Below are 420,479 nucleotides of genomic sequence, written 5' to 3'. Positions count from 1 at the left end.
CCTGACATATGTATTTTTCATATGTGTCCATTTTTAAAGTGGCAATATGGTCACCCTACTTAGCTGCCTAAACGTAGTCCTCAGTAAACTGGTCTGTCGGACAGGAGGAAGATTCTGCTTTATTTTTTGTGTCTTTAAACCTTATTTCTGCTAATGTAATACAGAAAACTGTTTCCTTCTATGCTGTGTGCAGTATACTTTGTACAGCATGTACTATTTATTACAACTAGTTATGTATGGTTTTTGGATAAAGGGGTTTGTACTACAGCTGGCTATGGAGAATAGAAAAATCATGAGCTGTATGGCTAAGGAAATACACAGTAGTATTATTTAGACATGTGCATTTCAATTCGTTCTGAATAGAAATTCAGCCAAATTCGCCAAATTCGGAGATTCGAATTGATTAGAATAGGTCCGAAACAAACTGAAACTAATTTTCCGCTGAGCACATGTCTAGTATTATTATACAGGTCATTTGCTCAGTCTTTTTATATTTACACTTTCTGGGGAACAAGGTCCTACTGATCATGTGCACAAGCTTACAGGGTATACGTATACTAGTTTGTGATTGGTTGATGGCTGTCACATGATACAAGGGGCCGGAAAATGGGAGAAAAAATAATTTTTTTAGAAAACAAATCTACTGCTTATTTAAAATTTAGAGCAAGTGTTATCGCATTGTCTTTTTTTATTATGTACTTGTTAATTATGCAATTCTACTACACTGAGTGGTCCTATAATTTAAATATTTTTATTCAGACATACTGTGTTTACCAATGAACCATTGAGCCATTTATTTATCTTCTATTAAATTCACAAAAGTTAGGTGAATATGTAGTTTAGTTTTATTCTCCACTGAACCTTTTTCTATGCTAAGCATATTTATTTTTCAGATATGTAAATATTATTTTTTAAATTTTAATGAAACCATTTCTGATTACGTAAAAAGTAATTATTGTATTGATTGTAATGATTGTAAGTTCCCATGAGAACAGGGCCCTCAATTCCCCCTGTATTTGTCTGTAAAATTTTGTGTCTTATCGTATTGTTTCTCCACTGTACTGTTATCCTTGTACCCATGGGCAGCGCTGCGGAATCTGTTGCCGCTTTATAAATAAAGAATAATAATAATAATAATATATATATATATATATATATATACGGTATACAGTATATATATATATATATGTGTGTGTGTGTGTCTAAATATGTGTATGTGTGCATATATATGTGTATACATGTTTATTTATGTGTTTATAGGTGTAAATATGTATGTGCACACATACATACATATATACACATAAATACACATGTATACGCACACACACACATATATATATATATATATATATATATATATATACATACACTGTATATATATAATATATATACATACACACTTTTGAGCCATTCCCAGTCAAATATCTTTTATTGTGTTTTGAATAGAAATACTTTATTTTTTCTTTGCTTAGAAAAAAATGTTTTATTTTGTATTTTAAAATATCTATATCTATATATATCTATATATATCTATATATCTATATATATATATATATTTGGGTTGCACCGATACCAAGTATTTGCATGAGTACTTGTACTCGTGCAAATGCACCGATACTTAAACCGATACCTCCACTTCCTACCCATATGCTATCTTGTGGCATGGTAACTGCATGTTCCCATTTCATTTTAAACTGGAGTGGAGACTAAACTAAAAATTGTTTACTACTGTTCTGACAACACAAATTGCTGTTATTTATATTATTGTAGGAGAGATCACTGTACCTCGTTCAGACAAACCCCTGAAGTACTGGGCAGTTAATAAACAGATTTCCAGCTCTGGCTAAAATGGTCCAAAAATATCTTTCTGCCCCATGCAGTAGTGTGGAAAGTGAAAGACTGTTCAACTTAGTCGAACCTCCATACAAATGTCAGATTGATGTTATATAACAGCCCTACAACCCAATTGCATCACCCCTTTAAATTTAATATTTTATTGTAATATTTTTTATTTATAAACATGTTCAGTGAACTTTGTGACAAATAAAACTGTTTTATTATTTCATAATACTACAGTCCTCTATAATTATAAAGAAGGAATCTTAAATATTTATTATTATTGACAGAAAGATCACCTAGCGCTTGTTGATACTGACCCTTGGCTAAGATAAATTGACCCCTACTGTGTTTTGAGCTTTACCAGATCTGTTAAAATTATTACTTACTAGGATCGAAGTTAAAATTGTGGAAGATTATTACATCGTTTTTAGCTATTGTTTTGAATAGGAGCCTATTCCATTAGCAAAGGTTACACCCTCAAACTAGAGGGGGAATAAGAATCTGAAGTTCAAAACCACACATAACTGATTGGTGAATTTGTAAATCCTAAGACTTGAAAAAGATTTGTTTGGTTAACCTTGCCTATCAAGCTTAAAGTAACCATTACTGTCAACACTGTTACGATTTTAGACTGTTTACACGGATCCATGAGGGAAATATCTAAGTACTTTTAATTTATTGTATTTAATTGGAGTTGTCAACCCACGTTGCTTATAACTATATTTTAATCATAATTAACAGTCAAGTTTTAAATAGGAAGAGATTGCTTTTGTAAACTGTTATTTGTTTTATATTTATTATTATTGCTGTATTGTGCTTGGTAAAATGTCACAACATTAAAAAAAAGTATCAGTAATTGGTATCGGCGAGTATTTGAAAGCAAGTATCGGTACTTGTACTCGGTCATAAAAAGATGGTATCGGTGCAACCCTAATATATACATATATATATATATATATATATATATATATATATATATATATATATATATATATATATATTCATATAGAGATTTAGGTATAGATACTTATTTTACAAAAAAATATTCATATATATATATATATATATATATAGAAATATATATTTTAAAATAAAAAGAACATTTTCTTTATGTGAAAAACATATGATTTTAACCCCTTAATGACCGGACCATTTTTCAATTTTCTTACCCTTAATGACAATGGCTATTTCTTCTGTTAAGTGTGATCAGTCCACGGGTCATCATTACTTCTGGGATATTAACTGCTCCCCTACAGGAAGTGCAAGAGGATTCACCCAGCAGAGCTGCACATAGCTCCTCCCCTCTACGTCACTCCCAGTCATTCTCTTGCACCCAGCAACTAGATAGGTCGTGTGAGAGGACTATGGTGATTATACTTAGTTTTATATCTTCAATCAAAAGTTTGTTATTTTAAAATAGCACCGGAGTGTGTTATTACCTCTCTGGCAGAGTTTGAGGAAGAATCTACCAGAGTTTTGCTATGATTTTAGCCGGAGTAGTTAAGATCATATTGCTGTTCTCGGCCATCTGAGGAGTGAGGTAAACTTCAGATCAGGGGACAGCGGGCAGATGAATCTGCATAGAGGTATGTAGCAGTTTTTATTTTCTGACAATGGAATTGATGAGAAAATCCTGCCATACCGATATAATGTCATGTATGTATACTTTACACTTCAGTATTCTGGGAGAATGGTACTTCACTAGAATTACACTGTAAGAAAGACATAAAGCTGTTTAATAACTAGAGATTATGTTTAACGTTTTTGCTGGAATGTAAAATCGTTTTCATTTGCTGAGGTACTGAGTGAATAAATGTTTGGGCACCATTTTTCCACTTGGCAGTTGCTTAAATCTGTTTTTTCTGTCAGTTTCTGTTCTCCCTCACTGCTGTGTGTGTGGGGGAGGGGCGCTTTTACTATGCATCAAATATTTCAGTCAGCAACTCATTGTATTCCCTGCATGATCTGGTTCATCTCTACAGAGCTCAGGGGTCTTCAAAACTTATTTTGAGGGAGGTAATTTCTCTCAGCAGAGCTGTGAGAATTATAGTTTGACTGAAATAAAAACTTTTATTCTGTAATTTGTTTCCTGCTTTCAGAAATTGTTATCTTTGCTAATGGGATTAAACCTTTGCTAAAGTTGTGTTGTTTACAAGGATTGAGGCTATAACTGTTTCAATTTATTAATTTTTAACTGTCATAGATCTTCTGTACTTCTTAAAGGCACAGTACGTTTTAATATTATTCTATTTGAATTGTATTTCCAAGTTGCAAGTTTATTTGCTAGTGTGTTAAACATGTCTGATTCAGAAGATGATACCTGTGTCATTTGTTGCAATGCCAAAGTGGAGCCCAATAGAAATTTATGTACTAACTGTATTGATGCTACTTTAAATAAAAATCAATCTGTACAAATTGAACAAATTTCACCAAACAACGAGGGGAGAGTTATGCCGACTAACTCGCCTCACGTGTCAGTACCTACATCTCCCGCTCAGAGGGAGGTGCGTGATATTGTAGCGCCGAGTACAGCTGGGCGGCCATTACAAATCACATTACAGGATATGGCTACTGTTATGACTGAAGTTTTGGCTAAATTACCAGAACTAAAAGGTAAGCGTGATCACTCTGGGGTGAGAACAGAGTGCGCTGATAATATTAGGGCCATGTCAGACACTGCGTCACAGGTGGCAGAACATGAGGACGGAGAACTTCATTCTGTGGGTGACGGTTCTGATCCAAACAGACTGGATTCAGATATTTCAAATTTTAAATTTAAACTGGAAAACCTCCGTGTATTACTAGGGGAGGTGTTAGCGGCTCTGAATGATTGTAACACAGTTGCAATACCAGAGAAAATGTGTAGGTTGGATAAATATTTTGCGGTACCGACGAGTACTGAGGTTTTTCCTATACCTAAGAGACTTACTGAAATTGTTACTAAGGAGTGGGATAGACCCGGTGTGCCGTTCTCACCCCCTCCGATATTTAGAAAAATGTTTCCAATAGACGCCACCACAAGGGACTTATGGCAAACGGTCCCTAAGGTGGAGGGAGCAGTTTCTACTTTAGCTAAGCGTACCACTATCCCGGTGGAGGATAGCTGTGCTTTTTCAGATCCAATGGATAAAAAGTTAGAGGGTTACCTTAAGAAAATGTTTGTTCAACAAGGTTTTATATTGCAACCCCTTGCATGCATTGCGCCGATCACGGCTGCAGCGGCATTCTGGATTGAGTCTCTGGAAGAGAACATTGGTTCAGCTACTCTGGACGACATTACGGACAGGCTTAGAGTCCTTAAACTAGCTAATTCATTCATTTCGGAGGCCGTAGTACATCTTACTAAACTTACGGCGAAGAATTCAGGATTCGCCATTCAGGCACGCAGGGCGCTGTGGCTAAAATCCTGGTCAGCTGATGTTACTTCTAAGTCTAAATTGCTTAATATACCTTTCAAAGGGCAGACCTTATTCGGGCCCGGGTTGAAAGAGATTATCGCTGACATTACAGGAGGTAAAGGCCATGCCCTGCCTCAGGACAAAGCCAAAGCCAAGACTAGACAGTCTAGTTTTCGTTCCTTTCGTAATTTCAAAGCAGGAGCAGCATCAACTTCCTCTGCACCAAAACAGGAAGGAGCTGTTGCTCGCTACAGACAAGGCTGGAAACCTAACCAGTCTTGGAACAAGGGCAAGCAGACTAGGAAACCTGCTGCTGCCCCCAAAACAGCATGAATTGAGGGCCCCCGATCCGGGATCGGATCTAGTGGGGGGCAGACTTTCTCTCTTCGCCCAGGCTTGGGCAAGAGATGTTCAGGATCCCTGGGCGCTAGAGATAATATCTCAGGGATACCTTCTGGACTTCAAATACTCTCCTCCAAGAGAGAGATTTCATCTGTCAAGATTGTCAACAATCCAGACAAAGAAAGAGGCTTTTCTACGCTGCGTACAAGAGCTCTTGTTAATGGGAGTAATCCATCCAGTTCCACGATCGGAACAGGGACAGGGGTTTTACTCAAATCTGTTTGTGGTTCCCAAAAAAGAGGGAACTTTCAGACCAATCCTGGACTTAAAGATCCTAAACAAATTCACAAAGATCATTACCGGTACCTAAGGTTTGCCTTCCTAGACAGGCATTACCAGTTTGTGGCTCTTCCGTTCGGATTGGCTACAGCGCCAAGAATCTTCACAAAGGTTCTGGGTGCTCTTCTGGCGGTACTAAGACCGCGGGGAATCTCGGTAGCTCCATACCTAGACGACATTCTGATACAAGCTTCAAGCTTTCAAACTGCCAAATCTCATACAGAGTTAGTGCTGGCATTTCTAAGGTCACATGGATGGAAGGTGAACGAAAAGAAAAGTTCACTCGTTCCACTCACAAGAGTTCCCTTCCTGGGGACTCTTATAGATTCTGTAGAAATGAAGATTTACCTGACAGAGGACAGGCTATCAAGACTTCAAAGTGCTTGCCGCACTCTTCATTCCATTCAACACCCGTCAGTGGCTCAATGTATGGAGGTAATCGGCTTAATGGTAGCGGCAATGGACATAGTTCCCTTTGCACGCTTACACCTCAGACCACTGCAACTGTGCATGCTAGGTCAGTGGAATGGGGATTACTCAGACTTATCCCCTTCTCTGAATCTGGATCAAGAGACCAGAAATTCTCTTCTATGGTGGCTTTTCTCGGCCACACCTGTCCAGGGGGATGCCATTCAGCAGACCAGACTGGACAATTGTAACAACAGACGCCAGCCTTCTAGGTTGGGGTGCCGTCTGGAATTCCCTGAAGGCTCAGGGACTATGGAGTCAGGAGGAGAGTCTCCTGCCAATAAACATTCTGGAATTGAGAGCAGTTCTCAATGCCCTCCTGGCTTGGCCCCAGTTGACAACTCGGGGGTTCATCAGGTTTCAGTCGGACAACATCACGACTGTAGCTTACATCAACCATCAGGGAGGGACAAGAAGCTCCCTAGCTATGATGGAAGTATCAAAGATAATTCGCTGGGCAGAGTCTCACTCTTGCCACCTGTCAGCAATCCACATCCCGGGAGTGGAGAACTGGGAGGCGGATTTCTTAAGTCGTCAGACTTTTCATCCGGGGGAGTGGGAACTTCATCCGGAGGTCTTTGCCCAAATACTTCGACGTTGGGGCAAACCAGAGATAGATCTCATGGCGTCTCGACAGAACGCCAAGCTTCCTCGTTACGGGTCCAGATCCAGGGATCCAGGAGCAGTCCTGATAGATGCTCTGACAGCACCTTGGGACTTCAGGATGGCTTACGTGTTTCCACCCTTCCCGTTGCTTCCTCGATTGATAGCCAGAATCAAACAAGAGAGAGCATCAGTGATTCTAATAGCACCTGCGTGGCCACGCAGGACTTGGTATGCAGACCTGGTGGACATGTCATCCTGTCCGCCTTGGTCTCTACCTCTGAAACAGGACCTTCTGATACAGGGTCCCTTCAAACATCAAAATCTAACTTCTCTGAAGCTGACTGCTTGGAAATTGAACGCTTAATTTTATCAAGACGTGGGTTTTCTGAGTCAGTTATTAGTACCTTAATACAGACTAGGAAACCTGTTACCAGAAAGATTTACCATAAGATATGGCGTAAATACCTACATTGGTGTGAATCCAAAGGTTACTCTTGGAGTAAGGTTAGGATTCCTAGGATATTGTCTTTTCTACAAGAAGGTTTAGAAAAGGGTTTATCTGCTAGTTCATTAAAGGGACAGATCTCAGCTCTGTCCATTCTGTTACACAAACGTCTGTCAGAAGTTCCTGACGTCCAGGCTTTTTGTCAGGCTTTGGCCAGGATTAAGCCTGTGTTTAAAACTGTTGCTCCACCATGGAGTTTTAACCTTGTTCTTAATGTTTTACAGGGCGTTCCGTTTGAACCCCTTCATTCCATTGATATAAAGTTGTTATCTTGGAAAGTTCTATTTTTAATGGCTATTTCCTCGGCTCGAAGAGTCTCTGAATTATCAGCCTTACATTGTGATTCTCCTTATTTGATTTTTCATTCGGATAAGGTAGTCCTGCGTACTAAACCTGGGTTCTTACCTAAGGTAGTTACTAACAGGAATATCAATCAAGAGATTGTTGTTCCTTCTTTATGCCCAAATCCTTCTTCAAAGAAGGAACGTCTACTGCACAACCTGGATGTAGTCCGGGCTCTAAAATTTTACTTGCAGGCAACTAAGGAATTCCGACAAACGTCTTCTCTGTTTGTCATTTACTCTGGGCAGAGGAGAGGTCAAAAAGCTTCCGCTACCTCTCTTTCTTTTTGGCTTCGTAGCATAATTCGTTTAGCTTATGAGACTGCTGGACAGCAGCCCCCTGAAAGAATTACAGCTCATTCTACTAGAGCTGTGGCTTCCACTTGGGCCTTCAAGAATGAGGCCTCTGTTGAACAGATTTGCAAGGCTGCAACTTGGTCTTCGCTTCATACTTTTTCCAAATTTTACAAATTTGACACCTTTGCTTCATCGGAGGCTATTTTTGGGAGAAAGGTTCTTCAGGCAGTGGTTCCTTCTGTATAAAGAGTCTGCCTATCCCTCCCGTCATCCGTGTACTTTTGCTTTGGTATTGGTATCCCAGAAGTAATGATGACCCGTGGACTGATCACACTTAACAGAAGAAAACATAATTTATGCTTACCTGATAAATTCCTTTCTTCTGTAGTGTGATCAGTCCACGGCCCGCCCTGTTTTTAAGGCAGGTAAATATTTTTTAATTTATACTCCAGTCACCACTTCACCCTTGGCTTTTCCTTTCTCGTTGGTCCTTGGTCGAATGACTGGGAGTGACGTAGAGGGGAGGAGCTATGTGCAGCTCTGCTGGGTGAATCCTCTTGCACTTCCTGTAGGGGAGCAGTTAATATCCCAGAAGTAATGATGACCCGTGGACTGATCACACTACAGAAGAAAGGAATTTATCAGGTAAGCATAAATTATGTTTTTTACATTTCTGCGGTGTTTGTGTTTAGCTGTAATTTTCCTCTTACTCATTTACTGTACCCACACATATTATATACCGTTTTTCTCGCCATTAAATAGACTTTCTAAAGATACCATTATTTTCATCATGTCTTATAATTTACTACAAAAAAAATAATAAAATATGTGGAAAAAATGGAAAAAAAACACACTTTTTCTAACTTTGACCCCCAAAATCTGTTACACATCTACAATCACCAAAAAACACCCATGCTAAATAGTTTCTAAATTTTCTCCTGAGTTTAGAAATACCCAATGTTTACATGTTCTTAGCTTTTTTTGCAAGTTATAGGGCCATAAATACAAGTAGCACTTCGCTATTTCCAAACCACTTTTTTTCAAAATTAGCGCTAGTTACATTGGAACCCTGATATCTGTCAGGAATACCTGAATATCCCTTGACATGTATATATTTTTTGTTAGAAGACAACCCAAAGTATTGATCTAGGCACATTTTGGTATATTTTATGCCACCATTTCACCGCCAAATGCGAGCAAATAAAAAAAAAACTTTACATTTTTCACAATTTTAGGTTTCTCACTGAAATTATTTACAAACAGCTTGTGCTATTATGGCACAAATTGTTGTAAAAGCTTCTTTGGGATCCCCTTTGTTCAGAAATAGCAGACTTATATGGCTTTGGTATTGCTTTTTGGTAATTAGAAGGCCGCTAAATGCTGCTGCGCACCACACGTAAATTATGCCCAGCAGTGAAGGGGTTAATTAGGTAGGTTGTAGGGAGCTTGCAGGGTTAATTTTAGCTTTAGGGTAGAGATCAGCCTCCCACCTGACACATCCCACCCCCTGATCCCTCCCAAACAGCTCTCTTCCCTCCCCCACCCCACAAATGTCCCCGCCATCTTAAGTACTGGCAGAAAGTCTGCCAGTACTAAATAAAAGGAGTTTTTTTTTTTTTAATAAAAAAAATAAAATATTTTAGCTGTGATGGACTCCTGCCTTAGCCCCAACCTCCATGATCCCCCCCCCAGCTCTCTAACCCTCTCCCCTATCTAATTGCGGCCATCTTGGGTACTGGCAGCTGTCTGCCAGTACCCAATTTGCCCCAAAAACAAAAGTATTTTTTCCTCTTTTGGAATTTTTTATGTTTTCTGTAGTGTAGCAGCCCCCCACAATACCCCTATCCCCCTCCCCCTCCCAGATCCTTTTATATTATTTTTTTTAAAAATCTTTTCCCCCCCTCTTCCCTCCTCATTGGTGTCAGTGGGCAGCTAATGCGCGCATGCGCACATGCACACACATGCGCACCCCCGCACGCTCCCGGCACCCGGCGTGCACATTGCACTTCTAGGAACTGGATGCCGGGTAGCGATGGGCCGCCCACCCGCCTCCCTGTTACGCTCCCACCCACCAACGAACCGGCACCATCGCTACCGGTGCAGAGAGGGCCACAGAGTCTTCTAAAAAGGTATTGCAGGATGCCTCCATATGGAGGCATCACTGCAATACCCTGAGAGCTGCTGGAAGCGATTGCGATCGCTTCCAGCACTCTGTTAGACAACTGACGTACCAGGTACGTCCATTGTCATTAACTGCTTGTTAATGCATGACGTACCTGGCACGTCAGTTGTCATTAAGGGGTTAAAGTATTCCTAAGGCACCTTCTGCTTTAGCGCAGTTGATCTAGCGCAGTGTAGGGTTAGTGCTACCTTTTTACTTTTAACTTTAAATTCACACGTTAATGTGGCCACACTAATGTTTTGCTTTGAGCGCAGTTATTGCTTAAACAGGAAAAAAATTAGTGCACCACTTGTAATCTGGCCCTCAGTAAGCAGTTTTATTTAGCTGTCATGTACCCATATAAAGAAGGACTCTCTTAAAGCATATTAGTTTGAACTGTGTGAAATAATAGGGATGCTCAATCTATACTATATTCGTGTTTGTAATGCGCCCGTTGCCAATTGCGCACGCATCTTCAAAAGAATGTTGGCTGCGTGCGCAGCCAAAATCCACCTGGATGCAGTGAATGGCAGGGTGGGAAAAGATCCCCCACAGGTGGATTCTTTCACCACCCTGCCATTTTCGGAATCCACCTGGATGCAGTGTAGGTAAACAAAGCCTTAAAAAGAAAAACACGCAACCGCTAGGCATGAAATAACTAAAAAACATGTAATTTTTTTTAAAAAAAACAGGCCCGCATGAAGTATTAAGAAAAAAAAACTAACCGCCCCCACTAAGTATTAAAACACTAACTAACCACCCACATGAAGTATTAAGAAAAAAATAAACATAACCGCCCGTACTAAGTATTAACAAAAAAAAATAACCCTTAAATCGCTAAACTCTCACAACAGAAACTACCTAACCCTTACACCGTCATACCCCACAACGCCAACTGAATAAATTACAATAGTAACCCCTAAACCGCCAAACACTACAATGCCAACTAACTAATTATACTATTAACCCTTAAACCCCCACATCGCAATAAACCTAATTAACCTATTAACTCCTAAACTGCCAACCCCCCACAACACAAATAACTAATTTAATTACTAACCTAAAACCCCCTAAATTAACCCCAATTACTACTAAATTACACTTAAAATAATTAACATTAAATTACATAAAATTAATTTAACATTACAAAAAATAAAAAAGTCTAACATTACAGAAAAAAAAATAAACAAAATTATCAGAAATAAAAAAAATGAAACCTAATCCCTATGAAAAAAGCATAATCTAAACTAAACTACCAATAGCCCTTAAAAGGGTCTTTTGTAGGGCATTGCCCTAAGTTAAACAACTCTTTTAATTAATTAAATACTAAGTCCCCCCTAACAGTAAAACCCCCCACCCACCAAACCCCCCAAAATATAAAAACCTAACACTAAAGAAACCTAAACTACCCACTGCCCCTAAAGGGGCATTTGTAAGGGCATTCAGCTATTTTACTGTCCTTAAAAGGGCAATCAGCTATTTTACAGCCCAAAATAATCCCTAACCATAAAAAAAAATAATAAAAAAAAAATCCTAAAACTAAGCCCCGTTTCTGAAGTCCAGCGGAGAAGGTCTTCTTCTACGCGGCTCCATCACCTTCTACCTTCAACCACAAATAACATCTTGACATGCATGGCATTGACACTTTACTCAAGTTTGTCAGCATACCAAAAACTATTATAAAATGTGCATAATTATATATAATTATTTGCTAGTTTTACTGTCCCTTTAATTAACAATTTTTAAAAATCTTTAAGTAAACTATAAACATCAATTAGTATTATATGTGATATCATCATTATCAAAAAAACTTCAGTGATGGAAAAATGAATCCTCCTATTCTCAAACAGACATAACATTATACAAAAATAAAACAAAATATAAATAACTTCAAATCACAAGCAAAATAATACAAGTGATAAATGTGACAAAAAAGGATATCGTGATAAAATTCAACGTGATAATCCAATCTTCAGATTCTCGAAAGAGAAGAAAAAAGAATATAGTGTAATATTGTAACAAAATAATATTAAATATATTTGTGCCAAATTCGTACTCACATAAACCTGAGCTATCTTAAAGGGACATTAAACCCAAATTTTTTCTTTCATGATTTAGAAAGAATATGTAATTTTAAACAACTTTATTATCTAATTTGCTTCATGCTATTGATATCCTTTGCTGAAAAGCATATCTATATAGGCTCAGAATCTGCTGATTGGTGGCTGCACATAGCTGCCTCGTGTGATTGGCTCACCCATGTGCATTGCTATTTCTTAAACAAGGGATATCTAAAGAATGAAGCAAATTAGATAAATAGAAGTAAATTGGAATGGTGTTTAAAATTGTATTCTCTACCTGAATCATGAAAGAAAAAATGTGGGTTTAATGTCCCTTTAAGTTCCAGTTCTGCTTGTAATGAGCAGCAATATTGATGATCAACTTTAAGATTACAGAAGTCTAGAAAGATTATGTTTTAAGAGAAGATCGTTTGAAACTGAATTCTGGCTTATTAGAAAGTAGAATTACAAGATGTCAATTTCACTAAAAAACAACTACTATTTCCTTGGGCTCCATAAAAATGTTTGGTGCGTTTATTCACAAGCTTGTTGGAGTGAAATGTATTCCAAGGGGCTACAATGACCCTTTTACAAAGTACAACTTTACATATGCTGACATTTTTATAACATTTAAAAGGAATTACAAAATATAAATTTCACATTGAAACTGGAGCAGTTCAGTCTATGATTGTAGTTCCATTCAATGAGTAAATTGAATGCTATTTTTGACTTGATTGCAGTCAAGGACCAAATGTTCTATCATGAAGAAATTTTGAAACACATCACATGTGAAACATCACATTTGCCTGTGCTTGCTGATTTTGATAAATGGCTCCTGAATATTAGTTAGCAAACATACTAAAATATGCACAAAGTATATGATATTTTAGTGAGCATATGTTATAGTGTACTTTCAGACAGACATTTCATACTTACTCTTTGGTATGTTTTCAAAAAGGAGATACATTCCACATAACTTAAATAGTAGAGAGACCTATGTAAAACAAACTGATCTATGTTAACAATTCTCCATTACTATTTAGAGACCTAACCATATTCAGGGATGCATGCTGGGAAAACAAACTGCCTCTATACATTTACACATATTTTTTGTAAGCAGTGGAGTACAAATTGAAAATAAATGTTTGCTTTATGCCTCATGAGAAATGCAGCAATAAAAGATTGTTAGCACAATTTGAAACTAGTAGTCATTGGACAAAATTCCCTAAGAGGTTTCTACAGAATTACCAGCATTTCCTACCGTAGACCTTCACCAACCTTGCCAGTATATATTATTTTATGCAACAGATTCGCTAAACAATACAGAGATGCACAATCGGCTCTTTTCTCCAGATCATACTATTGGTCAGCACTCAAAGTAAAATGTGCAACTCTCTTACTGCATGATCACTCTTATCCAAAATGTTATTAAAATAGGAATCCTTTCAAAAATTAAATTTTATCAAGCATAAATCAAGTGTCTTAAAATATATAATTAAGTACTTTGAAGGAAAAAATACTGAAAAATATATGTGCTTGTGTTTGGCAAATAAATACATTACATATATGCTACCTAATAGTCATAGGCTTTGCTTTGAAAACACTAGTAAGGTTGCAGAGGAACATTGTTGTAATGGTGGTTTGAAATTCACAGATCATTGCTTCATCTACATTTTTTTAGCATTTTGCTACTGGGCGTTCCTGTCATTTACTTCTATAGATGTATAAGATTCCCAATACATGATAGCTCATCCAACAAACAGCAACAGCTAGAAAAGGGGAAAAACCATAATAACAAGAACAAACACAATGGCTTATGGAAATGCTTGTAACTGTAAAATATTTCCATGTCAGTTTTGTTATGTGAGTAGCATTCTCGCTGGACAGAACAAACAGTGACTTGAGGGGCTGGCTATGGGCGTTATGGGCGTGGTCAGGATTTTTCACATACACTTTGGCTGTGCATGTGGAATTCAAAGACTTATGTGAAGTATCTCGCCTCCCAGTCATGTGTCTCTATTTTAAAGCATAAATAGTTTGTTGGGATTTATTTTATTTATCATGTTTTCTTTTTTGCATATATTCACGTGTCCTGTTTTATATAGGGATTTTTTTTTTAGTTTGTTTTAATTTGTTCTGTAAGTCTGCATTTTTATTATGTCAGTATCACTCACAGTAGAATTGAATTTATGGCCCCCATTTATCATTGTGCGGACGGACATGATCAGCTATAGCGAACCATGTCCGCCACACATCGATAAATGCCGACAGCATACGCTGTTGGCATTTATCATTGCACCAGCAGTTCTTGTGAACTGTTGGTGCAACGCCGCCTAGAAGGGGGTGTCAATCAGCCCGATCGTACATGATCGGGCAGATTGCTATACTCCGCCTCAGAGGCGACGTATGAGTTTAGGAGCAGCGGTCTTAAGACCTCTTCTTCTTAACTCCTGTTTCCGGCGAGCCTGAAGGCTGGCGCGGAAACAAGGGGAACAGGGGCCATTTTCGCATGAGGCTAGTGAATTGTTAAAAGAAAGATGCTTCTCTATTGATTATAATGGAGAGTAACTTGGAGATGTGACACGCAGGGGTACAGACCTTTATGAATGACAAAATGTTTGAGAGTTGTGAATTTGTAGCAGTTTTTTCCCTCCAGCACAAATATTAGTTTCAGAAAACAGGTTTTATTGAATCTAGACACTAGTTAAAAGCATTGTTGCAAACACAGGTGCCCTATAGTGCTTAAAGAGACATGAAACACAAATTGTTTATTTCATGATTCAGACAGAGCAAACAATTATAAGCAACTTTCCAGTTTAATTCTATTATAAATTTTCCTTTGTTCTTTTGGTATCTTTTGTTGAAGGAGCAGGAATGCACTACTGGGAGCTAGCTGAGCACATTGATAAACCAATGATATGAGGTATATATGTGTAGGCAGCAATCAGCAGCTAGCTCACAGCTCCTGAGCCAACCTAGTTATGCTTTTCAACAAAGGATGCCAAGAGAACAAAGCAAATTAGATAAAAGTAAAATGGAGAGTTGTTTAAAATTGTATGTTCTATCTGAATCAAGAACATTTTTTGTGTTTCATATCCCTTTAATACATGTGCACTCTCTTGGGTATGTCTAGATATGCTCTTATGGAAATGAGCTAAGTTTTAACAAATTATACCAAGAGAAAGAATTGTAATTTGATAGTATAAGGAAATCATAAAGTTTGTTTTTAAATTGTATACTATGGGGCCGATTTAACAAAGCAATTACAGAGTATGTATTTAAGGTCAGTACACAATATATCTTAGATGATACAGAAATCACAATAAACATAGGCCTAGATTTGGAGTTTGGCGTTAGCCGTGAAAACCAGCGTTAGAGGCTCCTAACGCTGGTTTTAGGCTAACTCCGGTATTTGGAGTCACTCAAAATAGGGTCTAACGCTCACTTTTCAGCCGCGACTTTTCCATACCGCAGATCCCCTTACGTCAATTGCGTATCCTGGCCTAGATTTGGAGTTTGGCGTTAGCCGTGAAAACCAGCGTTAGAGGCTCCTAACGCTGGTTTTAGGCTAACTCCGGTATTTGGAGTCACTCAAAATAGGGTCTAACGCTCACTTTTCAGCTGCGACTTTTCCATACCGCAGATCCCCTTACGTCAATTGCGTATCCTATCTTTTCAATGGGATCTTTCTAACTCCGTTATTTAGAGTCGTGTCTGAAGTGAGCGTTAGACATCTAACGACAAAACTCCAGCCGCAGGAAAAAAGTCAGTAGTTAAGAGCTTTCTGTGCTAACGCCGGTTCATAAAGCTCTTAACTACTGTGCTCTAAAGTACACTAACACCCATAAACTACCTATGTACCCCTAAACTGAGGCCCCCCCACATCGCCGCCACTCGATTAAAATTTTTTAACCCCTAATCTGCCGACCGCCACCTACGTTATACTTATGTACCCCTAATCTGCTGCCCCTAACACCGCCGACCCCTGTATTATATTTATTAACCCCTAATCTGCCCCCCACAACGTCGCCGCCAGCTACCTACAATAATTAACCCCTAATCTGACGACCGCAATGCGCCGCCACCTACATTATAGCTATGTACCCCTAATCTGCTGCCCCTAACACCGCCGACCCCTATATTATATTTATTAACCCCTAATCTGCCCCCCACAACGTCGCCTCCACCTGCCTACACTCACTAACCCTATAATAAATAGTATTAACCCCTAATCTGCCCTCCCTAACATCGCCAACACCTAACTTCAATTATTAACCCCTAATCTGCCGACCGGAGCTCACCGCTATTCTAATAAATGTATTAACCCCTAAAGCTAAATCTAACCCTAACACTAACACCCCCCTAAACTAAATATAATTTTAATCTAACCCTAATATAGCTACAATATAACGAATAATTACATTGTAGCTATTTTAGGATTAATATTTATTTTACAGGCAATTTTGTAATTATTTTAACCAGGTACAATAGCTATTTAATAGTTAAGAACTATTTAATAGCTAAAATAGTTAAAATAATTACAAATTTACATGTAAAATAAATCCTAACCTAAGTTACAATTAAACCTACCACTACACTATCAATAAATTAATTAAATAAAATACCTACAATTATCTACAATTAAACCTAACACTACACTATCAATAAATAAATTAAATACAATACCTACAAATAACTACAATGAAATAAACTATCTAAAGTACAAAAAATAAAAAAGAACTAAGTTACGAAAAAAATTTTTTTTTTTACAAACATAAGAAAAATATTACAACAATTTTAAACTAATTACACCTACTCTAAGCCCCCTAATAAAATAACAAAGACCCCCAAAATAACAAAATGCCCTACCCTATTCTAAATTACTACATTTCAAAGCTCTTTTACCTTACCAGCCCTGAACAGGGCCCTTTGCGGGGCATGCCCCAAGAAATTCAGCTCTTTTGCCTGTAAAAAAAAACATACAATACCCCCCCCAACATTACAACCCACCACCCACATACCCCTAATCTAACCCAAACCCCCCTTAAATAAACCTAACACTAAGCCCCTGAAGATCTTCCTACCTTGTCTTCACCCTACCAGGTTCACCGATCCATCCTGAAGAGCTCCTCCGATGTCCTGATCCAAGCCCAAGCGGGGGCTGAAGAGGTCCATGATCCGGCTGAAGTCTTCATCCAAGCGGGAGCTGAAGAGGTCCATGATCCGGATGAAGTCTTCATCCAAGCGGGAGCTGAAGAGGTCCATGATCCGGATGAAGTCTTCTATCAACGGCATCTTCAATCTTCTTTCTTCCGGATCCATCTTGCAGACCTCCGACGCGGAACATCCTCTTCTCCCGACGCCTACTAGCCGAATGACGGTTCCTTTAAGGGACGTCATCCAAGATGGCGTCCCTCGAATTCCGATTGGCTGATAGGATTCTATCAGCCAATCGAAATTAAGGTAGGAATATTCTGATTGGCTGATGGAATCAGCCAATCAGAATCAAGATCAATCCGATTGGCTGATCCAATCAGCCAATCAGATTGAGCTCGCATTCTATTGGCTGATCGGAACAGCCAATAGAATGCAAGCTCAATCTGATTGGCTGATCCAATCAGCCAATCGGATTGAACTTGATTCTGATTGGCTGATTCCATCAGCCAATCAGAATATTCCTATCTTAATTCCGATTGGCTGATAGAATCCTATCAGCCAATCGGAATTCGAGGGACGCCATCTTGGATGACGTCCCTTAAAGGAACCGTCATTCGGCTAGTAGGTGTCGGGAGAAGAGGATGTTCCGCGTCGGAGGTCTGCAAGATGGATCCGGAAGAAAGAAGATTGAAGATGCCGTTGATAGAAGACTTCATCCGGATCATGGACCTCTTCAGCTCCCGCTTGGATGAAGACTTCATCCGGATCATGGACCTCTTCAGCTCCCGCTTGGATGAAGACTTCAGCCGGATCATGGACCTCTTCAGCCCCCCGCTTGGGCTTGGATCAGGACATCGGAGGAGCTCTTCAGGACGGATCGGTGAACCTGGTAGGGTGAAGACAAGGTAGGAAGATCTTCAGGGGCTTAGTGTTAGGTTTATTTAAGGGGGGTTTGGGTTAGATTAGGGGTATGTGGGTGGTGGGTTGTAATGTTGGGGGGGGTATTGTATGTTTTTTTTTACAGGCAAAAGAGCTGAATTTCTTGGGGCATGCCCCGCAAAGGGCCCTGTTCAGGGCTGGTAAGGTAAAAGAGCTTTGAAATGTAGTAATTTAGAATAGGGTAGGGCATTTTGTTATTTTGGGGGTCTTTGTTATTTTATTAGGGGGCTTAGAGTAGGTGTAATTAGTTTAAAATTGTTGTAATATTTTTCTTATGTTTGTAACTGTAAATTTTTTGTAACTTAGTTCTTTTTTATTTTTTGTACTTTAGTTAGTTTATTTCATTGTAGTTATTTGTAGGAATTGTATTTAATTTATTTATTGATAGTGTAGTGTTAGGTTTAATTGTAGGTAATTGTAGGTATTTTATTTAATTAATTTAATGATAGTATAGTGTTAGGTTTAATTGTAACTTATGTTAGAATTTATTTTACAGGTAATTTTGTTATTATTTTAACTAGGTAACTATTAAATAGTTCTTAACTATTTAATAGCTATTGTACCTGGTTAAAATAATTACAAAGTTGCCTGTAAAATAAATATTAATCCTAAAATAGCTACAGTGTAATTATAATTTATATTGTAGCTATATTAGGATTTATTTTACAGGTAAGTATTTAGCTTTAAATAGGAATAATTTATTTAATAAGAGTTAATTAATTTCGTTAGATTAAAATTATATTTAATTTAGGGGGGTGTTAGTGTTAGGGTTAGACTTAGCTTTAGGGGTTAATACATTTATTATAGTAGCGGTGAGCTCCGGTCGGCAGATTAGGGGTTAATGTTTGAAGTTAGGTGTCGGCGATGTTAGGGAGGGCAGATTAGGGGTTAATACTATTTATTATAGGGTTAGTGATGCGGATTAGGGGTTAATAACTTTATTATAGTAGCGCTCAGGTCCGCTCGGCAGATTAGGGGTTAATAAGTGTAGGCAGGTGGAGGCGACGTTGAGGGGGGCAGATTAGGGGTTAATAAATATAATATAGGGGTCGGCGGTGTTAGGGGCAGCAGATTAGGGGTACATAAGGATAATGTAAGTAGCGGCGGTTTACGGAGCGGCAGATTAGGGGTTAAAAATAATATGCAGGGGTCAGCGATAGCGGGGGCGGCAGAATAGGGGTTAATAAGTGTAAGGTTAGGGGTGTTTAGACTCGGGGCACATGTTAGGGTGTTAGGTGCAGACGTAGGAAGTGTTTCCCCATAGCAAACAATGGGGCTGCGTTAGGAGCTGAACGCGGCTTTTTTGCAGGTGTTAGGTTTTTTTTTCAGCTCAAACAGCCCCATTGTTTCCTATGGGGGAATCGTGCACAAGCACGTTTTTGAGGCTGGCCGCTTGCGTAAGCAACTCTGGTATCGAGAGTTGAAGCTGCGTTAAAAATGCTCTACGCTCCTTTTTTGGAGCCTAACGCAGCCTTTTTGTGGACTCTCAATACCAGAGTTATTTTTATGGTGCGGCCAGAAAAAAGCCGGCGTTAACTACGTGGGTTGTTACCGACAAAACTCTAAATCTAGGCCATAATGTTTTAGACACATATAACAGTTGTGACCCATATAATTAAAATCTCTTTCTTTCCTAAGATATGGTGAGTCAACGACGTCCTCAATTACTGTTGGGAATATCACTCCTGGTCAGCAGGAGGAGGCAAAGAGCACCACAGCAAAGCTGTTAAATATGATTCCCTTACCCACAAACCCCAGTCATTCTCTTTGCCTTCAGTACAAGGAGGAGGTGAAGTTTTAGTGTCTGAAGAAGATTTGATTATTTCACTTCAATCAAGATTTTATTATTTTGAAAGCCACAGTAGGTTTGCTTTCATCTTTTCTTTTAAGATGGGTTTAGCTATACTCCACGTTAGTCTCTTCAGTAGGGCAGTGGTGGCTTTTAAGCAGTTAGAAACTTGTGAGGTGGGCCTCACTGCAATTTTCTGACATGTTGCTGCCCCTGTATAAAAAGCCTGAGTGGGTTTACTCTGTCTTTCTTTCTTCCACAGGTCTCTGTGAGGAGTGGCTTTCTCTCATGCCGGGTGAGCTGTCTTCCTGCCAGACAGCTAGAGGTGCAGGTAAGTGCCATATTTTGTCTTGGGCTCAGGAGAATATTTGGCACTAATGGGTTAATTACAAACTGCACGTTTATGGGGACAATGATCCTGAAATCAGGGTCTCTTGGGCAGTGTGCAGGCACTTGAGTTGTGACTAGAGAGGGGATTATTTAATTATAATTTTATTATACCTTTATTCCCATTGGTGGCTCAGGGGTTATTTAGGTTTCCTCAATGTCTTTTTGAGCAGTACGATACTGTGGGTAACTTAATTACGAAGATCAGACCATGCTGATTTTTCCTTCCTCGTTATGGCCGCTTCGCTCCGCCCTGTCACTCTACAGTGAAGGCGGATCTGTCTGTGAGGTAATTTTTAGTTGCGCGCGCTTCCAGTTGTAGCGCGTCTGTAAGAAGGTCTCGTTACAATCACGGGTCATGTGATTTGTATGTTGGCTGTGACTGGAGCGGCTGTGTTAGGAGCAAGCAAACTGATTTCGCTAAGCAGTGTGGCTCCGTTGGTCTGAGGGGCAGGTAAGCACCTCGGCTGTATGCTGAGGTGTGGAAGGACCTGGTTAAAGGTTAAGAGACAGTAAACTTGCGGTCTCGTCATTATACAAGTTTTTGTAACATTTTTTTGACAGATTGTTTTTAGGGCACGCTTTTTTTTTGTTTAAGGAATAGTGTGTGCTTTAGGGCTCACTTTTTTCTTAAAGGAACAGTGTGTGTTTTAATAATTTTTTTTTGTTGTGCAACAGGAAATTTTTCATGTTGATCAATGCAAGCTATGCTTAGATAGCCAGGTTGAGCCCCCCTTGCCTTTCTGTTCTACATGGATAGAGAGGACTCTATTACATAAGAATACTATTTTTGCCTCTGAGCCACCATTCTCTCAGGGAGATGCTGTTCAGTCAATTCCACAGCATCCTCCACCTTCGTCCTAAGCCTTAATGGTGTCACATGAAGTGCCCTGCAGTTCCTCTCAATCTTCTGGAGGAGTATATTTAAAAGCAGAAATAGCTACTCAGGTATCTTCGGCGGTATATGAAGCACTAGCTGTTATTCCCATGCTGCAGGGGAAATGCAAGAGGGATTTTAAAGATTCAGATAGAAGAGTTTCTGGTTAAGGTTCTGCTAACCAGATTGCTTCTTCTCACAAGTCTGAGGATGAAGATATGTTGGTACCTTCTGAGGGTGAAATCTCAGATTCTGAAAGTGTAATTCCTTCATCTGACGCTGAAGTTATATCTTTCAGATTTAAGCTTGAACACCTCGATGTCTTGGCTACCTTGGATGACTCTGATACACCTGTCATTGTCAATCCTAGGAAATCCAGTAAGCTTAATAAGTATTTTGATGTTCCTTCCTCTTTGGTGGTGTTTCCTGTACCTGACCGTTCTACGGAAATTATTGCTAAGGAATGGGAGAGACCTGGGATTCCCTTTTCCCCATCTCCTGTCTTTAAAAAGATGTTTCCTATAGCAGACTCCATTAAGGATTTGTGGCAAACGGTGCCCAAAGTGGAAGGGACGATTTCTATTCTGGCTAAGAGAACCACTATTCCTATTGAGGATAGTTGCTCTTTTAAAGATCCAATGGACAAAAAGCTGAAGGCTTATTTAAAGAAGATGTATGTTCATCAAGGTATCCAGTTGCATCCTGCGGTGTGTATCGCTACTGTTACAAGTGTGGCAACCTACTGGTTTGACGCATTGTCTGAGTCTCTTCAGGTGGAGACTCCCTTGGATGAGATCCAAGATAGGATTAAGGCTCTTAAATTAGCCAATTCCTTTATTACTGACGCGTTATTAAGCTGGGAGCCAAAATATCTAGATTTGCTGTTTTGGCACACAGAGCCTTGTGGCTGAAATCTTGGTCAGCAGATGTCTCATCTAAGTCCAAACTTTTGGTGATTCATTACAAGGGGAGACCTTGTTTGGACCTGGTTTAACGGAGATTATTTTCGATATCACGGGTGGTAAATGATTTTTTCTTCTGCAAGATAAGAATAGAACGAAAGGACATGAGAGTAATTTTGTTCCTTTTCGTAACTTCAGAGGTAAGCCTTCCCCTTTCTCTTCCAAGCAGGAACAGTCCAGACCTTCCTGGAAACCTAATCAGTTTTGGAACAAGGGGAAACAATCTAAGAAGCCCTCAGCTGACTCTAAATCAGCATGAAGGGTTTGCCCCCGATCCGGGAACGGATCACATGGGGGCAGACTTTCTCAATTTTCCAAGGCTTGGGTACGAGATGTCCCGGATTCATGGGCCGTGGACATAGTATCTCAGGGTTACAAGTTGGAATTCAAGACTTTTCCTGCCAGGAGCAGGTTTCACCTCTCAAGATTCTCTGCAGACCAGATAAAAAGAGAGGCGTTCTTGAAATGGGTACAGGATCTATCCTCCATGGGAGTGATAGTTCCTGTCCCAGTACAGGAACAGGATCTAGGCTTCTATTCCAATCTGTTAGTGGTTCTCAAAAAAGAGGTAACTTTCCACCCTATTCTAGACCTGAAGTGTCTAAACAAGTTTTTCAGAGTACCGTCCTTAAAGATGGAAACTATGCATTCCATTCTTCCCTTGGTCCAAGAGGGTCAGTTCATGACGACCATAGACCTGAAGGATGCGTACCTCCAAGTTCCCATTCAGACGGATCATCACAAATTTCTGAGATTTGCCTTTCTGGACAAACACTTCCAGTTTGTAGCTCTTTCATTTGGTCTTTCCATAGCTGCCAGAATTTTCTCAAAGGTTTTGGGGGCTCTTTTGGCAGTGGTCCGATCTCAGGGGATTGCAGTGGTGCCATATCTGGATGATATTCTGGTTCAGGCACCGTCTTTTCAACAAGCAAACTCTCATACAGAGATCTTGTTGTCTTTTCTACGTTTCCACGGATGTAAAGTGAATCTGGGATAGAGTTCCTTTGTTCCAGATACAAGGGTAGTTTTCTTAGGGACCATAATAGATTCCCTATCAATGAAAATATTTCTGACGGTGGCCAGAAAAGCCAAGCTCCTTTCCTCATGTCTCTCTCTACAGTTTACTGTTCGACCATCAGTGGGTCAATATATGGAGGTAATTGGTCTGATGGTTGCTTCCGTGGACATCATTCCTGTTGCTTGGTTCCATTTGAGAGCTCTGCAATTATGCAAGCTCATACAATGGAACAGGGACTATGCGGATCTGTCTCAGAGGATAGATCTGGATCAGTTGACATGAGACTCTCTCCTGTGGTGGCTGTCTCAAAAACATCTGTCTCAGGGGACATGCTTTTGGAGACCTTCATGGGTGATTGGGACCACGGATGCCAGCCTGATGGGCTGGGAAGCAGTCTGGGACTCATTGGTCTCAGGAGGAATCCTAAAAACATATTGGAGTTGAGAGCGATACTCAATGCCTTTATGGCTTGGCCTCAGCTGGCTTTAGCCCAGTTTATCAGGTTCCAGTCAGACAACATAACCTCAGTGGCTTACATCAACCACCAGGAGGGAATTTGGAGTTCCTTAGCCATGAAGGAGGTGGCTCGAATCATTCAGTGGGCGGAAGCTGACAATTGCTGTCTATCTGCCATCCACATCCCAGGAGTGGACAATTGGGAAGCAGATTTTCTAAGCTGGGAAGTGGAAACTTCATCTGGAAGTATTCTCCAGATTAACCATCAAGTGGGGTTTGCCGGAATTGGATCTGTTGGCTTCTCGTCAAAACGCCAAGCTTCCAAAGTACGGTTTGAGGTTAAGGGATCCTCAGAAATTCCTGATAAATGCTCTGGCAGTTCCTTGGAACTTCAGAATGGCATACCTATTTCCTACGTTTGCTCTCCTTCAACCAGTTATTACTCGTATCAAACAGGAGCGAGCGTCAGTGATTCTAATTGCTCCGGCCTGGCTTTGCAGGATCTGGTATGTGGACCTTGTGGAAATGTCATCTCTGCCACCATGGAGACTACCCCTGAGGAAGGACCTTCTACTTCAAGGTCCCTTTCTTCATCCAAATCTCGTTTCTCTGAAGCTTACTGCTTGGAGATTGAACACTTAATTCTATCTATTCAGGCTCATAAACCTGTTACTAGAAAGATTTACAGTAAGATATCGCTTAAATATCTGTATTGGTGTGAATCCAAGGGCTACTCTTGGAGTAGGGTCAGGATTTTGTCTTTTCTTCAGGAAGGTCTGGAGAAAGGTTTATCGGTCAGTACTCTGAAGGGTCAGATATCTGCTCTATCTATTTTACTGCCAAGCATCTGGCAGATGTGCCGGATGTGCAATCTTTTTGTCAGGCCTTGGTCAGAATCAGGCCTGTGTTTAAGCCCGTTACTCCTCCTTGGAGCCTTAACCCTGTTCTTAAAGTTTTACAGCAGGCTCTGTTTGAGCCTATGCATTCCATAGATATTAAGTTATTATCTTGGAAGGTTTTGTTTCTTATTGCTATTTCTTCTGCTCGCAGAGTCTCGTAACTCTCGGTTTTACAGTGTGATTCGCCTTACCATATCTTTCATGCCGATAAGGCGGTTCTTCGTACTAAGCTAGGTTTTCTTCCTAAGGTTGTTTCGGATAGGAATATTAATCAGAAAATTGTTGTTCCTTCTCTATGTCCTAATCCTTCTTCTCATAAGGAACGTTTGTTTCACAACTTGGACATGGTTGGTACTCTGAAATTCTATCTACAGGTGATTAAGGATTTTCACCAGTCTTCTGCCCTGTTTGTTTGTTTCTCTGGAAAGCGTAAAGGTCAGAAAGCTACTGGTACTTCTCTTTCTCTCTGGTTGAAAAGTATTATTCGTTTGCCTATGAGACTGCTGGACAGCAACCTCCTGAGAGAATTACAGCTCATTCCACCAGGTCTGTTTCTTCTTCTTCTTGGGCTTTCAAGAATGAAGCTTCTGTGGAACAGATTTGCAAGGCGGCTAATTGGTCTTCTCTGCATACTTTTTCCAAATTTTCCAAATTCAATACTTTTGCCTCCACTGAGGCTTCTTTTGGGAAAAAGTTTCTTCAAGCGGTGGTTCCTTATGTTTAGGTCTGCCTGTCTTGTCCCTCCCTAGTCCTCTGTGTACTCTAGCTTGGGTATTGGTTCCCAACAGTAATTGAGGACTCACCATATCTTAGGAAAGAAAACAAAATTTATGCTTACCTGATAAATTTCTTTCTTTCCCGATATGGTAAGTCAACGGCCCCACCCTTTTTGATTTTAAGACAGTTTTTTTTTGTCTAAAGTTCAGGCATCTCTACATCTTGTGTTATTCCTTTTTCTCCATTTACCTTTGGTCGAATTACTGGGGCTTGTGGGTAAGGGAGTGATACTTAACAACTTTGCTAAGAAATGTATCAGGTAAGCATAAATTTAGTTTTTTAGAATAAAGGCTGACACATACAGGACTGTAGGGAGGAGATCTAGCAATTGCAGAGGCCACTCTTGGGCCTTAGAACAACATGACACAAAGAGTTACATATTACATAATATATACATAATAATATATTAGTTAACGTTAAAGTGAAAAATATAACGACCTATATATGAATAAACCGTATGGTGAGGTATAGAATATGGAAACATATCTTCTTGTGATGAAGTCACTTTATACTCAAGTCATAAGATTATAATTTGTAGCCAATAACTAGAGGACTCAATAATTAAGAACCCAATATGATAAAAACAAGGAAAACATAAGAAGTATAATTAAGAGCCCAATATGATAAAAATATAAGAAGTAAAGAAACTGGGTCAACATCTTAGTATCCTTGAAAGTGATTATTACAGGCATTATCTTAAATGTCATTACAGCAAATGTTCTATCCTACAAGATAGGTCCCTTGTAAAACTTATGAAGTATAGTGTTGGCTATAAAGTAAGAAAATAGGACACTTGTAAACTTTGTTAAATATATTATTGATTATATAAAGATAATGCATATAACCTCTCTTTGACAAGCTCAAGGGCCTCAAAACTTAGTATAGCAACCAGACTATAATTATAAATGATGTATAGCACTAGGAGTATAAATATGCAATCCTGCTAACAGACAAAATCAGAGCATAAATGTAAAAGGTATACTAAAGACACACTATAGTTGTATGTATGTAGGTTCATAGTGAAATAAAAGAGACACATAGATTTAAATATACATCCTCCTAAATATATACTGTATAGGCTACTCTTGGACCTATGAACAGATATGAAAAATACTGGAGGTAATCTATCATGGTATAAAGCCTTATATCCTGAGCAACTGAAGACCCACTTTAAAGTAAAAGAGGAAGTGAAATGTAGAGATATATTAGATATGCATAGGGGAGGACATCTAGAAACTTGTGGACCAATGAAGCTAGACACAAGGGGGGGAACAAAGAGTATAAACTTTATGGAGGTGGATATATTCTAGATATTGTGTGTTCCCTAACACATTTAGATAAGTCAACTCATAATAAGATACAGTGGTCTTTAACAGTGACTATGCTCCAAAGTCTTGGTCGCTGACAAGGAGACACAGTACCTTATGTATGGTTTATAAGTAATAGGTAAGGGCGCATACACTCTGAATCATAGTGTAACTACTCTCCAAAAATAAAGTTATGATCAGTGTCTAGTATTAGCAAATCTATAGTTATCAATTAATTGACTATATATACTTAACCATAAGCATAATGTGCAATATAATTTCAAGCACAAAGAGGAACAAAAAAAAATCCACTATAACTGGTAAAGAGAGAGAAAAACAAAGATTATATTAGCCTATGCAAGCCTTCAGTTGTACTAATAAAACATATAAGTTGGAAGTGTTCTCCAGATAGGCACTGACAATGGCTGTAGCTGGAATGCAGTGTTTAGGTACAGCTGTTGTATAGATCTGTGGAGGAAAAACATTTCAGTTCTTGACAAGGCTGTAGCGGGAGACTAGTGCACCATTCTGTAGAAAGGAGCAACAGTTCCTGTAGCTGAGATATTCGCAGGGTAGTATGGAAAACTGGTGCCAACAAACAAACTTCTACCATAGAGGTTTCATCCCAGGTTTGATCACTCTCTAAAGGATGTTCCCGGTTAATTATTTGTACTCCAATAGAGTTAGTATTGACATCTGGGTAGGGAACCCCCACAGGGAATTAAACCGAATTGGAAATGGCTGGACTGCCTCCCGCAAACAGAATATGATGGCCGCTCTCTTCAAGTTTAGCAGTTAACATCTTAGGGGAAAGAGTTACTTACGCAGGGCAATCAAATTAAGGTTCCCCTGATGAGTTCCCTTAACAGGTGCCAGCATATTTTCTGTTATCTCTAGGTCCACAACTGTATAAGAAGTGTGTCAAGGCACTGGCAGGGCTCCAGTATTCTGGTCCGGGCTTGATAGAGAGGCTGCCTAAAGGAGCCTAAAGAAGAGGTATCAATAATATCTCCTGTATGTGTTCCCATCATTAAAACCCCGTGATTAGACTCAACAATGCTTCCTTCACTTTCCCACTGCAGACTAGATCTGCAGTGCTACTCAGCTCCTTAATGTTATGTGATCTACTAGCATCCTCAAAGGTTTGATGTTGGTACAATGATTGGGGAAAAGGAGTCAGGGCTCCAAAACTCTGTCATCCCTACTTAAATTGAAGGTGAAGTTTTCTGCTGCGTCGTTGGGTCGTTTATTCGTGCGGAAAGGGTAGAGTGATTCTCTGATCGTGTGTAATAGAGCCTTATGAAAGTAATCTAAAATACATTCCAGCTCTGTCGAGAGCGTTGTAACGATCTCCATATTCTAGCTTGTACAACGATAATGAGCATAGCAGGAAGGCAGATGAGCTGTTTTTATCCTATTGCAGGTTATCTTAACCCCAGTGTTTGGGGGGGGGGGGGGGTTAGTTTGCGGCAGCCCCTGACTTATGCTTCGCACCTCTCCCAGGACTCACTTCTTGAGATCTTTACGCTGCTGGGTCGTAACAAGTTGCAAAATGGCTACCAGGCCTGTGAAGAAGCTGAATGCATAGCTGTCTCAAAGAGCATTGGCAGAAACACAGTCAAATCCTCCGCTCTTAGCTTCTGTCAGTTTCCAGTTGATAAATCATTCATAAAGGTGTAGAATAATAGATATTTGCTATATTTAACTATTTAAATATCTTTCAAACTCTAGGAGCTTCACAAAGACGTGTCTTGCCGCTTTGGGAACAGGCTCTGCACCCATGTATTAACTTTTTATTATTGGTTAAAGGGAAATTCCAGCCAAAATTGGAATAATCCACATAGGCATGGGCATCCGCAGAAAGATGTGAAATATGATATATAAAAATAAACCAGAGGTTGAAAATTATCCTAAACTTTCATACACTTCTTTTATGCACGCAGGTACATTGGCACAGACACATTCAGACTAACACACACAGATACATTAGCACCTTAAAACACTGACACATACACACTGTCACTCACACATACTGACACACAATTAAACATACATACTGACACACACACACTGTCACTCACACATACTGAGTCAGGCACACAATGAAACACACAAGCTGAAATAAAGATGGAAGGGAATATGTATTGGTGCAGCAGGAAATATTGGGAGGTTGGCTTGGAGCTAAGTTTTGACAATATTTGAATGATATATCTTCATAATAAATATATATACTATATATATATATATATTTTTTTTTTTTTTAATTAAAGAATTTTGTGAGCACAAACACATATCCATATGTACAATTGTTTATGTATTACACATAAATAAAAGTAAAGTTTAGTCCATGCTCATAGGTCTTGAAAACATGTAATTTGACAAAATAAGCCACATATAGACATATTAACCTGTTTTCCTATCATTTTATACTCAGCAGCATATGCACCAGTGTGCAAGTGAGGTCTTAAAAATAGGATCCTGGAGAATGAGTTTGTACCATACTGCCTGACACTTGTTGCCTGCAGACTGTTTTTATTTATTTGAAATTATTTTTATTGCAGAACACACAGAGATTACATCACATATTATACAGACAAGAAAGATCCCTTACCCCTCCCTTCCCTCAAGAAGAGATCTCCAGTCCAATGTCTATTATGCTTGAATGCAAGTGATGTCCAAAAGAACGAATGAGGACTCTCAGAGAGAACCTAGATTATTACGGAGATTAGGCCATAATGGTCTGCATTTCAGTGTGTCTGCATACATAAATGTAAATTCCACAAGAGAGAAGAGTGACCAACATACAAGAAGAAAAAGTCTCTATAGTCCTTTGATCATCTCCTTCTTTCTGTATCTCTCAAATATTTTATCTTATAACAATAAAAAACAAACAGTTAAATAAAACTTAAACATTAACTTGCCTGTCTCGTTAATTTTCTCGCCGCAGATCAGCGGGGGGAGCCCCCCCCCAAGTCATACATGGGTCTCTATAAACAGTCAGTGTCTTATGTCCGCCTGTAATCTTTATTCAATGTCTGTGTTTGTATTGTCTGGGTATCATATTTCTGTGTATGTACTTTATTAATATCCCTTCAGGATCCAGTAGTCCCATACCTTCAAGAACTGATCGTGGTTGGCTTGTATAAAAGATGCTGACTCAGACATCCTGTATGTGATTTTAATCTTTTCCATTACTTCTCCCCAAGCGGGTATCCCTGTTTTCCAATACCGGGCCACGCATATCCTAGTAGCAGTGCATAGAGTGCGTATAAATCTATTTATGGCTTTATTATAGAGTTTAATATATTCATTTAGCAGCGCTTGAGACATTGTCAGGTTTATATTTATAAACCTCACTTAGTAGTTTAGATAGTTTAACCCACACCTGCTTTACCTGGGGGCATTCCCACCACATATGTATATAGGTCCCGTTTCTGCACATCCTCTATAACAATTTTTATTGCCCCTTTGAGTATAGTGTGATGTGATTATCAGGGTGAGATACCACCTGAAGATGGTTTTAATACAGTTTTCTTTGAAGTCTGCGCTGATTAGACCTTTCCCTGCTGTATGAAAGAGTGCCTCCCATTTCTCCCTTGACTGTGTCGTATTCGTGTCCAGTTCCCATTTCTCCATTAGAGGTGTTTTAGAAGTGTTTTTGGCTGTCTGTATTGTTATGTATATGTGAGAAATAAGTTTTTTGTCCCTGAAACTGGAACTGGAGTATTGTTCTAGTGTTGTCAAACTCTGTCTATGGTTACGTGGTATGGCCTGTGTAATTGCTGAAGCTATCTGTAAATACAGAAACCATTGTAGCTTTTCTGGCATTATTTTTTCTTGTATCTGCTGAAATGTAGCGATTTTACCTTTGTGTAGAAAATCAGCTACCCTGTAGAGCCCCTTGTTTTCCCACTTTCCAATCGGTCCGCGGAAGTCTTGACATATAAGTGTCCTAACTGGTCTCATCAATGAATCTGTCGGGAATATCTGTAGAGATGCTGACATTGAATTCCACAATGCCATCATCTCTCCTGTTAGTTTCGAGGCCTGTGTCGCTCTAGAAATATGCCCTGGTTGTTCCCATAGAATATCATTTGGGTGTTTATAGCCCGCCATTAAAGTCTCTACTCGCACCCACACCAAATCATTTGGCTTTTTACCCAGTAGAGTACTCTGTGCTAGTCTCGCCGCCTGATAATCATTTAGCAAATTTGGAACCCCTATCCCACCCAGTTGCCTATGTTGCAATAATGTTTGGGAAGGTATTCTGGCCTTCTTGTTACCCCTTATAAAACTGATCAAGTCAGACTGTAATTTGTTGAGTTCTACTAAAGGAATTTTAATTGGTAGGGCCCTAAATAGGTACAGTAGCCTTGGGAGAGTGTTCATCTTAATGGCCGACAATCGGCCGTACCATGAGAAACCGCTAGCCTTCCAAATGTTTCAGTTTATACAGTTCTGTGATATTACTTGATATTTTGATTCCTAAATATTTAAGCGCCTCTTTTACCCATTTAAATGCAAAATTGGTGTCGATGAATTTTTTTGTATGGTTTGGGAGTGCAATAGGTAGTGCCTCACACTTATCTAGATTAACCTTATATCCTGAAATGTCAGAGTAGTCTTGTAATATTTGGTATAGGTGCGGCAGAGACGCCAATGGTCTGGTTAGGGTAAGAAGGACATCTTCCGCAAACAAAGATATTTTAAATTCCTCTCCTCCTATCATGACTCCATGGACCTCTGGGGTCAGGCAAATTGTAGCTGCTAGCGGCTCTATACAGAGCGCAAAAAAAAGTGGCGACAGGGGGCAACCCTGCCTTGTAGCATTTCGTATGTCAATGAGTTTAGATTTGTAGCCTGCCGCTCTAATATGTGCTGTAGGGTGAGAATATATGCTCCTAATAGCCTGAACAAATGGGCCCCGAAACCCTAACCTATCTAAAACTTCAAACATGAAATTCCAATCTATTCTGTTGAACGCCTTCTCTGCGTCCAGAGATAGGACCAGAGAAGGCCTTTCGCGTTCTATTAAGGTAGTCCACCAGGGAGATCATGCGCCTTGTGTTGTCTGGGGCCTCTCTTTCCACAATAAACCCCACCTGGTCCGGATGAACCAGGGCAGGTAAGTATGTTTTAAGCCGGTTTGCTAAAATTTTAGTGAAGATCTTTATGTCTTGATTAATTAGGGATATGGGTCTATAACTTTTGGGTTCCTATCTGGCTTAGGGATCACCACTATCTTAGCCTGTAAAATTTCCTTTGGGATTTCCCTACCCTGCAAGATGTCATTACAAAATGTCACTACATGCAGAATTAGAATTGATTTAAAAAGCTGCTAGTACTCTGCTGGAAACCCGTCAGGGCCTGCTGCTTTTCCAGGTTTTAGTTCCTTAATGGCGGTGAGTACTTCCCTGATCGACACCTTCGCATTCAACTCGTCCCTAATACTTTTATCTATGGGCTTGAGTGCAGCATCATCTAAAAATTTGTGTATCAATTGTCTTGTGTGGTCATTATGTGTTGTTTTTTCCCCATCAAATAGATGTGCATAGTATTGAGCGGAACTGTCCGCTATCTCCCGGGGGTTCGAGGTATATGTGCCGTCCGTTTTTTGTAGGTATGGTATTGCAAAAGATTTAGTTTTCTCCCTAAGCTTGTGCGCCAAATATTTGTCTGGCTTATTGGAGTATAGGAAATATTGTGACTTCAGTCTGTGAACTGCTTATTCATAATAGTTGCTAATTCTGATCTTTTAGCTTGTAGCTCCTGAAAGACTTCTGTCGATAGGTTCTGTTGGTGTAGTTTAGTAAGGGTGTCTATCTGGGTTTGAAGAGAGTCGATTTGATGCCTGTTGGCCTTAGTAAAGGCCACTTTTTCTTTAATGAGTAATCCTCTAATAAATGGTTTATGTGCTGCCCAGGTGTTAATCGGATTAGAAGTGGTTCCTGTATTTAATTCCCAAAACTCAGATAAAGCTTGAGATATAGAGTTGTGTATGCCTGGACTTTGTAGTACAAAAGGGTAATAGTTCCAAGAGCGTGCCGTGCTAGTGTGAAATGTTTCTTTAATATCTACCTGTACTATAGAATGATCCGACCAAGCACAGGCGTGTAATGTAGAAGTCATTAAATCTGGGATCCATATCTGGCTCAAACAAACATAGTCCAATTTAGAGTAAGTCTTGTGTGCATGAGAATAGTAGGTGTAGTCTGTAGTTTTACCGTACAAAGTGTCCCAGGAGTCTATCATGTTATGTGATAGGAGGATCTCTTTGATTTTTTTTAACTAAGGAATTTTGTCTCAATTGCTTCTGAGTTAACTTCATCTTGTCTGTGTCCTGATGTGCGTACATTGATATATTAAAATCACCACCTAACAATATCCTAGCCTGCGACCATTGGGTTAGTATATAAGCGATAGGGTTAAAAAAAGAAGTCTGTGTCTCATTTGGCACATATATGTTACATAGGACTACCTGTTTATCTCGTAACCTTCCTCGTAATACCAGAAACCTCCCCTCTGGATCCTTAATTGTCTGTTCTACAACAAATCTCAGAGATTGGTGTAACAAGATTGACACCCCCCTTTTTTTCTTATCTGTTGTAGAATGATAGTGTTGGGTATAGCATCTCGACCAATATTTCGGTACTACTTCCTTAGTGAAATGTGTTTCTTGTAAGAATATGACGTTGGCCTTTAATCTGGAATATTGGCTCAAAGCCGTCCTGCGTTTAAGGTCTGTGTTGAGGCCCCTTACATTGTGTGAAATGAGTCTTATGTCCCCAGTCATTACCTACATACCTGAGTCAGGGGCTCCCCCCCCCCCCCGGCTCCGCCGCCATCTTCAATACATCTATCCATAGACATTGCTTATATGTGCTTCCTTTTCTGATCCATTCATGCGAGCAGGCGGAACAATATAATAGAATAGAAACAGGTACAAAAACAAAAACAAATTTGTCATCAAATAACAACATTTTCAACAAGTAATGTAAAACAAAGGATGAAAACGTACCCTCCCCCCTCCTCTCCTCCACTGAAAACAACAGTCCGTGAGTACATTATGCCCCCATTGCTAGTTAGCAAATTTTAAGCAAAGAAAAATATTTTGGGTTACTATTATGAGCAGACTGTTAATTAACCTAATCTGATCATTCCTTTCCCCCGGCTACTTATGTGAAAATGCAAAACATTAGTCCTATCTATTATGTCTCTTTCTCAGAACTTTCTTGGCTAGGACTCTTGTAACTGTGAAATCTTTTTACATACCAGTTCATCTCAGCCTCCTGGCTTAAAATGAAGAAGAGAAGACAAAAGGTAGTATCTCACCGTTCTACACTTTCCGAGTGCCAAACATATGTAGCAAACCTTGAGGAAGTCTGTATAGAGGGAGTTTCATGTCTTGGCCTCCCTTTTCGTCACCCTTGTCCACCTTTGCCTTTGTGGTTGGCTTGATCCAGAAGATTGTTGCGATGTCTCTTCCATAGTTTTAATCCGTGGTAGCTCCGGTACCTCCAATTGGAGTTTGGTGCATATTGCTGGAATCTCTATCGGCTCTCTGAGGCTTAGCGTTCTGCCATTATGTGGAATATGCAGGTTGAAGGGGAATCCCCAGCGGTACATTATTTGGTGTTTCCTCAGGAGTGTAGTAAGCGGTTTCAAATAGCTTCTTCTCTGTAGCGTTTTGACACACAGGTCTTGAAAAAATTGGATTACTGCCCCTTGAAACTTAAAAGTAGGGTTCTTTCTTGCAGCTGTAAGGATTGCTTCTTTTTCTGGGAATCTGTAAAATTTGATAACCACATATCTCGGTGGAGCATCTTCTTTTGGCTTGGCCCTTAGCGCTCTGTGAGCTCTTTCTAGCTGAAACTTCCCGTCTTCAACCTCGCCAGTGATTGCCTGGAAGAGCTGATGTAGATAATTGGGTAACTCATCTGCAGAAACAGATTCTGGGATCCCTTTCAACCGCAAATTGCATCTGCGGCTTCTATTTTCAAGATCTTCTAATTTGTCTTGTATGTCCTTCACTTCTTGCTGTTGTGCAGACAGGTTATGGTGTATAGTGGTTAAAACTTCTGTGATGGCGGTCTCAGACTCCTCTAAAGTAGCCACTCTAGAGCCTAGCTCTGTGATGTCTTGCTTTATTTCTGCTAGACTGTTGGTAACAGTATTCTGGAATGAATCAAATTTTTCCCAGAGCGTGTCAAAGTTCTGGTTAATGTCCTGTTTGGATATCAGGGCCCTAAGGTCAGCTCTTGTAGCAGGTATAGATTCATCTTCATTAAACTGTGAGTCTGTTTCAGAGTCTGCATCCTCTTCTGCAATGCTGCTGGCATTTTCTAAGATTTTTTCTCCTCTGACAGGTTTAAAAAACAGGGTAGCTGCTGGCGTTTTAGGCCCTAGAAAGGGTTTATTTTGCTTCCTGGCCGACATACTGGCCGTGAAATATTAATCAACAGAGTAGAGAGTTTAGTGGCAGGGTTTGAGATGACTTTTCCTTGATCCTGTGTATGTCAGTTCTTTTGCAACAACAAGGGGTATGTGTGCTGGGTGTGCCTGGTTTGTCTCTGAGTGTTTCTGAGTTGCTTATATGTGTTTAAACAGTTGGGGTACTGATCCCGCTTGAAAACAATCACTGTCAGACTGCCTTGACTCCCAAGAGACCTTTCATTATATGTTGATGCAATTTAATTTCCAGCATATAGCCCAGCATCCATAACGGTAATGGCATATAGATGTTCCAGTCAGGGCCAAAGTCCTTTTCTCCAACAGATATAGTTAATAGCTCATTTATAGTTTAGCCCTACATAACACTTTAGATTCAGCCATATGATATCGATATTCTTTCTGTGCATATATATATTATTGCAGATGAGCTCCAATACAACCCTTTATAGTTGCATTATGATGTTTGTGGTGTAGGACCTACTGGCAGAGTTTATCATCAAGCCCAACATGTCACTGTCTTCAACAATATTTATTAGATTCTGATGTGCTTGTAAGATGAGTTATCTGGTTGTAACACGTTAGAGTGCCTTCCTCATGTGGCATCCTTATAATTACATTATTGTGGGTAGCTCTCCGGTGGTACAGAGCCCTTTATATTTCATACCCCCGTCTGCTGTCTATTTGAAAAATTTTCCACCTTCTCCGTAACAATTTTATAATTATAGTCGTGACCTAGAAAGCCTATAGCAGCTTACTTGTATGTCAGACCGTATCCTTATGTCCGGTATAGTTACTCCGCCAACACCTCTTATGACTTAGTCGACATGTCTAAAAGTTTCCTCTGCGTGTCTGCAGTTGTACCTCGTGGCCAAGATGGCGACCGGCTCCTCACAGCCTCCGCTGCATTAATGATCAATGCGCTCCCGAGGTGTCTGATTCAGCTCTCAGCCGTCATGATCTGTGATCACCTCTCCTTCGATGTCGCTCTCAACAATTTTTGAGACTTCGTTTGCCCTGTATATCTTAAAACATGAGCAGTGTGTCACGGAGCTATTAGCTTACAGCTCCATATTTGTTCGGCTCCAGGCTCCGCCCCCAGACTGTTTTTATTTAAATGGACAGTAAAGTCATAATTAGATATTTATGATTTAGATCAGTGTTTTTTCCAGTCCTCATGACCCTTAACAGGCCAGATATTCATTATATCTTAACTAGAGCACAGGTGAAATAATCAGCTGATCAGTAACCATGGTTACTAACCTGCTCTCGCCCTTCAGCTGATTATTTCACCTGTGCTCTAGTTAAGCTATAATGAAACTCTGGCCTATTAAGGGTCCTGAGGACTGGAGTTGAGAAACACTGATTTAGATAGATGATACAATCTTGATCAACTTTCCAATTTACTTCTATTAGAAAGTTTATCTAGGTGAGCTCAGATTGTAATTGGCTCACCCATGTGTTCAGTTGAAAACCAGTAGTGCATTGCTGCTCCTTCAACAAATGATTCCAAGAGACTGAAGCAAATTTGATAATAGAAGTAAACTGGAAAGTTGTTTAAAATTGTATGTCATGAAAGAAAAATGTTGTGAATCATGTCCATTTAAATAGAATTTTCTTAGGCTGCTGCAGGAAGCAATAAATCCCAGAATTGTGTAGTCTAAGGAGTAGTTAAAGGGACATTAAACACTTTGAGATGGTAATATAAAATGATAAATCATATAAATATATATGTATATATATATATATATATATATATATAAAAACATTGCAATATACTTTTATTATTTATTTTGTCCCCTTTTTCTGTAATTCTATTCTGAATTTGTGAGCTTTTCAGTTCCTGTTAAAAATGGAAGTGCAAAACACTGTTATATTCCACACAGCCATTGACTGCACATTCTAGTGACTTATTTATAACTGTCCCACTGAAGAGAAGGTAACCTAAGTTACAACATGATGACAGCTCTCATTGTTTTATAGACACTAAAACTTTACAATTATTTTAACAACTAATGAAACTAAAAAATAAATCTACATGTTATTCTTAGACTAATATTTTCTTTGAATGCATCATTCTAGCATTTATTTAGTGTTTAATATCCCTTTAAATTAACATGCACACACAGAATAGGGGATTCAAGGGGAGCCATACTAAGCAGACCTAGCTTCCTGTAAGCCCTGATTTTCTTTCCCTTCCAATTACAAGCTGCCTGCCATTCTTCTACTACTTGATTGTTAGCCGTTATAAAGTTAGCAACAGTATTTTTATCAATACTTTGCTTGTTCATTGGTGTCAATCAGCATTGCTGAATGCTGCTGCTCCTGATTGTTTTACTAGTAAAAAATATACAGTGCCACAAGGGGGCATGGAGAGAAAAAGAAAAGAAAAAACTACAAATTTTGTTAAGCTGTAACAAAACTTATCTGACTTTCCCCAGTGCTGGCTGCTTATGAGAGGCTTGTTTTTTCACACATGAACACTCATGTTTCTTCATAGGGTCACCAGTTCAAGAGAGGGAGGGAAATAATGCATGTTGGGAATTGGAGTCCAGAAATGCAGTTACACAATTCTGAGAAAGATATGGTGAACTATAAATTCCAGAATGCTTTGTAACTCCCAGAAAACTGTGCTTCTTGCTCTAACACTGAACTACATTGAAAGAAAAGACATATAAACAGATATTCTATTGTCTTTTTTTTCTGCAGTTTTACTTCAGGTGGGGAGGAAAATTCAGGGGGGAAATGTCCCCTCTTGCCCCCCCCCCTTCTGGATGCCCATGCATATAGATGAGTTTCAGTTTTGAATAGAAGCATTTTTGTAATACACATTTATTGGGAAAAATGCTTCTAATAAAAGCTATAGCTGTTTTAAAAGTGTTTTTAAGTATGCACCGTGCACCAGCATTTTAAACATTGCAATTATTTAGAGTGCCTAAGGTGCTTGTACAACTGGTAACGACTCAATTAGTTAATTGCTGACATTATGCAAGCCTAACTGGCTCTCTGAGCAACTGCAGTATTTAAAATGCTGGTGAACTGAGAATATCTAACTATACTTCAAAAAAAAGATCTATACTTCAAACTTCAAGAAAAATGCTAATAATAAAACAGTTATAACTTTTACTAGAAGCATTTTTGCCACTATATGTTTCTATTCAAATGTGTAATTCATCTATGTTCTTTTAAATTTTGACAGGAATGCCCTTTAAATAAGAAAGTCATCATCAATATTGTATCAATTAGCCACCTTTTTTATACTGGAACATTTTTTTTTTGCCTTGGTGTAGGTCTATAGAATCTGCCAAAAAAATTACAAAAAACAAAATAACAAAAACCTTGTTTCTTATGTTTGATCTTTGTTAACCCAATCTGCATCTGAAAATACATTCACATTTAAATTGTGAGGCGCAACAAAATGAAATTGCCATACCTCTATACTGGTTTTCAAACTTACTAACAGGGCAGATTTTGAGGATATCTGACCTAGAGCACAGGTAATAATGAGCAGATTAGTAAACATGGTTATTTTACCTGCTTTGAAAAGGTTTGAAAACCAGTGCTCTAAGAGATTGGAATGTCATAGAGAATGTTATGATCTTAAAATAAAATATATTTTAAAAACAAATTAAAGCTTTTTTAAGGGGGTTGAATGGTAGAGGATGTGTTATTATTATTGTAATGAGAGATGAGAAGGATAATTAAGATATTAAAGGTTTAGGGATGTGTAATATAGCTATATGCATGTATCTGTGCATCTATGTGCATGTGTATTTACCTCATATGTTCTCTAATATGAAATACTGTATAAATGTGTTGCATTGTAGGTAATATAATATATGGTATGTTTTACCTGACAACTTTTCTCAGATACTTAAGAATAATTTATCATTATTGTCTACTGATGATATACTGAAAGAAACAATAGGATCCTGTAAGTTTGTTTCTAAAAACACAGTTACCCTAGCCACAACACTAGCACCTAGCATGGTATTAAGATCAAGAAGTAAGAGGACCTGGTTAAACACACTAGCTAATCACAAATGTGGTGGCAGAGGTTGTCTTACTAGTAGTATGATAGACGTGAGCAGAGAATTTAGATCATAAGTAGACAATTGCACATATAGCATTGATTTTTATGCCAATTGTGAAACCACATTTGTGGTGTACCTATTGGAGTGTTCGATTTGCCACAGTCAGTATGGTGGCAAAACGATGCGACAGTTGGGCACGAGAGCACGTGAACACTTTAATGATGTCAAAAACTTTAATAAGGACTCAGGTGTTGCCCAACACTTCAATGGTGTGCACCTAACAAATGTAGGTAATTTTCTGATCAAAGCAATAGATATAGCTCAGACATCGATCAGAGGGGGGCAATAAATATAAGATACTCGATAAAAAGGAACTTTATTAGATTTTTAAACTGAAAACAAGGGTACCACTAGGTTTAAATAAGGAGTGGGACATAAGCTATTTTGTTTAGATCGAGGAAGTAAAAGATTGTCTTGTCTGGGAAGCATATGTAAGTATGCTTCATTCAAATAGATCTATATTCAGGGGTTTAAACTTTTATTCATTATATATGGTTTTTTAGGAGTATGTGTTTTCACACTACCTTTTCTTGAATAGTATAATTGAATATATTATTATCCCCCTTTTGTTCAGAAATTGGATATATGGTTGCTATATGGACAGGATGATATCTTATTCACAGCATGCAACCTCCATTGCTTACTCATTGCAGCTAACAGATGTATAGGATATTACTATTAAGTGTGGGATGGTGTCATGTGCCTGCATACATTCATATGTATATACACTGTATCACCACTATGGGGAAACAATGTTATAGAACGTTACTTTCAGTGCTAATAATGACACTTGGCAATAATTTCTTTAGACAATAGTTATGTACTTAGCGAAATAACTCTAACAATCTGTTCCTCAGTATTTGTAGAATGTAGATATCTGGTATGATAACACTGTTGATGATTTGTATTATTGTCTGTTTTTATAAGTTGTCTCTATGTATCTTTAAATTTGTTATGTATTGGCAAGTGTAAGGGCAATTGGTGCCCTATTTAATGATGGATGTTGTACACAACAATTGAGTCTCTGATGAAACACCACTAGGGAGCATGAAACGCGTCAGACTACCCACCTGTCTATGTCTGTCTAGGTTTTATTACACAAATAAACCTTTGTTATTCATTTGAACCCGTTGTGCAGGCTTACGTTTGTTCATGCAACTTTTCTCAGATACCCTTCTGAAATGGAAGGTCTTGTATCTGTGAGGGAGAGATGTAGGAGGAGCGGCAGGTATTTGTAGGTGGTCTAGGACAGGAATGACAGAGTAAAGAATGTACCATTCTCAAGGTATGTCTTCTAAGGATGTAGTTGAGGCTGGCAGTGGGTGAGGTCTATGCAGCCCCTGGTTTTATTTTGGAAACTGGGACATTTGCACTGAAAAAAAGCTGTGTGAGCAGGGCCGGATTTACATCTCAGGTGCCTGCAGGCACAAAAACCTGAAGCGCCCCCCTACCCCCCCCAACAAAAAAAAAAAAGTGGAAAAAAAATTAGGATTTTATTTTATTATTATTTAGGACAACTAAAAATAAATATTAGATGTAAAATTACATTTTCCCTTTTATGGAGATACACAAATACACACACCAATTGCAATATTTGTTGTAATGGAAGCTACACCAAAAATCAATATTCACTTGACTCAAATGGCCATACAATTTCTATTATGTATAGCAAAAACACATCATGTTAAACTTTTAATGCAAAATATTCTAAAGAAAACCCTATTTAAAGGGACATAAAATGTGACAGTTTGCTAGGGCATTTTAATATTGCACTAGTGCTTGCACAGAAGTGTGTTAGCCTCTTGCAAAAGAGTTAAACACATAGTCAATGTCAGTTCTGAGCAGGGATAGGCAAGGTGTCCGTATACGGACACTGGTGTCCGTGACTAGTCCTTGCAGTGTCCGCCACCCATTTTGCGGTGGGGAGTGAGGAGTAGGACAGATTAATACAGGTCCTGACTCCTCTTTGATGTAGGCGGTACCACGTTTTGCGGGGTTGGGGCCATGCTCGCGTGATGCCGCTAAGGAGCGGGAAATTGAGGGAGAGGGAAGAAGCAAGCTGCCTGCAGTGCAGCCTGTGTCCACCACCTGTGAGTTGTGACCCGTTCCGATTCCTTGATCTGTGCTGCAACGTGGTGCTGGTGCCTGTGTGTAGAAGACGGCTGCCTACTCTGATAACCTTACCTAACCAAGTAAGTAACCAACAATGATGATCATGCGATTAACATCAAGTTGGGTGAGCTTGGTCAGGAGTTGCAGACTCTCAATACAACAAAAAAAAAATGAAAGGTTAGAATTTTGAAAACATTTTATACTGGTATACCATAAGCAATCTTTATATAAATGTTATTTTAAACTTGTTTTATTAGATGACTAATTTTTACTTGTGGAACTAGACCAGGGCGTCCAACAAGCAGCCCATTTGACAGCAAAGTGCCGCTCTTCTTACTTATAGAAAATAGAATGTGTCAGCAGATAGGAACTAGTCGGCCCATCTAGTCAGCCCAATTTTCTGAATACTTTCATTATTTCCTGGCCTTAATTCTAGCATAGCCTTATGGCTATCCGATGCATTTTTAAACTCCTTCACTGTCTATACCACTTCTGCTGGATAGCTATTCCACCATGCATCAACTACCCTCTCGGTAAAGAGTGTTTTTTGATGTTTTTAATTTGTAATGTACCTTGGTGTCCTTCACTAAGGTCTGTACTTTGGAAAAAATCCGCCGCAGCCTCGGTCCGTGCCTATCACTGGTTCTGAGACAGCAATACACATCTGTGCAGACCCAGATGGGCTCATAGGACATGTGTATTGACAAGACATTAGTGTATTGCTTTTCTGGAGATGACTTTGACTATGTGCTTAACATTTTGTTGGAGTTAAACACAGTTTTGTGTAAACAATAGCAATATTAAAACTAGCAGCATGCAAGCTCATCAACAACCTGTGCAGCCAGTGGAAGAAAACATAAAATGTAGGTATTTTTTCCACTACATGAAAAAAATCTTTTGAGCTCAACAACCTGTGCAGCCAGTGGAAGAAAACATAAAATGTAGGTATTTTTTCCACTACATGAAAAAAATCTTTTGAACTCTGATGTTACATTTATTTTGTTCTGAAATATAAATATAATATGATGTTGCTCTCAAAGGAAAACATGGAATGTTGTAGATTATATGTAATCCAGGGGTCAACAAATGTGTTTAAAATTAGAACTTAGAAATTCAATTTACCACAATACAAAAATACCACACTTACTTGATAAAAGAACAGATTAACAATTTTTAATGTGATGTGTGTGTATGTATATATATATATATATATATATATATATATATATATATATATATATATATATATATATATATATATATATATATATACATATACATACATACAAACAAATATGCCATGTGAGTAGTTTACACACATACACATTTTACAGCCTTACAGTCTACAAACTTTGTTGTCAAAGTGCCCTAAAGGCTGTAAATCACAATTGGCATTTTGTAATAAAGAGCAGAGCAGCTAGTCCCAAATAACCTCCACACCGCCAAGGCCTTTATAGAACAAAACATTCATCCTGAAGCAGAATTTAACCCCCTGGCTATAAAAAATGCCTTACAGCACATAACAAGTGAATACACTGCAACCCTCTCTGGTAGCCAAGGGGTTAAAGTGCTCTGCTTGTTATGTTGTCATTCTAGGCAGCATTAGAAGCCTTGTACAGTCCTAACCTGTTGTTTTGAAGCTTTCATTCCTCAACAAAAAGTGTCTGCTACACATTAGCATGGAGCTTGGCTGTGTGAGGCAACAGAAGTATATAAAATAAAAGTGAAACTAAACATGCCTGGCTAAAATGGGAGGGGTTTAGTTTTAATATTTGCCCCCCTCTCCTTCATGGCTCCCTCAACTGCTGTAACATATTCCCAATGAAATTTTTTTTTTTTTATTACAGGCAGGCGGCCCTCACTGCAAGGCGCCTGTGGGCACATGCCTACTATGCCTAATGGGAAATCCGGCCCTGTGTGTGAGAAAGAGTGGAGTATAACTTCAAAACCATGAGAATTCTGCAAGAAAAGAATAAACCAATTCCTGATTACCCAACACACACCAACTGGTTCTCTCCTCCCAAGACCTGTATCTAACTTGTAAAATTCAAGAGTCAACATGCCAGAAACACAAAATCTATACAGTATGACGGTTGCACTGCTAAATTCACTGAGAGGCCTCTGAAGTCTCTCTACATCATGCATTCCAGCTCATACATCTTAAATTAATCAGCCAGAAAATAAAAAAGGAATGGATATAGTTGAAGAGGATGGGGAAACTTAAATTGTGTCCACTGGTACAGATTGTAACAGGGTTGGAAGGGCAAGTACAACTATGCTATATTTATATATATATATATATATATATATATATATATATATATATATATATATATATATATATATATATATATATATATATATATATATATATATATATATATATATATATATATATATATAACAAGATAATAGAATAATCTGTTTTAAAAAATGTTTTAAATATAACCTTAGAACATTTACCTGGGATGTTCAGTAAGGTATCTTTTATGTTCCTAGTAATGTTCCTGTTCTAGAAACTTGCGTTCAAAGATGGATGATTAAAGAATCTAGAAGAATAAATATTCATTTGACTTCCAAAGCTTGTCATTAAACAAAAATGGAATATTACATATTTCTAAATAAGTAACCTTTAAAGAACAATTCTTCAGCAAGTTGACTGGAACAAATGCTAGTGCAACCCTTATTTCATCTGTCAGGTGCTTGGATGAGTTATTGGTATTCTCTGTGTTGCAGATGTGGAGAAAAATAGGACTAGTTTAGTGTCATACTGAAAGAAAATCACTGCAATCTAATGCAATTTGTTAGTTACACATAAGCAGCACAGATTAAACATAGATTTTGATGGCAGATAAGAACCATAGGACCAACAAGTGTGCCATCAAAATCACATTTTTAATTAGGGCTGCTTATGTGTAACAGGCAAAATTGTATTAGATTGTAGTGATTTTTCCCATGCAAATTACATGCAGTATTAAATGTGCTGCAAAATACACTTTATTTCTGACACAGGTATAATTTTATTTGGGGATTTGGTTGTACATAGAGGCAGGATAAGTGCTATAAAGCAAAACCACTTACTTGTCAAAATGTCACCTTTCCAGTACTTGAAATGTGAAGACACATCTGCCTTGGGTGCTTTCCGCTATCCACAAAATATGCACAACCAGGAACTAATGTATCAGCTCTGGATTGGCTGCAGACACACTACAAGACAGTTTGAAGGTTACATGGCCAATATAGCCATAAAGCACAGAGGCACACATTTTTGTAGGCAGTGGAAAGTAGGAAACTTTAATTCATTATGAAGGCAACAGGTAAGTCCCTTTGTTTTTAAGCCCTTACACTGCCAACTGTTTCCAGATACTTTTTACTTGTAGGGGCTTTTATGTCTCTTTAATGGTAAGTTGGTCTGTGTATATTATTTCTAAGGCCTCTGATTAAGTCTTCCAGAGTGAATAATATAATACTAATAAAGGTGGGGCGAATGTCTAGTGAATACAGCAACCTCCAGACCCTAATGGGGCTGCACAGAGATTTTAGCCATTTTAATAGGACCAGCCGTGTTTAAATTTTTGGTATATGTGAGGGATGCAGTAGAATATAAGTGGGAAATGAAAGTTAACAGACAGTAAAAGGTATTGTTTTTTTTAGGTAAAATAAGGGACATGCGTTTTCTAAAGGTAAAAATGGTTATTTATTTCATCCCCTAGAGCAGAGTTTATCAATTACAGTCCTTAAGGAACCCTATGAGGCCTAGATATTATTTGGTTCCCTTCTTAGGTTATTCAGTAGCTCATTCGCTGTAACGGTCTCAACTGCACTCAAGCAGGGAAATAATTTAAACTTGGTCTGTTAGGGTTCCAGGAGGACTGTATAGGAGAAACACTGCACTATAGGAAAGGATAGGGCTTCAGGGAAAATCTCCAAGTGCGGTATAACCTCACGTCAACAGTTAGCTCATCCCTCTGGTCTAAGCTCTTTAATCACATTCACACACATTACAATCTAAACCAATAGAATGTGTTTGACATTAGCGTCTATTAACAGTGTTAATTTACATTATTTCAATGGTAATTACAAAATCTACTAGACAAAATAGATGAAAACATGTTTCAAAGACATACAACAAATATAAGATTGCTGAGCTTATCTCTAGTATAAAATGCCCTTATACTTGGATTTAATCAGTTTGTGCTTAAGAATGTCTGATCAAATAAATTCTTATTGCTTCACAGCTACTTGTTCAGCACATTTGTGAAGCAGAAAGTAGCTCTTATAATATGTAACCTCTCTTTGCCCTTCCTTTCCTTTTTTGAACAACAGAATCTGCAGCTGTGCCCCCTCACATGGGTGTGTACGGTAGCTGAGCCTGGATGCCAGTCTCTTGCATGTCTCTCCCACAATGGCATTTGGGTCACTCACTAGCTCCTTGGCTTAGGCTACTAGCAGCTGCTTAGCTATGTCCTCTACTGCTTTGGGTCATCATTGCAGCTCCTAACACTTGAAATCTCTGTTCCTTAAGAGTATTCCTCTTGTACTTAAAAGCTTAATTTCACTGGCTGAAGAGGACATCTAGAAACGTGTTGCCATGACAAATTGAGCACTTATTGATTAGTAGACATTCAAGTGGCAAAGCTGGAAGTTCCTACACATTCTACTGTTGGTGTCATAATCTAAGCATGTCAACCAGCTAAGAACTGCAAACACACCCTGAATTTCCTTGCTGGATATGCCTCTCTGGCAATACTACTATCACTTCTTTATGACTTTATGCTGCATAGGTAAGCTGAATGTTGTCTTTCAACTGAATGTCAGAGTCGTCTGTAGTAACTTAATATTAAACTATTACAAGTCTCCAATTACAGCTCCACACTTGCTGTACTGCTATGCTTTGTAAGCAAATGTATAATGCCTTGTTTCTTTCTTCAAAAGAGTTTAAGGACTTCCATAAGTTTATGAGCCTATTTTATGAAGGTCACATACGTCTTCTGTTTGCGTGACATAGACATTTTGTAGGATTATATTTGCTATTGACACACTGTTGAAATGTAGTTTATTTAGTTATTTAGGATTATTTTCCCTAATCATCTAATATCAAATAATAATAAAAACAATGTCATGTATTCTTATATTTATTTTTAAAATTTGATCTTGTATATTTGGGGAAAAATTAAAAGAGCAGAGTTATAAGAAATGAGCACCTAATATTTATTAGTTGAAGCAAGCGCATGCTAAGTAAGTTCTGTATATTGCATGAAAACACAGAGCATTACAATGTTACTTTATTTCAGTTCAGAATTTGAAAGGTGACTGAAGAGCTGTATAAGCATAATAACGCTAAACAAAATATAAATGTAAAATTTACAAGACAGTTATGCTAACTGTAAAACTGTGTTTAGCACACACCACCATGTGCCTGTAAATTATTCCCTTCCCTAAGCAAATTGTAAGCTCTTCAGGGCAGTAATTTGATATCACTGTATAGTGTACTTTTCTGTGCAGGGTAAATGCACTTATATATCTTGTATTTGCATTTTCAAAACTGTAAATAGTTGAGCACATGTTTAGCACTATATAAATGATACATTCATATATACAGTGTGCTGGACTGGATTACGTTATAGTCAGACAGTCTTCTGTTTCAGGTCCAGTAAAGAATTGTGACTTGCACAAGATAAAGTACCACATTAAAGGGACAGTGAAAACCTTGAAATGTTTATATAAAATGTTTAGTTATGCTTAATGACTCAACTTTGTTATACACTTTTATTAATTTTACCCTAATGTAATTTAGCTTTAATAATTGTTCTAATTCTCAGAACTTGTTAAAACAACATAACCCTTTTAATTTAGGTGATCTCTCTCTCACACACACTCTGGTATTTTATATATATATATATATATATATATATATATATATATATATATATATATATATATATATACCTATATATATATATATATATATATATATATATATATATATATATATATATATATATATATATATATATGTGTGTGTGTGTGTATACTGTATATATACAGGCATACCTCGTTTTATTGTGCCTTGCTTCATTGTGCATTGCAGATATTGTTATTTTTACAAATTAAAGGTTTGTGGCAACTCTGTGTCGAGCAAGTCTATCTCGCCATTTTTCCAAAATATATACACATATAAACCCATAAGAACACATGTATACACATATATATGCACTGCAAGCAAAAAGATTATGACTCACTGAAGGCCCAGATGATGACTACCATTTTTAAGCCAATAAATTATTATTTAGTTAAGGAATGTACATTGTTTTTTAGACAGTTATAACTTTTGTATGCACTGGTCACACAAAAAATGAGTGTGACTCACTTTTTGCTATATTTGCTTTATGGCTGTGGTCTGGAACCAAACCTGCTATATCTCTGAGCTGAGGTATGATGTATATATATATATATATATATATATATATATATATATATATATATATATATATATATATATATATATATATATATGTAAAATGCATCTTATATTATTTTAATAATGGTTAGACTTGGCTGATTTGCTATTCATGTCTTGTAATTACAAGGTGTTTACTGTCCCTTTAGAAATCAAGATACAAATGCAGCAGTGTCTTAAAAACACACCTCCTAATCATGACATTTTGAAGGTTTCAAAATACTAAAACCCCATAAGGAAATATTTGGAACTCAGATGCAAAGTGGCTAACAATTGAAAATAATAAAGTGAACCACTAAATAAAATACCTATATATTTCCTGGTACTAGTCTTGCCTAATACAAACAAGCACACACTAAATTTCAGTATAGGTAGCGATAACACAGCAAAATCAACTATTCCAAATGAAAATCAGTTTTAAACAATTTTGTTTGGGCTTTTGTCTTAGAATAAATTATTAAAAGTTTAGGTGTTAACTTTTGATACATTTTTGGTTAGGGGTGAAGTGAAATGTCCTAAACGTATATACATCAAATTTATTTAGGAAGTTATTTTAGGTCCATGTAGATTTGGATGACAGTCAAATATGATGTTGATGAATAAACAAGGCTCTGTGCGTGGGTGCAGAGATGTGTGATGCTAGTGGGTAAAATATTATATATATGGAGGTGGTGCAAAGACGTGTTTATATTTATATGAGCATGGAGGAGGACTGGCCGACAGATGTGTGTAAAATATAGAGAGTAGTAGAAGATATTTATGTCAAGTATAACATTTTTATACCAAAAATAAAGTGTGAAACTCAGTTTATTCCTGCAGCTTTAAATTCCAGAAGTAAAGCTAGAAAGTCCACTTGTACAGATACAGCCCTTATTCAATTAGCAATACACTTTGTATAGAACAGAGTAATGTTGCAGCTTCAGTGGATATAATAAACGAGCAAAAAGGAAACATAAAGCGGTTCACTCACCCCGCTCCTTCGAGCAGCTGCCTCTCTTATCGCCTTCTCTCTGTAAGCGAACTACGGTCACTCAGACCAGAGGTCTTACCTATAGCCGTGAACCAGTCCCTTCCTCTGCTCATATCCACCTCTACACTCGCAGACGCTGGTATGGGCAAAGCTGTGTAAACAAGCACTTCCTGTGTCCGTTGTCGATGCTTCCTAGATTCTCCGCTCTGTGACCTGATACCAAATAGAAAACTCCTCCCAGTTTGCAAATACAATAATATCCAAAAAGAGAAGTAGGTCCAGATAGTGAAACAGCAATTTCTTTATTTTCGAATTTTCAATTCTTCAAACAGCAATTCCATAGGATATGGAGCATAATCACACACAGTAAGAAGGTTAAAACAGGTGTAAGCAGGGTCAGTCTTACGCGTTTCGGCAGTAGAAATACACCTTAATCATAGACCATACCTGTACCTCTTACACCTGTGACTTTTAACTACAAGGTTGTTTCCTCCCACTTATATTTACTCAAATCACCTCATTACAGAGGCGGACCTTAGGGCTACATTTTGACAAGCAAAAGCGGAACATATATACTTATTTACATACCTAAAGACTGTTCTACATATTAAACTTGTATCCTAAATAGGTCGCTACTAGGTCATGCTCAATATACACTTGCTATGACCAAAATAAGAGCAAACAGTATTACGGCTAAATTGGATTTAAAGGCTAATGCTCTATATACTGTACATATAGTTTAATACAGGTAAAAGCAGGGAGCACTAAAACTAAAGATATGCATTAAGGCTTGGGCTCTATATTATATGTGAAATCTAATAAAGATTAGGTGATAAAATCACAGTTCAAAGAGTGAATATTTACCATAACATATATTAGCTTATACAGCACACAGGGCTATGCATGTACTCTTTAAGTATTTCTTATACAGATAGTAGATTTAAAGGTAAGGTTTGAATGTTATGAATATGTTAGCAGAAAAGGATTTATAATAGAATAGCTTACAACCAACAGTTGATAACATCGTGTTCTGAGTTGAATCCTAAGGGTAACAATGTTTTAAACATAAAGATCCAGTATGCCTCTTGCTTCTTTAAGAGGCTTAATCTGTCACCTCCTCTGTGCGGCTTGTAAATGTGTTCAATGGCTGACCAGCTAAAAGATCTTAAATCCTGATCATGCTCTTCAATAAAATGGGTAGCAAGAGCAGAACAGGCAATATCATTTTCTATATATGAGATATGTTCTCGTATTCGAGTTCTTACCTCTCTGGTAGTCATACCAATGTACTGCTTCTTGTGCTTCTTATATTCTATTAAATATATAACATGGTCAGTAGAACATTTAATACATCCCTTTACATCGTATTCCTTTACATAAGATTGACATTTTTTGGTTACTTTAATGTAGCCACAGGCTCTACACCTCTTACTTCCACATTTAAAAGTACCATTTGTCTGCAACCAGGCACTTCCCTTGCTCTTATCCTTTTTCTTTAGCTCATTTGGTGATAAAATGTTAGCAATGGATTTACTTTTTCTATATACAAATTTACATCCTTTCTCAATTAAAGGTTTAAGTACATCATCTCCGTATATAATCGGTAAATACTTTTTAATGATCTCACAGGAAGTGCTTGTTTATACAGCTTTGCCCATAGCAGCGTCTGCGAGTGTAGAGGTGGATACGAGCAGAGGAAGGGACTGGTTCACGGCTATAGGTAAGACCTCTGGTCTGAGTGACCGTAGTTCGCTTACAGAGAGAAGGCGATAAGAGAGGTAGCTGCTCGAAGGAGCGGGGTGAGTGAACCGCTTTATGTTTCCTTTTTGCTTATTTATTATATCCACTGAAGCTGCAACATTACTCTGTTCTATACAAAGTGTATTGCTAATTGAATAAGGGCTGTATCTGTACAAGTGGACTTTCTAGCTTTACTTCTGGAATTTAAAGCTGCAGGAATAAACAGAGTTTCACACTTTATTTTTGGAATACATTTTTCCTCCAAGTTGTACTCTGTGATTTCCTGGTTATATTTATAAGTGTATTATAAGGGATAGATGATCCCTGTATAAGATTGCCACTCACAGCACTATATGTTATTTGCTAATTGCTTGTTAATATGGAGACACACACAGACTTTTACTCATTAAAGACCACAGATGAATGGGACATTGATAATCTTGACTTGGAAGAATTGTTTTGCAATGACACGGATAATGTTAAGCTTACAGACTTATTTCACACTATGGAAAAGCTTAAAACAAAAGAGCAAAGACTGTGACTAGACAACTGGCTATTTGAAAAATATATTAAAAGAGGGATGGTACCTAGAGGCTTAAGGCTGAGGAAATATCCTTCCTTTGAAGTGGAAAACAAAGAATTTATAAAGGAATGGAACAGCATTCTGAGTGTGCTATAAGACTGATGGGACTGTTGATCAAATTTAAAATTGAACAAATTGCTAGTCTGAAAGAAGAAATTGTGAAAGTACAAACAGAGATGAATAAATTTGTAGAGGTCTCTGAATATGCAACTTTATGATACCATGCTCCAAGAGGCAGTAGAAGAGGCTAGAAATGTAATAGTTAATACGAAACATTCAAAGTTTCTGAGGGATAGCAAGGACTATGCAAATGATAAAGTGTACCTTTGGCAAAGAAGATCTAGAAGGTTTAATAGAAGACAAAATAAAGGTAGTACAATTGAAAATAATGGAGAGAGTGGAGTAGATAAGTCACAGAGAGGTAATAGAAAAAATCATAAATGGCAACATCAGGGAAAGAATAAAAATAAAAATAAAAAGGTTTCTTTCAGTGATCAAGATGAAAAAAGGGCAGAAAGTGTAGCATCTGAAACAGATTTTTATAACATCAGAGGAGTTTTTACAATCTGAATCAGAGGATAGGGAAAATGTTGAGCTTAGCATTGAGATACCTAAAACGCAAAGATCCAAAGAAAAAGATCTAGGAGCGAAAACTAAAAAGTCAATGATAGCATCAATAGATAGTACCCCGCAAATAGAGAAGCAGGTTTTTCAGAGAGGTACAGACTCAAACAAAGGGGGAGGAATAAAGAAAGATACAGAGACCCCAAAATTAACGAAAAACAGATATCAACTGAGACAGATGGATCAGAAAGAGAAATAGCCCTTCAAGGAGCTGTGCTGAATCTATCGTCTTACCCTTTGAGTGAAAATGAAGTTAAAGTCCTAAACTATGGTTTAGGTTTCTGTCCTAGTAATAATTTTGATCTATTTCAGACAGTTTTAGATCTTAACAAATTTGTGCGACAATTGACCCTTAAAAAAAACTTTAAAACAAATGATACAGAAAGTGACGATATTAACATAGATGATATGTCTTTACCTATGAGCCAAGGGTTAAAAACAGGTTATAGTGTAAAAAATAAAAAATCTAGCTTCTACCCTACTAAGTCTAGAGGACACCAGCTAGAATTATTTCACAAACAGGTAATGGAAGAACTAATTGTGCTAAAAGAGTCAGAAAAAGACACATTTTAAAACCAATCTCACTAAAAAGGAAAAAGAAGCAATAAAAAGTTTGGAGAATAATGAATCGATTGACATAAAAAGATCTGACAAAGGTAATAGTATAGTGGTTTGTGATAAGGACTGGTACATTGGTGAAGCCCTTAGACAGCTTAATGATTGTAATGTGTACAAGAAATTAGCTTCTGATCCGACACAAAGGATCCAAGAAAAACTTTGGTGTCTGTTGGATGATGGTTTAGAAAATGGTTATATTAATAGAGCTGGTTTTGAATCATTATATGTTGAATATCCGAAAATTCCCATTTTCTACCACCTTCCAAAAACACATAAAGGTCTATCTGAAGTTAAGGGGAGGCCTATAATATCAGGCCTAGAATCTGTTCTTGAACCACTCTCTAACTGGGTTGATGAGATCTTACAACCCATAGTTCAGAGTCTGGATAGTCACCTTAAAGATACAAAACATGTTTTGCAAATATTTGAAGAGTTTGAGTGGAATGACACATTCAGCTGGTTATCAGTTGATGTAGTCTCCTTGTATGATTTGTCATACTTTAGGGCTTAAGGCTGTTGAGTATTTTTTAAATTTGGAGACCACTCTTGATCCTTACTTTCAGAATTATATTCTTGAAGTAATTGAGTTCCTCCTAGAGCACAACTATTTTGTGTTTGAGGGGGAATTCCTTTTGCAAAGGAAGGGTACCGCAATGGGGGCGCGGTTTGCGCCCTCATATGCAAACCTATTCATGGGTTGGCTTGAAAGGACCCTTATCACTAATGACAATAACCCTTTTAGATAGTCTATTTGCCTCTATAAGAGGTTTATAGACGATCTGCTATTTGTATGGGATGGAGATGAGGAAGGCAAAAATATGTTCATTACCTATCTTAATAGTAACAAACTAAGTATGAAATTCACCTCTGAGTGGAATAAAGAGAAAATTAACTACTTAGATCTTGTTTTAATAGCAGACCTAAATAACAAAAAGGTTATAACAGACCTCTATAGGAAACCCATAGCAGGAAATGCGCTATTACATGCTAAGAGCAATTATCCCAAACATGTTATAAAGGGTATAATTAAGGGGCAAATGATTTGTGCCAAAAGAAACTGTACGCTGAAAGATAGCTATGATAAGGCAAAAACTGAGCTACAGGATAGAATGTTCTATAGGGGTTATAATTCTAATCAAGTTGTCAGCATTAGCAAAAAAGTAGATAAGAAAGAAAAGATCTACTAATAGATAAGTGTAAGCCTGACCAAGATAATGAGAAACCAATGTTTATAACTCAGTACTCAAACCAATATACTAAGATCTGTGAGATCATTAAAAAGTATTTACCGATTATATACGGAGATGATGTACTTAAACCTTTAATTGAGAAAGGATGTAAATTTGTATATAGAAAAAGTAAATCCATTGCTAACATTTTATCACCAAATGAGCTAAAGAAAAAGGATAAGAGCAAGGGAAGTGCCTGGTTGCAGACAAATGGTACTTTTAAATGTGGAAGTAAGAGGTGTAGAGCCTGTGGCTACATTAAAGTAACCAAAAAATGTCAATCTTATGTAAAGGAATACGATGTAAAGGGATGTATTAAATGTTCTACTGACCTGTTCTACTGACCTATTATATTTAATAGAATATAAGGAGCACAAGAAGCAGTACATTGGTATGACTACCAGAGATGTAAGAACTTGAATACGAGAACATATCTCATATATAGAAAATGATATTGCCTGTTCTGCTCTTGCTACCCATTTTATTGAAGAGCATAATCAGGATTTAAGATCTTTTAGCTGGTCAGCCATTGAACACATTTACAAGCCGCACAGAGGAGGTGACAGATTAAGCCTCTTAAAGAAGCAAGAGGCATACTGGATCTTTATGTTTAAAACATTGTTAGGTTTCAACTCATAACATTCAAACCTTAACTTTAAATCTACTATCTGTATAAGAAATACTTAAAGAGTACCTGCATAGTCCTGTGTGCTGTATAAGCTAATATATGTTATGGTAAATATTCACTCTTTAAACTGTGATTGTATCACCTAATCTTTATTAGATTTCACATATAATATAGAGCCCAAGCCTTAATGCCTATCTTTAGTTTTAGTGCTCCCTGCTTTTACCTGTATTAAACTATATGTATAGTATATAGAGCATTAGCCTTTAAATCCAATTTAGCTGTAATACTGTCTGCTCTTAGTTTGGTCATAGCAAGTGTATATTGAGCATGACCTAGTAGCGACCTATTTACAAGTTTAATATGTAGAACAGTCTTTAGGTATGTAAATAAGTATATATGTTCCACTTTTGCTTGTCAAAATGTAGCCCTAAGGTCCGCCTCTGTAATGAGGTGATTTGAGTAAATATAAGTGGGAGGAAACAACCTTGTAGTTAAAAGTCACAGGTGTAAGAGGTACAGGTATGGTCTATGATTAAGGCGTATTTCTACTGCCGAAACTCGCGTAAAACGCGTAAGACTGACTGTGCTTACACCTGTTTTAACCTTCTTGCTGTGTGTGATTATGCTCCATATCCTATGGAATTGCTGTTTGAAGAATTGAAAATTCGAAAATAAAGAAATTGCTGTTTCACTATCTGGACCTACTTCTCTTTTTGGATATAACATTTTTATGTCTTAATAGATTTTCTGCACAGTTGGAGGACAGGGACACATTATAAACATTTGGGGGCTATTTCAATAAAGTATTGCGCATTGTAAGAGTTTTTATGGAGTTTCCAATTTCAAACCCATTCCAAATTGTTCAAAATCCCCCAAAAAGAGGCACTTATTGAGTATTTGCATGACATTTTTAATAATAACCTTTTGTATATTCAGTTCACACGTTGTAAGGACATTAAACACCTCTTTCTTATGTGTAAAACGTTTTCTTGCCCCATGCCCCCTAAGAAGCCAAAAAGCAAATCATATACAGTGGCTGGTTTAGATAATTTGTTGCATTTTGAAATTGTAAGTTACAGATTTTACTTGTTGGCCTCTCTAGGGAGTGTGGGACCAAGCAAAAATGTTACACAAAAGAAAGGGATGTTTAAAGTCCCTTAAAGAACCTACATATTTGTTTTGTTTAATAATAAGTTAAAAACCAAGGTCAAAGCAAACTGTTTACAAATTCAGTTTTATTGTCCCAATATTAATTTATGATTTCAATTAAGTATTTGGAGGTTTAAGCATGTTGATTATTAAAGTAAAATGATATGAAATTATTAAATACACACAATTGGCCAGATCACAAGTGGTGCGCTAATTAACGTTTTCACTTGCGCCCAATCACAACTGGAAGTAAACTTGTAGCATGTGCGTATTACAAGTTGGAGGTAAATTGTTTTTGCGCAAGCTAAACCCGACGCACGATAACTTTATGACTTCAGATATTGCAACAAGCAAGAACGTCTTCTCACCATAGACTTTAATGGAGCACAATTTAAAAAATATAACCTAACACATTGCTTGAACGCTAACCTGACACCCAAAAGTAGTTATGAATATTTTACATTACTGCTTCCATAGCAATTAAGTGGCTAAGTAGCAGCCAGGTGCTGCTAATCAAATGCCCTTGATTAATTGATCATCAGCAAGTGTGACCACCTCTATAAAGTTTGCTGGTCTGGAGCATTTAGGTGTGTGTTAACCGAATGACAAGGAGGAAAGACTTCAGCAATAATCTTAGAGAAGCAATTGTCGCTGCCCATCAATCTGGGAAGGGTTATAAGGCCATTTCGAAACAATTTTAAGTCCATCATTCTACAGTGAGAAAGGTTATTCACAAGTGGAAAACATTCAAGACAGTTGCCAATCTTCACAGGAGTGGACGTCCCAGCAAATCCACCTCAAGGTCAGACCGTGCAATGCTCAGGGAAATTGCAAAACCCCCCAAAGATTTACATCTCAGACTCTACAGGCCTCAGTTAGCATGTTAAATAATAGCACAATTAGAAAAATACTGAACAAGTATGTTTTGTATGGAAGGGTTGCCAGGAGAAAGCCTCTTCTCTCTAAAAAGGACATGGCAGCACGGCTTAGGTTTCCAAAGTTGCATCTGAACAAACCACAAGACTTTTGGAACAATGTCCTTTGGACAGATGAGACCATAGTGGAAATGTTTGTCCATAATGCACAGCGCCACATTTGGCAAAAACTAAACACAGCATATCAGCACAAACACCTGATACCAACTGTCAAGGACGGTGGTGGAGGGTGATGATTTGGGCTCGTTTTACAGCCACAGGACCTGGGCAGTTATTGAGTCACCATGAACTCCTCTGTATACCAAAGTATTCTAGAGTCAAATGTAAGGCCATCTGTCCAACAGCTAAAGCTTGGCCGAAATTGGGTCATGCAACAGGACAATGATCCCAAGCACACCAGCAAATCTGCAACAGAATGACTGAAAAAGAAAAGAATCAAGGTGTTGCAATGACTCAGTCAAAGTCCAGACCTCAACACGATGGAAATGCTGTTGCGGGGCCTTAAAAGAGCTGTGCATAAATGAATGCCCACAAACCTCAATGAACTGAAGCAAAGTTGTAAAGAAGATGTGAGAGACTGATAAAGTCATACCTAAAAATGATTACTTCAAGTTATTGCTGCTAAAGGTGGTTCTACAAGCTATTGAATCATAAGGTGCTGGTGTACATAGTTTTTCACACATGGCTTCTCCATTTTGGCTTTATTTTTGTTAAACAAAACAATAAAACGGTGTAATATGTCATGTGTTGTTGTTCATCTGAGGTTGTATTTACCTAATTTTAAGACCTGCTTAGGACCAGATGATTGGTATTATGTTCTGATACGTAAAACCATAGAATTCAAAGAGGGTGTACTTTCTTTTTCCCATGACTGTATGTCTATATATGTATACATATGTATTTAGGTCTTTATATGTGTATATATGTCTGTAAATACATATAGTAAGTTCAGAATGTGGAGCTACACCCAACTGACCCTTTAAAATATTGCAATATCACAGGTCAAGGATATCCTTAATATCCATAATATATATAGTGAGCAGACTATTGAAAATATTGAGAATAGGGCAGGCTATGAAAAATAGATAAGAAGACACACGACTTAATAAGGCTTAGAAAATGTAGAAAATCATCCTCAAATGAGTAACAGTATTCAAGTCAATCCTCATTGGCAATGCGTCTGTACCAGGCAGACGATATAGAAAGCACAATCAAATTAAGTGAAAAGTTCCGTTATCCCAGTTAGTGGCTAGTAAATACATCCATCCACAGTTCACAATTCATGTGCATGTAGTCTGCGTCCAGGCAAACAGAGTAAAAGTCTACAATCAACCATAGATGTACATAGATGTAAATAAGCAAATTCTCACCCCTCTATAGATGCTCCACTCGTGTAGTCATGCGGTGTCTTCAAGCGGGACCAGCCGATAATGAGGATTTCCTACCGCTGCTTCAGTATGACCCTCCAGCTGGTGCACACAACTTCTTGCGACCGCACACCAACTCACTGAGCCACGAGGAGCGAGGGGGGGTGGTGACGTCATCCACAGCAAGACAAACTGTTCCGGGATCCGGTCTCAACGTGAGCCAATAGGACAAAAGGTGTGTCTGTAGCCAAGCGGGTCCGTATAAAGCACTAGCCTGAATCTCACAGCTCACCATATCAGTGCAGGACAGTCCATTTAAAAACAAAAAGAATTTTATTAATGGAAATTTAAAATACATGGAAAAAGCACACGCTCAAGTAGGCAGAGTAGGCTCACAGAGACTGGCTTACGCGTTTCGGCTGTTGCCGTAATCATAGCCATAGGTGCTGGGTCTACTCCCCCTTCTTTTAAAGGACAACTTAAAATTTGATTGGTCAACAAATTAAAAACAACAAGTACGCCTACTTGCCTGATTAACACTTAGAATACTGACATTTCATACAATAATCAGATTGTAAACAGGTTTAGTATTTAACATAAGTTAGGAATGGTTATCAAGTAAAGCAAATGTTTAAATTCTAAAACTTTGGTTATCATACAGTGGGTATACTTTGAAAGTTCACAGATGGTTGAACTTGTTATTAAGGACAATATACGATTTCTTTTATGCAGATTTAAAGAGACATAGCAGAGTTTTTATGGTTTATATAGTTAGGACTCAAGGACTCATATATTGTGATATATAACAAACTAACTAATAATGAACATACTATACTGGAACCTATTATCCATTATCATAGACCTGCATTTCTCAATAGTATAATGTTTAATAAACATTAAACATATGCTTTTTATTGTTAAGGCTTTTAACCAAAGATTTAATCAGTTTAGCCAAGTGCATATATACATATATAAATCAGTACCTGATTCTTGTAAGTTAACCTACATATATAAGTATTAGAATGGTGTAATGTCCATCTTCTGTATAAATCATCCAAGACTCTTCTATTGTACATACAATCCCTGAAATTAATCAACATGTATGTTAAGTGAAAAACAAATACAATACAGGGAGTGCAGAATTATTAGGCAAATGAGTATTTTGACCACATCATCCTCTTTATGCATGTTGTCTTATAGCTGTATAGGCTCGAAAGCCTACTACCAATTAAGCATATTAGGTGATGTGCATCTCTGTAATGAGAAGGGGTGTGGTCTAATGACATCAACACCCTATATCAGGTGTGCATAATTATTAGGCAACTTCCTTTCCTTTGGCAAAATGGGTCAAAAGAAGGACTTGACAGGCTCAGAAAAGTCAAAAATAGTGAGATATCTTGCAGAGGGATGCAGCACTCTTAAAATTGCAAAGCTTCTGAAGCGTGATCATCGAACAATCAAGCGTTTCATTCAAAATAGTCAACAGGGTCGCAAGAAGCGTGTGGAAAAACCAAGGCGCAAAATAACTGCCCATGAACTGAGAAAAGTCAAGCATGCAGCTGCCAAGATGCCACTTGCCACCAGTTTGGCCATATTTCAGAGCTGCAACATCACTGGAGTGCCCAAAAGCACAAGGTGTGCAATACTCAGAGACATGGCCAAGGTAAGAAAAGCTGAAAGACGACCACCACTGAACAAGACACACAAGCTGAAATGTCAAGACTGGGCCAAGAAATATCTCAAGACTGATTTTTCTAAGGTTTTATGGACTGATGAAATGAGAGTGAGTCTTGATGGGCCAGATGGATGGGGCCGTGGCTGGATTGGTAAAGGGCAGAGAGCTCCAGTCCGACTCAGATGCCAGCAAGGTGGAGGTGGAGTACTGGTTTGGGCTGGTATCATCAAAGATGAGCTTGTGGGGCCTTTTCGGGTTGAGGATGGAGTCAAGCTCAACTCCCAGTCCTACTGCCAGTTTCTGGAAGACACCTTCTTCAAGCAGTGGTACAGGAAGAAGTCTGCATCCTTCAAGAAAAAACATAATTTATGCTTACCTGATAAATTTATTTCTCTTGTAGTGTATCCAGTCCACGGATCATCCATTACTTATGGGATATTAACTCCTCCCCAACAGGAAGTGCAAGAGGATTCACCCAGCAGAGCTGCTATATAGCTCCTCCCCTAACTGCCATTACCAGTCATTCGACCGAAAACATGCAGAGAAAGGAAAACCATAGGGTACAGTGGTGACTGTAGTTTAATGGAAAAATTACCTGCCTTAAAGTGACAGGGCGGGCCGTGGACTGGATACACTACAAGAGAAATAAATTTATCAGGTAAGCATAAATTATGTTTTCTCTTGTTAAGTGTATCCAGTCCACGGATCATCCATTACTTATGGGATACCAATACCAAAGCTAAAGTACACGGATGACGGGAGGGACAGGCAGGCTCTTTATATGGAAGGAACCACTGCCTGAAGAACCTTTCTCCCAAAAGTGTCAAATTTGTAAAATTTGGAAAAAGTATGAAGAGAAGACCAAGTTGCAGCCTTGCAAATCTGTTCAACAGAAGCCTCATTCTTAAAGGCCCAAGTGGAAGCCACAGCTCTAGTAGAATGTGCTGTAATTCTTTCAGGAGGCTGCTGTCCAGCAGTCTCATAGGCTAACCGTATTATGCTACGAAGCCAAAAGGAGAGAGAGGTAGCCGAAGCTTTTTGACCTCTCCTCTGACCAGAATAAACGACAAACAGGGAAGACGTTTGTCGAAAATCCTTAGTTGCCTGTAGATAAAATTTCAGGGCACGGACTACATCTAGATTGTGTAGCAGATGTTCCTTTTTCGAAGAAGGATTAGGACACAAAGATGGAACCACAATCTCTTGATTGATATTCCTGTTAGTGACCACCTTAGGTAGGAACCCAGGTTTAGTACGCAGAACTACCTTGTCTGAATGAAAAATCAGATAAGGAGAATCACAATGTAAGGCAGATAACTCAGAGACTCTTCGAGCCGAGGAAATCGCCATTAAAAACAGAACTTTCCAAGATAACAACTTGATATCAATGGAATGAAGGGGTTCAAACGGAACCCCCTGTAAAACATTAAGAACTAAGTTCAAACTCCATGGTGGAGCAACAGTTTTAAACACAGGCTTGATCCTAGCTAAAGCCTGACAAAAAGCTTGAACGTCCGGAACTTCTGACAGACGTTTGTGTAAAAGAATGGACAGAGCTGAAATCTGTCCCTTTAAGGAACTAGCGGATAAACCCTTTTCTAAACCTTCTTGTAGAAAAGACAATATCCTCGGAATCCTAACCTTACTCCATAAGTAACTCTTGGATTCGCACCAATATAAGTATTTGCGCCATATCTTATGGTAAATCTTTCTGGTAACAGGCTTCCTAGCCTGTATTAAGGTATCAATAACTGACTCAGAAAAACCACGTTTTGATAAAATCAAGCGTTCAATTTCCAAGCAGTCAGCTTCAGAGAAATTAGATTTTGATGTTTGAAGGGACCCTGGATCAGAAGGTCCTGTTTCAGAGGTAGCGACCAAGGTGGACAGGATGACATGTCCACTAGATCTGCATACCAAGTCCTGCGTGGCCATGCAGGCGCCATTAGAATCACTGATGCTCTCTCCTGTTTGATTATGGCAATCAATCGAGGAAGCATCGGGAAGGGTGGAAACACATAAGACATCCCGAAGGTCCAAGGTGCTGTCAAAGCATCTATCAGAACCGCTCCCGGATCCCTGGATCTGGACCCGTAACGAGGAAGCTTGGCGTTCTGTCGAGACGCCATGAGATCTATCTCTGGTTTGCCCCAACGTCAAAGTATTTGGGCAAAGACCTCCGGATGAAGTTCCCACTCCCCCAGATAAAAAGTCTGACGACTTAAGAAATCCGCCTCCCAGTTCTCCACTCCCGGGATGTGGATTGCTGACAGGTGGCAAGAGTGAGACTCTGCCCAGCGAATTATCTTTGATACTTCCATCATTGCTAGGGAGCTTCTTGTCCCTCCCTGATGGTTGATGTAAGCTACAGTCGTGATGTTGTCCGACTGAAACCTGATGAACCCCCGAGTTGTTAACTGGGGCCAAGCCAGAAGGGCATTGAGAACTGCTCTCAATTCCAGAATGTTTATTGGTAGGAGACTCTCCTCCTGATTCCATTGTCCCTGAGCCTTCAGAGAATTCCAGACAGCGCCCCAACCTAGTAGGCTGGCGTCTGTTGTTACAATTGTCCAGTCCGGCCTGCTGAATGGCATCCCCCTGGACAGATGTGGCCGAGAAAGCCACCATAGAAGAGAATTTCTGGTCTCTTGATCCAGATTCAGAGTAGGGGACAAGTCTGAGTAATCCCCATTCCACTGACTTAGCATGCACAATTGCAGCGGTCTGAGATGTAGACGTGCAAAGGGTACTATGTCCATTGCTGCTACCATTAAGCCGATCACCTCCATGCATTGAGCTACTGACGGGTGTTGAATGGAATGAAGGACACGGCATGCATTTTGAAGCTTTGTTAACCTGTCTTCTGTCAGGTAAATCTTCATTTCTACAGAATCTATAAGAGTCCCCAAGAAGGGAACTCTTGTGAGTGGAAAGAGAGAACTCTTCTTTTCGTTCACCTTCCATCCATGCGACCTTAGAAATGCCAGTACTAACTCTGTATGAGACTTGGCAGTTTGAAAGCTTGAAGCTTGTATCAGAATGTCGTCTAGGTACGGAGCTACCGCAATTCCTCGCGGTCTTAGTACCGCCAGAAGAGCACCCAGAACCTTTGTGAAGATTCTCGGAGCCGTAGCCAATCCGAATGGAAGAGCTACAAACTGGTAATGCCTGTCTAGAAAGGCAAACCTTAGATACCGGTAATGATCTTTGTGAATCGGTATGTGAAGGTAAGCATCCTTTAAATCCACTGTGGTCATGTACTGACCCTTTTGGATCATGGGTAAAATTGTCCGAATAGTTTCCATTTTGAACGATGGAACTCTTAGGAATTTGTTTAGGATCTTTAAATCCAAGATTGGCCTGAAAGTTCCCTCTTTTTTGGGAACCACAAACAGATTTGAGTAAAACCCTTGTCCTTGTTCCGACCGCGGAACCGGATGGATCACTCCCATTAATAAAAGATCTTGTACGCAGCGTAGAAACGCCTCTTTCTTTATTTGGTTTGTTGACAACCTTGACAGATGAAATCTCCCTCTTGGGGGAGAGAATTTGAAGTCTAGAAGGTATCCCTGAGATATGATCTCTAACGCCCAGGGATCCTGGACATCTCTTGCCCAAGCCTGGGCGAAGAGAGAAAGTCTGCCCCCCACTAGATCCGTTCCCGGATCGGGGGCCCTCGATTCATTCTGTCTTAGGGGCAGCAGCAGGTTTCCTGGCCTGCTTGCCCTTGTTCCAGGACTGGTTAGGTCTCTAGCCTTGTCTGTAGCGAGCAACAGCTCCTTCCTGTTTTGGTGCAGAGGAAGTTGATGCTGCTCCTGCTTTGAAATTACGAAAGGAACGAAAATTAGACTGTCTAGCCTTAGGTTTGGCTCTGTCTTGAGGCAGGGCATGGCCTTTACCTCCTGTAATGTCAGCGATAATTTCTTTCAACCCGGGCCCGAATAAGGTCTGCCCTTTGAAAGGTATATTAAGCAATTTAGATTTAGAAGTAACGTCAGCTGACCAGGATTTTAGCCACAGTGCTCTGCGTGCCTGAATGGCGAATCCGGAATTCTTAGCCGTAAGTTTAGTTAAATGTACTACGGCATCTGAAATAAATGAGTTAGCTAACTTAAGGGCTTTAAGCTTGTGTGTAATCTCATCTAATGGAGCTGATTCAAGTGTCTCTTCCAGAGACTCAAACCAAAATGCTGCTGCAGCCGTGACAGGCGCAATGCATGCAAGAGGTTGCAATATAAAACCTTGTTGAACAAACATTTTCTTAAGGTAACCCTCTAACTTTTTATCCATTGGATCTGAAAAGGCACAGCTATCCTCCACCGGGATAGTGGTACGCTTAGCTAAAGTAGAAACTGCTCCCTCCACCTTAGGGACCGTTTGCCATAAGTCCCGTGTGGTGGCGTCTATTGGAAACATCTTTCTAAATATCGGAGGGGGTGAGAACGGCACACCGGGTCTATCCCACTCCTTAGTAACAATTTCAGTAAGTCTCTTAGGTATAGGAAAAACGTCAGTACTCGCCGGTACCGCAAAATATTTATCCAACCTACACATTTTCTCTGGTATTGCAACTGTGTTACAATCATTCAGAGCCGCTAACACCTCCCCTAGTAATACACGGAGGTTTTCCAGCTTAAATTTAAAATTTGAAATATCTGAATCCAGTTTGTTTGGATCAGAACCGTCACCCGCAGAATGAAGCTCTCCGTCCTCATGTTCTGCAAATTGTGACGCAGTGTCTGACATGGCCCTAATATTATCAGCGCACTCTGTTCTCACCCCAGAGTGATCACGCTTACCTCTTAGTTCTGGTAATTTAGCCAAAACTTCAGTCATAACAGTAGCCATATCCTGTAATGTGATTTGTAATGGCCGCCCAGATGTACTCGGCGCTACAATATCACGCACCTCCCGAGCGGGAGATGCAGGTACTGACACGTGAGGCGAGTTAGTCGGCATAACTCTCCCCTCGTTGTTTGGTGAAATATGTTCAATTTGTACAGATTGACTTTTATTTAAAGTAGCATCAATACAGTTAGTACATAAATTTCTATTGGGCTCCACTTTGGCTTTAGCACATATAGCACAGATATCTTCCTCTGAATCAGACATGTTTAACACACTAGCAAATAAACTAGCAACTTGGAAATACTTTTCAAGTAATTTACTATAATATGAAAACGTACTGTGCCTATAAGAAGCACAGAAAAAGTTATGACAGTTGAAAATTAATAAACTGAAAAGTTATAGCATCAAATCTTTGTAAAAAACACAATTTTAGCAAAGGATTGCTCCCATTAGCAAAGGATAACTAACCCTGATAGCAGAAAAAAAAAAAAATACAGAAATAAACGTTTTTTTATCACAGTCAACTACAATCTCACAGCTCTGCTGTGAGTGATTACTTCCCTCAAAACAAGTTTTGAAGACCCCTGAGTTCTGTAGAGATGAACCGGATCATGCAGGGAAGACAATAAACTTCTGACTGATTTTTTTGATGCGTAGCAAAAGCACCAAAAAAGGCCCCTCCCCCTCACACATAACAGTGAGAGAGATAAGTAAACTGTCATAAATTAAATAAAACGACTGCCAAGTGGAAAAAAATAGTGCCCAAAACATTTTTTCACCCAGTACCTCAGAAAATTAAACGATTTTACATACCAGCAAAAAACGTTTAACATTAATAAATTGAGTGTTATTAAAAAGCCTGTTGCTAGTCCCTGCAAATTAGGCTAAAGTTTTATGCATACAGTATAATTCCAGTGAAGTGCCATTCCCCAGAATACTGAAGGGTAAAATATACATACATGACAGCCTGATACCAGTTGCTGCTACTGCATTTAAGGCTGAGTTTACATTATATCGGTATGGCAGAATTTTCTCATCAATTCCATTGTCAGAAAATAATAAGCTGCTACATACCTCTTTGCAGATTAATCTGCCCGCTGTCCCCTGATCTGAAGTTTACCTCTCCTCAGATGGCCGAGAAACAGCAATATGATCTTAACTACTCCGGCTAAAATCATAGAAAAACTCAGGTAGATTCTTCTTCAAATTCTACCAGAGAAGGAATAACACACTCCGGTGCTATTATAAAATAACAAACTTTTGATTGAAGGTATGAAACCAAGTATAATCACCACAGTCCTCTCACACATCCTATCTATTCGTTGGGTGCAAGAGAATGACTGGTAATGGCAGTTAGGGGAGGAGCTATATAGCAGCTCTGCTGGGTGAATCCTCTTGCACTTCCTGTTGGGGACGAGTTAATATCCCATAAGTAATGGATGATCCGTGGACTGGATACACTTAACAAGAGAAACATGATTTTCATGCAGGACAATGCTCCATCACACGCGTCCAAGTACTCCACAGCGTGGCTGGCAAGAAAGGGTATAAAAGAAGAAAATCTAATGACATGGCCTCCTTGTTCACCTGATCTGAACCCCATTGAGAACCTGTGGTCCATCATCAAATGTGAGATTTACAAGGAGGGAAAACAGTACACCTCTCTGAACAGTGTCTGGGAGGCTGTGGTTGCTGCTGCACGCAATGTTGGTGGTGAACAGATCAAAACACTGACAGAATCCATGGATGGCAGGCTTTTGAGTGTCCTTGCAAAGAAAGGTGTCTATATTGGTCACTGATTTGTTTTTGTTTTGTTTTTGAATGTCAGAAATGTATATTTGTGAATGTTGAGATGTTATATTGGTTTCACTGGTAAAAATAAATAATTGAAATGGGTATATATTTGTTTTTTGTTAAGTTGCCTAATAATTATGCACAGTAATAGTCACCTGCACACACAGATATCCCCCTAAAATAGCTAAAACTAAAAACAAACTAAAAACTACTTCCAAAAATATTCAGCTTTGATATTAATGAGTTTTTTGGGTTCATTGAGAACATGGTTGTTGTTCAATAATAAAATTAATCCTCAAAAATACAACTTGCCTAATAATTCTGCACTCCCTGTATGTCATGAAACTAAAACACCAAAAGTAAACCTAATTCGGTCACTAATATGAAAATATATGCTAAACTAATTGGTAAAACTATTGATTAGTTCATAACTATTATACATTTTTAGAAAATATTTGCATGTTGTAGATTCAAAGTCACATCTAGATATCGGTCAAACTATATGTAGATATTACCTGACAATAAAGGGATATATAGGAATAGAAGAAGAAACAGGTCAGAGGGGAGAGGGAGGAGAGAGATAGAAACATAAAGCGAGGGAGATGTACTGGTATTCAGATCAATTATTCCCAATAATTGATAAGGTCATATTTTGAATTTAGACCTTTGGGAATACATGTTCCCAGTCTAAAGATCCAGTACATCTCCCGCTTAGCTAACAATTTGTCTAGATCTCCCCCTCTCTTAGGTGGTCTAATTTGCTCAATAGCACACCACTTCAAAGAGTCCACCTTCTTATCATGTTTCCTAGCAAAATGTTGAACCAAAGGAGTGGCAGCTTTACCTTGTGTGAGTGTGGACAGATGCTCTCTAATCCTGGTATTTATGTCACTCCCTGTGAGCCCCACATATTGAATGTGGCATAAAGTACACTCCAACAGGTACACCACTAGCTCAGATGTACAATTTAAACATGATTGAATATCAAATGTTTCTCCAGTTACATAGGATTTAAATTTAGGTGTTATTTGTACAAATTCAAAAGGCCTGCACTTCCTATGTCCGCATCTGAACATACCCAGATGTTTCAACCAAGAGCTATTTGGGTTGCTCAATGACCTGAGTTGTGTGGGTGTTAACCTGGACCCCAAAGTACAGCTTTTGCGGTATGAGCATTTACATAAATACATATATACACATATAAATACATATGTACACACATAAACACACGCACACACACACACACACACACACACATATATATATATATATATATATATATATATATATACATACATATACATCTTTAGATATATATATATATGTATGTATCTCAATGATAAAGCCCTTTGCATGCCTTGATCTGAGACCTCATATCTTTGAGCCCTTATAACTTTTTGCATAATTTTGTTTATTTATTATTTTTATTAGATACTATAATTATGAGTGTAACTGTACTTTTTAATGTATTTATTATGTGTTTTGTGACACTTTTTTGTTATTCGCAAAACAGTTAACCAGAATTCTGAGGATTAGATATCCCGACAAGCATTAAGTTCAATTGTGCTCAATCGATCGCGTTTACTTTCAACTTATAATAGAAAGCACTACATTCGCCCCGATAAACCCCTTAACTATTAGTGGGACTCTTGTAGTCTGGCCCTTTATGTGAAGAACATTGGAATGTGAAATATTCAAAATTAATTTCAGGTTTAGCTCACTTGAATAAATGCAATCGGGTTTTGCAGTATGCATGCTCCATTGACTTCTATGGGAGAATACTTTAACACGCTTGCAATATTCGAAGTTCAACGTTTCAAAGTTCACATCAGGTTTTCGCTTGCGTGCTAACTTTTTAGTTTCATCTTGTAATACGAGCTTAACCCGACATGCTCAAAAATCCTCCATCTAGCAAAGTTAATTGAGCAAGCGGGTGCGCAACATAGCGCTCCACTCATATTTAGCCTTTAGTTTGCGCTTGAGCGAACACATTTACTTTCAACTTGTAATACGCATGCAAGTTAGTGCTGGCGCCATATTGGTTATCGCGACCCACGCTAAAATCTGGCACAATATGTATTCATATTATTTGATAAGAGAAAAATCTGCATTCTAGCATGTTTTGCAGTTATCATCCAAATTGAATTAATTATCTGTGATGTTTTGCTTTTTGCATTACACCAAACTTTCTGCTTTTAAACTTTTGCTTCCATTGCTTAAAAGCATGAAATAGTCACATGTGTTTTTTATTTAGATGTTTTTGTTTGCATTTTATGTTTTTAACTAGATTTAGCTGTTATGTTGTTTTCTATTTAGGGCTAGATTACAAGTGGAGCACAAAAACCCCCACTTTGTAATACCATTACACGCAAACGTAGTGATTATTCTCATATTGCAATGTTATATTATTGATATCTTTTAACGAAAGGTCCAACAAATGTATGTAACACTATAAAGTTGTGAATTACATATACGTCAGAACGCCAATGCATGTTTAAGCAAAAACTTGAATAAAGTTACAATTTTAATGTAAAATAAAAGGCGAGGAAATAAAATAGATTCAGAAGACGGGCCGGTGTGCAGATGAGTTAGAGTAGATAGAGCTATAACTTGTAAAGGAAGGACAAGAGAAGTTTCAGTATAAAAATAATGTAATATAAGGGTTAATAGGGGATACCTGTAGATGATTATTGTTTCAGAATAATACCACAAAAGTTCTTAAGTTATATTTGGTGGGTTAGTGTGTTATCTAGAAAGTCTGTGTTTCTGAATTTTGATTTCTAGAGCAATAACGTCACAACAGTCTCTCATTTAAAAATCTACTTTTCTAATCTTGTAATAAACCAGCAGCAACTACTGTATAAAATGTTATGGACTAGATTACAAGTGGAGTATGATCGATAGGGCAGGATCTTTTGCACAATCGTTCACAAAAAAATAATTCTCAATCTGTCATTAACCAGAGAGTATAGATTATATACATACAAATACAGTGTGTGTGTGTGTATAAAACAGTATTAGTTGTGAGTGGGTGAAAGTCTTGGTGAGTACCCCCACTTTTTCTAGTAGGACCCCTGCACACCATTGGCGTACCCTTGGCTTAGTGCACCATTGGCTTTGCGCTTAAGCGATATCCAAAGTGAATTTTACTGCAAGCCCCATAGAAGTCTAATTTGTGTTATCTGACATGCAGATGTTAGCCTGCCCTAGGCTATAATTTGAGAAAAAATAAATTGGGCTTGAAATATGAGCACAAAAATAGAAGCCCTTAATGAACCCCCAGCAAATGGACCCCACAGTGGAACTCCCCAACAACCAATGTCCTAAAGCACCTAAGGGCCTCTCATAACCACCCCCTAGCACATACCAAGGCTTTCCCATTCATGACCCTCAAGCATAAGGACACCCAACCAAAAACCTTAAACACCCTAAAACTATGTACGTTTTTATTTAACTGTAATGATTTGGCGATACAGTATTAAATGTCCATCCCTTCAAAACATTATTTAACAAACTTATTTATTATGCAAATATTTATTTATGTACATATGCTCACATGACCTACATACCACAAGTTATCCAAAAATAATTATATGAAAATAACAGGGGGGGGGGGGGGAATAGATGACATTGAGGCCCATTGAGGCCGTGTTTCTGGCGAGTCTTCAGACTAAAGACCGCTGCTCCATAACCCTGTCCGCCTGCTCTGATGAGGCGGACAGGAATCGCCACAATTCAACCCGATTGATTACGATTGGGTTGATTGACACCTCCCTTATGGCGGCCCATTGGCCGTGAGTCTGCAGGGGGCGGCGTTGCACCAGCAGCTCTTGTGCTGGTGCAATGCTGAATACGGAGAGCGTATTGCTCTCCGCATTCAGCGATGTCTGTCGGACCTGATCCGCACTGTCGGATCAGGTCCGACAGACATATGATAATTCGGCATCATAGTGTCATAGAAAGAATTCCTCCCTACTGTTACTGATATGTACAAATGTGGGATATTCTGTCCCCACCATATTACAATAGAATGTATTACTATGTATATACACAGAAACGACTGAAAACATTGCTAGTTATGTGTGAGTTACTAATGTTTTTGCTGACAGTTTGTAGATTGCAGCAGATAGCGATGCTATGTATTCTGTGAGACACAGTATAACAGCTGTTTAAACTCTTCATGACAGTTTTTGTTGCTCATCTCAATTTAGCCATTGATGTAAATTGTTGGTTACAAGATACTTTAGATGATATTAATTAGCACTAGCCCACTTTCAGGTGATAATATGTGGCGACAAAACTCAATACATTTTGAAGGGTAGTTATGAAAAGAATCCAACTTAATTGGACGTAGAGCAGTGATTTGTAATATTAGTTTAGTCATATTTTTTCATCACTTAACACTGACACGTTGATCATAAGAATGTTTTGTGATTTCTCTATTCCTTTTAGTGGTGTCATTTTTAGTGGTGATATGGACCAAAGTTAAAAATAGACATGCAAATTTGTTTTACATAAGAAAATTATACACAAACATCGCAAGTATACTCAAAATTATCCGAACAAGTAAGCTCTGATTGTTCTAAATGTAAAATAAGAGCTGATCACTTTATGGCAATGCCCTACAAAATGCCATTTTATTAGATATTGGTAGTTTAGTTTTAGAATAGGGCTTTTTGTTTATTTTGTGGATGTTTTTTTGTGGGGGTATTAGAATAGGATAACATTTTTTAATTTTTGGTAATTTGTAATGAAATACCTTCTCATTTTTTGTAATGTTGATTTTTTTAAGGTAAGATTATGTTTTTATTTAATTTTACAGGTATTTTTTTTTAAAAGGAAGTTAGGTTTATTTTTGTAAATTTAGAAATATTTTAATTTGGGTTAAGTTAGGGGGTGTTAGGTTAGGGGGTTTAGATGTTAGTTTACTACTTTGCATTGTAGGGGGAAGGTGGTTTAGAGGTTCATAGTTTATTTAGATAGTTTGTGATGTGGGGGGATGTGAGTTTGGGGGTTAATAGTTAATTTCAGTGTTTGCGATGTGGGGGTATGGTGGTTTAGGGGTTAATTGTTATGTTTAATGTTTGCGATGGGGGATGGTGGTTTAGGGGTTAATAGTTCTATTTAGTGGAAGCGATGTGGGGGGATGCAGTTTAGGGGTTAATAGTTTATTTATGAGTGTAACTGTATTTTGTAATGTATTTTTGATTTATTTTCTGCAACTTTTTAGTTTCGGAAAACAGTTAACCAAAGCTCTGAGATTTCACTCAACTTGTATTATCAGCACATTAAAAATATAGCTTGCGAAAAGGCGATTGCACTAGCTCAAAACTGTTTGCATCTCACTTGTAATCTAGCCCATAGTGCACATCACACAAACTTACCAAATTCGCTTAATTCAACATATGCTTAAAAAAATCCAAAACAAAACAGATCCCAATTTACTAATATTTATTTCATCTAATTGGCAAGAGTCCATGAGCTAGTGACGTTTGGGATATACAATCCTACCAGGAGGGGCAAAGTTTCCCAAACCTCAAAATGCCTATAAATACACCCCTCACCACACCCACAATTCAGTTTTACAAACTTTGCCTCCTATGGAGGTGGTGAAGTAAGATTGTGCTTGATTTTCTTCTGTGATATGCGCTTCTCAGCATTTTGAAGCTCGATTTCTCTCAGAGTACAGTGAATGTCAGAGGGATGTGAAGGGAGCATCACCTATTGAATTCTATGGTTTTCCTCGCGGGAAATCTTTTTCATAGGTTCTCTGTTATCGGTTGTAGAGATTCATCTCCTACCTCCCTTTTCAGATCGACGATATACTCTTATATTCCATTACCTCTACTGATAACTGTTTCAGTTCTGGTTTGGCTATCTGCTATAAGTGGATGGGTGTCTTTCAGTAAGTATGTTTTCATTACTTAAGACACTCTCAGCTATGGTTTGGCATTTTATGTATTAATGTAAAGTTCTAAATATATGTATTGTACTTATATTTGCCATGAGTCAGGTTTATGTATATTTCCTTTTGCAGACTATCAGTTTCAAAATTGGGAAAAACGTATTTAGGAAGTTATTTTTTTCTTACCTGGGGTATAGTCTTTTCTTCAAAATTGACTGTTTTCTTTAATTTTCGTGGGCAAAATTAGGCTTGCGAGGCCGCAAAATGCTATTATTTAGTGCATCATTCTTGCCGCGAGTATTTTTTGGCGCGAAGGTACGTTTGTTGACGCAAGTTCGCCATTTCCGGCGTCTTAGTTGATGCTAGGTTCCTTGCGCAAGGTTGTGTCTGCCATGACGCGAGTTGCGTCATTTCCGGATGTTGTTAGCGCCCAAAAATTTCATTTTGCATTAATCGTCATACTTGGCGCCAAATAATTTCATTATTTAAAACCCATTCCTATATGCCTCTTGCCTTTCTCTATGCTCAGAGGGCTATGCTGTTTGCATTTTTTTCCCATTCCTGAAACTGCCATAAAAGGAAATTGATATTTTTGGTTTATATGTTGTTTTTTCTCTTACATTTGCAAGATGTCTCAATCTGATCAGAAACCACTGTTGGATTCGTGCTGCCTGATAACAGTTCTAGCAAAGATAAGTGTATCTGTTGTAAATTAGTATAGATTATTTCTCCAGCGGTAGTATGTAACAGTTGTCATGATAAACTTTTACATGCAGATAATGTATCCATCAGTACTAGTACAATGCCTGTTGTTCCTTCAACATCTAATGTACATGATATCCCTGTGAATATAAAAGATGTTATTGCTGATGCGATTCAGAAGGATTTGTCTGCTATTCCACTTTCTCATAAACATAAAAGGTCGTTTAAAACTTCTCATAAAGTTGATGGAATTTCAATTGACTGACAACATACTGATTTATCCTCCTCTGATGAGGATCTATCTGATTAAGAAGATCCTACCTCAGAGATTGACACTGACAAATCTATTTATCTCTTTAAGATGGAGTATATTCGTTCCTTGTTAAAAGAGGTGTTGATTACTTTGGATATTAAGGAAACTAGTCCTCTTGATATTAAAACTAGTAAACTTTTAAATTCTGTTTATAAACCTCCTGTGGTTATTCTAGAGGGTTTTCCAGTTCCTGATGCTATTTCTGATATGATTTCAAAGGAATGGAATAGGCCTGGTACTTATTTTATTCCTTCTGCTAGGTTTAAAAAGTTGTATCCCTTGCCAGCAATTAGATTGGAGTTTTGGGAAAAAAATCCCCAAAGTTGATGGGGCTATCTCTACTCTTGCCAAACGTACTACTATCCCTATGGAAGATAGTACTTCCTTTAAAGACCCTTTAGATAGGAAACTTGAATCTTATCTAAGGAAAGCTTATTTATTTTCTGGCTATTTTCTCAGGCCTGCCATTTCTATGGCTGATGTTGCAGCTGCATCAACTTTTTAGTTGGAAAGTTTAGCGCAACAGGAAACAGATCCTGATTTGTCTAGCATTGTTCGCTTGCTTCAACATGCTAATCATTTTATCTGTGATGCTATTTTTGATATCATCAAAATTGATGTTAAATCTATGTCTTTAGCTATCTTAGTTAGAAGAGCTTTGTGGCTTAAATATTGGAATGCTGACATGGTATCTAAGTCTAGATTAATATCTCTTTCTTTCCATGGTAACAATTTATTTGGTTATCAGTTGGATTCAATTATTTCAACTGTTACCGGGGGGAAGGGAGTTTTTTTTACCTAAGGATAAAATATCTAAGGGTAAATCTAAGGCTTCTAATTGTTTTTGTTCTATTTGACAGAATAAGGAACAGAAAACCAATCCTTCCCCCAAATAATCTGGTTCCAATTAAGAGACGATTAAAATTGGTTTCAGCTTGTCAGAACAATCGTTCCCTTCAGTGGCTATGTGCATGGAAGTTTTAGGTCTCATGACTGCAGCATTGGACACAATCCCCTTTGCTCGTTTTCATATGAGACCTCTCCAGCTTTGTATGCTGAAGCATTGGTGCAGGGATTTTACAAAGGTATCACAATTAATATCCTTAAATCCCAATGTTCAACTTTCTCTGACTTGGTGGTTAGACCACCACCGTATAATTCAAGGGGCCTCTTTTGTTCATCCAACCTGGACTGTAATCACAACAGATGCAAGTCTTTCAGGTTGGGGAGCTGTCTGGGGAACTCTGACAGCACAAGGGGTTTGGAAATCACAAGAGGCGAGGTTACCAATCAATATTTTGGAACTACGTGCTATTTCAGGGCTCTTCAGGTTTGGCCTCTGTTGAAGAGAGAACATTCATTTGTTTTCAGACAGACAAAGTCACAACTATCACATATGTCAATCATCAGGGTGGTACTCCCAGTCCCCTAGCTATGAAAGAAGTATCTCGGATACTTGCTTGGGTGGAATACAGCTCTTGTCTAATTTCTGTGGTACATATCCCAGGTATAGACAATTGGGAAGCGGATTATCTCAGCCGTCAGACTTTACATCCGGGGGAGTGGTCTCTCCATCCAGATGTGTTTTTTTCAGATTGTTCAGATGTGGGGTCTTCCAGAAATAGATCTGATGGCTTCTCATGTAAACAAGAAATTTCCCAGGTACCTGTCCAGGTCCAGGGATCCTCAGGCGGAGTCGGTGGATGCGTTAGCAGTTCCTTGGTTTTACCAACATTTTTATATCTTCCCGTCTCTAGTTCTTCTTCCAAGAGTGATTTCCAAAATCATCATGGAACATTTGTTTGTGTTTCTGGTAGCTCCAGCATGGCCTCACAGGTTCTGGTATTTGGACCTTGTCCGGATGTCCAGTTGTCAACCTTGGCCACTTCCTTTAAGGCCAGACCTTCTGTCTCAAGGACCATTTTTCCATCTGGATCTCAAATTGCTAAATTTGAAGGTATGGAAATTGAACGCTTAGTGCTTAGTCATAGAGGTTTCTCTGACTCAGTGATTGATACTATGTTACAGGCTCGTAGATCTGTTTCTAGGAAGATTTATTATCGAGTTTGGAAGAATTATATTTCATGGTGTTCTTCTCATAAATTCTCCTGGCATTCTTTTAGAATTCCTAGAATTTTACAGTTTCTTCAGGATGGTTTGGATAAAGGTTTATCTGTAAGTTCCTTGAAGGGACAAACCTCTGCTCTTTCTGTTTTATTTCACAGAAAGATTGCTAAGCTTCCTGATATTCACTGTTTTGTTCAGGCTTTGGTCCGTATCAAGCCTATCATTAAATCAATCTCTCCTCCTTGGGGTTTTAATTTGGTTTAGAAAGCTTTACAGGCTCCTCATTTTGAGCCTATGCATTCGTTGGATATTAAACTACTTTCTTGGAAAGTGTTGTTCCTTTTGGCTATCTCTTCTGCTAGAAGAGTTTCTGAATTATCTGCTCTTTCTTGTGAGTCACCTTTTCTGATTTTTATCAAGACAGGTAGTTTTGCGAACTTCTTTTTTACCTAAAGTTGTGAATTCTAGCAACATTAATAGGGACATTGTTGTCCCCTCTTTGTGTCCTAATCCTAAGAATTCTTTGGAAAGATCATTACATTTTCTGGATGTTGTAAGAGCTTTGAAATATTATGTCAAAACTACTAAAGATTCAGCAAGACTTCTAGTCTATTTGTTATCTTTGCTGGTTCTAGGAAAGGTCAGAAAGCTTCTGCAATTTCCTTGGCATCTTGGTTAAAGCTTTTGATTCATCAGGCTTATTTGGAGTCGGGTCAGGCCCTGCCTCAGAGAATCACAGCTCATTCTACTAGATCAGTCTCCACTTCGTGGGCTTTTAAGAATGAAGCTTCAGTTGATCAGATTTGCAAAGCAGCAACTTGGTTTTCTTTACATACATTTACTAAATCCTACCGTTTTGATGTATTTGCTTCTTCGGAAGCAGTTTTTGGTAGAAAAGTTCTTCAGGCAGCTGTTTCAGTTTAATTCATCTGCTTATGTTTTAAGTTTTTTCTTTCATTTATGAGACAAACTTATTTTTTTGGTTGTGGATTTAATTTTTTCAGCGGAAAATGGCTGTTTTTATTTTATCCCTCCCTCTCTAGTGACTCTTGTGTGGAGTTCCACATCTTGGGTATTTCTATCCCATAAGTCACTAGCTCATGGACTCTTGCCAATTACATGAAAGAAAACAAAATGTATGTAAGAACTTACCTGATAAATTCATTTCTTTCATATTGGCAAGAGTCCATGAGACCCACCCTTTTTATGGTGGTTATGTTTTTTTGTATAAAGCACAATTATATTTCCAATTCCTTTTTTGATGCTTTTTACTCATTTTTTGTATTACCCCAATACTTGGCTATTCGTTAAAACTGAATTGTGGGTGTGGTGAGGGGTGTATTTATAGGCATTTTGAGGTTTGGGGAACTTTGCCCCTCCTTGTAGGATTGTATATCCCAAATGTCACTAGCTCATGGACTCTTGACAATATGAAAGAAATGAATTTATCAGGTAAGTTCTTACACACATTATGTTTTTGTGTATGGCTGCACAAACTGACTGATGAGAAAATGCTCAACAGAAACCAACTGCGATTTTAAAGGATGCTTATATGTATAAAAGGCTCCCAAAGATTGCTTACTTATTGATCTTATAGATTACTCAACATTAGGTTTACAATTGTGTGTGTGTGTGTGTGCATTCACAAAGTCAACAGTATAATTTGAAAGAAAATTAAATAATTCATACTGACTATTATGATCTTAAAACAACTAGGGCATACAAGTTGCTTATGCGCCATCCAATGACTGGTAGAGTATTTGTAGACAAGGGCAGAAATAAATAGAATATTGCTGTGTTACTAAAAAATTTGAAAACTAGTTTACATAGTTTCAATGTTATTCTTGAGACTAAGGGAAAAGGTGTGATCCACGCTGGGGAGTGCCCAGGATGGCAGATAGATGAGCTGAGATGTTGAAAAAAAGGAAAAATAGAAACGTAAAGGGACACTAAAGTAAAAAACTAAATGCTCATGATTCAGATAGAGTAAAAATTCCAATTTACATTAATTATCAAAATGTAAACATTCGTTTTATATGCACACTTTCTGAGGCACTAACTTCTACTGAGCATGTGCAAGACTTCACAGTATAAATGTCTATGCGTTTTATGATAGGCTGGTGACTGTCACATGATACATGGGGGAGGAAAAATGGAAGAGATTTGAAATTTGACAGAATAAAAATCTACTACTTCATCATTGTCTGATCGCACTTGCTTTTTATTAAGTATTTGTAGATTATGCAGTTCTGCATTTAACTGTCCTTTAAACTGTTGTTCTGAACTTCTGAATCAATGAAACTAAGACTCCTGAGTGATATTTTACAAATATTAGACAATGGTAGAAAATGGTGGTCAGAAACAGGAAATGCTGACGTGAAATAGAAAAGCTGTGACTGAAGATCAGATCAATTGAATGTACATCTTAGCAAGTAAGAGAATCAGTCTATTGCAAAAGGTCAAAGGAGGAAGTAAGCCAGACAAGCTCTGACACACCAGGGACAGTGATGTTTTCAACAGGGATTTTTGAAATATGTCATCTAGAATGAAGGCATTGAGATGAGGGAAAAGAAAGTGTCCAGGTGAAAAAGTAATCAGGAAATTGTGTGAATATCCTCACATCTATTGAGGTCATAAATGTAAGATCATTTGAAGAAGTATTAAATATATTCTTAAAAAAGAGATATGATACTCAAGAATTTATTATAGTTCTTTCCATAATGGTCAGTTCAAAAATAAAATGGAGATTAGTTTCAGGCACTATGCATAAATAACATTCAATAAAAGATGTCTATGGATTATACTGTTAGCATTCAATAAAGATGTCTATAGGTTACTTCTCTTACCTTGTCATTACAATCTATCAACACACAGATTTCAGCACTATTATGTTTTTATATTTTATTACATAATGGCCGCCAATTGATATTATTTCTTGCACAATTCATATACAAGTTTACATTTAGCACTATTACTTGGAATTAAAATATACAAAGCGTGGATATACTTCTTTTTCATTGCCTGTTGCAAATATCCCTTTACACATTCTTTTTTCATTGCCCGTTGCAAATATCCCTTTAAACATACAACACAGCTTTCAGACACATCATCATTCACAATTGATTATGCCATGGCCTTCATTTTATTTTATATGTGCAATTCTGTACATCACACGTTTTAAAATAATTTACATTTCCCCATAATTATTTCAAATTGAAGTTTCAAAATTGTGGTTATACATTTTTCGTTTGTTTTCATTTTGATATGCTATGTTGGTAAATCTAAGCCTTTTTTCTAGCTGAAGTTTACAGCTGTTTCAATTCTAAATAATCATGACCTTCCAATGCTTTTTAAATTCACACTAATTGTAACACCTGTCAAGCCCTTTGTTCGGCTTTTCAGTTGAATCTTGAAATGTTTTTCATTGGTTTGAAACTTTTGTGACAACTTCCTTTTTAATCACACAAATGTGTATATAATGTCAAGATTTGTAATATATTTTATTCGCTTTGGTATCTGAAGAAACGACCCTTGGTGGTTGAGAAACGCGTTATAATAAAGCCTATTTTAAATTCTTTTAAACTTTGGAAGTTGTGCATCTCTTTTACGGAACAAACCTAATTGAGCAATACACTATAGTTGCTGAACCTTGAAATGCCTACAGCACAATTCCCTGTCCCAAGGAGAAAGCCCCGGGAAGGATCGTATCTGACAGTGTACTAGCCACTGACTAAAGTGCTAGCAGGCGAGTTAGTACTGGTCACAGCACAGTACCACAGTCTCCGGTAAGCGCATTACCTCTCTGCTTGTTGTATTATCCCCCTTTTTTAAACAATATCACGCTATGTGGCGCCCTCTCCATCTCTTTTTCTAAAACAGTTATATCCCTGCTCTCTGGGAACAAGAGGAGCTGCCTACACAGAAACTTTGACGAACAAGATCACCGTACACATACGGACTGCCATTATTTTTTCCAGAGCCGACGGCCGAGTAAGACACACTCGATAAAGACGGAGTAACTATTTCTGGGACTTTTTATTATTTTTTAAGGGCTCTTTTCACAATTTGCATTGCTTGTCTTATATATATTTTTAACAGCGCGCCTTTTCATCTCCCTGTGAGATATTACAACATTCTTCTTTTGAAGAGAGCTAACCAAGGCTGCAGCTAAATAGAGGCTATATCTAAACCTTTATAGACCTGAAAATCACCAACAGGTACTTTACTGATTTTATTGATTTTGTCCTTTATTTGTTTTCCATATTATTTATGTTAATATTTATCTTGATATTAATCTTACAATTGAACGTCTATTTTAGCTCCTAGTGTAACAAAAATATCAAAAGCTTAGGATTGTACCAACTCTCGATTTGCTAACATATTTTTCCAAATATTTGTTTATATTTTATATAGTGCTATTACGTTAGCCAAAATATTACTAATTTTTTCCTAAAATTGCATTTAAATGAACACTTCTTTGGTTATTATCACCAAAAACTGAGGATTGTACCAACCCTCGATTTGCTAACATATTTTTCCAAATATTTGTTTATATTTTATATAGTGCTATTACGTTAGCCAAAATATTACTAATTTTTTCCTAAAATTGCATTTAAATGAACACTTCTTTTTTTATTATCACCATAAACTGATGTTTTGTATGTCACCAAAAACACTTTTCTAATCCATATTATTTTCAAGGCTTAGTACAACACAATCTAGATTGTTATGAAATTACTTTAAAAGCGCAAACTCGTTTGTCCTCTAAAAAGAACAACACAGGGTGGTTATATATTTACACACATATAAATTTCCTTTTGTAACAAATTACACACTTCTGGGCCAATTGTTGACCATTATCACGAAAGAATTTTCAAAAAAAGTTTTTTTCACACCACTTTTTTATTCGGACTTTTCTAATTGGTAATACACCTTTTCCACACATTTTTTCACTTTGTTTTTTCACGAACATATTCTCATTTCAATACACACACCCACATATTCTATAATAATTTTTACTCACTAGACAAGCGATATTCACACACACTGATATAGTGCATCAGTGCTTCAAAACATGCAAACCAAGGAGGAAAGAAGCTCCAAGCGTATGGGGTTTAATCTATCAAAGGACATTTCGGTTGCAGAAGTATTATCTGATACACATGACATAAAACCAATGAGAGATCTCTTCTATCTATTAGAAGAAGAAATCAACAAAGAACATAGACATTGGTGGGATCTAACCACTTTGGAAAAATATTTAGAAATTAATTACATACCCAGAGGCCTAAGATTATTAAAACATTGCTCGTTTAAAGAGGACCCAGAAATTCTAAAAAGATGGTATGAAGCTTTAAATGAATGCTCCATGAATTTAATTAAAATTCTAATAGATCACAGAAGGAAACTATACAGTCAGAGCAGCAATAATATAGAAAAAATTCAAACTGATCTCAAAGTGTATCAACAAAATCCAGATTACATCAAAATCAATAAAGATATTAATGAGAGAACCGATAGATACCAGGAAAACATAGTCAACATTAAAAACAAAAAACTACAGAGAGACCATGAAGATTATGTCAATAACTGTGTATATTCTTTTAATCGTCAGAATGACACACAAGAAAATAAGAATAATCCCAATAATACCCAGAATGAATGGAAAACTGTTCAATATGGAAAAGGTAAAAGGCAAAAAACCTCACCAAACAATTATTATCAGAATCATTCAGATAATTATTATAATCATTCCAACTATTCAGACCATAAGAACATCTTGCAGCATTCTAGAACACCACAAACTAGCCACAATAACAGAAACACATGGACCAATAACAGAGGATATAACAACACACCCAATCACATACATCAATACAAACAACATGCACAACAACACGGTTCCCCACAATACCAATCACGTCCCAACAACAATCACAACAGACCTCAGAGCTCACACTCTTCCTCTTTTCCTTCATACCAATCTTACCAAACTCAACGACACCACCAACAAGAACCCCAGTATATACACCAATCGGAAAGAACACATTACAATCCCAGAAATCGAACATTAGAACCCTCCAACTTTTTGGCTGATCGTTATTCGTTATCAGACCAAAACTCACCTAGTTATAATTTTCAGAAATCCCATCATATGGGACCAAGGATTAATAATCCCAATACCCAATATACAAATACACATTCAAAAGGACAACAGGAATACTATGAACATCCCAACAGGTTCAGTGTGCTGTCTTCAGAACCCAGAAGTTCAGCTATAGATTCCGAAACTCCCAGTACTAGTAATAACTCCGCCCATTTTTTAGGGTCAGGTCCCAATATAAGAAACGAGAGCCCAATAATAAGAGCAGGAAAAAGACCCCATATTACAGAAAACGAGGCTCTAGAGGCAGAGCCCTTGCCACCAAGGAAGAGAAACTATCCAGATTAGATCAAGGGATCTTCAATTTGTCATCTTATGAATTATCTATTCCTGAAAAAAAAGTTTTAAAGCAAGGTTTATCTTTTTGTCCACCTAATACACCCAAAATGTTCGATATTTTTGTAGACCTCAATCACTTCACACGTAAATTGACGTTGCAAAAATATTTCGCCAATAAAAAATTAAAATTGAGTAAAATAGCCAACCCCAATATACAAGTCATACTAACTGACCCTATGCCATCGAACAAAAATTTAACATGCATATATTCACAAACTGAGGATCTTACTACCCATCTATTTGATGAATACATGCACACTGATGTTAAAAATAAATCAAACTTCAATCCTACCAATGTGAAAAAAGATTATATTGAACTCTTCCAAAATATGGTTTTGGAAGACTTCGATAAAATATTACACTCTAAGAAACAAAAGAAAAATTATTCTGACCTGAGCCACAAAAAAGCTGTTCAAAGTTTGCAGAATAATCCCAATATTATTATCCGCGATGCCGATAAAGGCGGCGGAATAATCATACAAAATTTAGAGGATTATATCATAGAGGCAAATAGGATATTGGGGGACAACAACTACTACAAGATTTTACACCAAGATCCAACTAACATATACCTACAAACATATACCAAACTTATAGACAAAGGTTTTTCTTTAAAGATATTAAATAAGAACGAAAAAGATTTTTTGAAAACACAAAATCCCAGTATAGCCCATTATTACCACCTACCAAAAATACACAAAAACAAAAATAATCCACCAGGGCGTCCGATTATTGCTGGAATAGGCAACCTCACATACAATCTGTCATATTACGTGGACCAATACCTTCAAAAACATGTAATAACATTGCCCTCATACATCAAGGACAGTTCCCATTTACTGCAACTTTTGAATAACATCAGTATAGAAGGTAAAGATTTATTGTGGATAACATGCGACGTCAGTTCGCTATACTCCAACATCTCACATACACTAGGTTTACAAGCCATTGAACATTTTCTCAAGAAAGACATTTATTTACCGGACCAACAATGTGAATTTATTTTAGAAAGCATTTTATTTATACTCCAACATAATTATTTTTTATACCAAGATACTTTTTATTTACAGACTAAAGGTACGGCCATGGGGACCAGGTTTGCCCCAAGTTTTGCCAACCTATTTATGGGACTATTTGAAGAAAAGTACATCTATTCGGCAAACTTGGGGTCAAACCTGGTCTTCTATGGCCGTTATATAGATGACCTGATTTTTCTTTGGGGGGGAACAATACCACAGCAGTTAATTTCATAGAATACCTCAACCAAAATGACATGGGGATCGAATTTACAGCCAACATCCAAACATCCCATATTGAATATTTGGATCTGTATCTAAGTATTGACAATAATCAAATTAAATCAAAAACATATTTCAAAGACGTAGACAGCAATAGCTTTCTTAACTATAATAGTAACCACCACAAAAAGTGGATACATAATATCCCCTATAGCCAATTTCGAAGAATCAGACGAAATTGCACAGACCATGATACCTTTTTGGAACAAAGCAAGATCCTATACAACAGGTTTTTAGAAAAAGAATACCCCCGATATCTACTCGACAGATCTTTAGAAAGAGCATCATCATTAAACAGAAATGATATTCTAATCAATAAAAAAGAAAATAGTCAATCACATAACACCATGAGAAGAGAGACGCTTTTCATAACACAATTCAATTCTGACTTCCAACAATTAGAACATATATTACACAAACATTGGCACATTATTCAAAGAGACCCTATATTTAAACATCTTGTAAAAGAAAAACCGAAAATAGTTTATAGGAGAGCTCCTACATTAAGAAGCAAATTAGCTCCAAGTAAAAAAGTCAAACATGTTCAGAGGATAAACAAAAATCATATCCAAATACGAAACAAAGGTCTGTTTGGTATATGTGGGCTATACAAATGTGGCAAATCGGGCTGTGGGACATGCAAAATCATTAAATCTGGTACAAAGAATTTCAAATCCACAGTTACAGGAGAAAATTTTCAGATTCCTATTTTTTTCAATTGCGAATCCTCCTATACAGTATACCTCATGGAGTGCATATGTGGCCTCCAGTACGTAGGTCGTACATCAAGGAGACTACGTACGAGGTGGGGGGAACACCATCGCAACTGCAAAAATTGTAAAAAAAAGAACATTAAACACAGCATACCCCATCATTGCTTGACAAAACATAATGGAAATCCATATATTTATAATTATATTCCGATTGATTTCGTTCCAAAAAATAATGACTATAACAGACTACTCAAATTGAGACAACGTGAAACATTTTGGATATACCGTTTAAGAACATTATATCCATTGGGGCTGAATGCCAATTTAGATCTGGCAGCCTTCAATTGATTGATACTACCCCCATAGTAAACCAACCTGTCCTTCAGCTTTCAAACACCCATATACCCCTAATAGCAACATTGCTCCTTTCTATTTCCTTCTCCGATTCATATCTATATATAGTTTACATTGAACAACAGATCAACACATCTACAATTTCGGCACTACAGATACACTATTTCACCACTTTATGCACATCATACATTATGAGTAAACTAACACTAGTCCATCTACATGATACCACTTACCCAGATTGATCACTTCCACATACTAATATCTATATCTATATCATTTCTACACGATACTACACACACAGATTGATTACTTTTACACACCAATATATACCAATATCATTTATACATAACAATACACAACAATATTATTTGTCACACATATTGCAAACACATGATACATATCCACAACAAACCGTGTAACATTTTTTGGTGACACATAATGTCTTTTAACATATGCATACATACCATTTCCATCAACAACATTAAGGTCTATTTATCTTTCATATTTATGCTACACACATTCTAAAAACATATCTTTTCATATTATCCTTCAAATATAATCACAGAAATCAAAAATTTGCATATAATACAACTACTCCTCCGATAACATTTATACAATTTACTTATATCCCCATGAACACTAATACTGCAACCATTTTTAAATAGGTGACTCTTAGATGTACACTCACATTTTTGATACTGCACTAGAACACTATCATAGGTCAAATACAAATAACCAAGATGAATATCCTCACATCTATTGAGGTCATAAATGTAAGATCATTTGAAGAAGTATTAAATATATTCTTAAAAAAGAGATATGATACTCAAGAATTTATTATAGTTCTTTCCATAATGGTCAGTTCAAAAATAAAATGGAGATTAGTTTCAGGCACTATGCATAAATAACATTCAATAAAAGATGTCTATGGATTATACTGTTAGCATTCAATAAAGATGTCTATAGGTTACTTCTCTTACCTTGTCATTACAATCTATCAACACACAGATTTCAGCACTATTATGTTTTTATATTTTATTACATAATGGCCGCCAATTGATATTATTTCTTGCACAATTCATATACAAGTTTACATTTAGCACTATTACTTGGAAATAAAATATACAAAGCGTGGATATACTTCTTTTTCATTGCCTGTTGCAAATATCCCTTTACACATTCTTTTTTCATTGCCCGTTGCAAATATCCCTTTAAACATACAACACAGCTTTCAGACACATCATCATTCACAATTGATTATGCCATGGCCTTCATTTTATTTTATATGTGCAATTCTGTACATCACACGTTTTAAAATAATTTACATTTCCCCATAATTATTTCAAATTGAAGTTTCAAAATTGTGGTTATACATTTTTCGTTTGTTTTCTTTTTGATATGCTATGTTGGTAAATCTAAGCCTTTTTTCTAGCTGAAGTTTACAGCTGTTTCAATTCTAAATAATCATGACCTTCCAATGCTTTTTAAATTCACACTAATTGTAACACCTGTCAAGCCCTTTGTTCGGCTTTTCAGTTGAATCTTGAAATGTTTTTCATTGGTTTGAAACTTTTGTGACAACTTCCTTTTTAATCACACAAATGTGTATATAATGTCAAGATTTGTAATATATTTTATTCGCTTTGGTATCTGAAGAAACGACCCTTGGTGGTTGAGAAACGCGTTATAATAAAGCCTATTTTAAATTCTTTTAAACTTTGGAAGTTGTGCATCTCTTTTACGGAACAAACCTAATTGAGCAATACACTATAGTTGCTGAACCTTGAAACGCCTACAGCACAATTCCCTGTCCCAAGGAGAAAGCCCCGGGAAGGATCGTATCTGACAGTGTACTAGCCACTGACTAAAGTGCTAGCAGGCGAGTTAGTACTGGTCACAGCACAGTACCACAGTCTCCGGTAAGCGCATTACCTCTCTGCTTGTTGTATTATCCCCCTTTTTGAAACAATATCACGCTATGTGGCGCCCTCTCCATCTCTTTTTCTAAAACAGTTATATCCCTGCTCTCTGGGAACAAGAGGAGCTGCCTACACAGAAACTTTGACGAACAAGATCACCGTACACATACGGACTGCCATTATTTTTTCCAGAGCCGACGGCCGAGTAAGACACACTCGATAAAGACGGAGTAACTATTTGTGGGACTTTTTATTATTTTTTAAGGGCTCTTTTCACAATTTGCATTGCTTGTCTTATATATATTTTTAACAGCGCGCCTTTTCATCTCCCTGTGAGATATTACAACTGTCAGGGCACAGGTAAATACATATTTATATATATATGTATGTCAATAGGACAGGGAAATATGTTTATGTATGTAACCATATTTGTATCAGATATTACTGGAATAAGGTTTAAATTCTGATGTCAGACAGAAACCTTCACAAATTGAATATACATCTCCAGTCTGAGCTACAGACAACAGGTCCCAAGAAACAAAGGAAAACATTTGCTTCTTAATTAGGAAGCACTCTGTACCCCATGTGGTGAGCAAAAGACGAAGAGCCTGGATACACACTCATATATGAACTTCCTGCCAACAAAAGGAGCTGAAAATTGACAGCTGCCTGTTAAGTGTGTGGCTGATAACAGCTGGATACACGTGACACAGACATTGTGTCTGGGTTAGGATAACATAGAGGAAGCACATGACTTACATTATGATTTCAAAATAACTGTATTTAGAGTTCAAATAAAATATAATGCCAGGAAAATATATATATTTTAATGGATATGAGATGTATATTTATGTGATATCAAATATTAACATCTAGATATATATATATATGGAAAGTAAAAGATTGAATGATATATATATATATATATATATATATATATATATATATATATATATATATATATATATATATATATGTATATTTTGAAGGCATGAATATCTTAGCCTCTGTGTGTTTAAGAACATGAATAGATGTTTATGGACCTGAAGAGAAGTGATTATTAACATTTATTTTTATTTCAGATCGACATAAACAGGATTTATGTATTCAGGAAGAAATACACAGAAATATCACATACTATATCTGGGTGAATGCAAATATCAGGAGTTTTAAATACTACCAATCTGGAGATATAAAAATAAGCTGTTATTTGCAAAGAAATGCCAGAATACTGATAAAATTATAATGCATTTTAAGCTAATAATTAGCAGTGTTAAATTACCTTAATATAATAAAATGTTAATAATATAACATATTCGGTATCAGAATAATCAGAAAAAATAACCTAATATTAACCATCTGTAATTGGGGTTATATATGATTAATGCAGAGAGTGTGATCTGATTAAATAACCATTTTATGAAAAAAAAAATTAACTTGCTTAAAAATGTTAGAGATGGTCTTGTTGTATTTGTTTGTTTGTACGTCTGCTGCCACCTAGTGTTATGATGCGGAATTGCAACCATGAGATGATTGGTTGTTGCAAAGAATGCATTTCCTTGACAACACATTTACCAAATAAACCAATCCATGTTCAGTTGCAAAGAACTAATCCAAGACAAGGCCGTGGGCGTTTCCAATATTCACCAATGACTGATAAATAATCAAAAAGGGGAGGGGTGAGATTAGATGATTTAAAACCCCAGCATAGAGACTAAGAAAAGGTTGTGTTATTTTGATCCAGAAAGGAGTAACTGCGGCAGTTATTAATCAAAAGCACACACCTACCATATGGACTCCATATGCTTTACCCCAATTTTGAATTTCTGAGGTGAATTGGATCTGTTGCAAAACATTGGGAACCGGATTGCTGTTTATTTGGGTGATGTATATAAAAGTTTTATTATAAGATAAGTTATATGCATAGTCAATTTGTATTTAATAGATTTAAAGAAACAGTGTGTTTTAGTTAGCATTTCACAGCCTATATATATATTGTTTAAATCTGCGTCTGATTGACCAAGTAACTCATCTATGCAAGTTCTGATATTGTCAGTTAATTTTGTATTAGGATAAATTGCAGTTAAATAGCAGAATATATATATTATCCTATTGTTTTATAAACACTGTTTAGAATTGTATTGCTTGGATGTTAAAGGTTTTTAGTCCCATTGTGTTAAATAAATAAAAGGCTGAATTGTGAAGGTATATTTTTCTGGGTTTTGTAAGAAGGATAGCATATCTTAAGAGTTGGTTTTAACGCATATAAATTTTGTTTCATTTCCTTTTATTGCAAATATACTTCAATATGTTTATGGATATTAACTAAATAAAAGAATTCAGATATTTATATTAATTGTATGGTCTAGTAGGTGCATGGTTGATAAGGGTTTCTATTTCTTTGTATTGTGTTTATAACCCTGCCATAAACTTATATATATTATTTGGATAGCACTGCTAAGATTTTCATAAATATACTGACATAATAATTGGAGGCACTGCTGAGATTTAATAATATCCATCATAATTGATATAATATATTTGTAAGTAAATAGAAATTATTATAAAAGAGAAAAAAAAATAAAAAAAAAAATCATATTTCGATATTTATATTTTGAAGATATAATTTTTTTTGAAAAGTTGAAATATTAATTTTCATATTTCGAGATTGATATTAATATCTTGAAATATTATTAAAGATTAATTTTTGAAAGATTAATAAAAATATTAATTTTTCATATTTAAAAATTAATCAAAAATATAAATTTTTCATATTTTCAAAGTTAATCAAAAATATAAATTTTTCATATTTCGAAATATTAATTTTTCATATTTCAAAATTAATAATATTTTTTTTTTGAAATATAAAATTTTTTTTCTTCTCTCTTTTTATTGGCAAAAAATTGTATTAGCGTTTTAGTTAAATAAATACTAAACCAATACAATAATGTCTGTAGCCAGAAGTGACTCATTTAATTCTATACATAGCAATGAAATTGGTCCCATAACCATACCTATTACTAAAGGCCAGGTCCTTAAGAAAGATATCTTAAGTTACCTTAAAGGGAAGTTTAATATTGCGGGTGAATTAAATGATTTTATGGATATGCTTGAAACTAGGGCTAAAAATATTACCGTTAATAATAATATGTGGAATGAAGAGAATGAATTCTTCCAGGAATTATTAATGATTAATCAATGCAAAGATCCCAAAAAGCGAGAAGAACTAATACTAAAATCCTGGCCCCTTTTAATATGCATAATTGACGAAATGTCGTTTTGTGTCACAGACAAACGATTGCAAATACAGGAGCTAGAAAATAGTATTCGTTCCTTGCGCAGACGCGAAGAGGGTTTAAAAATAGCCAAAAATAAAATGGATGAATTTGCCCAAAACCTAGCCACCTTAGATAAGCACAATATGGACTTAATCGCGCAGATACAAGATTTAAATAAACAGCTTGCGCAAAGCCAGAGAGAATTAAGCGATTTAAAAAGGTCATATCGCCATAATGAAAACCCCTATATTAGCAATGAGAATAATACAGATAATGCTAACTCCTTTAGCGAACGCGTCAGGGACGAGGTACGAAAATATATAGAACAACATAGACAAATGACCCCTAACGGGTCAGAAGTAGATTTCCCAAATAGACAATCCCCTCAGGATGTAAATCCAGAGGACAGCTGTAGCGCAGCTGATGCAGGGGAGGGAAACTCTAACAGAGAATCCCAAAATAAGTCTGATAAAGTCTATGATTCACATAAAATAATCACCTTTGTACAACGCGCAGTACCTATATTCTCCAATAAGGGAACAACATCTGTAATTGATCATTTACAGGCTTTTGAAAATGCGATAGCTATAATGAATGTTACAAGTGAGAAATTGAAAATTGAATTTCTGCCTTGGGTATTTGACAGTAAGCATCACAAATTCTTTGCTTCACTAAAGGATATGAATATTCATTCCTGGAATGGGGTAAAACAACAATGCAGAAAAGAATTCGGGCAATATCGCACTAAAACTGCCGCGAAAATAGCGGTATATGGTTTAAAGTGTCGTGCGAATCAGAGTCCAGTCGAATTCCTTTCTGTATTGAAAAATGCGTACAGTATGGCTGAAGATAATCCCAGATTTGATGGCTCAGAATTTGTAAATTTATTTTTTGAAGCATTGCCTACACCCATCAAAATCAACTTAGCTAGAGATTTTGATGAGGACTGCTCATTGGAATGGCTGATCAAAGAGAGTACGAAGTTATACTCTATTCAGCAGTCCAGTGAGCAGGGGGTTAAAAAGGAGTCAAAACCCAAAATTGTGGCAGAAACTAGGGTGTCACCTAGCCCCCTCAATTTGGAGTCCAACAAGAGGACTTATGCAGAGGTGGCCAGTCAAAACAGGCCATCTCCACAGAGGTTTAATTCTGCCCCTCCCCCTACACAGGTTGAGGCGCAGGGAGACTATAACCAAAGTGGGGGACATAATCAGGTGAATAATTACTCACAAAGAGAATACTCACCAAATAATTGGTATCCGCGCAAGGGTAGATACAATAGACGGCGAAGATATTCTCAGGGTAACCAGACACCCCAGGTATATAATGCTCCCCAAAGTACTAACGCTGAACAAGCTGAACCCCAGGGGCAACCACGCCAGAATAGAAATAGTGGCCCTGATTCTGAGGGAACGCAATGGTCCAGGAATCAGTACAATGGGGCACCAAGAGATAGGCCCAGGGGTAGAGGTAACTTGTACAATCAGGTAGATATGCTGTTTACCCAATTAAATCGGTTGAGCGAACAAATCGCTAATATGAGTCAAAAATCTACGGCTCAGCAACCGAACAATATTTTTTTAGGGGTACAGCCAGTGGTCAGCAGTGGACCACAGGCACAGTCATAAATACTGCAGTATCACCTGAAGGGGAGGGGAGAGATATACAAAATGTAGTAATAAATATCAATGATACTAATCATGTTATCTCCCCACAGACCGGAAACGGACAAATTAGCTGTGACAATGAGCGACATCAGCCGGGAAAAATTAACCAAACTTTTCCTCTGCAGTGTTCTCTTAACATTATTTCCACAGATGCAGTACACAAGAACCCAGCTGACCTTGTCATAGGGGAAACAGGTAGGTATGAAATTTCCTCTGCATCGAATGACACAGCGGATCCAGGTAAAACGTGGCGAAGCCCACAGATGTACAAGAATGCAAATTTTATGTGTGAAATGATAGAAACTGCAGGAAGATATTATGTACTAGTTGAGCTGCAAGATTCAGTCTCCAACCCTATCAGGGGATTAATTGACACTGGGTCACAGGCAACTATCTTATCCCACAGGTACTACACACAGCTAAATGAGCTAACACCCCACAAACCCAAAATAAGAGAATTTGACGGTTCTCTAATAGGTGTTGGGGGTGACTCCCTAAAAGTCTACGGTACTGCCTGGTTAAAATTTAAATTGGGGAACAGGGTCATAAGACACCCTGTCATTATAGTGGATCTGCCAACTGATCGTTTAATTATTGGTAGTGATCTCCTGAAACGATTAAGCACCATAATTGATTGCATAAATAATGTAATTTGGTCACAAGTTAAACGGCCTATCAATTATGAAAAATCTGGTATATCTCGCACCCGACATAGCTGTCACGTGGTGGAAGAGAAACCAGATGCTGTGGAGATTCATTTCAGGAATAACTCTGTACCTGAAATCACTATTCTACAAATAGATGACCAGACTCCTTTTAGTGGCTCTGATGGTAATACTTTTAAAATTTCGCCCGGAAAGATAGCAAATATCTCCCTAGATGGCGATATATTAACCATATCACTCCACAAGGGGGATCCTAAAATCCCTAAAGGGGGAGACCATGCTCAATACCTCACAGGGATTGAGAGAGTTAAAGAGGATCTATTTATCCCTATACAAGTACATGACCTTGGTAAAACCAAGTATGCTAAAATAAACTTAAAACAGGAAGCTAGCTATATAAGCGAAGGTTTATTAGCGCAGATAGCTGAACCTAAAGTGATTAAATATCTTTCTCCCCAAGACCACTGCGTCAACGGCCTGGATGACAGGTCTGAAAGCTATAACATCACAGCTAAGTGCTTATTATCTATCTCTATTGGTAATAAGTCAGTGAAGCACCTGTTTTTAGTTTTAAATACTCCCAATAATCAAATATACATTGGCAATGATATCTTACATAGATATGCCATACAAATAGATTTGATTAATTCTTGCCTCTGGAGCAGGTTAAAGGGGGACCCTGAAGTATTTCAGGATGAAAATGCAGCCCTGAAATCAAACCAGCAATTGCCATATGCTGTGAATATGCAGGTATCTAGCGATGTTATAATTCCTGCTGGGGCTGATAAATTTCTTTTACCCTTACAGGTAAAGAGAGGGCAGAAATTAAAAACTTCTGAAACACTGATTTGCCTCTCCCATAGAATACAAAATCTAGGTGTCACAGTGACTTACACTCCTATGGTGAATATTGGAACTGTTCCAATACATATTATTGTGCATAACATGACCCCACAGGATATAACATTATCCAAGGGAACTACCATAGGATATGCACTGGAATCAAGTTATTACACTTTTGGATTCCAGAATAATGTAATTGGGCTAATACCTGAAGGATACCTAACTGAAGAACAATTAATAGAACAATCCTTTGCATCTATGCCAGAGGGTCTATTTAATGTTCAGTCTATTTATCCCTTCAGCTCAGAGGAAGGCATCTGTAAAATTGAAGAAGCCTCTCTAGTGTTTGATCAGCCAATCAAACAGCAAGATTACCCCAATACCCAGAGTCATGGGAGCAATGTAAATTATAATCAAGGGGATCTCACCTCTAGGTTGGAAGAAGCCTATGAAATAGGACAGCCTGAAATCTTTCCAGGATTTCAGCAAATAGTCGAAGAGCAAATATCCTTAGCTAATGGCTGTTCCAGCGAGGACGAACGCCAACAGCTGCGAGAACTCCTAATGGAATACAAGGATATTTTCGCTAAGGATTCTTATGACTGTGGTACTACAGACTTGCACATTGCAAGAATACAAACAGATCCTGATGCGCCACCTGTATTTGTCAAACAATACAGACTTCCCTTAGCCTCATATGATTCTCTTGCAGAGATCATAAGGAATTTGGAAGAAAGAGGTATTATCAGACAGGTGCACAGCTCTTATAATAATCCTATTCTAGGTGTCCTTAAGCCCAATGGACAATGGCGTTTGTGTGCTGACTTAAGACAGCTAAACAAACGAGTATACATGTCTGGCTGGCCTGTACCATACATTGACCAGTGCCTAGCACAAATGCAGGGATCCAAAATATTCACTGCCATTGATTGTGCACAGGGATATTGGACCATAAAGGTACATGAAGAGGACCAATATAAGCTAGCATTCTCCTTCCAAAAGATTCAGTATGCATTCCAGAGACTTCCATTTGGATACATAAATTCTGGACATGAATTTGCTGTATTCATGCATAAGGCTATGCCTGACGCACTGGAAAGGGGGACCTTATCTTATGTTGATGATGTTTTAATCAAAAGCACAGACTTTGAAAAACACATCGCAGAGCTTAAACACGTCCTCAGCCAACTTAAAAGGGCAGGTGTCAAATTATCCCTGCAAAAAGCTCAATGGTGCCGCACTCGTGTAAACTTCTTGGGACATGAAGTTACCTCTGACGGATTAAATCCCCAGAAGAAAAAGGTGGAAGCTATAGTGAATTCTAAAAACCCGACTAACTTAAAGGAATTGAGATCATTCCTGGGTATGACGAATTATTCTCGCAAATTCATTGATAATTATGCGGAATTAACTAAACCACTACTACTTCTTCTGAAGAAAGATGTGAAATGGCACTGGAGTGAGTCTCAAGAGACAGCCATCAGAGAGCTGAAGAGAAAACTCACTCAAGCACCTTGCTTAGCATACCCTGAAGGTGGCAAACCTTTCTTCTTAGAGACAGGTTACACAGATATAAGCATGAGTGCTGTGTTATACCAAAAGCATGATAATTTGAACAAAGCCATTGCTTATGCGAGCAAAAATCTATCCCCAGTAGAAATAAAGTTTAACGATTGCGAAAAAGCCCTCTTATCTACCGTATGGGCCTTACAAAATTTCCGCAGCTATATACAGGGCGAGAAAATTATTGTGGAAACAGCCCACCAGCCTTTGCTATATTTGCAAAGTGAGAGAATAAGAGATGGGAATTTGTCTAATAGCCGCATAACAGCTTGGACTCTTTCCTTACAAGGCTGGCCCTTAGAAATTCGCTACAAGCAGAATAAAAAGAATCCAGTCGCACAAGGGCTTGCTGAGCTCCACGACTGTACTGCTAGAGATCCTGGGGAAGAATTATCAGAAGATGATTTTCTGGAAGAACAATTACTTTCCCCATATAAAATGTACAATGAGGACCATTGTCAAACATTACCTTGGGTATATGTTGATGGTTGTTCTTACCATGCCACTATTGATAATGAGCGCAGATTAGTCGCTGGCATTGGTATAACGGGGGCAAATGGATTCCCAAATATATCTATAGGTTTCAACATTGGACCAAGATCCAGTCAAGTTGCTGAACTAACTGCTGTTTTCAAAACCATTGGAATGGCTATTGAACATGGTATTCATGAATTTGTGATCATAACTGACTCAAATTATGTGCGTGACAGTTTTGTTGAATACCTGCCAACTTGGAAAAGAAATGGCATGCAGAAAAGCAATAACAAACCAGTCAAGCATGGCAAGTTGTTCTGCGAGATTGATAATCTGGTAGTATCCAATGATTTAACCATACACTGGAAAAAGACCAAGGGTCATTCCAGAGTTCTAGGTCCTGATAAGGAAGGCAATGACCTTGCGGATTCATTAGCCAAACAAGGAGCCATAACTGGAGAACTCCTTAATATTGACCACTTAATGGGTGCAATTCAGGTAGAAGCCATTACCAGAAACCAGGCAAAACAACAGAGTGAGCCTAACTTGGTACAATGGAGTCAGGATTCTCCTAGTGAGGACCTGATCACTAGTCAAAAAGAAGACCCCATTGTAGGCATCTTCTATAAACACATAGAAGATCCTGAAAGCAACCCCATCTCAAAAGATGATTGTATTGGCAAAGAAGATCTGAGAATCTTAATAAAATCTAAATCACAATTAAAATTACAGGATGGTTTGTTAATTAGAACCTCCAAAACTGGCATCCAGCAGTGGGTAGTACCCACCAAGTTCCGAGGTCTAATGCTTCAACATGCCCATGATGCTCCCACATCTGGTCATCGTGGTGGCAAACTCACGTATGAAATATTGCGTGATTACGCTTTTTGGCCACACATGTTGAAAGATGTTCAAACCTACTGTCAAGGGTGTTTAATCTGCCCACAGTTCCAACCCACTGCACCAACGCATAGAGCGCCATTGCAGAAAAGGGGGATGGTAATGCCATGGTCAGATATACAAATTGATTTTATCGGTCCAGTAACAAGATCATCAAGAGGTAACAAATACATGTTAACCGTAACATGCCTGTTCACTAAATGGGTAGAGTGCATTAGTACACCTAACAATAGTGCTGAAACATGTGCGGCGTTGCTCATCAACCATGTGTTTTCCAGATTTGGTCTGCCCCAAAGAATCGAGTCAGATCGGGGGACCCACTTCACTAGCGAAGTGATGACCAAAATGTGGAAAATACTAGGGGTTAAAAGAAAGCTCCATATTGCTTATAGAGCTGCCTCAAGTGGTGGTGTAGAGCGTTACAACCAGTCCATTGTTAAAATCCTCAAAAAGTTTGTGAGTGAAACGGGTAAAGACTGGGATGTAAAACTACCTCTAGTCTTAATGGCATTAAGGGCAACTCCAAGTAGTACTACCAAAATGTCACCTTTTGAGCTGATGACTGGTAGAAGAATGGTTCTACCTCAGCATCTGCTATACCGTACATCAGACCAAAACTTGATAAACGCTGCCAATACACATCAATATGTGGAGAACTTGAGAAAACACCTGCAATATGCCTTTGCATTTGCTCAAAGGAATTTAGAAAGAGCTGCAACTGCCACTAAAACCTATTATGATCTCAAAACGTCCAAAAAGGAATATGAAATAAATGATAAAGTTTATCTTTATAACTTTGGAAGAGATCAGGTTAGGGAGAAGAAATTTCTTCCCTCATGGAAAGGTCCTTTTGTCATTACTGACAAAATATCTCCAGTGGCCTATAAAATACAGATCCCCAAAAATGAAAGTTTCATAGATAAATGGGTCCATATCAATCAATTGCGGGCATGTCATCCCAGATCCCAACTACAAGTCATAGAGGGAAAATGAAGTGTCCTATCCCCAAATGAACTAAAGACATACTGTAGTTCAAAGATGCCTAGCTGATAAACATGAAGGCTCAAAATCGACGGACTTTGTACTTAAAGGACTACCTATGATGTATACGGCCAATATCCTCACCGAGTACCACTGACTTTGATCCAATTCAAATACATGTGTCCTACATATGTTTGAATTTGAAAGGGGGAATTATGTCAGGGCACAGGTAAATACATATTTATATATATATGTATGTCAATAGGACAGGGAAATATGTTTATGTATGTAACCATATTTGTATCAGATATTACTGGAATAAGGTTTAAATTCTGATGTCAGACAGAAACCTTCACAAATTGAATATACATCTCCAGTCTGAGACAACAGGTCCCAAGAAACAAAGGAAAACATTTGCTTCTTAATTAGGAAGCACTCTGTACCCCATGTGGTGAGCAAAAGACGAAGAGCCTGGATACACACTCATATATGAACTTCCTGCCAACAAAAGGAGCTGAAAATTGACAGCTGCCTGTTAAGTGTGTGGCTGATAACAGCTGGATACACGTGACACAGACATTGTGTCTGGGTTAGGATAACATAGAGGAAGCACATGACTTACATTATGATTTCAAAATAACTGTATTTAGAGTTCAAATAAAATATAATGCCAGGAAAATATATATATTTTAATGGATATGAGATGTATATTTATGTGATATCAAATATTAACATCTAGATATATATATATATGGAAAGTAAAAGATTGAATGATATATATATATATATATATATATATATATATATATATATATATATATATATATATATATATATATATGTATATTTTGAAGGCATGAATATCTTAGCCTCTGTGTGTTTAAGAACATGAATAGATGTTTATGGACCTGAAGAGAAGTGATTATTAACATTTATTTTTATTTCAGATCGACATAAACAGGATTTATGTATTCAGGAAGAAATACACAGAAATATCACATACTATATCTGGGTGAATGCAAATATCAGGAGTTTTAAATACTACCAATCTGGAGATATAAAAATAAGCTGTTATTTGCAAAGAAATGCCAGAATACTGATAAAATTATAATGCATTTTAAGCTAATAATTAGCAGTGTTAAATTACCTTAATATAATAAAATGTTAATAATATAACATATTCGGTATCAGAATAATCAGAAAAAATAACCTAATATTAACCATCTGTAATTGGGGTTATATATGATTAATGCAGAGAGTGTGATCTGATTAAATAACCATTTTATGAAAAAAAAAATTAACTTGCTTAAAAATGTTAGAGATGGTCTTGTTGTATTTGTTTGTTTGTACGTCTGCTGCCACCTAGTGTTATGATGCGGAATTGCAACCATGAGATGATTGGTTGTTGCAAAGAATGCATTTCCTTGACAACACATTTACCAAATAAACCAATCCATGTTCAGTTGCAAAGAACTAATCCAAGACAAGGCCGTGGGCGTTTCCAATATTCACCAATGACTGATAAATAATCAAAAAGGGGAGGGGTGAGATCAGATGATTTAAAACCCCAGCATAGAGACTAAGAAAAGGTTGTGTTATTTTGATCCAGAAAGGAGTAACTGCGGCAGTTATTAATCAAAAGCACACACCTACCATATGGACTCCATATGCTTTACCCCAATTTTGAATTTCTGAGGTGAATTGGATCTGTTGCAAAACATTGGGAACCGGATTGCTGTTTATTTGGGTGATGTATATAAAAGTTTTATTATAAGATAAGTTATATGCATAGTCAATTTGTATTTAATAGATTTAAAGAAACAGTGTGTTTTAGTTAGCATTTCACAGCCTATATATATATTGTTTAAATCTGCGTCTGATTGACCAAGTAACTCATCTATGCAAGTTCTGATATTGTCAGTTAATTTTGTATTAGGATAAATTGCAGTTAAATAGCAGAATATATATATTATCCTATTGTTTTATAAACACTGTTTAGAATTGTATTGCTTGGATGTTAAAGGTTTTTAGTCCCATTGTGTTAAATAAATAAAAGGCTGAATTGTGAAGGTATATTTTTCTGGGTTTTGTAAGAAGGATAGCATATCTTAAGAGTTGGTTTTAACGCATATAAATTTTGTTTCATTTCCTTTTATTGCAAATATACTTCAATATGTTTATGGATATTAACTAAATAAAAGAATTCAGATATTTATATTAATTGTATGGTCTAGTAGGTGCATGGTTGATAAGGGTTTCTATTTCTTTGTATTGTGTTTATAACCCTGCCATAAACTTATATATATTATTTGGATAGCACTGCTAAGATTTTCATAAATATACTGACACAACATTTCAGCATTAAAACAGCACCACAGCCATTACAACAGCTGTACCGCAAGCCTTTTAGCCTGTAACGCAACGTCAGTCCCGCGCTCGTAAAAATTAATTTTTTCATGGGACATAGCGCTGCCATTACGAGTTTTGCGGTGAGGCTAAAAAGCTTGCGCTGCAGCCTATACCGACAAAATCCGTTTTGCAATCTAAAAGCAGTAGTTATGAGTTTTACGCTACAAAACTGTTACATAAAACTCATAACTAAAATGCTACAAAGTACAGTAAACACCCATAAACTACCTATTAACCCCTAAACCAAGGCCCTCCCGTATCGCAAATACTATTATTATTAATCCCTAATCTGCCACTCCCGACCTCGCCGTCACTATCAAAAATTATTAACCCCTATTCCCGCCACTCCCTGACATCGCCGCTACTATACTAAAGTTATTAACCCCTAAACCGTCGCCCTCCCGCATCGCAAACACTATTTAAATATTATTAACCCCTAATCTGCCGCCCGCCCACCCACATAGCCCCCACTATACTAAAGTTATTAAGCCCTAATTCCGCCGCCACTAAAATAAACCTATTAACCCCTAAATCGCAAGCCCCCCAAAACTAAATATACTAAATAAACCTATTAACCCCTAAACCGAAAGCCCCCCACATCGCAATAAACTAATTTAAACTAGTAACCCCTAAACCTAGCCCTAAACCTAACCCTAATGTAACCCTAACCCTAACACCCCTTAACTTTAACATAATTAAAATAGCGCTAAATTAAAGTTACAATTATTAATTAAATAATACCTATTTAAAACTAAATACATACCTGTGAAATAATACCTAAGCTAGCTACAATATAACTAATAGTTATATTGTAGCTAGCTTAGGTTTTATTTTTATTTCACAGGTAAGTTTGTATTTATTTTAACTAGGTAGACTAGTTAGTAAATAGTTATTAACTATTTAATAACTACCTAGTTAAAATAAATAAAAGTACCTGTCAAATAAAACCTAAGCTGCCTTACACTAAAACCTAATATTACAAAGATAATAAAACCTACCATTACAAAAAATAAAAAAACTACCATTACAAAAAATAACAAACAAAATTATCTAAAAGAATAAAAATTATTCCTATTCTAATACCCTTAAAAAAAAAAAAAAAAAAACACCCCAAAATAAAAAAGCCTAATCTAGAATAAACTACCAAGGGCCCTTAAACACATTCTAAAAACATATCTTTTCATATTATCCTTCAAATATAATCACAGAAATCAAAAATTTGCATATAATACAACTACTCCTCCGATAACATTTATACAATTTACTTATATCCCCATGAACACTAATACTGCAACCATTTTTAAATAGGTGACTCTTAGATGTACACTCACATTTTTGATACTGCACTAGAACACTATCATAGGTCAAATACAAATAACCAAGATGAATATCCTCACATCTATTGAGGTCATAAATGTAAGATCATTTGAAGAAGTATTAAATATATTCTTAAAAAAGAGATATGATACTCAAGAATTTATTATAGTTCTTTCCATAATGGTCAGTTCAAAAATAAAATGGAGATTAGTTTCAGGCACTATGCATAAATAACATTCAATAAAAGATGTCTATGGATTATACTGTTAGCATTCAATAAAGATGTCTATAGGTTACTTCTCTTACCTTGTCATTACAATCTATCAACACACAGATTTCAGCACTATTATGTTTTTATATTTTATTACATAATGGCCGCCAATTGATATTATTTCTTGCACAATTCATATACAAGTTTACATTTAGCACTATTACTTGGAAATAAAATATACAAAGCGTGGATATACTTCTTTTTCATTGCCTGTTGCAAATATCCCTTTACACATTCTTTTTTCATTGCCCGTTGCAAATATCCCTTTAAACATACAACACAGCTTTCAGACACATCATCATTCACAATTGATTATGCCATGGCCTTCATTTTATTTTATATGTGCAATTCTGTACATCACACGTTTTAAAATAATTTACATTTCCCCATAATTATTTCAAATTGAAGTTTCAAAATTGTGGTTATACATTTTTCGTTTGTTTTCTTTTTGATATGCTATGTTGGTAAATCTAAGCCTTTTTTCTAGCTGAAGTTTACAGCTGTTTCAATTCTAAATAATCATGACCTTCCAATGCTTTTTAAATTCACACTAATTGTAACACCTGTCAAGCCCTTTGTTCGGCTTTTCAGTTGAATCTTGAAATGTTTTTCATTGGTTTGAAACTTTTGTGACAACTTCCTTTTTAATCACACAAATGTGTATATAATGTCAAGATTTGTAATATATTTTATTCGCTTTGGTATCTGAAGAAACGACCCTTGGTGGTTGAGAAACGCGTTATAATAAAGCCTATTTTAAATTCTTTTAAACTTTGGAAGTTGTGCATCTCTTTTACGGAACAAACCTAATTGAGCAATACACTATAGTTGCTGAACCTTGAAATGCCTACAGCACAATTCCCTGTCCCAAGGAGAAAGCCCCGGGAAGGATCGTATCTGACAGTGTACTAGCCACTGACTAAAGTGCTAGCAGGCGAGTTAGTACTGGTCACAGCACAGTACCACAGTCTCCGGTAAGCGCATTACCTCTCTGCTTGTTGTATTATCCCCCTTTTTGAAACAATATCACGCTATGTGGCGCCCTCTCCATCTCTTTTTCTAAAACAGTTATATCCCTGCTCTCTGGGAACAAGAGGAGCTGCCTACACAGAAACTTTGACGAACAATATCACCGTACACATACGGACTGCCATTATTTTTTCCAGAGCCGACGGCCGAGTAAGACACACTCGATAAAGACGGAGTAACTATTTGTGGGACTTTTTATTATTTTTTAAGGGCTCTTTTCACAATTTGCATTGCTTGTCTTATATATATTTTTAACAGCGCGCCTTTTCATCTCCCTGTGAGATATTACAACATATCAGCATTAAAACAGCACCACAGCCATTACAACAGCTGTACCGCAAGCCTTTTAGCCTGTAACGCAACGTCAGTCCCGCGCTCGTAAAAATTAATTTTTTCATGGGACATAGCGCTGCCATTACGAGTTTTGCGGTGAGGCTAAAAAGCTTGCGCTGCAGCCTATACCGACAAAATCCGTTTTGCAATCTAAAAGCAGTAGTTATGAGTTTTACGCTACAAAACTGTTACATAAAACTCATAACTAAAATGCTACAAAGTACAGTAAACACCCATAAACTACCTATTAACCCCTAAACCAAGGCCCTCCCGTATCGCAAATACTATTATTATTAATCCCTAATCTGCCACTCCCGACCTCGCCGTCACTATCAAAAATTATTAACCCCTATTCCCGCCACTCCCTGACATCGCCGCTACTATACTAAAGTTATTAACCCCTAAACCGTCGCCCTCCCGCATCGCAAACACTATTTAAATATTATTAACCCCTAATCTGCCGCCCGCCCACCCACATCGCCCCCACTATACTAAAGTTATTAAGCCCTAATTCCGCCGCCACTAAAATAAACCTATTAACCCCTAAATCGCAAGCCCCCCAAAACTAAATATACTAAATAAACCTATTAACCCCTAAACCGAAAGCCCCCCACATCGCAATAAACTAATTTAAACTAGTAACCCCTAAACCTAGCCCTAAACCTAACCCTAATGTAACCCTAACCCTAACACCCCTTAACTTTAACATAATTAAAATAGCGCTAAATTAAAGTTACAATTATTAATTAAATAATACCTATTTAAAACTAAATACATACCTGTGAAATAATACCTAAGCTAGCTACAATATAACTAATAGTTATATTGTAGCTAGCTTAGGTTTTATTTTTATTTCACAGGTAAGTTTGTATTTATTTTAACTAGGTAGACTAGTTAGTAAATAGTTATTAACTATTTAATAACTACCTAGTTAAAATAAATAAAAGTACCTGTCAAATAAAACCTAAGCTGCCTTACACTAAAACCTAATATTACAAAGATAATAAAACCTACCATTACAAAAAATAAAAAAACTACCATTACAAAAAATAACAAACAAAATTATCTAAAAGAATAAAAATTATTCCTATTCTAATACCCTTAAAAAAAAAAAAAAAAAAAACACCCCAAAATAAAAAAGCCTAATCTAGAATAAACTACCAAGGGCCCTTAAAAGGGCCTTTTGTGGGCCCTTAAAAGGGCCTTTTGTAGGGCATTGCCCTAAAGTTAATAGCTCTTTTGCTACAAAATAAAACAAACACCCCCTAACAGTATACAACCCCCCAGCCCCTAAACCCACTAAATAAAACTCAAGTAAAACCTAATCGACCCATTGCCCTAAAAAGGGCATTTGTATGGGCATTGCCCTTAAAAGGGCATTTGGCTCGTTTTCCTGCCCTTAAAAGGGTATTCAGCTCTTTTATGAAATGCCCAAGCCCTAATCTAAAAATAAAAACCCACCCCAAATGAAAAAAATACATTACACAAAATAACAAACAAATTATCAAAAATGATAAAAACTATTCCCCTTCTAAAACCCATTTAAAAAAAAAAAAAAACCTACCCAAAATAAAAATCCTAATATAGAATAAACTACCAATAGCCCTTTTGTAGGGCATTGCCCTAATTTAAACAGCTCTTTAACCTGAAAAAAACTATACAAACACCCACTAACATTACAAACCCCCAGCCCCCTAAACCCACAAAATAAAAAAAATTATCTAAAAAAATCTAAGCTAACCATTGCCCTGAAAAGGGCATTTGTATGGGCATTGCCCTTAAAAGGGCATTTAGCTATTTTGCACTGTCCTGAAAAGGGCATTTAGCTTGTTTACGAATACCCCAAAAGATCATTCAAGTGGGACTTCAAAAACTCTAAGTGGATCTTCGGGGGTTAGTGATAGTTTTTTTTTAAGGTTTTTTTGGGTGTTTTTTTTTTTTTTTAGTTTAGGGTTTGGGCTTTTCGTAAACAAGCTATTCCCTTTTCAGGGCAATGCAAAAGAGCTAAATGCAAAAAGAGCTAAATACAAATGCCATTTTCTGGGCAATGGTTAGCTTAGATTTTTTTAGATAGTTTTTTTATTTTGTGGGTTTGGGGGGGGGTGGGGGTATGTAATGTTAGTGGGTGTTTGTATATTTTCTTTTTCAGGTAAAAGAGCTGTTTAACTTAGGGCAATGCCCTACTAGAGGCCCTTTTAAGGGAAATTGGTAGTTTATTCTAGATTAGGTTTTTTTATTTTGGGGTGTTTTTTTTTTTAAATGTGTATTAGAATAGGAATAATTTTTATTATTTTTGATAATTTGTTTGTTATTTTGTGTAATGTATTTTTTTCATTTTGGGGTGGGTTTTTATTTTTAGATTAGGGCTTGGGCATTTCATAAAAGAGCTGAATGCCGTTTTAAGGGCAGGAAAAAGAGCTAAATGCCCTTTTAAGGGCAATGCCCATAAAAATCATGCCCTTTTCAGGGCAATGGGTAGATTAGATTTTACTTTAGTTTTATTTTGTGGGTTTGGAGGGTGAGGGGTTGTATACTGTTAGGGGGTGTTTGTTTTGTTTTGTAACAAAAGAGCTGTTAACTTTAGGGCAATGCCCTACAAAAGGCTCTTTTAAGAGCCCTTGGTAGTTTATTCTAGATTAGGTTTTTTTATTTTGGGGTGGGTTGTTTTTTTTTAAAAGGGTATTAGAATAGGAATCATTTTTATTGTTTTAAAGAATTTCGTTTTTTTATTTTTTGTAATGGTAGTTCTTTATTTTTGTAATGTTAGGTTTTAGTGTAAGGCAGCTTAGGTTTTATTTGACAGGTAAATTTGTATTTATATTAAATAGGCAGTTAGTAAATAGTTAATAACTATTTACTAACTAGTCTACCTAGTTAAAATAAATACACAATTATCTGTGAAATAAAAACAAAACCTAAGCTAGCTACAATATTTATTTCACAGTAAAAGGGATAGTAAACACCAAAAATGTTAATTTTTAAAATGATAGATAATCCCTTTATTTACCATTCCCCAGTTTTGCATAACCAGCACTGTGTTAGAAATATACCTTTTACCTCTGTAATTACCTTGTATCTAATCTTCTGCTGACTGCCTCCTTATCTCAGATCTTTTGACAGACTTGCATTGCAGGCAATTAGTGCTGACTCTTAAATAACTTCATGTGCATGAGCACAGTGTTATCTATATGAAACACATTAACTAACGCCCTCTAGCTGTGAAAAACTGTCAGATGCATTCAGATGAGAGGCTGTCTCAAGGGCTTAGGAATTAGCATATGAGACTATTTATGTTTAGCTTTCAACTAAGAATAACAAAAGAACAAAGCAAATTGGATGATAAAGGTAAATTAGAAAGTTGTTTGAAATTGCATGCCCTATCTGAATCATGAAAGTTTAATTTGGACTTTACTATCCCTTTAAGTATGTATTTAGTTTTAAATAGGTATTATTTAGTTAATAATTGTAAGTTTAATTTAGCTATATTTTAATTATGTTAAAGTTAGGGGGTGTTAGGGTTAGGGTTAGATTTATGGTTACGGTTAGGGTTAAGTTAGGGTTAGATTTAGGGGTAAATATAGTTTAATTTAGGTTGTTGCAATGTGGGGGGCTGGTGGTTTAGGGATTAATAGGTTTATTTAGTGGTAGTGATGTGGGAGGCCAGAGATTTAGGGGTTAATAACTTTATTTAATGGTGGCGATGTCGGGGAGCGGCAGAATAGGGGTTAATAGATTTATTATAGTGTGGGCGATGTTGGGGTGCAGGGGAATAGGGGTTAATAACTTTAGTATATTGGCGGCGATGTTGGGGGTGACAGATTAGGGGTTAATAGCTTTATTTAGGTGGCGGCAATATCGGAAGATTAGGGGTTAATAACATTATGTAGGTGCCGGCGATGTCGGGGGCAGCAGATTAGGGGTGTTTAGACTCAGGATTTATGTTAGGGTGTTAGGTTTAAACGTAACTTTATTTTTCCCCATAGACATCAATAGGGCTGCATTCTGGAGCTTTTCATTCTGCGATCGCAGGTGTTAGTTTTTTTTCTGACCCGCTCTCCCCATTGATGTCTAAGGGGAAAGCGTGCATGAGCACGTCAAAACAGCGTTTGCATTTTGTGCGGTATGGAGCTTAAAAGCACCATATCGCACGCACAAGCCGGTTGTTTAAATACTTGTAACTTTTATTGCGTTCGTTAATTTCCCTATAGCGTGCATAACTCGTAATCTAGGTGATAGGGTGGTGATATACTGTATAACAGTAATACTTCAAGAGAATGACAACAAATTACTTGAGCATTAAAACATGAGGATACTAGTTGCAAAATGGGTGGTAAATGTTGAAAGGTATAATGGGAAGAGTGTAGGATACCAACACTACCTTCTTTACAGTTACTAGACCTGAAGGTATGATTAAACTGAGGGACGCTATATGACATCAAAGAAATAGTGTGTCTGAGGGGAAAGACACAGGTTTCAGTAAGAACCAGCAGGTTGAACAAGTTCATGGCTATAAACAAGCACGTTATAGACAGACACAAATAAAAGTATTTCCACTTCATAGACAAGTGATGGATATTAGGTTTTCTTTGTTCCTTTTTTATGGAATGTCTGGAAGTGAGGATGGTGATATGAAAGGCTCGGGCTTTGAGCATATATCAACAGCAGCTAAAACTAGTAAAATGGAGACTGAGAGGAGATGGGATATCAATTTGCAGTATTGTGCCCATTTTAGTGATATGGTGAAGGGGAATTTAGTGGTATGAGGATATAGTCAGATTTTAAGTGAGGACTTTGCACATCTCTAATATTCACTATTCTCCTCTACACGAGCGGAAATAAATCAGTCTTCTATTATTATTATTTATTATCAGGTATTTGTAGAGCGCCAACAGATTCCGCAGTGCTGTAAACATAGTCAATATACAGGATAGATTTTGCAGGGATCAAGTGGGTAGAGGGCCCTGCCGAGAGTTTCACTGTTTTAGTCGGCTCTTATGAAGGTGATCTGCAAACAGCTGGGCTCATAGGCTTACATTCTAAGGGGTTCAAGGGGAAAGCAATGGTGTTAGGAAAGGTTAGTGTTGGTTGTAAGCATCTCTGAATAGTAGAGTTTTTAGGGAGCGCTTGAAGCTGTTAAAACTAGGGGAGAGTCTTGTGGAGCGAGGCAGGGAGTTCCACAAGATGGGGGCCAGTCTGGAGAAGTCCTGTAAACGGGAATGTGAGGAAGTAACAAGAGAGGAGGAGATCCTGAGCTGATCGAAGGGGACGGGAGGGAGAGTATCTGGAGACAAGTTCTGAAATGTAGGGGGGAGCAGGGCAGTTGAGAACTTTGTATGTCAGAGTGAGGATTTTGTGTTTAATCCTAGAGGCAATAGGAAGCCAGTAAAGGTATTGGCAGAGAGGTGCAGCAGATGAAGAGCGACGAGTAAGGAAGATGAGCATGGCAGAGGCATTCGTAATGGATTGTAAAGGAGCTATGCGGCAGCTAGGTAGACCAGAGAGGACGGAGTTGCAGTAGTTGAGGCGGGAAAGGATGAGAGAGTGGATTAAAATCTTAGTTGTATCTTGTGTAAGGAAATGTCTAATTTTAGCGATGTTTTTAAGGTGGAAGCGGCAGGCTTTAGCCAAGGACTGAAGGTGAGGAGTGAAGGAAAGATGTTACCCCAAGACATTGGGCATGCGGGGTAGGAGTAATGATGGAATTATCAACAGTTATAGAAATTTCAGGGGTGGAGACATTGGAACAAGGGGGAAAAATATGGAGTTCAGTTTTGGAGAGATTTAGCTTAAGGTAGTGAGAGGACATCCAAGATGAGATATGAGAAAGACAGTTAGTGACAGGGGTTAGTAAGGAAGGAGGTAGGTCTGGTGCAGAGAGGTAGATTTGGGTGTCATCGGCATACAAATGATGTTGAAACCCAAGGGACTTTATTAAGGAATCTAATGATGACGTGTAGATTGAAAAGAGAAAGGGACCAAGGACAGAGCCTTGAGGTACCCTTCTATAACAATATCAGTATTTAAATGCTACTGTGGCAAAAACTGTATTCAAAATGTCATGGCTTCTCAATAGCAAAAATCATTTATATGTTTTTAAAATGCCAATATATATGGCAGGGACACAGATACACTTTCTTGTACACAGAAATTCAGCACAGAGTGATAGCCTTTTTACCCCTAATATATGACTCACTGGTGTATGACTCATGAGTCAAGATAAATTGGTCTCCAAAAAAATATGCTTAGAAAGTCAGCATGTGCATATAGAAATTTCAAAGGTTCGCTAAAAGAAGTCGCAGTATAGATTTTGAATGTTGTTTTTGAATGAATTGCAAAGAAAAGTTAAATAGGAATTTCACCACTTTAATGGGAGCTGTTTCAGCGACCGAATAACCCTATGGATGGCAGATAAGACTGCAGTGCTGAGCAAAGTTTTTCAACCCCTTTTTTTTGCATCCAATGGGTTAATAGCACATTCCCAAACTTTCAAACTATTACATTTTCAATCTCCTTAGTGGGACTAATGATATTAAATGATAACATATTGCTTTTTACTACTTAAAATGATGTCCATAATTCTAAGGCACATAAATATCTTATATTAAAGGGCCACTGTAAGTAAATATTTTCTATCCCTGTTACTAACTAACTACCCCAAATACTCTTTTTATCAATAGCATTTCATTAACATATCTCTACCGTATATCAGAAATCTTGTCTGCAAATTAAATTGTTTTCCAAACCCACTCCGTGGGTATCTTTTGCTCTGTACCAATTTGTTTACAATACCTAGGTTTCAAAGTAGCACTTTAAACACAAAGTTATTGGTTTAAGTATTTTGAACATGCAGTGCTGAAAATAGTGGGCAGGATAACGTGACATCATTGGCGAATAAAAGACATAACTTTTAGAAGGTTATGAAACTTCGTTTTGGAGAAAATATAGTTCAGTAGGTTTTAATTAATGTTTATTAACTTTAATATGTTAGTTGTTTAGCTTACAAATTATAACATAAAGTAATCCTTTAAACATAAAAGTCCTAGTAGATAGATTTACTAACCATGCAAACTAAAGCACACACAAATGTTGCTAAGCAAGACGTGGGATTCAGGACGTCAGGAACCAGGATGAAGAGGGCGCCGAAATGGAAGAAGATTGCAGAGTGGAGATGGCGGAAGAGGCCACAGAAGTCTGCCTCTGCGAAGATGGATCCCCAGCACCAGGAGCCAGGATGAAGAGGGCCCCGACGTGGAAGAAGGTTGCAGAGCATAGATGGCAGAAGAGGCCGCATAAGTCAGCCTCCATGAAGATCTGTCCCCAGCACTTGGAGCTCAACGTCGGATCAAGAGGAACTGGATTTTCGATTGGTTAGTACAACCTTTGGTGTTAGTTAGGACTTTTTTGGGGTGGGTTTTGTATTTTTAAGAATGGGCTATTTTATTTTAAATTTATTTTTAGGATAGTTTTTTTTAGGTAGATTTTATTATTTAGGAGGGGGTACTTGTATTGTAGAGGGGGATTTTATCATTTTTATTTAGCGTAAAAGAGCTAAATTATCTTTAGGGCAATGCCCTACAAAAGGCCCTTTAAGGGCTAGTGTAATTTATTTTAGTGCTAGGTGTTTATGTTTTTGGGGCATGTAGATTAGTGTTAGGTATAACGTTAAGTTTTTTATTTTGGATACTGATTTTTATTATTTTTTTGTAACTTAGTTTTTTTTATTTTATAGTAACTTGTAACTTAGGGGTTTAGTTTAGAGGGGGGTATGGTTAGATTGCATTGGGGGTTGTGGGGGGTTAGGGTTAATATTTTTATTTTTAAAGTGACAGATATTTTTTAAAGTAACTTAGAGGATTTCGTTTAGAGGGGGGTTAGGTATTAGGTAGAGTAGGGTTAGTTTGTGGTGGGGGTTGAAGCGGTTTATGGTTAATAGTGTAGGTACTTGCGGTGGGTATGTGGCGGTATACGTGTTAATCAGAAAGTTACTTGCGGTTGGTATGTGATGGTATAGGGTTAATAGGATTGTACTTGTGATGGGTATGTGGTGGTATAGGGGCTAATAGGATAATACTTGCGGTGGGTATGTGACAGTATAGGGGTTAATAGGATAGTACTTGGGGTGGGTATGTGGTGTTATAGGGGTAATAAGATAGTACTTGCGATGGGCATGTGGTGAAATAGGGGTTAATAGGATAGTACTTGCGGTGGGTATGTTGCGGTTCAGATATTTATTAGTGTAGTGTTAAGTTGCAATCGTGGGGTACTTTGGTTTAGGGGTATTAGGATTAATGGTTAGGCAAGTCAGTTCTATTTCAAGGGTCCTTTACCATACATCGCCCAGTATGGGGGGCAATGCCGGGTGTTATCTATAGCCAGCATCGCCAACCAATGGCATGTATAGTAAATGCCACTCAGGATGCTGCTAATTCAATAGCTTGGCATATTTTTACAGACTCGCTCGACATATCGGCCCATATTTATCAAGCTCCATACGGAGCTTGAAGGGCCATGTTTCTGGCGAGTCTTCAGACTCGCCAGAAACACAAGTTATGAAGCAGCGGTCTAAAGACCGCTGCTCCATAACCCTGTCCGCCTGCTCTGAGCAGGCGGACAGGAATCACCGGAAATCAACCCAATCGAATACGATCGGGTTGATTGACACCTCCCTGCTGGTGGCTGATTGGCCACGAGTCAGCAGGGGGCGGCGTTGCACCAGCAGCTCTTGTGAGCTGCTGGTGCAATGTTAAATGTGGAGAGCGTATTGCTCTCCGCATTTAGCGAGGTCTTGCGGACCTGATCCGCAGTGTCTTTATTAAAGGTCTTGCGGACCTGATCCGACAGTCCGGATCAGGTCTGCAAGACCTCGCTGAATGCGGAGAGCAATACGCTCTTCGCATTTAACATTGCACCAGCAGCTCACAAGAGGAGCAGGGAGGTGTCAATCAATCCGATCGTACTTGATCGGGTTGATTTCCGGGGATTCCTGTCCGCCTCATCAGAGCAGGTGGACAGGGTTATGGAGCAGCGATCTTTAGACCGCTGCTTCATAACTGGTGTTTCTGGCGAGTCTGAAGACTCGCCAGAAACACAGGCCCACAAGCTCCGCTCGGAGCTTGATAAATGGGCCCCTAAGCTTCTATTATGTCTGGACATGAATTTTAAGACTGGTGTGGGTAAAAATAATCTTCACTTTATGCAATAATCTCACGATCGTGGCATCAGCCAGAAACTTATTTAATCTTATTTCAAAATTACAGTATGTAGGGAATTACTGCTTGAAACATTTTTCTTATATGATATGATCTAAGGATGTGATGTTACACATCTTGTTAGGTTGCTGAACCATTTGTGAGACTTAGTACATGTCACAGTTATCACTTATGTCAGTCTTTAAATTGCTGATAGTCACAGATTTCTAGTTTATGCTTACTTTTTATATTATCTCTTGATTTTACGCATTTTGGCCTATAATTTCTTTATGGAAATGATTGCACAGAGTAGATAACATTCACGTATGCCATTATATCGAATGGAGGCTGTGTCTCTTGAGATTTATAGCTTTACCACTTCTTTTATAACCTAGCTAAAAGTCTATTTGTAGTATTGCAATGTTCATGAAAATGCTTAGATTAATTTGGGTAGACCCTTCCCTTGGCTTTTTACGATCTATGCCGTGCTGTTTGTGGCCAAGACAGTGAGACTAGACTAATTCTGCATGAAGGGTAAGGTTCTACAGCAAATCCCTTTTATTTCCCATATATTTAGTAGTTGATTATTGAATGGTAGTAGGCATTGCTCATTTGAGGTTTTCCACATCACTCCTCATAATAACTCTCACCATAAATGATTATAAGCTCTGTGACTTTCAGTTTTAAGAGTTTTGTAGTCGTAGGAGCTGAGCTGTTTTATTATAGCATATTTCTAAATATGGTTCTCTTGGGCTTCCTTTCAGTAGGGAGCTCATCGTACATGTATATTAAGATCCAGCAAGGATTACCCTAGTTATGATTTAGCAAATGCTTCCAGTAAGTTCTATACTTTTTTTTTACTCAAATATTTAGGGGAAAAAGGTTTAACAGATTTAAGCATATACAGTAGTTTTCTGCTATGCTAGCTTTGGGTCCATGAGTGGCCCTTTTTTGATAGCTTAGTAGAAATGCCCTATAACTTACACTTTCTGAAACTGTCAGTTTTAGTTTTCTTTGGATCACAAGTGTAAATTGTAAAAGATACACAGAAATATGTATGATCCTAAGTTATTTAAGTAACAGAAACTTTAAAAACATATTCAAAATGTGTAAAATCACTAATCTAAATCTAAATGCATTAAAATATAAATGAGTAAGTGCAAAGCATTAATGCAATAATACTGAAAAGACATAAAATAGAGCTCTTGCATATAGGGATGGGCAAATATTTTGCAACTTTTTTTTTTAATACATTTCTCCATTTAAATTGAATTTCAAATGTTTATCAAACATTCTAAGATTCTAATTTCGAATATTGGTTTTCGAATTTTAATTAATATTCTGTAATATTTGTTTGGATATTCAAATTTTATGTATGCTCTCTGTTAGCTATAACATTTTTAATTAATTTATGCTATCCAAAATTTCAACATATGATTTTGAATGTGCTTAATATATCAAATATACACATTCAAAATACTAAAATCGAAAATCACATGTGATTTTCAAATTTTAAAGAAATGTTTATCTTATTGATATTCGATTGTGTAAAACGAATATACAAAGGAATATTCGTTCTAACTTTCTAATTTTGATTAAGCCTCATTTGCCCATTCCAAATTGTAGTGCTGGAGAGTTTCTCCCTTTTTTCTTTTGAGCATTCAGTGAGTTCAGCCCCTGTGAAGTCTGAACTACAATTTCTCTCCAAGCTGAAGAATCCTTTAAATATTAGGACCTGAGATTCAAAATCTTGCTGCAAAGGTGAGATATTCTAAGAAGTCTTGTCGATATGACAAGGCACTTAAATTTTTTTTAGAAACACAAATTTTATCTTGAGAAATTGTTGCTTTGTAGTGTTCTTTATCTGAAACAGAGAATCTTACATTTCAATACAAGATCTAAAAAAATCTCAAAGATTATTGCATGAATATCAGGCCCTAAGTTTTGGGCTTTGGTATACAGACAGATAATGTAAAGAAGGATGTGTGTGTACAGAAAGGTATTACATAATATCTGATTTCCCTGCAAGCTCAACCCATTTTGATGGGTTGTAGTTTCAAAGAACACAACCAGCTATTTAATATATAAAAAATAAACCTAATGACACAATTGTTTTATATGTTATACTCTGCAGCTGCTATAACAAGTCATTGGAAACACATTAAGCAAATATTTTTTTACAGTACACTGTTCCTTTAAGACCAGAGGTAAATTAGCTTTTGCACCTATTTAAGACTGTGTAGCATGTATCTAGGTCAATCAACTGCAATATTCTTAAAGGAACATGAAAGTCAAAATTACATTTTCTTTAAACAGATGTAGTGTACATATATATATTGGTCTCCTTTGTTGACACTTACCTATTTTCCATGAGAGCATATCTAGATAGGCATTTTTATGTAAAGTGCAATTGATAATGCAGGTGTGTTATCTTGTGCTCAGTCTTGAGCAAAGAATATCGCACAATCAGGTGAATGGCTGAAAATTTTAATCAAAGCGTCTTATACATACATATACATTTAATGGATAGTTCAGAAAGCGCTATTATTGCTTTCATTGCATTCATACTACAAGTAGTGAGTCAAGTGCTCAAGCACAATCCAAAATACCACAGTAAAATTTAGAGCTTTTTGAGACCTGAAGTAAACCATTATTTCTTCTAGTTTGCATGGCAAAACACATGAAAATACTATGTAAATAAAGTTAAATTTAGACTATGGGGCACATGTATAAAAAGGGGGGCGGACAGCTACTCAACTTGAGACGTTATCCTCCCGCCTTCGCTGCATACGGGCAGCGGATCTGATTGTCTGTTGGCCCGTATGTATCATTACACACTCAGATGAGTGTGTAATGCCCACCCCTTCATTGGCGTGACTAATCACGCAAGTGAAGGGACTGTCAATCACCAAGTGAGCGAGCCCTCTGTGATTTCTCTTCGACACCTCAGAGGTGGCTAGGAGTGTAAGAAGCATCGGTATAATGACTGCTGCTTCTTACATTGCGGGAAGCAGACTCGCATATGCGAACCTGCCCCGCAAGGGCTCTGGAGCAGCTTTCGCTGTTTTGTACATGGAGCCCTTAGACTTAGTACCTGTGAAACAAAGGTTATTATTATTAATGAAAAAGGGTTTTGTGACAGAACTAAAGCAATATGGTATATGGTAACTGGTGAGGATTGGATAGAAGTCAAAGGTTATGTGTGTTTTATATATATATATATATATATATATATATATATATATATATATATATATATATATATGTATATATATATTTCATTGAAATAATGTATATATATATTTTTACTCCATTAGTCTAGGGCTCGAGAATCATCCTACATGAAATTTACTGTGCACCCATATAGAGGTCTATTATGTGAGAGGTTTAATGTCCTTGCGCTATCTAACATGCAGATAGATGTAAGCGTGCACCGGACTATCGCTCGAGATAAAATATAACTTTGAACTTGCAATATGAGCACAAAAATAGAAGTGGTATTGATTGTGCGATGCTGATGCATAATAATACTCATATTTTTATACTCCACTTGTAATCTAGCCCTATATGTATTGGTATTGATTGTGCGATGCTGATGCATAATAACACTCATATTTTTATACTCCACTTGTAATCTAGCCCTATATGTATCATTGTTGTAAACATTGTTGCAAATACAGCTACAAAGAGTGGTAACCCAAGTACATTAACATGTTTATTATTTAAATGTAAGCCTATGAATACCTGACAACAGTGTCACATCTTGTACCCTAAACATTTTAGATTCATTATAGTTATTATTTTTCATTATCTTATCTAGAAAATGTTAAGTGAAACAACACAATATGTACATAAAATATTAGGCAACTACTTGCACAATATTCTGTATAATATTCTGTATCAGACTACACAGAGTTTTATAAGTGTCTTTGTATTCTCTTATTCCCAGCAGTGAAGAGATCAAACACGGGCTCCAGTCAGCTGGCACTAAGAGAGGAGGTGTGGCAAGGAGAAGGCATTTAATATGAAAGATCCTGGCATAATCTACTAACAGGAGCCAAGAGAGGAGGGCTATCAAGAAGCAATGTGCCCGTACGCTCTTAACAGAACTTTCTTCACTTGCTGAACGTGTTACATTTGTCACTCAGGTGCCTGGTATTTCATACATTCCTTCGAAAAGAAAGAGAGCCAGAGAAGGTTTTCTAATTAGGATGACTGTATACTGGGGGGTATATTGGTGTAAATAAGAAGAAAAGATTTGGTACTGACAGAAAATGTTGGTGAATGGGGAAATTTGTAGGAAAGAAACAGGCTGCACATTTCTCTGCCCTTATCTGCATGGGGTGAAACAGCAGTGACATGACCTCTCTGGACAGCAGTCACAAGAAAGGAAGATTATGTTCCTTAAATTAACTGTTTTTTGGCAATTACTTTTTAACATTGGTTTACTCAGTACCAGTGGAATACAGCAATGGGACTGTCAGCAAGGTTATCCAGTGAGTAATGAACAGATGGCTTGCAATGGTAAGTAATAATACATTCATTATTAATTGCAGTCATTGTGAGTGATATATCATTAAGGACCAGGTTCTGAATTCCTGTCATTCCTGTAATGTACAGAAATATTTAATAAATGTACATAGCATTCACAATCAAACAGCTATTTCCCTCTGTGTAGGTATAGGGAGTTTTAGAATATATAAATATAATATGATTCTTGCATTATTATAAAGTTTTATTAAATAAACTAGCACTATACACACACAATGCTATTGCTTGAGAACTTTGCAATTAAACTATAAGTATAAATGAAGTAATACAAGATACTTTTAAAATATATAGAATTTGTTTCCTCATTCTTAGCATATTTCAATTTAATTAATAGTTAAACAAAACTAAAAAAAAAACTATTTATGAAGATTTCCATGGTGCAAAAACATTAGATTTATCACATGTTGTAAACTGTTCTATGTGTTGCTAAATATCAGTGTATACAATACTCCCAATGAATGAGGTTTACCAGATGAACTTGGAATAACAGACACATGTCTGTGTACATTTTATCTGTGGGTGCAAGGGAAGCAATGATAGTCCCATGTTACCAATGATACTGCATATTGTAACTATTCCATATATAACTGTAGTTATTTTATTTAATGGTAGGTGCCTTACAGCCTTGCCTAAGAAAAAATAAATAAATATAAATAAAAAACACATGTAAAATGTTTATTTGCTTTATAGGGTCATATATACAAATTTACCACAAAAAATACCTATTTTAGTCCAGATTTCGAGTGGAGTGCAAGCGATACGTGGTTTATTGCTGGTGTTTGCGCTTATCAGGCTTACTGCTGGTATTAAGAGTTGAAAGTACACACGATCGCTTGAGCACAATCGGGATTTACGCTAGAATGATTATTGCAACTTCAGAGCTCTGGTTAACTGTTTCACGAAACAAAAAAGTGTCACAAAACTCATAAAAAATACAGTTACACTCATATTAACACTATCTAATAACAATTATATAAAAAAAAATATTGCACACAAAAATTATAAGGGCTCAAAGATATGAGGTCTCAGGTGTTAGAGAAAAAAAAGGCAGGCAAAGGGCTTTAACATACAGATACATACATATATACATGTCTAAAAATGTATACGTATGTATGTGTGTGTGTATATATATATATATATATATATGTATATGTATGTTTATATGTGTGTACATGTATTAACAGATATATATTATTATTATTTATTTATAAAGTGCCAACAGATTCCGAAGCGCTGTCCATGGGTACAAAAAGATAAAAGTACAGTACAATATAATATAAAAGACACCATAAAAGACAACAAAATTTAACAAACAAATACAGGGAGAATTGAGGGCCCTGTTCCTGTGTGAACTTACAATCTAGATATATACACATATAAAAACATAAATACATACATAAATACATATGTACACAAATAAAGATACATATATATATATAAGTGCATTGGAGCCCTTTGCAGTTAAGTAGATGAAAACACATATTTGTACAATATTTATATTTCATAAAGATTTTAACTATGTATTTACTGTAAATATTTCACATTCCAATGTTCTGTACATAGCAGAATATGTTCTATGTATGTCTAAATAGATATTACTATATATAATAATTTATTTATATAGGTATAGATATATATTGTACCAAAATAGCTTTAGATATATGTAGAAATATGTATTTATTAATAAATAGAATATATTCTTGTATGTGCATGTTAGGTTAGCACACATGAGAATATACGATCGGATTTGCGCGAGAGTGAGCTGTTCTTTTTTCCACTTTTTTTTCTCCATTGACTTCTATAAGGTAATATGTGAACATGCACACTATATTCTAAGTTCGGCTTTTTGCACTCGTCGGGTTAGCGCGCAAGCAAAAACAGTTTACTTTCAACTCATAATACAATCGCAACCAGACGAGCGCCACTCGTAATTCTAGCGCAATTAGCATTCAATCAGGAGCCTTAATTAGCGCTCCACTTGTAACCTGGCCCTTTGTATTTTGTGTAGTAAAGTTCTTGGACAGAGTTTCTAAGTTCCATTAAAATAATATTGTGATGCTATGGTGTTTCCCAATGCCTGGTTGGGAGTTGCACATAGCATTAGTACTGACTGATCATATCCAGGAGGCTATGGGACCAATTCTCTAAAGCTCTCTGATCACTCTGGAGAGAGTCTATAAGAAGCCACGTCAGTACCAATAGTTAAATGACACAAATTACAATATAGTGCTCAATAAAATAAGCTGATTATTTCTCTCTCCGCTGGCGAGTCTTTGGGAAATAGGCCATAAGTAAGAAATGGGTAAAATGGTTTACAACAATATAGTGATGTTTGCTAAATATTGCTTTGTTTTCCTTTATTTGCTTTAGTCTAATTAAATATATTTCATGTTTTATGTTTTTCTATTGCACCTTAAAGGGACCTGGAACCCAAAATATTTATTTCATGATTAAGATAGAGCATCATTTTAAACATTTTTCTAATTTACTTCTAGCATCAAATTTTCTTAGTTTTCTTAGTATCTTTTGTTGAAAAAAGCTCAGAAGCTTGCACGTGTCTGGAGCACTTTATGGCAGCAGTTTTGCAAGAATATTATCCATTTGCAAGAGCACTAAATGGCAGCACTATTTCCTGCCATGGAGTGCTCCTGACAACCACCTAGGTATCTCTTCTGCAAAAATACTGTGGGAACAAAGCCAATATGATGATAGAAGTAAACTGGAAACTTTTTTTTTAAATCGTATGTTCTGTGTGAATAAGAAAAGAAAAAAAAAATGGGGTTCATATCCCTTTAAGAATCTTTTGGCTGTCCCTTGATTTTCATAAAGGAATTATGTATGTCAAAATGCAAAGAAATACTGGTTTATTGGCTTAAATCCTTGTAAAATAACAAGAGGCAATGCATAAACTTTTTTTTTTTTTTTTTGAGGAAACTTTAAATTTAAAAAAAAAAAATCTGTTATCAAATCGACCTCCTTCTCCTTTCCATGAGGGCATAATGAGGTAGTTTCAGGAGCATGCACCTGCCTGGGGCGCTATTTGAGAATATTTATAACAATAGGTTATTCATGTAGTGCTCACTGTACTCTCTCAGGGTAAGAAGTTAATGCTAAGAAAAATATAACTGATATTAGAAGTAAATAGGCTTTTTTCTAAATTGTACACTCTTTCTGAACCATGATAGTTTCATTTTGACTTGCCCGTGTCCCTTTAAACACATGAAATAACGCTCAGGTAAAAGGGAGATTCAGCTGCACTTCCTGGTTACTGTTGTGTCAGATATTATGCCATAGTAGTCTGCAAACTAAATATCACAGCTGTAAAGGTCAGTAAAAGTTCTGCTCAGGAAATGAAATTGACATCATAGACAGCTCAGCAGCATAGTTAAAATGGCATTTTAGAAAAATGTAACTAGGCTGGTATTAGCAATCCTGATGCTTCCCATCCAAATAGCTGCTAGAGGGTAACATTGGCATATTTATTTTACAGAGATGAGTGAGAGGAAAATGAACAAATTTATTTGTAAGAGGTTATCTGTATGACGGCAGTACAGTCAATATTTGTGTATGGGTTTAATGTGAATGATATAAATAATAACATTTGAATGTCAGTTGTTATTTCTGAGAGTCTAAAAATAAATCACTCTTTTTACTATGGTACATATGGAAATCATAAGGAAGACGTACAGTTCAGCTGATGGTGGAGGGTGCCAATTTAAGGGATTCTGAACCCTAATTTTTTCTTTCATGATTCAGATAGAGCCTGCAATTTTAAACAACTTTTAATTTACTCCTATTATCAATTTTTCTTTGTTTTCTTGGTATCTTTATTTGAAAAAGCCGGCTCATTTTTTGTTCAGCACCCTGAATAGCACTTGTTTATTGGGGGCTGCATTTAGCTACCAATTAGCAAGCGCTGCCCAGGTGCTGAACCAAAGATGGTCCTGCTCCTAAGTTTACATTCCTGCTTTTTCAAATAAAGATATCAAGAGAAAGAAGAAAAATGTATAATATAAATAAATTAGAAAGTTGTCTAAAATTGCAGGCTCTATCTGAATCATGAAAGAAAAAAATTTTTGGGATCAGTATCCCTTTAACTATAGAGATACCACAACTGCTATTTTTATTTACTAGTGCTATTTTATTTATGTTTTTACATTTTCAAAAATATTTGAATAGTCTATGGCATTGCACGATGCAGAATAAAGGTGCTGGATATGTCAGGTGAGCTTTTCTAAGGTCATTGCATGCAATTGCAGTGCTTTAAAGGGACCTGAAAGCCCACATTTTTCTGTCATGATTCAGATAGAACATGACATTTTCCAATTTGCTTCTGCTATGAAATTTGCTTCATTCTATTGGTATCTTTTGTTGAAGGGGTGGCAGTGTACTACTGGGAATTAAAGGGACAGTCTACACCAGAATTTGTATTGTTTTAAAAGATAGATAATCCCTTTATTACCCATTCCCCAGTTTTGCATAACCAACATAGCTATATTATAATTTTAACCTCTGTGACTATCTTGTATCTAAGCCTCTGCAAACTGCCCCTTTATTTCAGTTCTTTTGACAGACTTGCAGTTTAGCCAATCAGTGCCTGCTCACAGATAACTTCATGTGCACAAGCACAGTGTTATCCATATGAAACACGTGAACTAACACCCTCTAGTGGTGAAAAACGGTTAAAATGCATTCTGGAAAGAGGTGGCCTTCAAGGTCTAAGAAATTAGCATATGAACCTCCTAGGTTAAGCTTTCAACTAAGAATACCAAGAGAACAAAGCAAAATTGGTGATAAAAGTAAATTGGAAAATTGTTTAAAATTACATGCTCTATCTGAATCATGAAAGTTTATTTTGGCCTAGACTGTCCCTTTAACTAAACCCAGAGAAGCCAATGACAATAGGTATATATGTGCAGGCACCAGTCAGAAGCTAGCACCCAGTAGTGCATTGCCGCTCCTGAGCATACCTTGGTATGCTTTCAACAAAGGATACCAAGAGAACAAAGCAAATTGGATCATAGAAGTAAAATGGGAAGTTGTTGCTCTATCTGAATCAATAAATAAAGTTTTTGGGTTTTATGTCCCTTTAAGTTAATGCATATTTGCAAACCACATGGGTATAATGCTGTGCCAGTTCCCAATCTGCTATCTCCTGTAAATCATGTGGTCTCTTACTCTAAAAACTGATTACAAGTGGAGTGATAAATATCGCTTTCATGAAAGCGATATTAGCGCTCCACTGTGTAAAATAAGTGCATGCTAATGTGCGCTGGTATTGCAAGTTTTCAGCTCGGAAGTGTTGCTCTCATGAGAGCGCTCTTCTATAGGCTCCTATAGGAGCCTCGTTCTGATTCCGTCAAAGATGGCATCAGAACATTGCGCAGTGAAGGGGGTAGGTAGTGCAGCGATGGCAGCAAACTTGTATATATATGTATATGATTATATACAGTACATATGTATTTATGTGTTACTATGTGTATATACACCTATTAACACATAAATATATATGATTATAAGCATATACATATATATTTATTGGGAACAAACATTTCCCATTGACCGCAATGTAAAGGCACTTTTCAGTACCTTTTTTTTTTTCTAACACCCCACTCCCACCAACTGTAGCCCCAAAATACTGCCTATTGTAGTGTAGTGTAGGCTGTATTTTGGGGGCATTTGGGCACATTTATAAAATTACCAGAGATCTGATCTCTGGTTTATTTTATAAGCGCTAATTGCTACCGCGAGCTTGCAGTAGCAATAACCAGATACTTGTAATGACTGGTTATTTATCTCTCCACTTGTAATCTATCCATTATAGTTTTAAAAGATAGATAATCCATTTATTACCCATTTCTCAGTTTTGCATAACCAACACGGTTATATTAATACAATTTTTACCTTTGTGATTACCTTGTATATAAGTCTCTGCAGACTGCCCGTTATTTCAGTTCTTTTGACAGACTTGCATTTTAGCCAATCAGTGCTGACACTTAGGTAACTCTATATAACACACATGAACTAGAGCTGTCTAGCTTTAAAAGAACTGGCAAAATGCACTGAGATAAGAGACAGCCTTCAAGGCTTAGAAATTAGCATATGAGTCTACCTAGTTTTAACTTTCAACAAAGAATACCAAGAGAATAAAGCAAATATATTGATAAAAGCAAATTGGAAAGTTGTTTAAAATTGCATGTCCTATCTGAACTATGAAAGTTTAATTTTGACTAGACTGTCTCTTTAAGTCTGAAAATTTTAGTTTTTATCTGTCTCTAAAGAAGCCAACGTCTGTTCCATGAAATTCTGCACCCTAACCCTTCTACATAATGCACAGGGATTGCTTGATATATACAGAAGTTAATTTGCATATATCCCTAACTGGCCACAGCAAAAGAGATATAATAAACAATACTCAATGGGTGTGTCCTTTGACTGCAGAACAATGTAATTTTTTTAACACACACACACATATATATATATATATATATATATATATATATATATATATATATATATATATATATTGTATGCAAATGTTTTTACTTGTAATCATTAATTTCTGATTCATATAAAAATACTTTAATATACCTTTAACTCAGAAACATATATCTACTTAAAGGGCCATAATAATCCAAAAATGACATGCTCTAATGAGTCCGACTAGTGCAGCTGCAGGTTCTGCTCCTCGGGTCTGGAATGGTACTTCTACTCCGTCTTTAACCTCTTTGCGGCGGTTAAACACATAGGGCCAGATTACGAGTGGCGCGCTAACATTTATGCGCGAGTGAAGAGGGGTATATTACTATATTGTGGGTGTAGCGATTGCATTACAAGTTGAAAGTAAATGCGATCACTTGAGCGCAATTGAAGTTAAATCGCGTAAGGATAGCGCATCCTCAGAGCTTTCTAAACAAAAAAATTGTCACAAAACACATCAAAAATGAATTTAGAAGTATAGTTACACTCATAATAACACTATCTAATACAAATTATTTAAAAAAATATGGCACAAAAAAAGTTATAAGCACTCAAAGATATGAGAACTCAGGAGTTGGGAACAAAAGGCAGGCAAAGGCAAACTTAGAGATATATACATATACATATCTAAATTCATGTACTATATATATATATATATTATATATATATATATATATATATATATATATATATATATATATATATATATATATATATATATATATATATATATATATATATATATATATATATATATATACTGTATATATATATATATATTCCGGACAAATAGTCGCACTCTCAGGTCTTTTGGTGAAAATAGTAGATAATTTTAATGAAACGTTTTCGGGGTATTCCTCCCCATCATCAGATGCTGATGATGGGGAGGAATACCCCGAAAACGTTTCATTAAAATTATCTACTATTTTCACCAAAAGACCTGAGAGTGCGACTATTTGTCCGGAATATTAATTGCATGTTGGCACCCAGGCAGATGACCACTGGAGGGTAACACTGTACAACTGATGGGATTATATATTATATATATATATATATATATATATATATATATATATACAGTATATTTATATGTGTGTACATATGTATTTATGCATTTATATGTGTATATATATATATATATATATATATAGACCTCTGATGAAGCGCATGTGCGCATGCACGAAACGCGTCAGGTGTTAAGGCTTTGCACTCACCTTTTGTACTAAGCACCTTGCCTCAATAAACTCTTTTGAACCAGCCGTGGATGATTCTTCAGCCGCCTTTGTCCTTGTGTTTGGGGAGAACTTATTTATATATATATATATATATATATATATATATATATATATATATATATATATATATATATATATATATATATATTTACAGACATATATACACATAAATACATATGTATACATATATAGACTATATATATCTATACCTATATATATAATCATATATATATTTATATATATATATATAAATATATATATATATATATATATATATATATATATATATATATATATATATATATATATAGTGTACCAAAATTCCATCAGATATATGTAGAAATATTTATTTATGAATACATATTTATAAATATATATAACGTATTCTGCTATGTGAAGAGCATTGGAATGTAAAATATTCACATTTTCATGTCAGGTTAGCGCACTTGAGACATTTAGCCACAAATCAGCAAGTGCTACGCAGGTTCTGAAACAAAAAATGGTCCGGCTCCTAAGCTTAAATTCTTGATTTTTAAATAAAGATACCAAGAGAACAAAGAAAAATTGATAATAGGCGTAAATTAGAAAGTTGCTTAAAATTGCATGCTCTATCTGAATCATGAAAGAAAATAAATTGGGTGTCATATAGGGATATGAAACCCAATTCAGGCAAACATTATCATTCTTACTCACAATTCTTGGGGCTACTTTCAATAAAGGTGCATACAACAGAACAGATAATTGTATTCAGATTTGTATATAAAGAGAAAGTTTATAAACATATCTTGTCACTTAAATTTTATTTTATGAGGAAATGTTATTAATTGATTATCACATTATGTATATGAAAATTATGTATTTACTGGTGAACAATTTAAAAAACTAACTTTTTGTGTCTGTTTAGTGAAATTCCTTCTGCGTTGTTAACCGTACTAAACCAGCAGCTTAGCAATCATCTCTCTTGTTTCCTTCCTGCTTGGCATACTAATGCCGATTTCTGCGCCATCAGTCTTTCTCAGGCTTTCACATAAATGCAAACTGTATGCTTGTTTTCAAGGGTATTCAGAGTCGCCAAAGATTCTGAGATTGTTCATTATATCCACTCATTCCCCTAACGCATTATGTACTAAGGTGGCATAAAGGGGCTTTTCATCACTGCTCCAAGTTTTTCATTCTTGCTATTCACAGTTGCCTGACACGATGCTGCAGTGAGCCTTTGTATTTGTTAAGCCAGATCGTGGCCTCTATAATACCACTGTTGCCAGGATACGGGGGGCACTAAAATGTCATAGTACGTCATATTGAATTTATTAAATCGGTGCGGATTGAAGTTTCTTGGTAAATATTAATAGAGTTTGACATGACAAATTGTGAAAACCTTCTTCTGAAGTGTTTATGTGCAAATATATCATGTAAATGTAAAATGAACAACTGTAGTAAAAAGCAAGAGACATTTACCTATATTTTATTTAAATTGGACATTTTTAAACACAAATTAACTTAAAATGTAATGCCCACAAAAGTGTACAGTTTATTTTATTTTGCCTGTTTCTACTGTATTTTTTTTCACTGCCCCATTGAGACTGAAGTGGAACCTGCAGGATTCTGGATCTGACAGTTCATAGTAATTGCTTGATCTAAATCTGTCACTAATTAACCACAGTAAGAAGATAAGATAAATAATACTAAATAACCCTTCAAGAGGTGTGTTTCTGGATTGCAAAACACCAACATTTGGAGGTCGAATAACGTGACCACACTAAACCCCTTCCCTATAGACTTCTATGAGGTGCACTAAAAAAAAACTTTTATTTTCTTCTCTTAAGCTCTAACCCAAAGGTATGCAAAGCGAACTGCGCTAAAGCAGTAGATGCGTTAAGAATACTTCAAATATCTAAGGTTATTTTGTTTTTAAATATAAATTTATCTATATATCTGTATATATTTTTTTTAAATATATATCTATAGCTATATATACTGTATATATATATATATATATATATATATATATATATATATATATATATATATATATATATATATATATATATATATATACTGTATAGAAATATATGAAATATAGGTAACATTTTCTTCTAAGTGAAGAACATGGGAATTTCAAGTATTTCTATTAAATAAACAAAAAACATTAGGATTTGAGTGCAAACTATTTGCACTCCCCTCAGTAATACCAGTGTATGCAAGTTTGCGCTCACAACAGTGCGATTCCATAGGCTCCAATGGGAGCCTTGTTCTCATGCTGTCAGACATGGCTGAGAACCTAGCACAGTGAAGCGGTAAGTCGCGCAGCAAAGGTTAAATATATATGAATATATATATATATTTATGTGTTAATATCTGTATCTACACATATTAACACATAAATACATATGCATATAAGCATATACATATATTTATAGAGAACACACAGTCCCCATAGAATACAAAGTAAAGGCACTTTTCAGTAGCCCACTCCCGCTCAATTTAACCCCTAAAAACTGCTTAGTGCAGTTATTTTATAATGACTGGTTATTTATCGCGATCCTGTAAACAGGAGAAATTGCCTGTTAACAGGCATTCAATAAATTAGCGACCCACTTGCAATCTAGCCCTAAATTTGTTTAAAAATTATATTTTTTATTTTAAGGTATGTGACTGGAAAGGGTTTAAAATGAGCATATATCTGTGTGTATGTATGTGTATATATGTATGTATGTGTGCACACACATATTTACACATATAAACACATGTTTACATGTATACATTTACACATACAAATATATAGGCATATATACACTCACCAGCCACTTTATTAGGTACACCTGTTCAATTGCTTAGTAACACAAATTGCTAATCAGCCAATCACATGGCAGCAACTCAATGCATTTAGGCATCTAGACGTGGTGAAGATGACTTGCTGAAATTCAAACCAAGCATCAGAATGGGGAAGAAAGGGTATTTAAGTGACTTTGAACGTGGCATGGTTGTTGGTGCCAGATGGGCTGGTCTGAGTGTTTAAAAAACTGCTGATCTACTGGGATTTTCATGCACAACCATCTCTAGGGTTTACAGAGAATTGTCCGAAAAGAGAAAATATCCATTGAGCGGCAGTTGTGTGGACGAAAATGCCTTGTTGATGTCAGAGGAGAATGGGCAGACTGGTTCAAGATGATAGAAAGGCTACAGTAACTCAAATAACCACTTGTTACAACCAAGGTATGCAGAATACCATCTCTGAATGCACAACACATCAAGCCGTGAAGCAGATGGGCTACAGCAGCAGAAGACCACACCTGTCAGCTAAGAACAGGAAACTGAGTCTACAATTCGCACAGGCTCACCAAAATTGGACAATAGAGGATTGGAAAAACGTTGCCTGAAATGTATACATATATTCAAAATCTCTTTCTTCATCTATGCCTACAATCTCTACTGGATTCTAATCCATATATTAGTATTTATTATTTTAGCAGGGTCAAATATACTATAAATAAAAATGTAAGGGTTAAGATGGGAGGTTAGTCAGGAGGAGAGTGCAGCATTACTGTATCATCACCATCAGATCAAAACAATTGTCTTCACCTATCCTTGGTTGAACTACAGAGATCTTATTGGACTTTGTTGCTTGTAAATGGGTTTGTCCATATATAGCATTGAAATATTATATGTATATGTCTATTGTACCTAGAATTTTGGGTGTTAACAATACTACTACTCGCACTCACATATAACTGTTATTGTGTGTGTGTATAGTGTGCATGCACATTGGTGTGTGTATACTTGTGTGTGTGTGTATATATATATATATATATATATATATATATATATATATACATATATAATTAATTTTTCACATATATGTGTGTGTATATGTGTTGGTAGATGTTTTTGTATTGATGTGTAGGGCTTACACACATTTTCCATCGTCCCAATACACTTATTATAGTGCCCCCTATTTAGAACTAGTTTATATTAGTCTCTTTAACAATCAGTCTTTGGTCTTTTTCCTTTTTGGTGATACTTTTGTCCATTTCTGTGAGGAATCTTTTAGCTGGTGACGGTGCTTGGTGGACAAATGTTCCTCTGTTCTGACATCTGAAGGGTGCGGTTGCTGAAAAGTGAGGTTCAGTGCTTCAGACATTGACGACAGTTCCTGTTCGTTCTTGTAGGTGATTGTGCGTCCTTCATGAGACACGTTCAGGCTGAAGGGAAAACCCCACCTATACTTGATATGGTGTTCTTGTAAAACCTTTGTAATGAACCGAACTTCCTTTCTTCTTTGTACTGTGGAAGGGCTTAAGTCTAAGTAGATTTGAAGACTGTAGTAAAGTATTGAATGCTGGATGTTGAGCGTGCAGCCTGCCATATTCTGTCCTTGTCTGAGTAACATAGAAATCGTAGGATTATGTCTCTCTGCGGTGCATTTGGAGGAGGGGGGGTCGCAACTGTCTACGTGCTCTGTCAAGTTCTAGGTCAGGTGCCTGTTGATCTTTTTTTTTTTTTTTTTTTTTTTTTTTTTTTTAGTTTTAAAATGCTTTATTGAAAAATAATAGAATTAACAACAAATAGAAAAGAAAAAAAACATAAGTACTGTTTTTACAGTTCACATCACATATTTCTTGCATGAAACCATTAGAGGGTACATAGCTTTATCTAACCTGATGTGGGCCAGTTGTTACAGTCGTACTGACCTACGGTAATATATTCGTCACATTGTCTCTCAGTTTCTTTTCATGCCGTAAAACTGGCATAGATTACACTTTATAACTGTGTAGGGTGTTTAAATTGACACGTTGTCCAGAAAACAGAAAACAAATGAAAATTCAGAAAATGAAAGTACACATCTTTATAAATTATCATTGATTAAGTAATATTACATTAATGTAAATTTCATTATCAATCCCAAGATCAAGGTCTGCAACTATTTTTAAAGGGTTTTAACTTTTTAGAGTGTCTGGATCCAACTACTATGTTGTAATTTAGTTTCTAGGCCTTTATGCCAGATGAACATATTCTTCCCAAAATAAGAGCATTGCATGATAGAAATCTAGTCTACCTGTCTTTTGATAGTGATATTTCTCAAGCCCTAGTATTCTAGTCACGTTTTGCTTCCAGCTTTGTGTTGTGGGTATTTGAGGGGATTTCCAATACCGAGGTATTAGTTGTTTGGCTCCACTAAGCATTATATAGAGTAACATTGATTTATATTTACATTTCAGTTTAGGGGGTTTATTAAACAGTAGGACCAAAGGGTCGAATGGGATCTTGAGGTTTAGGGCTATTTCTGTTTCTCTATGTACCTCTTTCCAGTATGTTTGGAGTATCGTGCAACCCCACCAAATGTGGGCTAGGGTCCCCTGTTGACCGCAACCTCTCCAACACATGGGATCTGCTTGTGGATATATTTTAGCTAGTCTGCATGGGTGTAGGTACCATCGACATAAGATTTTCATGTTTGTCTCGGTTATAGACATTGAGGAGGGTGATCTACCCATTTGTATAAATATTATGTCCCAATCTTTTGGTGAGATTTCCCGACCTAATTCTGCTTCCCATGATCCCGTGTAGGCCGGGAGGCTATTGGAGTGTATGGCAATTAGGTTTTTATATATTAAAGAGAGGGATCCTCTCATAGGTGTTTGTGTCCAACACAAAGTCTCAAAAGGCGTTAAATTCCTGACTAATTGGTCTCTACTTTTATTGTGTTGGATGAAATGTGTGAGCTGTAAATATTCAAACCATCTGCTAAACAGGGAAATGTTTTTCTCTAAAAGCGATGTTTTAGATAGGAGTTTTCCGTTTTCCTGTATCGTGTAGCACGGTAGGTGTGAATGGATGTTGTAAGGTTTGCCTGTGGAAGTATCTAGGTATATTGGAAATTTGGGATTATGTAGGAGTGGGGTTAATGGGGAGGGGACTGACGACATTCCCTTTTGTGTTGATATAAGTTTATCCCATGTTGAGAGTGTGTCTTGGATTAGAACGGGAATGGGGTGAGTGAAATGTCTCAGCTGTGTGGGCAGCCAACAGGCACTACCCAGGCTGCTTGTACCTAATAAATCGTGTTCAAGAATTACCCATTCCTTACTCTCCCCGTTTTTGCACCAATCCACTATCCTAGTTAGCTGTGCTGCTTGGGTGTAGTATTTGAGATTAGGAACACCTAAACCTCCGTTAGTACGGTTACGATATAACGTGTTTTTTGAGATTCGTGGCATTTTTTGGCCCCATATGAAGGTGTTGGCTATATTTTGTATCGTGGTTATGTAATTAGTTGGTGGTTGTATTGGTACTGTTTGGAACAGATATAAGAAGCGTGGTAATATGCTCATTTTGTAGGCATGGATTCTGCCTAGCCAGGATAGGGGTTTATGCTGCCAATTGGTTAACTCTGTTTGTATTAATTTGAGCATATTCTGATAGTTATGTGTGAAGAGGGCTCCCTTATTTTTCGCCAGTTGTATTCCCAAATATTTTAGTGTGGAATGTTGCGGGGTGAATTGGTATTTTGTGCTTATTGTTTGTATCTTGTGGTGTTCCATCGCTATTCCTAGAAATTCTGACTTGGAAGGGTTTATTTTAAAGTTAGAGTGTGTGCTGTACTTCGATACTTCCTCCATAAAGGCGGGTAAAGATATGTCGGGGTTAGTTAGTGACAGAAGGACATCGTCCGCATAAAGGGATATTTTGTATTGTTTTTGTCCTATATCTAGGCCCGTGATATTTTTATTATTCCTAATGTTGTGGGCAAGTACTTCCATGGCCATGATAAACAGAAGGGGTGATAGCGGACAGCCTTGTCTCGTGCCATTATTGATTAAGACGGATTCTGATAGTGAGTCATTTGCCTTAATTCTGGCCCTAGGTGCGTTATATAAAGAGAATATTTTGCCTACAAACGGTTGGCCGAAGCCAAATTGTAACATAGTGTCTTTTAGAAATTGCCAATCTAGCCTATCAAAGGCTTTTTCTGCGTCTATGGCCAAAAACATTGTAGGAATTTTGTGGGTTTGGGAATATTCTAATAGGTTTAATACTTTAATGGTATTGTCCCTTGCTTCCCTATGAGGGACAAAGCCTACTTGGTTGAAATTAATTATTTGGGGGAGTAGTTTATTAATCCTGTTGGCCAAAATTTTTGCATAAATTTTAATATCGACATTCAGAAGTGAGATGGGTCTAAAATTGGCTGGTGTATCTGGTGTCTTCCCTGGTTTTGGTAAAACCGTTATATATGCATCTAACATAAAGGGTGGAAAAGGGTTTTCATGGTCAGTGTGATTGAATATAGAGCATAAGTGCGGTAGTAGCAATGGGAGAAAAGTTTTGTAATATTGTACAGTGAACCCGTCTGGGCCTGGGCTTTTTCCTATCGGCATCTGTTTGAGTGCTTCTGAAATTTCTGTTGGGGTGATCGGGGTCTCTAGGTCGCGTTCCTGTGACCTTGAGATTTTTGGTAACCGGGAGTTTTGTAGGTAGTGTTTTCCCTCTTGACTGTTGTCGATATGTGTGGAATTATCTTTCAAGTTATATAGCTTAGAGTAATATGTATGGAACTGAGTGAGAATGTCTGGTGTAGAGTGTACCTTACCATTGTTCGGGGTTTTTAGCTCGAGTACAAAGTTCTTTAATTTTTTAAGTTTTAACGCCCTGGCTAATAATTTCCCTGCTCTGTTATTTTCAAAATAAAACTTTTGCCTAGTGTTTAATGCTATGCGGTTGCATTCCTTTAATAGGAGGTTCTGAACTGCTTGTCTTGCCTCTTCTAATTTGGTTTGCAGTTGTTGGTCACTGGGGTTAGTTTTGTGCTCATACTCTATCTTAGAAAGAGTGTCAGTTAATTGTTGGTAGTGGTGTCTAGCAAGCTTTTTAAGGTTGGATTGTCTCTTAATAAATTCCCCCCTAATGTAACATTTGTGTGCTTCCCAGACTACAAAGGGGTTTGAATGTGGCTGCGAATTAAACTGAAAATATTCCGGTATTAATTTTTCTATCTTGGTTATGAACTCTGGGGCTGATAGTAAGTTATCCTCTAGCTTCCAAAGGTAAGTGTTTGATGGTGCTGTAGGCCATTTGAATTGCAGTATTACTGCCGAGTGGTCCGACCATACGGTGTGTGAGATTTTGATGTTTGAGACGGCAGATAAGCCCTTTTGATTTAGCAAAAAGTAATCAATTCTGCTATAGGATTTGTGGGGAGAGGAAAAGAACGTGTAGTCTCTTCTAGAGGGGTTTAGTAGTCTCCAAATATCATACAAGTTTTGGTCTCGCATTCTTTTCCATAAATATCTAGTAGTGTTTCTTAATGTGTTAGGGCGGGGGTTTGAGCTGTCTATGTCTGGTTGAAGGGGGGTGTTAAAGTCACCTCCTAATATGATTGTGCCTTTTGAAAATTGTAAGATTTGTTGGAAACATTTTTTAAAAAATGGTAACTGCTTAGTATTGGGAGCATAAAGGTTTATTAGTGTGGTTGGGGTGCCATAAAGCAGTCCAAAGACACATAAGAATCTGCCCTCTGAATCTGTATGCATTTGCAGTGGTGTAAAAGGGATGTGTCTACTGATCAGGATGCTCACCCCATTTTTTTTCAGATCTGAGGAGCTGTGAAAATGTTGTGTGTATAAGGGGCCTAGATATTTGGGTTCTTTGGATTTTTGAAAATGAGTCTCTTGTAAAAATAGGACGTCCCCTTTTTTTTTATGCAGATCTGTAAGGGCCAGAGATCTTTTCTGGGGCGAATTAAAGCCTTTTACATTTTGGGTTATGAAGAATAAATGTTTGTCCCTAGTGTTTGGATCCATTTATTTGTTGCTTATTGTATTTGCAGGCAAAATTTAAGACTCTTTTGGTCTTGGGATAGAAAAACGGTATACTTCATAACAATTCAACATTAGATAAAACATCAACAAATGTACTTCATGGCTTTTCAGCAGTAAATAAAACATTAACAATAAAAAAAACAACAACAACAAAGAAAAACTGACCATCAGGCCGATCAAGCTTCCCAAAGGGCTTTCGGGAGCACAAAGTACGTGCATTGTGACCTGGGTTTTAGGAAAAGTCACAATCAGCTTGACCAGATAGGTGGTGAGATGTGGTAACTGGCTCATCAAATGATTTATTTTAAAGCATTTTTCCTATCGCTGGTTTCCCTGCCTCCCTCCCGAACAATACTCAAAAAGGTAAATGTCTTTCCTTAGCTTACCATCCTGCGCCAATTGGAATGTCAAGGTGAAAAAGGAAGACCTTAAGTGAAGGTGTAAATGTTCTAAGATGGGTGACTAAGGTCAGATTCTGGTAAGATAAAGTTATCAGTTTTCCATCTGTAATTTCTGCTTGGCCTGTGATGTCGAAAAGGTCATGGCTGCCTTTTTCTTTGGTGGTGGTGAGAGCTGTGCTTGAGTTTGGTCTTTTTTGGTGTGTTGGATCCGGTGCCACTTTTCTTTTGGCTGTGGGGGTAGTCTCTTATCCCTGTCATTTGGCATTGGTGTTTGTGTCTCACAGTTAGGGGGGTCTAGATCTAATGCCCTGCAGAAGTTTGGGATGTCTTCTAATGTTCTACAAGAAAGTTTCTGGTTCTCATGCAGGACATATAAATGGAATGGGAATCCCCATCTGTATAAAATCCTCTTTTGTCGCAGAAGAGTTGTAAGAGGGCCAAGTTCGCGGCGTCTTTGGAGCGTGCGTGTGGAGAGGTCGGTGTAAAATTGCAGGACAGTGCCTCTAAAGCGTACCGGTTGATTCTTTCTGGAGCAATTCAACAGCTCTTCTTTCTCTCTGAATTGGCGGAATTTTATTATTATGTCCCGTGGCGGGGCTGTATCTGGTGGCTTAGGCCGCAATGCCCTGTGGGCCCTATCCCATTGTATGTTTTCTGCAGCTGGAGTCCCAGTAAGATGTTGAAATAGGGCCGGTAAAAATGTGGGGAGATCCTTTGGGAGGACAGATTCAGGGACACCCCTTATCCGTAGGTTTTTTCTACGGCTGCGATTTTCAAGATCCTCAATTTTATCGTTCAAGGTGTCAATGAGTGTTGAATGTAGAGAAGATTGATCTTGAAGGGCATTCACATCCTCTTTAATTAGGTCTGAGTTATCCTCAAGTGCTTCTATGCGAAATCCTAAGGTGTGTATTTCTTGCTTGAGTTCAGCCATTTCCTCTTTCATGCAGGTTTTAATTATCTCAGCAATGTCTTGCTTTGAGGCTAGAGATGTCAATAGGGAGGTTGGTATTTGTGTGGATGATTCTTGCGGAGGTGTGATGGAGCTGGAGTAATTAAGCTCTCTATTAGGGGTGTCTGGGAGGCCAGGGTCTGAGGATTGTGATAACCTGGCCTGTGTGCCGAAAAAGCCGCTGACTGAGGTGTCTTTTACAGACATGTGTTTAGTGATTTTAAGTGGCTTGATCTGTTTCCTTGCAGCCATCATTAAGTGATTTAAGTTATTTCCACAGAGTATGTATATTCAGTTATCTCCAATTTGCACCGTTTGTAAAAGGCAAATGTAAATGTTCATGTGGGGCTTGCAATGTGTTGTATTTACCTTGAATCTTCAGGGGTCTCAAGCCTGTACAATCAGCATTTCCTCAGATTTCTGAAAACCTCTATAGTTAAGCTGATCGGGCAGTATTAGTGCTGTGGTCTGTTTCAGATGTTGTCCCCGGTGTTGAATAGCTTCACTATTCTTCCCCGTTGGCTTTTGGTGTGCTGCGTTCTGCCGGAGGTTTAGTGTGCTTGCTAACGGAGCCTATTTATTAGGTTTTTTGTCAGTGTCCGGGATTTTTGTGGTCCGTTTAGCTGTCCGGTTTACACAATTTTTATGGCCCTGTTGATTATCTATTAGGGCCGCCTGTGCTTACCACATAGTCCTGGATCAAGCTGTTTTTTTTCCCTCAAAGATGGCGCCCAGAGTCCCTGCTGTGTCTGATGCGTGGCGGTGTGAATAAACTTGTTCACCTTTGCAAGTGGGCTACTGCCCCTCTCTGCCTTCTCTTTGCTGCTTTATGTGTCCATCTAAGTAGTTTTATGGCTTGGTAAGGAGGTTTTGCAGGCCCCAGCGATTCTTTTATTGAGCCAGTATTACGGAGCTAAGGAATTATGCAACCATCTTAGTCGCGCCCTGGCTCCGCCCCCTCGTGCCTGTTGATCTTTTAACAGGAATTTAAAAAGGCCCTGAAGGTAGCTAGGAACATCTGTTTGTGAGACAAATTCTGGGACACCTCTTATCCTCAAGTTGTTGCGGCGCCCCCTATTGTCGAAATCCTCAATTTTATCTTGTAGGGATTCTATCTGAGAATGTTGCACATTTGGTTGCGTGGTTATATTATCAAATAGAGTGTTTAATGCATCTTGGGACTCCTCCACATATTCAGTTCTCTGCCCTATCTAATTGATATCTTTCTTCATATTCGCCAGATCCGTGGTAATGCGATCTTTAAGGGCATCAAAGTCTGCCTTAGTGGAAAGATTAGCTATGTCCGCTTTTATCTTTGATGCATAGTCCATTGTAATGGCCGTTGTTGGTGATGGCAAGCTCCCTAGGTTATGGGTACCCTGAAAAGGATTCTCAGTATCTTTATGGCTGTTAGAGGAACTTTGAAAGAAATTGCTAACTGAAGTTGGCAAGTTGGATTGTTTTTTTGTTGCTTTGTCTGTCTTAGACTTAAATGCCATTCTACGTCTTGCACCGGTACCTTAGTGATATGGAGGCAGGTATACTTGAGGTGCCACTAGTGAGTTAGGTATGACTCTTTATCAGTATCTTTATGGTTTCACAGATTATTAACGATATTTTAGTTCTTGAGAGACCCAGCACCCATATGCTATAGAGGTTCAGTACGTCTCTGAAAAAAAATTACCCTCCGATAATCCTGCCGTGTCTGTCACATATCAATTAATTAGATCCCCTAATGTCATTTATGTGAAGTGAGTTAAGAGTAACGGTGCTAACAGGGCATGCCATGTGTTGAGCCATGGCTGTACCTCATTTACTGCTCCATGTACACCTCAGCGTTTTACTTTCGTTTTTGCTATTACATGTGGGCCGCCATGACGCCGTTGTTTGCAGTGAAATCGGATGATGTGGCTGATGCGGATTACAGCACTTATCATGTCAGGGCTGAGACGTCTGTTCAAAAAGGCTAATTATCGGTTGTCTGTGGAATCTCTGGCACTCCGGATACAGGTCAGTTACCGAGTACCTCCACACAGCTCCCTTTCCTGCCCAGCCACCATCTCAAAAGGAGAGCAGCCCACTGTCTCTTTCTGTCGGCTCCCAGGAGATCAATCTGTCACCATTGCATGTGCAAGGCTTTCTCACATCCAAGCCTACTTATTATTAGGGTATTAGACTTTGTCGCCTTCTAAAAGTAGTGGTGCTTGAGCTCTGAGCTTCAATTACTAGCAGCCATTCACCCCAAAGTTCAGGCTCCACCCCCAAATTAAAATAGAATTATAGAAGATATAGATACTCAAGATCTGCTAGATATGGCATCATCCCTTGATCCACCATTCAAGACAACCTACATAAATGTGGCTAACATCATCAAGGTGATGTCTGAAATGGACATTGTGTCTGAGTAGCAAGTCATGCAAGCAATCAGCAGTCCCCCATGAAAAGTAATAGATGAATGTAGAAGAAAATGAAACTGTGCCATAAATGCCATAACCTGGCAGCCAGGTTCAAATTTCCAATATTTTGATTTGAATATTGTATTCTCTCTTTTAAATTTGAAAATTGTACTTTTACTGTACTATGCTGCAGTGCTTGATGTGTATTGATGAATGTATCAATGTTAAAAACAGTTTGCAGGATTTACCTTGTCAGTGCCACATCCCTCATATTTTCATGGATAGTTACTCAGCTAAATGACTAACACACATGAAGCAGTGTGCATTGACTGCCGAAATTACTAGACTTAGACTTAGACTCAGTCAAATCAATCAATCAAATCATTCAAACAAATCAGTCAGTCAGTCAAAAATCTTGTCAGCAGTTTTCAGGTTTCTCCATGCATAGTTACACTGCTTCATTTGTTACTCATACCACAGCTAGACTGCCTGTCCATTAGAAAACATGGACAATGTGGTAAGAACTGGACAGCTAATTTATTTTCAATTAGCTTTGAGTGTCTTGAGTTCACTTGTTTGTATTATGAACTCTAACTATAACTGTTCTTAGTATTATTTACTACTAGTACAGAATAGTTGAGTGATGTAATATGACAGGCAGTGCAGGATGTCAGGATTTTCCTTTACTGTATACTGTCTTGTACACAAATCATACTGCTGTAAATTCAGCAATTTTCAAGTTTATCCATGCATACACTGCTTCATATGTTAATCATACCAAAGTTATAATGACTGTCCAAGAAAACATGACAATGGTCTGTCAGAAGACCTAAGAAATGGCTAGTTTCTACTATGTAACCACAGCACAGCCAGCTAATTTTATTTTAACTATTTTGTGGTTTATTTTTTTTAATGCTCCAAGAGTGTTTTGTACACTGAGAAACATGTAAATTAAGATTCTGTAGTGTTAAATACATTTTTTAATGCAAAATTAAGGTGTTCTAGTAATTTTTAATAAAATCACAACCCCCCCCATATCGCACAGCCCATATATATATATATATATATATATATATATATATAGATATAGATATAGATATACACACATACATACATACATACATACACACACACGTAGAAAAACCCTTTATCAAAACTGCTTGGACCAGAAAAGATTTGGATTCCAGAATAGTTTGGATTTTGGAATATTTGTATCTGCAAAATCGGACAGTTTGGAGAGGGAATGGAACCAAGTGTAAACTGCAATATCTTATGTCATTCACATGCAATAATATAACTTATACATGCAAGCTAAAAGGTAGTTTTATATAATTTTTAATACTTTTGTATACAAAGTACTCTCAGAAAGAAAGTACAATAATGTAATCAGAAAGGTAATATTTGTTGTTTTATATAAATATAGACTATTGTATCTTAGAAAACAAAAACTAAATAAAGACACAGACCTAGAAGATTGTGACTTACAGGCAGGGAAAATTAGTATTTATTTCAAAAATATGAATTAAAAAGTATGGATTTAAGAATAAGTTTGGATTTTGGAATTCCGGATATACTGTATATATAAATATTTTTTTTTTCCTAGCAGGCACAAGAGTTGGAGGGTGGTACTGGGATTACCATAGACGGCACTAGTAAGCAAGGGGTGGGAAGTGGATGCTAGTGGGTTCCTACAAGCTCAGTGACAGTAATTTGCTTTAAATGTGTTAAAATACATTTCTTGCTTTGTAATTGAAGTTTTACTGTGCTTTGTTTTCAAGTTTTTTGTTTTTTTTTAAATGTAAAGACAGAAATAAAACAATGTAAATGTTAGGCTTTTTCTTCTACACTATCATCTTCCAACAAACATAAATCCAGAGGGGAAAAAAAAGTTATTTATTAGGAACACTAAATAAAAACCTGCAACACCCTGGTTGTATAAGCCTGCACACCCTTTCATAATGGGGGCTCTAGCTGTGATCACAGTTCAAAGGAAATGGAACACAAATCTGTTATTTTATAATTAAGATAGAACATACATTTCCAATTAATTTCTATTATCAATTTTGCTTCATTTTCTTGGTATCCTTTATTTAAGAGTTCTAAACAAATCAGAGAATCAAAGTAAAATGCAAAGTTGTTTAAATTGAATACAAGTAAAACACAGACGCTGTGCTAAAAAGCTAGGTACACAGATAAAATTAAAATTAAAAAATTCTAAAAATTATCAGAAATAATTTATCACACAATGCTAATATTAATATCGCACAATAAATATTATTTAATTAATATATATAATACACAACCACTGGTGGTAAGAAATTAATAAAAATACACATCGAAAACACACATTACTTAAAAATAGGTCATCTATAAAAAATGCAAAAAAGGAAACTGACAAAAAGTCTATGTCACTAATAAGACTGTTAAGCCAGAGGCCTCTAGTTATCAAGCCGTCAACCGCAAATACGCTGGAATTCCGCAGCGTATTTATGGCGAGGCTGATTCGCTGTAGTTATCAAGCCCTACAGCCTGGCAAAAGTAGAATATAGTGACGTAACATACGGTCCACCGGACTCAGTCCGACACAGATCAATGCTTACGTCACTCCAGATGTTCCGAACGCAAGTTCGGCACAATCTGACTACTTTTGCTAGTTATCAAAGAACTAGCAGGTACGCTCCCCACTATTCCCTGGAGGCGGCGGATCCCATAGGAATCAATGGGAGTCTGACAGCAGCGAGAGCTCATGTTCGCTGCTGCCCGATATCCCATTGATTCCTATGGGAAGTGTCTGCACCTAACACCCTAACACCCTAACATGTACCCGGGTCTAAACACCCCTAATCTGGCCCCCCTACACCGCCGCTGCCTACATTATACTTATTAACCCTTAAACCACCGCTCCCGGACCCGCTGCCACCTACATTAAACTTATTAACCCCTAAACCGCCGCTCCTGGACCCCGCCACAACTATAATAAATATATGAACCCCTAAACCGCTGCACCCGGAGCCCTCCGCCACCTACATTACATTGATTAACCCCTATCCTGCCCCCCTACACCGCCGCCACCTACATTACATTGATTAACCCCTAATCTACCCCCCTACACTGCCGCCACCTACAGTACATTGATTAACCCATAATCTACCCCCCTACACCGCCGCCACCTACAGTACATTGATTAACCCCTAATCTACCCCCCTACACCGCCGCCAATAAATTAAATGAATTAACCCCAAAACCTAAGTCTAACCCTAACCCTAACACCCCCCTAACTTAAATATTATTTAAATTAATCTAAATAAATATTCCTATAATTAAATAAATTAATCCTATTTAAAACTAAATACTTACCTATAAAAAAAAACTCTAAGATAGCTACAATATAATTAATAATTACATTATAGCTATTTTAGGGTTTATTTTTATTTTACAGGCAACTTTGTATTTATTTTAACTATGTACAATAGCTATTAAATATTTATTATAACTATTTAATAACTACCTAGCTAAAATAAATGGGATTCTATCAGCCAATCGGAATTAAGGTAGGAAAAATCAGATTGGCTGATGTAATCAGCTAATCGGATTGCATTTCAATCCGATTGGCTGATTGGATCAGCCAATAGAATTGACCTTGCATTCTATTTGCAGATCCAATCAGCCAATCAGATTGAACTTCAATCCGATTGGCTGATTACATCAGCCAATCGGATTTTTTCTACCTTAATTCCGATTGGCTGATAGAATCCTATCAGCCAATCGGAATTCGAGGGACGCCATCTTGGATGACTGTCATTTAAAGGACCAGCCATTCGTCGGGTAGTCATCGGCCTAGAAGGATGTTCTGTGCCAGAGGTCTTCAAGATGGAGCCGCTCATTGCCGGAAGGATGAAGATAGAAGATGCCGCTTGGATGAAGATGTCTGCCAGTCCGGATGTCCTCTTCTGCCCGGATAGGATGAAGACTTCTGCCGGTCCGGATGTCCTCTTCTACCCCATCGGATGACCAGTGGTGCCCGGCTGGGTGAAGTCGGCTCAAGGTAGGGTGATCGTCAATGGGGTAGTTTTATTTTACAGGCAACTTTCAATTTATTTTAACTAGGTACAATAGCTATTAAATAAGTTATTAACTATTTAATAGCTTACCTAGCTAAAATAAAGAGAAATTAACCTGTAAAATAAAAACTAACCTAAGTTACAATTACACCTAACACTACACTATACTTAAATAAATTATTCCTATTTAAAACTAAATACTTACCTTTAAAATAAACCCTAATATCAGATTCAAGTTCAATCCGATTGGCTGATCCAATCAGCCAATCAGATTGAGCTCGCATTCTATTGGCTGATCGAAACAGCCAATAGAATGCAAGCTCAATCTGATTGGCTGATTGGATCAGCCAATCGGATTGAACTTGAATCTGATTGGCTGATTCAATCAGCCAATCAGATTTTTCCTACCTTAATTCCGATTGGCTGATAGAATCCTATCAGCCAATCGGAATTGAAGGGACGCCATCTTGGATGACGTCCCTTAAAGGAGCCTTCATTCGTCGGTAGTCCGTCGGTAAAGAAGGATGTTCCGCGTTGGCGGGATGAAGATTGAAGACCCGGCTTGGAAGATGACATCGCCCGGATAGAAGACTTCTTCAGTGCCTCTTGGAAGATGACATCGCCCGGATGGAAGACTTCTTTAGCGCCGCTTGGAGGATCACTTCATCGGATGGAAGATTTCTTCAGCGCCCCTTGGATGATCAATTCTGCCGCTCCGGATGTCCTCTTCGGTTCCATCGCTGCTCGGCTGAGTGAAGACAAGGTAGGATGATCTTCAGGGGATTAGTGTTAGGTTATTTTAAGGGGGGTTTGGGTTAGATTAGGGGTATGTGGGTGGTGGGTTTTAATGTTGGGGGGGGGTTGTATTTTTCTTTTACAGGCAAAAGAGCTGAATTCTTTGGGGCATGCCCCACAAATGGCCCTTTTAAGGGCTGGTAAGGTAAAAGAGCTTTGAACTTTTTTAATTTAGAATAGGGTAGGGCATTTTTTATTTTGGGGGGTTTGTTATTTTATTAGGGGGCTTAGATTAGGTGTAAGTAGCTTAAAATTGTTGTAATATTTTTAAAATGTTTGTAACTTATTTTTTTTATTTTTTGTAACTTAGCTTTTTTTAATTTTTGTACTTTAGTTAGTTTATGTAATTGTATTTAATTGTAGTTATTTGTAGTTAATTTATTTAATTTATTTAATGATAGTGTAGTGTTAGGTTTAATTGTAACTTAGGTTAGGATTTATTTTACAGGTAATTTTGTATTTCTTTTAGCTAGGTAGTTATTAAATAGTTAATAACTATTTAATAACTATTCTAACTAGCTAAAATAAATACAAAGTTAACTGTAAAATAAAAATAAATCCTAAGATAGCTACAATATAATTATTATTTATATTGTAGCTATATTAGGGTTTATTTTAAAGGTACGTATTTAGTTTTAAATAGGAATAATTTATTTAAGTATAGTGTAGTTTTAGGTGTAATTGTAACTTAGGTTAGTTTTTATTTTATAGGTTAATTTATCTTTATTTTAGCTAGGTAAGCTATTAAATAGTTAATAACTACTTAATAGCTATTGTACCTAGTTAAAATAAATTGAAATTTGCCTGTAAAATAAAAATAAATCCTAAGATAGCTACAATATAATTATTATTTATATTGTAGCTATATTAGGGTTTATTTTAAAGGTAAGTATTTAGTTTTAAATAGGATTAATTTAGTTCATAATATAAATATTATTTAGATTTATTTAATTAATATTTAAGTTAGGGGGGTGTTAGGGTTAGTGTTAGACTTAGGTTTAGGGGTTAATAAATTTATTACAGTGGCGGCGGTGTAGTGGGGGGCAGGATAGGGGTTAATAAATTTAATATAGGTTGCGGCAGGGTCCGGGAGCGGCGGTTTAGGGGTTAAACTATTTATTTAGTTGCGGCGAGGTGCGGGATCAGCAGGATAGGGGTTAATAACTTTATTATAGAGGGCGACGGTATAGGGGGGGCAGGATAGGGGTTAATAGGTATAATGTAGGTGGCAGCGGTGTCCGGGAGTGGCGGTTTAGGGGTTAATACATTTATCAGAGTTGCGGAAGGGTCTAGGAGCGGCGGTTTAGGGGTTAATACATTTATCAGAGTTGCGGCAGGGTCTAGGAGCGGCGGTTTAGGGGTTACTAACTTTATTTAGTTGCGGGGGGCTCCAGGGGCTCCGGGGGCACCGGTATAGGGGGTAGAACAGTGTAGTTTAGTGTGAGTGCTTAGTGACAGGCTAGCAATAAAGCTGGGAAAAAGCCGAAGAGCAGCGAGATCGGATGAGTGATAACTCTCACAGTCCGCTGCTCATCGCCCCGTACTTGGTGCGCAGCTTTTTGACAGCTTTATTTGATAACTTAGGCGAAATTTTTCAGGTCCGCGGCGGCGATGTGAGGTGAGCTTAGGCGGGCGTATTGGGCCGGCGAAGGCAGGAAAGTTGACACGTTGATAACTACCCCCCCAAATCTCCTTTCCTCCAACCTTAAATTGTGACCTCTGGTCACAAACAATTTTCTTGGAATAAACAGCGCTTCTGCCATCTCTGTATATGGGCCTTGAATATATTTATATAAAGTAATCATGTCACCTCTTAAGCGCCTTTTTTTCTAAAGAAAACAGACCCAGTTTGGCTAGCCTCTCCTCATAGGTTAAATTATCCAATCCCCTTATTAGCTTTGTGGCCCTTCTCTGAACTTTTTCTAGTTCTGCAATATCTTTTTTTGCGTTCGGTCCCCAGAACTGCACTCCATACTCAAGGTGAGGTCTTACCAGGGCTTTAAATAGTGACAGAATTATGCTTTCCTCCCTTGAGTCAATGCCTCTTTTGATACATGCTAGTATCTTATTAGCCTTTGAAGCCGCTGCCTTGCATTGTGCACCCATCTTTAGCTTGTTATCTATTACTACTCCCAAATCCATTTCCTCCTGTGTTTGGCTAAGTCTTGTCCCATTTAAATAATACGTTGCCTGCTTATTTTTACTTCCAAAATGTAGAACCTTGCATTTTCCCGTATTAAATCTCATTTTCCATTTACCTGCCCATACTTCTAATTTTTGCAGGTCCCTTTGTAACGAAAGCTCATCCTGCTCTGACCTAATGACCTTACTTAACTTAGTATCATCTGCAAAAATAGAGATGTCGCTATTTAATCGTAGCTCCAAGCAATTTATAAAAATATTAAAAAGAATAGGGCCCAGCGCTGATCCCTGGGGTACTCCACTGATTACCTTTGTCCAATCTGAGTATGATCCATTTACTACTACTCGTTGCTCCCTAATCGTATCGGGGATTGGCTCTCTATTTGAAAATCTCTCCAATTAGATAGAGTCCCAACTCCAGCCCCTCGTGTGGAAGCTCCCTTCATTCTTAAAAGACACCAAACATTTGCTTACTCTAACAAACAATATGTCCTGGCAAAATGAATATAGCTGGTTAACAGTAGATGTGGTGGGTCTGTATTCAGTCATACCACATGCGGAAGGTATATTGGCCATGGAATATATGATGAATCTTCTCAGTGACTATGATGATGACCTAAAGGCCTTTATATTAAGGCAATTGAATTTCTTGGTAACTCATAATTACTTTGCATTTGACAATGTTTTTTATCTGCAGAGATGTGGGACAGCTATGGGGGCAAAATTTGCCTAAACCTATGCAAACCTCTATATGGGGTGGTGGGAGCTGTCCCACGTCTATGCAGATAATAATCCATATAGAGGTTCAGTCATAGAGATGACCTTTTGTTTATATGGTCAGGGACACAAGAAGGAAGTTAACTTTTTGCACACTTCCTTAATTGTAACAAAGCAGGTCTTCAATTCACTTCAGTCTATGACAGGAGTAAAATTTCTTATTTTGATGTCAACTTAGAAAGTGACAGTGCTAGAAACAGGATTATATCGTCCCTATATGTGAAACCAATTACTGCAAATGCCCTGCTCAATGCGAAAGAGTTGTCACCCTCGCCACATGAATTATGGTGTGGCTAAGGGTCAGTTTAAAAGGATAAAGTGCAATTGCTCAGAAGAGGCTGACTTTCTAGCAGAAAGCAGGGCCTTGCAAGCAAAACTGAGGGTACGTGGATATTCTGAGGGACCTATTAGAAGAGCGTACATGGAGGCCCTTAATACTTCTAGATCAGATCTTTTGAAAACTAAAATGTCTAAAAAGAGTTCATCAGGTAATAGTCAGACAAATGAGATTATATTTGTAACTACGTATTCAAATTAATACAGAGAAGTACTGTATGTAACATCATAAAAAAGAATCTCCCTATTCTAAGGGCAGATGAACATCTGAAAGAAATAGTGGATAAAGGTTGCCACTTTGTTTCCAAAAGAAATGTAACAATTGGCAATCTGGTTCCCCCAGTGCACTTAAGAAACCAAAGAAACAAAGCAGTTGGCTTACGTGTAAAGGCAACTATAGATGTGCAGCAAGAAGTTGCATTGCATGTGAATGTACACTAAAATGTAAGGTGTTCCAATCACATAATACACAAAAGATTTATGACTGCAATTTTTGTACTAACTGTCGCTCTGTATATGCCATATACATGATTACATGCACAGATTGTGGCACACAGTATAGAGGGTGCACCTCACGGGAAACAAGAGTGAGAATAAGAGAACACCTAAATGATATAGAGAGGAGTAAGGCTGTCACAAGAGCAGCCAAGCACTTTATATATGAACACAATAAAGATATTTGATGATTTACATGGATGATCATAGATCTAATAACTTCAAAACCGAGAGGTGGCATTAGGATCAATGAGCTATTAAAAAAAGAAGCTTTTTGGATCTTTAAAATGAACACATGTAGACCTTATGTAATGAATATAGAGAAAGATATCATACATTTTTGGCAGTGATCTATTATATTCTATTGAGTACTTGTAAAGCGCAAACTAATCACCCGTGAGGGTCTCAAGGCGCTATGGGAGGGGGGGGAGAGGGGGGCTAAGGGAAGACAATTTAGTTGAAGAGCCAGGTCTTGAGGTCCTTCCTGAAGTTTGTAAGGGAGGTGGATTGTCTGAGGTGCAGCGGGAGGGAGTTCCATGACCTTGCTGCCATATAGGAGAAGGATTTTCCTCCAGCTGTTTTTTTCTTGATGCGGGGGATGACTGCGAGTGCTTGGTCGGCATAGCGGAGTTGTCTGGAGGGGGTGTAGAAATTGACACGTGGTTGATGTATTCAGGACCGATGTTGTGGAGGGCCTTGAATGCATGGGTTAGGAGCTTAAAGGTGATCTAGTTCGGTTTAATTAACCTATGGGTTATAACAGAGCACATAGCTCCAATATTATAATCAGATGCCAGTGATAAAATCCAACATCAAACAACACAGAGTTAAGATCTGTACACATAGTGTTAAATTTTATATAGAGAGATGTTCTTATCAAACCTGCACTCAGAATCTTTATTAACAACAATAAGAAGTGCAGAATTGAACTGCTAAATTGATTTATTTAAACAGTAGATTTAAATGGATGTTTAAACTCAATCTAGTGGTTTATAACTGAACTGCTAAACTATTGTCTATAACTGAACTGCTAAACTATTGCAATAGAAAATCATTTGAGCAATGAATTGTGTTCCTTATAACAATGTTGTTTGTATTAAAAGTTCCATGCTAATAATGCTATGATTTAGAGACAGATGTTTGTATTTCAATGTAGCCTGTTGTCTCTTTAAAAGCCAAGCGCAACAGTGAGCACAGACCTGCATTAACCAATTAGAATGTAATAATGTGTATTAAAGCTCCACAGGTGAGAAGGACAGTTATGTCTATGAATAAGGCTACTTGGGGCCGAAACGCATCAGACTAGTCTGGCAAGTCTGTGCCATATTTTAATTTTCATTTTCAAGTGAGCCATCTTTTAAACATTGGAATAAAGTATTGAAGTTTTACGGTACCGTTTTTTTTTGTCTTATTAGTATAGTTAGTTTCCATAGTGAAGTTTGTCAGGTTAAATGAATAATTTATTTCCTATTTACAAAACCATGTCTACATTTTTTGAATATTCTCACACTGATTTGTAAATATTCTTCAGTGGATTGGCTTTTGAAATGAGATAATATCTTCAGCATAAATTAAAGAAATGTAACTGTGTAAATAATGTTCACATACTATGTACTTGCTTAGTCTTTCTTACCTTAATCCCAAATACAATTTTTGATTTATTATTGGTGCCTTTACTAACATTTTAGGAATGTTAAGTATTTTTTTTTAAACTCTATAACTGTATTTTTGCAAAATTGTGGTGTGTTTTATGCAATAAAATCATTAAATTTTCAAAAATGATTTACATATTTTCAAAGCAATATAATGCAAAGGGCAATTTATTTGATAAATTATTTTCTATAACAAAATATACTTACATTGCATGCAAAGAAAAATACATTTGTGCAGGGTCCATTACTTCCTGTCACATCCTGGTCTCTACAGCAGGAGGAGCTTTCCCTTTGGAAGTGATTCCTAGGAGACACATGCACTAGCTCATTCTGTATCTAGATATATAGGATATGTTCCCCTTTTTTTTGTTCATATAGCATTATTCACTAGAACCCTCAGTGACCTTACATACACTATACACCATACTTTATACACATTTTGAATCCTGTCACTCATTACCATACCTGCACTGCACTAGAACGTGGGGTTGCACCACAATTCAATCATCTATTCAAGCCTGCAGAAGAAAAGAAAAAAGACAATGGTGGAAGAGCTGGATATATGCTTTGCCCATAAATTAGCAGCACACATATATTATTATTTATTACCATGTGCACCATCACTCCTCCTTACTCCACTCCCCTACCCTTCCTTTTAGTCTGTGTAATGCCCTTATCGCCAGGGTTTCAGTTAATACCATGAGAGTATCCAAAAGATTCCATGATTATGTGACAATATATTGAAGTCAACAATATGGGGCATATGTATCAAGCTCCGAATGGAGCTTGATGCCCCGTGTTTCTGGCGAGCCTGCAGGCTTGCCAGAAATAGCAGTTATGAAGCAGCGGTCACAAAGACCGCTGCTCCATAACCCTGTCCGCCTGCTCTGAGCAGGCGGACAGAAATCGCTGCAATTCAACCCAATCGAGTACAATCGGGTTGATTGACACCCCCCTGCTGGTGGCCGATTGGCCGCGAGTCTGCAGGGGGCGGCGTTGCAGCAGCAGCAGCAGCTCGCTGTATTCAGCGATGTCTGTCGGACCTGATCCGCACTGTCGGATCAGGTCTGACAGACATTGATAAGTAGAGGCCATTGTATGTTCTGATGTTCAAGTAATGACATTTAAGGCTTTGGGGTTAAGGTAAGAGAAGAGGTTTTGTGCAACCTTTACATTTATATGAATTGCAATAGGGAATCCATTATATTCAGTTGTATATCCAGAATCAAATAAGCAAGCAAACTCAAGGGAATACTTACAATTTAAAAGAGACAATGTACTGAGGTAAGCAGCTGTAGGAATGCCCTTTCAAATGGGCTGGGCTCTCTCACTCTCCCACTCCCCTCTGGGAGGTTGATTTCTACTAAAGACTCATATTTACTTAGCTATTTAATAGCCAGTACTCCCTCATTGGAGCTGATGCTCAGTGTCTGAGCATTATGGGAAATGCAGTTCCAAAACCTTTGGAGCACAGAGGTTGAGATCCCTGGAATAGAGGCTGTGAATATGAATTAGTTTCTCTATCCTGGGTCATTAGCTGCACCTGAAAAGCCATGAAAAGAAATAAGATCTTACAACATTGTTAAATAAGGCTGGAAAATAAAAGAAAACAGTTTTACTGTTCTCAATTTTTCCACTTAAATATTCAGGGTCTTTTATAATGGTGTAAAATAAATTATATGGGGATTATATAAGATTATTTATGAGCCTTTTAATCTTATATTCAAAGTTACCTTTAAAATACTGTAAAAAATACTGCCTTTAAAAAAACTGGTATATTAGAACTGTACTGTGCAAGTATAACAATCTAATAAAGATAAAAGGAAACTTTAATAATGTGATAGGTAATTTGGAGGATCTTAGCCAAGGTAGTAAATGGATTCTAAGAATTGGAAAATAACTTATTACATTTTTCACAGATATTTATTTCTATAATAGATACCATTGCTCCATCTACTATGTCATTATAGCCATCTAGTGGTAAAAAAAGTGAATTGAACTTAAAAGTAATTAAAGGGATATTATACACTCATTTTTTCTTTGCATAAATGTTTTGTAGATTATCTATTTATATAGCCCATAAAGTTTTTTTTTTAATGTATAGTTTTGCTTATTTTAAATAACATTGCTCTGATTTTCAGACTCCTAACCAAGCCCCAAAGTTTTATGAGAATACCGTTGGCTAACTACTCCAGCTTGCTCCTGTGTGTGTAAAGGGTCTTTTCATATGCAAAAGAAGGGGGCTGGGGAGTGTCTTATTTCCCACTTGCAGTGGGCTTTCCAGCTACCTTTTCAACAGAGCTAAACTGAGAGCTTCTAAGTAAGTTTTTGAACAGTTTTAAACTGGATTTTTATATCAGCATCTTTTTCTTTATAGTAGTGTCTATTACATGCAGTTATATGAAAATGAGTGTATACTGTCCTTTTAAACTAAAGTGATCCTACTATAATGTGACTAGTGAGAAAAGAGAGGTTGAAATGCAGCCATGTAAGTAAACGTACGTCTATATCACGAGTTGTGCGTTAAGGTAAAAAAGTAGTGTTAAGAGGTCCTAACACTGCTTTTTTTATCCCCGCTGCTATTACAAGTCTTGCAGGTATAAGTGTACTGCACACTTCTTTGGCCTTACCGCAAAATGACTTACGTAAACTTTGTAAAGTCTTTTTTCTATTTGACTTCCATAGCGCTGATATTACAAGTCTGTCCTGGGAAGCCAAAAAGTGAGCGGTACACCCTCTACCTCCAAGATCCCTAACGCATTTAAAAGTCAGTAGTTAAGAGTTTTATGGTACAACACCGTAACATAAAACTCATAACTAAAGTGCTAAAAAGTACACTAACACCCATAAACTACATATTAACCCCTAAACCAAGGCCCTCCCGCATCACAAACACTAAAATAACATTTTTAACCCCTAATCTGCCGCTCCGGACATCGCTGCAACTATAATACACATATTAACCCCTGCCGCCTCACAAACACTAGTTAAATATTGTTAACCCCTAATCTGCCATCCCTAACATCGCTGCCACCTAACTACATTTATTAACCCCTAATCTGCCGCCCCCAAAGTCTGCGCCACTATACTAAATGTATTAACCCCTATACCTAAGTCTAACCCTAACACCCCTAACTTAAATATAATTACAATAAATCTTAATAAACATTTCTATTATTACCTAAATAATTCCTATTTAAAACTAACTACTTACCTATAAAATAAACCCTAAGCTAGCTACAATATAACCAATAGTTACATTGTAGCTATCTTAGGGTTTATTTTTATTTTACAGGCAAGTTTGTATTTATTTTAACTAGATAGAATAGTTATTAAATAGTTATTAACTATTTAATAACTACCTAGCTAAAATAAATACAAAAGTACCTGTAAAATAAAACCTAACCTAAGTTACAATAACACCTAACCTAACCCTACAATTAAATAAATTAACTAAATTAAAAACAATTAAATTAAATTAAATTAGCTAAAGTACAAAAACAAACAAACACTAAATTACAGAAAATAATAAACAAATTACAAGATATTTAAACTAATTACACCTAATCTAATAGCCCTATCAAAATAAAAAAGCCCCCCCCAAATAAAAAAACCCTAGCCTAAACTAAACTATCAATAGCCCTTAAAAGGGCCTTTTGCGGGGCATTGCCCCAAAGTAATCAGCTCTTTTACCTGTAAAAAAAAAATACAAACAACCCCCCAACAGTAAAACCCACCACCCACACAACCAACCTCCCCCAAATAAAATACTATCTAAAAAAACCTAAGCTCCCCATTGCCCTGAAAAGGGCATTTGGATGGGCATTACCCTTAAAAGGGCAGTTAGCTCTTCTGCGGCCAAAACCCTAATCTAAAAAATAAAACCCACCCAATACACCCTTAAAAAAACCTAACACTAACCCCCTGAAGATCGACTTACTGTTCTGAAGACCGGACATCCATCCTCAAGGAAGTGGCAGAAGTCTTCATCCAACGGGCCGAAGTCCTCAACAAAGCCGGGAGAAGTTTTCATCCAAGCCGGGCGAAGTGGTCCTCCAGACGGGCAGAAGTCTTCATCCAGACGGCATATTCTATCTTCATCCATCCGATGCGGAGCGGCTCCGTCTTCAAGACATTTGACGCGGAGCATCCTCTTCATCCGGAGTCTTCTTACTGAATGATGGTTCCTTTAAGTGACGTCATCCAAGATGGCGTCCCTTAGATTCCAATTGAATAACTACCGCCCCATCTCTCTACTCCCCTTCCCGGCCAAAGTCATAGAGAAGTCCATCAATTCGCAACTTATTGACCACATTGAGGCCAACCACACCCTGGACCACTCCCAATCCGTCTTCAGAAGCAACCACAGCACTGAGACCGTCCTCCTCGCCGCCAGAGACGACATCCGCGCCATGCTCGACTGAGGAGAAACTGTCGCCCTCATCCTCCTAGACCTCTCAGCAGCCTTTGACACTGTTGACCACAACACCCTCCGCACCTGCCTACACGACGCCGGCATATGCAGCAAAGCCCTGGAATGGATCACCTCCTTCCTCACGGGCAGGACCCAGAAAGTCAGACTCCCTCCCTTCTCCTCCAAACCCACACCAGTCAACTGTGGGGTACCGCAAGGCTCTTCATTGAGCCCCACCTTCTCACCCGAGATCCCACCACCGCCAAAAAGAACGTCCACAAAGGCCTAACAGCAGTCGCCGCCTGGATGAATGACAACCGGCTCAAACTGAACACAGACAAAACCGAAGTCCTCCTCCTTGGACCCAATAAATCCGCATGGGATGACTCCTGGTGGCCCACAGCCCTCGGTCACCCTCCAACCCCAACCGACCGCGCACAAAATGTAGGCTTCATCCTGGACTCATCACTCTCCATGAACCGACAAATCAATGCTACCACCTCAACATGCTTCCACATCCTCCACCTGCTATGAAAAATCTTCAGGTGGATCCCTACCGAAACCAGGAAAACAGTCACCACGCTCTTGTCAGCAGCCGGTTGGACTAAGGCAATGCACTCTACGCCGGCTCCACCATCAAACTCCAAAAGAGACTCCAACGTATCCAGAACGCCTCAGCCAGACTCATCCTCGACATCCCTCTCCAATGCTACATCACTGAACCTTCATTGGCTCCCCATCAACAAGAGAATCACCTTCAAGCTCCTTTTTTTTTTTTTTTTTTTTTTTAAATAAATAGTTTTTATTGAGGTAAATCACATGACATATAGCTTATGCATCATAACAAAGTGAACAACAGTATAACATAGTACATAAACTTCATAGCATGAGGCGAATTACCTCCTCAATTGGTACACGCACCTCGTTTTTACAGAGGCCGTCAATTAGGACCTTATTAAACAATGTGGAGCCTAGTGGCTCTCTTTAGTGGATATACAACTGGGACGGCGTTTAAATTAGCATATAGGATTGTTAGGACTATGCAGTAGGGGAATATTGCAGGTACAGTGAGGATGTATATATATGTGGGTTTGGGTCATTGCACCACGTATCTTGTGGGAATCCAGTGAGGCTACAGTAATGCCGTCACTGACTCCCTTAAATGTCCATTATCCGGCTTCCTCGTATAGCAGAATGTGGGGGAGTGACTATGAGGGTATGGTGGCAGTGTCGGGTGTCAGATAGTCTAGTTATGCAGATTATGGGACATAAGGGTGTCCCATGGTTCCCAAATAAGGCAGAAGTCAGTCAGTGTCTTGCGTTCTCTATATACATAGTTTTCCATACTTCACCTTCAAGCTCCTTACCCACGCGTTCAAGGCCCTACACAACATCGGACCCGAATACATAAACCACCGCGTAAATTTCTACACCCCCGCCAGACAACTACGATCGGCCGACCAAGCACTCGCAGTCATCCCCCGCATCAGCAAAGCCACAGCGGGCGGAAGATCCTTCTCCCACATAGCAGCAAAGACATGGAACACCCTCCCGCTGCACCTCAGATAATCCACATCCCTTATAAAGTTCAGAAAGTTCAGAAAGGACCTCAAAACCTGACTCTTCGACTGAACGCCCATCCCCTCCCCCCCTTTCCTCCTATCTACTTTCCCTTAGTGCCTTGAAACCCTCACAGGTGATTAGTACTCGCTCTATAAGTACCCAATAGATAGATAGATTGATAGATAGATAGGAAAAGATGTCAAATTAAGTAAAACAATATGCATAAACAGACTTTTAAAATGTTAATGAATGAAAAGAATTTCTTTACTTTAGAATGCGTACCAGTAAACAGAAAACAGTCAACATTCTAACATTTGTAAATGTAATATTTCTAATGCTATATTTAATTGTAATATTTGATTATTTGTTTTCTTATTTTAATATTGCATAATTCGAATCAAATTATGCAATATTCGTAATAGAAAAATTTGAATTAATATATTTGTTATAGTATTTCTAATGCTCTCTGTAAATGTAATATTCAAATTATGCAATATTTGAAATAGAAACATTTGAATGGCTATATTGGTATCTATCAATTTACTAAATTCCCTACCATATGAACTATTTAACTTGTGAATAGTATTTGTTAAGTCAAATGTTACAGTAAAAAATTTTGAATGTGGATATTCACTCTAATTATTAACATTCAAAAACGAAAGTAACATTTGAAAACCATAAATAACATTTGATTACTAAATTATAATAGATTTTCATTCTTATCAACTTTCAATTGTCCAAAACGAACGTCCACAGGACTATTCGTTCTACCAAACGATTTGCACTTTTACCACATTCGCCATCCCTAGAAGTGAAAGAAGGCATATATGCACAGTCACCAATCAGTAGCTAGCTCCCAGTAGTACATTGTTGCTCCTAAGCCTACCTATTTATGTTTTTCAACAATGGATATCAAAAGAATAAAGCAAATTAGTTGATAGAAGTAAATTAGAAAGTTGCTTAAAGTTGTATGCTGTATCTAAATCATGAAACTTTATTGTCCCTTTAATGTTAAGAGGAATATAAAAAAGATAACCACAAAATTGAAAAAAAAAAATAATGTTACAGCAGTTCTGCAGCAATGCCCTAGAAAGAGGCTATAAGAAGAGTGGACCCACTCAACATCCAATTTATGTTTATGTTTAGTTTATTATTTTTCCGTTCTCTCATTACCTTTCACCTCCCCCTTGCGGCTATCTCATGATCGATCCTCCTGTCTTTCAAAGCTCAAGATCAATAGAAAATTGTGCAGGGTAGTATTTATATCTATTTAAACTTCTATTTTCTTTACTGTTGAATAGAGTGTGTAACAAACAAAGCAGCCAGTGGTTCCAGGAAGCAATAACTGAGGGCACAGCCATGGGCTGTCCATGAGTGGTGCCAGGACGGGTGGTCAGGTTGATTTATGGGTGGAGTTGGGTGGTCTAGGGTTCTTACAAGGGAGGTTGTAGAACAGCTTAAAGAAAACAAAATATCCATGGAAACACCAGCAGTTGGTCCTCTTTGAGATGGCAACTGCCCACACCCTCCTCAGTGAAAACAAACTGGTTAAGTCCTCCTCTAAAGAAACAGCAAGTGTAAAGCTTCACCAGTGGACAGGTTACTAAGCAAAACATCCATACTTTATAACTAAGACTGGCACAGCACAGATGCTGGTTAAGTCACTGCAAATTACACGCAGGCACAAAGGACACCCAGAAAGGGGCAGTGAGCTAAGACTGAGCTATACTGATGTGCGTACGTATTGAACATCTTAACTTGGGGGGTAAATTCATACATTTTCAGTGGTAATTTCAGTTTAAAAAAAAAAACATGTAAAACTATACAACACATATATTTAATTACATTGTCTCTTTAAGAGAGCAAATGACTAGGGACAAGGTGAGGGAGATGGGGAGGAAAACACTATTTTACAGATAGTGCTATGGATTGTGGTATATGGCTCATGAAAGGGCGCAAAGAAGCTGCAGACAGTAAGCTGGGCCAGATCTCCCAACCAATGACAATCCTGCAAGATCTGGGGCATTTGGGATATCTATATTGTTATGATAATCAGCTTGTAGACAGATATAAGACCAACCATTTAAAAATGGAGGGTTGTTTCTTTCTAATAAGGCACCTTTCTAAATGTAATGGTGGTGATGTAGAAATGGGCTAATAAACCACCATAACTGTTTTTTGTATCAGCTTATGGTGATCACTGTTTCAAAAGAGTTGCCCATTCCTTTTTTTGCTTAGATGAGAGCGCTAGGATCACTTTTAAAGAAAAGAACAGTGAACACATACTCCCTAGGAGGTGATTGCTATTTCAATAACAATGACCTGATACCTAGAGATTTTATGAGATCCTTAATTTAAAAGGGGTTAATCCTCACTTTTGATATAATTGATGATGTGTGTGTGTGTGGCATATACTCTCTTAACTTACATATATAGAAAATAGGCAGATGATTGCTACTTTTCTAAAATGGGGTCCCAATGCCCCTCAGTGTAGTTCATAGGCTCTAAAGAGCCACCTACTGCTATCAAATAATTCCAGGGGCTTAATGGTGCATGTATCACTATTACCATGATGATAATCTGCATAAACATGTGACCCTCATCCACGCCCCCTCTAAGTAGTAGCAAAGATACTATCTATACAATCCCTCCTCTATAAAAACACCTCTGGCATCCTATAGTCTAGGATGTGACCATTCTCTATGGTTAGTATCTGCATTATAGGGTACAAGAGACACCTCATTTAAAATAAGGGCTTCCCTATTGCAAAGAGTGTGACTTCTCCCTCTAGGTAGTACAGGAGGGGTCACTACAGTTCTAATGAGAAAATCCTCTCCCATTTCTAGTATGTAGTTCTGCAGGTTACCACAGACTGTATCTGCATTTTAGAGATGTGTGACTACTCAGAACAGAATTCTCTTTCAAAATAGTGGTTGCAATATGTCCCTGTACGTGCTGTGGAGGCCAAGACAGAAACTCCATAAGATCATTCAGCCTTGCCAAGACAAACCCTGTGACATTTATGACTTTCTCATTTTGTGATCACCAATGCATACAGTGATACAATTACTTGTCTCCTATCCCCAGCCATGAACAAAATGAGAAGAAACTTTTTGATTCCTTATGATTATCCCCCTAAATCATGAGGGAGTCCTCTGTATAACAGTAGCAAAACAAATGAAGAACTTTCAGCACTGAATAGGTGTTTAAAATGATATTACAGCTGTTGTTGTTGCATTTGAATCATATTAATCAGTCTTACTCAAGAAATTGTATGAAGCAGCGAATTTGTGAAGGCTTAAATATATTATGAGTTGTAAAGTTTGCAATACATTTTATTATTTATTTTACCACCTTATTTTGTTATTTGACTGGTGATGATGGTGGTTGCATGCTCCAGACAAAGTCTAGCCCTACTACATTCTATACTGTGACAGTTTGATCATTGTAGTAGCTTATTTATACCAGTCCCTTAGTATAAACAGCAAAGAACATAAGAGGCTTTTAAAAGGAAGTGTAACATCTGCCAACACAATTGCAAACCTGTTACAATGTTGTGCTTAAAGGAATATTAAACACCTTTTGCTTTTTGGTAAAAATAATTGTGCATTGTCCCACACTCTTTAGCTAAGAGAAAAAAACAAAATCTGTAACCTAGGTTGTCAAAATGCTGCAAATTACCTAAACCAACTAATTGCAACATTTGCATTTCTTTTTAATACTCACGTGGGCCTTAAGGCAAAGAAAACGTTGGGGTCCCTTACATCTGAATACTTTACTCCCACAAACAGTGAGCAACCTGCTTTATGACACTCCATTTATTTGCATATTTTGCATTGTGACGTTCCATGTGGTCAATTTACTTAGGAGACTGTTGACCAATATATAAGATGCCACAGCAGGCAAAATAATAATAATAATAATAATAATCCTATTAACTCACTTATATCGTGTAGGTGTTTGCCTTGGGGATTTGGGCTACTCTCTCTTGAATATCTTATCCTTCCTCATTGGGATCTTAAATGTAATATTTTATGTCTTTCTTTTTTTCAGTTCCAGTACCGTTACTTATCTTTACCCAAGGAAATGACATTTTTAGGATTGACAGTGATGGGACTAATCACAAGAAAATAGTAGCCAATGCGGGTTCTTCAGTACTATTACATTTTGATGAAGAAGAGGAAAGACTGTATTGGTTTGATTGGAACAGAAGTATTCTCCACAGAATGTATTTTAATGGGACAAGACGAGAGGTAATATGATATTCTCAAATAAGAAGATATTGTAGTCTGAGTTTTTTTCAACCCTAGTCCTTAAAGGGACATGAAACCCAAAAAATATTTATTTCATGATTCAGATAGAACATGTTGTTTTTGACAAATTTCTAATTTACTTCTATTATCAAATTATCTTCATTCTCCTGGCATTTTCTGTTGAAAATCAGGGACATGAGCTCATGAGCAGGCACACGTCTGGAGCATAATATGACAGCAGTTTTGCCAGAATATTATTCATTTGTAGATAACAGCACTATTTCCTACTATGTAGTGCTACAGACACCTACCTAGGTATATCTTCAACAAAGAATTCCATAGAAACAAAGCAAATATGATATTAGAAGTATGTTCTGTCTTAAACACAAAATATATATTTTTTGTATTTTATATCCTTTTCTTAAGGCACATAAACAGGCCAGGTTTTCATGATATCTGAATTATAGCACAGGTGAAATAAACAGATGATTGGTAACCATGTTTACTAACCTGCTGCCATCCATAAGAAGATCATTTCACCTGTGATCTACTTCAGATATCATTAAAAAAAAAACTGGTGTTGGTTTGCCTTTGGGACTGGAGTTGGAAAACTCTGATGTAGACTTAAAGGGGCAGTGTACAATTTGAATATAACTGTATGTAATAGACACTACTATATAGAAGAATATGCACAGATACTGGTATAAAAATTCAGTGTAAACCCGTTTAAAAAATGTACTTAGAAGCTCCCAGTTTAGCACTGAGGGACATCCACTGAAATGGGCTGAGAAAGCAGGAAAAGCAGACCACCCCCTCCCCTGCATATGAAAATACCCCATTACAAAAACAAGAGAAAGCATGAGTCTGTAGACATAAGTATACATCTAAAAATAAACGTAGATAGACTTTTAGTAACATAGTAGATGAAGTCCATCAAGTTCAACCTATACAAATTATAATATACTTACAAAAAAAGCTCCAGTTGAGCTTAAATGGACAGTCTAGTCCAAAATAAACGTTCATGATTCAGACAGAGAATGTAATTTTAAACAATTTTCCAATTTACTTTTATCATCAAATTTGCTTTGTCCTCTTAATATTCTTAGTTGAAAGCTAAACTTAGAAAGGTTCATATGCTAATTTCTAAGCCATTGAAGGCCGCCTCTTCTTTCAGGGCATTTTGGCAGTTTTTCACCACTAGAGGGTGTTAGTTCATGTGTGTCATATAGATAACACTGTGCTTACGCACGTGGAGTTCAGGTGAGCCAGCTCTGATTGGCTAAAATGGATGTCTGTCAAAAGAACTGAAATAAAGGGGCAATTTGCAGAGGCGTAGATACAAGTTCATCACAGATGTAAAATGTTTATGTATATAGCTGTGTTGGTTGTGCAAAATTAGGGAATTGGTAATACAGGGATTATCTATCCTTTTAAACAATACAAATTCTGGTGAAAACTGTCCCTTTAAATTAATCCCATTAAAAAGACATGACATAATTTGTTATGTTTGTGCATTACATTTAACAAATACATTTTGTCTGTAAATACCATTGTGAATTTAATTTAGAACCAACCTTATCTTGCCTCCATCTTGGGGAAGACTATAAATTATAGAAAGATGGCATGAAGATGGGAGCCTGTCTTCTTTTCTCAATTAAACAAAAATGAAATGCAAGACTGATTGTCCCGTAATAAACATGTACCTCTTGGGCTGCTGCATTAGATAGTGAATATGCACTTAGGTAAATTGTCTATAGTTTCATATACTTATGTGAGTTAAATAGCATTTAATTCCTCATAGAGGTAGCAGTGATTTGCAATAAACTGAGGGGACATATATAGCCTGCGATCACACACAAATCACTTTTAACCATTGATTAGTAACTGACAAAAAAACTATTTTGAAAAAATAATGACAGTAACATTAGAGGGTTCGATTTTTCAAATGTCGAGCGGACATGATTCGCTATAGCTGTCCGCAATTATCATTGCACAAGCATTTCACCAGAAATGCTTGTGCAATGCCGCCCCTTGATCACTGGCGGCCAAATGATGGGCCTCAGAAGCAGCATCTGCTGCTTAATAACAGTTTTATTTGCACAGGTGGTTACATTAAACATTATTTAAAAGGGCATGAAACTTAACATTTTTATTTCATGTTTCAGAAAGAGCATACAATTTAAAACAACTTCCCAGTTTACTTCTATTATTAACTATGCTTCATTCTCTTGGGATCCTTTGTTAAAACAGCTATATCAAATGACAAAATAGGTAAACTAGCTATTTTTGAACAACTTAAAGGACCAGTAAATACACTAGATTAGCATACAAATGCATGATAACAAAAGAATGCAATAGCACTTAGGGGTATATTTATCAATGCGCGAGCGGACATGATATGAATTAGTGCATCATGTCCGCCGCACATCGATAAATGCCAACAGCATACGCTGTCGGCATTTATGATTGCACCAGGAGTTCTTGTGAACTGCTGGTGCAATGCCGCCCCCTGCAGATTTGTGCCAATTGGCCGCTAGCAGGGGGTGTCAATCAACCCAATCGTATTGGATCGGGTTGATTTCTGTCCGCCGCCTCAGAGCAGATGGACAAGTTATGGAGCAGCGGTCTTTAAACAAGGGGCATCAAACTCCATACGGAGCTCCATACAGAGCTTGATGAATATGGCCCTTAGTCTGTAATAATAAGTAGCAGATTTATTTCTGACAAATTTCAAAGTTATGTAATTTTTAACTCCTCCTGTATCATGTGACAGCCATCAGCCAATCAAAATGCATATACGTATATTCTGTGAATTCTTGCACATGCTCAGTAGGAGCTGGTGTTTAAAATTGCATGCTCTATCTGAATCATGAATTAATTTTGACTTGAGTGTCCCTTTAATTCACTCAGATAGGTAAAATGCAATTGGGAACAAATTAAAGGGGTAAAATGTACAGTATATATTAATATATCAAATATGTGCATGTAATCTTTCAAAAGGGACATGAAACCCCATTTTTTCTCTCTTTATATGGTGAGTCTTATATGCTAAAGACTATGTTAAAGTGACAGTAAAATCAAACAACTTTCCAATTTACTTCTATTATCAAATTTGCTTCATTGTCTTGGTATCATTGGAAGGAGCAACAATGCACTACCGATGAACCAATGATAAGAGGCTTATATGTGTAGCCAATCAGCAACTAGGTCCCTGTAGGGCATTGTTGTTCCTAAGCCTACTTGGGTATGCCTTTCAACAAAGGATACTAAGAGGGTGAAGCAATTTGGATAATATAAGTAAATTGGAAAGCTGTATAAAATTGTATAAATTATATAATTGATAAAGAGTCTTTAATCATTAACCACTAGGACTTAAAGGGACACTAAACACTAAATACATTTCATGCACCTCCTTTTAATCATTGATGATGCCATTTATTAACCTAGGTTACACTGCAAGTATCTGAAGGAGAGTTGCTGCACACATGCACTGGCAGATTTCAACATGGCGGAATCCATGACTAGTGTAAGGTGGGGAATAACCTCAATACTATGCTTATAAATTTATAAAGTGTTTAATGTCCCTTTAAGAAGGTAAGGATCCCTTTCAGTGCAACTGCAAAAACCCCATGCATCTCTATGTCTCTCCTTCACTGCCTGATGATCAATTACTTGCTGGCATAGAGAGAAATCACAGAAAATCTTGAGGATTTGTTTAAATGTTTGTGCCTTTCCTTCACATCCAAAGTCTGCATAGTGAGATCAAAAGCTCTTATGGTAAAAATTATCCCTCCAAAAAAAGTCATTATTTTTTTGGAGGGACCTTGCAGTACTTACGAGACCCCTTTAGATAATGTCACCAGAGTGAAGAGCTTTAGATCATCGGGCCCCTAATGTCCTGGTGTGTCCCTACAGCTGTGTCACCTTTTTAAAAAAAAAAAAAAATCTTAGCATGCCCCAGTAACTGCAGTACTTCATCTCACAATACCACACCCCCTGAACACCAGATTCAGGCATATACTGTATCTAATCTTTCACGGCAACATTTTTTGTTTTCACAGGAAAAATAATTTAAAGGGATAGTAAACACCAAAAATGTTAATGTTTAAAAATATAGATAATCCCTTTATTTACCATTCCCCAGTGCTGCAGTTTTGCATAACCAAATACACTTTTTACCTCTGTGATTACCTTGTATCTAAGCCTCTGCAGACCGCCCCTTATCTCAGATCTTTTGACAGACTTGCATTTCAGCAATTTTGTGTTGATTTTTAAATAACTCCATGTGCGTGAGCACAATGTTATCTATATGAAACACATAAATTAACGCTCTCTAGCTGTGAAAAACTGTCAAATGCATTCAGATAAGAGGTGGCCTTTAAGGCCTTAGAAAATTGCATATAAGCCTACCTAGGTTTAGCTTTCGACTAAGAATAACAAGAGAAGAATTTGATGATAAAACTAAATTAGAAAAGTGTTTAAAATGACATGCCCTATCTGAATTATGAAAGTTTAATTTGGACTTTACTATCCCTTTAAAATAAAAGACACAAAAACATATTTATCTAAAATACAAATCTTTCTTATATTTTGTTTATTATATGTTGAAAAATATAAGACTCCTAACTTACATTGAAATTGTTGAAGCAGCATTTCAGCCCAATATTTTCTGTGGCCGGACTGTTAGCCGACGGACATTTGGCCGACGGACATTTGGCCAACGAATAATTGTCAGACACACAAGTGGCTGTCAGATAGATTTGATAGATAGATTAGATAGATAAATAGATTCAATAGATAGATAAATTCGATATATAGATAAATAGATAGATTCAATAGATAGCTAGATAATTTCCCAGACAGAGAATTACAAGACATGCGGGCTGGGACACATGGTTAGGTTCCCAGAGGTGGTTGCAGTGGCCGAGGCTCTGATTAGAACAGAGCACTCTGGAGCGTATCTGCCCTCGGCAGAACTCGGAACATGCTTCAGCATTCTGTCCGTCGGCCAAATGTCCATCGGACAGAATGCTGTCGGCCAAATGTCCATCGGACAGAATGCTGTCGGCCAAATGTCCATCGGACAGAATGCTGTCGGCCAAATGTCTGTTGGCATTTTGTCACAGCACCATATTTTTACATATACATCCCCAGAATTTTAAGATGTCTTATGACAAAATATATATTTTAACTTCAAGAAGTAGAACAGAGAGTCCTTATGTGGTTTTGTCATCAGAAGGTGAGAAAATTATACATTTTGAATAAAGTCTGAGTAAATATCATAAGATAACTTGCTCTCATGTCCTCTAGAGCTTATGTTGAAAATGTTCCCTACACAACAAGCCCCTGATAATTCTGCAGTTTATGTGGTTAGCTTGATTTGTCCCTCTATTCCTTTTTGTACAGTTTTTTTTTCTAAGGAAAATCTGGAATCAGCCAATAGCAACCAAGGAAGACACAATCCCCAAGCCAAGGGGTTATTTGGTTCAAACACAGAACCTTCCAGGTTGCTTACAGAGCCTCCTGGAGACCACCTCCTTATGTTATGTCCTAGGACTTACAACTGACACGTTCTGACATAATGCAGAAGTATATATGGTGTATTGTTATTCTGTTTTTCAGAGAATGCGAGGTTTAGGAAGAGGATCTCTAAGATTCACTATTGACTGGAGGCGCAAATTAATTTTCTGGGCTAACAAGCAAAAAGGAACCATTGAAAGAACAGACATGAATGGAAAACAATCAAGAATACTTTTGAGGAATTTACATAACCCTGTTTTCATTGTTGTGGATTCATTTGAAGGGTAATTTTTATAATCCTATTTTATTTTGCACTAATGTTTTAATTTTTGAAATAGCTAAAATCAATAAAAAGGATATACAAATTAAACAATGGTTGCAAATGCTTTTAGTATTTTAGTATTAACATACATAATAATAATAAAATAATAATGTTTTATAAATATATATATATGCTAATTTTCTCTGATATAAGCAAATACAAAAATGTCTTCTGTCTTGAGTAGCTCAGTGTCACAGATAGAGATTGTAATTGTGAAAGGTACTTGAATAGATTGCATAAAGCACTGAAATAGGTAACCAAAGAAAAACAAGTAATGTAATCTCTTCTCGCAGACAAGGGGGCCTATCTATCAAGCTCTGACTGGAGCTTGATGCCCCGTGTTTCTGGCGAGCCTGCAGACTCGCCAGAAACAGCAGTTATGAAGCAGCGGTCACAAAGACCGCTGCTCCATAACCTGTCCACCTGCTCAGAGCAGGCGGACAGACATCGCCGGAAATCTACCCGATCGAGAACGATCGGGTTGATTGACACCCCCCTGCTGGCGGCCGCGAGTCAGCAGGGGGCGGCGTTGCACCAGCACCTCTTGTGAACTGCTGGTGCAATGCTGAATACAGCGAGCATATTGCTCGCCGTATTCAGCTAGGTCTGGCGGACCTGATCCGCACTGTCGGATCAGGTCCGCCAGACATTGATAAATAGAGGCCAAGGGGTTAATAATCATCAGGATATGACAAACAGCTCAAGACGCCTGACAGTAGCAACATATATATGTTTACTTCTTGTAGAATCCATGCCTACTATATACAGTATCCCAATAAAATTTTATAGATAACTTTATTACAGGAGAAGTGAAGTCAGAATTAAACGTTCATGATTCAGACAGAGCATATAATTGTAAACAACTTTCTAATTTACTTATATTATCAAATTTGCTTTGTTCTCTTTGTATCCTTTATTGAAGAGTAGCCAAAGGAGCAGCAATGCACGAATGAGATCTAGCTGAGCACATCTGGGGAGTAGTGAGTTTCTGCTCCTGAGCATACATAGGAGTGTAGGATACTAAGAGAACAAAGTTAATTTCATAGAAATAAACTGGAATATTGCTTAAAATTATACTCTTTATCAGAATCATGAAAGTTTAATTTTGACTTTACTGTCCCTTTAACAAAGATGAATTACATTTGACGTTTAACAGTAGGCCTGGTAAAGAAAGAGAAACTTCTAATGCTTTTCCTAGGATTCACAAAAACATAAATAAACCCACTGGAACTTTAAACTCAATCACGACAGAGAATATATTACTGAACTCAAAGTCATGATGAATGCTCATTCCAGATTACAAGTTCAGTACTATATGCTCTAGGGTGAATGAGTTTAGACTTAGCGTGCATGGATGTTCATTCCCTATAAAAAGCCATTCACGTTGTTCAGTCTGGAAAAAGGGAACTGAAAGATTTGTTATAAAAGGACCTAATGTCTAAATCTCACACTAATTCACAGGACAAAATAATAAAATATATTAAAATATTTTATTGCTGCTACCTTAAAGAAACGGGAATAAACCCCAAAAATGTCCTTTTATGATGAGGACGAGCATACAGATTTAAACAGTTTTACAGTTTATTTCTATTATCTAATTTACTATGTTCTCTTGGCAGCCTTTGTTGAGAAGAATATCTAGGTAGGCTTAGGAGCAGGGCGCTAGCTGCTGATTAGTGGCTGCACATATATGCCTCTTGTCATTGGCTTCCATACGTGCTCGGCTAGTTCCTAGTAGTGCATTGCTGCTCATTCAATAAAGGATACCAAGAGAATGAAGCAACAATTACAACAAAAAGTAAATTGGAAAGTTGTTTCAAATTGAATGCTCTATCTGAATCATGAAATAAAAAAATGTGGGTTTCATGTCTCTTTTAATAGGGTCTAAGTAAATACCGTGTAATATTAGACAGTGCTGGTAAGATCAATAAACCAAACTAAGGCTTACAAAATGTGTTTGATCTCTCAAAAGATAAAAAATTATTATTGTTCAAACAAACAGTAGAAATAAAAATCACTGAAAATACAAAATGTTAGTAACAGTTCTGTATGCAATATACAAACAATTAAAAAAAGCAGTTAAAAACAGCACCGCAGGATTGCAATCCATGTCGCATTTCAGTTTCCAGACACTTATCTAGGTGTGTCTTAAAGGCAGTGAGTTTAATGCAGTATGCATGTGAACAACAGTAATTCCCAAACTAACCAGTCAGTTATTTTCAACACTGATTGGCATTTCTCTCAACAAATGATGGAGAATCATCTATAGTGACAATAATTCATTGAAAAAACAGCAAGCAGCACCTCTATGGATAAAAAGACCTTTATTCTGTGCAGTGGGTACCCATTACAAGCAACGTTTCGGATCACATATCTGTAATCATGCTTAATCAGAATTCACTCACTTATACCCCTGTGTTCATGATGTCAACCAATCACAGGTAAATTGCATATACCCCCTAGTGTACAAATAGTGTATTACACATAAACTAAATTTAAAATTTCTTCATAACATACATTCCTACCTTGTTACAAAATATCATTACACATTAAAATTACATTTAATAGTTACATTTCATAACCTGCTGATTAATATATACATATGCATTACTGCAAAATAGATTACAGAAAGGCAGAATAATCTAATTATTTATTCATCCCTAGTGGTTGAATAGAATTCAATTTATAGATCCAAAATACCTCTTTTTATTTCAAGAGGAGCTCTCTATCGCCCCCCTCCACATGGACTGGGAGCAATATCTATAATCTGGAAATGGAGCTGGCTAATATTATGGCCAAATTGTAAAAAGTGTGCAGAGACGGGTGCTTCTTTATTGCTACAGCATATTTTGCTCTTATGCTCATTGATCCTTTCCCTTACCTTACCGGGGTCTTGCCAATGTAGATCCTTCCACATGGACACTTAATTAGGTATATTGCATATGTTGTGTCACAAGTAAAATAAACCATGATTTCATATGTTTTACTTGTCAGAGGATGTGCAAATTGTGGTCCTTTAATCATTGAATTGCAATTACCACAATTCAAACAATTGTAGCATCCATTCCTCTTACATGTCAAAAAACTTTAGTGAAGTCCCTTTGCACTTCCTACATCTGTGTGAACTAACTCATCCCTCAAATGTTTTCTTCTCCTATATGCTGGTTTACAGAAAAAAACAATAAACTAAAGAAAAACAGTTTTGGTCATGGACCATAATGAGTTCAATAAGGAAATAATGCATATAGTTAGAACACATTGGCCAATTTTACAGATATTTCATCCAGAAATAGAGGAATTTATTATACCACTTAGACCAGCATATAGGAGAAGAAAAAAATTGAAAAACTTTTTCTTCTGCATAACATACGGAACAATACGATCCTTATTCATAGCTACTATGGACATATACAAAATCCTGTACATTCAAGGTAATAAAACATATCTCTGAAGATGCATTTGTAAAGCCATAAGGCTATGATCAGGATCATTATGAATGTACTCCATGAGTATACTTTTAATATATGGAAATTTTATGATAAATAAACCTTAGTGATCTTTTGATTTTACATTGAAAAAGAATGAGCGGTGTTAGTCATTACCAAAGAAACAGAATAACAATTTAAAGAGGGAGCTAACAGGCACCAGACCTTTACACTGACAAAGTAACATATCAGTGATGAAACTCATCTGTGGGCGGGGCTTAAGCAGATTACACTTGGTCGGACCAAACGCTTACTTGGGAAGTGCTGATGTAATGTATTTATTGCAATTGATATAATTTGAGGCTCTTTTGATAACAGTCACAAACTTAATTAAAGGGGCAGCGTACTGTAAAATTGTTTTCCCCTTATTGTGCATATAATGACTTATTATACCAGCTGCATAACAATATAAATTGCCTGGGTAATTGCTCATTTAGGTTTATTCTTTTATATAAAATACCTGCTTTTGCTTTTTAAAACAACATCCATTAAAATAGGCTGAGCCTGCAAGGAGAGCATGGCTCATTTTCATATCACTCTCTACACACAAAATCCTCCTTGTTTTATCTCTAGGAGTGAACAATTGAAAATAAACATTGTAACATCTATCTCTCCCACCCCCACCGGGAGTGTGATTTTGTCTGTTGGCTCTTGTTTACATAACTTTTCTGTATCCATTACTGCAATATTGAAATATTCATTGGCGGTTTAAATAGGTAGAAGCAGCTATAGCAAATGACAAAATAAAGGTAAAAGAGCTATTTTTAACAACTGTACAAATGTACAAATGCGATAAATGTACAGTACAATGTCCCTTTAACAATATGATATTATATCAAATATGTGTGTGTGATCTTTCATTAAGAGGAAGGTAATAGCCAGCAATCAGCAGAAAGGAGATCTCTCTATAAAATCTTGCAGGCAGGAAGAAGCCTTTGAGGCAACAATTGTATATGTTGGCCACTTTTTGGTTATTAGCTAATACCCACTCTCCCTATACCTTTATTTAGTGAAATGTCTGACTATAATCAATATTGATTTTTGATGGAGTAATTGTGCATTGAGATAGCAGAAGCTGAATTAAGACAATTTTGGACTTTTAAGCTTTCTAATGCTAATGTTTCTACAGTCATTTCCAAGATATTTGTATCATCCAGTGTTAATTTCGTCGACTAAAACTAGACTAAAATGACTATAAAACTAAAGAAATTCTGATGACTAAAATACGACTAAAACTAAAATGACATTTTAGTCAAAAGACTATGACTAAAACTAAATTGCAATGACATTTTAGTCAAAAGACTATGACTAAAACTAAATCAAAATTTGCTGACAAAAACATTTTATGCAAGGTGTTATAATCAATCCATATCCAATTACTGCTCTTTTGTAAAATGTACGAAACTTAATTTTATTAAAGACATTTATATACCACAACAGTTAAATCTGTTAAATTTGTATAGCATGTTCAAACCTTAATACCATAAATAAAAACAGGTTAATAAACCTTTACTCCAGGAGTATAAAATGAGTTTGGAAGTTCTACAGCAGTGCTAATATCGTTGCCGAAAATGTTTCAAATCTGTGAACAATCAATTGATTCTTCCTATAGAAATAAGCATAACCCACGAATAATGGTTTGTTATGCTGTGCCTGTCCTAGCTGCAAAAACCTTTTGCTGTGTTGAGTTACTTGATTCTTGTTTTAATTATTAGCAGAGAACTGTTAAAGTTTTTATACTGGGTAATATGTTCAATACAGCCAATACAGTTTACAGTTTTGTTTTTTTATATTTTAAAGTTGCACGTCTGTTTGTTTATAAAATTTGGTTGTATTTAATTTTAAGTTTAATAAAGATGTTACATATCACAACGGCTAAATTTGTGTCTGTATTGCATGTTTAAACCTTAATACCATAAATATTAACAGGTGTTATGTTTACTCCTGGAGTATATAATCAGTTTGCAAATTATAGATAAATGCTTAAATAATGCATTACACTTTAACTAAACCGCTTAGATTTTAGTAGACTAAAATCTACTGGAGATTCAGTCGACTAAAACTAGACTAAAACTAAAACAATTCAGATGACTAAAAGACGACTAAAACTAAAATGGCATTTTTGTCAAAAGACTAAAACTAAGACTAAATTGAAATTTGCCGTCAAAATTAACACTGGTATCATCTGATTAAGGAATGTTGCCATGGTACCCATAATGCTTTTAGGCCAGATACCTTCCCTTGGAAATTATTCTAGACCTTGCTGTAATTGTAATGCTGTAAAGGGTTTGCCACATTGGTTAGAAGAAGGTCGAACACCAAGAGAAAAGTGCAACTGCGCCATGTTGTAGACTGTCCCAACTTTGTATTTTGTCTCTTTAACCTTAGATTATTTGAATAAGTTTCTCTAACATGATTGTCACAGCAGTGTTTTGTAAATAGTTATGTAAAAGAAAACAACTTTTTTGGATTTTACATATTTGTTAAACAGCAGTAAAGTTATTTTCTATCATAGACTAATTGTTTAAGGCTGAGTACTACAAATAAATGTCTAACAACCTATTTACATTTCTATTACTCTAAATCTTCTCCCAAGGTCCTGTTTGTTCTTTATCTATCCTAAAGACATGAAAGATCCTTCCAGGTATTTTCCTCGTGATCTAGCTGCAGAAAGAATCATGGCTTTTGCACATATCTAATTAAGGCTAGATTGCAAGTGGCACGCTATTTAATGCTTTCGCTCAAGCATTAACACCACAAGAAGTCATCTTTTTGCGTGCAAGGGTTAGCACGTGTATTACAAGTTGAAAGTAAAACTTCTGCGCATGAGCGAAACCCGAGGCTTGCTAACTTCAGGACCTAGGGTATTGCAACTACGCTACCTTACTTTTTCGTTCATGCGCTAACCAGACAGGCGTTATTAATATGTTCTTCACAGATAGGAAAATGTATGTATATATATATCTATTCATATACTTTTGAACCCTTATAAAAAATATATATATATTTATATAACTAAATTTTATCAGATAGTGTTTATATCTGTGTAACAGTTTATTTTAATGTATTTATTTTAATGTAACTTTTATTTTTTCCCTAACTCTTTACACAAGGTCTTCAATCAAGTTAACCTGACATGCGTTAAATTAGGTTGCACACAACCAGACCTGTTTACTTTTAACTTTATACGTAAATCGAAGCACATTTAATGCGCCAGCGATATTCTGAGACTGCTTGTGTGCAAACACTAGAGTGCCACTTGTAAATATAGTATATGTGGTTGAACTTCCATTGCGGGTGGAAAAAAAAAAAGATTAACAGTGTGTTCAACTTCTATTTTTCTACCAGATTTACATACTTTTATCATTCCATTTACAAGTATTAAGCATAACGCTAATCCATTTATATTTAATATTCAATAACTTGTCAGTTTCTAAAGGAAAATAATGTTTATTTCATATAATTTCTTCATGGGTTTAAACAATATTTCTTTATATATTTATGGATTATTTATTTGATTTATAAAATGCAATTATTTAATGTATGTTATATTCATATGTCAAGATATATTTTATATGTAAAGCAGTCAGTATAATTCGTAATTATTCATATGATTGTAATTAATATGTTAATTAATATGTTTGTTTTTTCAAGTTTTAAAACTATTTCACATAATGGATTCAGTGTAAATTGTGTGTAAATTAATGCTTTAAATGATTTTTAACTGCCGTACTTTGGAAAATGTTAATTAATCCAATTTGAATACAATACTTCATTCAAACTTTACAGAATTCTATTTTTCCAAACAGTAAATGAAACCAAACATATATAATCATGTCCAATAACCAACACATGTTCTTTTAGTCTAATATACCTAATACCAAACCTAATTCCCAACAGTGTATAATTAAATTAACACAATAATTATAAGTATAATTATTATTTTGCAGTTCAGTCCCCTTATAGGATCAATTTTTTTCCACAGCCATTTTAACTGCTGTCAGCAAGACGATGATGAATAACATCAACAATGTAAACTCAAACTATATTTAATCAGGTCAGGAAGGCCCATTTTCCCAAAACAAAAAACTGTAAAACATTTTAAATTTGAATGTTTTGTCCAATTTTTTCCATTTGTGATTCAGATAGAGCATGCAATTTTAAGCAACTTTCTAATTTACTCCTATGATTAATTTTTCTTCGTTCTCTTGCTATCTTTATTTGAAAAAGAAAGTCAAGAACCCGGGACAGCACTTGTTTATTGGTGGATGAATTTATCCACCAATCAGAAAGAACAACCCAGGTTGTTCATCAAAAATGGGCCGGCATCTAAACTTACATTCTTGCTTTTTCAAATGAAAATACCAAGAGACTGAAGAACATTTGATAATAGGAGTAAATTAGAAAGTTGCTTAAAATTGCATGCTCTATCTGAATCACAAAAGAAAAAAATTTGGTTCAGTGTCCCTTTAAGCTCTTTATTGGAATTTTTATAAAGTGATAACTAAATATGTGAATATGGTATTTATTCTACATGTAGTACATCAAGTATTTTTTGTTGTGTAGTTGATAATTTATTTGCATTGCTTTACAGAGAATCAGAATGCCAGAAATATGCAGAACACTACGATAGTTAATTTATAAAAATAAATCTGAAACTGAAGGATGTTCAAAATAGGATGGCGACAGCATTTTTATTACGCTTTTTTTTTTTCATTCTCAGATATCTCTTCTGGACGTCTGACAGAGCTTTATCTGTCATTTACAAAGCAAACCAGGAAGGAAATAATCAGACATCTGTTATTGAAGTCAGAGGGAAAATAATGGGCCTTACACTGGACATACTTTTAAAGAGGATTTATTGGATCCTGTATAAAAGTGAGATTGGGGATTCAAGCATTGGCTCATGCAGTTACAATGGTGATTCAGCTACTGTAGTCAAATATTTGGGACAGTAAGTTTTGATGTTTTTGTATGTAGAATATGAATATTTTTATTCATTTACATTAATCACTTTCTAAAATATGCTTGTTTTTAATAATTTGTGCAAAAAAACTGTCATAACTACATTCCAACTTATGGGAAAATATTGTAAAAAAGGTAGAAGTACTTGAAAAATCTAAACTCAATGGTTTTTTTTTTTTTAATTATTGTTTAAAGGGACACTGTACCCAAAATTTTTCTTTTGTGATTCAGATTGAGCATGAAATTTTAAGCAACTTTCTAATTTACTCCTATTATCAAATTTTCTTCATTCTCTTGGTATCTTTAAATGAAATGCAAGAATGTAAGTTTAGATGCCGGCCCATTTTTGGTGAACAACCTGGGTTGTCCTTGCTGATTGGTGGATAAATTCATCCACCAATAAAAAAGTGCTGTCCAGAGTACTGAAACCAAAAAAAAAGCTTAGATGCCTTCTTTTTCAAATAATGATAGCAAGAGAAAGAAGAAAAATTGATAATAGGAGTAAATTAGAAAGTTGCTTAAAATTGCATGCTCTTTCTGAATTACAAAAGAAAAAAATTGGGTACAATGTCCCTTTAAGTTTTAAATAGAATATCAGTCAGAGGTATCCCATTATAGTGAATAATTCTGGGTATAATGATATGTAAATAAGCCCAAGATAAGCTGTGAGCAGTAATACATTCCTCTTGACCAGGATATGGCTGGTGAACTAATCAGAAGTTGCATATGTATGTATGTAGCCACCAATCCCTTCTAATGCCCACTGGCATGGAGTGAAATTATTAAGCTGACCCTCACTTGGGCAGACCTCATTTAATATTCTAAAAAAAGGGTGCTCAATATATAGGTCCTGACAAGAGATGAGCTGACTCTCACAGAAAGTAATACAACTCTGTGGATGAGAGCAAATCTAATAGGGAGCACCTGACACCGATAGCAATATTTTTTGAATTTGTACAGTTTACAATGTACTTGGCCTTGCTTTTTTTCACGTACATGTATTTTTTTTTATCAGTGCAATAAGCACACTGAGTATTTTGAGACAAACTTAACAGCTTACATTTGGTGAGATAAAATAGAGAGAGCTACAGGTGTGACATGCTTGGAGATGAGTATCTCGAAAATGTTCTAACTGGTATCTGTTTAGCCCATTTACCAAGGATGCAAGACTCATTTTACAATAGAAAAATAAAGTGTGCTTTACATTTAGAACTTTTTGGTAAAATTTTAACTGTGTTTTTTAAATTAGATAAAACTAAGGAATTTTATGAACCCCTATGAGGTGCTAATATTCAAAACAAAATTATTAACAGTATAGACTGAAATACAAACAGCCTTAAGAAAGAAAAGTCCATAAATGCCCACCATATATAGTGCAATGCAGACAAATCCAACAAGGGATAGACAATGGTAGGGCAATCATCAATTATCAAATGTCTTGGCGATACACATAACAGCTGCTCCCCTTTAAAGCTCCCACCTGGGTCACAAAATTATCTGCAAATGTCCAAAGACGAAAAGAAAAGAGGGCGCTTCATGTGCGTATCAGTAAGTCATGGAAAGCAGGTATATGTGTAAGCACAGGGTACTCTCACAGAGCTGCAGCACTGAAATGGGCTGATAGGGGCGTTCTGGAGACTCACAGTGCTCCAGCTCACTGAACTCATCTTCCAGAATTGTGAGAGTAAGTGCCTGATTCACGCTACCACTGATGAGACATAGGGACCGATTTATTAAAGGGCCACTGTAAGTAAATATTTTCTATGCCTGTTACTAACTAACTACCCCAAATATGCTTTTTATCAATTGCATTTCATTAACATATCTCTACCGTATAGCAGAAATCTTGTCTGCAAATTTAATTGTTTTCCAAACCCACTCTGTGGGTATCCTTTGCTCTGTACCAATCCATTTACAATACCTAGGTTTCAAAATGGCACTTTAAACACAAAGTTATTGGTTTAAGTATTTTGAACACGCAGTGCTGAAAATAGTGGGCAGGATAACGTGACATCATCAGCGAATAAAAGATATAACTTTTAGAACGTTATGAAACTTTGTTTTGGAGAAAATATAGGTCAGTAGGTTTTAATTAATGTTTATTAACTTTAATATGTTAGTTGTTTAGCTTAAAAATTATAACAGAAAGTAATCCTTTAAAGTGCGGATGGACATGATACAACGTAGCGTATAATGTCCGCCGCACATCGATAAATGCCAACAGCATACGCTGTCTGCATTTATCATTGCACGAACAGTTCTTGTAAACTGCTTGTGCAATGCTACCCCCTGCACATTTGCGGCCAATCTGCCGCTACAATTGGGTGGCAAGCAGCCCAATTGTAAAGGATCAGGTAGATTGAAGACCGCAGTCGCACAGCAGGCGGACAAATTATGGAGCAGCGGTCTTTAGATTAGAATTAGATTTAAATTAGATTGCAATTTTTTTTCCTGCATATTTTCAGAATCTTACTACATAAATTAAATTTGAATTTTGCTGCATACTTATAATACAAATTTAAACTTTTAATCTTTTCTTTGATTATGAATTTTTACATTGTACTTTCAATATGCTTTTTAATTTACTAACATTTTTGAGCACTATACTGTCATGTGTGTCATATAGATACAAAAAATTGGTACAGACTTTCCCTTTAAGTAATTATTTTATTTAATTTTAATAGAAACAACACATAGTAAAACAAGATAACACTGAAACTATAGAAGGTCTGGGGGTCGATCCGATAAAAATCGTCGTCCGCAAAAGCTGGCGACGCCAATATTTGCGCGGGTTTGGTATCACATATACGGCGTAACCTAGAAGTTACGCGCGTATATTTCTGCCGTCGCCCGTAGTTTTTTGGGCCATAGGCAGGTATACCAAACCAGCGCAGTTTGGTATCCAATATACAGCGTAAGGACTTACGTGGCGAAAATGGAGAAATCTTACTCCATTTTCACCTCGCCACAAAAAGCAGCCGTAAGAAGCCTTACGCTGACTATTGGAGCCCCGTAACTCCCTAAACTAGCTGCTAAATAAACCTAACACCTAACGCATGCGCAATGCGAATGAGGTACCTATCTACCTGTCAACCGCAATCTGCTAAATAAAACCTAACACCTAACGCATGCGCAATGTCTATCTACCTGTCAACCGTGATCCCCCGCCGCAAGCCCTAATAAAGTATTTAACCCCTAAACCGCCGCCATCTACATAAACTAACCCCCTACTGTGAGCCCCTAAAACCGCCACCATCTAACTGATCTATCCCCTAATGTGAGCCCCTAAAACCGCCGCCATCTACCTGATCTATCCCCTAATCTGACCCCTTACACCGCCGCCAGCTATATTAATATTATTAACCCCTAATCTAATATCAATAAAGTAATAAGCTCTATTACCAGCCCTTAAAAGGGCCTTTTGCGGGGCTTTGCCCCAAAGTTAACAGCTCTTTTTCCCTATAACCTGCCCTCCCTACACCGCCGCCACCTATATTAATGGTATTAACCCTTAATGTAAGCCCCTTACACCGCCGCCATCTATATTAATATTATTAACCCCTAATTTAATCTACCTACCCCGCCGCCAGCTATATTATCTATCTATATTAACCCTAAGTATATTATAGTTAATATAGTTATTACATTATATATATTAACTATATTAGCCCTAATTATATTAGGGTTAATATAGTTAATATAGTTGCTATAGTATTTACATTAACTATATTAACTCTATCTAACCCTAACACCCCTAACTAAATTCTTATTAAATAAATCTAATTCATATTATAAACTAAAATATTCCTATTTAAATCTAAATACTTACCTATAAAATAAACCCTAAGATAGCTACAATATAATTAATAATTACATTGTAGCTATGTTAGGGTTTATATTTATTTTACAGGTAAATTGTTAATTATTTTAACTAGGTATAATAGCTATTAAATAGTTATTAACTATTTAATAGCTACCTAGTTAAAATAATTACCCAATTACTTGTAAAATAAATCCTAACCTAAGTTACAAATACACCTACACTATCAATAAATTAAATAAACTACAAATATCTATCTAAAAATACAATTAAATAAACTAAACTAAATAACAAAAAAAACAAAACACTAAAATACAAAAAATAAAAAAAAGATTACAAGATTTTTAAGCTAATTACATCTATTCTAAGCCCCCTAATAAAATAATAAAGCCCCCCAAAATAAAAAAAATTCCCTACCCTATTCTAAATTAAAAAAGTTCAAAGCTCTTTTACCTTACCAGCCCTTAAAAGGGCCTTTTGTGGGGGCATGCCCCAAAGAAAACTGCTCTTTTGCCTGAAAAAAAAACACAATACCACCCCCCAACATTACAACCCACCACCCACATACCCCTATTCTAAACCCACCCAAACCCCCCTTAAATAAACCTAACACTACCCCCCTGAAGATCTCCCTACCTTGTCTTCACCACACCGGGCCGAACTCCTCATCCGATCCGGGCGATGTCTTTATCCAAGCGGCAGCAAAGTCTTCTTCCATCCGGCAGCATCTTCCATCAAGCGGCATCTTCAATCTTCATACTTCGCTCCTCCGACGCGGAGCATCCATCCCGGCCGATGACTGAACGACGAATGAGGTACCTTTAAATGACGTCATCCAAGATGGCGTCCGTCGAATTCCGATTGGCTGATAGGATTCTATCAGCCAATCGGAATTAAGGTAGAAAAATCTGATTGGCTGATTGAATCAGCCAATCAGATTCAAGTTCAATCCGATTGGCTGATTGGTTCAGCCAATCGGATTGAACTTGAATCTGATTGGCTGATTGAATCAGCCAATCAGATTTTTCTACCTTAATTCCGATTGGCTGATAGAATCCTATCAGCCAATCGGAATTCGACGGACGCCATCTTGGATGACGTCATTTAAAGGTACCTCATTCGTCGTTCAGTCGTTGGCCGGGATGGATGCTCCGCGTCCGAGGAGCGACGAATGAAGATTGAAGATGCCGCTTGATGGAAGATGCTGCCGGATGGAAGAAGACTTTGCTGCCGCTTGGATAAAGACATCGCCTGGATCGGATGAGGAGTTCGGCCCAGTGTGGTGAAGACAAGGTAGGGAGATCTTCAGGGGGTAGTGTTAGGTTTATTTAAGGGGGGTTTGGGTGGGTTTAGAATAGGGGTATGTGGGTGGTGGGCTGTAATGTTGGGGGGTGGTATTGTGTTTTTTTTTCAGGCAAAAGAGCAGTTTTCTTTGGGGCATGCCCCCACAAAAGGCCCTTTTAAGGGCTGGTAAGGTAAAAGAGCTTTGAACTTTTTTTAATTTAGAATAGGGTAGGGAATTTTTTTTTATTTTGGGGGGCTTTATTATTTTATTAGGGGGCTTAGAATAGGTGTAATTAGCTTAAAAATCTTGTAATCTTTTTTTCATTTTTTGTAATTTAGTGTTTTTTTTTTTTTGTAATTTAGTTTAGTTTATTTAATTGTATTTTTAGATAGATATTTGTAGTTTATTTAATTTATTAATAGTGTAGGTGTATTTGTAACTTAGGTTAGGATTTATTTTACAGGTAATTGGGTAATTATTTTAACTAGGTAGCTATTAAATAGTTAATAACTATTTAATAGCTATTATACCTAGTTAAAATAATTAACAATTTACCTGTAAAATAAATATAAACCCTAACATAGCTACAATGTAATTATTAATTATATTGTAGCTATCTTAGGGTTTATTTTATAGGTAAGTATTTAGATTTAAATAGGAATATTTTAATTAATAATATTAATATTAGATTTATTTTAATAAGAGTTTAGTTTTGGATGTTAGAGTTAGATAGGGTTGTTATACTTAATATATATATATATATATTATAATAACGATATTAACTATATTAACCCTAATATAATTAGGGTTAATATAGTTAATATATATAATATAATAATTATATTAACTATATTAACCCTAATATAATTAGGGTTAATATAGTTAATATAGCTGGCGGCGGTGTAGGGGGATTAGATTAGGGGCTAATACATTTATTATAGGTGGCAGCGGTGTAGGGGGATTTATATTGTAGGCAAAAGAGCTGATTACTTTGTGACAAAGCCCCGCCAAAAGCCCTTTTAAGGGCTGGCAAAAGAGCAGTTTACTTTGGGGTAATGCCACGCAAAAAGCCCTTTTCAGGGCTATTTGTAGGGTTAGACTTAGGTTTAGTGGTAGGGATAGTTTAGTATTTTAGGGGTTAAATAATTTAATATAGATGGCGGCGGGGTAGGGGCTCACTTTAGGGGGTTATAGATTTAATATAGCTGGCGGGGGTCCGGGAGCGGCGGTTTAGGGGTTAATAACTTTATTAGGTTGCGGCGGGGTTTGGGAGCGGCGATTTAGGGGTTAATACATATTTTATTGTTAGGATAGTGAGGGGGAATAGCGGATAGAGGGTTAGACGTGTCGGGCTATGTTAGGGAGGCGTGTTAGACGTGTCGGGCTATGTTAGTGAGGCGTGTTAGACAGTGCGGGTGATTTAGACTTTAGTCAGGTTTTGTAGGCGCCGGCAGTTTCTAACGTGCCGTAAGTCACTGGCGACGCCAGAAATTTGTACTTGCGCAGATTTCTGGACATCGCTGGTTTATCCGACTTACGGCATGTTAGCATCTGACGGCGCCGTATATTGGATAGCTCGAGATGCGAGCTGAAACTGCGGGCGACGCGTGTTCCCTCGCTTGCGCCGCAAACTATGCCGTATATCGGATCGCGCCCCTGATATCTTCTTTTTTTAAAGGCACAAGGTCTGTCAGTTAGGGAACCTCCATTCCCTCTAAAAACCAGCAAAACTGAGGGAGGTACAATTTGAAAATAATTTTATATTGTGCATTAGTTTGCATAGCTGGTATTTTTTTTTTTTTTTTACATAAAACACAAATTGGCTGATTCATTATTGAGTGAAAAGTGTGGAAGATTGTATTAAGTTACTATATTTTTATATTCTAGTGCTCATGGTCATCGGAAATCAATTTTTTTTTAGTAAATAATCATTATAGCTAACAATATATATCTGTTTTAAAATGTATGAACTTACATATACAATATAATATTGCTACTTAAAATCAAAAGTTGCAAAGACTATTTATAAAATTGTGTCTTGTAACTGAGGTGTCATTACATGTTAAACATGCAATATTGGTTTATTTTATATTAATATAATATCCTTTTAATTTTAAGTTCCCCAATTTTAGAAAAATATAGTAATTTTGATTACAGAAACTGGATACAGTTTACAAAGTCTAGATTTTGCATGGTTATTTAACTTTAACTTCAATAACATTTTAGTGCTTTTAATGTGTAATAAGGCCAAAATTAAGTGTATAATAAATGTAAAATTGCTGCAGATCTATGAGCCTCAGTGATCTCACAGAAAGAGTGTTAAACAATTACACTTTCTTTTTCATTTCATATTGGGATTCTCCTGTTCTATAGTGTGTTCTGGAGAACAGACTTCAATTAGTGTGCCATACTGTTTTATAACAGTGTATGTTGACAGGTCTGTTCCTTTATGTATGTTTTAGTTCATTGTTTTGTAATCATTTACTGTTTTTGTTTCTCAGCTCTACAAGACCAAGAGTTTTGGGGCTTTCAATTTTCTCTGATCATATCTACTATTCTGAATGGAATTCTTCCATCCGAAGAATAAATAAATATACTGGGAAAGATGTTGTCAAAATCTCTTTAAAACCATCTACAATGCTGATTTCTGACCTTATAACAGTGCAACTAAGGGATTTTAGAAATTCTTCTACCTCCCCACACAGCTCTGGTAAGTGTCCTACGTATGTTTGATATAGTTCAGTGGATTGCACAATATTAATATGATCTCAAGCGTAGTAGGTTCAGAAGCATTTCTTCACAGAAAGGTTGGTTGATTTATGAATTTTTTTTTAGAGAAAGTAAAGACAAAGATTGTGACATCAAGAATGCCTTTGTTAAAGGGACAGTTTACTTGAAAATGTTTAGGGGCCGATTTATCATCAGTCTGTCCGACATGATCCGCTCAGCGGATCATGTCTGACAGACATCGATGAATGCTGACAGCATACGCTGTCGGCATTTATCATTGCACAAGCAGTTCTTGTGAACTGCTTGTGCAATGCCGCCCCCTGCAGATTTGTGGCCAATCAGCCGCTAGCAGGGGGTGTCAATCAGCCCGATCGTATAGGATCGGGCAAATTGATGTCCGCAGGCTCAGAGCAGGCGGACAGGCGGAAACAGGGGCATCAAGCTCCATTCTGAGCTTGATAATTCGGCCCCTAAGTGTTTAAAAAGATAGATAATCCCTTTTTTTTATCCATTCTCCAATTTTGCATAACACTGTTATATTAATCTAGTTTTTACCTCTGTGATTACCTTGCATTTAGCAAATTTGTGCTGACTCATAAATAACTCTACGGGAGTGAGCACAATGTTTATCTATATTGCACAGAACAAAGTAGCCTTGTCTAACTGAGATAAGAGGTGGCCTTCAATGGCTTAGACATTAGCATATGAGCCTACCTAGGTTTAGCTTTCAACAAAGAATACTAAGAAAAAACGCAAATCTGATGATAAAAGTAAATTGGAAGGTTGCTTAAAATTGCATGCCCTATCTGAATCATGAAAGTTTAATTTTGACTAGACTGTCCCTTTAAGCATTTCAGAATAGGCTAATTCTCATTTGGGAGTGTAACGAATACCCTTGTTTTATGTTTTTATTTTAACGCTAAATAAATAAATACATTATATATATATATATATATATATATATATACAGTAAGATCAGCACTCACCAGCACCACCATCAGCAATGTGCACAGCTATATAAATGTATCCAAAGAAACAGCAGCTTGTGAAAAGGATCCGGTGTATATCCCAATGTTTACACAGCAACATAAGAAGCCAGCACAAGAGCGTAAATTAATCACCATTTATTGGAGAAAGTTTTCACAAGCTGCTGTTTCTTTGTATATATATAGAAAATTTTAATAAAAATAAAAAAAAAACATGTTTTCTTCTAAACTGGGTACTAGCAGACAGCTGCCAGTACCCAAGATGGCGCAGATTAAGTTAGAGTGGGAGGGTTATAGAGCTGTTTGGGGGGGATCAGTGAGGTTGGGGGCTAAGGGGGGGATAGTACACAGCAGCATATGTAAATATGCTTTTTAAAAAAACAAAAAAAACAAACAAATATAGCTTTTATTTTAGTACTGGCAGACTTTCTGCCAGTACTTAAGATGGCGGGGACAATTGTGGGGTGGGGGAGGGAAGAGAGCTGTTTGGGAGGGATCAGGGGGGTCTGATGTTTCAGGTGGGAGGCTGAGCTCTACACTAAATGTGATATTAACCCTGCAAGCTCCCTACAAGCTACCTAATTAACCCCTTCACTGCTAGCCATAATACACATGTGATGCGCAGCCGCATTTAGCGGCCTTCTAAATACAAAAAAGCAACGCCAAAGCCATATATGTCTGCTATTTCTGAACAAAGGGGATCCCATAGAAGCATTTACAACCATTTGTGCCATAACTGCACAAGCTGTTTGTAAATGATTTCAGTGAGAAACCTAAAATTGTGAAAAAATTAACTTTTTTTTTAATTTGATCGCATTTGGCGGTAAAATGGTGGCATGAAATATACCAAAATGGGCCTAGATCAATACTTGGGGTTGTCTACTACACTACACTAAAGCTAAAATTACCCCAAAAAGCTCCCTACATGCTCCCTAATTAACCCCTTCACTGCTGGGCATAATACACGTGGTGCGCAGTGGCATTTAGTGGCATTCTAATTACCAAAAAGCAACACCAAAGCCATATAAGTCTGCTATTTCTGAACAAAGGGGATCCCAGAGAAGAATTTACAACCATTTGTGCAATAATTGCACAAGCTGTTTGTAAATAATTTCAGTGAGAAACCTAAAGTTTGTGAAAAAAATTTGTGAAAAAGTGAACAATTTTTTTTATTTGATCGCATTTGGCGGTGAAATGGTGGCATGAAATATACCAAAATGGGCCTAGATCAATACTTTGGGATGTCTACTAAAAAAAAAATATACACATGTCAAGGGATATTCAGGGATTCCTGACAGATATCAGTGTTCTAATGTAACTAGCGCTAATTTTGAAAAAAAAATGGTTTGGAAATAGCAAAGTGCTACTTGTATTTATTGCCCTATAACTTGCAAGAAAAGCAAAGAACAAGTAAACATTGGGTATTTCTAAACTCAGGACAAAATGTAGAAACTATTTAGCATGAGTGTTTTTTAGTGGTTGTAGATGTGTAACAGATTTTGGGGGTCAAAGTTAGAAAAAGTGTATTTTTTTCCAATTTTTCCTCATATTTTATAAAAAAATTTTATAGTAAATTATAAGATATGATGAAAATAATGGTATTTTTAGAAAGTCCATTTAATGGCGAGAAAAACAGTATATAATATGTGTGGGTAGAGTAAATGAGTAAGAGAAAAATTACAGCTAAACACAAACACCGCAAAAATGTAAAAATAGATTTGGTCCCAAGCGGACAGAAAATGGAAAAGTGCTGTGGTCATTAAGGGGTTAAAAGTATAGGAGATGCTTAAAACATTTTGATAGTGTTAAGATGCTTTGATTAACATTTTTTAACCATTTATTTGTAATATCAGATTTTGGTTTATTCTCTGTGTGAGGCCAATTGCAAGATAATGCATCATGTGCTATTAGGTGTGCACATGTAATCTAGGCCTCTGTTTGGAAATATTTCTTATTAAATAGAATCTTGTTAGCAACCAATGTAACAGATGTTTTATCCAAAAAAAAAATGTGTTTTTTACTTTCATGACCTTTTAATGAGATCATGAAACAATTGGTTGGAAGAAATTATTATTGCCTTTTATCTTCAGAAACACAGTGATTGTCTTTTTCTTTTAAAGAATTGGTAAACAATAATACTATACTATACCAACTCCTATTAACCCCCCAGCTGCCAGATAGGACTAGAATGAATTGGCAAAAAATACATTGTAGCCATATCTGGGAGCCAAGGGGTTAAACTGGATTATGCAGTGATAAGTGTCTACCTATGGTGCATCGCCTGATCATTCTTTGCCTGTGCAGCTTTTTTCTTGGAAAGTCCAATTAGCAGTCTCCTGCTGTGATTAAAGAAATATGAAACCCAATTTTTTTTCTTTCATGATTTAGATAGAGTATACAATTGTAAACAACTTTCCAATTGACTTCTATGATCTACTTTACTTCCTTTTCTTGGTATTCTTTGTTGAAAGGCATACTTAGGTAGGCTTAAGAGCGCCAATACACTACTGGAAGCTAGCTGCTGATTGGTGGCTGCACATAAATGCCTTTTGTCATTGGCTTACACAATGTGCTCAGTCTCAGCTAGCTCCCAGTAGTTCATTGCAGCTCCTTCAATAAAGAATACCAAGAAAAATAAACAAATTTAATCATAGGAGTAAATTGGAAAGTTATTTCAAATTATGCACTGTATCAGAATAATTAAAGAAAAAATGTGGGTTTTAAGTCCCTTTAAGTAGCACCACAAAGGGCAAAGTCTGCAGAAGCTTGGATACAAGGTAATCACAGATGTAAAAAGTGTATTAATATATCCATGTTGGTTATGCAGAACTGGGGAATAGGTAATAAAGGGGATTTCTATATTTTTAAACAATACAAATGTTGGTGTGGACTGTCCCTTTAAAGGACCAGTAAATACAGTAGATTTGCATAAACAACACATGCATGGCAACAAGACAATGCAATAACACTAAGGGGCCGATTTACCAATAGTTGGACAGACATGTAGCGGATCATGTCCGCCCAACATCGCTGAATGCCGACAGCATATGCTGTTGGCATTTAACATAGCACAAACAGTTCTGGTGAACTGCTTGCGCAATGCCCCCCCCCCTGCTGATTCGCGGATTGATGTCGGCCGCCTCAGAGGAGCCGTATGAGTTAAGGAGCAGTGGTCTTAAGACCGCTGCTTCTTAACTCCTGTTTCCGATGAGCCTGAAGGCTCGCACAGAAACAGGTACATTAAGGGCCATTCGGCCCTTAAAAAAATCAGCCCCTAAATCTGAATTTCAAATGACAAGTAGATTTTTTTCTGACAAATTTCAGTTATATTTATTTCCACTCCTCCTGTATCATGTGACAGCCATCAGCCAATCACAAATGCATATACGTATATTCTGTGAATTCTTGCACATGCTCAGTAGGAGCTGGTGACTCAAAAGGTGTAAATATAAAAAGACTGTGCACATTTTGTTAATGGAAGTAAATTGGAAAGTTGTTTAAAATTACTGCTCTATCTGAATCATGAAAGTTTAATTTTAACTTGAGTGTTCCTTTAAGTGAAATGCTACCCCTTACCTTATCATGGTAAAACTGATCATTTCTTAATTGCAAAATGCTATTATTTTTTCACTGTTTCATTTGCCTCAGCCACCAAATTCTCCCTTGTACACAAGCCACCTCTGCTGAGCTTGTGGGATAAGGTATAATAAGCGTGAACATAAAGTGGCATTGATCTATGACCAGAGCTAGCTTAATCTCTGTTTCAGATTGCTTACAGGGTGGCAAAATAAGCAGCTTCAGATATTGATGGCTAAATTTACTTACATTTTAAAGACCTTTCCAGCAAGAACAATCTTAATAGTTAATCTAGGCCAGCGGCATCAAAGTGAGCCATAGATACATGTGAGGAAACAAATATATCCTACAAATCAACAAACGTAAGCAATTAATGAGAAGCACCTGCTCACAGTGTATATGATGTAAATTTGCAGGGTTAGAAGACTGCAGAATGGCTAATGATCTCTGCACAAACACGTGCCAGATGGATGAAGATAGCCAGAGGTGCAGGTGTATGGAAGGTTTTGTACAGAGTCCTGATGGGAAGCAATGTGAAGGTAAAATGTGAATTATAGACCTTAAAGATACCTGAGGTTTAGACTTGGAAAATGAAATCTACCAGAGTGTCATGTCAGATATAGGGTGTTCTTGTTCAAGAAGAGCTCAGTGCTAGTTTCAACCTATTACATGATAAAGACAGACACCTTCTATAATCTAGTCTCCTTTCTAAAATGAATAAACTCATACATGAATACAAGGTGTAGCAGTTTGTGTTTTTATTTTACCATTTAAAAACTAGAAGAGCTGCCAATTGAATTAGGAAAAACATGTTTGAATTAGCAATATGATAAAACATTAAAATATAAATAAACTTAAAAAAAAAAAAAAAACATATAAGAACAAGGAAAATTGCAGATGTTCCCAGAAGATTTTCACAAAAAAATACATAGACCTTAATGGAAGCAAAAGATTCAGGTCTAATGTGAAACCAAAATATGGCAGATAATTAAAGGGACATAATAGTCAAAACTTAAATGTTCATGACAAAATTTTAAATTTGGATAGAAGCATTTTTTGCATTGTACTTGTCTAAGTAAAAATGCTTCTAGTAAAAGCTATCACACATATGAAGCCTCATTTAAACACTGTCCTGTCTCATAGAGTAGATAGTGTGATAAATGTCAAAGCTGGCCATCTGAACAGGCATACTATTTGTATAAGTGTACCAATGATACTGAAACAGTTAAGTGTTAACTAGAAACATTTTTACTTATACATATATTTATGTCCTTTTAAATCTTTTTTTTTATCCACTGTTTGACTAATTTGTAAAAATGCTCAGTATCTTTATATTCCTTTTTGCCACCTTTTGTCTCTATAACAAACTACTTTACTCAATTACTCCTTACCCCTCACCACCTGTACTGCTCATTAGCCCATCTTTCTTAACCTCACCTTACTTTTGTATTCATGAACTTCACACATTCCTAAAGACTCTCTCTCCCCCTCGCACCTCATCCCAAAAACAGTTTTATTACTGCAAATCTGCATCTCACCTCATGTCACTCTCCCTCTTGCTCATATTAGCTGCTGGTGACATATCTCCTAATCCTGGTCACCTACAACCTCCTAGCCTTGCACACCCATGTGTGCCTTTCAATAGACTTCAAAAACAAAACTCTGGTAACTTTAATCTCATTCCTCTTGCATTTAAAGCCTCCACCCCCTTCACTTGTGCACTCTGGAACTCTTGCTCTGTTTGCAACAAGCTAATTTTTATCCATGACCTCTTTATCTCCCACTCTCTCAATCTTCTGGCTCTCACAGAAACCTTGCTCTCTCCTTCAGACACAGCTTCTGCCGCGGCACTGTCTGTCACATGGGGGTCTTCACTTCAGCCACACTCCTAGGTCTGTTATTAGACAAGGAGGTGGTGTTGGTATTTTACTTTTCTCTCGTTGCACCTTTCAACAAATACAGCCATTCTCTTCCCTCACATTTTCTTCATTCGAAACACACACAATTTGCTTATTCTCTCCCCTCTCTATACGTATTGCAGTCATATACTGCCCCCTGGCTCATCAACTTTATTTCTAGATCACTTTGCTGCCTGGCTACCTTATTTCATTTTTTAAGACACCCCTGCCCTCATTCTTGGCAACTTCAACCTCCCTGTTGACAATAAAATGGATTATAGAGATTAATTCGGTGAATTACTGGAACTTGTAATTGATGAAAGTGTGTGACCAAACTTAAAATATAACCTTTATTTATTTTATTTTAAAAAAGACAGCATAAATTGTGTGTGTATGCTACCCTGGAGAGAGTTAAAAACACACTCTCTGTTGATTGTATGATACTTAGCTTATATGATATCACTAATATAAAGTACTTGGTAACCCTGTTGTAAGACCAAGATTGTATTCTAGGTGTATCTGTATATTTGTCTATCTAAGGACTGTATGGCCTAATATATGGCCAATCCTTCAGATTATCCCAAGTGGGTATTAATATATGGTATACCTGTTATACTTGAACTCAATGGTCTTTGTAGGTAAATATGCTTTTAGGGCATTATGAACATCAGTGTTCAGCTCTATAACCAATATACAGTAAGCCGATACTAATGTATGCACTTGCTATAAAATATCTGTTGGTTACTCTAGGTTTTGAGGATTGCCTTTATGTCAGTCTCTATAATGCATGACTTGTACTTGTTTATTTAGTTAATTTTGCAACTCTAACTGATATTGATTAAATTCAGTATGATTGTGCATATACAGCTGCATAAAGGGATAAACTCAGATTTCAGCTAGTGGTAATTTAAGACAGTCTGAGCCCTGTAGTACTACACCTAATGGTGTCAGAATACTTATCGTTATAGCATCTTAATAGATTCTGGGAATTCCCAACCTGTCTGGAGCTGTATTTAAAGTGAATATTTAGACTAAAGCTTCTTAATTGTGCTTAAATTGCATACAAACTTATTTTTTCTGTCGCACTGTTTTTGCTTCAGTAGTGCTACAGCGTTACTAAATTACAGCTTGTGATTATTTGACACTATGTGTCTAATATTTTATTATCTTAGTGCTGCCACCTGTAAGCTTGGTAGTGCACTTTTGCTCTTTACTGCTTCTATGATAATGTACGATATTTCTGAGACAATATTGTCTTAAATCCTTATCCCCTAGATTGATATTACCCACACGTTGCAGTATTATATTATGCAGGTGCAACGGTTAACCATTTTTTACGCTAGAATAAATAATAGCTGCTGCTTAAGCCTGTGAAAAGCCACAGGTTACCAAGTACAGATTTACTAAGATTAGTTTTTTTAAGCTAAGGTATTGCTACTTATTTTAACAACAAGAGAGGCAATTAAAAAATAGCGAGGACCCCTGACGCAGCGTTTCACTAACGCATCCTCAGAGGGGTTACCCGGGCCGGCATACTACCGGAAGTATATAGTATTCTTATGTCCCACCTCAGAGGTCTGATTGGTCAGGGACTGCTGTTGTTATTGGTGGAGCTCGTGTCAATCTAAGAATGAGTACTGTCACGGAGGTTGCTACGGAGACGGCGTGTAACCGTCATGGTTACTGAATAACAAAGAAATTGTTCTGGAAAATGAAAACAACAGTGTTTAACACTACCTTGTTCAATTTGACCTGATTATAATTCATCTTTTTTTGTAGGTATACGTACTTATAGTTTCTGATGGGGAAAAGCGAGACTGTTTGCTTAGATGTAACACCATTAGTGTATGATTTTATTCAATACTCGTAAAGATTTGTAATGTCCTCAGTGCTTATGTTAAGTACTTAGGTGATATGAAAGTGAAAAGTGATGCTAGGGGTAAAAATAAAAATAAAACTTATAAACAATAAACAGGTGTTTAACCTAAAACGTGAATAGTGCTAAGTATAAAATAAAACGTCTAAGGGAATTCAGTTAATTCAGTGAAAAGAATCTCAGATCCAACTGAAGTGGGGATTCTTTTTATTTTCACGCCATAAACAGTTGGCTAGGAATGAAACCAACTATTAAATAGTGATTAATTACTATGTGATAACTCAGTGTTTGAGTATTATAGTTAAGTGTTAAGTTTTAACTCAGAAAAGATTTTTTTAATTACTAAGAAATCGGATTTTAATGCTACATAGTGGAGGAATGTGTTAATACCAGTGTGATAAGTGATACTTGTGAAGTAATTTTTAAGTGTGAATAGAGGTTAAAATCTTGATTTTAATTGTTGTGTCACATTAATTGTGAAGAATCATACTTATTCAGAGTATGACATGTTGGATATATTCTATCACAGGCCATATAGTGTTGTTTAATCCCTATGTTGATTTTTATTATTATTCCAGATAGACATGATAGTTGTTGTTATCATTAAGTCCATGAGGTTTGACACTGTTCAATAGGTGTATCCATCTACACTCCATTTTAAGTAGTGTTTGCTCTAGGTATTGGTGACAATGATAGATTTGTGCAGTACATTCCTTGTTGGATTCGGTATATAGATGATATACTGTTCATCTGGGAAGGCCCCGAACCAATATTATGTGAGTTCATGGAAGTTTTGAACAATAACAGATTGAACATCAAACTCACATATGAGTATAGTCAACAATCAGTTAATTTCTTAGATCTGCAAATACAAGTAGACCAAGAAGGAAGGGTGAGCACAAACATATACAGAAAACAAACAGCAACCAATACCCTACTGTACCATACTAGTGCCCATGCCCCCTGTACTCTTAAGGCCATCCCAAAAGGGGAATTCACAAGGCTGAGGAGGAATTGTTCTGATTTGAGTACATTTAAGCAAGAAGCCTCTAAACTATCTAATAGGCTACAAGAAAGAGGCTATAGTAAAAGGTCCATAAAAAAAGCTAAAATACAGGCATTACAGCAAGACAGACAAAGGCTCTTACAACCACGTCAGAAAAAACAGGACAATAAACCAAGACTGATTACGACCTACAACCCTCAAATAAAACAAATAACAACGATAATAAATGATCACTGGCATATCTTAAAGAATGATCCCCTACTAGCAACTCAGATCGGGGATAAAGTTTCAATAGGATATAAAAGACCGAAAAACCTAAAAGACACACTGGTTAAAAGTAATTATATCCACATGCCTAAAAGAGCGTGTCAATCAAAAGGCATGTTCCCGTGTGGAACATGCAGTACATGTCCCAAGGTATTGAAAATCAAGGATATTGAAGACAAATATGATAATAAACATATACTAGCTGACCATTTCTCCTGTACCACAGCAGGTGTTGTATATGTTCTCCAGTGTCCATGCAAGCTGTTCTATGTCGGAATGACGACACGACAAGTCAGGACAAGGATTATGGAACACAGCAGGAATATTAAAAATGCTCATAAGGACATGGAGAAAAACAAACAAATAACAAGTGTAGCTAGGCACTTTTATCACAAACATGATAGCAATGATTCCTTGCTTAAATTTTCAGTATTACAAAAAGCAACTCTAGGCATTAGAGGAGGTAACCTAGAGCAAACACTACTTAAAATGGAGTGTAGATGGATACACCTATTGAACAGTGTCAAACCTCATGGACTTAATGATAACAACAACTATCATGTCTATCTGGAATAATAATAAAAATCAACATAGGGATTAAACAACACTATATGGCCTGTGATAGAATATATCCAACATGTCATACTCTGAATAAGTATGATTCTTCACAATTAATGTGACACAACAATTAAAATCAAGATTTTAACCTCTATTCACACTTAAAAATTACTTCACAAGTATCACTTATCACACTGGTATTAACACATTCCTCCACTATGTAGCATTAAAATCCGATTTCTTAGTAATTAAAAAAATCTTTTCTGAGTTAAAACTTAACACTTAACTATAATACTCAAACACTGAGTTATCACATAGTAATTAATCACTATTTAATAGTTGGTTTCATTCCTAGCCAACTGTTTATGGCGTGAAAATAAAAAGAATCCCCACTTCAGTTGGATCTGAGATTCTTTTCACTGAATTAACTGAATTCCCTTAGACGTTTTATTTTATACTTAGCACTATTCACGTTTTAGGTTAAACACCTGTTTATTGTTTATAAGTTTTATTTTTTATTTTTACCCCTAGCATCACTTTTCACTTTCATATCACCTAAGTACTTAACATAAGCACTGAGGACATTACAAATCTTTACGAGTATTGAATAAAATCATACACTAATGGTGTTACATCTAAGCAAACAGTCTCGCTTTTCCCCATCAGAAACTATAAGTATGTATACCTACAAAAAAAGATGAATTATAATCAGGTCAAATTGAACAAGGTAGGGTTAAACACTGTTGTTTTCATTTTCCAGAACAATTTCTTTGTTATTCAGTAACCATGACGGTTACACGCCGTCTCCGTAGCAACCTCCGTGACAGTACTCATTCTTAGATTGACACGAGCTCCACCAATAACAACAGCAGTCCCTGACCAATCAGACCTCTGAGGTGGGACATAAGAATACTATATACTTCCGGTAGTATGCCGGCCCGGGTAACCCCTCTGAGGATGCGTTAGTGAAACGCTGCGTCAGGGGTCCTCGCTATTTTTTAATTGCCTCTCTTGTTGTTAAAATAAGTAGCAATACCTTAGCTTAAAAAACTAATCTTAGTAAATCTGTACTTGGTAACCTGTGGCTTTTCACAGGCTTAAGCAGCAGCTATTATTTATTCTAGCGTAAAAAATGGTTAACCGTTGCACCTGCATAATATAATACTGCAACGTGTGGGTAATATCAATCTAGGGGATAAGGATTTAAGACAATATTGTCTCAGAAATATCGTACATTATCATAGAAGCAGTAAAGAGCAAAAGTGCACTACCAAGCTTACAGGTGGCAGCACTAAGATAATAAAATATTAGACACATAGTGTCAAATAATCACAAGCTGTAATTTAGTAACGCTGTAGCACTACTGAAGCAAAAACAGTGCGACAGAAAAAATAAGTTTGTATGCAATTTAAGCACAATTAAGAAGCTTTAGTCTAAATATTCACTTTAAATACAGCTCCAGACAGGTTGGGAATTCCCAGAATCTATTAAGATGCTATAACGATAAGTATTCTGACACCATTAGGTGTAGTACTACAGGGCTCAGACTGTCTTAAATTACCACTAGCTGAAATCTGAGTTTATCCCTTTATGCAGCTGTATATGCACAATCATACTGAATTTAATCAATATCAGTTAGAGTTGCAAAATTAACTAAATAAACAAGTACAAGTCATGCATTATAGAGACTGACATAAAGGCAATCCTCAAAACCTAGAGTAACCAACAGATATTTTATAGCAAGTGCATACATTAGTATCGGCTTACTGTATATTGGTTATAGAGCTGAACACTGATGTTCATAATGCCCTAAAAGCATATTTACCTACAAAGACCATTGAGTTCAAGTATAACAGGTATACCATATATTAATACCCACTTGGGATAATCTGAAGGATTGGCCATATATTAGGCCATACAGTCCTTAGATAGACAAATATACAGATACACCTAGACTACAATCTTGGTCTTACAACAGGGTTACCAAGTACTTTATATTAGTGATATCATATAAGCTAAGTATCATACAATCAACAGAGAGTGTGTTTTTAACTCTCTCCAGGGTAGCATACACACACAATTTATGCTGTCTTTTTTAAAATAAAATAAATAAAGGTTATATTTTAAGTTTGGTCACACACTTTCATCAATTACAAGTTCCAGTAATTCACCGAATTAATCTCTATAATCCATTTTACAGTGCAATAAAAGCATCTCTTTAGGACCAACAGTCTTATTTAGCCTGTATAGTCCATTTTTTGTTAATTAAGTATTTCATATGCTTATGCACTGCTCCTTAAGTGTTCAGGTATAATCCTTAAAATTGCATTACTTTAAGCAAAAATCAAAGATAAGAAACAAAACACTTAGGCAGATAATTTAAGCTCAAAAAATAAAGGTTCAAAATTTCTTCCTAAACTCCCTGTTGACAACCCCACTGCCTCCTCTGCAAAACAACTTCTGCAACTCACTTCCTCTTTCGGGCCTGTCTCAATGGACTGTCTCTCCCACTCACAAAGATGGTCACTCCCTTGATCTGATTTTCAGCTGTCGATGCACTCTTTAAAATTTCACAAACTCCCCTTTTCCTCTTTCGGACCATCATCTCCTCACTTGTAACATCACATCCCTCCCTACAACTCTCCCTCCTTCTACCCCTCACACCAAACTTCACAGAAGCATCAAGTCATTAGATCAGAAACAGCTCGCTAGCTTTCTCGAACCTCTCATCTCTTCCATCCCCTTCTTTTCCTGCCCTGATCAATCTATCTGCCACTATAACTCCACCCTTACATCAGCCCTTGACAATCTGGCCCCACCTATCATAGCTCAGAAATCATACAACTCTTCCTCCTTCTACCCCTCACACCAAACTTCACAGAAGCATCAAGTCATTAGATCAGAAACAGCTCGCTAGCTTTCTCGAACCTCTCCTCTCTTCCATCCCCTTCTTTTCCTGCCCTGATCAATCTATCTGCCACTATAACTCCACCCTTACATCAGCCCTTGACAATCTGGCCCCACCTATCATAGCTCAGAAATCATACACTCATCCTCAGCTCTGGCATACTCCTCTGACACTGTACCTACGCAGATGTTCACGTACTACTGAGCAACACTGGAGAAAATCTCAGAGTTCAGCTGACTTTCTTCACTGCAAGTTCATCTTGAACTCTTACTTTTCTGCTCTTATTAAATATAAGCAACATTACTTCGCCACTCTTATCTATACTTTTTCTCTACTCTTTCTTCAAAGCTAAAACGTCTGTTCTCCACGTTCAATACTCTTCTCCGCCCACCCCCACCTCCTACTACATCTTCTCTCTCAGCTCAAGATTTTGCCAGCTACTTCAATAACAAAAAAGACTCCACCAGAAATGAAATCAGCTCTTAACATGCTAATGGTCTCAAACCCCCTCAAAACCTCACGATCATCCAAAACCCACATAGCCATACATTAATCTCTTTTGCCCCGGTTACAGAGAATGAAGTTTCTGCCCTTGTACTATCCTTTCACCTCACTACCTGTCCCCTCGACCCCATCTCCTCACAGCTACTCCCCGCCTCCCTTACCCCTATACTCACACACATCTTCAACCTCTACCTCAGCACTGGTATATTTCCCTCATCTCTTAAACACGCACTGGTCACACCTATCCTCAAAAAACCTTATCTCGACCCAACCTCCCCATCCAACTACTGCTCTATTTCCCTACTCCCTCTTGCCTCGAAGATTCTCGAAAAGCTAGTATATGTAAGTCTATTCCATTTCCTTACACTAAACTTCATCCTTGACCCATTGCAATCTGGATTTCGCCCCCACCAATGGGATACTATACCGGTCCCTTCGCCACTCTAGAAATCTCATCTTAACTCTGTATCCTCTTGTGATCAACGATATACACTGCGCGTTATAGGCTATGCGTGTCTCTCCTTCACGTCTCTGGTCTCACTCAGACCTTTGGAATGTGACTATGTCATGGAAGGAATATCGGCAGAACAGTTCTTACGTGAGTGGCGGCTCTCCAGGGCTACCGGTTTCTTCTTATCCCAATTAACGGCTACTTCTCTTTCAAAATGTCTGTTACCAACAGTTCCTTTTTACTCTGCAATAAAAATAAGGAAAAAAGAAACAGGGGCATTAATGTGGCACACTTAAGGGGATTGTCCTCTCATAACATGAAGGGTAGGTGATTATGTAGTTTGATACTATGTAGTTAATTTAAAACTTAACATTTATTAATGATTAGATAAAATATTATCAATGTTGTGGACCATGCCACTTTTAAATAAAACACATAAATAAATTGTTTGACATATTCATAACCAAGAAAATAACTCAAAATAAATGGAAAAGAAAAAAAGAAATATATACATGCACTGCAAGCTCTCTGTTATAGGAGTAACCTCCTATCAGTTACAAAATTAATTATTTTGTGCCAGGGTAAATGGTATAGTTAAACTATCGTTTCCATAAGTAGCCGCAGCAAGCTAAGGTGGAAGTGTTAGAAACATAAACTATTATCAACAATGCTTCTATTGCCTTTGCAGTAATTACACTATTACCAGTTTCCACACTCTCCTATTCCCAAGCAAGCTGAGTGTTTATACCATTATAGGTGCCCTAAAAGAGGGCCAACAATTATTCCATATTATAGTAATATTTTTTTTAAAAACAATACCCGGTAAGCTATTATTATCCTAATTAACAACAGAGAGCGCAGTGCGAAACGCGCGTTTCGCATACACTTTTTTACTCTGCGCCAGGAACTGCTGGTAAAAGACATTTTGACAGAGAAGTAGCCGTTATTTTGGATAAGAAGAAACCGGTAGCCCTGGAGAGCCGCCACTCACGTAAGAACTGTCCTGCCGAAATTTGTTCCATGACATAGTCACATTCCAGGGCATTGTTTGATATTGCTATAATCTTTTTAAATTTGATTAAATAACATTTATGTCTAACTGATATTAGAAGTCAGGTATTTCATATTTTTGAATGATATTGTTTTATTGTATTTTCTATGCTATTTTTTATCGTATTGCCTTGTTTGATGTTTAAGCCTTAGCTTCTTAGTTTCTTTGAGTACTTTTTAGCGCTTTTGTATTCCTTTTGTCAACTATTTTCCCCTGTTCTGGTAGTGAGACCAGTTCCACAAATAGCTTCTTAAGGGTTAAAGTATAGCGCTTTTAGTTACTTTTGTTCTATCAACCTTTAGTACTCTATGGCAGCTGTGCTTTGCAACATTGTATGTAGCAGTGTTATAAATTGTTGCAATCACTGCTGCAATAGAGTACTAAAGACATGCACACTCCTGAGCTCATATTGGCCTACCTAGACTTACTTTTTAACAAAGTATACCAAGAGAACAAAGCAAATTTGATAATGAAACTAAATTGGAGAATTGTTTAAAACTGCATATTCTATCTAAACATTAACATTTTAATTTTGACTTTACTGTCCCTTTAAGTCTCTCACTTTTGGCATAGACCATATATATTTAATCTAACTTTCTGACTTGCACTAGTTTTCAAATATATTATTAGGACTTCTCCAATGAAGAAAAATAAGGTATGTGGTCAAACACTAATTTGATTGATCCATTGTTTTCTTGTGTTTAGATATTAATGAATGTGCTCACTGGAACCACGGATGTACTCTTGGCTGTGAAAATACCCCTGGTTCCTTCTACTGTACATGCCCTAAAGGCTTTGTTCTTCTTCCTGACAATAAATCGTGTCATCGTAAGTAGAGACTTATGTCATAGAAATAATATGTCTATAATAAAGAATAGGAAAATACTTTTCTCATATACTCATGATAAGTGGATTATATATAGTGGCCGATTTATTAAGCAGCAGATGCTGCTTATTCCACGCAAGCCTTCTATCTCGCCGGAAACAGGAGTTAAGAAGCAGCGGTCTTAAGACCTCTGCTCCTTAACTCGTTCACCACCTCTGAGGTGGCGGACAGCAATCATCCCCATCAGATACGATCGGGATGATGGATGCCCCCTGCAAGCGGCCAAATGGCCGCAAATGTGCAGGGGGCAGCATTGCACAAGCATTTCACCAGAAATGCTTGTGCAATGTTAAATGCCGACAGCATATGCTGTCAGCATTTAGCGATAGCGAATCATGTCCTCACGACATTTGATAAATCGGCCCCATAGGGGGATATGTATCAAAGCGTCAACTATATTGCATTCGCGGGTGTCAATACGGTCGCCTAACATCACCAAACATCGCGGCCACAGATCTCAATACGATCTCCATATTTATAAATAAAGCCGTCAAAAACATGCTCACCAAATACGGGGCGATGAGCATCGGACTGTTGTTAACTAACAGTCATCGATGATGCTGCTATTCATGTTTTTCCCAACTTTATTTATACCATTTCACTAAACGCCGCCACTATACTAAAATATTTAACCCCTATCCCGCCACCGCCGCAACCTAAATAAAGTTATTAACCCCTATCCTGCCGCTCCCCGCTATGCTGCAACCTAAATAAAGTTATTAACCCCTATCCTGCTGCTCCCCGACACGTATTAACCCCTAAATCTCTGGCCTCCCACATCACCACCACTAACTAAACCTTTTAACCCCTAAAACGTCAGCCCCCCACATCGCCAAAAACTAAATAAAGCTATTAACCCCTAAACCTAACAACTCCTTAACTCTAAATTAAAATGACAAGATCCCTATCTTAATATAAATGAAAACTTACCTGTAGAATTAAAATAAACTATTAATTAACCTACCCTAACTATTATACTAAAATTAAATTAAACTACCAATTAAATAAACTAAATTACATATTAAAAAAACCTAACCCTACTAAAATGATTTAAATATACAATGAAACTTTAAAATAGTGCTATCAAAATAACCCCCCCCCCCCCAAAAAAAAAAAAGAAGTAGCCTACAATAAACCACCAATGGCCCTTAAAAGGGTCTTTTGTGGGGCATTGCCCCAAAGATATCAGCTCTTTTACCTGTAACAAAAATACAAACACCCCCCCCAAAAGTAAAACCCACCACCCAACCAGCCCCCCTAAATAAAAACCCTAACTCTAAAACAAAACTAAGATACCCATTGCCCTGAAAATGGTATTTGTATGGGCATTGCCCTTAAAAGGGCATTTAGCTCTTTTACATTGCCCAGATAGAAGAGGCCGCCTGGATGAAGACTTCGCTGGCTGGATGGATTCTTCAAGCGGGACTTCAAGAACTGTAAGTGGATCGTCGGGGGTTAGTGTTAGGTTTTTTTAAGGGTTTTTTGGGTGGGTTTTATTTTTAGATTAGGTCCTGGGCAATGTAAAAGAGCTAAATGCCCATACAAATGCCCTTTTCAGGGCAATGGGCAGCTTAGTTTTTTTTCTAGAGTTATAGTTTTTATTTGGGGGGGGTTGGTTGGGTGGTAGGTTTTACTGTTGGGAGGGTGTTTGTATTTTTTTTTTACAGGTAAAAGAGCTGATATCTTTGGGGCAATGGCCCACAAAATAACCTTTTAAGGGCCATTGGTAGTTTATTGTAGGCTAGGGTTTTTTTATTTTGGGGGGCTTTTTTATTTGGATAGGGCTATTAGATTAGGTGTAAAAAAATGTATTTTTGATAATTTAGTTTGTTATTTTTCGTAATATAGTGGTTTTTTTTGTAACAGTGTTTTTTTTGTTGTAATTTAGTACTTTTAATAATAAGGTTGTATATTTAAACAATTTTAGTAGGGTTAGGTTTTTTAATATGTAATTTAGTTTATTTAATTGGTAGTTTAATTTAATTTTAGTATAATAGGGTTGGTTAATTAATAGTTTAAAATTAAGGTAAGTTTTTATCTATATTAAGATAGGGATCTTGTAATTTTAATTTAAAGTTAAGGGGTTGTTAGGTTTAGGGGTTAATAGCTTAATTTAGTTTTTGGCGATGTGGGGGGCTGACGGGGGTTAATAGGTTTAGTTAGTGGTGGTGATATGGGAGGCCAGATGTTTAGGGGTTAATAAGTTTATTTAGTGGCGGCGGTGTCAGGGAGCGGCAGAATAGGGGTTAATAAATTTTATTTAGGTTGCGGCGATGTCGGTGGCGGCAGATTAGGGGTGTTTAGACTCAGGGTTTATATTAGGGTGTTAGGTGTAAACGTAACTTGTTTTCTACCATAGAAATCAATGGGCTATATTTCATTGTCTTGCAGCATCGAACATAAGCTTTTGGTGCATTCAGACTCCCATTGATTTCTATGGCATTCGCGCCTCAAGGGTGGCGATTGAAAACCAGGTACGATGCATCCGAATAGCCGTGAGCGTACTTGTTAACTATTTGATAAATTGGAAAAAAGTGTCAAATAGAGCTGAATGTGTATTCGGAACATCTGTAATGACATAAGCATCAATTTGCGTCGGATTGAGATTGTGGGATCGTATGTTACGTCACAAATTTCAACATTTGCCGATCTTGAGGCTTTGATAACTAGGTCGGATCAATCTCGCAACAATTACGATTACGGCGTATTTGCGGATGACACTTGGATAGATAGGCCCCATAGTGTCATTCAGTGTGGAGCAGTACTTGTTTCTTCCTATGTACAGTAATTTAGCAGGGGTGGTAGCTGAGCTGCAACCTAAAATGTGCTTCTTTTGTACAGAGGAAGAGGAGCACATGCAAACTTGTTAAAATGCATTACTGAACACCATTACCAAGCTTGCAAGTAAATAATAAAAAGAGCATTTCTAATAAGGACGACCTCACACGACGACTCACTGATTTTGAAAAATTATGTTTAAATTATGTTTAAACACCACACCATTTAGAGGTAACATTGTCTACAGCAAGAAAAATATTAAGTAAACTAAAGAATACCTCACTGCCCACTTATGTTAATAGATGGCATCAGAAGCTGCCCACACACTTGGAACCCGGGGACTGTAGACAACTGTTCTACCGTACTCATAAAGCGTCAGGGTCAGCTAATATTTTGGAACTTAATTTTAAGATTTTGACAAGATGGTATCTGACCCCATACAGATTGAAAACCATCTACCCAAATTCCCATGGTTTATGTTGGCGTGGGTGTGGGGAAATGGGCACTATGATACATATCTGGTGGGCTTGTAAAGAATTAAAACCAATATGGAGAGAAGTAGAAAAACTGGGAGAATTTCTGTTTGGCACAGGTTATACATTGCAGGCACCTCATGCATTATTTAATCAAAAACCTGGAAAATTCTGTAAAATAAGACAAGCGGTCTTTCAGATAGCTCTCAATAGCACCAAATCTATTAAAGCGAGAATGTGAAATTAAATACACAACCCACAAGACAGATGTGGATCAATAGAACAGATGAGTTATACATTTTGGAAAAGTATGGATTCTATAAAAAACAGAAATTGGAAGTTTTCCTCAATATGCAATTTTATTGGGATCAATATAAAGCCTCTACTGTCCCTCCTTGATGTAAGCAAGCAAGCTTAGGAGCCCTCCGTCCACCCCTGTTCCCTTGCTCATCAGAATATAGGAAGAGATTAAAACATATAATTAAAATAGAGGATTTTATGTCTTACTAGAGATTGGAAGCATTGACCGAAAAGTTTACTATGTTATTCTATTATTGTTTTGATGTTTTGTAAGGATGGATAATATTACAAGCAATATGTTTCCATTGATTGTATCCTTGAAATTGTGAAAAATTTAATAAAAATCAATAAATAAAAAAAATAAAAATAAAAAAAAGAGCATTTCTAGAACAAACCCTTCTCTTTTGTGTAAGAGGCTGCAATATCAAAATGCATAGAACCTGAAGTTCCTGGGGCTGTGAGCATCATGGGCTCTTTAAAAAGCAACTTCCAAGCAGCTGAAAGATTTAAAGCGATACTCTGGTCAAAATTTAAATGTACATAAATGAATTACATATCTGAATAGAAACATATTTGCAATATACATGTATTGTCAAAAATGCTTTTAGTAAAAGTTATTACTGTTTTAGTGTTAACATTTTTCTCTGCACGTGCATGTGGAGGATACCTGTATATTCTCAGTGAACCAGCAGTTTAAATATTGCAGCTGTTCAGAGCACCAGTGGGTTTTGTATCATGTTAGCAATTAACAAATTAAGTCATTACCAGATGATACAAGCACCTTAGACTTTCTGAAAAAAAGTGCTGTGTTTAAAATGCTGGTGCACGGTGCATACTTAAACACACATTTGAAACAGCTATAGCTTTTAAAAGCAATTTTGCTAATAAATGTATATTATAAAAATGCTTCCATTCAAAACTGAAATACATTAATGTGAATTCCAGTTTGGGCTGGAATATCCCTTTAACCTGCAGATACCAGCACCTTTAAAACTGCTATGATTTAAATGGAAAATGTGATCAATCATTTTCTATCATGTCCATGAAACTCCAGCATTTACACGGATCTAAAATATGTGTTTGCCTGAAAAACATTTCATGTATATATATTACTTTAAATTGAAATTAATACTGCAGTATTGGTTTAGCATTTGCTACTAATATTCACTGGCTAATAAAGACAACTTCCTCAGCTGCAATGAAGGAGAGGGATACACCTCTACAAGTATGGAAAGAAAACATTTTTTTTATTCAGTAAAGGAACATGAGTTTTTCAAGAAGAAAACAAAATAAAATGATTAAGAAATGCTCTTTAAGTGGGTAAAAATCTTAATATAATGTTTAACGGCAGTTTAAGCAGAGCTAATTTCTATTTTCCTATTGATTTGTTTACTGACACTTTGGCCAGATTATCTCTGAATTCAAGAAGTGCAGAAGTAAAGGGTTTATTGTATACATTCAGCATTTCAAACTTAGCAAAGAAGCACCGTTATCGAGCCCAACCACTGAGAATGCCACTTTCATTTCATACAATACCTAATAAAATAGCAAGTTTTAGAAATAATCATCCTCCATTAAAAACCTGGTGTCCAATGACCTCTCATTTAAAAAGGTGATTATCCTCTTTCAAATAAGGTGTCACTTTTCCCTCTTACACACATAGGAGGATAGGGCCAATGTTTAAACCCCCTTCCCCTTAGACGAAACATCATTTTAGATGCTGCCCCAGATGGTTGCCTTTTTACAGTGATCACCTGCATTTTACAGGGCATGAGACCACTAATTTAAAAAGGCAGACTCCTACCAGCAATAGGGAAATGCTTCTGCTCCTGGGCACTTTCCTAATTTCTTGTGGCATCATCAAACACATACTTGGTGATGGGATAGGCTTCCCCAAGCACAGCTGGCAAAGTCCATGAAGATATCAGGTCTCCTAGTTTGGAATAGTTCCTGCAATAAGGTAAGGAAGGGTGTCCCTCCAAGACAAGAATTTATCACTGTTTAAATTTTAAGACCAATGCGGATAACTACTGAGTGTTGTTTGCACTAACGTGAAATAAAGATGTGTCAGAATACCCTGTATAGTAGCCCCTGCATAGCTCTTCAACACAATATTCAGTGTTGTTTATTTTTATAATTGTATAGAACATTTCTTAGACTACAATTGCAAATGTGTTTTTTAACACAAAGATAGGTGTGTGACTTTCTTTAATATCTGTTGTAAATTCCATATTTGCTTTTTTAAATTAGATGAAACACCTTGCCCTAAGAACAATATGGGCTGTAGTTATGGCTGTCTTCTCACATTTCGAGGGCCCTTATGTTACTGCCCAGATGGATCTGTACTTGCGGGTGATGGAAAGACATGTACAGGTATGCAAGATGATTTCTAAAATGTGCTTTCTATATGTTATAAAGCTGTTCTTAAAAACAACACAATCTTTATGTCTAACTTTGCCTTAATGATTTTGGTCACAACATAAGAGTATAGGGTGGATATTATTGCTATGTGGACAGGAGCAATTTAAGTTTAAGGGTGGGCGTGCTTATCTAATGATAAGAGAGATAAACTGGTCAATAGAAATGTGACATTACTCAATGAAACTAATACAGCCATATCATTCGGACTATAAAAACCTGAAATGCATCTAAGTGCATTGTTTGTGGTGCAGGGCAAATGATGCAACATATTATGCAGCTATTTTGATGAACTGGCTGTGGCATGGGGGAGAGAGTGGCAGATCTAGGGGTGCTACTTACCCCTGCAGTTTACTGTAAAATCTTCAGTTCTAAAAGTACATATCTCAAACAGGGTTCATCCTTCTAGACTCACTACAAACACTGAGTTTTTTTTTTTGCTATCCCACCAATCTCAATAATATCACAAACTTGGGACTTTTCACTCAGTCTATCACACCATAAAATATTCACCATGTCCTAATGCAAGATCTCTAACATTCTATCAGAACACATATTAACTCTTATTGTGTTCCAAGTTCATTATTGCAACATTCTCTTAATTAACCATACACTCTCGTGGTTATCCTCTTCAGTCCATTAAAAAATCCCCTGCACATCCGTATCGTGTAAATGTAAAATTCTGACAACAATCTAAATAAATCCTCATCACAGTGTTCTCTGCAGACAACTGGGTGACATTATGGAGTAGCCAGGTGGGGACAGAGTAATACTTTGCAATATTTATTATGTAATAAATATTACATAAATTTGTCCAAAGCACAGATTAATTGCATAATTTTACAGAAATTGATTTAATGATAATTTATGCAACCGACATTGAAAAACCATAATATTATCTAATTTAAGCTTAATATTGGTTAAAATTTTAGCTGGGTGGCCAGTAAAATCAGCCATGTGGTGTGCCCATTAAATAGGTCCAAGGGAAAACACTGTTAAATTTTAACTAAACTAAATACCCCTCAGCTGCTATCTTTACTTAAATCATGACTAAGACCTTCATCCATCTAAAATCATCTCAAGCCATAACTACCTACATAACATGTTCTTTCCGTTAAACTTCTTTCCTTTTTCTCTCATTACTTCCTCACATTCACGTCTACAGAAAATTTCTAGAACTGCACTTATTCTGTAAAATACACTGCTTTGCTCAACAAGGCTTTCTCCAAGTGTCCAGTGCTTCAACTGTTCCCTAAAACATACGTGTTCAGCAAAGCATATAACGTACATTAAAGTGAAAGTAAATCCTAGCTTTTTACAAACGCTAGGATTTACTATTGAAACAAATAAAGGGGACTCTCATTCATGAAGTATAAGATACTTTATGTAGAAAGCTCCTTTATTTGATTCAATCAATTGTGTTTTTAGCTGCTACAGCAGCCCATGGCTAAAAAAATTTTTGGCTAACAGGTGAAATTTTTGAATTTCCACACTGCTATTGGCTAAGAGGTGAAAACGTCACCTCTTAGCCAAATTTTTTTTAGCCGTGCTCTGCTGTAGGAGCTAAGAGCGGCGATCGATTAAATCAAATAAAGGAGCTTTCTACATGAAGTATCTTATACTTCATGAATGAAAGTGCCCTTTATTTGTTTCAATAGTAAATCCTAGCGTTTGTAAAATGCTAGGATTTACTTTCACTTTAATCTATTTCTCACCTTAGATGCATATACACACAAAGGGCAAGATTACAAGTCGCGCTGTATGGGTTTTTCAGTGCGTGATATGGTCTTTTTGCAATCAATTTCCATTGCGCAGGCATTACAAGTCTTGATAAATCGCGATTTGGCTGTTTGGATTACGCAGGTTAACGCACGCAAAGAATAAGTTATTTTGCCACTTGTAATACCTGCGCAACCCCAAATGCAAAAAATCCATAACACTCATAATCTTTTCGCAACTGCGAAAAAAAAACAGATTTGCTGCGCGACTTGTAATCTTGGCCATAGATAGAGAGAGAGAGAGAGAACATAGTTTTTTTTACTTAAAGGGATATTAAACAGTATGAGGTTGTAATATAAAATGTTTAATTATGTGTAGTAAAAAACTTTGTAACACCTTTCCTTATTTATTTTGTCTTCTAAAATATAAAACAGGCAATAAAACAGACTACTACAAACAAGGTTGTGTGAGATCCCCCCCACACAGCCTTGTATACACAAACTCTACTTTATTGCCTGGTTTATATATTTTTCCCTAATTGTTCTCCACAGAAGACAAAGATAAATAGAAAACAATTTTAAATATAGCAGGGCCCATTATTTTATAGAATCTAGAGTACTTTATAGAAACTAAACTTTTACACTTACATCATCAATATTTAAAGGGACATGAAACCTTAAAAGTTTCTTACATGAGTCAGATACAGTATTTAATTTTAAGCAACTTTCCAATTTACTTCTATTATCTAATTTTTTTCATTTTCTTGTTATCCTTTGTTGAAAGGCATGAAGGTAAGCTCAGAAGTGTGCACGTGACCACAGTACTATATGGCAGCAGTTTTGCAGCAATGTTATATATTATCAAGAGCACTAGATGGCAGAACTATTTCCTGTCATGTAGTGCTCCAGATATGTGCACACTACCTATCTAGATATCTCTTCAACAAAAAATAACAAGAGAATGATTACATTTTATAATTAAATTGTAAACTAATTAAAAATGTTATTCTCTATCTGAATCATGAAAGAAAAAAAATGGGTTTCATGTCTCTTTAAGCAACTAATATAAGGGTAAAAATACAGCTACATATTATTCTTTGCTTTGGTTATATCATTATGTGTAGCTTGTATTTACTGTTTAATATCCCTTTAACGAAGAACTCCATTTGACCTTCGGCATAGCACACCTTCAGGTTATCTCACATTAGGCTTAGCGCACCTTCAGGTTAGCACTGGAGCGATAGCCTAAATGAGTTTTTCAGTGCGCCCCAATAGAAGTCTCTTACGTAACAGATAAAGCACATCTGCAATATCTGACACTCAGATGTTAGTTTCAAGCAAAGGTCTAGGGCGTACTAACAATTTACTCTTAATTTGTAATATGACAGTAAAAATAGAAGTGCTATAGATTACGCGCTTGCGATATTAGAGCTAATATTTTTATTCTCCACTTGTAATCTAGACATAATTGTCCGAAGCCATAGATATCTATTTTTGTTAATGTATTGATTGTGCTTTACACGTACAACAGTGGCTGTGAAGAGAATACTCTATTTCAGGATGTACCTCTCCAGATAATGGTGGATGCAGCCAGATATGTACGGTACTGCGACCAGGTAGCTGGGAATGTCACTGTTTTCCTGGATACAACCTGCAAATGGACAAAAAACGATGTCTTGCCTCAGGTCAGTAAAGCTTAAACGCTTAAACTATGCAAACGATTTTATGCAAATTAGCTGATCATCAAAGTTTTATCAGACGTGGCGAGTGTGATTAAGTGAGAGCTTTTACGCGTCCATATTTGGACATCCTTCCTTGCTCTTTCAAAACATCATTCTTCCTCCTGTGAAACACCATCATCCATGCACTGAACTCCACACTCCGTGTTAGAAGGATCTTGTTTTAGAGGAGAGAGGAAAGAATATCCTAAAATGGACACTGTAAAATTGTGAACATTCCCCTTTTAATTCTCAACAGTTCTTCCTCTGTTTAGAGTACTCTGGAGTTTATCAGAATTCTCTTCAATGTCTCAGTGATCTGAAACAAAGTTCTAGTAGATAACAGTGGTGAATACTAGATATTTATCAAGTTTTTGTAGTCAATTAATAGTACAATGCATACATGATACTTAAAATAGTTGTGCATTTTTTACTACAATACAATGACCCACACACTCGGCACTTTTAATTCCCACAATAACTGACACGACCACTTGACTCTGGGGTGAAAAGGCCACAGCCCGCATTTATTAACAGGTCATTTATACAATAACAATTAAACCATCTTAAACCAATATATAAATAACATAGGGTGCCGCCCCCCCAGATAGCATACGTGCCTTCCCCTGGCTACTGCCAGACATGCCCCCAATCTCAAAACTCTCCCCCCTCTTCAGGGAAGGTACCACATGGTCTTGAACCCGCCTCATAAGGCCAGCACCCGCTACAGCTGTGACTATCTCATCTTCTACCTCACCTTCAACACAAAGGGAGGGAGGGAGCTTTTTCCCGCTTAACAAAAATGACTCCCAGCTTCCGCTGCACACCCCTCTTTATCCTCTCCCTAATACCTCCCCTTGGTTACCCATCCTCCTAGCATCCCTTCCCTAAGGCCTACAGTGTGGTCACTAACCCCTCCTGTCTATTTTCTTCCTTTTGGGGTTCTATTGACCCACACACTCGGCAATTTTAATTCCCACAATAACTGACACAACCACTTGACTCAGGGGTGAAAAGGCCGCAGCCCACATTTATTAACAGGTCATTTTTATACAATAACCATTAAACCATCTTAAACCAATATATAAATAACATAGGGTGCCACCCCCCAGATAGCACACGTGCCTCCCCCTGGCTACTGCCAGGCATGCCCCCAATCTCAAAATTCTCCCCCTTCTTCAGGGAAGGTACCACATGGTCTTAAACCCACCTCATAAGGCCAGCACCCGCCACAGCACGACCTACGGTCAAGCCCCACCCAAGCAGACCAAAGCCTTTTGGACCCCTTCCCTCAGATTAAAATTAAATAGGTGTAACCCTACCTCATTGAGGTGAACACCATGCTTTAGGAAAAAACACCTTCCAGGCTCCCCCTCAAACTCAACATGGCGAATACCAAAACCCCCCAACTGTCCTAAAAAACTCAAAATTGTCCTATTAACCTACCTTTTTCCTGGATGTATCAAGCCTCCTGACATCCCAAGCTGACCTCCACACCAGCCTGGTCTCAATCTCAGACCTGCTGGGAGACACAAAACTACACTCTCAAATTCAACCTTACATAACGTCTAAAGCACCCCGACTTCCATCTCCCCACATGCTTCACCACTTCCACACCCAAACCTGCTTCATATGCTTCCATCGCAACCCCTATCCTGAAGGAATGGCACCCAAAATCCTTCAGCTCCAACCCTACAACTTCCAATGCCATAGACAACACTGACCTAAATTGGAATTTTGACAACACACTGCCATCTTCATGTCTCAACAACGGGCCACCAACCTCAGGGCGGTGCTTCAAGTATTCTTCCACTGCCAGAACTGGGCAACATTCACCCCAATTGCAAACAGCCGGATCATCCGGCCCTTTCCCTCCTGATCCGTCTTTGATTTCCTTAGCCATATCACCAACTCTGATTCACCCAGTACCACCTCACTCACCCCTATACCCCCTACATCTTTTCTATTTGCCCCTACCAATTCCAGGATCTGAAAAACGCCAAGACAAATGCCGCCCTAAACAGAAGGGCCTCAAACCTTGACTTGCACGCCTGTGGTAACACCTCCACCACTTTCTTCAACAACGAAAAGACCAGCGGACGCCTCTTGCCAACCAATCCCCTAGCCCTGCACAAGCCCCGCACAGCCAGCTGAACTAAAAATGATTTTGTTAAATCACCCCAGCCTAACAATTTGAAAAGGAAGGCTAAAGCCGCCACCTGCCTCTTCACCACCGACATAGACAATGCCGCCTCTTGCCATTCCTCAATCCCCTCCACCAAACAGGTCAATCTCCCTCTCCGCGACAACGTACTCCCCATCCTTGACATTCTGTCAAACCATTTTTTTCAACACCGGTACATATGCCTTCCATGTATTAAGGGCTAACGCTCCCCTTGCCAGTCTCTGTCCCCTAGAAAGTTAATCTGCCACAAATCCCCCGGGCAAACCAGCCCTTCTGCATCCACCTCCAGAGCTGCAGATCTGAACCTCTCCCACTGCAAACAGGAAAGAGAATCAGCAATTATGTTCATCTTCCCCGGCACATGCACAGCTCTAAAATAGACATTCCCCCTCAACACATTCAAGTACAAATATTCGAAGGAGCCGTATTACTTGTTAATAGCAAAGACTACCCCAAAATTATCTGAATGAAAAACTACCTTCCAGTTCCCCAAAACCTCCTTCCACACCATTACCGCCACTACCAATGGAAACAATTCCAAGAACACTAAATTCTTGGTTAAACCACCCTCTTTCCAGCCCGTAGGCCAGGAATTGGCACACAACTTGCCATTCAAATAGGCCCCAAACCCGATTGCGCCCAACGCATCCGTGTACAGGTGCAGCTCGTCTTCCGCCTCCGCCACCTCCTGAACAATTAAACGCCCATTAAACTCTTCCAGAAATGTCATCCTTCAGATCTTTTGAAAGATGGACCCTGTGATGCGGAGCCTTCATACAGGTCGTAGCCAGTGACAGGCACCTCCCGAAAACGCTACCAACCAGTATTACCCTGCAGGCAAAGTTTAGCTTGCCGAGCAGTGACTGTATCTTCCTCAATGTCACCTTCCCCTTTTGCAGAGCCTCAGAAATAACCAGCCTTAAATCCTCAAGCTTCTCCCACGGGAAACAACACTCCATCCTTACTGAATCTATTTGAATACCGAAAAAACTCAGAATGGTAACCGGGCCCTCCGTTTTGTCACCCGATCCCAAACTGTTCTGCCGTATACCAAAAATGCCCTCAACAACAATTCACAATCACCTGAGTCAGCTGTTCCAACAAACAGGAAGTCATCCAAGTAATGGACAATTGAGTTCCGCCCCGACCTCACCTTCACCACCCATTCCACAAAAGAACTGAATTTCTCAAAATATGAGCATGAGATGGAACAGCCCATGAGTAGGCACAAATCTACAAAGAATTCCCCTGAAAATGGCACCCTAACAGATGGTGACACACCAGGTGCACCGGCAACAGCCAAAAGGCTGCCTCTACATACACCTTTGCCAAAAGGACACACCTTCCTGCACATCTAAACACATCCACCGCTTTGCCAAAAGAAGCGTAATTGACTGCTGTGAGGGCCGGGTCAATTCCATCGTTCACCGATGTCCCTTTTGGATAAGAAAGGTGGTGAATCATCCGGATCTGCCCCACTGCTTTCTTTTGGACCACACCCAAAGGAGAAACTCAGAGGTTATGCAAAGGCAGGTCCTTGAAGGGACCAACCATCCTACCCAAAGCCACCTCTCTTTCCAATTTAGCTCTTACCACCTGTGGAAATTGCAACGCAGACCTCAAATTGCCCGAAATCCAAGACCCTTCCGATTCATTAAAAGTAATACGGAAACCTAAACTAAGCCCTGATAGTAACAGTTCCGCATCCCTTGCTCTCCCCCGTATCCTACTGTACCGCCTTAGCCACGGCAACATCTCTTTTACCCTCACTGGTGTCTGCGCCCGCAACAGCACTCTCTCCCCTCTTCCCACTTCCTTTATTCCACTTGAAGCACTTGGCGCCCGAGTGGGCTCCCCCACACACTGAGCACTTGTGCTTGTATTTGTAGGCTGACCCAAACCTGCCCACTCCTTCAGTAAACTGAAAGCACAATCCTTTTCGGATTGCCACCGCGGTTGCCCCCACTCCAGCCGTCCCACTGCTACCTGCCCCCATGCTCTGAAAGGACTGCCCCCTCAATGGAGTCATGAGCTCCAACCAAACTCCCATCTCCCGGTCATCCAACCGCATCTCCTGATGCACTGCTCATTGTAGCGCCACCATGCTACCCCCTGTACGTTCTCTGCGCTCCTGAAATCTCATTTCTCCCCGATCACGCTGCCCAATATACAAAAGATCTTGGACCAATTGGCAAAGGTTTTTGGCAACTTTCTCCACCTTTTCTTTCTCTCCTCCTTCTTTACCTGCTCTACCTTGGGGTCCTCCTTCACCTCAGTAAAATGATCAAGAGGAAGTAGTGAGAAAATCTCCACAAACTCCCTCTTCCAAATCTTCTCCTTCACTTCCTTGCTCAATTGAATTCCCACCGGACCCACCAAACATAAACATGGCCTCCTCAGGGCCTGATCCGCAACCTTTAACACCTCCCCGGCAGCAGCCGGGACTACTGCACCTTTTTCAGCTTCCGCAGGGGCCACCCCACCTCCAACTGCCGTCAACTCTGCTCTACTTCCCACGGCTGATACCCACGGCCCAGCTGCGCCCCCTTCCCCTTTTCCTTCTAACTGGGACACCAGCTTGTTCAACCCTTTCAGCACCAACTCATGCACTCCCCCCTTGTCCCCCTGAGTATTACCCTCCAACAGTGAGGGCCCTGCTGCCTCACCTGCCCTTGATGCTGCCTCCGTTACTGTAGCATTCGCACTTATGGAGGTGCGCTCTCCTTGCCTTCTCACATTAGCCAAACTCAATCTCTCTCTTCTCGGTCTATTTACTGCGTGAGCCTCCAGCCTGCCCCATGTGGGTGACGTGCGCCCCTCCCGCTCACTGTAGTGTCTCTGGGGTGACCGGGATCTCTATCTTCGCTGTTCCTCTCCGACATTGCTCCTAGCCTCCCCTACCTGCCTAAGCAAGGTGGGGTCTGACCTCTGCGAATGGGTAGAAGCAGTCACCCTGTGGCCGCCCACATCCTCCCTAGCCCTCACACTCCCCCCCTACCCCTAGTACTTCCAGCTTGAACCCTGTCTCCCCCCACCTCCCCTGACCACGGCACCAGGAAACGTAGCAACTGCATCAAGGCAGCCAGTTCTCCTACCTGCACTGTCTTCTCCAGTGCCTCCCGTTGCACCAACATGCTGTCCTCCCCTGCAAAGTCGCTGTAGGACTCGTCCACCCACAGCACATCCTCCTCCAGGTCCCGCAAAGACGAATGTGCCACAGGCAACCCCTGTGGCTCCCCAGGGATGCCGTCCAACTCCTCCAGATCTGTGAATAGATTGTCAACAACATTATTCCCCTGTGCCGTGTTAAATGCATTCCCTACTCCTCCCTCCGCCTCTCCTCTCCCCTTCCCATGCTCAACTCTCTATCCTCCCCTGCTACTTCCCCTCCTCCCTCTACCCCACTCACACCACCTCTCAGCTCCTGTACCAGCACCTCTACCGCCTCACCCCTCCTGTCCTGGCTCCAGACCTCTAACCTCTCTCCTCTGCTCAACTCCCCCTTCTGCTCCTCTGCCAGACCCTCTTCCCTCTCCACACTGCTGGCGTTAGCCACCCTCACCCTACTGCCTGCTCTCCGTCCCTGAATATTAGCTCCTTTTTTCACTACCTTTCTTCCTCCCAGTGCTCTCCCCCTCTGCCCTACACCATGCCTGCACTCCGCCACCTCCCTTCTCAGTTCCAGTGCCCCACTACTTGTACTGCCGCTCTCCACTGCCTCTTCCTGTGCACCACTTCTCTGTGCGACCTCCTGCGTCCTGCACCGTCTCAGCGCTGACGTCACTGCTCCCGGCAAGCCACCCTCTCTGACGCCCTCTTAGTCCCTCAGCCGCCATGACAGGTGATGTTACTAGGCCTCCAGAGCTCCTCTTATGTCTGCCCAAACTCAGACTGCTCCCAACCTCAGGTACCGACCTTAGCCAGCTCCCAGACCGGCTCATGCTCCTTAAACCCAAAAATTTTCTTTCATGATTCAGATAGAGAATACAATTTTAAACAACTTTCTAATTTACTTATATTATTGAATTTGCTTCCTTCTCTTGTTATTCTTTGCTGAAAGGTTTATCTAGATAAGTTCAGGAGCAGCAAAGAGCCTAGGTTTTATCTGCTGATCGGTAGCTGCATATATATACTGATTGTCATTGGCTCACCCATTTGTTCAAATAGAAACCAGTAGTGCATTATTGCTCCTTCAACAAATGATACCAAGAGAATGAAATAAATTAGATAATAGAAGTCAATTAGAAAGTTATTTAAAATGGTGTTATCTATCTGAATCATGAAAGAATTTTTTTGGGTTTCATGTCCCTTTAATGACGGACTAAGCCTCTGCAGTGGCTGTGACCGACGCACCGGCCGGCCATTAGACAGCACCTGCTGCACTGCAACTGATGGCTCCCCAGCCGTCCCTGCTCCAGCATCGCTGCCAATGTCCTCTTCTCTCAACCTCTGTTGTATCCAGGTGAGACCCCCACTCTCAACTAAACCTTTAACCTGCTCCATTAACGCCTTAAGGCTCGCCATCCCTGCTCAGCTTTTTCCCTCTTAACAAAAATGACTACCAGCTTCCGCTGCACACCCCTCTTTAACCTCTTCCTAACACCTCCCCTTGGTTACCCATCCTCCTAACAACCCTTCCCTAAGGCCTACAGTGTGGTCACTAACCCCTCCAGTCTATTTTTTTTTCCTTTTGGGGTTCTATTTATAAATATAAAACTAAGCATTCATCTTTTAGTAACAAGTGTGGTTTTGTTTATTAAAAAAATCAAACACATACACACACACACACACACACAAATGAATATATATATATATACACAGAGAGAAGTGCACTCACAGGAACGAACAACTGGCTCAATACCATTGTTAGCCTGTTCTATGGCGATTTACCACCTGGGTGCAACTTTTTAGCCCAGTAATGCTTTTCACAGAGTGGAACTTTCCTGTAGTATATCAGTCTGATCCCGCCTATTACAGTCAGTCCAGCACCGAAAAACCAGGCAATTCCTCTCTGAACAAGGAACACAGCAACCCCAGATGATCGTATAATATATATAAATATATATACACACACATATATGAATATATATATATATACACATACTTTAAGAAATATATCTAAAAGTAAGAAATATGTATAAGAAATAGGGCAGTTTTAAAATTGAAGGCAATCCCTTAATCCCTTGGCCATACTACCAGTGTAGTAACAAGTGTTCTACAGAAATATAATACTTAGGGGCCGATTTATCAAGATCCGTATGGAGCTTGATGCCCCTATTTCCGTGCAAGCCTTCAGGCTCACCGGAAACAGAAGTTATGAAGCAGCGGTCTAAAGACCGCTGCTCCATAACTTGTCCGCCTGATCTGAGGCCGCGGACAGAAATCAACCCGATCGAATACGATCGGATTGATTGACACCCCCTGCTAGCGGCAAATCTGCAGGGAGCAGCATTGCACCAGCTGTCGGCATGTATCGATGTGCAGCAGACATGATACGCTACATCGTATCATGTCTGCTCGCACTATGATAAATATACCCCTTAGTGTCAGCTACTGAATTAACCAGTTCTAAACGATAAATATCACATCAGTTTTTAGTTTTTACATTCTTCACAAGATTTTGGGCCACCTTTGGCCCTTACTCCTTTAGAAGTAACAAACAAAACATGTCCTTTTAAAAACATCTTTCAGATGTCAGAAGTCAGAGTGACTTTTTTGATTTTGAACCTTGAACTTGTGAAAATCAATTTTGGCATAGATTAGGTGTCCTATGTTGGTATGCTCAGTTCACATGTTATAAACACCACTTCTTTATAGTTTAGTAAAAAGTTTAAATATAACTCACTTTTAGGATCTGAAACTAGTATGCACTCAAATTAAACATTTAAATAATATTAATGTATGATTGCAATGAAGTGTTTGCACTTATGAAATAATGCTAATGATATACAACTATTAATTCACAAATAAATTAATATTAACAATTAATTGAACACATCTTCATTCAAACTTATTGGCCAACCATAATCAATAATTATTGAATTAGATGTATCTTTTGCATTCATGAAGGTCTTTGAAAATCCCCCTTGGCAAGCTTGTGAAACCCCTGTAGCTCCTAGTTCTTAGCTTTTTTGTGTGTGTGTGTATGAGATTATATTATTTAGTAACTCAGATTACATCACTGTTGATGGACTGAACTTTGAAAAAGGAAACCAAAAATCACCCCACCAACCAGAAGCCACAGAAAACTTTAATTCAGTTGAAGTAACGATTACATTTTAAATTATAATGAGATTTGCATTTTTTTTGTTACTAAAAAAACCCACATGCCGTTTTGATCAGGATTTAATTATTATTTTTTTGTAAACTACAGCAGAATCCTAGATTGTCTTAGTGTAATGCTGTTATGTCTAAAAGCATAGTTTAGTCTTTTACAATAATAAATCAGTAGTATTTACTTGAAGGCACCTTGAACCCAAATCAAATTCCTGCTTCATTGTGAATGATGACATCTGCTTTACTCGCGGTGTGTGAAGAACAATAAAACTGCAAGCTCGCATTTCCTTGTACCTTCCTCCTCTGTAATTTGCCACTAAAAATAATAAAAAAACATATTGTAGGGTGTTAAATTTTTAATTTAATGTCCCTTTTAATTTCCAATACAATAATTTTTAAATTTGTACCCATTCTTGTGCTTTCAAGTACAGGTCCTCGACCATTCTTGATGTTTGCCAATGTATATGACATCAGACAAATGAATTTTGATGGAACAGATTATGAAAGTCTACTAAATTCACAAATGGGAAGAGTTTTTGCATTAGATTATGACCCGGTCGACAATAGGGTAAGGTACTGTATTGCTAATAAAAATTTGTCTATCATTATTCCTGTACTATGCTTTTTGTTATTACCTGTGTACACCTTAATAAACAAAACATGTATATATGGAAAAAAACTTTAAGGGTTAAAGATATGCAGAGAAAATTATATATATATATATATATATATATATATATATATATATATATATATATATATTATAAGTAAATTGTTCTTAGAATATGTTGTATATACTAGGTTACAATATTATTTATTATTATCTCAGCAGTAACCTCCAATTATGTTGATACGTCTCAGGAGTGTCCTCCAATGTGTTACGTATTATAATTATGAATATTAATAATTAATAGCAGTATACATTTTTTGTCAGCGATATCTACAATTAATATAGCAGAACTTTGTCAATACACTTCAGTAAGATATCAAATCTCTGCAGTGTACTCCAAAATATCACTACTGAGATATCTATAAATTGGACAACAATATTATTAAAAATGAATATTTAATCCTTTGTTCTGATTAGTTATCTTTATAGACACCTTGAATTATATTTATGAAAAAACTAGATTGTGAATCAATTATATATGCTTAGTCTGTTATGATTTTCTATATAAAACAGCCCATAAAATATATATCTAAAAATTAACCTTACTTACAATGAACCGCTTATTAAAATATCACAAATGAGAATACCAGAACAGTCTATAATTATACTGCAATATTTACTCCAATACCAAAAATATGGACTGCTAACTTAACAGTGCCTGGTTAACAATATAACCAGATACTTCACACAAATCTTACTAAATCTCAGAAAATCTAAGAGTACTTTCAGAAAAGTATAATTAAACGATTTAGCCCACAAATGGTTCTATATAATTTCAATTAAACCACCAGAAATTGTATATTGTTAATGCAACAGCCTATTTATATGCCAATTAACCTGGCCTGGAACAACCTCTTATTTAGCCACAAGAAAAATCAAATTCTAAAATATATCACAATAGCTGCAATTAACTTATGACATTAAAATACAAAAAATATTTCTAAATATTAATATTTAACACCAGTATACTTACTACCCTTGGTCTAAATAATATTAAATATAAGAATAAATTACCTCTTAACTCACAGCTGTAGTTTAACTATGATGTAAATAGTTTCTAAAAAAATCTATTAACCCCTTAACGACCGAGGACGTGCAGGGTACGTCCTCAAAAAAAAGGCAGTTAATGCCTGAGAACGTACCCTGCACGTCCTCGGTGTGGAAAGCAGCTGGAAGCGATCCTGCTCGCTTCCAGCTGCTTTCCGGTTATTGCAGTGATGCCTCGATATGGAGGCATCCTGCAATAACCCCCCTTGGCCATCCGATGCAGAGAGAGCCACTCTGTGGCCCTCTCTGCACCGGACATCGGTGGCCGGTATCGTTGGTGGGTGGGAGCAAGTCTGGGAGGCGGGTGGGCGGCCATCGATGTGCCCAGTGGAGTGGAGGGGGGCGGGATCGGGGGCGGGAGGGGCGGGAGCGCGCACGGGAGCGCGCGCGTGCACGGGGGGGGCGGCGGGCGGGCGCGTGCACGGGGCGGGAGCGGGAGGGAACCGCTACACTACAGAAAAAAGTACTTGAATTAACTTTTTTGAAAGCTGTAAATAACAGCTAAAAGATGTGGAAGGGGTGGGGGGTTGATCTTGGGGGGGGGGGGGGAAGCTACACTGCAGAAAAGGGTTTTTATTTAAAAAAAAAGGCACATTATTCACTAAACTGGGTACTGGCAGACAGCTGCCAGTACCCAAGATGGCGCCCATTAAGGCAGAGGGGGAGGGTTAGAGAGCTCTTTGGTGGGGGATCAGTAAGGCTGGGGGCTAAGGGGGGATCCTACACAGCAGCATATGTAAATATGCTAAAAATTTTTTTAAAAAAAACCCAAATATAGCTTTTATTTTAGTACTGGCAGAGTTTCTGCCAGTACTTAAGATGGCGGGGACAATTGGGGGGTGGGGGAGGGAAGAGAGCTGTTTGGGAGAGATCAGGGGGTCTCATGTTTCAGGTGGGAGGCTGAGCTCTACACTAAAGCTAAAATTAACCCTGCAAGCTCCCTACAAGCTACATAATTAACCCCTTCACTGCTAGCCATAATACACGTGTGAAATGCAGCGGCATTTGGCGGCCTTCTAATTACCAAAAAGCAACGCCAAAGCCATATATGTCTGCTATTTCTGAACAAAGGGGATCCCAGAGAAGCATTTACAACCATTTGTGCCATAATTGCACAAGCTGTTTGTAAATGATTTCAGTGAGAAACCTAAAATTGTGAAAAATTTAATGTTTTTTTTAATTTGATCGCGTTTGGCGGTGAAATGGTGGCATGAAATATACCAAAATGGGCCTAGATCAATACTTGGGGTTGTCTACTACACTACACTAAATCTAAAATTAACCCTAGAAGCTCCCTACATGCTCCATAATTAACCCCTTCACTGCTGGGCATAATATACGTGTAGTGCGCAGTGGCATTTAGCAGCCTTCTAATTACTAAAAAGCAACGCCAAAGCCATATATGTCTGCTATTTCTGAACAAAGGGGATCCCAGAGAAGAATTTACAACCATTTAAGCCATAATTGCACAAGCTGTTTGTAAATAATTTCAGTGAGAAACCAAAAGTTTGTGAAAAAATTTGTAAAAAAGTGAACGATTTTTTGTATTTAATCGCATTTGGCGGTGAAATGGTGGCATGAAATATACCAAAATGGGCCTAGATCAATACTTTGGGATGTCTACTAAAAAAAATTATATACATGTCAATGGATATTCAGAGATTCCTGAAAGATATTAGTGTTCTAATGTAACTAGCGCTAATTTTGAAAAATAATGGTTTGGAAATAGCAAAGTGCAACTTGTATTTATGGCCCTATAACTTACAAAAAAAGCAAAGAAGATGTAAACATTGGGTATTTCTAAACTCAGGACAAAATTTAGAAACTATTTAGCATGGGTGTTTTTTGGTGGTTGTAGATGTGTAACAGATTTTGGGGGTCAAAGTTAGAAAAAGTGTGTTTTTTTCAATTTTTTCCTCATATTTTATAATTTTTTTTATAGTAAATTATAAGATATGATGAAAATAATGGTATCTTTAGAAAGTCCATTTAATGGCGAGAAAAACGGTATATAATATGTGTGGGTACAGTAAATGAGTAACAGGAAAATTACAGCTAAACACAAACACCACAAAAATGTAAAAATAGCCTTGGTCCCAAACGGACAGAAAATGGAAAAGTGCTGTGGTCATTAAGGGGTTAAAAGATAAAATAACCATTAATACTTCACCATATAAACCAATTTGGGGTTTCAGCTTTTTCAGATAAATCCGTTCACAGTCATATGAGAGGTATTGCAATTCTGGAAATTTTGCTTTCTAGAGACTGTGGTCCATGGCAGCAAGTTAAGTCACTCAGTCAAAATTCAGCAGCATTTCCCTTTTTTCCTTTTTCATGAGACTTTTATCAAGTGATTAAAGCCTACCTCTTCTCTATAATCATTGGTGAAATTTTGTTAACACCCTCAACCAAAGCTTGTCCCTATAGGCCCTTCGAAGCTGAACATTTCATTGGCTTGGGAATGTATGTTTTTTTTTTTACAGCCAGCCCCTTTTGGCTGTAATTCTCGTTCAATCCATTGGGGGGCGACAGGCAATAGAAATACAGTTTTGTATGCAAATATTTCTAAAAGTTTAATATATATATATTTTTTAAAGTGTTCATTAAAATACACTTATAATTTACAGCATCAGCAAACAAATATGTCCAATATGTATGGGACCATTTAATACTATTTAATATGAGTATTTCAAGACTAAAGTTACATTTTTATGAGCGGACTAGTAGTATAAACCAAAAAAAAAAAAAAAAAAAAAAAATGTATGTACATCTGACTTTATTTGTATATCAGTTCATTTGATATATTGGTATATATTTCATTTCCCAGTCACCATCTTATATCATATATGCAATAAGAAGTAAGCTTTGCAGTAACTACTAGTCATATTTGGAACATAATTTGTACATCAGATGTCTGAAAAACAAAAGAATATGTTATCCATTTTGAAACAAGTTGGTTTAATATTTTAAATATGTGGTTATTTATTTAACACAGCAGACACTATCTAATATAGTATATTTAGGCATTTCTCTCAGATCCACATATATATGTTGTTAATATCATCTGAGTATTTTAAATTATATAAAAAATTAGGCACAGACAATCTTCTAGGTTTATATATATATATATATATATATATATATATATATATATATATATATATATTATTACCATATTGAGGTACAAATTAAACATTTCTGTATTGTAAAGATATTTTATATTTAAAATTGAACTTTTAAGCCCCAGTACCCATTCAATTGCCAGTGTCTCTTTAAGACATCATTTTGTGTATTGGATTTTTAGAAGAACTCCCATTTGTATATCACACAATTGCTAATTACTACACTTTCCTGAGCTTCAAAGGTCAGTTTTAAACTGCCTGACTGCTGTCTCCGCAGAGGTTCATTATCTATTTGGACCTTGTAGGCAGGAAATTCCATATATGGGCATTCAAACTTGAGAGTGTCATATTCTAAAATTACTTTGAAGTGGCCCATCAGTTTTATCTATACAAAGGTCTGCTCCTTTTGTTCTCTGATGTCCTAAAATCAGGAAAAGGGGGGGTTGGTCTGTTGTGTCTATGGCCCACTCAACTCATGTCAGCAGAGATATTAGCTGACATGAAATATTAAATTGTGATACATGTGTAGTTTATTCAATGTTACTTCACAGGTACCCTGACAATTAGATGAAATATTTTTGGAAACTAAAATTATTAGCAATTTGTATAACTAGGCTCCTGCTGTGATCATAAAGAAGAGTAGGGATTTTATTCCCATGCTGGTATGATCTGATCAGGGGCGCACTTAGAGCAACCAAGGCACCCAGGCAAAAGATCGTCAGGGCACCCCCCACTGATCCTTTTGCTCCATCCACTACCTCTTATCCACCTCCCGCTATTTTTTTTATTGCCGTATAAAATGAGTCCTAATGCTGCATTAATAATTTATACAGCTGGTATAACAAGTCTTTTTTATATATATTTTTTTATTAAGTTTTTCAAATAGTACAGCATGAAAAATGTTTTACAAATAGTATAATTGTACAGCATAAAGAGTGGCCCACTGTAGCATCTCGGGATATAGAGAGATGCATAAAAATGTGCATGTTGCTTAAAAACATTAACCAGCTTTATGCTGAATAATATAAATGTCAACATATAAGTAAGCATTATAGCATATGCAGGCCTGTAGAAATGCTCAAAAACGTACATATTACGTGAGAATATTAGTTATCTTCAAATTAAATAATATATGTGTCACATACAAACAATCAGCGTATAAGCACTTAAATTTGGGTCTTAAAAACATATGTGAAAACACTTGTATATAAATTGCTACAATAATGCTTAGAAATGTGTATGTTGCTTAAGAACAATAATCAGCTTCAGACTAAACAGTATACATGTCAACATATAAATAAACATTATAGCATATCCAGGTATGGTGGAAAAATGCTCAGAAGTGCATATATTACTTAAGATTCTTATTTGATTTCAGACTGAAAAGTGTACAAGTCAATATACAAACAGTCAGCATACAAGTACTTAAGTTTGGGTCTTTACAAAGTAGGTAAAAAACTCATATATAAATTGCTATAATAATTAGTATAATTATGAATAGACAACAAAGATAAAGTACTTGTATATATCTATAAAAATATAGAGCAAAAAATAGGTCCTCTTCAGTATAGTAGTTTATAAAGTTGAGTATTTTCCCCTATAAATAGACAGAAAAGTATAAAGGTTTTAAATATAGGCTCTATGTTAAATATGTTAGAACTGTATGTAATGATTTATTTGGCAAAATCTTTATGTAATGATGTATTTGGTAAATTACTTTTATTGCGGTTGTTATGAGAGAAACCGCTCTATAAGTATTTGGGATAGTCAAAAACACCCATATACTATTAGGTGGAGGGAGGTAACCAGGCAGCGGATTCAAATAAACTATGGGCAAGGTTTATGGAAGGCTAGAGGGCAACCAGGATTAAGTGTAGCGTTAAAGGGAGAATCTTCAAAATAACTGGCTGTTATCCTTAAAGTAAGTATGATCCCCAAAGTTGAGTTAATGCTTGTTCCAGAAAAAGTGGTATTTTTTCCCGATTTTTTAAAGTATATAAAATCTAGATATATAGTTAGTGGGTGCTAATAAGATGTGAAGAGCATACCAAACTATTTTAGCCATAGCCAGAGCTGACTATGCTACAGCAGAATAACAGTTGTCCGGTACTATAATAAACTGGGTAAGTTAGGCTGCTTTACATGGATAAGAGGAAGTATGAGATATTTAGAAACACCCTTGCCTTTTGATATTGTCTACACATATAAACCTCCAGAGTGGAATTTATTATTTAAGCATATGTAGCTGGGTTATTTGAGAAAAAGAAAAATGTTCAGATGCCAGTTGGTTTTCCAACTTTCTGTAATCATGTATAAGGCGTCAGTGCATGGCGATATGGGAGGTTGGTATAAACTATGTGTATGTTTAGAGACATTACAGTACAGTTAATAATAGCAGGCAATAAATCATTTAGTGCTAATAATTTAATTTAGCTTTGCAGCAGTGTCATAATTGCTTGGAGTATGGCATATGTGGTCAAGTAGGTCTTTATCGTAGAAAACAGTTGAAGAAGACTGCTTGATCGTCAGCAATTCAAGCCGTGTCCCTCCCTGATTCCAGATGGGAACCTCGGCCATAGATCCTCTAGATTCCTGCATCCTGTCAGCTGGGTTAAGTGCAATTACTGGTTGTTCTGCGGTACTGTTATAGTCGCTAAGATTTTTAGGCTGTTCTGGAGGGAGATTCGAAGACTAAGGGGTCTGTATAACTTCACAGCCACATGAGTAGAAAGATGGCTGCTGTTCATGCAGTACTGGAATAGGCCTCCGTTCTTAACTCGATTCTGCCATACCGTTATTTAAATTTGGTGCTCCCCATGTATAAAGTAGAAGTTCAGAAAGTCATCAGAGGCTTCCAAAGGGTTTAATCGAATTATGAATGCCCTCCATAGTCGGTAGTAGTTTTATCAGAGCCGGAGCAGTGTGAATGTGCAACCATTCTTGTGTGCTGCTGGCTCCGCCCCTATAACAAGTCTTTTAAATAAGTTTAAGTGGAAAACAATTTTACAGTACACTGTCCCTTTAATTATACAGACTCAAAAGAAAAAGAGAGGCAACTAAGAGTTAAACACATAATAGCCATGTTTTGTTGTAATATTTTATTAGATACTGAAATGCATTATCAATCAGATGTATGTTCATTAAATAGTGCACCGCGCACATACACAGATTAAGAACAATACTTATTTTGTTAAATATTTAACTTTAGCTGTGCTGGAGTGTACAGACTACAGAGAGAAAACATACACAGTACACCAAGGATATGAAACGAAACAGAATTAAGCAATGTTCCCTCTAATTTTTTCAGAGTTGTGTTTAAAAAACTTTAACTTTGCAATTTTTGCCCAAGTGACTAAAATGTATGCGCACTTTATTCTTAAGCCTAGTCAAACTTGAATATGTTGTAAAGGTAAAAACACACATACTCTCACGCTCTTCCTTCCTAAATCCACAAGCCTGTCCTGTATTACTAGCAGGTGCTCCCACTCCCTGGCTGCTCCAAAAAATTAAAGTGCTCTCTCTCAGCTGGCTCCATACAAATAGCACGCTCCTGCTCCCCGCCAGCTCCATACAAATAGATCACTCTCTCTCAGTCTGCTCCATACAAATAGCGTGCTCCCACTCCTCGGCTACTCCATACAAATAGTGCACTCCTGCTCCCTAGCCTGCTCCATACAAATAGATCACTCTCTCCCAGCCTGCTCCATACAAATAGCGCGCTCCCACTCCTCGGCTACTCCATACAAATAGTGCACTCCTGCTCCCTAGCCTGCTCCATACAAATAGCGCACTCTCTCCCAGCCTGCTCCATACAAATAGCACGCTCTCTCCCTGCCTGCTCCATACAGATAGTGCCCTCTCTCTCTTGACCACCAAATTAAAAAAACTAATTTAATAAAAAAGTATTTTGAGGGCTATGCACACTTTAAAAAAAAGGGGGAAATGTGGCGGCGGGCCCCCTTGAGCGACAGACCCTCGGTCAAGTGCTGAATTGCTTGACTTGTCAGTCACCCCCCTGGATCTGATAAAGCTATTGCTTTATTGTTTTTGGATAAACTAAATTCCAAACATTTACTGGCTCTCTAAAATTCAGTGCTAATACAACTATTTGCTGTCCTGCAGGTAAAGTTACATTTTGATCCATTTTCTTGAGTTCTAAAAGCTGCTGACATTTTCCCACTGCTTTTGCCAGTCTGTGACCATTTCTAGATTGTAAATTCTCATGGGAATAGGACCCTCAATTCTTCCTGTATTTGTTTGATAAATTTTGTCCTATCTCTTAATAATATTATATCATTCTTTCATATTTTGTATCCATGGACAGAGCTGCAGGATTTGTTGGCTATTTATAAATAAAGTATAAGATGAAAAAAAATAATAATTGGGTTCATACAAGTACATGTGGATTTCACTTGTATGAAGTATTTGTACTGTAGCGAATCATGTCTTCTCGCCTCTTCATAAATCTACCCCTTAGGGGCTGAATTATCATTGTGTGAGCGGACATGATACGATATTGTGGATCATGTCCACTGAACATGGATAAATGCCGACAGCATACGCTCTCTGCATTTATGATTGGACCAGTAGTTCTTGTGAACTGCTGGTGCAATACTGCCCCCTGCAGATTCGCAGCCAAACGACCGCTAGCAGGGGTATCAATCAACCCGATCGTATTGGATCGGGTTGATTTATGTTGATTTCTGTCCGCCGCCTCAGAGCAGACAGACAGGTTATGGAGCAGCGGTCTTTAGACCACTGCTTCATAACTTGTGTTCCGTCGAGCCTGAAGGCTCACCAGAAACACAGGGCATCAATCTCCATACAGAGCTTGATAAATATGCCCCTTAGTGTTTACCCAAATACCAAGAACTATTTGTTATGCAGTCCAACAAGTCCAAATAGTTCAAACAACATACAGTTTATGACTATATTTTGTTATCTCATAATCTACATAATATAGATATTTTTAAGATGATTATTATTAGTTTAAGAGTAACAAAAGCTGTATTTTAAAATATTAAAATATTAAATGCATTCACCAATCAGCATTAAGCTCCCAGTACTGCACTGTTGTTTCCAAGTCTACCTAGGTATGTTTTTTTATAAAAAAGGATATCATTCTTTTCTTAGCCTTCTATAACACCCTAACATGATAAAAATGTGATAAGCTTAGCCTGATTAATCCATTCAAACCAGTCCCATATCACAGCGTATAATTATATTACAAAAGATGTCCTTAATTTAAAGGGACATTCAAAACTTTCATGATTCAAATAGGGCTTTCAATTTTAAATAACTTTCCAATTTACTTTTATCACCAATTTTGCTTTGTTCTCTTGGTATTCTTCATTTGAAAGCTAAACCTAGGAGGTTCATATGCTAATTTCTTAGACCTTGAAGGCCGCCTCTAATTTGCATGCATTTTGACCATAACATTGAGCTCACGCACGTGAAGTTACTGAGGAGTGAGCATCGATTGGCTAAAATGCAAGTCTGTCCAAAGAACTGAAATAGGGGGGCAGTTTGCAGAGGCTTAGATACAAGGTAATTACAGAGGTTGGTTATGCAAAACTGGGGAATGGGTAATAAAGGGATTATCTATCTTTTTAAACAACAACAATTCTGCTGTTGACTGTCCCTTTAAATAAAATATATTAGCAATAAGTATTATGCATCTAAATGTCTAAAAATGACTGATTTTAGCTGGGTTACACAATATTCAAATATTTATTTTGATTTCTGAGCATAGAGCATAAAGCATAGAACCTAGTGCTTCTTGAACAATGTGCCGTGATCAAATAAAACCACAAGAGGGCATCCTTACATAGTATTACAGAGGTTGGTTGAGTTATATCAACACTGATAGCAATTTTCTATTTTTTTTCTTAAAGATGAATTGCATGTAATTCGTGCAATTACATGAAACGCGTAAGCCAGTTGTGCTAAGCATTACCATCCTGTTTGTGTGTTTTCCATTAATTTTCAACGGAATATGTACAATAAATGCTAAGTTTTATACTTTGAGCGAAGTATTCCTACTTTTTGTTTTCTGCATTTTATTAATAAACACATAAATTGTGACAGTAATCACTGAAAAGTTGAAAATAATTTAGTTTAATTATGCGTTTACAACAGATTTCATTCTCTAAATAAAACTGAGGGGTTTTCCATTTGCTTTATACATTATTTATTTAGTAGTAATTATTCTTAGCTTACCCTGATAAGACATAACTTTTATCAAGTTTCACACTCTTTATAATAACTTCTTTAAATATAAACCTAATATATTATTTTGTGGTTTGTTTTTTTTGTGAACAAGCAATGACATCTCTACTAGTCATAGTAATTTAAAGGGACAGTCTACACCAGCATTTTTATGGTTTAAAAAGATAGATAATCCCTTTATTACCGATTCCCCAGTTTTGCATAACCAACACAGTTATATTAATATACTTTTTACCTCTGTGATTACCTTGTATCTATTCCTCTGCAAACTGTTCCCTTATTTCAGTTCTTTTGACACATTTGCATTTTAGCCAATCAGTAATCACTCCTCGGTAACTCCACGTGCGTGAGCACAATGTTATCTATATGACACAATGAACTAACATCCTCTAGTGGTAAGAGGCGGCCTTCAAGGTCTAAGAAATTAGCATATGAACCTCCTAGGTTTAGCTTTCAACTAAGAATACCAAGAGAACGAAGCAAAATTGATGATAAAAGTAAATTGGAAAGTTGTTTAAAATTACATGCCCTATCTGAATCATGAATGTTTATTTAGGACTAGACTGTTCCTTTAACTAACCGCTGTTTAGTATCAGTTTTGTAATTCTGCGAGTACTGCCTCTCTGCACTCATTTCCCTTTGTAAGTAATGTGCAGAAAGAAAAAAGTCCAACTGGTATTTTGAAACGGGACATGAAACCCAAAGTTTTTCTTTCATGATTCAGATAGAACACTGGTTTTAAAACCTGTTCTCAGGCCTCCCTAGCAGGCCAGATTTTCAGGATTTTCTTGGGTGAGAGAAGGTAAAATAACTATGTTTACTAATCAGCTGATTGTTTCACCTGTGCTCCAGTTCAGATATCCTCAAAATCTGGCCCGTTAGAGAGGTATGAGGACAGGTTTGACAACCAATGAGACAGAGCATAGAATTTTAAACAACTTTTCAATTTACTCATATTATCTCATTTGCTGTGTTCCTTTGCTAAAAAGCATACCTATGTAGGCTCAGGAGCAGAAATTATCTACTGGGATCTAGCTGCTGATTGGTGGCACGCTCCCAGTAATAGATTGCTGTTGCCTCAATAAAGGATACCAAGAGTATTCTCTATTTAAATCTGATGCGCTTAGGTTCTGATGTCGTGTCTGATGGTATGAGAACGAGGCTCCTATTGGAGCCAATTTGGAAGTGTACTCTTGTGAGCGCAAAGCTTCTGTGCAATGCGAACCCGAGGCCACGTTCGCATTGTGGTTAACTTTTAATACCTGCGCATGCAAATTAAATGGTATTACTAAGTTGAGTGCAAATATATATATTGTGCGCTCCACTTGTAATCTGGCCCTCAATGATTTTTGTTAAAAAGATAATAAAGTGGACAAACATTCTTTTAGTAGTCTGGTGAATATTCAAAACTGATTTGTATTACCTACATCTAATGATGTCAGCTTCTTCTGTCAGGACACAGCCTTATAGTCATTTAAAGGTAACTACATTATATCAAACAGTGTCTTAATATCGTACATCTTGAAGAAATTGTATATGATAGGCATGTCATATTTGGTATCGAAATAATCGCCATGGTTCCATGGTTCAACAGTGTATTGCTGCCTAATATACCTAATAATAAATATAAAGTATCATATAATTTCAGCCAGTCTTAAAGGAACATTAAACCCAAATTTTCTGATTCAGATAGAGAATACCATTTTAAACAACTTTCTAATTTACTTCTGGTATCTAATTTGTTTCATTCTCTTGATATTCCTTCCTGAACAGCATATCTAGATAGGCTCAATAGCTTCTGATTGGTGGCTGCACATATTTGCCTCATGTGATTGGCTCACCCATTGTCAGGGTTTTTTCCCTGTTTTGTTTGCCATGTGTTGCTGGCAGCCATTTTACTCACCTCTCTTGCTGACTCTGGTGCAGGGCCGGCCCTAGTCATTGCGGGGCCCAAGGCAGGATGACAAAATGGGGCCCCCTTTCTCCCCGCCCTCAACCCCGCCCCCACAGCTTTTAAAATGGGAAAAAATGGGAGAAAAATCATTTAAGGTAATGCACAACATTTTATATATAAAAAAACATAAATCCACTCATGTGGAGCACTATAACATTGTATATATTGCAATATACCATTTGTACTATTGGAACAACTGTTTATGTATATAATAAAGAATTATGCTAACAATTAGGAACAGTTGAGTTGAACTGGGCCTTATTTTTATGTGTTTTCTTATGATAACAAGAACATTACAGAGACGCCAGGGCCGGCCCTAGCAAGGGTAGGTCCCTAGATAGATTGACAGTGCTGTGCGGGCCTCTACCCAGAACAAAAAATACTTAAAAGAAATGGGGCAATGCACTGTACCACACAAACACACAGATATAATACACACACTGAGATACTTAAATACACACACATCCACACACTCAGAAGACACATACACAGGTGCACAGATATATACATACACAGGTGCACACACACAGCCACCCCCCCCCCACACACACACACAGCACACACACACACACAGCCCACACACACAGCCCACACACACAGCCCACACACACAGCCCACACACACATCCAGCCCACACACACAAATCGCCCCACTATTAGCCACAACCACAAACAGTTAAACTTATTATGAACTCCCTAACTTTCACATGCTAGTAGGTAGATAAATCTTGCAGTGGAGTGGTCCTTGTGTGTGTGGGAGTGCTAGGTCAGGACAGGGAATAAGGTTTGCACACAGACTGTACTGAGGATATGCAAACTGTTTAATGACTTATGTTTGGTTACAAAGTTGGCATACAGGGGCTGCAGAGACAAATATCTGGTCTAAAGCCCAATGCTTGAGTGTACTGCTGACATACATGAGTTGCTGTGCATTTGCATCTGATCATCTGAAAGCTAATGTTTTGGCTTGCAATGATTGTTGTGACATGCACTTGGTCTCAGGGCAGATTTTTAGGAATACAATTGGCATACAGGCGTTGTTGGGGGAGCACATCTACTCTGAGAGTGCATGTTTGGAAACGCAGCTGGTATTTTGGAATTGCTCAAATATAATGTAGTATAATAGCATGCAGTACTGGTGTGTACATCTGTTCTGAGGTTTGTGCATATTGTTGCATAAAAGGGTTGGTGTGGCATACAAGTGGGTGTACCCCCAAAAAATTAAATGTGTAATGGAAAAAAAATGTATCATGCATATTAAAGTTAAAAAATATTATTATATTTTTGCAGGAAAAGGATTAGTAGAAACAAATGAGACTATAAGGAAATGTAGGTTTGTGCACAACTAACACTGAAATCCATTTTCCAACCATCTTCACACTATAAGTGCTTGCTCATTGCCTTACTGCAGTCTGCAGAATACATACATTTAACTCATGTAAACTATATACAACAAAACTCAGGAGCCGGGACTGCTTATTAGATAGCTTACTTGCTTTCAAAAATGTTTATTTCTTCCTTTATTTTAATACATTAAGAAACATTCATTGGGGTCTTCTTTTTTATGAGGTGCATGCAAATAATCTTTTAATTTAAATTAAATATAAGTCAGTTAGTAATCCAATCTCTATTGGTATTATCTAAACATACCAATATACAATGGGGCCTAGTTATCAAGCCGTCAACCTCAAATACGCTGGAATTCTGCAGCGTATTTGTGGCGAGGCTGATTCGCCTTAGTTATCAAAGGCTAGAGACCGGCAAAAGTAGAATTTTGTGACGTAAACTTCGATCCGCCGGACTCAGTCCGACACAGATCGATGCATACGTCACTCCAGATGTTCCGCACACAAGTTCGGCACAATCTGACTACTTTTGCTAGTTATAAAAAAACTAGCAGGTACGCTCGGCACTTTTCCGGCCCAGCGTACCTGGTTTTCAAACCGCCACCCTGGAGGCGGCGGATCCCATAGGAATCAATGGGAGTCTGACCATAGCGAAAGTACAAGTTCGCTGCTGCCAGATATCCCATTGATTCCTATGGGAGCTGTCTACACCTAACACCCTAACATGTACCCCAAGTCTAAACACCCCTAATCTGCCCCCCTACACCGCCGCAACTAAATAAAGTTATTACCCCCTAAACCGCCGCTCCCGGAGCCCACCGCAAGCTACTCTATACATATTAACACCTAAACCGCCGCTCCCTGACCCCGCCGCAACTATAATAAATGTATTAACCCTTAAACCGCCACTCCGGGAGCCCACCGCCACCTACATTATACCTAGTAACCCCTATCCTGCCCCCCCTATACTGCCGCCCTCTATAATAAAGTTATTAACCCCTATCCTGCCGATCCCGCACCTCACCGCAACTAAATAAATAGTTTAACCCCTATACCGCCGCTCCCGGACCCTGCCGCAACCTATATTAAATTTATTAACCCCTAATCTGCCCCCCCTACACCGTCGCCACCTATAATACATTTATTAACCCCTATCCTGCCCCCCACTTCACCGCCACCACTGTAATAAATTTATTAACCCCTAAACCTAAGTCTAACACTAACCCTAACACCCCCCTAACTTAAATATTAATTAAATAAATCTAAATAATATTTCTATTATGAACTAAATTAATCCTATTTAAAACTAAATACTTACCTTTAAAATAAACCCTAATATAGCTACAATATAAATAATAATTATATTGTAGCTATCTTAGGATTTATTTTTATTTTACAGGCATCTTTCAATTTATTTTAACTAGGTACAATAGCTATTAAATAGTTATTAACTATTTAATAGCTTACCTAGCTAAAATAAAGAGAAATTTACCTGTAAAATAAAAACTAACCTAAGTTACAATTACACCTAACACTACACTATACTTTAATAAATTATTCCTATTTAAAACTAAATACTTACCTGTAAAATAAACCCTAAGATAGCTACAATGTAATTAATAATTACATTGTAGCTATTTTAGGAATTATATTTATTTTACAGGTAACTTTGTATTTATTTTAGCTAGTTAGAATAGTTATTAGATAGTTATTAACTATTTAATAACTACCTAGCTAAAAGAAATACAAAATTACCTGTAAAATAAATCCTAACCTAAGTTACAATTAAACCTAACACTACACTATCATTAAATAAATTAAATAAATTAACTACAAATAACTACAATTAAATACAATTACATAAACTAACTAAAGTACAAAAAATAAAAAAAGCTAAGTTACAAAAAATAAAAAATAGGTTACAAACATTTAAAAAATATTACAACAATTTTAAGCTAATTACACCTAATCTAAGCCCCCTAATAAAATAACAAACCCCCCAAAATAAAAAAATGCCCTACCCTATTCTAAATTAAAAAAGTTCAAAGCTCTTTTACCTTACCAGCCCTTAAAAGGGCCTTTTGTGGGGCATGCCCCAAAGAATTCAGCTCTTTTGCCTGTAAAAGAAAAATACAACCCCCCCAACATTAAAACCCACCACCCACATACCCCTAATCTAACCCAAACCCCCTTAAAATAACCTAACACTAATCCCCTGAAGATCATCCTACCTTGAGTCGTCTTCACTCAGCCGAGCAGCGATGGAACCGAAGAGGAGATCCGGAGCAGCAGAAGTAATCATCCAAGGGGCGCTGAAGAAATCTTCCATCCGATGAAGTGATCCTCCAGTCGGCGCTGAAGAAGTCTTCCATCTGGGCGATGTCATCTTCCAAGCGGGGTCTTCAATCTTCAATCTTCATCCCGCCAACGCGGAACATCCTTCTTTACCGACGGACTACCGACGAATGAAGGCTCCTTTAAGGGACGTCATCCAAGATGGCGTCCCTTCAATTCCGATTGGCTGATAGGATTCTATCAGCCAATCGGAATTAAGTTAGGAAAAATCTGATTGGCTGATTGAATCAGCCAATCAGATTCAAGTTCAATCCGATTGGCTGATCCAATCAGCCAATCAGATTGAGCTTGCATTCTATTGGCTGAGGATCACTTCATCGGATGGAAGATTTCTTCAGCGCCCCTTGGAGGATAACTTCTGCCGCTCCGGATCTCCTCTTCGGTTCCATCGCTGCTCGGCTGAGTGAAGACGACTCAAGGTAGGATGATCTTCCCCCTAGGTTATTTCAAGGGGGGTTTGGGTTAGATTAGGGGTATGTGGGTGGTGGGTTTTAATGTTGGGGGGGTTGTATTTTTCTTTTACAGGCAAAAGAGCTGAATTCTTTGGGGCATGCCCCACAAAAGGCCCTTTAAAGGGCTGGTAAGGTAAAAGAGCTTTGAACTTTTTTAATTTAGAATAGGGTAGGGCATTTTTTTATTTGGGGGGGGGTTTGTTATTTTATTAGGGGGCTTAGATTAGGTGTAAGTAGCTTAAAATTGTTGTAATATTTTTAAAATGTTTGTAACTTATTTTTTTTATTTTTTTGTAACTTAGCTTTTTTTATTCTTTGTACTTTAGTTAGTTTATGTAATTGTATTTAATTGTAGTTATTTGTAGTTAATTTATTTAATTTATTTAATGATAGTGTAGTGTTAGGTTTAATTGTAACTTAGGTTAGGATTTATTTTACAGGTAATTTTGTATTTATTACTATTCTAACTAGCTAAAATAAATACAAAGTTACCTGTAAAATAAATATAAATCCTAAGGCCTAGATTTGGAGTTCGGCGGTAGCCGTCAAAACCAGCGTTAGAGGCTCCTAACGCTGGTTTTGGGCGCCCGCTGGTATTTGGAGTCAGTGATTAAAGGGTCTAACGCTCACTTTTCAGCCGCGACTTTTCCATACCGCAGATCCCCCTACGCCATTTGCGTAGCCTATCTTTTCAATGGGATCTTTCTAACGCTGGTATTTAGAGTCGTTTCTGAAGTGAGCGTTAGAGCTCTAACGACAAGATTCCAGCCGCCTGAAAATAGCAGGAGTTAAGAGCTTTCTGGCTAACGCCGGTTTATAAAGCTCTTAACTACTGTACCCTAAAGTACACTAACACCCATAAACTACCTATGTACCCCTAAACCGAGCTCCCCCCACACCGCCGCCACTCGATTAAAATTTTTAACCCCTAATCTGCCGACCGCCACCTACGTTATACTTATGTACCCCTAATCTGCTGCCCCTAACCCCGCCGTTCCGATCAGCCAATAGAATGCAAGCTCAATCTGATTGGCTGATGGGATCGGCCAATCGGATTGAACTTGATTCTGATTGGCTGATTCCATCAGCCAATCAGAAAATTCCTACCTTAATTCCGATTGGCTGATAGAATCCTATCAGCCAATCGGAATTCGAGGGACGCCATCTTGGATGACGTCCCTTAAAGGAACCGTCATTAGTCGGGAGACATCGGAAGAAGAGGATGGATCCGCGTCGCCTGCTTCAAGATGGACCCGCTCCGCACCGGATGGAAGAAGATCGAAGATGCCGCTTGGAGAAGATGTTTGCCGGTCCGGATGTCCTCTTCTTGCCGGATAGGAGGAAGACTTTGGAGCACCGGATTATGGATCGCCAACCCCCGCTTGGGTTGGATGAAGATCTTGGAGCCAGGACGGATCGGTGATACCTGGATGGTGAAGACAAGGTAGGAAGATCTTCAGGGGCTTAGTGTTAGGTTTATTTAAGGGGGGTTTGGGTTAGATTAGGGGTATGTGGGTGGTGGGTTGTAATGTTGGGGGGGGGGGGGGTATTGTATTTATTCTTTTACAGGCAAAAGAGCTGAAATTCTTGGGGCATGCCCCGCAAAGGGCCCTGTTCAGGGCTGGTAAGGTAAAAGAGCTTGTAACTTTTTTAATTTAGAATAGGGTAGGGAATTTTTTATTTTGGGGGGCTTTGTTATTTTATTAGGGGGCTTAGAGTAGGTGTAATTAGTTTAAAATTGTTGTAATATTTTTCTTATGTTTGTAAATATTTTTTTATTTTCTGTAACTTAGTTCTTTTTTATTTTTTGTACTTTAGCTAGTTTATTTAATTGTATTTATTTGTAGCAATTGTGTTTAATTTATTTATTGATAGTGTAGTGTTAGGTTAATTGTAGGTAATTGTAGGTAGTTTATTTAATTATTTTATTGATAGGGTAGTGTTAGGTTTAATTATAACTTAGGTTAGGATTTATTTTACAGGTAAATTTGTTATTATTTTAACTAGGTAACTATTAAATAGTTAATAACTATTTAATAGCTATTGTACCTGGTTAAAATAATTACAAAGTTGCCTGTAAAATAAATATTAATCCTAAAATAGCTATAATATAATTATAATTTATATTGTAGCTATATTAGGATTTATTTTACAGGTAAGTATTTAGCTTTAAATAGGAATAAGTTATTTAATAAGAGTTAATTAATTTCATTAGATGTAAATTATATTTAACTTAAGGGGGGTGTTAGTGTTAGGGTTAGACTTAGCTTTAGGGGTTAATACATTTATTAGAATAGCGGTGAGCTCCGATCGGAAGTTTAGGGGTTAATAATTGAAGGTAGGTGTCGGCGATGTTAGGGAGGGCAGATTAGGGGTTAATACTATTTATGATAGGGTTAGTGAGGCGGATTAGGGGTTAATAACTTTATTATAGTAGCGCTCAGGTCCGCTCGGCAGATTAGGGGTTAATAAGTGTAGGTAGGTGTCGGCGACGTTGTGGGGGGCAGATTAGGGGTTAATAAATATAACATAGGGGTCGGCGATGTTAGGGCAGCAGATTAGGGGTACATAGGGATAACGTAGGTGGCGGCGTTTTACGGAGCGGCAGATTAGGGGTTAAAAAAAATATGCAGGGGTCAGCGATAGCGGGGGCGGCAGATTAGGGGTTAATAAGTGTAAGATTAGGGGTGTTTAGACTCGGGGTACATGTTAGGGTGTTAGGTGCAGACGTAGGAAGTGTTTCCCCATAGGAATCAATGGGGCTGCGTTAGGAGCTGAACGCTGCTTTTTTGCAGGTGTTAGGTTTTTTTTCAGCTCAAACAGTCCCATTGTTTCCTATGGGAGAATCGTGCACGAGCACGTTTTTGAGGCCGGCCGCGTCCGTAAGCAACTCTGGTATCGAGAGTTGCTTTTGCGGTAAAAATGCTCTACGCTCCTTTTTTGGAGCCTAACGCAGCATTTGTTTTAACTCTCGATACCAGAGTTAAATTTATGGTGCGGCCAGAAAAAAGCCCGCGGAGCGTTAACAGCCCTTTTACCGCCGAACTCCAAATCTAGGCCTAAGATAGCTACAATGTAATTATTAATTACATTGTAGCTATCTTAGGGTTTATTTTACAGGTATTTAGTTTTAAATAGGAATAATTTATTTAAGTATAGTGTAGTGTTAGGTGTAATTGTAACTTAGGTTAATTTTTATTTTACAGGTTAATTTCTCTTTATTTTAGCTAGGTAAGCTATTAAATAATTAATAACTATTTAATAGCTATTGTACCTATTTAAAATAAATTGAAATTTGCCTGTAAAATAAAAATAAATCCTAAGATAGCTACAATATAATTATTATTTATATTGTAGCTATATTAGGGTTTATTTTAAAGGTAAGTATTTAGTTTTAAATAGGATAAATTTAGTTCATAATAGAAATATTATTTAGATTTAATTAATTAATTTTTAAGTTAGGGGGGTGTTAGGGTTAGTGTTAGACTTAGGTTTAGGGGTTAATAATTTTATTACAGTGGCGGCGGTGTAGTGGGGGGCAGGATAGGGGTTAATAAATTTATTATAGGTGGCGACGGTGTAGGGGGGGCAAGATAGGGGTTAATAAATTTAATATAGGTTGCGGCGGGGTCCTGGAGCTGCGGTTTAGGGGTTAAACTATTTATTTAGTTGCGGTGAGGTGCGGGATCAGCAGGATAGGGGTTAATAACTTTATTATAGGGGGGGCAGGATAGGGGTTACTAGGTATAATGTAGGTGGCAGCGGTGTCCGGGAGCGGTGGTTTAGGGGTTAATACATTTATAAGAGTTGCGGCGGGGTCTAGGAGTGGCAGTTTAGGGGTTAGTAACTTTATTTAGTTGCGGGAGGCTCCGGGGGCGCCGGTATAGGGGGTAGAACAGTGTAGTTAGTGTTGGTGCTTAGTGTCAGGCTAGCAAGAAAGCTGTAAAAAAGCCAAAGAGCAGCGAGATCGGATGAGTGATAACTCTCACAGTCCGCTGCTCATCGCCCCCGTACTTGGTGCGCGGCTTTTTGACAGCTTTTTTGATAACTTAGGCAAATTTTTGCAGGTCCGCTGCGGCGATGAGAGGCGAGCTTAGGCGGGCGTATTGGGCCGGCGAAGGCAGGAAAAGTAGACACGTTGATAACTACCCCCCTATATCTCAGCTTGCAGTGTTTTTAACCATGTTAGTTAGTGGAGACCTCTCGACATTAAAGGGACACTGTACCCAAATTTTTTCTTTTGTGATTCCGATAGAGCGTGACATTTTAAGCAACTTTCTAATTTACTCCTATTATCAAATTTTCATCATTCTCTTGGTATCTTTATTTGAACTGCAAGAATGTAAGTTTAGATGCCGGCCCATTTTTTTGTTGAACAACCTGCGTTGTCCTTGCTGATTGGTGGATAAATTCATCCACCAATAAAAAGATGCTGTCCAGAGTACTGAAACAAACAAAAAATGTAGATGCATTCTTTTTCAAATAAAGATAGCAAGAGAACAAAGAAAAATTGCTAATAGGAGTAAATTAGAGAGTTGCTTAAAATTGCATGCTCTATCTGAATCACAAAAGAAAAAAAATTGGGTTCAGTGTCCCTTTAAGCTACAGAAGATGAGTCTTTTTAATATATACAGAGGGAGAGCAAGAGGTTGAAATTGCCTTGACAGGCGATCAGTGCAATGACTGTTATTGTAAAACCTGCTGAATCAGCTGGTTTTAATCTCATCTATTCTACCTTAAAGGGACAGAGAAATAAAAAAATAAACTGTCATGATTCAGATATGGCATGCAATTTTAAACAAAATTTGCTTTATTCTTATGGTTTCCTCTATTAAAAAACACACTTGGGTACGTTCAAGGGTAGTAACAAAGAATACATACGGCTAGATTTAGAGTTTGGCGGCCAAAGGGGTGCGTTAGCTACGCGTGCTTTTTTCCCCCCGCACCTTTTAAATACTGCTGGTATTTAGAGTTCACAGAATGGCTGGGTTTTCAGTGCGTTAGGCTCCAAAAAGGGAGCGTAGAGCATAATTTAACGCCACTGCAACTCTTGATACCAGCGGTGCTTACGGACACGGCCAGCTTCAAAAAAGTGCTCGTGCACGATTCCCCCATAGAAAACAATTGGGCTGTTTGAGCTGAAAAAAACTTAACACCTGCAAAAAAGCCGCGTTCAGCTCCTAACGCAGCCCCATTGTTTCCTATGGGGAAACACTTCCTACGTCTGCACCTAACACCCTAACATGTACCCCGAGTCTAAACACCCCTAACCTTACACTTATTAACCCCTAATCTGCCGCCCCCGCTATCGCTGACCCCTGCATATTATTTTTAACCCCTAATCTGCCGCTCCGTACACCCCCGCCACCTACATTATACCTATGTACCCCTAATCTGCTGCCCTAACATCGCCGACCCCTATATTATATTTATTAACCCCTAATCTGCCGCCCCCAACATTGCCTCCACCTAACTACACTTATTAACCCCTAATCTGCCGACCGGACCTGAGCGCTACTATAATAAATGTATTAACCCCTAATCCGCCTCACTCCCGCCTCAATAACCCTATAATAAATAGTATTAACCCCTAATCTGCCCTCCCTAACATTGCCAACACCTAACTTCAAGTATTAACCCCTAATCTGCCGACAGGAGCTCACCGCTACTCTAATAAATTTATTAACCCCTAAAGCTAAGTCTAACTTTAACCCTAACACCCCCCTAAATTAAATATAATTTAAATCTAACGAAATAAATTAACTCTTATTAAATAAATTATTCCTATTTAAAGCTAAATGCTTACCTGTAAAATAAACCCTAATATAGCTACAATATAAATTATAATTATATTGTAGCTATTTTAGGATTTATATTTATTTTACAGGCAACTTTGTAATTATTTTAACCAGGTACAATAGCTATTAAATAGTTAATAGCTATTTAATAGTTACCTAGCTAAAAGAAATACAAAATTACCTGTAAAATAAATCCTAACCTAAGTTACAATTAAACCTAACACTACACTATCAATAAATTAATTAAATAAAATACCTACAATTATCTACAATTAAATCTAACACTACACTATCAATAAATAAATTAAATACAATTCCTACAAATAAATACAATTAAATAAACTAACTAAAGTACAAAAAATAAAAAAGAACTAAGTTACAAAAAATAAACAAATATTTACAAACATTAGAAAAAAATTACAACAATTTTAAACTAATTACACCTACTCTAAGCCCCCTAATAAAATAACAAAGACCCCCAAAATAAAAAAATGCCCTACCCTATTCTAAATTACAAAAGTTCAAAGCTCTTTTACCTTACCAGCCCTTAAAAGGGCCCTTTGCGGGGCATGCCCCAAAGAATTCAGCTCTTTTGCCTGTAAAAAAAAAACATACAATACCCCCCCCCGCAACATTACAACCCACCACCCACATACCCATAATCTAACCCAAACCCCCATTAAATAAACCTAACACTAAGCCCCTGAAGATCTTCCTACCTTGTCTTCACCATGCCAGGTATCACCGATCGTTCCAGGCTCCGAAATCTTCATCCAAGCCCAAGCGGGGGCTAGACATCCATCATCCGGCTGAAGTCTTCTATCAAGCGACGGCTGAAGAGGTCCAGAAGAGGCTCCAAAGTCTTCATCCTATCCGGGCAGAAGAGTAGATCCGGACTGGCAACCATCTTCTTCCAAGCGGCATCTTCTATCTTCATCCGATCAGCCAATCAGATTGAGCTCACATTCTATTGGCTGATCGGAATGAACTTGATTCTGATTGGCTGATTCCATCAGCAAATCAGAATTTTCCTACCTTAATTCCGATTGGCTGATAGAATCCTATCAGCCAATCGGAATTCGAGGGACGCCATCTTGGATCACGTCCCTTTAAGGAACCTTCCTTCTTCAGTTGGAAGTCGGAAGAAGAGGATCGGTCCGCGCTGGAGGTCTTCAAGATGGAGCCGGTCGTCATCGGATGAAGATAGAAGATGCCGCTTGGAAGAAGATGGTTGCCGGTCCTGATCTACTCTTCTGCCCGGATAGGATGAAGACTTTGGAGCCTCTTCTGGACCTCTTCAGCCGTCGCTTGATAGAAGACTTCAGCCGGATGATGGATGTCTAGCCCCCGCTTGGGCTTGGATGAAGATTTCGGAGCCTGGAACGATCGGTGATACCTGGCATGGTGAAGACAAGGTAGGAAGATCTTCAGGGGCTTAGTGTTAGGTTTATTTAAGGGGGGTTTGGGTTAGATTAGGGGTATGTGGGTGGTGGGTTGTAATGTTGGGGGGGGGTATTGTATGTTTTTTTTTTTACAGGCAAAAGAGCTGAATTCTTTGGGGCATGCCCCGCAAAGGGCCCTTTTAAGGGCTGGTAAGGTAAAAGAGCTTTTCTATTTTTATTTTAGAATAGGGTAGGGCATTTTTTTATTTTGGGGGTCTTTGTTATTTTATTAGGGGGCTTAGAGTAGGTGTAATTAGTTTAAAATTGTTGTAATATTTTTCTAATGTTTGTAAATATTTTTTTATTTTTTGTAACTTAGTTCTTTTTTTATTTTTTGTACTTTAGTTAGTTTATTTCATTGTATTTATTTGTAGGTATTTTATTTAATTTATTTATTCATAGTGTAGTGTTAGGTTTAATTGTAGGTAATTGTAGGTATTGTATTTAATTAATTTATTGATAGTGTAGTGTTAGGTTTAATTGTAGATAATTGTAGGTATTGTATTTAATTAATGTAATGATAGTGTAGTGTTAGGTTTAATTGTAACTTAGGTTAGGATTTATTTTACAGGTAATTTTGTAATTATTTTAGCTATTAAATAGTTATTAACTATTTAATAGCTATTGTACCTGTTTAAAATAATTACAAAGTTGCCTGTAAAATAAATATTAATCCTAAAATAGGTACAATATAATTATAATTTATATTGTAGCTATATTAGGATTTATTTTACAGGTAAGTATTTAGCTTTAAATAGGAATAATTTATATAATAAGAGTTAATTAATTTCGTTAGATTTAAATTATATTTAACTTAGGGGGGTGTTAGTGTTAGGGTTAGACTTAGCTTTAGGGGTTAATCCATTTATTAGAGTAGCGGTGAGCTCCGGTCAGCAAATTAGGGGTTAATACTTGAAGTTAGCTGTCGGCGATGTTAGGAAGGGCAGATTAGGGGTTAATACTATTTATTATAGGGTTATTGAGGTGGGAGTGAGGCGGATTAGGGGTTAATACATTTATTATACTAGCGGTGAGCTCCGGTCGGCAGATTAGGGGTTAATTATTGTAGGTAGCTGACGGCGACGTTGTGGGGGGCAGATTAGGGGTTAATAAATATAATATAGGGGTCGGCGGTGTTAGGGGCAGCAGATTAGGGGTACATAGGGATAACGTAAGTGGCGGCAGTGTACGGAGCGGCAGATTAGGGGTTAAAAAATTTAAATATAGTGGCGGCGATGTGGGGGGACCTCGGTTTAGGGGTGCATAGGTAGTTTATGGGTGTTAGTGTACTTTAGAGCACAGTAGTTTAGAGCTTTATAAACCGTCGTTAGCCCAGAAAGCTCTTAACTACTGACTTTTTTCTGCGGCTGGAGTTTGGTCGTTAGATTTCTAACGCTCACTTCAGCCACGACTCTAAATACCGGCGTTAGAAAGATCCCATTGAAAAGATAGGATATGCAAATGGCGTAGGGGGATCTGCGGTATGGAAAAGTCGCGGCTGGAAAGTGAGCATTAGACCCTTTAATGACTGGCTCCAAATACCAGAGGGCGGTAAAAACCAGCGTTAGGAGCCTCTAACGCTGGTTTTGACGGCTAACGCCCAACTCTAAATCTAGCTGTAAGAGAACAATACAAATGTGATAATAGAAGTACATTGTAAAATTGTTTAAAAGAGCATGCTCTATCAGAATAATAAAATATTCATTTTTACTTTACTGCCCCTTTAAGAAGAGATTATAAATAAACGTTTTCCTTAGGCAGCTGCCTGTGTATGCTAAATATGAATCAGACTGTTTACATAAGTGGCCATTACATTGATCATGGTGCATTTGACTGGCCTTACTGTGCAGTGTGAGCAGTGTATCCCTTTCAGTTAGTGAGCTACTGATGTCAGACATGAGGAGGAGCAGAGAGCTCATAATTTAATAAAGGAGAGAGTTGTCAGAGCAAACTTAAAGGGACAGTCAACACCAGAATTTTTGTTGTTTAAAAAGAAAGATAATCCCTTTATTACCCATTCCCCAGTTTTGCACAACCAACACAGTTATATTAATATACGTTTTACCTCTGTAATTATCTTGTATCTAAGCTTCTGCTCACTGCCCCTTATTTCAGTTCTTTTGACAGACATGCAGTTTAGCCAATCAGTGCTCACTCCTAGGTCACTTTACGTGCATGAGCTCAATGTTATCTATATGAAACATGTGAACTAATGCCCTCTAGTGGTCAAAATGTATTCAGAATAGAGGCAGTCTTCAAGGTCTAAGAAATTAACATATGAACCTCCTAGTTTTAGCTTTCGACTAAGAATACCAAGAGAACAAAGCAAAATTGGTGATAAAAGTAAATTGTGAAGTTGTTTAAAATTGCATGCCCTATTTAAATCATGAAAGTTTTTTTTGGACTTGACTGTCCCTTTAATATACACCCACCTGAAACATACTAGTGCAATGCATCTGCACAGTGCATTATAACAGCATTTTAACCGCTAAGTCCTAGTACTATTACAAAACATGAAAACATCATCTGCCTAACTGTATCAGTGAGTGACACGGAGATTACAGTATTTTTTGTTCAGAGAGAGAGAGGGAAACATAGTCAATTAAACAATTTTAGGATAATACTACAGTGCTCATTTTTATCTAATTACTTGGAAAAGCTGCAAATTTAACCACTAGATTTATTTTAAAAATTGGAAATTGTAACGGACCATTTTGCACACAAGGGGTTACACTCCTGGCAATCAGCCTTTAACAGCATACAGTAAATCCCACCAAGAACGAGACAAAGCTCCGTGTTGAGGGTCAAGCAGTGAACAGTCAGAGCTGTGGGTTTATTGTTCTTATATACACATTCTTACACATTAGTACCTGTAACAACCCAGACATACAAAGTCTCGTTATTACTATTATAAGTAGATTTACTAAGTTACTTTTAGACATAGTAGAAATAGGCCTCAGTAATGTAACAGTTCATATCATAAATTGTTTAAATTTAGGTGTGTAATCCCAAGCATAAATATATACAAGTAGGTTCTGACACCTGTATAAAGTACTTAGGATGTTAATATAGTTATTTACTAGCTCAGTGTCAATATCTGGATGACACTAAAACTAGCAAGACAACATGGTGGATAGAATGGATGTATGGTAAGTGATCACACAGATATGATGAGCAAGGTAGATACTGATATGTAAGGTGAGCGATACTACTGAAATAACATGAGACAAATAAAAAGTCAAAGATCGTTACCAATCGTAGTAGTTGTACCAGAGTTGCCTGTGGCTGAGAGCGATGTTACAGTTACAGAGCAGAGCGGTGTAAAGTAGCAGAGAGCAGCCGGAGAGATGTTTGCAGCGTGGGGTTGCGGATGAATCTGATGCGGCCGTCGGTGACGTCACCCGCCAAACAGCTGAGCGTGTAGAATCTGGAGTTGAAACAACCCGTGCTGGGAGAGGTGACAGAAGGATCCGGTACAGCGGTACTAGCTGAAAGTAAGAAGTTCTGATGCGGAAGGTCAGAGGAAGTCTCAGCAAGAGACTTAAAGCATAAGTTGGGACAAAAGTAACCGTAGTTATCGGAGAGGCTAGTATCTCTGTAGTTAGGACATTCAATACCAAGCAATGTTACTAAACAGAGGTGTGCCTAATAAAGGTGTTGCAGAATGAGACTGAGGCTGAAAGGATTAACCCATCATTACCCATAAGGATGTGACAGAGGGGTCCCCCAAAATGAACCACTCTGGGGTTCAAGGACGTGGCCTGTCCGGGTTACGCCGATGGAAGATAGAAATGAGTCTTGGGGCGGACAGGTTAACGGAAGGCTCCCAGGAATCATCTTCAGATGAATACCCTTTCCAACGTATCAAGTACTGCAAGCGGCCAGAGACTCTTCTTGAGTCTAATATCTTCTCCACCTCAAATTCACAATCTGGAATAATAGGAACCTGAGTAGTAGAACTTGTAGATGGATTTCTTAATTCTTTGTACGGCTTTAGCAGGTTAACGTGAAAGGTGGGGTGTATCCTATAGTCATCGGGAAGTTGCAAAGTGACTGCATTGGAGTTTATTATCCTTTTTATTGGGAAGGGTCCAATATAGAACCTATTCAATTTCCTTGTGGGTGTACTGAGACGAAGGTTCCTCGTTGATAGCCACACCAGATCTCCAATCATATATTCAGGTGCTGGTCTTCTCCTAAGATTATAGTAAACTTTCTGTCTATCCTGAGCAGTTTTGATATTGTCGGCAAGAATAGAAAAGGTTTCAGCGATACTGTTAGTGGTGTCATTAACTACTGGGCACTGACTGTCATATTGAGGGTTGATATGGAACAGTGGATGAAATCCATAGTTGGCGAAGAACGGAGTGGTCTTGATAGTGGAATGATGAGCGTTGTTATGGGCAAACTCTGCCAAAGGAAGTAGTGATGACCAGTTATCTTGATTTTGCGTGGCAAAACATCTAAGATATTCCTCCAACCACTGATTTGTTCGCTCCGTTTGACCGTTAGTCTGGGGATGGTATGCGGTACTTAAACGTTGTTCAATGGAAAGAGCCTTACAGAGTTCTCTCCACATTCTAGAAGTAAATTGCGTTCCTCTGTCTGTGGTGATTGACAGAGGCAGCCCATGTAGTTTTATGACATTATCAATAAGTAGGGATGCGGATTCCATAGAGGTAGGCAGTTTGTGAAACGGAATGAAGTGTGCCATCTTCGTGAACAAATCAACAACCACCATGATAGTGGTGTTATTGCTGGATTTTGGTAGCTCGACTATAAAGTCAGCAGCTATATGAGTCCAAGGTTTTTCAGGTATGGGTAAGGAGAGTAGATATCCAACCGGCTTGTGTTTTTCAATCTTGCAGGTAGTGCAGATGTCACAAGACTGAATGTATTTCTGTATATCTGTGGACATATGTGGCCACCAATAAGATCTCTTAGTAAGTTCTAAGGTCCTTTGTACCCCTGGGTGTCCTGTTAAGGTTGAATCATGCATGGCTTTAAGTATAGAGTTTCTTAGAGAAGGAGGTACATATACCTTATTGTCTTTATGGTATAACCCGTCACTACCTCTTTTTAGCAAGTGTTGAGGCAGTGTAATATCAGTTTGCTGATGTTCTTGGAAGGAAAATCCTTCATTAAATAGTAATCCAAGTGATTCTTGAAAGCAGTGATCTGGAATGATAGTTCCATATGGTGGTTGTACAGTAGGTAATTCTGGTAGTCTTGAAAGAATGTCAGCTTTTTTATTTTTTGATGCGGGTCTATAAGTTATGTTATATGTGAACCTTGAAAAGAAGAGACTCCATCTGACTTGTCTAGAAGTCAATGTCCTATGGGTTTTGAGGTATTGGAGGTTTCTATGATCTGTATAAATTTGGATAGGTTTGTCAGTACCCTCTAGGAGATGCCTCCAATGCTCTAGAGCAGCTTTCATGGCAAGTAGCTCCTTCTCTCCAATATGATAATTTAATTCTGAAGCTGTTAGAACTCTAGAATAGAATGCAATAGGGTGTATGGGTTCTTGAGGTGAGGGGCGTTGGGATAGGATGGCGCCAATAGCGTAGTGGGAGGCGTCAACCTCTAAAATATATTGGAGGTTTGATTTGGGAAAAGAAAGTATGGGTGCTGTAGTGAAACATGTTTTCAAATACTGGAAAACTTTGTTTGTGTTTTGTGACCATATGAATGGAGTTTGGTTCTTTGTTAGTTCTGTTAGGGGTTTAGTTATGCTAGCAAAATTCCTTATAAATTTTCGGTAGAAATTAGAAAAACCTAAAAACTTCTGAACGTCTTTCTTCGTTTTTGGGATTGGCCAGTTAAGTATAGTTGAAACCTTGTCGGTTTCCATGGAGATACCCTGTGGTGTAATGTGGTATCCCAGAAATGTAATCTCCTGAGAATGGAAGATACACTTATCTAGTTTCACGTACAAGTGATGTGCCTGTAGCCTAGATAGTACAGTTCTGACTAACTTAATGTGTTCATCGATGTTAGATGAATAAATTAATATGTCGTCTATGTAAATCACCATTGACATATCAAGTAGATCTCTGAATATATCATTTATGAACCTTTGAAAGGTAGCAGGGGCGTTACAGAGCCCGAAAGGCATTACGGTGTATTCGTATAATCCATAACGGGTTCTGAACGCCGTAAGCCATTCATCACCTGGTCTAATTCTTATCAGATTATATGCACCCCTTAAGTCAAGCTTTGTAAATATAGATGCTCCCCTAAGATGTTCTATTAACTCCGGAATCAAAGGAAGGGGGTAACGGTTTTTAACAGTTCTTTTATTTAATTCCCTATAGTCTACAATGGGACGCAAGGAATGATCTTTGTTTTTAACATAAAAGATACCTGCTCCTGCTGGAGAGGTGGAAGGTCTTATAAACCCTTTCCGTAAGTTTTCGTTTATATATGTTTTTAAATGAGATAACTCATTTTCAGATAATGGAAAAATGTGGCCATAGGGAATGTCTGATCCCGGGATTAAATCTATTGGGCAATCATATGGCCTATGTGGAGGGAGAGTTTCGGCCTCTCTTTTACAGAAAACTTGCTCAAATTCTTTGTATTGTTGTGGTATTTGAACCTCTGTGACTGACAGTATTTGTGTATTTGGTGTACATGTAGATTGACAATATGGGGTGTTAAAATGCACAGTGTTGGAATCCCATATTATTGTGGGTTGGTGTAACCTAAGCCATTTTAACCCAAGTATTAAAGAATAGATGGGTGAAGTAAGTACATCAAAAGTTATGTACTCGCGGTGGTTATTATGTGTTGTTACCAGTATGGGAACTGTCTGGTGTGTTATAGGCCCTGACTCAAGTTGTTTACCGTCAATAAGGCGCACCAGAACAGGTTTTTGCTTCTTAATAAGAGGTATTTTATTAAACTTGACGAGTGCATAATCAATATAACTGGAATATGCGCCAGAGTCAATGACAGCTTCAGAGCTGAGGCGGCGGTGGTCCCACTGCAAAGAGATTGGAATAGTACAGTTTGTTACCTGGGAGTTGGTAATTTTCAAAGTTAACAATGTATCAGAGTTCTTACCCTTTTTAGTTCTTTTAAGTACTGGGCAAGTGGAAACATCATGTTCCTTTGAAGCACAGTATAGACATAGATGGTTAAGTCTTCGTCTGTTTTTCTCCTCTAAAGTGAGAGGTCCCTTGATGGCACCGATATCCATTGGCTCCTCTATACCCTTTAGTTGCAAAGAACTTCGGGGATCATGGTATTTAATATTGGTGTCATGAGAAACTTTTTCCTGTTTTCTCTCTCTAATTCTGTGATCAATCTTTATGCTTAGTTGCATTAAACCTTCCAAATTATCTGGTAAGTCTAATCTTGCAAATTCATCTTTAATTTGTTCTGAGAGTCCTAGTCTGAACTGACTTTTTAGGGAAACTTGATTCCAGCCTGAATCTAATTGCCAGATTTTAAACTCAGAAATGTAATCTTCCACAGCTCTTTTATTTTGCTTCAGATTCCTGAGTTTGTGCTCTGCAGTGCTTTGTCTATGGGGGTCCTCATATAAGGAAGATAAGGAACTGAGGAAGTCATCAAATGAATTTAGCATAGGACTATTTTGTTCGTAAAGTGAATCTGCCCAAACCCTGGGTTCACCCCTTAAATAGGAAATCATTGTTAAAACCTTGATTTTGTCAGTTGCAAAGGTTTTTGGTTTTAAGGTAAAGAATAAAGTGCAAGCATTAATGAACTGTCTAAATTGCTTCCTGTCACCACTAAACTTATCAGGTGGACTAACAGGGGGCTCTGGTGGAGTGTCAGTGTGATGAGGTGCTGGGGTAAGCCCTTCTTTAATTATATTTTTCAAGGTTTGGTTTTCTATTTGTAAATCTCTTAGGCCTAAATTTAATTGATCCACCTTTTGGCCTAGAGTGACCACATAATTAGAGAGCTCTGCAGGATTCATTACACCTATATATCTTTTTTGGGCTTGGTATTCCTGTAACAACCCAGACATACAAAGTCTCGTTATTACTATTATAAGTAGATTTACTAAGTTACTTTTAGACATAGTAGAAATAGGCCTCAGTAATGTAACAGTTCATATCATAAATTGTTTAAATTTAGGTGTGTAATCCCAAGCATAAATATATACAAGTAGGTTCTGACACCTGTATAAAGTACTTAGGATGTTAATATAGTTATTTACTAGCTCAGTGTCAATATCTGGATGACACTAAAACTAGCAAGACAACATGGTGGATAGAATGGATGTATGGTAAGTGATCACACAGATATGATGAGCAAGGTAGATACTGATATGTAAGGTGAGCGATACTACTGAAATAACATGAGACAAATAAAAAGTCAAAGATCGTTACCAATCGTAGTAGTTGTACCAGAGTTGCCTGTGGCTGAGAGCGATGTTACAGTTACAGAGCAGAGCGGTGTAAAGTAGCAGAGAGCAGCCGGAGAGATGTTTGCAGCGTGGGGTTGCGGATGAATCTGATGCGGCCGTCGGTGACGTCACCCGCCAAACAGCTGAGCGTGTAGAATCTGGAGTTGAAACAACCCGTGCTGGGAGAGGTGACAGAAGGATCCGGTACAGCGGTACTAGCTGAAAGTAAGAAGTTCTGATGCGGAAGGTCAGAGGAAGTCTCAGCAAGAGACTTAAAGCATAAGTTGGGACAAAAGTAACCGTAGTTATCGGAGAGGCTAGTATCTCTGTAGTTAGGACATTCAATACCAAGCAATGTTACTAAACAGAGGTGTGCCTAATAAAGGTGTTGCAGAATGAGACTGAGGCTGAAAGGATTAACCCATCATTACCCATAAGGATGTGACAGTACCACCCACAGGGTTTTGTAAAACAACCAATAAACACATACAATACTCCCCTCTTCCTGTGATACAATTACCTTACACAATGGGTTACAAAATCCTCCCCTCTGCCTGGGATACAATTACCTTACACAATGGGTTACAAAATCCTCCCCTCTGCCTGTGATACAATTAACTTACACAATGGGTTAATGTAATTATCACAGGCAGAGAAATACAGTTTCCTTTGTGACCAAATGAAGCATGGCTTTTCTGCCCAAAACCAGTTCCACAGAGTCTTCTATCCTGGAGATAATTGGGAAGTAATCAAATTATCTCCAAGGACAGAGGCAAAACTCAATTGAACACATGGTAGCAAAAGACAATAATATACATAAAAATATATAACTGTGCAGCTATTGCATAAAACAGGTACATTCAACAAATCCCCAGCCTAGATCTGAGCACACATTATTAGTGAATGGCGCTCAGGTCACACACATACAGTTCAATTGCCATGGAGCCAAAGTCTTTCACATAGTCTTTCGTTATACGAATGGGCTCCATGGCATAGCTATCTGGGATATTACTGTTCAAATAGGGCAAGCACCGAACAACCCGGCCTTCGTTTCCCTGCAGGGGAAAATCAAGCGTTTCAACATGGAGCCATAGTCTAAAGGCAGCTGGCGGGCAACCAGGCTCCTCCAATGCACAGTGGCGAGATTGGTCTCGTCACAGAAATACTAATACATATTCTGCTAGATTACGAGTCTTGCGTTAGCCTTAAAAAGCAGCGTTGAGAGGTCCCAACGCAGCTTTTTAACGCCCGCTGGTATTACGGGTGTTGAAATGACAGGCTCACCGCTCACTTTTTTGGCCAGACTCGAAAATACCGCAAATCCACTTACGTCAATTGCGTATCCTATTTTTTCAATGGGTATTACAAGTCTTACAAAAAGTGAGCGGTAGACCCTCTCCTGTCAAGCCTGGTACCGCATTTTAAAGTCAGTAGTTAAGAGTTTTATGGTCTAACGCCATAGCATAAAACCCTTAACTAAAGTGCTAAAAAGTACACTAACACCCATAAACTACCTATTAACCCCTAAACCGAGGTCCCCCCACATCGCAAACACTAAATTAAAATATTTAACCCCTAATCTGCCGAACCGGATATCGCCGCCACTATAAAAAATATATTAACCCCTAAACCGCCGCACTCCCGCATCGCGAACACTAGTTAAATTTTATTAACCCCTAATCTGCCATTCCTAACATCGCCGACACCTACCTACATTTATTAACCCCTAATCTGCCGCCCCCAACGTCGCCGCAACTATATTAAATGTATTAACCCCTAAATGTAAGTCTAACCCTAACACCCCCCTAACTTAAATATAATTTAAATAAATATAAATAAAATAACTACAATTAACTAAATTATTCCTATTTAAAACTAAATACTTACCTGTAAAATAAACCCTAAGCTAGCTACAATATAATTAATTGTTACATTGCAGCTAGCTTAGGATTTATTTTTATTTTACAGGCAACTTTGTATTTATTTTAACTAGGTAGAATAGTTATTAAATAGTTATTAACTATTTAATAGCTACCTAGTTAAAATAAAGACAAATTTACCTGTAAAATAAAACCTAACCTAAGTTACAATTACACCTAACACTACACTATAATTAAATTAATTCCCTAAATTAACTACAATTAAATACAATTAAATAAAATGATCTAAAGTACGACCCCCCCCACTAAATTACAGAAAATAATAACATAATTACATAATTATCCCCCTAATAAAATAAAAAAGCCCCCCAAAATAATAAAAAGCCCTACCCTATACTAAATTACAAATAGCCCTTAAAAGGGCCTTTTGCGGGGTATTGCCCCAAAGTAATCAGCTCTTTTACCTGTAAAAAAAGTACAATACCCCCCCAACATTAAAACCTACCACCCACACACCCAACCCTACTCTAAAGCCCACCCAATCCCCCCTTAATAAAACCTAACACTAACCCCTTGAAGATCACCCTACCTTGAGAAGTCTTCACCCAACCGGGCTGCAGTCCTCAGCGAAGCCGGGCGAAGTGATCCTCCAGACGGGCAGAAGTCTTCATCCAGATGGCATCTTCTATCTTCATCCATCCGGCATGGAGCGGGTCCATCTTCAAGACATCCGACGCAGAGCATCCTCTTCATCTGGAGTCTTCTTACTAAATGACGGTACATTTAAGTGACGTTATCCAAGATGACGTCCCTTCAATTCCGATTGGCTGATAGAATTCTATCAGCCAATCGGAATTAAGGTAGAAGAAATCCTATTGGCTGAGGCAATCAGCCAATAGGATTGAACTTCAATCCTATTGGCTAATTAGAACAGCCAATAGGATTGAGTTTGCATTCTATTGGCTGTTCCAATCAGCCAATAGGATTGAAGTTCAATCCTATTGGCTGATTGCCTCAGCCAATAGGATTTCTTCTACCTTAATTCCGATTGGCTGATAGAATTCTATCAGCCATTTGGAATTGAAGGGACGCCATCTTGGATGACGTCACTTAAATGTACCGTTATTTAGTAAGAAGACTCCGGATGAAGAGGATGCTCCACATCGGATGTCTTGAAGATGGACTCGCTCCGCTCCGGATGGATGAAGATAGAAGATGCCGTCTGGATGAAGACTTCTGCCCGTCTGGAGGACCTCTTCTTCCCGGCTTGGATGAAGACTTCTGCCCGTCTGGAGTACCACTTCGCCCGGCTTCATTGAGGACTTCGGCCTGGTTGGGTGAAGACTTCTCAAGGTAGGATGATCTTCAAGGGGTTAGTGTTAGGTTTTATTAAGGGGGGATTGGGTGGATTTTAGAGTAGGGTTGGTTGTGTGGGTGGTGGGTTTTAATGTTAGGGGGGTATTGTACTTTTTTTTACAGGTAAAAGAGCTGATTACTTTGGGGCAATGCCCCGCAAAAAGGCCCTTTTTAAGGGCTATTTGTAATTTAGTATAGGGTAGGGCTTTTTATTATTTTGGGGGCTTTTTATTTTATTAGGGGGAATAGATTAGGTGTAATTAGTTTAAAAAACTTTTAATTATTTTATTATTTTCTCTAATTTAGTTTCCCCCCCCCCCCCGTACTTTAGATAATTGTATTTAATTGTATTTAATTGTAGTTAATTTAGGGAATTAATTTAATTAAAGTGTAGTGTTAGGTGTAATTGTAACTTAGGTTAGGTTTTATTTTACAGGTAAATTTGTATTTATTTTAGCTAAGTAGTTATTAAATAGTTGATGTCTTCACACTACTTGGATGTCTTCACACTACCTCCAACTCAATCTGTCCAAAACTGAGCTGCTTCTTATCCCCCCTCTTCGAGACATCCGACACCTGACATTTCTCTGATGATTGTAGACTCTATTCTCAACACCTCACCCCAGGTTTGCTGCCTTGGGGTCACACTAGACTCAGAACTCACATTCAACCCACATATACAAACGCTTACCAAATCCTGCCGTTCACACCTACGCAACATTTCCAGATTTCGTCCCTTCCTTATTTAAAAAACTACAAAAATACTTCATTCCCTCATCCTGTCACGCATTGATTATTTCAATCTACTCCTAAATGGCCTTCCAAAACACAGCCTCTCCTCCATCCAATCTATTATGAATGCTTCTGCTAGACTCATCCACCTAAGTCGATGATCTACATCAGCTACTCCGCTCTGCCAGTCTCTACACTGGCTCCCCGTATACTCCAGAATACAATTTAAAGTATTAGCCCTAACCTACAAAGCACTCAACAGTCTAACTCCCAACTATATTTCCTCTCTCATCGTGAAATATTCCCCATCCCGTCCTCTTCGATCAACCTCTGACCTACACTCTCTACACTCCTGTTATCTCTACGTCCCACTCCCATCTCCAAGACTTCGCACGTGCTGCTCCTGTCCTCTGGTACTCTCTACCCCGCTCCATTAGACTGTCTCCAACCTTGTATAGCTTCAGACAATCCTTGAAAACCCACCTATTCAGAGAGGCTTACCATCTCTCCTCCATCCCGCATCCAAACTAATACATGTACATGAACTGCCTGACTCACTGCTGCAAATACAACCGATGTAACAAGCTACCCCAACCTTATGTCTCTGCACCCTAAACCTGTAGACTATGAGCTCTCCGAAGCAGGGCCCTCTTCCTCCTGTGCTAGATTTGTTTAGTTTTGTTATGTTTTGTATTTTTTCACAAATCTTTGTCATTGTATACCCCTATCATTGTACCCAGCGCTACGGAATTTGGTGGCGCTATACAAATAAATGATAATAATAATAATAATAATAATAATAATAATAATAATAACTATTTAGTAACTATTCTACCTAGTTAAAATAAATACAAACTTGCCTGTAAAATAAAAATAAATCCTAAGCTAGCTACAATGTCACTATTAGTTATATTGTAGCTATCTTAGGGTTCATTTTACAGGTAAATATTTAGTTTTAAATAGGAATAATTTAGTTAATGTAGTAATTTTATTTAGATTTATTTAAATTATATTTAAGTTAGGGGGTGTTAGGGTTAGGGTTAGACTTAGATTTAGGGGTTAATAACTTTATTATAGTGGCGGCGACATTGGGGGTGGCAGATTAGGGGTTAATAAGCGTAGGTAGGTGGCAGCGACATTGGGGTGGCAGATTAGGGGTTAATAAATATAATGTAGGTGTCGGCGATGTTGGGGGCAGCAGATTAGGGGTTCATAAGTATAATGTAGGTGGCGGCGGTGTCCAGAGCGGCAGATTAGGGGTTACTAATATAATGTAGGTGGCGGCGATGTCGGGGGCAGCAGATTAGGGGTTAATAAGTGTAAGATTAGGGGTGTTTAGACTCGGGTTCATGTTAGGGTGTTAGGTGTAGACATAAATGTATTTTCCCCATGGGAATCAATGGGGCTGCGTTAGGAGCTTTGCGCTGCTTTTTTGCAGGTGTTAGGTTTTTTCAGCCAGCTCTGCCCCATTGATTCCTATGGGGAAATTGTGCACAAGCACGTTCAGCCAGCTCACCACTAACGTAAGCAGTGCTGGTATTGAGGTGAGATGTGGAGCTAAATTTTGCTCTCTGCTCACTTTTCTGTGGCTAACGCCGGGTTTGTAAAAACCCGTAATACCAGCGCTGTCTGTAGGTCACCGGTGAGCTTAAACTGCTCATTAGCACCGCATAGCTTCTAACGCAAAACTCGTAATCTAGCCGATTGTGTTTCCAGGTCCTTCTGAAAAAATGTGACATCTTTTCCACTACTAGTAATTACTATCTGGTATATCCAGAGGTTATAAAAAAATTGGCTCTGCTCATGCTGTGAGCATAGCAAATATGGGTCAGATCAGATAAAATATATGTAGTTATTAGGGCAGAACTACTGTTTGCTTGCTCTTTAAACTCTTTATCTATCTTCTTACAGAAATGTGAAATCCACATCTTATATGCAAATTTCCTTTTGTTGGTTCTTTATTTCCCATTTTAATTTAATGACATTACAGGTAATATCAAGCAAAACTTAACTTAGTTATTTTGTTAGTTATTATAGAGAATATTTATTGTATAAAATAAGAGTGAGTCAAGTGTTTGCATTTGTTTGTCGCAATTTGCATAGGTTCTAATCATTAGAAACTATGCAAATTGCGACAAACAAATGCAAACTCTCACTCTTATTTTATACAATAAATAATCTCTGGAATAACTAACAAAATAACTAAGGTAATGGGCTGCCGCTTTCTAATGCCAAAGTTCTTTAGTCTATATAATAGTGTCAGTGACACAGGTGGCAGCTCTGGGGGCAGCACAGTGAGACAGGACAGAAAGAGGACCGGTTGGGAGCTGGAGGAACTTACCATAATTTCTCTTTCAACTCATGTGCAGGATGCTGTTGTGCTAATGCTGCCAGTGCCTGAGTGTAGTGTCATCTCACCTGTCATCCGGACCGGACCGCTGGTAGTCCTGGGACGGACAAAAAGCTCTCTCCTCTGAGGCTCCGACAGTCTGAGTTGACAGTGACTCTGCAGCAAGCAACGAGCCCTCACACTGACTGAGAGCCGAGACGCGTACAGGCGTGGGAAAAGGAAACTATACTTCCTCCCGTGCTGTACTAACTGCCTCCTCCTCCTGTCAGTGTGTCTGCCGCGCAGCCACCCATTGCCATGCCAAAACATGCACACACAAAAAAAAACGCGCAAAAAAATGATTTTAAAAATAAATGTCAGTGCAACAAATTTTTTTAAAAAAATTTCATAAAAAAACAGTTTGCACCAGTGTGGCGGGGCCCCCCTAACCGCGGAGCGAGGCGGTCGCCTTGCCCAAAGGCCGGCCCTGCTCTGGTGCATACTGTGTGATGCTGCTCATTTCCTGCACTTCCTTTTGTGGCCAGACTGGTGTACATCATCCATGTGAGATAGGATGCAGTCTCAGAATTGTGATGTCATCACTTATTATTTAAAGGGCCTCTGTTCAGTATGCTTTGCCCTTGCGTTGTCTCAGACCTGTTTGTGAGAGCTCCTGTGTATTACCTGGCTGTCTGACGTCCCTCCTGGTTCCTGATCCCTGGCTTGTTCCTGACTCTGCTGTTCTCCTTGTTCCTGATTCCGGCTCGTCTGACTACTCGCTCTGGCTCCTGACTTGGCTCGTCTGACTACCAGCTCTGGTTTTGATTCCTGGCTTGTTATTTGACTTGTGGAATTTTTATTATGTTTTTCTATTAATAAAGGTGTGATTATTTTTGCAATTCTCGTCTCAGTCTGATTCCTGGCACCCTGACATTACGCAAGGGCCATGAGTCCTGATGGTGCTAATAATCCACATTTACCTGCCATAATTTCCAGGATGGATGAACAGGATCACCGCTTGGATCAATTTGCACTAGCCCTGCAAACCCTGCTGACTCGCACTGCAAATATGGACCAAAGTGTCCCGCAAATTATGGCTGCTCCTGTTTCCATTGCTGCACCTAGTCCTACCAGGAGCATGTCCGGTTCTGCACCTCTACCTCAGCGTTATGGAGGCGATCCTAATCAGTGCATAGGGTTTTTGAACCAGGTGGGCATTTACTTTGAGATGTTACCTCAGGCATTTCCCTTTGACAGAACTAAGGTGGGATTTCTCATCTCGTTACACTCTGACACAGCTCTTGCTTGGGTTAATCCCTTGTGGGAGACTAATAAACCTGTGATTTCAAATTACCCTGAATTTGTGGCCTCCTTTTGAAGGGTATTTGATGTTCTGGCTCGCTCCTCCTCCTTCCGTACGCTTGCTGCAGAGGTAGGTTGGAACAATGAAGCCCTTGTTGCCGCCTTCTTTCATGGGCTCTCTGATGCGGTTAAAGACGAAGTAGCTGCCAGCGATTTACCAGAAGATCTCGAGGCATTGGTGTCTTTTTTGATCCTAAATGACATCAGACCAAGTGAGAGGCCCTCTTTCAAGGAGCACTTGTGGAAGCCTCCTGTTCCGTTGTCTCCTACGTGTTCGTTCCCACCCATGCCTCCCTCTCCTCCCATGCCTCCTGGTCCCGAGTCACCAGGTACTGCTGAGCCGATGCAGTTGGGAATCACACGTCTCTCCACGGCGGAGAAGGCCTTTAGGAGGAGGGAGGGGCTCTGCCTCTATTGTGGGTTACTGGAGCTGGAGTAGGTATACATCAGTATTCTCCTGAAACTTTGGGGCTCGGTTAGGAGTCTGAAAATCAGCACAATGTTATTTAAAAATAAGCAAAACTGTACTTTTTAAAAAAAAAAAAAAAAAAAAACCCCACTGTATAGGCTATATAAATGGATCAACAATAAATGTTTTCACAATAACTCAGAGAAAAGAAACAAATTATAGTGCAATATTGTTACATAATATAAGAAGGTGAACAACTGTGTAAGTAATCTACTCACATAGCCTTGAGCTATCTTAAGCTCAAGTAAAGTGCAGTGCTGATTCACAAGGCTGTCAGGATCAGCTCTTCCAAGTGAAAATTGCTGCTGCCAAATCGTAACTGTGCCTCCAAATACAAAGAAAAACACAATAGTGTGATACTGTGATATAACCAGTGTTGTAAAACTGAATGAAATTGTACTCACACTTTTCAGGAGCTATAAATCAGCTCCTGATATAACTGCAGACCTGATATAGGCTATTAGGGAAGCCCACAGTAGAAACAATTTGGAAACCGCTTCCTTACAAAATATTTATTAAAACTTTAAAAACACGTAAAATACACTAAATGAATATCAGGGCATATCATCCCTTAGGGCTACAAAAGATTTGTCCATTAACCAAAATGGTATCTCAAGTCTCCAAGGAGGATGGTAACGGATTGTAGCAGCAAACAAAGTATCCGTTTAGCTACCAGTCTCTGTTAGGAGCCAAGCCCTTCACTGTGACGTCACTGACTTCACACTACCCGACGTACGTTTTGCTATGCCCCAGTGGCTTTTTCAAGGGTTTAATATCAGCGGTCCAGATGACTTCTTCTTTTAAGAAAACTCGAACCAATAAGAGGTCTTTCTTTTTCGGTGCTGGAAATTCTAAATACGCAAGCCAACATTAATAGAAATAGTTGGTGTGGACACGCTGCGGATGTATGTGCGTGTCCACCTTTAACTTAAAATAAGAATTGTTGGCTTGTGTAGCTCACTTTGTTTATTTGTGTCCACTTTTGAATACGGGATGATTATGTAGGTCTCTTGAGCAGCATCTTATTGCGAGCTGTTATTATGTTGAGAGTCAGCTACTGCAACATATACTGTCTTAACAGTTCAATATATCTCTATTATTAATGCAGTAAATTAATTGATGACAATAGCACTAAAATAATCCAATGTCACAATTATAAATCAGTTGGTATTAAAGACGACATGATAACGACATTCTATGTAATAAGCTATATAATATTTTAAAATACTGTAATCACTTAACATTGTTGTTCAGCTACAAGAGGAATACAACCTCTATCTAGCAGAAAACCACTGTATTTCATGCATTACATAGACGAGTAGACCTGCATAGGATAACTTTTGATGACGGGCCATGGATTCATATCTACATCCTAGGTCTGTACCTATATTTGTATCGTACAACCAACCCAGTAATTCTTATGGATGGTATCCAAATTATTTTCTGACTAGCTTAAACTCACTTATGTTTTTAAATGTGTGTGTGTTTTCCAATTTTGTAATTATCCTAATAAAGGTTATATTTAAAATCTTATATTATATTATATTTTAATATCACATTGCTCTATACTTATATAGCCCAAACAGAATGCGAATGTTTTCTAAGTGTACATAGCCATCAGTCCAGTACTGATAATGTGGAGTCTTCTTTACTAAGTACATAGCACCGCCACCTTAATATTAATATTATCTGCAGTATAATACCAAGATTGATTAAATTGCAGATAGAAGTATATTATAAAAAGTAATTCCTGAACACACCTGAAGTAGTGCCATTAGTGTTTTTTCGTCTTCTGTTATGCAACTTTAAACTTTACAGTTGCAGTTTAATTTGAATTAAAGTAAAGGAACTAAATGATCTACTTGATATCAAATTGTATTTAGTCTATAGACATCTTGTGGTCATTTGTGAGTACTGCAATTTATTACCTGCTTCTTTTGCAAAAAGGACATCATTTTATAATGATATTTTGCACTCCACTTGTAATCTAACCTATAGTGTGTAATCTCACTTGCAGGTGGCATGGTATATAGGGTGTAATCTCACTTGCAGGGGGCAAGGTATATAGGGTGTAATCTCACTTGCAGGTGGCAAGGTATATAGTGTGTAATCTCGCTTTCAGGTGGCAAGGTATATAGTGTGTAATCTCACTTATAGGTTGCAAGGTATATAGCGTGTAATCTCACTTATAGGCTGCAAGGTATATAGCGTGTAATCTCATTTGCAGGTGGCAAGGTATATAGAGTATAATCTCACTTGCAGGTGGCAAGGTATAACGTGTGTAATCTCACAGGTTGCAGGGTATATAGTGTGCAATCTCACTTGCAGGTGGCAAGGTATATAGTGTGCAATCTCACTTGCAGGTGGCAAGGTATATAGTGTGTAATCTCACTTGCAGGTGGCAAGGTGTAAAGTGTGTAATCTCACTTGCAGGTGGCAAGGTATACAGAGTGTAATCTCACTTGCCGGGGGCAAGGTATATAGTGTGTAATCTCACTTGCAGGTGGCAAGGTATAAAGTGTGTAATCTCACTTGCAGGTGGCAAGGTATAAAGTGTGTAATCTTACTTGCAGGTGGCAAGGAATAAAGTGTGTAATCTTATTTGAAGGTGGTAAGGTATATAGTGTGTAATCTCACTTGCAGGTGGCACGGTATATAGAGTGTAATCTCACTTGCAGGTGGCAAGGTATATAGTGTGTAATCTCACTTGCAGGTGGCAAGGAATAAAGTGTGTAATCTTACTTGCAGGTGGCAAAGTATAAAGTGTGTAATCTCACTTGCAGGTGGCAAGGTATATAGTGTGTAATCTCACTTGCAGGTGGCAAGGTATAAAGTGTGTAATCTCACTTGCAGGTGGCAAGGTATAAAGTGTGTAATCTTACTTGCAGGTGGCAAGGAATAAAGTGTGTAATCTTATTTGAAGGTGGTAAGGTATATAGTGTGTAATCTCACTTGCAGGTGGCACGGTATAAAGAGTGTAATCTCACTTGCAGGTGGCAAGGTATATAGTGTGTAATCTCACTTGCAGGTGGCAAGGAATAAAGTGTGTAATCTTACTTGCAGGTGGCAAAGTATAAAGTGTGTAATCTCACTTGCAGGTGGCAAGGTATATAGTGTGTAATCTCACTTGCAGGTGGCAAGGTATATAGTGTGTAATCTCACTTGCAGGTGGCAAGGTATATAGTGTGTAATCTCACTTGCAGGTGGCAAGGTATATAGTGTGTAATCTCACTTGCAGGTGGCAAGGTATATAGTGTGTAATCTTACTTGCAGGTGGCAAAGTATAAAGTGTGTAATCTCACTTGCAGGTGGCAAGGTATAAAGTGTGTAATCTTACTTGCAGGTGGCAAGGTATATAGAATGTAATCTCACTTGCAGGTGGCAAGGTATATAGTGTGTAATCTCACTTGCAGGTGGCATGGTATAAAGTTTGTAATCTCACTTGCAGGTGGCATGGTATTTAGCAAATAGACTCACTTTCAGGTGGCATTCATGGGCGTCCACAAGGGGAGGCATTTTGCTCTCCACCTGCAGAACAAATTGCAGAAAAAAAGGCAATCAAATGTCCATCTTTTGTCTTTTAATCCCCCTGAATGGAGCTTCACATTAAATATATCTATAATTCCACTCACGCCACATTTTTAACAGCAGCAAAGAATAAGATGTCTCATTAATGTCAATTTGCTCTGAATTAACACTTGTTGTGCAGAGTCCTCCTACTCATATATTGGAATAGTTTGCTAAAAGTTTTACCAATAGCACAAATAGAAGCTATATAATTTGTACTTACAAATTTGAACATACAGATAACAGTAGAAAACTAGCGTAGCATAATTTAATTGTGTCCTAGTAAAGCCCCTAGTAACATGTTTTAGCAATAGCCTACTGTGCAGTTAAAGGGACAGTCAACAATATAATTTTTATTGTTTTAAAAGATGGATAATCCCTTTAATACCCATTCCCCAGTTTTGCATAACGAACACAGTTATATTAATATACATTTTACCTCTGTGATTACCTTGTATCTAAGCATCTTCTGACAGCCCCCTGATCACATGACTTTTTATTTATTATCTATTCACTTGCATTTTAGCCAATTAGTGCTGTGTTGTGCCTACTCTTAAATAGCTCAACGGGAGAGAGCACAATGTTATCTATATGGCTCACGTGACCTCATGAACTAGCAGTCTCCTGTTGTGAAAAGCAAAAAAAAAAAAAAGCATAGCGAATGATAAGCAAGTGATAAGAGGTTGTCTGTAGTGGATTAGAAATAGGAAGACATTTAGAAGAATAAATGTTATAAAGTATATTAATATAACAATGTTGGTTATGCAAAACTGGGGAATGGGTAATAAACGCATTATCTATCTTTTTAAACAATAACAATTTTAGTGTTAACTGTAACTTTAACAGCATTATAACTGGAACAGCAGTCAGACTGTTCAGTTTTCCACAACAATGCACCAAGAAATCAGGATTTGGTTTGTAGTATGAATAACAGTAGTTGTATTTGTGTAGACTTCAATGTCATTTTCTAATTGGCCTGAATTTCAAATTTGTCAGTAATTTACTTAAACTTTTTTTTTTTTTTTTTTTTTTTTTTAGATTTTCTTTGCACATACAGCACTAAAGTGGATAGAAAGTGCTAACATGGACGGCACTGGACGTAAAAAACTAATTTCTGAAGGGTTAGATGTGCCTGAGGGTATTGCTGTCGATGCGATCCACAGAAAACTCTACTGGACAGATAGAGGGTATTTACCTAATTATGCAATTATGACAGTTTTGGTTTTCTTGGAAGGGGAACATATTGTATTTTAATATAATTTATTATAACTAAAAATCAGAGATCACAAATATTTTAGACCACCTACAAAGTAACTTTCTTTAAAGGGACACTGTATTGTAAAAAATGGTTTCCCCTTAATGTGTTTCTATTGACTTGATATACTAGCTGCAGAGTATAACATGTAAAAAAAGTGTATATATTCTGAATATTCTGGTTTATATAATAATGTTCAGCATATTATGCACAAACATTTGTAACATTATATCCTGCTTGTTAAACGAATTGCTGTTATGTAGATGTATTGCTTTATTTCAGTCTCTCGCCCTCTGCAAGAAAATGTGCAAAAATACAATGGTCTAACCAGGAGTCAGCAACCTTGGCTCTCCAGTTGTTTTAGAACTACATTTCCCATGATGCTTACGTGTCTTTAAGCTGAGTAAGCATCATGGGAAATGTAGTTCTAAAACATCTGGAGAGCCAAGATTGCTGACCCCAATCCATATCCATTAGAGCAGTTTTTTTTGCACGTTGATATCTCTTTAAGTTTGCCTCTCAATAAGATACCAGGTGATAGTGCGTATAAAGGTTAATTAAATGTGTACAGAGTACCCCTCTCTATACTCAGATCCCCATATCACTGTCTGTTCTTTAATATAATGTCTGTGTTTCAAGTTAAAATTCCACCAAACATTTCATTATTTTGGCAAGTATATATGTACATACATATGCATACACACACATATACACACATACAAACACACCTCTATATACACACATATATATATATATATACATACACACTTACGCATGCACACACACATACATATATATATAAATAAATATATATATATATATATATATACACACACACACATTAACTCACACACACATATGCACACACATATGCACACACACACATCTATATACACAGATACACACACACACATATATATATATATATACAAACACACACACGCATGCATGAACACACACATGTGTATGTGTGGTGTGGTCTATAATATATATATGTGTGTGTGTATGTGTATATATATATATATATATATATATATATATATATATTTATATATATATATATATATATATAAAGAAGCCACTCACAGCATCAAATGTTAATAAATCAAAGAAATCCACCCCAATCTGCAATTTTAAGTATATAGCAGACTAGGGGTGCCAGGCAATAGAGTCTATAATAATACAAAATAAATGAGGGATAGGTTCATAAGAACCAACGCGTCTATTATAGCCAGCACTGATATATTATGCCAAAATTAATAAAATCCAATATAGGGCTGAGGGACATATAAGGGGACACATGAATTTAAAGACCGCACTGTAAATGCATTCATTTATTGAAATACCAAATTACCACAGTTTCAAATATAATCGACACAAGATGACTAGTCATAGAGAATACCCCTTAGTTGAATTACCATCCCGGGAGGTGCTATAATACCACTACAGTCCAGCAAAGTGTGCACACTAATTAAATCTTTATAGGTATATAGAGATTAAGTTTGTAATGGTGAAGTTTAAAGACAAAGTCCTCCTTAGGGTTTGGATAATATGTACAAACATAAAGGGTACTGTGCAAAATAGAGGGAGCTGTTATTCTTCATGTGACCCCTGTATCGCAGAGAATTCATTCGACATTCCATGCATGTAAAAGTAATGTTCCTGTAGTTAGTAATAATCAACGAGGCCAGGTCGCCTGGGTGATATGGGCAAAGTCTCAGAGATTCAGCTTCAAAAGGTTTACGGATACTCGTATCAGGCTTATTCAGATACCTGACCCATCCTTGGACGGTCCGTGCTTTACCTTTAAGTTGTCTGAAGACGCTGATGTTTATTTCAGCATGTCCTGCTGTGTGCTGATTTTGAATCACTTGCGAACACCGGATTCCGGAAAGTAGCTGTACAGGGGACAACAACCAGTCTCAACCTCTATGTAGTTCCACAAACGACAGTCATCAGGTCAAATTATAGAGGGGGTTCAGCTGCTACCCCCAATTTCAGTGTCACTTCTGCTACGCGCGTTTCACCAGCACTTGGTAAGTTTGAATCGGGCTTTGTCAGGCCGTATATCTCATTAGGATTGGTTACTACTTTTATATTTACGTCAGCTCCTGTGACGTCAAGGGTGAAATAATAACAATGTAGTTGTGGCATCCATTTTAGATTAGGGATTGCAACATTTTGCTAAATATTAATCAGATGTATCCATCTTTTAATTCATTTGATAACAAGAATCATTAATGTATATAGAATATAAATGGTGATCTTGATTAAGCCTTTGCGCCATAAACAAAATACAATTAATTAAATTACCCTCTAAATCAATGGTTCTATGTATACAGCGACAATGGCGGGTTCCAAAGAAAATTTACAAATATACAAAAAATTGATTATTTCAAAATTATATTTGTCCCATGATGTCAATCATTTGTCATCTTTGTTTTTATTTACTTTACAAGAATTATAAGTATATAGATAGCACAAGCTAACAAATATAGAAGATATAGTTTGCTGAAGTTAGGAGAGTAACGTATATTATCTTTATCATATACGTGTCAAATTTCAAATAAATCATTCTAGCTGCCTAAGTGAGTCCAAACTTAAATAAATTATATTAAATAATGAAAATAAGTAAAAATAAAAATAAATATAAAAATAATAATAAAAATAATAAAAACTAAATATTAAAATATGTATTCATAAATATAAAGATTTCAAGAATTACAGAAAAATAAAATAAATAAATAAGAATGGTCTACAGAAAGGGAGCATAATTTATTTCCTCATTAAGGCCACTAGGGGTTAAGGCTTTTAAATTAAAAATCCACTTGCACTCTTTTTGCAATAAAAATGTATCTATATCACCTCCTCTACCTTTTTATGGTCCACCTTTTCAAGACCCATAAATTTCAGTTCATCTTTTTTGCTTTGATGAAAAGCTTGAAAGTGTCTTGCTACACTACTCGTTAATATCTCTCTTATGTTCTTTAATCCGTTCTTTTAACTCTCTATAGGTTTTACCTATATAATACATGGGACAATTACAAAATACTATATATACTATACCTTCAGATCTACAATTGACTTTTCCAATAATGTTATGGGTTAAACCCCATTTATCCACAAAATATGAACCTTGCTGCATATTTTTGCAAACCGATCATCGTCTGCATTTCACATTACCATTTTTTTGGGAAGCTTTTTTAAGCCAGTTTTGTTCTTCATATCTAATGTAATGACTAGAAACTAATCTATCTTTTATATTTGGGGCTTTTCTTGGTGTCGTGAGGGGTCTATATCCAACTATTCATTTGATTTCATTATCAAGAGTTAAGACGTCCCAATGTATCTGCAAGATTGCTCTTATATCATCTCATTTATTGTTATATTGTCTAATGAATCTAATAGTTGGTTCTAAAACAATGGCTTTATCTTTATATAGTAACTCATCTCTTGTCTGATCTTTTGCTATACTGTATGCTCTTTTTAACACTGTGGACTCTATTTAACAAGGTCTGGCGGACCTGATCCAACAGTGCGGATCAGGTCCGCCAGACCTCGCTGAATACGGAGAGCAATTACGCTCTCCGTATTTAGCATTGCCCCAGCAGCTCACAAGAGCTGCTGGTGCAACACCTCCCCCTGCAGACTCGCGGTCAATGGGCCACCAGCAGGGGGGTGTCAATCAACCCAATTTACTCGATCGGGTTGATTTCCGGCGATGTCTGTCTGCCTGCTCAGAGCAGGCGGACAGGTTATGGAGCAGCGGTCTTTGTGACCGCTGCTTCATAACTGCTGTTTCTGGCGAGTCTGAAAACTCGCCAGAAACACGGGCTGTCAAGCTCCTTTTGGAGCTTGATAGATAGGCCCCTGTGTGTGAATACCCTCTTTGAAGAAATCTATCTTTTAAATTCTTTGCTTCCTTTTTAAATTCAGACATCTCAGAACAATTACGCCTGTGTCTTAGATATTGGCCTTTAGGAATATTGTTAATAAGAGAAAATGGGTGGTAACTATCAGCTCTTAGAAGGGAATTTCCAGCCGAGGGTTTCCTGAATGTGTTTGCCACTATTTTATTGTTTGATATTGTAATTGTTAAATCTAAAATGTCAATGGTTGTTTTACTACAAGTATAAGTACATTTTAGATTTAAATCATTTTTATTGAGGTTAAGCATGAAGGAATCAAGTTCTTGTTCTGTACCTTGCCAAAGGACCAGAATATCATCTATAAATTTCAACCATAGATCTATAGATCTTCCATATCTATCATCATTATAAAAAATATAGTCCCCATTTTTCCCCATTTTCCAAGGTACAGACAAGCATATGTAGGGGCACAGCATGTCCCCATGGCTGTACCTAAAATTTGTTTGTAGTATTTATTGTCAAATGTAAAATAGTTATGTTCTAAGATAAAATGCAAAAGTGTGTCTACAAATTTAGTATGTTCTTCATATTGGGGGCCCCTTTGCTTTAGGAATTCAACAGCTGCCAAGATTCCCTTTTGATGAGGGATCGAAGAGTATAAGGCCTCGACATCAATGGCTACTAGAAGAGTATTTTCATTTGCTAAAACTCCATCAAATTTATTCAAAGTATCTTGAGTATCTTTGATATATGAAGTTAAAGTCACCAAAGATGGTCTAAGGCAATAATCTACATAAATTGAGATCCCTTCAGTTAAGCCACCCTGGCCAGTAATGATTGGTCTACCGGGCGGTGGGATCCGATTTTTGTGGAGTTTAGGTATGGTGTAAGTAGGAATTCTGGGATATTTATTAATCAGAAAATCAAGTTCTTTGTTATTAATCATGCCATTTTGAAATGCTTTTAACAATATTGCATCAATTTAATTTTTATAAAGATCAGTAGGATTGGATTTCAGTAATTGGTACTGTTTTGTACCAGCTAGTTGTTTTTTACATTCCAAAACATATTCTTTAGTATTTAGAACTACCACATTTCCACCCTAGTCCAATGGTTTAATGGTGATAGAATTATCCATTCTAAGGGTTTTGATTGCTTGTCTTTGTTTAACAGTTAAATTATCCTGAAATCCAGTCCTACTGTCCAAATCTATGATGTCTTTTTCAACTAGTTTTGCAAAATTATGTACACTAGGGACCACAGATAAAGCTGGCATAAATGTAGAACTTTTCTTTAAATTTGTATAGCCTATACCCATTTCCTCAGTTTCATCTTCTTTTGTAGTACTCAGCAATTCCAAATCTTTTAAAACTACTCTATCATTAATATCCAAAGTAATGTTTTTAATCTTGTGTTGCATAGTTTTTTTAAGGATTAATTTCCTTGCAAAAAGATTAATATCCTTAACTACCGTAAACTTATCAATATTATTTACTGGAGCAAAATGTAATCCTTTGGCCAAAACATCTTTTTCAGATATAGATAGAGTTCTGTGTGATAGATTAACTACTTGTTTCTCAGTTTGGGTGTCTATCAATGATAGATTACCCATGGTTATTGTTGCTGTTGATACCTCAGGGGATATCTGTTTCTTTCCCCTGTGTTTGACCCTATGTTTTCTGCCCTTCATGCTTAACCTCAATAAAAATTATTTAAATCTAAAATGTACATATACTTGTAGTAAAACAACCATTGACTTTTTAGATTTAACAATTACAATATCAAACAATAAAATAGTGACAAACACATTCAGGAAACCCTTGGCTGGAAATTCCCTTTTAAGAGCTGATAGTCACCACCCATTTTCTCTTATTAACAATATTCCTAAAGGCCAATATCTAAGACACAGGCGTAATTGTTCTGAGATGTCTGAATTTAAAAAGGAAGCAAAGAATTTAAAAGATAGATTTCTTCAAAGAGGGTATTCACACACAGTGTTAAAAAGAGCATACAGTATAGCAAAATATCAGACAAGAGATGAGTTACTATATAAAGCCGTTGTTTTAGAACCAACTATCAGATTCATTAGCCTATATAACAATAAATGGAATCATATAAGAGCAATCTTGCAGAAACATTGGGACGTCTTAACTCTTGATAATGAAATCAAACGAATAGTTGGAGATAGACCCCTCATGACACCAAGAAAATCCCCAAATATAAAAGATAGATTAGTTTCTAGTTATTACATTAGATATGAAGAACAAAACTGGCTTAAAAAAGCTTCCCAAAAAAATGGTAATGTGAAATGCAGACGATGTTCGGTTTGCAAAAATATGCAGCAAGGTTCATACAGGGAGTGCAGAATTATTAGGCAAATGAGTATTTTGACCACATCATCCTCTTTATGCATGGTGTCTTACTCCAAGCTGTATAGGCTCGAAAGCCTACTACCAATTAAGCATATTAGGTGATGTGCATCTCTGTAATGAGAAGGGGTGTGGTCTAATGACATCAACACCCTATATCAGGTGTGCATAATTATTAGGCAACTTCCTTTCCTTTGGCAAAATGGGTCAAAAGAAGGACTTGACAGGCTCAGAAAAGTCAAAAATAGTGAGATATCTTGCAGAGGGATGCAGCACTCTTAAAATTGCAAAGCTTCTGAAGCGTGATCATCGAACAATCAAGCGTTTCATTCAAAGTAGTCAACAAGAAGCGTGTGGAAAATCCAAGGCGCAAAATAACTGCCCATGAACTGAGAAAAGTCAAGCGTGCAGCTGCCAAGATGCCACTTGCCACCAGTTTGGCCATATTTCAGAGCTGCAACATCACTGGAGTGCCCAAAAGCACAAGGTGTGCAATACTCAGAGACATGGCCAAGGTAAGAAAGGCTGAAAGACGACCACCACTGAACAAGACACACAAGCTGAAACGTCAAGACTGGGCCAAGAAATATCTCAAGACTAATTTTTCTAAGGTTTTATGGACTGATGAAATGAGAGTGAGTCTTGATGGGCCAGATGGATGGGCCCGTGGCTGGATTGGTAAAGGGCAGAGAGCTCCAGTCCGACTCAGACGCCAGCAAGGTGGAGGTGGAGTACTGGTTTGGGCTGGTATCATCAAAGATGAGCTTGTGGGGCCTTTTTGGGTTGAGGATGGAGTCAAGCTCAACTCCCAGTCCTACTGCCAGTTTCTGGAAGACACCTTCTTCAAGCAGTGGAACAGGAAGAAGTCTGCATCCTTCAAGAAAAACATGATTTTCATGCAGGACAATGCTCCATCACACGCGTCCAAGTACTCCACATCGTGGCTGGCAAGAAAGGGTATAAAAGAAGAAAATCTAATGACATGGCCTCCTTGTTCACCTGATCTGAACCCCATTGAGAACCTGTTGTCCATCATCAAATGTGAGATTTACAAGGAGGGAAAACAGTACACCTCTCTGAACAGTGTCTGGGAGGCTGTGGTTGCTGCTGCACGCAATGTTGATGGTGAACAGATCAAAACACTGACAGAATCCATGGATGGCAGGCTTTTGAGTGTCCTTGCAAAGAAAGGTGGCTATATTGGTCACTGATTTGTTTTTGTTTTGTTTTTGAATGTCAGAAATGTATATTTGTGAATGTTGAGATGTTATATTGGTTTCACTGGTAAAAATAAATAATTGAAATGGGTATATATTTGTTTTTTGTTAAGTTGCCTAATAATTATGCACAGTAATAGTCACCTGCACACACAGATATCCCCCTAAAATAGCTATAACTAAAAACAAACTAAAAACTACTTCCAAAACTATTCAGCTTTGATATTAATGAGTTTTTTGGGTTCATTGAGAACATGGTTGTTGTTCAATAATAAAATTAATCCTCAAAAATACAACTTGCCTAATAATTCTGCACTCCCTGTATTTTGTGGATAAATGGGGTTTAACCCATAACATTATTGGAAAAGTCAAATGTAGATCTGAAGGTACAGTATATATAGTATTTTGTAATTGTCCCATGTATTATATAGGTAAAACCTATAGAGAGTTAAAAGAATGGATTAAAGAACATAAGAGAGATATTGATAATGAAATTATAACGAGTAGTGTAGCAAGACACTTTCAAGCTGTTCATCAAAGCAAAAAAGATGAACTGAAATTTATGGGTCTTGAAAATGTGGATCTAAAAGGTAGAGGAGGTGATATAGATACATTTCTATTGCAAAAAGAGTGCAAGTGGATTTTTAATTTAAAAGCCTTAACCCCTAGTGGCCTTAATGAGGAAATAAATTATGCTCCCTTTCTGTAGACCATTCTTATTTATTTATTTTATTTTTCTGTAATTCTAATAATCTTTATATATATGAATACATATTTTCATATTTAGTTTTTATTATTTATATTATTATTTTTATATTTATTTTTATTTATTTTCACTATTTAATATAATTTATTTAAGTTTGGACTCACTTAGGCAGCTAGAATGATTTATATAAAATTGATTAATATTTGAAATTTGACACGTATATGATAAAGATAATATACGTTACTCTCCTCACTTCAGCAAACTATAACTTCTATATTTGTTAGTTTGTGCTACCTAAATACTTATAATTATTGTAATGTAAATAAAAACAAAGATGACAAATGATTGACATCATGGGACAAATATAATTTTGAAATAATACATTTTTTGTATATTTGTAAATTTTCTTTGGAACCCACCATTGCCGCTGTATATATAGAATCATTGATTTAGATGGTAATTTAATTAATTGTATTTTGTTTATGGCGCAAAGGCTTAAACAAGATCACCATTTATATTCTATATACATTAATGATTCTTGTTATCAAATTAATTAAAAGATGGATACATCTGATTAATATTTAGCAAAAATGTTGCAATCCCTAATCTAAAATGGATACCACAGCTACATTGTTATTATTTCACCCTTGACATCACAGGAGCTGACGTAAATAAAAAAGCAGTAACCAATTCTAATGAGATATACGGCCTGACGAAGCCTGATTCAAACTTGCCAAGTGCGGGTGAAAGGCGCGTAGCAGAAGTGCCACTGAAATCGGGGGTAGCAGCTGAACCCCCTCTAATTTGACCTGATGACTGTCGTTTGTGGAACTACATAGAGGTTGAGACTGGTTGTTGACCCCTGTACAGCTACTTTCCGGAATCCGGTGTTCGCAAGGGTGAGTGATTCAAAATCAGCACACAGCAGGACATGCTGAAATAAACATCAGCGTCTTCAGACAACTTAAAGGTAAAGCACGGACCGTTCAAAGATGGGTCAGGTATGTGAATAAGCCTGATACGAGTATCCATACACCTTTTGAAGCTGAATCTCTGAGACTTTGCCCATATCACCCAGGCAACCTGGCCTCATTGATTATTACTAACTACAGGAACATTACTTTTACATGCATGGAATGTCGAATTAATTCTCTGTGATACAGGGGTCACATGAAGAATAACAGCTCCCTCTATTTTGCACAGTACCCTTTATGTTTGTACATATTATCCAAACCCTAAGGAGGACTTTGTCTTTAAACTTCACCATTACGAACTTAATCTCTATATACCTATAGATATTTAATTAGTGTGCACACTTTGCTGGACGTGGTATTATGACACCTCCCAGGATGGTAATTCAACTAAGGGGTATTCTCTATGACTAGTCATCTTGTGTCGATTATATTTGAAACTGTGGTAATTTGGTATTTCAATAAATTAATGCATTTACAGTGCGGTCTTTAAATACATGTGTCCCCCATATGTCCTTCAGCCCTTTATTGGATTTTATTAATTTTGGCATAATATATCAGTGCTGGCTATAATAAACTCATTGGTTCTTATGAACCTATCTCTCATTTATTTTGTGTGTGTGTGTGTGTATATATATATATATATATATATATATGTATATGTATGTATGTATGTATGTATGTATGTATGTATATATATATATATATATATGTATGTATGTATGTATATATATATATATATATATATATATATATATATGTGTGTGTGTGTGTCTTAGTCCACCATTAGATTTGTTGTTTTAACAAAGTTTTAATGACCATCCATCTATCTCTTTATTAATATACAAACAGAATATACAAGGAATATGTACACAAAATATAACCCCCCCCCTCACACACACACACACACACACACATACACACACACACACACACACACACACACACACAATTTTCAGAACAAAATGGCTTTTTCAGGCAAAATTCAGTATTTAGTGTGACCTCCCTTGGCACTAAGCACATCTTAAACACTTTTGTGGAGTCTGTCCTGAAATTTTCTGAAGTAATCTTCTGGAATATTATACCAGGCTTCTTTCAGCTTTTCCTGGAGTTCTTCTTTAGATTTAGGTTGTCTTTTAATTCATTCTCTGTCCAGGTGATCCCATACTGCCTCTATAATATTCAGGTCTGGACTCTGTGGAGGCCAGTCCATGACTGTCAGTGTTTTATCATCTGATTTCACTGCATTAGCAGTGTGCTTGGGATCTTTATCATGCTGAAAAATAAAATCATTCACAATCATGCGCTTTCCAGAAGGAATGGCATGCTGAATTAAAAACGGTCTGTACTTTTCAGCATTCATGATCCCATCAATTCGGACAATATTGCCAACAGCACTGCCAGAAATGCAGCCCCAAACAAAGATAGCTCTTCCACCACTGCACTGAGGGCTGCAAGAACTCATTCTTCCATCTCTCTCCAACTCTTCTTCTCACATATTGTCGATGATTGGACCCATAAATTTCAAACTTGGATGTGTCACTCCATAATACTCTTTTCCACTGATCTTCATTCCAATCTTTGTGAGCTTTAGCATACCTTAGCCTTTTCACCATGTTCCATTTCTGAAAAAGTGGTTTCTTGGATGCTACCCTTCCACAAAGACCATTCCTGATCAAGCTTCTTTCCACTGTAGAAGGGTCAACTTGGCATCCTGATGAAGCTGTCAGATGCTGAGCCAGGTCCTTGCTGGACTTCTTCTGGTCTCTCAAAGAAGAAACTCTGGGAAACTTCCAATCCTTTTTTCTGTCCTTGACCTCCCCTAATTTTTCAAATGTCTTTATAACAGCTTGAATACCACATATTGCTTTCTGATTTCCCTTTGAGAATGGCCTTGCTGATGCAAAAGCATGATGCAAAAAAGTATGATTTTATGTCTGTCAAATTCTGTGATCTTTGACATTTTGAATTGAATGATGATTGAAAGTTGGTATTATTAGCAAGCTTCCAACGAATTAAAGTCATACCACATATGTATGTAATGCTCAATCATATCTTGAACAAACCTGGTATAATAGAGCTTTTTCACAGCAGTCCTTTTGACATGAAATAGTAGGACAAATACTTAGCAATGAAATGAACTGGAGTTTCATTATATTTAGGTTTACGAGAGTCAGGTTCCTGCTATTGCTCAAGTGTAAGGGGAGGTCACAATAAATACTTGCCACTTTAGCCTATAGAAGCTGGTTTTTTCAGATTTGTTTTCTTTTTTTTTTTTAATACTGAATACAAATATCCTGTATTTTCTGGTTGTATTTTAATAAAGATAATGAGAAATAATTATATATCGTCATTATACCATTGCTAAAACAATAAATCTATTGGTGGCATAAGACTTTTACACATTACTGTATGTATGTATATATATATATATATATATATATATGTATACATATACTGTACATACATTCACATCTATATACATACATATATGCACATACAGAGTTGCACACAGATATACAAATATAAACATATACACCTGTATGAACTTACGCAATCGCGCACACACACACACACACACACACAACCACACACACACACATATATATATATATATATATATATATATATATAAACACATACACAGTCGCACACAGATATATATATATATATACAGTATATAAACACCCATACATATGCACGCATAATACACACACACACACATATGCACATACACAGTCGCACACAGATATATATATATATATATATATATATATATATATATATATATATATAAAAAACACATACACATATACACATACGTATACACACACACATACACACTTATTCTAAATGTATTAATATATATATATAGCTCAATTTAAAAAGTCCCTTCAGTAATGCAAGTTGTGCGTCTTTCCTTTTAGGCAATCATGCATTGAAAGGAGCAATCTAAATGGAAAAAACAGGCAAAGATTAGTTCATGAAAACTTGCAACAGCCTAGAGGAATTTGTATCCACCCAATGGCTAAGTAAGAAGTAATAACACATTATTTTGCAGTCAGTTATATTGTGTGTGCACAAGTGCGTGTCAAAATAGACAAGCAACTAAAAAAAAGGAGTATTTTATATGTGGTAGTTTAAAAATCTATATATCATAATTAATAAAATTGAGGATTTTCTAATTATCAGAACTTAAAATGAACCTTGCTTACTTCTCAAAACTAACCCTGCTAGATATCTTTCCCTAATTGCCTTAGACTAATAACAACTGCAAAACAATATACTCTATACTAAGTTTATGACTGTGGCTAGCCTTGCTGTCTGCAGGCTTAAAGGGACAGTCAACTGCTGAGCACAACTACAAAAGAAGGATTCCTACTCACTGTGTTATTGCATTTCCTTCCATGCCTGCAGATCTTTTGAAAACAGTTCTCCTATTTTAATAGATTAAAGGTGTTTGTCGCCGAAGCGCCACTTCTTCATACTTGTCGCCGCCATCTTAGAGCTTAGATAGTCTCACACTTTGTGACAGAAGCAGTGCACAATCACAGTTCAGTGTTGTTGTCAGCTTTTTGACAGCTGTATCGCTAGGGGTTACTGTGCATAATATAGCATGTGAGCTGTACATTTTTGTCTATTTTAGCACAATTAAAAATATCACAATAATATAGAGAAATACAACTGCTGCTTAAATGTAATGCTCCTGCACTGTATTATGCACCCTAACCTGAAGCACATTATACAGTTGTCAAAAAGCTACAGAGCACACTGATCTGTAAATGTGCTTCTGTCACAGGGTGGGAGAATACCTGTGCTCTAAGATGACAGCCCCGGTATGAAGAGGCGGAGCTTTACCATCTGGCAATATTAATGGGTTAAAATAGGAAAAAGGCTTTAAATAGAGCTGTATGAACAGGAGGAAACGCAATAGCATATTTAGTAGTAACTATGCTACTGTAGTTGGGCCTAACAGTTTAGTGTCTTTTTAAGCCCAGGTGGGCTCTTCCAAATAAGGTAATGGTGTGTGTGTGTGTGTGTGGGGGGGTCTATTGGTAAATAACTGCAGAAAAAAGGATAATTTGTTTTAAAATGTTTAGACTTGGCTAATATTTCTGTTTTGTTGCTAAAGAAAAAAATGTCTTGTAATTGCAAGGTGCTTACTGTCCTTATAACTCCATATGGCAGACATATCTTGCATCCAAGATCTGTATTTGTATTAGTTTGCAGACCTGTGAAATATGTTTAAAGAGAAGGAATAATATGTCTGTAAATATAAATGGACTTGAGAAACCTTAAATATGTGAAAGGTTACTAATAACACTCAATAGACAGCATTAGCAGCAACTCATTTCTTCAAAATTGCTCTATGGTATTTTTAGAATCTCTATTTGTGATTAAATCTCATATATAGGGAAAAGTAGATTGGGAAGGGGGGGGGAGTGCAGGTGTTTAGTGCATTCATATCTTTAGTGCTGAGACATTTCACAAGATTCCACTGAGCTGGTAATGAGCTTTTGTTTGCAACTCATATTTAAACAATGTTGTACATTATTTTATGTTTATAATATGTCATGGCAAAAGGTAACCAAAAAAATAAAAATATGGAAACAATATGTAGAAGTGTCCGACTCAAATAAAGCTATATATTGTTTTAACTATGTGACCACTATTACCAAAGTGATCATCTGACTAGAATACCCTTAAATAATACCCAGATTTGAAAGAGGGGTCTGTCTTCTTTATAGTAAGGGGTATTGGGAGTCTCTATCGCCTAGATTTAGAGTTCTGCGTTAGCCGTCAAAACCAGCATTAGGGGGCCCTAACGCTGGTTTTGGCTGCCCGCTGGTATTTAGAGTCAGTTAGGAAAGGGTCTAACGCTCACTTTCCAGCCGCGACATTTCCATACCGCAGATCCCCTTACGTCAATTGCGTATCCTATCTTTTCAATGGGATCTTTCTAACGCCGGTATTTAGAGTCTTGGCTGAAGTGAGCGTTAGAAATCTAACGACAAAACTCCAGCCGCAGAAAAAAGCCAGGAGTTAAGAGCTTTCTGGGCTAACGCCGGTTCATAAAGCTTATAACTACTGTGCTCTAAAGTACACTAACACCCATAAACTACCTATGTACCCCTAAACCGAGGCCCCTCACATCGCCGCCACTCTATTAAATTTTTTTAACCCCTAATCTGCCGACCGCACACCGCCGCAACCTACATTATCCCTATGTACCCCTAATCTGCCGACCCCTACATAATATTTATTACCCCCTAATCTGCCCCCCCCAACGTCGCCGCTACCTACCTACAATTATTAACCCCTAATCTGCTGACCGGACCTCACCGCTACTATAATAAATGTATTAACCCCTAATCCGCCTCACTCCCGCCTCGCAAACCCTATAATAAATAGTATTAACCCCTAATCTGCGCTCCCTAACATCACTGACACCTAACTTCAAGTATTAACCCCTAATCTGCCGACCGGACCTCGCCGCTACTCTAATAAATGTATTAACCCCTAAAGCTAAATCTAATCCTAACCCTAACACCCCCCTAAATTAAATATAATTTTATTCTAACGAAATAAAATAATTCTTATTAAATAAATTAATCCTATTTAAAGCTAAATACTTACCTGTAAAATAAAACCTAATATAGCTACAATATAACTAATAATTATATTGTAGCTATTTTAGGATTAATATTTATTTTACAGGCAACTTTGTATTTATTTTAACCAGGTACAATAGCTATTAAATAGTTAATAACTATTTAATAGTTACCTAGTTAAAATAATTACAAAATTACCTGTAAAATAAATCCTAACCTAAGTTACAATTAAACCTAACACTACACTATCAATAAATTAATTAAATAAACTATCTACAATTATCTACAAATAAATCAACTAAACTAAATTACAAAAAACAAACAAACACTAAATTACAAAAACAAACAAACACTAAATTACAAAAAATAAAAAAAGATTACAAGAATTTTAAACTAATTGCACCTACTCTAAGCCCCCTAAAAAATAACAAAGCCCCCCAAAATAAAAAAATGCCCTACCCTATTCTAAAATAAAAATTTTACAGCTCTTTTACCTTACCAGCTCTTAAAAGGGCCTTTTGCGGGGCATGCCCCAAAGAATTCTGCTCTTTTGCCTGTAAAAAAATATACAATACCCCCCCCAACATTACAACCCACCACCCACATACCCCTAATCTAACCCAAACCCCCCTTAAAAAACCTAACACTAAGCCCCTGAAGATCTTCCTACCTTGTCTTCACCACGCCGGGTATCACCGATCCGTCCAGAAGAGGGTCCGAAGTCTTCCTCCTATACGGCAAGAAGAGGTCCAGAAGAGGCTCCGAAGTCTTCATCCTATCTGTCAAGAAGAGGAGATCCGGACCGGCAAACATCTTCATCCAAGCGGTATCTTCTATCTTCTTCCATCCGGCGTGGAGCGGGACCATCTTGAAGCAGCCGACGCGGATCCATCCTCTTCTAACGACGTCCTAAGTCCGAATGAAGGTTCCTTTAAATGACGTCATCCAAGATGGCGTCCCTCGAATTCCGATTGGCTGATAGGATTCTATCAGCCAATCGGAATTAAGGTAGGAAAAATCTGATTGGCTGATTGAATCAGCCAATCAGATTCAAGTTCAATCGGATTGGCTGATCCAATCAGCCAATCAGATTGAGCTTGCATTCTATTGGATGATCGGAACAGCCAATAGAATGCGAGCTCAATCTGATTGGACGTCGTTAGAAGAGAATGGATCCGCGTCGGCTGCTTCAAGGTGGTCCCGCTCCGCGCCGGATGGAAGAAGATAGAAGATGCCGCTTGGATGAAGATGTTTGCTGGTTCGGATCTCCTCTTCTTGCCAGATAGGATGAAGACTTCGGAGCCTCTTCTGGACCTCTTCTTGCCGGATAGGAGGAAGACTTCGGACCCTCTTCTGGACGGATCGGTGATACCCGGCGTGGTGAAGACAAGGTAGGAAGATCTTCAGGGGCTTAGTGTTAGGTTTTTTAAAGGGGGTTTGGGTTAGATTAGGGGTATGTGGGTGGTGGGTTGTAATGTTGGGGGGGTATTGTATGTTTTTTTACAGGCAAAAGAGCAGAATTCTTTGGGGCATGCCCCGCAAAAGGCCCTTTTAAGGGCTGGTAAGGTAAAAGAGCTGTAAAATTTTTATTTTAGAATAGGGTAGGGCATTTTTTTATTTTGGGGGGCTTTGTTATTTTTTTAGGGGGCTTAGAGTAGGTGTAATTAGTTTAAAATTCTTGTAATCTTTTTTTATTTTTTGTAATTTAGTGTTTGTTTTTTTTGTAATTTAGTGTTTTTTTTTTGTAATTTAGTTTAGTTGATTTAATTGTAGATAATTGTAGATAGTTTATTTAATTAATTTATTGATAGTGTAGTGTTAACTTAGATTAGGATTTATTTTACAGGTAATTTTGTAATTATTTTAACTAGGTAACTATTAAATAGTTATTAACTATTTAATAGCTATTGTACCTGGTTAAAATAAATACAAAGTTGCCTGTAAAATAAATATTAATCCTAAAATAGCTACAATATAATTATTAGTTATATTGTAGCTATATTAGGGTTTATTTTACAGGTACGTATTTAGCTTTAAATAGGATTAATTTATTTAATAAGAATTATTTTATTTCGTTAGAATAAAATTATATTTAACTTAGGGGGGTGTTAGGGTTAGAGTTAGACTTAGCTTTAGGGGTTAATACATTTATTAGAGTAGAGGTGAGGTCCGGTCGGCAGATTAGGGGTTAATAATTGTAGGTAGGTGGTGGCGGCGATGTTGGGGGCGGCAGATTCGGGGTTAATAAATATAATATAGGGGTCGGCGGTGTTAGGGGCAGCAGATTAGGGGTACATAGGGATAACGTAGGTTGCGGCGGTGTATGGAGCAGCAGATTAGGGGTTAAAAATAATATGCAGGGGTCAGCGATAGTGGGGGCAGCAGATTAGGGGTTAATAAGTATAAGGCTAGGGGTGTTTAGACTCGGGGTACATGTTAGGGTGTTAGGTGCAGACTTAGGAAGTGTTTCCCCATAGGAAACAATAGGGCTGCGTTAGGAGCTGAACGCTGCTTTTTTGCAGGTGTTAGGTTTTTTTCAGCTCAAACTGCCCCATTGTTTCCTATGGGGGAATCGTGCACGAGCACGTTTTTTAAGCTGGCCGCGTCCGTAAGCAGAGAGGTAGCCATATGGAAAAGTACCTCATGCTCATGGTTAACTATGGTGGTGGCTCTTTAATATTTGGGGCTGTTTTTTTATGCCAGAGGATCTGGACAATTTTGTTAGGATACATGGGATCATGGACTCTATCAAATATCAACAAATATTAAATGAACACCTGAATGCCTCTGCCAGAAAGCTTAAAATGGGCCGTGGTTGGATCTTCCAGAAGGACAATGATCCAAAACAAATAACAAAGTCAACAAAAAATGGTTTACTGACTACAAAATCAAGGTCCTGCTATGGGCCATCCCAGCCCCCTGACTTGAACTCCATAGAAAACGTGGGGGGAACTATAGAGGAAAGTCCACCAGCATCAACCTCAGAATATGAAGGATCTGGAGAGATTCTGAATGTAGGAATGGTCTCAGATTTGTATTCTCAAACCTCATCAGGCATTATAGGAGAAGACTCAGAGCTGTTATCTTGGCAAAGGGAGGTAGCACAAAGTATTGACTAAAAGGGTGTCAATAATTGTGACACACATATATTTAACAATTTTTTTTTTGATAAACCTGTGTTGTGTTTGCAATTGTTTGATATCCATGAGAGCATTGTGTATTTTTGTGTATTTTTTAAACAAAAGATCAAAAGGTTGAGCAATAAAGACACATTTTTACAGCCTTCATTGCTTATATTTACCAAGGGTGCCAATATTAGTGGAGGTTACTGCATGTATTTATATATGTGTGTATGTATGTGTATATATATATATATATATATATATATATATACATACATACATAAATGTGAATACATATATAGACATACATTTTAATGCATTGGAGCTCTTTGCAGTCAAGTAGCTGAAAACATGGGAAAAAAACATTTATGCATTACTCATATTTAATAAAGTGTCTCTTTACTGTAAATAAAAAAAGATTATAAATAGTGCTTCCCTTGTAATCTAGCCCTATGTAGGGTTCTTGATGTAAAGGGGAAACACCTATATTACAAATATAGGGGCATATTTATCAAGCAGCTGCTCCATAATTTGTCCGCTTGCTCTGAGGCCGTGGAGCAAAATCAACACGATCAAATACGATCGGGTTGATTGACACACCCGGCCGCAAATCTGCAGGGGGAGGCATTGCAATATGCTGTCAGCATTTATCGATGTGGGCATATGCTGTCGGCATTTATCGATGTGCGGCGGACATGATACGTTACTTCATATCATGTCCGCTCGCACATTGATTAATATGCCCCATAAGGTCTAAAGAAATCTCATAGATTTTGCTTGATTTCTCTCCATGCCGGTGAACTTTTGAATATCAGGTCCATAGAGAGAAGGAAATATACAATGTAACATAGTAACAGCACAAAATGCAATTAAATAAATATAATTAAGTAACTAAATAAAGCATGTAAAACTGCTCTAGGAGAAACACCAAGAGTTGAACTAGGGAGGTATAAATCAATGTATTAAAAATCTAGGAACAACAGAGATTGTTAGTTAATTATTTAAGTAACTATCAAATGCACTTGTTCTCTACCACAGCAAAACCCTGCTCGGTGCTCGAGGCAGTGGTGCAAATATGTGATGCTTATAAACCCCCCAATCACTCAAATATTTCTCAAACATAAACAAGCTGAGTACTTGTCCTCTGTAAAAAAAAACACTTTCAGGGTGAGGACCTTGAACAGGGCCGGCTCAACCATGGGACCAAGTAGGCAGGTCATGACAAGGGGCAGCACTTCAGTGACTGAGTCAGTCACTGTCAGACCCAGAGCACTTCTGTCCTCCATCTCCATGGGGGAAGTCGCATTCTCCCAACAGCATAACCTCATCATGCACAATCACACAGAACCGGTCAGGGGCAACAGTCAAGGTGGGACAAGTGCATCTCTTCCATAACTTCCTTCCCACTTACTGTGGATAAGCATTGGTTGCATGCAGGTAGGTAGGCTGGCAGGCATAGTAAGGTCAGCGACAAGGATAGTAGGTTGATATGCTAATCAGTAATGTTACTACTGTGGGGGCATCATTTCAATCTCTGATCCAGGCAGCACAATATCTTGAGCCACGCCTTACCATGAATCCGCCGCTAGTACTTTAATTGCAAATACAAACACTGCTAACATGGCGAGTAAAGACACTCCTTCCTGCTCGGACTGGCTCATTGAGTTGGCAGTGTGAGAAACGCCAATAGCTCCACAGTCAGAGTAGTAATCCTTCCACTGGCACAGCTTACAGGGTCCCAGCAGGATGCAATTGTTTTCCCCTTAGGAAAAGTCAGTGCTTGAGAACTATGTATCTCACTAATGGGAGTTCTCTCATTTTCTTTATGTAAAGGAGAGATATTTACATTATAATATATAATATATAATATAGTGCTCAATAAAATAAACTTATGGTTTCTCTCCATGCTGCCAAGTTTACTCCCTATTCCCTGCTACTCTTCCACTGCCCATTTGCAGTACTCAGAACTCTCTTTAGTGTACAACTAACTGTGCATATGTTTATTGATTTTTGAAAATTCGCTTGCATAGATTAAAGTAGCTTTCATTAAGTCTTACATCTTTTAAATAAAAACTCAGAAAAATTAGGTTTTATATTCATGGTTCATGGAAGTATGTGTGCTGCTATTTTCAGAAGATTTTCTGAAGCTTCCTTTAAGCTGTCCTTGCTGGTGTTCACAATGTATTTGCTTAACAACGGATGTTCTGTCTAGCAAACAAACTATTGCTGGTTCAGACAAAATCTTCCAGATTATGAGGTAGGGCAGAAATAAACAAGCACTGCAATAAAATAAAGGAAGGTAGCATTACCAGATGTGTTACTACGTCATAAAATTATTACAACAAATTGTTTTTATTCAGCAGTTCTCTGCATTACTTTTTGCTGATAAATAACTTACTTTGTCCATGGCTCATGTCCCACAGTACTTAAAAATAAGGCTGCTGAGACGGATGGAAAATGTAATGTGGCTTACTAAGAGCGAATAGGGCTTTTTTATGTTTGCGCACAAGTGTTATAGGAATATCAAGCCTGAACTAACTTGCACTCATATTACAAGTTGAAACTTAACACGAGAGTGCAATCACATTTTACGTTCATCGGATTAGCGCGACTAAAAAACTCAACATAAATACATTTAAAACTACAACTACAATCATAAAAACACTATACGATAAAATAAATCGTAGAAATATTTGTAAAAAAAGTTATAAGGGCACAAAGGTATATGGTATATGACAAGGTATTTGACTACAAAGGGCTATATTGTATATATACATACATACATATACAGTACATGTCTAAATACGTGTATGTATGTTTGTGTATATACAGTACATATATAATTTTTATATATATATATATATATATATATATATATATACACCTTTATACACCTATAAATAGATTCCTATAGAGATATAGATATATATTGTACATTAGCATTATCAGATACAGTTGTGCTCATACGTTTACATACCCTGGCAGAATTTATGATTTCTTGGCCATTTTTCAGAGAATATGAATGAGAACACAAAAACTTTTCTTTCACTCATGGTTAGTGTTTGGCTGAAGCCATTTATTTTCAATCAACTGTGTTTACTCTTTTTAAATCATAATGACAACAGAAACTACCCAAATGACCCTGATCAAAAGTTTACATACCCTGGTGATTTTGGCCTGATAACATGCACACAAGTTGACACAAAGGGGTTTGAATGGCTATTAAAGGTAACCATCCTCACCTGTGATCTGTTTTCTTGTAATTAGTGTGTGTGTATAAAAGGTCAATGAGTTTCTGGACTCCTGACAGACCCTTGCATCTTTCATCCAGTGCTGCCCTTAAGTTTCTGGATTCTGAGTCATGGGGAAAGCAAAAGAATTGTCAAAGGTTCTGCGGGAAAAGGTAGTTGAACTGTATAAAACAGGAAAGGGATATAAAAAGATATCCAAGGAATTGAGAATGCAAATCAGCAGTGTTCAAACTCTAATCAAGAAGTGGAAAATGAGGGGTTCTGTTTGATAACATACTGCATTTATCTTGCCATCACTTCGGACCAAATTTCCTGTGCCTTTGTAGCTCACACATCCCCAAAACATCAGCAATCCACCTCCGTGTTTCACAGTAGGAATGGTGTACCTTTCATCATAGGCCTTGTTGACTCCTCTCCAAATGTAGCGTTTATGGTTGTAGCTAAAAAGCTCAATTTTGGTCTCATCACTCCAAATGACTTTGTACCAGAAGGTTTGAGGCTTGTCTCTGTACTGTTTGGCATATTGTAAGTGGGATACTTTGTGGCATTTGTGTAGTAATAGCTTTCTTCTGGTGACTCGACCATGCAGTCCATCTTTCTTCAAGTGCCTCTTTATTGTGTATCTTGAAACAGCCACACCACATGTTTTCAGAGAGTCCTGTATTTCACCTGAAGTTATTTGTGGGTTTGTCTTTGGATCCCGAACAATTTTCCTGGCAGTTGTGGCTGAAATTTTAGTTGGTCTACCTGACCGTGGTTTGGTTTCAACAGAACCCCTCATTTTCCACTTCTTGATTAGAGTTTGAACACTGCTGATTTGCATTTTCAATTCCTTGGATATCTTTTAATATCCCTTTTCAGTTTTATACAGTTCAACTACCTTTTCCCGCAGATCCTTTGACAATTCTTTTGCTTTCCCCATGACTTAGAATCCAGAATCGTCAGTGCAGCACTGAGCTTATACACTGTCATCCCCCATTCACATGGGATGGACATGTTGAAGATACTACTCATCAATAATGAACACTACACAGGACCTCCTATTGAATTCTTGCTGCACTTGGTGGGGTTCTGCCTGGAAAATAATTTTTTCAGATTTGAAAATGACTATTATTTGCAAACAATGGGCACGGCAATGGGGTCAAACATGGTCCCATCTTACGCCAATATCTACATGGCCATGTATGAAATGATTCATGTTTTTTCCAGGCAGAACCCCATCAAGCTATATAGTCAATATATCGACAATGTTTTTCTGATTTGGCATGACACTAGTGACAATCTCCACAAGTGGGTTAGTGATCTGAACTCCTTAGCTTCTACCATTAAGTTCAAGATGGAATGTGATACACAATCTATACATTTTCTAGATTTGGAGATCTACAAAACTAGGGTAGGAGATAGCCATGTGCTACACACTACTGTGTTTCAAAAAAGTACTGATAAGAACTCGATCTTACACTATAATAGCTATCATCCCAAATTTCAACGTGATGGGGTCAGCTCGTCGCAGCTCCTGCGGGTTGTGCGCAACAACACGGACAACCATCATAAGATGAAACAACTATCAGAAATGTCATCACGATTTCTACAGAGGGGATATCCTTTGGAATTGATCAAGCAACAAAGCGAACAGCACAGGAATGGACACAGGATAATCTTACTGCACGAAGACAGACGAAGAAAGAAGATAAAAGATTGAATTTCATCAACACGCTTACGCCTGGCACACAGGTGTTAGACTTCACAATCAAACAGAATTGGAGGGTGCTTTCTGAGGACAACAGTCTTCCATTTTTTCAGTCTCCCCCTCCAAGGTTAGTCTACAAGCGAGCTAGTAACCTACGGGATCTTCTAGTGATTAATGATCCCACTCATTGCTATGAGAAACAGACATGGTTACCTAAGGGGAAACTGGGCTGCTTCCGCTGTGGGAGTTGTGTTACCTGCAATAAATTGTTGATAGGTAATACGTTTAATCATCCTCATACGGACAAGAGATATACCATCAACCACAGGCTATCTTGCACATCATAGTTTGTGATTTACATCATCATCTGTCCGTGATCTTTCTATTATGTGGGTAAAACGGTGACCTCATTCCGTGAGAGACTTGCCAACCATAAAACTGCAAAACAGGCATTAGATAAGGGCAAATCTGATCAACCTGTTGCAAGACATTTTGCACAAGCAGGTCACTCTATATCCACACTAAAAGCAATATTAATTGATCATATTCCACGTCCTAAGAGAGGAGGTGACAGAGGACTGGCTCTATTAAGACGAGAGTCAAGATGGATTTTTACCCTCAATACAGTACATCCTAAAGGTTTAAATGCAAATATAGATTTTGCATGCTGCTATCGACAGTGATGTCTATGATGGTTAGATGCCGTGTTGTTTCTACCTTGTCCTTGAGATATGAAGCGCATTAGGTTTAAGTCCAAGATTACATATGTTGCTTTATTAGTATTGTACCTAAAATGTGTCATCTGGGGATGTAATTTTTGTTTGAGTTTCTTAACCTTAGGATAACTGAGAAGTTGGATGCAATAATTGATTTAGTATATTTAATTGTAGTCAGGTTAGCTTACCGCACTTGGTCTACATTTAGCTATTACTGAATAATGTTTACACCCTGATACCATGGGTATAGATCGTGTGATCATTACTTGGTTATATTTTGTACATGTATATATTTAGTTTTAACTTACGGGGTGTTTATGGGTATTATGTATGTGCTCTTGATTGCTCTCGCACGTCTGATCCTCCCGTTGCACTTATTCACATGCTGTTTACCGTTGCCTTGACAACGGAATGCTGCTGATCGCAGGCAGTGTCGGATTTGGATGACATCACACGTAGACGTCAACGCCATCTTGGTGTGATGCAACGTGGGGGGTGGATGCCTGTGGCATGATCGTGAGTAACGATGGTGTATGATTATTAAGGTAATTAGTTAGGGTATATAAGTTTGGTATGTGTATTGTTATTTTATGTCTGCACGGCCTCCATTGAAAAAGGCTCCAGGAGGAGCCGAAACGTTTGGAACAGGCTTTTGTCTTTTTGTCATTAAAAGCTTATTTGAAAACTTATCCCTGTCCGTTGTGCCTGTTTTAAGAATCTCCATACACAGTGGCTGAGCGTAAGGTTCTTTGGGACTGTGTATATATATATATATTCTATGGATCATTTAGATTTTTTTAGAACAGCTATAATAATTATTATTAATATTTTAATATTTGTAAAAAAAAAATATATTTAAGATTTCCATAATGCGCATTTCAATGTTCTTTACATTTAAAAAAATGCTTAGTGTAAATACTCTGCGATAGAGCATTTGTGCAACATTAACAGAACCTATACCATACATGGGACAATTAAAAAAAAAATGCTTATAAACAGGTTTAAACATATTTTTTGGACTTTTCTAATGAAACAACTTTAACCTCTTGAAACCCCATTTTGGTTTGTTTGTAATAGTATTTATTGGCTGTTTTTTTCCTAGTTAAATAATAAAAAATAAGTAAAAAATAACACAACTCTAGGGTTGCCAGGTGTCCAGTATCCAACAGGACTGTCCAGTAATATTTTCCCAATAATACTTTATGTTCAGTGTTTTTAAAGCGTTAAAAGGATTCCTATGCCTCATTAGAAATATGGAGTAAAAAGAAGTGAGGGGCATTCAAGGTTGTTACATCCCTATTGTTTGTCTAACCAGCCACCAAAAAGTCAAAATATTGATTTGTATTTTAATGGAAACCAAGGGGTAAAATTACTCTTTACTTGTGAAAGATATTCATGGCGGGATCATGAATGGGGGCTAAGGTAGATCTTTTGGGAGGGCATAACGTGACACCACTGACTATCGTGCCTAATCACCCACAGGTTGTACAGTATTTTGTGGAAGACAGCTGTCAGTCCTGCTCAGATCACACTTTTAGATTATGAAATTTGTACACAACTATAAAATGGGTTTAAATTTTTAATTTATGATTGCAGTGAATGGGACATAGTGGTCAAAAGTGAAATGCACTTAAGAGTATTTGAATTTTAAATAGAATCATGTTTGTACTATATTTTCAAAGATGCTTGTAGTAAAATTATTATTACATACAAATGCTGTCCATGCCCAGTGCGCCAGCATTCAAATAGCACACCTGCTCAAAAAGTCAGAGATTGCTTGTATGAGGCAAATTATCTATGGCACGATTCACACTGCTGCCACCTCCAATCGGCTCTCTAGTCGTCTGCTTTTTTTGTAGCTAATTTGCTGATTAGAGAACAGTTCACAAAAAAAGTGAGTTTTGAAGTGGGCGGCCGGAGCACGGGGTAGTAGACTGGCACGGCTCCATTTAAAAGTAAGTTACATCTTTATTAGAAGTGATCAATTAAAGTCTATCTAAAATATCACTTAGATTCCGGATCTGATTTTAAATCATGTGAAGTTTACTATCACTTTAAGTTTAACGGTTAATTCAGCAATATTTTGGGCCAGAATACAAGTAGATCACTTATTAACGTTCCTGCTCAAGCATTAACTGCGCTAGAAGTTCAGCTTTTTGCATTTGTCGAGTAGCGCTCGTATTATGACTTGAAAGTAATCTGTTTTTTACTTGCGCGCTAACTTGATAAATGCAAAAAGCCGAAGTTAGAATATTGCGTACGCTTTCACGTATTCCCCCATAGAAGTCAATGGAGCAAAAAAGTGGGTAAAAATACAACACCCTACTCGCACGCAAACCCAATCGCATATTCGCATGTGCTAACCCGACATCAAAATATGAAAATTTCACATTCTAATGTTCTTCACATAGAAGAATATGTTCTATGTATTCATAAATACATATATTGATCGCATATGCTTTCAACTCGTAATAGGAGCGGTAATTCTGACTAGCGCAAACACCCGCCATAAACACCTTATCTCTCGCGAGCAAACGTTAGCGCTCAACTCGTAATCTGGCCCTTTGTGTACAATTTGCTTTTAAAATGTAACAGGGTAAGCATAGAGTAGTCTAGAGTGTGCGTTTCCAGCTCTATGAATGAAAAAATCCACAATTTCAGAGCTAAAGTACATGAAAAGAGGTCAAAATAAATTAAATATATTTCAAAGTTTTTCTACTATGCTCTAGTAAACAATTTTTATTTAAAATCTCAAGGTGTTTACTGTTCTTTATATCTGAGCTGGCAGAACTAACACGTTTTCTGAAGATTAATTTCTAAAGTGACATCTTAGCAATGAAATTGAAGCAGAAAATGATCTGTCACTATCCTATTAATAAACAGTATGTTCTGATCTGTAGCGTGATAATTTATTTATATATACTAGATTAAGGCAGAATGTGAAAAACAAGAGCAAAATGTGCAGTATGATAAAGTGCAAGAAGCTGAATCAGATCAGAACATTTTCATTTATGAATTCATCTACAAGTGCTAATTCACACTCTACTATTTAGCATACGAAATGTCACATTTTGTAAGGAATTATGGTAATAAGAGAAACTGCTCATCAGTTATTCAAATGTTTGGTTATAGTTAATAACTGACAATAAGTTGTTTATTAGATCTTGGTTTATCTATGCACAGCTTCATAAAAGACTGATCTATAAATGCTGTTTCTTATTCATATAAAGTTAAAACATCCAATCTACTTCACACATATTTGTTAATGAGTTTATAAACTTGCACTTTAATTTACTGAATTAAGTTATTGTAGATACCTAAGGGACATTTCTTATCAATACATTTTTTTTGGTAGTAGTTACACAAGAGGGAGAAGTTGAAAGTGAAAACGTATCCGGTTTCTAAAATCTGGAATTTTGTTCTACCATCACACAATTGTATATTCATGTGTAATATATGGTCTTTGATCCCTGGAGTAGGTAGAAATACCTCCCATAAGTCTGTGGGGGCAGTGCCCCCATATAGCTCTCCTCTTTCTGCTTGAGTTAGTTCAGTTTCTAACTATTAGGAGTATGATAGTCTTATCTAGAGCTATGCTCACGCAGAAGTGTTTGTTATTTTGCACAAATGAAGAAAGAAGGGTTAACCTCTCTCATTATAGCAAGCTAACGATTTTGTGTGGGTTCTGACCATATTAAAACATAGTCACCCCTATACACCTGATGTGATTACTAGGGATGGGTGAATGTTTCCTAAAAATTCAAAATTTAAAACGAATTTTGATACATTCGTTCGTTCGAATTGAATTTCGAATGTTTATATAACATTCAATTTTTAAATTTTTGTTTTTTGAATTTTTCAATAACATTCGAAAATATTTGTTCGAATAATAGATTGTTTAGCTATGCATTTTATATCACATTCAATTTCTAAATGTAATATTCAAATTTGAATATAACATTTGAATTTGAATGTAACATTCAAATTCGAAATAGCATTTCTAGTCTAAACTGTGTTGTATAAATGTAATATTCAAATTTGAATGCTACATTTGAATTCTAATGTCACATTCGAATTTGAAATAGTATTTCTAGTCTAATACTGTGTTTTATAAATGTAATATTCGAATTTGAATGCTACATTCGAATTCTAATGTCAAATTCGAATTGAAAATAGTATTTCTAGTCTAATACTATGTTTTATAAATGTAATATTTGAATTTGAATGCTACAATAGAATTCGAATGTCACATTCGAATTTGAAATAGTATCTTTAGTCTACAACTGTGTTGTATAAATGTAATATTCGAATTTGAATGTGGCATTCGAATTCGAAATAGTATTTCTAGTCTACAACTGTCTTTTATAAATGTAATATTTGAATTCTAATGTCACGTTCAAATTCGAATATCACATTTGAATTCGAATGTGACATTCGAAAACTGTAAAAATATTCGATAATAGAATGTTTATGAATATTCGTTCTTATCAACCTTCGATTAAGTAAATCGAATTTCTACAATAACATTTGTTCTAACATTCGAATTTGAATATAAACACATTCGCCCTTCCCTAGTGAAACTGAGGTTTCCTCATTAGATTAATGAATGATGGCTAACTTTTAGAGACTACCCCATGCTGATTACCCTCAGTCATGCAGAGGGAGCCTGTAGAAATATGTAGGAAAGTGTCATGGATCCTCCCCTGCTTGATATCTGCTTTGATGACTGCTGTACCCTGTGTTTATCTGAATGGTCCAGTTCTGCAGAAGAATTTTCCATGAGTTTATATTTTCATTTAATTTTACTTCAAGGGATAGTATAGTCAAAATTAAACTTTCATGATTCAGCTAGAGCATGCAATTTTAAGCAACTTTCTAATTTACTCCATCAATTTTTCTTCTTTCTCTTGGTATCTTTAATTAAGAAAGCTGGAATGTAGGCTTAGGAGCCGGACCATTTTTGGTTTAACACCCTGGGCTACATTTAGACAACTATCAGCAAGCACTACTCAGGTGCTGAAGTCGTATGTGTATTATTTAAGTCTAGTTCCATCTAAATAATAGGTTGCTTATTTTTACTTCCAAAATGTAGAAGTTCATCCTGCACTGACCTAATGACCTTACACAACTTTGTATCATCTGCAAAAATAGAGATGTTACTATTTAAACCTTGCTCCAATTCATTAATAAAGATATTAAAAAAAAACAGGGCCCAGTACTGATCCCTGGGGGACTCCACTGATTACCTTTGTCCAATATGAGTATGATCCGTTTACTACTACTCATTGCTACCTGTCTTTTAACCAGTTATTAATCCATGAGCTAACATTTGCAGCTATTCTCAGTCCCTTAATTTTGTACATTACACTTTCATGTGGCACTGTATCAAATGCCTTTCCAAAATCCCATAATCTTACTATGGTCAACATGTTGACATCAGCTTGATGCCATTTTGGTATTCCTGGCATCTTGTGACTTTAAATCAGACACAGTAGAGTATATGTAATCATCTTAAACTTATCAACTAATTGAAAAAGCAAACATATTTAGTGTTATTGTGAATCCCAATAATGCAATAAATAATGCACATGCTTATAACAAAAAACAAAATGGGAGAATAAATCCACATCACCCTTGTAATATTAATGTATTTGAAAAGAAAGAAATGTATAACACTATCTAGAAATATAACAAGGAAAAATTCACTTGACAATGGCTAAAGTGGTCCCCAAAGTTAGTCACTGGGCTGGCTGCTCCTCAATTCAGGCCTAGTACTAGTGACTAAAAGTAGACCAATGTTTAATTTAAAACAAGCGCACCATATAACATATCACACAGACATGTACTGTAATAGGTGAGACCATTACACAAATGGATAGCACCAAACAAATTGTGCCTGTGTTTGCTCTGAGGTCTCCAGTCAATAAGCTCCAAATATAGTAACATAACATTAATAGTTTATTTTTTATTCTTCATTCTAAATAATGTCAAAATGACTGAAAGCTTCCAAAATGTATTTAGGTAATTGTATTTTCTACATGGCTTATTTTCTCAAAATATTTTGTTTCCTCTTTAGGCCAGGGCTCATTCTACTTACAGTTTCCTAGGACGGTCATCATGAAACTTCAGTTTCTGTATTTGGTAGAAATGTACAAACCTTGCTTTTTCAGACTTATTTAAATGTTTTAATTTAATTCTACCTTTATATTCATATGGTGCAATGACACCCCAACAATATGTATTTAACCACCACAGTACTGCAGAGGAACTGCAAAGCACTGCTGGTCCAGAGCAGAAACTACCAGTCAACCAATCAGCAGTGAACATCACACAGCTGGGTCATGCACCTACCAATGCTGACTGGGTCAGCAGCAGTATCAGCTCGGGACCAGCAGTGCTCTGTGGCTCTCAAGCAGTACTTTAACAGTGTGTGTTACCTATTAAAAGTGGTTAAAAACTTAGAGTTGGGGCATTGCTAGTTTTAAAATAACATGCTCTAATGAATTAAGGCATGTACTTTTCTCATTATTATTACCTTTAAATTGCGCTCATGCTTGGTCTCTTCTGTCATTTGGAGTCAGACCATTTCTCCTGCTTTCTCCAGATAGGAAGTGATGCATAAGGTCATCAGACTTATCGGACACATTTCTTGATATTCAGAATTCAGAGGCTAAATACCCACCAGAATATACCTAGCGGTACTGCATATGATGCTACTTAAAGTGTGATTTATCTATCATTCTAAATATGGTTTTAATACACATAGGTAGTTTACCTAATATTAAAAATATTTTAAAAATACATTCTTATTTTTTCTTAGAAGCTAAGGCTTTATAAATAAATAGAAAAGTAATAATTACTAAGTACCAATAAGGGGGCGCACTGGCAAAAAAAGTGTATGTATATATATATATATATATATATATATATACAGTATATATACTGTATGTATGTATAAAATGCATCAGTATAAAACCTCAGAGGGTTGGAACCCAAATAAGGTCTTTTTGACAAAAGCAGTCCTTTCAAATCTTCAAGAAAGAAAAGAATCCCAGGGCAGCTCTCTTCCATGATTCTGGTAATCCCGTAAAACTGAAAAATACAAATGACAAGAGGCGCCTCATAGGGTAGTAATGTCTACCATAGGTCAGACGAACAAAAAAGCAACAAATGCACTCACGTGAAGTGCATGTAGGGCATGCTGAAAGATTACAGTTTTCTAGATAAACTCAGCGTGGCAATAGTGGAACAAAGCGGTCAAGGTGAAGGATCATCCTTCTCTACCCACAGGAACATCTAATGTTGGCGTGTGACGTCACCAAGACTCGCTGAATCTGTATAACACCATGTGGCTAGTGAAGGAAAGCTTGCAATAGAGTAAGCAATCAATCAATATGTTTTCAAAAAACAGCCAGTATATAGTACTGCAAGTGGGGTCGTATAAAAAGTTTACATTTATTAAAAAGAAAGAAATAAAGCCTGTTAAAAAAAAACTATTTTTCATTTGCAATAAAGTAGAAAATTATACAAGCCATAAATAAAGTATCAGTAAGAGAAGAAAGCTACTAGTTAAATTGCAAGTTTGAATGCATATTGTCCCCTACAGTTTAACCAAACCTGCACCAGTCACCAGTTTGGTGCAGAAAGGGTAAACCGACCCCTCCCACCTTAACCAGTTTGTCACAGTCTAGCTACTCCAGGCAAGCCTGTGACTTAGTTCAGTGGGTGCAAGAGTTAACAAACACTCTCTAGTCTGTACTAGACCTTAGAAAAATGCCCAAACTCCCCATTAATGCCACCCACACTAAACTATGTCAGACTAAGAGATTAAATAGATTAAAAATCCCAAAACACAATTTGGTGAAAATCTGTCTAAAAACACAGTACTGCTATTACCAGTTTCTTCAGAAACGTGGTTAAAATATTAGACAATGACAAAAACCTAATAAGGGAACGTTTATTATGAATATAAAAGAGTCACAATGCATTAATTTAAAAAAAAAAACAGTTAAACTATTACACAAAGCAATAGTTTTTTTAAAACAAAAAGGAGTAAAAACAGAACCTAATAATGTACTAGCTTATATATCCAGCTTCGGTTCTAAGCCCAGTTGAGTGCATCTCTCTGCTTTTCTTAGATATATGTGCCAAGGGAGTTGGCAGGAAAAGACTGTTTTTATGCAGCCTCCTATGTAAAATTACAAAATGATGTTGCTGAAATCAGTTAAATAAAAATTTTTTCCTGAGGATTCTGACAAGGAACCTTCCAGAGTGGGCAAGGAAGGCAGACAACCCCCCCCTCCTTTAATGTTGTGCCATAAAAAGCTCAGCAGCTCTTGACTGAAATTATAGAAAAACTTAAAAATTGTTTGTTATGTATTTCCATTACATCCATCCATATAGGCAATGACATCATAAAGGATTATTTTGATACCAAACATGACATGTCCATCATATTTTGTCATCCATTGCCATAAATTAAGATTAACTATGTTTTAAGATATACTAGAATGTGTTTTCCATCACTCTCTGTGTTGACGTCTTGCTGACTTGATGCACTAGGTCTTTGGATATATTCAATAAAATGTGCCCAAGTGGACGTTTCTTTTAAGGATACTTCATTTAAAAAAAAAAATAGCATAACAAAACGTTAACCCCTCACACCTATTAAGCATGAGGTCCTCATGAAAAACCTATTTTTATTTGTGTATATATATATATATATATATATATATATATATATCAGTGATGTGCAGTCACTAGAGGCAGGTGAGGCAGTGCTTCACCTCTCATATGGGCAAAAATATATATTTTTTTATTGGCTTTAAAAAAAAAATTGTAAATTTTTTTTCCCAGCATTTTTTTTTCTCACAGCTATATGTTGTGCAATGAAGAGGCACAAGCAGGTCTGCCCACCATTACACAACATGCTGCGCCATCTACTGGATGCAAGTGGTTAAGATCATTGCATGGCCCATTAATTGCTTATTTGAGGCAGTCCTATTTGGGCTGAACCAATCCAGCGAGAGGCATTAGTAAGTGGAACATAGGGTTGGGGCTGGATGTTAAATCATATAAAACAAAACAAAAACAGAAAACAACTTTCATATATTTTGTTGCTGTCCTGTGAACCTGCTAGCTTTGCTAAAGTGAAAAAGAGAGTTCTGTTCTTCCCCTCTAAGTGCAGTGGAATGTGCCACTGTCACTTCCTGAATCCTTACAGAGCAGGAAAAGAGGCACAGAGAGCAGTGTTTCATCCACATCTTATTAAAGTAAGATTTTACTGAAAGGGATTCTGTTAGTGAAAATGATCATTTAATGATTGTGGTTTAGTGTTTTTTTTTTACTCTTTTACAGCAGGGTCGTTTTTGTATTTTGTTTACTCAAACTTTACACCCACTAACTTAGCAGCTTGCCTCTGTACTTCACACTAAATTATAGACTCATTTTATGAACTCTCTGTAGCTCTGCTGTTTTATTACTTAAAATGCAGTGGTCCCCCCCCCCTTGTGTGTGTGTGTGTGTGTGTGTGTGTCTCTCTATCTATCCATCTCTCTCCTTATGTGTTGTTCTCTCCCATGGTCTCTTTCTCTCTCTGTCTCTCTTCCTCCCCCTCTGACTCTCATCCCTTATGTAATGAAAGAATCTATAAGCATAATTTGCAGCATTAAAGTAAAAAGTATGTTTTAAACATATTTTAATGGGCATGGATTTCTAGATCTCATAATCAGAGCAAGCATTGTGTTATCTGGCAAGAGTTTCTGTTACAATCCTTTAAACTAAAATCAGATGTTTACTAATTTGACCAGTTTTCCAAGACAACATTTAAAGGGACATGAAACCCATATGAAACCCATATGCAAATTGAAATAACTTTCCAATTTACATCTAATATCTAATTTTCTTCATTCTTTTGATGTCCTTTGTTGAAAATCATATCTAAATATGCTCAGTAGCTGCTGATTGGTGGCTGCACATAAATACCTCATGTGATTGGCTCACCCATGTGCATTGCTATTTCTTCAACAAAGGATATCTAAAGAATGAAGGCGTATCCTGCCACTGCCTCACCAGCCTCTGACGTCACTGCACGTCATATATATATTCCCTTCTAAATGCAATTTTGATCCTGACTCATAATGCCCTTGCAGGAAAAACAATAATACAAATTACATTGCTTTTTTTCTTTTGTCAAAGGAAATTATTTTGGACTGATATAGGTGCCAATCCCAAAATAGAAAGTTCCAACCTAGATGGATCAGAGAGAACAGTAATTGTCAGTACTGACTTGTTATGGCCAAGTGGAATTACCGTGGAGAGCTTCACTGATAAGCTGTATTGGTGTGACACTAAAAGATCAGTCATTGAATCATCACATCTGGATGGATCAAACCGGCAGATACTTTCCCAGAATGAAGTAGGTGAGGTTTTGGGGTAACATATCTATACTTACACTTTCATTTATGTATGAAAAACAGCTTCTGTTAATTAGGTATTCACCAAAACATTTTGAAATTCTATATCTAGTTTTATCTGTTCACTGCCTGTCATAGTTGATTTTTGTTTTCTTATTTTTCATAGTCTGTTGCAACCTTCCTAAAGGAACAGTCTACACCTTAGTCAACTTAAAGTCTTACCTTAGATTAAGCTGCAAGTGTCCTCCTTCACCCTTTCTATATTTTGCCACAGGAACAGTAAAAATGTTATTTTAAAATGAATATGGTTTCTAGCCTCTTTGAAATGGCTGCCAAGCTCAGCCCACTGATGACATCACTATCTGGGCTGCATCTAGGCACTCTGTTGAATAGCATTGACAGTCTGTTGAATCCAACTAGTGAGCCTTTTGTGATTGTATGTCATATGCAGCCCAGATCATGGTGTTATCAGTGTGCAGAGCTTGGCAGCCATTTAAAAGTGGCCAGAAACAATATTCATTTTAATATAACTTTTTTTTTTTTTTACCATTCCTGCTGCATGATATAGAAAAGGTGCAGGAGGCTATTTGCAGCTTAATCTAAGGTAAGACTTTAAGATGACCCAAGGTGTAGACTGTCCCTTTCAAACAATTTAACATTTATTAGTTTGTAGAATTTCCAACAATAGACACTATTGGTCTTTGACATACTGTATATTCAAATACATTTGGGAAGTATTAGTGCAAAAAAACAATAAAACGGAATGTTCTATTAAAGAGACAGTAAAATAAAAAATAAACTTTCATTATTCGCAATTGGCATGCAATTTTAAACAACTTTGCTACTTACTTTTATCATCAAAATTGCTTTGTTCTCTTTGTTGACAGCTAAATCTAGTTAGGTTCATATGATAAATTCTAAGCCCTTGAAGGCTTCCACTTCTTGCATTTTTACATTTTTTTTATAGATAAACAGCGCTAGTTCGCGTGTGACATAGAAACATAGAAACATAGATATTGACGGCAGATAAGAGCCATAGGCCCAGCAAGTCTGCCCGACCTTACCTAACAGTATAAACTTATCTAGTTCGTAGGATAGCCCTATGCTTGTCCCATGCATTTTTAAAGTCCCCCACAGTGTTTGTTGCTACTACCTCTTGAGGAAGTTTATTCCATAAATCAATCACTCTTTCTGTAAAGAAGTGCTTCCTCAAATTACTTCTGAATCTACTACCCTTTAGCTTGAGCTCATGACCCCTTGTTCTTGAATTTTCCATTTTATGTAAAATACCCACAGCCTCAGTTTTACTAAACCCTTTAATGTACTTGAAAGTTGCTATCATATCACCTCTTTCCCTTCTCTCCTCTAAGCTATACATATTTAGGTCAATGAGCCTATCCTGGTAAGTTTTATTTTTTAGACCATGTACCATTTTGGTAGCCCTCCTTTGCACAGATTCAAGTTTGTTAATATCCTTCTGAAGATATGGTCTCCAGAACTGCACACAATACTCAAGATGAGGCCTAACTAATGATCTATAAAGTGGCATAAGAACCTTACTATTTCTGCTGCAAATACCTCTACCAATACATCCAAGCATTCTGCTTGCCTTACTCGCTGCATTACTACATTGTTTACTAAGTTTTAAATAATCTGAAATAATAATTCCCAAGTCCTGTTCCTCGTCTGTAACAGTCAGTAAAGTGTCATTGAGTCTGTAATTAACATTTGGATTTTTCTTCCCTAAATGCATTATTTTACACTTTGCTGTGTTAAACTTTAGACCCCAGTCGTTTGTCCAATCCTCCAATTGTTGTATATCACTTCTCATTTTGTCTACCCCCCCTGGAACATCCACTCTGTTGCAAATTTTTGTATCATCTGCAAAGAGACATACTTTCCCCTGTAGCCCTTTGCTGATATCGCAGATAAATATGTTAAACAAAACAGGCCCCAGAACTGACCCCTGAGGAACACCACTAGTAACAGCCCCCTCTGCTGAATGAACTCCATTTACTAAGACACTTTGTTTTCTGTCCTTAAGCCAGCATTCCACCCAGTTCACAATTTTTGAATCTAGACCAAGGAGATATAGTTTGTGAATAAGTTTATTGTGTGGGACGGTGTCAAATGCTTTGCTGAAATCTAGATATGCTACATCAACTGCTCCTCCCTTGTCTAATACTTTTGTTACATAATCAAAGAAGACATATAGATAACATTGTGCTCACTCCCGTGGAGTTACCTTGGAGTCAGCACTGATTGGCTAAAATGCATGTTTGTTAAAAGAACTGAAATAAAGGGGCAGTCTGCAGAGGCTTAGGGACAAGTTAATCACAGATGTAATAAGTATATTAATATAACCATATTTGTTATCCAAAAATGGGGAATGGATAATAAAGGGATTATCTATCTTTTTAACCCCTTAATGACCAGACCATTTTTAAATTTTCTTACCCTTAAGGACAAGGGCTATTTTTACATGTCTGCAGTTTTTGTGTTTAGCTGTAAGTTTCCTCTTACTCATTTACTTTACCCACACATATTATATATACTATTTTTCTCGCCATTAAATGGACGTTATAAAGATACCAACATTTGTATCATATCTTATAATTTATTATAAAAAAATATATAAAATATGAGGGAAAAAATGGAAAAAACACACTTTTTCTAACTTTGACCCCCAAAATCTGTTACACATCTACAACCACCAAAAAACACCCATGCTAAATAGTTTCTAAATTTTGTCCTGAGTTTAGAAATACCCAATGTTTACATGTTCTTTGCTTTTCTGCAAGTTATAGGGCAATAAATACAAGTAGCACTTTGCTATTTCCAAACCACTTTTTTTCCAAATTAGCAATAGTTACATTGGAACACTGATATATGTCAGGAATCCCTGAATATCCCTTGACATGTATGTATATTTTTTTAGAAGACAACCCAAAGTATTGATCTAGGCCCATTTTGGTATATTTCATGCCACCATTTCGACGCCAAATGTTATCAAATAAAAAAAAATCGTTAACTTTTTCACAAATTTTGTCACAAACTTTAGGTTTCTCACTGAAATTATTTACAAACAGCTTGTGCAATTATGGCACAAATGGTTGTAAATGCTTCTCTGGGATCCCATTTGTTCAGAAATAGCAGAGTTATATGGCTTTGGGGTTGCTTTTTGGTAATTAGAAGGCCGCTAAATGCTGCTGCATACCACACGTGTATTATGCACAGCAGTGAAGGGGTTAATTAGAGAGCTTGTAGGGATCATTTTAGCTTTAGTGGAGTGTAGCAGACAACCCAAAGTATTGATCTATGCCCATTTTGGTATATTTCATGCCACCATTTCACTGGCAAAAGCGATCAATTAAAAAAAATTGTTTACTTTTTTACAATTTTTTTTACAAACTTTAGTTTTCTCACTGAAATTATTTACAAACAGCTTGTGCAATTATGGCACAAATGATTGTAAATGCTTCTCTGGGATCCCCTTTGTTCAGAAGTAGCAGATATTTATGGCTTTGGCGTTGCTTTTTGGCAATTAGAAGGCTGCTAAATGCCTCTGCGCACCACATTTGTATTATGCCCAGCAGTGAAGGGTTTAATTAGGTAGCTTGTAGGGAGCTTGCAGGGTTAATTTTAGCTTTAGTGTAGAAATCAACCTCCCACCTGACACATCCCACCCCCTGATCCCTCCCAAACAGCACTCTTCCCATTCCCCACCCCACAATTGTCCCCGCCATCTTAAGTACTGGCAGAAAGTCTGCCAGTACTAAAATAAAAGTTTGCTTTTTTTAAAATATTTTTTCAGCTGTGATGAACCCCCCCTTAGCCCCCAACCTCCCTGATCCCCCCAAACAGATCTCTAACCCTCCACCCGCTACCTATTTGCCGCCATCTTGGGTACTGGCATCTGTCTGCAAGTACCAAGTTTGCCCTCAAAAACAAAGTTTTTTTATTTTTTTTATAATGATAGCTTTTTCTGTAGTGTAGCTGCCCCCCTCAATACCCCCTCCCCCTCCCAGATCCTTTTATATTTAATTATTTTGTGGGGGGTTTCCCCCCTCCCTCTCAATTCAGGAATTATTGGTGGCAGTGGCTGCTGCGCGCACCCCCGCAGGCCCCCCCCGCACTCTCCTGGCACCCGGCGTGCACATTGCACTTACAGGAACCGGATGCCGGGTAGCGATGGGCCGCCCAACCTCCTCCCTGCTAAGCTCCCACCCACCAACAAATGGCACCATCGCTACCAGTGCAGAGGGACACAGAGTGTCTCTCTCTGCATCGGATGCTTGTAAAAGGGTATTTGAAAGGATGCCTCAAAATCGAGACATCACTGCAATACCCTGAGAGTTGCTGGAAGCGATTGCGATCACTCAATTAGACCAAGGACTTACCAGGTACGTCTATTGTCACTAACTGACAGTTTTTGCAAGACGTACCTGGTAAGTCCTTTGTAGTTAAGGGGTTAAACAATACCAATTCGGGTGCAGACTGTCCTTTAAAAGCCCTTTGCCGTCCTTTTTTTTTAACACTTGAGACCTCATATCTTTGAGCCCTTATAACTTTTTGTGCAATATTTTTTTAATAATTTAATCAGATAGTGTTATAATGAGTGAAACTGTACTTTTTAATGTTTTTTTTATGTGTTTTGTGACACTTTTATGTCTCGCGTAACAGTTATCCAGAGCTCTGAGGTTGCGGTAATCAGATTCTAGCGTATATCATGATTGCGCTCACGTGTACGCATTTACTTTCAACTTGTAATATGAGTACTCCTTCCAAAGCACGCAAACAGCCGCTGTAAATCCGATATTGCTCTGGCTAAACAGCGACAAGTATGGTCTGGAGGAACTCGAGTAGCCTACACAGAGCCCTAAGAAAAGCCACTCTTACAGGAAGGCTTTCCCAAGATGTTTGGAGTGTGTCTGTGGAAATGTGTGCCCATTTTATATATACACACTGTGTGTATGTATATATATATATATATATATATATATATATATATACCTCTGTGTGTGTGTACATATACATACAGGGAGTGCAGAATTATTAGGCAAGTTGTATTTTTGAGGATTAATTTTATTATTGAACAACAACCATGTTCTCAATGAACCCAAAAAACTCATTAATTTCAAAGCTGAATAGTTTTGGAAGTAGTTTTTAGTTTGTTTTTAGTTATAGCTATTTTAGGGGGATATCTGTGTGTGCAGGTGACTATTACTGTGCATAATTATTAGGCAACTTAACAAAAAACAAATATATACCCATTTCAATTATTTATTTTTACCAGTGAAACCAATATAACATCTCAACATTCACAAATATACATTTCTGACATTCAAAAACAAAACAAAAACAAATCATTGACCAATATAGCTACCTTTCTTTGCAAGGACACTCAAAAGCCTGCCATCCATGGATTCTGCCAGTGTTTTGATCTGTTCACCATCAACATTGCGTGCAGCAGCAACCACAGCCTCCCAGACACTGTTCAGAGAGGTGTACTGTTTTCCCTCCTTGTAAATCTCACATTTGATGATGGACCACAGGTTCTCAATGGGGTTCAGATCAGGTGAACAAGGAGGCCATGTCATTAGATTTTCTTCTTTTATACCCTTTCTTGCCAGCCACGCTGTGGAGTACTTGGACGCGTGTGATGGAGCATTGTCCTGCATGAAAATCATGTTTTTCTTGAAGGATGCAGACTTCTTCCTGTTCCACTGCTTGAAGAAGGTGTCTTCCAGAAACTGGCAGTAGGACTGGGAGTTGAGCTTGACTCCATCCTCAACCCAAAAAGGCCCCACAAACTCATCTTTGATGATACCAGCCCAAACCAGTACTCCACCTCCACCTTGCTGGCGTCTGAGTCGGACTGGAGCTCTCTGCCCTTTACCAATCCAGCCACGGGCCCATCCATCTGGCCCATCAAGACTCACTCTCATTTCATCAGTCCATAAAACCTTAGAAAAATCAGTCTTGAGATATTTCTTGGCCCAGTCTTGACGTTTCAGCTTGTGTGTCTTGTTCAGTGGTGGTCGTCTTTCAGCCTTTCTTACCTTGGCCATGTCTCTGAGTATTGCACACCTTGTGCTTTTGGGCACTCCAGTGATGTTGCAGCTCTGAAATATGGCCAAACTGGTGGCAAGTGGCATCTTGGCAGCTGCACGCTTGACTTTTCTCAGTTCATGGGCAGTTATTTTGCGCCTTGGTTTTTCCACACGCTTCTTGCGACCCTGTTGACTATTTTGAATGAACGCTTGATTGTTCGATGATCACGCTTCAGAAGCTTTGCAATTTTAAGAGTGCTGCATCCCTCTGCAAGATATCTCACTATTTTTGACTTTTCTGAGCCTGTCAAGTCCTTCTTTTGACCTATTTTGCCAAAGGAAAGGAAGTTGCCTAATAATTATGCACACCTGATATAGGGTGTTGATGTCATTAGACCACACCCCTTCTCATTACAGAGATGCACATCACCTAATATGCTTAATTGGTAGTAGGCTTTCGAGCCTATACAGCTTGGAGTAAGACAACATGCATAAAGAGGATGATGTGGTCAAAATACTCATTTGCCTAATAATTCTGCACTCCCTGTATATACCTGTGTGTGTTATTTTATATATATATATATATATATATATATATATATATATATATATATGTGTGTGTGCATGTGTGTATATATATATATATATATATATATATATATATATAAAATAACACACACAGGTATATATGTATATGTACACACACACAGAGGTATATATATATAGACTGTTACCTGTTCTCTAGCACTGCTGACCTTTGTTAGATCGGCCATTATGCTATGCTCTTACCATTTAAGCTGGTGTTTGTTCTTTGGCTAGGCTTGACCTTTGCAATCTGACCTCTGATAACTCTTGGCATGTCCTAGTCTCTTTTCTTACTATTCTCTAGATTGTTTTTATGTATAATTATGTACATAACTTATTTCGTTATGAAAGCACTAAAATTATTTCAGGTTGCCTGTCATGTCTGTTTTGTAAACAACTTCCAGGCACTTCAGAAGTTAAACATGTAAAGTGGATTGCATAGATTTTTCACATTCCAATCCATAAAAAGTCGGTCTTTACACAGACTTTAACATAGTTTTTTTTTTTTCATTTTTACAGCCTTTGCCACTTAAAAAGAATTACAGCCTGCTTTAAAGATATTTATGTTTTCATCATGTGTTCTGTTGTGCATAAACACAGTTGTTTCCTGATTTAGTGAACTTAAATAGCTCAGATCACACATTTAACCTATGAAATGTTTACAATACTAAATTATGATAATCAGATTTTTTCCATTTATGATTGCAATCTTCACAAGGTTTCAAAAAGTGATATTTACACAATTCTGCAAAATGGTATGAAATTTTTCATTAACCACTTAACAACCACAATGTACCCTGTACGTCGTGGGTCGTTATGGGTTTTTCAGACTATAATAGTGTGAGTTTCGCTCACAGCAGCAAGACCACGCTAATTTGACCTCGCTCCAGCAGGTCTCCTGAAATAACCCGGTCTTTCAAAAAAATCAAGCCAATCATAGAAAGACCAGCATACAGGGTACATTGCTGGTCCTTAAGGGGTTAAACACCTTCAGAATTGATATTATAAGGTTAAAGGGACGTACTATTAATTATTTTATGTGTTTCCAAAGATTTGTTATACCAGCTGCAGAGTATAAAATGTATGAGAAATTGCTTCCTTAAGGTTATTTATGTATATGAAATAGTTGGCTTTGTTCGTTGAAACCACAACCTATTAAAATGGGCTGAGCTTGCAGGGAAATCAGATCTCCTTATGTTTTCACTTTCTGTACACACACATGCTTCTTTATATAATTACTGTCTGCAGAGGCGTAACTAGAAACCACAGGGCCTAAGTGCAAGAATCTAAAAAGCCCCCCCCCCACTCCCACCCAAAAAAAAGGGAATTTGATACATATCTTTTTTTTTTTTTTACATTTAACACAGAAAAAAAATGTTAATCAGATTACATGTCTACAAAAGGAGGTACCCTGTGCCCACAGTCTGTGAGATGGTCTGACCCCCATTACTGTATATAGTAACACTGTTTAACCCACCAGTACTGTATATAGTGAGTAAGTGACACAGTCACATAATATCAATGCAGGCAGTTGCAGGTCAACGTTTATATTGTAAATAATAATTGGGGGCCCAGTCGAAATTGAGACCTCTGCACCCCCTGTAGATTCGCCTGTCTGTCTTTCTGTATACAGAAGCCCAATACTTATAGAGAACAACTGAAAATCAACATTGTATTATCTCTCCTACATGAGGAGTGAAATTTCTTCTGCTAGCTGTGTTTACAAAGGTTTTCTATAGCCAATACTTAAAGGGACAGTCAACACCAGAATGATTGTTGTTTAAAAATATAGATAATCCCTTTTACCCAGTTTTGCAGAACCAACACAGTTATAATAATACACTTTTTACCGTTGTCATTACTTTGTATTTAATCCTCTACAAAATGACCCCTTATTTCAGTTCTTTTGACAGACTTGCATTTTAGCCAATCAGTGCTTACCCCTAGGTAACTTCACGTGCGTGAGCTCAATGTTATCTATATGACACACATGAACTAATGCCCTCTAGTAGTGAAAATTCAAGGTTTAGCATAAGTGCCTACCTAGGTTTAGCTTTCAACTAAGAATACCAAGAGAACAAACCAAAATTGGTGATAAAAGTAAAATGGAAAGTTGTTTAAAGTTACATGCCCTTTTTGAATCATGAAAGTTTATTTTGGACTTTATTGCCCCTTTAAGTATAGAAACGTTTAATATAGGTAGTGATACCACAGGCAAAACAGCTATTTATAATGCTGATATAAGGGTAAATTAGCTATTTATAAACAATTGTATACACTCCAGCAGGTAAAATCGATAACTGGGAACAAATTAAAGGGAGAAAAGTGAAAAATATCTGAATTAAAAATATTCTAGCCCTATTTTCCTTTTCATCAGCCATATATATACTTTGTGTGTGTATATATATATATATATATATATATATATATATATATATATATATATATAAATAATGTATCTAGAAAACAGCCTTTGCGACTTGAAATCTCATTTTGGCTTGATCTTAAATGATGCATCTTTGCTTTTCAAACGGCTTATTTTCAATTTGTTAGTTTTTGTCAATGCTCAGATCTCATACATGAAAATGGCCTTGTTTAATATAAAGTTACACATATAACTCAGAGCTCAGCTTTAAACAATAACATATATATATATATATATATATATATATATATACAGTATATCAATGTATCTATATTGTTTAATAAATAGTTACAAATATAACTCAAAGCTCAGCTTTTAACAATGAAACATGATTATAACTAACATATCATCAAATGTAAATTTATTAACCCAATGAAAGGGACATAGAACACTTTGAGATAATACAAAATTGTGTTTCCCCTTAATGAGTTCTCAATTACTTTTAAAACTAACCGCAGTGTTAAATGTAATGGAAAATGTTCCTTTGGGTTTATTTTTGTATTCGAATTAGCTAGTTTTTCTCATCGAAATCATAATCCTATGTTCTCTTGAAATGCTCATGTTTTTTTTTTTTTAAATATTCTTTTTTATTTTCCGTATACATAATTTACAATAATCAGAATAAACAAAAATAGAGGACAATCCCCTCCGTTATTAATCATTGCATGAAAAGGCATCAATATTACCATATCTCCTCTATCCTTCGTTTCAATAGAACGGTTTACAACTTCCATATATTTAACACGCTTAACCTTTTGTTCCAACATATACATATATGTCAGAGGGTTCCCAATCTGTTTGGCATTAGAAAATAATATTCACAAAATAGGAAAAAAAAAAAATATTTTTGGCAAATTCAAAATCTATTATTTTAGATTTTTCCTGGTCTTTATTTATCATCTGGGCTACATTCGCTAGTCCATTATCTCTCCATTGTGAGAAAATTTTGGAAGAAAACCCTTGTTTGAAATCATAATTACCCTGGATGGATAAGAATTGTGATACAGCGAAATTGATTTTTAAAAATGTACATACCCGGTGCCATGCCAAGACTGTGTCTTAAAGAATTCTATTCACTTGATATATATTTTGGCAAATTCTTAATCTTCAAATGTACAATATTTTTTAAATACAAAGTTTTGACTAACTGAGTTTCAATGTCTAATAGAGAGAAGTGGTTACTCTCCAATATCCAATCTAAAGCAATTTTCACCACTGCCAATAGATTATAAATCACTATATTAGGGAGAGTCATCCCCAAATATTTCCTCTTGAAAACAACTTTTTTATAACTAATTCTTGGTTTCTTAAGTATCCATATATAATTATTAATAGCAGAGTTAATCTTCTTGATTTCGGGTTTCTTAATCAGCAATGGTATATTTTAAAAAAAGGTATAACAACCTAGGTAAAGCTATCATCTTTAGTAAATTTATTTTGCCAAAAAGAGAAAGGGGGAGGGATTCCCAAAGTTTAAGATAGTCACAAAACTGCTTAATCCCATTACTTATATTCAATGTATACCAATCTTCTAGATTAGCAGATATTTTAATTCCTAAATATGTTAAAATATGTTTCACTTGCTTGAATATCTCAATTTCTGACTCACGTTTTTTTGGAACCCATAGTACGTTAGATTTACTCTTGTTAATCCTATAACCTGAAAAGGATCCAAATGCCTCTATGATCTGACAAATAGTATTAGTCTTCCTTTGAGTTACAAGAGAATACTAGTAGATCGTCGGCATACACTGCCAATTTAAAACCTTCTTGTTCAATTCTATTCCCTGAATGTCTTTCCTTAATGCAATCAACAATGGTTCTAATGCAATATTGAAAATTAAGGGGGTAAGGGGGCACCCCTGTCTTGTACCCCATAATAACGAGAAATATGGAGTTTTGTTGTTATTTATAACCAAAGCAGCGTTAGATTTCCTATATAACATCTCTTTCATATTATAGCAATTACCTAAGTATCCAAACTTAGTAAGGGAGGTAAGGAGATGATCGCCTTACAGGCATCTAAGTATATTATAGATAGGTCTTCTTGAACTTCTCTCTTATTATATTTTTTATTATGCCAATAATCTGTGATTGTTAAAAAAAAACCTTCCTTAAATTAATACTTGAAGAGCGCCCTTTCATAAAACCTGTTTGGTCAGAGTGAATAATTGTATCTAGAGAGGGCTGGAATCTTTTCGCCAGAATGCTTGTTATGATCTTATAATCAATGTTTAAGAGTGAGATTGGCTTGTATGAGTCAATTAAGTTGGGATCCTTCCCAGGTTTAGGAATAACAATAATAGTGGATTAATTAAAGTCATCTAAAGGTTTAAGTTGTCCAGACCAGAATTTATTTAAGAGCAGAGTAAGAGTAGGAGTGATTTCTTCTATAAGTATTTTATACAATTCTGATGGAAGCAGCATTATTATTAGCAAGGCCGGATTGTTTGATATACTTCTTTTTCCAAAATAGGCTCATTAATTTGCACAGAATCTATCTTTGGAATTTCAATAGATTCCCAGAATTTTTCTTTCTTAAAGGATTACTTTCTGTTATAATTTTTAAGCTAAACAACTAACATATTAAAGTTAATAAACATTAATTAAAACCTACTGACCTATATTTTCTCCAAACGAAGTTTCATAACGTTCTAAAAGTTATATCTTTTATTCGCCGATGATGTCACGTTATCCTGCCCACTATTTTCAGCACTGCATGTTCAAAATACTTAAACCAATAACTTTGTGTTTAAAGCGCCATTTTAAAACCTAGGTATTGTAAACGGATTGGTACAGAGCAAAGGAAACCCATGGAGTGGGTTTGGAAAACAATTAAATTTGCAGTCAAGATTTCTGATATACGGTAGAGATATGTTAATGAAATGCTATTGATAAAAAGCGTATTTGGGGTAGTTAGTTAGTAACAGACATAGAAAATATTTACTTACAGTGGCCCTTATCAACTGTATAGTATACTTCAGAGAAATGGTCAAAAAATACTTTCTGCATGTCCCTTAGATTCATCCATGTGATACCTTTTTCTTCTATTTTAGTTATAAAAATTTACCAGATTTACTGCCAAATCTATAATAATGAAAGCGTGTCTTCATATTCTCTTTAATTTCATTTTGAGCATAAAATGTATCTCTATTTTGTTTAGCCCAATATATTCTATCCAATTATCTGAGCTTTTTTTTTTTAATTTAGCATAGCATATTGATAAGACAGTTGGTCCCCTGCTGTCCTAATGAAAGTTTGTTTTTTTCCCTAATTTTTATTAAAAAAGCTGTAGTTTCCTCCTCTTAGCCCTTAACGGCATGTCCAGTATATGTTATTTTTATTAAGGTAATTATTATTAAATCTATCGATATTTCTATCCACTTTTATTTCATGAAATTTATAAATTTAATTTGTTTTAATAAGAATATGGGGAAAGAAAAATTGGTTAGAACTTTTTACCGTTGGTCATGGGATCCAAGGTGAGGAGATAGGGTCATAATCTGAAAATAGTAATAAGGTCAATACTTGCTTCCTGAATATTATCAACTAGTTTTCTGAAACCAAACGAAGTCTATCCTTAGAACAGAGACTTATTAGATTGTAGAGGCATGTATATTCCCTATCGTCTGGGTGCTGTAATTCTATAACTGTCCTGAACTTTTAAATCTTGTAGTTTTTTTAAATGCTCATGTTAATGGGCTGAGCCTGTAAGAAAAGCGCGATCTGCTCATGTTATCGTCTTCTTTCCTCCAATGGTCTATAGTTAGGTATTCAATTATTAAAGGACACTCCAGACAAAATTGGAATCAACATGAATGCATTTCAGTTTTGCATAGAATCATTTTTGCAATATACATGATTAGCAAAAATGCCTTCTATTAAAAGCTATAGCTGTTTCAAAGGTGTATTTAAGTATGCACCGTGCACCAGCATTTTAAACACAGCATTTGCTTAGAGAGTCTAAGGTGTCAGTGTGCCAATCTGGTAATTTACTCAGGCCTAGCTTCACATAGAGATGGTAAAGTTTGGAACCTGGTGGTAACATAAAAATTCTCCATAGACTTTAATGGAGGTAAATGTTTTTTACCATCAGTTTCCAAACTTTACCACCGCAATGGAAACTCAGGCCTCAGTTTGTTAATTGCTGATATGATACTAGCCCCACTGGTGTTTTGAGCAGCTGCAGTATATAAAATGCTGGTGCACTGAGAGTATCTAGTTATATTTCACATGAACTTGCAGAGAAAAATGCTAATACTAAGACAGTGATAACTTTTACTAGAAGCATTTTTGCCAATACATGTGTATTGCAAATATGTTTCTTTTCAAAGATGTAATTCATCAATGTGCATTTCCATTTTGACTGGAATGTCCCTTTAATTATGGTGGGGGTTCAACGCGCAAAGCCAGCTACTTCAGATACAACAATCCTCCCACACACAGGGGGAAGTTGATTTCTCATTTGGCCTCCTTTTTAGATAGCTTTTCAAAAGAGATTACTGCAGTAATTGTACTATAAGCAGTTTTTTTTTAAATGATTTTAAATGATCAAATAAAGGCAAATGATCTATTTGTAAACAATTCAATACACCCAAACATATAATACTGATCCACTGGGACATTTAAACAGGGATACAATTGTAAAGTACAACGTCCCTTTAAGGCCCTCAGACAGTTTTTTTTATATTACTATCACTGTGAAAATCACATTTTCATATCTGCATATGCTCAAAATCTATTTCACTTTGTCTTGCTATTCGCAAATAGCTCTGGCGCAAACAAAGAACTCTCTGTAATATTTTACACAGCCTAATAATTATAGATCATTTTCAGCATTTTAAAACCTGAAACCCTGTGCCAGGTTCTTATTGTGTATAGTAGAATCCTGACCTATTTAGCTGCAGTTATTCATCTTTAGCACCTCTCAGATATCATTATGAACAAGGTCACATAATTCCAAAATAGCATGATGCAGTTCTGCAAAATGAACATGAGGGGCACTCTAACTACCCATCATACCTTTGCTAGACAGCCTAGCCTGTGCTCATCTAAAACTTTAAAGGGGCATGAAACCCCCATTTTTTCATATATAGAAAACAGCATACAATTTTACAATTTACTTCTATAATCCACATTTGCATTATGCTCTTGGTATCCCTTTGTTCAAGAAGACCAGCAATGCACTACTGAGAGCTAGCTGAACACATTGCATAAGCAATGAAAAGAAACATTTGTGTGCAGCCCCCCATCGTTAGTTAGCTCCCAGTAGTCAAGTGCTTACTCCTGTGCCTACCTAGGTATGCTTTTCAACAAAGGATACTAATAAAAAATGGTATGTTTTATCTGAGTAATGAAAGAAAAAAATTGGGTTTCATGTCCCTTTCTATTAAACAGGGTCTCCCTCCCTTATCATGGACTGAGACTCCTCCCTCACTCAACCATCTGAAGTTAATCAGCTATTCATCTATACAGTCCAACTGATTGGATAAATAAACAGGAGCTCAGTTGGTGACCTTTTCATTATCAGTTTGGGCTTAAAAGACATTGTTAAAACATCTTATGTCCTGAAATCATCAACACACATTCTGACTAGTTCATATGTTATGAATATGTTTCATGGTTTAAAAAAGGTGATTTCTTCCACTATTTAAATATTTTACAATTTACTAGGAAGTGATTGTGTTTATTGAAATGTGAGTGGGTATGTGTGAAATTATAAATAATAGCAACACAAAAAGCCTAGATGTGATGTACACAAAAAAATATAAAAGGGGGTTTCGGTAGGGTAGAGTTCTTAAAATATAATTTTAGAATAAACTTTTTCTCATGGACTGGAATTAGAGATTGTAAGAGGAACAATTATACAAGATTTGTAGGTCTGCACTTACTTTGTCCCTCTTCATAGCATTCAAAGAAAGGTGTTGAGTCAATGGGATCCATTTATGCAGACACAATGATTTGGAGTCCTTATTGGTGCAGGTGGCATCATAAAATTTGTCTCGGATGATTGACAAGTCCTGCTCCTCTTGGGATGTGGTTACATGCAGGCAGGGGCAGTGCTCCACAAGAACTTTCTTGTGCAATCTTAAAGGGACATTCCGTTCAAAATTTAAATGCGCATAGATGCATTACATCTTTGAATAGAAACATATTCGCAATATACATGTATTGGCAAAAATGCTTCTAGTAAAATGTATCCCTGATTTAGAGTTAACATTTTTCTATGCACGTGCATGTGAAACATAGCTAGATATTCTCAGTGCACCAGCGTTTTAAATACTACAACTGTTCAGTTGTAATATTTTTTTTCCAATTTTGGCTGGATTGTCCCTTTAAATGCAGGCAGCACATGCTCTTCACTTGTTTAAGAACCTTGTCCTTCTACAGTTAATTAAAGGGACAGTCTACTTGATTTTTTTATTGTTTAAAAAGATATATTACGCCTTCCTTTACTACCCATTCCCGATCTTTACACAACCAATATATTTTACGAATATACTTTATACCTCTAAATCTCTACCTCTTTCTAAGCACCTGCAGGACGCATTGTATTAGTTTTGTACAACCAGACAGTGTCAGTTGATGTGTAATCACAAAGGTAAAAAGTATATTAATATAACGTGTTGTTTATGCAAAACTGGGGAATGGGTAATAAAGGGATTATCTACTAGACTCTGACTGTCCCTTTAAATAGAGCCTAAAGAATTTACATAAATATACTCCCCATGTACAAAGTCCCATTTTTACACTTCACCGTTTTTTGGAGTCTTGGGTTGTAAAATTTAAATCCTTTAACAGTGTCTTCAGGGGAGTTAGGAAATGGTTTAGCACCTAAGAGAAGATATGGTAGACCAGTCTGCTGACAATGAGCTCTGAGGATTAACCACAATATACAAATTCCTCAATCCATGAAGGTGAGCACAGTGATGGAGTATACTGTTCTCTATAGGCCGATGATCTAAAGCCCTCTGGGCTGGCAAGATCATTAACCCTTTGAGTGCTAACGACGTCCAAATTGTCCCAGTCAGGTGCTGACGACAGCACAGAGTCGTCGCTAGCACTCACCCACCTTGAGGGCAATTTGGGGGCTCCCACACTGGCGATCTAGCCTGTATAGTGACATGGCATCGCGTGGCTTAACATTTTGGTGTTGGTGACGTCACGCGCGATGACCTTAGATGACGTCACAGCGCAACCTTTAATTTATAGTTAGACAATGGACAATGGTTAGGAAGATAGGGCCATGCTGGCTGTATCTCAAACATCTAAGCAGCTCAGCCCCCCATCGCCTAACCTTCCCAACGGTATAAGTCTGGGAACTGTGAAAAAAGTATAAAAATATATTTTAAAAAAGTAATAAATAAAAAAAAGCTCAAAACCAGCTATAGTACCCTTGTTGGAAATGGTTTAGCAGCCAAAGGTTAAAGAATTAATCACCATCACTTCTGTTCCCTAGTGGAATGATCTAAAGCCACTATATTACCCTAAAAAAAGGTGATCTCCACTATAGGGGTGTATACTGCATTTTCATATGAACAGAGCACAATAAAATTTTTATTTTGAACATTATACAACACAAATAATTGAACACATACACACAAAAATAAGCAGAGAAAAAACTTTATTGTTAAGGTGCATCAAAAAATCCATAACAAAATTTCTTTACACAAAAAATTGTATTTTTATCAAAAACAATTTTTTTTTTCTATATTACACAGGAATAATCGCATTAACTATTGCACAGCGTAAATCATAATTTAAGGCTACCCTGGAAGTACAAAAACAAGCAAGAAATTTGTACTTAAAAGTACCAAAATACAAAGCGTAATTGTTTTGTTTAGGGCGTATATATAATATATAATAATATGATAGTCTCTCTAATCCCAGTGTTTCTGTAAAGATTTTCGCACTGCAGATTCACAGGGTTTTTTTTCCCCCAGCTATAAGGTGGCGAGCTTTTCTCAAAACACTCAAATACCCTAATAGACAAGCACATGCATACGAAAATAAAGGCTAATTGTAAGATACTATACACAGAAAAGCAGCGTAAGTGATTTATATTGGCGCAGGATATACTTTTTATAGTGTGCTCACTGCTAACTTCGATCCACGGTGTGGTTTCCCTTTCCAGTGAGCTCCATTTCAATAGGAGACATCTCGCCACTTGTAAGGACCACCCCTTTTTATGATAATTCCACCAGGGCAGCCCCTGTGAAGGTGGGCAAGAAAAAACATGCCTGAAATTGTGAGGTTTAGATCATCTGGCCCATTATCTTACTTAGGGGTTAAAGGGACACTCAATCAAAATTAAACTTTCATTATTCAGATAGAGCATGCAATTGTAAACAACTTTCTAATTTACTTCCATTAACAAAATGTGCACAGTCTTTTTATATTTAAAGTTTTTGAGTCACCAGCTCCTACTGAGCATGTGCAAGAATAAGTGTGTATGCATTTGTGAATGGCTGATTGCTGTCACATGGTACGTGTATGCATTTGTGATTGGCTGATGGCTGTCACATGGTACAGGGGAGTGGAAAAAGACATAACTTTTAAAATTGTCAGAAAAAAAATCTACTACTCATTTGAAGTTCAGACTAAGTGCTATTGCATTGTCTTGTTATCTTGCATTTATTGATAGTGCAAATCTACAGTGTTTACTGGTCCTTTAAGTTGCTATGTCTGTCTGCGTTCATGAACAAAATGAAGCCTATTCTGTCTATCTCTTTCTTTTATCCTGTCACCCATTCTCTTATTCTCTGTCTCCCCATCATACTATCAGACTGTCTGATTGGCTGAACCATTATAAAGAAAGAAAGGGGAGGTCTTGTAAGGGCGCTAATAGCTGAAGATACTTATGTGAAATTATTAATATTATCTGTGATAAATATTTGTAAAAAAATGAAATCAAAATAGGAACAGTATCTAAGGTCTTTGGTGCTTTTTCATCAGCTGAGCTCAGAGTTAGCCCTAATTTCTATGGAACCGGAGAGAACTTCTTATTTAACTTCACTCCAGAACTAAAGTCCAAATCATTCTTGATAAAGCTCCTGGAGGGAGTGAAACGCGTAGAAGCTAAAGACTGTTTTCTTGACTCCACTATCCTATCAGCTGTTTGAACCAACCCGGGTTGACTGTCAACAAAGGACACTAAGGAGAAATTTCATCGGAACCTGCGTGCTAACAGCACTAAGTGCAGGTGAACTTACTCACCAACGGATACTTTCTTGCTGATCGGTGCCTAAATAAGGTACAGTATCAGATACAAGAAGAATTGTGAATACACAATATCGGACGCAAAAAGGCATTTCGGATACACCAACCTGTCTAGTGATTGGCAGACGCAAGACAAGCCCCCGCACATCGGGTGTTACGTCAGACGCCAACCAAACGAGGACACTGTCAGAAGCACTGATGCCGCAGGACGCACAGGATTCCCTGCTGCTATTCAAGCATACTATAAGGTACAATCTGCATTAAAGATTGCGAACTGTAACTCCTAAACTACTAGCAGTAATAACTATTACTGGACATTTCTCTTGGTCATACGGATTGGACACTGTCAAATAGTTCGCTGAGAATACAGATATATAGGACTTGACTAACTTCCGAGCTAGAGCATAACCCTATATAATTTTCCTCCTATGCACAGCTCCTCTTTAAGCTCCATTATAATTTTTTGTGCAATATATAGCCTTTGCAGAAGTTTTATCAAGCCGATATTGGTATTTTAAATATATTTTTATGTATAACTGTATACAAACTTAATAACTCACGAGAAATCTTGGCTAACTGTTTAGTCACACCCCAACAGAATTTTCTTTGTGACTACACTATTAAACAGTAATCTAAATTTCTCATGAAGTACTAATCAGTACCACTTTTTATCATTTTTTATGCTATATTTCATTATTGTTTTTAATTGAATTGTACTAGAGACGTCTCTATATTTTTTCATATCATATTGTAACCAAATAAATCACTTGTTTTTTTAGATACTGTTCCTATTTTGATTTCATTTTTTTACAAATATTTATCACAGATAATATTAATAATTTCACATAAGTATCTTCAGCTATTAGCGCCCTTACAAGACCTCCCCTTTCTTTCACTATACACTATTTTTAGATTGAAGGATCTAAAACACTGTAAGCGGTCTGATACTCTATATACCAGCGCACTATTTTCCCACAATCTTTCACATTCTGAACCATTATAACCCTATATCTCACAATCTTGCCTTCATGTCCAGGCTTTCAAAAGGAACCGTGCCTTTGTGATCGGGCTTTCAAATGGAATTGCTCCTTTGTGCAAGACCTTCTTAAAATCTTCCTACTAATTTAAAACTGTAGTGTTCGTCTTGATTTCAGATGTATATCTTGCCAACCCGGAAAATGGTGCTTGCTCAATCAATACTTTTAAAACAATACTAAGAACAATGGTCTAGATTACGAGTTTTGCGTTAGAGGCTGTGCGGTGCTAAAGAGCAGTTTTGTCTCACCGCTCACTTACATGCAGCGCTGGTATTACGAGTTTTCAGAAACCCGTCGTTAAAAGACAAGAAGTGAGCTTTGAGCAAAATTTTGCTCATTACCGCACTCCAATACCAGCGCTGCTTAAGTCAGCGCTGAGCTGGTCGTACGTGCTTTTGCACGATTTCCCCATAGGAATCAAAGGGGAGAGCCGGCTGAAAAAAGTCTAACACCTGCAAAAAAGCAGCGTAAAACTCACTAACGCAGCCCCATTGATTCCTATGGGGAAATAAAAGTTATGTCTACACCTAACACCCTAACATGAACCCCGAGTCTAAACACCCCTAATCTTACACTTATTAACCCCTAATCTGCCGCCCCCGACATCGCCGACACCTACATTATACTTGTTAACCCCTAATCTGCTGCTCCGGACACCGCCACCACCTACATTATAGTTATGAACCCCTAATCTGCTGCCCCCAACATTGAAGACACCTACATTATATTTATTAACCCCTAATCTGCCGTCCCCAATGGCGCCGCCACTATAATAAACATATTAACCCCTAAACCGCCACACTCCCACCTCGCAAACATTAGTTAAATATTATTAACCCCTAATCTGCTGTCCCTAACATCGCCACCACCTACCTACATTTATTAACCCCTAATCTGCCGCCCCCAACGTCGCCGCCACTATATTAAAGTTATTAACCCCTAAGCTTAAAGTGAAACTATACCCAAAAATTTTCTTTCATCATTAAGGTAGGGAATACAATTTTAAACAACATTCCAATTTACTTCTATTATCTAATTTTCTTCATTATTTAGATATCCTTTAATGAATAAATAGCACATGGTGAGCCAATCACAGGAGGCATCTATGTCCAGCCACCAATCAGCAGCTACTAAGCATATCTAGATATGCTTTTCAGCAAAGAATATCAAGAGAATGAAGCAAATTAGATTATAAAAGTAAATTAGAAAGTTGTTTATAATTGTATGCTCTTCCTAAATCATGGAAGAAAAAATTTGGGTTTCATGTCCCTTTAAGTCTAACCCTAAACCTAACACCAACTAACTTAAATATAATTTAAATAAATCTAAATATTCCTATCATTAAAGGGACAGTTTACTCAAAAATGTTCTCCCCTTTAATTTGTTCCCAATGATCCACTTTACCTGCTGGAGTATATTAAATTGTTTACAAGTATTTACATTACCCTTATATTGGCATTTGAAATAGATTATTTAGCCTGTGGTATCCCCACCCCATCCTGAAAGTTTTTAGGTCTCGAGGCCAAGCTGTGTTAACACAGCAGTAGAATAAATTACACTACCAGTGGGTTATAGAAGAGATAGGTAATAAAATGTTAATTTTCCATTGTTTTCCTCTCCAAGTATTGGTTGATTGGTTTATGGATAGAATAAGGTAAAAGAAGCAGGTATATGTACCACAATGTGATAAAGTAATCAGATCTGATTATACCTACAAGCTCAACCCATTCTATTAGGTTGTGGCTTCAAAACACAAAATCAGCTAATTCATATATGCAAATAAGCGTTAAAAAAGCAAATCTCATACATTTTATACTCTGTATCTGGTAAAAAAAAGTAATTAGAAACACATTAAGGGAAAAACAATTTAAAGTATACTGTCCCTTTAACTAAATTATTCCTATTTAAAACTAAATACTTACCTATAAAATAAACCCTAAGATAGCTACAATATAACTAATAGTTACATTGCAGCTATCTTAGGGTTTATTTTTATTTTACAGGCAAGTTTGTATTTATTTTAACTAGGTAGAATAGTTATTAACTATTTAATAACTACCTTGCTAAAATAAAGACAAATTTACCTGTAAAATTAAACCTAACCTGAGTTACACTAACACCTAGCACTACAATATAATTAAATAAATTAACTAAATTAAATACAATTACCTAAATTTAAATTAAATTAGCTAAAGTACAACCCCCCCTACTAAATTACAGAAAATAATAAACAAATGACAGATATTTAAACTAATTACACCTAATCTAATAGCCCTATTAAAATAAAAACCTAGCCTAAACTAAACTACCAATAGCCCTTAAAAGGGCCTTTTGCGGGGCATTGCCCCAAAGTAATCAGCTCTTTTACCTGTAAAAAAAAATACAAACAACCCCCCCAACAGTAAAACCCACCACCCACACAACCAACCCCCAAACAAAATACTATCTAAAAAAACCTAAGCTCCCCATTGCCCTGAAAAGGGCATTTGGATTAAAAAGGGCAGTTAGCTCTTTTGCCGCCCAAACCCTAACCTAAAAATAAAACCCACCCAATACACCCTTAAAAAACCTAACACTAACCCCCTGAAGATCGACTTACCGCGAGACGTCTTCATCCAAGCCGGGCCTAAGTTCTCAACGAAGCCGAGAGAAGTCTTCATCCAAGCCGGGTGACGTGGTCCTCCAGACGGGTAGAAGTCTTCATCCAGACGGCATCTTCTATCTTCATCCATCCGGCGCGGAGCGGGTCCATCTTCAAGACATCCGACGTGGAGCATCCTCTTCATCCGACGACTAAAGCTGAATGAAAGTACCTTTAAGTGATGTCATCCAAGATGGTGTCCCTTAGATTTCGATTGGCTGATAGAATTCTATCAGCCAATCAGAATTAAGTTAGAAAAAATCCTATTGGCTGATGCAATCAGCCAATATGATTAAGCTTGCATTCTATTGGCTGATTGGAACAGCCAATAGAACGCAAGCTCAATCCTATTGGCTGATTGGATCAGTCAATAGGATTGAACTTCAATCCTATTGGCTGTTTGCATCAGCCAATAGGATTTTTTCTACCTTAATTCCGATTGGCTGATAGAATTCTATCAGCCAATCAGAATCTAAGGGACGCCATCTTGGATGACGTCACTTAAAGGTACCTTCATTCAACTTTAGTCATCGGATGAAGAGGATGTTCCGTGTCGGATGTCTTGAAGATGGACCCGCTTCGTGCCGGATGGATGAAGATAGAAGATGCCGTCTGGATGAAGACTTCTGCCCGTCTGGAGGACCACTTTGTCCGGCTTGGATGAAGACTTCTCGCGGCTTCGTTGAGGACTTCGGCCCGGCTTGGATGAAGACGTCTCCCAGTAAGTCGATCTTTCAGAGGGTTAGTTTTAGTTTTTTTTAAGGGGGTTTATGGAGTGGGTTATTATTTTTTTGGTTAGTGGTTGGGCGGCAAAGAGATAAATGCCCTTTTAAGGCAAGGCCCATCCAATGCCATTTCATTGCAATGGGGAGCCTTAGGTTTTTTTACATAGTATTTTAATTTGGGGGGTTGGTTGGTGTGTGGGTGGCTGGATTTAACTGTAGGGGGGGTTGTTGTATTTTTTTTTTACAGGGGTAAAAAGAGCTGATTACTTTGGGGCAATGCCCCGCAAAAGGCCATTTTAAGGGCTATTGGTAGTTTAGTTTAGGCTAGGTTTTTTTTTATATTTTGGGGGGCTTCTTTTATTTTAATAGGGCTATTAGATTAGGTGTAATTAGTTTAAATATCTGTAATTTGTTTATTATTTTCTGTAATTTAGTGTTTTTTTTAGTACTTTAGCTAATTTAATTTAATTTTGGTAATTGTATTTAATTTAGTTAATTTATTTAATTATATTGTAGGTTAGGTGTTAGTGTAACTTAGGTTAGGTTTTATTTTACAGGTAAATTTGTATTTATTTTAGCTAGGTAGTTATTAAATAGTTAATAACTATTTAATAACTATTCTACCTAGTTAAAATAAATACAAACTTGCCTGTAAAATAAAAATAAACCCTAAGCTAGCTACAATGTAACTATTAGTTATATTGTAGCTAGTTTAGGGTTTATTTTATAGGTAAGTATTTAGTTTTAAATAGGAATAATTTAGTTAATGATAGGAATATTTATTTAGATTTATTTAAATTATATTTAAGTTAGTGGGTGTTAGGTTTAGGGGTTAATATGTTTATTATAGTGGCGGCGACATTGGGGGCGGCAGATTAGGGGTTAATAAATATAATGTAGGGGCCAGCGATGTTCAGGGCAGCAGATTAGGGGTTAATAATATAATGTAGGTGTTGGCGATGTTGGGGGCGGCAGATTAGGGGTTAATAAGTGTAAGATTAGGGGTGTTTAGACTCAGGGTTCATGTTAGGGTGTTAGGTGTAGACATTACTTTTATTTCCCCATAGGAATCAATGGGGCTGCGTTAGGGAGCTTTACGCTGCTTTTTTGCAGGTTTTAGACTTTTTTTCAGCCGGCTCTCCCCGTTGATTCCTATGGGGAAATCGTGCACGAGCATGTACGACCAGCTCACCGCTGTCTTAAGCAGCGCTGGTATTGGAGTGCGGTAATGAGCAAATCTTTTCTCAACGCTCACTTCTTGTCTTTTAACGAATACCAGTGCTGCATGTAAGTTAGCAGTGAGACAAAACTGCTCTTTAGCACCGCACAGCCACTATCGCAAAACTCCTAATCTAGGCCATACTTTCCATAGTATCCGAAACCAAATTATCGGTAGCGCAGCTCCTTTTCAAAGCCCATTTTAAGAAACTGGACAATAGAATGGAATCAAACCCTATTTCAGAAATAATCGAAACTGCCTATTTTTAATGAGCTTGTGTCAAGTTACACCTCAGGGTTCCTAAAGCAAAATAGGAAGCAGGTGCTACTGGGATCCCAGTTACTTTTGATGATATTTACTGTTAAAGTTTTCTAGTATCTGCAAACAGATTCCTGAGCAGTCATAGGACATTACTACACGTTATATGTGACAAGTTTGTGTCAGTAAAAACACTCTATATCAGTATCCAGTTAGCAGTAGGAAGTTGTAGGTGGTACTATAATGTTGGTCGCCCTGGGGCCAGTCACAACCTTGAAGGGACAGTCTACACTAAAATAGTTATTGTTTAAAAAGATAGATAACACCTTTACTACCCATTCCCCAGCTTTGCATAACTAACATTGTTATATTAACATACTTTATAATATTTAAACCTCTAATGTCTGCCTGTTTCTTAGCCAATTATAGACAGCCTCTTAATCACATGCTTTTTTGTTTGCTTTTCACAACAGGAGACTGCTAGTTCATGAAGGCCATATAGATAAAATTGTGTGAACAACCATGGGTTGTGCACAACACAGCTAAAATGCAAGTCAATACAAAATAAATTAAAAGTCATCTGATCAGGGGATTGCCAAAAGAGGCTTAGATACAAGGTAATCACAGAGGTTGAAATTATATAAATATAACCGTGTTGGGGAAACTGGGGAATGTGTTATAAAGGGATTATCTATCTTTTTAAACAATAACATTTTTTGAGTTGACTGTCCCTTTAATAAATATGGTCAGACTTTTTAAAGGGACAGAAAATATTTAGTTATGCATAATTGAGAGATTTTTATTCTATAGAAAAACAATGGAATCATTCTGTAATTACAAAGTGTTTTCTGACTCTTTAAAGGACCAGTAAACACAGTAGATTTGCATAATCAACAAATGCAAGATAACAAGACAATACAATAGCATTTACTCAGAATTTCAAATGAGTAGTAGATTTTTTTCTAACAAATTTTAAAGTTATGTATATTTCCACTCCCCCTGTACCATGTGATAGCAATCAGCCAATCACAAATGCATATACTTGTAGTCTGTGAATTCTTGCACATGCTCAGCAGGAGCTGGTGACTCAAACAGTGTAAATATAAAAGACTGTGCACATTTTTTTAATGGGAGTAAATTGGAAAGTTGTTTAAAATTACATGCTGTATCTGAATCATGAAAATTTAATTTGACCTGAGTGTCCCTTTAATACAGAAAGGGAAATAGACAAAATACCTTGGTCAAGCGGTTTACATCTGTCTGTAATGCTACATCCTCATTTTGATAGACTGTTAAATTCAATTTAAATATTACCTTCCGTACTGTCCTTTATAAACACTCATGTGGAATGTATTGATCTCAGTAAATCAGGGTATATATGTTTTATACTTTTTTTATTTAAAATGCTGTACCTAAACATATACATAGCAGACATTTATATGCATAGTTAGAATAAAACATGCAGACTTGTTTTGAAGCTCTTTATCTACCTTCAGAATACATTTCTATAGTTACCTGTATGTTTGATAAAAAAGTGTTATTTTATTGCAATGAATATCTTGTAGGCCATCCATTTGACCTAGCAGTTTTTGAGGATCACATATGGATCACTGATTGGGTTCAGCCATCACTGATAAGAATGGACAAGAGGAACACACAAAATAGGGTGCGTCTACAAGGCAGCATGCAAAGGCCCTCAGCACTTGTGGTTGTACATCCATTGGCTAAGCCAGGTAAGCTTCTAGCATTAATACATTATTTAGCTTTTATAGTACATGCAGACCAAGATTTCAAGTGGAGAATACAAATGTTAGCTCTACAGTGCACTCACTAGAGCCCAGTCCATAGTGCTTCTAATTTTCTACCTTATTATTAATATTAGCTTGAAGGTGCGCTAACACAAGGTCAAATAGTGGAGTTCTACAAAAGCATTACAAATATTCTTTGTTTTATATAAATATATATACACAAAACACGGAAGAAGACTGCAACATGCAAAGCCCTGGGTGCTCAATAGCACTCTCAGGCAGCTGCAAATGGGACTAGCCCAGGTACCACGTCAAGGTCTCTACCAAAACCTGGGTCCCTAAAACAGCCAAACAATGCAAGCTCTCAATCAAACAGATTGGGAACAAGTCAAGGGTGCACAGGCTTATGTAATCAACCTAGACATATACAAAACAGGGAAGGGGGCAGTACTCTCAGACTGGACTGGGTACACATCCCATGACACTGCAACATGCACAGCCCTGGGTGCTCAATAGCACTCTCAGGCAGCTGCACTGTCCCCAGAGTAACAGGCAGTTAACCCCAGAAAGGCCTGGGTGCAAGGCTCATTTGGAAAATTACAAAACAAATTAATACAGCACACAGAGGAAGTCTAGCACTCACTTGCAAGCTCTCAGCTAAAATTAAAAGCAAAACTGGAAGAGTTAGCTACTGCATCTGGCCAAATGGGCCCCGCCCAGGTCTCTCCCAAAATGTGGGTCCCTAAAACAGCCAAACAATGCTTTAAAATCTTAGAAAATCTAACACCCAACTCGCACGCAAACCCAATTACATATTCTTATGTGCGCTAATCCGACATATTTCACATTCAAATGTTCTGCACATAGCAGAATATATTCTATTTATTCATAAATACATATTTCTATATATATCTGATGCTGTTTTGGTATAATATATACACGTATATTTACCCATTCCACAGTTTTGTATAACCAACACTGTTATATTAAGATATCTTTTACCTCTGTGATTACCTTGTAGCTAAGCCTCTACAGACTGCCCCTGTATCTCAGGGCTTTTTACAAACTTGAATTTTAGCCAATTAGTGCTGGTTCATGCATAACTCAACAAGAGTGAACACAATGTTATCTATATGAACTGCATGAACTAGCACTGTCTGGCTGTAAAAAGCTAATAAATTGCACTGAGATAAGAGGCAGTCTGCAGGGGGACTTTGAAGAAACAGGCAGAGATTTATGTTTTTAAACAATTAAAAAAGTTAAATGACAGAATGGTAGACTTGCAAATTGATAGATAGATAGATAGATAGATAGATAGATATAGTGATTTGTTATGTGTATAGAAACTGATGAAGCAAAACTCAGCAATAACTTTCATGAGCTGTACAAAGAAATATACATATACACGCCTGTGAGTACATTCATACAATGTCCTACAGAAAGCATTTGATGAATGACAGCTTTTTTAGTAAATTTGTCATCTTGGGCACATAATAGGAATGAAGTGACAGTTCTCATGTTTCTGCATTCCAGACTGCTGTCCTCAGCGTTAGACCCATGTCCTTTTACTAACAGTGGAATTGTATTGAGGCTTCTACAACAGCTGGAGGGAAAAGGGTTGTACGGCACAAGCAGCTATAATCCTTATTGTCATCATGTCATTGTCATTCCCTATTTAAGTAGTAACAAAAAGCAACAGAGATAACAAAGAGAGAAGACATTATTGCTAGTGGCCATTTAGTGTCCAAGGGGTTTATCAGAGCATTGTCCCTGTTCCAGTCACTTGTGACAGCTTGTAAACTTTTGACAGCATAATTATGTTAGAAGACTTTTATAGCTGGGCTGTTAATAATGCAGGAGGTAGTGAATTCACATTAATTTGCCTAAATATGCGCTGCTCTGTGCACAAAATTAAGAAATTATACTTGGCAAAAACAACATGAGTAAAAATAGCTGCCTGATCAAGGCCTATTTTCATTTTATAGAGTCATTCTTAAAATACTGGGAGCCCTCTAGTTAATGTGCAGTGAGTCACTTTGATATCTGACCTGTGAGAGTGATAAATCTTTATTGTGGTTCTGGCATATCTTTCATATGCCTTCTACAATTCTTATCTTTATTCTATTCACTATAAAACAATTCTATTCACTATAAAAACAATAATGCAGGAGTTTGTTAAATATGTACCTTGTTGGTGTAACATTATGAGTGTGGTTAAAGTGATTTTTTTATCTATTAAACTTATCTGCAATAAATTAGACTTTAAGGGATATTCTAGTGTAAGAAAAAAAATAAGCAAAAAAAATACGGCTAGATTACGAGTCTTGCGTTAGCCTTAAAAAGCAGCGTTGAGAGGTACCAACGCTGCTTTTTAACACCCGCTGGTATTACGAAATTGGCAGGTACAGGTGTACTGCTCACTATTTTTCCGTGACTCGAGCATACCGCAAATCCCCTTACGTCAATTGCGTATCCTATCTTTTAAATGGGATTTTTTTAACGCCGGTATTACGAGTCTTGGAAGAAGTGAGCGGTAGACCCTCTCCTGTCAAGAATCCTACCGCATTTAAAAGTCAGTAGTTAAGAGTTTTATGGGCTAACACCGTAACATAAAATTCTTAACTAAAGTGCTACAAAGTACACTAACACCCATAAACTACCTATTAACCCCTAAACCGAGGCCCCCCACATCGCAAACACTATAATACATTTTTTAACACCTAATCTGCCGAACCGGAGATCGCCGCCACTATAATAAATGTATTAACCCCTAAACCGCCATACTCCCGCCTCGCAAACACTAGTTAAATTTTATTAACCCCTAATCTGCCGTCCCTAACATCGCAGACACCTACCTACATTTATTAACCCCTAATCTGCCGCCCACAGCGTCGACACCACTATATTAAAGTTATTAACCCCTAAACCTAAGTCTAACCCTAAGTCTAACCCCCCCTAACTTAAATATAATTTGAAATAAATCTAAATAAAATTACTATTATTAAATAAATTATTCCTATTTAAAACTAAATACTTACCTATAAAATAAACCCTAAGCTAGCTACAATATAACTAATAGTTACATTGTAGCTATCTCAGGGTTTATTTTTATTTTACAGGCAACTTTGTATTTATTTTAACTAGGTACAATAGTTATTAAATAGTTATTAACTATTTAATAACTACCTAGTTAAAATAAAGACAAATTTACCTGTAAAATAAACCCTAACCTAAGTTACAATTACACCTAACACTACACTATAATTAAATTAATTACCTAAACTAACTACAATTGAATACAATTAAATTAAATAAACTAAAGTACGAAAAAAACACTAAATTACAAAAAATAATAAAATAATTAAAAAAAAATTAAACTAATTACACCTAATCTAATCCCCCTAATAAAATAAAAAAGCCCCCCAAAATAATAAAAAGCCCTACCCTATACTAAATTACAAATAACCCTTAAAAGGGCCTTTTGCGGGGCATTGCCCCAAAGTAATCAGCTCTTTTACCTGTAAGAAAAAATACAATACCCCCCCAACATTAAAACCCACCACCCACACACCCAACCCTACTCTAAAACCCACCCAATCCCCCCTTAATAAAACCTAACACTAACCCCCTGAAGATCACCCTACCTTGAGACGTCTTTACCCAACCGGGCAGAAGTGGTCCTCCAGAGGGGCAGAAGTCTTCATCCGATCCGGGCAGAAGAGGACCTCCAGACGGGCAGAAGTCTTCATCCAGGTGGCATCTTCTATCTTCATCCATCCGGAGCGGAGCGGGTCCATCTTCAAGCCAGCCGACGTGGAGCATCCTCTTACAACGACATCCAAATGAAGAATGAAGGTTCCTTTAAGTGACGTCATCCAAGATGGCGTCCCTTGAATTCCGATTGGCTGATAGGATTCTATCAGCCAATTGGAATTAAGGTAGGAAAAATCCTATTGGCTGTTCCAATCAGCCAATAGAATGCAAGCTCAATCCTATTGGCTGATTGCATCAGCCAATAGGATTTTTCATACCTTAATTCCTATTGGCTAATAGAATCCTTTCAGCCAATCGGAATTCAAGGGACGCCATCTTGGATGACGTCACTTAAAGGAACCTATATTCTTCATTTGGATGTCGTTGTAAGAGGATGCTCCACGTCGGCTGGCTTGAAGATGGACCCGCTCCGGATGGATAAAGATAGAAGATGCTGCCTGGATGAAGACTTCTGCCCGTCTGGAGGTCCTCTTCTGCCCGGATCGGATGAAGACTTCTGCCCCTCTGGAGGACCACTTCTGCCCGGTTGGGTGAAGACGTCTCAAGGTAGGGTGATCTTCATGGGGTTAGTGTTCGGTTTTATTAAGGGGGGATTGGGTGGGTTTTAGAGTAGGGTTGGGTGTGTGGGTGGTGGGTTTTAATGTTGGGGGGTATTGTATTTTTTCTTACAGGTAAAAGAGCTGATTACTTTGGGGCAATGCCCTGCAAAAGGCCCTTTTAAGGGCTATTTGTAATTGAGTATAGGGTAGGGCTTTTTATTATTTTGGGGGGCTTTTTTATTTTATTAGGGGGATTAGATTAGGTGTAATTAGTTTAATTTTTTTTTTTATATTTTATTATTTTTTGTAATTTAGTGTTTGTTTTTTTCCGTACTTTAGTTTATTTAATTTAATTGTAGTTAGTTTAGGTAATTAATTTAATTATAGTGTAGTGTTTGTAATTGTAACTTAGGTTAGGGTTTATTTTACAGGTAAATTTGTCTTTATTTTAACTAGGTAGTTATTAAATAGTTAATAACTATTTAATAACTATTGTACCTAGTTAAAATAAATACAAAGTTGCCTGTAAAATAAAAATAAACCCTGAGCTAGCTACAATGTAACTATTAGTTATATTGTAGCTAGCTTAGGGTTTATTTTATAGGTAAGTATTTAGTTTTAAATAGGAATAATTTATTTAATTGTATTAATTTTATTTATATTTATTTAAAATTATATTTAAGTTAGGGGGGTGTTAGGGTTAGGGTTAGACTTACGTCTATGGGTTAATATATTTATTATAGTGACGGCGACATTGGGGGAAGCAGATTAGGGGTTAATAAAAAGTATGTAGGTGTCTGCGATGTTGGGGGCAGCAGATTAGGGGTTAATAATATAATGCAGGTGTCAGCGATGTCGGGGGCGGCAGATTAGGGGTTAATAAGTATAAGATTAGGGGTGTTTAGACTCAGGGTTCATGTTAGGGTGTTAGGTGTAGACATAAAATGTATTTCCCCATAGGAATCAAAGGGGCTGCGTTAGGAGCTGAACGCTGCTTTTTTGCAGGTGTTAAGTTTTTTTTCAGCCTGGCTCTCCCCTATTGATTCCTTTAGGGAAATCGTGCACAAGCACGTTTTGCAAGCTCATCGCTACCGTAAGCAGCACTGGTATTGAGGTGAGATGTGGAGCTAAATTTTGCTCTCCGCTCACTTTTTTTGCGGCTGACGCCGGGTTTAAAAGAACCTGTTATACCAGCGTTGTCTGTGTGTGAGCAGTGAGGGAAAACTGCTCATTAGCAACGCACCCCTGTTACCGCAAAACTCGTTATCTAGGTGATATTTTTTTTACAATGTATTTATATAATTCAAAAGAGTTAAAGTGATGGTAAATTATAGCATTCCAAAAACACTAGGATTTACCATCACTAAAAATAAATAGGACTTTCAGTCACCACTCCTCGCTAAACTCAGTGGCTCCAGCCGCCCATGGCACAGTGCTCTGAGGTGGCATTTCCCCTTCTAAACCAATAGCCATGCTAGCATACAGAACAGTGCCATATGACTAACACAGCTATTGGTTGAGAGGTGGAAATGTCACCTCATTGAAAAAAGAGCGCTGTGATGTGGGCGGCCGGATCCACTGACTTTAGCGGGGAGGCTGCGGCACAGAAAGGGTAACTTTAAATGACTGAAAGTCCTATTTATTTTTAGTAATGGTAAATCCTAGCATTTTTAAATAGATATCCCTATATATATATATATATATATATATATATTACCAAAAAAACCCCATCAAATATATATATAAATATATATATATATATATATATATATATATATATATATACATATATATATATATATATATATATAGCTACACCTCCACTGAAGAGGCCCATATAGGCTGAAATGTACGTCTGAGTTTAGCATTTGTTCAGTAGAGAATTGCCCGGTATTTTGGGGGTGGACTGTCCTTTTGGATGGGGTCAGACTTATATGCTACAGGAAAGTTATCTTCTGTTAAAATTTTTGTATTTTAAATTAAATATTTTAGATAAAATATTTTTGACTTTTAAAAAGATGTTTAAAAGTTTGAATATCCTTAACTCTAGAGCCAGACTGGGTCCAAAAATTAGGCCCAGGCATTTTAAGGCAGCGCAGCCCAACCCTTTTGTTATTTAACCATACCCCAATACTGAGAAGTATGACGTAGTACTTTGATTTACAAAAACAGTTAACATTTATTACACCATTCTGTCACTGTATTTTAGTTGGCATCATATAGTTAAATAAAAGGAAATGTAATTAAAACAGAAGCTATTGATGTTCACATATAAATAAAGAATAATCTACTGGGACCTGCTATGACCTAGCTCACAGACACAGGAAGACAGTGTAAGGCAGGATAGGGCTGCCATACATAATGCACAAATAATAATGCTGGTGACAGAGCTGGGCTGAAGTTGGCCCTGTATGCCTTATGCTCAGTGCGGGCCTGCTTAATTCCTTGGATGTGACACATTGCAAAGCCATATATTGTTGGTAGGATTCATCAATGTTTCTTTAATGAAATATTCTGTAAAAAAAGGTAATTAAATGTTTACCTGTTTATGTTTTATTTTAAATGTGAAAAAGTAGAGCAATTCCTGTTTTCAAAATCAGTTTAATGGAACCGAAAAAAAAGCTAAACTCTGCACTTCCTTAATGGACGTTTAACGTTTTCTTTTGTTGTTAGATGAATAATTCCTTGGTTGTGCAAACTGTGCTTGAATGCAGCTTCTAGAACAGGGATGAAAATTCAGATTTTACATTTTTACTATTTCCCCCTACTATTGACTCTGGTGTTAATATTAGTTATTTCCCATTTAATAAATATGTGAATGCTGATACAAAGCTGACATTTTTCTGTTTAAATAACCTGTCTGCTACAAACAGTTCCCATGCATGCAAATGTCTAGTCTTTCACAGATGTCTAAAATTCTCAGGTTATGTTCTTGCCAAAAGCCGAAATGCTGAGCTCTAAGCTAACAGTTTATACATCATTTAAGAGAACATTTTCATTCATAAAAAGGTGCTAGAGTGATGAGCTGTGAAAACAAACCTCACGCCTATCACTTCTTCAATAAAGACTTTGTGAAATGCGGACATGGAAAAACTGCTAATGCTTCTGAAACAACAGCAGGTAGTCTGGGATTACCCAAATCCTCTCTCAAATATGTACAGTATATTTTTAGACACACACATAGGTATATCATTTATGGTGCTTTGTTTTATAAGCTTATCATTCAGGTGACTTTAAGCACGTTTTGTCTAAACAGACAATAATGTGCTAGTGACTCATTATTTTTTTCACACACAAGTTGTGGCTACCTCCCAGACATTATCTATTGAAGTGTTTGGGGGATGAAATGAGAGAAGTCTGTTTGTTTAGATACCCTTGATGGATTAAATTGTATCCCTGGCTGGAAAATAAAAGTTGAGGCTAAAGAGAGTGCTGCTTTAAATGCCTTTATGTAGCACAATGTAAGATTTACTGTGCTGACAGTATAATCTGAGAATACTTGATATGTGTTCAGTCATCTGGTTTTGGCAAGCCTATCTTCCGAGGGAGTGTCTTGCTCATTTTGTATGAAGACCCCAGCTTATATTCTGGCTCTTGTTCAAAGTGAAAAGCATTTGCTTGTTAGAATAGTAACACTTTAATACAGCCTTTAAGTTCACATTAGTCCCTACTTATGATAAAGCTTCCACCACGTTATGTGGCAGCCGACAAGGCCCCTGACTGTTATAAAAACATAATACTGTTCCCTTCTGTTGTGTTTTCCTACTGATCCTATTATATCTGTAATGGCTTTTATAACAAATAAAAAGAGCCAAAATTACACCACTAAGTAATGACTGATGCAGTAAATATGTAACTGATTTTAGAAGAAGTTTGACAGTTGTGTTTTTTGTCACAGCCATTTCACATGACATCTTCGAGCCTAGGAAAGAGAAAGATGAGTTTAATGGAACCACAAATAATGAAACAGTCCCACATGATTTAATATATAGAAACATCTATGAAGTAGGGACGGAAGAAGATATACAAAACAGGAACATACTGGTGGCCGAAATCTTGGTATCAGGTAGGATGATCCTTAGATAATGCCACAAACACTCATCTTCTGCATGTTTCTAAGCTGTTACTTTACCTTATGACTTGTGTGCTTCAATGTTATAATATTACTTTGGTCTGCTACATTAGGTCACATATACACTACACATATAGTTAATTAATATTGAACAATTAACTTTTATATTCTTCATGTTGTCTTTTTTGTAAGGTGCAACAATGAGACTAGAAAAAATAGATCTGCAAATATATATATTACCTCTTTCATTCAGATACATCTGAAGACAATACACAAATGTATGTATTTCCTGACAATGACTGTCTACATTTGTTCATAAAGTATGATATTTTACTTAATGTTATTACTATATATATCTAGAACATGGTTTTGTATCATATGTTTAAATGCTGGGTAGCAAATAGCAACATTATTAAGGTCAGTTATACTCTCATTTCTATATCTTTTAAAAGAATGCTCTGTAAGACATTATTCTTAACTTACCCTACAGATTTGATTCATTAAATGAAAATGTAGCTGTTAAAATCTTAGTGCATCAGTTCCTTTGTAAAACATTGAAACTGGAATTATTGGTTTTAGAGGAGAGTTCTTTAAATGCTTAGCGAATCTAGGGGAGTGCTGTATACACCTTAACAGCATACTTCATAAAATGGATTATAAGTCTTGAGTGGTCTTCCATTAAAAGTCCCTCTGATGCTTATAAGGCATGTAAATACATGGTTATATAAGGTATTATTTGTTTTAATAAAATGAGTACATATATGTTGTGTACATTTGATTATCTAACAGAACCTAAACTGCATACATTATTTACAAGGAAACAAAGGACAGTATCATTATACAGGTAGAAAACCCTTTATCCGAACTGCTTGGGATCAGAAAAGGTTCAGATTTTAGAATAATTTGTATTTTGGAATATTTGCATCTGTAAAATGGGACAGTTTGGAGAGGGGATGGAACCAAGTGTAAACAACAATGTCTTATGTCACTTAGGCAATATTTATATGCCATTCTACAGCTTATACATTTAACCTAAAGGTTGTTTTATATGTTTTAATACTTTTGTATACATTGTATCATTAGAAATACAGTACAGTACTGTAATCAGAAAGCCAATATTTGTTGTTTTAAATAAACACAGACTATTATTTGCATTTTTAGAACACAAAAAGACAAAAACAAACTAAAGACACAGGCAGAGAAGATTGTGACTTACAGGCAGAGAAAAATAGTAATATATATATTAGTTACTAACTCAAATTTTGGATTTCAGAATAAGTTTGGAGATCTGGATTTGGGGATTTGTAGCTGTAGTAGCAAATATAAGAATTTAAGTGCTGATACATAATAGGGATGCTGTATGGAAAAAGTGCTTGTAAGTATACTGCAAAATAAAGAGTCACAAAGCAGATCTACATATACAGTACTGTGTATAAAGCACCTCTATTCAGTTAAACATTAAAAGTAACTGAACTGGGTGACTGAACCAATCACAATATTTCATTATAAAAGTTTTTTTTTTTAAATTCAATAAACTATTTATAGATGTAGAAAACACTAGTTTTTAAATTGGTAAAATAACATACACCTAGATTACAAGTTTGTGCTTTTGTCTTTTAATGGCATTTTCAGCGTTAAAACAGCACCGCCTCCAATACAAGTCTTTTCGGTATATGTTTTCATGGGATTCCCATAGCGTTGGTATTAAGAATTTTGCGGTGAGGCTAAAAAGTGAGCATTACAGCCTAAAATGACAAGATCCGTAGAGCTATCTAAAGTCAGTAGTTATGAGTCTTACGCTACAAAGCTGTAGCATAAAACTCATAACTAAAGTGTTACAAAGTACACTAACACCCATAAACTACCAATTAACCCATAAATCGAGGCCCTCCCACATCGCAAACACTATAATAAATTTATCAACCCCTAATCTGCTGCTCCCGACATCGCCACCACAATTTTTTTATTAACCCCTATTCCGCCACTCCCTGACATCCTCACCACTATAATAAACGTATTAACCACTAAACCACCGCCCTCCCACATCACAAACACTATTTAAATATTATTAACCCCTAATCTGCCGTCCGCCCACATCGCCCCCACTATACTAAAGTTATTAAGCCCTACACCGCAAGCAACTATAATAAACCTAATTAAAATTTACCTGTCAAATTAAAAAACTAAGTTTAAACTATTAACAATTTAAAGTAATATATTAATTAAACTAAAATTAAACCAACTACCAATTAAACTAAACTACACATTAAAAACATCCTAACACTACTCTAAAAATTATAAAGTATCTAAATACCAAAACAAAAAAAATACTAAGTTACAAAAAATAACAAACACTAAATTTCGGAAAATAACAAACGAAATGATCCAAAATTAAAAATAATTACACCTAAGCTAATAGCCCTATCAAAATAAAACCCCCACCCAAATTAACCCCCCCAGCCTACAATAAACTACCAATGGCCCTTAAAAGGGCCTTTTGTGGGGCATTGTCCCAAAGATATCAGCTCTTTTAGCTGTAAAAAAAACCCCACAAAGACCCCCCCAACAGTAAAACCCACCACCCAACCAACCCCCAAAATAAAAAACCTAATTCTAAAAAAACCTAAACCACCCATTGCCCTGAAAAGGGCATTTAGCTCTTTTACTGCCCAGACTCTAAACTAAAAAAAAACCACACCCAAAAAACCCTTAAAAAAGCCTAACACTAACCCCTGATGACACACTTACAGTTTTTGAAGTCCAGCTTGAACGATCTTCATCCCGGAGTTGAAGTCCTGATCCAGGCGGCAAGAAGTCTTCATCCAGATGGCTTCTTCAATCTTCATCCCGGCGGCGAAGACCTGATCCAAGCGGTGAGAAGTCTTCATCCAGGCCACCTCTTCAATCTTTATCCAGGCGGCATCTTCGATCTTGATCCCGGAGGCACAGAGCGAGTCCATCCTGAAGATATCCGGCGCGGAGCATCCTCTTCATATGGTCGTCGTTGTACACTGAATCTTCAATGCTAGGTATATGATCCAAGATGGCGTCCCTTGCATTCCTATTTGCTGATTCAAATTTTTCAGCCAATAGGAATGCAAGGGACGCCATCTTGGATCGCATACCTTGCATTGAAGATTCAGTGTATGGTGGCGACCATATGAAGTGAATGCTCCACGCTGGATGTCTTCTAGATGGACCAGCTCCACGCTTCCGGGATCAAGATAGAAGATGCCTGTCTGGATGAAGATTGAAGAGGCGCCTGGATGAAGACTTCTCGCCCCCTGGATCAGGACTTCACTCCGGGATGAAGATCTTTCAAGCGGGACTTCAAAAACTGTAAGTAGATCGTCAGGGGGTTAGTGTTAGGCTTTTTTAAGGGTCTGGGCAAGTAAAAGAGCTAAATGCCCTTTTAAGGGCAATGCCCATACAAATGCCCTTTTCAGGGTAATGGGTATCTTGGGCTTTTTAGATAGTTTTTTTTATTTTGTGGGTTTGGGGGCGTGGGGGTTTGTAATGTTAGTGGGTCTTTGTACTTTTTTTCACAAAAAGAGCTGATATATTTAGGGCAATGCCCTACAAAAGGCCATTTTAAAGGCCATTGGTATCTTATTCTAGATTAGGTTTTTTATTTTGGGGTAGGTTTTTGTATGGGTATTAGAACAGGAATAATTTTTTTATTTTTGATAATTTGTTTGTTATTTTGTGTAATGTATATTTTTAGGGGGTGTTTTTTTGTAGCAAAAGAGCTGTTTAACCTAGGGCAATGCCCTACAAAAGGCCCTTTTAAGGGCCCTTGGTAGTTTATGGGGTGGGGTTTGTATAGTGTTAGGGGGTGTTTGTATTTATTTTTTGGAGCAAAATAGCTGTTTATCTCAGGGCAATGCCCTACAAAAGGCCCTTTTAAGGGCCCTTGGTAGTTTATTCTAGATTAGGGTTTTTTATTTTGGGGTGGCTTTTTTTAAAAGGGTATTAGAATAGGAATAATCTTTATTTTTTTTTGGATAATTTTGTTTTATTTGTAATGCTAGGTTTTTTTATTTTGTAATGTTAGGTTGTAGTGTAAGGCAGGTTAGGTTTTATTTCACAGGTAAGTTTGTATTTATTTTAACTAGGTAGTTATTAAATAGTTAATAACTATTTACTAACTAGTCTACCTAGTTAAAATAAATACAAACTTACCTGTGAAATAAAACCTAAGCTAGCTACAATGTAACTATTATTTATATTGTAGCTAGCTTAGGTTTTATTTTACAGTTAAGTAAGTATTTAGTTTTAAATAGGTATTATTTAGTTAATACTTGTTACTTTAATTTAGATCTAATTTCATTATGTTAAAGTTAGTGGGTGTTAGGGTTAGGTTTAGGTTTAGGCTTACGTTAGGGTTAGGGGTTAATAGTTTAATTTAGGTTGTTGTGATGTGGGGGGCTGACGGTTTAGGGGTTAATAGGTTTAGTTAGTTAATAATTGTAAGTTAAAATTAAATGTATTTTAATTATGTTAAAGTTAGGGGGTGTTAGGGTTGTTAGGGTTACTTTAGGGTTTGGGTTACGTTAGGGTTAGGAGTTAATAGTTTAATTTAGGTTGTTGCGATGTGGGGGGCTGGTGGTTTAGGGGTTAATAGGTTTATTTAGTTGTAGTGATGTGGTAGCCAGAAGTTTAGGGGTTAATAACTTTATTTAGTTGTGGCAATGTTGGGGAGCGGCGGAGTAGGGGTTAATAACTAATATAGTGGCGGCAATGTTGAGTGCGCGGAATAAGGGTTAATAACTAATATAGTGGCGGCGATGTTGGGTGCGGCGGAATAGGGGTTAATAACTTTAGTATAGAGGCGGCGATATCGAAGCGGCAGCTTATGGGGTTAATAATTTTATCTAGGTGGCGTGATATCGGGAGTGGCAGACTAGGGGTTAATAACTGTAGGCAGGCATCGGCGATGTCAGGGGCAGCAGATTAGGGTTGTTTAGACTCGGGGTTTATGTTAGGGTGTTAGGTTTAAACTGTATTTTCTTTTTCCCAATAGACATCAATGGGGCTACGTTACAGAGCTTTTGTTTCCGTGATCGCAGGTGTTAGGCTTTTTTTTTGCCGGCTCTCCCCATTGATGTCTATGGGGAAAGCACGCACGAGCACGTCAAAACACTGCTTGTATTTGGGTGAGGTATGGAGCTTAAAATCTCCATATCGGGGGGACTTCCGGGAGGCGGCCATGATAGGTCGCACATCACCACTCTGCTCCAGCCTTTGCATTATTTTCCTCCAATATAATACTCTAGATGGCCCATCTACTTGTCATATGGCCTGATTTCTGCAAAACTAAAGATCCTGCTTTAGATGAGCCTACTATATTTCAAAGGACTGCAACTCGGGCACATTCTAAGGCTGAGGCCTTTCACTCACCCCCCGGCGAGGCGCGCTCTGGCCTTGTCATTAGGCGGCACGTAGTGCTGAACTTTAAGCATCTTAAATATAACTGCATAACATCTTACACCACAGGCCTGCCATACATTGGATGAGACATGGAGATCGCAATTTCTATTTTGGAGGAGCTGCTCTGCCTACTTGAAACGCATAGAGCTGCCTTTGAAGAAAAATTGTGCATGGCGTTCAACAGCAGTGACGATCGCACTCCACAACAATCTCCTGAGATATCTCCAACAGCCCATGAAATTGCACCTGTGCTTCAGCACTCACTGCCTGTTGACAATGCACCTCAGAGGGACTCAAACCCTACTCCCACAGAACCCGTGGTTCCGGACATCAGTCATGATCAGACAATCTGTGACAGGGAGAGCCACATTCAATGGGTGAAAGCTTGGGAAAAAGTTACCGACACATGCAGACCTACTATTACCCTAGCCAGACAACCGTTACCTATGGAACATATCATAAAGGCAATCTTGGTTGAAGTCTACACCCAGACCAATAGATCCATACAGCCGCAAGCAGTGCTGTTCTCACAAGTGCTTCCCTTCTTAGCTGTCTATGCACATTCACTTTTGCTATACCTGATTCCTGAACTGGGACCCGGGTGGCTTGCTTCGGGTTGCTCTCTGTGAACGCATCGAGGTGACTCACGGTGGATTTCCCTGCTCACAGTCTCCATTTGTTGCCGTGGCTGCTGCTGGTATCCAGGCATTCTTGCCGCATTTAGGGTAAGCCACCAGCGGTTCCCTCTGAACTGACTTCAATAAACAGTTAAGGATAGGAACGGTGTCAATCTATGGAGGTTCTCTTTATGCACACTGGATGTTAAGTGTGCTATTTGCCACAATGAGTGCATCACTTTCTAACTAAGAATTACTCACAGGGTGGATGCTCTTATTTGTTTGCCTTTTTTTCTTTTTATCCCTTGCTGTTATGTGCTTTTCAGTGTTAAAATGTTTATTCTGTTGCCTTGAGTTGGTGTAATGTTTAGCACTGCAGCAATCTATACATGACCAGTACGAGATCCTGCTGTTATTTATCTAGAGCTAAACTTTCTCTGATACACTGTCTGTTTTAAACTTTGTTAGAATATTTAATATGTCGTCTTAAGCTAGCATAATGGTCAACGGCAATCTATACATGAACATTATGTGATTCTGCAGTTATTTATTTACCTTAAACTAGCATAATGTTCAACAGCAATCTATACATGAACATTATGAGATTCTGCAGTTATTTATTTAGAACTAAAACTTTCTCTAGCACAATGTCTGTTTTAAAATGTTATAGCTCTGTGTGTTCCATGGGACCCTATTACTGTTTAACAAACTGATTACCTCACACAACCTCTCACTTATATGTCCATTTACCACCCATTTATGTTGCTGTAAGCATATAATCTAAAACATCTTGAAGCTATTGGGTTATACACATTCACTTATTTCCCTAGTGGTTTCGCTTATTAATTTGGGATGGCGTCCTGCTGTCAGCGGCCGAGATGGTGGGGCAACTCCCTTTAACCTAAGTATGTATATTTCTGAGACCCTATCAATGCTTTAGCATCTACAACTGCCACCGCTGAAATCTACATCTAGATAAAACTAAACTCAAAGGCACACATTAGCACTCTTCTGTCCCAACTAATGGTTATGCTATATTCATAATACCTGTTTAATCCACTCCTAATATCTTGCTACATTGCACCTAAAGGATCCCAACTAGCTCTTAAATATACCTCTCTTTCTTTTTTAATAGCAAGGTTACCCCTCATCCTATATGTGTAAATCTAATTTTGCCTTTCAGGTCCCCCCTTTTTGAGACAATTACAGCGACTCTACTGCTCACTGGACTCTATGTATATTTTATAATTGCAGCTCTGGGGTCTGGGCGCAACTCCTCCTTTTAATTCTAATACTATATATGTTGTAAATCTCCTGCCTGAGCCACACAACTGGCGGAGCCCTCATTATACATACTTCATAAATTATATATATACAATTCCAATAAGAAAATATAAAACTGAGGTCTACATGGAGAGACCCATAAGATGTCTCCACACATTAGGATACCTTCTACTACTGTTATTACCCCCTAGAATATTTGAGGTCCAAAAGTGACCTCTTGCATTTTTCTTTTTAGAAGGGTCATAAACAGTTTGGCAGCTATTATAAATATTGAGTACTGTATCTCTCCTTTGAACTCCTATAGATAACATAGATTGTTTTCAGATTAATACCATATCTAGGTTAGCTATTCTAAAGTACTCAACGCATTTCAGTTGTACAGTAACCAATTATTTTACCTGTTTTGTTTGATCAATGTACACTCTTTGTATGCCTGAACTTAAACCTCAATAAAAAAAAAAAAAAAAAAAAAAAATCTCCATATCGCCCGAGCAAGACGGATTTTATTTAAACTTGTAATAGTAGCGCTATAGGGGGTTAAATAACTCCACTTTTGTGGCGTTCTTTACTTTCCCTATAGCGCTCAAAACTCGTATCTAGGTGATATTTATTTAAAAACGACTTAGCAGTTTCATAATATGTGTGCTTTTTATACTTTGTTAGAAATTAATATACAAAAGAATGTGGATAAAGTTAAAATATTAAACATTTTCACTAGTTAATTAATTAATTAGTTTATACCTAATATCTATCTATCTATCTATCTATCTATCTATCTATCTATCTACCTATCATCTGTCTGTCTGTCTGTTTGTCTATCTATCTGCTAACACAATTAAATGGGCATTGTGCACTAGATTTTACTTTGCATACATTTATATAGCCCATCTGGTAGTGTTTTTGTAACAATGCATAGTTTTTCTTATTTTTAAATAACATTGTGCTGATTTTCAGACTCCTAACCAAGCCCCAAAGTTTTTATATGTATACTTATGTCTACAGACTCTTGTTTGTGTACTGGGTCTTTTCATAGGCAGGGGAGTGGGAGGGGGGAGTATCTGCCTTTCATGCTTTCCCAGCCCTTTTCAATGGGTGTCCCAGTCAGACCTCATCAACTGTGCTAAACTGGGAGCTTCTAAGTAAGTTTTTAAAAAGTTTTATACTGGATTTTTAGATCAGTATCTGTGCATATTCTTCTTTATAGTAATGTCTATTACATGCAGTTATACGAAAATTGGTGTACACCAGTGTTTCCCAAAACCAGTCCTCAGGACCCTTAATCAGGCCAGATTTTCATTATATCTTAACTAGAGCACAGGTGAAATAATCAGCTGATGAGTGAGCTGATTGTTTCACCTGTGCTCTAGTTAAGATATAATGAATATCTGGCCTGAGTAAGGGTCCTGAGGACTGGGTTTGGGAAACACTGGTGCACACTTTTAAGATTAACTCATTGTCTCACAAAATTATAAATACCCAGTAATACAAAGAATTATGATTAACCCTTTGACTACCAATAACACCCACAGTTGTTATTACTTTCTCCTACCTCTTTACAGCCAAATGTACCCTTGATCCCCTTAGGTTATGTCATACAGCTGGCTGGTCATATACCCACACACAGTGCCTAATAATAGACTCTATCCCAGATTGTTAGAAGCACAGTTTGAAAAGTTTCTTTTGTGTTTTTCAAGTCTAAGGTTTTTCCATTTCATGCTAAAAAAAAAAATTCCAAATAGTTTTCTAATGGTTTCTAATGAAATTGCAAGTTATTAAGCCAGTCTACACAGTTCATTCAGGCCACTTATAAGAGATATTCCTATCCATTGGACATTACTTTTTTCCACAGATTTTCACATTATTCAAATTCAACAGGTTTACACTCTTAAAACTTGCCATATTTTGCATTATTATTATCGGTTATTTGTAGAGCACCAACAGATTCCGCAGCACTTTAAACATAGGTGGTATACAAGGAAACATTTCTAGGGATCAAATGGGTAGAGGGTCCTGCCAAGAGTTGCTCTGTTGTAGTCAGCTCTTAAGAGGGTGATGTACAAACAGCTGGGCTCTTAGGTTTACATGCTAAGGGTGATCAAAGGGATAGTAATGGAGGAGAGGAACTGGTACAAAGAAAGGTTACTGTAGGTTGTATGCATCCCTGAACAGTAGAGTCTTTAGGGATCACTTGAACCTTTCAAAACTAGGGCAGAGTCTTGTGGAGTGAGGCCGAGAGTTCTACAAGATGGGAGCCAGTTTGGAGAAGTCCTGTAAATGGGAATGTAAGGAGGTAACAAGAGAGGAGGAGATCATGATTGGAGGTAAAGTATCTGGAGACAAGGTCTGAGATATAGGGGGGAGCAGTGCAGTTGAGGGCCTTGTATATCAGAGTCAGAATTTTGTGTTTAATCCTGGAGGCAAGAGAATGCCAGTGAAGGGATTGGAAGAGAGGTGCAGCAGATGAAGAGCGATGTGTAAGGAAGATGAGCCTGGCAAAGGCATTCATTGTGGATTGTAAAGTTGCTAGGCAGCAGCTAGGGAGACCAGAGAGGACAGAATTGCAGTAGTTGAGGTGGGAAAGGATGAGAGAGTGGATTCAAATCTTAGTTGTGTCTTGTGTAAGGAAATGTCTAATTTTAGAGATGTTTTTAAGGTGGAAGTGGCAGGATTTAGCCAAGGACTGAATTTGAGGAGGGAAAGAAAGATCTGAGTCAATTGTAACCCCAAGACATCAGCATGTGGAGTAGGGGTAATGATGGAGTTGTCAACAGTTATAGAGAGATCGGAGGTGGAGATTTTGGAAGAAGGGGGGGAAATAAGGAGCTCAGTTTTGGAGAGATTTAGCTTAAGGTAGTGAGAGGATATCCAGGAAGAGATGTGAGAAAGACTGTTAGTGACACTGGTTAGCACGGAAGGAAATAGGTCTGGTGCAGAGAAGTAGGTTTTGGTGTCGTCGGCAAACAAATGATATTGAAACCAGTGGGACTTTATTATGGAACCTAATGATGATGTGTAGATTGAGAAGAGAAGGGCCAGAGGACAGAGCCTTGCGGTACCACAACAGTAAGTGGTGACGGGGCAGAGGAAGCCCCAGAGAAGGCTACACTAAAGGTATGGTTAGACAGGTAGAAAGAAAACCACAAGAGGGCTGTGTCACGAATGCCAAAAGATTGGTGGGTTTGGAGCAAAAGAGGGTGGTCAAAAGTATCAAAGGCTGCAGACAGATCAAGGAGGATAAGCAGAGAGAAGTGGCCTTTTGATTTTGCTGTAAATAGGTCATTGGTAACCTTAACGATTGCTGTCTCTGTGGAGAAGTGGAGAAGAAATCCAGATTGCAGTGGGTCAAGAAGGGAGTTTAATGTAAGGAAATTGGAAAGGCATGCATATACTAGCTTTTCAAGAAGCTTTGAGGCTAAAGGGAGTAGGGAAATAAGGCAGTAGTTGGATGGGGAGATTGGATTGAGAGAAGGTTTTTTAAGATTGGTGTGACCAGTGCATGTTTCAGAGATGAGGTAAATATACCGGTGCTGAGGGGTAAGGGTAGAAGAGAGGGAGGGGAGTAGATGTGAGGGGATAGGTTAAGGGGACAGGTAGTGAGATGAGAGCACAGTATAAGTGCAGAAACTTCTTCCTCAGTAACAGGGGAGAAATAGCTGAATTTATGACTATGTGGTTTGTGGTTGACTGTGAGCATTTGAGGGGGTGAGAGAATGGAAGTATGTTGAGAGCTGATTTCATTTCTGATGCAGTTGATTTTGTTATTGAAGTGGCTGGCAAAATCTTGAGCTGAGAGAGAAGTTGTATTAGGAGGTCGGCGGAGAAGAGTATTGAAAGTGGAGAACAGATGTTTTGGGTTTGAAGTAGAGATAAGAGTAGAGAAGTAATGTTGCTTATAAAGATTAAGGGCAGAATAGTAGGAGTTCAAGATGAACTTGTAGTGGAGAAAGTCAGCTGAACTCCGAGATTTTCTCCAGTGATGCTCAGCAGTACGGGAACATCTGCGTAGGTACCGTGTCAGAGGAGTATGCCAGGGCTGAGGATGAGTGTGTGATTTCCGAGCTATGGTAAGAGGGGCCAGATTGTCAAGGACCAATGTAAGGGTGGAATTATAGTGGCAGATTGGTCAGGGCAGGAAAAAGAGGAGATGGATGGGAGGAGAGGTTCGAGGGAATTAGCAAGCTGTTCCTGATCTAATGACATAATGCTTCTGTGAAGTTTTTGGTGTGAGGAGTAGAAGGATGGAGAGCGGGAGAGAGGGATGCAATGTTGCAAGTTAGGAGATGGTGGTCAGAAAGAGGAAAAGGGGAGTTTGTGAAATTTGAAATAGTGCATTGATGGCTAAAGATCAGATCAAGAGAGTGACCATCTTTGTGAGTGGGAGAGTCAGTCCATTGTGACAAACCGAAAGAGGAAGTGAGTTGCAGAAGTTGTTTTGCAGAGGAGGCAGTGGGATTGTCAAGAGGGAGGTTGAAGTCACCAAGAATGAGGGCAGGGGTGTCTGAGGAAAGGAAATAAGGTAGCCAGGCAGCCAAGTTATCTAGAAAACATATTCTTGGTATTATTTGGAGACATTTTGCTCAGTAGAGCCAGAGATAAAAGCCTTTAAATCCAATTATAATGATTTTTTCTGCCAACGCAGAATAGACAATAAAATGAAAAATTATATTTATACCCGTACAGTAGTATTTTTTCAATACTCGGAAGTCTTAATTTGAAACTTATTGCTAAAAAACAAATGAAATGATTTTAGAAGTCATGAATATGACAATATTTAGCTTTACTTTTAGATGTCAGAATCCTGTAAAATTTGCAAACTTGATTTGGCTTCATAAACACATAATTTGAAGGACCACACCATGCCAGACAGATAGATATAGGTTATTTCCTTATATGGCAATAAAAGTGAAAAGAAAAAACCCCACATTTGAATAGAATGCTTGTCTGTGAGCATATTCTACTTATATCTAACATGGAACAGGTGTTATTCAATATTTGTGGCTCTATTACGAGTAGCGTGCTAACTGTTGCGCATGAGTGAAAGTGGTTTATCTCGTGTTTTTGCACACATCATAAGTAGCACATGTATTACAACTTAAAAGTAAACTCGTTCGCTCAAGCACAATTTAATTTAACACCTGTCAGGATAGCCCACTTTCAGAGCTTGAATAAAAAGTTGCACAAAACACATCAAAAATACATTTTAATGTACAGTTACAAAAAAAAAGACTGCAAACATAGATATATATATATACATGTGCATGTCTAAATATGTGTATGTATGTAAACATGTATATATATATATATATATATATATATATATATATATATATCTGTAAAACATATCAACATAGAAATGCACTCGCCGTAATAAAGTAACTTCTTTTAATATAGGTAAACATTCTCGGGGGTTGCCCCTGTCCTCAGACATTGTTTAATATATAAATATGGCCAAAATAGAGAAAGTCCTGGAAGCATCCGTAAAAATAAAACCAGCTTTATTGGAACATCAAATTAAAAACAGAGCATACAGAGAACACTAAGTGCTGGCTGGTCTTACGCGTTTTGGCTTGTGCCGTATTCATAGACCTCACAACTTGTGAGCCAGCTGAGCTTAAAAACCATACTAAGCAATTTCATTGGGTAATACTAAACAAGGAAAACTCCTCCCATAACCCACCTTAAAATGAATTAGTGTCAGTTCAACACTCCATTACAGCAGAAAAAGATTATATGATCATGGTATGTACAATATAAAAAAAAAAAAAATATATATATATATATATATATATAATGTACTGATACGACAATGATAAATGTTACATTATGCATAGTCACATAGACGATAACTGAAAGATAAAAATCACAGGTAATTGATTGTAGTGATGTTCTTGCAATACAATCTTAAATCACGGCAGATATCTTAATTAAGAGATAATGTACCCTGACTAAAGAACGGTTCCATTGAATATATACAAAATTCTGCATGAAATTAATATATGAATAGTTTAATATACAAACTCACCCATATATATGATCAACCAGACCCCCAGGTGTCCTCCAGATCTGCCCATTCTGGAATCTGCATGGCATCATCTCTGCTCAACAGCGCATGTGCAAACGGTAGGACCAATGGTTAAAAACAATACTTGCTATGATACTATGTGTATCACTTATTGTAGTATCGTAGCAAGTATTGTTTTTAACTTTGATTTTTTTTACAGTTGGTCCTACTAGAGCTCTGCTTGCACATGTGCTGTTGCACAGAGGGGACACTGTGAAATGGGCAATACTGTAGGACACCTGGGGGTCCGGTTGAGCACATATATGGGTGAGTTTTTATATTAAATTGTGTCTGAGGTTGGGGCAACCGCAAAAACGTTTACATGCATTAAAAGAAATTACTTTATTATAGCAAGTGCCTTTCTATGGTTGATATGTTAAATAAGTATTAAAGTGCACCCCAGCTGTTGTAACTTGAATGTGAGAGTGGTATCTACTTGGAAAAAACTATGGGGCCGATTTATCAAAGTCTGGCGGACATGATACGCTGTAACGTATCATGTCTTCCAGACATCGCTGAATGACGGCATTTAACATTGCACAAGCAGTTCTAGCCAATTGGCCGCTAGCAGGAGTGTCAATCAACCTATAGTATAGGATCGGGTGGATTGATGTCCGCAGCCTCAGAGGCAGCGAACCAGTTAAGTAGCAGCGATCTTAAGACCGCTGCTTCATAACTGCTGTTTCCGGTGAGCCTAAAGGCTCGCGCAGAAACAGGGGCATCAGGGGCCCTCTATGTGTGTGTGTGTGTGTTTGTGTATATATATATATATATATATATATATATATATATATATATATATATATATATATATATATATATATAGCAGGCAAATGATTTCAAGCACTCTCTGGACTTTTGACAGCAAAAACAAAAATTTATTATAGTAACGTTTCGGGACAAAAACTGTCCCTTCTTCTGACAAATAAACAGTACAAAAATCAAACTTAAATAGGCCCACTAGACCCTCCCCTGTGTTGCCACCAATCGCAAGTGGCCGTGTGCAAAATTCAGACCAAACCAAAATAAGGTATGGATAAGTAGTACAAAATTCAGCAAATTACAGTGTAATTATAAATGTATAAAAGTGTATTTGTATTATATGATCACCTATAACCAAATGAGCACTGATCACGCAAATTATCTTGCAGAAAAACTTTATTGTAGGTTACAGAATATATCTGAGATTCATAACTCCAAATAGATGCGCATAATGGATTCTACCAAAAAGAAAAACGAAAAACGCCCCTAACTGCTGATAGGTTCTACTGCTCTGTCAAAACAACTCAGTCAAACGTGTAAAAGTCTAGGATCAACATAGTTCATCTGCACATCGTATTCTGAACTCTCCTCAAATTATGCATTATCACCACCTCCATATAGAGATTGCACACCGCAATCCACCTTATCCCAACCATGGGCTCAGATCGCCACAATATGCTTACATCGGCACACCAACTAAAAACACACCTCTCATATTCCAATAGGCCAGGCATGGGGACGCCTCTCCCCTTTCTTTAATACCACTGCGCTCAAAAAACCCATATACCAAGTCAATGAATACACACACTAAGAGGTAATTCTCCTAATGCCTAACTGTATATACCTAATCCTTCGTGAACCGCATATCTATACCTTCAGCCAGTGGTCCGATCGCCACAAAATACAGAAAAATAAACAGAGCCATCCCCACGTCATACTCGATCCTGATAGGTGTTTAAGCCACACACCTCCATAATACACTCAAGAGGCAGGTACATCCAGTACTACTGATAGGCTCAACTGTGAATGATGTCATCCCTGTCAGACACCCCCCCGTCATTAAGACATCATTATAACCATTAGATATAGCTACTCCATACCGCAAATGTTAGAATATGATGCCCGAACAAGACAATATAGTGCACGAAACACAAAAAGACCCCCTACATCCATAACAGAATCTCGGAGCTCGCAAAACACGCTGCATGATCTTCACAGGCAAACACTGTGGTAACATACAACCTTCAAAACACGCAGCATGATCTTCATATCCTATAGCCCCTGCACAGACACACACTGAGTTAATATACAACCTACACAAGTAGACATATATTAAACAATCTTGGTATTCCATTCTTGAATACATTGGGAAATCGATCGATAATGCCAGAACTCGGATGGCCAACCACCGGTCAAGTATTAGAGCTGCACTGAAGAATGGAAGGTCGGAACAACCAGTTGCACTAATCAGTACACCTGTGCTATCTTTAAAAAAGCAAAACTAAATACCCATTGGACAAATATATAGACAATACCTGTGTGTCAAAACTGAGAGTAAGAGAAATCTAATTTAATTTTAGTGAGAATTAGCATTTTATGTTTTATACAAACTGGTTGCGCATTACACACATATATATTTGTTTATATCATCTTATGTTTATGTATATGTGTGTGCATTTTGTTTGTGTGTATATATATATATATATATATATATATATATATATATATATATACACATATATGTACATCTTTTTAAATGCAAGTCATCCACTTATCTATGAAGTTCTTGTCCATATGATTATGGGAATTTGTTTACTTATTGACAGTGTTGTATTTGTATAAGGTTGTTTTACAGCCGGACTTCTATATGATAGGGGAACTTTGGGTCTATTCCTCTCAGTTTTATATTACCTGATAGCATATTAAAATATACATTGATACGTTGTTGGTCTAATTTGCTTATATCTATAGGAGTTTGATTTAGATTAATATTTTATATATACATATATTGTATTTCCTACTCATTTTCATGTAAGATCAACATTTGGCCAACTTTGTAGTGCAATTTTTATTGACAAATTTAGCATTATTTACATTACAGGTATTTATGTTTATTTAAGAGTTAATTTCTCTTACTCTCAGTTTTGACTCACAGGTATTGTCTATATATGTCCAATGGGTATTTAGCTTTGCTTTTATAAAGGTAGCACAGGTGTACTGATTCAAGTTATGATTACGGCACACTAGCCGAAACATGTCAGCTCACAGTACACCAGTGCTGTTTTACTGAGCGTTATCTGGACCCCCTGGGTTGTTTTATACTTTTTGGAACGCAATCAAATCTTTTCATTTTTAACTTTGCCTTTTTTTCATTACTATATATATATATATATATATATATATATATATATATATATATACATATACAACTTAACTATGAGGATGGATACTACAATCAAGACTACATGTCTGGACACTATGTCCCCAAGGTGACTGAATAGTAGTGCTGTTTATGCGTGCTGCTATTGTTAACCTAGTGCCAGAGATTAACAGACTGATGGGGATGAAGACTACAATCAAGATTTGATTTGCTTATTATTATGGACTCTTATGGATATCTAAGTCCCCATACTCTTATGCTGATATGGGCATATGTTTCTACCTATTTCTTGGGACATGAAATCATGTGATATGCTGCAAATACAGATGGTTATGGCTCCATCAGGTCTTGACACAACAATGTGTAATTCTCCTTAAAGGGACACTGAACCCACATTTTTTCTTTTGGGATTCAGATAGAGCATGCAATTTTAAGCAACTTTCTAATTTACTCCTATTATCAAATTGTCTTCATTCTCTTGGTATCTTTATTTGAAATGCAAGAATGTAAGTTTATATGCCGGCCCATTTTTGGTGAACAACCTGGGTTGTTCTTGCTGATTGGTGGATAAATTCATCCACCAATAAACAAGTGCTTTCCATGGTTCTGAACCCAAAAAATAACTTAGATGCCTTCTTTTTCAAAAAAGCAAGAGAACAAAGAAAATCTGATAATAGGAGTAAATTAGAAAGTTGCTTAAAATTGCATGCTCTGTCTGATGTATGAATGAAAAAATTTGGCTTCAGTGTCCCTTTAAGTGTTTTATTATGATGCTAGAATTATAAGTATATTACACAATATTTATTTAGTGTAATATCAAGAGAGTCTGTTATATGTGCGTATGCTTTGCATTACTATCTAGTTAGAACGCTCAAATGCCATAACCAGGGATAGGCAAGGTGTCCACCAGTGTCCGTGACTAGCCTTTGCAGTATACGCCACAACCTTAGTATACCTTTTCTGGAGTTATGGAATAAATAAAGCCTGAGTAAAATACTGGATGTGTATCTGCATCTGTATAATAACACCCAGCTCTATACAAAGACACAGTAGTGACGCTGGCACATGTGTATAGCCAGACAAGGGCTGGCTATAGGGCCAGTGGTATCTGCATCAGTATAATAACACCCAGTGCTATATAATGACACAGTAGTGACACTGGCACATGGGTATAGCCAGAGGAGAGCTGGTTATAGGATCAGTGGTATCTGCATCAGTATAATAACACCTAGCACTATATAATGACACAGTAGTGACACTGGCACATGGGTATAGCCAGATGAGAGCTGGTTATAGAATCAGTGGTATCTGCATCAGTATAATAAGACCCAGCACTATATAGTGACACAGTAGTGACACTGGCACATGGGTATAACCAGAGGGAGGGTTGGTTGTAGGATCAGTGGTATCTGCATCAGTATAATAACACGCAGCACTATATAATGACACAGTAGTGAGACTGGCTCATAGGTATAGCCAGAGGAGGGCTGGTTATAGGATCAGTGGTATCTGCATCAGTATAATAGCATGAACACTTAATGTTTTTAATTTCAAATGTGTCTTGGTGTCCTTCACTAAGGTCTATACTTTGGAAAATGTCTGCGACATCCTTTGTCTGTGCCTATCTCTGGCCATAACCCTAATGCAGTTTGTTTGTATATAAGTACACAATATGTAGGTTTATATGTTGCTCTGACTCTGTCTCCAGAACTCTCATTTTGTTATTAATACTGTTTGTCTATGTAATCCTGTACATAATAATGTGGGCTGATCTGATAAGAGTTATGACAGATAGCAGATAGCAGTACACGCCCGGTGAGAGTGTCTTCATGACGATTGTGTATGGATCATTGGTGCCCAGTGGTGTTTACAGGTTGCCTTGGTAACTGTGTCTGATGCTGATGACGTCAATAATAGGCGCAGCTAGTTATGGGCAGGGCCGATAAACACAGCGTAAACGATGTGTTTGCTCTGGAGATTGATTCACACAGGTGGTGTAATTTGTGCTTTATAAGGGTATATAAGGATGTTTTTTTGCTATGCACTTTATATCTACTTGGGTCTCTCTCTCTCTTTCTCTCTCTCTTTCTCTCTCTCTTTCTCTCTCTCTCTTTCTCTCTCTCTCTCTCTCTCTCCTTTCTCTCTCTCTCTCTCTCTCTCTCTCCTTTCTCTCTCTCTCTCTCTCTCTCCTTTCTCTCTCTCTTTCTCTCTCTCTCTCTTTCTCTCTCTCTCTCTCTCTCTCTCTCTCTCTCTCCTTTCTCTCTCTCTCTCTCTCTCTCTCCTTTCTCTCTCTCTCTCTCTCTCTCTCTCCTTTCTCTCTCTCTCTCTCTCTCTCTCTCTCCTCTCTCTCTCTCTCTCTCTCTCTCTCTCTTTCTCTCTCTCTCTCTCTCTCTCTCTCTCTCTTTCTCTCTCTCTCCTTTCTCTTTCTCTCTCTCTCCTTTCTCTCTCTCTCTCTCTCTCTCTCTCTCTCTCCTTTCTCTCTCTCTCTCTCTCTCTCTCTCTCTCTCTCTCCTTTCTCTCTCTCTCTCTCTCTCTCTCCTTTCTCTCTCTCTTTCTCTTTCTCCTTTCTCTCTCTTTCTTTCTCTCTCTCTCCTTTCTCTCTCTCTCCTTTCTCTCTCTCTCTCTCTCTCTCCTTTCTCTCTCTCTCTCATTAAAAGTCCTATCTGAATAATGAAAGTTTAATTTATACTAGACTGTCCCTTTAACGCACGAGCGGGAGTGATAAATAGTATTCCACTTATAATCTAGCCCTTGATGTCATTATGAAATGGAAAACTAGTGTAGACTTTATCAAACCTACAAAAAGTAGAAGATGGAACAAATGACACTCATCATAAATATTAGAGATTAAAATCCTACACTAGGTTGTCAATTGGTATAATGTGATCATCCCTAATTTCTTGTTGACTGCAGTTAAAATACTATCTGTCTCCAGATAATATTTTTCTGCTGTTGTATGTCAAGCTTCATTGTCCCCTATGTGTTTCTGGGTGCTTTCTGCACTCTATGTCTTTAGTTTTCTATCTGTGTGTTTGCTTTTTCTGCTCAATGTTTTCTTTCTATTTTCCCCACCTCTCTTTGTAATAAAAATCAGAAATATTTTCTACCAAGAGTGTTGCAATAAATGTTGTGCCATGTTTAGTAGATAACATCCACATTCCCTATATATGACAAATAGTCTTAGAGAGACATGGGTTATATGTGTTCTGCATTATAGGTATACATACTGAGAAGGATAAATCATAAAGGGATAGTGCAACCATTTTTTACAAAACAAGAATCAGGTACAAAAATATAAAAATCAGTTAATTAAACACATTAGAAATCTAGGGTGCATATGAATGGTCTTGCTAAGTGCTTTTGGTTATAGTACCTATTTGTATCCATAGTGTAAAAGTCTGTAAAAGACAAGGATTGTTCTTTATTTAACTTGATATATATTTGAATTATTTTACAGCATATAAAACAAAATTATAACAGTTTTATTGTCATATAATGTTCTACTATATAAAATAGTTTGTTGCTAGTGAAAAAGTTTAATTAAAAAATATACCAATTTGACTCTATTATAAGTATACATATAAGAATAAGAGTGAAATGAGTGTTGGGAAAGTCAAGTCCTGTGTTGATCCATCTCTTACAGACAATCATGCAGTGGATTTGCCCCTAATTCCCAAAATCAGATTCCAAGAAAAGAAGAACCATGGGCAAAAACTCAGCCTAACTGACTTATCAGAAGTCCTTTTATAAAACCGTCCCTGCATGTTCCACCCTTTAACTTTTGAACATGACAGGTGACAGGGAAAGTAAACACATTCATATTTTTATTATTAAGTATTTAGTTATGTGTTGTAAAACAATTTTCCAAATAGTTTCATTATTTTTTAATAGTATCTGATCGGGATGATTGCTATCCGCCACCTCAGAGGTGGCGGAAGAGTTAAGGAGCTGCGGTCTTAAGACAACTGCTTCTTAAGTTTTGTTTCCGGCGAGCATTTGCACCTTAATAATTTGGCCCCATAGTGTTTGATTGACATCTAATGCTAACAATAAAGAGTGTACTCATTTGAGGGGAGGGTGGAGCTATACGCTCACAGAAGTGAGCACGCTCAGGACTGTAGCTCCTTTGCACGTACTTTAGTCTAGTTATTTTTGAGGGCAGTAAACTAGATTGTTTTTATTATAGCTATATCTTCAAATGTCTGGAAATATTTTAATAGATGGGTATGAAGCAATTACACAAGTTTAGAAAGACTATGGAATGGATGTAAGATGAAAAATGACTATAATGTCCCTTTTTTAAGTGTGGTAAAATGTATCTGAGCGCCTGCAATATTTTAGACAGTAATTGGTTATTTAAAGCTCAAGATCATTTACACCTGTTACTAACTGGCTGCAGTAAAGGACACCAGAAACAGGGATTCCATGAGGCTTTTCAAAAGGTGAAACAGTGAACTACTCTTAATATACAATACATTGTACACTGTGGTGACAAAATAATAGTATTAGATCATATTAAGACCATTTAATAAAACTTAATTGCTGATATATACTATGGGTCTACTATGGGTATTCACTGTTCTAGACTATATCACTTAGTAAAGATGTTTGCAGTCCCGTGATTAGAGGATGTATTTGCACTGAAGTATCTGATATGTTATGCTGTTAATGTAACCACAATTTCTCTTGCAGTAAATTACTATCTTTAATATAGCCCTGACCTGCTATCAATGTATTTAAAGAATGATCCATATTAACTTAAAAATTTCAATTAAAAAGGTCACGTTGCACATGCACCTGTTATGTCCCTAATACTTTATTTGGCAGAAATCTGAGTCTATGTTCTTTGTTGTTTGAACAGATGAGAGTGGCTGCTCTGACATTCATTGCGATCTCAATGCACATTGTGTCCCATTAGAAGATGGACCCAGATGCCAATGTTTGAAAGGCTTTACAGGGAATGGCAAAACATGCAATGGTAAAGACAATACTAAATCTGTATTCATCATTCTTGCTGTAGATAGTAGGATGACATCATGATGAGCCCCTGTCCACACAATATATTTCTTTAGGCTAAGGCATCCTAGTATTTCAACATTAAAAAATCAACTAATCAGCAGCAGAAGAGCCAGCCAATATCTTACAGACACAATAATAAATAGCCAGTTTACTTCATAAATTAACAAAAAAAACCTGTCCCGTAGAGCAAACTAATTGAGTGGACTGTATATAGAAATAACTAGACATAAGTAGAGTAGAGCTTTATCTGGAATTGATTACAATGAAGAAAGGAGTATGTAATATTTCAATCATTTAATTGTAAAGCTTCCCCATAATCCCCAGCATTGAGTGCATAATTACAGGAAGATTCAATGCATTACAGTCAGACTTGACAATACAAGAGAAGGTGCAACCTGCGCTGAAGAGCTTACACTCTAGAGCATTGCAAATTATTTCTGCTCAGCTCAAATTTGCATGTTCATATTGTAAATTAAGTATTAAGGATTGCATTGCTCAAACAACACATGATCTGAAATAAACAACCCAACCTTTTTTTCAGCAAGGCATTATTTGAGAACACACAAGCTAGCAAAATTAATACTTCTGAAATGAATATGTTGGTGTGTACTTCCTTGGGTTTCTAAAGATACCAGAATGCCTGGTTGTTCATGAAAGAAAACCTTCAATATTTATTGAAAATATTTTGCACATTGATTGTAAAATCACCTTTGTTATGTTAACAACCTTTATGACTAGAAAGTAAGAAATCTATATAAGTACCTAAAAATAACTAAATTAGAGTGAAATACAGCACCTAATAAACTGCACTATTATTTTTTTTTTGCTGTGTCATTGAAGAGTAGCAGAGCATGTTTATATTAAAATCACTTCACTTATTTTACTGGTGTTTAATTATTTAAATAGAAGGAAGTTTGCAGCACTTACATAATAATTTGTAAGCAAAATATCAATGTATTTCCATTGCATTGTTTTTACCTTGTTCAATGCTACTTTTCTTGCAGACATCAATGAGTGCTCACTTTACACTGCTGCTTGCAACCAGCAGCAAGCAGAATGTCTGAATGCAGAGGGGGGTTACTTCTGTAGATGCAGAGAAGGATATAGAGGCAATGGACTTCACTGTATTGGTAAGAGAATGATGCAGAACAATGGTGTGTGTACACGTTCTGTGCATCTTTCTTATTGTCTGTGTATTATTGTAATTCTGTTTCCCTGGTTACACCCACAATACCACTTTTAAAAACAAAAGCAGAGGACGGTACTAATCATTGCAGTTTTTGCTAATTGTAATATAAAGTTACATTTTGTAACACTATCTTTTTACTGACACATTTAAGCCCTTATTTATGATATTCTATTGGTTTATAACAATTCCCCCAAATACTTCTAAGAAGTGAAATATATCAGTTACCCTAAAAACAAGTTTAATAATATCCACTTATAAAGCCTTGCCTATGTGCTTTGCTGTAAGCAAATGTTTGTTTAGGTTGTCTTTTGTTAGAATATACTGTAAGGGGGTACATAATTGTATTGTAACATAGGTAGATTTATTTTGTCCAGCACATAGCCAGATCAGCATTCTATTTCATAGATTAGAATAAGGGTCAGTGATGGCTGGCACAAGTATTTAAAAGATTATCTAATGCTGAAATCAATTTTGGGGTGTCCTGTCCTTCTGAATGTCCATGAGGTTGTCATGTTCACAAGACAATTCACTCCTCTTAAAATGCACAAGTACATACCATATACATGCAAATCCATTCTTTGTCGATTCGGTTTTTGGGGCATAGAATTTAAAAAGCACACATTTCTGTGTGGAACATGTCTAAGGCTGACAGGATTTAAAAAAAATGATTGACATTTTCTCTGACTTTACATATTAAGATACAGAAAGTCTACCTGAAACAAATGACAAAGGAATACTAAAAAAAGAGAAAGAAAGAAATGTGTGCATTGAAACAGACCATCTCTTATGTATTTTGTGCATAGTAATGACTAATCTGGCAATCTAGAGCAAACATTTTCCTCAGCTGCCCTATGGCTCGATAGGTGCAAATATCTTTTTATGATCAATGCGCAAAGCCTCATATCATCAATACTTATTTCTTTATTTCTCGCCATTTCCTTTGGCAGATGTAACAAAAGGACACAGATGGAGCAAATGTATTGATTTATTGGAAATCATTCTTATGAATATATAAAAAAAAACTCAAATCACCAATGACTCAGATGTAACGCTCCTCAAATTACTTTGACTTTGATGAATAGTCATGAGTTTCACAGAATTGACCCATTCAATCTCTCTTATTTAATGCAAAATAAGCATAAACTTCAAAAAATCATAGTTGTCATTTAATATTGAATGTTAGAATTGTTTAAAATCTCAAGCAAAGACTTAAATATGTTATTGTTCTCTCATGTTTTGAACCAATACATAGAACATGCAGGCATGCAATATTATAATATCATAAACTTGTTATTTGTGCCTAACACCATGGGGCCTATCTATCAAGCTCCGTAAGGAGCTTGATGCCCCGTGTTTCTGGCGAGACTGCAGGCTCGCCGGAAACATCAGTTATGAAGCAGCAGTCACAAAGACCGCTGCTTCATAACCTGTCCGCCTGCTCTGAGCAGGCGGACAAACATTGCTGCAATTCAACCTGATCGAGTACGATCGGGTTGATTGACACCCCCCTGCTGGCGGCCTATTGGCCGCGAGTCTGCAGGGGGCGGCGTTGCACTAGCAGCTCTTGTGAGCTGCTGGTGCAATGCTGAATACGGAGAGCAATACGCAAGGTCTGGCGGACCTGATCCGCACTGTCGGATCAGGTCCGCCAGACTTTCTTAAATAGAGGCCTATATGTCAGCATTTTTGTTCACTTGAAAAGGTGTTTAGGTGTTTTGTGATTAAGAGCAAGAAAGAGAGAGAGAGAGAGAGAGAGAGAGAGAGAGAGAGAGACAGTGAAAGAGATAAAGTGAGAGAGAGAGAAAGAAAGGGAGAAGGGAAAATATACAGAAATAGTGTGAGAGAGAAGAAAAGAGAGAAGGAAGAAAGTGTCATTTACTTGTGTGCCATTTGGTCTAAGGTTGACCTTAGCAAACAAACTGATGCTACATGTGTTGTTGTTTTTTTATTATTATTAATAATTTCCATTGTTTGTTTTTTTAATTCATTTCTATTGTGAGTGCTCTATATATATTCTCTGGTCTTGTAGTAATGTATTTTGTCTTTTAGTTGTGCTGAACTTTTAATGCTACGTGTCTTTTAACTTTAAACCTTTGTCTAGTAGATATTGATGAGTGTAGGCTGGGGACACATGACTGTGGAGAAAGTGCTGTTTGCGCGAATACAGAGGGGAATTACACCTGTACATGTTCTAATGGGCTTCCTGGAACAGCAGTCAACTGTAGTGGTGAGTTACTGGATTTCTGCAAACTCTTGGATTGAGAAACCTATGGTAGCTCTGGGACTGTGGTTAACCAAAGTGCTGTATCCTGGAGCCAGAGAATGTTTGCATGCATAATACATTTTTCATACGTCTTCTATTTTTATGTTTGAAACAATTCACAGTAATCCCCTTAATCCCTGCACCTTCTTACATTAACAATCTTGCTCAGACAAATTGTATAAATTTGCTGGCATCTTTTCTGTTGGGTCACTCCTATTTCAATGTTTCAGAAGTAAATTGTATATGTCAGTTTCCTTAAAGTGACATTAGATACACATTAAAAGGTTAATCATGCATAGTAAATGTAAAACAATGCAGTGTCACTTCATGTAATTTTCCTTTGAAATATGAGTTTTTACTGCACCCAGACAGTCTGGAGCGTCCTGCAGGATTCAGAACCAGCTACATGGGACACAGGGATCATTTGACCAGCACAGAAACTCATTTATTTATTAACCCAATTGGCCACAGCAAATGGATATGATAAGCATATTTAAGAGGGTTTCCAATGGGTGCATCACTGGAATGCTGCTCTTTGCAGGGGTTAAACACATACTTATACACAAGCAATAGTGCAATAATAAAATTATCTAACACATTACAAATACAAAGTTTGGTTTAGTACACCTTACAAAATGTTTATATACATCTTTGGGAGTGCTGCCAATGAGACCAAATAGTTATACAAAACACAGGATATTGGCACACATCCACTTGCAAATAAATAACACATTTTGAAATCTTTTTTTTTTTTTTTTTTGAAAGAAGTTTATTGATATTCTATATCAGATACAGAGAACAGAAAAGAGCAATACATTGTTTCAACAAAGCAAATTCAGCAAGATATCATACATATTTATCTGCATACGTATTACATTAATTCCATCAATTCAAATTCTATCGTATAGTGTATTTATCTTGATATAGTATCAAGGTTTACCATCCAAAATAAATTAATAGTCCCATCTCTCCTTTCCGCTTTTAACTAACAACCAACAATGCACAAGAGAAAAGAGCAAGAAAAAAAACAAATAAATAATCAAACTCACTTTTAACCACAGGAGTAAATAATTACTCTTCTCAGAATTTCTATATGACGTATATAATGTTCAGCTTAACTCTTATCCAGTCGGGGATACTCCCCCCACAACACAAACAAATAAGAACCAAGCATAAACAAAACAAAACAAAACAAAACAGAAATATATATAAAAAAAAAAAAAAGTGGGTATTCCCTCCCCCCCACCTCCCCATATAGATCAACTATCCTACTCAAATAGCCATTCTCCTCTAAGTCTACAGTTTTCTATGTACACTGTGTTTTCAAAATTTTTAATTATTCGTTTCTGTTCTTCTAAGTCTTGGGTTTTAACCCACCTTCCCCATTTATCAAAAAAGCGGGTGATATTAGTTTCAATATGAAACAAGGTATCTTGAAGTTCTATCAGAAATTGATGATGAATATTTTCCCTTATCATCGTTAGAGTTGGGGGTTTGGGATTCTTCCACCCTTTTAATATAAGATTCCTCGCTATTAAAATTACTAATGTTATAAATTTTCTAATCACTAAGTGTTCTTTCTTATAGTGGAAAAAAATAACCTGATCTGCTTGTAAAATAATTTGGGTCTCGTATATCTTGCCTAGCCAGTAGTTTACTTTCCCCCATAGTCTTTGTATTCCTGGACATAACCAGAAGCTATGTAACAAATTCGTTCTTTGTTGTCTACATTTTATACATAGTACCCCCTCTCCAGTGCCACCCCACTTAGCAATTTTCTCGGGTGTGATATATACCATCCACATTATCTTAATATGTTGCTCCCGCATAGGGATAGCTAGTGATGCCTCTTCTACCCTTTCTACACTTTTCAGTATTATTTGTGTGCTAAGGTTCTTAAAAAATACATCTCTCCATTTTGCGACCCCTAGCTCTATGTGTTGTTTATGATTTCTATTATTTATTAGATTGTAGAGGAGTGAAATAGAATATTTAACCTGTTTGATTAGATTAATAACCGGGATTAATGCTGTAAGCTCCCAGTTGTTCCCTTGTAGTCGAATTAATTTCAAACAGTAGTGTCTGACTTGTAAGAAAGAGAAGAAATGTCTATCTGCCAGAAGGTATCTATTCCTAATTATTTCAAACTCTTCAACCTGCACTACCTCTTGATTAGTTTTAACTAGTTGAATAAGTTTAGATAGCCCCTTCTCTCTCCAGCATGCAAAGATTCCCGAAAGTAGACCCTGTTTAAACCCTGGGTTTCCCTCAATAGACAAACATTTAGTTGCAAAGGGCTTTAAACCTAAAAGTTTACATGTCCTATGCCATGCCACTATTGTGTCTTTGAAGAAGTCTATTTTTTTAACATACTCTGGAAGATTTTTAATTTCTAAGTGAAGAAGATTTTTTAAGCATAGAGGTTTTATTAAGCCGTTTTCTATATCTAGAAGGGAGAAGTGATTACTCTCCAAGAGCCAGTCTAGGGCAATCTTCGTAACCGCCACTAAATTATATGTTTCTATATTAGGGAGTCCCAGGCCTAGAAATTCTTTTTTAAGTACTAGTTTTTGATAACTAATCCTGGGCTTCTTACCCATCCATATATACTCTTTGATCGCGGAATTGATTATCTTAATCTCCTGTTTTTTAATTAAAAAAGGTATATTCTGAAAAAGATATAGTAACCTTGGAAGTGCAATCATCTTCAGCAGATTTATTTTGCCAGAAATAGAGAGTGGGAGAGATGCCCATCTTTTAAGGGTTTCAGAAAATTGCCTTGCTCCGTTACTAATATTTAAAGAGTACCATTCCATAGGGTTATTAGAAATCTTAATCCCCAGATATGTAATATGTTTACTCACTTCCCTAAAGATCTTGTCTTCTGACCTCTGTTTTTTTTGAAGCCATAGAACTTCAGATTTGTTTCTATTAATAGTATAACCTGAGAAGGATCCATAGCTATCTATGGATTCGACAAATTAGATTAAAACTTTCGCAAGACTTTCTAGAAAATACCAGAACATCAGCATATACAGCTAATTGGACATTATTACCTCCTACCTCTATCCCTTGTATATTGTTCCTCAAGGCAATCAGTAGAGGTTCTAAAGCTAGGTTAAAAATCAGGGGGGACAGGGGACACCCCTGTCTTGTCCCTCTTAAGAGAGGAAAGTAAGGTGTTTTATTGTTGTTTATAACAATTGATGCCCTGGACTCTCTATACAACATCTCAATTGTATTAAGGCAGTTCCCTTCATACCCAAATTTTCGGAGAGACGTAATAAGGTGGTCCCACGTAACGGAATCAAAGGCCTTACTTGCATCCAATGATACTATTGCAATATCTTCTTTACTTATTTTCTTATTGTGTTTATTGTTATACCAATGGTCTATAATTGTTAAAAAGACCTTCCTCAGATTAGTATTTGAGGATCTTCCCTTCATAAATCCTGTTTGATCAGGGTGTATTATAGTATCAAGTGAGACTTGTATCCTTTTAGCTAATATACTGGTTAATATCTTGTAGTCCATATTCAAAAGTGAAATTGGCCTATAAGAATCAATTGACTGTGGATCTTTTCCTGGTTTAGGTATTACAATTATTGTGGACTCATTGAAATCTGCTAGCGGTTTTAGCTGCCCATTCCAAAATTTATTCAACAAGATAGTTAATGTTGGAGTTATTTCATCGTTCAGAATTTTATAAAACTCAGATGGCAACACATTACCAAATTTTCTTTTCGCACATTTTTGTCCCTTTAAACAGTTGCTCTTTTCGAACAATGAATGAAAGGGACAGGGAATCATTATTTCAGAAGACTGTGAGCTAGACAAACAATACAGAACATTAATGTGAAAATCCAGAAGTATGGCACCTGGTGAAATGACATCTAGCAGTAATAAATTATTCTAATGTATTGAATGCTGTTAAAGGGCCATTATACACTAATTTTTTCTTTGCATAAATGTTTTGTAGATGATCTATTTATAAAGCCCATAAAGTTTTTTTTTTTTTAAAAATGTATAGTTTTGCTTATTTTTAAATAGCATTGCTCTGATTTTCAGACTCCTAACCAAGCCCCAAAGTTTTATTTGAATACCGTAAGCTACCTTCTCCAGCTTGCTCCTGTTTGTGTAAAGGGTCTTTTCATATGCAAAAGAAGGGGGAGGGGGGAGTGTCTTATTTCCCACTTGCAGTGGGCTTTCCAACTGCCTTTTCAACAGAGCCAAACTGAAAGCTTCTAAGTAAGTTTTTAAACAGTTTTATACTGGATTTTTATATCAGTATCTGTGCATCTTATTCTTTATAGTAGTGTCTATTACATGCAGTTATATGAAAATGAGTGTATACTGTCCCTTTAAGCCCTTATAATATGTAGGTTTTTCCAACTCTACTACAGCCATGAAAGTACACAACAAAAGTTAGAGATTGAAACAGGATTTTGTTAAAATCCAGCTACTCAAGTCCAGTAACAGACAAAGATTCAGTGGTACCTGTTTAAACCCAGGTGATATAAATCATTGTTAGTTGTTTGTATAAGACCTGGGGTTTGGCTGTTTAATTGATAAACAATATAAATGATAAAACATAGCAACAAAAACCTAGATAAGTGGAGAGCAAACATATGGTGCATTAACATAGCTTGACCACAATCCATACCACTTCCATTTTTTCGCTCATCAAAACATAATATATCATAAGTCCAAAGTCACTTTTATTGCTCAAACAAGTGAGTGCTAGCATCTGCATATTGTATAGTATGGGTGCGTTAAATCCATCAAATATCAGGCTTTTATGAGGGGCAAAGTAAAATTCATGTTAGATGACACACAAGCTGATGGAGCTACATAGTTGGAAAGAACGTCTATCCCAAGTTTTACACCCAGTGCTGTTAATAGTTAAAATAATTCCAAAAGGATCTCTCTAAAATATTTATTTAAATTGTATAGTCGTAACATGGAAGCTGAGCTGATTTTGAATTTTGCAGTGCCAGTTGGTCTGGTAATGGAACTATATATGATCTAGACCTAAAAGTTAAAAAACAAATGTAGTTTCTATACCATTTAAACCATTCAAATGATGTATCTACAGTATAAATTAAAACAAAAAATAAAAACATTTCACTGTATCATCAAAGTGGTATGCTCATTGCATTGTTACAGAACACTACAAAAAAGTAGTGATCTATCTAATTAAAAAATGTAAAGATTTACATTGGGGCAATGTATAAAAAAACAGTTTAAACAAAATCAGATAGTCAGGAACTCAAGATAGAACTGTACATAAGTCTCAGGAAAAAAGATCCAGCCAACCAATTTGCTTATAATCTCATAATTTTGTATGTGGAAGTGTACAATTTTTCAAAGGTTGATTCTCTGCATATTGCAATAATATATCACTTGAATAAAAGGCTAGATTATGAGGCCTATTTATCATATGTCTGTCGGACCTGATCCGACAGTGCGGATCCGGTCCATCAGACATCGCTGAATGCGGAGAGCAATACACTCTCCATATTCAGCATATTGGACCAGAAGCTCTTGTGAGCTGCTGGTGCAACGCCGCCCCCTGTAGACAATCGGCCGCCAGCAGGGGGGTGTCAATCAACCCGATCGTACTCGATCGGGTTGAATTCCGGCGATTCCTGTCCGCCTCATCAGAGCAGGTGGACAGGGTTTTGGAGCAGCGATCTCTAGACCACTGCTTCACAACTGGTGTTTCTGGCGAGCCTGCAGGCTCGCCAGAAACACAGAGTTTCAAACTCCGTACGGAGCTTGATAGATAGGCCCCTATGAGTGGAGCGATACTTATCACTCCCACTTGCTCACTAACTCCACTAGAAGAAAGCTTTTTGTGCACGTCGGGAACGACACATATTAAAAGTTGAAAGTAAAAAAGTTTTCAATTGTGCGCTAACCTGATGTGCAAAAAGCCCAAGTTAGAATATTGCGACTGCATTATGGTATTCCCCATAGACTTCAATAAAGCGCGAAAGTGGAAAAACAACCTAAAACCCTTACTCACAGGCAAGCCTGATTGTATTTTCTCAAGTATGCTAACCGGACATGCTTAAATACATATTTCTATATATATTTATATATGAAAATAGATATCTATACCAATAAATATATGTGCTTATTTATAGGTACAGATAAATACATATATATATATATATATATATATATATATATATATATATATATAAATACTTAGAACATATTCCCCTATGTGAAGAACATTGGAATGTAATATATATATATATATATATATATATATATATATATATATATATATATATATATATACAGTAAATAAACAGTTAAACACTTAATTAAAATGAATATCGCATAAATATGTTTTTTCATGTTTTCTGCTACTTGACTGCAAATGGCTCCAATGCACTTAAATATATGTCTATATATTAAAAAAAAGAAAAAGTGAAATACACTTGCAAAAGAGTGTACTTATTAGCACTCACAAGACTACTTAAAGTGAATGTAAATTTTGATGCTAAAGTACTCGGTTTTTAAAAATTTGATTAAAAACAGGGGCACTTTAATTCATCAAAATTTACATTTCACTCCTGTTGTGAAAAAAAACTTATCTTTTACTCTTGACAGCAGCTCCAACTTCCTCCACCCGTCGCAAAGCCTCTTCCTGGCCTGGGTCTAAAATGAGGAACCCGGTTTCCTCCAATTACGGCATTGAATCAGATACTGATTCCCCCAGGGGGGAATCCGTGATTGGAGGATGACCTATCCATCATTTCTGACATCAGAAATGGCTTGCAACGACCGAAGGAAGCTGGAGCAGCTGTCAAGTTTAAAAGGTAAGTTTTTTTTTTTCACAACAGGAGTGAAATGTAAATTTTGATGAATTAAAGTGCCCCTGTTTTAAATAGAATTTTTAAAAACCGGGCACTTTAGCATCAAAATTTACATTCATTTTAATATAACAACTAGGGGTGCGATCCGATATGCAGCGTAGTTTGCGGCGCAAGCGAGGGAACCCCCGCCCCCCGCAGTTTCAGCTCGCAACTCAAGCTATCCTATATACGGCGCCGTCAGATGCTAAAGTGCCGTAAGTCTCACAAACGTATAAAGTTCTGGAGTCGCCAGTGACTTACGGCACTTTAGAAACTGCCGGCGCCTACAAAACCTTACTAAATTATTAAATCTCCCGTACTGTCTAACACGCCTCCCAAACATAGCCCGACACGTCTAACCCTCTATCCGCTATCCCCCTCACTATCCTAACAATAACATTTTTTTATTAACCACTAAACTGCCGCTCCCGGACCCCGCCGCCACCTAATAAAGTTATTAACCCCTAAACCGCCGCTCCCGGACCCCGCCGCCAGCTATATTAAATATATAACCCCCTAATGTGAGCCCCTACCCCGCCACCATCTACCTTACCTACCCCCTAAAGTGAACCCCTACCCCGCCGCCATCTATTTTAAAATTATTAACCCCTAATTTAATCCCCCTACACTGCTGCCAGCTATATTAAATTATTTAACCCCTAATCTAATCCCCCTACCCCGCCACCACCTATATTAAATTATTTAACCCCTAATCTAATCCCCCTACCCCGCCGCCACCTATATTAAATTATTTAACCCCTAATCTAATCCCCCTACCCCGCCGCCACCTATATTTAATTATTTAACCCCTAATCTAATCCCCCTACCCCGCCGCCACCTATATTAAATTAATTAACCCCTAATCTAATCCCCCTACCCCGCCGCCAGCTATATTAAACTATTTAACCCCTAAAATACTAAACTATCCCTACCACTAAACCTAAGTATAACCCTACAAATAGCCCTGAAAAGGGCTTTTTGCGTGGCATTACCCCAAAGTAAACTGCTCTATTGCCAGCCCTTAAAAGGGCTTTTTGCGGGGCATGCCCCAAAGAATTCAGCTCTTTTACCAGCCCTTAAAAGGGCTTTTGGTGGGGCTTTGTCACAAAGTAAACAGCTCTTTTGCATCTAATCTAAATCCCCCTACACCGCCGCCACCTATAATAAATGTATTAACCCCTAATCTAATCCCCCTACACCGCCGCCAGCTATATTAAACACATTAACCCTTAATCTAATCTCCCTACACCCCCGCCAGCTATATTAACTATATTAACCCTAATTATATTAGGGTTAATATAGTTAATATAGTTATTATATTATATATATTAACTATATTAACCCTAATTATATTAGGGTTAATATAGTTAATATCGTTATTATATTATATATATATTAAGTATAATAACCCTATCTAACTCTAACATCCCTAACTAAACTCTTATTAAAATAAATCTAATATTAATATTATTAATTAAAATATTCCTATTTAAATCTAAATACTTACCTATAAAATAAACCCTAAGATAGCTACAATATAATTAATAATTACATTGTAGCTATTTTAGGGTTTATATTTATTTTACAGGTAACTTGGTATTTATTTTAACTAGGTACAATAGCTATTAAATAGTTAATAACTATTTAATAGCTACCTAGTTAAAATAATTACCAATTTACCTGTAAAATAAATCCTAACGTAAGTTACAAATACACCTACACTATCAATAAATTAAATAAACTACAAATATCTAAACTAAAATACAATTAAATAAACTAAATTACAAAAACAAACAAACACTAAATTACAAAAAATAAAAAAAAGATTACAAGATTTTTAAGCTAATTACACCTATTCTAAGCCCCCTAATAAAATAATAAAGCCCCCCAAAATAAAAAAAAATCCCTACCCTATTCTAAATTTAAAAAGTTAGCTCTTTTACCTTACCAGCCCTTAAAAGGGCCTTTTGCGGGGCATGCCCCAAAGAAAACTGCTCTTTTGCCTGAAAAAAACCCACAATACCACCCCACAACATTACAACCCACCACCCACATACCCTAATCTAACCCAAACCCCCCTTAAATAAAGCTAACACTACCCCCCTGAAGATCTCCCTACCTTGTATTCACCCAGCCGGGCAGAACTCTTCATCCGATCCGGGCGATGTCTTCAATCAAGCGGCAAAGAAGTCTTCTTCCATCTGGGCGATGTCTTCAAGCAATCGGCAGAGAGTCTTCTTCCATCCGGCGATGTCTTCAAGCAAGCGGCAGAGAGTCTTCTTCCATCCGGTGATGTCTTCAAACAAAGCGGCATCTTCAATCTTCTTTCTTCGCTCCTCCGCCGCGGAGCATCCATCCGGCACGACGACTTCCCGACGAATGATGTTCCTTTAAATGACGTCATCCAAGATGGCGTCCATCAAGTTCCGATTGGCTGATAGGATTCTATCAGCCAATCGGAATTAAGGTAGAAAAATCTGATTGGCTGATTGAATCAGCCAATCAGATTCAAGTTCAATCCGATTGGCTGATTGGTTCAGCCAATCGGATTGAACTTGAATCTGATTGGCTGATTCAATCAATTTTTCTTGGTCACTTGAGAAATGGCACACCACCATCTACAGGGGCTCCTCGTTCTCCATCTGTGCACACTTAAAAGAAAACTACATGAAAGTAGCATTTAGGTGGTATTTCCACCCTTCCAGACTACATTACCTGGAGCCAGGGAGAGGGAATTGTCAGAGGGGCTGTGGAGAGAGGGGGACCTACCCTCACATGTGGTGGCACTGTAATCATGTCTCCAACATTTGGTCACAAACCTCATAGTTACTAAGTGCCATCTTTGACACCACCATAAAATTGACCCCCACACAGGCTCTTCTGCATGAACCATTGCCGAGGTTTAACAATTCCAGAAAAAAGTTTGTACATCTTATCTGTACACTGGTCAGATTAACTATAGCTCAGTTTTGGAGATCAGCGGTCCCAGACTTTCAAATGGTTAAAAACAAAATATATTTTTAATACCACATGAGCAGCAATGCTGCTGATCTACTAGACACTAAGGACAGGTTCATCTCTATCTGGGAACCGTGGATTATGTATTCAGAGGATAGAGGTAGACGTCAACTAGACACAAATCCATTTTCACAAGTTAATATTGTCGTTCCCTAAAGTTCTCATATTATTTGCAAATAATTAAATTTAGAATGTGACACATGTACTGATTAGATACCTAAGAAATAGATGCCTAGACTCTATGTGTATAGACAATGTCTTTATTGATGTTTATATATCGGTAAAACTGCTAGACTGAATTTTGGGAGCCCCCTCGGGGTAGTATCTCTCACTTGTTCTTTTTTTAATTTTATTCCCGTGTACAGCACCTCTTTCCCTATAACAGCACATTATTAGTTGTGTATATGATCTTATATAAGTGATAAACCAATTACAGGAAACAACACTGGTAGTGCCATCAGTTACTTTCTCCTTAACATATGTCTATATATGTATTTATGTGTGTATAAGTCTGTAAATACATATATACACACACACACACACACACATATATATATATATATATATATATATATATATATATATATATACACACATACATATACATACTTAGACATGTATATGTATAATAATGTACCTCTTTGTTAAAGCCCTTTGCCTGCCTTCTTTGTTCTGAGACATCATATCTTTGAGCCCTTATACCTTTTTTGTGCAATTTCTTTTTTTAATCATTTTTATTAGATCATGTTATTATGAGTGTAACTTTACTTTTAACCCCTTTGTGACCAGACCACTTTTCTATTTGTTGACCGTCTGGGACCAAGGCTATTTTTGCATTTCTGCAGTGTTTGTGTTTAGCTGTAATTTTCCTCTTACTCATTTACTGTACCCACACATATTATATACCGTTTTTCTCACCATTAAATGGAATTTCTAAACATACCAATATTTTTATCTTATCTTATAATTTACTATAAAAAATATATAAAATATGCTGAAAAAATGAAAAAAAAACTCACTTTTTCTAACTTTGACCCCCAAAATCTGTTACACATCTACAACCACCAAAAAATACCCTATGCTAAATAGTTTCTAAATTTTGTCCTGAATTTAGAAATACCCAATGTTCACATGTTCTTTGCTTTTTCTGTAAGTTATAGGGCAATAAATACAAGTAGCACTTTGCTATTTCCAAACCATTTTTTTTTTTTTCAAAATTAGCGATAGTTACATTGGAACACTGATATCTGTCAGGAATCCCTGAATATCCCTTGACATGTAGATATTTTATTTTAGTAGACAACCCAAAGTATTGATCTAGGCCCATTTTGGTATATTTCATGCCACCATTTCACCGCCAAATGCGATCAAATAAAAAAAAAAGGTTCACTTTTTCACAATTTTAGGTTTCTCACTGAAATTATTTAAAAACAGCTTGTGCAATTATGGCACAAATGGTTGTAAATGCTTCTCTGGGATCCCCTTTGCTCAGAAATAGCAGACATATATGGCTTTGGCGTTGCTTTTTTGTAATTAGAAGGCCGCTAAATGCCCCTGCACACCACACGTGTATTATGCCCAGCAGAGATGGGGTTAATTAGGTAGCTTGTAGGGTTAATTTTAGCTTTAGTGTAGTGTAGTAGACAACCCAAAGTATTGATCTAGGCACATTTTGGTATATTTCATGCCACCATTTCACCACCAAATGCGATCAAATAAAAAGAAGTTAACTTTTTCACAATTTTAGGTTTCTCACTGAAATTATTTACAAACAGCTTGGGCAATTATGGTACAAATGGTTGTAAATGCTTCTCTGGGGTCCCCTTTGTTCAGAAATAGCAGACATATATGGCTTTGGCATTGCATTTTGGTAATTAGAAGGCCGCTAAATGCCGCTGCGCACCACACTTGTATTAGGCCCAGCAGTGACGGGGGTTAATTAGGTAGCTTGTATGGAGCTTGAAGGGTTAATTTTAGCTTTAGTGTAGAGATAAGCCTCCCACCTGACACATCCCACCCCTTGATCCCTCCCAAACAGCTCTCATCCCTCCCCCACCCCACAATTGTCCCCGCCATCTTAAGTACTGGCAGAAAATCCGGCAGTACTAAAAAGGGCTTTTTTTTTCTTTTTTTAATAAAATATATATTCTGCTGTGTAGGATACCCCCTTAGCCCCCAACCTCATTGAGCCCCCAGCCAAGAGCTCTCTAACCCTCCCCCCACTAACTATTTTCCACCATTTTGGGTACTGGCAGCTGTCTGCCAGTACCCACTTTGCATTTAAATGTGTTTTTTCTGTAGTGTAGCTGCCCCCCCCCAAACCCTACTCCCTCCCCCTCCCAGACCTATTTTAAAAAATGATTTCCCCCCTCCTCTTCCACCCACAACCACCACCCTCTCCCACCACTTCAAAATTGAAAAAACAGCACACGCACGGGTGCGTACGTGCACGCCCCACGCACGTGCTTCTGCGCACATCCGACAATTTCCAACTGCTGGCCGGAAGATTGCCAGCGATGGGCCGCCCAACCGCCTCCCTGCAGCGGTTCCCACCCACCAACGATCGGCACCATTGCTGGCTGATGCAGAGAGGGCCAAAGAGTGGCTCTCTCTGCATCGGTGTGCCAAAAATGGTATTGTAGTGATGCCTCAATATCGAGGCATCACTGCAATACCTTAAAAGCTGCTGGAAGCGATCAGGATCACTTCCAGAGCGTCAAACCCCAGAGGCAGGGGCGTATTATGGCCTAGGTAGGCCAACAAGGCCGGTGCCTAGGGCAGCAGATTTGGGAGGGGCAGCACATCTCCCCTATCCTCTCTAAAATCCAGCACACAGTACAGTGAGCGATAAAGTGCAGGCTTTTACAGAGAAGACAAGGCACGTGCACTGATTAAGGTCACTCTTTACAGGCAGTGCTCCTTTAAATCATTGCTTCATTTAGAGCTGCCGGCATTTTTGCAGTGGAAGCGTTCTTGGTGAGAAACTTGCCTGGGGATATGCTTACAAGGTGAGGCTGGAGAAGACCTTGTGCCGATATGCTGCCTTCCCTTGTCAGCTGTGGTGGATATGCGAACGCAGTGCTTATTGCAGGTCTTAGTTACTAACAGACTTGATGCACTGCTTAGATCAGCTTGTGATGTCTAATCGTAAACTCTCAGTGCTAATGTATGTTAGCTACTAATAGCTCGCTTTCTCTGTATTCATGAACCGACTAAGTAAATAGTAAACGGACACTTAAAAAGTTTCATTACTTGAATGATGGTAATTACTGTATGTTGTTGCATGTAAAGGGCAGTGATAATTTTCAAAGTGTGTTCTTCTTTCCCTCCCTTCCTTTCTCCCTGCTTTCCCTTTCTCCCTCCCTTCCTCAACTCACTCCCTCCCTCAACTCCCTCTCTTATTTCTTTCCCTCCCTTCCTTCCTCCCTCCCTCCCTTATTTCTCTCAACTCCATCCCTTGCTCCCTTCTATCACTTTCTTTCCCTCCCTTCTTTCCCTCCCCCATTTTCTCCTCTCCCTACCCACTTTTCTCTTCTCCCTCCCTTCCTTCTTTCCTTTCCCTCCCTTTTCTCCCCTCCCCTTCTTTTCTCTCCCTTCTCTCAGGGAGGAAATGGTATGAGATGCATGCAATTCAACCCACCTGTATGCAAGTGTTTTGCTAGCCATTTTCTTTTGAATTATTATGAATAAAAAAAATGAAAAAATGAAAAAAAAAAAAAGTTTTACACACTGACCCAAAAAAATATTAAGGGGAAAAAAAGGCCTAAAACCTTTTTTTTTTTGGGGGGGGGGGGGCAGCAGAATTTTGAATGCCTAGGGCAGCACAAAACCTAAATACGCCCCTGCCCAGAGGGCGTGCCAGGCACGTCCTTGGTCGTTAAGTGACCTCCTATTGAGGACGTGCCTGGCATGACCTTGGTCGTTAAGGGGTTAAATGTAATTTTGAATGAGTTTTGTGATACTTTTTTGTCTAGCGTATCAGTTAACCAGAGCTCTGAAGTCACACTTTCAAGCGATCATGTTTACTTTCTACCTGTAATACGCGTGCAAACACCCGCAATAAAGCCCATTTTGCTCACACGCAACAGTTAGCGCGCCACTCGTAATCTAGCCCAAAGATTTTAGAAATCTTAATAATCTTCCTTATCATACTATAATTTCTCGTGTTGATCCTTTATTAATGTGTTGAAATATATAGATAGTGTTTAACGACAATTGTTGTAATGTTAAGTCTATTTATTACAACATCTAAATGGGGTTGAATGTATAAAGGTTATTCTTTTGACTTTAAATGTCATTAAAGGGACAGTTTACTCAAAAAATTTCTCCCCTTTAATTTGTTCCTAATGATCCACTTGACCTGCTGGAGTGTATTACATTGTTTACAAGTATTTACATTACCCTTATATTGGCATTTGAGATAGTTTATTTAGCCTGTGGTATCCGCATCCATCCTGAAAGTTTTTGGCCTCAAGGCCAAGCTGTGTTAACACAGCCAGTAGAAGAAATTACAATCCCAGTGGGTTATAGAAGAGATAAGGTAATAAAATGTTAATTTTTCATTGTTCTTTCCAAGTATTAGTGATTGGTTTATGGACAGATATAAGATAAAGAAGCAACTATATGAACACAATGTGATAAAGAAATGAGATCTGATTATACCTACAAGCTCAACCCATTTTATTAGGTTGTGGCTTCAAAACACAAAGTCAGCTCATTCATATACACAAATAAGCCTTAAAAAAGCAAATCTCATACATTGTATACTCTGCAGCTGGTAAAAAAAGTATTTGGAAACACATTAAGGGAAAAAACTATTTTATAGTATACTGACCCTTTAAAACATTGGAATTGCATAACCAACAAATGAATAATAAAGGTAATTCAATAACCCTTTGAATTTCAAACAAGCAGTAAATTTGTTTCCTATCAAATTTAAAAACATTTCTTTAATTTTCGTGTACTCTGAATCATTTGACAGCCGTCAGCAAAACACAGACCCATGTATGTATATATGTTGTGAGCTCTTACTCATGCTCATTAGGAGTAGGTGCCTCAGAAAGTGTACACCTACCCTTTTACAGTTGTTTATTTGAATTTTCTTTTACATACAAAGGTTTCTGTCATAATCCACCAAAACAAACTTCTCTAAGTGTGTGAGGTACCATAACATAACATGGGATAAATAAAATGTTATTCACTGTTCAATATTCTGCCCAATTATATGAGCATATCTAGATATGCTTGTTAAGAAAGGATAGCAAGAAAGCAAAGTTAATTTAATTTAAAAAAGTAAATGTAAGTGTTTTTTTTATTTGCTCTGCATTTATATCACCCAGTATTTAGGATTTGCAGCTAATAAATAATACAACGTATAGTGTAATTGCTAAACAAGAAGGTTTGGTAAAACTGTGTTCAATCAACATATTTTGTGTAGGAATTATTTATTGCTATAAGTAGAACATTTGCACCAAATTTTTCAATTTTCTATCTTGTATTTTTGGGGACTTTTATATTTGGGTTAACAACCTATTCAAAGACAATGTAGTTCATGGTGGTGTTATATATAGATTATGTGTTGTTAGCCTGGATTAGAGTCGTTTAAAGATTTCTCTATATATTTAAATATGTACAATTTAAAGTTTGAATTCAAATGTACAATAGGAGATGTTTGTTATATTTTTTATTTGTGTTTTTTACACACACACTCACATACATATATATATAAATAAATGTATGGAGCGCCAAACATTCAACATCAGTTCTAAATAGCTTGTCATTGTCAAATAAAGGGACAGTATACACTCATTTTCATATAACTGCATGTAATAGACACTACTATAAAGAAGAATATTGTTTCAAATACATCCTGGACATATTTCCAGGGATTCTCTTTGTCATAAACATCACAAGCAAAATCATTACTTTTATGGCTTGTGATGTATGTAGCTACAAAGCTTTCCAAAGCAGATAATGTAGCCATCTTGAGTAAAAAACAAAATAAAATTAATTCTTTTTTTCTTTATGTTTGTATATCCTCACCAGTAAGTTGGCCGGCACTTACAGGTTCTTCTAATATACTTATATGCTTTAAAATATTATTTGGGAAATTTTACTTTTCAGTGTAGATCCTCTCCCTTATGTTCACTAGTCGTAAGGGTTACTCTAATCAAACACTTTTTAAACAAAGAACTATATCGTGATTTTGTTAGCGTGGGGTAGGTTTTAAATCCTTTCCAATCATCTAATATCCTATCTGTTAGGTTTTCTACCTTACCGAGATAGGCGTTGTTCAAAATTATGCTTAATTTCTCACAGACAAAATTATTTATTAGAACAGTTTCAAAACAGCAAATCACATAATATACAATACTTTAGGCATATATATTAATGCAATAGTAATTGTTTTATTTCAAGGTGACAATTTAGCTTATGTCCACAAGATTTTAACTATTTATTTACATAGCTTCCTGTGGCTCATTGGAAAAATTAACAATTCAATACTAATTAATCCAGAAGTATATACTTACAGTACATGACCATGCATGATATAACTATATAAATTCTGTCTTATTATTTTAATTAGAGGGGCCACAATACAATATTTCTATAGTATGGGACTAGATATTTCTATATCAAAGCAACATGTGCAGCTTACAAGTAAAATGACTAGAATTTTATTCCACACGAATGTGTGACTATTGCATAAACATATATAAATGTATATTTAAACCCAAATAAATAGTGTATTAAAATAAATATTATAACCAAATTTAATCTGTGAGGATTCTTTGAATAGAAGTAATCGTTCCAAAAAGATATAACTTACTATTAGAACAATAAGCAGAATATGCTATGATTCTGTTATTGGTGATGACTGAAAACATCCCAAAACATCTAATAGCCTCATCATATGTATAAAACATACATGCCGGATCTTATACCTTAATGGACACGACAAGTTCTAATACCCGAGTCGTCGCCAATTATTGAAGATTAATTATTAATTTTGGAACATAATATTTATATTAATAATAATAATAATAATAACTATTATTTATGAAAGAATTTGCTTGTGAGAAAGACAGCTTAATATAACAACTTTATTAGTCACAGCACCCAAAATCTTAGATCACACAATATAATATTCTATGCTTCTTTATATGGTACCATTAATATGAGTTACATTAAATACATTACATAAAGCACATTGACATAACTGCATACAATTTCTTACATCAAATGCAAACAGACATAAAAACAACCTTATAGCTATAAAGTAAATAAGTGCATAATATTATTACCTCTGGGCCCAGTAAGAGGTTGTCTCTTTCCTTTCCTTTCTTCTCTCCTCTCTACTACTCTCTCTTCTCCCTATACCTTATATACCTATACTGACAGGCCTCTTCAGCTAATACAACCCAAAAATGGATAATGGTGGATGCTTTGAGTTGGCTAAGAGTGTGATTGGTACATAAGAGCTGATTGTATATGTTTGTTTCGAAAGTAATTTGTATCTCTGCACTTTACCTATTCCTCTATGCTATTTCTAACTTTTGGACAGCTGCGCACATGGCTTCTGGACTTTTTCACTAAACTATTTTAACTAAAGGATTTTACTGCTTTATTCTTGTCCATGAACAGGTGTGTCCTTGAGAAACTTTCAGCAAGCTGAACACTAAGCAGTCACATCACACACATACATACATATATATATTTATATATACACTCACAAATACATATATAAAAGTTGATCATATTTAGCAAATTACTCATACTGTAACAATATGCACAGATGCTGATCTACAAATCCAGCATAAAAGTTTTGAAAAACTTACTTAGAAGCTCCCAGTTTAGCACTGTTGATGAGGTTAGGCTGGGACACCCAGTGAAAGGGGCATGGGAAAACAAGAAGTGCAGACACTCCCCCCCTTCCCTGCATATGAAAAGACAGATTACACAAACAGGAGCCAGCAGTAGTCTGTAAATGCGTGTATACATCTGACACTATGGGACTTGGTTATGAGTCTGAAAATAATCACAATCTTATTAAAAAAATAAGCAAAACTATACATTACTACAAAAACACTCCCAGATGGGCTGTATAAATGGATCATTTTCAAAACATTTATGCAAAGAAAAATCCAGTGTACAATGTCCCTTTAAGCTTTATTGATTTAAGGCTTTTATGTCTTCCTGTACCACCAAATAAACTTTATAGTAAAACCAAATGACATTAACAGGCATTTGTTGTAAGTTTTATAATCAAAATAGCAACATAGAGGATATGTAACAGAATATGTAAATAACAGAACCTAACTTGATATGTTATATTAGGACAATGTCATTAAAAAATATTTTTTTATTACAAATATAAAACACCATTAGATGATTATATTAAGAAAGCGGTACAGAAACATATTATTCATTTTAAATGTGCCAGTCTTTGACCCCATACTAGGCACTTACGTTCCGCTTAAATAAATTCATGACACAATAAGGTGGGGTTATAAAGGCCGCAGCTTGTTTTATTGAACACCATAAATAATATATCAATAACATTACCAAATAGTCAATTAATCATATCCATAAAACCCTGGGGGGCTTGCCCATCCACCACACGTGCCGATCCTACCACTAAGAAGGGCACGCCCCATTTTATCAAATTCTCCCCTGCCAATCAAACAGGAGGTACCAACAATCCACTCTGATCAAAACCACCACAAAATAGGCAAACACCCCCCGCCACCCCCAAGCTGCGACATGCCGCTAAAAACACATAGAAAAAAGGGGAGGGAGCTTCTCCTCACCCGTTCTGTTCCTCATATGATGCTCCCGGTCATCCGCCCTGGCCGCTCTGACCGTCCCCGAAACCGTTCCTGGATAGCAGCCACCATAAGTCAGGTAAAACACCTGCTGTACACCGGGTCCCGCCATTCCGTTGCGCGCAGGAAAGCATCAGCTTCTCCTCGCGCGTTATGCTCCTGAACTGCCTCACATCCTCTACGTCACACAGCCTACTTTCAAGAGGCCCAGCCTACTGGCCCCTGTACGACTCCTCCACTTGGCCTCCATGGGGTCACAGAACCCTTCCTCAATTTTTTCTTCCGGGTTCTTCTTGACCCCATACTAGGCACTTACGTTCCGCTTAAATAAATTCATGACACAATAAGGTGGGGTTATAAAGGCTGCAGCTTGTTTTATTGAACACCATAAATAATATATCAATAACATTACCAAATAGTCAATTAATCATATCCATAAAACCCTGGGGGGCTTGCCCATCCACCACACGTGCCGATCCTACCACTAAGAAGGGCACGCCCCATTTTATCAAATTCTCCCCTGCCAATCAAACAGGAGGTACCAACAATCCACTCTGATCAAAACCACCACAAAATAGGCAAACACCCCCCGCCACAGCTCGACACCACGTCGAGCCCCGCCACCACCAACGGCCTTTATAACCCCGCTATGGTACGAAAACTTACTATCAACAATCGCCAGGGTAACTCCCCCGGAACCCCAACACTTGGAACTTAATCAACATAACGGGCCCTGAGACCACTTATTCAAACAAACATCAACCGCTGGTTTCGAACCCTCACACTTCGGCTCAAGTGGCAGCAGCGCTAACCACTATACCACAGATCTCTCTCCCATAAACCAATAATCACAAGACCTAACAATCCGTCTCATATAAAACCGACATTCAGGCCCAACCCAATTGAAAGAAGGGCAAGGGGAATGCATTACCGGAAAATGGAAACCCGACCTGAGGTGTCCGAGACTTAAGCTGATGCTCCAACCATAACCAATTCAGAGCACCACTATACAACCGAATTACCACAAAACCAAACACGGCCCCAAACGCCACACAATTATAGCTGGTTTTCTATTGGGGTTTATGACCCCTTTTTTTTTTTTTTCTTAAATATTAGACTGCAAATTCTGCGCCCATGGGTAGATTCCAACTTCGACCATCTACCTGCCAGCCAGGAATGCTAACCACTAAGCCAAGACTGAACATCTATCACCCAAAAACAACCGCATAAGAACCCCAAACCTGACTATGAAACTCGTCCGACTTATCGGACCATTACAACAAATCAAGTAACCACATGCCACCAGATGCAAAACTGACACTGTTTTGCGGATGCCAAAGAGGCCGCCCACTCAAACATTCTCTTTCCTCATTACCACTCCACCAATTCACCTAACCCGCTGAAGAATATCAAATTGTCCACATGTATTGAAATTAAAAGCCGGCCCATACGCAAATCAAACATGACAAGTTGGATTCGAACCCACAACCTTCCAATCCACCAACATCCGAGTTAATCACTAGGCCAAGCTAGCGTGCCCAATAACCCTATATTGGCTTTCGGTTTATCAGCCTGATCTCCCGTCCCACCCTAGAAGTTCTCAGCCCTGAGGCCAAAACGGCATTAACACGGCCAACAGAAGAAATACACTCCCATTGGGTCAAAGCAGAGATCAGGAATAAAATGCTAATATCCCACTGATCGCCCAAGGAAGGGGCGTGCTTTTTTGGCCGATATAATATAACAGAGCATGCCAATCCACACTATGCGATAAAGTGATGGGATTCGCTATACTTATAAGCTCAACCCCATTTATTAGGATGTACACTTGGGATCCTCCCCAAACATAAAGAACCTGGCAATATGGCCTATTAAAGGAAAGAAATACTTCCTTTGCAACCTCATGCGTTATAATCCAATAATTGCAAAAATTGAGACACCTACAAATAGGACCAACCCACCCTCCATATTAACAGAGCTGTCAAAACGGGGTGGGAAACAAAACCCCAGGTTCCCCACCAACACCCTTGCCAGAGTATACGCCATGCCTCACAAAACCCCCGCGTGAAGCGAAAGCTTCCACAGCCAAATTAACCAACCCACTGGAGGTCCCTATGACCCCCCAAACCAAGACCCCCCTGGAGGATCACAACAGACTCCCTTAATCCACAGCGTATAACACTGACAAATTCAGCAATCCCACACAAACAGCCAAAGATCCCATGTAATGAACAAATCGCTATCAACAGGACACCCAATTAATTACTCATGAATGCTGCCTCCTGAATAGCGTTGCATACTCACACTGCAGTTAGAGATTCCAGTAGCCTTAACATGACCAAACACCCACTATGCAACCTCCCCTGCTCCTCCGCTTACCAATGAAAGCCTAGGGAAAAATACTGCAATGACCTGCTACTATTGACAACCCTCAAATCATAACCGCAAAATCATTATGGAAGGACGAGAGCTGAACGCATACAAAATTCAGTAATAAAACCTATACAATGAGAGGAGGGACAGGATACGCAGATCGACAAACCGCCTTCAACAAACATGACTGAAAATGGGTTCCACATCACTGAGAAATGCCAAAAGGACAACAGGGGCCTGACCCTAGTTGAGTAAAGCCAGGATAATCTAATATGGACCTTAAAACGAAACAACCCCCCCCCTGACAATTGGAGTACTCGACACCAACTGGGGAACCACAGGATGTCAAAGAACTCTCAGACTCTCCATTTCCTACTTACCATTACGTAAGAACACCCATGAGACCACCGAGGAACACTGAATCATCAGCACCCGGGGTAGAATCAACTCCTGGCCATCTATTTACGATCCAGGCATGTTAGCCACCAAGGTATATCCAGATAAAGCTGACAAACCAAACAAAAGCAAATAAAGACTAGCCCCTTTATGTACACAAATCATAACAATCTGGACCCTGCCCCAGCGGGGAGAAAGACCAGAAAGGCGCCTTGGACATCACAATACCCTGACGATGCCAGGTTCCACCAAAGAACCCTAGCAAAATCTGAAAGGCGAACCTCCTTCTTCAATGGAAGCAGTAGCCCACCAAGCCACAACATCAGAACTACCAACACATAAGGACATATATAACCAGGTGCCAGCCCAACACCCATGAACCTATATACAAATCTACATATTACAAACCTAAACACACATATAAACACCAAATACGAATAAAAACACCGGACCACATGCAACTGGCATCGGCAAGCCCACGCACTCCCCCCCCCAATTTTTTTTTTTTTTTTTTTAAGACCCAGGAGAATCTGGAAGGAAACAATAAGAAACCATGGAATGAGGGGGGGGGGGGCTCCACAATTAACCTAACCCACCCACACAATTGATACTCCAACCCTCAACTGAAGGGATCGAATAATCATGACACCAAATTCCATTAAATAAGGCTACAAGCCCAGGCCCAACTTAGATAACTGAGGAAATCAAGAAACAATTGTGCTTACCACTAGAGAATCCACAACTGTACTCATGTATTGGGTACTTGGAAAGCACAGCTAATCACCCATAAGGGTCTCAAGGTGCTTCTCATTTTATCAACCTCGGAAGGATGCAAGGCTGAGAGGACCTCGCCGGGGATCAAACCTGCAACCCTTGGGTAGCTAGAGAGCACCGCCACAATGCCTTAGCATGCTGAGCTATCTGTCCGGCTGATACAATATGATTACTATATATATATATATAAAAAAATATTTTTTTATTTTTTTTTAAAACTAGTCGAATTACCATGGGACAGTGACCTCATGAGGAGCTCTACCATAAAGGCCTTGTATGAGATGTAAAGGCTGGATGGCTATACCTGCAGTCCATACAATCTGAACCCAATCATAAACGCAAAGCCCACCTACACCCACAAAGGGCCATATACACACAGAAGCTATAACCCTACCTCAGCAAAACCACTCCTCTATATCACAAATTTAGAGTGCCCCATTCCAGGAGAAAGTAGCAGTAGCTGGGATCAAATCCCAAACCTTCTGCCTGAACGATAGTTAAGCTAACCCATATGCTACAACACTGGCAAAGGTACCCACGACACAACAACCAAACACCTATTAACCCGAGCCACTAGAGTTTAAAAGTGGGGGGGGCTTAAAGGGACTCAAACACCTATTAACCCGAGCCACTAGAGTTTAAAAGAGGGGGGGGGCTTAAAGGGACCCAGCGGCACCGCTGAATTCGAACTACAAACCTCTTGCGTACAAGGCAACAACCAGTATAGAAGCACTATGCCCCAGGAAACTTTTTTTTTTTTTAAACAACTAACGAACCGGACCAAACAGTATGCTCCCAACAAAACCCCAAAACCCTAAATCAACTCCCTTGATCCTTCTAACCACCATCCACTGCAAACCCAGCTCTTCCAAATAGCCCGCAACAAGGGCCCCCTGAAAATACCCCAATCTCCAACCATCCGCAACGTGCTGCTCCAGTTGACCTTTTACCTCTTCAACCCTCCTGCACTTGTCCAATGCCATCTGTGAAATACTGCCTGATGCTTATTAACCTCCTCTGTGATAGCTGGGACTTCTTACATGCCCACCAGCCGTATAGCTCCAGGACAGCTGCCCATGGCTCCCCCCTCATTTGCCAGTACACCCTCCTGCACTCTCCCCTGAAGTAATAACACCCCTTGCCCCTACCCTGACCCCTTTAACCTCCCTTTACCAACTCCTCCCCGTTCAACCCTACCGGTACCCCCACCTGATAGATATGATCTAGCCCCACAACCTCAGCTCAGCCCTCCAAATGCTCCTGAACCCCGGGAAATTCCCAGCCCCCCACCTGGAAATCTGGACAGGTATCCAAGTGGGGACAAACCCCTCCCACAAGAACAGCTTGTGCCTTTAAGCAACCAGCTCATCTGACTCTTCACAAGGGCTCCCAACTGCCACTCCCACTCCCCTCTACGGCACCCCTGCCCCAGAACACCTCCCACCCCTAACCCGACCCATACTTTCTACCAGCCGACTCCCTTGTACCCAGCCCCAGAAACCCCACTAACTAGACAATTACCGGGCTCCAGGAGAGGTAAACACTGTGGGTCCCCACCCTAAACCCCCCCTTCCCACTAAAATACCTATTCCCGCCACTGCCCGCTAACAGCCATCTAGCCCTCTATCCCTGTGGCCCTTCCTTTATTCCACTCGGCCCCACACTGTGAAGCCTGCAAAGCCCTCACCCATGCCACCTTTTACATCCCGCTCCTCCCAGTCAGGCATACAGGGCCCATGCTCCCTTACTGCCACCATTGCTGATATCCGGCTCTTCCGATAGGACCCCACTCTATTCCCCCCTGGGCTGGCTAATACCCCCAAAAATTAGCCGACAGGCCAAACCTGTCCGTCACTGCTCCTGAAACTGCAGGGGGAGGCCGTACCCAGCCAATGATACTCCCCGTCCGCTAAACCTCTTGTTTACACCAGCTCCCAGAACCGTGCCGATCAGCTCCCCCCATGAGGTAATCCACTTAGCCACTCACTCAGGGCCAATATACCCCTGCCGTGTACCCCTGTCCCAGCTCCCCAATGCCGTACTTATCTGCTAGCCAGGCCCGCCCGATACTGCTCCGGACAATGGGACCAACCACCTACCCGCCACCATACCTTTACAGGCCCTTGCTGCCCTACTCCCGCAGCATCTATACCGTCACACCCCAGCCAGCCAAATGCCTGCTGTAAGCTCCGGAACTTCTCCATATCGTCCCTTTTGCATGCACACCTTCCACTACTTACTTGCATCTGCTGTAAGCTCGTCTCATCCGGATCACCTCTGCTGCCGTAAACCCTCCTGATCCTCCTGACAGAATCCACCAGCCCTTAACACCACTGTGTTACTGCTCCTGCAAAATGCCGCCAAAGCAGGGAGAGGCCCCCCCGCTGTACCCTGCTCCTGACATGTCCGCTGTGCAAAGAGAAACCGCAGCTTCTCCTCACCCGTTCTGTTCCTCATATGATGCTCCCGGTCATCCGCCCTGGCCGCTCTGACCGTCCCCGAAACCGTTCCTGTATAGCAGCCACCATAAGTCAGGTAAAACACCTGCTGTACACCGGGTCCCGCCATTCCGTTGCGCGCAGGAAAGCATCAGCTTCTCCTCGCGCGTTATGCTCCTGAACTGCCTCACATCCTCTACTTCACACAACCTACTTTCAAGAGGCCCAGCCTACTGGCCCCTGTACGACTCCTCCACTTGGCCTCCATGGGGGTCACAGAACCCTTCCTCAATTTTTTCTTCCGGGTTCTTCTTTCCCGCTGTTAATAAATATGTTCTCGTGTCTCGATAAAACTATAGTTTTGTATGGCTCTCAAATCAGAGATTGGATTTTGGATTTTTTAAATTTGGTTCTTGTCTGCCGGTAAAAATTCTATCGGCTAGATTATGAGTTTTTGTCGGTAAGGCTTGTGGCTCTAACGCTCCTTTTTTTTCCACCGCTCCCTTAAGCCAACGCTGGTATTACAGGTTTTTTTAAACCTGGCGTTAGCCGCAAAAAGGTGAGCGTAGAGCAGAATTTAGCTCCACATCTCACCTTAATACCAGCATTGCTTACGGTAGCGGTAAGCTGGCTAAACGTGCTTGTGCACGATTTCCCCATAGGAAACAATGGGACTGAGCTGGCTGGAAAAAAAACTAACACCTGCAAAAAAGCAGCGTCCAGCTTCTAACGCAGCCCCATTGTTTCCTATGGGGAAAGAAAAAATATGTCTGCACCTAACACCCTAACATGAACCCCGAGTCTAAACACCCCTAATATTACACTTATTAACCCCTAATCTGCAACCCCTGACATCGTCGCCACCTGCATTATACTATTAACCCCTAATCTGCCACTTGAACTTGAACTTCAATCCGGTTAGCTGATTAAATCAACCAGTCAGATTTTTCCTATCTTAATTCCGATTGGCTGATAGAATCCTATCAGCCAATCGGAATTCGAGGGACGCCATCTTGGATGACATAATTTAAAGGAACCGCTGGAATGATGCTCTGTGCCGGATGTCTTCAAGATGGAGTCGATCCTCGTTGGATGGATGAAGATAGAAGATGCCACTTGGATGAAGCCTTCTCCCGGTCCGGATGTCCTCTTCTTCCCTGATAGGATGAAGACTTCTGCTGGTCTGGATGTCCTCTTCTGCCCCATCGGATGAAGACTTCTGGCCGGATCGGATGACCACTTGTGCCCGGCTGGGTGAAGACGGCTCAAGGTAGGGTGATCTTCAATGGGGTAGTGTTAGTTTTTTTTAAGGGGGCATTGGGTGGGTTTTAGAGTAGGGGTGTGTGGGTGGTGGGTTGTAATGTTGGGGGGTATTGTATTTTTGTTTACAGGTAAAAGAGCTGATTACTTTGGGGCAATGCCCTGCAAAAGGCCCTTTTAAGGGCTATTTGTAATTTAGTATATGGTAGGGCATTTAATTATTTTGGGGGGCTTTTTTATTTTATTAGGGGGCTTAGATTAGGTGTAATAAGTTTAAACTTCTTGTAATTTTTTTTCTGTAATTTAGTGTTTATTTTTTATCGTAATTTAGTGTTTGTTTTTTTCCGTAATTTAGTTTATTGAATTTAATTGTAATTAATTGTAGGTAGTTTAGGTATTTTAATGATAGTGTAGTGTTAGATGTAATTGTAACTTAGGTTAGGATTTATTTTACAGGTAATTTTGTACTTATTTTAGCTAGGTAGTTATTAAATAGTTATTAACTATTTAATAACTATTGTACCTAGTTAAAAAAAATACAAAGTTGCCTGTGAAATAAATATAAATCCTAAGATAGCTACAATGTAACTATTAGTTATATTGTAGCTAGCTTAGGGTTTATTTTATCGGTAAGTATTTAGTTTTAAATAGGAATAATTTATTTAAATTTGTTAAATTTATTAATTTTCATTTAAATTATATTTAAGTTAGGGGGGTTAGGGTTAGGTTTAGACTTAGGTTTAGGGGTTAATACCTTTAATATAGTAGCGGCGACGTTGGGGGTGGCAGATTAGGGGTTAATAAATGTAAGTAGGTGTCGGCGATGTTAGGGCAGGCAGATTAGGGGTTAATCAAATTTAACTAGTGTTTGCGAGGCGGGAGTGCGGCGGTTTAGGGGTTAATACATTTATTAAAGTGGCGGCGATGTCCGGTCGGCAGATTAGGGTTTAATATATTTATTAAAGTGTTTCTGATGTGGGGTGGGGGGGGGGGGGGCTCGGTTTAGGGGTTAATAGGTAGTTTATGGGTGTTAGTGTACTTTTGAGCACTTCAGTTAAGAGTTTTATGTTCCGGCGTTAGCCCATAAAACTCTTAACTACTGATTTTTAAATGCGGCAGAAGTCTTGCCAGGAGAGGGTCTACCGCTCACTTCTTCCAAGACTCGTAATACCAGCGTTAGGCAAGTCCCATAGAAAAGATAGGATACGCAATTGACGTAAGGGGATTTGCGGTAGCCTCGAGTCTCGGAAGAAAAGTGAGCGGTAGACCCTTTCCTGCCTGACTCGTAATACCAGCAGGCGTTAAAAAGCAGCGTTGGGACCTCTCAATGCTGCTTTTTAAGGCTAACGCCAAACTCATAATCTAGACGTATGTTTCTATGAGTTCTATAGAGTTACTTTTTTAGGGGAGGGAGTAAGTTAATCATTGTCCAATTTATTACTTGGCATAAATGGTGTGTGCATATATATGTGTCTGTAATAATTGGCTGCAATTACTATAATTACTTTGCTTTTACTTTAGAGACGGAGATAAATAACTCTACAGAAAATGAGCGTGTTGGAGAATGTCCCCCATCGTACTATGGATTCTGTTTTAATGATGGGGTGTGCTACTACCTACGTGATATACAAGAATATGCCTGCAAGTAAGCTCATTTTATATCTGACATTAAACAATATTTTATAATTCATGCACAAAAGGAAGGACAGCAGTGTTCATAGTGCAGAGAAATAAAAAGGCTGTGGTCGAGAACTGCATTTGAAGTGGCTTTATAGTAGCTCTTGTCATCCATATTCTCAGAAAAGACCCGTAGCCTGCAGTCTCTGTAAGTTGTTTGCCCTCATAGGAATTTAGCCATAGACCAACTACTGACAGTACCGGACAGTTGTTGGCCTTACTGGATCTCTGATCAAACCCATGACTTTGAAGTCTATGCCCAGCTATATTCTTACATTAGACCTCTGATCAGACCCAGTTAGTTAAAGGGACAGTGTACTGTAAAATTGTTTTCCCCTTTATGTGTGTCCAAAGTCTAGTTATACCAGCTACAGAGTACAAATGTAGGGACAATCGCTCCTTTAGGTTTATTCGCATATACTAAATAGCTGCTTTTGCTCTTTTAAATTAAAATGGACTGAGCTTTCAAGGAGATCACATCTACTTATTTTATTAATCTATATACACAAATACTTTCTTTTTATAATCTCTGTCCATATACAAGAGACCAATTCATTAATAGAACAATTGAAAAATAATACTTATCTATCCCACCCTCCACTGGGAGAGTAATTTCTTCTGCTGGCTCATAGCTTTTCTATAGCCAATTTTCAGTTTAAGTGGCGGATTCAAAAGGCAAAAACTGTTATTTCAAATGACAATATAAAGGTAATGAATCTATTTGTAGACAATTTAATAAACTGCAGTTGGCAAAATGGATAATTGGGAACACATTGAAGGAAAAAAATACAGTACAATGTCCCTTTAAGAGTCCAGGTTTCTTACATGTATTATACTGGACAGTCAGTTGAAATGCATCTCTCTCTGGTTAAATACTTGACAGCCAGTAGCCCTATTTTAAAATAGAATAATAAAATTGGACCAGCATTTAAATGCATTTTCTACTCGTATATGTGAATGTATTTATATAATCATGTTGCCATATACTTCAGCTTTTCATCAATATCTTTGTAGTGATTTAAAATGTATTTTTTTTTAACGTTTTTTTTTACTTACATTTGATCTTTTTAATGTTAATGTGTATGTATACACATACGCTAAGTCAATCAGGCATCCTTCATTTAGTTGGCATATAATTTACAATATATTTTCATATATACTGTGCATATATTTTATATATATATATATTTATATATTTTTATATATATACACTATATATATATATATATATATATATATATATATATATATATACTGCAAATCTAGATGCCTGTGCTTCTATTACCACTAGTGACGTCACATACTCCTATATAATATTGTTTAGTCACATTACCAATAAAGAGCCAATCACAATCATTTAAAAATGAATCAAATAATTTATCTACAAGAATCTCTGTATACTTCAATGTAGTTTTTCTAAAGGATTATTAAAGACCCCAGTATGTAACTGTTTTAAAGTAATTTTTTTTAACTGATCTCTAATGTACTTAATTGCTATATAAAATAATTTACACGCCCTATAACAATACCTTTCACTCTTTAATGACCTGTCATGCTGTCAAAACAAATTGCTACAGTGGTATTTGTTTGAATGAAAATGTAAATTATGTAAAGTTATAAAGGCTTTTTTTATGTTGATATTTTTGTGTATTCTGCAAGGGCTAGTGGTAAAACTTAAGTTACTGCATGTCTCCTTAATTCAGGGGTGTTATATAAATTCTTCGCTCTACAAAGTTATCAAAACCATTGGTATAAATAATGTACGTCTGCACATCATCTGCTGAATGGTATAGGTTTAGTGGAACTGAATTGTTTATTTTATTTTGAATCAGAACAGTAGGTGGCACTGTTGACTTATTTTTAGACTGACATCAAAAATGCATTGTGACAGGACAATAGCAAATAGGTGTGGTCTATATACCATTGGTATGTTACTGAATGTAATAGATATATGTTTCTGTTCAGCACAGTATTTCAATATCACTACAAATGCACATAAATGTCCATTAGATGATAGATAGATAGATAGATAGATAGATAGATAGATAGATAGATAGATAGATACTAGACAGACAGATAGATAGATAGATAGATAGATAGATAGATACTAGATAGACAGATACTAGAAAGATAGATAGATATAGGTAGATAGGTAAATGGATATATAGGATATATAGATATATAGATATACTGTATATATATAGATCTATAGATAGAAATAATGAGATATAAATATAAATAGATAAATATAAACATGTATATAGATATAAACAGATATAGATAGATATAAATAGATATAGATAGATATAAACAGATATAAGTAGATATAGATAGATATAAATAGATATAAACATATATATATATATATATATATATATATATATATACAGTAGATATAAATAGATATAGATAGATATAAACATATATATATATATATATATATATATATATATATATATATATATATATAAAGTCATATTGATGTTGGGGGGTACTCACAGGACGTGTTATGAAGCAAATAGCTATGCAACTTTATTTCCAAATTAGTTTCACATTAATAAAATGTCGACGTTTCGACCCATGTGTGGGCCTTCTTCAAGATAATTATCTTTTTCCGTCGCCTTCGCCTCCCCTGGGCTGCTTCATGCAACCTATCTAGATATAGATAGATATAAATAGATATAAATAGATATAGATAGATATAAATAGATATAGATAGATATAAACAGATGTATATAGATATAGATAGATATAGATAGATATAAATAGATGTAAATAGATATAAATATATATATATATATATATATATATATATATATATATAGATATAGATAGATTATAGAAAGTATGACACAGGACATACTAAAACAAACTGATCCTCTGTTTTCAACATATAGTCATATGAACAACGTCTTGTATTACAGTTGTGCACCAGGATATGTGGGGAACCGGTGCCAGCTTGCTGACTTGGAATGGTGGGCACCACGTGTAAAACAAATCAAGATACGTAACATTTCCATTGTTGTTTGCTTGGTCATACTCCTCCTAGTCATGGGTCTTGTGTCCTTTGCAATTTACTACTACAGGTAAATGAATAAACTATGCACATAAGTTTACAAGGTGTCACTGCTCTATTGTTTGATATGAACTTACAATTCTATCATGTGTATCTGGTAAATGTCCTTTTATGGTATCTAATACGGGGACTGTTTAGTTTATTGCAGCTTGACAGTGAAGTAAAAAAAAAAACTTTCATGATTCAGACAGAGCATGCAATTTTAAACAATTTTCCAAGTTACTCCTACTATCAAATTTGCATTGTTCTCTTGGCATCCTTTGTTGAAAATGATAGGCTTAGAAAGTATTAGGCTGAGGGGCAGTAATGCACTACTGGAGCTAAATGGTAATTGGGGATCCACACATAGGTCTCTTGTCATTATTGCACTGCTGCGCCTGAGTTTACTCTTCAACAAAGGATACCAAGAAAACAAAATTTGATAATAGAATTAAACTGGAAATTTGCATAAAATTGCATGCTCGGTCTGAATCATGTAAGTATAATTATTACTTTACTATCCCTTTAAAGGGGCATACAACCCAATTTTTTTCTTTCATGCTTCAGACAGGGCATGCAGTTTTAAACAAGCATATTACTTCTATTATCAATATATCTTCATTTTCTTGGTATCCTTTGTTAAAAAGCAGGAACGTAAAGCTTAGAAGTGTGCACGTGTCTGCAGCACTATATAGAAGGAGTTTTGCAAGCTCTAGAGGACAGCACTTTTTCCTGCCATGTGGTGTTCCAGACATGGGCATGCAACCTATTTAGATATCTCTTCAACAAAGAACAGCATGAAAATGAGTCAAATATGATAGAAGTAAACATTTGTAAAATTGTATGAAATAAAACTTTTGGGTTTCATTTGACTTTAAGATAAGATTACAACAAGCTGAATTGCACAAAATGACATTTAGGTGATTTCTTCCTACATGACATCATTTATATATATCAAATATATCAAATCTAGCACCTTTCTCTCGTATCCATATGGTTTGGTTGTAAATTTAAGGCATAGCACACAGCATCCCTGATAAAAAAAAAACTAATCACACTACACTATAGCCTATTTTGTTTGATTTAAAATAAAAAATAAAAAAATAAAGAAATTAAAAATATAAAATCATACAAAATAGGCTATAGTGTAGTGTGATTCGTATTTTTTCTTTTTATCAGGGATGCTGTCTGTCATACCTTACATTTACAACCAAACCATATGGATACGAGAGATAGGTGCTAGAATTGATATAAAACACTCTAACATGTTAAATTACAAAAGTATCAGGTTACAATTTTTTTGCCTCAGTATTGTTTGAAATAATATTACCCCCAAATATCATGGGCCAAGATCTCATCTTTAATGAGAGTAAACAGGTTCAACATATCCTGCAGCAAGAATCTCAGCGACAGGTAATATTTTTTGTTAGAGGTAAGGTTAGGGTTTATGCAGGGTATACTTTATTAAAGGTTTTGCTTTTGTGTAAAAAATATTTACTTTATCCCACACTCCCTTGAGAGACCAAAAAGCAAATTCTGGGCTATATTACAGGTGGCGCGTTAACTGTTACACACAAGCGATATCAGCTTTTTGCATGCAATGGAAATATCGCTTGTATTACAAGTTGAAAGTAATCGCCGGAGCGTAATTGCATTTTGCACTCGTCTGGTTAGCACGACTGAAATCCTCAGGTAAAGGCAGGATAGTGTGTTAAAAAAAAAGTTGCCCAAAATAAGATCATAGAAAATTAGTTACATTCATATAAATGCGATCTGATAAAAATTATTCATATAAATATTAAAAAAAATAAAAATAAAGGTATATGGGCTCAAAGATATATGGTATATGACAAGGTGTTTGACTGCAAAGAGCTATATATTGTATATATATACATACAGATACATGTCTAAATATGTCTATGTATTCATATAAATACATATACTGTATATTTGTGGTAGGCAAAAAAGTAATTTCAGGCAAATAGCTAGTTTTTAAAACTTTGTTTAAGCTTTAAAAGCCTTTTGCCTAACTTCTTTTCAGACAATTAGTTTTCAGAAAAGTCAAATTATTCAGAAAGTCAAATTAGCTTTGCATAGTTTTTTCAGCTTTTAAAAGTCAAGGCACCCTGGGACAGTGGCCCTTGCTCGGCAATAAGTTCCCAGCCCCCTATGGAAAAAGGGCCCCTGCTTGCCAGTAGGCTCACAGGCACCCGGAAAAGTGTCCCTTGCTTGCAAAAAGTGTTCCCTGCTTGCCAATAGGCTCTCAGACACCTCAGATAGGCTCCCAGGCACCCTGGGAAAGTGGCCCCTGCTTGCCAATTTGTTGTAAGGCACCCTGGGGAAGTGGTCCCTGCTGACCAATAGGCTCCTAGGCACCCTGCCAAAGTGGCCCATGCTCGTGAATAAGTTCCCAGTCCCCCCGGGAAAGGGGACCCTTCTTGCCAATAATCTCCCAGACAACCCTGGTGGCCCCTGTTTGCCAATATGCTCCCAGGCGTCTCAGAAAAGTGGCCCTTGCTTGCCAATAGGCTCCAGTCACTTTGAGAAGGCAGCCCCCTGCTCGCCACCCAGGAAAGTGGCCCCTGCTCAACTATAGGCTCCCAGGCACCCCAAGAAAGTGGCCCCTGCTTGCCAATAGGTTCCCAGGCATCCTGGAAAAGTGACCCCTGCTCACCAATAGGCACCCATGCACCACAGGAAAGTGGCCCCTGCTTGCCAATTTGCTTCAAGGCACCCCCAGAAAGTGGCCCCTGATTGCCAATAGGCTCCCAGGCAACTCGAGAAAGGGGCCCCTGCTCCCCAATAGGCTTCCAAGCATCCAGGTAAAGCAGCACCTGCTCACCAATAGGCTCCCAGGCACCCCAGGAAAGTGACCCCTAGGGGCCAATAGGCTCCCAGACCCCCTGGTTAAGTGACCCCTTCTCACCAATAGACTCCCATACACAACACTAAAGTGGCCCCTGCTTGTCAATATGCTCCCAGGCACCTCAGAAAAGAGGCCACTGCTTGCCAATAGGCTCCGAAGCCCCCCGGGAAGGTGGCCTCTGCTCGCCAATAGGTTCCCAAGCACCCAGAGAAAGTGGCTCTTACTTACAAATAGACTCCCAGGCACCCCGGGAAAGTGGCACCTGCTCGCCAATATTCTCCCAGGCACCCTGGGAATAGGGCCCTTGCTTGCTAATAGGCTCCCATGTACCCCAATAAAGTGATCTCTGCTCGAAAATAGCTCCCAAGCACCTCAAGAAAGTGGCGCTGCTTGCCAATAGATTTCTCAGAAAAAGTGGCCCTTGCCTGAATACTAGTTAGGCAAAAGTCTTTTTCCTATGCAAATGGTTTTTAAAGCTTAAACAATGTTAACCTATTGGTGAGTCGGGACCACTTTCTTGGGGGCCTACGAGCCTATTCAAACACGCCATCCGCCGCTGCAGATCCAAAATAAGGCTGTATGACGCAATAGAGCAGTGACAGGAATAGTCCATCCAAACTTGGCTACGGGGTGCAAGGCTGTGAAACCGGCCAGGAGGACCGAAAAGGAGTCAACAAAAACGAGGTAACAGCCGCACTAAAAAGGCATCAGAGAGAAGGGCTGTTAAAAAAAAACGAAATTTATTGAAACAAGTTAAAAATCAGGTACGTGGCAGGCAAACATCCTAACAAGTTAAAAATCAGGTACGTGCCTATTGGCAAGCAGGGTCACTTTCCTGGAGGACCTGGGAACTTATTGGCAAGCAGGGTCACTTTCCTGGAGGACCTGGGAACTTATTGGCAAGCAGGGTCACTTTCCTGGAGTACTTGGGAACTTATTAGCAAGCAGGGGCCACTATCCCAGGGTGCCTGGCAGTCTATTGGTGAGCAGGAGCAACTTTCCTGAGGTTCTTGGGAACCTATTGGTGAACAGGGGCCACTTTCCAGGGTGGTCCTGTGATTTTATTGGTATGTAGGGGCCACTTTCTCAGGGTGCCTGGGAGCCTATTGGCAACCAGGGGCCACTTTCCTGGGGTGCGCGGGAGTATATTGGCAAGCAAGGCCCACTTTCCTGGGTTGCCTTGGAGTACATTGGCAAGCAATGGCCACTTTCCTGGGGTGTCTGGGAGTATATTGGCAAGCAATGGAAACTTTCCTGAGGTGCCTGAGAACATTGAGAAGAAATATAAACCAGCGCTAAAAATGATCCCACTTGCCACTTGCTCTAATACATATTAAAAACACACAAAACTGTGTCACATTACATATAAACAAAACAGATCAGAAAAAAAGGTTATTTAAACAGTGAATACTGTTGGAAATCCCTCTATGAGGTCTCCGCAAAACGGGAATGCAGCTGTATAAATCAGAAGCCAACTTGGAAATCTTCTGTACTGGATAGTTACTAAAAGATATAAAACAGCGCAAACCCGATTCTAAGTAAAGTATGTATTTAATCACGCTTTAAACACAATAAAATGCACTTACTAGAAGTGCAACAGATCATTGCACATAGAATAGATAGTGAGATCAGCTCTCCCCTCCTTTATTTCATAAGTCTGTGTCTGGAGAAATGAATCCGGGCTACGAGCAACACAAACTACGGATACTTCTGTAAAACATCAAAATCCTTACGCTTTTCGCTTGCTTGTACCTGCAGACTTTCTCAAAGGCTTTTTCAAATGGGAGCAACATTGGGCTTTAAAAAAAAAACTTTCTCAAATTCCGCCCTAATTGTTCCGTCTTTTAATAATTATAAAAACTCTAAAGAACTTCATACATTCAATGTTAGCATAGTGGGAAAAGATTAAGAAATTATATATTCATAAAAATATATCAAAAGCAGTGATAAAGTAGTTACAAAGTAAGCAACATTGCCTTAGAGCATTTTGTCAAGCAGGGGTCATTTTTCCAGAGTGGCTGGGGACATATTGGAAAGCAGCGGCTACTTTACCAGGGTGGCTTGGCTTTAAAAGCTGAAAAAACTGTGCACAGCTAATTTGACTTTCTGAGAACTAGTAGTTAGGCAAAAGACTTAAACCCCCAAATTTTCTGTTGTGGTTCAAATAGAGCATACCATTTTAAAAAACTTTCCAATTTACTTCTATTATCAAGTTTGCGTAATTCACTTTGTATCCTTTGTTGAAGAAGCAGCAATGCACTACTAGGAGCTAGCGGAACACATCAGGTGAGCCAATGACAAGAGACATATATGTGCAGTCACCGATAAGCAGCTAGCTCCCAGTAGTGCATTGCTGCTACTGAGCCTACCTATGTATACTTTTTCAACAAAGGATACCAAGTGAACAAAGCAAAATCTGAATCTTGAAAAAAAAAAAGGTTTTATGTCCCTTTAAACTGCTGTCAAAATAGTGGAACTCATAAATGTTCAGTTTTGACTTCTATATCCCTTTAATGTTAACACACCATGAAGCTATATGTTTAAAGGGATAGTCAACACCAGAATTTTTGTTTTAAAACATAGATAATCCCTTTATTACCCATTCCCCAGTTTTGCATAACCAACACTGTTAATACACTTTTTACCTCTGTGATTAACTTGTATCTAAGCATCATCTGACAGACCCCTGATCACATGACATTTTATTTATTATCTATTGACTTTAATTTTAGCCAATTAGTGCAGTGTCTGCCACAATCCACGGGCGTGATCACAATGTTATCTATATGGTTTACATGAGCTAGCTCTCCCCTGTTGTGAAAAGCAAATAAAAAAGCATGTGATAAGAGGCGGCTTTCAAGGGCTTAGAAATGATCATATGAGCCTTCCTATGTTTAGCTTTCAACTAAGAATACCAAGAGAACAAAGCAAAATTGGCGATAAATGTAAATTGGAAAGTTGTTTAAAATGACATGGCCTATTTTTGGACTTGCCTGTCCCTTTAATAAAAACATCATGCAGCTAAAAGGATACATATTCTTCTTGAAATTAATATATATTATACATACTGTTTATATATATATATATATATATATATATATATATATATATATATATATATATATATATTTATATATTATTTAGATTTTTTTACAGCAAGTTTAATAATTTTTAATGTTTTATCAATATTGTTTAGTAATTTATATTTAATATTACAAGAACATGTTTTAAGATTACTAATTCTTCATGTGCACTAACCCGAAACTATGTTAGACCTAAAGTTATGCATATTTTACATTCCTATGTTCTTCACATAGAAGAAATTTTTTATTATTAAATATATTTCTTTATATCTTTGATAATGTTAATGTAAAACAGATATCTATAGATATATAGGTATAGCTATATACAGAAATATATAGAAATATATATATACAATGAAAATAACATTTTCCTGTATGTGAAATACATTGGAATGTTAAAAATGTACAGTAAATATACATGAATACATATGTACATATATATACACACACACACACATATATATATATATATACAGTACTGTGCTAAAGTCTTAGGCCACCATTAGTTTTGTTGTTTTAGCAAAAATTAATGACCATCCTTATTTATTTTTCGGTCTCTTTATTAGGATACAAACAGAAAATACAAGAACTATGTACACAAAATATAAAAAAAAAACACAATGGCTTCTTCAGGATAGAGTCAGTATTTAGTGTGACCTCCCTTGGCACTAATTACATCTTGATCTCATTTGGGGAGACTGTACTGAAATTTTCTGAAGTACTTTTCTGGCATATTATACCAGGCTTCTTTCAGCACTTCCCAGAGTTCTTCGTTAGATTTAGGTTGTCTTTTATTTATTTCTCTGTCCAGGTGATCCCACACTACCTCTATAATATTTAGGTCTGGACTCTGGGGAGACCAGTCCATGACTATCAGTGTTTTATCAGCTGTTTTTCTCTCCAAATATAATTTCACTGTATTAGCAGTGTGCTTGGGATTGTTATCATGCTGAAAAGTAAAACCATCCCCAATCAAGCACTTTCCATAAGGAATGGCATGATGAATTAAATCCTGTGTGTACTTTTCAGCATTCAGGATCCCATCAATTCTGACAACATCGCCAACACCATTGGCAGAAATGCAGCCCCAAACCAGGACAAACCCTCCACGATGTTTCACTGAAAGCCGAAAGCACTCATTCCTCCATCTCTCTTCAACTCTTCTTCTCACATATTGTCGACGATTGGACATAAAAATTTGAAAGTTGGATTTATCACTCTTTAATACTCTTTTCCACTGATCTTCATTCCAAACTTTGTGAGCTTTAGCATACCTTAGCCTTTTCACCCTGTTCCCTTGATTCCTGATCCTGATCAAGCTTCTTCGGACTGCAGAAGGGTCAACATGGCATCCCAATTAAGGTGCCAGATACTGAGCCAGATCTTTGCTGGACTTCTTCCCAGGGCCGGGATGAGAAAAAAAGCAGCCCTGGAAAAACTTAAGGACCAGCCCTATATTCTGATATTCTGGCCTATATATAAATATGTGTATATATATATATATATATATATATATATATATATATATATATATATATCCAAATCTTTGTCACCAAGCACTCACATTCCTTGTAACCTTCTGCCCAGGTGCGGTGCATATATATAAATACAATGTCAAAATAATAGAGACCGCACTCATGGGACTTGAAGTAAACACCTCAGTTGTTTTTAATAACCTGTAACGTTTCTGGGTCTCCCCCTTTGTCATACAGGTTATTAAAAACCACTGAGGTGTTTACTTCAAGTCCCATGAGTGCGGTCTCTATTATTTTGACATTGTGTGTGTATATATATATATACAGTATCTCACAAAAGTGAGGACACCTCTCACATTTTTGTAAATATTTTATTATATCTTTTCATGTGACAACACTGAAGAAATGAAACTTTGCTACAATGTAAGTATTGAGTGTACAGCCTGTATAAAAGTGTCAATTTTCTGTCCCCTCAAAATAACTCAACACACAGCCATTAATGTCTAAACCGTTGGCAACAAAAGTGAGTACACCCCTAAGTGGAAATGTCAAAATTGGGCCCAATTAGCCATTTTCCCTCTTCTGTGTCATGTGACTCATTAGTGTTACAAGGTATCAGGTATGAATAGGGAGCAGGTGTGTTAAATTTTGTGTTATCGCTCTCACACTCTCTCTTACTGGTCACTAGAAGTTCAACATGGCACCTCATGGCAAAGAACTCTCTGAGGATTTGACAAAAAGAATTGTTGCTCTACATAAAGATGGCCTAGGCTATATGAAGATTTGCCAAGACCCTGAAACTGAGCTGCAGCACGGTGGGTAAGACCATACAGTGGTTTCACAGGACAGGTTCCACTCTGAACAGGCCTCGCCATGGTCGACCAAAGAAGTTAAGTGCGCGTGCTTAGCGTCATACTTAGAGGTTGTCTTTTTGAAATAGACGTATAAGTGCTGCCAGCATTGCTGTAGATGTTGAAGGGGTGGGGGGTCAGCCTGTTAGTGCTCAGACCATGTGCCGCACACTGCATCAAATTGGTTTGCATTTCTGTTGTCCCAGAAGGAAGCCTCTTCTAAAGATGATGAACAAGAAAGCCTGCAAACCGTTTGCTGAAGACAAGCAAACTAAGGACATGGATTACTGGAACCATGTCCTGTGGTCCGATGAGACCAATATAAACTTATGTGGTTCAGATGGTGTCAAGCGTGTGTGGCAGCAACTAGGTGAGGAGTACAAAGACAATTGTGTCTTGCCTACAGTCAAGCATGGTGGTGGAATTGTCACGGTCTGCGACTGCATGAGTGTTGCCGGCACTGGGGAGCTACAGTTCAATAATGCCAACATGTACTGTGACATACTGAAGCAGAGCATGATCCCCTCCCTTCGGAGACTGGGCCGCAGGGCAGTATTCCAACATAAGTCCCCAAACACATCTCCAAGACGACCACTGCCTTTCTAAAGAAGCTGAGGGTAAAGGTGATGGACTGGCCAAGCATGTCTCCAGACCTAAACCCTATTGAGCATCTGTGGGGCATCCTCAAATGGAAGGTGGGGGAGCACAAGGTCTCTAACATCTACCAGCTCCGTGATGTTGTCATGGAGGAGTGTAAGCGGACTCCAGTGGCAACCTGTGAATCTCTGGTGAACTCCATGCCCAAGAGGGTTAAGGCAGTACTGGAAAATAATGGTGACCACACAAAATATTGACACTTTGGGCCCAATTTGGACATTTCCACTTAGGGGTGTACTCACTTTTGTTGCCAACGGTTTAGACATTAATTGCTGTGTGTTGAGTTATTTTAAGGAGACAGCAAATTTACAATGTTATACAGACTGTACACTCACTACTTTACATTGTAGCAAAGTGTAATTTCTTCAGTGTTGTCACGTGAAAAGATATAATAAAATATTTACAAAAATGTGAGGGGTGTACTTACATTTGTTAGATACTGTAAATATATCATTAGATTTTCAAAGTTGTCTTGGCCTTCCAGCCTTTTTTTTCCCTTGACCTCTCCTGATTCTTCAAATTAATTTATAACAGCTTAAATACCACACGAGTATTCAGTTTGTTTGCTGATTTCCCTTTGAGACTGGCCTTGCTGATGCAAAAGTATAATTTTCTGTCTGTCAAATTCTGTGATCTTTGGCATTTTAAATGGAATGATGTGATTGAAAGTTGGTATTATTAGCAAACTTCCAATGAATTAAACTCATACCACATGTGTATGTAGTGCTCAAGCATGTCTTGCACAAACCCGGTATTTGTAGATCTTTTTCACAGCAGTCATTTGACATGAAATAGTAGGGCAAATACAGGTGTTAGAAATCACATCAATTAGGATTTCATTCCATTTAGGTTTATGAGAGCCAAGTTCCTTCTATTGCTCAAGTGTAAGGGGAGGTCACACTAAATACTTGCCACTTTAGAAGCTGTTTTTTCTGTTTTGTCTCTGTTTTTTAATACTGCATACAAATATTCTGTATTTTCTGGATGTATTCCAATAAAGAGACTGAGAAATAATTATATATGGTTATTATACCATTGCTAAAACAACAAACCTAATGGTGGCCTACGACAACAATATATATATATATATATATATATATATATATATATATATATATATAAAACACAAAAAACCCAGCACTCACTAGCAGATTCACAGCAATGTTTAAAAGCAAAACTGGGGGAAGTCAGTTACATTTGGCGCCAAAGGATCAAGCCCAGGACCACGACAAGGTCTCCCCCTTCCTGGGACCCTAAACCAGCACCCACACAATGCATACTTCCAAACAAACCAACTGGGAACCTCCCATGGTGACACAGGCTTTTGTAACCTCCCCCATGTAAATACAAAACACAGGAATGGACCGCACTCACAGACTGGACTGGGTACACATCCTAAGCCACTGTTAACTCCACAGCCCTGAACACTGACAGACAGCTGCAAAGTTCCCAGCAACCCAGGCAGTTAACCCCAGAACAACCTGGGTGTCAGGTCCGCAGGGGAGCATTACAAACATATATATATATATATACATACACACATTTGATCCCTTACCAGTTAAATACCATGAAACATGCAATATTGTTTTTAATAAAAATAACATGTTTTAATGTGTTTTTTTTTTAAAGAAATACTAACTTAGAACAGTAAAATAATTATTTTTAATTATATATACAGTATATATATATATATATATATATATATATATATATATACAGTATGTCACAAAAGTGAGTACACCCCTCACATTTTTGTACATAATTTACAATATTTTTCCATTTGACAACACTGAAGAAATGGCACTTTGCTACAATGTAAAGCAGTGAGTGTACAGCCTGTATAACAGTGTAAATTGTATATCCCCTCAAAATAACTCAACACACAGCCTTTAATGTCTAAGCCATTGGCAACAAATGTGAGTACACCCCTAAGTGGAAATGTCCAAATTGTGCTCAATTAGCTACTTTCCCTCCCCGGTGTCATGTGACTCATTAGTGTTACAAGGTCTTAGGTGTGAATGGAGAGCAGGTGTGTTAAATTTGGTGTTATCGCTCTCATACTCTCACACTGGTCACTGGAAGTTCAACATGGCACCTCATGGCAAAGAACTCTCTGAGGATCTGAAAAAAAGAATTGTTGCTCTACATAAAGATGGCCTATATGAAGATTGCCAAGACCCTGAAACTGAGCTGCAGCACGGTGGGCAAGACCATACAGCGGTTTCACAGGACAGTTTCCATTTAGAACAGGCCTCACCATGATTGATCAAAGAAGTTGAGTGCATGTGCTCAGCGTCATATCCATAGGCTGTCTTTGGGAAATAGGCGTATGAGTGCTAACAGCATTGCTGCAGAGGTTGAAGGGGTGGGGGTCAGCCTGTCAGTGCTCAGACCATACGCCGCCGCACACTGCAGCAAATTGGCCTGCATGGCTGTCATCCCAGAAGGAAGCCTCTTCTAAAGATGATGCACAAGAAAGCCCACAAACAGTTTGCTGAAGACAAGCAAACTAAGGACATGGATTACTGGAACCATGTCCTGTGCTCCGATGAGACCAAGATAAACTAATTTGGTTCAGATGATGTCAAGCATGTGTCGCAGCAAACAGGTGAGGAGTACAAAGACAAGTGTGTCTTGCCTACAGTCAAGCATGGTGGTGGGAGTGTCATGGTCTCGGCCTGCATGAGTGCTGCAGGCCCTGGGGATCTACAGTTCATTGAGGAAACCATGAATGCCAACATGTACTGTGACATACTGAAGCAGAGCATGATCCCTCCCTTCGGAGACTGGGCCGCAGGGCAGTATTCCAACATGATAATGACCCCAAACACACCTCCAAGATGACCACTGCCTTGCAAGAGAAGCTGAGGGTAAAGGTGATGAACTGGTCAAGCATGTCTCCAGACCTAAACCCTATTGAGCATCTGTGGGGCATCCTCAAACCGAAGGTGGGGGAGAGCAAGGTCTCTAACTTTCACCAGCTCCGTAATGTTGTCATATGAGTGGAAGAGGACTCCAGTGGCAACCTGTGAAGCTCTGGAGAACTCCATGTCCAAGAGGGTTAAGGCAGTGCTGAAAAATAATGGTGGCCACACAATATATTAACACTTTGGGCTCAATTTGGACATTTCCACTTAGGGGTGTACTCACTTTTGTTGCCAACGGTTTAGACATTAATGGCTGTGTGTTGAGTTATTTAGAGGGGACAACAAATTTACACTGTTATACAGGCTGTACATTCACTACTTTAAATTGTAGCAAAGTTTTATTTCTTCAGTGTTGTCACATGAAAAGATATAATAAAATATTTGCAAAAATGTGAGGGGTGTACTCACTTTTGTGAGATATATAATAAAAATAAAAATTCTTCTATGTAAAGGGACAGTCTACTCCAGAATTTGTATTGTTTAAAAAGACAAATAATCCCTTTATTACCCATTCCCCAACTTTGCATAAACAACAGGGTTATAATAATATACTTTATACCTCTTTGATTACCTTGTATCTAAGTATCTGCAGACTGCCCCCTTATTTCAGTTCTTTTGACAGCCTTGCATTTTAGCCAATCAGTGCTCTCTCATAAGTAATTCCACGGGCGTGAGCACAATGTTATCTATATGGTACTCATGAACTAGCGCCCTCTTGCTGTCAAAACTGTCAAATGCATTCAGTTAAGAGGCGGCCTTCAAGGGCATATAAATTAGCATATGAGAATACCTAGGTTTAGCTTTCAACTAAGAATACCAAGAGAACAAAGCAAATTTGATGATGAAAGTAAATTGCAAAGTTGTTTAAAATTGCATGCCCTATCTGAATCATGAAACTTAAATTTTGACTAGACAGTCCGTTTAAGCATTGGAATAAATAGTGAAAGCATGTTCTAGGTTATTTAATCTTATGGATTGCGTTGTAATGTGTGGGGGGTTTTTTGCACTGGAAAGTTATTTTGTGGTTATCTTTAACTGATTTTTACAGTAATGTTTTCAATACTGCCAGACTTTCTTAGTTATTGCTTTCTTGTTTTTCCTGCAAGACATCAGAAATCTAACAAGAAAAGGACCTTTAAAACAGATACATGTATGGCCGCCACTGCCAGTCATATTAGCAACAAGGGAGAAACAGTGAATAACAACCAGCAAGAGGTACAGTAAATTCTTTATTATTAATAAGTAACATTGAATAGCAGAGAGAGGATCAAAGGGCGGCGTGGATCCACATGAGATTATGTATGAAATAATTCACATCTTATATACATTAAATAGCTGCCAGAATCGTTGAGTGTGTGCCCTAAACTGCCGTTCATCTTACTTCATTGTTCTTTCTCAAAGTTCACAGCTGCCTGGATGTATTGCGGCTATTAGGCAGTGTTATTGTTAGATCAGAGTACACGACAGTTGCAAAGCTGATGCTAAATTAAGAAAATGTTGATGTGATGACATGGCAATGGCATATCATTGTAAGTTACTTTCAAATAAGATTACTCCTATTATGTGTCCTGAGTTTGTGCTCCATATAAGGGATACTATTTAAGAATGCTTTTTTCACAATTCATTTTCCTTATCATAATAATTGTACATTTTTAAGAGAATGTTGAACATTTATTTATTTAAATGCATTTAAAAGAACATAATACCCATGTTCTAAGTCACTTAAAAGTGGTGCAGTATAGCTGTAAAAAGATGACAATAAAATATCACTTGATCATCTCTATGTAAAAAAAATATATTTTACCTCAAAATGTCTTTAACTTACAAGAGTAAGTGCTCTGGTGACAGTTATACTTCAGCTACAGTCCAGCTGCAAGTTGAAAAAAACAAAACTATTTAAAAAAAATAGCCAATCATCCTCAGCAGTGCTGAGGTTATGCATTGCTTTGCTTATGATCTCATGAGATTTCACTGAAATCTCATGAGAGTTCATCGTAAACGTCCTTAAAGGGACACAAAACTCAAAAATGTCCTTTCATGATACAAATAGAGAATACAATTTTAAACAACTTTCTAACTTACTTCTATTACCTAATTTGTTTCATTGTCTTGGTATCATTTTTTGGAGCAGCAATGCACTACTAGTTTCTAACTGAACATATGGGTGAGCCATTGACAATCGGTATATATATATATATATATATATATATATATATATATATATATATATATATATATATATATATATATATGCAGCCACCAATCACCAGCTAGAACCTAGGTTCTGTGCTGCTCCTGAGCTTGCCTAGAAACACCTTTCAGCAAAGGATAACCAAAGAGAAGGAAGCAAATTAAAAAATAGACATAAATTGGAAAGTTGTTTAAAATTGTATTCTCTATCTGAACCATGATAGAAACATTTTGGGTTTTATGTCCCTTTAAACTGAATAGGGACTAACATGACTGTGTCTGCACATGACAGATGCACCCTCCCTTGCAAGTCCTGGGACTAAATTCCCTTTACAATGGGGTGTGAATACTTTTGAGGTAATTATCTTACTTTTTTACATAGAGATGTTCAGGTGATTTTCTATTTTCTTTTTACAGCTATGCTGCATCACTTTCAAGTGCTTTAACATTTAGGTATCATGTCCCTTTAATTTGTACTATTGTGCTATTTTTTTCTGGTCCTGAAAAACAACTAGTATTTTCTAATTTATCTATATTGGTCTGTCTGTCTATCTACCTATCTAGTCTCTACACATACACACACAAAATAAAGTCTAACTTAGAATTTCAAACACTACCTGAAAGCACTAAAATTTGCTACATACTGAGTCTTTTGTGTGTTAGCTATAGGTATTCTATTATTTTTTTTTCTGTAAGTTATCAATCAAATGTAACAGCCTCTCTACTAATGTATTCATTTTCTAACATCATTTTCACTACTGTTTTTTATTTTACAAAAAAAAACTGTATTATCTCATGTTAGATTGATATATTTTTTTTAAGTGAACGCTTCTGGAATGATTATCTTTAATGTAAAACATTAGTCTAAAAAAACACCATACTGTAAATCTCTACAATATTTCTATAGCTGATTACGGCAACTAATACTACCTTAATAACATTTTCATTTATTTTAAATATTGTTGTAGACTTTTGATAGTTTAAATAGTTTTGCAGTGTCTGGATTTATAAAAAGCTACAATTCAGCAAATGGAGGCTAGATTTTGAATAGCCAGAAATGTAAGGCTATAAAATGATACAAGTAACTAGTTTACTACAACAGGCACAAGTGGCCTAGCAAGATGTACACTCCAGTTGGTCCAGTTGCTGCTTTCTTTAATTGCTTTCACTATTTTATTTCCTCATAAAACTTGCAATCTAGTCTTTCATTTTATAGGCTGTTTTGACTCTGCAGCAGACATTTACATTTTTTGCTAGCGGAGCATACTAGAGTAACATATAACTTGCATTCCAAAACAGACTCCTGTAGGTCTGACATCATTCTTTTTTTTTATTATTTATGGTATATTATAGTATATGATAGAAAAGTATTTCTACATTTGTTTGGAAAGAAGAATTGTCTTGAATGGCTATATAAACTGAAGAAGGATAGAGTTCAGAGCAGGCTTTACATTTTTCTCTCTCTTTGTTCAAACAACTATATGATATACCCCTTATTTTCCTATAGTCTAAGTATCAGTATCTTTTAGTTCTATGCAGTTGTATTGACATTAATGACTGTTTAGATTAAAGTACTTTGCTAACCACTTTATTTTAATACCTAGTTTTAACTGTCATAATAAATGAAAAAGTCATAATAGACACTAGTATCTAAAATGTTGGTATGTTCCAATCCATTAGAAAAGCTGTGCAAAGTTATTCACATTGTTTTTTTGTGAGGTTTTCAAGTAAAATATTATATTGGACCATCAAAGCTTCTATTTGACATAATATCTAATGCATTGGAATGGGGGGGGGGGGGGGATATTAATTCCATACAGATAGATTGCAAGTATTTTATTTCTCAGCTTTATATACATTTAACCTTTTGATCAATATTAAATTATAGTATCATTATATTATTTGTAATCATCTAAATAAAAAAAGAGTATCATCAATATTGACACAGTTATCTTCCTGCTTTATATATGGTTTATTAATGCTTTAAGGTAAAACACTGCTTGTTAATTATTTAAAGTTTATTTAACAGAAAGATAAGTTCTATACATAGCAAAGATGTTCTTTAAAAAGTAATAAACTAAACAATATATACAAAGAAAAAAACAAATGAAATGTGGAGATATATAATTAATAAGGATATGTGTGGTCAATAGGCGTCCTCCTCAATTCCAATGATCCAAGTGGTTCAAGTGGTTCCTTGCCTCAAAAACAAAATAGAAAAGATATGATGCAATACAATTAGGTGAAAAAGAGATATTTTCTTCACATTAGTAGTCCCACCAAGGGGTTACTCACACTTTTTTGAGCCAACCAGGCTCTATGTACAGACGCACACCCGGTTTTATACTGCCAGATTTCCAGTATATACCAACCAGCTTCAGGTAAAAAGATATTTATTTAAAATACATAAAATTGTAATAAAAGCCACAAAAATATACGCTAATATATACAGTCAGAGGGAATAACCAATTACAGAAGAATGACATCATCATTTAGAACCAATAGGAGGATAGTTCACTCTATAACCACCTCAGGGAATCAGACGCACACCATTCCACTTTCCTTTGAAAAAGCCGTACGTTTATGGCGAAACATACATCAGGAACGCTAGCCGAATGTCACTATATGCTCTTACAAACAAGGTCGCCAGGACAGGTATTGAGGTATTACTACTTACCTAGGGGGAACTAGCAAAGCCGGTGAGGCATGCTATTTCATTCCAGCCAAGCAAGGGATAAGATATCTCTCCCACTGAAAGTCCTGTTAGTGGACCGATATTTCAAATTTTTTTATTTTAATAAAATATATTTTTACCTGAAGCAGCAGTTTGCGGTTGGTATATACTGGAAACCTGGCAGTATAAAACCGGGTGTGCGTCTGTACCTAGAGCCTGGTTGGCTCAAAAAAGTGTGAGTAACCCCTTGGTGGGACTACTAATGTGAAGAAAATATCTCTTTTTCTTTTAATTGTATAGCACCATATCTTTTCTAGTTTGTTTTTGAGGCAAAGAACCACTTGGATCATTGGAATTGAGGAGGACTCCTATTGACCACACATATCCTTATTAATTATATATCTCCACATTTCATTTGTTTTTTTCTTTGTATATATTGTTTAGTTTATCACTTTTTATTGTCACACATTTTTTCACTAAGTGATTATTGTACTTTTTTTATTATTAAAGACGTTCTTTGAAAAATGTTCTTTTATGATAGATAACAGTTTTTTACAAATATAATTTACAATATAAATACAACAGTTCCTTCACATTGTTCTTTTTGATCTGAATTTATGCTCTCCTAATACCAACTTTTTTTTTTTTTTTTGCAGTATCCAGTAACGCTCTGAAAAGCACAACCCTCATTATTTTGCTTTTTGCGTTGAAGAAGGAACTGTTCAGATGGTTTTTATGTGGAGAGTAATTTGAATATACTAAGGGCTATTTTTTCTTCACATTTCCTCAAAGCATTCAATGCAAAATACCAGCCCAATGGACTTTGTACAGACCAAATACAGGAATGCTGCTGGCATATTCTTTTTCTTTCTCCCTCTATGCCATTGTGTATTGAGATGACGTTGAAAAAGTGTATTTGCATTTATGTTTGAATTGAGAAATAATACATTGAAAGCAGTTCTCAGTTATTAACAAATTGGTTGCTGTTCAGTAAAACGTTACTTTTTTATTGCTGTGGTTAATGTTTGTAAGAACCATATACAGTAATTGCCAAATGCACTTGGAAATGTTATAACTACTATGTAAAACTGATGAGAAATGAAATATTTTTGTATATAATTACAGATGGTCATGAGCCAATAATCTCATTAAAATATTGAAATGCACTATATTTCCATGGAATTGCCATAGCAGTCAAGGGTGTAATACAGCACACAACAAAACCAGAACACAACTATGTGTTTCTGTAATCTTGCAAATAATCTAGAACTAGGAATTATAGGTCAAAAAAGCTTATTCAGGTCATCTCATTTTCTAATGTTTAACATTCATTTATGTATTATATGTATTTAGGTAGCCATTATTGCAGATTATTAATACTGGAATGTTTGTAAATTCACTTATACAGTAATGTGAAATAGTGACTTTTTTATTTCCATTCCTGTGAAAATAAAAAAAAAACAAATAAAAAAGGACCTTTTCACATTTAAAGCAGAGCTGCACATCTCTGTAGTAAAAACTGCCATTTTAGTTTTCTAACCTAGTGTAAAATGTTAGTTTCTACAAACAAAAATAATCATGCACAAATTTTGCTAAATTATTATATAGAATTTTGTGTTTAACTTTGCCAAAGTTTTTGCTTATTCATTTAGTACAATACACTTGTCTTATTTCATGCTCACAAAATATGAGTTAGTTACTGAGCTTTATGAAAACAAACAAACGGAAAGAATAGTCCGGAAAGCAGTCTCAATCCATGTAGATAAAAAGCGATCCTTTATTCATTTTACAATTAAAATTAATGAACACAGTTCATAACAGGGAGCAAATGGTTGACAGATCTTACGCGTTTCGGCTGATGCCGTATTCATAGACCTGGTGCTTTAGCAAGTCATTATTTTACATCTTTTAAAATTTACATTTCAACTAAAAATGCAATAAAAGCTCATGTTTATCAAATATCTGGTTTGATTTAAATGGACATGAAACCTTTGGATTGTGTCTATCATGAACTTAAAAGAGCATTTGTTTTTTATTAAATTTCTTGGGAAAAACATGTTAGTGGGCAAAACTAAATTTTATGTACTGCAAGAATTAATAAAATAAAAATGAGATAACATTTTTACACAAAAAGATTGCAATGACTATGTATGACTTTTTTTTTTTTTAAATCAGTGTTCAAATTCTTGGGTATCATTAAAGTTCTACACAATTAATGACATTATCTGTTTTAAGTTTTTTTTTACTACACATAGGGGGGATGTAGATAAATGGAAAAAGAGAGAAAGAGAGAAATAGAGAGTTAAATTATAAGAGAGAAAAGAAAGAAAGGAGATAATTATCTTTTGTAGCAAAATTTTATTTCCTGTCTTAATTTAAAGCAGAGCTGTTTGGCTCATGTCATATTCCAATGTGTTGTACAAACAAATGATGCTTTCTACAAAGCATAAAATATCAGGAGAATTATTAAACATGATATTCTTAGTCATTCACTTTAATTATCAGAATGTGTATCATGCTTACTGAAACATAGGAAACTAGTCCTTTCATTGCCAAACTGGATATTAACAACATACAGTAAAAAATATCTTGTGTTTTACGGAAAACAAAGGAAACATTTCTTTTTAATATGGCGAGATTGTTTTGAATATTTTTTTTTATTATTCATGCATTTTTAATATATACAACTTCAGTGTTGACTGTTTGCTATGGTTTCCAGAGTTTCTGAGATTTGGAAACAGATAAATAAGTCTTCATTTCCTTTTTTGCAAACTGCAGGAAAGTGATCTACATAGCATGTGTGTTACTCACGCATTGGAGTATAAAGAGGAATTGTAACAGTCACGATAAGACTAATATGACTTTACTGGAGGCGCACAATTCAGTATATGTTGCTGCTTTGAACACCCTCTCTTCTTTGATCGACCGATGCAGGAAAGAATAATGAAAGGCAACGCATGCAGATTTTCCACAAGTCGTATGTGGTTTCTTTCTATCTAGACTCGTATTAAGTTCTACTTGCTTATTTAGATTACAGCTGTTTTAAAAGTTCTGCAGGGAACGCTAAGTATGCAAAAGTGGTAGGTCTTGAAAAGTAAGTTTCACATATTAAGTTGCAAGGTAAATACCTAATCTTTGAGAAGCTGTGATCCAAACTTGGAATAATCTACTGTTACAATTTAAAGCATATGCTTCAAATATATATATATATTTTTTTTTATTAGCGTGCAAGATCTCATTTGCAAATTCAGTAGGTTTCACTGTAATGTTGCTTACACTTTCTGAAGAATTTGTAAGCTTATGTGCTCAATCCTTTCAGGACCATATAGTACCAGTAAATTTATATACGAAAATTTGTAGATGTTTAATGTATGTGACTTTATGATTTGTGTTTTATTTGTGTTACAATTTGTTAGAACAATAACATATGCCTCATCTTTCATGGCATTAGTACATTTATGTGGTAATAAAATCCAAGTCTAACACACATGCACTTCTTGTATTAATTTAATACATTTCCAAGGGATTAGGCCCCTTAATCTGTTGTGCTAAACGTTTAAGTCTAAAATATGTGGAGTAATATATAATAGGCCTCTATATAAAAATGGTTAAACATGAAAATGAGCATGCTATATAAATATCTAAAGACCTTAAAGGGCCAGGAAACCCACTTTTTTTTCTTTCATGATTCAAATATGGCTTGCAATTGTATACAACTTTCAAATTTACTTCTTTTATCAAATTTTCTTCATTCCTTTGGTATCTTTTGTTAAAGGAGCAGCAATGCACTACAGGGAGCTAGCTGAACACATTGGGTAAGCCAATGACAAGAGGCATACATGTGCAGCCACCAATCAGCACTCAGCAGCTATCTCCCAATAGTGCATTGCTGCTCCTGAGCCTACCTAGATATGCTTTTCAACTAAGGATACCAAGAGAACAAAGCAAATTAGGTAATAGAAGTAAAATTATCTGAATCATGAAAGTTTAATTTAGACGTTACTAACCTTTAATATTAGATATATTAATAACAAATTAACACAACCTTCATTTTTAATCTGTCTACAATTAAGTTTATGAAAGTTAAATTTCAGCTTGGTTTGTGAATTATATTTGCTTTCTTAAATATTCAGTATGCTAATTGTACTATAATAATCTGCTTGATTCAGATGTCAGCCATTTTAATTATATTTAATATTTAATTGATTAAAGTAATATACCTATCCATCTATTTGGTCTGGGGTTAATTTTTAGGTTAGTAAGACTATACATATAATTGCATCTCTTTAAATGTTAACCTAAGAAAAAGGTGATTTTTTTTAATGCTAATACCAACGTTTCTAATTAAGAAAGCACATTTAAAGTGGCACAAGCAATCCAGTAGTACAGAGCCAGGTTTGCAAATGCCCTCTTGTCTCTGCCATGTCATTAGGAATCAATCAAACCACACTGAATGCTGCAAACTTGTCTGTGAGATGTAACACTATTGGCTAGAAAGCCTAAAATATACATCTATGTTGTTGCAAAGGTCAATCAGATGTCATCTGTGATGTACACCAGGGAGGGAATAAAGGGGGAAAAAAGAGTACTGTTTGACATGGCACATAATTGATGTGGGAAAACTAGGAATTAGGATGAGAATGCAAAAATAGTACACAGAAAGTAGAGAGTAAAAAGAAAAAAGAGGTGATGAGGGATAAAAACAAAATGGGAATAACTTAACAGCAAAAATAAAGGTAAGAGAACAGGTAACAAAAATAATAATTTACTATTCCATGAGGGGGAACTAGAGATACTAAATGTCCCTACAGCCTGATTGCACCTGAATATGTCTCTTACAATATAGTAAATAAACAGCCTCAATACATTTTGAACATGGTTCCACCTGAACAATGAGACCCCTCAGCAGCATAACGAGCGCCTATCAATCTATCCCAGGAGGAGGCAAAGACACCCCAGCCAAAGGCTTAAATACCCCCCCTCACTTCCCTCATCCCCCAGTCATTCTTTGCCTTTCGTCACAGGAGGATGGAAGAGAAGTGCCGAAGATTCGGAGTAGTCTCTTATGGAGGGTAGTACTCTTCACATTGGGACTGGAGTTTTAAGTAGTCCTGTCAACCTCTCAGTAAGAGCCTGGGTGAAAGTTAGATCCAGGGAGAGTCTTTCTGCGAAACCATCCTGACTCATAGTAACAGTTCCACAAGCAATCAGCGTTGACGAGTTTTGCTGCCTGCTTTCTGCACTCAAGTCCATGTCAGGAGCGAGGCTACTAACCTGTCACACTTGAAGGGCCATGTTCCTGTTCCACGGCATAGATTCTGGTAAGATTGTTTCATTTTTTATTCATAATGATAACACGGAAGACAGGGCCACAGTGTGACGCCTTTTATCTTTAAAGAATCGAAGGTTAATATTCCTGGAAAGGGGATTATTGAACAGGGGGGGTTTATACATGATATTGTTTGTTGTGTCATTGCTGCGTTATGTGCGAGATGAGGCTCTGGCAATGTGTGGAGCTTTCAGGTTACTTGCGGGAGTATTGCATGGCCCTTTTTGGCGCATTTTGTCCTTAGTGCATGGGTGGTCCTGCCAGGCATTCCATGTGACCGGGTGTGCCTATCTCTCTTCCTCTGTTGATCAGCGGTGCAGGAGATGAAATGGTTTCTGTAGTCCAGGTCTTAGGAGGTGATGAGTGCCCCGGCCATTGTAGGTATAAAGGTGCCTATTATAAGTTAAGCTAGTCCATAATAAAAGTGCAAGCTATGGAGGACTCTGATGCGTTAGAGGGTTCTCCCTCTATCACAAAGTCTCATTCCTGTGTTTATTGTGAGGAGGTTCTGGTAGATCAGCCTGCTCAACTATGTTCCACATGCCTTGATAAAGTTACAACATCTAAATGTAAATGGATGTCTAGTACTAATGAGCCATCCACCTTTGGTTCTTCATCCCGTTAGGTGTGTTCCCTGCATTCATCTCCAATTGCACATGCAGCTCCTCAGGGTTCAACCGTTACTCCTTCGGGAAAAGTCGTTGACCGTCAGACTTTGCAGACCAACTGGAATCGACGGTTTCGAAAGTGATCCATGCCTTACTACGTTCTGCTAAGTGCAAGCGTATGGTGTATCATGTCGGCCCAGCCCAGGGTTTGTCTATGCCGATGGAAATCCCAGAGGCACTATAGAATGACGAAGCCCACTCCGACTCTTCAGAGGAGGCCCCTTCTGGGTCGGAGTCCGTGTCATCTAAAACTCCGGCTGATTTTAGGTTTAGGATGGAGAATTTGCGCTTTTTGCTGAGGCAGCTGCTTGCTACTCTGGAGGTTCCGGAGCACAAGATTTTGGTGGAACCTTCGATTCATAAGCTTGATAAGGTATACGAGTATAGGGTAGTACCTCTGACTAATATTATTAAGAATAAATGGGAGCGATTAGGTTCCTCCTTTTCCCCTTCTTCTTCCTTTAAGAAACTATTCCTTGTTCCGGACTCTCAGCTTGAGCTGTGGGGAACCGTCCCTAAGGTGGATGGTCCTATCTCTACGCTCACAAAGCGGACATCTATTCCCCTCGAGGATAGTTCGTTGTTTAAAGAGCCCATGGATAAAAAGCTGGAAAACATGTTAAGAAAGATAATAATAAAGAACAAGAGGGGCACCTCATGTGTGCATCAATATATCCATATATGTGAAAACAAAGAAAAAGAGCAAAATGGGTACTCACAATTGGCCCTAGTACACTTATGTCCTAGTAGGGGCTGGCTAGTATCTTCAGGTGTACCAGCTAAACCTCTCAAGGTGCAGAGTAGATAGTGCAGGGGGATCTTTTGTCACAATATGTGCTGATGGATAGTCAGAAGCAGTGTGTAAAACTGCTATAGAAGGTAATGAACCAAAGCTTGTATAAGCTTGCATTCAGTTTATTAAAACAAATATTGAAAAGTTTAAAACAATAGCAAGCAAAATTTAAAATCATGCAATGCGTTTCTCAACTTAGCATGGGTTGTTTCATCAGGCATAGTAATCCTTCTAACTGACAAAACACTGCTGTGTTTCAGCACACAGGGTTTGTTTTTCAGCCAACAGCGGCCGTCGCTGTGGTTGCTGGAGCTGTGACATATTGGTGTGAATCTTTGTGTGAAATGGTCGAGGGGAAGAAATCTATAGACGAGATACAGGATAAGATTAAGGCGCTGAAGGTCGCCAATTCTTTCATCTGTGATGCCAATATGCAAATTATTGGCCTTAACACTAAGGTTTCAGGTTTTTCAGTTTTAGCTCGCAGGACTCTGTAGCTAAAGTCTTGGTATGCGGACATGACCTCTAAGTCGAGGTTGTTGTCCCTGCCTTTTCAAGGAAAGATTCTGTTCTGTCCAGGATTGGATTCGATCAAATCCATGGTTACGGGAGGCAAGGGAGCTTTCCTACCGCAGGAAAAGAAGGCTAAGCCTAAGGGATCTACTTTTCGTCCATTTCGTGTGGACAAGGCCCAGCGCCAACAGCCCGCTACAAAAGCGGACCAGTCCAAGGGAACTTGGAAGCCAGATCAATCTTGAAACAAGTCTAAGCAGAGCAAGAAGCCCCCCGAGACAAAATCGTCATGAATGGGCGGCCCCCGACCAGTCTCTGGACCAAGTAGGGGGCAGATTATCTCTCTTCTCAGAAGCCTGGTTGCAGGACGTTCAAGACACTTGGGTTCTGGAAGTTGTCGACCAAGGTTACAGGATAGGGTTCAGATCCCATCCGCCCAGGGGCAGATTCCTCCTGTCAAACCTGTCTTCAAGACCAGAAAAGAGAGAGGCCTTTCTAGAGTGTGTGAGAGATCTCGCCTCTCTTGGTGTTATTATACCAGTACCCCAAGCAGAAAGGGGTCTGGGGTACTATTCCAATCTTTTTGTGGTTCCAAAGAAGGAGTGCACGTTCCACCCGATTCTACACCTAAAGTGTTTGAACAAGTTTCTGAGTGTTCCATCATTCAAAATGGAAATGATCAGATCTATCCTGCCCCTAGTTCAAGAGGGACAGTTCATGATGACTATAGACTTGAAGAATGCTTACCTTCATGCGCCAATTCACAGGGACCATTTCAAGTTCCTAAGATTTTCATTTCTGGACCAACACTTCCAGTTTGTGGCCCTTCCTTTTGGTCTGGCGACGACCCCGAGAGTTTTCACAAAGGTTCTGGGGGCTCTACTTGCAGTGGCCAGATCCAGCGGCATTGCTGTGGTGCCTTATTTGGATGACATCCTAGTCCAGGCGCCATCACTCTCGCAAAGGATCATTCGAGGGCTCTTCTTCTTTTGCTCCAATCTCACGGTTGGAAGATCAACTCAGGAAAGAGTTCCATGATTCCCAGCAACAGGGTGAAGTTCCTGGGCACGATAATAGACTCTATGTCCATGAAAATATTTCTTACATATCATCGACGCAGGAAGATTGCATCCGCCTGTCTTGCCCTTCAGTCCTCCTCAAGCCCCTTAGTGGCTCAGTGTATGGAGGTGATCAGACTCATGGTTTCAAGCTTTGACGTCATCCCATTCGCCAGGTTCCATCTCAGACCTCTTCAATTGTGCATGTTGAGATAGTGGAACGGTGATCATTCTGATCTATCACAGCAGATATCCATGGATGCTCGGACTTGGAACTCCCTCTCTTGGTGGATCCTTCAGAAGCAACTGTCCATGGGGACATCCTTCTTAAGACCGTCCTGCAAGATTGTGACCATGGACGTCTGTCTGGCAAGATGGGGAGCTGTTTGGGGTGCCAGGATGGCACAAGGTAAATGGTCCCGGGAGGAGTCTCTCCTTCCGATAAATATTCTGGAACTCCGAGCAATTTACAATGCTCTGAAGGCATGGCCCCCTCTGGGGTCGTTCAGCTTCATCAGATTCCAGACCGACTACATTACCTTGGTGGCTTACATTAACCATCAGGGGGGTATGAGGAGCTCCCTAGCAATGAGGGAGGTGACTTGGATCTTGGAGTGAGCGGAGTCCCACAACTGCTTGCTTTTAGCGATTCACATTCCAGGTGTGGACAACTGGGAAGCAGACTTTCGCAGCAGGCAATCCTGGTGTTTGCGTAGATTTGTCTCAGATGGGGAATGCCAGCGATAGATCTCATGGCGTCCATACTCAATTGCAAACTACCCCAATATGGGTCAAGGTCCAGGGATCTCCAGGCAGAGCTGGTAGATGCCGTAGCATTGTGCATCAATAAGACACGATTATGCACTAAATATATTGTTTTTTCTTTCTGAACACTACCATAATATGTATTTGTATTCTGTCATCAAGTTTTTATCTCAAGAACTTTGAAGAATCGTTGATACAAAGAATAACCACTTTCAGATACAAATAAAAACATATACAAGTTAATCACAAACAATTGGATCAGGTTTGTATCAGTTTTGCTGTTATACATTGTTACATACAGTTATTATAGAGATACTATACAGATACAACAATATAGTATATTTAATACACTATTTAAAAAAGGTAACTGTGGATTTTTATATTATGATGTATTTTTATGTGAAGTTTTAGATGTTTACAAACGGATCCGTTTTACCCTGTTTAGGTTTTTTGAAAAGAACGATTTTAATTTGAGTATATCATATATTTTAACTAATAAATCCATATTCAATCTATCATTCAAATAAGGTCTATTAAAACAAGACTAGTTTTCAATGTTTTAAATTGTATGTTTATGAAATTGTAAGTTTATGAAATACTAGTAAAATTATTATTTATTGTATTTTAAAATTTAGATTGTTTGTCATCTTTGATCCTTAGGCTATTAAGATCAATTTATTTTATCTCAAACCAAATTTATTTAAAATTCTTAGCAAAGATAATTTTAAAGTCATTTATCTTTATTTACATTTGCAAATTAAGACTAAGTAGTTTAGTTTCCAGAAAGTTAGAAGAAACTTAGACGCACTCAAAATAACCCTTTGCTGCAAGATGCCTTAGCGGTACCTTGGGGATTCAGCCTAGCTTACATTTTTCCACCGTTGCCACTTCTCTTCTAACTTGTGCAGTGGCACACATCAAACAGGAGCGAGCTTTGGCCATTCTGATTGCTCCATTGTGGACATGGAGGACATGGTTTGCAGGTCTGGTGGGGATGTCATCCTCTCTGCCGTGGAGGTTACCCTGTTGCAGGGATCTGCTGGAACAGGGCCATTTTCAACATCAGAATCTAGATTCTCTGAGGCTGACTGCGTGGAGATTGAACACCTAGTCTTGGCCAAGAGAGGCTTTTCTGAAAGTATGATTGATACTCTAGTTCCGGCAAGGAAGCCAGTCACTCGTCACATCTACCATAAGGTATGGAGGACTTACTTGTCCTGGTGTGAGAAGCATGGATATCCTTGGCACAAAGTGAAGGTATCCAGGATCCTGTCCTTTCTCCAAGACGGTTTGGAGAAGGGTCATGCGGCCAGTTCCCTAAAGGGACAAATTTTGGCATTGTCCGTCTTGTTGCATAGGAGGCTCGCTGAGGTCCCTGACATTCAATCTTTTGTTCAGGCTCTGTGTAGAATCAGGCCTGTCTTTAGACAGTCTGCTCCTCCATGGGCTTAAACTTGGTCCTTAGGGTATTGCAGAAGGTTCCGTTTGAATCTATGCATTCCATTGACTTTAAGATTCTGTCCTGGAAGGTTCTCTTTCTGTTGGCTATTGCATCAGCACGCAGAGTATCTGAACTTGCTGCCTTGCAATGTGAGCCTCCTTATCTGGTTTTTCATGCGGATAAGGAGGTACTTCACACTGGTTTGGGGTTTCTTCCTAAGGTGGTGTCTAACCATAACATCAATCAGGAAATAGTTGTTCCTTATTTGTGTCCTAACCCTTCTTCTTCTAAGGAGAGGTTACTTAATAACCTGGATGTGGTTTGTGCCGTAAAGTTCTATCTTCAGGCTACGAAGGATTTCAGACAGTCTACATCTCTTTTTGTGGTGTATTCAGGGAAGCCCAAGGGGCAGAGGGCCTCTTCTACTTCTTTGTCCTTTTGGTTGAGGAGCTTGATTTGCTTGGCCTATGAGACAGTGAGACATAAGCCTCCTCAGAGGATCATGGCTTATTCAACTAGAGCTGTGGCTTTTTCTTGGGCCTTCAAGAATGAGGCCTCTATGTAGCAAATTAGATTTTAGATTTTACACTGATGCTGCTATCCGATATCCATAATGATACCATAACTATGACACTATTAAAAAAAGAAAAATAGTAAATGTTCCCTGGTAGCAGTATCATCAGTGTATACTCGAGCAATATTCTGAGTCCTTTAACCCTCCTATGCTTTACTAGCCACATTTACAATTATTAACCCCTACTCTAACAAGTCCAACTACATTGGACCATAAACTCACAGATTATCCTTACTTTGACCCATATACTATTAGATTTCCCCACAGCATAATCGCCAATCTCCCTAGAACTCCATCCACTTCAATAACCCTTAACTTATATGGTCCAACTGCTCTTCTGAACTTCTACCCTCTTGGAATCCCTGTTGCATTAACTCATACTCTTGCAGGCCACCACATCATTAACCTTCATGTTCTGCCCACCTTTTTGATCCCAGATATATTCTGGGTGTTCCAACCACACTACCATGATCCTACTGGAAAGCCCACACTACATGATCCTCTATTTTAGGAGATGTAATATGACAAGAGGAGCAGTGAGTGGTAGATGCAATGTATGGGTATATATAATGGCCTTAAATGTGTGAATTAATTTTATATGTATCAGCATTAAACTTGAGCAAGATATACTGTATAAGGATATGAAAAAGCACTTTATGATGCCTCACCTCTTTGCTTCCAATGTCTGTTTATTTTTAATTTTATTTTATGTATATATATATACACACACACATATATCATCAGACAGTACTCTCTGGGTCTCCTTTTATCTTTTGCTACGATGTAACCAAAATAACCCGACGCACCTTCATAAATAAAAAGTGTGACATCCAGTGATACAGTGTATATGTCAAAAATTAAAAGTATAAAAATAAAATAAATGATCGTACACAATTGATAGTAACCAATGTGACAAAATAGCATTACAATTCATGTAATAAGTATTAGATGTTAACTTCCAAAGTTTAATCTTTCAGCCATCGGTAGCAACAGAGAAGTATTAATATACAACCGTGTTGACGCCTGTAGCTTATAACTTTCATGCTTGATTAAGGGCATGTTGTAACCCAAAACATTGCTGTTTGCTATATTGGACCCATGTTTGCTGAATACAGGTCTATTTTAAAGAATCTTAGAAGCTGGAGGACATTGTTCATTTGTTTAAAACATTTGTAAGGGGCACCACATCCTAATTATCCCCTAACCATAAGAATTCCTCTTTCTAAATTACTCCTCACATACAAGGAACCCACCATTCATCTAAACTGCCCTACTGAATGTACCAGCAACCCATGGACCCCTGAATGATAAGTAATTTCCTACATTTATTCTAGTTCTAGCCATGTCCACTTTTTCCTTCATTTTTTAAGCCATAAATCCCAACATTTTACACATAAAATGTAAAAATGTCTGCAATGAATGACATGCTTATTCTTCTGCTTCAGCTGCTTTGGTCAGGGCCCTCAAATGAATTCTTCTCAGTGCTAAATTTCATGATTTGGAAAAAAAAATTGTCAATATATTTAATTAAATAATTTTATAATAATATTCTAATCAGCTAGCGATAAATTGTTGCCCTATTGAGATGATATATTTATTTGTCATTATTTGCCCATTTGTGATCTCACCCCAAAAATGTTGAAACATTCTTATTTATATTTTCTTTTACCAGACAGACTCATCTTTATCCTCTTTTCATACATATAATACACAGGTTTCTTGCAGAAAACAGCAGGAATGATGAAATAAAGGTTTCTTTTTTATTCTTAAAGTTAAGGATGCATAAAATGCCTTGTAATTACAATACTTTTCTTTAGTCTTGAAATAAATTAGCATTCCAGACATGTAGGAGAATTTTCTTCATTCATTAACACCTCATTTGCTGCAATTGTTTTTTGTAACCAAACTTCCCCCAGCCAACAATCCAGACTTGTTACTTAAATTAGCAAAACTTGCATTGTTTTGCAGTATCAGTGAACACGTGCCCCTGCGGCATGAAACACATCAGATGCGGTAGAGGTATTAGGTCCCCACCACATTTATATAATTAATGGTTTTTGATGGTGCCTTGTATGCTTCTAATCTGTTTGAAATAAAGTTACATGATTTTAGACATGGTTTGCTTTTGCTTTGGGATCCTACTTCTGATGCTTGATATATCTAGCCTAAAAATGGGTGTTTCCTTGGTGCACCCGGTCATTGTACTCACCCGCCAGAGTGTTAGCGCAGGTGACATCACAGCTCCATTCTCGTCTGAAGCATCCTACCCTTATTGTATGTATGCTGTCTTATTAGCATTGTTGAGGCCAATTGGGGCATATAGGTAGAATGGTTAGGTGTGTAAGATATGCAGTATACACTTCAATTTACAGGAAATGATAGAAAATACATAATGAATACATAATATATATGAATGTTTTTACCATCCATAATTAAACATTTTATATTACAATCTCAACTTGTTGTATGTTTCTTTTAATACATACGCTATGAGAAATCTAAAACTACCAATGAATACATACATTTGCCTGACAGTGTCTGCATATAAATGAGTTTTAGTTTATAAAATCTAGCATTCTCCATCTTCATACCTTAAAATTACAGTTTACCTGATTATCTCCATTATATAATCTATAGAAGCAATAATTTAGTTAAAAAAATTATACTTTTTTATTTTATTGATCATAAAAAAAGTTTTTGCTTGAACAAAACAAATCCTCACAAAATTAGAAGAAACTAACTTAAAGGGACAGTATGCACTCATTTTCATATAACTGTATGTAATAGACACTACTATAAAGAATAAGATGCACAGATACTGATATAAAAAATCCAGTATAAAAACTGTTTAAAAACTTACTTAGAAGCTGTCAGTTTGGCTCTGTTGAAAGGGTAGCTGGAAAGCCCACTGCAAGTGGGAAATAAGACACTCCCCCCTCCCCCTTCTTTTGCATATAAAAAGACCCTTTACACAAACAGGAGCAAGCTGGAGAAGGTAGCTGACGGTATTCACATAAAACTTTGGGGCTTGGTTAGGAGTCTGAAAATCAGAGCAATGTTATTTAAAAATAAGCAAAACTATAATTTTTTAACAACAACTTTATGGGCTATATAAATAGATAATCTACAAAACATTTATGCAAAGAAAAAATGAGTGTATAATGTCCCTTTAAAGGGACACTGAACCAAATTTTTTTATTTTATGATTCGGATAGAGCATGCAATTTTAAGCAACTTTCTAATTTACTCCTATTATCAATTTTTATTTGTGCTCTTTCTATCTTTATTTGAAAAAGAAGGCATAAAAGCTTTTTTTGGTTCAGACCACCGGACAGCACTTTTTAAATGGTGGATGAATTTATCCACCAATCAGCAAGGACAACCCAGGTTGTTCACCAAAAATTGGCCGGCATCTAAACTTACATTCTTGCATTTCAAATAAAGATACCAAAATAATGAAGACAATTTGATAATAGGAGTAAATTAGAAAGTTGCTTAAAATTACATGCTCTATCTGAATCACAAAAGAAAACAATTTGGGTTCAGTGTCCCTTTAAGCAAATTAAAAATCAATGAAATAATTTACATTTCTCAAAACCACTGTGTAGTCTGCAGAAGAGCTTAATTGTATTTGTTTAATCTTTAACTTAGTGATTTTTTTTACAAGAGTATAAATACAAAGTTAATACAATAAAGCTGTCTTAATAAATATCTATCTTATTTACAGTATAGGGGTCAAAAAGGCTATAATCTAAATAATGCAACCCATATTAATTTGTATTTAGAAAAATCACTGTCTTTTAGTATTTGTATTATGGAGGGATTTAAACATAATCTTTAATTTCCAACCACTGTACAAAAACTGATCCTGTATTTCCTTGCAAAACCTTACATGCAAAAGGATATTACAGATGTTAACAAATGGTCCTATATTCACCAGTACGTGTGTGTCGTGTGGCAAGTGACCTCCCTGATCCCTGGGTTAAATCCCTACATTTGTAGACCACTGACTGTTGGCCTTAGATATTTAACTATTCTTCCTAAAGAAAATATGCATGGCTCTATTTGTAAATATATTTTGTATTTCTTTTTTAAGGTTAGTTATGTACAGTTTCAAGATTATTTATTTTATATGATTGATATAATAAATTATATTTCTATTATGTATTATATTACTCTATAAGTCAATATGTAGGTGATGTAATGTTGCAGGATAAACATTTAATTCTAAACTAATCATTTTATTTATTTAATTTAGTTATATGTTTATTTTTATTTATTTTGCAGTGCAAAGTTGTTGTTCAAATGCAATACAAATCTCTTAGCATACATGTCTAGATATAGATATGACTTAAATCCTTATTAATACAAGGAAGCTTAGGTTAAATCCAGCTAGACTTGACCACTTAGTAGAATAACTAACTCCATTTAGTGATGTAAATTAATTAACATTTTCATTATTAGGATGAACAGCAATATTATAATCAAACATAATAATAGTAAAACTTTTTTTGTTATCTTTGCTTTAACCCTTTAAGGACACAGCTTTCAGTTTGCTCAATTGTTTTATGACGGAAAAATTCCGTCATATGTCCTTAAGAGGTTAAAATTGTTTCTTCTTTACATTAACTAGAGAACTTTCCAGTTTTGGTGTTTATGTAGTACGTATACATTGCTCTAATACTATTTCCAGGTGTGTTCTCAGATTGTACTAGCTGTACAAGCAATGTGCCATACTCTGTGCTCAACGATACATTACAGGTGGCAAAATGTGCTTGTTCAAATTAAAAAAAAAGTAAAGTAGGTGAAAAGTGTAAAATGGTGTGGGAAATAAAAAAAACTATTGCTAGGGATTGTACAGTAGCATTTAATATCATATCCAGAGCTGGTAATGTGGAACAGTGCAAAGTGTGCAGGAATAATGGTTTCAAAGCTTCTAAACAGAGGAAAGTCTGCTGTTTCTGATATACAATTTTATGTCCCATTGTTTGTGTTGTAAGAAACAGTCTAAAATGACATTGTTTAGCTTTTACAGCCTATATCATTTATTGAGATGTACATTTTTTTGACAGTGAACTGATTGCAGTACAGATGAAGCGTGTCATAGTGAATCCCTGTCACCAGAGACTTCATTTACGTGATTATATGAGGTTAAATCTCCTCCATCTGTATGGAATTTTCATAGACTTCAAAACATGTTCTCTCTGACCAAATGTTCCTCATTAACAGCATTAGCTACAACTCGAGCACAGTCTCATTCTGGTTCAGGTGCTGGGAATTAAAATAGAGTTATAAGGGATAAAGGTTAATCCACATAAAGAGAAAGAGAGAGCAGTGGGATTGGTCAATATTACATTGTCTTTTTCTTATTTGTTTCAGACAGTAGCATTTGGTCTAAAGTAAAAGTTCCCTCTGTACAAACCTCACAGATGAAGGTCTAAAGAAGGTATTAACTGCCCACTCAAAGGCTTTATGATTATCCTTAAGGTCACACAACAATCTTTCTAGCTTTTGACCCAAGAGGACATTATCTATGTCCAGGCAGACAAAATGTACTAAAAGACAATAAATGTGTTTTAGAGGTATTAACCCATATGGCAACCCTAATCCCTCTGTATGGAGACCTGACTCATAAGTACATTAAGGCCGGTCAAGCTTATGCTATGCAAAGCTTATTTTTACACATTTTTATTACATAAGGTTTAAGTGTAATATATAGAAAAGGTTCAGTCATCTCAAAGAACAGCTGATGTTTGATTGACAAACTTTTCCTTCTTTTTATATCAAGAGAGAAATGTTTAAAAAACAAACAAACAGATTTTGAATAATAATCTTATTTGACTAATTCTAAAATTAATTAGATTGAATAAGATGAGCAAATGTGTGAATGCTTTTTTGGTGTTTTATATAAAATGGATTTTCTTTTTTAGGTTTGATGTTATTTAAAAGTTTAGAGTTTTGCAAAACTAGACACATGATCAGTATTCCTACTGACATATTTTATAATAATGAATTCTGTTCCATTATATTTAACTGGAATAATATGACCCTCTCAATAAAATAAATTATGCTGTAATATGGCTCTCACAATAAAAGATAATCATAAGATTCTGGTAATCAAATCTCTAATACCTTATTACAGCAAATATACTTGATTATAAAAAATATGTGCAGTTGTTCTTGGTTAACATACTACGTTTATGTTGTACCAGATAATACTCTGTACTGGCCCATCAAATTATAAACGCAGCCAAATAAAAAAATAAAATGAATATGTAAGTGTTCCATTAAACTTTACACATTTACATTACCTTGAGTCCTTTAATTATAATCGAAAGTGTAAAATGATGCATTGTTTTTCTTTGCAATAACCTTTTTAAACATACAATTCCTGCTGTGCCTGGCATCCCTCACTGGCACTGAAGGCATTTCAGCCAATTAGAGGCTCTATTGCTTAGTCATTATACTGAATGAGCTCTATCCACAGAGAAAGACAGAGCTCTGCACATACACAGTGACATTAACATTTCTGAATATTCCCCTTTTTATTTTAACTAAAAATACTTTAATATATCTTTAAAGGGATAGGAAAGACAAAATTAAACGTGCAGGACTTAGATGGGACATATGATTTTATGACACTTTTAATTTCACTTCTATTTTCAAATGTGCTTCATTCTCTTGTTATCCATTGTTGAAAAAGAATAGACACATATACTACACTAGTGGGAGATAGCTGTTGATTGGTGTCTGCACACATTTGTCTCTTGTGATTGGCTAACTAGATGTGGTCAGCTAGCTGCAAGTAGTGCAATGCTGTTCCTTTATCAAAGAATAACAACTTAATGAAGAAAATTTGATAAAAGAAGTACATTGTTTAAAATTGTATGTTCTATCCAAATCATGAAAGAAGACTTTGGGGTTTCCTGTACCTTTAAATATGAGCTGGCTAAATAAAATAAGATATAATATATCTGTATCTATGCTGTATACTTTCCATGCTGACTGACAGAATGCATATGAATTCTTATCAAGGACAGTGAAATGGGTTCAGATAATAAATTAGCTACATGCATGTGACAAATCTTTTAACAACAATAATAATCCTTTCAGATAGAAATTCATTCACATATTAATGAGCAGTAAATCTGCTGAGATAACCATTTGACCTAATCTGTTATGCATTACATGCTACATCATAATCAACATTACAAATATGGCAATTATAATAGCAGTTTTAGAGGTTGTATCATAATCTCATCACTATGTTTAGTGACATCACTATTTGAGTGTCACCCCATGGCTATTTCCAGTCATCACACTTCTGTCTCCTTCGGCATTAACCGTTTTTACTTATATGTATATTCCTCTGCCTCTCTGACTTCCAGCTACCTTAGTAATCCTAAATGTAACTTCCCAATGACTATTTATATCAGCTGCAGTGTATAAAATGTATAAGAAATTGCTTGTTTATGTTTCTTTTTGTAGATTAAATAATTGTATGTGCTCTTTGAAATCACAACCCATCAAAATAGGCTAATGTTGAATGGAGAGCAGACATCATTTTCTAATCATTCAAATGCTTTCCTTTTTTTATCTCTATCTCTAAACAGTACTTAGAAGGAACCATTGAAAACATTTTAGAACTTTCTCTCTCACACTCCCCTCTTGGAGTGCTATTTCTTCTGCTGGCTGTGTGTACATAGCTTTTCAATAGCCTATACTTAAAGAGACAGCCAAGTCCAAAATAAACTTTCATGATTCAGATAGGGCATGTCATTTTAAACAACTTTCCAGTTTACTTTTATCACCAATTTTGCTTTGTTGTCTTAGTATTCTTAGTTGAAAGCTAAACCTAGGTAGGCTCATATGCTAATTTCTAAGACCTTGAAGGCCGCTTCTTATGTGAATGCATTTTGACAGTTTTTCACCACTAGATGGTGTTAGTTCATGTGTGTCATATAGATAACATTGAGCTTACGCACGTGAAGTTACCTAGGAGTAAGCACTGATTGGCTAAAATGCAAGTCTGTTAAACAAACTGAAATAAGGTGGCAGTTTGCAGAGGCTTATATACAAGGTAATCACAGAGGTGAAAAGTGTATTATTACAACTGTGTTGGTTATGCAAAACTGGGGAATGGGTAATAAAGGGATTATCTATCTTTTTAAACAACAAAAAATCTGGTGTTGACTGTCCCTTTAAGTATAGAAACTTTCAGTATAGGTAGGGATACCACTGGCAAAACCAGCTATATTAAATGCCGATATAAAGGCAAATTAGCTATTTGTTTACAATTTAATAAACTCCAGCAAGTTAAATGAATCATTGGGAACAAATTAAAGGGAAGAAAAATTAAGGGTAAACCGTCCCTTTAACCTCTAACTACATTAACCCTTAAATGTTGTTAACTATGCCTTTTAATATACTTAACCCTTACCACAGTGGGCTTCCAATGGCAACTAACCATACCCACACTAACCATACCCACTCAGGCCTTTCTAACTGCTTTTAACCTCAACCCCAATCCCACAACAGCATTTAACCCCAAGCACACCAGGCCCCTTATCACAACTAACCCAAACGGTATTGGTCTCCCTAACGGCTGTTAGCTCCTCTGCCATGTCACTGAAATCACTGCATTTAACAACACCGGCCTTGCTAAAAGCTATTAAACATGTCCCCCCATTTAGTCCTCCCAAGTTAGTCTGGGTAGGATTAATGGCAGCAGGGGGCAAAGTAAAGACATTTTTTAAGGGAATAACAGTTACTATGTAGTCTGTAGCAGTTAGGGTTAACAACAGTGTTGTGATTAGTAATAAGACTGTTTTACCATAGAGGAGTCTGTAGGTTTTAGAGGACTTCTCTTCTTTAAGAAAAACACTGGTTATCTAGTGTTCTTGCAAATGGATAACATTGTACTAAAACTGCTGCCATATAGCGCCCCAGACGTGCACGCTCCTGAGCTTACGTCCCTATTTTTGATAATTAGATTAATATATTAGGTACTAATGTACTGTAAGTAATTGATAGCTTGAAATTTCCATATTCCTACTTTTTTATATAGCATTATTAAATTGATGTGGTTGTAGGTGTAACAAAATCACATATGTGGCAGATACAATAAAAATCAAAAATACTAAAGGGAGATGTGCACTTCACAGTGACAAATATAAGACCTATCATACTTCTGTGCACTTTATTAAATAGAAAGTTGTACCACAATTTGATACACACATAAATAATATATCTGAATCCTTCTTTTTCCCTACCTAAGTACATATTCAGCTCATTAAGGTAGCATCTGTCTCAGGGGTTCCAGGTGGCTGCAATGCCTTTTGAGCAGCTGCAGAAGGTTCACTACATGACATTGATACAGCCATGAGTAATAGCTGAGTAATCATTTTCACCTGATTTATTAACAAACAAGATACTTCACAAAGGATAAGTTCTAAAGATTTGTGATTGTATCATTGGGCATTCTTCATTAAAAACGTCAATTTTATTAACATTCTTGTATTTAGCAAATACAAATAAATGTTACTGAACGTCTTCATTTGCCTTATTTCACTGTTAAAAAAAAAAAAAAGCACAGGGGTTATGGTTATTGCTAATCCAGTTAATTAAAGGGACAGTCTAGGCCAAAATAAACTTTCATGATTCAGATAGAGCATGTCATTTTAAACAATTTTCCAATTTACTTTTATCACCAATTTTGCTTTGTTCTCTTGGTATTCTTAGTTGAAAGCTTAACCTAGGAGGTTCATATGCTAATTTCTTAGACCTTGAAGCCCACCTCTTTCAGATTGCATTTTAACAGTTATTCACCACTAGAGGGTGTTAGTTCACGTATTTCATATAGATAACACTGTGATCGTGCACGTGAAGTAATCTGGGAGCAGGCACTGATTGGCTAGACTGCAAGTCGGTCAAAAGAACTGAAAAAAGGGGGCAGTTTGCAGAGGCTTAGATACAAGATAATCACAGAGGTTAAAAGTATATTATTATAACTGTGTTGGTTATGCAAAACTGGGAAATTGGTAATAAAGGGATTATCTATCTTTTAAAACAATAAAAATTCTGGTGTAGACTGTCCCTTTAAATCAGCTTGTTTACGCATTATCTGTAAACAAACTAAATATATATATATATATATACAAACACTGTATGTGCATATATTCTTATATATATATGTATACATATCTAGTTTAGTTGATAGATTAAAAAAAGCCATCACATAATCCATGTCATTCCCCTTTTATATATATATATATATATATATATATATATATATATATATATATATATATATGTGTGTGTGTGTGTGTATAACTTCTGCTTTTTTTCTCCCAATTATCTTTTATGTTTTCTTCTAAAGAAATTTGGTGGTAAAAAGAACATTCTCTATGGATTCCACAAACGTGTTTTTATGCCTTTGGAACTGAGTTGCGACACCGGCCTATTGGAGGAAATCAAAATCCCTATAGAAATAAAGAGATCATAGATAACTCTGACTAATGTATGCAATGGGCATACCAGAGGACATAGGAGTAGGTGATGGGCAGATGACAACAAGGTTGCTGGTGCTATTGTTACTTTATATGGTGGGATTGTGAGAAAATAATAGTTGATAGAGATTTATTCTGCACCTAGTAGTAGAAATTAGAGTGAGTTAAAGGGACAGTACACTGTAAAATTGTTTTTCCATAAATGTATTTTAAATGACTTGTTATATCAACTGCAGAGTATAAAATATTTGAAAAAATGCATTTTCG

At 37.3% G+C, this 420,479-nt stretch overlaps 1 protein-coding gene across 2 annotated transcripts; it reads left to right on the top strand.

The window, feature by feature from the left end:
• The first annotated feature begins 46,035 nt into the window (after positions 1 to 46,035).
• EGF (epidermal growth factor) lies at positions 46,036 to 400,784 on the top strand. 2 transcript variants are annotated; one of them, XM_053703543.1, is made up of 23 exons: positions 46,036 to 46,362; positions 114,839 to 115,413; positions 156,012 to 156,211; positions 161,834 to 162,015; positions 170,262 to 170,492; positions 178,110 to 178,318; positions 183,317 to 183,439; positions 194,125 to 194,247; positions 200,107 to 200,229; positions 203,552 to 203,677; positions 212,603 to 212,739; positions 257,701 to 257,849; positions 269,977 to 270,081; positions 291,638 to 291,861; positions 317,583 to 317,750; positions 325,977 to 326,144; positions 347,546 to 347,662; positions 348,708 to 348,833; positions 350,997 to 351,119; positions 378,630 to 378,753; positions 381,710 to 381,871; positions 394,806 to 394,914; positions 399,220 to 400,784. In XM_053703543.1, exons 2-23 carry the CDS (start codon positions 115,287 to 115,289, stop codon positions 399,235 to 399,237), a joined length of 3,174 nt encoding a protein of 1,057 aa, XP_053559518.1. In that variant the 5' UTR covers positions 46,036 to 46,362; positions 114,839 to 115,286; the 3' UTR covers positions 399,238 to 400,784. The 2 variants fall into 2 exon arrangements, with proteins under 2 accessions (XP_053559518.1, XP_053559517.1); XM_053703542.1 differs by having other exon boundaries at positions 350,994 to 351,119.
• Positions 400,785 to 420,479: the final 19,695 nt, after the last annotated feature.

Source organism: Bombina bombina, chromosome 2 (assembly GCF_027579735.1).
Source record: "Bombina bombina isolate aBomBom1 chromosome 2, aBomBom1.pri, whole genome shotgun sequence".
In the NCBI taxonomy this organism is placed as follows: domain Eukaryota; kingdom Metazoa; phylum Chordata; class Amphibia; order Anura; family Bombinatoridae; genus Bombina; species Bombina bombina.
Note: the sequence above shows the minus strand (reverse complement) of the source record. Positions and strands in the feature narration are given on the sequence as shown.

Bases quoted from the DNA above. Each gene is read 5' to 3' on its own strand.
- EGF (XM_053703542.1), top strand. From the start codon at position 115,287: ATGTTCCTTAAATTAACTGTTTTTTGGCAATTACTTTTTAACATTGGT. The intron at 115,414-156,011 runs GTAAGTAATAAT...TCTTTTTTTCAG, and splicing joins TGAACAGATGGCTTGCAATG to TTCCAGTACCGTTACTTATC. The intron at 317,751-325,976 runs GTAAGCTTCTAG...TTTTTGTCACAG, and splicing joins ACATCCATTGGCTAAGCCAG to CCATTTCACATGACATCTTC.